The following is a 528,554-nucleotide window of genomic DNA, read 5'->3' on the forward strand; positions in this document are numbered from 1 at the left end:
GTTCTTTCCAGCTTTATGCTGACAATGATAATAGGGAAAAGGCAAAAATTCTCTCAGAATTTGAGGGCATACTTTCTCTTGTCCATCCCGTAAGAATATTTCTCTGCCACTAAGCTCAATTCCAAAAAGGAATTCTTAGGACTTTTGCATTTGGGGCATTTAGCTCCACACCGTCCTTGTATTTCTGTGTTTCAGCTCTGCTCCTTCAAATACTCGTGAGAATTTGGCAGAGTGACAGGGGTTTGTTTCAATGGAGAGATGTAATAGAGTGAAAAGTGACTCTCTAACCCCTCTATCCTTCCCGATCCTTAAAGGCAGTGATTGCACAATTTACCATTTCTCCCACATTCCAGCCACACAGACGTGTATTCACCAACCAGTTTACTCATTCACAAATTTTATTGAGCACGTTGCTAGATTGAGCAACTGAATACCACCATCCATCACACTTTTGTGAGTTCAGTGCTGCCTACTAATACATATACATTTACTTTACTGATTATATGCCAGTCCCCAGTTTGGTCTTTCATGTTTAGCCACTAGCAGAATTGACACCATTGACACAGTCTCCATTTGGACCTATATTGTGATTCAACTATTCTCGCAAGTGGCTATTCCAGCTTTCCTTTCCTTTTCACCCCGCCCCCCTCTTTCTCACTTCCTTTTTCTTCCCTCTACCTCCCTCCTTTCCTCTCTCCCTCCCTCCCTCCTTTTCTCCCTCCACATTTCATCACTTAACAAACAGGAAATAGACATCTGCTACTTGCCAGACACTGTCTTAGGGTTTGGGGAAATGATGCTAAGGAAAATAAAATCTTATCTTTGTGGGGTTTACATTTGAGTCCAAAGGGGGAACAAAGTAGAAAGTTATATAATTAAAGTAGATAATATCGTGTTTTGATGAAAATTTGAAGGACCGTGAAATAAAGCTAAGCGGTGGAATGAATGGACAGAGTAGGGTGTTGCCTGTTTCAGATAAGGTAGTTAGGAAAGGTATCTCTTAGGAAGAAACATTTGAGAAGATGTAAGGATCACAATAGGAAGATAACCAAGTGAAAACCAGGAGGAAGACCTTTCCAGACAAAGGGTACAGCTAGAGAAAGGAATATGGTGTTTATTCTAATAATTTTATTTGCAGTATGGTAGACCATTAGAGGGGCTTCCTCAGAGGTCTGATTTATAATTTTTTATTACATCTTGATGGAAATTTTTATAGAAGCAATTATAAATTCACATGCAGTTATAAGAAATAATGAAGAGAGAACCCCTGTACTTTGTAACAAGTTTTCGCAATGGTAACATCTTACAAAGCTATGGTCAAAGTTACAAACAGAATACAGACATTGGTACAATCCATTCCACTTTTACTTGCCAGTGTTTTTTTTAATGTATTCATATTAACATGTGTGTAGTGACATTCATTGCGGTTTTAATTTCCCTCATAACTAATGATTTTGAACATGTTTTCATGTACTTAGTTGCCATGTTCATATTCTCTTTAGTGAAATACACATGTATTTGCCCATTTTCTACTTGGAATTCTTGGCGTTTTACTATGATTTTGTTGTTGTTTGTTTAGATATAATTGAAATAAAACATTATATTAGTTTCAGGTGTATGTGTATATTTTGAAGTGATTACCAGAATAAGTTTAATTAACATCTATTAAACATAGTTACAAATCTTTTTCTTGTGATGAAAATGTTTAGCAATGTTCAAATAAATATACAACACCATATTTTTAACTACAGGCAACAGGCTGTATATTTCTTTCTTTGGCCAAATGGCTCTGTCTGGAACTTCAATGCTAGGTTAAATAAAATAGTAATAGTGGGAATCCTTGTCTTATTCCTTATCTTACAGAAAAAGCTTATAGCTTTTCACTAGTGATTATGATGTTAGCTATGGGCTTGTCATATGTGGCCTTTAGTATGTTGAGGTATGTTTGTTCCCTCTATATCCACTTTGTTGAGAGGTTTTATTATGAATGAATATTGGATTTTTTTTCAGTTGTTTCTTCTGCATTGCTTGAGATAATCATATGATTTTTATCCTTCATTTTGTTAATGTGGTGTATTGCATTGATTAATTTGAGGATGTTAAACCATCCTTGCATCTCTGGAGTGAATCCCACTTGATCATGGTGTGTGATCCTTTAAATGTGTTGTTAAATTTGGTTTGCTAATATATGTTAAGATTTTTTTTTTCCATTTGTGTTCATCAGGCATTTTGGCCTATATTTTTCTTTTCTAGTAGTGTCTTTTTCTGTTTTTTTTATCATGGTAATGTTGGCCTTGTAAAATGTGTTTAAAAGCATTTCCTCCTCTTCTTTCTTCAGATGAGTTTGAGGATTGGTATTAATTTTTCCTTAAATGTTTGTTATACTTCAACAGTAAGCCAACTTCTCCACAATATTTGGGGGGGGGGAGGTTTTTAGATTACTAATTCAATCGAATCACAGTTATTGGTCTGTTCAGATTTTCCATTTCAGTCCTGGTAGGTTGTATATTTTTAGGAATTGATCCATTTCTCCTAGTCTAATTTTTTGGTAGATAGTTATTCATATTAGTCTCATAACCCTATATATTTTGTGCTATCTATTGTAATGGGTCCTCTTTCATTTATAATTTTGTTTTAGTCCTCAAAGAGTACATCTCTAATTCTATTTAATTATTATACAGGGCATGAATCTTTGATTAAATATTTTAACATATTTTATTTTATAAATTTATTGTGTAAGAAATTACTAATGATTCAAATGAAATTATAGCAGATTTTAGGTTAGAATCTTGTGTGTGCCTTATTGCACCTACAAAATGAGAATCCAGTTTTTTAAAAAAACAGAATGGCCTCATGTTACTCTAAATAATCGTTATCTTTCAAGGACAGCCTCCATGAAATAAACAAAATACAATGTTAGCCAAACATAAGTTTTTAACCCCAATAACTATGATTCTACATGAAAGCACCACTGAAAACTCCCATCAATTCTCACATTTTATGTGTTCCAAAGGAATCCAGAATGAGTGCATTAGTTCTGAATATAGCAAAAAGATTCCAGTCTGTTTTGGAGTGGATCAAAGCTTGTTTTTAGGAATCCTTAGTCAAAGATATTATTTGATCCTTGTCGACTAAAACAAAAGTTAATTCAAGAATGACTTAGCAATTCAAAATGGGATTGAAGAATTTACCTGAGAATATTGATGTGGCTATAGAGAAAGCTCTATGACTTACAATTACTTTTTAAAAAATGTGCAAAAGATGAGGTCACATTAAGTAAAGATTTGTATAGTATAGATTTCTATAAATATTAAGTGGACATCAAGAAGTGGGACACACAGGAAATTCTTGTAAAACAAAATACTTTAATTTTTCTTATAAGAAAACCAAAGTTCATCTGTTTTGGTGAGATGCTGATGTTTTAAATGGTACTTGAGAGGATACTACAAAATATAATCGAAAATGTAAACATTTTGGAGTTTGTAAGGAATTAGATTTGGTATTCAGCTCTTTCACTTAACTGATTTTATAGTCCTGAAATAGTTATATCTCTGAATTCATGCCCTCTATAAATTCACAGCGATTACGCACACCCTTGTCTGGCTGTGGTATCATATATTTGGTTGGCCAAAAAGTTTTAGTTGTTTCTATAAAATAAAAGCCACATTTTTTTTCATTTTCAGCAATAACTATTATGGATTTGGATACTTTTAGTATTTCCGCTATCTCCCACTATTGGCTTCTAGTGGGTAGAGACCAGAGATACTGCTAAACATCTTCCAATGTATAAGACAGCCCCACAGCAAAGAATTATTTGGCCAAAATGTCAGTAGTACCAAGCAACTTTGTAAACTGCTTTTGACATATTGGGTCAGTCATAGAACCTTCTTCACCATACACTGCACAAATCTTTTTTACGTTTCAGTTGTATTTTTACCTTTCTTGAAATAATAAAGTGTAATACACCAAAAATGTTGTATATCTTCTTCCATCTTCAATATTAAAATGGCTGCACAAAAATTTACCAAATTTCGATAAGATTTTAAAAAATATATGCTGATATGACAGCTGTCACAATACAAGCTAACAAAATTGTTTCAAATGAAGTTAAAAACAGCTAAGCATATAGAACAAACTAAATGAACTTCTTTGGCCAACCCAATAAAATTAAATAAATCAAAAGTCCAATGTTGTAGTAGATGCATTTTACAATATCTTTCCTCAATTCCATTTTACTTCTACCTACTCTCCCCAAAAGAATCACTTTCTATGGTTGATGATTAATTAACATAAAAAAATAAGGTATCAGATGCATACATAGGGAGATTATTTTTTTAGTGGAGTCATGCCTCCATTTGACATGGACCATCTCTTAGAATTATTGAAACAATTTAGAGATTGCAACACTAAGTCCTTGGATGCTAATTATCGAGTAATCATGAATAATGTAGAAGCACTGGAAGACCAGAGACAATAAATATAGTTCTGATTTTCAAAGATTGAGAGAATAATAATGGTTGGATTTTGGCACAAAAAGGCAGTTATTCTAATGTGGGAACTCTACTCTACCACTTACTAGCTCTGTGACCTGCATAAATTACTTGAGTGGCGAGCCTCAGTTTCCCATCAGCAAAGTACAGACAATAATAGTACCTGCCACATGAAGAGTCTATGAGGATTAAATGAGTTAAAATTTGTAAAGGGATTAAAACTATACATAACAGAGTCACCTCCAAATAAATGTTTGTGAAGTAAATACTTAAATAAAACAAGTTATTGTTTTAATATTGACTTTAAAATAAACTGCTGATTTAAAGAGGACCTTTGGAAGAAAAACAATCCCATTTATAATTGGGAGTGAGAAGATCAAATATAGTATAATTTGATGCTCAGACTAGCATAAGAATGCCATAAAAATACAATATTTGCTCAAATCTATGAACGTTTAAAAGGTAACATGCTTCTATTTGTTACAATATTAAAAAGCTTTAAGAACCACAGGGTGGTCTGACCTTATTTTAATTAACAGTGTAATGTTAGAGCTGTCATTGGTTAAAAAAATGTTATATGGATTTCACCAAGGGCATCAAGGCCCATGTGTCTTCTCTGGCACATTCTAATAATGATAATAATAATAGAACAGATTTGCCTAGCAGTTTTAACTTTACAGAGAATTAACCAATCTTTTGCTTAATCTTTCCAATAGTCCTGGGCAGCAGAGAAAAAAGATATTATTTATCTTTCACAGATGAGAAAATTGAGGCTCAGTGAGGTTAAGTAATTTGTTTGCTGAAGGTCACACCTCATCAGTTCGTGGTCTGATTCCCTGCAGTGCCTTCTCCAGTGCCTAACTCATAAATCCAAAACTTCAATCACTCTTCTTCTCTGTATTCCTTTGAAACCAAGCAGGAGGCAGACACCTCTTTCACAATGGGGAGGCTCAGCAGAGCTTCTGTTACAGTTGTGTCTCAGGCACATTGCACAGCTCTGGGGACTGACAGTCACGCAATGGTGCTTGTGCATGGTGCTCCCTGGAACTGTGCAGGGCCCAACGTATACAGCCCCGCGAGGCACATATGAAGCAACAGTTTCACTGATCCAAAAGCCTAAGTCAGAAGCAGCAAGCAGAGGTAGAATTGACGTCCCAGTCTCCATTTCACTGTGTGGTTTCACAGCAAAGATGAACAAAAATGAAATCAAACAAAAGTAACTTGAGGAGGAATTCTGTCACTCAGGTTGAATTTTCTCCTACTTGAAATTCATCCTGTCTCTATTCAATAGAATAGAAGGCATTTGATTGAACTGACCAGGAAAGAGAGTGACAAGATATATCTGGATTCAGTCTCTCAAATTTGGTTTATTGTTTAGTGCAGCAACCCCTGAAATTAAAGGAACACATACAGGAGATTCATCATAATGCTATCTGTGGAATCATGTTATATGATGCTATTACAAAGTCCTCCCACAGCTGAAATTCCCAAGATGGACTTGATATTCTGCAAAATAGCACACTGCATTTATGTGAGCCTGAAACTTTTTTTTTCCATTTTTCCACTTAAATTAGAAATCCTGTAATTGGATTTTTCAAAGCTCTTTGTGAAGTAATTATCTATAATCCATTCTCAAGTATTCTTTCTCAGTAAACCTGTAAGAGACACAAAATATATCTCATACCCTCCTTCACAACTGCCGCTGGGTTCTCTTTGAAACTAGATACTGTAATGAGCCTTTTAAAAAAGAAAATGGGCCATATTCACTTTTGAAAACTAAGTAGGAATTACAAGACAAGAAATGAGGCTTAAGGTTTCATCAGAGGTGAAATGAGGAGGGTCAAATAAGTTACATAACATCATCAGGAATGCTGCAAGAAATAATTAAGCCAACAAAAAATTTAAGTGTCTTAATTAGTGTTTAGAGATTTTGGTAACATACATCATTAGCTATTATGAGGGAACACCATAGAATTTTAAATTTTCTAAAGTCAATTTTGTAAAAGTTAGCATAGAAGAAATTCTCAGATAAAGCATTGAAATTAAAATAAAAGTTTACTAATGTTGAAACTTTTAGTAAAATAATTGAAATGTCTGACCATGAAATAGCAATAAACTGTTTATATTTTTTAGAACAAACAACTTTTAAATTGTAATTTGAGTGTGTTTCCTAGGGCTTCAAAGTTGTTGTTATTGCTTTGTTTTGTTTTTAAGAAAAAGAAAATATTTTCTATGAGGACTCATCAGCAAAGACTGACAACAGTGATTACATAATACCTTTCTGCTCTTTAGCAGCATGGGAATTATGAGACATCATTTAATCCCTCAAGTTGTTTAGCTATGACATTTTGATGTATAGTGTAAGAGATTAAACTAACAACCAGAAAACAAAAGATTTTCATGACATTTGCACTAGAAATCACAATCTTGTTCCATTTGCCAGAATCTTTTCTAACAACTGATATTTAGCTTTTGAGTGTTAGAAATAGTCAACAAGAAGCAAATGCAGTTACTTGTAAGTGTGTCTATGTAGTGCATATTAAATCATGGAATGATGCATGTAATAAGCAATGTCTTGGTTGCCTGGTGCATTGCAGGCAGCGTTACACAATAAGAATAGAGAGGAAAAGACTAGAAGTGCAGAAGTCAGCTAGACAGCAAACAAATAAGCATTACAAAGGAAAGCAATGGGAGCACGGAGGAAAGTCACCTACGTCTACCTTTGGAGGTCACAGGAGACTTAGCCAAAGCATGCCTTATTGAAAGAAACCTCTAAGAAATTTTTTCTGCCTTATATAATTTTACAAACAAACAAACAAAGGACTTCAGAATGGAATACAGATAATTTCCTCACAGGCAGCTTTAAAAAAATCTATGTAAAATGTTTTCAATTCAACTGTAAAATAGCAACAGAAAAACTATATATATGCATATATATATATATATATATATATATATATATATAAAATTCAGATTAAATATTTTGTAAAACCTAACCTTTAGAGAATCCTGAATTAAGTCTTTCTTCACAGTTTGATTTTAGGAAGACTGTTTCAAAACTCTTACCAATAGCAATTCCATGATTACATCTCAATATGTATCCACTTAATTTTATGGTAGAGATATTAATAAATAGAATTTAATAATTTAAACTTACAGGTATGAGAAAGAGCTGATTGGGAAAGCTGGGGTAAGATAAAGGGCACTAGTCCAGCTTCAGAGACAAAGGAAGTATTTGTAGAAGCAGAGTATGTTCTAAGAACTACAAACAAGTGACAGCCTTGGTTCCCATGCCCTTCCTCGCCCCCTGCCCACCTGCAGCTGTCTGGGAGTTTCCCGTAATAGTGGGGAGTGTCAAACCAAGCTCTGTTCAGCATTGATCAGCCCCCAGACTCACAGCTGCACAATCAATGACCGAATTCAATAGTTTCTTTTTTTACCCCTTATAAAACAGCCCTCTCCTTCCCTAGGAGTCCAGAGTCAGGCCATTTGAGGCACAGCTTCCTCCCACTTGCTAATTCCCTCAATAAACTTCTTTTTGTCTGCTCGCTGCCTCCTCATGGTTCTCTGAGTGACTCCGTTCTTACAATAAGGACTTAGGTGTGATAGGATTAGTGGCACCATGTGGGCATAGGGGCATGAAGAAAGAGGCAGGGGCCAGATGGTGGAATGCCATTTATGTTTGATGCAGAGTATGGGTTACATATGAGGACAAGAGGGAGCCACTGAAGAATTTAGAGTTGATATATATCAAAATCAAAATAGAATTGAAAATATTGTTCAGATAAGCAGGCAAAGTTTGTACTGAATTTTATTTTGTATTGAGTAAGACTAACAGGAAGTCACTAGTGGTAAATGATTGAAAAAGGGCCCCAATTTTTAACTCTTTCTTGTATCTAACTTTCATCAAGAGGTGGGGTCTCTTTCTCCACCTCTAGCACATGAGCTAGCTTTGTGACTTGCCTTGGCCATAGAATGTAGCCAAAGTGAATGTGTGTCAGTTCTAAGCCCGACCCTGTCTGTCTTCATTCTCTCAAAATCCTGCCTCATCTGCCATGAGAACAAGCCAACCTTGTGAAGGATGAGGCACCACTTGCTAGTAGCCCAGTTCTAGCTTAGATCATCTTAGATCAGCTTTCAACCAGATACCCCAGACACATGTGAGAAAGCTCAGACAGATTCAGGACTGCCTGCCCAACCATGACTACCAGCAGACACACAGACACAGGTGTGAGCCCAACCAGGAACAGCAGAACCCTCAAGCTGACCCATAGACTGGGGAGCAATAACTGAGGATTAGTATTTTACGTTGCTGTTTTTGAAGCTATTATTAAACAGTAGCAGGGACCTGATACTGTTAGACTAACCAGTCTTCTCTTTGTGAACAAATACAATAACAGAAAACCCCATTTTAAATTAAAAATCAAACATAAACCCTTAAAGAATATAAGCTAGTTGTTAGAGTCCTTCTTCTGTAACATATTCAGGCATTACTGAGGTTCCTAATTATGAATATAGCCCACCCTCATCAAAACAATAGGCTTTTAGGGGCAATATTGGACCTCCCTGTTCTTTGATTTTCCATTATACTTTCAACCATCGCCCCCCTACCCACTGCCTCTCCCAGTCCTCCCTCTCCCCTGTGCTAACTCAATGCTTTGTGGAAATTATTTGAAGATTCTTAAGCTAAATAGCAAGAGTATATCATTTGAAAAGTAGGTAAAGCTTACCATTTAATTTTTTTTCTGCATCTAACACATTTCTTGGGCACATGGAAGGAGAACACAAATATGTGTTAATGAATTAATGGATTTCTCCTTATTCCTAAGTCCTAGTATCATTTCCCTTGGCCTCAATTTTCAATCTCTCTACCTTCATCTATCTTTGTTCATTTATCTCACAAAAGAAATGTTATTCCACCCACACTAATGCTTCCACTTAATATTCCCAACACCACCGATTTCTTATTCCTCCAGGAAGTTAATTCATCACTTCCTTTACCATTTTCTCATTCTCTCCAAATCCGTACACTCATCCTATAATCCTTTCTGTCCTTTCTTCTCAGAAAAAAAAATATATATTTATTTATTTATACTTGTCAATAGGTTGCTCTTTTACCTACTTGTATCCACTTACTTTTAGGGGGAAAAAAAAGTGATTTAAATGTAATGCCTCTGTATTTTCTTCTTCTATTTAACCCATATACCAGCAGGGCACAAATCCTTTTATATCATATATATTATTTTCTATCACCATAATTTTACATGATTGCAGAGCAAACAGAAATGTGACACATTTCACAGATGAAGAACCACCATTTAGTAAATATTTAGTAGGGACTAGATAATAAGCTAAGCACTTTACATATATTAACGCATTAATTATTCAAAACAATACTGTGAGGTATTTTCATTTTACAAATAAGGATACTGAGACTTAGTTAATTTTTCTGTTTATCTATTTATGATCTCGGAATCATCAACTTTGTAAGTCTCAGTAGCACAAGTACAAGTTGAAACTCACTCATGTACTAATCAACTCCAATGACTGTTCTTTGATTCAGGGTCATATACCAACACTACTCTGTTGAAGGTCACCAAAGACCTAAATATCAATGTCTCTTCATTGTTCACACCCTAGTAGATTTTCTACAAGATTTGGTCCTGCTTATTCTTTTTTTTTAAGTATATTTTATTGATTATATTGTTACAATAGTTCCAATTTTTCCCCTTTGCTTCCCTCCACCAGCACCCCCCTCCCCCAGCAATCCCCCCTCCAAGTCCATAACCATGATTTGTACATACAAACTCTCCCACTTCACCCTTTCATATATTCTTCTTTTTCTTTTTCTCTTTTAAATGAATAAACAATTAATTATTTTAACAATAAAAAATAACAATCCCTCCCTCTCAGACTCAAGATCCTTTATAATCTTATAAAGGACAATGGGCGAAGGTCTCAAGCTCCTCTAGCTGCTTCAAGCTGGACATGGTCATTGTCCTACCTACCCTTGGGTCCAGAAATCCCTAATAAGAGTGGGGGTGTGGAGGGGAGGGTGGCCTTCCCACATGTGGAATGATCTTGCAGACTCCAGGTTGGTTGGCTGTCCCCGGACAATGGCATGCTTGGTTTAACAGGCTGGCATCCTTGTTGTATTCTGGGGGCAACAGATTTGGCAACAGGGTTAAAAAACGTCATTCAATCCATAACCAGTAGATGACAAAAGGCAGGTATTAATTTTTCAATGTCCCACATTAGGGGAAAAAAGGGGCTTCTTTGGAGGAAGGTGTGCCAGGCACATCACACCTGTCCAAAACCCTTTTGCCCATTATACTTAGTTTGGGATGAGGGAAATATTTTAGATTTCCCTGCTCTCAGACCTCTGGGCTCTTTCTGTCCAAGCCATTAGGATAGAAAAGAGAAACCAGTTTTAAAGTGAAGCCTACAATGCCAGGTATGTGGCTCAGCTTCTGTGCCCTGAAGGGTAGACTGAAGGTCACCCTAAATGTTCCTTGCATAAGTTCCAGCAAAGCAGAACTAGAGATGATAAGTGATCATTTGCTGCTCTTTTTGTGTTTATGAAAATGAAAAGGATAAATTAAAAATGGACTTAATGCAGTTCCTTTAATGACAAGGAGGGTAATCCTAGGGAGAAAAATCGTGATTCAAGGAAAATCACAATGCTCAGTGGTAGACTATAAAATAGTGCAGCTAACCATCTTTAAAGTTTCTTTTCATTTAAAGTATGTTTTCATTAGAAAGTTAAACTATGTCAGTGGTATCATCAAAGATGTTTAATTTACAGGCAAGAATGTCTAATGCCTTGCAACTGGATGTTTTTCCAATAAGACAGTCTTACAGATTTAGAGACTTGTATGTGAGTTATGTTACATAAATTAACATGTGTTTTCTGTTTTCAAAGGGCATAAGCCTATGATCTCATTACCTGAGTGATTGTCTGTATGTATAGGCCTCACTTAATCCTGTCTGCATCACTTCCTCCTGAGACTCAACAGTTTGGCTGAACTAAGTGGCTGGGTTGGTGAAGTATGGGGTGGTCTGTGGGCTTCACTTTAAAACTGCTTATTCTTTATACATTATGAGGATACCCTGCCTTTATCAATTTCTTTTTTTTCACTACTAAATTTTTAATCCTGTTTTTCTTTCTCCCTTGCAGCATATATTAAACATATACTTATTTCTCCTATTTTAAGAAAATGTTACTCTTTCAATTCTGTTTCCACTGCATAACCACTATACTACTTTTCTTGTTCAACCCCCAGTGAAGTCTACTTCTGCTTTCTATTTTCAAATATATCATTCATTTCTCTACCCACTGAAATTTAATTTTACAATAAGCACTTCATTGAAATTGTTCTTTTCAATACCAGCAATAACCTCTCATTACACATCAAATAAAAACTGTTTGTCTCTTATCTGACAGGACCTTCCTGAACATACCATTCATGCTTTACATGCAATGCAGTTAAAAAAATAAACTCATTGTCCCCACTTGCCACTCAGTTCATTTTTCAGTCAGGTTTTTATCTTGTATTTAACTGAAGCTCTATTATTCCATTTTAGTAGGTTCAGAACTTTCTGGAGTTCTCTTCCACCTCTCCCTTTCTCTCATCTAATCTTTTCACCCAATTCCTGGTTTACACCTTGGTGAAATTCTTAATTAGTGGTTCTTAACCCCTATACACACATTAGAATCACCTAGAAAGCTTTAAATGTATATACCTATGCCCAGACTCTAACCCTCGATTAACAGAATCTCAGTGAGTAGAATAGCACATGGGTAATTTTTAGTATCTTCAACTAATTTAAATTGCAACCAGGATTGATATCCATTGCTTCACATTCTCCTTGGTATAATAGCCCAGGTCAGGCCCACATTAGCTCTTCCCTGGATTACTTTAGTCCTAATTTTTCTTCAAGCTCACAGTCTCTCTTATGACTTTCAATTACATTTTTGCTATAAAACACAATTTTGGATATACACTATCCTGCTTATATAAGTTCCAGAATAAAATTCAATCATTTTGTATAACACATTGAACCTTCCAGAAAAAATACTTAAGACATAGTGCATACAACTTCATAATTTGCAATATAATGAAGAAAAACAGATATGAAAAAAATCAAGAGAAATACAAAATACTTAAAGTTTCCTGTGTAGCCACTTTCTATTGGTTAGCATAGAGCATATGTAGGGCACTGAAAAAATATCTACTCAACTGAATTTAAAGGTCATTTTTAAGGCAAAATTTCAGCTAACTCCTAAATTCAGTATAGCCAAATATCTCATATGCTTGTGCCTAGTAATAATGGTGTATTAAATGCCAGATAATCATACACTACACTACTTTTTACTGTCTCACACAGTGCGAGTCAATACAATAAAGAAGAATCTGCTACCTACATTCTTTTTCAGAGTATTCGATATACAAAACAAAATGAAAGAAAGGAAGGGAGAAAGGAGGAACAGAAGAAAAGGAAGGCAGATAGGCAAACTCTTACCTTGATACAAATAGTCATGTCCTATGAGTTCTCTATGTGGGTAAGGGGGGCAGGAGATGTCCAATATACATCTCCTCAACTTTTCAGTTTCTAAAAGCAAAGTGTCTGCTATCATTCTAATTCTCTCAACTAAAGTGAGTCAAAATAAGAAAGGTCTGGATGATGAAAAATATTATTTGATATATTTGCATATATTGGTATTTAAGATTGATGTATCACCTAAAAATTGAGGAAATAATTAAAACTTTTAAAAAGTTCCATTTAATCATTATGCTATTAGCTATTGTGCCTTATCAAAAGTCATAATCCACCTGTAAAGCATTGTATAGTAGCAAAGGACTTGCCAATGCAGATGAAGAACAGGATCAAACTCAATCATAGACACAAATTCTTAGATGTTCTCCTACCTATTAAAACCAACACCAAATTTAAAATCATAAAATGTACTGTCTGATGTTAAAACTGGATGTTTTCATGTGTTAAGGCAACAAGAATACATAAAGTAAATTAAAACTATAGAATGATATTCCAAAAACAGAGAACCTTAAAAAGTTATCACAGATCAGTTACTCATTGATGCATATACCCTCACACCCTAATCCATATTATGGCATACTACAGTGGACAGGTACTGAGTTACTAAAAAAGGATAAGATCACATACACACAAACACACAGAAAGCACATGTGAAAACTGGAGGAAACATGAATAAGGTCTGTGTTTGAGTTAATAGTATTATTGTACCAATGTCAAATCCATGGTTGACAATACTATGGTTTTCTAAGATGTCATCACTGGGGGATGAGAGAAAGAGTACACAAGAGTCTCTGTGCTATGTTCGTAACTTCTTGTGCATCTTAAGCTAGCAAATATTGGAACCTATGTAAATGGAGAGATTTGCCATGGATTTTTATTTTAAAGGATTGAAGAATTTCTGTCAGTTTCCACATGCATTCACAGGTTTTCCTCAGTTATAACTGAAGTGCTTTTAAAATAAAACACTAGAAAATAGATTCTACAAATACAATTCATGAAAGAGAGTCAATTTTATACCCCAATTTTATTAACCTTTTCTGAATAGTCACAACATTAATCTATTGGAGATAATCTAGTTATCTAGTTAGTATATTTGAAATTCCATTTATTTTTTCCTAATGATATGCATGTATTACACTTATATAATACAGAATTTTCAGCATTGTTTTAAAGGACATAGTTTAATAAATGAGAGGCATGATCTATAATTTCAAACAAACCTAGGACAAATTCATAATTTCCAAAATAATATGGTTTTGTTCTTTGTTCCAAAGATATTAATAATATAATTAATGTAGAAACTCCAGCACAACTGTTCCTGTCTTTGAGTTCATACAGTATTGAACCACTGCAAAATTTGCATGGACCATCTAATTAGTTTTATGCATAATTAAAATGAAAGGAGGAAGTCATTTTATTGACTTGTAGGACAGTATACTTCAGTGCAATGTCAAAAGCACACTTTACAAATTTAATTTTTAACAAATTTTAACACTTTTAATTGTTCTGCCCGGAAAAGATTCTGGGTAATGTACCAGTCTTTGAAAATTGTTACTAACAGACCTAAAGTCTCCAGGCTGTTTCAGCCTCCATCATGGAAACCGACACATACCTAATTGGCCATGTCAGTGAGTTTGAGAAATACAAAAGATGTCCACACCTTCTCTTACATAATGGAACTTCTAATAGAATGATTTCTGAAGTATCTTCCTATTAGTCTAAGGTGAGTAGAACACAGAAGTCCCTCTGTTTACATTCCTTCAAACTTTTAATTTTACAGAGTATTATTACAGAATGGCTTTATAACTTCCATTCTTCTCTCCCTTCACATCATAAATGAAACATAATAACTGTAGTATAAAATTATACATTCTGTAATAACTTAGGAAAAAAAGGTACACACATGTTTAAGGCCTTTAAATATTTATAAAACTTTCCTGTAGAACTGAAAACCACAACTGTTAAAATAACCACAAAAAAAAAAAAAAAAAGAAGCAAAAACTGACCTAAGAGATTGTTTGAATGGGACAACTCTAAGGAAATATTTATAAATTTGAGACCAAAGAAAATGAATAATTTATTTTATCAACAGACTGAACAAACAGCATTCAAACAGTCATTGAAATCAAGCAAGAGACACTTTTCTAAAATGAGATAGAAAGGATAGTTTAAAAAATATTAGAAGAAATGTAAGTACTGTAAATAACTTTCAAGCTAAGAAATTAGAAACCCACATGCATCTCTGGCAATTTTTGAAACTGAAGGCTACCTAAATACTTGACTGCTCACTGCTGATTTCTGTGAAGGAGAAAAGTAAACATAAAAGGAAAGAAAAGAAAAAAAAATCACTTAAAAAAAGAAAAAACAAAAACAAAAAAGTGAAGTAAGAGTGTTCTAGAGATACAAAATAGTGAATAATGAAAATGGTAATTCAGTTCTAACTACTACCTATTTAACTGACAGAGAGCTGCAGCAGTGTGTTAGCCTTGGGGAAACATGTCAGCTAGTCTATACATTCTTAGGTGATTGATGTATTCAGGTAACTATTACTTGTCAACAATAATTATTATCACTGGATATATTTTTCCATTCCTTTAACAAAAGCAACTTTAAGATGTTAAAACGTGTAGGCTTTCAGAGCTCCAAGGTGAGGATACAAATAAAATGATCTCAGTCCACGCCATGCCAGAGGAGAAGTTTGTAAAGGAAATGTCACTAAAGCCATATACAGTCCCACTAGCCACTGAACACAGGACCAGACCCAGGAACACATCCATGACAGAAGGCCAGTGCACTTGGGAGACTTTCAGACACAAGAAAAGCAGTCACATTTGGAGCCAAGAGCCCAAACGACAACTGTCTCTGACATCACCCAGAAACACCAAGTCTTCAGATGGCGACTTCAAATTTTTTTAGCAAGTGCAATTTTACAAGCTGAACACAGTTCAAATCTGATGTACTCTTCATGATATAGAAGTTCATGTCTGACTTTTTAAAAGTCTTGATTTCAAGAAAATGCTGATTATGAGCCATGAAATCCCTTGGAAATAAGAGTCTGGAGTGCCTCTTCTGAGCAGTATAAAAATTTTCCTTCAAGATCACCTCAGAAGTTAAGTTTCTATACATATGTTCAATGTAATCAGCCTTGAGGATCACTTGATTTATTCTTAGTTAATGGGTTACCTACAAAAAAAGAAGAAAATATAATCATTTCATAAAATAGCTATAATCTTAAGACTCCAAACACAACTTAGTATTAGAAATTAATATGTAATTCAAAATGCTGATGTTTTCTATATGAAATTGTTGAATTTTAAGACTACTATATTCAGATGTTTTCAGCTAATAAAAAATACACCCATATTTTTCTCTTATTATTTCACAATATTTTTAGAGTCACTTGCACAATTATCTAAATTCCTCCAACTGTGACCAGAAAGATCTTAACTGGTGAAGCTACCCCTGTCAGACCCAAAGAATGAGTCTGGAATTCCTGTTCTTTGCACAAGCTTGGTAGACATAACCCAAAGACCATAAACACATCACGCCAGGCCTCAGTGAAGAAAGACCTTTGTTCACAGGAATGTAATTAGATCATCTTCAAGAAAGCCCTTGAGAATTGGCTCCACAAAATCCCTTCTTCAAATAGTTTAAAAATTGAGTGCACATTTGAATCAATTATATTTCTAGGAAGTTAATTATTCATGAGGGTGCTTAGAGTTGCATAACAGTTCATTTCTAGCAATGGTTATAAACAAAAACAGCATTCTTAAAAATTATTGTGGATATTTTGGTTTTATTCCATTAGTTGACATAGTTACTTGTCTTTTCATAAATCACTTACAAAAAGGCTATTTTTCTTTTCCTTTGTTTTGTTGTTTTAGTTATCAACTATGAAAAAGAGAAACTTCAAATAAACAAAAAAATAAATAAGAGCTAGCTCTCTATTTTTTTCTACCAGAACTAGTCTCAAATTTTACACCTTCCACAAAAGGAAGGTGTAAGATTCAAAAATTATTTTCTGCATGGAGGCAGCCATCATATTTGTTTCTATTCAGTCAGCTCTCATTCCCCAGGAACGAGCCTCTACCTGTATGCAGTAGTCCTTCTCTATATCGCGGTTCACTTACTGTGGCCTCACTGTATTGTGGGACTTTTAAAAATGATATACTTAATTATTTATCGCGGATTTTTCTCTATATCGCAGGATTTTGCAGTACTGTATACATATGTTGTTAAAGTTATGTAGGTTTAAGAGTGTAGAATGTAAAGTTCCTCCTTTGTGGGGGGTTCTAGAACTTAATACCCGCGATAAGTAAGGGAATACTGTATTTGAAACTTTTTAGTCCCATGAACAGAGGAATTCTGGGAAGAATTGAATTGAGGGTGGAAGTTCATAAACACATACATAAAGGACCGCTTGCCCTTTAGAGATTTTAGGAGCAGGGGAGATCTTAGACAGGGCAGCAACTCTTTCAATTTGCCATTCAGTGGTCATTTTACACTGGTTCTGTGAATGGCTTCCAGGTTGAGTGTTAGCATGAGAAGAACATGGGAAGGGAATAGGACTATTTCTATAGATATTATGACCATTGTGAAATAAACATTAATTTAACAAATCTTTGATTTCCAGTGGCCAAGAAAGATTCACCTGCTTCTTCTGAAAGCCATAATTCTGGGAGAATTATGAAACATAATACAAGACCATATTTCTAAAACTGGTGCTTGGAATGACAGGGAAAGAGAGGAAGTGATATAGAGAGGGAAAGATATTGAGAGAGAACAGACAGGTTAGTTTCAACAACGATTCAGCATAGGCAGCTGGAGGGTCATGGTGTCATGACTGAAAATGAGAGCATGTTGTCTGAGTCATTTCAAGCCCAGTTTCTAAGTAATCTATTGGTGGGTATGATAGATGCATTCTTATATTTCTATTCCAAGGTAAGTATTTCATTCTGCTGCTTTATGTAAATCTGTGGAGTGAATCAACTAATTATATATTAAATTTTCATTTTCAAATAATTTTATTTATTTTTTGCATTTTTAATGTTTGTTTATGCTATTACAGTTGCTCCATTTCCCCTTGTGCCCCCCTCAAATGAACATCCAAATTGACAGTACAATACCAAAGATTATGTACATAGAACAAATTTTTCTCCATCTAAGTAGAGAAGACATACACATAAACATATAAACACATATAAATATAATTACACAATCTGTACCATCAGAAATATCATACAATCTTATTACTAAGTCTGTCAGCTAAAATAATTGCTAGAAATCAAAATTTAAACCTGACTAAATACTTCTAAATACTTTTAAATAAGCATGGATTAAAACAAGACCATTTTTCACACATGAATTTTACAAAATGTCCCGTTTATTAATCCTAAAAATATTCTAGCACATTTTATGAGATTAAGAGTAGTGTTTCAGATTCAATATCTGCAAATTGCCTGATTTCGATCAGAGGACCACGTGGTTCAGCATTCAAATTCAGGTCAATGCAGCAGTAATACTGTTCATGCTGGATGTGTCAGGCAACCTCTGGGGCCCTCAGTTTTCCTTGTGTAAAAAGGGGACAACCCTGTTAACTTTGCAGGGCACCGTGAGGATCAAATATTATAATGTGTATGAAAACACCTAGTTTTGACACCTGAAGTACTATAAAAACAAAAGTTTTAGAGTTGTTTTTTTTTTTTTTTTAATTGCAAAAATCTTTGACAAGAGAGCCGCTAACAATGGATTGAAAGGATCACACTAACAGACAAGTTACAGGATCACACTTGGGGGAGTCAAACAAAGGCTAAGAAATAACTTGCCCTTTTCAATACAGTATAAATATGAAACATGTATCAACACCCTCCCTGACCAACCTCCAGATTTTGTACCAAATTAAATGGCAAAACCAAAGATTTAAAAATTCACTTATGATTCTGAATATTGGTACATTATCACCGGTTTTAATTACCTCATACATAAAACCCAAATAATATTTTAAAACAAAATTACTGTCTAAAAGTTAACACAAAAAGCACAATCTTTTTCTGAATTATATGTTTATTAAGGAAATCCAAGTGACTCAAGTTTAAATTCTGGCATGCTAGTGGAGAGGGATGATAAACCAATGTCATTTACCCTGGTAGACTATAAACTGGTACTTCCTGATATTGAAGAATTGCCTAAGCAACATTAATACAATCCAACATTTAAATGTTTTCTCATTTAAAAGTAATTTAAATACACAAAATTAAGCATTACCTTATCTTAGAACCTAAATATTACCCTCTTTTTACTCAATTCATATCTTTTGGAAGAGGCCAAATAGTAAAAGTTATACCTTCTAAGGAGGATTTTGAGCAAATTTTCAGTAACTAAAAGCAGGAGGTTGTAACAAAACCAGTTTTATGGGGTAGGAAATAGCATTTGCTAAATGAATGCATTGTCTTCTGGTTCTGAGGGCAATAGACATAAAATACCACATGAGGGAGAGAAATGGTCCTGCAATCATGGTTATGCCTGGAGCTTCATATGCTATAATCACTGTCTCAGTACATTTGCCTTTCCAAAGGCAATATTTTTACACAGCTGTTTTTATTTATGTAAATGTTATTTGTGTGTTGTGCACACCAACCAATTTGTTAAGTGAATCTACATGGCTGCTGAACACATGCAAAATGCAAAATGATACTAATAACAATAATAATATAATAACAACAATAACAACAATAACAACCATAATAAAATAACAATAGCTTTCCTAGTGACAAGCACAGTTATCTTGGTAATGATTCACCAGGATGAAGAAGCTAATCTTTGAGACTTCCAGCCAAGATGGAGGCATAGACAGAAATGCTGCATCTCCCTCCACAACTAAGAAAGAATACAACGACCTCAAAACTAGAAACAACCAGAAATTCCAGAAAATCAAACTGCATGGAAGTCCAGCAAACAAAGATATAAAAAAGAAATACTCATCCAGACAGATAGGAGGGATGGAGCCAGGGCAGAGAGGATGTGGTGTGGTGGTGGCAGCAGTGGTGGCAGCAGCGGTGGCAGTGGCAGGCTGACAGAAAGCACAGTCACATATTTTAAAAAGTCAGGAGGGACATCTGGGGAGCATTTCCAGCTCCTCACTGGACCTCACAGCCCATGGTCTCAGCATCAGGGAAGGTCAAGCCTCATTGCTTCTGACTGTGCAGACCAGTGGGAGTTGGGGTAGAGACAGAAACTGCCAGTCTCAGCAGAGTCCACTTCTTTGAAGGGCCGCCACAGTCCTGGAGCATCCGAAGACCCACCGTATATGGGAATGACAGCCAAGGCGGCAGCTAGAGAGGCAGCAGTTCAGTGTGAAAGTGGGAGAGGTGCCTGGAAAAGAGGCGAGTGCTGGGCAGGCAACATTGTTCCTTCTCAGACCCCTCCCCAACATACAGCGCCACAACGTGGTGAAACAGGTCGTCCTGTACTAACGAATCCCTAAGGCTCCTCCCCTTACAATGTAACAGGAGCGACAGCTCTGCCTGGGACACAGAGGCAAACAAACACAGGAGCATGTCAGAATGAGGAGAGAGAGAAGGATGGTCCAAAAGGGGAAAAGGATCAAGGTTCCAGTGGGAGAACTAAGTGACAAGGAGATAGCCACCATAACAGATGAGGAGATAGATGACCTAACAAATGCAGAATTCAAAACACTGGTTATAAAGATGCTCACAGGCTTGATAGATATGCTTGAGTATGGCAAATGCATAAGAGAACAAGTGAAGGCGATGCTAAGTGAAATGAAGGACAATCCACACAAACCCAATGGTGATGGGAAGGAAACTGGGGTTCAAATCAATGATTTGGAACATAAGGAAGAAAAAAAAAAACAGTTAACCAGTGCAGAACGAGGAATCAAGAATTGAAAAAAAATGAGGAAAACTTCCCAAATTTTGTGAAGGAGATGAACATACAAGTCTGGGAAGCACAGAGGGTCGCGGGCAAGCTTGACTCAGAGGGGGCCACACCAGGACGCATAATGACTGAGATGCCAAAGGTGAAAGATAAAGATAGAGTCCTGGGGGCAGCAGACAGATGTGGAGAGTTGCCTGCAGGGGAGGTGCCTATAAGACTATCAGCTGATTTCTGATAGAGCACGCTTTGCAGGCAGGAAGGGACTGGCAAGCAGTATTCAAAGTGATGAAAAGCAACCTACAACCAAGATTACTCAATCCAGCAAAACTATCATTTAGAATGGAAGGGCAGATGAAGTGCTTCCCAGACAAGGTGAAGCTACAGGAGTTCATCATCACCAAGCCCTTATTACATGAAATGTTAAAGGGACTTATTTAAGAAAAAGAAGATCAAAACTATGAACACCAAAATGACAACCAACTCATAACTATCAACAACTGAATCTAAAAAATAAAAACAAAATCCAACTAAGCAAACTAGAATAGGAACAGAATCATAGGTATGGGGATCATTTGGAGGGTTATTAGATGGAAGCGGGGAGAGAGAGAAATGGGGAAATGATGCAGGGACTAAGAAGCATAATTGGTTGGTACAAAATAGACAGGGGGATGTTAAGGATAATATAGGAAAGGTTGAAGTCAAAAAACTTATATGCACCTCCCATTGACATGAACTAAGAGGGGTAGGATTGCTGGAGTGAAGGGGGGTACTGGGCAGAGGGGATCAAAGGGGAAAAATTGGAACTACTGTAACAACATAATCAATAAAATATACTTAAAAAAAGAAATGAAGCTAATCTTCTAACATAAAAAAAAAATCACCAACTCTTTAATGTGAGAGCATCCATTTATTTCTCCTAGTCCAACAAATCTATTATATATAGGGCCCTGATTAGAGTTCTTAAAAAGTTATACTAAAACCATGTCCTTTAATTTTACACTACATTTATAGTATAGTCACCAATTTAAATTGAGAAAATAAAACCAGGTAACTGGCATATATAATACTAGGTGAATTTGAAATCAAATAAAGTCAAATATTTTATACACTTCTTGTTTTATATTTTGAGCAATATGAAATATCTCCTGCCTATCTTCAAGTTAAGATAAATGAAAAAGGCTCAAAAGGAAGGAAATTTGAGAATCTATTCTGTCCCCTCCTGTAAAAGATGCTTTTATAAAGCTTCTAAAATCATTATTTTAATGAAGTCTAATTTTTTCCTTCTGTTTAAATCATGCTTATCAATGGGAGGCAACATAGTATGGTAAGAAGAATAAGGACCAATAGTGTGGGCTTGTAGGAAAATCACTTGAGTTCAGATATCTGCCTTGTATAACTTTCTAACACCTAAGTTTTGGTGTCCTCATGTGTAATATGACAATGGTATTGTTAGCCTCCATATGTTTGAAACTGTGATTAAATCAGATAATATCTGAATGTGTCTGTCCAGCTAAATGCTTTTGAAATATTAAGAGGTAGTAGCAGTAGTAATTCCCAAAGAAAGACACAAAAGGTACAAGGGATTCATATTGGAGGGAACATTATTTCTAACTTTTCTACAAATATTGACTTACTCAAAGTTAATTTTCTGTGTCTTATAATAACTGATCTTGCAATTATTTCTTTTCAAATTCTTGTCAATCATAAACGTCATGTATCTAGAATGAAGTATCACTCTTTTAGCCAACTTTGAAGGAGACACTGTCTTTCAGACAAGGTAATATATGGTAGTGGTTAAAAAGAACATATCTTGAAGCTAAGCTCAGTTCTGCTGATAACTCAGTACATGACCTTGAGTTAAACAGGTATCACATTAATATCTATGACATAACCATAAGAGCGCCCTGGCTGGTTTGGCTCAGTGGATTGAGCGTCGGCCTGCGAGCTAAGTGTCGCTGGTTCAATCTTCCAGTCAGGGCACATCAGAGAAGGAAAACTCTGACTCCAAAAAACCTCCGCTGCCTTGCGGCATACCTCTTCAGGGGAAAGGCTAAGGGAGTAAACCCCGACAGAAAATCCGGAGCCGGAGTCCCTAAGGCGGTTTGACGTTGTAGTCAACACCGGCAACTCCTGCGGCGCACCTGAAGCCAAGCTGTATTGACTCCGTCTTTCCCTTGGGCCCTTCAGCTGCGAAGAGAGGGGGGGGTCTGCTGCATGGGCAACAGCAGACCCTCCATATCACCCTGCCCAGGCTCTGTAGCTTCAGCTTCACTGGAGAGGACACTCCAGCGTCATCGCAAGGTGTCGATTCAACACGGGAGGAGACAGATACCGTGTCACTCCCGAGTTGGACTGCACAGCCATTCTCGGCGGTGCAGATAGACTCTTAAGAAGCTACACCATCGTCTCTCGAGACGGACGGCTGCCGACGAACCATAAGAGCTGAGAAGTAAGTTACTAGCTCATGTTTAGAACAATTCTAGGCACATAATAAGCACTATGAAAGTGGTAACTATTCTTCACATGAGCACATTGCTAGAAATATGGATGCACTAAATCCTTGGGTTTTGCCCCTAATTATTTCTGAGCATATGTTACTAGTCTCCACAGGCACATAATTCCATTCTTTAATTCTTAATCTTTGTGTGTGTGTGTGTGTGTGTGTGTGTGTGTGTGTAGCTTACAGATTTTCTTAAAAGTATATTTTATGGATTATGCTATTACAGTCCCAACTTCTTCCCTTTCCCCCCCTCAACCTAGTAACCCCCTTCCCTCCAGTGATCCCCTCCTTAGTTTATGTCCATGGTCATGCATGTAAGTTCTTTGGCTTCTCCATTTTATTTACTATTCTTAACAGCCTCCTGTCTGTTTTGTACCTACCAATTATGCTTCCTAATCCCTGCAGCATTTCCCCATTTCTCCCCCTTTCCTATCCCCACTGATAACCCTCCATATCCTCTCCATATCTATGATTCTTAGATGCTTAGTTTGTTTTTGTTTTTGTTTTTTAGATTCAGTTGTTGATAGTTGTGAGTTTGTTGTCATTCATAGTTTTGATCTTCTTTTTCTTAAATAAGTCCCTTAAACATTTCACATAAGGGCTTAGTGATGATGAACTACTTTAGCTTTACTTTGTCTGGGAAACACTTTACCTGCCCTTCCATTCTAAATGATAGCTTTGCTGGGCAGAGTAATCTTGGTTGTAGGTCCTTCCTTTTCATTACTTTGAATACTTCTTGCCAGTACCTTCTACCTGAAAATTTTCTTTTGAGAAATTAGAAATCTTATGGGAACTCCTTTGTAGGTAATGCTCTTCTTTTTTCCTGCTTTTTAAATATTCTCTCTTTATATTCAACCTTTGGCATTTTAATTATAATGTGTCTTGGTGTGGTCCTCTTTGGGTCCAACTTGTTTGGGACTCTCTGTGCTTTCTCGACTTGTATGTCTATTTCCTTTGCCAAATTAGAGAAATTTTCTTTCATTAATTTTTCAAATAACTTTTCATTTCTTGCCCTTGCTCTTCTCTTTCCAGCATCGCTTATGTGCTTGCCATACTCAATGAGTTCTCTGAGCATCCTTATCATCAGTGTTTTGAACTCTGCATCTGATAGGTTGGCTAACTCCATTTTGTTCAGTTCTTTTTCTGGAGTTTTGATCTTTTCTTTTATTTGTGCCATATTTCTTTGCCTCCTGAATTTTGTAGCCTCCCTGTGTGCATTAGGCAGAGGTTCTTTGACTCCCTGTCTTGGCACATCTGTTACATTGTAAGGGGTGGAGCCTTAGGTATTCATCAGTGCTGGGCAACCTGTTTCACCTCATTGTGGCACTATATGTGGGATAGGGGTCAGAGAGGGAACAATGCCACTTGCCCAGCACTCACCCCATTTCTAGTCACTTCACCCACTTCCCGTATGTGACTGGTGCCCCTCTAGCTGTTGCCCTTGTGGTGGTTCCTAGAGTGGGTAGGTTTGTGTGTGTTCTAGGACCATGAGAGCCTCTAAGTGGACCCCCCTGAGAGATGGGAAGCTTCTTCCACCACCCCAAACTCCACTAGTTTTCACTGCCAGAAGCTATAAGGCTTTATTTTCCCTGCACTGGAACCCTGGGCTACACAGTGTGGCCTGGGGCTGGGACTATCCCCTGAGGTGTCCCTCCTGGATTTTATCTGCCACATGTGGATTTGGGATCACCCATTCTGCTGGCTGCTGCCACCACCACTTCACCACCACCATACTGCTTCCTCTCTGCCCCAGCTCCCCATCTCCACCCCTCCTACCTGTCTGGATGAATATTTTTTCTTTAAATCCTTGGTTGTCAGACTTCTCTACAGCTCATTTTTATGGCATCTCTGGTGGTTTTTTGTTTTGATGTTAGTTGTGATTCTTCTTATGGTTGTGCAAGGAGTCAAAACATGTCTACCTATGCCTCCATCTTAGCTAGATGATAATTCTTAGTCTTTTTAATGGACCATCTGTCATTAAACTTTGCACACAGGACAACTATTTAGGAAATTAGCACTACACTTTGACTATTTAGTCATAAAAATAAATGTGGCATTATTATGGCAAAACAAAATAAAGATTTGTAAATTTCCTTATTCATCATTGATTGTTGTTCTGATATTGTTTTTCTTTGACTTTTTTTGAACCTCAATAGTTCAGTTTGCCAGTCTACATAAAAGTGTGAAATCACTTCCATATTTCCATAGCATCAATGTGGATCTTATTTTATATTAGCTTAAAATATATTCTTTTCTTTAGTGTGTCCATTAAAATCTTATTAAGAGGAACTCCTGAATAATATTTACATTCCTATGAATGTTAAATGGATCATATATACACAGTAATAGAATACAATGCATTATGAACATTACAAGTCAATTTTATTTTTTAAAAAGTTAAATTTTCATTAGGATACCCATGTTATTAGGGAAACATTTACTTTTGAACTGATGATCATTTTATTTAACAATTGGAAGGCAAGTAATAGCACTGTTTCCGAAAGAAGGTGGTAGGTTTAAATGCAGTGCATGTCTCATCTTTCGAATACAGCTCCTTAATAATATCACAAATAGGCACCACTTCAAACATTCTGCTAGATGAATCTAACTTATTTGATAAAGATAAAAGGAAGAATAGAATACTTTCATAATCCTAAATGCTGATTAGAATGCATTTTTCCTTGCTCAGAATATAATTGCTGCTTCACTGCAAATGTATTTTTTAATGTAGCTCTTACAAGTACATGAATTAAGCTCTTACTTCACTTTTTGTGTACTAAATGTGCTATTAAAACATCATTACTCTGCAGTAGCAGGTTTTCTCACTTAAGCTAGAGAAAAATCTGCCATTGAGTTGGCCATAACTGCATATGAATGCACTTGTCCTAGCTTAGAGCACCTTATACAGTGAAGTGTTACAAAATCAAAGACACCTGTCAGTCTGGGATAATCACTCAATAGGAAGCTGACCAGACAATTTTTAGGTATAAATGAGGCACTGCAAGTCAATGACATATGAGTCACCTTTGTAAATATACCTGCCTATACAAAAATAAAGCCTCTAATTTTACATTCATGGTGATGTGGTGTTTCCAATAGCTCTGAAAACTTGCATTTTCATACCACAGTTTAATTTCCTTCCTAAGAATGACTAGTGCTAAATTGGTCCAATCATTTATTTGAACATTTGGGTCACCAAAGGCCATTTGTTTAATACTTCAGCTAGAGTCAGCATGTCCACTAAATGACTTTGTTATCTGTTCTATAAATTCTTTAAACGTTTAAGAACCTTGGGTGATTGAGACAACAGTAATTTCAAACAACAGAGAGTATTTCAGTAGCTAAGTGGTTATATTAAGGTGTAATTTCAGTGTGGAAGCAGAAGTGGTATATAATCTTCCTAGATTTCTGGAGATAACCAGAATACTAGCCATGACTGAGGAGAGAGGAGACCTTACTCTGATAAGAGTTTTATACCAGTGTTACTACCTGCTAGTAGTTTTAGAAATTTGTACAAATCACTTAAAAATCTCTGAATCTGCAGGGTTCATATCTGCCAAGTGAGTCAGCTGGACTCAGTGAGCTTCTAATTCCCATCTGTCCCCAAACTACTCTGGCTTTTCTTAAGAAGGACCAATTCCAAATGGGATAAAAGTTGGCCCTGATTTCCTAAGTTCATCAGTGGTATAACTCCTATGTAGACTTCCTTTTTCTAAAAAACCTACTTATTATATTAGAATCCAGAACTAGTGAGCTTTTACCACAAACACAACATCTGTCAATGGCTTTAGGCTTCTATGCTACTCATGTGATGATCTTGCATGCAAATGAATCTTTCGAACAGATGGACCTGCACTGTTTCTTGGAACTTTGAAAGCTGTACAGTACGCCTGCCATGAACTCTCCTACATGACTCATGAAAACAGATGACTGTTTGCTTTGCCATTTATGCACACTCATCCACCCAGAAGCAGATCAACTGTTTCTCTCTGGATGACATTCACTGCTAGCAAAACATTCCCTCATTTCAATTTTGGTGGTTAAATCATTTGGGACAGTAAGGAAACTTAAAATTTTTCCTTCTCCTTCTCCTTCTCCTTCTCCGGACCCCCATCATACACTTCAATTTATTCAGGTCAAAAATGACCTCACCCCTCAAGATTAAGATAACTTTGAAACACAATAGTATAATGGGTTTCAGTTATGTTTCCTTCATAAATATCAAAAAGTCCTTAAAATAGGAAAATAATTATTTTGAATGCTTTGAGGAAATCTGAATAGATTTTTAAAGATATTATTCCATATACCAGCATAGTTCACATATTTTTAGACAGTTGAGATTTTGAATTCAATTAAAAGGTATTTTACCTGCTAAGTGTGATACTAGGTTCGTTTTTTAGAATTACCTCTCATTTGTGAAGGTATAATTGGGATTGATAGCCTTTACCCACTCTTTATCATTAAGCCTTAATTTAAAAGTTAAAATCTGCTCAAGTATCAGCCTCCTCAAGAATTTCAGACTCACTACATGTGAGGGCTAGCAGAAGTAAACAGTACGAACTATGCTTAAAAGCTGAATTTAAGTGGAATTTTGGGAGAAGGGCTAAAACTTGGAAGAAATTCATCTTAGTAGCCTAGAGGTTACTTAGTAGCCTAGAGGCTTCTCAGCCTCCTGATTGGTTTGAGTTAGAAACACAAATGGTTTCCAGTAACAATGGTTGGGATACCCATCTAAAAAAAATATGTTTCTGTCACTTTGAAAAGAACTCAAGGAAGACAAAGCTAGGGCCATTCCTGAAGTTGCACATCCTCTCTCCTCTCCATTACAATCTTTTCCTATAAAATAAAATTTAGAGATAGTTATTACATAAGTGGTAGATCTTTGAAAAAGAATTCCCTTTCTGAAAGTTGCTAAAAATCCATTTCTGAAGTACAGGGAAGTATATAGTCAGTGACATTTAATATGTTGGTGCTTTTGCTTTGTTTTCCCCTTCTATTTCCCAGATATAGTCTTCTCTGGGTCTTCTTAAAAATAATAATAGTCAAAGTTTAGTAGTTTCAAATTCCCAAAGTTGATTAAAATATGAACCTTTAGCTATTCCTAGTTGCTTAGATGCTGGTATGAAATAGCAGATTCAATTATGGGGCAATTTAAATAAATAAGGAATGGACAATTGCACAAGGACAGTCTTCATCTGGTGCATGGAAACTAAGTGAAAGCCTGGCAGCTCAATATTTTTCATGCTAATTTCCAAATTAAGAGGCAGAATGAACACTGAGAGAGGTCCGCTAATACACCCAGGGTTTTGTATTATCCATTATCTATTTTAGGGACCACAATATGTCAACTGCAGGGCTATTGTAGGTGACAATATTAGGTTCACCAATAATGATATATTGGCTATTTGTGACCAATCTGTTCAATTTGTGGGTATCATATCAGTTCAAAGAATGATGCCCCCTTCTTTTAATAAAAGGTAATTCTATTCCTTTTGTTACTGACCACAGAAGGCAGTCCTTTGCCTTCTGATCCCTAAAGCTGTACAGAGTTTCTCTTTCCTCTGAAGTCAGGGGCCCTTGCAATGCTAATGGCGGCTATAAGAGAAAATAGGTCAGTTCATCCTGTAACACAATGTACACACCTGCTGCTCTGTGAGAAATGAACCAAGACGAGAGCTCATTGCTGGAGTTATTTTGAATCTTTACTCCTTAATGAACCTTGCCTTAGAATCCGACCAACACTAGGATTCACCACACTACTGCTCCAATGTGGAGCCGGACATGTTTTGAGTGCGGATACACAAACACTGCCATCAGGCACAGCAGAAGACTTCAGTTTCTACTTCTCCGTTAAAACTTGAGGAGTTTTACACATTTGCCTAAGAAACAAACACATGTGAGGTACTCCCCTGTTCAACCTGGGAGAAAGGGGACATTTCAGCAAGCATAAAGGGACAGCAAAACAATAACTTCCTTTACCTCCAAAAAAGCTCACAGTGGGGATAGTTTGTATCTCTCCTAAAGGATTATAAATTCTTAGAACATTTTTTATTTCAGAGAAACATATACCCATAAATTGGACTTAAAATAAACAGGTGTTATATGAAATTAATACAAGGATAGTGTTCCTGGTGACTACTTTGGGAAGCTTTCTGAGAAGACTTAAGTAAAAAGTTCATTACAATCAAGGGAGAAAGTACACAAAAAACAATAGACAGTCATTTTAACAGAAAAGGGTAAAATAATCATAGAAACAATACTGATATTCGATTAGAATTTAAAGATTTAATACTTGCAAACGTAATCATAGGCTTGCCTGAACATCCATGCCTATAGTAATTCATAATTTGATAAAATATGGACCTAACTCATACACACTTTAATGCTGATAAGTGGGGTCAAGTCACTTAACCAATGTATGGGTCCAGCACCCCTAAGCATTCTCATCTCAAACCAGCTTTGTTGTTCTCTGACCATCAGCTGTGAAATCCTCACTCACACTCAGAGTGGGATCCATGATATTTTTCAGTTGTAATTTATGATATTTTATAGATATAGACTTTCAAAAGTTTTCTTTCAGATTTCTCCTTCCCAAAGTATTCCAGATAGTATATAAAGCATATATTATTTCAATTTCTAATATCTGAATAGGTTAATATTTGAGAGTATAACATGTGAATAACAATAATGTGGAGCAGTGGCTAGTAATTTAGAATCAGACAACAGGATTTTGGTAATAGGAATCAAAAGTAAAGTAAAACATTTCTTACATAAATTTGAGAGCTCACGGTAGTTAAAATGAATAGTAGGGGGAAAAAAAGACTAATGCCATAATATAAAAAGCTATTTCCCAATTTTTTTTAAAAAATGAGTCTTTCAGCAATAAGAACAGACCCCTTGTCCCTATCACTGCCAGCCTTGGCCTCTCCCTCACCAGAAAATGTAAGACTAAAATAATGGTCTGAAGAAGGACAGAACTTCTGAGTTCTGGTCACTGTGTTCACTTGACTTTATCCAGGTACATCAAAGCCAACACAGTCACGAAATGGGTCAGTGTCATCGTGACTTGCCAGGAACACTCATAAATGAAGACAAAGGATGAAGGTGGAGAAAATGTAGAAGAGTTTCATATCCTTAAGAAATAGCATGGAGCAGTTGGAGAAGTATACCACTTAACATTTCTGGTTCTCCATTTCCTTCACACTGTTCAAAACTGTAAGAAGTCTTGATGTCCTTTAATTTCATATATGCCTATTGAATATTTTTAGAATTAACATAATTTCTCAATATGTTTTATCTCTAATCAGTGTCTCAGCCCTAGTCATCTTTTTAATCCCTTCCCAATTCTCTGTCCCACTGTCACTATCTTAATTGAGGCCTTTATTTCATCTGGTTTGTACAGTTGCAGTAACCTCCTAATTTGTCTCCCTGATTTGTTTTGTCTTTCACATTCCTCTTCTTCTTTGCTGCCATCATTCTGAAAACAAAATCGATGCTAGTGTCCCATTACAGAAAGAAATATAAATTCTTGCCAGTGAAATAGAAGGTCCTTCACGATTAGACCTCGACCCACCCAGCTTCGTCTCTCCATCTTTCCAAAGCCTCTCATAGACATTTAGGCACAACTCCAGTCACATCCATATGCTCATACATATCTCCTTACCTTTGTACATTCTACCTTTGCCTGAAATATTCTTCCAAACATAACCCTTTGTGATTCATCCAGTCAGTGCTTTGTCCATACTTCTATTATAAGACATATTTTATCATATTGTGATTGTTTATTAACCTCTTTGTTTTTCCCACTGAACTATAATGTATTGGAAAAAAGAGAATATTAGCATATATTTTGTTTCCTTGGTGCTAAGCACAGAAATGATGCCTAATATTTATTAAAGAGAGAAACAACAGATGGATGAATGGATGGATGGATGGATGGACAAATGAATGAATATACGGGGGAAGTGACAATTAATTTCAAAAAAGGAAAACAAGAGCTACTATCTGAATTCTCTATTAATAGCAAGGGGAATGATTAAGTGACCCAAAAGGTTAGTCACTCCATTTTTAATGTTTTTAAGATTATTCCCCTGATTCTGTGGTTTCAGAATTTGAAATTATAGATATGCATGGGTCCTGACATCAGCTTTACATTTGCACCTTAGATATTTAAATTTATTCTCACTTGGAAAAGGTCTGATTTTTAATACAAAATTAATTCATGAAAATAATAATGCAAGAAGATAATAGCAACCTGTGATGCTTTAATTGGTATTAGACTAACCACCTGGGATGTGGAAAATGCCCAAATAGATACATCAAGGTTGATTCTGGCATATTCATTACAGTTAATATTTCACATAGAAATTATCCTGGTTTTAAAAAAAAAATAATTCTCTCTTGAGTAATTTTCATACTGCTGCAACACTGCCAGGAAAATTTTCTCATGAAATATTCCACCGTGAGAATTACCCTACACTCAGGTATTACATGCTCATTTGACATCAGGTAGGGTGGTGCAAATAAAAAATCAAATTTCTTATCATGGAACAAAGTAAACAAACACTACAATGACTGATTCACCCCAAAATAATATTGTGCATGCAACTTCTCTCCTTCTCCCATGCACTCTATATTTAATTACATACTCTGTACTGAAGTTCAGGATGCCTCACTGTTGCCCCTCCCTGCAGATTTTTTTCAAATTTAGACGCTAGTATTTTAAAAGAAAAAGAGAAGTTTATTTTTGCTTAGCAAAATGCACCAGACTGCATTGTCTAGTCTAGACTAGAATGTCAAGGACAGCTGATCCTTCTGTTGCTCAGGGAAACCTGGAACACCACCACCAGGGTTTCTTCCCCCTTTCAAATCTTAATTGCTGGCATCAATAGACCACTTAGTGCACATCCATATTCTCTTGTAGTCCTCAGAATTATTCTGTGAGATTGTTCCCATTTACCATTTACTGTTACTAGTCTTTGTTCCTAATTACTATTATCCCTTTTCAGTTAAAGAAACTGAAACACCAATAAATTAAGCAAAACTTTTTAAAGATACATATTAGCTATAGGTATAGTCTGCAGACTTGGGACCCCCAATTTTGATCTTCAAACCTAGTGAAACAGGTTCTGCATATCTGTTATTTCCATTCATTTATTTGACTAATATTTATTGAGCACATATGAAGTATCAAGCACTTTTCCTGGGAATGGAGGAAGAAAACAAAAATCACTGCCCTGTGAAACTGACCATCCAGAGGGGCAGACACAGAAGTGATAGGAAAATTTAAAAGTATGTTAGGCCATAGGAAGAAAAAAATAAAGTCAAGAGGAAGAGGGGGATTTTTGAGGCAGGGATATGCAATGTTAGCTTAGACAGGAAAGACTTGCTGAGAAAGTGAGACTTCAGTAAATGCCTATAAGAGGTGAGAGAGCCAATCGAGCTGTTAGCTGGGCATTTCATGCAAAGGGAATAAACAGCAGGTGCAAATCATCTGAGACAAGAAAAGTAAGGAGGGCAGTGAAATAAGCAAAGGAGGCAGTAGTAGAAGATATCACAAAGGTTTGTTCATTCACTCATCTCTTTCTTTGTTTATTCAACAAATGCTTTTTGTTGCTATTTTGCTTGTTGAGGATAAATGGTGGGGAGAAGGCAGGTATGATCCTTCTCATCATGACTGCACACAGAAAGGAACTACATTGTGGTTAGCAAAACACACATGGCTTCATACCATCCTCCTTTCAAAAGGCTTATTTCTAGAGGTTGGAATTGGACAGAGCCTGAATGGGCAAAAGAGAGCACAATGACTTCTTTTTAGAAGCCCTGGAAGCCACTCTTCTTTCCATTCTGACAGTGAAGAATTGCAAAGTTTTAGGGAGAAGGAGAGGGTAGGGTAGAGTGTGTGTGTGTGTGTGTGTGTGTGTGTCTGTGTGAAGCAACATAAATTTTCTCCTGGCAAATATTTTTAGCTGACTGGTGGTAAAAAAAAAAAAAAATCCTGAATGCATGACTTATATTCACTTACATTCTAGTCAGATGGAGATATCCCCTGGTGTAGAAAACCAATCTACAATAAGAAGGCATCTCACTGTGGCTTTTTAGCTTTTCCTGTCTGAGCAGCACTTAAAAGGGCTGTTGTCTCCACAAACTCATGAGTTGTTCTTGAGATAATGCAGTTCAAGAGGAATGTGAGTTCAGCCATGAGAAAAAACACCATATCGCCATTTTTAGGGGGTTCTGACAGAAGAGATACAAAAGAATCTAAACTAATATCTGAAGCAGAGAATATCTTAGGCACTACCCATTCCATGGCAATCTGGTTTGAAATGTGTGCAGAGGGGAAGCCAAAAATTATTCGGTCCATTTCGGCTTTTCCAACTCAAATATTTATTCACATAACTTGGAGCCTAGACTGCCTGGGTTTAATGTTAGATCCAGTTTTAATTAGCTATGTAATTTTGGGCAACCTCTTCATCTCTCAATCCTCTCATGTGTAAAATGAAGATAATCAAGCCTATTTCATGGAGTGGTTGTGAGCATCAAGTGAACTAATATGTGTTAAGTTCTTATGACAATGCTAACCATAGAGAGACCATCAGAAAGTCACGTATCATGTGGTTTCTTCCTGAGGAAGTAAACATTTATCATTAGGAAATGTTCCTCCTTAGCAAGAATTTTTGCTACACTTCTTCTTTAGTGTTAATATTTTCATATCAGGTTTCTTTAGGTTGGTGTTTGCATAGTGTATCTTTTCCATTATATTATAGGTCAGCTTTTCTTTATTCTTATAGTTTAGGTATACCTATACTAAATAACATATTCAATAGTATATACCTGTGTTTTGATTTTGTGATCCAGATCTTTGTATATGCCTCTTAATTGGATCATTTAGGCCACTTGCCCTTGATATAATCAGTTACAAATTTGGGTTAGAACCTACCAAGAACATTTTATTCCACTTGTTCTAGATTCCTTTTTACATTCTTCTTTTGTGCTCCCTCTAACATTGATAAGTGCCTCCATGGGTTAAGGGACTCCCAAACTGAACTAATGCCTCTTAACCTTCAATCTCCCATAGATTCTGGAGCAGTAACTCTTCACTTTCTTGTTGACTTTTCAATGCCTCCAAGTATGCTATCTTATATTTTGTTAAACTCTCCAGCCTCCTTTAGAGAGAGGGGTGGAAGAGGGATTACTTTGATGATATTATTAAATACCCATTACCAAAAGTGAAAGTCAAGTTATGTGGGTTCAGTTTTACTAATGAACTTGGGTGTTGATTAGTCATTCACCAAATTTACGTAATATTTGAAATTTATCTAATATTCTACTTTCATAGTGCCTCTGTATTTAATGACTAAAATAGATATTAATTAGCAGTTACTTATACTTGGAGTGACTATATTATCCAGTTTGCCTAGAAAAATCCTGATTTACATGATTTATTCTGACTTCCTGTTGGGTTTATCCTGGAAATAATGTCCTAGTATGGACAATAAATTATATCATTGCCCACAGAAAGTAGTTACTTTTATTGTGGAAATTTAAATTTTAGTAAATAATTCATGAATGTTGAAATCTGAAAGCTATAAATGAATACCTCTCTAATACAAGAATCTCAACTATTGCAATAGGCAAAAATGAGCATTCCTTGAAGCATAAAATATTTCTGAAACTCATCAAGTCCAATCAAGTTGCTAATATGTTTTTAAGGTTGGCATTAAGGAAAGGTTCCTAGGTAGAGCACTGTAGTAACTTCTTCAACTTTTCCATCATACAGATAAAACATGGATGTCATAATGTGAAAGACTGACTATACTATTAATCAGTGTTGTAATCCAAAGTCATGAACTCTGAGAATCAAATTAAAGCCATGGCACACACTGTTACTTTGAGATCAAAGATTTGTTATAGCAAACAGGTCAAATAGGCTTCTTATAAAATCTAGACCTATTTTGAAACACTAATAATCTCAAGTATAAGGTTCATTTTTCTGGATTATTTTGTCATTTATAATGAAAAATTCTATTATGCAATTTTTTCAATTGTGCCTAAAATTTAAAATATAAAACTTACCTGTGACTTTGTTTCCCCTAATTATTTTTACCACAAATAATTAAAAGTTGGACAAGAGGTAATATATTCTATATATACTCAATATTCATCTACTGATGATGATAATAAAGAAAATGATGAAGTTAAAATGTTCAGAGAATCAGGCAGGCAATAACTATAAGAAAGGGTTAAGAGCAGGTGGTTGAGATATTCAGCCAGCCAAGGGTTTATCCTGATTTGGCTATTTTTTAACTGTGTGGCCTTGTTATTTCATTACCAAAAAAATCTTTCCTTCTTATATAATAATCCCTATCTCATCACATTACTGTGTAAGTTAAATGCAATAATGTGTGTAGTGAGAATACTATAAATCGTAATTCTCAAACACTTTCAAACAGTACTTTGAAATAAAAACTTTTAAAACTATGTTTATGCCCAAGATTATTCTCATTATTCCATTGTTAATATAAAATATTAACTATAATTATGTGAGGCATTAATTATGAATGTATTTCTGCTCTTTGATACTATGATCGCCCTTTCCAAAGCTATGCATTCTTTGTGCAAAGTCTGCTTTATTTTCAAGGGTTTTATTAGAGTCATGATAAATTATAAAGATAGTATATTATGCACATAAGGTCTAACACATATTTTTAATCTCCTATAAGCAAAAAACTTATAATACATTTTGTTTGAAATGTACTGAGGTTAAAAAATCACTTAGGTTTTATTTGTTACTCCATAAATAAGAATTATTGGCCTCTACTAATTGCATAATATCTATAAACACTTTCAGCATGGTGTTTTTGTGATTTAGTAACAACATTAACATTGTATTAGTAATAGCAAATGGGCAAGGGTAGCTTAGCATTCAATAAAATAGTCCTTTAATGCTGCACCAACTACACCAAGCTAACCTCATCTTAAATTGCTACAGGCAAACAAATACAGAAAACTTCAAAAAAATTCCCACAAACGTAGTATAAGCCCAGACATAACACTCCTCCCTCTAAAGTTGCCAAAATATTTTAATCATAAAGGGATACTTGTTTGTGAGGATGTCTTTGAATTGTACCAGTGAATATAAAAATACAAATTGAGTAAATATCAGCAACTGCAATGGTCAGAAAAAAATTGCCTCCTTCACTTTGCAGCTCTGATAAGTCCTCCAGAGATGTTGCTAAAAAGCCAATGTCAGGTGGCTATAAAGGAGAAACAATTTCTGCTCCTGCAGGATATATCTGGGAAAAATGTCTTTGCAAAGGATTAATATAGCAGTTTCTATCTGGCCCATCTGTGTGTGGTAGGTGACTGGAATGACCTAGATCCTGTGACCATTACAGGTGGAATCCATTTATTTCACCTGTATGGTTTCTCTCTAGGATGCATTTTTGTAGCTAATCCAAAAGGGACCATATATAGACAGACCAACCTTCAAAGTACCTGTGCTTTCTCTATATAGCCCTCATTTAAATATGAATGGTGGTAATAAAGGAAGTCTTGTGATATCTCTCTTTAGTGTTTCTTTAAACAGACTGACTACCATGGAATAATAATGCTCATGCTTGAATTCTGAGAAAGCTGGCCCATTTTATGAGCCTTTTCAAAAACTTGTTGATTTATGTACTCTACTTAACAAGCACATATACCCTTTATATTTGGCTAGAAACCATTAAGTACTTTACAAATATTAACTCATTTAATTCATATAAGAAAACTGTGTGGTAGATATACTATTGTACCATTCTCACACATGTGCAAACTGAGAAGCATAGATCCAAAGTGATTTGCTGAGGCTACCGGCTAATATGTGGCTCAGTTGGGATGTGAACCCAAATAATTTGACTCCAGAGACTGACTTCTTAATTATTTCACCATCCTTAAAGATATTCTTAACAGAACATAGCAGCCATTTTTCATTGAGGGAAATGGGACCCATTGTAATAATGTATGAGTGGGTGCTTGGGTGGGTGGATGGATGGATGGATGGATGGATGGGTGGATGGGTGAATAAATGCTTCTGGTAATGTACCTATTGAGAGTGATTAAGACAAAGCTAACAGAGCTCTTGGAGTCATCAGTAAATTAGGTTTTTTTTTTTTCATTGAAAACGTCCTGTTAAATTGAACATATAATAAATTATCATTCCCATTCCAAGGAAAAAGAATTCCTTGCTTACATATTGGGCTAAATAGATAGGCACAGGGCTTGAAGAGAGAGAGAGAGTGTGTGTGTGTGTGTGTAAGTGTAACTGCAGTTCTTAACTCGGTTGCATGTGGTATGACTAAAGAATGAGATTATTTTCTTTGGTGTAATAACAGGTTTTTTTTTTCCTTGTAAAAATCTATCCTGCAGGCATAGATGGTTTAGGAAGACAAGTTTTCTAACTACTTGCATGCTTCACATATCATCTTAAAAGACAGCCCTTTCTAAACTAACCTGGTATCTCATAGATAAAACAAGATATGTATCCTGAAAAGGTAGATCATAAAACTTATGTCAGAACTTCTACTGTAGATGTTATAAGAAAAATGTGTAATCTGAAGCAGTATCTCCATTCAACATAAAGATTTGCGACTGTATTTATCTGTGGATATCCAGTTCCTGACACAGTGACCAGCATTGAATACATGTTTAATAAATACTTTAAAAATTAATGAACCAGATATGACTTGATTATAACATGTCCTTTTAGAGGTACAACATACAGAATTTTTAAAATCTCCAAATTTACACATACAAGGTCTCTCTGTTTATTATTGTTAATAAGAATGGTTTGCGCGGCATTGATGTAACCTGGCAGCCAAGGAGAGTGGACTGGAATGTCCATGCATGAACAATGATGACTTCACTGTACTAGTCAGTGGGAGTGGTAGACATCATTAAGTGAGTATGTGTATTGTGTGGCCGTCACATTCAAAGTGACTGAGTGCGTAGAGCAATGAATCTGCACCCAATTTTGCATTAAGCTTGAATATTCCTCCATGGAAACTATTTGAATGACTCAGAAAGCCACAGCTATGGGCAACTGGTGATTGGCAGCTTCATCAGAACAACAGACATGCTCATGCATCATATCTCATGTAGACTTTTTGTGAAACATAAACCACCCAGGTGACTACAGCCCATATTTGGCACCCTGCAACATCTGGCTTTCCCCAAAACTAAAATCACCTTTAAAAGGGAAGAGATTTCAGACCATTTATGAGATTCAGGAAACTACGACAGGGTAGCTGATGGTAATTGGGAGACCTCTGTGAGGTCCCAAGGTGCCTACTTTGAAGGGAACTGAGGTGTCATTGTCCTTTGTATGTTTCTTGTATGTTGCATTTCCTTCAACAAGTCTCTATTTTTCATATTACATGGCTGGATACCTTTGGACCTTCTATATATTTAGGAATTTATCCATTTCTTCAAGGTCATTGAATTTGGTGGCATATAATCTTTATAGTACTCCAGTATGATCCTTTGTATATCTGTGATGTCTGTGGTAACTTCTCTTTCATTTCTGATTTTGTTAATATTAGTCTTTTATCTTTTTTCTTAAGTGAGTCTAGCCAGGGTTTTGTCAATTTTATTAATCTTTTCAAAGAACCAGCTCTTTGTTGTATTAATTTTTTGTATAGTCTTTTCGCTATTTCATTCTATTTGGCTCTAATTTTGATTATTTTCTTTCTTCTGCTGACTTTGGGTTGCTTTTGTTCTACTTTTTCTAATTCTTTAATGTATAATGTTAGTTTGTTGAGCTGGGATTTTTTATTTTTTTTTTGAGATAGGCCTATAATGATATAAACTTCCCTCTTATTACAGCTTTTGCTGCATCCCAGAAGATTTTGAAATGTATTGTCATTCTCATTTGTCTCTATATATCTTTTGATCTCACCCTTTATTTCTACTTTGACCCAATCATTTTTAGTAGTATGTTGTTTAAGCTTCACATATTAGTGAGCTTCTTTACTTGCTTTTTGAACTTTATTTCTAATTTCAAAGCACTGTCCAAAGCTTGGTAATTTTAGGGTCCTTTTAAATTGTTGTTTTATCACTGTGCCCCAGAGCAGGCAAGTCTACCCATGCAAGCCTCTCAGTGGTATCCCTCTCTTCCCCTCCGTACTGCAGGCCAGTCCTGTTGGGGTGGGGTTCCTACGGTTACCTCATCTCCATTTCTTCTACCCTTTTCTATGTGGTTTGTCTCTTACTTGTTGTGCAGAAGCTGTTCAATTAGCTCTCAGTTGTTCTTCAAGTGCAATTACCTTATATGTTAGTATATATTCAGTGTGTCTATGGAAGAAGGTGAGTTCAGAGTTTTCCTGTGTTACCATCTTCGACCCTCCCTCTTCTACCAGTCTTTTATCTGGCCTTTAACTATAGAAATGCCTTGGCTTCTTTTGGTGGATTGAGTTTTTTGACCTTTTTAATTGTAAATGGAACATTATACACATATACCCACACAGTTTTGAACATTCTACTTCTAAGAATAATAACTATGTAGTCATTACATTTGAAGAACACATGCTGGTCATGTCCATATTAGTTTAAACTTTCCAAGAAAATATTGGAGAAGATATATTTACATTGTAAAGTTTACATGGCACTTAGAGTTTCTACACTTCTTAAGAAAAAATATATTTAATTGCACAGAGTATAAACTTCGGAATCAGAAAGATCTGTGTTAGACCTCTGCCACCTACTAATTATATGGATTTGGGAATGTTACACTCTTTGAGCCTCTTTTTCTTATCTGTACTAAAGAATAAGAAGACTTAAGATGCCAGTTATAGTAACTCTTAGCAATATCTGTTTAGATCATATAGCACAGCACCTGGTAAAAGTTGTCATTAAGCAAAACTTAGCTGTTGGTATTATCAAAATTATTACTATTGCTATCTTAAACTTCTATCTAGTTTTGGCTACTGTTAAAAATATTAAAATATCCATGTATATTTGTCTGGGTTCTTCAGAGAAATAGCAGCAATAGGATTGGACCTTCAACTGACAGGATGAAACCCACCCAGGTTATGGAGGACAATCTGATTTATGCAGGGTCCACAGATTTAAATGTAACTATCATTAAAAAAAAAAAAAAAAAAAAAAAAAAAACCTTCACAGAAACATCCAGGGTATTGTTTGACCAAGTATTCAGACATGTGGCCCAGCCAGGTTGACACATCACATCAAGTAATACTTTGCTCTGACTTTCTAAACATTCAATCCCTATATTATATTGTCCATGAATAAACAAGGTTATTTGATGATTGAGCAACAGCTACAATACACATACTTCTTGGTAGAGCTTGAAAGAGACACATTCTCATTGTGGCTATTTCTCTTGTAAAACCTATAAAAAGGTAGTTTATGTATGCATTTCAAACAGGAATTCATCTTTATGATTGTTTATGGAATTCCCATTTTGTGCGAGAGAAAAAGAGAAAAGAAGGGACCTGTCCCAGAGAATCAAGTATGCCTATTCCAAACCAAAAGATATGTCCATAAATTATCAGCAAGACTCAATCTGAGTGACATACACTTAAATATATATAAGCACAAGGTGGTGGCATCACTAATATTTTATCCTCTTAGCAGAATTCATCCAGTACTCTGGAAGATCTGAGCATACTATGTAAGCATTCATCATGAGACGGAATTGATGTCATTTGTGGGATGAAGCTGAGAGAACCACAATGCAGAAGAAATGGAAGGATATTAGATTGATAAGGCCTTGTGAGATGTTGACAAATTGAGTAGACTTCACATCATTGCACAGAAATCATTAGTGGCCATGCTGGGTGAAATGGAGAATTAGAAATTACCTGATCCATCCTGACAACTTCTTCATTTCTCCGTAATTTCAGTAACCTCAGAAAGGCTAATCCCTAGTGAGAGGTTACTGGTACTACCAGAAATACTCCTATCTTTAGTGAGAGGTTACTAGTACCACTGAAAATACTTCTACCCTAGATTATTTTAGTCCACTGGTATGAACACTTCCCTTTCATGTTATGAATGCTTACCTTTACCTTTGGTTTCATATAGTATGTGATACAACTTCACTGAATAGGGCCTCGTTCCTTAGACCATTATATAGGTGAGATGTAAATTTGTCAAAAGTTACTTTGGACAGCTTTTATCATAAACTTTATTCACATGGGAAAATCCTTATAGCTGGTATAAGAAATCCTTAAAGTTATAATGTGGAAGCAGATAGTGCACATCTTGATTATATATGCAGAGGTGTTCTCAACAAGTTGGTTTTATTTGTGAAATTTAATCTCAAACAATGGTTGACTGTCTGGCCAGACACTGGACTTTAGTAATCTCACAAATCAATCATATGCTGTAATTGAAGTTGGAGGTTGAGATTTCTAATCATGATACCTGTTTAAATTTTTCTGACTGTCAGCCAAAGTGTCTGTTGAGAATATTGAATTTTATTTCTTTCAAGACAGAATAAAAGCATCTCAAGAATGAATAAAAGCATCTCAGTATCGAATCCTGGAAAAGAGGCTGACCAAATCAACTCTCCCCACAATTACTCAAACAGCCCTTTCAAGGATAGGGTATTTTGAAGTTGCAAAACAGAGTTTCCATTCAATTATTTGCAGACGTTCTTTGAAAATGAATTTGCACTGCCCTCCATAGCATAACCTCATCTGTGGCTCTATTTCTTACTCCTACTTTTAACAGTACGAGAAAGAGAATAGGAGTCAAGGTAAAGGTAAAATATGTTTGCCACCAGCAGAGAATAAGCAATAAAAGATACAAGTAAATAGCTAAGAGTAAGTAGAACCTCAAGAAAACAGCCCTTTATTGACTTTAAACTGATCCCACCGTGAATCATGGAAGCCAACATTGCTATACTTAATAGGCATCAAACACAATAATGCTGAACCACAGGAGTTATAGGCATATTCAGCATCTAAATAACTCTCATCTTTAGTAACTTCAATATTAAATATTTTAATAAATGTTTAACAGAATATCCTGGCTTAGTATAAACTATAAAGATTTTACATTTCTTTTTTTTAATTTGTCAATTTAAGCTTTATATCTTAGATCACATTTCAGCTGGAAGGCTGATTTCGGTCTAAGTAGTACTCACTACTTAAATATTTTTAAAGTGTTCTTATTAACTTCAAACATTAATAAATATATGCAATGTTATAAGGTTCCAAGATTCTCATTTATTGATGGTAATCTTAAATTATTTTAAATAGAGGGTTATTACTGTGACCCCATACACAAAATTCCTCCCCTCTTCTCTCCTGTCTTTTCTCACATATGTTATAACTGAAAGAAAAATGTTAAATGTTTTTAAAGTCAAATCCAAAAGTATTGATTCAGTGTTGCACTTTTTTGTATGAATAGTTAGTTCATCATTAGAAAAGCAGTCTAGCTGAGAAAGCATTTTATTGGTTGGTTGTTTTCTTCTGGTAGTACAATATCAGACACCAATGTGGAAAAAGAGTTTAATCTTGACATCACAAAACATAATATTTTGATTGTCACTATATACTAAGGAGAAAAAGTATTAAATAAATTGCCTTTGAATAGCATCAAAGTCTGTTATCCATGAGTTTTAGGGTGGTTAAGGGACATACAATGTTAACCTCAGGGCACCTGTGCAGACCTCTGTGCTACCACTTCTGTACATGAGGATGATTTACTGACTTTCTAGCCACTTGAATGTGAACTCCTAGAAACAAAGTGTCGTGATTTTTCAAAATTTGAATCTTCAAAGTCTACCACAATATCAGGTATATAATCACATAGCAGACATTAAAATTATCTTTATAGAGAAATGAACAAATAAACAGACAAGCTTCCTCTGAACAGAATTTGTTTTTGTATTTATCCTTATTTTTAAAATGTTTCTGACACTGCATTCTATATTAAATAGATGCATGTTCTCCTATCTTCACAGTGTGTTACCAATGACACCATCCAACCAGGAGGCATGTTTTAAGAATATGGCAGAATAAATAACATTCAGTTAACTGATCATGAACTTTCACTATTTCTTGTAAATATCCTGCTCAGAAAGAGACTTATAGTCCACTTAACCTGTTTGTAGCTTCCATATTTTTGTATCAATCAATCCCTAGCTCTCTGGAACTCCCTCTTTTTGTGTTCTCTCAGACTCTGATCTCTCTCAGCTTTCCTGTCATTCTGTCACACTGCATGTTCCTTAGTAGTCACCTTCTGCAACAGCAGCTGCTAAAGTGTCTTTGATGCTCCCTTTCAACACATTCTTTCTGAGGCAGCCTTCTTAATTATTTCAACACCCTCTAGGGGATAACAATCCTCAGACTTCTATCTTAATCTCTAGGGCTATATCTCAAACTATCTACTTCATATCAGCCTCCTCATATCTTCTTCAATTAACATCACCAAATAGGTCCTTTTACTCACTTTTGATATTTAATTACCAAGCCCTGTTCTACTTCCTAGCCCTCCATACCCCCACTATACCACTTTCCTATCTGAGTTCAGGCCCATTATTTTATAACTCCTTTAATTCCCTGAAATTGACATATTATATACAAATGTACTTTCTAAAGTGTAAATCAGACCCTTCTTCTCTCCAAATAAAGATTCTTCAATGGTTTACCATTGGGTACAGAATAACATCAAAATCTTTTAGGCTGGCATTTAAAGGGCCATCATGGAACCAAAAAAGACCCCGAATAGCCGCAGTAATCTTGAAGGAAAAGAACACAGTAGAAGGAATCACAATAATGGCTATCAAACTATAATACAAGACCACTGTAATCAAAACAGTCTGGTACTGGCATAAGAACAGACACATAGATCAACGGAACAGAATAGTGAGCCCAGAAAGAAACCTAGGTCTATATGGACAACTAATATTTGACAAAGGGGTAAGGAACATAAAATGGAGTGAAAAGAGCCTCTTCAACAAACGGTGATGGGAGAACTGGACAGGGGACATGCAAAAAAATGAAACTAGACCACCAACCTATATCATACAACAGAATAAACTCAGGATGGATCAAAGACTTAAATGTAAGTCATGATACCATAAAAATCATAGAGGAAAACATAGGCAGAAAAATCTCAGATATCCCACGTAGCAATATATTCACCAATATTTCTCCTAAGGCAAGGGAAATAAAGGAAAAAATAAACGGGACTACATCAAACTAAAGGGTTTCTGCTCAGCAAAAGAAAACATCAGCAAGATGTAAAGGGAACCAACCATATGGGAAAACATACTTGCCAATGATACCTCAGATAAGGGTTTGATCTCCAAAATATGTAAAGAACTTATAAGACTCAACACCAAGACAGACAATCCAATTAAAAAATGGGCAAAGGACCTGAACAAACACCTTATCAAAGAGGACATACAGAGGTTCCAAAGGTATATGAAAGAAAGCTCAACATCACTAGCCACCAGAGATGCAAATAAAAACCACAATGAAATACCACCTCACACCAGTCAGAATGGCCATCATCAACAAATCAACAAACAACATGTGTTGGCAAGGATGTAGAGAAAAGGGAACCCTAGTGCAGTGCTGGTGGGAATGCAGACTGGTGCAGCCACTATGGAAAACAGTATGGAATTTTCTCAGAAAACTGAAAATGGAGCTGCCTCTTGATCCAGCAATTCCATTGCTAGGATTATACCTGAAGAATCCTGAAACACCAATTCAGAAGAACCTATGCACCCCTATGTTCATAGCAGCACTGTTTACAATAGTAAAGTGCTGGAAACAGCCTAAGTGCCCATCTGTAGATGAGTGGATTAAAAAACTGTGGTACATTTGCACAATGTAATACTATGAAGCAGAAAGAAAAAAGGAACTGCTACCTCTTGCGACAACATGGATGAAACTGGAGAGTATTATGCTTAGTGAAATAAGCCAGGAAGTGAGAGACAAATACCATATGATATCACCTAACACAGGATACTAATTAACAATACAAACAAATGAGCAAAATAGAACCAGAGGCATGTAAACAAGGAGCAGAGTGACAGTGACGGGGGGGGGGGGGGTGGCGGAAGGGGAGAAGAGCAGAATAAAGGAGAAGGGTCTCATCAAGGAACTAGCATAAATGACCCACGGACATGGACAACAGGGTAATGGGGTGGGGATGGACTGTGGGAGAAGGGGGTAGCAATGGAAGGAAAAAGTGGGACAACCGTAATAGAAAAAAACAATAAATAAATAAAATAAAATAAAATGATAAAGGGCCATCATGATATAAACTCAGCCGACCATGACTCCCTTCCCAGGAATTCCTCATCACCCCAGTTCCCCTCACATACATGAAGCTACCCCATGAATAAGTCACGATCTCCTACACTTCCATGCCTTTGCATAAGCTGGTATTTTGTGGGGCAGTGCGCATGGTAAAGTGCACTAGTCAGCTCTGAATTTCTGCACATCCTTTAAGTCACAAATTGATGACTTCCAGAAATAAGAAACTTATTATTTCCCAAGGCAGTCCATTTAAGAGCATCTAGAGCTGACAAGAGAGATGTAAATTTTGGCCTTAACTGTATTCCTTACTGCCAACAGAACAAAAAATTAGAACAAATCTAATTTTTTCTTTCTCATGATATATCTCCAAGTAATTGAAACCATATTGCTCCTAGTGCTTCTATTCTCTCAGGTAAATATCCACAAAGTCCTTTACATAAGCCACCTATTTCTAGCCCACTCAGAGCTGGTGTCCAGAAATTTGCTGGGTACCCAGGCTATGGTCTGATCATTATAGAGTGAAGCTCAGCTCTGCTTTTGAATCAGGCACACTGCACAACCAGCTCCTTAGTGTTCATGTTCAGAGGTGGATTACCCCGCATACTCTCATCCCAGAGACAGGTGGGAATTAGACCACAGCTCTGTTCCCTCCACAATCTCAGCACAAATCACAAAGCATTTAGAATTGAGCTTGTGGGAAAATTATTTTTTTATTTCTCAGCTGTACCTTCACCTTGCTCTCCAAAGAAAGAAAATAAAATTGGATTCAAAATCATTGATTAAGAGACTTAAATTCCACAGAAAATGTGTGAAGAGTAGAGAAGGAAATGAGCCAGAGACGTGGGGAATGTATATAGGGGTGATTACCTTTACTTGTTAAGAGGAGGGCTGTCTGCCATTACAGAAGTAAGAGGCATAGAAGCCCCACTAGCTAGGGTTCCTTGAACTTCCTGTCTTCAAGTCCAACAACATACTGTTGCTCTTTGATTAAGGCTTTCCAAATAACAAACAAACAAACAAAGGTAATGCTGCCTCTCCCAGGAACACTTACCTCTGAACAAGTATGAAGTTCTTCAATGCTATGAATAAATTCCTGACAGAATTTTAGCCCTCAGATCTCACACAAGAGGGATATTGTTTTCAGAACTGAATTCACAGGAGATAAACGATAGCCTAAAGATGTACCTCACTTTTGCTAATGAAATTCTATGGTGCCCAGACTAAATTCCATTACAATGTGTGAATATTCACAATTAATTATGCATAATATTCAGAGTAACACCGATAAACAAACTCCTGGTTCAAATACTATACAAGCATTTAAATCTTACAGGAACCTCAAAGTACTTGTATGTTGTCCATTAATTGTAAAAATATAGGCGAAGTCTTGGAAATATAGCCCTGATGATATATATATTTTAAAGTTTTTGCATGAATTTCCAATAAATCTAAACAAATTCCAGGGCAGAATGTCTTGGTTCTATTAAATTACTGTTAATTAAGTAAGCAGCTCTTAAATTTAAACCAGGTTTAAAGTGTTACTTTTGCTGTGCTATTTGCTGGACCCCTAACTTGGTGTCTTACCTGCATTTGGATTCAATATCCGTATGAGGATACAGATACCTTCAATTTATTAATTTATTTCTGTCCACATCTCTTTATAAAATACTTATTGTAATAGTAGTTATACAATTCCTTAACTGCTTTTATTCCAAATGTCCATGTAATTTGAGATTTTGTCATTTATAATAGGAATTTCATTCAATGTCTGCATTTCTTGTTACTATAGTAAAAAATTTCCAACTAGTCTTCTTCATAAATATCAAATTCAAGGAGTTATACCATATTTAAGGTCCCATTGAGTCAAATAACCTAGAATTAGTGGATAATAATGTAAAATATAAAACATGTTCTTCCCACAGTTCTCCCCATTTCATCTAGTGGCAACTTCTTCATTCTATCTGTTCAGGGCAAAAATTTAAGTTAGTCATGATATGCTTCATATTACCTTTCTAACCCTAAATTCAACCACTTGCTTTGTTCTCTCCAGCCACACTAGCATCATTGCTATCCCTTGAACACGATATTTCCAGGGCATCTCCCATCGCGGTAATTTTTACTTGTTCTTCCATTTTCCTGTCCTCCAGACAACTCTGTGGCTCAACCCTTCACCTCCTCCAAGCCCTGAATCAAATATGCATATTTCCTTGCTCAGCAGTCTCCATTTTCCTTCCCTCCTTTACCTTTTCCAATGGCACCTATCACTATCGGACATAGAATTATTTTATTTTTGTCTCCCCCTGTTTAGTAGGTCGAATTCTAAAGATATACCCCCAAGATTTCTGTCCCCTGTTCAAACACACACTAAATCTAAGCACTGCTATGAAGGGACTCTGCCATATAATTAAAGTTGTTCATATAGAATGATCTCCCTATTTTAAGGTCAGTGATTTTCTGGACAGAACCAATGTAGTCACCTGAGCCCTTACAAGCAGCAGAGTAAAGCAGAGCAGAGATGGGGGAAATGGGGATGTCAGACTCAAAGTGTGAGGAAGACCCAGCATGCACAGCTGGTGTGAAGAAGCAGTGGGAAATGGGAGGAGGAAGGCAGGCATTCTGAAGGAGGTGAGCATCTCCCAGAGGACAGCCCCTAGCAGCCTAGAAATCTCATCCCCACATTCACCAGGATCCAAATTTTGCCAATAACCTGAGTGAACCAGGAAGCACATTCACCCCCAGAGCTTCCAGAATGAAAAACAGCCATGTTGCAAAAAAGATGAAACATATTCCTTGATTTCAGGCATGTGACACAGAGCAGAGAAATAACTGACTGTGCCTGTATGTCTGAACTACAGAGCAGATAGTTTTTAAGTCACTAAATTTGTGCTAAGTCGCTAAAATTGCAGCAGCAGAAAGCTAATATCCTCTCTCAGAATATAGGTCTTATGAGAGCAAAGATTCTCATCTGTTTCTTTTTTTATGCTGTACTCCAGAACCCAGAATAACGCCTGACAATCATAAACACTCACGTACTTGTAAAAATAATGGTAAATATATATATATATATAGATATATATATATGTGTGTGTGTGTGTGTGTGTGTTCTTTTCCATGAAATCTGTATTTCACAAGATCTTATAAAAATTTTTACCCCAAAACATTGAATTAAAATATTTAAAATTAAAATGTAAAAGCTAAATTGATTTGAGAACTGTCTGTTCTGTAGTTTGTAGATCTGCAAGTGTGTGGTGCCTATTGTTTCCATGGAGCCGACACATGAAGCTATCAAATTCCACTTCCTAAAGTAGTGGTTTTCAAATTGCATCTTATAATTTATTGGCAGGTCATAAAATCAATGTATAGGGTTGAGACAGGAAGGAAGGAACTAGTACCCAAACACCAGAACTTTAATTTTAGTGGGTGGTGTATGAGTGTGTGTATGTTGTGTGTATGCTGGATTGCAATGTAAGATGTATTCTTACTATAGGTACCATCAACATAATTTGAAAACCACAGCCCTAAGGTCATCATGCTCTTTGTTGACCAGCGTGCAACGGAGGGCCTGACTTGAGGTGAGATGAAGACAAATGAATGGGAAATGTGTCTACTAAGAAAGATTGGTCAAGAAAGAAGTACCATATCCTAAGTCTATGATTAAATTTGCAAGGTAAGAGCTCTATTATTAAAGAATTCACATAAATTGCACCACTTTAAGGTGAGGAAATGAAGTTTTCCCTGTCTATGTCCTTCCTTTGCGTCGAGCCTGAAATAGCAACCTTGGACATTGTCAACAGAACACAGTCACTGATTCTTGGTATAAAATGGGGCAATGTCTGAAAGGAGATGGTTTAGGCTTTAATCAGCAAATCATCCAAAGATAAGATTTCTTTTCTCCTTCATAGGGAAAGGACTGAAAACCCAACCCCTATCTATCTTCTGAGATTACCCAGTTTTAGTGTCATGTAAATTTAGCTGGAAAGGAAGTTAGAAATATCCTTGGCATGTGGAACCAAAGAATAAATGTTGGTTAGAAGAACATGAAATTGAATTTAGCTCAACATCCTCACTTTTTATTTTTATTTTTGCAGATTAGGAAGCTTAACTAAAGGCTTATACTATCCCTATCATTATAATAATGTTACTCTTGGCTTGTATTTATCAGTGATTACAACGTGCATTGTCAGCAGAATGCATAAAGATGAAACAGAGAACAACACAACTGTACACTATTCATTCTTTTACTCAAGGGCATACTCCGTGGGGGTCAGGGGGAATGGGTCATGCCATGCATCTTTGTTCTCTTGTTAGTGCCTACTGAGGCTGGGAAATTAAATAAGATAATACCTACCATGCACTTATCAGAGTGCACAGCACACTGTAAAAGCTATGTAAATATGCTCATATTTGTTTTTGTTGCTTTGATTTCAACACCCTATTATAGAATGTGCACAGGAAATTTTTAATATCTTATGATTTTGATTGCATTATAGAACAAAGTAAAATCATGTTATGTGCTAAAAGTCCATTTGTATTTGAAGAGACATTCAAATTTTACAGAATTCTTATGTGCATAAGGCACTTTAAGTGAGTAAAGATGAAAGAATTCCAATTAGTTAAAAACTACCCATAAAATTTCTTTTTAAGCATAGAAAAAGTAAATAGACATAGGATTCATGATTCATAAAAATAGCATTACTATTGAAAATATAAAATCTTGAATAATAGGAAGTGAATTTTTTCTTAGGTAAGAATCAGACATAAAAGTTCCAGTCACCACTGGAGCTTCAAGTCCTCACTAAAGGCAAAGGGGCTATAAATCCTAAAAGCACAATGTGACATTCTTTAGGACATGTTCCACAGAGAAAGAATATCAAAACATTAAAAGAAATTAATCACAATCTATTTCTCTGAGGATTCCAACAATGTTATCAAAGATTTTTTCCCTCAAATCTTACAAGCTCTACAGCACCTTTCCCTGCTGTTAACTTTAGTATTATATAATTAGCATATAATTATGTGCTCTTTCACATTGGAAAGACTCTCCTTTTATTAATGATTCTGAAAAGTTCTTTATTATTTATCTTTAAAGTGAATTTGAAATCAAGAGGCGTTTGTGACTTTTCTTTTTATCTTAGGAGTTCTTCAAAGTAATAAATTAGATGCTTAAGAATGTCAGACAGTCTTAAGTTTCCACCTTTTAGGTGAGAGATAGGGTTTGGGAAACAAATGTGCATCCTCCTTTCTCTACAGTTTAAATGTCTGGGATTTTGAAGAACACATTGCAAAACATTCATGTTCTTTGCCTTTTGTAGGAAATGGGTCAGAACAATTAGCTTCCTGAATCCAGTACAGAGACAGGAGGATACAATTCACATTTATAGTAGGAAGTATAATGTGAGTTCCAAATTAGTCTTGAATGAGGAATTCACCCTGCCTCAAACCTGCAGTCAGTTCTGGAAGGAACCACACATCTCTGCTGAAGCCAAGCAAACATTGCTGTTTTGGCTGAATACTTTTCTGTAACATTAGACTTACTGGAGTACTCCTGACTGGATATGGGGAATTATAAGGCAGGGTGTACATTATTGCAAATTTTAATCATTTGGGGGGCACTTTGCTTGTAGTGATAATCTCACAAAATGAATATATCATGAATAAGAAATGCAAATGCTTTTTGGTTGAGAACAGTTTTTTAGTTACTTTGTAACCTCTTCCTGCTTAACTTCTGGACAACCTCATTTGTGGTGGGGACCAACCAGATCAGTGCCCCAGTGGCTGTTTGGCTCACCACAGCCATGGGGACCTCAGCAAGTGTGAAACAATACCAATGGTTAAAATAATAATCAAGTTTCTCTTCTGCTATTTAGACATGGCATAAACTACCTCTGCCCAACATTTCCACTTTGGGCAAAGTTAATTGTACAAGAGCAGTTTCAAGAATTGAAATTTCCCATAGTTTTTACACTATTTCCATAGAGATGGTAGAGCAATAATAATCTGATAAGCTTGGAAAGTTTGCTGATTTTTTAATTTAAAAAATTCATCTATAATTGACATACAATATTAATTTCAGATTTACAAGATAGTAATTAGACATTTATATAATTTATAAAGTGATCACCCCAATAAGTCTAGTACTCATCTGACACTAGACATAGTTATTACAGTATTATTGGCTATATTCCCTACAATTGTCTTTTAAACTGGAAATTGGCACTTCTTAATTCTTTTGCCTTTTCCACACATTCCTTACACCCCCCCCCCCCGTCCCATCTGGTAACCATCAATTTGTTCTCTGTATTAGTGACTTTGTTTCTGATTTTTTGTTTCTTTATTTTGTTTTCTAGATTCCACATATAAGTGAAATCCTATGGTATTTGTCTTTCTCTGTCTTATTTCACTTAACATGTCATAAATGGCAAACTTTCATTTTTTGGGTGAGTAATATTCCATTTTATATATATAAAACACTTCTTTATCCAAACATCTATTGGTGGACATGACACTTAGTTTGCTTCCATATCTTGGCTACTGTAGATAATGCTGCAATAAATTAGGGGTGCATACAGTTTTTTGAATTAGTGTTTTTAATTACTTCAGATAAATATCCAGAAGTGGAATTGCTGGCTCATATGGTAATCCTACTTTTAATTTTTTGAGAAATTATAATACTGTTTCCATGGTGGATGCACCCAATTAACAATCCCACCAACAACAGCACAGAAGGGTTTCCACTGCTCAACATTGTCACCAGCAATTTATGTTTGTTGATTTATTAATGATAGCCATTCTGATTAATGTGAGGTAGTACTTTCTTGCTTAAGTTCATTTCTACATATTTTGTTTTTATTGATGTAATTGTAAATGGGATTGTTTTCTTAATTTCTGATAGTTCGTTATTGGTGTATAAAAATGCAACCAATTTCTGCATATTAACGTTGATCCTTCTATTTGCTGAATTCATTTATTCTAATTTTTTTGTTGTTGAAATCTATTGGCTTCTCTTTTATGTAGTATTATGTCATCTGCAAATAAGTTTTACTTTTTCCTTTCTAGTTCAGACGACTAATTTCTTTATCTTGTCTGAATGTTGAGGCTAGGACTTCAAATACTATGTTGAATAGAAGTGGAGTAAGCGGACATCCTTGTCTTCTTTCTGATCATAAAGAAAAAGAGCTTTCAGCTTTTTACCATTGAGCATGACTTTAGCAGTGCGTTTGTCACATACAAACCATTATTATGTTGAGGTATGTTCCTTCTATCCCCAATTTGCTGAGAGGTTTTATCTTAAATGGATGATGGATTTTGTCAAATGCTTTTTCTGCATCTACCGATATGATAATATGATTTTTATGCTTCATTTTGTTTCTGTGGCTTTTCATGTTAATTGATTTAAACTTATTGAACCAAACTTGTATCCCAGGAATAAATCCCACTTGATCATGGTGTATGATCCTTTGAATGTATTGCTGAATTTAGCTTTCTATTATTTTGTTGAGGATCTTTGCATCTATGTTCAGCAAGGATATTGGCCTATAATTTCTTTTTTTTGTAGTGTCTTTGTCTTGTTTTGGCATCAGGGTAATGCTGGCCTTATAAAATGAGTTTTGGCAGGCTTCCCTTCTTTTCAATTTTTTGGAATAGAAAATAGGCATTAATTCTTTCTTTGAATGTGTTAAACTTTGTCTGTAAAGTTATCTGGTTCAGGTCTTTTGTTTGTTTGGAGGTGTTTTTTTTCTGATTAGATTTTATTATCAGTTATCACTTTGTTTAGGTTTTTTCTGTTTCTTCTTGATTCACTCTTGGAATATTGTATGCTCTTTAGGAATTTATCCATTTTTCCAGGTGTCCAACTTGTTGGCATATAACTGTTCACAGTATTTTCCTATAGTCCTTTATATTTCTGTGGCATTGCTTATCACTTCCCTTCATTTCTATTTATTTGGGCCCTTTCTGGTTTTGTTGTTGTTTTTGATGAGTACGATTAAAGATTTATCTTTTTTGTTTATCTTTTCAAAGAACCAGCACTCAGTTTCATTGATCTCTTCCATCATTATTTTAGATCTATTTCATTTATTTATGCTCGGTCTTCATTTGTTTATTTATATAAACTTTGGGCTTTGTCTATTTTTTTTCTAACTCCTTTAGGAGTTTTGGATTGTTTATTTATGATTTTGTGTCTTGAGGTAGACCTGGATTGGTATGAATTTCAATCTTGGAACTGCTTTGTCTGTGTCCCATAGATTTTGGGTCACTTTGTTTCCATTTTGATTTCTTCTTTGATTTTGCTCTTAACCAATTCCTTGTTTAGTAGAACAGTATTTGGCCTCCATATGTTTGTGTATTTCTTTAGTTTTATTCTTGTAATTGATTTCTAGTTTCACACCACTGTGATTGGGGAAGATGTTCAACATTATTTCAATCTTCTGAATTTTATTGAGATGTTTTGTGGCCTAACATGTGGTCTATACTGGAAAATGTTCCATGTACACTTGAAAATAATATATATTTGTCTGCTTTTGGGTGAAATGTCCTATACATATCAATTAAGTAAATCTAGTTTAATATGTCATTTAAGGCCATTGTTTCCATGTTGATTTTCAATCTGGATGATCTACCTATTGATCTATAACTATATTACTATCAATCTCTCCCTTTATGTTTGTCAATATTTGCTTTATATATTTAGGTTCTCCTACATTGGGTATCTAAATGTTTATGAGAGTTATATCCTCTTGTTGGATTAATCTTGATATGAAATGATTGTTGTCTCTTATTTCAGCCCTTGGTTTAAAATCTATTTTGTCCAAGTATTGCTAAGCCAGCTTTTTCTTTCATTTTCATTTGCATGAAATATCTTTTTCATCCCTTTACTTTTAGTCTGTGTCTTTCGATCTGAAGTGGGTCCCTCATAGGCAGCATATGTACAAGTCTCATTTTTTAAATCCATTTAACTGCCCTGCATCTTTTGATTGAAGCATTCAGTCCATTTTCATTTAAAGAAATTATTGATAGGTACGTAGTTATTTCCATTTTATTGTTTTCTGATTGTATTTGTAGTTCTGTTTCTTATAATCTTGTTCTCTTATACTTTGATGACGTATAGTGTCATGTTTCTATTTCTTTTTCTTTATTTCTTGTATATCTCTTTTAGATTTTTGGTTTGTTGTTACCATATGTTTCATATATAAGTTGATGGTTACTTAAGTTCGAACACATTCTACAATCACTGCAGTTTTTACTCACCTTCATGTTTCTTTTTGCCACTGTTTTACTTCTTTTATATATATCCCTTAACTTAGTTCTGTAATTACACCTGACTTTTAAGCTTTGCATGATCTTTATAGTTGGTTGATCCACTGCTTTTTCTAAGTGTCCACCCTTGTCAGTGAGAACTTTTTTCTTTCCTATATTTTCTTATTCATATTTCTGATCTTTTTTACTTAAAGAGGTCCTTGTAATATTTTTTGTAATGCTGGGTTAGTAGTGATGCTCTCCTTTATCTTTTTCTTGTTTTGGAAAACTATCTCTCCTTTGATTCTAAATGAGAGTCTTGCTGGGTAGAGTAACTTTAGTTGTAGATCTTTTCTTTAATTACTTTAACTATTTCATGCTAATCCCTTCTGGCCTGTAATGACTCTGTTGAAAAATTAGCTGAAAGTCTAATGGAAGCTCTCTTGTAAGTAACTGCTTTTTCTTGCTATTTTTAAGATTCTATTTTGCCTTTAACCTTTGGCATTTTAATTATAATATATCTTTGGGTTCATCTTCTCTGGAACTTCCTGCAATTCCTGCACTTATTTATCTATTTCCTTCTCCAGGTTAAGGAGATTTCTTGTCATTATTTTTTCAAATAAATTTTCAATCTTAGGCTCCCTCTCTCCATCTGGTACCCCTATGATGTTGTTACACTTGATGTTGTTTCAGAGGTAACTTGAAATATCCTTTTTTTTTTCCTGTTTTGATTGGGTGTTTTCTGCTACCTTGTCACTGATTCAAGTCTATGCTTCATCTAACCTGCTATTGATTCCCTCTAATGCATTCTTCATTCCAGTTATTATATTCCTCATTTTTGACTGGTTCTTTTTATGGCTTCTGTCTCTTTGTTGAGGTTCTTACTAAGTTCATCTGCTCTTACCCAAAGTTCATTAAGCAACCTTATAACCATTGTTTTGTACTCTTGTCTGGGAAATTGCTCGTCTCTATTTCATTTAGTTCTTCTGGATTTTTGTCCTCTTTTCTTTCATTTGGCACATGTTTCTTTGTCTCCTCATTTTGGCTGACATCCTGTGTTTGTTTCTATGGATTAGGCAGGTAGGTTATATCTCCCAGCCTTGGGAGAGTCATCTTTGATACCCACTAGCATATTCTCCTATTCAGCTGAGCCAGGTGCTCACCTGTGTGTGTCCCTTCCCATTGTAGTTTAGCCTTGATTGCTTTTGGCACTTCAGTGGGTGGGATGATCTTGCTGACTGGTTGTGTGGGCTAACAATGACTTCAGTGGACAAGCTGTTGTGCAGGGGCTGATCCCATGGAGCAGGAGTCTGTCCTTTGGCTATGTCATTTGTGGAGCTGGTTGGGTGGTGCTGTCATGTGGTCTGAAGCTAGCCACCTGATGTATTGGTTTTACTACTTCTGAGGAGGAGCTCTGGTGCAAGCCGAGGTCAGCTGCCAATTGTTCCCAGCTTGGGGCCACCTGGTGGGAGCTACCACATGACCTGCAGATGGTTGCTGTTTCTGATATGTTTGGGAGAGGCTATGCTGTGAAACAAGACTGGCTGCCACTTGTGCCAAGCCTGGAATCCTTCATTGGTTACCCTGGGTCCAGTCAACACTGGCCACAGTTTATGCCAGGCTTAGGGCCACCCAGTGCAAGTTACAATGCAGGCTGAGACCAGTCATCACTTGTGCTGGGCTTAGGGCCACTTAACAAGAAGTATAGGGCATGCTGGGGTTGGCTGCTGCTTGCTTGGGGTTTGTGGACCTTTCGGGAAAGTCTGTAGCATGAGCCAAGGCAGGCTGCTCCTTTGGAAAAGCCGCTGGAAGCAGCTTGAGCCAGGAACGTTAGTTGGGTGGGTGGAGTCTCAGGGAGTCACCTTGGTAGGGCAAACAGTATTAGCCAGGTTACTAGAGAGCTCGTATTTAGAGCTTGCCAGCTAGGTTGGGGGAGGGCTCAACGAATAAACAATGCTACCTTCTAGCGCTCTCGTTCCTGTTGGGAGCTGCCCTGACCACACCCCTCCAGCTCTCACACTCAAGTTATTCAATTCAGGTCCTCCCCATATGTTGCTGGCACTTTCCGAGCTGCCACCTCTGTGCTGGAGCCCATAGCGAGTAAGTGTGTGCACAAGTGAAACCATGTGGCAGCCCCTCAAGAGCAATGCCTGGGACTCCAGTAGCCCTCAGTCTCACTCAGATGCAACTCCTGCTTATTTTCATAGCCAGAAGATATGGCATTTCCTCTTCCTTGATTTGATACCCCAGGCTGGGGAGCCCAGTTTGGGACTAGGACTCCTTGCTCCTCATGGGGTACCGCCATAGCTGAAATATACCTCCTGATTCTTAATTGCCACCCTATGGGTGTGGCATCTGCCCATTCCGTGTTTCACTGTGGCTTCTTCTTTATATCCTTAGTTAAAGGACTTCTGTTCTCAATGCTGGTTGTTCTATAATTTAGTTGTAATTTTGATGTAGTTGTGGGAAGAGGCAATCACAGCATTTACCTACTCCATAATCTTTACTGGTAGTTGTTAAAAACTTTGCTTCATCATCACCTCAGGGGATTGGTTCAGATTGTTTTCTGAGCTAAACTAACATTCATAATAGCACATCTTTTTGCCTAGGCATTTAGAATGCCATGACGTTCCTTTAGTCAAAAATGTCTAAGTAGCTTCATTTTCATCAGCAAGCTTTTTCTTGTGAAGTAAAAAAAAGAAAAAAAAGACAATAATTTACCTTGATTGTACCTAAGAAGCTCCTCCTTTCATGCTTTCTTTTCTTCTCTTCTATGTAATTATTTTTCCTTCTTAAATGAGAATCATAGACTCTCAGAACTGGAAGAATGCTAAGAGTAATTTAATCCAAACATCTACTGTTGTATAAATCCTCCCTATAGTATCTTTAATGAGAGCCTCCATTAATAACTGTTCTCCAGGGCAAAAATAGATGGGGGAAAAAAGGAAGTGTAACCCCCTATACAAGGGATAACACCTTATAACTAGAACAAACTACAAATGTGGTCTTTAAGAACTAATGAGTTCTCAATCTCTTATCCATCTTGTTTTATTACATTATGAAGATTTTGTGACACAGAGGCTCAATTTTAAGTTTGGACCATTGAGAATATGTCCCAAGTGGGAAGGAATCAACACTGTAAAACAATTTACAATGAGAATTTAGATCACACCATCTTGACCTTTTTATTTCCATAATCAAATATGTTAAAAGCTGTTTTTAAAGGTCTGCCTCATATGAAAAGAACTATAGGAAACTTGTATCACTATTAAGAATAACTTATTTTATCTAGTATAAATTATAGGTGAAGAAATTAGAACTAGAATGAGACTGTGTGGTTTGAACCCTGGCTTCTGCATTAATTAGCTATATGACCTTGGAAGTTGAAGTTTTGATTTACTCCTGTGTAAAATGAAGAGATTATTTTCTTCCCTGGGATATTAAGAGAATTAAATGAGCTAACTCACTAAGCACTTTGTTCTGTATATGGTATATGTTTTAAGTATACAAAAATGTTAGCTTTTTCATGTGCACTGAAGTAATAAAAACATAAAAATTTAGTTGTAGAGAACTATTTTTTAAATTGTTTTAGGATCTCAAACCTTCAATGAATTTCCATGAGTGCTATTTTGGACTAAGAATTCATAGTGCTAGGAAAACATATTTTCATGCTAATAAATAGCTTATAAGAAAATTTTATATAGCCAGAAGTTTTTAATAAGTCAATATGGATTATACTATATGCTAACTAACTGAAGAATACCACTATATAAATTCGCTGATCATGTACTGTGTGATTTTGGAATGGTGTGCCAGCATTTGGTCAACAAGTTAGAGTCACAAATAAGTTGACAAAATATAAAGTTATTTATGGTGTGGAAAACTTGACTTCTTCTGTGTTTGATAAGATTATAAAATAATCCTTTTGAGTATGTCCAGAAAGTTTTTTTAAAAATTGCTATTGTCAAATATCAAAAATTAACCAGTATCTAGTTTTATGTTACCTTGTTTTTATAAAACATCCCCTTATACAATTATTCTTTTCTACTCCCCAGTTATTCGATTCTAATCGTCTGCTTTCCTCTCAGAGCAAAAAGCAAAACAAGACAGAACTTTCAACAGATGAGTCTACAAAGAAAAGAATTTAAAGTCTGCCAGTCCAGAATAACCACTGAGATAATTAGGAATTTAAAGAATAATGCTATTTTTCACTTGTCTCCCACTTCCCAGAAGTCAGTCATTGCAACTGAAACACATCGTCTACAGAGTAATCTTTTCATATTGACCCATGGAATATGCTATGCTAATGTGAGCACTTAACAAATTATTTATGGCAACGTCAATTAAGTAGGCCCATGTAAAGATTTATATTCTATTAGAAAACTATTTATTGATCAATAAATCAGGAAGATCAAAATAATTACTTTTCTAAAAATGATAGAATCTTAGTTGGCAAATTCTAGCAAGTCATATATAAAATAAAATCTTTTCACTTTGAGAATCTGTTCAGATTACTATCCATGAGAAGAATAAGGGATTGGGTCGCCTTCCCAGCAATTTTAATATGTACCCTGGGGGGTTTCACATTACTGTCAGTATCTTATGAAAGACAAAGCAGTGTTCATTTATTAGATAACATGACAGTTGATAGCAATCTATAGACCTTATTCTGAATGAAGTGAAAATGTGCTATGGAGAAAATGGAAAAAAATGTACTATTGAAAACTACACTCTCTTAATTCCAAAACCACCCCCTAAAGATGTCACTGCACACACTCCATGCTTTGTTAATTCAGAAACATTTTGCTCTCCAAGCTGGCTGTCTACTTACCCTCGTTGTTTTTACTTTATTCCCAGAGGAACAGCTCCATCCTTTCCGATCCGGAAGAACTTTACACTCCTCTCCCTCAAGACATGGCTGCATGTGGCACCACCATTTCTGTTCCACTATTGAAGCTACAGGAGAGAGGAAAATTGATTCAGCATTTTCCATTGGGGTTTGTTAATTCTCTGGGTGCACATTTGAAGGAAAGCAAAGTCATAATTTTTTCCCACCCAGGGTAGATTGGGTTTTGAGGCCTGCTCCCTTTTTGTGCAAAGGGGCTAAATCTAGATTTTCTGAATATAATAATTAGTTTAATTTTTAATTTTACTTCATCTTGGTGTGAATACTGAAATGAGATTTACCCTCTTAAGTTTTTAAATGTACAATACAGTATTGTAAACAATAAGCACATTGTTAAAGGATTCTTCATGTGAATATATAGGCTTCATGAAAACTAATATATTTGAAAGAAACTGAGTATTCATGCACTTATTTACATAAACATATAAGAAAATAAGCCCCTGAACAACTTAAGAGTAAATATTTTAAAATAAATGTTATATTTCCCACAGTAAGCTGAAAATCAGGAGGGCATTAGAGTTAATGCATTTTTTTTTTTTAATGCAGGCAGTAACCATCATCACAAAAAATGTACCATGCTAATATGAGCACTTAAATGATTATTTATGGTAGCATCAATTAAAGAGCTCAAAAAGTCTTAATCCTATTGTAATTAAGGGAATACTTGAGTAAATAAAATTTTTGGTACATCTTTATAATCAGCATTTTATGTAAATTCTATTCACAACTAAACATTCTCTCATATGTATGGTGTCTATTTTTTCCATTCTTAAGAATCATCCATGGGTTTAGAAATTCATACTATTTAATTATGTTTTCTTCTTTTCTTTCCCAATTAATTGACGTGCATGCATCCTAAGCTGACAAATCAATATTTCATGGTATCAAAGAAGCACATAGACTTGTTGGAACCTCATTATAATGCCTTTTGTTACTAAACTGCATAAAATTTTAGACCTCCTTCTAAAGGATTTTGGATTTCAAAATGCCTTCCAAATAACCTCATATCAACCACATAATTTAATTGTGGTCCCTTAGAAGTGGCCCCAGTCAACAGCATTACAGTGGGTTTCCAGTTCTACACAGTCCCCATCTGTACTACCGCAATGAGCAACGTAGAAATCTCACCATCCACGCAAGATGGAGCTGCTCGCGTGGTGCCTGCCACCTGCCCGGGGAAGCAGGAGCACTTGACAGTTTGCGACCGTTCTTCTATCTTGTTCTTATTACAGCATCTGTGGAGGGCCACCACCTCGCAAGTGCCTGTTTTAACATGGTGAGCTGTACAAACAAAAACAAAGGATGAGACAACATTGAGAAGCAATGGACGTTTCCTCCCGCTTTTTAATTAGAAGTGCATTAAATATAGCTCCATAAGGGACCCACCATGCGTGAAACTAGAAATACAATAATGCAGACTCCATGATGCAGATTTTATTTCTTTGCTAAATGTCGCAGGACCATTTCTGTCAGTAAATGCTTGGTGAAGCAGGAGCAATTAGTGACTAGATTAAAATAAGCTGTTAGAAGAGTCTGAAATATAGAGGCAATATATGGTACCATCAATAACATATTTATTTGCATGTAATTTCTCTTTACACCTTTTTGTTCAACATGTTAATCAAAGTAAGTTAAATCCCTGTACAAGGTATGCTGAAAACAGGTGACACAAGGTTATGTTCTTCTGGTGGGTGAGTGTAAGGTCAGGCAGAATACCAGTTTTCAAGAAGCGATCATGAAAGGGGATTCCCCCTCCCCTTGGTATTCATCTGCACAAGTTTCCCTGGAAATGAAACTAATTGGTCGATTCTTGAAATTGCTATGATTTTCCCAAAAGTTCCAGGCAGTTTCAGGACCTTCCAGTTTTGCCTGAGAAGACAACTGCTACCAAATGGCACCAAGTACAGCAGGAACTTGAGTGGCTTTAAACCGAGCCTAGAAACCCAGTCCAAAAGCTGTGAGGGTCCCTGCGCCTTTTGTTCACCTTGCAGGAAGGCTATGAAGGTGAAATTTTGGTGTGATTGAAATTTTTGGACCGGACTTATCACATTATGATAAGGTTCTTGTTTGCTGTCCTCATTTTTTTTTTCAGCATTTCTTCTTCAAAGTATTAACCCTAGTGTGAAATGAAAAAGCAAAAGTTTCATTTGCTAAAAATAAAAAGAGCTTAGAATCAAATATTTATTGAAACACTATACTTTCAGAAGCTTTAAAACTGTGATTGTTATAAAAACAAATTTAAATAGAAAAAAGTTAAAGTAGAGATCTGAACTTTTTTAATGTTATAAACATATTAAGACCCATTTTAAATGAAATCAGCACATTATGAATTTCTATTATCTTCCCCCGGGAAATGAGGGACCATTTTGCAATAAGTCAGGTTAGCAAGCTTGTTTAGATATTTCTTGTGAGAAAGAGCATATCACATATATTGTCCAAATCATACTTCCAATGGGACTCCAAGAAACTCGGGTGTGACATATAGTTTTGACATGTGATCCTCAAAAGAAGAACTTTCCAGAAGAAAATACTATTTCCAAGGTCACAAAGATTTTTCTGCTGTTGTATATATGGGGATTTTTCTGTGTTTGATTCAAACACAAAGCTACCACTACAAAAGCTAAAAACTTAAAAGCCAGACTTCTGTTCCTATCCTCTCTCATGCTCTGTAAAATACTTTCTTATCTAAGCATGATTCCATTTGTTTTAACTTATTGAATGCTTTGTTACCCAAGTCATTATCCTGCTTCCTACAGGGTACTCAGTCATGTTTTAATTGAGTCAATACCACATAACAGGCATAATTCTGAGCCCCAGGACTGCACCAGTGAATAGGAGCGACTTAGACCTTGTCCTCAAAGAGATCATATTCCTCTGAAGGAAATAATAAATACCTAAGTTGATTATTCCATAGGACAGTATTAGATTTTTAAGCACCTTAAAGGAAATACAGTATGTTTATTGAGAGTAATTAAGCAAGAAGACGTGTATTTTAGCAAGAGTCTCAAGGGAGACCTCTCTAAGGAGGTACATGAATGATGACCTCGGCAAGGAGAAGGAAGCTTCCATTATGAAGATCTAAGACAGGAAGAGCATTCCAAAGGGAAGCGGCAGCGATGACAGTCCTGAAATGGGGAAAAGAATGGGATGTTCTCAGGACAGCAAGATGATCAGCGTTGTCGCACAACTGTGACCTTGGGGGAAAGGTGTCAGAAATGTAGGAAGATCATGGAGGGGTGAGTATGCCACAGTAAGGAGATGGGGTTTTATTCTCACTGCAAGCCAAAGTCTTTGGGTAAAAATAGTATGATCTCATCAAAGTTTTAGAAGTTTTCTTAGGCTGCTCTTTAGAGTGAGGACTGCAGAAAGCAAGAATGGAATCAGGGAAACCAATTATAAAGAGATTGCAGGAGTCTAAGTGATAAAAGATGGAACTTGCACTAGACTCAGAGCAGCAGACTTGCAGAGAAGTAGCAGGTTAAGGGTATTTCAGTGTAGAGTTGATTTGACTTGCTAAGGGATAGAATGGGAGCTGTGACGGAAAAAGGAACTAAGGATTGTTCCTAAGTTTGTCCTGAGCAATTGGAGGTTGGTGGTGCTGGTAGACAAAGAAATCTTGGGGAAAGGGGTTAGGCTAGAATATCTATAGTTCCCTTTTCTCTGTGTCAAATATGAGTTCCTTTTAAGACACTCGAGTAGAAATATAAATCAAGCAGCATCATTTATGAAATAGAACTTCAAGAAGAAAAATGGGCTGCAGAGTCACATTCAAGAGATCTAAACCAACAGGTAAATATCTCAAGCCATGGACTAAACCAAATTATCATGGAAAGGTCACCCACAAAGAAGGAAAAGAATATCCAAAACCCAGATCTGCAATGGGGCAAATGGAAAAAAAAAAAAAAAAAGGAGCAACATATGAGGTTTGAGGAAAAAAAAAACAAATAAAGGCATGGAAAAGCAAAGAATAAAATGTTTCAAGAAGGAGGGATTCATTGGCTATGTCAAAGCTGCTGAAAGGTTCAATAAGTAAAAAGGAAATGATAATCCCTTAAAGTAATGTAATGTAGTGGTTAAGAGCATAGACTCCAAAACCAGTGTAGCTGTGTTCAAATCTAAGCTCCTCCCAGCTGCTGTGTGACATTGGGCAAGTTACCTAATACCTCTGAGTAGCAGTTTTTCATGTCTAAAAGAGGGATAAAAAAAAAAAGCACAAGCATATAGGACTGCCTTGAGAATTAAGTGATTTATCATATATAAAATATTTAGAACACTTTCTGCCTCTTAGTAGGCACTCTGATAGCTTCTACGATTGCTGGCATTTGAACTAGCAAAAATCCTTTCAGTGGACTGATAAAAAACAGTCATGATTGAAGTATGATTAGTATAGAATGGGATGTAAAATTCTACAGACAATTATAAAAATTTCTTTCATGGAGTTTTTCTTTGAAGGGGAGAAAGAAACAGACTCTCTAAAAGCATGCTTACTTGCTGAACTGATCTGGTAGAGAGAAATATTCAATACAGGAGAGAAAATGAGTAACTGAAAAAGAATGTTTTTAAGAAGGAAAAAGGAATTGATAGCAGGGCACCAGAGGGGTTGGCCTTAGATTGATGTGGAGACACAGTCCATTTTACCCAGATTCAAGGGTGATATATAGATGCAGAGGCAAGTAGATGTGAGTTGATCTGTTTCTTATCTGATTTTATCTATTTTCTATGAAATATGAGATATGTGTGAGAATAAAAAAAAGTATATGAAGTAAATATCTTAGAAAGAGGCAAAGTAAATTTACCAAGAAGGAGTGGTGCGTGGTCTGGCCCAGGGCTGGCTGATGATGTACTCTGTGAGGTGCAGAGGACACAGTGGAGTAGAAGATGGGGTGCAATTACATAGCAGAATGGAGACAAGCATCTGATACATTATTTGGGATGCTTAGATTTTTTTTTATAGTGACTTAGAGAAATAGAAATGTTAACCATGAAGAGATTAAGCTGGCTTCCATTCAAAGACTTGCAGGATTAGAAATGAGATATTATTAGGGCTCCTTCAGATGGTGAAGCTGTTAGTCAGAGCACCGAGCTGAGACAGCTTGGGAGGGAGTTGGATGGTGGGGAGCACTCTGTTGTCTTCCACAGTGTGATGGCAACCAGGAGCAGCACACAGTGAAAAAGGCCTCGTTTCAGCACCAAGGCCATTTTACCAACTTAGTTATCAGGAAGATTTTATCACACACTGGAAAAGAATTACACCTAAAACACTTTATCTGATTTTTTTGTCCCAATGCCAATATCAAAATTTTGACTTTGACAAGAAAAATAAGAGGATAAAGTCATTGTGGTAGCTATTACTGCTGTTCCCAAAATATATATGGTTCTGTCCTTTCTGGAGACATGGTAGTACTGTATTTCTTCACCCCATTAAATTTAGATGCAGTGATGTGACTTGCTTAGGCCAATGAAATGAAAGCTAAGTAATATGAATCACTTATGAGAAGAAGCAAAACATATCAGACTATGTGGATAACTAATCTATGACAAAGGAAGCAAGACCATATGATGGGGTGGAGACAGTCTCTTCCATAAATGGTGTTAGGAAAACTAGACAGACAATGCAAAAAATAAAACCACACCATTTTCTTACATCATAAACAAAAATAAATGAAAAATGGATTAAAAACTTAGGTATAAGGCCTTAAACCATACACTCCTAGAAGAAAACAAAGGCAATAAATTCTTTGGCATTGCTCTTAGAAATATTTTTTCAATATGTCTCATCAAACTAAATATAACTACATCAAACTAACAAGTTTCCACACAGTGAAGGAAATCTTCAACCAAAGGAAAAGACAATGCACTGAATGGGAGAACATATTCTCCAATGATACATCTGATAAGTGGTTAATATTCTGGCTACACAAGAAACCCATACAACTTAACACCAAAAAAAAAAAAAAAAAACAATCTAAATAGGCAGAGGACCTGAATAGACATTTCTCTCAAGAAGACATACAGATGGCCAATAAACATATGAAAATATGCTCAACATCACTAATCTTCAAAGAAGTGCAGATCAAAACCACAATGACATTTCTTTCACCTTATACTTGTAAGATGGCTATCATCAATAAATCAACAAAGAAATATTGGCAAGGATGTGGAGAAAAGGGACCCCCCAATGTACTGTTGGTGGGATTGTAAATTGGTATAGCCACTGTGGAACAGTATGGAGCTTCCTCAAAAAAAATAAAAATAAAAGTAGAACTGCCTTTTAACCCAGCTATCCCACTTCTGGGTATTTATCCAAAAAATCCAAAATACTAATTTGAAAAGATATATGCACTCCTATGTTTACTGCAGCATATTTACAATACCCAATATATGGAAGCAACCTAAGTGTCCATCTATAGACAAATGGATAAAGAAGGTATGGTACATATATACAATGGAATATAATTCAGTTGTGAAAAGAATTAAATCTCACCTTTCGCAACAACATGGATAGACCTAGAGGTTACTGTGCTAAGTGAAATAAATCAGAAACAAAATAAAACAAATACCATATAATTTAACTTATAAGTAGAATTTTTTTAAGTAAATAAAACAAAACAGAAACAAACTCATAGCTACAGAGAACAAGCTGGTGGTTGCCAGATGGGACAGGTGTTAGAGGTGCTGGGTGAAAAAGGTGAAGGGATTAAGAAATACAAATTGGTAGTTACAGAATAGTCACAGAAGTGTAAAACACACCATGGGAATACAGTCAATACGTATGGTGTCAGATAGGTACTAGACTTACTGGGATATCACTTCCTAAGGTATATAAATTTCTAATCACTAGGTTGCATGCCTGAAACTACTATATTATTGTATGTAAACTGTAACTAAAAATAAATTTCAAATAAAAAAGAGCTAATGTAACTCACCACGTATCTCCCTACCAGCCAGAGCAACCAATTATGTCTTGATAGTGCAGACTATATCACTGTATCAAGGTGAGCCCCCACGTGAAGAGACATGGAACAGAGTCCCCACTAACCACTATGGACCTATGCATGAGAAATAAACCTTACATTGTTACAGGCTCTAAATTTGAAGGTTGGTTGTTACTGCCCCAAAACTTAGCCTACCTTGGCTACACAGTAGTACTTTCTACTGCTTCCTAGATGGTTCAGTATATTGTCTCATGACCTAGATAATTCTACCTTATTTGAGTCAATGCAAAATAAATACAAAAAATAATCTTGTTTAATTATATAATTCAGAGGATTATAATAAATTATACCACAACTAGATCATTACAATGGCTTAGTTCAGTATGCCAGAGTTCTGGTGAAGAAAGTGTGCTTCTATCTTCTCTGAGGAGGTAGGAAGTGAAATGATGCCTGTGTGGTATAATGAAGAGAAGGATAAGGTAGGAGCTACACTGGGAGGACAGAGAGGCATGGGCCTCTTCAGAGAACATGGTGCTAAATATTAAGAGATTAATAACAAAGGTGGCCAGAAAGAGCAGGCCTAACAGACACAAGCCTTTTCTGCCCTAAACTTTCTCATCATTGCTTGTGAATAAAGTACTCAGACACACAGGTATTGTTTTCTAGTAAGAAATGGGGTTTTGTGAAAAATCTCTCTCAGCCTTTGTTCTTATTAAAACTGAGCTGTAAAGCTTATTGGGAGGAATAATTAGACTTTTAAAACCAAAACAGATGATAAGTAGGTAGGTGGATAATCTTATACTGAACAGGTTTGAAGGCATAAGTAGGGAGAATATTGACTGTTCCAGTATTACTTTATATCTGCTGGTAGATAGGCCAAATGGAGTGAGATACCTCAAAACAGGGAAAGGAGTCTTCTAGTAGAATTTAGTTCACCTAAGCATAGCATATGTATACATATAATAAAGTTTTTGTATTTGTCTGACATGTATCTTAACTTATAATGACCAACTTCTTGTGGACAAAGACTAATTTTTCCTGTAAACTGCTCAGTATGTGGTATGTTTAATAGAATGGTAAACAAATAATTTAAGAAGGTAAAAGTAATTCCTGTGGTTTTCTATTAAAAGGTTAATGAGACTAAGAAATTTAAGCAGTTACAAGAATTCTCTACACAGATTCAGAACAGAGCTCATGATAAACTAACCTAATAGAACATTAAGGTTTTCCAAATTAACAAAATAGGCTTCACAGACAATCAGTTAGCATCATAATAACATGATACAAGACCCCCTGGAGAAGATTTAAATGAAAAAAGAACCATTTTTTAAATTTTTTTTAAGTCAGAGTTTCCAAGTTTAAAAAAAAACAACTTTTTGCTGTTCTGTTTTTTCCCCTTCTGGATGTGATGCATAAACCCAGAGTTGCCTCCTCCAATTTTATAAAACAACACTAGAGACACACAGGGATACCAAGTCTTACCCAGCCCTAATTATGCCTTCCAAGCTTATTACCTTTATGCCGTATTTCAACAATCAGATCATTGGCCCTATAATGCCCCAGAAACATGGTCTTAGGAGACTTCCACTTAAATCATATCTTGGATTCCTATATGTTTTGCGAAGCCATTATGACAATTATATTCTGGCATGAAGTCCTATAAGGCATTTTTTTCTAAGTGCTTTTTTTGTTTCCAAATGATTTTTTACCTACTGAAATGAACTTCTCTATAAGGGGGTAAAATCTGAATTAAATAGCATTTCATTTGTAAGCATGCATAATTTAAAAGCATTATATATATACACATAATTATATGTATGTGTACATGTTTATATGTGTTAATATGGTCACATTTTATTCATCTATAAATACAGTTATGAAAATAAGTTCACAATAGAATAATATTTATGCAAATCACTCACCTTGAGTAGAGGTTGCTGGCCTTAGGTTAATAAGAGCACAGAGTAATGCATATCACATTCTGTATGTAAGAATAATTCATTCACTCTGGAAATAATGTGTGGATTAAGGGTAACTGATTACATTTACTGAGTTTTCACTATATGCCAACCATGCCGCTATATTATCAACACAGCAACCAATAAAGGGGAAGCTGAAAGTATCCCCGACATACAGATGCAGAAACCGAGCCACAGAAATGTTAAGTAGCTTGCCCAAAATAATATAGCTAGTAATAGACAGAAGCCAGAGATGAGAGTCCAAGCAGTTGGCTTTCAAAAGCATGCCCTGAAACACTATTGTGCAGTGCCTTTTCTATAGAGTTGCACATGTGCAACAGGCTACAGTCCCAAATGTTGTGGAGAAATGCAGGAAGTGTATTGCTGTTCCCACATACAATGCTCGGTAGCCTCGAAAGGACAGGGACTCTGGAACTGAAATGCCTCAGTCCCAGCTGTACTATCCTGAGTAAACCTTTAAACAAGTCCCTTTACCTTCATGCCCAAAATAACTCCATAGAGTCCTTATGAAGACTAAATGAGATAATGTATGTGAAACTACTTTTCAATTGCTTAGGAACTAAAATGTTAATCTTAATTTTTATTTTAAAAATAATCAATGAATATGATGATGATGCAGCACATGTACCCTACAAAGATAGCTGTTAGGGAAAGTTATCTACAATTTATAGAAGTTCCAATTTTGTACTTCAAAAAAAATCTATATAGTACTGGTGTTGACATAAGATACATATAAAAAAATTAAATCTGACAATCAACAAAGAGACTAAGTTTAGCATTAAGTTGTGAATTTGTAGCTGTCAGGTTTCCTCTCCACTGAATTTCAGTTCTTACTTATATTCTGATCTGTCTCATTAATTCTGAAATTTTGTTTGTCCCCATATACCCCTACTTAATAGTTTTTACCCAATTTGACTAGCTCCCCAGAGAGCCTGCATTATACCTTCTAAGCAGAAATAAAGTATCATCTACAGCACCAAAATAAGCATCTAAACTGCAGGCTAGTTAATGGATTTAGGTTGTTGTAAATCACTTTGAATGGAAAAAATGTGCTGAAACAAAAACTTGTTAAGACAGCTAATTTCTCAGTTTAATTCATTAGAATGAGAAAATAGGACACATTTTTAGACTTTCTGGTGAAGCAATCTAAATAAAAGAAAGGGTCACTTAAATAGCTCAATAAAATTTCAAATATTTGCATAATTTATGAAATCAGGGTGATCAGGAAGGAACTAGCCATATGCCAGTGACGTTTTTACAAACCCTGTTTTCTGAAACTTCTCCAATTTTATATGGAAAAAAATTAAATTATTGGGGAAGGACCAATTAACCCTAATGGTTAAACCCTAATGGGTTAAAGAATAACCCTAATAACAATATAGTCTCTATTAATAAAAGCAAGCTCTCAACAGAGGATGTCTTCAGTCTATTTTAAGAGAAAGAGGCAGAACAGATTTGTTCCTCTGAGAAGTTTAGATTCATTTTCCCTCAGTTTAAACATGAACATATTGTATACCCTCATTTTAAATGAGAATTGATCCTGAGGAAGGTGAACCATGAGCAACAGTGGTCTCCATACACTGCCTGTAACTTTTTCATGGAAGGCCTGTTCTGAAAAAGAGGAACTAGATCAATCAAATCCATCCCTCTGACAATGTGGACTAAAAGACAGAGTTGCAACATGGAAATGGACATTTGAGCCCAAAGGTCATCTGGTAGGAGGAGTCAGATGCCCTATGGAGAGTTCTGTGCACTGCATAGCGATGAGAAATAGGGGTCTCAGAGGAAGCAGACAGGAGAGGAGTGAAGAGAGGTCACACATAAGAGAGCAGGCAGTCCTACCACTGCCTTAGCATCTGCCCTTTGGGAGGGGGGTCTTCCTCAAATGTTTCCTCAATTCCTGAAATATTTTATACAATAGGTTTCAATGAGCTCCCTTTTACCCTGAAATAACTCAATGATATCCCTGTTCTTTGACTCCCCCGCCTCCCCAAATGTGCTGACTAGGGTATTTATCTTTTTTTAAAATTAAAGTTATAATGAACAAAAGCTAATTATTAGCAGAAGGACCCTTTATCCTCACTTTTAAGAAGAGGCAAGTTTCCACTTTCAAAGTACCCAGAAAATTTACAATCCAGCAGTCACTTCTACTTTAACCTCATAGTAAAAATTGGCATTTCAAATGATGATCTTAAGGCCATCTCAAATTGCTATGATGGAAATATATTTTTAAAATGTTTCTCATGGCAAAGGCTAAAGAAAAACATATTCCCTGCCTAATGTCAAGTTACATACATATGAACACACACACACCAAATCTGAAAAATCAGAGTGTCTCCAATTCCTATACACTGGAGGAGTCACACTGTTATTTAATGATTAATTCTATTCCTATAAGTGTTTCTAAGAAGGAGTACGGTACAGTCCAAGTGCTTTTCTTTTTTTCCCCAAGTGTTTCTTGAAAAAAATGACAGTGAGTAGACACAGCAGCAAAAAGAAAGATGGGCTATTTGGGCCCTAGTACATAGTTCTCTGTCCCTAGAGTGTAATCTTGAGTAAGTCATTTAGGTCTCTGGACTCTTTTCCCTCATCTGCAAAATAAGATCAAACTAGTTTTAGAGTTAATTAGAGTTAAAATGCCTTCCAATTCTAAACTTCTATGAGTTTATGAAATAATTAAGTTTCGTTATAATGGGTACAATATATTAGACCTATCAGAAAAATGAAAGTCAAACAGATTTTTTAATCACTTTAGACTAACATAAATTAACTATATTAAGTCACTGCATCAAGTGAAAAACTGAGAAGGGAGTTTATAAAATTTATATTTTAGATATATTTCTTATATGTATGAAGTCATGAATCTTAACTGCATAGTATAATATTCACTATAAAGTCAATCTACATCCTCCTATTGTTTTATGTACAAAACAGCTTAATTACTGTTGATTCCATGAGAGAAAGCAAGTATAGAAGATATCCTAGCACAGTGGTTTGGGTGAGGATTCTGAAGTCAGATAGTTTAGGTTCAAGTCCTGGCTTTAAAAGAGAATACCCACCTATTCCCCAAGCCTCCTTTTTCTTTCCTCCTGAGCACACAACTAGACTATTATTTTCCAGTCTCCCTTGCATGTAACACATGGAAAATGGGCAGAAGTGAGTTATACTTCCTTAAGACCAGGCCTATAAAAACCTACTCCATCAGCCACTCTCTCTTTCCCTTTAAGTTAAATGTCAGTGCCAATGGTGACCTTGAAGAGCCACAAGCAACCTTGGTCCCTGAATGACTGTGAAGAGGAGAGATCCATCCCCTGACATTAATTGGCTTCATATCCACCAGAAATAAACTTAGGCTATGTTGAACCAATGAGGTTTAGAGGTATATATGTTATAATAGCAAACATTAAGTAATATGCAATAATATTCCTGTAATAGACCTAGGAAGGAGTCAGATACAGTACAAGTTCTTAAGGGAAATTACACAGTGAGTAGAAAGAGCAGTGCTGTGGTTTGAATGTTTGTGTCTCCCCATTATTCATATGATTAAAACCTAGAGCTCAAAGTGATGATATTAAGAGGTAGGACCTTGGGAAGGTCATCAGGTTTAGAGTCCTTATAAAAGTGGCCCCAAGGGTAGGCTCGCCCCTTCTGCAATGTGAGGACACAGCATGAAGTCTGCAACCCAGAAGACAGCCCGGACTCAACCATGCTGGCACCTGTTCTTTAACTTCCAGCCCCCAAAACTATGAGGAATAAATGTCCTTTGGTTATAGGCCACCCAGTGTTTGGTACTTTGTTAGGGCAGCTCAAATGGACTAAGACATGCAAAGAACAAAAAAGATACAATTTGAAAAATTATTTTGCCTCTTTGTGCTTCAACTTCTCATAAGTAAAATAGGAATTATAATATTATCTATCATAAAGGGATGAAATATGGATCAACTGAGTCAGCCCTCATAATGATGCTTATATTTGATAAAGAGTAAATGTTAGCCATGGTTACTATTGAGACTAAGAGAAACTTACTTAGACTCTTGAATCTATTTATATAATGCAGCTAAGAATCGTTGACTTTTATTATTTAAAAATAACGAAGTCTGATTTTGCCATTTTAGAAAAAAAATGGTTAGAAAACATCTAGAATATTCACTAGTTCAAAATCACAGAGTTAAGATTGTGGAAGATTAATGATTAGAACTCAGCTCTCTTAATTGCCAGTTCAATGTCACTTCCATACCTACCCCCACATCTCTTTGCCCACCAAATTCCTCCCATTCTGCTTCCTGTTCAACATAATTTCCCTCCTTCTCTACTGACTTAACCTAGGCATCCTTAGCAACTTCTCCTAGCATAATCAGGAGGGACCCCTGATGGGTCTCCCTACTTACTAGCTTGTTCCCTTACACACATATAAACACACACATTCTACCATGGTAGTTCTTTTTAAACATTAAGCCCAGGGTATAAAACCATTCTAGTTCTTCATGGTTCATAGAATAAAGTTAAATTCATGGGTGTGGCCCAAGCTTGCTTCCATCAGCCCATCTCTGACTTCCACAGCCTCACTTTCCCATGTGCTCTCTTGCACCCTGCACTCAAGCCATATAAGCTGCTTTTACAATAGAATCTTAGTACATCTTTGCCCAGGCAACCTCTCTCTCTCTCTCAAATCCTTGCCCCACTTTGTACCCCTCAGGAAAAACCTACCCCATTTTTCAGTTTAAAACATTGCACCACCTACTCTATGAAGCTATTAATCAAACCCTTGGGTAGACTGGACCACTCTTCTCTCCTCTGATTAACATTTTCTTACTTTTTCTACAACTCCTGTCACAGTTCACTATTTTACCCTTTATTTCCCTCTATTAAATTGTGAGGCCCAAGTTCATAATTATTTTATCTGATTCCTCAGCTTGAGGCACAGTCTGAGATCCATAATAGAAAAATCAATATGCTTAATGAATAAATGAATAAACAAATGGTTTATTACAAGAGTTCTTGAAAAAAAATTATTTTTCAAGTCCAGGCTTAGATGAACTTACTGGAAGCTGTAAAAAAATTTGACTTTGCTATTTTGTGGATGTGTGTGCTTAATTTTTTCATTCAGAGAGTCAAGTACGGTTTCAGGAGCAGAGAGACACTCAGTGAGCCCTGGATGGGGGGCCTCAGAAGCCCTAGGTTCTGTTTCTAGTACTAATACAAACAGACTATTTAATCTTTGGTAAATTAGTTACTCTAAGTCACAATTTATCACCTCTAAAATAAGAAAGTTGGCCATATATGATAGAGAAACATTTAACAACATGTAGTAAAGAAAAAAAATGTACTGTCAGCTAAAAGTATTTCAACCAGTAACATTTGTCCAATGTAATGAAAGTCTGAGGGAATCAGTGAAAGTGTATCCATCACAGAAGCAGTGTGACATTATAATCTGACCCAGAAGATCTTGATTTTGGTCCCAAATTGGTGAGGACAATTCTTTGAAAGTCATTTTATTTATTTGGACTTTAATCTCCTCAACTACAAAATAAGAAAGCTCTCTAAGTTTCTTTTCTCACTCCCAAAATGTATTATATGTTGTGCTATGTTCAAGTCTAGATGGATAGAAGCACTAGAGTCATTTACTTTTAGGAAATAATTATCCCCTGAGAGAAGGATGAACTTCTATTTCCCATATCTAATTTTGCAGATTCATAATGCCATACTTTTCTGTATAGTAAGAGCTTTTCTATATCTGGATATTTTTTGAAGCTAGTAAAACACCTATAAACAGAATAAATCAGTATTATTCAAGAAGGAATGAAATCACTGCCTTTCAACAAACGTTTTTCACACACATGGAAGGTTTGCTTCATACCCCATGATTGACATCAAAAGCATATTTAGGTTATATTTCCTCTGCACTCAGCAATTTCAATATGGAATATCTAGGTTCTGAATGTCACTCTAGAACAAAAGTTTATAAATTCTAAGTCAAATTTTTAAGGAAGCCTAGAGGAAGTTGTTCTGTTTTTGTTTTTGTTTGTATTTTTTAGCTTTTAGAAAAAAGACGTTAGTAGCTCTTTGAGAAATTATATTCTGTACTACCCATTCACTGGGTAAGAATTTTATACTAGCATATCAATTAAGACTTTTTTGTTGCTGATAGCTTCTGAAAAATGTCCTCTTTAAAAATAACTTTATAATTCATTTATGATGTGAAAATCAAATGAGAATAGAGAAATAACAAAGTGTGGTGGGAAAATCATTGGTTATGGGCAAGTTGAGAAATCTGTCTTGCTTTGTACTTCATTGCTAATTAACCATGCAATCTCTGCCAACTCATTCATGTGTAGAAGATCTAACTATCGCTGAGTAAGTGCCAGGTGAAGAAAACAAAATTCTGCTTTTTGGGACAGTCACCACTTTTCTAGAGTTGCCTATCAAACAAGCAAAACAGAGACAGACTCACAGATGAAGAGCAGATGACAGCTAGTTAGTACAGGAGAGATTGGGAGTGGAGGGACTGAGGAAAAGGAAAAAGGACTCAAGGACAGCAGTGTGGGGATTGCTGCGGGGTTGGGGGTATAAAGGGACTAAATGGTAATGGGAAAAAATACAATAAGATTCCATTTAAATAAATAAATAAATGACAAAAATAAAAAACTTGCCTGCCATGTGTATTCACTCTTCCTCAACTCCCTGTATGTCGCCCGTTCTTTACGGAATATAATACCCTGTCCCCCTGCTCTTTCTCTTTTGTCCAAAAACATCTTATATACCCAATGTTGCCTCATTGTCTTTGAAATTTACATGGGATGATCATATCTATGTGAATTCTCCATGCACATGTCTTAAACTTTGATTTTTCTCCTATTAATCTTCTTTGTTAATTTGGAAATTAGCCAAGCCAGAAGACCTTGGAAGGTGGGAGGGAAAGTATTAATATCTAATATTTTAGCCCCTATAACAGACATTGTGCTATCTCCTGAGAATATAAAGCCAAGGGAATAACCATCCCTGCTTTCAAGGAGCTTAGAAGACAGTAGAGGAAGAGAGCCAGGCACATAAAAGTAAAAGCATATAGGAGCCATGATACAAACAGCCACCAAATATGCCAAGATTTGAAAACAAAACTAAACAAAAAGTCATTTTCACTGAGCGAGGGGCAGGTATGAGAAGAGAAATAAGGAAAGAATTCATAAAGAACATGATGTATGATCTGAATTTTGCAAGATGCCTGAAAGCTCGCCATGTCACATTGGTCTCAGTCTCATGATACGGACTAGATGATCTGATTCTAAATCTTTATAATTTTATATACATCTTTAATAACAATATAGAAGGGTATATGTTTCTCTTTTATTTACACATGTATATATGTATATATGTAACCATAGTATGTGCATTATTCAAAACCCTGTATTAAAATATTTCTTTATTGATTTTAGAGAGAGGAGGCAGGGGGAAGGAGGAAGAGAGAAATAGAAAGATTGAGAGATCCATTTGTTGTTCCATTTATTTATGCATTCATTCATTGATTCTTGTATGTGCCCTGAACCAGGGGTCGAACCAGCAACCTTGGCATATAGGGATGATGCTCTAACCAACTGAGCTACCCAGCCAGGGCTTAAAATATTTCTAATATAAAACTTTCTAAAACACTCATCTTGCTTCTTTAAATGATATCTCCTAAATATCATTTGATTTTTGGGCATTAATCTTGAACATGATTAGAAGCATCTAGTCCTGGAGTATGTTGGAAGTGTAGCTTTAAGCAGGTGCACAAAAAAACCAAGACATAGTGTGAAATGCAGCAATAAGTGGATCCTGAACAAATTACACCCCAGGACTTTATTATCTTGCACAGGCCCCTGGTGTTACTTTGTTCTTTTGGTAATTTTCCTTTTTCTCCTGAAAGTGAAGTGAGCACATGGAGTAACATGCCCTCCTGGGCAGCGTAAAATGGACACCATCAAGCAAACCTAATTAATGAATCAAAGGCTAAAGCAGCCTCTGGTGGGAGGCAGCAAAGGGTCTGGTGGTTACAACAGGAAATTAAACAGAAGCGGGATTTTCCACAGCTATTAGTAGCTGTGTGCCTTTGAGCAAGTTACTTACACCCAAGCTTCAGTTTCCTCATCTGCCAAAGAAGAACGATAAACCTATTTTATTTTATTGTTCGGAAGATTATCAGAAAGCAGGTAAAGCTCTCAGCACTGTGCCCAGCATGTAGACAATGCTTAGTGTTAGTGGGTATTATTATCATCATTCATACAAGTCCAGGAACTCTAATTATCCTTGCAAAAATGTTCTTCAGGATGAGAGGTGTGATAGCTGGCACTGGTTTACAGTGAAACTAGCTTATGGATCATCCTCAGCAAGTTACCTTTTTATCTAAGAGTCAGTAGATAACATAAACAGTTGCATAGTAGGGGGAATACAATTCTAGAGCCAAACTACTTGGATTCAAAATACAGATCCATCCCTTACTTAGTACATAACCTTTGACAAGTCCCTTAACCAGATCATGTCTTAATTTCCTCATCTGTAAAAATAGGAAAAATCATAGTATCTGCCTCATAGCAGTGTTGTAAGGATTTAGTTAATTAATATATTGTATATAAAGCACTTATAATAGTATCTGGTCAAAATAAATATTCTTTAAATGTTTGCTATTGATAGAAGTAATGCTTCACGCCCTAGCTGGTGTGGCTCAGTGAACTGAGCGTCAGACTTTGAACTGAAAGGTCGCTGGTTTGATTCCCAGTCAGGGCATATGCCTGGGTTGTGGGCCAGGTCCCCCACTGGGGGTATGTGAGAGGAACCAATCAAGTCTCTCCCTCTCTTTCTCCCTCCATTCCCCTCTCTCTAAGAAATAAAATATTTAAAGATAAGTAAATAAAATGGGAATCTTTAAAAAAAAAGAAAAAGAAACAACACTTCCCATAACACCTTTGGAGATGCAGGAGGTAATATCATTAAGGTAGGCTAGATAGTAACTTCACACCTCGGGGGTAAAAGCATTCTCATAAAGCCTCCTGAGGAAAAGGAAAATTGAGCTCTAATTCTCCAGGGTCCGATAGACCCAAGTTAGAAGGCTGACCTCTTGTGCGTGACCTTACTCAGGTAATTTCACTCCAAAGTCTCATGTGGCTCAGTCATAAAACAGGAGCAGTAGTATCCACCTAAAACTGTTGTGAGGATGAAATGGGATCCTGAATGGAAAGCCGCTGATTACCTCTACACTTCTAAGGACTTCTGTAAGGGCTCAGCCTAAGTGTGAACTGAATTTGAGCCCACATCTTGCCCACTGCCCTGCACTGTCCCTTTAGCCTAAGGGGCAAGGACGTTGATCCAAAACACCTGTCAAACTATTCTGCCACCAAACCCTGACTCCTGAACCCTTTTACCTCATCATATCCAACCCCCAGTGCTAAACTGGCTCTTCACCTAGGGTGAGAATATGTAATTTCTGCTGTTGGGAAATGTGAATACCCATGTCCACTTGCAACTAGAACAATAACCCTCCTCCATCACCATCCATCCCCTATCTGCCTCTGGAAATTTGCTCTAGACTCCTTTTCCAAAATAATAATAATTTTACCAGTTACCCTTTGCTTACAGAGACTGATGGGAAAGGATAGCTTGCTTTTAAATGTGATCTGTTAAAAAGGAAGAAAAAAGTTATGTTTTCAAAGCTTTGGCTGATCTTTCTGTAAATAAAAGGTCACTACCATATCTCTGTTTTCTGAAAACAAAGCAAGGAGCCCCCCTGGAGACTGAACCATGTTTAGCATCATAATGTAAAAAAAGCTCTGTGTTCACTGTGGGCAGGCACCTTTGCACATTACATTGCTTTTAAGGCAATTTTTTTTTTCTCAAATTGTGCTGAAAGGTAGTCAGTGTGGGAACTACATTTTTCATTCTTCCTTGGAATTAGTGGTGTTTGTATACATGTGTGGGGGAAAGGGGGAAAGTGAAGGGGAGGTGGGGAGGGAGAGAGAGAGAATATAAGAATGAGAGTTCAATCCAATAATTACATATCTGAAAGCTAAATAGAATGAGGAGGTATGTCTTCACCGTACACTGGTAGAGGACCCTCAGGAGAGAGAAAAAACCTTGGAGTGACCAAGCTTGTGTCTCTACAACTTATTGTGCAAATCAGGACCCATTTGAGAATAAAAGGGCTTGCTATTAATGATTATGCTGCAATAATGGGTGTTAACTGCTCTTGATGCGAATTGGAACATACAGTTACACCAATGTTCACCCCAAACTGTTCTGCTAAAACCTGCTCTTATTAACTAAAATCTTATTCTAGGTTAAAATACCCAGGCTTTTGAAAATGTGCTGCTATAAATTATGTCTGATGAACTATCCCGGTGGAGATAGGGGAAACTAAAATCCTAGAGGATACTAAAATTAGTTGGCAGGGAACAGGTTTTCCTATGCGGCGATACAGATTTTGCACTCTGAAAAATCAGCAGCCTCCACTTTTTCTGAAAAGCCTAAGTAGCAGATGGCGAGCTTGAGGCTTGCCCAGGTACAGTACAGGTGGGTTCCTCACGCTCTCGGAAGGCAACGCTGCAGCACCCATGGTGTCTTTGTACTGGATTTGTTCTTTTCCTTCGTTTTGTGACTACAAATATTAATCCTCACTGTGATAACATCTCTATTAATAAAGGTAATGCAGCCCAAACTGTATTGATTTTAGGCAAAGCTCCATAACCAGGGATATAAATAATATTGTGCTTAGAGTTGTGTTTGAGCACATCAGATAAGGAGAGTTACAATATGAAAAAATCATTAAATGAAATGAAAACCATGTCAAATATCCCAGAACAAAATGTATGTGATTCCAAGCCACAAGGCATATGGAAGAGATGGCAGAGAACAGATTAAAATCAAAAGAGAGGACAGGCAAGATGCTGAGGGGGCAAACACCACCGTGCAGGCCTGTGCTAGGGCAGGACATGTGTCACAATGGAGGGAACTAATACTGCAGGGACATCAGTTCAGTGTCACCAAATTCAGTAAGAACCAGACACAGAAAGTTTTCAACAAACTGGAGAGCTTGCTGGTGGGGTTAGAAAGGTAAAGAATGTGTAAAGTGAATAACCAAGAGGGCCTTAGTGGTCTCAGCTTGACTAAAGGTTTTTAGACTTTTTCCAGATATAGGTCCCTGACCTGCCTTATAGCACTTTCTTTAGAAATTTTGCAATTGTAAATTTTCTCTTCCCCTCTGACATGTAAATCTTCTCCCAGTCTCTTCCCAGTTTTAAACCCCAGGATTGTCTTTCTCAAGCACCTTAGAACCATCCCTGTGAAACATAACCATCAAAGAGCCTGTCTTCCAGTCTCTGTGAGGGGGTGGAGCCTAACTTTGATAGGCACCAATGAGCAAACACGGATGGTCTGATCTCCGTGACCAGCGTCCTCACAGTGGCCTCAGTACCTCTGCACTCACTCAGCGCAGTGTTTAAAAACTCTCCTGCCTTTTATTCCAATGGAGTTAAGTTCAATGTCTCTCCGCTTTTGCAACAGTCTTCAATAAAGTCTTCCTTGCCATTTTGAACAAGTGTCCAGTTCAGTTGTTCTTTTACAGGAGCTTCCTGTAGAGCATCTGCTTAAAACATCATGAGGTCTAAATTAAATTTGCCTGACTAGGACAACTGTGAGTTCAGAAGCTCCAAAGGACCTCCTTCTTCCTCGTTCTCCAAAAACACCTCACCAGCTTGCAGAGGAAAGAGTTAACAGGTATAAATGGGTCATTCTAAGAGTCTTTCCTGTTTGGATTGTGGAGCAGGAAGCATGAGAAGAACAGGACAAAGAGAGGAAGTGGAGAAGGAAAAAGCAGAAAACTGAAGGTGAAGACAAATTTCACAGCACTTACCGCATTGCCTAAAGCCTGCCTCATCTACCTCCCACAAGGCTGGGATAAAAGGATGCTGGGGCTGAGGTATTTTTGCCCCGCAGCTGCACACACAAGCCACACTTGGCTTGATTAGTGAAGATGTTCACAGTTTGTTTTATTAAACATTTCTGACTTCTTGAAGAGTAGCTTAGATTTTCGAATATCACCATATTTGAAATTTGACATTGTTTTTCCGCGTTTCTTTCTATGGCATGTATCAAAATGTGTGTGGGGGGATGCATGCGCGTATATATACCATAGCCTCCAGCAAAGCAAAAATTACCAATTCTCCTCCATGATAGATAATGCTATTTTGAAAGAAAAAATATCCAGCTGTCAGTGATAAGGATGTTAGAAATGAATCATAAATATATATCTGAAAGTCATTAATGAGTCTTATAGGAAATAAATATTGTAACACAAATATGTATTGCTACAAAAATTACTTTTTTAAATAACCTGCAACCAATATAATAATCGAGCTAAAATAACAATAACTACAATTAAAAATCAAGAAGAGCAGCAAAGTTTCATTTTGCTTAGGAATAGTTGCTAATAAAAGAAGAATAAAAATTTATGAGATTTCATGTCAGTTGCCAACCAATAAAGCTCACAAAACTGTTTTACACGTTTGGATTATTTTTCTTGTACCTCCTAAACTAGGGTCTCCATTAGGAAACAGGAGGGTTGGGGGCCAGGAGGGATCATATGCCACACGTGGTGGTATAAATGACTATTAAAAAGTCATATTTCCATGTAAATATTTGAGCCCATAAGTATAAGGTTCAATTCTAGGCCTAAAAATATAAATAAATAAGCTTGCAAAGACCCCCCCCCCCCATTCTTTTGTCATTTAATAAGGTTTCAAGCTTCTCTGTAATTCAGGAACTATTTAGAAGATATTTTAACTAAAGTTGACATCTTATGTAATGTAGTATTTATGAGCTGAGGTAAAGCAAATATATTTATTTCCTATTTATTTAAGATATCTAGCAAAGAGTTGAAATCTGTTTCCCTGAGGAGCATTCCAAAGAGCTCTGTTATTTCCTAATAATGAAGAGCACAGCTGACATTTTAATTTTTTTCCAGGAGTTTCCAGGATTTAATCTTAAAGCTTGAGGAAAATATTTATTCTTGGAGAATTTATGTTAAAATACTTTAAATATTTCGTCTTCAGTACTTTTACATCAAAGGGTCAATAAGTTGTTTGAAAACTACTTAAATATAATCCTGGTTACAGATCATTAACTATTTGATGGGCAGCCCCAGACAAGGAAGTGTTAAATGTTTGGAGGCCACAGAAGATCAATCAGAAATACAAAAACAAAGCTATACAGGGATATTATAAGGAATACAGAAATTAGTATTCATTTCACATGGAATTATTGTTTAATGCCTCCCTATTTTGGTTAAGACAAATTGTTGTGAACAGGCTGCTTTTTTTCTTTAAAATTCATCAGAAGATACGTTTACTGATTTGAGAGAGAGAAGACAGACATCAATATCTATCAGTTGCCTCCTGAACAGCTCCAACCAAGGCTCGAACCCACAACCTAGCTATATATTGCCCTGACCAGGGATGGAACCCCAACCTAGATATGTGCTCTGACCAGGGAGTAAACCTGCAGCCTTTTGGTGTACAAGACAATGTTCCAACCAACTGAGCCATCTAGCCAGGGCAATGTGAATGAACATTGATTTCACATGTCTAACTATACATGACAAAATAAACTTATCTCCATAATAAAATTAAGAGTTTGTGACAACTTCTCTTTTGTCTCACCAATATACTTAGTTATCAAATTTCATTATAAGAATTGGTCTCCTTTTGAATTGAAATTCTCCAAGATGAGGACTTCTTAAATTTGGCACAGAGTATGTGTTCAGTAAACTTTTACTGAATTGAAAATAATAAACACTAAGGATATGCCACACAGGAAGATAACAAAACAGTCTTCACTTCCTATCCCAGACATACTACTTACTTTATTAATGGAAAATTAGTTTAGAAAAGTAAAGTTGGCAAAAAGATCTATTTAAGTAGTAAAGCAATAATTTTAAATTATTTTAAATTTAATTCATTGAGATTCAGAAGTTCCAAGACAAATCAACAGTAAGACCCCACTAAAAACTGCAGGATTTAGCACCCTATATTTACATTTAAAAAAAAATTCAGTGTTATTAAGGAGGGAAATAAGCATGTCCTTAAAATATTCATGTAAATTAGTGTTCTATTTAAAGGCTTTTACTAATATTTCATTTAGTCATAGGAGGTTAATATGCTGTTATTTTTACTTTAATACCCAAGCCCTTCAATTTTAGATTATGTATAAGTGGAAAATTAAATAGAAGTCAAAAGCATAAAAACTGCACAACTACTTTATGAAAATAGTGTGCGTTTGTCATCAAGAATGAAGCCTTCACTGGAAAAAGGAGAAGAAGTAAGAGAGAGGAAAAGTCATAATCAAATTATTCTGGATAGTTTGAAAATAAGCTCACACTATACAGAAAAAGATAGGAAAGGGAAGAGGGGAAGGGATGTGAGGAGTAAGACTGCCATATCTCATGCTACTATAACAAAAATACAATAGATTGGACTGAGGCAACAAACATTTGTTTCTCACAGTTATGGAGGCTAGGACGTTCAAGATCAAGGCACTGTCAGATTTGGTGTCCTGTGAAAGCTTTCTTCTTGGCCTGTAGACAGCTACCTTCTAACTGTATCTTCACATGGCTGAGAGGGATGTTACCTCTTTCTGGTCTCTCTTAATAAGAGCACTAATCTCCTTCACCAGGGCCCCACCCTCATGGCTTAATTACCTCCCAAAGGCCCTATCTCCTAATACCATCATGTTGGGAATTTGAGGGCAGAGAAGCAGACACAAGCATTTAGTTCATAGCAAAGACTACTGTCTATTTTAAATCATTTGCAGTTTGGGTAACTGGCGGGGGTCGGGGGCGGTGAGAAGTTATTTTCTTGCTAAAAGAGTGGACCCACACCTGAGATCAGCATAGCAAAAACTGCCAAGCACATTGAGAGAGGCATGAGGTAAGATTCATCCCTGGTGCTTATCATGTCTGAGTTCAGCAGTGAGATAAACCCTCCCTTACTTTAGGTTTCATGGGTTGAGTTTCTCCATTCCCTTTTCATTGGCACAATATCATTTTCATGGAAGTGGTTCTAATCCACAGTTTGGGGAGAGAATTTCTCACAGTCTAGTACAGGGGGGAGAGAGTATTTTAGAGATAAATTTAAAGTGTTCAAGTTTTTTCTTTTTTAATCAAAAGACAACAAAATTAGGTGAATGTTCATCACTAATTCTAATCTAACTAAATAGGAGGTTCAATGTGTCATAATAGCTCCCTCCCATTTTTCAAAAAAAAATTATTTCAAATTCATGTCACATACAAGGAAGCTTTATATATTTAGAGTTTCTTAAGTTCCCTTACTTTTAAATATTTACTTTTGCCTTGGCTGGTGTGGCTCAGTGGATTGAGTGCTGGCCTGCAAACCAAAAGGTCACAGGTTCGATTCCCAGTCAGGGTACATGCCTGAATTGCTGACCAATGTTTCTCTCCCTCTTTTTCCCTCAGTTCCCATTTCTCTAAAAATAAACAAATAAAATCTTCAAAATAGTAGGGAAAGAAAAGCAAAAAAATTTATTTTTTTACTTTTATTTTTCCTTTTTAGATTTCATTTTCTGACTCTTGAAAAAGGAATTACAGGAAATGAAGACTTCATCACATTTTACTCTAGTGTGGTTTTTCCATGGAACCAATATCCAGACTTCTATTTATTAGCAAAGAAATAACTGTAAATATGAAAAGTCCACCTCTTGTAACTTTATGCAGTACGTGAAGTGCCAATCAGACCTTGAACTTTCTGTGAAGATTTGGAGTATAATGTCCCTGCACTTTTAATGTAAGAGTAAATTGGTATTACATTGTTTGTTGACTTCAACATATTAACACAGATACAGGCAAAAAAATAAAATAAATGCCTTATATATACACATGCCTCCATGTAAAACCCTGCTAAGAAATATTAGAAATAGGACATAATTATCGATAAAAATAGAATATTATGGAAATATGAGAAAATAAAAAATTGAGCACAACACAGGAAGAGTGCTTTACCAAAATATATTGTTGACAAGAGGATTGAAGTCTTAAAAACAATTTCCATGTTACAAGATTTATATGCCATTTTATCAAATTTTGCTATTCTAGAACTGAAATTAAAAAACATGCATAGGACTTCTGGCCAAGATGGAGGCTTAGACTGACACACTCCATCTCCCTCCACAACTAAGAAGGAATACAACTACTGTAAAACCAGAAATAACCAGAAGTTCCAGAAAATAAAGTTACATGGAAGTCCAACATATGAAGTTATAAAGAAGTGGTGCTCATCCAGATGGGTAGGAGGGGTGAAGCCGAGGCAGAGAGGTCAAGATGTGCTGGCAGTGGCAGCTGCAGTGATGGCAGTGGGATGGCGGTAAGCACAGACACTTGTCTTTAAAAAGAGGTGAGAAACAGCTGGGGAGCACCACTGGCTGCAGACCAAACCCATCAGTTCACGATACCAATACCAGGGAAGGCAGACCCCCATTGCCTTGGACTGTGAAGGCCAGAGGGGGTGGGGAGAGAGGAGGAGGCTCCCAGTCTCTCAGAGGAGAGGGAATGGCAGAAATTCACCTTGGACCCCCGCCCCCACACAAAACACCACAGTGTGGTGAGAAGGGTCACACCATAGTGACGAGTGCATGGGGCTCTGCCCCCTATAGCGTAGGAAGTGTGACAGCCCCACCCAGGAAGCAAAGGTAAACATGAAACTGTCAGGATGGCACAGATCATAATAGCAAATATCTAATCTAATAGATCAGGAGATAGGAAATCTTTCTGAGGCACAGTTCAGAGCTTTGGTTATATGAATGCTTACAGCCTTAACAGCAGATCTTAAACAAGATGGGGAAGGAATGAAGGCTAGTCCTGCTGAAATGAATGAAAAAACATATGAAACTAGTGGTGAGGGCAAGAAAACCAGGGATCAAATCAATAAATCAGAACATAGAGAAGAAACAGTCAACCAGTACAGAAGAGGAAATGAAAAGTGAGGAAAATGAGGAAAGGCTCAGAAATCTATGGGACAGCTATAAGCAGGCCAACATCCAACTCACAGGGTTGCCAGAAGGTAAAGAAGAAGAACTAGAAATTGAAAAATTATGTGAAAAAATAATGAAGCAGAACTTCCCTAACTTGGGGAAGGAAATAGACTTACAGGTCCAAGAAGCACAGAGAGTTCCAAATAAACTGGACCCAGGGAGAACCACACCAAGACACATTATCATCAAAATGTCAAAAATTAAAGATAAAGAGAGAATCTTAAAAAAGAGAATCTTAAAAGCAGCAAGAGAGAAGAAGAGAATTATGTACAAAGGGGTCCCAATAAGACTATCAGCTAATTTCTCAAAAGAAACTCTGCAGATAAGATGGGACTGGCAAGAAATATTCAAAGTAATGAAAAGCAGAAACCTACAACCACGAATACTCTATCCAGTGAAGCTGTCATTCAGAATAGAAGGGCAGAGAAAGTGCTTCCAAGACCAAGTAAAACTGAAAGAGTTCATTAGATCCAAACCACTGTTATATGAAATGTTAAAGGGACTTGTTTGGGAGAAAGAGGATCAAAACTATGAACATTAAAATGAAAACTGTATCACAACAACCAACAACAGAAGCTAGACGATCGAAACAAAGGCAAACTAGGCAATGAGAATAGAAAAAGAATTATAGGTATGGGGAACACCATGGGGGAAGGTCAGAGGGAGGGGGAAAGGAAGGGAGGTTGTTCAGGAATTAAGAAGCATAGTAGGAGGGAGTGGAGTAGATAGAAAGATGTTGAGAAGAACTATATGCACAACCAGTGGGCATGGACTAAGGAGGGGGACAACTGGAGGGGAGGGTCACTGGGTGAAAGGCAACAAAGGGAAAAGAAATTGGGACAACTGTAACAGCATAATCAATAAAGCATATTAAATAAATAAAAATAATGTTGTTTACAAAAAAATGCATAAAGGTAACTTTAATCCATAAGCCTCTGTATCAGTCACTCCTACTTAATTTATCTGTGAGTACTTCTGTAAATTACCATCTAAACCAGATCTTTTTTTTCTCAACTGATACTCCAAAAATTGAAATAGTAACTTTAAGAACGGTCAACAACAGCATAGCATAATAAATTTGTTCTCTTATAGCTATCATCTCATATTAATTTCAACTACACATGCGGTAGGACAGGGAAAGTTGTAACACTTTATACTTTTAGAAACTGAGGCTCAGAGAGGTTTAACAACTTGTCCAGTCATATCATTAGTAAGTGATAGAGCCAGGACTGAAATTCAGATCTTCAGATTCTAAATACTAGTTTTATACAGTTGAAAATGGTTCAAAAACTAAATGATCAGTTATTTGTTATAAGTCCTAAACTATTGGTGGTATATTGGAAGTTACTTTAAAAATTACAGGTGACTAAAAATTAAATAAAGTTTCATGTTTTTTTCCAAAGCAAACCAATTTTCAATCTAAGACTAGTTTAATCCTCATGAGAATCACATACCAAATGAAGTGTTAAACTTTAAAAAATAGGGAGGAGGAATCCAGAAGGAGCTTGACTGACTCTCCAAATTGAGGAGACAGAGGTGTGAGTCTGGAGAAACATGAAGAAAATTGCATCAAGGAACATTATAATCATATTATTCTGAAAAACAAAAACAAAAAAACAGAAAATCATAAAAGCTGCCAGAGAAGAAATACTGTTAGGTCCAAAGGAACAAAATTAAGGATGATAGAAGATTTCTCATTGAAAACAATGTAAGTGAGAAGTAGTGGAATATCTAGTCAAGGCTGATGGATAAAAACTGTAAGCCATAATTCTTTACCCAGCAAAAATATATTTTAAAACTGTAGGCAAAATAAAGACATCTTCAGACATACAATAGCTGACATAATTCATCACCAGCAAAGCTGCACACAGGAAGTGTTAAAGGAAGTCCTTTAAACAGAAGGAAAAAGATATCAGATGGAAGTATGGATCTATACAAAGGAAGGGAAGGTTCTGGATGTTGTATTATGTGGAAAAGTTTACAATATTTTTCTAGATAATTTAATTTTCTTTAAAAGATAATAGACTTCTTAATAATTACAATGTAGTTTGAAGTTTATAACAAATGTAAAGTTGAAATATGCACAACAATGGATAGCACAGAAACAAGGAAGGAAGAAGGGAAGTACAACTATTTAAGATTTTAACACTATACACAAAACATCCATGATATCACTAGAAGGTACAATGTTATGAAAAGTTAAAGATAAAGCACCCACTACAATAACATCAAAAAAGTTATAGCTAGTAAACCAATTAAGATACAGCTGAATCATAAAACTTACTCAGTTAATCTGAGAGAGGTCAGAATAATAAAAAATAAAAAATAAATGAAGAACAGAGGACAAACAGAAAACAAATTTAAAAATGGGTAATTTGTACTTAACCATGTAAATCATCACATTAAATGAAATACTCTATATATTCCAATTAAAATGTACATAAAATCAAATTAGATGAAACACCAAGACACAACTATTTTATGCCAGTGGAACTACAACTATAAATATGAAGACACAAGCAGGTATAAATTAAAGGATAGAAAAGATACAAAATGCAAACACTCATTTTAAAAAGCTAGTATGAATATTAATTTTATACAAAATTGATTGCAATACAAAGAATATTAACAGGGATAAAAAAATACAAACAGGGATAAAGAGGTCAGCTCATCAAGAGTATATAATAATCAAGGTATACAAAGCATATTTTATGGCCACAATGGAATTAAATTAGAAGTCAACAATAGAGAGATGCCTAGATATTGACCAAAGATTTGGAAAAAAAACAACACATTTCTAAATAACACATGAGTCAAAGAAGATATAAAAATGGAAACTAAAACTTTTTTTAATTGAAATTTTAAACAAAAATGAAAATACAGTCTATCAAAATTTGTGGGATGCTGGGAAACTTATGGCACTAAGCATCTACATTATATAAGAATAAGGATTTCAAATCAATGACTTCAGCTTTCATCATAATAAACTACAAAAAGAAGGAGAAATTAAACACAAAGTAAGCAAAAAAGAGGAAATAAAAATTAGGGATAAAAGATTAGTGATATAGATTAATGAACTAGAGAAGAGAAAAACAATAGAGAATATCAATAAAACCTAGAGTTATTTCTTTGAGAAGCTGAATAAAATTCAAAAACCTCCAGCCTGGGTTATCAAGAACAAATGTGAGGGAAAAAAAATTACCCATAACTAGATTGAGAAATGTGACATCATTACAGATTTTATAGACATTAAAAAGGAAAAATAAAGATAATGGTTTTGTGCCAATTATTGTAATCATTTAGATAAAATGGACAAATTCCTTGAAAAACAAACTATCAGATAAATTCAAATTATAGCTACCATCCCACAATGAAAACTCTAGGCCTAAAGGCCTCACTTGTTAATTCTACAAAATTTTTTAAGAAAGAAAAAATGTCAGTTGTACCAAAATTCCTTCAAAAAATTGAAGAAGGATAGTGTTTCTCAGTGTATTCTCTGAGTTTCTCTTTACCCTGTTAAAACCAGCAAACACATTACATGAAAAAATAAAAACTACTGGAAAATATCCCTCATAAACATAGTTGTATGAATTCTAAACAAAATTGGAGCAAAACAAATCTAACAGTATATAAAAATGATAATACACAGTTGCCAAGTAGGGTTTATCCTAGGAATGTATTGATCTGAAAATCAGTTAAGGTAATCTGCCATATTAATAAACAGAGAAATTATTTCAATAAATACAGAACAAACATTTGACAAAATTCAACATTTATTCATAATAAAAAACTCATCAAGTTAGGACTAAAGAAACTTTCTAAACTTGATAAAATGTATTTATAGAAAACCTACAACTACCATTAGAATTTAAGAAACTGAAGATTTTATCCCTAATATTTGGAGCAAGATAAAATTGTCCATGCTTACCACTTCTATTAATATTTTATAGAAAGTTCTGGATAGTTCAAGCAGGCAAGATAAAGAAATAAAAATCATCCAGATTGGAAAAGAAGAAATAAAGCTCTTTGTTAACATGACCACCTATGTAAAAACACTATAGAATCTATAAAAAAGATACTAGAGATAAGTGAGTTTCACAAAGTTTCAGGACATAACATTAACATACAAAAATAAATTGTATTTGTATACATGAGAAACAATTCAAAATTGAAAAAAAAATAATAGCACCAAAATTTTTGAAATACTTTAGGGATAAACCTGGGAAAAGATGTGCAAGACTTATACACAAAATTATAAAACATTGCTGAAAAAACTAAGATCAAAGCAAATGGAGAGATGTATCTTGGTCAAGAGTCAAAATACTATCAAGTGTTCACTTTGGCAGAACATAGACAAAAAAAAAATATCAAGGTGTTTATCTTTACATTCACTTCAGTACTAATTGCTACTAGCAAGAAATTTTGTAGAATTTTATAAGCAACTGCTAAAATTACTACTGAAATAAAAAGAACCTAGAATGTGATTTTGAAAAAAAGAAACTAAGTTGGAGAACTAATACTTCCTGATATCAAGATTTATTATAAAGCTAGAATAATCAAGACTATATAGTACTGATGTCAAGGTAGATAGATGAGAGAAACAAAATAGAGTTCAAAAACAGACCCACCCCTATGTAGATAATTGATTTTAAACAAAAATGCACAGGCAATTCAGTGGAGAAAAGATAATCCTTTCAACAAATAGTGCTAGAAAAACTGGCTAGCCATGTGCAAAATGGACAATTCAACAACAAAAATGGATGGCAAATACGCATATAAAAGGATGTTTGGCATCAGCAGTCATTAGGAATATTTCAGCAAAACAACAATGAAATATCATTATATACCTATTAGAATTGCTAAAACTAAAAAGACTAAACCAAGTATTGGTGATAATGTGAAGAAAATGGAAGACTAGATCTCATATTCTCCTAGTGAGAATGTAAAATAGAAGAACTTTGAAAAGTAGTTGGACAATTTCTTAAAGTGCTTAATTTACCATATGACCCAACCATTCTACTAGTATTTTCCCAAAAGAAGTGAAAGCGTGTGATTATATAAAGACTTGTAAATAAATGTTCAGGGCACACACACACACACACACACACACACACACATCAAAAGCTTAAAATAACCCAAATGGCTACCAACAGGTGAGTGAAAAACAATTGTTGTATAACCATATATGCTAACATTGCTACAAGCAACATGATGCATCCCAAATAATTATGCTGAATGAAAAAAACCAGCTTTAAAGAGAATATATTATATAATACTACTTATATAAAATTCTAGAAAAATTCAAACTAATTTATACTGACAGAAAGCAGGTTTGTGATTGCCTAGGTATTGGGAGCTAGCACAAGGTTGGAGAGGCAGGAAGAAGAGGGTTTTTTTTAAAGAATACAAGTAAAAAAATATGACATTATTCCCATAATCTAAAAAAAGAATTGCTTACTCAAATGGGAAAAATATCAAGACATAAAATTTGAAAGTCATTATTGTTAAAACTGTAGTTTGACTCAAAAAGTCACAAATGCTTACCAGTTTTAAGTCCAGCTATTACCTTTGTGATGAGTAAATGACAAAATGAATTTATCATTAAACTTATCTTAAATGTAGTGCTAAACAGTTCTGTGCAGCATCTTCTTGTGTCCAGAGTATGAGAATAGACAGGGGCCTGTGTGGATCTGAAATTTCCTGACTGCATAGTTTAACATAAATGCAAACACAGTAACATCTAACAACTAATGCATAGTTTAGGTAAGAGGACATACTTCATCATACCTCCTTCAAACACCTGTTACAAAACTCAATCAAGCAACATAGTAGTTGTAACTTCACAAGAGTAATTCTTAGTGTTTAATACAAAGATGTTGGCCAACTAACTTGGAAAAGCTGATTCCATTGAGCTATTAACCTATTGAGTCCAGCTGGATGTAGAATGGTGAGCAGAATTCACACAACATCATGCACAACAGCATCTTTAGTAGCCTTTAAAGGTGAGGCTAATGAATGGTTTGCCACAGACACACTACAGAGTGGCATCCCTGCCCAATGCCAATGTAAAAATTTCACATCCATAGCTTGCCTGTCAGCCACCAGGAACAGCCATCTGTCTAGAAACACTTTTCCTCTTTGGAAAAAAAAATCAAGGGAAACTAAAATGAAAACATTATTTAGGGAGTTATACACTGAAGATCCAGTAAAATTAAGCCCCAGTAGTACCAGGACACTACACATTAGCTACGATGGACAGACAGATGGATAAATTTACAGCTCCTGGGTCAAGAAAAAGTTTATATGAATTACATGGAAAATTGGCCTAGACTCAACTGGGCACAAAAATCTGTTTAAAAAAAATACATATAAAACCACAGATGGAGTACTCCATGTAGAAACTCTAGGATCTGGCCAGTTTTCAGCCATCTGACTTGAGCCTCCTGGGTTTACAGGGACTCATTTCATTCAATCAGTGCTTTAGCACTGATAAAAGCATGTTTCTCTGAATAGATGATGTCATCTTCCACAAGGTCAACACCCTTCCAAAGTTAAGACCCACCCCAACCCCCACCCCGGGCCTTTTTTTGCTAGTGCTGCAATTAAAGCTACAGGTATATACTGAACACCAGATTCCTGGACTTGTAGTTGACAGAAGTTTAATCTAGTTAATTAATTAGACTTCCTCCCATATGAAATGTTTGTCTTTCAATTTGCTGACTTTCAACCACAATAAGAAATATCTTTTTATCATGATCCAGTACACTACACATACTCAGGTAATTTTCCAAGTATTTGACATCCAGGGTATCACAAGCATCGTTCTATCAGAACAAGGCATTAACCAAAGAGACCAAGACATCAGCCACATACAACCCATTACCACCATACCAATACAACTGGTTAGATTATCATTCACAGAAGTTTAAACAATACTTACTATGAACAATGCAGGTATACTTTTTCTGTTCTATTCTCTTTCGTTTGTTTAAATGCTGATCATGACCTACTAAATTGCTTTCATGATCAGCTAATACATCATGGCTTGCAGTTTGAAAAACACTGCCCTTGACATTGTTAACTTCTTTCATTCTGGTAAAATATACATAATATAACATTTACTATTTTAATCATTTTAATTTTACAGCTGAATAGCAGCAAGTGCATTTACATTGTTGTGCAACCATCACCACCATGTATTTCCAGTACATTTTCATCTTCACAAATTGACCTTAGTACTCATTAAAAATAATTTGCTGTTTCCTTCTCCCTCCTCTAAAACCTTTGGCAACCATCTTTCTACTTTCTACTCTAGGTATGTGTGGTTTGTTTTTAAAACATGGTGGTATTATGAAACAGGAATGAGCATATAATAGATACACCATCAAAATGCAAATGTCTCATACTTGTTATATTTTTGAATGTCTTATAAAAAGATATTAAAGATCAGTGATACAGAGAACTAGATACATCTAGATCTAGACATTTAAAATACTCTATAGAATGTTACATATCTAAGATTACTGATTATTTAATCTTTCAGAGGAAACACTGAGCATTAGCAATTTTTATTTCCCCTTTTCCTTCACAGGGCCAAATGCCAAGAGTTTGAACTCAGCAAGAAGCAGCATATTGTATCCTAGAACAACTCTTGACCACAGAGCAAAAGTAGATAGAAAATATAGCTTCTTTCATTCTCAACTCCACTGGGTTCTACTAAACTTGTACCAAATTTGCACGTATGCTTTATTACCAAATATTTGAGTAAAACACACTTCCACTTTTAAATACATGTGACAGATAATAATACTTTGTGGACAGAGAAAAGTGTTACAGAATCCATTTGTGATTCTAGCAGCATATGTTTGTCCCTCTTCTTGTAAAAAATATAATATGCTGTTTATATTTCACTGCTTAGAAGTGTATCATTATCACCATCATTTCAGCTTTTGGGAAGAAGTCACATAATAAGCATTCTCAATAATTTAGACTTTATCATTAAGGATGTTGGTCTTGGGATTAGGCTTTGATACTATAATATCAGGGGCTTGTGTGAGAACCGAGGCCAAAGAGCACTTCCAAGAGGGCAAAGGAACCAAAGCCCTGGTGAGGTAGGACCACTACCCAAGACTCTCCTCAATCCTATAAGGTAAAAAGATATATTCTTATCTACGCTATAAAGTAAATGCTATATGTATTCATATCTACAATTTAGAAGTAAAAATCTAAGGATCCAGAAGTAAAGTGATTTAACCAAGTGGTGGAATCTGGACAAATACACAGGTTTTGTGTTTCTAGTATAGTTTATTTCCCTCTGGGAAAGTATTAATCTTCCTACTTCTTATAGTGTAATATTGCAAAAAAATCAGATGAATTAGACTGTTTACAAATAAATATTGTCATTTGGAATGGTATGTAGTAGACATTTTTATGTAAATGATAATTAAGAAAATATCATAGAATTAATCTAAATACACTTAAAGAGAAAAACATATTTGAAGAAATAAAATTAGTGATCTGAAGGTAATAAAATTAGCCATAGTCATGAATAAAAATGCACTGAATATTTATCTATGTGCCAGATACAATGTTAGTCACCTTCACCTCTCTTAATCCTCTCCACAATCCTAAGGAGGTGGTTAGTATTCTTGGCTGGGAACTCTAAATTCTTGTTCAAAATTTGAAGAAAGAAACTGCATGATTAGAAACTTGCTTTGAAAAGATAAATTTGACAACTTTATTTAGTTTGTATTTATTAGGAGAAAGCTGCAGGTGAGAGAGAAACCTTGGTTCAATAACTGAAAGGAAAACATGAGAGAACTTGTATTAGACACATCGAATCAGTGGTTAACAGGCCGATATTGAAGTGCGTAATTCATCAAGAACTTGGAAATGTGGGGCAAATTCAGGAACTTGATTCACCTGAGAAATGAGGAAATGTCATTTGCTCTAATGGTGAAATCAATGAAGTTTTAGGAGTATAGAAGGCATGAGCAATGGTAAGGGCTCAGAAGACTAAATTTTAGAAAGGAAGGAGAATAAGTAGCAAAAGAAAAGCAATGTTCAGAGGTACAGGGGAAACAGGATGATGGCAGGTAGAGAAGGAACTGAAAGAAAGACTCAAGAAGGAGGCTGTGGGCAACTGTGTCCAATACTTTAGAAAGGCTAAGGCGGACACTCATGGAGAAATGCCCTTTGCTGATCTTTAAGGGAACACTTACAAATCATGGGATCAGATAGAGACTCCACACAGAGCAAAAGAGATAAAAGTTAATGAGATGCCATTTATCCTCCTCCTAGTGTAAGACACTGTAAAAGCAGTGAGGATCACTTTAGTACATGCCAGTTAAAAAGACTGCCTCATAGGAATCCACTGAGCTGGTTATTTTCAGTCTCAGAGAGCTCCACGTGTTCATCGTTCTGCACTGTAAGCATTAAGACTTAAAATTCCAAACATCCATTAATAACAGTTTGTGAACTTGATATATTCCATTTTTAAAGAATGGATAGACTCAGGAAAATAACTATTTAATATTTTTCTGCTTGTGGAATATAGATGTGATCAATACTTTTATCCATGGAATATGAATGATAAGACAAACTGATAAGAACAAAAGGCATATTAAATGACTGGCAAGACTTATTCGTTTTTGTTAGTTCAAAATCTGACTAGGGAGAAGTTGCCTAAAAGTTGTAAATTCATCATGCAATCAGACAGAAAGATAAAAGAAGATTCACTAATGGCAAAGATATAAAATTAACTCTCAAGTAACACAGAACAAGGTCTGATTTTATAGAGGGTGGATTTCATTCAGATTCTGCTGCCAACATTGTGCCCAGCTTTAAGCACTGATGTTCTGCTCCATCTACACACACTAAATAATTTTCTATGATTAAAAGCAACAAACTACATTAATAATTCTACATCTCATGGATAAATATTGGTCTAAATCCCCTTGTGCATATGTTATATCAGTCACCCTTATTTTGTCATATATAGTTGAACTGAACATAAGCGCAATTATTTTTTCTAAGATTTTACTCAATTTTTAATAAATAGCTATAGTCCATTTATTTAAATTAATATATTATTAATTTTTAAATCTGAAGCATAACAACTTATTCATTTATTGACAGTCAAATGAATTCTCAAGAGATCTGCTATTGTAAACCACTGAAATAACTAAAGTACAGTACATACTCCAGAATAATAACAATTGCTGAGATTTATATACCCTTATGTACCAAATGTAATGTTATGCATCTTACATGTATTAACTCTTTAGTACTAATAATAAGCCTACAAGAAAAGTATTATTACTAAATCCATTATTATTCACTCCACAAACTGAGGAAGAAAGATAATACTGACAATGTGAATTTTTCTGAGACCTGGAGACCAGTCCACAGTTCCATCGATGTCAGGGCTAGGGTTCAATGGCTTTGCACACTCTAAATTAAAAGGCTTATGACTCATATTTCTTTTGTGACCCTTAAATATTTAACAAGAAACTCATGCATGTCCAATTTACTAATAATGTTCCCAGTGTAAGATTATGTCCATCTTGAAATACATGGCACTAATTATAAATGTTCATACGTATATCTGTCAAGAACTTGCTATTAAAGCCATATGGTTTACACTGCCTCCTCCCAACACTTCAAATTCAGGAAGCCTTGAATTAGCTCAGCAGGCAAACTCTCCTTGAACTTCTCCAAGAGAGAAAAGCAGGAGAAAGGTACTTCAACTAGTTCCTACATACAAACTTGTGCTAATGCTACCCAGGAAATAGATTACACTGAGGTTGGGGCAGAAAACTGAGTCAGGAATTGCATTTTGTATCACAACAATTCTTAGACATATTTGGGCCAAGATTACTGAGCCAAATTAAGTTTGAAGGAAGTAAGCTTCTACAATAAGTATCATACTTGATGGGATCATTATTCCCAGAAGTCTTTAAAAAATTAATAAACTCTAACAGCTTTGAAGCACTTTCTAGGTCCCAATCTTCTAACTGCTTTATACCCATTATCTAATTTAAACCTTACATTAACCCTTCACACTTACACTTATTACTGTTCTCACTTTTCAAATGAGGAGACTGAGGCATCTTACCTAAAATTAAGTAACTTGCCTAAATTGCACAGCTTATAATGGAAGACCCAAGATCCAAATTAACAAAATTTCAAAATTCCAGAGGTATTTAGAAAGTTACCTATACAATTCTTATAGCATTCCTATTTCTACATAGAAATGATCTGACGTGGGAAACCAGAGAGCAAGACAAGCCTTGCTATGAACATTCACATGTGACCAGTTAAGTCTGAAAGCATAATTAGCACAGAGCATGAAAGCTAAGATTATTCCTTGCCAAAACTAACAATTCTATTTTTATCTACCCAGAAAATGCAATGTCTTACATTTATAGGTGATAAAGATAACACATATTATAATCAAAATTTTATGTTAAAGTTTAGTAATTTAAAATAAATGGCATCTGAAGAAACAAAATGGATAGAATAAAGGAAAAACACTTTCTAATACATAACATTTGGTCACAATACTCATTTTTCAAAACACATTAATAGTTGTCATTTTTAAGAACTGGTATCTTACAGCAAAGGAGACCTATAGCACAAACTAGTGAGATTTTATATCTTATCTCATTCATGGTTGTATGTGGAAACATCTAATTTTAATTCAAAAGCTCAAACATCAATAAATGTCAAAACTATATGTTTGATTATATACTCGATTTAGAATAGTATATTTATTTGCATCTCTCTGATGGCTAGTGATGTTGAGCATTCTTTCATATGCCTATGGACCCTCAGTATGTCCTCTTTGGAGAAGTGTTTGTTCAGGTCCTTTGCCCATTTTTAATTGGGTTGTCTGTCTTCTTGGTGTTGCAACATATAAGTTCTTTATATATTTTGGAGATAAATCCCTTGTCTGAGGTATCATTGGCAAATATGTTTTCCAATATGGTTGGTTCCCTTTTCATCTTGCTGAAGTTTTCTTTTGCTGAGCAGAAACTCTTTAGTTTGATGTAGTCCCATTTGTTTATTCTCTCCCTTATTTCCCTTGCCTTAGGAGATATACAGGTAAAAATATTACTACGTGGGATATCTGAAGTTTTACTGCCTACGTTTTCCTCTAGGACTTTTATGGTGCCACGGCTTACATTTAAGTCCTTGATCCATCTTGAGATTATTCTGGTGTATAAGTTGGTGGTCTAGTAAATAAAAACCACAATGAGATACCACTTTATACAAGTCAGAATGGCCATCAACAAATCAACAAACAACAAGTGCTGGCGAGGATGTGGAGAAAAGGGAACCCTAGTGCACTGTTGGTGGGAATGCAGACTGGTGCAGTACGGAATTTCCTCAAAAAACTAAAAATGGAACTGCCTTTTGAACCAGTGATTCCATTGCTAGGATTATATCTGAAGAATCCTAAAACCCAATTCAAAAAAATGTATGTACCTCTATGTTCACAGCAGTGCTATTTACAATAGCTAAGTGCTGGAAACAACCTAAGTGCCCATCTGTAGATGAGTGGATCAAAAACCTGTGGTACATTATACAATGGAATGCTATGCAGCAGAACAAAAAAAGGAACTCCTACCCTTTGTGATAACGTGGCTGGAAGTAGAGAGAATTATGCTTAGCGAAATAAGCCAGGCAATGAGAGAAAAATACCATATGATATCAACTAATACAGGAAACTAATGAACAACACAAACAAACCAGCAAAATTGAACCAGAGGCATGTAAACAAGGAACAGACTAATAGTTACCAGGGGAAGGGGATAGAGGAGGAAGGTAAGTAGCTGGCGATTGACTGTGGGAGAAGGGGTGGGCTGGGTGGGGTGGGGTAGCAATGGGGGAAAGAGTGGGATAAAACTGTAATAGAAAAACAATAAATAAATCAAAATTTAAAAAAAGAATAGTATATTTATTATTTTTTAAACAAAAATGCAAAATACATTTGAATCTTGACAAATATATATATCCTTACCAGAGGACATTCTTTCATTGCTTAGAAAGAGAGGAAGGGGGAGAGGGAGGGGGAGAGGGAGGGGGAGAGAGAGAGAGAGAGAGAGAGAGAGAGAATGAAAGAGAAAAACATTGGTCGGTTGCCTCCTGCATGAACCCTGACTGGGAATTGAACCCACAACCTGGGTATGTGTTCTGAATGGGAATCAAACCCATGACCTTTTAGTGCACAGGACGACACTCCAACCAAAATGGGCCACACTGGCCAGAGGTGGGATGTATTTTTTTTTAAGATTTTCTGTTTGTAGCCCAAATGTTAAACACTGTTTAACATTTAATATTGCAGTGGAGATAATCGTGGCCACTTTACGACCCTGTTAAGTAAAACCTTTATGCAGGATATGCCCATCAAGATACCCTACAAAATGCTTTTTGGATTTCCAGAATTAACAGAGACCTGCAGAAATAAGGAACTGTGCTCACAAAATGTGAAAACAGTCACTTATTTAATTTTACCTTTCAAAAGTACAGATATACCAATGAGCAGAACTCAATATGCTTGTAGTAGGACAATAATCTGTTCATAGGCCCCAGAGCTGAGATGGGGTTCTACCCTAATTCTGATGGTTTCATTTTGATGGAGTTAACAATTTAATAGATTAAATTATTTATTATTATGTACACAGAAATATAGAGCACTAACTGCAAATCCATTATGATATATTCTCTACAATCAAGACAGACAAAAGAAAGGAAGACTGGTTACTTGGGTGTGACGGATGGAGAAATCAAAGAAGGTAACTGAATTCTCCATGCGGTGTTGCATTTTTGTGAGGAATACATATGATTTTTATCTTTGTATTTTATCCTTTTTGTGTAAATGTATACCAATAAGAAAAATGGTATAAATTGTATGTATGTGTGTGCATTCCTCATTCCATGGGGAGCAGTAACCACGTGGGAAAACTAATCTTAAAAAAATGATTAGGGTTTAAATAAGCTGAGGAGCAAAGCAATGTTGAAGGCATGGAGGTATGAATGAGAGGAAAGGGCATGTAGTTGATAAGAAAATTAAGATTAGATTGATGTGTTTAAAAGCCTTTAAAATTAAGCATGAGTTTAGATTTTCCCAGATGAAAACAAAAATGAAGGACTGTCGGTCTGTAAAGAGTAATGCAAGATGGCTTAGGGGTAAGACAGAGGTCATGGATCAATGTTCACAGAAGCCTCAGTTTTTACATAGTGCCTGAAGCACAATATGCGATTAGTAAATGTTTATTGAATGAAGGCACATATGAAAGAACTATGATATTAAAACAGAAATGAAGTCTGAAAAAATATATAGAAATAGTGGTTATAGAAAATAGATAAATCACAGATAACACCCACGTTTGGAGCTAAGTGAAAGCACACAGCTTGAAAATGTGTGTGCACAAGACCACGGCTATAGAGAGGCAGAGGGCAGTGTTCAGTGAGCAACCTCAGAAGTCAGGCTGCTGGATCGGATAGCAGCCCTAATACAGTAGTGCCCCTTATCCGTGGGGATATGTTCCAAGACCCCCAGTGGGTGTCTGAAACTATAGAGAGTGCCAAATCCTATACATATTGTGTTTTTTCATATATATATATATATATATATATATATATATATACACACACACCATACATACCTATGATAAAGTTTAACTTACAAATTAGGTAAAGAGATCAACAGCAATAATATAATATTACAGAACTAAAACAATACACTGTAATAGAAGTTTTGTGTATGTGCTCACTCTTTTCTGGGGATCACTTGCTGAAGTTTGTATAGGCTCAATGCTTTCTGGTGCAACATGATACAATCAATCACAACACATTTTCCGAACATGTCTTCCAACCACAGATTTACGTAATGCCTTTTTTTATCTTAACTACTCACTTATCCTGCACTGTGGCTGTAAATTTTTCTGCTTCGATATGACAGCAAAACTAGCAGGAATTTGTTTTTCCTTCTTTACAATGTCACAGAAAAAACAATTCATTCTTATGTAAATCTTAGCAACCTCAGCATAAAAATCGTTTTCCTTCCTTATGTCAAAACCTTTTACCTTTTCACTTCAAGGAAACACTTTACAGGTGCTCTTTGATGTATCCTAATTTCTAGCCTCACTCCTGCACTTTGGTGCCATTATTAAGTAAAATAAGTGTTATTTGAATAGCACCACTGCAATACTGAGACTGTTCATCAAATAACTGAGATGGCTACGAAGTGACTGAGGGGTGAGGAGCGTCTACAGGTGGAGAAGCCGAACAAAGGTAATTTACGTCTGAAGCAGGATGGAGCGTGTTTCTCAGAGCAGCGCACAATTGAAACCTTGTAAATTGTTTCTGGAATGTTTTATTTAATATTCAGACTGCAGCTGACCACAGGTAATGGAACCATGGAAAGGAAAACTGTGGATTAGGGAAGACTACTGTGGATTGGGGGGACTACTGTACATGTTAGCTAACCTTGGGCATGTTATTTAATTACTGTGAGCCTCGGTTTTCTTATATTTAAAATACTGTTAGGGATAGTATGTCTTTGTCTTTAAAATGGCATTATAATAATAGTCACAAGATTAGTTAGAATAATAAAAGTAAAGCACTTGGCAAACTGTCTTACCCATAGTAAGCATCAATAAATGTTAGTTACTGTTCTTGATGTTATATATTCTTATTCACAGAGCTAAATTCATCCGTAAATAGTTTTTTCACATGTGGTTCACGGACAGTTTACTGAGACTCAGGGCATTCATCATAATAGAAAGTATGCTATAAGTAGCTCATCATTATCTAACCCATGATACTAACAAGAATCATTATCACAATTTTTTAAAATTTATTTACTTTTAGAGAGAGGGAAAGGGAGGGAGAAAGAAAGGGAGAGAACCATCAATGTGAGAAAGAAACATCAATTGGTTGCCTCTCATATGCGCCTCGGCTGGGAATGGAACCCCCAACCCAAGAATATGCCCTGATTGGGAATCAAACCAGCAACCTCTCGCTTTGTGGAACAACACCCAACCAAGAATGATTACTTTTTTTTTTTTTAATAAAAAACATTTTAACTAAAAATTTTCTTCCTCATTTTATAGTTTTTTATACTAAGGGAAATCTGACTTTAACCTATGGTTGAATGTAGAAAAGTTTATTGGGATTAGCTTGTGAACCTACTTTATTGTCACCAACAAAAAGTAAAAAGCTTTTCTCAGCTTTAACAGTTACCTCTACCACAGAAAGACAGACTGAAATACCTCTAAGCCCAGGTGACTTAAGTTTGATAAGCTCAAACATTTTGAGATGGTAATTACCATACAATGTCCCAATCCCACAATGCTTCCTGCAGACTTAATGGGCCATCCCTACATGTCTACAGAAGTGTTAGAGTGTTCTTGGGAACCACATTCTCTCTCCTGTCACCTTTTGCCATCTAATCAAAGACTTCCCTTCTGTAAAAAATAAAAACAGATACCCTATTGTTATTCTTTTATTATTTAAAATTTACCCAAATATTGGTGAATGAACACTATAATACATGGGTTGGCAAAAGTACATTTACAGTTGTTTATATGAAACATACTACAATAATTAATAATACAAGAATAAACTCTTGTTTTGTATACTCATAACTGAAAACTTACTTTTCCCACCCATGTATTTTTCCTTGAAATGAGTCTTGCCAATATTTTAAGGAATTCTGCCTCTGGTTTTCAGTGTGTCAGACTTAAACCTTGCTGCATAAAGTGAGTTCTACTCTTTCTCTCCCTGGCTGGTTTGGCTCAGTGGATTGAGCGTCGGCCTGCGAGCTAAGTGTCGCTGGTTCGATCTTCCAGTCAGGGTACATCAGAGAAGGAAAACTCTGACTCCAAAAAAAAAAAAACCTCCGCTGCCTTGCGGCATACCTCTTCAGGGGAAAGGCTAAGGGAGTAAACCCCGACAGAAAATCCGGAGCCGGAGTCCCTAAAGCGGTTTGACGTTGTAGTCAACACCGGCAACTCTTGCGGCGCACCTGAAGCCAAGCTGTATTGACTCCGTCTTTCCCTTGGACCCTTCAGCTGCGAAGAGAGGGGGGGTCTGCTGCATGGGCAACAGCAGACCCTCCATATCACCCTGCCCAGGCTCTGTAGCTTCATCGCAAGATGTCGATTCAACACGGGAGGAGACAGATACCGTGTCACTCCCGAGTCGGACTGCACAACCATTCTCGGCGGTGCAGATAGACTCTTAAGAAGCTACACCATCGTCTCTCGAGACGGACGGCTGCCGACGACTCTTTCTCTAATGGAGAAAAAAATGTGTTTTAAAGGGCTCATAATCATCATTTGGAGTTTCTTTTTAAAAAAATATAACTTTTTATCATGAATCCTGTGTTTTAAATGTCCATATTTTTACTTATACTTAAATAGATTTAATGAGATTAAATGTAGCCTCAGCTAAAGATTGGATGATCAGTAAGGCAGTGCTGACAATCAAGAACCCATTAGAATTACTGTTTCACATAGTGTGATTCCTAGTACTATAAGGTGACTGCTCTAATAATATATAAACTTTAATAAAGTTTAAATTAGATGGCAGAAATAGCTTAATTATCTAAAAAGCCAGTTATCTCCCTTGTGCTCCCTTCCTTATTTCAGAGTTCTTGCTAGAGGATATATTGTATCTCCCGGCTTCCTTTGTATCTTGATGGGGCCATGTGATTAAATTATAGTCAATGGAATCAGGGCAGAAGTGAGGTTTGCCTCTTCCAATCCTGGAGCATGAGAATCTTCTGTACAATTCTCAATGGTTTTACTCTCTTCTCCCATCAGCCAGTTGGAAGTATAATTTTTACCTATGATAATCTTGTAAGTCAGGTATTGAAGGCAGAGTTTAGGCAGCCTAGGTTTCTGAAATATTGGGTGAAAGCAAAGACCAACCCACCATCATTCCTGCCACTATCAGGTGGGTGTGAAGAAACTTTTATTGTATTAACCTATTGAGATTTGATCATTTATTTTCTATAGCTACTACAGTAACCTTAACTAGTCCATGTAATCAATTACTACACAGTGAATGAAAATTCTATTAAAGCTATATAATTTACATATAGGTAAAAACAGGGACTTCCAGCCAAGATGGAGGCTTAGACGGACACGCTAGGTCTCCCTCAACAACTATAGAGGAATACAACTACTTCAAAACAAAGGATAACTAGAAATTCCAGAAAATAAAACTACACGGAAGCCCAACATATGAAGTTATAAACCAGCGGTGCCATTTGGGCAGGTAAGAGTTAAAGAGGGCAGTGCTGTTTGCGGTCAGCGGCGGGGCGGCGAAAAAGCCCGGAGGCAGTCAAGCCCCTGGCGTGCGCGACCCCAGCGCTGGGGAGAGCAGCCGCAGCATCGCCTTGAACAGTGAGGCCCAGGGGGGCGGGAGGACGGATCCCGGTCTCCTAGCTGAATAACTGTGTGAATCCATCTTGGACCCCCGCCCCCAAAGAAAGCACCACAGGGCTGCGAAATAGGTCGCGGACAGGCAGGCGCCGGTCGCTAATTTGTGACGCGTACGCAGGCACTGCCCCCGACAGCCAGCCCAAGAAAACAAAACGCATCTGTCAAAATGTGGCAGACAAATATAGAGATCCCGGTGGCACAACTCACCAGACAGCAGATAGAGAACCTGACAGATGAACAGATAAGAAACCTGTCAGAGGCTCAGTTCTGGGCCATTGTTATCAGGTGGCTTACAGAATTCACAAAAGAGCAGGAAAAAAATATGAAAGAAGCGAAAAACTTTCATAACGAAAGGAACAAAACCACATACGAGACAGATGGTGAGGAATCCAGAGTTCATTTCAACAAACTGGAATATGGAGAAGGAACAAGCAGTCAACCAATGCAGCGAGAGGAAATAGGAAGCAACAATGAGAGGATCAGAAACCTCTGGGACAGCTATAAAAGGCCCAACATAAGAATCATTGGTTTGCCAGAGAATGAGGAAGATGAACTAGAACTTGAAAAATTGAGTGAAAATATAATAAAGGAGAACTTCCCAGACTTGGGGAAGGGAATAGACATGCAGGTCCAGGAAGCAAGGAGAGTTCCCAAGAGACTGGACCCAGGGAGAACCACTCCAAGACACATTATAATCAAAATGTCAAAAATTAAGGATAAAGAGAGAATCTTAAAAGCAGCAAGAGAGAAGAAAAGAATTATGTACAAAGGGGTCCCAATAAGACTATCAGCTGACTTCTCAAGGGAGACCCTACAGGCAAGAAGGGACTGGCAAGAAATATTCAAAGTAATGAAAATCCAAAACCTACAACCACGAATACTCTATCCAGCGAAATTGTCATTCAGAATAGAAGGACAGAGAAAGTGTTTCCAGGACAAAATAAAACTGAAAGAGTTCATTAGATCCAAACCACTGTTATATGAGATGTTAAAGGGACTGGTTTAAAAAACAGAAGCTAGGGAGATGAAACAAAGGCAAACGAAACAGGCAACGAGAGTGGAAAAGGAACTGTGGGTAAGGGAAGCATAGTGGGGGGAGGTCAACAGGGAGGGGGAGTGGGGAGAGGGAGGGAGATGATATAGGAATTGGGGATCATGGTAGGAGGGAATGGAATAGACGGAGAGAGATTGGGAGGAACTGTATGCACAACTAATGGACATAATCTAAAAGGGGGGGACAACTGGAGGGAGGGGGGCCACCGGGTGGAGGGGAGCAGAGGGAAGGGAAATTGGCACAAATGTAATATTTTAATCAATAAAACACATTAAATCTGAAAAAAAAAAAAAAAACATTTCTCTCAAAGGGAGATTTCTAAATGGTTGGCAATGCCAACAGATTAACATATAATTCTTTTAAATAAAAACACATTAAAGTTATTATTTTTATAATTTGTCTAATATTCATTGAATGCTTACAATGTGCTATTCCACATGCATTATCACATTTAATTATGAAAAACCTTACCACCAAAACATATAAAACATGGACACGTTAAGCAACTTGTCCAAGATTATATTGATATAGGTTGGTAGAGTGGGGACTTAAAATACCCATTAACTGCAAAACAATTATATGGCTAGTAAATAAAGAGAATATTAAGAAATACAACCAATAACAATAAAAGCAAATTTGTAAGCCCATTGTTCATTCAATTAGAAAGTTTTTTTTTATAGAAAATAATGATATTCAGTGACTGTGGGAAATAAGAATATGTAAAGGATATGAATCATGGCATGAAGCATATGAAAAACTAGTTGGGTATGTAAACTATGTACAAAAAGAACTATAATAAAGTACAGTACATGATAAATGTCATAATACTAGGGCAAAGTGTAATGAAAGTTTAAATGAGGAAGACCACTTTTAGCAGGGAGTCAGAGCACATTCTCTTAGGTACTTAATCTGGTCCTTTGTGAGATGGTACAGTGCAATAGATAGAGAAAAAAATCCTTTCAAATGGACAAAATTATGGCATAATCAAAATTAGGAAATGGATGAGCAAAGAGCTCAAAAGACAAGTTGGAATCGGTTTATAGCAGATCTTGAATATCAAGATAAGTTTTGACTTTATTAAGCACATATTAAAAGCCATTAGCAGTATTCTATTCTAGATAGATAAATCTAGTGATGGAACAAGAATTGGACTAGAGGAGTAGAATACGAAGAGCATCATCTTTTTATCCCTGTTTAGTATAATGGCTATTTTTTAATGCTTTGCCTTTCTTTTCAATAAATATTTACTGAAAACAAGTCCAAAAATAAAGATAAATAGAAACAAAAAATAACCTCATAACTTGTTTGCTATTATCTCCTTCCTTGTATTTCCTGTGATAAAAAAATAGACACAGAAAAATGCTTTGCAAAAATAGCATCAAACAACACTTACTGCTCTGTGGCCTACTTTTAATACCTCAAACATAATGATTGTATAGCATTCCATCATTTGACTAAACAATAATGTATTAATCAACACTCATTAGAAAATTAGTTTGTATTCATTATTAACTATCATTAGTAACTGTGATTAATAATAGAGTAATACCTTTCCCATAAAGATATCCACATTCTAATTTCCAGGATCTGTGACTATGTTACCTTACATGGCAAAAGAGACTGTCGGCAGCCGTCTGTCTCGAGAGACGATGGTGTAGCTTCTTAAGAGTCTATCTGCACCGCCGAGAATGGTTGTGCAGTCCGACTCGGGAGTGACACGGTATCTGTCTCCTCCCGTGTTGAATCGACATCTTGCGATGAAGCTACAGAGCCTGGGCAGGGTGATATGGAGGGTCTGCTGTTGCCCATGCAGCAGACCCCCCCTCTCTTCGCAGCTGAAGGGTCCAAGGGAAAGACGGAGTCAATACAGCTTGGCTTCAGGTGCGCCGCAGGAGTTGCCGGTGTTGACTACAACGTCAAACCGCTTTAGGGACTCCGGCTCCGGATTTTCTGTCGGGGTTTACTCCCTTAGCCTTTCCCTTGAAGAGGTATGCCGCAAGGCAGCGGAGGTTTTTTGGAGTCAGAGTTTTCCTTCTCTGATGTGCCCTGACTGGAAGATCGAACCAGCGACACTTAGCTCGCAGGCCGACACTCAATCCACTGAGCCAAAAGAGACTATAAAGATATGATTAAGGATCTTCAGATGGAAAAATTATTCTGGACTATCTTGGTTGGTCCAATGTAGTCACAAGAGTGCATACAAGAGCAAGATAGAAGGTCAGAGTCATAAAATGCAATACAACAATTAAAACACAAAGAAAAAGTTTGGAAGATGCTGTACTGCTCACTTTGAAGATGAAGGGTGGGACCACCAGCCAATGAATATAGATGGCTTCTGGAAGCTAGAAAGAGCAAGGAAATGGTTTATCCCCTAAAGCAGTGGTTCTCAACCCTCCTAATGCCGCGACCCTTTAATACAGTTCCTCATGTTGTAGTGACCCCCAACCATAAAATTATTTTCATTGCTACTTCATAACTGTAATTTTGTTACTGTTATGAATCGTAATGTAAATATCTGATATGCAGGATGTATTTCCACTGTTACAAATTGAACATAATTAAAGTATAGTGATTAATCACAAAAACAATATGTAATTATGTATGTGTTTTCCAATGGGCTTAGGTGACGCCTGTGAAAGGGTCGTTTGACCCCCAAAGGGGTCGTGACCCAAAGGTTGAGAACCACTGCCCTAGAGCCTCCTGAACAAACAAATCCTTGCCAACACCTTGATTTTAGCACAGTGAGACCAATTATGAACTTTTTACCTCCAAAATTTCAGTATAACTAATTTCTGTTGTTCTATGTTACTGTGTGGTCATTTGTTATAGCAGCAATAGAAAACTAATACATAAGACTTCTGTGTTAAGTAATTAATGTGGGAGATGACAGTAGAGGTGACAGTGACATTAATAAGAATGGATAAATCTGTTAGATATTTAATAGGCAGATCTAACAGGATAGTCATTGCATTTGATAGAATAGTCTTTGAGTTTTGATTTGATCAAGTAGATAGGTAATAAAAACATGTATTAACTTGAAAAAATTTTAGAAGAAACACTGTGGCAAGAAAGAAGAAAGGGAAAATAAAATTTTTATTTTGAAAGTGTTAAGTTTTAGATGCCAATTAGACATTCAGGGGCAGAGATAAGAAGTACCTAAATATATTCACCTGCGGCTCAGTGGAGAAATAAGGGCTGGAGATATAAATTTTACTTAGAATTTTTTAAGTCTTCAGTTGTTAGATGGCGTTTACAACTATAAGGCTAAATCAAATTATTCCTTCATGCACTAAGTATTTGATAACCATCTGCTTTTCTAACTTCAGGAAGTACTGCAGTGAACAAGACAAAACTATCCCTGCTCTCATTTTATTCCAGGGAAAGGAGATATATAATAAACCAGATGAATGTATAAAAATATTAGTAGGACTAAGTGTTATCATGAAAATAAAACAAGATAGTGTGGGTCACAGGGCTATTTTAAATAAAGAAGTTGGAAAAGGTCTTGTACAGGAATTGACAGGACATATTAGAATTTAGGGGAGAGAGGATCCTTAAATCGGGGTCAGAGAAGTCATTATGAAGAAAGCATTTAAGCTGAGACTTGAATGATAAGTAAGCAGCCACACTCATTGCTGGACATGTCTTTCTTCTTCCATGTGACTAAGCACTTGGAGGACAAACATACTGCCTATTATTTTTTTTTTGTAGGCACAGAGATCGGCACCGAGATACCTAATATTATGACTTTAGAAATTATAAACATATAATGAGTATTTGCTATTTATTAGGTTTCAGAGATCAAAAGAAACAAAAAGTTTTCATTGCTCATCCCAATAGCTCACAAGCTATTTGAAGAGACTATATAAACACAGTGACTGAGAGGCAATAAATACCTCCAGTAGCATAATGTGTATTGCTACGCTATATGCTAGGTGAAGACACCCTGACAAAGTGAATGAAAAGTGGACTTACAGTAAAAAGATAAAATGCTTAAACCTGACCTTGTACATAATAGGATTAGAGACCTTGGCAAGTAACTCAAATATTGAGGCTTAATTTCCTAATCTGCATGTGACAAGGCCAAGTCAGAAATAAAGTGAAAACAATATAATAATTTTATAATAATAAAAAATACATATTAGGATATCATATTTTAATTACTATTAGGAAAAATTATTTTTAAAAATGTAAGTGCCAAAATATACTTTAGAAATAGAAAATACATAAAAAATTTATATTATATACTTTTGACTTACTGGAAATCTTAAGCACACAATCAATTCCTAGACAAGAATTCTTTCCCCGTGAGAGAGATTTTTATTTTTTCCTACTCCAAAGGTCATCTTAAAGTTAGTGTTTTAAAGCTGTTTTCTTTGTTAAGTGGCAACTAGAAATGCCCTGGGTCTTTAAAGACTGGTGCTATAACTCTTTCAATTTCTGATGCAGATTAGTGCACCACGGAGCAGCCGTAAAAAGGCCACAATGAGCAAATTTTAGCAAAAAGCAATAAACAGTGATACATAAAATGGCCAATACAAACATAAATCAGACACCTCAAAATGACATATGGACACAATTGTGTGGTCTACTCAACCAACTTCTACCTTTCTCTAGGCATTTTTTTCCTCAAAGGCTCCAAACTGCATTCTCAGAGACTCCAAATCACAATGATGGCTCTGGGGAGCCTCTGGTTTCACTTACCTCCATTTCTTGCTTCCATCATTGTAGGGGACCATCCTATGTGGTTTCAAGAACTGTAGCCCGAACCGTGAGCCAGGCCCCTATGACTGTAAGTCTCAATCGGAACACCAAGAAGGTTATGAGGCAGACATGACTCGAAGGCCATTCAGATTTTCATGGGAATTGGATTTGAAGAATGCATATTACGCTTTAGAACTTGCTCTGCTTTTTTTATCTCTTAGTTAACTATAAAGAGTGTGTAGCTAAAAATGTATGAAACCTTGCACCTGGTGTCAGTACAGCGTCAGGATGTTTAGCAGACCCTGACACAGACTGATCACTGTGTTCTGTACATTGATATCTGTAATCAGTAACTGTTATCTGTAACCCAAGCGTCTGAAAGCTTACTGATGATCTGTAAGTCTTGACCCTGTACAGTAGTTCCTCTCTATATCGCGGTTCACTTATCATGGCCTCACTGTATCACAGGATTTTTTAAAATATTGTATTTAATTATCACAGATTTTTCACTATATTGTGGAATTTTGCGTATGTTGTTATGTATGTTGTAAAAGTTACGTAGGTTTAAGAGTGTAGAATAAATGTAAGGTTCCTAAATCATGGGGGGGGGGGTCTAGAACATAATATGTGTAATAAGTGAGGGAATACTGTATCTCCCAAATCCCCTCCTCAATAAAAGGGACCAGGAGAAAGTGTTCAACACTCTTCTCTACTAGAGAGATTTGCCACCTCTCCTCCCTCCAGACAAAATACAGTGTCCTGGATAAATTTGTTCTCTCATCCATGATCCTGAAACCTCTGCAGGACAGGGAGTTTCAAACTGAGCTGGAGCGTTGGAGGCAGACAGCCTTACATCATCCTTCAGCAAGACCCAAGGCTGCCAAGGAGCCAAAACAGACTCTCCCAGGTGTCCACCATCAGCTGTATCATTCTTCTTTGTAATTCAGCAGAATGCCTGCCATTCTCACCATGAGAATGGAATCCATAACCTCCATTGGGACTTTCAACCAATTGGCTCTGATCATTTTCTGAAAGCCCAAACTTCTCTCTCTCCTCCTTACCGATCATTAAATCTTCAACTCATTCACTCTGTCCTATATTGTTATATCTCTCTTTTTCTTTACAAAATAGAATCTGCCAAACCCCATTCCAAAAAAAAATTATGCATTTCAGGCTCATATTCTTTTGCCTGTAATTAAGAGGCAATGTGCCAAAACAATCATTCTCTTTGGGTAAGTAATATAACCTCCCTGGGTCCCAATCTTTTCATCAGTAAAATTGGGGTAGAATGGGCTAAAATTAGTGGATTTCAATTTGTGAAACAGTGAGATTCTTTCTTCAAATGTTATTGTGTACAAATGTATAGAACAAATCTCCCCAAATGGAGCACCAGCTGATCCATGTTGGAATGGAATTCCAGAGCCCTGCCCCTTTGATGCATTGTTACCCTTACTTATGGTGGCTCCTGAGATATTTCCAACTCTCAGGACTCCAAGGAATACATGACAATCTTTGAACTAAGTGATCAATAAATCCCTTCCAGCTCTAATATTCAAAGATTCTATTCAAAACAGTTCTATGACAAGAAAGACTGAATAGCAAGGAAACTGTTAATATTCATTACCAATTTTAGTTTTATTGAAATGCCACATATTTCATTCAATCCACTACCCCCCCAATAATGCTACCACAGTCACTTTTAACTAATTAAAAGCAGAGACTCAGAGACTGTAATATATTTAAGCTTACATATTTTGTAATAGGCTAGTATGGAAGTCCAGTCCTTGCTTTTTCCATTTTTGTCTATTACTGCTAAACCACATCATCAGTTCCTAACCTAGCCCTCATCCAGTCATCACCACTGATTAATCACATTCTTCTACATATTTTATTTTCAAGGTGTTTAGTATGTGACCCATGGTGGTTCTTTGTGTTTACTTATCCTAGTGAAAAATAGAATAATGACAAGGAGTAGATTTGTGTGGAGCACTGAGAAAGAATAGCTTTGACTTAAGAAGAAAAATAGAAGAGATAGTATCGATAAATTTATAAAGTTAAAAGTTTTCAAACCTAAGACTTTTAAATGTACAAGAGAAATTAAGATAACCTGAAAACATTATTTCAAAGGACATACTCATAATTTTAATTCCTCCTAATCCATCCGATACCATCAGGTTCATAGAATACATTGGATTTCTAGCACTTATAAAATCTTTCCAATGGTAAAATGTAAAGACAAGCAGATTTCTTCCTATATAAACAGCTGAATTCCAAGTCCTTATAATACCTCTTATGCAAATTCAAATATCTCTTGATAATTACAGAAATAGTACAGTTGTGGAAGACACACTAGGGATCTGAACTCAAAAACTTAAATACTACATTATCATTCTATGTCTATCAGCTCATATCTTTTCTCGGATTCTGTGTATCTTTGCTCTTTTTCCTCTGGCAGATGTTCAGGGGTGAATTATGCAATTTAGAATCCAAAATTTCACTTCATCCAGATGCTTAATTTGCTAACTATTCACTTGTTAAAAACACATGTTTACTATCTATTACAAAATGACTACAGCTCAGAACAGTTTCTGGTTTCCATTTCATGAATCAATACTGAGAATCTGACAAATGTCCCGGAAGGCATTTTTCAGTGCACATTTCCATGAGTTTTTATTAAATTTCATAAATGCACCAAGCATCTGGGAAAAGAAAAACTTCCCCCCAAAAGTTTTAAGTTTCAATATAATTGTACATTTTTCTTTTCAAAATCCGTGTGCAAACTTGTGGAATAATAATAAAACTTCTCTTAATCTCTAAATTTTGTTGAAAGTTCAGATCATCTTGAAAAGAGATACTTCTACCCAGAAAATATGAAGAAAACAAGTTTACACAGCCTTAATAGTCATTGTTGAATTTGTAAACTGGATTGCATCAGTTTCTCCTAATACAACAGTTGCCAACATGCCTCAGTGTGTCAAGGATTCCATTACACTATGGGTCAATCACACCATAGTGATAGTCAATGCATAGGAATTCATGAAATGGTGGTGTGGGCATGGACACTTCAAATACCTGGATATCAGCACTAAATCTGTCTCAATATATTCCCCCCAAATGTGGAAAACATAAGCTTACATTAACTATAACATCTACATTCATTCCCTCATTGATTTTTCTTATAATCCTCACCCAAGGGTATGATTATGGATTTTAGAGAGAGAGAATTGGTAAAGAGAAAGACAGAGAAAGAGAGGAACATAGGGGTGAGAGAGAAACATCAATCTGTTGCCTCCCTTACACGCCCAAGCCCCAACTGGGGATAAAACCTACAACCTAGATAAGTGCTGTCTCACCATTAACTGAAACCCTTTGGTGTACAGGATGCCAAATGAGCACCAGGCCAGAGCCCTCGCTGATTCTTAGTTAACTCTAATAAGCAATAATAGTTTCCTTCCTTCCTCCCTTCTTCCCTTCCTTCCTTTTCTTCCTCACTCCTTCCCTCCTACCTCTCCCTCCTCTACATCTCTCCCTTTCTTTCCATCTATCTATCCTTCAAACTGTAAGTTTTAGAAATTCCCAGTATCCACAGTAATATCTGTCACAGTAACACAAAAGGGAAGGAGGAAGGAAGGAAGGAAAGACAGGAGGGAGGGAAAGAGAGGAAGGAAGGGAAGAACGGGGAAGGAAGGAAGGAAGAAGGAAAGGAGGGAGGAACACTTAAAATAGTTGACACTGCATTTGATCTGGATTTACATACACACCATGCAATTAAATAAGGGCACTGAAACATCTCATTGTAATTTGATCTAAATGCTGTAAGATGAACATATCTCCTAATTTACTTTCCCTAGCTAGAGGGTAAAATGTTGATATATTCATAGTGATGACTATTTATAATATAGGTGAATGGCTTTAAAATTCTTAAATTTTATTAGGTAGAATCTGTTTTTATTTGTTCATTTTAATAGGTAATCTAGAAAGTGGTTAGGAAATTATATATATATATATATATATATATATATATATATATATACACAGTTAAATTTAATAAAGTCACCTTCCAGCACCTAAATTGGAGTTTTCATCTTTAGAGAGCCTATGGAGTGTCATCTTTTAATAAAGTGGATTGCAAGGAAGAAAGAGAAGAAGAAAACAAGAAAGGATGGGAGAGGGGAGGGGGATGAAGGGAAAGAGAGAAAGAGGTCCTTCGGAACAAGTGTAACTTCAGACCCGTTATAGGAAAGTCTGTGTGCCATTTGGATTGTGACTCATATTAACACAAATTTGCAAGAATTCTAATAAGAACATATTTGTCCTACATCCTTAAAATTCTATGAGTGGCTCTCCAAGTGCACATTAATTATAAAAAGCATAAACTGACTTACTTTATGAGATTTAAATTCATAGAAAAATGTGTTCCCAAACTTAAATAAAAATTCTAAACTCAATTTTCTGAATTTTAAAGGTTTTTTTAAAATTTCTGTAGAGCTTTCAATTTATATGAAATTTTATGCATTACTTCTTTTGAGTTTCACAATCCATTGACAGATTAAGCCCCATTTTATGGATAATCATTTATACATGATTAAATGAATTTAAAAATGAGCTAGAACTGAAAATCAATTATGATATAAAGCAATAAATGAAAAAAACTTATGACAGATTTTATGGAAAATCTCTTTGGAATACGCTATACAAATATTTCTCATTCATTCTGAAGGAGCCATTTGTATCAAACAATAAAATTAATTTGTGAACCCATTCAATCTGTGGCTACTATAGGTAAAAATGTTCATCTTATTGTTCAATGATAATGAAAAAACATGAATTCAAGATAATGAGAAATGGTTCTCTCACCTCCTAAATCTTTAGACTTGAGCACCACTGATATAAAATAAACCATCTACCTATTAGACACTTATCAATCAATGTGCATGCCCATTTGCCATGAGGCTGTAAATAGCATTAAATCAGGAAAAGTATCAAGTAGTAAAGAAAGTGAATGATGCCACTTCCATCCCTGCTCCCAACTCCAATCTAGTAGAATGTCAAAGCCTCCTACATCAGAATAAAAATGCAACTGTGAAGACTCAAAATGTAGATAAGGTAAAATTTCTAGAAAACTGAGAAACTAGTAGAAAAGACAACATACTTGTTCACTATGCATCTTCCTGGTATTAAATGTCACTTATCCAAAGATATATCCAACTCTTCAGACACAGAAACTGTCCTTCCTTTGGATTTCTTCCAGTTAGTTCATATCACCACACTTTTAGTATACTGTATGATAGTTTTGTTTAGGCTTCCTTCCATGAGATACTTAAAAGTAAGTACTAAGTCTTGACCTTTGTATTCCTGGGGCCAATATAATGTCTAGTATGCAGTATATACTAAACCACATCAATATGTAATTAATTAAGTGAATAAATTATTCACAAATGAATTCTCTGAGTAGAGCCTAACTAGGATCAGGAAAAGAACTGAGACTATAGTCAAGGGGCAGATCAAGGTGTTTCCTGTATATATGATTGATAATTTTGACTATTCATTCACTCTACCTGCATTCTCCAATTATATGAAGGGGAACCCCCCAAAATGAAATTATCTTCTGGAGGGAGGGCCTCTTGTAGTATAGGCTTCCCCTGCCAGGTGAGTGTTCTAGGAACCCAGCTGTATCAGTGTACCAGCTGGCATTGTTGTGAGAGGCTGTGTTCAGCTTCAGTGATTTTCTTTATAAAAGACTTTCAACACATGTACCCATTTCATGATGGGTGATTTACGAGCACATCTGCCCACACCGCACGGGGTGTTCAGCAGTTTTTGAGCAAAAACGGCATGAACCCCATGCCCCACCCTCCTTATTCACCTGATCTCACACACAGCAACTTATTTTTGTTTCCCTGGATGAAAAAAGTCCTAAAAGGGAAAAGTTTTGCTGATGTTGAAGAAAATGGCAGAAGCACTAAAAGGCATCAAATTGACGAGTTCAAAATCTGTTTTGAGCAGTGGAAAAAACATCTCAATAGATGCATTACAGCAAATGGAGAGTACTTTGAAGGTGACTAAATTTTAAACATGTAAAAATAAATACACAATTTTTTATAAATAAATTTCCATTTGAGAGGTTCTCACCTCCTGTATCTGTTAGGAAACACCATAGTAGTTACTTTTTTTACTGTATAAATAACCTAATAGCTAGCATATGCATAAAATATTCATTTAAAATTGTGTAAAAGAATCTTTTAATTTTATTCTTTGCATACCAAAATAAGTATATCTGTATGATTTTCATTCTGTTATACCAGTTGTAAAATGTTTATTAAAAATTTTAAAACCTGCTTCTTTGGATCAAAGCCAATCTCCGTAAACTATATTTAACTGCATTTATTTCAGTGCAGGTACTCATTAACTGGTACCTAAGCGCTCAGGGTCTCCAGGTAGGTCACATATTCAGATTCAATCCTGGGCAAACCACTCCAACTCTGAACACTTTCGTTTTCAAGTCAGTAGAATGAGTAGTTGCACCAGATGACCTTGAAAGTTCTGTCCTACTCATCGCATTCTGTATTGGTATAACCCCACTTCAGGAATCTTTATATAAATTCTGTAGTGGTTTCAGTCCTTGAAACAACAAGCAAATAAAGATGCTTCCTCCTCCTCCAAATGCCTCAGGTCCTTCAATGTTTATATCCTATCAATGAGCATCCAGACATGAAAGTAAAAAACAAGAGGTAGAAGAGATGATCCCTAGAATATGTATAGCAGAACCTGAGGCAGGACAGTTAGGAACCACATGCCACAAGCCATCGCCATGGTGAGACTAAGTTGGCCTCTAATATACCCACCTACTGGTGTCTACACCTTTGATTCCCCTCCCTTTGAAGAGAGGTGAGACCTGTGATTGTCTTCTAACCAAGAAAAAGTGGCAAAAGTGACAAAATGACACTTCATGCTTATGTTATATAAGACTGTCTTACTAGCAGAATAGCTTTAGAGTCTCTCTTCCTTGCAAGCTGACATGAAATAGAAACTCATGCTGTAGGTAACTGCTATTAGTCTCTAGAAGCAGAGGGCAGCCTCAATCCTAGGTTGCAAATATACCAATAACCCAAGTAGGGCTGGAAACAAATTTATACCCGGTTGAGCCTCTGATAAGACTGCAGACCCAGCCAACACCAGGATTGCGGCCTGATGCGATCCTGAAGCATTAAACCCAGTTATACCGTGTCTGGACTCCTGATCCACAGAAACCATGAAATAATAAAAGTGCATTGCTTTAAGCCACTAAGTTGGTGGTGATGTGTCATGCATCAGCAGATCACTAATACAACTGTGAAGGTCATTTTGGTCTTCTCATGTCTGCATTTTGTGTAGGGCATTCATTACTGCCTTACATTTAGGTAGTAAAATCATACTAACCCATTTAATTGCCTCTAGCAAAACAACAGATATAACTATTTTATTTCCAAAAAAGTCATATTCTTTTTATTCTTTCAGAAAATTGAAACAAAGCACACCTTTAAAAAAAATGAATGAGAAACTTCTTGTTCTCAAAGTAACTTCCGTTCTCAAAGTAACTTTCTGTTCTTTGGTCATTCTCTACATTCAGGGACAACTAATACTGATAGTAACAAGTCCTAAATTCATTCACTCTGTGAAAAGAGCTCTAGGGAATATGTATACAAATAAGACATGGCTAGGGCCCTAAAAAAAAATTACAACTTTATTACACTAAGTTATGAGAATGTATTGTCAATGCAAGAGTTTAATTTATAATACAGTATGTATCTTAAAGAATCATAGTTTTAGGACAGAGAAAAATAAATTCAGTTAGCAATGTAAAATTGCTTATATGAACCCACCTGTAATATCTTTGTTAAAAAAATGTTGGTTTCTGATAAATCACTATGAGTCTTATAGATAGGTAATGTTTCAAAAACTGGATTAATGGAAGAGAATATTTCTATGGAAGATAACAGTGAATGAAGGCACGTAGAGGTGAGAATAAGGGGCGTGTTCAAAGAACAAGGGATTTTGTCTTGAAAGGCATCATGGCTCATTGGAAAAAGCAAGAGCACAGGATTTAGAGTCCATTGAAATGCAATAAAAGCCTGAACCAAACTGGAATGGAACAGAGGATCCAGACAGAAAAGAGAGACCTTGTGGAAGTGGACTACAGAATAGCAAGTTAACTGACTGCCTGAAACAGAGGAGAGAAACAAATTGAAAATTAAGTTCCAAACCTGCATGAGAGGGAAAAAAAGCATCATTAACAGGATTAGGAAAGTTACAAAGCAGTATTGGTTTCTGAGGAGGAAATGGCTGGATTTAGTACATGTTGTATTCAATGGGCTAGTGAGAGGGGAGGATTGAGAAGAAAGACGAGGAGAAGGAGGTGAAGGAATGAGGAACTTCTACAACTGCAGTTTCAGTTGAATGTAAAGAAGTAAGTTGGTGGAGATAAAGTGGACATAGTGATGACATATAACACCTTTTCAAGGTGGCAAAACAACAAGGGTCTTGACTAAAAACAGAAAACTTTGAAGGTGATTGGAATTACTTAAAATACTTTTTTCGGGGTATTTCCCTTCCTACAACTCAAAAGGAACACTCTGGTTTGAGCATTTTCAAAACAAGAAGAGTTTTTATTAAAAGACTCCATAGAAATACATAACACACAAATTTTAAATATAATTGTTATTTTGGGCACACACATCCTTTGGAACATAGCAGCTCCTTTTTCTGTTAGGGAAAATTAAAAGAAAAGAAAGACCTTCCATTCCTATTTTGAATAAAGTGAAAGTAAGTCTATAAAAATAAAATATATGTGTAGCGGTGATGAGTGTGAAAGGACTGATGAAAGTTCAGAGAAATGTTAAGTTATTATATATATATATACATTCTTTGGGCAATCTTCCAACATGCTTTCTATTTCTCAGTACAGCACTCTGAATTGAAGCAATTACAGTAGATGTAGGATTATAACACCTATGTTTTCAGCTATGAAAAGGGAGTTATTTCTTGATGATGAGTGTTAGATGGCAGACAAGCAGATAACACCATGTCTACTAGTCCTGTAATTCCATTTGTTTTACAAAATTGTCTTGTTTTCTATCATTTGTATTTTTAAAACATGTGTGGCACAAAACCTGGCAGTAACTAAAGGTCACCCCTTTTCACATCTTCCACAGCATTTGGCATAGCTCTCTGCAGAGAAGGTGGTTCTAACTATTAGATATATTTGTAAATATATATAGATATATTTGTAAATTTTGAATTTGTGTATTGAGTGAGAAAATGGATGTCAAATAGATGACAAAGTGATTGCTCATTAAATACTCTAAAACAGCATGTAATTTAGAAATACTGAATAACAAAAATGATTAGAAATAAAAAAAAAGAAAATTGGGAAATAGTTCTAAGCCTAGAATCTATATTATGTGAAAATACTTAGTGTTAACACCATCATAAAGCAAATAGTTTAAGAATATTTAAATGGCTATGAGTCAGGCAGCTCATGTGTCTTTTTGAAAGAGTGCATATTAATTTCCCAGTAGCGAGGGACTTTTATTATTAAAAGCAAAATATTGCCCTCAGCTTTGATTCACAGCAATGTCCATTTGTGTCGTCTAGTTCACTTTCTCCTCATTCAATCCTAAATTCTCTTGTCTTCTCTTTCTGTGTCCTTCCCTCTCCCTCTTCCCCCTCTCCCTCTCTCTCTTCCCCTCTCCCTCTTTCTCTCCCTCTCTCTTTCCCTCTCCCTCTTCCCTTGTTGTTAACATTGTATACCATACTAGAATTTCTTGGGTCTTACAATACTTAAGGAATAACAGAAGATCAGTAAAGAAATGCAGTCTTAATTTCCAGAAGCAATGTTTCCTTACAAATATGTCATCAGAAGTAACTGTATTGACAATATTGCATACAGCAGAGAGGGAAGATTCTACTCCAATTATCTATGCTCTCCTTTTATAGTAAGAAAATAACCCAATCTTCAGCTGGGCATACACTCAGGAAAAATCAGGCCCAGTCAGCTGCAGGTACAGGTAGCTATATGATTCAGTTTGGGGGAAAGGCATGTCTGTAGAACTATTGTGTGCAATTTACAAATTGTGCCCATATATGAAAGTAGCTTGTCCTCTCCTTCCCCTTTTCTGCCATCTTGAACTACAGAGATGAAGGGGGTCACACTAGGAACCCAGAGCAACAAGGAAGAAGAATTCTGTCCTGATAAATTCTTGCCACAGAGCTCCAATACCATTTCAGAGTTTTATGAGAGAGAAATGGTTTTCAGTCTCATTTAAAGTAGTATTATTTTGGATATTGTCATGTTGCCAAACTTATATCCTTGTGATTTCAAAATAATCATGCATATTATTGAGGAAATAAGAGATTCTCCACCATTACTTGTTCTTGGATATCGTGCTAGTTCAAGTTTCCTTTTACATTTGTAGCTTCACTTTGAAAATAGATTATATTCAAATAATCCATAGCTGTAAAATGTAATCTGATGTTTTCTGACATAAACTTAATTGGATAGGCAGCAGTCTCATGAGATATGGACACAGGACATCAAAGCAAAAACATTTTGAAAAATGTCTAAAATTTATTCTTTTTAAGATTAATAAGGCCAATTAGCATATCTAAAATATGAGTATTCCTAAAATAAAAGAACGAGTTTAACATTTTTCCCCTAGCAATAGAACATAGAAAGATTTTAAACACAATATATATTAACATACTTTATAACTACTATTCTGTGGAACATTTTTGTAGAATTTTAAATCACTATATAATACATAAGTCCCTATCACAAATGGTTCTTCAATTCAGGCTTAATACATTTCAACAAGAGAAAACTGGCTACTTCAAATGATGACTCATTTCACTCACTTTTCACTTTTGAAAATTAGGACATTAATTAAGGTAGATATTAATTAGTTCTATTGAATGTGTATATATTCACCTGTTGGACCTTTGCCGGAAGGTATTAAGGATTATTTACCAGTTTAGTGATAGCATCTGAAAGTCCAATGAAGTCACTGGAAACTACTCTTGCTCCATCTTTCTAGTCTTTGAATTTCCATTTAGCAATGTTTGAGCACGTCAGAGAGGAAGGAGTAAATTGAGTAAAACTTGTTTTCACTTAATCATATGATAACATAGCAAATATCACTGAAAGTAAGTTAATTATTTTCTGAAAACCAACGTGAAGAATTTCATCACTTGCCATTTGACTAGAAATGCAAGAAATTCAAAGCCAAAGAATTATATACCTAAAATTCACATTTAGTCCTACACATGCATTCAACTAATCAATAATCATTGCCAGGGGGAAGGGCGTATAAGGGGGTTAAAAAGTAATGGAAAAAATACAATAAAAATAATAATAATCATTGCCTTACTACATGGCCATGAATCCATATGTGCAGGGACTATGTTAATTTTTCATTAGCCATGATAATATGCCATTTTTTAGATACGTAAAAATAACATGAATCTACCAAAATGGTAGAATTACCATTACTTTAATTATATAAATGCACATTGTAATATGTAGGGTAGCAGTAACTTACTAACTATAAAATTTAAAACTGTTTTACCAAGATAACTGATATTTGAAAAAAAGTACCTAAATTATTTGTTTTGACCAATTTTTAAAAAAAAAATTGTTGTCTAGCCAATTCGTTTGTGACCAAGCTGCTTTCAACCAGTTTGCTACTATTGCATAAATTAACCAAATATACAATTCTTAAGATTCCTTTAAAGCTGCATTCAATAAGCTTAAATAATCAAACTGTTTTCAGTCAAAGCTCTTCAGCCACACAATGGTAGCTCTCAACATTAAATGTCAGAAGTTTAATTAAAGGGAATTAGGGGAGAGGCTGCTGGAGAAGCTGCTGAAGGGGCTGGCGAGCTGCTGGGCGGGGCGCGGTCGGGCCTCAGCTCCTCACGCGCTGCGCTCCCCACTCCACATCCCGCGCCGCCGGGGTCCTGGCGGCAAGCTCCGTCGGCAGGCCGAGGAAGCAGCCTGAGGAGCCGCGGGCACTAAGACCCTGGAGCCATCTTTCATCCTGTTTTTCCAGAAGAGAAGGTGAAGTCCCAGTGAGGGAAGTGCCTTGACCAACTTACTCAGTTGGTGAATGCAGAAGCTGAAGCTGGGACAGGACCTCCTGGCTGCCCACCTGGTGCTTTTCCCCTCACCCACATTTCCTGTTTCTCCACTGGAGTAAAAATAAAAGTTTCTTCTCATTTGCAGAAAAAAAAATGGATCATTTAAACCTTTGGAGGACTCAGTTGACACAATACTTCTATACTACCAACTAAGATTTATGACAGTAAACTTATGACAATAAATTTCTGTCATAGAATTGCTGAAGAACTAAAAGGGGATATTTTTTATAAAAATACTCATAGTATTATGTTATCACTAAATAAAACTAAAAAGCACAAGTATTAAATTATTAGACTTGCTTCGACAAGCACACGTGCAACAGCTACTGTATCCTGACAGTTACTAAACCTCAAATTTAGATGATTTCTCTTTGTGAAAGAAGTTGTTATATTTCCAAGAAACCATTGAACATTGTCAAATACATTTTCAGCTGACTGTCATTTAGAAGAATTTACTTGAAACAAGTTCTAGAAAATTCCAAGTCCCACCTGTTAAGTGGATTTGATATTATGGCAGCAACTTACAGACTTGTGGTTAGTACTGTGAACCACTACAGCAGCGTGGTGATAGATCGGCGTTTTGAGCAAGCTATTCATTATTGCACTGGAACCTGCCACACCTTCGCACATGGAGTTGACTGCATTGTGATACACCGTAGTGTTTGTGCAGACCTCTTACACATCCCTGTGTCTCAGTTCAAAGATGCAGATCTGGACTCCATGTTTCTATCCCATGAAAATGGATTTTCATCAGCTGACAGTGACTATCCCCATCAGGCCCTCACAGGCATACCCAGGGTCAAGAAAGGATCTACATTTCAGAATACCTGTAACTTAAAGGACATTGCAGGAGAAGCAATCAGTTTTGCCAGTGGGAAAATAAAAGAATTTTCCCTTGAAAAACTGAAAAACTCTAACCATGCAGCTTACAGAAAAGGAAGGAAAGTTAAGTCTGACTCATTTAATAGGAGGTCAGTTGATCTTGACTTGCTTTGTGGCCATTATAACAATGATGGAAATGCCTCATCCTTTGGTTTACTCCGGAGTTCCTCAGTTGAGGGAAAATCTTTATCCCATAGAAACTCACTCGATATGAACCTGACTTCACTGTTTCTTCACAACCTCTCTGAAGAAGACCTGGTTACTCAGATTTTGGAAAAACATAAAATAGATCATTTTTCTTCTGGAACAGACATAAAGATGTGCTTGGACATCTTGCTGAAATGCTCTGAGGATTTGAAAAAATGTACAGACATTATAAAACAATGTATAAAGAAAAAGTCAGGGAGTAGCATCAATGAAGGAAATGGTAATGATGCAGTTTCTTGCTCTGAAACTGTCTATATGAATGTAATGACCAGGTTAGCATCCTATCTGAAAAAGCTACCATTTGAATTCATGCAGTCTGGGAATAATGAGGCTATAGACTTAACAGAATATGTTAATATGCCTAGTTTACAACTGACTCCCTTCTCCCCAATATTTGGCACTGAGCAGCCCCCTAAATATGAAGATGTTGTCCAGCTCTCAGCCTCTGACCCTGGACAGTTTCAAGCTATAGAATTGCAAGATGACAAGCATAGTTCTAGGAAAACAGACCCTGTAAAATCCATTCCAAACAACTCTACAAATTCCATATGTAACTTAGAAATAAATGATCCCAGAACTCTAAAAGAGGTCCAGCTTCAATCACGGCCATTAACAATGAACACTTTAGAAAATGTTTCTTCTGGTGACCTAATGGAGACCCTTTATATTGAAGAAGAGTCAGATGGAAAGAAAGCATTAGATAAAGGACAAAGGACAGAGAGTGGACTCAATCAGAAGTTATTAAAGGTAAATGAAGATAGAGCTGAATTTTCAGACCATGGTACTGATCTTAAAAAATGTCCTGCCTCAGTACAAAATGAAATTGGTAAGATATTTGAGAAACCGGTTGTTGGTTTACCTAAGGAAGGTCTTAAGTCAAAAGTTCCTCAAGTGGAAGAGGAACACTGCAGAAATCTTATGAATTCTAACAGTAAGGAAGAGATAGATAAATTGTTAATGGATTTGGAATCTTTTTCACAGAAAATGGAGACCTCTCTAAGAGAGCCACTTGCCAAAGGTAAAAGCTCTAACTCTTTAAATAGTCATAGTCAGTTGACTGATCAGCTCCCTGTAGATATTGAGCCTAAATCTAAAGTCTCTTCACCCACGGAAAAAGTCTCACCTTCCTGTCTAACAAAGATCATTGAAACAAATGGACACAAAATTGAGGAAGAGGATCGAGCCCTCTTACTACGAATCCTAGAAAGCATTGAAGACTTTGCACAAGAACTAGTTGAATGCAAGTCAGGCAGAGGGAGCCTATCACAAGAAAGGGAAATGATGCAAATTCTACAGGAAACCTTGACATCTTCTTCCCAGGCCAGTTTATCAGTCTGTAGGAGTCCTGTTGGTGATAAAGCCAAAGATACTACTTCAGTGGTTTTGATTCAGCAAACTCCAGAGGTGATCAAGATTCAAAATAAACCAGAAAAGAAACTTGGAACACCACTGCCACCTCCAGCCACCTTTCCAAGTGTTCCCCAACCTCTTTCCCCTGTTCCTCATGTGAATAATGTTGTGAACGCACCATTATCCATAAACATTCCACAGTTCTACTTTCCTGAAGGACTCCCAGATGCGTGCAGTAACCATGAACAGACTCTAAGCAGAATTGAAGCTGCTTTCAGTGATATTGAAGATCAGAAAGCAGATATTTACGAAATGGGGAAAATTGCCAAGGCCTGTGGCTGTCCTCTCTATTGGAAAGCCCCCATGTTCAGGGCTGCAGGGGGAGAGAAGACAGGATTTGTGTCAGCGCAGCCTTTTATTGCCACATGGAGAAATTGTTTTTTATATGGGTTGCTGAATACTCATCATGATGATGCCTCTAAGTTTATCTGTCTTCTCGCAAAGCCCAGCTGCAGCTATCTAGAACAGGAGGATTTTATCCCTTTACTTCAGGATGTGGTAGATACACACCCTGGCCTCACTTTCCTGAAAGATGCTCCAGAATTCCACTCCCGCTACATCACCACGGTTATTCAGAGAATATTCTACACAGTGAACAGATCTTGGAGTGGAAAAATTACTTCAACAGAGATAAGAAAAAGCAACTTTTTGCAAACTCTAGCCCTTTTGGAAGAAGAAGAAGATATAAACCAAATCACAAACTACTTTTCCTATGAACATTTTTATGTTATTTATTGTAAATTCTGGGAACTAGATAGTGATCATGACCTCTACATCAGCCAGGCCGATCTATCTCGATACAATGACCAGGCTTCCTCAAACAGAATTATTGAAAGGATATTCTCTGGGGCAGTAACAAGGGGAAAAACAGTACAAAGAGAGGGAAGAATGAGCTATGCAGATTTCGTTTGGTTTTTGATATCTAAGGAAGATAAAAGGAACCCCACCAGCATTGAGTATTGGTTCCGCTGCATGGATGTGGATGGGGACGGTGTACTCTCCATGTATGAGCTAGAGTACTTCTACGAGGAGCAGTGCGAACGGATGGAAGCCATGGGCATTGAGCCCTTGCCGTTTCATGATTTGCTGTGCCAGATGCTTGACTTGGTGAAGCCAGCCAGTGAGGGCAAAATAACTCTACGAGATCTGAAGAGATGCAGAATGGCTCACATCTTTTATGACACTTTCTTTAATCTGGAGAAATACTTAGACCATGAACAGAGAGATCCCTTTGCAATCCAGAAGGACGTGGAGAATGACATGCCTGAACCCTCTGACTGGGACAGGTTTGCTGCTGAAGAGTACGAGACTCTTGTAGCAGAGGAGTCTGCCCAAGCACAGTTCCAGGAAGGTTCTTTTGAAGATTATGAATCAGAGGAACCTGCCCCTCCCTCCGAAATTGGAAACAAAGGCAATAAAATAGTAACCTCAAGCATTTCAGAGAAATGTGGAAAGCTTCAGTCAGTGGATGAAGAATAGCTGCCAATGTCCATATGAAAGGGATATACATATTTTAAATGTTTTTTCTTGTGAAGAGATGCTCTAATCTGCATACTGCTTTTTAAAGGCTTTGATTTCTGCAAGTGTGTATCTGCACTAGGAACTTGACGTTTTTAGGCAATAGGTCTGGATATACATACTCAACTTGGGAGACTCTTCCAGAGCTTTTCCTCAGAAGCAAATAACCTTCCAAAGTCTGTGAACCAGCACTCTTCACCCCTGAATGTACCAAGGATCTCTTGGAGACAGTGTCAAGCACAGTTCTCTGCACAAAAGCAGGAGTTGCCTCTGCTGTTCAGCATCCCTGAGGCCCCTCAGGGCTCCTCTGGAGCCCAGGAGAAAACTTCATTTGCAGAAAACTTGAGTCAAAAAATTCTGGAACTTGAAAAAGCATTAAGGGCCTCCAGAATTGAATTAGCCCTGCTAAAAAAGCACTGCCAAAACATCTCAGAGACTTAATTATGTGTGTACTGGAGTTCAAAGATCTTGAACTTACTTGGTTTAATGTATTATTTCACAATGACCTGCCAAACTGCTAGTCACTTTACATCCTCAGGTATTATAACCACTGGGCCTTCCAACCTTGCTGGCAAGCTCTGAATAATCCCCTTCCCATTCTGACCGGGTCTTATATAAAACCTAAAGAAAAAGCTTGTTAAATGTAAACAACTATGGAATTTGACTCATACCTGAAAGTTTCTTAACCTTCCTATTTGTTGAAAATTATTCAATTAGTCTCTAAATTAGCTGATACCCCCATCTACACTTCCTATCAGGCCTACTTGAAAACAAATGATACCTGAAAATTCTTACTAGACATATTCATCACTCAATATTAGACTAACCCAATGTTAAGGCCTCAATCTGACCATTATTCCTTCATGTTGAAACTACCAAATATTCCATCCACCTCTATATTTACCACAAAAGCGTAAGAAAACAGTGATGCCATCCATAAAAGTAAGTAACTGCATCTTTACTATAGTGGTAGATGTGTTCATTATGGAAATTACATTTTTCAGCAAGTCACAGTACAGCCAAATCCTGCAATAACCTTGGAGATAAAACTGAAAGTAAACTATTAAAAGGATGGAAATTTCTGATAGTATAATAGAAACCCCCAAGAAACTTTTAAATATTTATCTCTATCAAAATCGACTTTTCCTCTGGAATTTTTTTTAACTAGAAATCCTTAATGTCAGAATAGCTTCCCTTCCCACCCCACTCTGGTTCCCATGCTGGTGTGAAGGCCAAATAATGAAATAAACCTTTGAGCTGTGGTAAGCAAAAAACAGAGAAAAGGAGAATTTAGGAAATGCACTATCAACTGGTACAGTAATAGTTAGCAGTCCTTCTTGTCAATATCCTCCCCGTTTCCTTTTATCTCCATGACCACAACTGATCTTCCATTTAACTGTTAGAGAAAATAACTATTCAAACTTAATGTCTAATAGTTCACAAAGAACTAAAACTTAAAAGTGACTAAATCTGAGGGAAACACTACATGCTATAGCCTAAACACACACACTGGTAAATTATTAGGATTAAAAATATTTATGTGATACATGAAATTCACCATCTACCCATCCAACCTTTACTAGGAAAGGAAAGCAGTTCTTTTTTAAAAAGCCCAATATAGTTTAAGAATTTTATTATCCATAATAATCTAAACTCGTTCTAAGACACAGCAAAAAGTAAAAATAAAATCTGATTCTCAAATATACATTTAATTTTTTTAACTTGGCTTTACATTTTTACCTCTTCCTTTCACTTTGGGCAATATTTGATTTCAAAAGTCTGTAATATAAAAGCAAGCTACCAATATCATTCAAGATACAGCTATTTTAATTTAGGTTACCCAAAGTATCACATTTTCAGACATAAGAATGTGTTTCACTATACTCCTTTCTTAAAGAGTTGAATGCAAGAAATGTGAATTCTGAGGAACTAAGTACATATTTGACATCTGGTAAAGATCATGCTGCATATAATCTTTAATGTCCAACTGGAAATTTCAAGTTGGTACAATATCCCAGGCTCCCTGATAAAAGTTTAAATTGAGATTTATTGTGATCTTAATTCTAGTCAATGAATGAGTTTCATAGCATAACATTAATTGCAAGGTAATCAAACTAATAAAATTCTGTGTATTTTCCCTGCATCTTATCTATGTCATTGTGTACTGTTCAAAGTGTTTATAAAAACTCTAGACTGATTAAATATGTCATTGTCAACTTTTGGAAATGTTAAGGTGTGTTTGGGTGGAGAAGCCTGCATGATTTAACTTTTGTTGTTCTTCCCTTTCTCCAAAACTAAATAAAGACAAGTTGTCAATATGAATCCTGTTCAAAAAAATAAATAAATAAAGGGAATTAATAGTGATTTCACTAAGCTCTGAATAATATGTAAACTGTTGAATAGCCATCTAATGACTTCACATGGACTATCTGATTCTAAATACAAATATATCGTTGAATAAATTAATAACATTCATGTTTCTTTTTCAAATAACAATTTCAAATTAAACTTATTCAAATGTCATCACATTGGTAAGATACTTGTGGGTATTAATTCTATTTAAAACTAAAAAGATCTCAGGATACATTCAGTTCTTGAGCTGTTTGTTGACACGTAGGTTTCTGCAAGGAGATGGGCATTTAATAGGGATGAGCCAAAGTTTGGTTTCAGCCTTAGTATTAAGCCCAAACCTGCTTTTAGGCTTGGTTTCAGACATGGCCTAGAGAAAGCCAAGTAGTCAAAGCCTACTTAATGTCATTTTGGGCCTCACTGAAATTGTGTGTGATCATTTATCATGCAATGGGTAGATTACTTATAGTTTCTAATCACAATATCAACATAAATTAAATAATGACAGCAACTCATTTGCATCCATTGTTAATATATGAATATGTAACTTGGAGAAAATCTCATGTACTGTGTAAAAAATTATTTCAGTCACTAATGCAAATTTATTTTTGTAAGAGGAAAATGTTACAATAATTAATATTTAATAGTTAAAGCCAATAATTTTATGTCAAAATGATTAAAAACATCCAAAGTGTTAAATAAATAGGGAAACATGTGTATTTAATAGACATTAGGGGAAAAATATTAGCTAGATAACTTTAGGAAAAATAAATCATTTTGATCCAAAAGCTTTTTTGTTTTTTTAAATCATCACCTGAGGACATTTTTCCATTACTTTTCGAGAGAGAAGAAGGGAGACAGGGCTTATAGAAAGGGGAACGGAGGGCAAAAGATAGGGAGAGCAATATCAATATGAGAGAGGAACATAAATCAATTACGTCCCATACTAGGGACTGAACACACAACCCAGGCATGTGCCCTAACCAGAAACTGAACCCTTCAGTTTGCAGGACAATGCACAAACAACTGAGTCACACCAGCCATGGCAGAGCCAAAAGTTTTTATAAAATGTAAGTAATAAGGTCGACTAACAAGGATTACATTATAATTCTAAGCTCTCTGAAATTAGTTTATAAACATTGATAACATTAAAAATCTTCAATTATTTCAAATCATTCATCCAAATATAAAGATCACAAAGTACAAAGAAGAAAGTTTGAGAGAAAAATGTAGTACTCCCAAACATCCTGCTTCCCTCCCCTACTTTGGTGGGCAGTGAGGACCTATTTTATATCACAAATAACGCAGCAGAGTCTCTGCAAAAGCATTCAGAAGAATGGGAGTACAGAGAAGTTAGTTCCTGCACTATAACATCAAACATTTAAACACTGATTGCTTAATATTTTAATAAAATTTAATAGCTTCAAATTTATAAAAATTTATAGATTTCTGATACTATCTCAGAATTTTATTCTATGAGTGTGAAATTTAACTTTGGCTCTGGCTTCAGTGGGCCAACTATGTATCCAGGGCACATCTAGAAAACATATAAGAATTTTCACATATAAGCAAGTATTAATCCATAGCAATTGGTTCCAATCTATACATGTATTTTCCAAATTTGGCTCTTAAAAGTTTTTGAACCCCATTTTTGTTAGAACAGTGTCTTTGTGGACTAACCAATTTAGTTTTGAGTTACCAAGTAACCCTAGATAAGTGATTTAAATTGTTTGAGGCTTGGTTTCTTATAATTAATAGATAATAACACTCACTTTCCAATAGTTGCAATAGTGAAAAGATTTAATGGGATCACAAATGTTAACCATCCCATCTCAATGCTTGGTATGTAAAGCTTTTCAATAATTGGTACTTTGTTTAGAACTGCTATCATTGTCAGTTTATGGACCAAAAAGAAATTAGGAAAATAGAAACACAGAAAGTTAGAAATGTAAGGTAACTTTGAATACATCTACTTTATTGCTTTTAAATTTTTACAGTAAAATCCCTTTTCAAAATAAAATTCCACATGGAACTCTAATATAAAACTGATCAACTCAGAGCTGCTCTGGTTGAAGCAGACATAGAGGGCCCTGAATCTACCTGTTCCTCTCCTCTTTATCATGAGCATGGAGGATTCTGGGTCCACCCATGCCTACAGAACTCTAGGACACTGTAATAGAATGGAGGGCAGAAAGCATGAGGACTTCACAGCACTGCTTCCTGGAAGCTAGCTTCCCCCAGACTGTGTGCCATTGTGCAGGTCACTTAACTTGTTTGGTTAAACTCCTCAGTTTTTGTTTTATTTAAAAGAGAGAAGTTTGAAATATTCCATTTAAGTTTAATCTATTTCATCTCTTTTATTTTATTTTACCACCAAACTTCTTGAGGAGAAATCTACATACATAAATTGCTTTACTGAACGTTATTAGTTGTGGCAAATTGTATTTTCAAAGATGGTAGCAATGGAATCTCCCTTCCTACGTATTCTTTTGCAGTGTGATCTTGCCACTCACCAATCCAGAGATGGCATCTAATTCCCCTTACCATAAGTCTAATTATTCTCCTTTATCTGTTCTGGCCTTTGTTACTCACTTGTCCCCAACACCATGCACCATGCAGCAACAGAATGACACTGTGTGATTTCCTAAGCTAGATCAGCAAAGGCCATGCAGCTGACATCGACTTCCCTTAGAAAGCTTGCTTACCAGATGTTCCCTCTCTGGACACTCCTTCTCATAACAACCCTAACACTAAGTTGTGATAAGCCCCAGACAGAGGAGAGGTCACCTACTCTGGTCAATAGTCCCAGCTGGACCTTATCTTCAAGTTGTGACAGGCCAAGCACCAGGCACGTGAACAAAGCCTCCAGATGATTCCAGCCCCAACCTTCAAATCGCTCTAAGCCAATCAAGTGTTTCCAGATGAGGGCCCAAGTGAGCCATCCCCACTTGTTCAAATTCCTGATCCAAAGAATTCATGAGCATAACAAAACAATTGTCTTTTTAAGCCACTAACTTCGAAATGACTGATCATGCAGCAATAGGTCCCAGAACATTCATGGCTTTATTACTCACTAAATCCAATACCCTCTACTTATTTTCCATCCTCTTCAACCTTGCAAGCCCCCCATCTTTCAATCTAAGTCTGATCCTTACATTCCTGACACAGTAAATTCTGATCCTCTCCCTACCTCAATCTTTTTTTCAGTGCATTTATTTCCTCTAGCAAACTCACAAAAGAAGTCATTCCCAAAGGTTGTTTCTTCAGCCCTCTTCCCTACCTCTTCTTGAGTAGCTCATCCACTGTTAGGATTTAAATTATCCATTCATTTATTCACAATTCATTCAGTACATATTTATTGAGCACCTACAAACTGGATTATATAAAGCTGTGCACCAAATAGACATCCTTTTTATGATGGTACATATATTATAGTAAGAATGACAGAAAATAAACAAATTAGCATATGATTTAACAGCCCTTGTAAAAAATATGTGCTATGGAGAAATGTAAAGCAGGGTGAAAAGGACAGAGGAGTACTATTTTATAGAGTTGTTAATGTAAGACATTTTATAAAAGACTTATTTAGTCAGAGACCTATATAAAATAGGGAGCTAGTCCTACTTTTATAGAAATCATTCTGGGAAGAGGTATGTGATCATAGTGTCTAAAAACAGCAAGGTGCAGGAGTACTACTCTCACTGTTTTGCTCCTGGGCCCAGCTGTGGACATGTGTCCAGCTTATAGAGATCTCTGGCTTCTTCCCTCTAGAGACAAATGAGAATTTGGCAGCATGAGCAGGAAGTCAGTAAAATTAATAGCATCAGACTGTCTGGTGTTGCAGCTTGTTGCTGGATTTCTTACCTGCACATCAGCTCTTATTTCGGCTACGAATAACTCCTCTGATTCACAGCGTTGACCTTAGCCTGAACCAGTGACATTGGCTTCTGCAGAGGGAAATCTGGCAGACTGACAGTGCCTTCAGGCCAGTCTGCAGCTCCATTTCCAATAGAGCACACCCATGGGTTGTAAGTCTCTTACACAGTTACATAGTGACCTGGTGTATGGAGCTTGGTATAATGTTTTGCTAAGAGGTCAATTCATGTTTTCCCAAGTTTCTTCTTAGGGAAGATGTGATCTCATGAGGGACCATCCTAATTAGGTAACTTCAAACAGTGAACAAATGTTGTAGATAACAATTAAGTGGGAAAAAAAGAAAAAACTGCCAGAAATATACAGCTTTAAAATCCTACCAACAGTTGATTTCATCATTTGATTGGATTCTTATTTTTTTAGATTGACAGCCATTTCTCTTTATTATCATTCCCTAGTCAATAAAGTGAGTAATGCTGTATAATTTATTGAAGCCACAGCAATTATTCTTTACGTCAAATCATGTAATTTATTTCTTGCATGGTTCTAGTCATTCCAAACTTAATTTTTGGAGCACAATCTCTTTATTTTCTGTCATTTTCTTAATTTTTTTCTTTCTTGTGACTATGATCCTCTGTAATTGCTTTTGTTGTCTCAGCTGCTCTGTCTTGACTGTTTTCTGCATTTCTAACTAAATGCTAATCCATTTCCTATCACTGCCTGAGGGGAAAAAAATCAGTTCCACCTCAAACTTTACTTTCTTCTTCTGGCTATAAAATAATACATAAAATCTGTCAACAGGCATCAAGAAGAACATAAAAATTACACACAACCCAGACTGAGCTACTGTTAACAGTAATGTGTTTTTCCTTCCAGGCTTTGACATTTGCAGATATAAATAACTATATTAATTAGAAAGTTAGAATAATGCTCTATAAGTTTTTACTGTGATTTTATTTAAAAATCATGAAATTTTGAGCATTTCCCATATAGTTTGAAAAAGGAGACTTAACATTTAAAAAGTTTTTTTTAATAATAGATAATATCTTACCAGGCACACCATAATTAATTTAATTCTTTTCATCCTGTTGAATGTTTAGGATATTTTCCATCTTTCATTAGTACAAACAATGATTCAATGAGTAACCCTATAGTTATTTTTAAACTGTCAAAAAGAACTTCAAATAATCATTCTTAAACATAAATCTTTGCTATTGGTCTGAATTTTTCTAAGATAGATTTATAGAAGTAAAGTATTACTGGATGAAAGAGCACAAACATTTTATTTCTTCTTTTGTTCAACCTAAAATTAGGGTGTTTAATATCTATACTGGGCCAGACCCTATCATAAACTCTAGAAATGCAGCTGTTGACAAGATGCAGCACCCTCCCGTAAGGGCCTACAATTCAGCAGGGGATATAATAGTAATTGCAGAGTTGCACTGAATGGTAAGTACTGTAGTAGACGTTCCTCTAAATTCCACTGAAGACAACTCTGGATTATTTGATATCCTCGATTCCAACCCTTTGATTAGTGAACTTCCCAAAACCAAGAGTAGCACACTTTTGGATAGTACTTACTTGATCCTACAGGTTAAATTTTGTACTTACCAAAAATCAGTTGTGTGCCCTCAAACATTTTACATCAGTTGTATTGTACTGGTTACTGCACTTACATAATTTAATTAACCATTATGAAAACTGATACTGTTTGAATGAAAGCTTTGGTAAGAGTCAAGAAAGAAAAGTAACTAAAATATATATTTCTGAGGATTTAGGTGTGAGTGAAAAACTGCATAAAAGATTAGGGAAAATTACATCTGAAAAGATTCTACATAGATTATTCTGCAAGTGTCTTAGATTCTTGAATCCCAACCTGGAAATTTAGAGGATGCTTTACATGTGTTATTTACACAGGGATGATAAGAAACTATTCAGAAGACCCAACTCAAGGAAAATTCATTCCTTCATAACAGCTGGGTGAATTAATGTATATTTCTTCTGGTTTTTAATTTTACAATTTCCTTCTTAAACCAGCTGTTGGACTAAGTGATTTTCCAAACCACTGCTGGTCTCAATGACACTGAATAAGTAAATTATTCCCTAACAAAAGCAAAGCTTTTACAAAAGAGTGCCAAATTGCTTCTTTGAAAGCTATTCTAATTATATTCCTCAAAACCAGCACTAAAGTGTCTTTTTACCATAAATTAGCTAGCACTTGGTATTCAGGATCTTTGCTAATTATACATATGTGTCACCATTATGTGTTTAGCAAATTAATAGTGAAATGAAACCAATTTTTATATGTTTATATATTAATTGGAAATGTGTATTCCTTCCTTCGTGAATTTCCAGCTAACCTATAAAAATGTTTGTGCAATTTTCCTTATTGATTTGTAAAGGATTGTCAGTGTATTTAAGCTATTACCCCTTTATCTGTTACAAATATTTTTGAAGCCTGTTTCTTGTATTTTAATTTTATTTTTGGTGTTTTATTAACTGACCAAAGTTATAAATTTTCATATACTCGAATCAATCATTCTATATCTTTCACAGATTTGATAGGAACTGCAACCAATATTCTATTCACAGAGACTTTTCATTTTTATTTATTTATTTACTTATTTTTTATCATTTTTCTATTACAGTTGTCCAATTTTTTCCCCATTGCTCCCCCTCACCCAGCCCACCCCTTCTCCCAGTCATTTCCTACCCCGTTGTCCATGTCCATGAGTCATTTATACATGTTCTTTGACTAGACCCTTCCCTTACTTATCACCGTTCTCTCCCTCCCCTCTCCCCTCTGATAACTGCTATTCTGTTCCTTGTTCAATTTTGTTCATTTGTTTGTGTTGTTCAGTAGTCTCTTGTATTAGGTGATATCATATGGTATTTTTCTTTCATTGCCTGGCTTATTTCACTAAGCATAATTCTCTCTAGGTCCATCCATGTTGTCACAAATGGCAGGAGTTCTTTCTTTCTGCTGCATAGTATTCCATTGTGTAAATGTACCACAGGTTTTTTGTTTGTTTTTTAAAGTAAGATTTTTTATTTATTTGTTTGTTTGTTTGTCTGTTTATTTATTTGTTTTTATTTTTTAGAGAGAGGGGAAAGGAGAAAGAGAGGGAGAGAAGCATCACTGGGTGGTTGCCTCTCACTTGCGCCCCCAACTGGAGACCTAATGTGCAACCTAGTAATGTGCCGACTGGGAATCGAACCAGCGACACTTGGTTCGCAGGCCGACGCTCAATGCACTGAGCCACACCAGCCAGGTGTACCACAGTTTTTTAATGCACTCATCTATAAATAAGCACTTAGGCTGTTTCTAGCATTTGGCTATTGTAAATAGTGCTGCTATGAACATAGGGGTGCATAGATTCTTTTGAATTGGGGTTTCACGATTCTTTGGGTATAATCCTAGCAGTGGAATCGCTGGTTCAAAAGGCAGTTCCATTTTTAGTTTTTTGAGGTAATTCCATACTGCTTTCCATAGTGACTGCACCAGTCTGCATTCCCACTGACAGTGCACTAGGGTTCCCATTTCTCTGTGTCCTCACCAGCACTTGTTGTTTGTTGATTTGTTGGAGATGGCCATTCTAACAGGTGTAAAGGTATCTCTTTGTAGTTTTTTTTTGCATATCTCTGATGGCTAGTGATGTTGAGCATTCTTTCATGTGTCTATGGACCCTCTGTGTATCCTCCTTGGAGAAATATTTGTTCAGGTCCTTTGCCCATTTTTTAATTGGGCTGTCTGTCTTCTTGGTGTTGAGATGTGTAAGTTCTTTATATATTTTGGAGATAAATCCCTTGTCTGAGGTATCATTGGCAAATATGTTTTCCCATATGGTTGGTTCCCTTTTCATCTTGCTGATGTTTTCTTTTGCTGAGCAGAAACACTTTAATTTGATGTAGTCCCATTTGTTTATTCTTTCCTTTATTTCCCTTGCCTTAGGGAGATATGTCGGTGAAAATGTTGCTACACAGAATATCTAAAATTTTCCTGCTTATGTTTTCCTCTAGGACTTTTATGGTGTCATGACTACATTTAAGTCTTTGATCCATCTTGAGTTTATTCTGGTGTGTGGTGTAAGTTGGTGGTCTAGTTTCATTTTTTTGCATGTCCCTGTCCAGTTCTCCCAGCACCATTTGTTGAAGAGGCTCTTCTCACTCCATTTTATGCTCTTTCCCCCTTTGTCAAATATTAGTTGTCCATATAGACCTGGATTTATTTCTGGGCTCTCTATTCTGTTCCATTGATCTATATGCCTGTTCTTATGCCAGTACCAGACTGTTTTGATCACAGTGGCTTTGTAGTAGAGTTCGATGTCTGGTATTGTAATTCCTCCTGCCGTGTTCTTCTGTCTCAAAATTGCTTTGGCTATTCAGGGTCTTTTTTGGTTCCATATAAATTTTTGAAGTATTTGTTCTAGGTCTGTGAAATAGGTCATTGGCATTTTATTAGGGATTGCATTGAATCTGTAAATTGCTTGAGTAGTATGGACATTTTAATAATGTTGATTCTTCCCATTTATTTGCTTCCATTTATTTGTATCTTCCTTAATTTCTTTCTTCAGTGTTACGTAGTTTTCTGAGTACAGGTCTCATCTCTTTGATCAAGTTTATTCCTAGGTACTCTATTTTTCTTGTTGCTATAGTAAGTGGTATTTTCTTTATTGTCTCTGTCTATGATATTTTATTGTTGGTGTACAGAAATGCCTTTGATTTCTGTATAATGACTTTTTACCCTGCTATTTTGCCAAATTCACTTATTATATCGAGTAGTTTTTTAGTGGAGTCTATAGGGTTTTCTATGTACACTATCATGTCTTCTGCAAATAATGACAATTTTATTTCCTCTTTTCCAATTTGGATGCCTTTTATTTCTTTTTCTTGTCTGATTGCTGTGGCTAGGACTTCCAACACTATATTGAATAGGAGTGGAGAGAGTGGACATCCTTGTCTTGTTCCTGATCTCAGGGGGAATGCTTTCAGTTTTTGCCCATTGAGTATGATGTTGGCCTCAGGTTTCTCATATATAGCCTTAATTATGTTGAGGTATGCTCCCTCAATTCCCATTTTTCAGAGTGTTTTCATCATAAATGGGTGTTGTACTTTATCAAATGCTTTTTCTGCATCTATTGATATGATCATGTGATTTTTGTCTTTCATTTTGTTTAGGTGGTGTATTATATTTATTGATTTGTGAATATCAAACCATCCTTGCATCCCTAGGATGAATCCCACTTGATCGTGGTGTATGATCTTTTTAATGTGTTGCTGGATCCTGTTTACCAATATTTTGTTGAGAATTTTAGAATCTATGTTTGTCAGCGATATTGGCCTGTAGTTTTCTTTCTTTGTTGTGTCTTTACCTTGTTTTGGAATTACGGTAATACTAGCTTCATAGAAAGAATTTCGGAGTTTTCCCTCTTCTTAGATTTTTTGAAATAGTTTGAGAATGGTAGGCATTAGTTCTTCCCTAAATCTTTTGTAAAATTCGCCTGTGAAGCAATCTGGTCCAGGGCTTTTGTGTGCCAGGAGTTTTTTTATTACTGTTTCAATTTCTCTTTGCTATCGGTCTGTTCAGGCTTTCTACTTCTTCTTGATTCAGTTTTGGAAGATTATATGTTTCTAGAAATTTGTCCATTTCATCTAGGTTGTAAAGTTTCCTGCCATAGAGTTGTTTGTAGTAATTTCTTACAATCTTTTGTATTTCTGTGATATCGGTCATGATTTCTTCTCTTTCATTTCTGATTTTGTTTATTTGAGACCTCTCTCTTTTTTTCTTGATGAGCCTGGCTAAAGACTTGTTGATTTTGTTTCTTTTCAGAGAACCAGCTCCTACTTTTGTTGATCTTTTGATTTGTTTGTTTAGCCTCTACGTCATTTAATTCTGCTCTGTTCTTGATGATTTCCTTCCTTCTACTCGCCCCGGGCTTTGTTTGTTGTTGTTGTTGTTGTTCTAGTTCTTGTAGCTGTAGAGTTAGATTTTTATTTGAGATTCTTCTATCCTTTTCAGGTAGGCATGTACTACTATGAACTTTCCTCTCAGGACTGCTTTTGCTGTGTCCCATAGGTTTGGGGCTGTTGTTTTTTCATTATCATTAGTTTCCAGAAACTTCTTGATTTCTTCCTGATGTCATTGTTAACTATTCATTATTTAATATCATGTTATTCATTCGCCATGAGTTTGAATGCCTTTGGTTTTTTTCCTTGAGGTTGATTTCTAGTTTCAAGGCTTTGTGTTCTGAGAAGATGCTTGATATAATTTCAATTTTCTTGAATTTGTTGAAGCTTGTTTTTGTCCTATCATGTGGTCTATCAGGTTTTCTATATCATGCTCCTCTTCTTCACCTTCTTGTATCCCTATGATTCGAATATTTTTTTGTTTCATGTTGTCCAGCAGTTCTCTTACACCCTCTTCATTCTTTTTTAGTCTTTTTTCATTTTGTTGTATTGTCTGGGAATTATTTTCTACATTGTCCTCTAACTCACTGATCTGATCTCCGCTTCATTTAGCCTGCTTTTGATTGATTCTACTGCATTCTTCAGTTCAGAAATTGTATTCTTCACTTCTTTCTGGTTCTTATTGACAGTTTCTATTTCCATTTTTACACTGGTATAATTCTCTGTAAGTTCCTTGTAGCTTTCCTGGAGTTCTTTGTAGTTTCCCTGGAGTTCGTTGTAGTTTTTGTTGAGTTTGTCAAGTTCATTAAGCTTCTTTATAACCATTCCTTTGAATTCCATGTCTGGATAGTTGATTTACGTCTGTTCCATCTATCTCTCTTTCTGGGTATTCTTCTTTTCCTTTCATTGGGAGGTTGTTTCTGTGTCTGCCCATGTTGGATGCTTCTTGTTTATTTTTGTTTCTTAGATTTGTCTGCTTTGATTTCCCACCTTTGTGGTATAAGATTCTGTATAGGAGACCTGGGGGATTCAGTGGTGCAGTCTCTTGGTCTCCTAAGCCTGATGCTCTTGGGATGCCCTTTATGCCATTTGTTTAAGCTGTCTGGTTGTATTTCAGTTACTCTTTGGTGGATCCTTCCCTCTGGTTAGTTGATTGAGAGTCACTCTGCCCACCTTGTCTTGAGTTATTTTGTGGAGATGCTGTTAAAACATAAACACATAACCCAGGCAAAAAACCCACACCCTCCAAAATATCCCCCACCCACAATCACATTATCAGCAGCAAATGAGCCAGTATTAATATAAATTTGAAGAGGTTAAGACTATCATACTATAGGAGAAACAGATAAGAGTTGTTTTAAATGAAAGAAAGATGGTTTTTTGAGAGGGAAGATGATAGAATAATAATAGTAGCAAGTAGGGTCAAGGCTATGCAAGACAGTAAGTAATATTTACATTGTGTGTTGAAAAGGGAAGGAAGAATGCAGAATGAAGTGAGAAAGTGGAAGTGTATAGTATTAGGTTTATATAGCAGTTATATGCTATATATTTAGTGTGAGAGGGAGGTTAATCAAAACAGACAAACAAAAGAAATTAAATAAGAATAGGAGGGAGAAAAGGTAGGAAACAGATTAAAGAAAGCGTTTTTCCCCAGTACAACCTTTGGGCACTGCCTTCATTTTCTGGATCTGCCTCTGGTCAAAATTCCATGGGTTTCAAACCTTTTCTGTCTGGCTGGCTGTGAGGAGATCCAACTGGATTCTGAGGTTGCTAGTCTCTCACTCGTGGGCCTGCTGCCGCTCTGCTGTGAGCCGCACTGAGTTGAGTCCCCTCCCGCCTGGTCCTGCAGCACCCTCTACCCTCCTCAGGCTTGTCTAGCAACGCTGTTCTGCTGGTGGACCAGTGCACGCATGCCAATGATCTCTGCCCAGCCTCAAGCCCTGTCTCTGCTCCTCCAAAAATGCCTCTGTGTTGCCTCCAAGCTGCAGCACTGGCCTGCGTCCCCGCCTGTACGCCTGCGTGTGCCACTTGCCTGCCTGGGGTCCCTACCGAGTCTTCAGTTCGGCCACTGCTTTCCCATATGGGCTCCTCTCCCCAGCTCAGTTCTGCCCCTTTGTTTGGTGGAGCCCTGGTGCGAGCCCGCGGGGCACAGAGTTGTCATCCCAGGGTGCCAGCCAAGGGAGTCCCCACCTAGACACAGTTTATACAGTTTCTCACAGTCCAGGATGTTCACTTTCTTCCCACGCCTCCAGCTGTTTCAGCCAAACCTTCTTGCTGACTCCCTCTGGGACTTTGCTGGTCGGTGCGCGGTTGGCAGGGAGAAGCTTCCAAGTAGATCCCAGCTAATGAGCTGGTCAGCAGCTGCCCCTTTCGGGTGCAGTGCAGCAGAGGTACTGGTCTGGGAAGCCCAGTGACTCAGCCTGGAGAGCGTGGCTGAGCCTTCCGCCCTCCTTCACGGCGCTCCTACACTCCCTTCCCTGCTCGTGCCAGATGAAATCCTCGCTCACTCACTCCTCTCCGAGTTTGCACTCCAAGTCCTTCCGTGAAGGGAGCAAGCAGACAGCACTGCTACCTACTCTGCCGCCACCTTTTCTCTGTCTATTTTTATTTTATTATTATTTCTTTGAGTTTGTAACAACCAAATACGTTGTGGCACACCTTGCTATTTCCATATGTAATTCCTTCTCTAACTACTGAATATCTCTTTTCATAAAGATATAAATAAATGTTGTTCTTTATTAACATTATAACCTTTAAACCACTGGTGCTACCTTACAGTGACATAAATTGCAAAGCACTTCTGATATATAATCACCTTAGAAATACTATTCAAATATGAGTCAAAATCTATGTGTAGACAGTATGTGTATTATTTGAAATCACTAATATTCCTTTAAATAAAACTAATTTGGAATTGTTTAATACTTCTTCTCTAATACATCATTTATATGACTGATTTTCTAGGTTTGGAATTTTGTGACTGAGTCCAGGAATTCATTTTTACATTTAATAACTACTAATTAGATATGTACTCTTAGCAAGACTGTGCTAATTGCTGAAAATAACACAGAACAGGCAGACGTGGTTATTGCATTCCTAAAACTTGCATTCTAGTGGGAGAGAGAGATGGCAAACAAATTATGCCAATAAAAAAGTAAACATAATTTTAGTAAGTGTTATGAAGAAGTGCAAAGTGCTACAAGAGCTTGTAATTAGGGTACTTTGAGGCAATGATATCAGAAATGAGCGCTGAATGATTGGGAATAATTAGCCAGCAGAGTAGACAACATTTGAGTTGGCTGAGTGGCTCACAAAATTTAGAAATAACTTTGTGCTGCCGCATCTGTTTTATGTGAGTTTAGCCCACAGCCGGAGCTGATTAAAACGCACATGGGCATTTGATCCAGGTGAGCCAATTCTGGGGACTAAACTTAAGAGAAGAGAATCTATACCTCTCTGGTGATAGGATAGTCAATAACAGAGAGAGACTCAGCACATTGCTGTACCTCTGTTCTCTCACACGAAGAAAGGAAGTTATAGAAGAAAATAAAATTATTTCAGACCTAGCTGGGTTGCTCCGAAGGCTACAGCATCATTCCAAATTTGCCAAGATTGTGGATTCCATCTCCAAACAATAAATACATAGAGAAGTAGAACAACAAATAAATGTTTCTCTCCCCTAACCCCCATATCTCTAAATAAAATAATTTTAAAATAAGAAATTATATCAGAGAGGTAGTGACATGAGAGGCAGAGACAGAAAGGGGATCCAGGCAGCAGTGAAGTTTCTCGTGCCAGTTGTCTGCAAAGCCTGGATCTCTTCTGCCCTTCTTACAATTACCTGAGATACAGATCCCACTTCTGTTTAAAACTTGTTGAATATGAATTTCTTTAATTTTCAACACAGACATGCTAATTCACATTAGCAGGTAAGTGAAAGGGGGGAAGTATATTCCAGACAGAAGGCAACATATGCCAACGCTCAAAGCTGATAAAAGATTGACACACTGAAGGAATCCTTCAAGATGGAAAGAAAAAAATCATCCAAGATGAGACTACTCAGATAAGAAGGGCTGGAGTCATGTGGGGCCTAATGGGACAAGGGATGTAGCCTAAAAACAATTTTCACATTGTTCCAACTGAAGCAGAAAAAGAAGCAAGCAAACAAATAAAAAGACATTCAATAATTGATAAATGTGTTCTCCCCGAGCCTTCTTCAAAGCTTTCTGAAAACATTTTTGAGCACCTATTATATGTCCAGTGTGGCACAAGTATAACAAAGGGCAGCAGGAAGAAGAATGAAAGCATTTGACTCCCCTGAAAACATTATTCAAAATGTACATTTTCCAATAATAATAAAGATTATGATAATAACCTTAGAGTAGCGATTCTCAACTGAGGAAAACCCCATCTCACACCCTGCAGGGATATTTGTCAATGTCTGAATATAGTTTTGCTCATACCTAATGGGCTGAGACCAGGGATGCTGAAAAAAATCCTACAGAGCACAGGACAGGGCCCCACAATAGAGAACTATCCATCCCCAAATACCAATAATGGTGAGGTTGAGAAACCCTGCCTTAGAGGAAACCAGGTGACATCAAGATGATTAGACCTGAAGAGAAAGTATCAGGGTAGGGACTTCCCTCCAGTTTGTTCTGCCAGATGTTAAAACTTGCCTGTGCTTCTGGGCACTGAAGTAGGCAACCTTTTGCCCTCTAGGGACTTACAGTCTAGTTGGGGGAGACTAGCTGAAAGACATGAACTGAGCGATGCTGTCAATACTAAGATACCAATGAGCATGTTGTCCTGTGGGACAATGCAAGGAATATCTAACCCAGTCTAAGGAAATCAAGGAACATTTTCTTGCAAAGAGATGTCTTGGTTGCTGCCTAAGAAGAGATGGATCAGAATCAATATCAGAAGAATGAGAAGGAATTAGTGAGGCAAAGTGTGTAGACATGGGGAAAGATTTCAAGCAGAAAGAGCCTCATACGCAAGGTCTGGAGCTGTGAGAACACATGGAATGTCCCTGGCCAGGGGACTCAGGGTGCCTGAAGCAGAGGGCTCAGGAACAGGCAGGGCTAACAGAGAGAACACTGGGGTTTTAAGCCCTTGCTGTTCTCAGAGGGACAGCAGTTCCAACCTGGACGCAAGGTTGCAGCCATCAAGGCAACAAAGCAGAGCTGTGGCTTGGGGCATTGGGAAGAGGGAAGCAGTGGCATTTTTAGGTTAATTCTGACTTAATATACTTCAAGTCTATTTATATATATGTGCCTGAAGTGCCTCAGTGCTGCATTTCACTGTGCCTGCATATTTAGATCGAGAGTGTGATAAATCAGCGATAATGTTATTTGGCATGTTTCACAACCAGTCAGTTTGACTGACACAAGGAAGCAACCTCGCATATTTTAGAACTTCGGAAATGCACTTTGGCTATAAGGCTGTATATATTAAACATCTACGCCCATTGTTCCTTGACAAACCTTCTTTCAATTTTGCATACGTGTTAATTTGAAGTATACACCCTTCAACCCGAGAGCAGACAAGCAAGCTGCCCAGATTGTAGGAATAGAAGCCTTACTAAAAGGGGCTGGTTGAGAGATGTCAGAACAAATGAGTCAGCCAAAAAAATATCAAGTACAGAGCAAAACAACTTGATACCAGTTGCCATGGAATTATCTGTGTTTCTGAGGTAACCTCCAGTATAGCTTGTTGTCTTCAGTATTGACTACACTTTAAAATTTGTTCAAGCTTTTTTCTTTTCTTAAAGGTCTTTCACACTTTTAAAATATTCAAATTCTCCAGTTAAACAAAAAATTACTATTTTCATGACCAGCTTTCTAGTAAAGAAGCTCATGAAAACAATGACCTGTTTCTTTCCTGTGAAGTTTTAATTCTGTTTCTCTTCTGAGACCATCGTACCAGGGCAGTGGAAGGTGAGGATGGTGGAAGACAAATAGACACTTGAGAGAACATGAGCAGAAATCACAAGGGAAATGTAGAACCTAAGGAAGGTCAAGACCAGCAGTCAGAAACCAAGTCACAGAGGTGTCAGAAATCAAGGCTAAGCAAGGTCACCCATCATCAAGTAAGAGTCCAGATCCTAGTTGTAAAGAAGATTTTATACTGGCACAAAGCCTCTTCATATGAATTCAGCAAAGACTGATGGATACATGGGGCACTATGCATATCCATGTTTCCAGCTGGAGCAAGGGTCAACACTAGTGAGAAGTCAGGCCACAGTCTGCTTGCACCAGTAGGTGAGTTCCAATGTAAACACAGTCCATGAGCACTACACCTACCACTCAGTGTGCGACCAGAGAGAAGCAGACCCTGGCAGAACAGATGCATTATATTACATCAACAGCTCTCTCCCTTTATTCAAAATTTGAATAGACAAAGTAGGACTTCCTCCAAAGTAAATGTATTTTAGAAGAACCTGTATCAAACCAGTATACTTCTAAAGAATGAGCCTGGTTCAAAGAGTAGAAAGATAGAAAGTTTAAAAGCCAACTGGCTGATTTAATAGGGTTTCTAAATTGGTCAAGAAAGATGATAAGAGGTAGAAGGCAAAATAGAGCCCAATCACCGAAGTCATGATTAGTTCTTTACTCTCAACTTAAAAATGGGTCAGTGCCAGATAAAGCTTAAGCTTTAAAAAAAGTACCAGGGATTTTAATGGCACAGTCTTCATATGGAAGCTTTTTTTTTTCTCATACTTCAAAAGTGTATAGAAAATAATTATACTTAGTACTATATCACAAATCTTCTCAGCCACCCACATGAGTTTACTAAGCACAAAGGGGAAAAAAATAAAAAAACAAAATATCTAGTTTTCTCAATCAAAGAGCTTCTCATACATGGGGAAATTTGTTCTTTATTTAGGGGAGGTCAAATGGTCAATACCAAGTGCAACTAAGTACCTTCATTCTAACGGGAGATGCTGCTTTGGCACAGTGTGTCCTTGACTTTTTTTTAGTTGAAGTCTGTTTTTATTAAAAATATAAGGTACAAATCTTCTGAAATGTCTGACATTTCCAGTTTTACAAACAATGGATTGCATAAATCTGTAAGAAGTATAAAAGGCCAGGTTAAGAACCTGCATATATTGCGGTTTGTGAGGTTGTTTTTTTTTTTTTTTTTTTATAATGAGTACTTTTAGAGGATTCTCTAAAGGCCCAATGGGCTCAGTCAAATACTTTCTAGAACTCAAACTGAAGCATACATTCCAGGTCCAGAAATTTAATTTTTCCAATATCTCAAAGCATGAGCAGCCTTAAATGTCTGATGACATTTTAATTTCATCAAAAATTATAACAACAAAATAGTGGCCATGGACTGAAATGTTGGGGCAAATAAAAGAGCTATTCAACATTGAAGACTTTCTTTTCCCTTGAAATAGATGCCCTACACAAGTCCTATTTAAACTTAAGCCTCAGTTACTTAGGGTATCTCTCAGGAATTTTCACTTAATATTGAAATACACTTTTCTCAGATTCAGTGTGTGGCTGCAGCTGATGGTGTATAAATGTGAGGGCTGATGGGTGGCCATATGCATGGAAAAGCAGAGCAAGGTCACAGAAGGAAGAGGAGAGCTGAGATTAGTCACTGTTGTAGAGAGAAAAGAGACTACAGGAATGGCTGGCTGCCTTTGTTCCGAGTATATTCTTTAGGCCTTGTGGGAGAATTGAGAGAAACTTCTGAAGAAATTTACCTCACTAAAAGCACTTGAGGAAGAAGATGGCAACCATGAATCATCATTTCAGAAGCCCTTTCTTTCTTTTACTACAGATCTGAGACCGCCAAGTCTTTGTTTGCTGAATTGATCTTCCTGTTCTTGAAACAAAGGTGGCATACTGTTTAGAAGCAGTGGGACCCTAGATATTGGGGGAATTATATTTAGAGGGGCCAGAAAAATGAGGTTGACTAAACAGTTGCAGAAAAAGCAATAAAGAAATCAGGACACTGTCTCCCATTTTATTCTGCTTTCAGTAGTTCATAGTTAATCTGTAAAACATCGAGGTAAGTCCTCAAAGGATCATAAAGGTAAGAGCCTAGTTTTGAAAATTAATTGAAAAAATTGGGGGGTGTTAATTCTTAAAAAAAAGAGGTCTAAACCAAGAGAAGTGTCTGAAAATATTTAAAAGACCATTACATAGAAAGAATAGTCAGTGATACCTTATTATCTATTGGTATTTTCAATTTATTAAAGTTATGTAGCAAAAGTTATTACTTCTAATTCTGGAAGTAGTGCATATATCCACACATATACATATGTAAAAAATGTATAAATATATATAGACATGAGACAGAACTTTCAAACAAGGTCAGACAATTTGATCTTTCAAAAAAAATGAAACAGGTGGACTTGTGAAGTAGCACGCTGTGGTAATATAGAGAAAAAGCTAAAGACTGGTCAAGAGTATTTTAGAAAGGAGTCAGGCACTGATTAGTGATTAGAAGTGTATGATCTCTATGTATGTTTTTTTAATCCTGAAATTGGTTACCTGGGAAGAGAAAATGTTCAGTTTTAATAGTACTGGAAAAATAATACATGCATAGATTATATGAGGTAGTTCTAAAAGTGTTCAATAACTTATGCATAAATGTAGATTATTGAGACAGACAGTGCTTTAAAAGATGAGAGTTTTATATACTTGTACTTTCTCATTATTCATGTACTTGTGTGTGTGTGTCTCTGTGTGTGTGCTAACAGCCAAATGAGACTTTGTAAGAATTCCACTTTCAACTGTTTCTTCATTTCAGGCTATAAAGAAATACTTCAGCTCTGAGGCTTAACACTGACACTGAGTATGGCAACCATATCCAGTTTGAAAATGTTCTTATCTAAGTGGTTTTCTGAACAATATTGCAAGGCATTTTTAGCAAGACTAAAATCTGGTCAAATACAGTTTCAATCTTTCAGTGTTCAGAACTGAATTATACATATGGAATCATTTGTTTGCCCAAATGGAAGAGAAAGCTTGCTTTATTGTCATAATAGCACAAAAGAAGGCAGCATTATTCTACATATTTTCAATTGGTTATTATTTCTTTGCAATACAGAAATTTATATTACCAAGATTAAGGTCTTTATTATTTAGGTTAAAATGGATCATTTTTATAGGAATTACTTTTTAAAGCTCATTACACCCAAAGATTTTCATTATGATCTAATTTGAAATGAAAGTAAACAGAAATAATTTTGTTCTGCTAAAATAAGAAGTCACTGTGCTTCAATAAAATATCACAAAACACAGTTACTGAGAGAAAAACAAATTGGCTAGAAAGCATGACTCATGAACAATTACCAGTCATATGAAAATCCATTATTAGCTCATACAAAATCATCTTTGTCTATGAGGTGTAACTGGACATTTTCTCAGCCCGAGATGGTATATTGTTGCCTGCTGTGAATCATTCCACAAAGCAACCGCATCTGGCAGTATCACAAAACTCAGAAGTATACACAGTGTGTATTTATATGTTAATATAATAAAGATAGGCCAACTAAAATTCAAAGAAAATTGTTACCACATCAAGCTCAGCACCAGCTACAGAAATGAGGATAAGTCATAAGAAAATAAGCACAATGAAAAGGTCTGCTTGGCACGGTAGCTGTGAGTTCCTGGGAAAACCAGTAGTGGAGAACCAAGGTGTTTCACAAAGAGAAGAAAGTCGAATGATGCACTAAAAAGTTTTCAAATAGTTGAGTTGATGTTTTAAATTTCTGGTGTCTGAGAGAGATCCAGCCAATCATGTCCACAGCAGTTGTAGCACTGACAAGAATATAGGAGTTTCTTTATTGTGATATAGGCCATTCAGTGAGAATACTAAAATTTAAATATACTTAAATTTTAATTCATACTACAGTATTCTTAATAGTTTTTACCTATGTTACCCTGCTTACTAGGTCAGAAACACTGTCTCTAGAAAAAAGGAAAAGTATATGGAAACTCTAAATATGCACAGGACTTGGCCAACCCCAGATTCTGGCTCCTAGTGTCCTATGCCCAAAGGTTCTCATTGTCTTATAGGAACAGGACAAGTGACACAGCGACCTTGAAACATTGCACCGAGAAGCATTGTGACTCCACAATTAACCTCTGACTTATTAACAAGAGCAGGATACTTATCACAGAAATGTAATAAATGCCTACAGGGGTAGGCAAAAAAATAGGTTTACAGCTATGAGGACATGAAAGAGAATTTATTATTGTATTGTATATTTTTCCATGAGAACAACACTGAACCTACCTTTGCTCACCCCTGTAAACAATTTAATGGGGAAGTAGACATGTTTATCGTGAGTGATTAGCTAAGTAGTCATTTTGTTTGGTAATTTAATATCCAGTCTTATGTCCTATTTTATTTTATTAACATCCAAATATCATCACCAGATTTGAATTACTAAGTAAATGACTTTCTATTATAGAGACATCCAATACATTAGTGTTACAGAAAAGGAACTCACAGTAAGAAAATGTAGAAACTATAGGAGATATTAAAACTATTTTCCAATGGCCTAATAATATGTATCATTATAAAATTTACAGAACACTATGGTTTGTTGTATTGGTATGAAAGGCATAAAAACTTTAAGAACTTCAGTAGGCCATCATCTTGTTTTAATGATACTTGAGGAAAAAGTATGAATAAAATAAATTGTAAGATCTAGAAAAGAACTTTTTCCCTCAAAAACAGAGGTTGGCATAGTAGGCTTACAGTTGTGAGTATACAAAACAGTTTATTCAGTTTATTCTTGTATTATTATTAATTATTGTAGTACTTTTCACATGCACTGTAAGCCTACCTTTGCCCACCCCTGATAAGTTTACAGTAAGTATGGAAGACTGTATTTGTAGGATAAACAAATGGAAAGACTAATTTGAACTTGTATTTAAAATACTTATCTGATCAGAGTGGTGAAAAGAGAAGACAAACTGAGGTCAGAAAAATTTAATGCTTGAGCTGAATGCGCTGGGGTAAAACTATTACCTCTGAAATTTAGTTTATCTGTAAAATAGGAATAACAGATGCTCATTCTTCTACAATGGCTAGGTGTAGATAAAAAAATAAGACACATTAAATTTCTTTAAGAGCTATAAAATGTAAGTTATTACAGTCTCTACTACATACAAAGAATTAAATTTTACTGATAATGCTTTTATAAATATTGATCATTTTGAAAGGCATTTCTTGGGAAATAAAATTAAAGTTTAAGTCATTTAGGAAACAATTTCTTGCTTTTTTGAAATACAATATAATATACATAATGAGCCCTTAATTTTTTTCCTATATATGAAATTAATATTCTTTTGCAAATGTGTGTCTGTGGGAACATTTTGAAAACTGAGTGTTACCTGTTATTAGGAAAAGAACTGAGCTGCTTTACAAAGTATTTTCAAGTTATAACTAGTTCACTGGAAGGTTAATGTTGAAAAAAGTCAATCAATTGAACACATTTTTTCCTGATTTGAAACAAATTGCATTAGAGTTATAAAGAGAAATGGAATTCAACTATAGATAAAAGTGACAGCCCCACTAATGGAGGATTTATTAAGTTATTAGGTTATTTGTGTAGTAGTTATAGCCTATGTGTAATTTTTCTTACTCTGAAATGTCTTATCTCAAAATACATGTTACTTAAGTAAAATCACCCTACTATTATTCTTGTTTAATAAAAGATACATTGCTCTAACATTATTATGAAACAGTGTAACAAATACTTCTAGAATGCCAGTACTGGAAAACGCTGAGGTCAAAGATAGGCAAAGCCTACTTTTCTTAAGATATATAGCTATTTTCTGAATTAACATTAACTGAATTTGTAAATGAGTTCATTTTTAAAAGTTAAATTTCACTCTTCTTAGGTCAGCCATGTTACATGTGAATAATGGTATACTAACTTATATTTCTCTTATACATTTCACATATAATGGACTTTTTCAAAGTAATTTATACATGTCAAATATTGAATACAATGATCTTTTAGAAATAATATCAAATTCTCATTGGTTTCTTTCCTTCCAAATATTTTTCCTGGTGATTTATTTATCATTCATTTATTCAACAAATATATGTTGAGTCTTTATTATGTGTCAGATACTACTTCAGCACCAAGAGACCATCAAAATAAATTAGATCATTTTGCTCAACAACTAAAAATATAACCACACATTTGTGTAATAAAAATGAAAAGTATGAGCATTCAATAAGATGTTATCTATTCACAAGCAGATAAGGGCAAAGTAGGTGCACATATGTATAATGCCAACAGCAGAAGAAATAATAAAGAAATAACCCTCTCAGTGTTGAAAAAAGTAAAATTACTAGAAAGTGCATAAGTATGTGTCAGCCTGAGAGGGTTGGTAAAAGCAGGAGATGGACATTGTAAGTGGATGGATAAAGGACTTGTGTGGGAGGGAAAGTGTAGGTGGCTGAATGGCAGCTCAGAGAAGTACGAGAAGTCTCCGTGAGAAGGAAGAAGGAAGGACAACCACAAGCTATGCTCACAAAATTACTTGTTTGATGACATGCCTCTGGGAGATGATCTGGAGTCTTCAGTTTTTCTAGAGTAACAGCTTGAATTTTGAAATTGCAGACCTTTCACTGCTGTAACTTAACCATTGTTAAAATCTCTTAGTATTTTTATGGAAAAAACTAAATATATCTATCAAAAATGTGACTGTCGCCCTGGCTGAGTGCTCAGTAGGTTAGAGTGTCATCCTGATACACCAGGTTGTGGGTTTGATTCTCGGTCAGGGCACACATAAGAATCAGCCAATGAATACATAAATAAGTGGAACAACAAATTGATGTTTCTCTCTCTCTCTCTTCCTCTTTCTTCTCTCTAAAATTGATCAATATTTTGTTTTTAAATGTGACTGTCATTCTCAGAACTGCCTTTTATCAGGCAGTTGTTTAAGGTTATGATTAGAGTTCTCAGTTATTAGAAATCAAGTTTCAATTTTAATTGAAATAATATTCAAGTTCTATAATCCAAGACAATAGCTTTAATCAAGTCAACATTATATCATGGATACATTTTAAAAGTTTTCCTTCACAGTTTTCTTACTTGAATGGTTTTGGGGTTGTGATCTTGTTTATCAGAGTCCAGAGTTCTCATTAAACTTTTAAGAAATTTTCTCATTAACAAAAATGTTATATCACCTTGGCAGAAGTGTTAGAATGATTCCCATCTTTCAAAGGTATTTTCTAAGTTAAATCTAATCATTTAGAAAAATGTTGCTAGAAGTGAAGATGTATATTTGTTTGAACAAAGTAAAAACCTAGCCTCAAATCTTAATAATTTGAAGGAAGTATGCCAAGGTATATGACATGTCAAGCCACAATAATGTTTATAATACATTAATAAGTACAGAAACAGTCTATCCAATTAGTATTCCAAACAAGCAATGAGAGCACCTATGAAGATACTCTAGGATCTTACTACTCACCAGCCCTAGAATTGCCATTTTTCATAGTTGACTCTGTAATTCTTTAGCTGAAGTTTCATATTTCTAAAAGGGTATAGATGCCTGATCTGGGCTCTAAATACATATTTTTTTATTTCAAAATGTGAATTGATAGTGCTTTTATTGGTATTTTGTCATGTGAACTCATTAAAATTAGATTATCGATCTAGTAGATTATATTAGTTCCTTCAAAACCTTAAGGTCTGTTACTTTGATATGCTACTAGGGACTTTTCTAAATGATGATTAATGGCAGGTAAACAATGGTAGAACTAAGAAACTGTATAGTAACAAAAATTGACTATAGGTCACCCATTTTCAATAAGGGTGATGTCATCCCATAGGGTGGTGAGAATTGGTTCAGGAGAAGTGAAAAAAATTTATAAATCACAGATACATACAAATACAGCACATTAAAACATATACAGTATATTTGTGGCATTAAAACTTCAAGACAGTAGAGATCAATTAGGAAAAAACTATCTAAAAAACTCCTTAGAAAAAAAAATTTTTTTAATGGTTGAGAAATACAGCTCTAGGTAAAGAAGTATTAGCAAATGCTGCTCTAAGTTAAATAAATCCAAGACTTCTTCTAGTTCCTTTAATTATTGTGAGGTGATGAGCATCAGTCATAGGAATATATTAAATATATTCCCCAAAATAAGTTCTGGAATGCTTGTTGATAGCTCATAGTATCCACTATATGGCTAAAAATTACTAAATATCTTTCAATTAATGAACTGTTTGCAGTCAAAAGAGAACAAATGCTTTATAATTTCTATCTCTTATTTTAAAGCATACAAGTACGCGATAATGACATAACTTCATTCAATGACTGTCAAACCCACCAATACCAGAAACTATATTCACTTTTCTGAAACAGTAAGGTTCACTCCATTCATAATAGGCCTGTACAGTACTTCTTTGGGTTCATTTCCAAAAAAAAAAGTCTTGAATGCATGAGAGAGGAGCTACAGTGAAAGAATATTCCTTTCATAATCCAAATAAATAATGTATGTGAAGTCATACTAGAATAATAAGTAGGATTACTTCTTTTTTTTAACATTAAATATTCAGAATTCTATGCCTGTAAATACATTCTACACTGAAAAGAAATCCCAATCCTTTAACTAATTAGAGAAAATATAGGGGAAAAAATTTCTTAAGTGTAACTTTTAAACTATTTTTTTAAAGGTCAACATTACAGTTAATGCCAGAACAGTAGACCAACCATCATTAAAATAGGAAGGAAGTAACAAGAATAACTGTTATTGCCATTGATTTCTCAAATCCTTTTGTAACTTCTGATCAATATGAAGTATGAAATCTAAATTAAGAGCATATTTAAAGGAAAAGACCATGCCATTTTTCAATTTATGCTAGAAACTGTTAAGAACAGGAGATGCCAAGCGTGAAATGCCTGAATCTACCCTCAGCTAAGTGGAAAAGTAAGTATTAACAAATAATTATACAAATAATCAATTAATTACAATTACAGTAGATGTAAAGGGTGTCAGCTGCTATGTCATCATGTAACAGAGAAACTAACCTAGACGAATAAGAAAAGCTTTCTGGAGAAGATAATAGATATGACTGATGGCTTGCAGTTAGCTAAACAAATAAAGCAAGAAAATGCAAAAAGTACAAGAAGGGAAATGTGACATAAAGGGCAACCAGGCCTTCAAGAAACTGGCAAAGACAATGTGTCTGGATCACGCTGAGTGAGAGAAATGTACCTACAGAAGAGGACAAGGGATAAATCACAAGCGGCTTTGTCAAGCATGTTATAAATTTTGAACTTTATCATAAGGGGTCTAAGTACTGAAGTGAAAATTACCAAATATTCATTTTTAGAAACTCACTTCAGCAACTGTGTAGAGAACTGACTACAGTCGGGAAATTCTGGATGAGAAGGAAATTGCAATAGTTTAGCAGAAATAAAGGACATGGAGATGGAGAACAATGTTCAGATTTGAAAGACAATAGGAATTAAATGAAAGGGATTTTACAATTGATTGGATGGAATAGGAGTAGAGATGGCAAGAAAGAGGTCAAAGATAATTCCAAAGATTCTGGCTTGAACAGCTGGGAAAGGAGCAGAGCAAGCTGTGGAGTAGGGAGCACGCTGTTATAAATTGTTTCTCAGCCTTCAGAATTAAACAGCAGCTGTTCTGAGAGACCAAACAGAAAACAAGTAGGATAGTGGTATTTTCCATGCCTTCACTAGCAGCAGGATCCAGAAGTAGGTGGAAATGTCTTAAGACACCTAGAAAAGAAGCTGTATGAAGTCCATTATTAGATGTATATGTCTCGTGCCTATCAAAGCAGCTTCCACAAAGACTAAGACAAAACCTGCCCAGGAATAATGGAACTAGCCATACCTTCAGAATGTTCTACCTATATTATAAGAACAGAATTCCAACAGGATACACATGTGGATGGAAAATTAGTAGCCAAATTTTCAGAGTGGTGAGATGAAAAGTTTTATATACCTCTGAGAGGGAATAAAAAGTAATTCGACAAGATGAATAAGTATTCCTGTGACAGATATTTGTCATTTTTTTCCTCCAACATTTATCTTCCTATTTTCCTCTCTATATTGAAGGGGGCAGCAAGCTTAGACACTACATTCCTAAGACTCCCTTGCCAGCTGATTTCTGGTTAGATTCTGCCGATAAACTATGGCGATCACAAAGATATGCACTTGGATCTCCTTCCAAAGAATTCTGCGAAGAGCAAAGTTGACTGATGGTCTCCTTTGGATCCATCACAGGATCCCACCAAGGCATCCCTTGCCTGGGCTGCCACAAGTCAGTGACTGAGCATGGCAGGAATACTACAGCCTGGCTTTTTTTCACCCATTATGGCACTCTCACCAATGGGCAACCTTTGTTCAAGGCCTGGCCAAGACTTTTTCAAAACTGTGAAGTGTGAGACTCTTCCTACTCAACCCTCCTTCCTTCCTATTTTATCTTCTTTCATAGGTGCCAGAGCTTCCTCCTGGTCTGAAGGCTCACCCTCACTTACTGCTGCTCCCTCCCCCTTTGTACTTCAAAAGTGTTTTGCCCCCAAATTTCTTGAACATTCAATTTCACCTTGGAGTCAGCTTCTGGGAGGAAGGCCATCCATTTGTTCCGGTTTTAGAAGTGCAAAGACAGGATAATGTGGATGCCTGTGGGCTTTAGCGGTTAGATGAGAGTCTACCGCCTCCCAGGCTCTTTCAGTTTCAAGGACCTGGTTCCAGGCTTCTTGCTCAGCACCAGTGGAAGTGATTCCTAAAGCAGCAGCAGTTCAGCAGACTCGGCAGCAAACATAAGCAGGAACGCTGGGTAACACTGCTTTTCTTTTTGCTCTTCCAGGTCTAGGGACAGTAATAGCTGTATGCAGTCACCAATGTCTGGGGAGTCATACTGCCATTCCCTATTTCCTTCTCCAGCCCTTGTAACACTTTTATAACCAATTCCCTAAACTACCCTAGTGTGATTTCCTTTTTCCTGAGCGAATGTTGAGCAACACAAACTTCACCATTTCAATCTTTCTGACCTCAAAAATTCTCGTTTGTGTTGACCATATAAAGAAATTGAATATGAGCACAATGTATTGATAAATTTAATTAATTTTTAACATTAAATGTGAACAAAAATCATCACCCAAATGTTTTTATATTAGTATTATTATATTAACATACAAAATAATCTCAAAAAATCTAACAAAGATTTAACTAATTTAGATATGTTATTACAATATTTTTTTCATGTTCCAATTAAAATATGTGTTTATGGATAGTTTGTAGATATAAGTACACACCATTTACTGCTAATTATACTGCTAAATGAGGGAAAAATTAAAGTTAAATATGTACTTATCACATGACCCATAAAGTTTCATTCTTAAAAATATACCTTGGGGAAATTTTGTACACACAAATGAAAATACACGTACAATAACATCCACAGCAGCATTGTTAATAACAATGAACAATGAGAAAGACCTGAACCTGTCAACAACAAACGAAGAATGTATCACAGCATATTCATACAATGGAATCCTATGGCACACCATCAGTAAATCTCCAGAGAAAACATTGATGGTAAGAAGCAAATCACACTGAAAAACATGCCCATAGTAAAATACCATTTTCACAATTTTTTTTTAATGACAAAACAATATCTACTGGTTAGGAATAGCAAGTCAGAAAAGGGTACCTCTGTGGGAGGAGGGGGTATAATCAGGGAGAAGCCTAGAGCTCTGAGAGGCTGATAATATTCTGTTTCTTGTCCTGGTTGCTAGTTGCACAGTTGTTTGCCTTATAATTATTCTTTTGAGAATACATACGGGTTTTATGCACTATCCTGTAAGCATGAGATATCTTAAAATAAAAAAAAAGAAGAAATAATCAAGATATGGAAGGATAAATTTCAGGAAACAGAAACTTCATCTGCATAATTTAAAGCAGAATCACCAGCTCAGAGCAGCACAGTCTCTCACATACCTAGTCTATCTCAATAAATGTATGAATAATTAAATAAGTGAAAGAACACCAAGATCTCCAATATGTTTAATATGCTCATAAATTAAACCAGAAGAAAAATATGCCCAAATGCCATCTAATAATTTTTATGCAGAAAAATTATGGGTGACTTGATTTCTCTTCTTGATGTTTTTCCTTTCTTACCGAAGTGCTCAAATAAACATGTATTACTTTGAAAATTTAATAAAATGTATCATAAAATGTATTGTTTAAAGTCCAAAATTGAGTCAGTTTATGTTATGGCCTTTTTCCTTCCTTTTAGGCCCTTAATCTGATTGTTTTCATAAACAAGGTGCTTAAAACAGTGTAAATTATAAATCAGTTTTGTTTTTCTTTAACTTTAATGTACATCATAGTCAGCTACAAACCAGCCCAAGAGAACCTAGTAATATCCTAGCTAAATTGGATCTTAGAGTTAAAACTAAATTTTAACTATAAGAAAACCAGCATTCTGAATATGGCCCCAGAAGTTCTGCCCCAGCCCCCTCTCCCAGGTAATTGTGTGCTATAGTCCTTCTTGTTTTTTGCCCTCCAATGACTTCCTTTAGCACCAGAGAATTCTGCCTACTTAACTTCCACTCCCCATTCAGACCTCAGCTCAAATGTCCTCTCCCTAGAGGAGACTTCCTGTATTCTTATCCTGAAATTCTATCTTTACAGCACTTTAAAACCATTTATAAGTAAATATTAGTCTGATTATCAAACTAATGTTTTTCCTTCCCAACTATACTGTAAGCTCCACAGGGCATGGACTGTGTTGGTTTTGGTCACTTTAACATCTCCAGAACTGGACCTAATCCCCAGTACCTAACAGACAATAGATATTTTGCTTATTCAGTAGTTGGTTGGATAAATGAGTAAATTTCAAATAAACCAACAGACAAATGAAGAGCTACCAAAAAAAAAAAAAAAAAAAAAAAAATTTAAAGGCTGCTCTCTCATCTAGGCTTTGAACTAAAAATCACTTTTAAATAGTTTTTCTTTGAAAAAAAAAATTCCATTTAACCAAAAGTTCTAACTCAGATTAGCAATTACCTTCTATGGAAATAAGGAGAACACACCTTCAATCTCAGCTAATCAAATCAACCTTCTTCAGTGTTTCTTTGTGTATAAGTCTCACCTGTTCATATGTCTTTCACACTAAATACAGATCCAAATATCCAATGATGCCTCCTGATTTTTAGATTTAATTTGGATATGATGGGTCAAGGAAGAGAAGGCAAGAAAACATAATAGCCTTTTAAGATTAATGACTATATTATTCTGTTAAAAGCTTGGAGTCCTAGACTGAAATGTTTCCTCTCTGATCTCAGAATCTGAAGCTGTACCTGATATAACTGCTTCCATGAGGCAAATACTGCTTATCCTTCCTGACTGGCTGTCACACAGCTCTGAGTTAATCACCATCCCCCCAAATGCCCAGCTCAAAACAATGTGAGAATTCAAGCCCAAATCTCTGTGGCATTCTGTTTGAGCAGTAAACTAATTCATCTGTGTGGGCTATTTGTACTTCCCAAAGCTCAGAAGATTGTATTAAGGAGGTGACATTTTCTGATTTTTTGATATATGATTCTTCAAATCCAAATGCTCTTGATTTCTAGAAGTGTTTCTACATCATGTTTAAAAATCAGAATAACACAATTCTGCACGGGGCTGCTCTTGAGAGCACAATGCCAATGCACTGGTGTTTTGAAGAGCTATTTATTCCATTCCTTCATCTCCTTCATTCACCTGTTACATGATGACCTAACCTCTTACCTCTCTTCTTTACATGCTCTGTTCTATTCACACCACCCTTCTTGCCATTTCTCATCGTCTGCAAGAAAGCTCCTACTTAAAAGCATTCATACTTCTTGCTGCTCTGCCTGGACCATCCTTCTCCCAAATATATTTATGGCTAGCTCTATTGAAAACTTTATGTCTTACCCAAAGTCTTTATTTAAAATTACAATCCTTCTTTGAACACTTCTTATGCCTCTTTATGCCTTTATTTTTTCCACAGCATATATACTGGAAAACTTATTTTTTCTCTTTATTATTTATCTTCACACCTCTAGGACAAAAACACCATAAAGACAAAATTTTTGCCCCTTTTATGTTCTGCTATATTCTCAGCCTTTATGGTAGGTACTCAAAAAATTATTGAGAAAAACAAACTTTCCAGTCTAAAATATTTCTGTGAAAACTACCAGGGGACCCTATGAGTCTAGGAGTACTGCTTCCCAGAAAGGGGATGCTTTCACCAGGGGAAAGAGTGGGGGCGTCCTGCTAGACAGGAAGAAGCTTCTGCTGGTGGTGGTCAGCCACACAGACAGCAGGAGAAAAAATGAGTTGAATATTGATGAGATAAAGGACCCTGATGCTCATGAGGAAGAACTGCTGTGAACTGGGATGGGGAAGAATGTGTTAGGCTCTCAGATGATCCACGGGTCATTTCTCAGCATCGCCATGGCTAATTATAATTATAAATGTGTAAGTACAATAACCACAGCATTAAGAGCAAGATAATCCAGGGATCAGAACCCTCAGTTATGTGATCTGTACAAAATATCAGGCAAGCCTCCTCTATGAACAGAAGTGTGCTGGCTGAAGGAAAAGGGATTCTAAAATGGCTAAGGGCTTGGGCAGATGATGAGTATCAACAATGACCCTTGTACAACTGCACTAGTGGGGGCCCCGCTTTCCCCAAGTACATTTTCTTGGAAACTGTAACCAACCAGAATCTCTGATATGGCTTGGCTGAGTGGAGTGAGCTTAAGTGAGAAGCAAGCAGATCTGAAGAGCACAAGGAGTAGACTACCATGGAATATGGGCCAGTTCATTACCAAGATCCTTTCTATCTGCTGTGCACCTTTCTTCCACTTGCTGTGCATGTTAGCAGATTAAAATTCACAGCCGCTCCCTTGTTTGGAGACTCACTCTGCTAAAGAGCAACCACTTCCCCAAGGAGGCTCTTCAGTACCATGGGTAATAGAACCACAGCCAATGACCAATGGACACAAGGGTAGAAGAGGCTGTCCTCTCACCTCAAGGAGGGACCAGTTCATGTTTCAGAGCCTCCTTAGGACCTGAGCAGGCTGATCTCCAGCTGAGACTCTTTGTGCTTAGCTTTTGTCTCCTGCTGCCCACAGTCTCCTCCTGAGAGCACTCTTTCAATAAATAACATAAACAAGACTTCCTGACTTTACTCTGCTTCTAGGGAACCTCATCTAAGGCACATGGCATATGTAAATCATCTCTGGAACAATGCATCTTAAGCAAAGGCCTTTAAAATTCTCATCAATATAATTACAATAAACATTAGCTCACAAATTTTTTAAAAATCACAACCCTGAAATAAAGCATCACGAGTGAGATTCACCAGGAAGAAAATTTTAAAAATTCAAAAATAAATCAACAAATCAAATTATACATATTTTATATAGTATCTATATTATTATATATGTAATGTATATAATTTGATATCTATATAATGTATAAAAAGAGAAAATGAAAAACATGAGAACAAAAATATACCAATAGGCAACCCAATTTATAAGAAAAAAATCATTTTTAGTAGCATATAATGGATAAAATTAAAATTCATATGGATTAAAAAACAAATTAATTCCATGAGAACACAGAATTAGTGTGGTGGAGAGAGGATCTCAGTAAATATCCCAGAAAAAAAGCTCAGGGGGACTTGAAAGTGGAAAATATAAAGGTTGAAATGCATGGAGAACAGAAAGAGAAAGCTGACATACACCTAAGTTCATAAAAGACACCGATCTATATATTCAGGAGTTCAACTAACCCCAGAGAGTATAAATAAAAAGAAATTCACAACTAGGTATATATCATGTTTTATGGAGCAAGACTGCTGAGATTTGAATCCTGCCTCTAACGGTTAGGCAATGTGGGACAAATTATTGAAACTTTCTTTGCCAAAACTTCTGATCTGTGACATAGGTTTAATAATAGTACCTACCTTACAGATTGTTATGAGGATTAAATGAGTCAATATCTATAACACTGTTAGAATAAAGCTGTTGTGTTTCATTATTTATCTTTATTACTTTTATCTCAAATGCTCACACATATGCTCTGGATCAGAGACAGATTTCTTATTATTTCACAATAGAAAAATTATTTTAAAATAAAAGTAAACAGCCTCCCTGGCCCTATACCTTACCCATGATGAAAACTAGGCCAAATGCCCTACACAAGTAGCTGATCATGTGACAGGAGATGTGACAGGAGAGAGACAGAGAACAATGGATTTTTTCCGCTTCCATGCCAGAGAGAGAGAGTCATTCTCCTCCCAAAGGAGAAAAACAATCTGTTGCTCCTTTGAGATGGGATGGAAAGGACACTAGGTTCTCACTCTAACCTTGTGGAATATAAATACACCCTTCCAAGGACCAGATAAACCCCAAGTGTCTCCAAGGTCGGAGTTTCATACCTAGGCAATTAGTGCTCCAACCTTTCTGGCACCTTCAGAGCTTAACCCAGGGAACTGATCCAAGCTATAACCAGTTAGCCCTCATGAAGATAAGCTTTATTCTCCTTTTGAATCAAAACAATTATATAAATTTTTGTAGATCTAAGCCATATGGTATTTGTAAAGGCTCAAGAGGCAGAGGCTCTCTATGACAGCACTGAGAAATCCAGGGAAGTTCCATTTCTGCACAAGTGCCCGGAGTGTATTACTAAGTATAACGTAAGTGCTTTTAGATACATAAAAATAAAATTAATAATATCATAAAGATAAGAGCAGAAAGTAATGAAATACAAGAAGGTTAAGTGAGAGAATCAATAAATATAAAAGCTGGTCCTTTGAAAACTAATATAATTAACCAACTCTGGGGATACTAATCAGGGGGAAAAAAGATATGACACAAATGAGCACTATTCAGACAGAAGAAGCTGTAACTGCAAATACAGCAGATGACAAAAATAGTAAGAAAATGCCCTGAACGAATGTATAAGTACTATCTTTGGAAAACCATTTGGCATAACCTGATAAGACTGAACATCTGCATGCCCAGTGACCCAGCAATTTTGCTCCTCAGAATGTGCTCTTGAGAGACCCTCACACATGTGCACCTGCAGACAAGTCCAAGAATGCTCACAGAAACATTGTTCATAATGAAAAGAAAATAGAACACCTAATGTTTACATAAATTGTGGTGACTTCATACAATAAAATATGGAGCAATAATTTTTAAAAATGAATCAACTACAGTGACATGTCATCAACTGTAATAAATATCACAAATATATTGTTGAAAAAGATAGAAAAATACAGCATAATGCTATTATGTAAATTAAGTAACAATCAAAGTTAAGCAATATGCCATTTGGAGATATATACGTACATGGTGAAATTTTAAACAAAAGTCAACAAATTAGAATCACAAAACCTAGAATAGTGATTATCTTCGGTAAGGAAGGAGGCAAAGGAATGAAATCAGAGGGGCACACAGAGCCAGTGTCAAGAGTATCAAAAAAGTTACATTTCTCAATTGGGTGGTGAGCACGCTAGTGTTCATTTTATGGACGTGCCCTGAAATGTACACATACATTGTACTTACTATTATAAATGTAAAGTAGTTTAAACAAAAGGGACATTTTGTATAAAAAATACCAAGGAAATAAAGGAATCGGAGAAAGAGGAAAAGGGAAAAGTATGGAGAAATCTTTCCTAAAATCTTCATCCGAGATATCAGTGGCAGGGTGGGAATGAAACACCAAAACAACCCAGAATTCTACCTTCTATAATGTACTGAGTTTGGCACTTTGAGTAGGTTTTCTGAGACAATGTGTAATCTCCTACATTCAAGAAGTATTTTCTTGGCAAAAATTTTTTAAAAAAAAATTTTAAAGGCTTTTAGTTTCAGAGTTAGCATAGACCATAATACAACTTAAAATTTTTCAAAAGTAGCTTTGAAAATTGTATGTAATATTCACTATGGGGCAATCTTCACGAATAATTCTCTTAAGAGACCTAATCACTTGACTTTGGAGATGAAAAGCATCTTTATCACAAATGCTTGCTTCACCGAGCTGACACCCACAGTTACTGTGACTCTCCCCATCTTCTCTCAATGATTATTTTAAGCTGGCATGGGGCACTACGGTGACCATCCCTCCAGACAGTACAGATGACATGTCTTCTCTTGTGAAGCCCAAGGCATGGGGCCTGGACCACATGGTTTTCAACTCCTTTTAAAAGGTGAGTATTTAACACTATTTTGTCTAAGTTTGGTTCATTGTTGCCAGTTTGGAATAATGTCCCACTCAGCATCTCTTTAATTTTACACTAATAACAATTATTAAAGACAATTTAAAAGTTTGATATGTGGATCATTGTGCAGTATTCAAGAAAAGAAAAAACTCTAAATATATATAACAAATACACAGCAGGACAAAAAGATGATAATGAAATATGAAGGACCTCTTCGTAAAATTCATATTTAGAAAGACAACTCTTTGGGAAAGATTTTGTATTATGGGCCTCACTCCCTCACACCACATTTTTCCTCTCCCCGGTGTTAATGTTCCATGTAATGATAATTAAAAGCATGTGTGTAACTAATGTCAATGTTACAGAATTCAAGGCAGTCTTAACTCCCCCTTCACCCCAAAACAAAATAAGAAAGTAAGTTGCTAGCCCCTAGAATTTACAGAAGACCGAGAATTGAACTGTAAAATTATATTTCACAGAAAAATCTAAATTGACTCCCCAGGTTGCAAATACGTAATTACAGTGGGAACAGTTCAGAAAGAGCCCCATTTAATTCATTTGGAAAGAGGTGGTTATTCCTTATGAGTCCTATGCTTGGGAAAGAGAACAGACAGGGCATAATTTTAAGCTGTCAAGCTTCAAGCATGTATAAAACAAATATTCTCACTGTGTTCTATGGCAGAACTAAGCCTGCTAGAAGCAGAGTCCCCATGGTGGTTACAAAGGTACTCTAGCATGAAGAATTATGATTTATACAAAGCACTGAAGGAAATGGCCATATACACATATAATTAAGATAAATATTATTAAAGACGCTTTCATTAGCAGGATGACTGCAATCTGAAACTCATCTTTATACATGTCAACTGGACATTTTAACATCACTATCTTTGAAGTGTAAATGACAGGAGAGAGTCACAATTCCATCCTCTTTGAACATTACCTGCAGAAATGGCAATTATCCTGGAAACATTTAAATAATCATGCTCCTCCTATCAAAGTCATATTAAGGATAACTATCTCTGCATTTTTACTTAAAGAGAATTGCGGGGTGGGGACCCATATCTAGTGAAACTAATACCCTAGTTCAGGTGGAACACAATAGTCTGTGTTGAAGGGAGTCACCTTCTACAGATAACTGAGAAAGAAAACAGAAGAGCTTACCTTTATGATGGTTTGCACTGGATACAACTTTCCCCCACAAAGTTACAATAAATATTATTATTAGCAGTTTTCCTTTTGTTGCCTTCTGTAGGTATCTCTTACTCATCCTGCAACAATAAATAAATAAAATCCTAAATACATAAAACGATTGTGTTTTTCTTTTACTTTTTAATTAACTTATTGCTGTTCTATTGCAGCTGTCCCATTTTTCCCCATTGCTCTCCCCTGCTTTTCCATTATAATTATGCTACATTTAAAGCTTTTCATGACACCTTAATGCATTTAACTTCTAAAAATTGCATTTCTTATATTTAAAATGTTCACTGTATGTAAATTATGAAGAGAAAAAAATAAATTTCCAAACAAAGTATCTTCATATGATGCAAGAGATAAACAAAGTTCTCCCTCAGTCAATCTTCATTCACTTAATAATAGCTTAAATCAATTGGGAAATATTACGCTTTTTCTCTCCATACACATAAATATAAGTTTAACTTATTCATAAAATCCAAGGCATGGTTATTTGAATAACCTTTAAATAGTGACTTGTTTTCCTTTCTTTCTAAAGATTCCTTCTTCAATGCCAAGTCAAACAGTCAGGTTAAGCAGTTTAGATAAAATGAGATGAATTTCTGCACAGAATACAGTCACTTCAAATCTACTATTTCTAACGTGCTTTTAAAAATCACCTGGTACAACAACTTTCTTATTGTACATCAATACTGCTGGAGGTACACAGATGCTTCAATATTGTTGGACTCCCCTGTGCTGTACTTATCAGAAGTAGGAGAAAAATGGAAAAGCAGATAGAAAAATACAACTTAACATTTTCAAGTTGAGCCCACAAAACTCAAGAAAGCAAAGAAATGTTATAATGAAATAATAGCTACTTATAACAGAAGTTCAACACCTACTTTCTCTAGTACTTTGTAGAATATTATTTCTATTGCTCTTCAGAACAAATTGAGGATGTGAGTATAATCTATCCCCATTTCATAGGTGATGGGATTTGGAAGTTTGCCTGAGGTAAAATTCAACGACAGAATAAAAATTCAAACCCAGAATTGTTTAATACTAAAATCCTTACATTTCTATATTGCTAAGAAGTAAGCAAAACTGATATAAAATATAATTATTCGGCATGTATTTTTGAGGTAGATAAAATATATGTTCATTACTTAGTGTCTTCTCATATTCCTTCTTGCTTGACCTGCAGTTTCTTGCCTTGCTTCTACTGCAAGCAAGTTCATAAGGTCACTTTCTGACCCAAACTGATTCCTTCTGAACTCTCTAAGTTAGCTTTTTCCTCACACCTTTGTTTCCAATTATTCCAGTTCCAAAAATGTGACTCAGTGGTAGCAATGATAGCTATACAATTTTGAAAAGAACTCTTTCATACTGATAAATGCATGAAAAAATATATTAGTATATTATGCATATATAATATAGGTATATGCTAACATTTCTTAGCCTGGGGAGTTATGCACACTCATTCAAATATTAATAAAGCAATGTTGTGTGATTAAGAATATGGACTCACTCTAGAGTCTGACTGTCTGGAATTGAGTCGAGGCTTTATGAGCTTCTAATTGTGTGGTCTTCTGTGGGTTCTGGATCTCCTGCTTTAGTTTATTCTTCTGTAATATGGAATAACACATTAAAATGCCTGACCCATTGGTTGGCAGGTATAAGGGATCAATGGCTTTGAGATCAGAGTGTTCAGTTATTTGGATGTTACGTTCACCCCTTGAGTGCACAAGAGAACAGTCCCATTTATGTGATGAATGAAGGAAGTTTCAGTGGCTTCAAAAGCTGGAGGTCTTGTGGTGAAACAGTTCACCCTGTATTGACAAATACCTAAGGCTCCGCCCCTTACAATGTAACAGGAGCAACCGCTCTACCTAAGACACAGAGGCAAACAAACACAGGAGCCTGTCAAGATGAGGAGACAGAGAAGTATGGCCCAAAAGCGGAAACAGATCAAGGTTCCAGTGGGAGAACTAAGTGATGAGGAGATAGCCAACCTAACAGATGCAGAATTCAAAACACTGGTGATAAAGATGCTCACAGGCTTGACAGATATGGTTGAGTATGGCAGACACGTAAGGGAAAAAGTGAAGGCTATGCTAAGTAAAATGAAGGAAAATCCACCCAAACCCAATGGTGAAGGGAAGGAAACCAGGGTTCAAATCAATGATTTGGAACATAAGGAAGAAAAAAAAACAGTCAACCAGTAGAGAATAAAGAGACAAGAATTGGAAAAAATGAGGAGAGGCTTAGGAACCTCCGGGACAACTTTAAACGTGCCAACATCCGAATCATAGGGGTGCCAGAAGGAGAAGAGGAAGAGCAAGAAATTGAAAACTTATGTGAGAAAATAATAAAGGAAAACTTCCCAAATTTGGCAAAGAAAATAGACATACAAGGCCAGGAAGCACAGAGAGTCCCGCACAAGCTAGACCCAAAGAGGACCACACCAAGACACATCATAATTAAAATGCCAAAGGTGAAAGATAAAGAGAGAATCACAAAAGCAGCAAGAAAAAAGCAGAGTTACCTACAAAGGGGTGCCTATAAAACTATCAGCTGATTTCTCAAAAGAAAATTTGCACACAAGAAGGAACTGGCAAGAAGTATTCAAGGTGATGAAAAGTAAGGACCTACAACCAAGATTACTCTATCCAGCAAAGCTGTCATTTAGAATGGAAGGGCAGATAAAGTGCTTCCCAGACAAGGTAAAACTAAAAGAGTTCATCATCACAAAGCCATTATTATATGAAATGTCAAAAGGACTTACTTAAGAAAAAGAAGATCAAAACTATGAACACCAAAATGACAACAAACTCACAACTATCAACAACTGAATCTAATAAATAAAAACAAAATCCAACTAAGCAAACCAGAATAGGAACAGAATCATAGGTAGGGGGATCATTTGGAGGGTTATCATCCTGAGGGGGAAGGGGGAGAAATGGGGAAATGGTGCAGAAATTAAGAAGCATAATTGGTTGGTACAAAATAGAGAGGGGGAAGTTAAGAATAATATAGGAAAGGATGAAGCCAAAGAACTTATATGCATGACCCATGGACATGAACTAAAGGGGGTGGGATTGCTGGGGGTAGGGGGGGATACTGGGCAGAGAGGAACAACGGCAAAAAAATTGGAACTACTGTAACAACATAATCAATAAAATATACTTAAGAAAAAAAAGCTGGAGGTCTTCTGTGGACCTTGTTCTTGTGACATGTCAAGATTATGTACAAAGTGATATGTACCTGACTTTTCAGATTAGAGAGTCTGGTTTAAAATTGGGCTCCCTGTCTACTGACTATCTAACATTGGACAGCTTATTTAATAACTCGGAGTATTTTTGTTGTCATTAAAATGAGAATAATAATAACATCTACCTCACAGTATGAAGACTAAATATGATAATTTATATAAAGAGTTTAGCACTATGCATGGAAGATAATAAATGCTAACCCTTACTGTGATCATAACTTAGTTAGACCAGCATTTCCCTAGGTGGCTCTGGCGAGGCACCAGTTCCACAGAATGTTAATAAAGTATCAGTGGAAACTGTAGGCACAAATGTTTTTGTAAAATTCTGGGATCAGCAAATTTAACTAGACTTTTTGAACAAGAGGTATATTGAATGTGTAGCATTTTCCAGAAAACCTCCACACAGTAACACAGGATATCAGTGTCCTCAGGAAGCCTCTTAGGAGAAATAATCTAGTTCCATGAGGCTGACCTGACCCGCATTTGGGTGCCAGATAAAGCTGATTTGCCCCACATTGGACACCAGATGAGGTGGAGCTGCCTCCCACGCCCCGGCTCGGTTGGAAACTACTCTGTCCAGCAGAGGTTTCACGACCATGGCAGAACAAACCTATCCAGGACACTATTTTGTCTGGGGATAAGAGAGATGGCTGTTCCCTCTAGTGAAGAAAAAGCAAGACCTCTGTCCCTCATGCTTTTTATTGAGAAGGGTATACATGGGAGATACAAGATCAAAATTCATAAATGATCAATAGCTTTTAGGCGCCTGGATTACAGCTGACAGTTACAGATTACAAGTATCAGTATAGAGGGCACAGTGACCAGTCTGTGTCGGGGTCTATTAAACATCTTGATGCCACACTGGCATTAGGTGCAAAGTTTCATACATTCCTTGCTAGAGATATTTTATAGATAACTGAAAGATAAGAAAAGCAGAGCAAGCTCTAAAACATAATAAACATTCTTTAAATCCAATTCCCATGAAACCTTCTGAGTGGCCTTCAGTCCAGTCTGCCTCTGCCTTCCAGCATTCTATTGAGACCTAGGGGCCTCCCAGGGGGGGCGGGGGGATTGACTCACAGCTTGGGCTACAATTCCAAAACCACAAGGAGCGGTTCCCCATAGTTCTGTATCCCCTTCTCAGTAGACAGATGCCCACTTTAAATCTCCCATTCTATTGCCTTTGTTTCCCCTCAGCTTTCTTACTACTAGCTTTGTTATGAGACTACTTTTTACTCACATTTTTTTCAACCACCCTGCCTTCCGTTCTACATCCAATCCCTGCAACTTCATTGTACTGCATAGCATCTAACAGAATGAGCGGTTTAGCAAAACTTATCTGACAAGAAGAGCTGCTTCACATAATTCTTGATAATAGATTTCCCATAGCAAATGGCCTTTGCTTCAAGGTCAATGGCCATTGTATTTTCCATTCCACTGTGCACCCACCAAATGGGATGACAAAACTGACAGCTGATCAAACTGGTGACTAGACTTATGGAAACAGAAACACCCACAATGTCACTGGGCTGTCAAACTAGAAAAAGGAGCAGAATGAAGGTCGACATTTGGAAGTCTCTAAAGAACCCTGCCTTCTTTCCCTCATACCAACCCTGTCCCTGACCAATCAGTTACCATCTTCTCTTAATACTTCCTCAATATCTCCTAAATGTAACCACTTCTTTGTATCCCAATGGCAACACTGAAGTATCCAATATTTCTCACGGCCACAGCCTCCTAACTGGACTTGCTGCCCCAAATATTGCTTCCTCTGAAACTCAAGACAGGGTCAGTGACTGCCTTTTTCATGTCTCTAGTTGCAGCTTTTAGTACTTTGTAAGCGGCTGATAAATACTATTGTGTGAATGTAATGCATTCTCTATGCTGTAGCCAAATATGTAACTATTATCATGAGAAATCCTTCATAAGATTAAAACCTCCACATGATCCCCCTCTACAGTCAGAAGGAGAGGAAGGCCATAACACTTAGCAAGATATAAAAACCTGCATCAGGGTTAAAAAAATTGTTTTTGACTCATTGTGTCTCTAATTTGACTTTATGCCATTCCTACCCATCACCCTAACTTTACTAAATGTCCCCAATGTTTTCGAGGATATGTCACCTTTGTGCCACCTGAAAAGTAGCAGTCACCCACCCCATCCCCCATCCACTCTTCAAAGTACTAACTTCTGTTCATTGACCAGGGTGCAGGCTAGAGTTCCTACCATAGGATTTGTCCAAAACCATGTTGAGCACCCTTCTTTATGCACAATAGCCACTTGCCACACTGTATTATCATTTTCTATTTACTTCTGTCCACCCCCGTTCTAATATAAGATTCCTAAAATAGGGACTGTGCCCAATACAGCTGTGGCTACCTAGGGCCACCAAGGTTGAGCTTAGTAACTGGTAAATGATTATCTGTTGAATGTTGGTGATGCCTTATAACCAAATATATTGTGTAGTTGTCAATGTGAGAAGAAAGAAGTATGTGTCATTACTTTAGGATGGAATTACAAAAGGAAAAAATGTAAGAAAGAGGCGGGGAAGGGGAGACAAGAAAGGCAAACTGGAAAAGAAAATAAGGGAGAAATCCAGGCTGTAATGAGTTTTATTCTGATTTTTAAATAACAATCAAGCTTGAGCAAATTGAAGTACAATGGAGTAATGGAGGATTTTCCAAAAGGGGCAATATCAAAGAAAGCCCAAAGGAAAAAAAAGATTGAATGGCACATTTCTTCTTGACCTTGTGTGGGAGCACACAACGGGGGGGGGGGGGGGGGGGGGGGCACGTCCACTTCCCATGCAATGTGCTAACTACCAGGTTTCAGTTTAAAATGTTCCACCACAGTCAAGGGCCCGACACACTTTCAGAATTGTTGTAGTCATCTGTAAAAACAGCAATATTTAAGTGATTTTTTTAACTGCAAAAACTGAGGGGAAAAGAAACAGGAAACTGAAGGATAAATACACACAGAGACAGAAACCTTGAAATTGCTCCCCAAGCAGCAGAGGCCTGCAGCCTGCAAAGAGCACAGGGGAAATAGGATAAATGAGAACCGGTAACCTTGGCAGTGAAGGATATTAAAGTGAACAGTTGTCAAAGTAGAGGACTGACAATTAAATCTCCAGACTTCCTCCCACTCTTCTATATTACGTTTCAGTTATACTAACTGAGATTTGGACTTTGGATGATTTTGAAACTGTCCCCTTCCACACCAATTCTAAAAGTGCATTTAATTGTAAATCAACAAGAATTGAAACACTATTATGCTACTAAAAAAATCACTTCCTCATAAAAACAGAAAGTAAGTTTAACTGGTCTAAAGAAGAGAAAGTGGAAAGGAAAAGGGGGAGAAACTTATATAGAAAGGAAATAAAAGGTGGGGCTAGAATCCAACCACGTGGCCACCTCTTGAGCTTAAAGTACTTTTGTGGAAATGAAAGTCATAGAAAGCAATATATATAAAAGTCTTTTTAGGACACTTCTCTATATTGATCTAATTGTCAAACCAACCTTGTGTTAATTAATTACAATGGCACACCCTGGCCAGATAGCACAATTGGTAGGAGCATTATCCCCACACACCCAAGTTATAGGTTCACTTCCTGGTCAGGGCACATACAAGAAACAACCAATGAATGTATAAATAAGTGGAGCAATAAATCTCTCACTCTCAAATCATTAAAAACATTTCATGAAATCCATGGCATGGATTTCAACAGCCAAAACTAGTACAGGAATCCACCCTACTCCAGTTGGTAAGGTGTGTTCCTTTTGTCTTCCTTCATAGGAACCAGAATGATCTTTACAAAATGTAAATAAGATCACATCACCCCACCTCACACCTTGCTTAAAATTCTAGAATTTACCTACCCACTTCAATGAGAAAAAAAAAAAATGTAGATTTCTTACTGGAGAAAAGGGCTCAACCTCCCTCCTCCCGGATCTCACTTTACATCCCTGTTCCCTTTGTTCCACATTGGTCTGCCCTCTGTCCCTTGTGCCAGGCTCCAGCTAGACCTGACACTAAATTTCAGCTCTGCCTTTAAGGCTCTTTCTCCAGTCTTTGCCTGGTGAGCTTCTGTCATGATCATCTCCACAGAGAGCACCCCCTGACCAGCCTGCCCTCCATAGTCCAAAGACAGCCTCTCTTTCTCCCAATATCCTGGAGTACTTTATTACAATATGAAATATCCTTATTTACATATCACACATTTAAGTGTTTGTTTGCTTTTTTCTCTCACTAAAATGTAACTCCCGTGAGGGCATACCCTATCTATCACTGCTCCAGCAATACAACAGCATTTACAATGCAGAACACCACCACACATTCTACAAAGAAATGCATGTGTAAATAATAATCATAACAGAAGAGATGAATCCTTTTTAATAGAGAAGTTTCATTATTTCTTTTAATTAAACAATTAAATTTCTATTCTATTAATCAGCTAGGAATTACAACATCAATAGCAGTGCTCATGTTGGTGGAGTGATACAGTATGAAGTGAGAAGTGGAGTGAGTGGGAGATGAGACAGTGGGAAAGAGTCTCGCTTATCTTTAAAGAAACGTGCAGAGAAGGGAAGTAAAGGTAGAGTGATAGCTAGAGAATTTTTAACAAGGTGATTGGAAAGACCCAGGAAGGAAGAGAGAAGTCAAAGACACCAAAGTAAAAGTGGACTATAAAGATTAAAAGTTTCTGTAAACTTTTACATTCTACAAATATATTATTATTACAATGTTATAATTATGTTATTATTATTACTTTTAATTTCCACATTTTATATAGAAACAATTGTATCTTCTAAAACTAAATCACTCTTTGTTTGCTGATAGGTTATTAGAATAATCCTACTATATAAGACATCTAGAATCACAAGTTTCACTACATTGTTCATTTTATCCAATAATAACATCTAACCATTTTATTATAAAGATTATGACTACATCTAATATATCCAAGTTATTTACTGAAATAGCAAATATCTTTGAAGTAGATAGCAATATCAGTATTGACATTGGATAGAGAGACAAACAGACAGCTATTAAGTAGATATAGATGTGTATAAAAATATAAGGAACTCATTATATATATATTTTGTATATATAAGAATATATAGTAACACATTTAAGAGATAATCATATAACCCTACCAATAACCCTACATCATGTGTTATATTATCCAGAAGCTGAGGTGGTTAATTCTAAACATTTTTATTAGGTCTATTAATTTTGTTTTTATTTTACATTATATATCCAATATCATCACATTATAGTATTTCACACTACACTTACCATGTACATTATTTGAATTAGAATCTCCCTGTTGAACAATGAGAATCTGGATTTCCCATTTTGTAAATTATCACCCAGAGTTTATGTCAGTCATATCATTAACCAAATTAGCTCATATTTTCTTAGGTAGCTTTAGAACAAAGATTGAAATCTAAATGTTGGTCAATTTTTTCTGAACTGAAACAACTTTTAAAATTCTCGTCTTTTTTGTTACGTCAGTGTTTCATGATAAATCTACATTTTTGGATTCCATGCTGTTAAAAAAGTTAACCCTGGAGATTTAGCCAAGAAATTTCCATTGATTTCTAAAGATTGGCTGGCAGCAAATACAGGCCTCATTTAAGAACCACAATTGCCTCCTTTCTTCACCCAAATTTTATATTTCCATTTATTTCCCTACAATACTGCAATTTGGGTGGGTACAAAAACCCAGGAGTGCTTTTGCTTTATGCTTAGCAATGTACAGCCAAAGTGTTGATTTTGTACAAATGCCTTTGCCACCTACAGACTATAATAATAGGAAAGAGAAATGTATTGTCATTTAAATGATTTCTCCAGAAGCATACAATATTCTAAAACTCTAAGTTCCAATACCCAAAACAGACAGAATGTCATAAGCAAAATAAAGCAATCACTTGAGATCAAGAGAGTACTAGAAAAACAACTGAAATGATCAGGGCTACACCAGATAACAAGCCGTGCATCTGTTATAACAACTGAACCACTTATTTTACTTTTTTATCTGTAAAATGGGAATGTTACCTATTTTCTCATAGAGGACTGTCATTATAATGAACAATAAATCATATGATAGTTTGGACTTAAAAAAAGACATATGATAAATCAGAGGTGTTACTATTTATTCAAAGGTCCTACTATTATATCATGGGCTTATAAGTCAAAAATACCTGCCTGAGTGTGATCCTGGTTTCAGTTCATAATAATTATGTAAATAAAGTGGTCAAATTTACTTAACAGCTTTAGCCTTCATGCTCACATATGGAATGTATTAATACAATTACATTGATAGGACTTTTGTAAGGGATAAATCCAATGTATACAAAGCAATGAACACAAAGCCAGGATATACACTTAAACGATAGCTATTATTATAGAGTATTAACAATATCTGGAACATAACCTCCTGGCTAGGAGTGAGTGGGGAATAAAAAGTCTTTGAACAACAAATAAAAAAGCTCATGTGTTTTAATCATGGGTAAAAAATTAAACCACTTCTAGGAATTCATTCTAAGTCTATAGAATTAAAAGGTAAGAAAATGAAGCAACAAGGTAAAAATGGAACAGGGCTATTTAACAGTATTCTGATGGGTCTACAAGATAAATATTGACACCTGAATATCAGAGAATACACATCAAATCTATAAATGTATGGAATACTATAATCATTAAGTATAAGAACAAATACTCCTCAAATGCCTCCAGAGATATGCAGAACACAGCATGCTAATCAAAGTTATTAATATTACTATTTATGTTTTTATAGTTTCAAATGTACTGGCTTAAAATGTACTAGTTCATTTAATATATCATTGAATCTTCATAATAGTTTTTAATCATTCTCATAAAACTAAATTCTGCGTGCATTAAATTCCCAGATTACATATAGAATCCGCAAGAAGAATTTGAAGACAAGTAATAAGTGTCAGAGGAGAGTCTTGAATCCAAATCTTCTGCCCACTGGCTCAGTTCTCATCACAACAGTGGTTAAAAAAATGTTTTGCATACTCTGTAATGGGTCCCAAAAGTATGTGATGCATTTTTACAGGTGTGCACTTTAAAAATGCTAAAACAAAGTTCTAGTTTTTAATTATCTAGAAAATTATCAAAAGAAAATCACCTCACTGCCAAATTACTGGATAAAGGAAATATTATTGTATCTTATTACTGCACCCTGTGAACTATAAAATGATCATTCTTTAAAGGTAAGCCTTTTACCATTTATACACACTGTGTAATCTGATGAAAAGTTGAAATTTTCAGACCTAAGTGTCCATTTTCTACCAGACACCAGCTTATTGAGATCATACCTAATGGAATTGCTACAGCAGAAGTGGCAACCTCAGATAGGGTTTTCAGATAAAATACAGAATGCAAATCTAATTTGGAATCTATCTTTCTTTATAGGTACATTGAGATATACTTGACATACAAAAATACTGTGCATATTTAATATACACAAGTTGATGCCTTAGGATGCAAACACCCATGTTACCACCCCCATCATCAAGGGATACACACAAAATGGCTAGTAGCAGGTGATGGGAGACAGGCAGCATGCGGACCACCCACTGAGCACCCACTCCTAAAAGATATAGAGATGGCTATATTTCACAACTCTTGGTTGCAGTTTCACTAAATAGAATAAAAAAGAAAACTTTCAAACCTATGTAACTTTTATAGGTAGCTAAATCATAATCCTAGCATTTAATTTTGTGATTATTATGGCAAAAACAGAGCTAGCTCTGCACCTAATATTTAAGTTCCGCATACAAGGTCCATAAAAAATGTTTTCATTCCTTTTTAAATAAAGCTTTTATAGTTATTTGAGCAAGTAACTTATGGTCATGAAATCAATTCTAAATATTTGCCTACACTATTATCACTGTCACTAGTTAAATACTTTTATTCCTTCTGTTCTAGAGCATATGTTCTCCTGGGAAATGAGGCACAGAAGAAATCCACTACACCCCAGCACTTTCTCCTTCATGTGAGCAAAGGGACCGAACAATAAATGAGAATGATGAAAAAAAATTAGTCTTTAAGGGTTTTTTTTTATTAGAATAAAATCAGTGGTCCAAGAAGGACATACACTCTCGCTGTGACTACAGCTATGGGTATGATGGACTCTTCCTTCTATGAATTCAGTCATCCAGTATGGCCAGCATGCCATCAAGCACTAACTAGCTAATAGCATGGAGTCAGGAGAGAAGTCCTCCTTTACCAATAAACAAACCACTGCATCATGGCCGACCTCCCTTCAACACAGAACCTTCTCAGAGGTAAGTGAACTGAAAGGCTAAATTATGAAGCCTTCCCCTCATATAACCAGGCCCCAAAAGGCACAAACAACACATTTCACCTTACCATCAAAAAATTATAAAAGAAAATAAAACAAGGGGAAGACAATGAAACCCACATGTTGAAAGATGTGCCATTCTATGTCCTCAAAAGAAACCAATAAAAAGAGGTTCAAGAAGAGGCTACTTAATCTAGTTCATTAGAATCTGTCTGCACTTTAACAATAATAGTGTAAGTAAGGTTTCTGGAAAGCCACGTGTACCTGCACTAACCTCCAAGCACAACTTCACAACGCATAATGGAACAGGCAGTGATGTGATGCTGACACCTGCGTTTTTAGAACTATATTCTACACACACATCTTGCATGTATTCAAGGCTTGAACATAACTTCAAATATAATGAGCTCCTTTTGAGCAAAAGTGGAACATCATCAGATTTTAATATAGTGAAGTACTATAACCAATTTTCAGTTAATAGCTTAAGCAATTCAAAACTAAACTGATTAAAAATCAAAGCAGCAACTGCTACGTGTTATAAGTCCCAGTCCACAGTAAGTTCTGTAATATATTCTTTCAGCCTGTTTCTTTGCAATGAGATGGCAGCTCCTTTTTAAATTTCATGGTTTTACCCTTTCCAACATCTGGAACTTTCTACCCTAAATAAAATCAATCACACAATACAGTAAGTCTTCACTTGATATAGGTGATAAGTCCTGTGAATTTAAGCTAAGTGATGTATAACAAAACCAATTTTACCAAAGGCTAATTGATATAAACAACCAATTAGCTACAGCATCTCATCACCATTGTAAGGAAATGACCTTGAATAAAAAGACGTTATCTGAGGACCTGTTGTGTACACTAACTCCACCTTCTCTTTGCCATCCACTGTTTCTTTCCATTCCTAATATTTTCATTATGAATGAACTTCATTTCGTCAGTCATAGATCAGGTATTGGATTGGCAATCCATTTGGTTTTTTACATAAGATGACTCTAGTAATTCTTAGCTGTCTTTAACTACATTCAAAACAATTCTGTTTGATTATATTGTGACAGCTGTCATATCAGCATGCATTAAAAAAATTATCAAAATTGGTGAATTTTTGTGTAGCCATTTCAATACTAAAGGTGGAAGAAGATATACATTTTCAGCATATTATGCTTTATTATTTCAAGAAATGTAAAAGCGCAACTGAAATACAAAGAAACAATTATACAGCATGTGAAGAAGGGGCTGTGACTGACCAAACACATCAAAAGTGGTTTGCAAAGTTTCATGCTAGAGATTTCTCACTGGATGATGCTCCACAGTCAGGTAGAGCCACTGAAGTTGATAGCAATCAAATCAAGATATTGATTGAGAACAATCGACATTATACCATGCGGGAGATAACCGACATACTCAAAATAGCCACTCAATAAAGTTATTGGTGAAAATTAGAAATGTGTTTTTTATTCTATGGACAAAACTAAATGAACTTTTTAGTCAACCCAATATTTTCCAACAGTATGCAATCACACTGCAAAGCAGCATTCAAGGGGTTACATGTGCAATCTTAAGAAATTTTCCTAATGGCAAGATTTATTAGATTGTGAAATTATGTCCCATGGTGGTAGTAGAAGCCTATTACCTAAATCTATTTTACCTTTATTTATTTTTTTGTTGACACTATTACAGACGTCCCCATTCTCCCCCTGACACCCTTTGCTCACCTCAACCCAGCCCTGCTTCCCTTCTCTTTGGCCATCACCACACTGCTGTGTTTACGGGTTATGCATATACAATCTTTGGCTAATCCCTTTACCTTCTTTCCTCCAGTCCTCGCTTCCCCCTCCCCTTTTATAACTGTTAGTATGTTCCATGTATCCATGTCTCCATTTCTATTCTGTTCACTAGTTTATTTCATTCATTAGAGTCTACATATAAGTGAGGTCATGTGGTATGTCTTTCCAGAATGGCTTATTTTACTTAACATATTGATCTCCAGGTCCATCCATGCTGTTATCAAATGTAAGATTGCCTTCTTTTTTATGGCTTCATAGTATTCCATTGTGTAAAAGCACCACAGCTTTTTATCCACTCATCTACTGATGGGCACTTTGGGCTGTTTCTAGATCTTGGTTATTGTAAATAACACTGCTATGAACATAGGGTTCATATATTCTTTTGAATTGGTGTTTTGGGATTATTAGGACATATTCCCAGAAGTGGGATTGCTGGGTCAAAAGGCAGATTAATGTTTAATTTTTTGAGGTAACTCCATACTGTTTTCCATAGTGGCTGCACCAGTCTGCATTCCCACCAACAGTGCAGTAGGGTTCCCTTCTCTCCACAACTTCACCAGAACTTGTTTGTTGATTTGTTAATGATGGCCATTCTGACTGGTGTGAGGTGGTATCTCACTATGGTTTTAATTTGCATCTCTCTGATGATTAGTGACACTGAGCATTTTTTCATATGTCTATGGACCATCTGCATGTCCTCTTTGGAAAAGTGTCTATTCAAATCCTTTGTCCATTTTTAAATCGGGTTTTCCCATTTTTAAATCGGGTTTTCTTCCTAGGGTTGGTTTTATAAATCCACTATATATTTCGGAAGTTAACCCCTTATTAGATGTATCATTGGTGGATATGTTCTTCTATACAGTGGGCTATATTTTTATTTTGTTTGTGATTTTCTTTGCTGTGCAAAAACTTTTTATTCTGATATACTCCCATTTGTTTATTTTCCCCCTTATTTCCTTTGCCCTAAGAGATATATCAGGAAAAATATTGCTACAAGAGCTGTCTGAGATTTTACTGCTTATATTTTCCTCCAGAATTTTTATGGTTCTATGACTTACATTTATGTCTTTTATCCATTTTGAGTTTATTCTTGTGTATGGTGTAAGTTGGTATTTTAGCTTCATTTCTTACACGTACCTGTCCAATTTCCCCAACATCATTTATTGAAGAGACTGTCTTTACTCCATTGTATGCTCTTACCTCCTTTGTCAAATATTTATTGACCATATAGATGTGGGTTAATTTTGGGGTTCTCTGTTCTGTTACATTGATCTATAGGAATACATTTACCCAAGGAGGTAAAAGACCTGTACTTCGAAAACTATAGGATATTGAATAAAGAAACTGAGGAAGATACAAAGAAGTGGCAGCATATACCACATTTTTAGATAGGAAGAATTAATATCATTAAAATGTCCATGCTACCCAAAGCAATCAACAGATTCAACACAATTCCTATTAAAATGTCAATGATATATTTAACAGGTCTGTAACAAATACTCCAAAAATGTATATGGAATCTAAATCTATTTTTAAAAAATGTTCCAAAAGTCATCCTGAGTAGAGGAAAGTCCTGTAGTAGGGCAGTAGGTAGCAGGTTGGACCACACTATAGTCATTGCCATTTCATATTTGCTGAAAAACTACTGAACTTATTTCCTCCCAATTTATATACACTTACTTCACTGTTGATAACAGGAGTTCAGGATACATCAGACAGAATGTTATGTAAAACAAATGTGTCAGATACCACCACAGTTTTGTGACAATTTAGTCAATAATCCCTGAGTTAATACTGTTCTTGCCATGCATGTGTAATAGATGTTACGGTGCTTTGTAAAGTATTATACAAATTAGACTTATTACAAAGTCATGTTAAAATAGGTAATATTGTGAATGGGTAAACACCATGGTGTGTATATACAGTATAATATTATTCAGCTTTAAAAAGGAATGAAATTCTGATACAGATTATAACATGGATAAATCCTGAAAACATGCTAAGTGGAATAAAGCAGACATAAAAGTAAAAATGATATATTATTCCACTTATATTAGATATTTAGAAGAGACACATTCACAGAGACAGAAGATAGAAAGCAGGTCACTGGTAGCTGAGGGAAGAAGAAACACAGAGTTATTGTTTAATGGTTATAGAGTTTGTTTGGGATGATGAAAAAGTTCTGAAAATGCATAGTGGTCATGATTGCACAGTATTATAAATGTACTTAATTCCACTGAAACAGTTAAAATGATCAATTTTATGTTATGTGTATTTTATCACAATAAAAATTTTAAAAGTACCATGGCAAGAGTCATATTGAAAGTGGTTCTGCTCATCAGCTCTGTCATATAACCTATATTTATTTTCTTCATGAAACTTAATAGTATTTGAAACTATAATGATCTGTTTGTTTATTGTCCCTCTTTCCCCTTAGTAGGATAAAATTCTATAATAACAAGAACCTGGACTTCCTACTTCAATACTTCATCTCCAACACTTAGTCTTTCTGTCACAGAGTAGATACAGAATAAATACCTGTGAAATAAATTCATAAATGGAAGAAATAACATGTGTGTCTTTAATTTTGAGTGTGTAATCACGCACTTTTTCTTTGGTCTGATAATATTTAATGCCTCCATACTTTGTAGGCAGAAGGATACTTTCAACTGTTATTTACTTCATATGTAAGTCCTGTATCTGTAACCAGACTCCATCTCCTGGAGAAACCAGGTGCTATAGCTCTGCTTCTCCATAAAATATCTTACCCTTGCATAGTGCCATATGGCATACTAAGAACTTTTGCACCAATAATCACATTTGAGATACATGACCATGAGGCTGGCAGACACAATTATACCCCTTACAAAGGTGAGGAACGTTGATGTGAGAGAGACATTATCAGTTGCCTCTCATACATGTCCCCACCTGGGATCAAATCCACAGCCAGGTATGTGCCCTGACCAAGAATTGAACCTGCAACATTTTGGTGTATAGGACAATGCTCTAACCAACTGAGACACCCAGCCAGGTCTCAAATAACTGTGCTTTTATGAGTAATTAAGGTCCTTAGATTTGAAGATGTTTAGTATATGAATGCAACTTAAAACTAACACTGCCTTCCATGAGAAAATCCAGAGGCTGAAAACAGAGTATGCATTCTTGCAGGGACAAGACCTGATATTGTGCATTAGCAGTGGCACATAAAGATTATAATTGGGAATGAAAGAAAGAAAAGGACCTACTGAAAAGCAGATGTCTTAAGCTAGAAGTAGCAATCACAGCATATGTACTTGGGCAGCGGCTAGAAACAACTGGAGGAAAACAATAAAGCACAAGGCATAAAAATACCAAGAAGTCAGCTGGTTCTTTTCAACTGGTAAGAACAAAAACTACAGAGTACAAAAGGATCTTGAGAAGTCTGATGAAAATATGAAGCTTTAAATAGCCTATGGTTCAGACAAGTTGGAAAATAAGGGGCAAAGGAATAATATGAAGAATGAAGTTGCTTTACTGAGCCTTTCTCCTAGTGTTAGGCTCAAAGGACGGTTCAGCATTGCCTCAAATTCAGACTCTCACCAAACTCAATAACACTGTTTCCTTGGTGGTGCTATCTTCCAGATGCTAAAGTCACTTCCATTTATTACATATAACTTTCTAGCCTTTTAAAGGTATCTAACATGATTGCCCTGGCCAACATTCTAGTCTATGTTTATATTCTTCACTGACTATATGAAAACACAGAAAGAATGCTGAATTTTCATAAGAATACTTGGAGTCCATTCTTGTTGACCTGCCACTGTGTAGGTATATGATTTCTGGAGTCATTTAATCTCTTTGAACTTCAGGTTTTTTGTCTTTTTCTTTGTTTGTTTTTTTGTAAAATGAATGTAATAAAATTCTTCTTAAGTAACTTAGATGGTTGTTGTGAGATCAAAACATATAACCTATATGATAATGTCTTACAAATTTTAATCCTAATATATTATCAAAAGAGTCAAAGAGGTGTGGCTCAGTGGATTGAGTGTCATCCTGCAAACCAAAAGGTCACCAGTTCAATTCCCGGTTAGGGCACATGCCTGGGTTGCAGGCCAGGTCCCAGGTTGGGGGCATGCTAGTGGCGACTGATCAATATTTCTCTCACATCAATGTTTCTCTCCCTCTCTTTCTCCATCTCTTTCCCTCTCTCTAAAAATAAATAAATAAAATCTTAAATTTTAAAGAAAAAGAGTCAAAGGTTCATCATCCAGTGAAAACTACAACTTCACTGATCATTCAAACATCTGCTGTTTCTCTAAATACTGGTGATAGTGGATATAGCTGTGAAAATGACAGGCAAGATCCCTACACACATGGAGCCTACATTCTGATTAACATTACAAATTCTTAATTTAAGTTTTGACAACAACATCATAAACAAAATAATTCATCTTTCAACTAATAAATTGATTTTAAACAAGTTTATGATAATATATTGCTTGTTTTTCATTAATTTCCAGAAAGAAAATAACATAATGGCATATCTTAATTAAATTCAGAAACACACTTAGCCTGAAATTGCATAAAGTATTGTTTACTATACATGTGTCACTGATATACAGTAATTATTAAACAGTACAGACACAGTTGCTATCAGATAAACTTAATGGAAATGCTGCTGCTTACTCAAAATTTGGCTTGGGTAAATACCACATATTCATTCAAAAACAGCTATTATTAAGTGCTTATTTTATACAAGTCCCTATTGTGGACATTGTTAATACCCAGATCATCAAGCCTCAGTTTCTTCCTTCTTTCAAAGGACTCATAAGAGAGGAATACAGAAGTCCCTCTCTATATCGCAGTTCACTTATCGCAGCCTCACTGTAAAGCAGGATTTTTAAAAATATTATATTAAATTATTTATCGTGAATTTTTCACTATAAGTCTAATAAGGGACTGGGAACGGTTTATAAGTGTGTTGTAAGGGTTTATAAAGCCTTGAAATATAAATAAATACTAAAATAAATGTAAGGTTCCTACTTCATGGATTTTCACCTATCACGGGGGGGTCTAGAACGTAATACCCATGATAAGTGAGGGAATGCTGTAGAAAAATTGTAAGACCATATAAAAATAAGAGAATAATGCACAGAGTATTAAAGGATTACAGTAGTTTAGCAAGACAGACCAAACTTAGGGAGTCAATACTACCTTCATAAATTTTTGACAAATAGGACAAAGCCAGACCAGTAGTCAAAATTCTGAGGTAGAATCTAATCATGCCTCTGTACAAGTCTGGTTCTATGAACTAAAACAAATTGTTTCAACTCAGTTTTACTATCTATACAGTAAAAAAATAAAATAAAAACTACCAACATCTGGCCCTTCTGGTCCTCTCAAATCCTTTTGAAAAAAACTTAGGATAGAATAAACAAATTCATCTAACTATCATTTACTGCACAATTTTGGTAGTTGCATTAGGTAAAATATGTGAAGCACCTCACCACTTCTGACACTTAAGAACATACTTAATAAGTGTTAAACCTGAGTCTGAGGTAGGAAATAATTGAACTAAATATTGAAGCATGAGTAAGATTTTAATAAGCAGAGATAATTTAAAAGAAAAAGAAGAACGGCACACCAAGTCAAAGGAAGAGTCTGGAAAGGACATGGAATTGAGATATGCAAGGAGTAGGAAAAGCAAGCAGACTCATTTGGCTTCATCCTAAACTATGGACTAGTGTAATAAGAGATACATCTGGAGCAAGCTATTTCAAAAATAAGAAAACTGAGGCTCAGAGTGGTGAAGTGATTCACCCAATAGAGACACACCGCTAAGTAATAGCTTTAGGACCCATATTCAGGTCCTCTGATTACAAACTCCTTGTTCCTTCTATCATATAATCCCACAGCAACACTTGCGGACATGCTATGCACAAGATGAGCAATAGAGAGAGAGATCCTGGCTTTCACATCAGTTGCCATCCCGCAATAAGGGAGAAGGATGACACAGAGCCAGGGCATGACACCACGCTGTACAAACACAAATGTAGATGATAATAAAATTGTTTTAGTCTCCTTGGGGACAGTAGCCCATTGATGAGTTATCAGGAAGAACATGTGTCTTCCACCTCAGTTCACCTTTGTTGTTCATCTTATTTCTTCATTAACTCTTTCTTCCGTAAGGTATAAGGAATAAAAACCAACCACTATATTAAAATATACTTAAGAAGGTAACTGAAAGGCATGCTGGAAAACTACATAATGGTCCCTCATGGTAAACATCAATACTTTGGGGCTTTCAGGTATCGCTCTTCTCCTCCGTTCATGCCTGCATCTTGATCACTGATGTTATGCCACGTCCTAAAAGAGTAAATTCCTACCTTCTGACAGTGGATAATATTACTGATATAAATGACTTTTTCTCCTTCCAGAATTTTTATTCCTGTGCAAGGCAGACAGACAGTATGTTCTGGAATACTGTTTTCACTCTACCTCAAGAAACAATTAAGAACCTCACAAGTACAACCAAGGGAATGCACCTAAATCTAGAAATAATTACCAAATTATGAAAAACAATTGGTTGATATTTGAAAGAGGATATCGTAAGACTTCTCTTTAATAAAGGAGAAATCATTTTTCCAAAGCTTCCCCTTCCTTTAGGCTCAGACATTCCTCCTGTAATTAGGATCAGCCTTAGCAGTTGGAATATGAATTTTAAGGAGATCTGGCTCCATACCATGGGACTCACATCACATTTGTCAGTATGGTTCTCTCATGGCTTCCTCAGTTCTAGAAACTGAGCCTCTACCACTTTCCCAGGCCTGACTCCTTTTGAGCAACTAGAAAAGACTTCACTTTGCTCTGGCCTCTGACCCCCACCCTATATCCCCAACACACACACCAGGAGCGCCAGCCCTGAAATTCAGCCCTTGTCTCTATTATCTCCTAACAGTCTTCTCTGACCCTAATTGTTCACTTGTATTTCTCCTGCCTCGACAAGACTGCTCTGGACTATATTGCTCTTGCCTTATTGCCTAGATACCATGCCTCACCTACCAGAATGGACCTTCCCACAGGACTCAAGCTGGACCTAATCCCATCATCAGGCTCTCATAGTGTCAAGGTTGAGTTCTGGGTCCCAAATGTCCCCATCTGTGGCAGTTTGCTGGTATTGATCACTTGAGGCTTATAGTCTACTTAAAAGAAATGTAGATTTAAAAAAGATTATTTCTTTACTTATATTGTTTTATATTGTTAGCTCTTACAGGCATCTAAAATATGAAAGCATAAAACAGTGTGGTTCATGAGTTGGTATACGTTGCAGCCACCTCATTTGACATTGACAGTAATTGCAATACTGTATAGTAGGTATGTGACTCAGGAGCCAGACTTTCAGCATCAAACCCGAGCTTTGTCATTTACCAACTTTGAGCCATTGGACAAAATTAACAACTGCTTCAATTTCTTCAACTATGAAAATGTGGAAAAAATGATTTCTTTCTCAAGAGTTGTGATGATTATTAAATGTGTTAATAGATATGAAGTTCTCAAAATAAGGCCTCATAATAAATGCTCAACAATTAGACATGGGCTACCATATTGAACACATAATTACAGGAGTCATAGAGAAGATCAAATAGAAAAATCAGTGCTATGTTGAAATCAACTAACTCTCCAACAAAGACTTCCATGACACTCCCCAGGACAAGTTGAATTTGCCTTCAGTACAGCAGGAACTATTTAGCAGGGAGGTTTGGAGCACTAGGTCAGCCTTGACAGCTTACTCCTGTTTGAAAGTTCTTTATTTGTTAAATGCAGAAAACAGTGTTTCCTATCTAATAGCATCAAACTTGTTATTAAATTAGTCAAGACATATAAAGCACTTATAGAAGGGTGTCTAACATATAGAAAACATTAAGTGTTAGCTAATGTCTATTGTTAGTATAACCCACAAAATAGAAACATGAAATAATGAAACCAGAGTATCCCTAAGGGATTAGAGCCAGGAGGTATCCGTGTCCCTGACAAGTGGGCAGTTGGTCTTTAGTTCCGGTCCCAGTCAGGTCTTTTCCCACAAAAAGTCAATTCAAATCTTAATTGAAGCTGAAAAAGCATATCATATGGAAAAGACTACTCAGATCAGAAGGAAGCAATTATAGCCACAGGTTCCTATAAACAGAGAAAGCAGGCAAAGCAAGCATAACATGTACATAACAACTCGTATTTTAAAAAGTTTCTAAGGGATGCAATCTTTCTTCAAAATTCAATGACATCCTGCACTTTCAAAGATCAAATGAACAAAAAAGATTCTTAGAATAAAAATTACGGATAATGTAGACACAAAAGATGATCAAAAGAACTTACAGAAAGAGAATTTCAGAGTGAACCGAGGTGTAGGCATTACCTGATTCTTAGTGCATAGGTCTGAGGGATGAAACCCCAAGTTCCACTCTGTACCATTTGTAATTGTAAATAAACACATCTTAGTCACATACTAAAACTTAGAGTATATTTCTTTCCTTTTTTTAAAAGACACATTTATTCAGCGTCATGATCAGACTACTAGATTTAGCAATCAACAGCACAAATGCAAAAAATATATACATTAAAACGCTTTTCTGGAATGCTTTACACTTTCCACAGAACATAAACTAAAATAAACTGTTACACAATTAGTCACAAATACAGTCCTCAAGTTTTTTGCCCATTCACATGAGTATTATCTACAACATGTATTCTGTGTAGCAGCTAGGCCCTGCCACTACTCTGCTTGGCTGAGTTCACAAATCTGTTGTAACCTGTAGCTTCCCTGTCACTTCTCTAGCTCTCCTCTCCTGCTAAGCTGTGTTTCCTGGAAGCAATTAAAACCTTCTGCCATTTCCATAGCCTTTCTGCCAGTCCATGCAGCAGAGTAAGCATCATTGAAGTCTCCCCTCCCGCAGCCATCCTGTCAAAGTCAAAGTCCCCCAAAAGAGCCAGAATAGCTGTGGAAGCTCTTTATCCAAGGTTTGAGCTTTAAAACAGCCCATGAGAGTTTGAGGAGCCATGGCGAGCAATGCAGAATGCTCACAGACTGCGTGTGGATGAGAGATCCAAATACCAAGTGCTCCAGAGGCTTTGGGCCTGTCACATTCGCCACCACAGAGGAAGTGGGTGCAGCTGTGAATGCAAGGCCACACAAGGTAGATGGAAGAGCTGTGGGACCCAAGAGGCCTGCCTCGAGAGAAGGTGCTCAGAGACCTGGTGTCCACTTCACTGTGAAAAAGATTTTTATCAGTGGTGTTAGAGAAAACACTGAAGAATATCACCTAAGAGATTATTTTGAACAGTATGGGAAAATGGAAGTGATTGAAATCATGACTGACCAAGGCAGTGGCAAAAAAAGAGGAGCTTCGCTTTTGTAACCTTTGATGACCATGACTCTGTAGACAAATTGTCATTCAGAAAAACCATACTGTGAATGGCCACAACTGTGCAATAAGGAAAGCCCTATCTAAGCAAGAGATGGCTAGTGCTTCATCTAACCAAGAGTTTGAAGTGGTTCTGCAAACTTTGGGTTTGGTTTACAGGTGGCGCTGGTCAGAATTACAACTTTGGACATGAAGCAAACTTCAGTGGTCGAGGTGGCTTTCACGGCAGCTGTGGTGGTGGTGGATACAGTGGCAGTGGGATGGCTAAATGGATTTGGTAATGATGGAAGCAATTTTAGAGGTGGCAGAAGCTACAATGACTTTGGCAATGACAGCAAGCAATCCTCAAATTTTGCACCCAAGAAAGGAAGATTTGGAGGCAGAAGCTCCGGCCCTTACAGTAGAATATATTTCTTATTTCAGTTGCCTTCAACCAAAGCTCCTCTGATCCTTCTTCTGCCCAGTAGAGGCTGAACTCCCCTGTGGTCATTGAAGGCTGCTCAGCAGATCGGCCTTGACTGCTAACTACCTATGTGACCTTGGCAAGCTGTTTCATCTCATCTCACTCTCTAGTCATCTCCTTGCCTGCAATGTGGACCTAATGCTGGAATCTACCTAACAGGTGCAGCATGGTTATTAAATTAGCTACCACAAATGAAACACTTAGGATGGTGCACAACACATAGAAAACATACATTCCATTACCACATAAGGTACCAAGTTAAAGGATGTTATCATTTGTTGTTTATGACTGTCTCAACTAACTGGACCCCACTGACTATTCTAATCAAGATTATGGGCACCAGTGGGGGCAAAAGCAGGTAAAAAACACATTAGAATGTTGTGTTCACCAGGGCTCAGTCCCTACAACTAGGCTTAACAAGGTTCGTTTTCTCTGGATTCCAATCGGGGTTACTAGGAATAAGCTGCTTGAAAACTTGAATAGTTCCTCCAATATCTGCTGTACCTTACATTTAACATAGTGTCAGGCACAGACTAGCATCTCCAAAAATAAATGATGAAAGATTGTCAAATGAGTATCAAACAAGAAAAAAATTATTCTAAATCCAGGACTACTTCCTAAAATCAGCAGACTTTTAAACTCATTAACAAATCAAAATTATCATTTTACCATTTTTTTTAAATAGCTGACAGCTAAAAGCAACAGCACTGCCTCTTAAATTGTATAAACCATTAAGTTGGAAATCTTAAAATGTTTTAACCAAATATTACCACCATTTCCTTCTGTCACTTAAAGACTTTTGAAATTCTTTCATCTGCTCCAAACGTTCTGAGAAGCTTGTATGCTCTCTATGAATTGGACTGCCTAAACATAGAAAAATTACCTGCTTCCCCATCAACCACTGATTTTTTTCCATTACCAGATGAGAGGTTCTAAAGGCCTACCATGACTAGGATAAATCACTCCATTTCTTTTACTCTATTAAAGTAGATGTTTTATGTTCCACTGCCACAATATCCAAGATGAATACCAGAAATAGCCTGTGAGTTGAAGACTCTCATTTTAAAATGGCACTGCAATATATCCTATTTCTTACTATACTGTGAGCATTACATTATTCATTAGAAGTATTTGTTTTTTAAGCAGCTATTATGCAGCCTTTGCTGAGCATAGCCTTCCCAGTACAAGGTGGTAATTTTGAGCAATGTCTTCCAGAGGATAAGGTCACTCTGTGGAATTTCCACCTATGTGACCTCAGTGTGTTTGCATAAATATAAATTCGCTCTATGACATTCCTGTCATGTTTGCTCAGTGAGCCAGGAATTTGCCACGCTCTTTACTCCAGGTACAAGGTAGCTTGTGAAAAATCAATCTCCTTTCTGCTTCATACATCACAGCTTCCCCCAGACATCCAGTGCCTTCTGACTCTAAAATGCAGCTGTGAGATCAAGACACCAGTCTGTCTGAGCAACTGCATTGTCCGAAGGGGCTAATGAACGTTACACCTCACTGGGAAACCCTATCTTGGGGCAAAGGATATGTCTGTATACAAAGAAAAAATGTTGTTTCAAGCAAAGCATTTCCTGTACCAGAGGGAGGAAGGTCTTACTAGTGGAACAAACAAGTAGCTACGGGGGTTTAGTGCACAGTGTTTCAGAAATATCAATCTACCATCTTTTCAGGTCACAAATCATTTTCTCCACCTCTTGACAGGCTGAAATTTGACTTTGAGAGACAATCCATTGCAGGATCCTGACTGGCTATAATATGTTAGGCTTCTCCTCAGGGACAGAGCCAGCTCATACCAGCAGATGAAATCATTTCGGTGTTTGCACTGATGCGAACTGCTGTTTTTTCACCAACATTTCCAACTCAACCTCACAGTATAAAGCGGGAAAAGAGCAGTAGAGATATTTTCATTCTATACCTATCTTCAAAGCTGAGGAAGGGTAAGATGCTGGGATTTTCATGACATATTACAGCTCAATTTTACTTAGAAAACCACTAATCCAAATGTCAACAAATATTTATTGGGTACCTACTATGTTCTAGTCTTGGAGCTGTAGCTATAAAATAATTAACAAAATAAACAAGGTGCCTCTCCTCATGGAATCTACATTCCAGAAGAGAAAAAAATAAATGAATACATAAAAATATCAATGTGAGAATTACAAGTACTGATAAATACCGTGATAAATAACAGAGTGATGTGACAGATAGTGATGGAAGGAATGGAAGTTATAAAGCAACATGGGATAGTATGGTGAGGAAAATATTAGCTAAAGGAACAAACCAAGAAAGAAAAAAAAGAGGGGAAAGCATGTTCTGGGAGAGAAAAAAGGGGGGATAAAAATAGAGAGAGATTGAAAGAGAGAGGAGTCAGTATGGATGGCATATAGCATGATTCTGAAGACTGATACTAGCAAGAGTCAGGTTACAGAGACCTCTTGGCTATAATCAGGAATTTGGGTTTATTCAAAGTGCAGTGACAAGCCATTGGAAACTGGAAGTAGAGGGAGCTTTGAAATACCAGGGCAAATGACATAATCTAATTGATCTTATTTAAAGGTTTCTTTAAAAAATGTCTTCACATGAATAAATAGTTGTGGGGAGTAGATGTAGCAGAAGCAGGGGTAAAGAGAGGAAGCTGGGGTTGTAGTCCAGGGAAGTTATCATAACGACTTGACCTAGGAAGGCATCAGTAGAAATAAACAAAAGTATATATACTTGTGATATGTTTTGAACATATAAACCTTGGGACTCATCCAGAAATCTAATGAGAGGATGGTAAAAAGAACATTGGTGTCATCAGTAAGATGAAAAGGGGATAAAAATAAGTCTCATTTGGACATATTAAGTTTGAAAAGGCAGATATTCAAGATTTTATTTTGGAAGTTGAGAGCACAAAACTAGAACTTAACGAGAGGTAAATTCTGGGCATACAGACAGCATTGAGTACCAAGTAACTACGACCATGTCCAGCTTGAAGCAGCTAGAGGAGCTTGAGACCTTCGCCCATTGTCCCTTACAAGATTACAAAGGGTCCTAATATTTGAGAGGGGGGGGATAGTTAATTTTTATGAACCAGGGGTATGGACTTGGGGGGGATTTCTGGGGGATGGGGGTGCTGGGTGGAGGGGAACAAGGGGGAGAAAATTGGAACTATTGTAACAATATAATCAATAAAAAACATTAAAAAAATAAATAAATAAATAAGCTTACCTTGGATAAGGTTACAGATGAAATACAGGGCCCCTAGTTAAATTTTAATTTCAGATGCAATGAATAATTTTTTAGTATAAGTATGTCACAAACATGCATGGAACATAGTTATACTAAAATATATCCCAATAGTTATGAGATGGATAGATAGATGATACATAGATAGATGTGTGTATGTTATATGAAACATATAACACTAAAAAAATGTTATATGAAATTCAAGTTTAACTGGGCATCTTATATTTTTATTTGCTATATCTGTCAACCCTAAGTCAGGTTGATATTGTAAATAAGAAAGACCAAGACTGGGTGTACTCCAAACTATTGTAGAGGTAGATCAGAGGGAGAAGGGTTTAGAAAGCATTTAGAAGGAGCCTTAGAAAAAAACAGTAAGGAGAGTGTGGTGTCATAGGCACTGAAAGAAAAAAGTGTCCCATGAAGAAAGAGATACTCAACTTAGTCCGAAGTATGTACTGTTGTTTAGGGATTGAATAACATGAGCTCAACAAGTAACCATGGCATTCGACATCAGAGAAGCAAGCCTTGCTGAGCTTGAAAATAGCAGCTACAGTGAAGTAAAGGAACAGAAGACCCATTGGAGTGGAATAAAGAGATGAAGAACTGGAGACAGTGAATACAGAGACTAGGGTGGTAGCTGTGGGGACACAGAAGCAGGGGAGATGCAGGAGGATGTGTGTATGCTGATGGGAATGATCTGGTGGAGAGGGAGAGCTCCGTGAGTCAGGAGTGAGAGGGGAAAAGGGGAGGACCAAAGCCCTTAAGAGGAAATTAAATCCAAATCATGATGAATGTGTTGACTTTTGACAGTAGTGGAAACAATTCTTCCATTTCAAAGGAAAGAAGATAGTGAATATGGATATGGTTTCTGTTAGTCTCAAATTTTATAAATGACTCCATTTATAAACATTTACACAAAAATATTTCATTTATAGTAAAGTATTATCCTATATTTTAGTTTGCTAAAAATTACCCAGCTATTATATATTCATATAAACAAATATAAACATAATCAATATTAGTGGTTTGTTTTAAGATTTTGATAGCTAAATCCATTATTGTTAAGAGAGTTGTTTAGAAAAAAGAAAGTGTTCACTTTTACTTTCCCATGGTTGCCTTTATTTGTCAAGAATACGTGAAGTACAAAACAGTCTAAACTTTTATCACATCAAAATTGACGTTTTTCTAATGGAAATCAGACATTCCTAAATAATATATCCCACAACAACTGTTCCACACCATACATCATTGAATAGGAAAGTTTTTCTAATACAGAATAAAAGCAAATACTGCCAAGCTCCAGATAAACAAAGGTCAGTTGCTGTGGGAACCACACTTTGGACCTTCTGACCTTTGAATGTGTTGCATTAATGTGTAGATTTGCATTGGATCTACTCCAGAATGAAAACGGGTATTCAGTGATGCCACTATAAATGTAGCTCAGTGGCCAAGAGACAGTGCTGCATTTTTGGGAGCACAAAGAGAAGCAATCAAGACATTTTAAAAATAGATATAATATCTTTAGAACATTTTTCTAAGTATTACGCAGTCATTTGTCAATTACCTGAGGTCCTAATGATATCTGTAAATGAACATGAATATTTGCTCCATAATACTTCATGTTCTTATTAACAGAAGAGTGGCAGTCTGGCAAACAAAATTTTCTGGTTTATTCAAGGATTGTCTGCATGGTTCCTGTTATTTTTAACACAAAGCTCACAGCTAATGCAATCCTGTATCCTTTTGAATATTTAAAGAAATGTGCCTCCTATCTATATCCTGAATTTGAAAGCAAATTGATACTGCTATTAGAAGTGATAAAATATGAGTGCAGGAAAAACCAAAATTATTAAACCAACTAATATATAGTTATCTATAGTCAACACTTTCCACATTGAACAGGCCTCTTTCTCAGCATGCTCACTGCAATTTAAGATTGCCAACTTTACTGGCTTTGGATAATACTTTTCTTAGTTCTCTATAGAAACACAGGGAGGAGAGACAGAACAAAACCTAAGCTCCATAAATAGAGGCCTTATATACACTGCCTGGTGTCTGGTAATCAAGAGGATGAATGGGTGGATGGCCAGAGGACAATGGGGAAGTGAAGCTATGAAACTTAGTCAGATGGTGAAAAGATCTTAAATATAGTATTTTTAATCAAGTGAGAAAAACAAGATATATAAAATATTCTCAAGAAGTGACTGTCATCCCCAAAGCCACAAGTCAGTGACAAATATTTTAATTCCATTTAAAAACCCTCAACCTTCTACATCCTTCAAAGGATACACTTCCCCTCCCTGAATCTACCCATTCACACACTTAAAAAGTAAAATAGATTTCACAAAAACTCAATGATACTTTAGGCTCTGGTGATAGGTTTTTCCCCACAGATTTGAGATATAATTGATATATAACATTGTGTAAGTTTATGGTGTAGAATGGAGTGATTCAATATAAATATATATTGGGAAATGACTACCACAATAAAATAAGTTAGCATATCCATCTCAAGTAATCACTTTAGTTTGTGTGTGTGTGCACACACACACACATGTTCGTGTGTGATGAGAACATTTAAAATTTACTCTCTTAGTATCTTTCACGTATACAATATAATGTTGCTAACTATAGTCACCATGCTGTATATTAGACCCCCAGAATTTTATTCATGTTATAACTGGAAGTTTTTACACTTCAACCAAAATCTCTTGACTTGCCCCACCCACCCAATCTACTCTTTGTTTCTATGAGTTCTGATTATTTAGATTCCACATGTAAAGATCACACAGTATTTGTCTGTCTCTGTATTTCTGACATATTTCACTTAACATAATCCCCTCAGTGTTATTCATGTTGTGACAAAAGGCAGGATTTCCTTCTTTTTATGACTCAATAATATTTCATTGTATATATATCCATTATATACAATGGAACTTATCCATTCTTTATCTATTTATTCGCTGATAAACACTTATGTTGTTTTCATGTCTTGGCTATTATAAATAATGCTGTAATGAACTTAAAACCTGATGCCTGAAATTTACCCAAGGGTTTCAAAGCCATCACAAAGCCCAGTGCAATAGAGAGAGAGAAATTCACAAAAGCCAATATCTCCAAGAAAAACACATATGCTTTTTAAAAAATAACCTCAACAGTTCAGGTCTTTGACAGTTCACACCTATAAATCATAATCAGAGCAATCCCTTTATACGGAGAACTTTTTGGAGGCTGGGACCATGTTACTCTCAACTTTGTGTACCAGAAGTCCACCACAGTACTGGCAGACAGCAGGTGCTTAATATATATGTGTACTAGATGAATGAATGTATGAAAAAAATGAAACCATGCATGCCTAGGTACTCTAGTATGAAGTAGAATACAATCTGGTACTCTAATATCCTAATCTAATATATTAAAAACAGGTTATGAAAATTCCTCAAGTATTTCATTTTTTTAATAGAAGTTACCTCTTCTCCACAAAGGACTGTTGTGAATAAGGATTTCTTAAGACAGAAAACCACAAATACATGTAGAAATTAGAGAGAGGGAAGATAGAGGACAGGAAGGAAGGAAGGAAAGAGGGAGGCAGAAAGGAAGGGGAAAAAGGAAAGAAGGAAAGATCAAAGGGAAAGAATGAGTGAATACAACTATTAAAATTTGATGAGTCAATAGGATGAAACCTAGCAAAATGGTGGCACAAAAAGAACCTGAACTCACCTTCTCCCATAGACACACCAAATCTACAACTACATATGGAATAATTTCCACTGAAAAAACCTTGACAACTAGCTGAACAGTTCCCCCAACAACAAGGAATAAAAAAGCCACATCAGGACGGGCAGGAGAGGCAGAGATGCAGTATCTTCAAAAACTCCACCCCCTGTGTAGAGAGAAGTGTTTGTGCCCCCACACTGGAAAAACATATTCCATGCAAATGGGAGAGAAAAGAAAGCTAGTATAGCTATATTTATATCAGACAAAACAGACCTTAAAACAAGACTGTAACAAAAGACAAAGAGTAATACATAACTATAAAGGGGCCAGTCCAACGAGAGGATATAGCATTTGTAAATACATGTGTAGCCAATATAGGAGCACCAAAACAGAAAACTTGACTGTATTACAATAATAATAGGGGACTAATACCCCAATTACGTCAGTGGATAGATCAACCAATCAGAAAATTAATAAGAAAATATTGGCCACAAATGAGACATTAAATCATATAGGCTTAATAGTTATATACAAAACATTTCATCTGAAAGCAACAGAATATGCATTCTTCTCAAGAACACTAAGTTGAACAGCCATTTATAAAAACTCTCAATAAAGTCAGTATAGAGAGAACATACCTCACATACTAACAGCCATACATGACAAGCCCAGAGAAAATATTGTACTTAATGGTGAAAAGCTGAAATCCTTTCCTCTCAGATACCACTCTTGCCACTTCTATTCAACACAGTATTGGAAGTCCTAGCCAGAGCAAAAAGGCAATAAAAGAAATAAAAGACATCCAAGTCAGAAAGGAAGAAGAAAACTATCTCTATTTGCAGAAGACATGATAGCATATACAGAAAACCCTAAAGACTCTGCCCAAAAAAATTAGAATAAAAGAATTCAGTAGTTTCATTATACAAAATCAAGATACGAAAATCAGTTGGTTTTTCATAAACTAATAATGAACTACCAGAAATAGAAATTTAAAAACCAATCACATTTTTAATTGTATCAGAAAAAATAAAATAGATAGGAATAAATCTAACTGAGGAGGTGAAAGAGATGTACACTCAAAACTATATAACACTGACGAAAGAAATTAAAGACACAAGTAAATGGGGAGATATTCCGTGCTCATAGATTGGAAAAATTAATATTGTTAAAATGTCCATACTACCCAAAGTTATATACAGATGCAACACACACTTATTAAAATTACATTGACATTTTTTCACAGAAATAGAATAAAACAATCCTAAAATTCATATGGAACCACAAAAGACCCTGAATAACTAAAGCAATTCTAAGAAAGACAGACAAAGCTGGAAGTATCATGCTCCCTAATTTCCAACAATACTACACAGCTATAGTAATCAAAACAGTATGGTGTTAGGAGAAAAACAGACACACAGCTCAATGAAACAGGAGAAATAAGCTGCACATATATAGACAATTAATATATGAAAAAAGAGCCAAGCATATGCACTGGAGACAGAACAGTCTCTTCAGTAAACTGGGTTGGGAAAACTACAGCCACATACAAAAGAATGAAACTAGACCACTACCTTACATCATACACAAAAAATTAACTGAAAAATGGACTAAATACTTGAATATAATACCTGAAATCATAAGGAAGTAAGAAGAAAACATAAGTGGTAAGCTCCTTGACATCAGTGTTGAGACTTAATTTTTGGATATGACTCCAAAAGCAAAGGCAACAAAAGCATAAATAAACTGGTGGGACTACATCAAACTAAAAACTTCTGCACAGCAAACAAAACCATCAACAAAAGAAAAAGGTAACCTATTGAATGGGAGAAAATATTTGTAAACCATATATACAATAAGGGGTTAATATCCAAAATATGTATTTTAAAAAACTCAACTCAGGAGGAAGGAAAGAAGGAAGGAAGGAAGGAAGGAAGGAAGGAAGGAAGGAAGGAGGGAGGGAGCGAAGGAGGGAAGGAGAAAGAAAGAAAGAAAGAAAGAAAGAAAGAAAGAAAGAAAGAAAGAAAGAAAGAAAGAAAGAAGAAGAAAGAAAGAAAGAAAGAAAGAAAGAAGAAGAAAGAAAGAAAGAAAGAAGAAGAAAGAAAGAAGAAAGGAGGGAGGGAGGGAGGGAGGGAGGGAGGGAGGGAGGGAGGAAGGAAGAAAGAAGGAAGGAAGGAAGGAAGGAGGAAGGAAGGAAGGAAGAAGAAAGAAAGAAAGAAAGAAGGAAGGAAGGAAGGAAGGAAGGAAGGAAGGAAGGAAGGAAGGAAGGAAGGAAGGAAGGAAGGAAGAAAGAAAGAAAGGAAGGAAGGAAGAAAAAGAATCCAATTAAAAATGGGCACAGAATCTAAATATATATCTTTCCAAAGAAGACATGCAGATGGCCACAGTCACAGGAAAAGATTCACTAATCATCAGGAAAATGCAAATCGAAATGGCTATTACCAAATGGACAAGATATAACAAGTGTTGGAAAGAATGTAGAGAAAGAAGAACCCATGTGCACTGTTGGTAGAAGTGTAAATTGATACAGCCACTGTGAAAAACAGTATTGAGGTTCCTAAACAAAATTAAAAATAGAATTAGCATATTATCCAGCTATTCCATTTCTGAGCATTTATCTGAAAAAAACAAAAATACTAACTAGAAAATATATATGCACCTCTATGTTCATTGCAGCATTATTTACAACAGCCAAGATATGGAAACAGCCTGAAGTGTCTATAACAGATGAAGGAATAAAGAAGATATGGTACATATGCACAATGAAATACTCCTCAGCCATAACAAAAAGGAAATCTTACCATCTGTGACAACATGGATGGATCTTGAAGTTAGTATTCTAAGTAAAATAAGTCCAACAGAGAAATACAAACACTGTACATATTCACTTACAGGTGGATTCTAAAAATATAAAAATAAAACTCAGAAGTTTATCAGAAGGGAAGGGGGTTGGGCAAAATGGGTGAGGAGGGTCAATAGTATGGTGATGAAAAGTGACTGGATTCACTGGTCACTTTGTACTGTATACAAATTTCTAATTATTATGTTGTACACCTGAAACTAATAATGTTATACAACTATTTTACCTCAATTAAAAAAATTTAAGAAGGATGGTACCTTGAATCTATGCTCATAGATGAAGCAAAAGGAGCCAGTTCTTTATTTTCCTTTTCACTTCTTTCTTTTTACAGCAATTAGAGCCTTAAACTTTGTCAAAGCTAAATATGAAGCGCACAAGGAAAGTAATGACTCTTGGATGGGAAGTTAATAAAATTCTTGGAATAAAAAAAAAGAACAATGGCAGTCAAAAGCAAAAGCTAAGCCAAGCTCTAATTATATTATACTTTCATGAAAGTAAAAAACATTATGAAATATTTAATAATCTCCTAAACTCCATGTTTTTCATCTTCCCAGGGATTCCATAGACTTGCATACAATTATCTCTTCATTTAAATACACAGCACTTGACAAGTGCTTAGAATCACATTCACACCATTGTTCCTGATACTATGGGGCCACTTCAAATCCTGAAAACTCCTCCTTTGCCAGTCTTCCTGCTTTAGAGAGGTTTAGGTTATCAGCGTTTCAACCTGCTTGTTGAATCAGTATTCTTGCACTATTTGGCTATATTTTACGGGTGAACCTTTCAGCAGATGATTTATTTGATTTTCTTATTCTTGCCAGCACTTCTAAAATTGAATAAAAGAATAAAGAAAGAAGGCTCAGCGGGCCTTGAACAACATGTCTCATTTTCCACAGAAATGGTAAATATATGTTCTGATTTCTGTGAGACCTCAGAACCTGAGCTAAGCTTTCAAAGAGAGGTGAAATTGTGGATTATCTGTGTTCCTTCTTTTTGCCTGCCATCAAGCTGTTGTGATATAAATAGCAAAGGAAGGATAGAATAACCTACGTAGTAGCTTATCCCTTTTGTCAGTACAGATGGTCCCAATAATAACTGATTTAATGAAATGTTACTTTCCTATACTATTCTATACATATAAAAACAAATAAAGTATGTACAGTTAGGAAGCACAAAAATAAAACAATTGTGAACCATCACCTACTAAACCCATCACCAGTCAAGAACAAAATGTTGTCCCTGCTCTTAGAGCAATCAACTTTGTGCTCCTTCCCAGCTCTCCTCCTGCTTCTCTTCATCTAAAATTACTACCTTTCCTTCTTAAAAAATAATTTACAACATATATAGGTGTCCTTAACCAACACATCATTTCGATTTGCTTGGTTGAGCTTTATAAATGTATTATTATGTGTTAATCTACTAAAACTTATTTTTTTCACTCAACATTACATTTCTAAGATGTGTTAGCATCCAGTTGTAGCTCATTCATTTTCACAGTTGTATAATCTGTTCTATAATTTTAGCAAAATATACTCATCTATTTCTTGTCAATGATCCTGTGGGTTACTTCTAGGTCTTTTACCATTGTAAATAATATAGTAGAAATATTATTATACATGCACCCTGTTTCATATGTGTCAAAGAGTTTCTCTAAGACTTATACAATACATCAGAAAGAAATTGTTGGTCACAGGGAATGAATGTGTTTAACTTTACAAGATAATAGTAAACTGTTTTTACAAAGGGGCTGTCCATTAGCAGCAATGCATGAGTTCCATTACTCTACATACTTGCCAACATTTAATATAGAAAGGCTTCTACCTTTTTGGCATTCTAGTGGGTATCCATTCTTGGTCCTAATTTGCATTCCTCTGATTACAACTGAAGATGGATGCCTTTGCTCTTTTAAAAACTGAGATAAAATTGACATATAACATTATAATGAGCCAATGTCTTTAACTTTATGACTTTCATTGATACCCATTAATTTCTGAACAATTACTATATTTTCAAGTAAGCAACCAGTATCATTCTTTTGTTTTCACCACTGAGGAACCAAGATTTAATCAAGTTTTTCATTAAATTAGCCAGCCAGTATTGAATTTTGAGTTGTGAATGTGATTGCCAATTTCTGGTTGACATGTATGTGAGGTTTTCTTTTAAGGAGCTGCTGGTATCTTTCCCATGACCTTTTATAAAATATATGCCTACATATATCTATTTGACTGACAATATTTTCCAATTGTTTCGTAAATTTCCCAATAGAATTATTCTAATGCTGCCAAACCTGTTTTCCAAGTTTTAACTCAATTTCACTTTAAAAAAATAATTTTCAATTCTATTTTCCACCTTTGTAATTTAAAAACATTCTCTAATTTTTATTATCACTTGCTAACTGTGGCAAAACAAATATATGGTACTACTATAATAGAAACAGACATAAATAATGGGACTACAGTGCAAAAACATTGATTTTTTTTGAAAGCCATTTGAAAAAAGTATATGTACTTGGCCTATGAAAATAATTTTTCTCAGATAAGAGCAGAATAAATAGAATGGAACTTAAAGTTGAATAGAAGGCTTGTGATTAGAGTGCAAAAAACTTGATTTTCTCAAAAAGCCATTTGAAGAAAGCACATGTATTTGGCCTATAAAAATTGATTATGTTTATCAGATAAGAGCAAAATAAACAGAATGAGATTTAAAGTTGAACTGAAGGTGCCATACCAATGAAATACTCAATATTTTGGATCTGCACAGTCTTGTTACTTTATGTCTCTCAAAGCATGGAGAGACCATTTTAAATGGTTAAACCATGTCCATTAATGATGATAATTATATAGGCAGATATCCTGCCACAGATCTGCCATGTTACCACTTCTGAGAATGGGTCTGCCTTTTAAAATATTTTCACAAATAGGCATCAGATTTTTCTTATTTCTTGCACATGACTAGGATGGCAGTACACCTTCTATCAAATGCAACATAACTTTATGACTTTTACAGCACTTGTCTATGGCTGTGGATAGTAGGGCTTCCAGCTCTGCAGCACTCCAATTCCACTCTTTCATTGCAACCTATTGATTTAACCATGGGGCATTAACATTAAAAAGCCTATGTTTTTCCGGTGTGGTACTATAAGAACCCAGCCTCTTGGAAACCTATTAAATAAGTCTATGCTGTCTGCAAACTAATGCAATCTAAAAATTCTAGTCCAACCAATGGAACTTGGGAAACATACAGGAGTAGGCAAAGTAGGTTTGAATTCAACCACCTCAGGAAGCAGTGGGGCTAACCCAACCAGGCACTGAAATTCAGGTTTGTTGGCTGATTTTCAAAGATGACAAGGATGTTTAAATAAGGAAGGCTGGCAATTTGAGCACTTATGAGATTGTACCTAAGTGCACTGTGCCACTGTGACATTCTTTTCAGTTAATAGAGCAATTGTAATAATCACAGCCTGCATGTCTTTTTCCATACAAACAACGGTAAGCTTACTTTGCCCACCCCTATATATTACTTCAGTAACACCTTTACTTTTAAAAGAATGACCAGCTGTCACTACCTTTAAAATACTGTATCAATAAGCTGGAAATGGCATGCTATGGATGCTCATTTCAAAAAATAGCGCAGAAACCGCCTCCTGTGCTACAGATAACTTCACTGTCTTCATTCTTCTCAGCCTCTCCAATAAAAACTCAACTGAGCACACTGCTCTCTCTCCGGGGAGTGAGGAACCGAACACCCTCAGAGCCTTGGTCCTCCTACTGCCTTACCCGCCTCTCATTCTCTGGGTGCTCTGCTGATACTCGCGCTCCTGGCTGACCTCCGAATGGCCGTGTCGGGGCCTCACGGCTGTGCTGGAGCCTCTGTTCTCCGCTGCTCCCCAGATGGCCTCGTCCAGACTCGTGGCTTTAATTTGATCTCCTCACTGTTAATTTACAAAATTCCCCTCCAACCCTGACATCTTACCTGAGCCAGACTTTCATAGGCAATTGAGAATTTAGCATCTTTAATTAGATGGCTAATCGATATCTGGAAGCTTAAGAAGTAGAATGATGTATTTCCTTCCTTCTCCCCCCACTGACTATTGTGTCCCGGTCTTCATTGCACCGCCGCTCAGCCAAGCAAGAATTTCAGAAGTCACTTTTGATTTCTCCCTTTCACTGACCCCATTTCCAAACTTTCAGCACATCCTATGCTCAACATCTTATAGATGAAATCCATCCGTTTCTTCCACCTCCATTCTTCTCCAGGTCTGACCTTCACGCCTAACTACAATGACCTCCTATTTGATCTCTCTGCTTCCACTCTTCCACCACAGCAGTTTTCTCCTAAAAGCACAGACACCCATCATTTTCTTTTTACATTTCAAATATCACCTTGCACCACTTAAAAGTTTCCAATGTACAACCAATATACTGTTATCAGAATAAAATCCCATCTCCTTACCGTGACCTAGTAGGCTATGAGCAGTCTGGCTCATTCCATATCTGCATTAGATCACTTCTCCTTCTCCCTGCTACTCACACCTCATTTCTAAAAATGCCAAATTTAAGTCCTCAAATCCTTTATAACATTTAGTTCCTCTGCCTGAAAGTCTCCCTTCATTCTTTAGATTTCTGTTCAAATTAAATATTTTCAGAAGCTTTTCTGACTACAACATATAGCTTAGCATCCAGTATATTTTCATCCAAAGACTATCAATATCAATAATAATTTGTTTTCATATTTTCTGACTCTCACCACTAGCATCTGAGTTCCATGTGAGGAACCTTTTCTGTGTTGTTCACCACTGTGTTCCAAGCACTTGGGTCTAGAACAGTGGCTGGCTCACAGTAGGTACTCAATAAATATTTATTAAAAGAAATACATTTTATAAAGCCCCCTCCTCCTGATACCCAATAACCACCCAAAAAGAGTCCCTGAATTCTTTTTATGTTCAAATTTAATAGTCTTGGAGAAATTGCTTGATTTGTGTGCTACTTTCTAATCTTAAGAAACATTTAAAGTCTCTAGTTTCTCTGTATGTCAACTATTACATGAGTCAAAAGTACAATTGCACTCATAAAGTCAAAATTTTCACTTTTCTTTTTACTTCTGAGGAACTTCAAGAGCAAAATCTGTTCTCTACAGTCTATTGTAATTTACTCTCATTAAAATTATCTTCCTCTCAGACAATGGCATAATAACAGTTTAAGTGATTTGAAAAAAAAATATCTTGCTCTTGGCAAGTCCTGCTATTCTTTTAAGATCCATCATCAGAAATTACTAGACTTCTGTGTCTTCAAAGCCATGCTCTGGGGACCCTGAAATACTGACACAGTGTTACATAAGTTATAAGTAGGAATTTTAAAAACTTTAAACCACCCATCTATATCAACTATATTACCAATAAGGTAAAGAAAAAATATTTGATTAGCATTAATACACTCTGGCAATTAATGGTAATGATCTAAAGATACATAGTATTCCCTCACTTATCGCGGGTATTATATGCTAGACCCCACCCCCCACCCCCGCGATAGGTGAAAATCCACAAAGTAGGAACCTTACATTTATTTTAGTATTTATATATATTTTAAGGCTTTATAAACCCTTCCCATACACGTATAAACCGTTCCCAGTCCCTTATTAACCTTTCCCACTCCCTTATTAACCTTTTTCACACTTTTATAAACACTACTTACGTTCTTAAACATATTTTACACTCTTAAACCTACGTAACTTTAACAACACATGTATACAGTACTGCAAAATCCCACAATGTAGTGAAAAATCCATGGTAAATAATTAAATATAATATTTTTTTAAATCCTGCGATACAATGAGGCCCCGATAAGTGAACTGCGATATAGAGAAGGACTACTGTAACACACACAGAGAGTCCCCTGGCTTTGATACCCAGGTAAGGGTAAACAATCTCCAAATAAAAGTTTGGACATTTGAGTTAAAAACACTACAAGTTTCTTTTTTTCCTTATGGGAAAAACACCCCCAAAACTCAGGTATTTAAGAAGTAGAGTAGAAGAGTCAGAGTGTAGAGAAATTTTAGATATAAGTTCAAAATCTGGCTGTGCCTCTTACTGGTTTGTACTTGAGCCTATTACATATTTTCCCTTCATCAAATATTCACTGAGTACTTACTCTTCCAGAGAAGGAAAACTCTGACTCCAAAAAACCTCCGCTGCCTTGCGGCATACCTCTTCAGGGGAAAGGCTAAGGGGAGTAAACCCCGACAGAAAATCCGGAGCCGGAGTCCCTAAGGCGGTTTGACGTTGTAGTCAACACCGGCAACTCCTGCAGCGCACCTGAAGCCAAGCTGTATTGACTCCGTCTTTCCTTTGGACCCTTCAGCTGCGAAGAGAGGGGGGGTCTGCTGCATGGGCAACAGTAGACCCTCCATATCACCCTGCCCAGGCTCTGTAGCTTCAGCTTCACTGGAGAGGACACTCCAGCGTCATCGTAAGATGTCGATTCAACACGGGAGGAGACAGATACCGTGTCACTCCCGAGTCGGACTGCACAGCCATTCTCGGCGGTGCAGATAGACTCTTAAGAAGCTACACCATCGTCTCTCGAGACGGACGGCTGCCAACTACAACTACTTACTCTTCCAGAGGCTGAACTAGGTGCCAGGTCTAAATATAGGCCCTTGCAATTTATAGGCTTCATTTTCTCCTAGAAAAAATGTGAATAATAGTAAACCCCCTGATCATCAACCAAGATAAAGCAGGCAACATATTATACTTAGCATGAAACACATCAGTAAATAACTTATAATGTTTATCATTTTCAACCAGGTTACACTAATCCATGGACTACATGATTTCTCCTAGTGTTGTACAGTGTATATCTGAAATAAAAATTTAGATTCATTTAATTTCATTGGCAAGAATCACCCCATAACTACTGGCCTGACTATAAAATAAATAGTACTAAAAAACGGTTGTACCTACAAAATTTTGGTGTGCCTAAAGATTTATTAAATAAATGTTTCATTTGGTCTCAATTCTTTGATTCAATGAAAAAGTACAAGAATTTACCATTTAATTTTATTTACCAACCAAGAGTTTTTTCATGTAATATCTTCAGTAGGTTGCCATCAAAAAGTAGATGCTAAAAATAAGTCAGAGAAAAGTATGAATTCAGTACCTTCTGAAGTTCAAAGGGTTTTTTTTTTTTTTTTTCATTTTATGGTTCTCCATTTCATAACAATTAATTGGTTAAATCTAGGAAATAGCCAAAACGTGTTATTCTGTTTCAGAGAGAATTAATGTATCTAATTCAGCAGTACACAAGATTTGCAGTGTAATGGAACTATTTTATGACTATCTTAAAAAGGCAGCCTCTTATCTTCTCATGGAGTAAAAGAATATTGTTCGAATGCCTGTCATTACCAGGTCTTCTAATAAGTTTGCTAATTACTTGAGATGGCATAAGAAGTACCATAAATGAAAGAGCAATAATCTGTCCTTTTAAAACTATAGTTCAATAATCCAATATTACTATTACCTTAACATCAAGATACTAATTGAGAGTTATAAATTGCTATGGCAGCGTCATCGCAAGATGTCGATTCAACACGGGAGGAGACAGATACGATGTCACTCCCGAGTCGGACTGCACAGCCATTCTCGGCGGTGCAGATAGACTCTTAAGAAGCTACACCATCGTCTCTCGAGACGGACAGCTGCCGACGACGAATGACCCAAATTAAAGAAAATAAATTATTAGCTAATCTCTCAAAAGGTAAGATAGTCTTTAATATTATTTCATTAACGCTGAGGATGAAGTTTGATATTGTACATTAAGTGACTATGTAAACTGCAAAGTGCTAAGTAAATGTGAAGAATTAGTACCGCCAGCTAGTCTTAGGATCACCAGACAGATCAGATATATTTAAGATTATTAAAGTCTCCAGAAAAAAAATTCCTCATATCAAATTAGTATGAAATGAGATTTTAATTAGGAAAAAAAGACTTCTTTGTCCTCCTCAGTTAAGAAAGCAAATCATAATGCAAAATTTCCTCTTCTTACACAGGGGATAATAGCTTTTTGAAAATTACCAAAAGGCAAATACTCATTTTATGATGTCTCTGAACAAAATGCCTCTGACATCTATTGCTACCAGGCACACAGACTCACACATGGGCCCCAGAGCTCTATCTTTTTCAAGGCTTTATCAGTTCATCTCAGAATACATGGAGAAAGCCTAAATCCCGTAATCATGTTGTTAACACACATCATGACTACTTTTAGTCTCACTTTTAACAAAGAAAGCGTACTCTCTGATTCAGAGTAACAATAAAGACACAAAATTGGTCCTTGATGGGTTGTCAAGAAAAAGTATAACTACTCTGAACATTAAAATGTTAACTTTGAAATACAGAAGAGGCACCTATATTCTGCCACATTGCAGAACATCACTGTCCCCAGGTTATAAGGGTGTCATAACCCTACTACAAGGATGTGGATTCCAGAGAGGTTCTAGAAAATACAAAGAATATGAATTTTGAGAGTGTCAAGCCAGGACTTTGTGGTACTAGAATGTCCCAGAACTGTAAGCCTGCCAAGAAGCATAGGCTCAGATACCCAGAATATTTCACCATATCATGATCCACTAAATATGATATCATTAAAGGATATAAGCCTATTTCATGAAAATGCAGGGAAATCCCTTTAGAGAGCAACATAAACTTAGTTTTGCCAATACCTGAGAATGAGGAAATAAACTAGACAATACACATGGTCTTTCCCAGCTCCTATATTCACTGTATTATCAGAATGTTGCATTCTTTGCAAACCTAAAACAAACTGATATTAACTTTCCCCAAAGTCAGTTTATTCCCTGACCTAAAGTGTGGTTTTCAATCCTAGAGAGGTTCTATGGTGCAATTGCAGGAAGCAAATTCTGCGTGAAGGAGCCTGCATTTCACTGTCAGCACATTAGCTGAGATGACAGTTTGTAATCCCATGGACACAGTGAAGGATATTCACAGATCAGGAAGTCTGGAGAGAGAGACATCCAAGGCTCTGCACAGGATAAGTCGTCAGTCACAAATTTGTAAACTATCACAAGCATCTTGACCTTGAAAACAGACCTTTTCAAAGTTCTATTTTCTTCACAAAACGGAGGTGAGTTACCAAAGTATGATAAAAATCATGTAATTTCAGAGCTTCCTACTAATACCTCAGGGTGCATGGAAAAGTAAGGAACAGACTCTCCTTGTGGGTACAGTGGACTGGCAGGATGTTTTTATATGAGATTCTGAGCCTCAGTGGGAGACATCTACCTTAGAAATACACATTTGGGGGCCACAGCATGGGGGTGGGGATAGTTAGGACCAAAAGGCATGAAGAAATCAACCAGGGAAGAGTTAGCAGCACTGTATAAGATAAATCTCTAGAAAAATGTCAGTATTTAGGAAAAGCAAAGGAAAAGAGTGCTTACAAAAGACACAGAGGCATGAGAAGTGCCAGGAGGGCACGAGGATTAATCAACCCATGGGGGACAGAGTCATGTGGGAAGGAACTAAACAGCTCTGGCAAAGGCAGCGAAGAGATTGCAAACTGCTCCCTAAATGTTTATAGAATGGGAAGAGAGGGTAATTGAGAGCGGTCACACCTAACAGCTTCTAGTTTCCCACAAAGTAAAAAGCACAGTAAACTGTGGAAAACCAAAGTGGAAAATCTGAGTATGGTCTTGAAGAGAGTGGTGAAAGTCTTGAATATTCACTGAGTGCATGCTAATCTACTTGAGGAAAAATTTTCTAGGCTACTGAAAAGAAAAATTGATATAATTACTGCCTTTTAAATGAGTAAAGATGCTGCATTTATTCAACAAATAGTTTTTAAAGGACATTATGGGAAAGCACAAGGATATGTAAGACAAATCTCTGATCTGACATCAAAAATTCAGTTGTGTAAATAAATTCCAATATAGTACAAAACAGGGCCCCGAAAGAGTCACAAGAATTGTGTGTGTGTGTGTGTATGGTATGTGCGTTGTGTGTGGTGTGTGGTGTGTGGTGGTGTGTGGTGTATGGTATGTACAAGATGTGTGTGCATGTGGTATGTGGTGTGTGCATGTGGTGTGTGTGTGCATATGTGGTGCATGTGGTTGTGTGGTGTGTGTGTACATGTGTGTTTGGGGCTGGTGGTTATGCTGTTCCATCCATACCCTTTCTCTTTCAGTCCCTCAGGACACAAGGCATGCATTAATAAAATGGTTCATAAAAATTAGGGGTAGAACAATGGGAGCAAATTGGGACAACTGTAAAAGAACAACAATAACAAAGGCAAAAGATTAGGGCTACAATCCACGGCTTGAAAAGAAATGATCCACTATTTTATTCACTGATATTGTAAGTTGAATGTTAGGAACATAACTTACATGAGTAACTTGAGATGCTAGAAGGAGTCACTCTCACAAAGTACAGGTGGCTGTGGACAACTGACAGCTGAAGCACCTGGGTGGCTGAAAAGGCTGTGACTGCCAGTCTCTCACATCAGCGGACCTTGCCCCAGAGGACGACTCTGGGATAAACATAATCAACAAACCCCCTCTGGGCAAGGCTTGGAGGTGAAGTGGCATAAGCAACAGTCTCTTTCCTCAAGGAGCTCCCAATTTAATTGGAAAATAAAACCACCATAAGAAACCTTAAATAATACATTTTGTAAGCTGGTCAGGACAACTGCAGAGGGGCTGGCCTAATTCTTGCCAAATTCTTGCCGAATTCATTCTATAGTCTTAAGTATAAAAAAAGGAAAAGAAATGTATAGGGAAAATCAAAGAATACATTTAAGGAGAGCTGTTGAAGAGGCAGGAATTATGCTGGGTCTTAAACTAGGAAAAGGTCAAGACTCCATGCAGCATAGCAAAAAAATAGCTAGTCCCGTCCTCATTAGCACCATCTTGTCATTACTGCTGATAAACTCACCCTGTGCAGCTCTGAATCATCTGTGTTTCTTCAAAGCACATAACCAGCAGCCCTAACCCTGCCAATGATTAGGACGGCTTTATTTTAGGAGGCATTTGTTTCAAAGATCAGATGTTCGACTGTTTCTTTTCTTTGGGAACTGCAAAAATAGGACAAGTCATTTGTCTACAAGTTCCCTGCAGAGCTGAGGAGTTATATCATGTATACATGTTCACAAAGGTTGCATTTATTGGTATTTTGTCCTCAGAATTTTCAGAAGAAAATAGCCATGTTTACTTTACATGGTTCTTTCTGAGCCATTCATTTAAGATGGGATTGGAAAGCTTCTTTGAGTTTAAATTTTTTAAATTAAAAAACAAAAAACAGAAAACCATAGCAATTTCCCAAAGTTAGCGCTCTCATCATCACCCAGCAGCAGGAAGCTCCCTTCCCAGATTTTCCACTCTGTACTCCCACCTTCATGCAGGCCCTGGGAAGCACTTCAAGCAAAGTGGCATGAGGACTGGCCCAATCCTCCAAAAACTCTAAACAATAAAAAACCCTACCAGTTCTCTTACCTTTGTTATTCCAAATCAAGCAAGTCCCATGTACCACCAAGCTAAGCTGTGTTTAACTCTGCATGTCTGAATTAAATCATGACATTTTACATTCACACAGCACATAAGTTAGTTTGCCTTAGCTACCAAGTTAAATCCCATTAGGAAGTCACTATCGGGTTTAGGTACAGGTACTGAAAAGAGTCCAAGTCTTTAGAAAACCCACATTTATGCGTTCAGTGAGCAGGGTTTCTGGGACAGAATAAGAACAAAACTGGGTTGGTGCCGGAGAAGCGGAAAGCCTGCATCAGATCTAAACAGTGAGTCACAGATAGAACAGGGGTCAAACCAGGATTGATTACAGAGTCTAAGTGGCAGATGTCAAGGACTTGAAAGGTGAAACATCAGAATAACAGCCAGGAAGCTATGAAGGAAGTGAGTGATCAAAATACAAACATAGGACACTAAAAGGGATGTAGAAAACCTCAAAGAAGAACTAACACCTCACAGAAGCTAATGCCTCATCCCCACCAGCCACTAGTTCTTATCTAGCCCTTACTGAAGAGATTACTTAAATATTTTATCTAGTCCTGGATGGGTAACTCAGTTGGGTAGAGCATAGTCCTGAGAAACCAAGGTTGCAGGTTCAATCCCTTGTTTGTTAGGGCACATGTAAGACACAACCAATGAACACATAAATAAGTGGAACAACAAACCTCTCAATCTCTCTCCCTCCCTCTCTCTCTTCCACTTTCTCTCTTTCTCTCCCCACCCCCTCTCTCTCTCATCAATAAAAAAAGACAATTTTACTCACACTCCCCAGTGGGACATAATGATACTATGATACTCATAGTTACTTGTCAAGAACCTACAAAGTACTTTACATACATTATCTTATTTAAATCTCGAAACAACACTCTAGGCACTTATTAATTCCCTATTTCATGCATGAGAAAGGTAAAGTAACTGCCTTAAAGTCACCTGTAGTAAGAGCCAGAGCTGGGATTCAAAGTGCTCATTTCTCTACAAAATGCTGTTATACTGATGTTTATACATAGCAAAATGTATGTGGTCCTCTCTCTAGAAAGGTGCTGTCCAGTATGGTTGCCTCTTGCCACATGTGGTCACAAAATTAAAAATTTGCTGCCTCCATGCTGGTTATATAAATAAGAGAAGTTGTTCTGGTGCAGCACAATAGTGAGTGGTAGTGCGTGTGGTAAATAGATAATGTAAATATATCTGCCTATAGACACCCAATTTGAAAATATTAAAAATATTCTGCAATTATTGCTAAGGAGGTAACCATGAACAACCTTTTCTCCCAGTTTTGAGGCTGTAGGCTTTATTAAACTAAATGAAGCAAAGTTGAGAAGAAAGCACCAGGTAAGAAAATAGGCAGACAAAGAAGGTGCAAAGAAAGGAAATTGAGCATAAAATGATACTGATTACTAAATAAAGTGTCCATCCATATGGGACCCAAGAAGTCTGCATCATCATTGACATTTATAATATCAAGCCTCTAACATTTCTCGAAAGATTTTATTAGTCTGTGTTGATTATTATGGAGGTAACATTAATTCAACAGCTTTTGTTAACAAAGAAAAACATTGGGAGTGATTGAGGAAGAAATTTACTCAGAGTTGCATTATGTAAGATGGCACTTTGATATCCTGACTACGATACTGACCACAGTCTATGGACCACATTTCCTTCTGTTTTTTAGGATAGAAGTCAGGAGGATGTGAATCACAGGGAGCAAGTGTATAAGGATTATGATCCTGATTCCCAAGTATTTGTAGCATTTCTTACTAATATTTGTTGTGCTGCTTTGCTTTATCAGTAACTTAATTCTCAAGCCAATGAATGGAATTAGCAATAATTGGAGCCCATGTCCTTCATGCAAGAAAGTCACAATCTGGTCAGAGAAGAGCATACGCCTCTAAGACAGTTACGTAACAAGGCTTTAGGACAGTCAGGTGGCAGAGAAAGCTAGACACCATATTCTTACAACCCTTCAAAAGAGCCCAACATGATTTATGTGTGTTATGGTTTCATTGTATTCAGAATGCAAGTAACAAAAGAAACATCTATTCTACATAAGAACCTTTGAAAGTGATTGTGTTGTGCAATAATACAAGCACAGGACTAAAAGAAGACCCAGCTATGTTGCCACCCCCATTAACCTCTGACAGAGGCAGGACAATTCACCTTGATGGAGTTAGACTAGGCAGTCATTCAACACTCTAAAAACTCTCACATTCTAGGATTCTGTGATGGAGAGATCTGTTCCCCATATTTATTCTAATTCTATGTAAGGACCAGACCAGTCCTTAGAATGATGAGGTTTGGGGACATCAGAAAATCCACCGTAATCCCCATTCTCTCCTTGTCAGTCCCTGATGCCTTAACTTTAAAACTGAAACTAATGGGCAGAATTCCAGGAAGTATAGGGAGAGAACAGTGTTAAAAGCTCAGCTGGAAGGCATTAAAGTCAAACTTCATTTACTTCACAATTTTGCCATGGGCCATCCCTGTCTTAGGATCATTTTAAATAAGTCAATAAAGAGCCTAAAGCTAGCCTCACACTGGAAGTAAGAAAGAGACCCAAAGTATAGGTATTATGTTCACCATACTGCCCCCCACCCACCCAGGCTTGCTCAGATGCCCAAAAGTGTGGGATACTCCTTAAGGGTCCATAAGGTTGAAAATGTTTCATTTAGAAATTCTAGTTATTTGAAATTATGAGTTACTCTAAGTCCCATGAAAATGATTAGTGCTATTCAATTAAAGCCTCTATTCATTCATCAATAAGGAAAGACTAGCTAAAAGAAAACATTAGACAATCTCTTCCAAAAGATTGTAGGAACCAACATTATATTCTTTGTCATTGATTCATTCAATGTGTGTTGTTTGCCAGGCAAGGAATCTGGAGTAAACAAAGAATTAGACAGACAGGCTTTTATTCTCCAAATAGCTGTTTTCTGGTTGTAAAGACAGGTTGTAAAAAAAAAATTTATTTTATACATGTAATATACGAAAATGATGTGTCATAGGCTGAACATGATTTACAATTTGCTTACAATTCTATTCCTTAGATTAATATAATTTAGGGTTTGGAAGGGACCACAAACATATATAGTCCAAACATCCAATCCAATCTTCTCTACAAGATCCCCACCAAGTGACTGTCCCACATCTTCTCCAAATCACCCCATGAAAAGAAATTCACTTCCACCAATTAGAACAACTTTCTCCATAGGTCCTGGTCCTATATCATGTGAATTCAGATTCCCTGTCCATACCTATATTTTTAAATATGAGAGGATAGCTATCACCTTTCCCGGACTGATCTAAGCCATCCCCAGGGCCTCTGAGTCTTCCTCATATGAGATGACATAAAACTCTTTGTCACTGAGGTCACTCTCTTCTGAATACATTCCAGTTTGTCTATGTCCCTGTTGAAAGCGGAGATCCAGAACTAAACATAATAAAAGGAGAATATATACCATAATAGTTTTTAAAGATGGGCCTAGTAGTCTGATATATCTGTTAGAACCCTGGTTCTATCAAAACTGAACCTAAAAAATAAAATCAAAAACAAAAACAAACTAAGCAAACAACCAGAACAGGAATAGGATCACAGGTATGGGGATCATCTGGAGGGTTATCAACTGAGAGGGGGAAGTGGGAGAAAGGGGGGAAAATGGTGCAGGGATCAAGAAGTATAATTGGTAGGTACAAAATAGACAGGGGGGTGTTAAGAATAACATAGGAAAGAGTGAAGCCAAAGAATGCATACTCACAACCCAGCTGAAATCTGACCAACCCAAATTAAAGCATGACTGTTACGTCATCTCTGAAGTTGTGAAAATTTACTTGAAGACCATCTATTAACCTGCTTCCATTTCTCATATTTTGGTTGCAATTTTATGCTTTTAGGTTTTTTAATTCTCTGATTTCTTGGCTTGGCAACTTGCCCACCTCTGGCTTTGGCTCTTGTCCCACTTTTATTTAGAAAAAATTTCTGAGCTGAATGCACCTGAGCCATGTGTCACCATAAATCTTCAGTGTGGGCTCAAGATAAGTCTCTTATTCCCAATTGACAGAATCACAGTGAAAATTCCAAATTAATCTAAGATGCTCTCCATTTCTGCTTGAAAAATAATTAAGGAAGGATGTATTTCAGGTTTTATGCTTCCTTATCCAAATTATGTACAGATGCTACATGGAAATGTATTCTTAATAGGTACATTAACTATGATAAGTTCACTCACATCATTGTCATTCATGTCCAATTAACCTAAATGCCCAACTGGGAGCAGTAAGAACTGTACAAGGCAAGGAGAGTGAGCCATGAGGATCTCCCAGTCCTCAGTCCTGCCATTGGAATATACAGGATAGGAGAGGGAAATGAAGATGAGTATTCAAGATCAAGAGGGTTAACTGTCAGGAGAACCTGGCAGGACTACTTTAATAGCATAGATGTGAACTCACTGGACATGGAAACATTGTTTTGACAAGGAAAGTACTTATGACATAATAAAATAGTAAGAAAAAGCATAAAGCTGCCCCCTATGAGTCAAAATCTAGACCTCATTCTAAAAGGAGTGCTTTTATTTTTCATAATTTTTACCTGTCAGAAATAAAACATTTAGTTTTCTTGAGGAAGGTCAAAGTTATATTCAGTTTTTTGTACAGTAGTATCTCTGACGATTAGGCATCCAGGCTCTGCTTGATGATGTCCACTGGTGAGGGCTCACTACCTCCCAAGGCACAGTATTCCACTGATGAAGATCCCTTTTGGTTAAACATTCTTCCTTTTATTCCATTGATCTCTATACCCTCCACACTCCTCCACTCCAACATTTGGCCTGCACCGTCTGGAATGAAGTATCAGAAAGCTCAGCAGGGTGGAGACCGAGGGAAGGAGCTGACAGATATTTGGGGACAGTGCATTTTCCCCTGCTGTCTGCTCAAGTAAGCAAGGCCACTTACTTCTATGGGAGAAAAGCCCTAGCAGGGGCCAGCCAGCCAAAGAAAGGATTAAAATGTTTGTCTGTTACCTGGACACATCAAAGTCATACATTAGGCATATATTGAAAGGCCCAAGAAACCATGTGGCTAAAAAAAAAAAAAAAATCCTTGAATACTTTGAACAACAGACAGGCAAAGCCTAGCCCCATGAAACAGAATGAATAACTATGTTTTGGAAACAAGGGCAACTCTTTGTTCAGGAGCTCTGTGAATCTTATGAACATATTAATTCTAGACTGGCAATATTGGGTAGCTCAGTGTTTCTCAAATTATACTGGGCACAAGAACCATGCTCATTTAAAATGCAGACTACTAGGTTCCATTCTTGGAGATTCAAATTCAGTACCTCTGGTGCGGGGCCCAGGAGTCTTTATATTCACAGGGGAAGGCTCTGTGGGAAATACTGGGGCCAAGAGTAAGAGCTCCAGATTCAGAGACTTAACACCAGGTTTGTCGGTACCACCCATGTGTCTTCTCAGTAAAATGGGGATGATAATCATAGTTGCAGTCTCTTTACATTGTTATAAGCGTTAAATAACGAAATGGGTGTAAAGCCTAAAGCACACCATCTATAATGGCCTAATAAGTAATTTGTAGCAATTATTTATTTATTTATTTTATTGCAATACATTGATTTCAACTTTCCCTCAAGGAATTGACACTTTCAAGATCATACTTTCCTCTTGGCTTTCTTTTTCTGATGCTCTGTTTAAAATGCAGAAGATACCTCTGGAAGTAGGGCATAGAGGAATCAACTAGAAGACTTGTTGACTTAATATTAATTCTTTCTTACCCAACCCTCTCCCCTTTCAACTTCTCCTTCCACAGAACCACCTCGGCTTTCTCATTGCCCTCTTTCCTGTACAAGCCTTCAGACAATGTTGCATTTTTTGCCTAGAAAGCCCTTCTAACTGCCTCTCTAAACTGTTGAATAATTTCCATCTGTGAGACACTCAGATCAACCAGCACTTCCCCAATGCAATCTTTCCAATCACTGTATTTTGTTTTCTAATTGTATAATGGTCAATTTCTTCACTTATTACATTTGATCAAGTCTAAATCTGTAGTAAGAGTAGGAAATGAGGAAATGGGGCAATGAACAGTAATTAATCATGCAACCCCAAAGAGTAAAGTATGTTTCAATTGCTTAATTCAGACAAATGCATTTTTGCCCCACCTTATCATTAGATTATCCTCAATTTTCCACTTCAGTTTCCTGATGTTGACTCATGGTAAAATTTCTCAATCTCATTAGTTAATTACAAATGTGAAATTATTATGTGTAAAATTTTAAAATAAAGTAATGATCACAAAGGCGATTATGGAAGAAGTATTGGAAGCATTATCAAGCACTGAAATCAAAATATCTATAGTGTCAGACTTCTGGTCAAGATGGCAGTATAGGCAGACATGGCTCACCTCCTTGCACAACCACATCAAAATTATAACTAAAAGACAAAAGACCCATCACAGAACTGTCAGAAATCAAGTTGAATGGAAGTCTGACAACTGCAGAATTAAAGAAACCACATCTGTCCAGACTGACAGGAGGGGCACAAATGTGGAACAGGCTGGTCCCATATCCATTTGTGGTGGATAAAAATTCAGGAGGGATAACTCAGGAGCAAGGAGTCCCAGCCCCACACCAGGCTCCCCAGCCCAGGGTTCCAGTGCCAGGAAGATAAGTCCCCACAACTTCTGGCTGCAAAAACCAGTGGGGGCTGAGTCAGTGGAAGAAACCACTGGAGCCCCAGCGGTCCTCTTAAAGAACCCACACGTGGACTCACCTGCTTAGACTCACTCCCTCTGAGCTCTGGGATAGCAGCTTGAAAAGCACCAGTGGTATACAGTACAGGGAGAAACTGAAGTGTTTGGCATCAAGGTGAGCAGAGGACATTGTCCCTTTTCTAAACACCACCCGCCCCAACAAAGCCAGCAAGCTGGTGCCATAACTGAGACTTCATCAACCTGGCTAATACTATTTGACCTGCATTGGAGATCTCCAGAGACTCCACCCCACCCAATTTAAGGGCCTATCCAAGCCGCTTTTCCATATGAATTGCTGGTCTTATCTCATGCTGCACAACTTCCTAAATCCTATCAAACAAGCAACAGCTGGCCTCAGTGAGCCCCAGGTATGGCACTAGCAGCAGTCAGCCTAGATTCACAGCTTAGCTTAGCTTCGCCTGGGAACCTCCAAGCCCAGCACAAGTACCAGCCATCTCAGATGGCTTTATAGCTCAGGCATGGAGGCCCTGGGAAAAACTCAGGTGAAGGCTGACTTTGGCCTGCACCATCCAGGAAACCCCAGGGCCAGCACACTCAGTGAACAGCTATAGACTACATCAGAGCACCACCACCCTGCCCCTGCACAGCTGATCCGCCACAGAGGGTGAAGGTTAGTGCTCAGTGGTCACAGCCAATCCTTAGAGCTGAGTGGCCTGAGTAAATCCCTCCCATTGATCTGCCAACAGCAACCAAGGCTCAACTACAAGTGAAGGTATACTCAGCCCACATGAAGCGTGTACCTTAAGTACCTAGTCTGGATGATAAGGGAGGCTATGCCACTGGACCCTATAGGACACCTACTACATTAGGCCACACTACCAAAATAATCATAGCAGTTCTACCTGATGTAATATTCCTTCACTTATCACAGGTATTATGTTCTAGAACCCCCATTATAGGTGAAAATCCATGGAGTAGGAACCTTACATTTATTTTAGTATTTATATACATTTTAAAGCTTTATAAACCCTTCCCACACACTTATAAACTGTTCCCAGTCCCTTATTAACCTTTCCCACTCCCTTATTAACCTTTTCCATACTTTTATAAACACTACTTATGTTCTTAAACATATTCTACACTCTTAAGCCTACATAACTTTAACATATGTATACAGTACCACAAAATCCTGCAATATAGTGAAAATTCTGCGATAAGTAATTAAATATAATATTTTTTAAAATCCCGTGATACAGTGAGGCCGCGATAAGTGAACCGCAATATAGAGAAGGACTGCTGTATATAGAAACAAACACGGGGAGGCTGCCAAAATGAGAATGCAAAGAAACATGGCCCAAATGAAAGACCAGATCAAAACTCCAGAAAAAAGAGCTAAACAAAATGGAAATAAGCAATCTATCAGATTCAGAGTTTAAAATACTGGTTATAATGATGTTCAAGGAACTTAGGACCTCAACAGCATAAGAAAGATCCAGTCAGAAATGAAGGATACACTAATTGAAAAAAAAGAACAATTTACAAGAAATCAACAGTAGAGTGGATGAAGTGAGAATCAAATCAATGATATGGAACATAAGGAAATAAAACACAACCAATAAGAACAAGAAGAAGAAAATGAATTTTTTAAAAAAGAGGATAGTATGAGCAGCCTCTGGGACAACTTCAAAAGGTCCAACATTCACATCATAGGGCTGTCAGATGTAGAAGAGAAAGAGAAAGAAATTGGAAATCTATTTGAAAAATAGATAAGGCAGTAGCCATGTCAATATTTGGGGCAAAAATTCCCTCAGAAATGCCAGTGCGAAAGCCAAAAGGCAGAGACCAGAGTGGTTGGAGCAGAATAGGGGAAAAGGAGAGAGGAGCCAACCTAAGAAAGAAAATGCTGTGTCAAGTCACAATGGGAGTTACTGGCCGTTACCAGGAACTGGCTCTTACTCTGAGTGGCAAAGAGAGCTACAGGAGTATTTGAGCAGAGAGGATTGACAAGAACTGACTTAAGTGTTAAATTAATCACTCATGATGCTTGATTGAGCTATATGGAGGAGAGGAGACAGCAGGGGACCATTTAGGGGATTGTATACTAATCCAGGCCAAAATATTGGTGGCTTAGACCAGTGTGATAACAGCAGAAGTGGTGAGAAGTGGTCAGATACTATATATAATTTTAAGGTACAGTAAGAATACTGATAAATTGAATGTGAGTATAAGAAAGAGCTGTCTGTCCATCAGTAGAGGAGTTGATAAAAAGCTATGGTACATTTACACAATGAAATACTATTTGGCCATAAAAAGAAGGAAATCTTATCTTTGCGACGGCATAGACAGACTTGGAAATTATTATGCTAAGTGAAATAAGCCAGTCATAGAAAGAAAAATACCATATGATTTCACTTACATATGAAATCTAATGAATAAAAGAAACAAACAAAATAGAAATAGACTCATAGATAAAGAAAACAGGCTGACAGCTGTTAGAGGGGAAGGAGTTTGGGGGAGTTGGGTGAAAAGGTGAAGGGAATAAGCAAAAAAAAACTCATAAACACAGACAAAACTATGGTGAATACTAGAGGGGAGGGGAGATGGGGGAGGTAGAGGAGGATTGAGGGAGGATAAATGGTGACAGAAAGAGACAACTTTGGGTGATGAACACACAATACAATATACAGATGATGTATTATAGAACTGTACACCTGAAACCTATATGATTGTATTAAACAAAATCACCCCAATAAATTTAACACAATTGAGAAACAAAAAGGAAAAGAAAGATGTCTCAAGGATGACTTCAAGGTTTTGGGGTTGAGCAATGCAAGAACAGAATTACCACTATCTGAGATGGAAAAAACTATCAGTCTATCAGCTTTCCATGGAATCGTGGAATTAAGCAATTCAAATATGTAAGTGAAGAGTTAAGGAGAAGATCTGGATAGAAATAGTAGTTTTGAAACTATTAGCATATTGATATTATTTAAAGACATAGAACTAGATGGTATGACTATGGGTGAGTATACAGAAATAAAAAGAGAATTAAAGACTGAGCTCAAGGATCCACTGACATTGAGAGGTCAGTGGTTTAAAAAAAAAAAAAAAAAGAAAAAGTAACCAGTAAAAAAGACCAAGAGAAAATGAGGTTGGAGAAAAATCAAGAATGCGGTGTCCTAAAAGCCAAATAAAGAAAGTTTATCCTGGCTGCTGTGGCTCAGTGGATTGAGTGTCGGCCTGCGAGCCAAGTGTCGCTGGTTTGATTCCCAGTCAGGGCACATGACTAGGTTGCATGTCAGGTCCCCAATTGGGGGCACGGGTGAGAGGCAACCACACAGTGATGTTTCTCTCCCTCTCTTTCTCCTTTCCCCTCTCTCTAAAAATAAAATAAAACAAACAAATAAATAAATAAATAAAATTTAAAAAAAGAAAGTTTATCAAGAAAGAGTATGTGATCAACTATGTCAAATGCTGCTAATATATCAAGGTGTGGACTAAGAAGTGAATGTTAATTAGCCTAGTGGAAGTCTTTTGTTATCTTAATAAGAGCAGGCTTAGCAGAGTGGTGACACAGATGAAATATATTGTAAGAAAGAATGGAAGAAAAGCAAATGGGTGTAAAATAATGGAAGTGATCATGGAACTGATGGGAAAGTGCAGTAAAAAGTTTTTAAAAACTATTGGGAAAATGATAGCATATTTGTGTACTAGTGAAAGATCCACTAGAGAAGTAAATGAGTAACTGATGATGGAAAGAGAAGGGAGAATCACTAGAGTCATACCCTTGCGAGGTGAGAAGAAATAGGATCCAATAAACAAAGTGGAGGGATTGGCTTTCGGTAGGAACAGGGATACTCCCTCTATGGTAATGGTTCATAATGCTGGCTGGACAGAAATACCTCTAGGGAAGTCTCTTTAAAATATAATGCACAGGTCCCAACCAATAGGTTCTGATTTAACTCTTTTAGTGCAGGAGCCTAGGCATCAGTAGATTTATAAAATTCTCAGGTGATTCTAGTGTGCCCACAGGGTTGAGAACCACTGCTCCTTGGCAGGCAACAGGAAGATAGATGCTGGTGGGTGGGTAAATGTTCAGGTGGAAAGTCTCTGACGATCCTTCAGTTTTCTCAAATCCTGATTTGAGAAAGGCCAACAGGGAAGAGTGAAGATGAGAAAGAGGTCTTGGGCTTTCAAGAGAGAGGAGAAATGATGAGGTAGCATTCAGAGAGTAGAAAAGTAAAACCAGCATAGTATAATATGATGACCAAGAAGCCTTCAAAACCTATTTGAGGTATATCGTTATAGATTTAAAATTATACCAATCAACCTGTGTTACTTCAGCCTTAATCAGCTGCACAAGTGCAGACAGAGCTGGACTTAAAGAGGGTTGTATTTATCCAAGCTAAGTATACAGAAGCAAAAGAAAGGAGTCAGGAATGTATACAATGCAGTGAGAATAAGACTGTGAGATTAAAATTAGGTAAAGACTGAGAGAATGAAAAAGCTGAATGGTAGGAGTAACGAATTAAAGATCCTGCAGGGTTGAAAGACTAATAAAGAACATCAGAAGGATGCTGGGATAGTACAAGGAGTTCAATTAGACAATCATAAATGGTAGTCAAAGAGCAGCACAGCTGAAACTGGAGTTCTATGTGCGTTATCATCATTGTTGATGCCAAGGCCAGGAAATGACTATGGGATTAAGTGGCTGAGGTAGGAAGCAGGACAAGACTGCTGGGGAAAGTGAATTCAAGAAACTGAGTTGCAAAGGTATTGTAAGGATTACAGTGGGGGGACCCAAATAATAGAATTTATTTATAAAAATTTGTGTATTTATTCTTACATGTTTAAACTTCAGTCAACCTTTAAAGTACTCTCCATTTGGTGCAATACACCTATTGAGGCTTTTTTTCCTCTGCTCAAGTTTTTTAACTCATTGATTTTGATGCCTTTTAGTGCTCCTGCCATTTTTTGTTTTACCTCATCCACAGCAAAGTGTTTCCCTTTGATGAGTTTTTTCATGTAGGGAAACGAAAAAAAAATTCACTTGGGGTAAGATCAGATGAATAGGGAGGGTGGGGAAGATGCACTCATAAATCACCCATCATGAAATACGCAACGGGCATTGAAATGGTCTTCAAAAATTTCACTGAAGTCAAACTCTGCTTCTCACAAGAACACCAGCTAGTACACTGTTACAGTTGGGTTCCTAGAACACACATCTAGCAAGACAAACCTATAGTACAAGGCATCTGTCCTCCAGAAGACAATTCTAGTTTTTTTGTGCATATATTTTACAATTGCTATGAATTAAAACAGAAATAGAAATAGACAGTGTGAGGAGCTGAAATCATCAAGAAATGTGGAAGAAGTTAGGGATCAGTTGATAAGAATACCGAGAGGCAGAGGATCATATAGTCTGTCTACATGAGATTCAGCAGTGGGGCAGTTCAGGGAAGACAAAGTAGAATACTCTTAAACTTGCAATGAAAAGCCAGGAAATCTTTCCCCACTTCCAGCTTTTACGGCAGGAGGGCTATTGGATGAAGACAAGACATCACTTGAGATATACACAGGGGGAGCAAGAGCCTTTGAAGAGCCAGGATAACATTAGTACAAGAAGGTGAAGGAACTGCTCAGAGAATATGGGGTTGGGGTGACTTTGATGAACCTTGAAGAGTAGAAAAGTTTTGGAAAATAGGAAAGGGTGAGAGGAGGCACTTAGTATGTGATAAGCTTCATGCTGAACAGTTTCTAAGAATTCTATCACCTTCCTCTTCACAAACCCTGTGAGTAAACACTATTATTTGCTCTATTTTGCAGACAAGAAAGCTGAAACCTCATACCTACTCAGAGGCAAAATCAAGATTTGAACTGCTGGATACAAAGTCCCTGACCCTAATCAACTTGTTCTGTTAGTACAGCTTCCATCTAGTAGAGCAAACTATGTATATAGTCAACATTTTAGAACATTACCTTTGAACATCAAGTTCAGTGGATATCTCGAAAAGACATACTTTTCCACCAGATTTAAGTTCTTCAAGATGCTGGAATATATTTTCACAATTTTTAATTCTCCCTTATAATAATACTCTGCATGAGGTAGGAAGAAACTAATGCCCAGAACAGTCACGTCCCTAATCCAGTTTGTTACAGGCCATTAGGCACAAGGGTCCAAGTAGGAGTAGTACCTCTTTCTACAGCCTTGGCATTAATTTCTAAGAGGAGTCCATGACAGAAGTATTTGCTGCCAACATCTTAATGAATACAGTGAGGACTTGCCTACCACTTCAACCTAGTGACAGCTGGTTTGATAAAATAACTCCTAGAAAGATGAGAGGTCATTGACAGCAGTATCCCCACCCTCCCTTATCCAAGGTTTCAGTTACTCATGGTTATCCATGGTCCAAAAATATTAAATGAAAAATTCCAAAAATAATTAATAAGCTTTAAATTGTGCACCATTCTGAGTAGCGTGATATTATCTTGCACTGTCCTGCTTTGTCCCACTCAGGACGTGAATCCTCATTTTGTCCAGTGTATTCATGCTGTACATAGAGTACAACAGGCTATTTTGAGAGAAAGAGACCATATTCACATAATTTTTATTACAGTATAATTATTCAATTTTATTGTTATTGTTAATCTTTTATTGTGCCTAATTTATAAGTTAAACTTTATCATAGCTACGTATTCACGTATGTATAGGAAAAAGCATAGTATATATAAGGTTCAATACTGTCTGCAGTTTCAGGCATCTACTGGGGATCTTGGAAAGTATCCTCTGTGGGTAACAAGGACTACTGTATTTCCTTTTACTGCGTGCTGAAGTAGCTATAAAGGAATTATACTGTTCGACGTGTTTTGCTTCTCATGCCACCATCAGTGTAATCATGATCATAAATAGCTACACTTTTCCATAAGGCATTCTGATTGAAGCATATTATCATTTATTTTTCAATTTTAGGATTACTGGAAACTCCAACCCATTCTATGTGTTGTCTTTCAGCTCTCAAAGTTAATTCTTGCTATAAGCACACCAAAATTAATCCTGATGCTGTATGCCTATATTAGATTGGAAGTCTTAGAAACCTGGGTTCATCTGATACATAAAAGTACTTAAATTTTTTGATGCAAATGCTGTAGTACTCCAATTTAAATCAATGGAATAAAGAGGGCACACTGCCTGAACTTACGCCGGGGGAGTACTTAGCACTGTCCAGCTGCTGTGAAATTGGATACCTTCTAATGCCTTTCTGCAATAAGCATATGATATGAATGCCATGAATGGGAAATAGATGCTCCTACCATGTGATCTCTGTTTAAGCTTACCTGTGATCTTTTGCAAAACTACGCAACATAAAAAACTTGGATCTGTTTTGCTTCTTCCAGCAGTCTCAAAAACTAAAGAGAAACAAGCTATTTTAATCTCAAGTATGGAAGGTCTTGTTTAACTCTAGCTGCACATGTCCCTGGTGGTCACTGTAATTTTGTAATGTTACAAGGGTTTTTGTTTTAACATATATAGTGGGCTTATATAGCAACTTTATCAGATTAATTATCTTCTTTGGGAAATCTGGAACACAAAAAGTAAGATACAGCAAACCAATTTTTGTATCAGGCTTGTGTCAGGAAATTTCTATAGATAATCAAAATCCTGTAAATAGGACTCTTGCTTGCCTCCAAAAATATACTTGAAGACAATTTTGCTTCACCGATGTTTTCATTTCTTGCAATACTACATACACCTAAGCATAAATTTTCTCCTTCACCTCATACCTTTATCTTTTTACCTTAGCTACATCAAATAACATTGACTTGTTTCAAATTAAGTTTTGTGCTAGAAAACAAATTCTCTCATCCAAAGTAGTAAAAGAATGTATATTATTAGTATACATACACAAAAAGCACCCCAATGGTATTTCAAATGGAGGATGACAGTTCATAGATGTCCCTGCGTGGAGAATGGTCTCTGAAGGGCCACCAGGAATGCAGTCCCCAGGTCCCATCAGGGATGGTGCCCTTTTCAGCAAAAGACAAGGGTCTGTGATGCTCACAGTGCAGTGTTATTTTCCTTTTCCACCTGTGTTCCAATTTTGAAAGGAAAATTCAAGGTGGTAACCAGTGAGTGAGAGTAGTAATAACAAGTGCTTTCCGAGGCTGGGAAATGAAGTAGCTGGAGAGGTGAAAAGTAAAAGGCAGATGGTGGGACAGCGAGTAGAGGAAAGGCATCATGCGCACTGCACACCTTTTAATGCCCCAGAGCAGGCCCTCAAAGCAATTCTATTCTATTCAGTAGGCCTCTAGACTTTCTGCATCCAAGTGGCTCCATTAACTTCCCATATCCTTCCTCTTCCTGGCAGAGAGCTGATTCCTTAATATTTTATGAGAGTCCACTGGAAATTATCATGTGTGAGAGACTTTTTGCCGCATCATGGGGGCCACCAAGTCAAATGTTAAATGGGGGCTTCCCTAGGTCACAAACTGCTATTTCCTAGGACTCAGAAACTATGAAAGCTGAGTTGGGTTAAAGGCAACCATAAGAGTAAGTGGAAAATGAAGTTTATCCAGCTGAGCTTATTATCAAGTTCCCCAAACCAGTTTTATACAGAGAAAAAGGCTTGTGGAGGTCAAGGCAGTGGAGACATGCATGCCACTGCAGGAGGGAATCTTTGTGTGCTGACCTGAACTTGTTTCATGTCTAGATTTACCTCAGATGCTCATGGCATCCAAGAAGAAACACAGAATTTGGGGTCAAACAGACTGAGCTCAAATTCCAGTTTAATCTCTTAAAAATTCTTAATAAAAATATTCTTAGTAGCGCTGAGCTATAGTTTCCACATTTATGTAACGGGGAGGTGACCTACCTCATCAGTTTGTCATGAGGATTAAATAAAGTAATACATATAAAGTTCCTAGTGCAGGACTTTAATCCAAGCTCTTATCTGTTTATTGGTCTAAAACTATTCAAAATAATTCAGTAATAGCAGCCATTGTAATAGTAGCAAACATATAATGAACAGTAACAATGACCTTTCATTGAATGCTTTATATGCTAGGCACTGTGCTAATCGTAACATTGTATTTCATTAAAACACCCCACAACATGGAGCTTATTTAATAGAAAAGTATCCCTGGTACATGGTACAAATAGCAAGGAGAAAACGACAGGTAGAGGAGATTCCATTCCTGGCTTTGAGTCAGGTTTCTGCCAGACAAACTAGCATCTAATTTGACTTGAGGAAGGTTAAGTAACCTCTCCAAGGTCTGAGAGCTAAGAACTGCCTGGTGCTCATTTTAAATATAATAGTTTTCCCTGGTTTATGCAATGCATCTCAAAACCTAAAAGTAAAAAAAAATCCTTGGAATGCAAGTAAATTAAATCCAAACAAACTCACCACCTTGAACCCTGTTGCTACATAGCCCAAGACTGACAGATAAATACTGTTCCTAGAGCCCTCCTAACAAAAACCCCATGGAGTAGGCTTACGTCATACCATACCTATCAGAGGGAGGAGAAAACCAGCACTCTAATCTGACCAGAAAGTTCTCGAAAGGTTGACAGTGATGCAAGGTCATAAAACTCCCATTCAGCAGAGCTCAGAGACTCAGATCTGAGAAATAAAGCCTAACCCTCACTACCACTGAGGGCATTAATTAAAGAATTAAAAGTTCTGAAGGTAAGAAACCTTCTTATCAGGAAGTAATGTCAAGTTCAAACACTGACAAAAATCACATTCAATGCCTCAGAGAGGAACCAAATTGTTATATGAGGATGATAAGTCACTTCCTGCACTTTTTTATCATACTAAACTGAACTCTGAGATGTGATATAAGATAAACCCTTGGAACCATCAAATATATACCAACTAGATGCTTATTTGCCTGGGAAAACCCTGCCTCAAAGCAGAGATCACATGACCTCACCTTCTCCAGGTGTCTCTTCATTATGCAGTGACACGTGACAGAGGTACTTTTCTGTGTCTCAGAGGCTGCCTTTCAAATATTGCAGTTGAGCGAGAGGTTCTCTTGAGAGAACCTGTCACACTGTCACTCCTGCCATTTAGCACATAGTGAATCCAACACAGGAAAGTAATGAGCAAAGTACCTAGACCACATCTAAATATATAAAGTGGAGTAATCTTGCAAGATTACAAGAATTTTGCAAGATTCTTGTCATCTTGAAAGGATTTCTTTAAATAATCACTTTCTTAAGGCATTTAATATCTGATTCTATTTACATACTTAGCATTTTGGGGGAAATAGTCTTTCATTTATAAAATGAAGAGCTCCTATATGTCTCAGATCAAGTAAGATTTATGAAAAAAAGTGAGTTCACTTGGCTGAATTTGTAAACATCAACTAAGCCTGTCATGAGTACATGAAATAACTAATTATTGACTGTATAGCACTATCAACTGAATCAGGATGAAAAATAGAACTGCAAAGTGCTAAGTTTTACTAACATTCCTTACCCTGAAAGAAATGTTAATTTTATGAGAGCATGTTTTATTTTTAGAATGTCTGGTTTCTGACAACATTATGCAGAATTATCTAATAGTGAATGCAAAGACACCCAAGTTCCAAAATGATAAGAAATATTTCAAGCTATCTTTCCCAGAAATACGATCTGTTTCTCAATTGATAGAAATTTATCATAAGCAATTGCCTATATCATAGTTCTTAAAAAAACTTCACCATGCTCTAATTCATCAAAAGCCACCAGACTGAATGGCCATTTAATCCTTGAATCAATGAAATAGTTCATCTAGCTATTTTCAAGTTTATAAACACCTTATCAAGTATTTGATGTGCTACATCACACCACTTTGAGCTCCATCCAATGATCAGAAACTCTAATTCTTGATATACACTTACCTTCATTATGAGATTTATATAAGCTTAACAAAAATCACTGCTTTAAGAAAAATGAAATTTGTCAGCATATTCATTACATAGAAATACAAAAACGGTCAACATTTATCAAAAAAGAAATTTGCTATAAGTTAAAAGAATTATTTTTTAAAAAGATCTACTTTTGATCAAAACAAAGAAAAACTGAGACAATTCAAGTACTTGAGGTTTGACAGGCCCACTTCACTAAAGGTACATGATCTTAGCCAATTTGGTTTTCAAATTCCACATCTCTAAAGTAAAAAAATATAACAATTATGTCTATGTCACAGATGTTTTTGTGGAGCAAACAGGTAATTTATGAGATGCAAAAAAAAAAAGTATATAATGTTAACATCAAGGGCATTTCCAAGTAAAAGGAGATAATAAATAGCAAAATTCATTTGGTAGCTGCCTATCCTTGAGTTGTTGCCTGAATTTGGATCCACAGAAAAAGAGTGAAACTCTGGCACTGAAATCTTCACTCTCGGGGCAGTTACAGTATTTCCCTGAACCTTAGTATCTCATTCTTTATAAATGGCACAGCTTACCTGCCCCCACCTATACAAACATACGACCAGCAGATTTAACAGTGCTATCTTACTCTGCTTTCTCATCTGTAAAATTGGCTTCAGAGATAATATATTTAAAGCCTATAGCCTAGTGCTTAGCACATTCATTTATTCAACAAATAATCTGTTCCAGTTGCCACAGATATAACAGCATCGAACAGGAAAATCACAGTCTAGGAAGACAGACAATTAACAGAATAAATGAGTAAAATATATAGTCACTCAGATGATGGCAGTGCCAAGTTCATGTGCACAAACCTGTGCAAGTGCACAGAGCCCTGAGCTCAGAAGGACCTGGGCTCCCTTATATGCTCTGTTGTTGCAGTCTTGACATTCTTCACACTTTTGAAAAAGGGGCCCCATGTTTTCATTTCCTGGGTAGTGGTAGACACTATGGAGAAAAATAAAACAAAAAGGGAGATTGGGAGATGTGCCGTAGGAGATGGGAAGAATAGTTATGAGGGCCTCAACATGACACGGTGCCTTTTGAGCACTACACAAAGGGGTCTAGACCCTTGCCTAGAGGAAGGGGTTCTTTTTCTTGCACAAAACTTATTCCAGGCAGACTGCTCTAGAAAGGGCAGTTACATGGATTACAGTGTGCCCCAGTATCTTTCCATGAGTTGTCCAGTAGATCCCCTGCTTGTCCATCTCTGAATCACAGGGCAACGCCCCAGGTGGGAATCATTTTCATATTTACACAGATGTGTCAGTTTAGCTAGCAATGGACCTGCTGGGCAGAGGAGGCCTCCCTGAAAGGGTGACACTTAAGTAATGGTCACACATCAGTGTGCACAATAGAGAACTGGGGGGGCGGGGGGGGGGGGGCTAGACCACAGGAACTGTGTGTGCAAAGGCCTGGACACAGCAGTCTGCCTCCTGTTCCTGGAATAGCCCAGGAGCTAATAAGCCCAGAAAGGGGGACAGGAGACAGGAAATCAGGTCAGAGAGGCACAAAGAACTGTGAGGCCATTATCAGAACTGTGGCTTTCCTTCAGACATGGAAAGCCAGTGGAGATTTGCAGCAAGTCTCGTGTTATGGATTCTGGGTTGAGAGTAGACTAAACTGGTCAAGAGTGGGGGTGCCGAGTGCAATTAGGAGGCTACTCTAATTAACTAGATGAGAACGATAGAAGCCTAGACCAGGATAGTAACAGAAAAAAAAAAAATGAGAAGTGGTTAGATTATGGATGTATTTTTAAAAGAGAGCCAATAGGATTTGCTGATAGATTTGAGTGTGTAAAAGAAAAAGAGGCAGCAAGAATGATGCCAAGGTTCTTGCCCAGAGCACCGGGAAGGGTAAAGTTACTGTTAAACGAGATAGAGAAATGCGGCAGCACTTCATGGGAAATCAGAAATTCAGAAACATTATACTGGAGCTGCGTATTAGACATCACACTAGGAAGTGGAGTAGACTGGAGTTCAGGGAAAGGGCTGTGTTAGAGATTCAAATTTGGGAGGCATCAACATGTTAAAGATATTTAAAGTGATGAGACTGGAGAGGATCACCAAAGAATGAGAAGAAATGGTCCAAAGACTGAGATAGGAACCTTCCAAAGTTTAGAGGTAAGTAAACTAAAGAGGAAAAGAAAGCTGCAAAGAACTAACTAGTAAGGTTACAGGGAAACTTAGGAGAGTATAATGGCATGGATACCAGGAAAACGTGTCCCAGAGAAGGGAGAGATCACTGCGTCACAGGCTGCATAGAGGTCAAGTAAGAAGACGATTGAGAATTGATCTTTGGATACAGATGGATGGAAGCAAGAGTAGAGCCTCAGTAAGTGGTGGTGACTATGGTAACTTCAGAAGAAAAGAAGTATGAAAAACTGACCGTATCAAAAATGACTTAATAAAGCCCATAGGATACTACAGTTGTAAATTATCATTTGGCTACATTAAAGGAAATTGTATTTATTAATTTAAGGAGACTATAGTTTAATATCAAGTTGTTCAATATGGTAACCACTAGTTAGTTATATGTGGCTCTTGAATACCAGAAATATGACTCATGTGAGTCAGAAACTGAGTTTTTAATTTTATTGAAATGAATTAATTTAAATTTTAAATTATTTATTTAAAATATTGTATGTATACTTAAACAACTTGTATACATGAGCCTATATTTGAACTGTGATTTTATGAAATTTAAATTCAAACCAAGTGTTTTCTATGAAAACTTAGTCTGAATTGAATATGCTAAATTTTGAAGACTTAGTACCAAAAAAGAATTTAGAATATAACATTAATAATTTTATAGTGAAAATATAACATTAATAGTTTTATAGTGATTACATGTTAAAATGATAATGTTTTAGATATATGTCATTAAAATAAATTTCAGCTACTTCTTTTTACTTTTTTTTAATGTGGCTACTAGAAATTTTTAATTATACATTGGCTCACATTATATTTTATTGGACAGCACTAATATAATATAATAACACTGTAGACAAAATAAGGTTTCGCCAAAATTAAGAACTTTGTCACCTGTTTCATCACAAGCTCCTCTACAACATATGAAAAACAGTGATGTACTGGGGACCACATGATGCTGCCTGTCTGGAGCTTTACATCAACTCTTTCAACTCACTGGAAAAACACCACCTTTGTTCACTGGGCAAATATCCATCTAGCCTCCAAAATTCTGCTCCAGCAACATACGATCTAAGAAGGTAAATTATGTGACTCCTGAAAGTCAAGTTCTTCTCTGTCACCTTGGTATACTGGTGCATTAAGCTTTCATGTCGGTGTGCCCTACAAGACTTCCCGACTTCAAAGCAAGGGCATATCATTTATCTTGGGGTCTCAAGAGGTTACCACAGTACTGATATATGGTAAGCCTTGGAAATATTTGCTGAATAAAGAAGTGTAAACAGGTTGTGATGATAACACAGATATATAAGAACATGTATACAAGCATACTTTAGGGAAACTTCCATTTATCCAACTATCAGGCTTACAGAAACCTCAAATATCTAAAAAGCAGCCATGTAATCTAAAAGAAAACAGAGAAACTATACTAAAAATGAATAAGTATCTATTACATGCCAGAGAAGCACTCTGACAAGTTTTTTTCATTTAGTCTACACAAGAACCCTTCGGTGTTATCATAACCTTTAACAGTTATTGAATGTTATTACTTGCCAGACACTGTGGTGAGCACTTTACATATATTTACATATCTTCACAACTCCATAGTATTGGTTTTATTATTATCCCCATTCCACAGAGCAAAAAAGTTAAGTAACTTGCACAAGATTACACAGCTAATAAGTGTCAAAGCCAAGATTAAAATCTAAGCAGTCCCTAATATTTGAAATCTGATGTATAACCTTAATGCAAAGGACTCCTAATATAAACATTTACAAATCTGAAAGCCAAAATAAATCAGCTACAGGTAACTGTTGCCCATAGAAGCAGATGGGAGCAAAAGTGAGACACCCAAGAGACCTTGGAAATAAGGTAAAGATGATCAGAGACATGGAAGCTCACTTTAAAGATTAATAAGTATATTCAGATTGGGTCCATTCATATAAAGTACAAATCCTGGCAGAACAAAGCTATATAGTTTCATCATTCACAGTTAAATTAAAAAAATATAAAATCAAGCGAATGATTGTTGCAAATGACAGGATAGTTGTTCCCCCTTGGGAAAAGAAAATTTACTGTAATCCTAGGGAGTTTCAGGGGTGTTATAAATGATCTCTTTATTGACCTGGGTGGAACAATACATATGTGGTTATTTGCATTGCAACTCTTAAATTCTATATAAGTTTCATGCAAATGCTACAACAATAGTTATACCTTAGCATCTTAGCTCTACTGTTGGTAGGCTAATGTACCAATAGGAAGAGGTGAGCGGAAATTAGGTAACTGCCAGCTGAGTCCTGCCATCACTGCTGTCTCACCTCAAATATCATCTCCCCACTTAAGCCTCTCTAACCCTCTCTGTCCTTTTTACCATTATTTACTGTTTAGCACTTGTGACAGTTAATTTTATGTCACCTTGATTGGGCCACAGGGTACCAGGATATTTGGTCAAATGTCAGCCTGGGTGTGTCTGTGAAAGTACTTTTGAAGGAGATTAACATGTAAATCTAAGTAAAGCAAACCCTAATGTAGGTGGGCCTCATCTAATCAGCGGAAGGCCTGAATAAAACAAAAAGACTGAGTCTCCCACAAGAAGAGGAACCTTCTTCCTGCCTCACTGAGCTACTTACTGGTTTTTTCCTGTGTACAGATTTGAACTGAAAGATCAACTTTTCTTCAGTTTCCAGAAGATCAGCTATCAATGGAACTTACATCATCGGCTTCCCTGGAACCCAGGTCTTTGGACTCACACTAGAACAATACCATCAGCATCCCTTGGTCTTCAGTTTTAAGTGTGCACTTCAGTAGTGTGAATTTACATTGTTATGAAAAAGATCTTCAGAACTCTTTTACCTTGTAGAACTGAAACTCTATATCCATTAAATAACAAAGTGCTCTTCCTCCCTGCAGCCCTTGTTAACCACACCATTCTACTGTCTGTTCCTGTGAATTTGACTACTTTAGCTACTTCTCATTTAAGTGCTGTGATAAAGTATCTGTCTTTTATTGACTGAATTATTTTACTTTCTACTTGAGGTCCATTCATGTTTCAACAGGACTGCCTTCCTTTTTAAAGAAGGAATATTTCATTACATGTATATGCCACATTTTGTTTATCTGTTCATCTGCTGGTGGACATTGGGGTTATTTTCACCTCCTGGCTATGCTGAATAGTGCTGCTCGTCAAAAGTGGAATTGCTAGATCGTATGGTAGTTCTATTCTTAATTATTTTAGGAACCTCCACACTGTTTTCCATAGCAGCTGCACCATTTTAAAATCCCATTACTAGTGCACAAAGTCCCAATTTCTAGAAATCCACAACACTTATTTCCTTTTTTTTTTTTTTGTTATTGTTGTTGTAGCGTAATGATGATCACAATAAGTGTGAGGTAATATTTCACTGTGGTTTTGATTTGCATTTCTCTGATAATTAGAAATATTGAGCACTTTTTCATGTTTCTTGGCCATTCATATACCATTTTTAGAAAAATATTCATATCCTCTGCCTATATTTATATTTGGGTTATTGGAATTTTTACTGTTGAGTTATAGGAGTTCTTATATATTCTGAATATCAATTCTTAATCAGATAAGTGGTTTATTTTGTTTTTGTTTTGAGAATAACAACTCTATTGTTTCTGGGTGTTTTTGTACTACTAGGTATGTCTGTTTCTTCTCAGCTATACAACCAGAGCCTATTACAGTGACCAATAAATAGTAGTCAGCCAGCCAATGGGAACTGAAAAGCAAAGAAAAAATACATGCCATAGAGTTAGGACAGTAGACACGAGTTCTGAGTCAGCTTTCTACCACCAACACTCTATTCATAGGAAAGGTGAGATGGCCTTTGGACTGGAGCCTACTGATGTCTTATTAACAAGCATGTTTATCTCACTTTTCCGAGACTTACAGTTTTGCCCCAGGTGACCAGGACTACAAATTAGATACTAAAAATTAAGGGTTGCTGAAGTGAGAATAATCAAAAAGGAAGTCATAGAATCAACTCAATAGCAAACAGGACATTTGGTGCAGGAGAAGGCAGCCTCACTCATGTGGATTTTCTCAATGGTTCCACAAAGCACAGAGGAGAGTGATTTTTGCAAAAATTTGTAAGTTAACCTTTCCTTGGTTAAATAAAAGGTTAAATTACATGTTTTTAATTTAACATTCATAGTTAAAGGAAAGGGTAAATTACATTGTTTTCACATGCATCATATAATCTATTTTAGAAATATTTTTGTAATAAAATGATTAAATATAAGAAGTTTGATGTTTTAAAAAGAAGAAATATCAGCAACATGGGTTGTTCCCCACCCAGAATTATTACAAACTGAAAATAACAAATAAACAAAGAATTAATCTGTATTTTTGCAATAAATGCACACATGTAGGTATTAGTATGGTAACTCTAATCATACAGCTGACTGTGGATATGAGATAAAAATTAAACAACCGATCAGAGAGGTGAGGAGAGATCAGAACCCCCTGGAAAGCCTGGACGACCTCATGTCTAGGAAACAAAAGCTATAGAGGGAATGGGGCTGAAGGAAAGAGAAAGGTAAAGATGGTGTCACAAAGGAAATGTGGTTTATCCTTTTCTCCTTCTCCAGGTCACACTGAGGTATATACTGTGAATTTCAAAATAAGCCTGGAAGTCAATACACACAGCTAAAACTGTGCCCTAGTTTCATTCATGAGTTTTGGAAAGACTGTCAAGAATGCTGCCTATGTCACCCTTTGAAGAATGATCCACAAAGACACCACCACCTCTTCTTTAGGTTTATATGAGGTGAGGACACCAAATGAATAGGATTTGGAGCCACGGGGAATCTTGGTGGTAGTATATAATAGTATCAATGTTTATTAAACCTTATTTTCTCTTAATAAAATATCTATTCAGATAATTTACACTGAGTACCTGTACCATATATCAGGTATACCCAGGAAGACACAGAGGAAAATATTAGCTAAAAATAAAAATGTTTCATAAAAATCAATTAACTAGTAAATTTGTACATAAGTAAATTGTCAAAGAGGTTCCATATCTAAAATAAATGTGAAATAAGTTAACATAGATAAGATTCTTACAACAGTGCCCGGCATATGAAACGTGTGTGTTAAATAATGAAATGTGAGTATGTGTATGTATTATATACACATTGCATTCACTTTTCTCAGAATATAGCTTATTGGTTAAAATAAATATCTATTTGAAAATGGGAAGCAGAGCCCTGACAAAATGCTATTTAGATTTTACTAACTCTTTGTCCAAGACTATGGTTTTACAATAGAATAAAATGTTTTGTTTGCCAACGATATTCGAACTTTAAGTAAATCTTTCGAGTTTGGCTCTTTGGCTTTTCTAATTTTGCAAATGAGTAGAGGAGTCTCTGGACTGATTCTTGAAATAAACTGGCTAGTTTTGCTACTGTGTGTTTAAGCACTGGGAAGGCTGAAAAGCAATGGAGAGAGAAGGCACCACACAAACCAGAGTAACACTGGGGTGCTCTCTGCTAGGCTTGAACTTCAAATCTGAACATAAGAGATTGTAATACTCTAAGATTTAGCTCAGACTCTAATTACAGGGTTAAAAATAAAACCCTAAACTGTAACTGTATGGGTTAAAATTAAATAATGCTTAATAAAAGCTAGGCTCTGTACAGTCAAAAACGGTCCAAAGGAAATAAAATCTGCCTTAAACAGGACACTGAGATAATCTTCACTTGTGCAACTTAAGGATAAAGAGATTTTGAACTCCAAGATATCTTCCATTGTCCACCTCCCCAAATTAACCCTGCTTCCACAGCGTAAATGCCCAGATCCCCAGTTCATACAATTTTAAAAAGAAAAGAGGCCCTAGAAGCCATTTACGCCTCCCTTGTGTTGCAAAAGAAAAAAAGAGAGGCTCAGGGAACTTAAACTGCTTGCTGAAGGTCACACAGCAGTTTACCCAGTCGACCCAGGTCACTTTCTGCCACACTACCCTGGTGCAGCGAGTTTGTTCATCTTTAGGATTATCACCTTGCCATGTCACTGCTTTTCCAATTTTGTCATTCATCATCACCTCTAAATAGTCCTTCAACACTTCTACTTCAAGTATGCCACAACCTTGCATCCCGATTTACATAATCACCATGCCAGTTTCAAAATGCAGGAATTACTAAGGCATACCTCTGCTGCATGAATCACTTTGTGCACCTACTGTGGAAGCTGGGCTATGTGACTGTTCAAGGCTTCAGTTTGAAATGTCTGCCAGCTGCAATATTCATCTTATAAACAAATGTTAAATATAATTTAACTAATACACACTAGAGAAAAAATGCAAAGCACTTTAACCAATGTATTAACCAAAATGGCCAAACCCAGAGTAGTGATATGACTTCTTCCTGGTGTTACTGATGGCTTAGTGGTGAGGAATATGGATTGTCAAAAAAAATATCTCATTTCTACCCTTACATATTTTTCCGCTTCTTTTCTTGTGTGCACACTCGTAGTCCCAAGTCTCTGCAAATGCTTCCATCTGTTTGGATGATGATTGACAGGAAGGCAGATAGAGAGAACCAGACATATATCTGTGCTACCCATTTTCCACTACAGACTCTCTAACGTAAAAATGCCCAACCTGTCAGTCAATATTTCAGTGTTTTCATTAGTAATTATTTTTCTCTAATAATGATAAAGAAGCTATGAGACTTCCAGTTAAAAAAAAGGACTCTAAAAAAGTAAAGTAAAATTTAAGTACTAAAGGTTTATATCAAATTTTTCTAGCCCCAATTTGCTGGACATGCCCCTTTCAGAGGGTTTATGTTTTTTCCTTGTTCTTGTGGTTAATTATTTTAATTAATGCAAATTGACTTTTATTCGTTAGGTTTCTAGTACTTACTTATCTCCCCAGTATCCACACACACAGACACACACACACACACACACACACAAAACACCTTCAAAAAATAACAAAGACAAGCCTATTATAAATAGAAGGGCTCTCAGAAACAAAATGCTTGCACTTGACTATTTATAGAAAAGAAAAAAAGCAGCTGACATTTTTATTTCTACATATACACTTATACCTCAGGTAGCTATACCATGGTTTTACAATTGGTTAATCTTTAAGATTCTTTTTATTGCCTTAAAAATTGCATATCTAAAGCTATAGAAAATTTATGAAATGGAAAAAGGGTTTAAGAAAAGTCATTTCCATGTCTCAGAATCAGGTGAGCTTCCTGCCTAAATACATGATTTTATATATGTAATTACATAGGTGGCCATATAAAAAACCAAGTGCCTGTTTCTGTATCCAAGACAAACTTATTTAGATCATTTCCCCTCTTTTATGTTTTTTAAAAATACAAAGATATGATCTGTTAAAACAGCCCAGAAAACCAAGACCAATTTTTAAGTATGCTATTTCATTCTGAAAAGCACAAGGCTGTGTCTTTCACAAGTAACATTACTTAAGTGGATGTGAATTTTAGAAAAAAGTGGTTAATAGGCAGGAATCTTCTGGACTTACTAGATGTATGCATCTACACACAATTTTCATTTAAGTGACCTGCCCTAAGTTCCTGTTGGTTGGGTACTGAAGTATGGATAATACATGGCCTATGTTTTCAGGAACTCTACAGTATTTCATTGGGAGGAATGAGACAGGAGTAGAAATAAATAGTAGATAAGGAAAAACATACATGTTCATGAGAGGCACAAATAAATTATCACAGGAGTCCAAATGAAGGGTAAAGAGCATATCTGGTGAAGAAGATGAGAAGAGATTCATATAGGAGGCAATCTTTTATTTATTTTTATTTTTTATTTTTAAATATGTTTTATTGATTATGCTGTTACAGTTGTCCCAATTTCTTTTCCCTCTGCTCCCCTCCACCCAGTGACACCGCTCCCTCCAGTTGCCACCCCCCTAAGTCCATGCCCATTGGTTGTGCATATAGTTCTTCTCAACATCTTCCTGTCCACTCCACTCCCTCCTGCCATGCTTTTTAATTCCTCTACCATCTCCCTCCCTTTCCTCCCTTCCCCCTCCTCACTGACCTCCCCCTTGTCTGTTCCCCATACCTATAATTCTTTTCCCACTCTCGTTGCCTACTTAGTTTGCCTTTGTTTTGATTCCCTAGCTTCTGTTGTTGGTTGTTGTGATACAGTTTTCATTTTAATGTTCATAGTTTTGATCCTCCTTCTAAACAAGTCCCTGTAACATCTCATATAACAGTGATTTGGATCTGATGAACTTCTTCAGTTTTACTTTGTCCTGGAAGCACTTTCTCTACCCTTCTATTCTGAATGACAGCTTTGCTGGATAGAATAATCATGGCTATAGGTTTTTGTTTTTCATTACTTTGAATATTTCTTGCCAGTCTCTTCTTGCCTGCAGGGTCTCCTTTGAGAAATCAGCTGATAGTCTAATTGGGACCCCTTTGTACATAATTCTCTTCTTCTCTCTTGCTGCTTTTAAGAATCTCTCTTTATTCTTAATTTTCGACATTTTGATTATAATGTGTCTTGGTGTGGTTCTCTCTGGGTCCAGTTTCTTTGAAACTCTCTTTGTGCTTCCTGGATCTGTAAGTCTATTTCCTTCCCCAAGTTAGGGAAGTTCTGCTTCATTATCTTTTCACATAGTTTTTCAATTTCTAGTGCTTCTTCTTCACTTTCTGGCAACCCTATAATTCAGATGTTTGCTCTCTTATAGTTGTCCCAGAGATTTCTGAGCCTCTCCTCATTTTCTTCACTTTTTATTTCCTCTTTCTGCACTGGTTGACTGTTTGTTCCTTCCCAATGTTCCAATTTGTTGATTTGATCCCTGGTTTTCCTTCCCTCACCACTTGTTTTGTATGTGTTTTTGTTCATTTCAGCAGGACTAGCCTTCGTTCCTTCCCCATCTTGATTAAGTCCCGCTGTTATTTCTGTAAGCTGTCTTATAACTATAGCTCTGGACTGAACCTCAGAAAGGTTATCTGTCTGTTCGTCCATTAATTCATGTATTTGCTTTCTGGTCAGCTGCATGATTGGGATCTCTATCATTATCCCTGCCATCCTGGCAGTTTTTTGCTTCCTGGGTGGGGCTGTCACACCTCCTACACTATAGGGGGCAGAGCCCCATGCACTTCTACCAGGTGACCCTTCTCACCACACTGTGGTGCTTTGTGTGGGGGCAGGGATCCAAGATGGATTCCTGCCATTCTCTCTCCGCAGAGAAACCAGAAGCCTCCTCCTTCATCCCCACACCCTCTGGGCCTCACAGTCTGAGGCAATGGGGGTCTGCCTTCCCCGGCATTGGAATCGTGAGCTGACGGGTTTGGTCTGCAGCTAGGGGTGCTCCCAGGTGCTTCTTGCCTCCCCTTAAATATGGGCGTCTGTGCTTACCGCAGCCCTGCAGTCATCACCACAGCTGCTGCCACCAGCACTGCTTGACCTCTCCACCCTGGCTTCACACCTCCTACCCATCCGGCCGAGCACCACTTCTTTATAACTTCATACGTTGGACTTCCATGTAGCTTTATTTTCTGGAACTTCTGGTTATTTCTGGTTTTGTGGTAGATGTATTCCTTCTAAGTCATGGAGGGAGATGAAGCATGTCAGTCTAGGCCTCCATCTTGGCCAGAAGTCTCTAGAAGGCAATATTTTAAATGGTCCTTGTAGGGTAAAAAAGAATTGTGACAAGTGAAAAGAGTAAGGGAAATATTGCATGCTTAAAACAGCATAAACCAAGGCAAAGATGTATTGGAAGAACTGAGCACATTGGGGGACTGGGGACAGTGGTTTAGCTGGAACATGTAGTAACAGAGTATTATTGCAAGACAAGACCAATGTCTACCTAGACTTTAATAGTCAATAGTAGCCACAAAAACTTACTCAAAGCAAACCTATGAAGTTTATCTTTTTCTCATCTCCTCCTATTTATCATTTTCTCCATAAGCAATGAGGCTCTTCTAAAGGTCAAGAGAAACAATAAATGAGTTAACCAGTCCAGTGTCCTGAAAACCCACTGCCTCCTCCTGGGAGCACTGTGCAAAGGCATTGTTTGCATTTTCCAAAGGAAAAAAGTGACATTCCCCTTTTTAAAAAGCCCTAAAATTTTGTATTACTACAATCTATCAGGTCTGTGTTTTTCAGGTGCTTATTTCAGTTGAATTACAGACTTTTGTAACAAAGAAGTTAAATCCAAAAAACATTAATCCATTGCAAAATAGGTACAAGTCAGCATTAGCATTCAAATCAGGAAAATAGTTGAGTAATAGTAACTCAGAAAAATATAATTTCAGTGAAGTTACATTGTAGGATAAGAACAAATGAATACAGCTATGATTCAGCTTTTCCCTGAGACTATTAACTACTGCCAATCACTGAATGATTCACATTTCATACAGCTTACATCATCATTTATTTGCTCCATCTTTGTGGAATTTTAGCCTATCCAAAAAAAAAAAAGAGAAAAGTATGATTAATAAGCAGAGTGGTTTCAGTTAAGAAGATGTTTGTCAGTAACACACAGGACATAAGATTCATGATTTCTGTATAACTGCGGAGCCTCCCACTGAGTCTCCCTCCAACCTGGAAGTACTTCATCCAGACAAACACCAGGGCAGGGTTGGACCAATTTAGTACCACACAAAGTCATCCCTTCATCCATCACAAGGACATAGAGAGGACAAAATAAAGTGTGACAAAATTAGGCACAGAGATAAGTCATTTCACTGATGACAAGTCATTAATGGGTATTTTTTTTTTGAGAAGCATATCAAAAGGGTACATAGTTTCTTAAGTCTACCATTACCTGAATGTATTTAGAAATAAGGGCTTAAAAACCAGGTTAACTGAAATGCTGAAGTATGAATTCAAAGCAACCACAGAGCTACTAATACAAACAGTGTTAAAAATAAAGTCTAGCACCGACTGGTGTAGCTGAGTGGGTTGGGCATCATCCTGCAGATTAAAAAGTCGCCAGTTCAATTTCCAGTCAGGGCACATGCCTGGAGTAGTGGGCCAGGTGCCCAGATGGGGGCCTGCGAGAGTAACCGATGTTTCTCTGGTACACTGATGTTTCCTTCCTTCTTTCTCCCTCCCTTTCCCCATCTCTAAAAATAAATAAATAAAATCGAAATAAATAAATAAATAAATAAATAAATAAATAAATAAATAAATAAAGTCCGCTTAAGATTCTAGGAAGAACATTTATCTTTGTGGGGGTGGGGGGGGCAGGGTGAAGGGTAAGGTCAAAGGACTCCACTGCACTGCATTGTGTTTCAGCAGTCTTTTGTAAAATAAAGAGTTCTTCAGCAATGTATCCATTTATTGACTTTACATCATAATTTTCATACACTACTAATCTTAAATTGAGACAAATATATAATCCATATCATATAGCATTTAGAGTTTGTAATATATAAATTTAAACTCAAGTTAATTGTTTTTGCTTTTAAAAAACAAGGGTTCTCTCATACATACCACAGATTTGACCATTGTCTATCAACATTTTTTCTATGTACGTAAGTTCCTATTATAGTTTAACTTTATAACAAACTTTGCTTTTTATGTTTTGTGTCCTGATGGAAGATCATGGAGAGAATGGGCTGGGGTGCACTGAACATCAGGGGTAACTCAGAAAATAGCAGAATTGACCAAAGCTCTGCAGCCCTGGTCACTTTTCCCAGAACAAGCCCCATCTTTAAGGACCTCTGGAGACCTAAGGGACTGGGAGGGGAGTACTGGGAAGAGAAACACCTGGGTGCCCGGGGGCTGCAGTCCCCACATTCCAGACTCATCCATAAGAAGTCTGACTCACACCACCCACCCTCACCCTAAAGGCCCTTCTAGGTGCTGGGGAAGTATCTGTGGCCCAAAAGCAGCATAGGAGAGGCAGATCGAAAGCCAGACAACAAAGAGTGGACTGCGCATGTATCAGCAGAAAAGCTATAGTTTCTATGGCCTTCCAGGGGCTGAAAGACTATGGGACAGTCAGTTTTGGCTTGCACAACCCAGAGACCTCAATTTCATGTCTGCCAAGGTCTAAGGTCACAGCAACCATATAGCACCTATCCCATCACACATCCTTGAGGCCAGCTGTCCCTCCTAGCAGATGCAGGTGTCTAAAATTCATCCTAGAGGACTATCACTAGCAGTTCCTTACTTAAGCCTTTCCCCTGAGGAGTAGTCTCAGGAAGTTACTCTCTTTCTGACCCAGCCCAACAATCAGCTCCCTGCAGTGGAAGAGCTTGATGCCCACAGGAAAAATACTTGTGACATCACTGCTTAGGGACACATAGGTGACATGGACTGAGCTGACAAGATAATGTGACTGGTGAAAAAGTGGGCAAGAAAGGAAAAAGCATCCTTTACTGTACTTTGTCCCAATGGTGCTCAGTTCTATTTGGGTGAACTACTTATTACAATGTTAAATGTAATTTTAATTCTGTGCAAAAGGGGAAATATGTACATGAATGGTATCAAGCAACTTTGTTTGAAACTAGAACAGACCAAAAGAAATTGCTGTTATATTACTGCACAGATATTTCAACTATAAGAACTTTTTTTCATAGCAAGCCCTATTTCAGGGTTCATTGATCTACATGAAATCATTAAACCACAGAAAAGATTTATTAACCTGAAGTCTTCATTTACATTATAACTCTTAGAAGCTTACCGGGTACTACAGTAATATAACCCTTTCTGAATATGCACATTTTATCATCCCTGTAAAGAATATATTGAAGGCTTTGATGTACTAGACTATACTATCTAGAAATAAGATTAGTTTTACTAAAAATAGCATTTAAATTCTCCATATTAGTGGAGTAATAAAATAATTACTGGACTATAAACTTGCTAGCTGATACTTATTGCTTAATTTAGAGAAAATCTTAACTAAGATTAGTTAGACACATGTTTACTATATCATTTAGATGAAAAACCAGAGCACAATATTATCCAATATTTACCTTCATACTATAGATGTTTCCAGAAAAATTAAGTGTAATCAAAATGTGTATCCAATTAATTTCAAATTTAGTACAAAGTCAAGAAAAGGGCTGAGCTTTTCTGGAAAGGACAACAAAATTGGAAGTTCATAAATCCCACAAATTGCTTAATTTACATTATTACATGGACAATGGGGTGGTGAACATGATTATGGTGATTTTATTTATATCAAAATTTTCCTGGTGCCAGGAAATTCATAATTTTCCCAATTTTAAAATATAATTTTAGTAACAATAAAATTTAATAGCTTAATAATAAATACAAATTTTTTCATTTAATCTCAGTTATGATTTCTCTGTTAAGGTGAGAACATGAGATCTTGTGGTGGGTAATAACACATGTACAACATTTAACAGAAAGCTAGGTTCTAGTGGCCCACTAGTTTATAAATACTAGCTAGTTAAATTTTTAAAAATATTTCTGTACTACCTTTACTAAAGATTTTTACTAACCTACATCAGAGTCATAGGACTTCACGTTATTGCATACTGTCTCAGCAGATCCTTTGGTAAAGAATTCTTTAGCAATGTATGCTTTTAGTGGCTTTACATGTTCATTTTCATACACTAATACTTCTTAAATTAAGACAAATAAAATAATCCTTTTCTTTTGTAGGAAGATTAAGGATTTCACTGACAAGTAAAATCAAACAACTTTTTCACACTATTTCTTCCCCTCCACCATCTTCTCAAAATCCAAAAGAAGGAAGGAACAGACACACAAAAACATTGTGTTGCTTTGCCTTGAGGCCCCAGTTTTTCTAAGAATTAAGAGGGGTAAAATGACTACATGTTTAGTATACATAACAATATCTGAAAATGTAGTTGATTTGTATTTTTTAAGGATCTGAAGTTTTGCTTTCACAGAAAGCAGATGGTGTTTTTGGTTTGGGGTGGTAGTTGAATTTTGTTTTGTTTATTGTTGTTTTATAAAAAACAGGTGTGATAACCATTTTCTCCTGCTACTGTATTAGCACATGTAATTGCTAAATTCACAGGCAGCCATCTCAATTCTTTTACCAGCAGATGGTGAAAGTGATTTTAAGAGGAGTAAGGATTTTTCAAAAAACATTTCAGAACAGTATGAGATCTGCTCTTTTCCTCAAAGGGTGTGTCAGCCTCTGATGAACGCTAGTGGAGCTCACATAACAGCATCTACAGTGCATTTGCCTTTAATTACTTGATAGTTACCCAGATTTTGTGAAATTACTCACACATTATCTAACCAAGTATTATGTACTTGCAGTAACTTTCTTCAAATCACTTTATAACCATTGGCTAATTACTACACAAGTACTTCTACAGAATACGTAGGTAGATAGTTTTACAAGCTTCATTTTACTGAATCCCTGCATATATCATTGGCAGAGATGGGAGTTAAACATAAGTTCCAAACTTATGAGGATTAATGCCCCATCGTCATATAGGCTCCTCAAATGTAGGTTACTTGTTTTAGCATAGATCTTTGATGTTACAGGCATTGTTAGTAGCTTCCCCATTATCCACTCTTCTCTTCTTAGCTAACAGAATTTTACTTCTCTTGAGATTGGCCATTGTTAAAGAAAAAATTATTCCGACACTTGTTAAAATGGTAAGGAAGACTTTATCCAAGATCACAATAGATACATTGCAGTAGAAGACAGAAATTGGACTCAACTCCAAACACAGCAAAGATAGCTGGGTATTTATAGTGTGCGAGGACCAGTGGATAGAAAATTACAGAGAGGAGACATCAAGGCTAAGAGAATTCTTGCTAAACTGACCTAATAACATTCTTGCTAAAGACAAGCCAAGAACTTATCATCAGACGTGAGAAATGAAAAACTTGATCTCATACGAAGGGTGGCAAGTATCTCCCTAAACTGATTAGCAGGATTCTTTGCTAACACTGGGATGGCCAGGCCAAAGACCTTGTCTAGAAGAGGGCTCAGGGGAGCCTAACTAAAGTTTAGTCAGAGAGTCTTTGTAACCATGTATCCAGCTAAAAGTTCAAATCTCCCTTGTTGCTGGGTGGGCCATATTATATGGTTCTGAGCAACAACACATAAGGGAAAGTCTGCTGGAAAGTTTTTAGAATGTTTTCATTTTTCTGGTATAGGTAACTGCCTCTTTCCATCATTTCTCTCCTGAATGCAATGAATCCCAACTGTGACCGCTGGGATTAGAGCCACATGCTAAAAGATGGTGGAACTGAAGAAGGATGTTAGGATGTTGATGAACATGTGGCACTGTTGATACAACTTTGGGCTGCTTCTTCCAGACTTCTCATTATGTGAGAAAAGCTAAACCACTATAGTCAGGTCTTCCGTAATTCACAATAGAAAGCTAACTTGGTTGAGACATGTGGCAAACACAATTTTCTTATTATAATAAGAGATTTCAAGACAAAATTCTATGTTTTCTGTTGTTGTTGTTGTTTTTCAATTACAGTTGTCCCATTTTCCCCCATTTCTCTCCCCCACCCAGCCGACCCATTCTCCCACAATCATATCCCTCCAAAATTCTATGTTTAACTAGACAGAAAAAATTCAAAGGATAATTCTAAAAAAATTAAACATTAAGAATGAATAAGGTAAAGAAGGCCAAATATATGGTGACAAAAGATGATATGGATTTGGGTTGTGGGTACACAATGCAATATACAGATGTTGTATCATAGAAATGTATACTTGAAACCCATATAATTTATTAACCAACATCACCCTAATAAATTTAATTTTAAAAGAAGAATGAATGAACCACAGACATTTCTCTCTTCAGCATTCATGCAATGCTTTTTTGAGAACATTTCACCCAGAGGAGAAACTGGGACTATGGGACATGAGGATTTGTTACTCATTTTTTTAAAAATAAATTTAACACGAGCTAATATAATCCACATGTAACAATAGGATTCCTGGTTAAGTAAAATAGAAAGTAATCTATCATTAAAATAGAAATCATGGCATTCCTGAATAACCACACAAACATTTTAACTCTGCAGTTCCTAGAACAGGACCTTTCCATGTGGGCAGCAGAGCACATGGTTTTCAGGAGTGCAGAGACTCTCAGCATGTCTGGGGTGAGCTGCAAACAGGCTCCCCCATTACCCTAGTGTTCTGAGCAAATATCATTTCCTAACATGTGCTATGAGATTTTAAAAAAAAAATGGGGAAGTCCTGTACTAAGTAATAATTCATAACTGTGACTTAAGTTTTCTTTAATTTTTATTGTTTTTTCATTAACATATAACCCCCTTATATCCTTCAAAGTTTAAGGTCACAAGTGATTTGTTACAAAAAGTAAATATTAAATTTACAAATGACTTCTTTTGCAAATGTAGGCAAATTTAGTTACCCATTAGTATCATTCTCTCACTCACATTTTGTTAATTTCTTCTTTAGTTTGTGAATGCTTTTAATTTAAATTATGCATATACACACACACATAAATGCATAAATATGGTTCACATTTTCAAAAAGGGTAACCTTGTTTTTCTCATTTTCTTTTTAGCTTATCTTTTCATGTCCCCTTAACCTATACTTATCTTCTCCAGCCTCCATCTACAATAGGACCCTACCCTTACTCCTCAGCCAACCTATGTTAGCACAAGCTGGTGTATGTCCTTTCCTTTTGTCTCATATAATCCTACACAGATGTACCTAGGACACAGGAGGATATGTACAGATAAATGCATATGATTTGCTCTTCATTGTTTTATTGGAATTGAATCACATTATTAAACTTCTCTTTTCTCACATAATAATACCTAATCAAAATCCCTCTAAATTATCCAGTATAAATCTAATATTATCTTTTTAATGTCTGCATAGTATTCCAAAGCATCCTACTGATGCGTACTTTATTTTCTGATTTTCAACCAAACTGACATAATAAATATTTACTTATATGTAGATAATTTTAGTTCCATGGTATAAGTTCCCAACATTGCAATTCTAAATTTTTCTAAAAACCTTTCAAAGAAGCTATTTCTATCAGAAAACATATGCACCTAAGATTTTATACAAATTTTAAAATCTGTTAACTTGGAGAAAGTTGACATTCTCATGACATCGCCTCTTCCATTCAAGAACATGTCTAGTCCTTTATTCAAATTTTGTTTTATGGTTTTAATTAGATATTATTATGTTACATATATATGTCCATTACTCCTCTGGTTGAATTTACTTCTAACTAGTCTATGATTTGGCAACTATTATAAAGAGTGTTTATAGGTATGCATTGCTAAAGTAAAAAAAATCAATTAATTTCTTTTGTTTCAGTGATTCAAAACTGACCAACTTACCAAATTTAATATTAATTCTACCAGTTGCTTTAATTCAATATATAAATATATTTCTAAATATGTGCATTACTGAGTAGGAACAAAGGAGTGAAGCAACAGTATAGGCCCTGGCATCAATCCCGAGAATATGTCCATCACATTAACAGTAACCATCATTCCTTTGTGTGAATGAAATAGAATGTCTACTCTGAAACATGTAATAAATATAGAGATTGATTAAACTAATTTTATGCATTATTGCTCAGTTTCCACCCACATTTTTTCTTCAGCCAGAAATAAAAAACTCTGTTTTTTCTTTAAACATTTGGAAAGATTTCATAAATTAAAAATTTCAGTGCATTACTTTTCTAGCCAATAATAGCATGGCTGGTTTGTGTGCTGGAATTAGTTGATTTAATTTTTAATTTCATATTTTTCATTTCACATTTAAAAGTTCACATTTAAATATTATTTCATTCATCATTTAAAGGCTGTGGATATAAATCTTAATAACTAAAATCTATACAGTATTTTATATTATTATTTTATCTTCATTTCTGCGTTACTTAAATGAAATTTACCTCAATGGCTTACTCAGGGCCACCTGGGATGTCCTTTCTGTAATCTGGAAAGGGATGTTCAGAGTGTAAAGTGACGTTGCAGCCTCACTGCAGATCCAAACTCATCGCACCCCCAGCAAGTACCACAGGAGGGAGGAATGGATCATCTTCTTGAATCTTTAGAGCAAGGCTCCCTCCACTTGGCCTTTCCTCAGCCTCACCAAGCGCCCACATACCTGGAAACCCAGATTTCAACTCTCCTCTTTCCTATCTTATTTGTTCCAAAGCTGAGTGAAGACAGAACATGAATTTTTAAGAGATTTTTTTTGAATTTTTAAATTTTTATTTAATTTTAATTAATTTCAATTTAAAAAGCCATGTGTGGCTATCATATTGAACAGTATAGAGTGTACATAAAAGGCTAGATATGGGTGTAAACCCTGGTAGAGGGGTTGACTGTTGAAGTTTTTAGATTGCTCAGCTTTTTTTTTATTACATTTTATAGATTATATTGTTACAATAGTTCCATTTTTTTCCCCTTTGCTCCCCCCCCGCCCAGCACCCCCCTCCCCCAGCAATCCCTCCCTTCCCCAGTCCATGTCCATGGTTCTGCATGCAATCTCCAGTTTCTCCCTTTCCTATGTTACCATTATTTTAGAATTACTTCATTAATTGATTTTTTTATAACAATAAAAAAAGTAACATCCCCCACCCCTCAGACTTTAGATCCTTTGTAATCTTATAGAGGAGAGTGGGCGATGGTCTCCTGCTCTTCTAGCTGCTTCGAGCTGGGCGTGGTCATCGTCCTACCTACCCTTGGGTCCAGAAATTCCTAATAAGAGTGGGGGTGTGGAGGGGAGGGTGGCCTTCCCACATGGGGAAGGGTCGTGCAGACTCCAGGTCAGCTGGCTGTCCCCAGACCACGGCGTGCTTGGTTTAACAGGCTGGCGTCCTTGTTGTATTCTGGCAGCAACAGATTTGGCAACAGGGTTAGAAGGCATCATTCAATCCATAACTACTAGATGACAAAAGGCAGGTATTAATTTTTCAATGTCCCCAATTAGGGAGAAAAAAAGAGGGGCTTCTTTGGAGGAAGGTGTGCCAGGCACATCGTATCCGTCCAGAACCCTTTTGTCCATTATATTTAGCTTGGGCTGAGGGAAATATTTTAATGAATCACTTTGATTAAATAAATAGTTTGCCATGTAGTTTTTTGTTACCCCAAACTTGTCTATTTATTAACCACTTGTCTTATTGCCACTCACCGTGCTAGACACAGGGAAGACCACAGTCATGCTCCTGCCTTCATGGGAAGGTCGAACAGTGAACGAGAACCAGGTGCCTGTGGTCAGTGCGGTGAAGATGACAGATGTGGTGGGCTGGGTGAGGCAGGTAGGAATGGGTGGGTCAGGAAAGTTTTTCTCTAAGCAGATGATATTTGAACTATGACCTGGAGCGTGAGACTAAGACTTTTCATTTTATTTTATTCTATTTTATTTTATTGTTGCAACTTACCTACTTTTATGTCTAATAAAGTAAATATCAATCTTTAATATCCAACATAAACAAGAAGCTCATTGGGCAGGGGTGGGGAGGTGGAATCCCTTTTTTTTTTACTCCAGAGCCAAAGGGTTGTGAGACCAAAACGTGAGAAAACCACTGTAATTTACCCCCACCCACGCACGCCTGGTCCACGCCCTGCTCTGACCTCATAGGCGCCACTGTGATGCAACTGCAAAGCCCACCCTATATATTCTGCCGTGGCGGGGCTGAGATTTTGTCCGTTAGAGCCCAGGGAGCTGATTGTGGTGACCTGTTGGACTAGGACTTGCGAGCTTTGTTCTTGCCTCTTGCCGTTCCTTTGCGAGTTTGTTTTCTTTTGCTTACCGGTTTGGTTTGGTTTGGTTTTGTATCATTTATTTTGCATTTTTTTCTTTTCCTTTATTATTTTTCTTTCTTTTAATTTTTCTTACTTGTTTTTCTTTATCTTTTATTATTTATTTATTTTTTCGGTTTTTTTTTTTTTTTTTTATCTTTTGTTTTTGTTTTGTTTTTGTCTTATCTTGTAGCCACCATGGCTACAGCAGCCACCGATGACCTTCAGGAGCGCATCATTGGCGATTACATGCTCCTGCGCACCATTGGCAGTGGGTCCTTTGGCGAGGTGTGGTTGGCCACGCACTTGCCAACGGACACAGAGGTGGCTGTCAAAGTCATTACTCAGTGCTTTGAGAGTGATTATTTTGAAGAAGTTGATTGTCATAAGCAACTAAATCACCCAAATATCGCACAGCTATTTGAGCTGATTACCACCAAGGAGAAAAGGTACCTCTTCATGGAGCATGTCAGCGGAGGGGACTTACTCGATTATTTGGAAAACTGCGGCCCCATGACCGAGTCAGCAGCCCGACCCATGTTCCGGCAGCTCGTATCGGCACTTCAGTACTGTCACCTGAAGAAAATCGTCCACCGGGACCTGAAGCCAGAAAACATCCTGATGGACGGTGAGAGGAACGTCAAAATAATAGACTTTGGGTTTGCTAGGGACTGTCGGGACTACACACTAAGCAGCTTCTGTGGCACCCCGCCCTATATGGCTCCAGAGATCTTCCGGCGTGTCAGCTATGACGGCCCGAAGGTGGATGTCTGGGCCCTGGGGGTAGTTCTGTATCAGATGATGGTGGGGGTTTTGCCAGTTGAGGGGGTCACAGTTGAGGACGTGGAGAGTAAGATCCTGAGTGGGGAGTTCCAGGTACCACTGTCTCTATCCGAAGAAGGTCGAAATCTTTTACAAAAATTATTGACCCTCGACCCCAGGGAAAGGCCCTCCCTGGACGACGTGATGCAAGACCCATGGGTCAACATGGGCTGGGGGGAAGAACTGAGGCCGTACATCGAGCCGCGCTGGGGTGACCTTGACCCCGAGGTGACAGGCAGAATGGAGGAGATGGGGTTCGGAAAGGGGCAGATCCAGAGGTCATTGACCCAAAGGACATATGACAGGGTCATGGGAACCTACCTGATTCTGAAAACCACGACCTCCAGGATGAGGGTCCGCACCATCCGGGTTAGGCCCTGCCCCTCCCCCGTCTCCAGCGGCGGGGAGAACACAGCGGGGCCTGCTGGTCCCTCAAGCCGCCTCCGGTCAAGGACGGATGTTCCCCCAGCGGAAGCCAGCCTGGCGTCCGGGACCGGCACTTCCCTCCCCGGCCCCCAGGCCAGGACGGCCACCCCCAGCCCCGCCCTCCAGTGTGATCCCCGTGGCTCCCCCACCGCCCCCCGCCGCGACAGCGCCCGCAACAGCGCAGGAGCCCCGGAAGGACCCGCGGAGGAGAACCGCGTCCAGACTGCACAGCCCGACGGCGGGAGCCCGGGCTCTCCCTCTGCCCCCAGTCGGGGCTGGCGGGGGGCGGTTCGCAGAATCTTCAGGAGGTTCTTAAAGTGTGTGTGCTGTGGGCCGTCCACGCGCAAGCAGCGGCCCAGAAGGAAAAGAGTCGCGCCAACATAAGTTCTGAAGTTGTGGGCGGCCCACGGCACCCGGAGGAGGACACACAGCTGCGGTGAGAGCGGCGCCGGAAGCGCACACCGTGACACCGTGACACCGTGCGCGCGTGCAGGTGACAGGGCCCGGCCCGGTGGGCGACGCCGAGTGCGAGCTGCCGCAGCGTTCTCCGCACGGGACCCCCACCAGGAGGGGATCCCGCATCTCATGGACTGTGTTCTCCTGGGGCCCTTGTCCCCTCCCCTGCTCCCCTTTGCTCCCATGTTTGTGGTGGTTCTTCATACAGTTCTTGGTTTTTGCAGATTTTGTAATAAACTTGATGATTGGATCCAGAAAAATGTTTTGGAGTCTTTGTTTCTCATCCTCTCTACACAGATTGGGGCTGAGCACATGGTGTTTGAGAAGCGTGCAGTGATGTGGTACATACATGGGCTTTGCCACGGGAACTCCCAACAGTTAGGAATGTGGTTTTATGGGCAAAGGCCCCTGGGTCAGCATGGGCCAGGGGCAGGGTCTGGGCATGCTGGGCAGGTTCCTGACACCAGGGCCCAGCAGGGGGCGAAGCAGGCAGCGGTCTCTGCTGTCGGGCAGCTGGCTGGCAGCCTGGGTGCTCTGTGACATGAGCAGGAGCCACCTGTCCCGACCTGCTGGCTTTGCTTGCTTCCCTCTGGGCTGGTGTCATTGTCCGGGGGGCTTTCCCTTTATACAGTCTGACCTGTGAAGCGCTGGAGGAAGAGCGCTCCAGGCTGAGGATGCACCCGAGCTCAAGGCCACCAAAGCTCAGTGAGCTGGAGTGAGAGCAGCAGGAGACGTGGCCACAGACACAGGGCAGTGCTCCTAGGCCATGGGAAGGGCGTGGGCTTTACTCTGAGAAGAGTGATCAAACCCATGAAGGGTTTTAAGCAAGGAAGTAATATCTAATTTATGTTTTAAAGCCAGTCAATTATGGTGAATATTCTTTTTCTGCAAAGATTTTTATTGATTTCCACATATTACAAGACTACCTACACATAATATGATTCACCAGGCAGGGCAGGTTTTCCTATAACTGCTGAAGAAATGTGAGTCAGAAACTGTGTGTCTTTCTCACTTTAATCCTTACCACCCCAGTGCCCTGAACATGTTAGGAACACAAATTAATCGATTGTTTTAAGAGGGAAAGCCCTCCCTGCCTCTGCAGAGCCAATTCATTGTTCTTCCATCACTGATCAGCTGACCTTCTTGCCCTGGGCATTGAGGAACCTACCGTGGTCCTGTGATGCATCTGTCCCCCTTCCCTGAGATCTCAGCATATGGCCTAGGCCTGCGTGTGGCTCGTCACTTTGCATTTGTCATTCAGTGGTTCCCTTGCCCCCTTGCCCTCATCCTCCATCCCCAAGTTCTTGGGGGCCGGAAACTGTGTCGCTCCCCTTTGTATTTCACCTCGTTCTCAGAGAGCCAGGTCCAGAGTACATGCTCAGAAAATGGTGGACAGGTGAACCGTCAACCCTGTGACTATACAGGGGACTGTCCCCAGTCAGGACACATTGGAGTGAAAAAGGGACTGGGGTGAACGATTGTGCTGCAACAACAGTGTAAAGCTGGGCTGGGCTTGAACCGGGATGTACGCGCCCCGGCGAACATTGTGAAGCCTTATGAACAAAATGGTGAAGTTTCTAATTCTGGGGTCTCTTAGGAGGCCTCATACTCAGTCCATTTGCTGGAGCTGCTTTAGGCCGATGGTCCTCACCGCATGGCAGACGTCATAATATACACAATGTTTCTAAGAAGCAAGGGCATCAAGGTGAAGTCACATAGACTCACATGTTCACAGTGTGACTTCCTTTCCAAGTCTACTTTAGTATTTTTCATTATTACAAAAAGAAGCTCTCAGTTTAGTGCTAGGTTATCTTTAACCCCCTCAAGCCCTCACTAATCTTTATTTTCAAATGAAAAGTAAACAAACCTCAGGACAAGCACCTATGAATAAGAAATGGTACTTGCCAAAGAGTCCTGGTTTCTGTTATTGGATAATGGTATTAGAAATCAAGACCCGGGTGCTAGGTATGCCCATTGCTACTATGTGACACTGCTTCTAGTCCCATCTGACAGAGCAGGAGTATATGTGTGTGTACACTAACCTGTGTATATATGTGTATCTATCAAGAATAACGTCCTGGCTGGTTTGGCTCAGTGGATTGAGCGTCGGCCTGCGAGCTAAGTGTCGCTGGTTCGATCTTCCAGTCAGGGCACATCAGAGAAGGAAAACTCTGATTCCAAAAAACCTCTGCTGCCTTGCGGCATACCTCTTCAGGGGAAAGGCTAAGGGAGTAAACCCCGACAGAAAATCCGGAGCCGGAGTCCCTAAGGCGGTTTGACGTTGTAGTCAACACCGGCAACTCCTGCGGCGCACCTGAAGCCAAGCTGTATTGACTCCGTCTTTCCCTTGGACCCTTCAGCTGCGAAGAGAGGGGGGGTCTGCTGCATGGGCAACAGCAGACCCTCCATATCACCCTGCCCAGGCTCTGTAGCTTCAGCTTCACTGGAGAGGACACTCCAGCGTCATCGCAAGATGTCGATTCAACACTGGAGGAGACAGATACCGTGTCACTCCCGAGTCGGACTGCACAGCCATTCTCGGCGGTGCAGATAGACTCTTAAGAAGCTACACCATCGTCTCTCGAGACGGACGGCTGCCGATATATTTTATCTTCAGAAGTGTCCTCTAAAAAATATCCCTGGTTTCAACACTCTTTTTTCTGTGCTCAAAGATCACTCTGCACACATCTCTAATTAAGTGACAACCAGCCCTGATTAGGCAGCTCAGTTGGTCAGAGCATTGTCCCATACACCAAAAGGTTGAGGGTTTGATCCTCAGTCAGGACACACACCTAAGTTGCAGGTTCCATCCCCAATGGGGGCATGTAGGAAAGGCAACTGATCATGTTTCTCTCTCACACTGATGTTTCTCTCTCTCTCTCTCTCTCTCTCTCTCTCTCTCTCTCTCTCTGTCTCCCCCAACCCAATCCCTTTCTCTCTCTCTCAAATCAATAAAAATATCCTTGGCTGAAGATTTTATTTTAAAAGTGGCAATAAGACAGTCCAATAAGGTGCCCAGGCCAGTAATTTTCTACCAGTGTTGTTCAGGGGAGTGGACCTCTTTTCCCTTAGATTGTCAAATAAAAAAATGACAACAGCCAACATGGCTATGGCAGTCTGGTGTGAATGAATCAAAATTATATATAATTTCTCTTGTCAGATTGATAAAAAGTATATTTTTTGGTGTGTTGCAGAATTTTAATTAACTTATGTGTGCCATTAGATGAAGTAGGTTGAAAATCGCTGACCTAGGCCATTAGATTTGTGCTCTTAAGAAAATAGCTTTGTTCAATTATCATTATATTCCCAATATCTAACACTATGCTAGACATTTTTTGATGCTAAATATGTTGGTTAAATAGAGTTTTATGGTTCACTAAATTTACATTGATTCATTCTATCTTCACAACTACCCTGTACAAAATGTTTTATTATTGTCATTTCTCAAACCAAGCATTAGACTCTGAGCAGTTCAGAAAATAAGTGTACAAGGACTGGAAGCTGATCTTTTGATTCTCCCTCCCATATATTCAGTGCTGTTACCCACATGATTATGGCAGCACATCCTCCAATTATACATTAGTGTATGACTATTTAATCAATTGTATGATTCTGTCAATTATACCACTTATCACTTTTTATAAATTACCCTATACCTTTTGTCTTAAGGAACAACATTTCATAAGCTTGTACAACCTGATGAAAAAGAAGAAAATAGAACTCTTTTTAACTTTCTGTATTTACTACAAACTCAGGTCAATCATTTTTATTTGCATATATACTCTCTGTCCAAGACTTAATGTTATGTAACTGTGGTCATTTTGGCTGATGAGATTATATTGTATCTAATTAAAATTGTATTCTAAATGTTCACCTTTGTTTTCTGGGAGCTTTTAGTTGAATATTATACCTCAAATTCTATAGAGCTTTTATATAAGATTTAACGTCAATGGTTTTTACAGATTAAGAAGTTATGGTCGAAAGAGAATAAGCATCTTAACCAAGGTCACAAACACACTGAAGCAGAGTAGGTATGCGCACACCAGGTCCTGTGACACCCAACTCAGCAAGCTCTTTCTTTTACTTCCCCACCATGTAATAAGGTACATGAGGTCTGTCCAAAAAGCATCCAGCCATGAAATATGAAAAATAGAGACTTCTGTTGAAGAAGATACAACATACAAGAAACACTGTGCATAGGACAATGACGTCTCAGTTCCCTTCAAAGTAGGCACCTTGGGACCTCACACAGTTCTCCAACAGCCATCAACTGCCCCATCATATTTTCCTAGATCTCACTGATGGTCTGAAATCTCTTCCCTTTCAATGGTGATTATAGTTTTGGGAAAAGCCAGAAGTCACAGGGCACCAAGTCTGGGCTATAGACAGGCTGAGTCACCTGGGTGATTTGATGTTTTGCCAAAAACTTCTGCACGAGATGTAATGAATGTGCGGGTGCATTGTTGTGACGAAGCTGCCAGTCACCAGTTGCCCATATCTGTGGCCTTCTGAATCATTCAAATAGTTTCTGCAGAGGAATGGTCAAGCTTAATGCAAAATTTGATGCAGATTCATTGCTCTACCCACTCAGTCATTTTGAATGCAATGGCCACACAGTACACGTGCTCACTCAACAGTGTCTATTGCTCCCACTGACTAGCACAGTGAAGTCATTATTGCTCACATGTGCGCATTCCAGTCCACTCTCCTTGGCTGCCAGGTTACATCAATGTTGCACACACCATTCTCATTATATTAACAATGGCCAGACTTTTTCTGGACAGACTTCGTATTTCAGGCTCTATATATTTGGTTTTGTTTGTTTTGAAGATTAGGTCTTGGTAGCCTTCCATGTTTATTTCTATCTCTTTTATAGTATTAATGCTTTGCTTAGAAAGATTCCCCAGGTTTATCTGGTTTCATCTTGTTACCTATTTGAGATAAGTAGATCTAGTGATCTCACCACCAGCAAGTGGGAGGTAGCACTCAACTCCATTTTGATTTCAGAATACTTAATCCCTCAAATCAGCATAATATTTAGCTATTTACTAGTTTTTTCTTTCACTAGAATTCAATAATTTCAACTTCACTGATTACAATTACAGTATAATACTTTTACTTATATTGATTTACATTAAAACTACCAAATGCCATATTCATGTCTCATTCATTCATTGGCTACTGTTAAAGATTATATGCTTGACAGTTAATATAGTACTTCCAGGAATTGCTGTTTCTCTTCAGATTTTAACCCAAACCCTGAATAGTAATTTAAGTATCTGCTTCAGAGCTTAATTCAGAGCAGAACTCAAAGAGAATAAGTTATCTCTCTGAAGTGGTTTTTAGTTTTATATATAAGACTTGATCTGGTCATCTTTTTCTTAAGGTAGTGTTCCAATTAATCATCATAGAGCTCAAACATAGATAACTAAATAGCCAAGCTTATAATTCTGAAAAATGTAGTCACGAGTAGATGGGGGCCTGAATCTTAAGATTTTTCTTATTGGTTACTTGTTTGTTTTATTCTTATTTTTGGAATCAATATGTAGTTTATATTTAATTTCATTGTTTTCAGATTATATCCTCATAGAAATTCTTTATCAGAAAATCAGCTCTCTACATCTTCAGTATGTATTTTTAATATCCTAATTTAGACTGTCATTTAACCTGATTTTTTTTGTTTCCCACATTATTTCTCTCCCATTCTCCTTCCTTTGTGAGAAATCTCTTCTGTAAGCTTCTAATGCTGAGCTATCAGAATGCCCTAACCTCTAGGAGATGTGCCCAAGGACCTCAAATTCACCATATGCTGAACAGCCCTCTCTTCCCCTACAGTATACAGTCATGTGCTCCAAAAGGACATTCCCCTTGGACTATGGTCCCATAAGATTATAATGAAGCTGAAAACTTCATATCACCTAGTGCAGTAGTAGTCATTGTAGTATCATGGTACAACGCATTACTTGCATGTTAGAGGTGATGCTGGTGTAAGCAAACCTACTGTCCTTCTAGTCATACAAAAATATAGCACATATAATTATAACCAGTACATAATAATTGATAATAAACTGCTCATACTGGTTTATGGACTTACTATACTTTTAATCATTATTTTAAAGATTACTCTTTTGTGTATTAAAAGAAAAATTGCTCTAAAATGGTATGCCAGCAATTTATTTTAAATACTGAAGCCCAAGAAAAAAATAAATAAGTATAACTATTGTATATCAAGCAAACAAGTTTCTGTACAGAAGATGAAACCAACAACAAAATGAAAAGGCAACCTACAGGAAGAGAGAAAATGTTTGGAAACCACATATCCAATATGGGGTTAATATCCAAAATATACAAGGAACTTATACAACTCAATAGAAAAAAAAACACAAATAACTCAATTTAAAAATTGGCAAAGGACCTAAATAGACATTTTTTTCAAAGACACACATATGGCAAACAGATACATGAAAAGGTGCGAATCATCACTAATCATCAGGGAAGCAAATCAAAACCACAATGAAATATCACTTCACACCTGTTAGGGTGACTATCATTTAAAAAGACAGCAAGAGAGAGAGAGAGAGAGAGAGAGAGAGAGAGAGAGAGAGAGAGAGAGAGAGAGAGAAATGCTGCCAAGGATGCATAGAAAAGGAAATCCTTGCACACTCTTGATGAGAATGTAAATAGGTGCAGCCACTATAGAAAACAGTATGTAATTTCCTCAAGAAATTAAAAATAGAACCTTCATATGATCCAGCAACCCCATTTCTGAGTGCATTTCCAAAACAACTGAAATCAAGATCTCAAAGAGATAGTTATATACCTATCTTCAGAGCAGCAGTAGTCACAAGAGCCAAGACAAGGAAACAAGCTAAGTGTCCATCAGTGGGTGAATGGATAAAGAAAATGTGAAATATAGATGTGTATACACACTGTACAAACACACACACAACATACACACACATATATATATACACAATGAAATATCCATCAGCCTTAAAAAAGAAGAAAATCCTGTCATTTGCAACAACATGGATGAACTTTCAGGAAAATAAGAGAAAAAAAACACTATATGGTATCATACATGTGTACAAACTTCAGTTATAAGCTGAATAAGGTTTGAGAAGCTAATGTATAATATGGTGACTATGGTTGATAACACAGTATTATATAATTAAAATTTGCTAAGAATTTACAACTTAAACCTCACAAAAATATAAATATATGAAATGATGAATGAGTTAATTAGCTCAATGGGGGAATCTTTTTACTATATAAAAAAATATCACATTGTACACTTTAAGGATCTTATTTGTCCATTTTACATCAATAAAACTGGTGGAGGGAATAAACACTAGAATCCAGGATTGCACTGAAATGCAGGAGCAACAAGTAGGTCCAATTAGCAGGGATGGACCAGTCCCAAGAGTACTTTGACACATCATGAAATTTTTACTCCTTAACCAGGCATAAGCAGCACTGTGAAGTAAGAACAAAACTGAGGATGGAAGCAGAAGACCAGCGGCCCCCACTCTGGGAAGCTGACAATGACATGAAATTGTGCAATGCCTGAAACACTTCATCAGAGATACATTCAATTGCACTCAATAAATATAAGTCTTTGGGTTAATGGCTAGAACCCATAATGTGCCCTAACAATTTCTGAAAAATAGGAACCCTGCCTTTCTTCCTGGCACGTCTGATACCAGTGTCTACCTGGCACATTCTCTGAGCTTCAGCCACCCTAGCACCTAGTTTCTCCATAAACAAATGGTCAACAGTGCCCTCTTTCTTCTCCTCTTTATACTCAGCTAGTTCTTACTCATCCTTTAGTTTTCACTCAGATAAGTAAAACCATATTCAGTTCATTGCCACAAAAAGATTATAAAACACTTGAAGGTAGTAAACATTTCTTAATCATCTGGAAGGAGGTAGTAACTAGCAGTAACTCAATCAAGAGACACTTTTAAAGAAATCACCTGCTAAATGTAAATACTGTGCTAGGCCCATTTGGGTTACAAAGAAAAATCCAAGAATTTGACTTGTCCCTAAGAAGTAACATAAAGACTAAGAATAACGTCCATACTCTACAGAGGTCCTGTACCAGAGAAACTTCAAAGTTCTCAAATGCAATAATATAAATGTACAGGATAAGTTAAAGAGAATTTAATAGCTATCTATTGTTTACCTAGTGCAATAATTTGATTCTTAAGGACACACTAACCTGCCATTATTCCTTCTGCCAGTGAACAAAACATGTCCAACACACTACATACATTACATCAAGAAGCACCAGCAGTCTGTCAGAATTCATTCAATCTGCAATAATGCAAGGGGCTGGAAACTGAAGTAAAAGTTGACCCAACCCCTTGATCCCTCTAGCTGCTGCCCTGGCCATCATTCCCAGAGTGGGTGGGTCTGCGGATGTTCTAGGACTGTGGGGACCCTTTAAACAAGAGGACTCTGCTGAGACTGGCAGTTTCTGCCTCCGCCCCAACCCCCACTGGTCTGCACAGTCAGAAGCAATGAGGCTTGATTTTCCCCAGTGCTGTGAGATGCGAGGTCTCTGGTGAGGAGCTGGGAACACTCCCCAGGCATCCATCCTGACTTTTTAAAAGTATGACTGCACTTTCTGCTGGCCTGCCACTGCCACCGCTGCTGTCACCACCACACCACATCCTCTCTTCCCTGGCTCTGCCCCTCCCACCCGTCTGGATGAGTATCTCCTCTCTACATCTTTGTTAGTTGGACTTCCATGCAGTTTGATTTTCTGGAACTTCTGGTTGTTTCTAGTTTTGAGGTAGTTGTATTCCTTCTTAGTTGTGGAGGGAGACGCAGCATGTGTGTCTACATCTCCATCTTGGCCAGAAGTACCGTCAGTATTCTTAATTCTCCCTAACTCACCCGTCCTCCGAGCCAAGCATCATTTCCTTTGAGCTCCCTTAGTACTCTATACATATATTGTGGTATAATAAGCTAGTGCTTCAGCTACATGTTTACCTGCCTTCATAATGTACATTGAAGCTGCTTGCTCATTTTAAGCCTCTATACAAAAATACGAAACACACAACATAGGCTTCAATTTCAGCATCACTGTTTCAAGCCCCACATTCCACATTTTGAGTTCATTGTGTTTGTTTGGCTATATACAGGTCTGCTTTGCTTGTTTATTTTTTTCACAGGTGGTGTAATTAATCATGACAATAATCACAATAGCTTCCAATTTTTGGAAGTTTACTCTGTTCCAGTCACTGTATTAATCATTTTTCACATATTATCTTAGTCAATCATTGAAACAATGCTATGCAGTTGAGTTGGTATGAGGATAATTATTTCAATTAATTATAGTAGTAGTAGTAGTAATTATAGTAGTAAACTGATAGTGAAAAGAAGTTAAGAAATTTGCCCTAAAAGTCATACTTCTATAAACTCTCACATTTACTAGAGATATCTGGAACCAGCATGTTGGCTTTAGAGACACATAAAAGTGGCTGATTTCAAATTCTTTCTCTGCCCCTCACAAGCTAGGTTGCCCTGAGGAAGTTCATTAACTACTTTGAGACGTATTTGTTCATCAATGAAACAGTATGGTTGTGAGTATTAACAACAACTATGTATGTGAAGTACAAAAGAAAGTGACTATCATACAGGAAATGCTTACCAAGTGTTATTTCTTTCCCCTTCTCCTTCTAAGTAAATTAGATATTCTTTAACACAAGAAATGTCTTGATAGCCATGGTGTATTCTAGGGTTTCTAGTATAAAAATGCCACCATAAATAATCAACAAATGCTTTATGATTGGACAATATACATTTATTATTAATAAAAAAAGATATATTCATATACTAATAAATTTTAAGGTTAAAAAATATTCCTTTTTAAAAATCTCCTTTAAACTATTTTCTCTTCCTAAATTTGGAGTCTACTACTATCCATTAATGAGACTACAAAAGATATGAGAAGCAACTACTTAATATAGGCTGTCTGGAGACATATCCAATGGCTGAAGAGGAGAATCCTAAGCCAGTTTGTGACTATTAGAGTACTTCAAAAATTAAGGACCTGGTCTGCTTGCCAAAATCTAATTTTATGCATTGTGTGACAGGACAATACATAAAAGGCATGCATCGGTAAGCATCTCTAGTAAAAGATCTACTAGGTACTGAGTGAAAAATAAATCAAAACATACCCTGATTAACTCAGTCTAATAGAGAAAAGTTGTATAAGATAATGTGGTAAATACTCTTTGAAGAATACAAAACTAATGATATAACAGCACAAAGGAAGGGGATATTCACTAAGCTTGAGGGATCAAGAACTCAATATACATTTGAACTTGGTCTTTTAGAGGAGTACAATTCACAAGGCAAAGAAGGAGACAAAGGGATGTTTCATACAGATGGAATTATGAGAACAAAGACACAAATGCATGAAAATTAAGTTGTAATATGTTCAGAAGATATCAAGAAATCCAATATGGCTAAAGCAAAGGGCTAATAAAGAGATATGCTCAGAGATAGGATGGGAAAGAACATACAGTCAGACTGTTAAAAACCTTAACAGCCAGGCTAGAAGCATAGAGTCAAAGCAAAAGTTCGACTACTATTTCAACCCTGAGAATATTTTTATTCTGCCCTTTTAACCTAGTGGTACACCAAATTCCTGTCTTTTTTCATATGCATATATATATATATACACATAATAAAATGTCCTTTCTTTTTATTTTGACACTAAGAATAAAAAGAATAAATAAATTAAAAATCAATCATTTAATTAATATTAGAGACCACTGATAGATATCATCAAAACAGAACAGAACTAAAAATAGCTAAAACTGCACTTAATAAAACTTACTTGGAACTACAAATTAATTGAAGGATCCAATTTTCTTAATAAAATTTATTATGTCTGAACATTTTTGTTCCCCAAATACTGAACCTGTTAGAAATAATGACTTCCTAAGCAAAAATACAATGTCAGAAGCTATAAATGTGATAAGAAAAAACTGGCTGAAATGGATAGGCAAAATTTAAGTAAACAAAAGAGGATTAACACACTTGGAATATAAGAAATAAACCAATTCCACTGCTGGGATTATACCCTAAGAATCCTGAAACACCAATTCAAAAGAACCTATGCACCCCTATGTTCAAAGCAACGCTATTTATAATAGCTTAGTAGTGCTAGAAAGAGCCTAAGTGCCCATCAGTAAATGAATGGATCAAAAAACTGTTACATTTACACAATGGAATACTATGCAACAGAAAGAAGGAACTCAAAAATAATTTAAAAAGAAGGGAAGAAGGAACCTTTTGCAACAGCATGGATGGAATTGGAAAGTACTATGCTAAGTGAAATAAGCCAAGTGGTAAAAGACAAACACCATATGATCTCACCTATAAGAGGAACCTAATGAACAAAACAAAAAAGCAAAATGGAACCAGAGGCATGGAAATAAGGAACAAACTGACATCAACCAGAGGGGAAAGGGGGGAGGGATAAGGGAGGAAAGAAGGGAAAGGATATAGTCAAGGAGAAGTTATAAAGAACCCATGGACATGGATAACAGGATCAGGATAGACTGTGGGAGTGAGGGTGGGGGGCAGGGGAGAGTAATGGGGGGAAATTGGGACAACTGTAATAGAACAACAATAAAATATAAAGAAAGGTCAAGCAACTGGACTAAGGCATCAGCATTTCCTATAAGGAAGGAAAAGTAGAAAAGACCTCAAATTAGTTTAGTTACAAGATACACCAAATTGGTAATAATTTCACTTTCCCAGCCCTTTCAAAGTTGTATGAGTTCTAAGTCCTTGTATTAAAATCTTCATACTTAGAAATTAAGAGTGAATGCTGTTTTCTTGGCTAAACCCTGCCTGACAGGCATGGTATAAAAGTATTAGGTCTGGACAATTTAAGGAAGCTAGAAATAGGAAACGGAATAAGCAGGAAAAAAAGGGGGGGGGACAAAAAGGAAGAATCTGTACTAGAGAAAAAACAAGTAGAATTACTTTTTTAAATGATCAAAGGACTAGTACCTTAAGAAAAGAAATGAAAAAAAGAAAAAGAAAATAAAACCTGGTCATTGGAAACAGATTACTGGCAGCAGCAAATCATCTGGAGAAGCAGCTGGGCTGCAAAAGATGAGCTTCGAAAACACATAAGCAAATATCTTAGGGAAAGTAGGAGGTATTTTAAAAATTAAATAAATAAATAAAGGACAGCAGGGCCCCAAATGGAATCACTTGTTCTAAGCCCAAATCACCAAACCAAGCCTTACCACCTAACCTAACTGCAGTTCAAGTCTCTTCAGGAATGTACTCTTATCCAGTCAGCACTAGGGAGGTAGCCTGCCAGAGAGACCCCTGCCTGTCCACCTAAGGGAAACAAGGTAACCCTCTTCTTCCTTATCCTGCCCCTTTTTGCCTATAAATGCCTTCCTTCTACTTTGTGCGGCTCCTTGGAGCTTTCTATTTGGTAGATTAGAGGCTGCCCAATCCATGAATCATTAATAAAGCCAATTTGATCTTTAAATTTACTCAGTTGAATTTTGTTGTGTGTGTGGTTTTTTTAAACAGAGATAAGCATAAAACTGGGGTCCACTGGATTACAGAGAGTTTAAAAACATGATAAGGAAGTAGAGGATCTACCTTACACAAAAATCTAGTGGCCCAAATCAAACTCATATTTAGAACTGATTTTCCCGCATATTCAATAACCAATTCAAATGCTAGTACCAGAAAAAAAACACTTACTATACTGTATTACCACCCCAGATAAAAATATTACCATGAACTATATAAAAGAACAATCTTGTTCTTTCCTTTTCAAACCCATAAACCCATTTTAAAAATGCATGTTTTTATACATATGTCATAGGTAAGATTATAGATACTGTTAATAGAGGTCATTGGGATCCACTTCTTCTACTGAGGAACATACATATGAATGCAAATTAAAAGTGCATCACAAAAAATGTTATGAGTTCCAAGTGTACTTACATAACATCAACAGCCTAGAAGAAATAATATTGCATATCTTATAATAATCAAGTACACATCCTCCAGGAATGACTACATGTTGCAAACATATATATGTCAATTTCCTTTGAAAATATCATTTAGATTTTTTTTAATTAGACCTTAACACAGTGGTTCCCAAACTTGTCTTCATATAAGAATCACAGGGGAATTGTTTAACGTTCCAAATGCGGAGCACTTAAATAACAACCTCTGTGAGTCAGGCACAAGCATTATTATTTTTTGAAGCTCCCAGGTGATTCCAATGTGCAGGTAAGTTAGAAACCACTGTGTTAACAGAGAACTCCTTAAAGGAAACCTGATTATCCCTTGAGAACAGCAGTTCTCAGACTTAGCTACACATTAGAATCTGGGCAGTTCTAAAATCCCTCGACTCCAGCTGCACCAATACTAATTAAATTATAAGCTTGGAGGGGTGGGAGTCGGCCATCAGTTGTTTCCTACAGCTCCAAATGTACAACCAGATTTGAGAACCAAGCTTTAAACTAAAGGATGGTTTGTAATAGCAATCAAAATCATTAGGTGTCTGGAAAAAGAACTTCATTGATACAATAAAAATTCTTATTAAAACTCTCCTAAATAAAAAAAAGAGAAAACAACAAGAATGTGAATTAGGTATGCAAACATAATGATGCTCTAGTGAACAGACTAGCTATTGTGTTAACTATATCAAAAATTAGGGCAGAAACAGAAAAATACTAAGCAAGACAAAGAACAAGAAAGAAATGTGACCTATTGCCATTAAGAGATGTGTGATTCAAGTTAAACTATGCCTGTGGTATCATCGAAGATGCTTAATTTATAAGCAAGAAGAATGTCAAATGCCTTGCAACTGGATGTCTTTTCAATAAGACAGTCTTACAGATTTAGAGACTGGTTGTGGGTTATGTTACATAAATTAACATGTGTTTTCTCTTTTCAAAGGGCATAAGCCTATGATCTCATTACCTGAGTGATTGTCTGTATGTATAGGCCTCACTTAATCCTGTCTGCATCGCTGCCTCCTGAGACTCAATGGTTTGGCTGAACTAAGTGGCTGGGTTGGTGAAGAATGCGGTGGTCTGTAGGCTTCACTTTAATACTGGTTTCTCTTTTCTATCCTAATGGCTTGGACAGAAAGAGCCCAGAGGTCTGAGAGGGGGGGAAACCTAAAATATTTCCCTCAGCACAAACTAAGTATAGTGGGCAAAAAGGTTTTGGACAGGTGTGAGGTGCCTGGCACACCTTCATCCAAAGAAGCCCTTTTTTCCCTAATGTAGGACATTGAAAAATTAATACCTGCCTTTTGTCATCTAGTGGTTATGGATTAAATGATGTCTTTTAACCCTGTTGCCAAATCTGTTGCCCCCAGAATACAACAAGGATGCCAGCCTGTTAAACCAAGCACGCTGTGGTCCGGGGACAGCCAACTGACCTGGAGTCTACAAGATCCTCCCCCATGTTGAAAGGCCACCCTCCCCTCCACACCCCCACTCATATTAGGGATTTCTGAACCCAAGGATAGGTGGGACAATGACCATGTCCAGCTTGAAGCAGCTAGAGGAGCATGAGAGTGTCACCCATTGTCCTCTATAAGATTATAAAGGGTCTTAAGTCTGAGAGGGGGGGGATTGTTATTTTTTATTGTTATAAAAAATTATTTTTTAAAATAATAATAATATAGGAAAGAGAGAAGCCAGAGAACTTGTTTGCACAACCCATGGGCATGGACTGGGTGGGTGAGATTGCTGGGGGTGGGGGGTGCTGGCCAGAGGGGAGCAAAGGGGAAAAAATTGGAACTATTATAACAATATAATCAATAAAATATACTTTTAAAAAAGGGATGTGTGATTCCATCTTCCAATTTCTGTGTAATTAACAAAAGAATGTTCCTGTCCTATTCACTATTATTGCCAAATATGTAAGTCTGAGAAAATTCAGAAGGAATTTTAGTGGTAGAAAAACATTTCTAAATACTCAGATATGTAAATTTAAGTGACTGAATAAGTTCAAAGCAAGAAAAAGTTGGCTCTTGTCTCTCACTACCATTCTAATCAGTAGTTCCTGGCCACTCCAGTTTTATTGAAGATTAGCCCAGTAAAAACAAAACGTGTTATTACATTTCAAATGCAACAAAGGGGATGGTTGAATTAAGATGATTTGATGATATAATTTTTAGTGCTTATTTAATCTTTGCTTTTCTGTAGATATCTTTCAATGGTTAAAGTGTCATTTTTTAACTTTATTTTTATGGTTGACACAATTACTGATGTCCCCCTTTCCTCTCCTTTGCCCACCTCCACCCAGCTCCCCTCCCCCTTCTCTCTGGCCATCACTGTACTGTCATCTGTGTCTATGAGTCATGCACATATGATCTTTGGCTAATACCTTCACCTTCTTTCATCCATTCACCTCCTCCACCCCCTCACCTCTGACAGCTGTTAGTCTGTTTCATGTATCCACGCCACTGTTTCTATTTTGTTTATCAGTTTACATGTATTTTGCTCATTAGATTCCACATGTAAGTGAGATCATATAGTATTTGTCTTTCTCTGACTGGCTTGTTTTACTTAGCACGATAATCCCCAGGTCCACCCATGCTGCACAAAGGGTAAGATTTCCTCCTTTCTTATGGCCATGTAGTATTCTATTATGTAAATATACCACAGTTTTTAATCCACTCATCTAATGATGGGAACTTGGGCATACACAAGAATAAACTCAAAATGAATAAAAGCTTTAAATGTAAGTCACAAAACCATAAAAACCCTAGAAGAAAACTTAGACAATAAAATCTCAGACATCTATCATAACAAAATTTTTGCCAATATATCTCCTAGGGCAAGGGAAACAAAGGAAATATAAACAAATAGAACTACATCAAACTAAAAAGCTTCTTCTGCACAGCAAAAGAAATCATCCACATGATGAAAAGGAAACCCATTGTACAGGAGAACATATTTGCCAATTATACAGCTGATAAGGGATTAATCTACAAAATATATATAAAGAACTTATACAATTCAACACCAGGAAGACAAACAGCCCGATTAAAAACTGGGCAAAAGACAAGAGTAAATACTTCCCCAAAGAGGACACACAGATGGCCCATAAACATATGGAAAAATACTCAATGTCACTAATCATCAGAGAGATTCAAATTAAAACCACAATGAGATATCACCTCACACCTGTCAGAATGGTCATCATCAATAAATCAACAAACAGCAAGTACTGACAATGATGTGGAGAAAAGGGAACCCCAGTGCAGTGTTGGTGGGAGTGCAGACTGGTGCAGTCACTGTGGAAAACAGTATGGCGTTTCCTCAAAAAGTTAAAAATGGATCTGCCTTCTGACCAAGCAATACCACTTCTTGGAATATATCCTAAGAATCAAAAAAAAAAAAATCAATTTGAAAGAATATATGCACTCCTGTGTTCATAGTGGCATTATTCACAATAGCCAAGACCTGGTTTAAGTACCACTTAAAACAGATCTTACAGAGTGTAATTAGATGTGCTGTCAGATAGGAAGAAAAATTAAAAGTGCAATTCACACTGTTACAGTAGCAATGCTCACAGCAGAATGTAATCCAGTCTCTACAGTACACGTGATTAAAGACTTGCAGGGAGACTGGCATTTAAATTATTAACCATTGCAGTTTCCTTTGGTGGAAAAAAAACAATCTGTGTGCTACATAAATGGGAGAAAGGTCTTTTTCTTTCTTTAACTTTTGCAAATTGACTCCCTGGTTAAAAAGGAAAGAAAAGAAAAAGCCTCCATTATCACGAGGTCATCCAAGTAACAGCTAAGCATGTACTACCAATTAACAGTACTGTATAAGCTTAAGAAAAAGTTACTTGCAAACATCTAGACAGTCAATCATTTGGGGAGGATTTAGTGGTTATTACAAATGCAAACCCCCAGGCTGAAGCTGGTGCAGAGGCAGGGGTGATTCTAGGCATTGGGAGCCCCACCCTGAAATACCAAGTGGGAATCAAAAATAAACCTTTAAAAACCAGTTTCCCCTTTTGTTGGCTTGAATAATCACTTATAGATGAACAAGTCAAAGATGATATGTCTTTTTAACTTCTTCATTGAGCCACTATTGGACTCATTAGTACCCAATCAAAAGGCAATATGCTTCTTCCCCACAAACTGTGTTGTTACTGCTAAATTAATTAAACAAGAAAGCCATCAGACTGAGGTTGCTCTAAGGCTACAGGGGTGTAAGAAACCTGTAAATAACTCAAGGTCACAAAATCAAAACCTAAGGACAGCCAATCACAAACAGCTAACTAGGCATTGAGCTGTAGTCAATCAAATAATTTCCTTTCTTGATTTCCACATCTGGTTCCAATAGGTAAATGGCTTCTAACCACTCCCAGTTTGGCACTGCCAGATTGGAATTGATTTTTGCTCAATTAAACTCATAGTTGTTAATATGCTTCAGTTTATTTTTTAGCATACTTAACTCTGGAAATAAAAAATCACAAAAACAAATTTCAAGTGGACCCTCCTAGCAGGTATAAAGAATCACACAGACGATGGGACACAGAACAGAATAGTCTAAATCAGCTTTTACTTTGAATCTGGTCAGGAAGAGCAGAGTTTGTCACCCCAAAGTATACCTTTTGGAGGATATTATTTTAAGCTGGTTATTATTTTTAAGAAACTGAAGGGATTCAGAATAAATCTCCCCATAATGTGCCACCATGGCATACCGATTATTTCAAGCTAAAGACCATTAAAGCCCAACAAACTCAAGAACTTTTTATCTCCCTCTTACCTGCCTAAAAAAGTAAAAAGGTAGAAAAACCTGCTCCTAGAAGGTAGCTGCCATCTCGTCAGAACGTGAACCAAGTGCAGCAGACAGGGAAACCTAGAAAGTCTGTTTGTTAGACTCCATTCTGTGTCCCATGTCTGTGTGACCCAGCAAGAATGTGTTTACCAAATGTTTGCTCTTTCTCACTTACCTATGAATTGCTTGCTTTCCTTTGAAGTCCTGGACTCTTTCCTCCCTCTCCTCCACACAGAATGACATATGAGCCTCAACTGTCCTTGAAGCCCAAATTCTTATAGAACCCCTATATGTATGTAGGAAATTAAATTTAGTTACTTTCTTCTGTTAATCTGTCTCATGTTAATTTGAATACTAGACCAGCCAGACAAACAAGGAGGAAAGAGAAGGAAATTTTTCTTCCCCCTCACACGGGTCAGCAATGTGCATTATGAGCCAATTATCAAGTAAATGAGATCATTTAAAAATCATTCTAAGCCCAAAACATTTTGCAACTTTTCATATGAATTTGCATTACAAACTAAATATACTTAAATCCCAAATGAAAGACTCAAGTAAACTTTTCTGCCTAAGCCTTATTAAATGTTGATGTGATCAGCATTTCAATTCTCTTAGCAAGAATTTTGGATAAATTAAATATTTTGTCTCTAAATTTTGGAATGGTTCCAAGTTGCTAATAGCAAATAAGTACTTTTAATATTAAGTATTTCCTTCCCTGAAAGATGGTCTATGTTTTTTACATGCATGCTAAAAATATTATAAAGAGTTATCACGTATTATGAAACAAAAACACTTTATTGTTTGACTTTCCTGCTTGGTGCCGCTCACCAAGTGTGCACTGGCTTTGGTGGCTTCCATTGCCAAATCCAGATAATGGCTGTGCTGCTGTAAGCAAGCCCTGTCTGGCGGAAACCTCTTCTTTTGTGAAACTCATTCAGTAACCCTGTACATGCCTTTAAAAAGAATAAAATTATATTTGTATGTCTTACAGTTGGTAGACCAACGAAGTAAAAGCGTCACTCTTTTTAAAAGCCTAGCTTTCTCTCAGTTGCATTCACTTAATTATACACGTCTTTGTCCTTTCCTAGAATGTGCAGCCATTCTTTCACTTTGTTTCTGTCACTGTAAAATAAATCAATGCAAAATAGCCACTTTTGAGAACAGCTGTCTTCCTTTCAGCCAGACTCTAATAATGCAAACACAGTGGTGTCCTCATTCTTTTGATCAGTTCTCAGACACCCTCTGATGGGGAGACGGGGAGGGAGGACACAAAGAGGGAAAGAAGAAAATTCTAACACAGATTTCAGGAGACTAAGGATCCGCCTTCTTTCAGACTAAGAGTTTTTTTTTTATAAGAATCATAAAAGCATTTCTACAACTTGGACCATGATCAAGGTGCTCAGAAGAAATGAAGGGAAGCAGAAGTTGCCCTGAAGTATGTCTCTTTGGCATAAGTATTATTATTTTAGGCTGATGAATTTTAAGACACAGCAGACATAGTAGAAGCTCTGAAAACTGAGAAGTTACATTTATAAGGGAAGTCTCCATTTATATGAGTGCTTCCTTCTCTGTACTGGAAGAGGAAGATTCTAAATTTCTATAAATTCTTATCCATGAGAAAGGCATGGGCTTCAATCTACATAACAACCATACCTTTGATTATTGTGTTTTGCCTGGTAACCTCCCATAACTGGGGCCCCCATTTCCCCAAAATCATCTTTTGCCCTTAGCTAGACATAGTATTTAAAGTGGAGGCTTGGGCCATTTCAGGGAGTTACTCTTTTCCTGGGTATCTCTCCCATGTACACAGGAGGTATACATATTATTAAATTTCTATTGGTTTTTTTACTGTTAATTAATCTTTTATTACAGGGGGTGTCTCAGTCAACAACCTACTAAGGTGAAGGAAAAATTATTCTTCATCTCCCAGATTTTGTTTAGCAATACATATTTATTGAGCTGTGTGACTTTGGAAAAGTTACTTAGTTTCTCTGTGCCACATTTTCCCATGTGAAAATGAGTATAATAATATTTCTTCTCTATAGGAGGTTGTTGGATTAAAAGGCACAGTGTATATAAAACACTTCACCTACCTGAGTAATTGCCCAATTAAGTTAACCTTCATTTTGAAAGCAGAATTGAATGAAGATTTCCAAAAGACCTAGCATCCTCTCCAAATGTCTTCCAAAAAGAATTTGGTGAATCCAATATCCTTATCTACCTTTTTCATATACATCACACCCAGTAATGTCTCGATATTTTGTGACAAATACTCTAATTGGGGGACTTAAAATTTCTAAAATGAAAATGTATTTTGAAATTGAAAAGAAAAGAGAAAGATGACTGTAACAAGGGGGAGGGTATGGGAACAGCATACACCTATGAGAGACAGAAGTATTCTGGGGGAGGAGGGAGTGAAGAGTAAAGAGCCCACAGGTGCCCAAACAAACCCACACATTAGGCCTGACTGTCTTCATGGTGCTTAGTGTCTCTCAAGTTAAAGATGCCTTGATTTCACTTGCAAAGCATTTAAGTCTACATGGATGGAAGGCAGATTTGGGGGCCTCAACGTAGGGCTACTGAAATAGAACCTCTGGAGAAGAGGAGGTGATGGAGCCCAGAAATTGACATTTGAAAGAACCCCCTCCTGCTCAAAGTCCCCACAGTGACTGATGCCACAGTCTATGTGCCATACTTCAAAAAACTGTAAGAGCTGATGTCCCAAGTGAGCATTAGCTGTGCTTGCTAAATCTTGCCTATTCTTGCCTACATTTGCATTGCTTTCAAGCTAGGCACACATGGAGAGACTGGTATTTCCTCACTCAACACTTGCAGCTGCCTCCCATTCAGAAAAAACAAGAGCCTAGTTTCTCCAGTAACCAGGAGAACGTGTGATATTCATTTTCATGGGAGAATACACTTTGCTTCTTCATTGTTAAACTATAATAGGTTATAATGTGAAACTAAATGACATTTGCCATTTTCCTACAAATAACTTGATGCTGTTCTCTTTTGGTATCAAGTGAATTATTATTAAAATGAATTCTGGTCAAACAAATTCCTCCAAAGTACACAAGTACTTTGTAATTGTACATTGTTTAATTACCTTGCCACTGCATAGCACTTACCACATAATTAGATAAATAGTAATTTTTGTTTAAGGAACCAATAACTAAGAAGAATTAATGCATGGTAAAGGTAATCACTGCCTTATTGGATAAACAAGGAAAGTAGATCTTCAGTGAAGGTCTTATAATTAAGCCACTGAAGAACAGCTCAAAAGCCATAGGTTTTAGATTATCACCTGAATGAAAAAGGAACAAAGTCAAACAGAGAAAATTTAGTGAAATGGTGATTCATCTACTGTATCATCATTTCAAAACTTAAAGCTGGCAGCATAAGTTCACCCTTTCTGTTTTAAAAATGTCAAAATCTAAGTGAATCTATATAGCCAGCACATAGGAAGAATGCAAAAGGAGCTCATTAATATATGTTCCAGCAACTCACTTAAGTACTTACTGTCCATAATATTTCCTGAATTGGATAAAGTGTCATTGGTATTGGAAAAGGAAACACAATTCATAGAATGAAAGTTAGGGAGATAACAGAGAAAATGAGAGGAAATAAAAGAAAAAATCTCAAATGAAAAGCACTAGTAAGAGCACGGCAGTGCCCCCACCAGGGCAGTTCCATCACTACTGTAAAGGCACCCAGAGGGATGCCAGTTAAAGATGCAGACACGGGGAACTAGACTGGAATAGAAGTCTCACAAAGGAAGCATTATGGAATTAAAGAAATAAAAGGGAAGGAAACATTAATATCCCTCTATGTTCATTCTCCGTCCCATATTCCGTAGTCAAGTCTTACCAACCCTGTGTTCTATAAAGGAATATTTGACATGCCACACTGACTAAAAGCATGATCGCTAATGCTTTAGAAAACAATTTCTTTTCTTTCATATGTATTATCATAACAGTGTATTTCATGCTAATTAATTGTAAATTAATTCCAGATACTCTTTCCCCCAAAAAAATATGTCCTTGGAATCACAATACAGTACAGTACAGGAGATTCAGATAAGACTCTTTAATTTCCAAATAATAGAACACAACTTTTCCTTGCCTTTTGAACCTTAGCTGCAAGAAAGTGAGTTAATCACATTCCTCACTTTGTAGAACAGTATCATCATTGTAAGGCCTCTCTCTTGTTTTAGCTTAATTTCCAATTTATTTCTAATCCTCCCTTGCCATAATATTCCATCCCTAAACTGCTTGCTATATGTCCTTAAATATGCCCATATCTTTATAAAAATAGTACATTTGTATGAATGTGTTTAATTTACAAACATATATTAGACTATGCACCTCATTTTTTTATTTCTTTTTTTCTAATCTCTTAATACCTATCCAGGTTCTTAATATCTATTCATGTTGCTTTCTTTATACCTAGTTTGTTGCCTTGAAGTGCCTTTGTTAAGCACACATCTTGCACATTTTACTTTCTTAGTTCCCTAGTTATAGATGTCTTTGTTGCCTCTCTCAAGTACTATTCCCAACACCACCAAAATAGATGGATGAGAGAGAAAGACAATCCTCAAATATATTACTTTACCTTGGTTAGAATTTTCTAGAGGATATACCTAGGCCTGGGTGAGTAGCCATGGAGTGTATGCTAACATAATTTCACTAAATACTATCAGACTGCTTTCCAGAATGACTTGATTCCCACCAGTAACTGGGTGAGAAATAAGGGTGGTTTTTGTTTTTTGTTTTGTTTTGTTTTTCTGTTTGGGTACTTTTGATATATTTAAAAGTTCTTTACCTATATTCCCCACCCTGTGGATCAACACTCTTTAAATTAAATAAAGAAGAAGGAAGAAAGGCTTCTTTCAGAAAGCACAAGGTCAACGTCTGGATTGCAGTCATTTGGGTGGAGTAGGAAGTACAACATGCTAGTTTGCAAAGGCTCAGCCATGGAATAGACTATTGGGAAGCTACAGGCACAATGTTGGAGTACGGTGCATTTTCTACGGAACCCCGTATTTTCCTTCACAATAAGTTACATCTGTCACAACTCCACTCCACCATTTATACCCTGTGTGATCCAAAATGACACCCTTGGGGCAGAAAACAACCCCAAACTTCAATTCAGATATCCACTGACTCTCTGCCTGGGACACGTTCTGCTATTATCACCAAGTAATAAAAATGGGGGAGGGTGAAAGTTGAGGTCCCGGGTCCCCAGGATTATTAATAAGCCCTCTGGAAATCAGTCTGAAGCCCCTGCACTTTAAGAACCAGCCAAGTCAGTACAACATCCTGTTCAGAGGCTGAAAACAAGCCTAAAGCCACTGTGAAACAGATACCACTAATAGCCCCAAGTCCTAATACAAACACCTCTAATGAGCTCAGGTGTACTTATTTTGTTCGGGTTTATTATTATTACTGTTCTGTGGGCACACCGACCACGCCAGGGTCTCTTGCTTCTTACTCTGCCTTGAACTCTCTATCCCCACATATTCACACAGCTCATGCCTGGCTTTGCTCAAGTGTCAGTTTAGCAGAAAGGGCTTTCCTACTACTCTTTATAGCTCTGAGCTTTACATACTCTGCTATATTATCCGTCAAGGCACTTAATCACATAGATCTTCCCACTAGAGTGTAACCACCATCAAAGTAAGGATTTTGTTAGTTTCTTTCCCTGTGCTATCAACTAGCATCTAGAACAATGCCCGGCCCAAAGAAGGTATTACATATTTGTGGATCAAATATTAGATTATGATAGCTATTGAAGGACCAACAATGAAAAGAGAGCCTAGTCGCTGACTTCATAGAGCTTATACTCTTACAGGGGAAACAGCCTGTTAGTGTAGGCTGTAAGGATTGCAAAGCTCAGGTCTTCTGACTCAGGTAACTCTTTCCACTGCCACGCTGAACAAGGCACAAAAGAAGGGGTTCAGTTATTTAGTAGCAGCTAAGGGAAGACATTAGCAAACATAAGAAAAGAAAGCTGTAAATGCAAGTTAGTTGCCTTTTTCTGTCATGTATTTTTAAAGCCTTTCTGTGTTTTTTTTTAGAGACCCATTGAGATTAGAGGCCACAAAAGAGGAAGTAATCATGAGGACTCTTCACAGACTTTAGTGTTCTAAAAACATTTTCAGTTCTTTTTTTTTCAGTCTTCCATGCAATTTTATTTTCTGCCTTCAACCATAATAATATGATATCCAAATTTCTTCTTAACCAGAGTGTCTGTAAACACAGGTCTGTCCTGCCCACTTACAGACAAGGCAAGCGCTGCTTCTTCAAATGGTCCAACCCCGTACTCTCCGGTCATCCAACCCAAGTCGCCTCCTTGCCTGGCTTGACCTTCCCTGTGCTGTGCCGCCACTGCACTGACTCTCACTCCAGACTTTACCTTTCCCAAGGCTTTCATGCTTTTCCCGTGTTTTTCACACAGAATGTATCTGAATGCATTGCCACCACCTTTGGGACCCTAAGACTTCTTGTCAGAACTGTCACTTCCAGAGGCTGCTCCCCAACTCTCCGCTTTTCCAGAAATGCTTTTTCCTTTGGATGGCATCTTTGGAATTTGATATTGAACTCTCAACTGTATCAGTTGCTGTACCTTCAGTTGTATTTTTTAAATACATAAAATATTATTTAGGTTTTAAATAAATTATCACAGTAGTAATTTAATCAGTGTAGGTAAACTTACACATAGACATAACTTTATGTATAGCCTAACAATGGGCACAGAACTGACCATTTGGACGTTTCAGTGGTTATATAACTTGTCCTAATTAAGTCATGATGCTTGTTTTGTAACAGAATGAAAGCAGTATCTGCCAAGTCTTATTAGAATTGTGATCGTGTTTAGCAAGCAAGCTAGAATATAAGGCCATATGCTGTGGAGTAGAAATGACTATTCTATTTTGTATTTTAAACCAGACTCTCCTTGACTAAACTTGAGGAAAGTGAAAGGAACTGAAGTTTTAAGCACTGTCCTAGAATTTAATTGAGAGAGAGGGAGAGGTTGGAAGTTGCTTTGAATGGGAAATTTGGCTGATCGTGCAATTTACTCCCTAGAAGCACCCTTTCATTCCTGTTTACTGACAATGTTGTCTGACACTAGAGAAATCCAAGCAAACAAAGTGGTTCCTGCATTGAGAGCTTAGGGGTCCCTGCCCCAGGATTGAGGGGAATATTGGGCTTGTTTTGACTTGTATAATATTGCCTAACTATGAGTGAATAAGGGAACATAGAAATATTTTGCAAATAATCTTCAGCAGAAGTTTGTTCTGCAAATGTATACTTCCTCTCCTGGGAGCCATAAAAGGTGAAGTGTTGGGCAGCAGTCGTCTAATCCTAAACTCTAGAGGAGAAAAAATAATATTGTTATTAATAATAATAATGAATGGCTTTCCCTGGTAACCACTAAATAAACAGTACACACACAGTGGCTCTGTGATCACCCATCTTTTGTATCATGTTCAGTGTATTTCTTAAGGGAAGGGGTGACAGGACCCAAGTCAAATGATCTAAGGCCTGTAAGAAGGCCTGTCACTTAGTGGGCATGAGACCTGGAAAAAATCACTTAACCTCTTCAATGGGTAAACTCACCCAGCCTTCTCAACAGTTCATTGCAGAAAATAAAAGGTGTTTTTATATGGTATGAAATCATGTGTGTGCGTGTGTGTAGTTAGTTGATCAATAGTGATAAAATCACAAATACAATTAGATCTTCAGTATGTGGTTTTCATTCAAGTAGGAATCAAATGCAGTCCTTACAACAACAGAGCTCTGGTGGAACAAGTCACTACAAATGCATTGGTAATTTTCACCTTCCTCCTCATCACAGTTGTTTCTCTCAGACTTCTAGGAGCAGGATATGTACAAGAGAGATTTTTAAAAATTTTTTAAATGCCAAAAAATAGACATAATTATCTAAAAGTCAAAAGTGTACCAATTTTCTTTTATATTTAAAAACTATATCCTTTACTTTTGAATAATTATATGACATTATATTGCTCCTAGTCTTGACAGAAGCAAAAGCAGGGAGAAGACAAGAATGTCTTCAAGGTCATAGACTAACATTCTCCAGCACTAAAGCCATCGTCTGCTACAAAGTGATTGTCTTGGTCAAGAAAATAAACTTCAGAAGACCCACACCATGGGGAATTACTTAAAAGAAAACATACAAATTATTTCCTTTCAGAAACTCATTTTATGTAGCTGAATTTCCTCCTCCAAATATAAACTAAGTCATTAAAATCATAATTCTGCTATAATTTTTAAGCATCCAAGTTCATAAATGAGAACAAAAAATGCCCTTTTTTTTCCAAAATTCAAAGGAAACAAGTTTTCAATGTGGTTTTAAGAATCTTAGTGCAGCAGGCTCCACAACTCATAATTATAATGTGATTCCTTGCAGTGTCCCCTTTACATGTAGCTGAATTAAAAAAGCAATATGGGGTGAGCAATGGCCCCACTGGTATCCGTTAGCATGAGTGCTATTTCTACAGATCTCTACCTGCATTTCAAGCTAGTCATTCATCAAGGTCCGGGACAAAGGAGTAAGTAGTTATGGTCAGGTCATCACTAAGTAAATGTACTTCTCTCTGGGTCTCGTCTCATTATTGCACAGCCTGAGTATCATGCACAGCTTATGTTTTGCCTGGGACAAAATGTAGATTGTCTTGGTTAGAAATATTATCCTCTGCAAGCCACTAACCTGCAGAGTTCAAGAAAGTCTGTACCTTCCTAAAAAAACAAAAACAAAAACAGGTGACCTGTCGAAAGCTGTACTTCTGAGAATACAGTAATATCTAAACCCAGCATATGCTAATCTAAAGGCACTTAAATTATTCAGGCTGCTCCTCCACCTAAAGTAAATGATCAAAATATGTAAACAAAATAATGTGATATCTTATGAAGGGTCTCTTTGGTAGAAGGAAATGAATAAACACAGAAATGTTGCCCCATGACAGAGTGCACTCAGAAAGCTCAGGAGGAAAATCTGTTCTGGTATATTGCCCAACTTAAATTGAGACTCTCAACAAATGTTTGCTGAACCAAATTAAAATCAATAAATTTCCCTAAGGCTTAAATCACAAAAAAATAAGTCAAAGATTATATATCACCACCACAATAAAACCCTTCTTTCATTTAGTATTCTTCCATGGTGACTGAATTGGTGCTTCTGATGGATACACTGGGTTATGGCCAGGTTGTTGCATGATTCCCTGGCAGTGCCCACATTTTTGGGGGGGTTAAATGTGGGTGACAGCATGGCCCAATTCTGTGCCCCAGACTGAACTAAGCACCCTCCTTCTCTCTCTCCTGAAGGAGCTGTTTGCAGGAAATAATTTTACTGTTAATTTCTCTTTTATTATCATAGATGCCCTCCACATTCCCCAATAGGATTTGAAGCATTTAAAGCAGCAGATAGTGAAATAGACTAAATGAATTCCAAAGTGCTCCAAGATTTAGAGTCTAGAGAATTTTATAATATTAAAATACATAAAACAACTAAGTTAAAAATTTAAATATATCAGAAGCTATTTTGGGAGTAATGATATCAAAAGAAGCATGTGAATCCATATGGGAAGACAAAATCTCCTGATAATAAACCCTTGGAGGAGTTTTTTCACATGGTGCTTCCTGTGGAGAATCTTAAGAAGCAGAATACATTGAAGATGTATTTCACATCTTCAAATCATTCATTAATTCAAAACTTGTTTATTGAAAGCACCTGCTATGTACACTGCAATTTTGCTTCAGAGATACTCTTTAAATAATAGTTTCTAAACTTGGCATCTGACTAAAGCCAAGGACATAACATTTAATTATACTCATCAAAATGCATTCTACCAGGAAACTAAAGTTTTAGCCAAGAATGCTGTATTCTGGTGATGTAATTTGGCCCTAGCAACAGCATTTAAAAACTATTGAGTATTAGACTTCCGGCCAAGATGGAGGCATAGACAGACATGTTGCATCTCCCTCCACAACTAAGAAGGAATACAACTACCTCAAAACTAAAACAGCTGGAAGTTCCAGAAAATCAAACTGCATGGAAGTCCAGCAAACAAAGATATAAAGAAGAAATACTCATCCAGACAGGTAGGAGGGGCGGACCTGGGGCAGAGAGGACATGGTGTGGTGGCGGCGGCAGCAGCAGCAGCAGCAGCAGCAGCAGCAGCAGCAGCAGCAGCAGCAGCAGCAGTGGCAGCAGCAGGCCAGCAGAAAGCATAGTTACATGTTTAAAAAGTCAGGAGGGACACCTGGGGAGCGTTCCCAGCTCCTCACCAGATGGCACAGCTCATGGTCCTGTAACCGGGGAAAATCAAGCCTCATTGCCTTGGACTGTGCAAAGCAGTGGAGGTTGGGGTGGAAGCAGAAACTGCCAGTTTCTCAGCAGAGTCCAGTTGTTTAAAGGACCCCCACAGTCCTAGGACATCCACAGACCCAGCCACTCTGGGAATCACAGCCAGGGCAACATCTAGAGAGGCGCCAGTCCCATACAGAAGTTGGAAAAGTGCCTGGAAAAGAGGCAAGTGCTGGGCAAGCAGCATTGTTCCTTCTCAGACCCCTCCCCCACATACAGTGCCACAACATGGTGGAACAGGTCACCCTGTACTGATGAATCTCTAAGGCTTTGCCCCTTACAACATAACATGAGCAACAGCTCTGCCTAAGACAGAGGCAAACACACACAGGAGACTTCCAGCCAAGATGGAGGACTAGACTGACATGCTCCATCTCCCTCCACAACTAAGAAGGAATACAACTACCGCAAAACCAGAAATAGCCAGAAGTTCCAGAAAATAAATGGAAGTCCAACGTATGAAGTTATAAAGAAGTGGTGCTTGTCCAGATGGGTAGGAGGGGCAAAGTCAGGACAGAGAGGTCAAGCTGTGCTGGCCGTGGCAGCTGCGGCAACAGTGGCAGGATGGCAGTAAGTACAGGCACCCATATTTAAGGGGAGGCAAGAAGCACCTGGGAAGCATCCCCAGATGCAGACCAGACCCATCAGCTTGCGATTCCAATGCTGGGGAAGGCAGACCCCCATTGCCTTGGACAGTGAAGCCTGGCAGGGGTGGGGATGGAGGAGGAGGTTCCCAGTCTCTTAGTGGACAGTGAACAGCAGGAATCCATCTTGGACCCCCATCCCCACAGAAAATGCCACAGTATGGTGAGAAGGGTCACCCAGTTGTGACGAGGGCATGGGACTATGCCCCTTATAGTGTAGGAGGTGTGACATCCCTGCCCAGGAAGCAAAGATAAATGCAAAATGGTCAGGGTGGCACAGATCGTGATAGAGATCCCAATCAGGCAGCTGACCAGGCAGCAAATATCTAATCTAATGAAGCAGCAGATAGGAAATCTTTCTGAGGCACAGTTCAGAGCTTTGGTTATATGAATGCTTACAGACCTAACAGCAGATCTTAAACAAGACAGGGAAGAAATGAAGGCTAGTCCTGCTGAAATGAATGAAAACATGTACAAAACTAGTGGTGAGGGAAAGAAAACCAGGGATCAAATCAACAAATCAGAACATAGGGAAGAAACAGTCAATCAGTGCAGAAAGAAGAAACAAAAAGTGAGGAAAATGAGGAGAGGCTCAGAAACCTCTGGGAGAGCTATAAGCGGGCCAACATCCGAATCATAGGGTTGCCAGAAGGTGAAGAAGAAGTACCAGAAATTTAAAAATTATGTGAAAAAAAAATGAAGCAGAACTTCCCTAACTTGGGGAAGGAAATAGACTTACAGGTCCAGGAAGCACAAAGAGAGTTTCAAAGAAACTGGACCCAGGGAGAACCACACCAAGACACATTATCATCAAAATGTCAAAAATTAAAGAGAGAATCTTAAAAGCAGCAAGAGAGAAGAAGAGAATTATGTACAAAGGGGTCCCAATTAGACTATCAGCTGATTTCTCAAAGGAGACTCTGCAGGCAAGAAGGGACTGGCAAGAAGTATTCAAAGTAATGAAAAGCAAAAACCTACAGCCATGATTACTCTATCCAGTGAAGCTGTCATTCAGAATAGAAGGGGAGAGAAAGTGCTTCCAGGACAAAGTAAAACCAAAGGAGTTCCTCAGATCCAAACCACTGTCATATGAGATGTTAAAGGGACTTGTTTAGGAAAAAGAGGATCAAAACTATGAACATTAAAATGAAAACTATCACAACAACCAACAACAGAAGCTAGGGAATCAAAACAAAGGCAAACTAAGTAGGCAACGAGAGTGGAAAAAGAATTATAGGTATGGGGAACAGACAAGGGGGAGGTCAATGGAGAGGGGGGAGGGGGGGAAGGGAGGGAGATGGTAGAGGAATTAAGAAGCATAGTAGGAGGGAGTGGAGTAGACAGGAAGATGTTGAGAAGAACTATATGCACAACCAATGGGCATGGACTAGGTGGGTGGGAACTGTAGGGAGGGGTGTCACTGGGTGAAGAGGAGCAGAGGGAAAAGAAATTGGGACAACTGTAACAACATAATCAATAAAGCATATTAAAAAGAAAACTACTCAGTGTTTATTGAATAGTTACTATCTCTCTTGAATGGAAATGTTTCTCAAACACCATTGTAAACATTCTCCAGCAGTAGTCAGTCTATGTGAGCAAGAGCTTTCTGAGTTCTGCAGGAGCTGGAAGGCTAGGTTTTTAATTCATGTAGACATTCTACTTTAACACTTAGGAATACAGCTTCCATCCTTATTTCAAAGGAAATAACCTCACCTTGGTATATACGAAGGTACAGAGGTGTCTGGACAGGACCAGATTTTTTCTTAAAAATTAGGATATTTTCAGCTGCTCAAATGATTTTCATGTAGTACATGACATACATGTATTGGCCCAGAAAAAAAAATTTTAAGGTGGATATTTAATAGTGTTCTGTAATGGTGTGCTCTTTAATATGACAAATTAAAAGGAGCATTCCATCTTGATGCTCTGCACCAAGATGAGTTAGCTGTAAGAAGGTCCTCTGGTCTGCGCTCATCATTTTCATGAAGCAGCATAAAATTCTAAAATCAAGTTGTGTGTATCCTCTATTTCAAGATGTGGAAAAAAGCCTTGGCAATCCATAGAGGAGAAAGACAATAATAACATGTACCCCATACAAAAATAAAGTTATACCTCCTCCCCCACAAAAAAAGGCTTATGCCTAAGACATATTGATAAAACAGGTCCTCCCATTAACTTTTCTCCAGAGCAAAACTTGAACAATTGTACATGACATTGGCTTTGAAAATGCCCATAACATTCTAACAGTTACTTGACTATGTGAAATCACTCCTGGCTAACCAAGAGTATAAAAATATGTGCTCCTCACTCTCCAACTCTTTACCAAGCTCCTCAGCACTACCAGTGAAATGCCTTCCACACCCAAAAAGAGTGTTACAGCCCACCTTCTCAGAGAGTAGAAATAAGAGCCAACTCACAGCTTGTGTTAACAGAGAGATGTGAGAAGCTACACTTCTTTACCCACCCCCGGAACAGACATAGTTCAAGAATGGCATCTGGCAGATCTAATCACTTGAAGCAAACATATAGAAGTACTCCAAATTAGATTGCCAGAAAGCATATTGCCCTCATAGTCAATTAAAATAAATGGAGAGAAGGATACACAAAGGAAAAATACCAATTATCCAGGCTGGAGTGTGCCCAAGTCCAAACAACTAACACACCCTAAATGTGTAAATAATCACCCTCAATATTTTAATGATTTCAGTAATTGAGAATCATCTTTTCATCATTCATTTCACCTTCAAAATAGCACTCCCTACAATTCAGCCTCTATTAGCAATCTGCTGAGAGATTAATTGGATATTGACCCAAAGAAATGTCTGCTACCTGTGGCATCACTACAGCTCTCCAATCAAAAACCAGCTCTAAATTGAGATGCAGCAAGTTAAGAATTTCATCTCACCAGTTTGATTATAATTTAACTGCTAGTACTTGGAAGCCAAAGCATTTTATTTAAAAATAAAGATTTTAAAAAGTCTGAAACAACTGCAGTATAATGAGAAAAGCCCTAGAATGGCAGTCAGGAGTCTCAGCTTTCTGTTATTGCTCTATTCTTCTGAACTCTATGACAAAAGACCACTGTTTATTTATTCTTTTATTCAACTATTTATTAAGTGTCAACTCTGAGCTAAGCACTGTGCCAGGTCCCATCAGCTTTGATTCTTCATCTGTTTAAAGAACAATATATCTATTCTAACACACAGGGTTGTCATGAGAAGTAAATGAAATTGTTTATGTGATAGTTTGTAGTAAACAATAAAGTATTAGGCAATTATGAAGTGATTATTATTAAAAAAGCATTCTAATCTGCTTCAGTCTGAATCTAACCACCGCATTGATGGGGTATATAGGTATATAAACATAATTTGTGCATACAATATCTAAATTATGCACAATGACATGTATTATGATATATTTGAGTTGTAACAAATAAAATATAATTTGTAGAATAGAAATGGAGAGGTAGACCAATTTGGTGAAGGAAATAGTAAACTTTTAAAAACCCTTATAGAATAACTGTAAATGGAACCAAAAGAAATTCATAATTTAGAAATGCACTCTCGAACCTTTTTGGCAGCAGGGACCAGCTTCCAATTTTCCCATGGACCGGGCGGAGCAGGGGGTTGGTTTCGGGATGATTCAAGTGCATTACATGCAAGCTCACCTCCTGCTGTGTGGCCCAGTTCCTCACAGGCACAGACCAGTACAGGCCCCTGGCCTGGAGGTCAAGGACCCTTGATTTAGAAGACAATCCATGGAGAGAGGCAATAGAACATGGTGCTTCATTCTTTATTCTGAAACCAGACTGTCTAGGTTGCATTATTGGCTCTCCCACTCACAGCTGTTGCCTAAGAAAAGTTGCTTAATCTCTGTGCCTCAGTTTCCAAAGCTATAAAATGCAGTTAATGATATTATCCACCTTCCTTAGGAGGATTAAATGGGCTAAGATACTATACTGCACATTTTAAATCTACCTAAAGGTGAGCTGTTCACAATGCAGACACATTTCCATCTTTTATATTTAGTGGGGGGAGTTATCCGAGATAATGATGCTTATAAATCAATTCAGTAAATTTTAATATAGACACATGTATAGGTTTTGTCATTACTCTGTTCAAATGTCTACAAAGGCTTCAAGCTGCTTACCTACCATATACAGTCTGAAGTCATTCATAGGCTTTTATAGCCCTCCATGATCATCTACTATCCAAACATTTGTCATAACTTCTAACATGAACTCTAAATTCAATACGTCAGTTTTCCCCTCTATCAGCTATTCACCATTAGCACCAATAAGGACTGTATCTCCCCTGCTTAAAAAGAAACTCTTGATCTTGCTTTGTTCATTTCTTTGCTCCCTTTTACAGCAAAACTGCTTGAAAAAATGATCTGTACTTGCTGTCTGAATTTCTGGTTACATTCTCTCTTGAACCTATTCTAATTGAATTTTTTTAATAATCTAAGTGCAGATTTGTCTCCACAAATCTAGGCATACATCCAACTTCTGTTAGTTAGTTGGTTCCATTTGGAAGCCTATAAAATCTGGAAGTTATTATGTCCTGCAGAATTTGATTATTCTTCGCATACCTGCCATTACCTCCATTTCCCTAATTTCAGTAAATGGAAACTCCATTCACAAGAAATCTTCTTTAATTACCCTCTTTCTCCCACACTTCACATTCTATCCCTCAGCAAATTGTGTCAACTCCTTGTTGGCAACATATCCACCCAAACAGATCACAGAGCTTCACCAATACGTAACCCACAAGCCCCTTCACCTCTCACTTGGACTTCTTGCAAGATCCTCCATGCTTTTGCCCCTGTCTCCCTCTGGCTTGTTCCTGCAGAGCAGTGAGAGTAAGCATTTAACATAAGACAAACTAGGACACTACTCCCTCAAAATATGTAAATGGCTTCCCATTTTACTCAGGTAAACCCAGTATCTTCACCACAGCCCTCTACAGTGCCTTCACTAAGGTGCTACATGCTCTGGCCACTGCTTCCTCTCTGACCCCGTCCATCACTCCTCATCAACTCCTTCAACCTGCTTTTCCTGCTTTGGCTACACTGCTCTTTCTTTTCTCCCACCATACACCCATCCACAGAATATAAGCTCCATTAGAGTGGAAACTTGCATATTTTATAAAGTGCTGTGTCCTTTGAACCAAGAATAGTGTCTAGTACATTCATATATTCATTGAAAGAAGAGACTGAATTAAAAATGAATATCTCTCTCTATTGCTCTATAAATAGAACCCCCTACACATTGAATGTCAAGCCCATTGCCTACACTATGTCAAACCTTCAATGAAAACTCTAAAGACAAGCATTATTATCCCTATTACACAGATGAGGAAGCTGAATCCCAGAAGGCTATATTTCACGGCCCAGATCACACAGCTGGAAAGTGGCAGCACTGAGGTTTTAACAAGAGCCTGAGCTCTTCTCATGACGCCTCTTGGCTCACTAAGTAGTCCACAACCATTTCTATTCATCAGACTTGTGTTCTTACCATATCTGGAAAGCCTTCTTCCAACACTAGATTTCAGATTTCTACTACAAATCAAGCTTCTCTTAGTAATTTCCTTTTCCAACATCCCACTCATTCATATGAATCACTCCAATTTGTATCATTGTCTCCATTCTTAGAATTAAAACACTTCAAGTTTATGAAGTACCATAATGCTCTCAAGTATGTATGCTTTTCTCTGATTGTCTACATGTTTGTGTTATTCTTATCTGCCCAAACAAATACAATTCAGGACTTTATTTTGAAACTCATTTTATTAAAATGTTTTTCTACATCATATATTGGCCATTAAGAATGTTCCAAAATGATGAATGGATTAACCGGAAGATACACATATATGTAAGAGTACATGGTACCTGGATGTCAGAAGTTACACACCTCATTGTTGCCATTCAAAAATTCCTATCATAAGACATAACAGCACAGAGAGTAGATAGCCCTCTGCTCAGACAAATGTAAATCTCTTAGGTCAGGATTTTCCTTCCTAATCCTGCTAAACATGTTTCTTCATTTGTAAACTGAGAACACTCCACAAATAGTCACTGTTAGGTACAGATACTGAAATAGATTTTAACTAATTCTCTAACACAGAGATTAAAGTGTATGTGTTAAGAGAATGTTTATTTGCCACTTGAGTGATTCTATTCCATTCACTTCTAATCTCCACTGAAGGCAAATGAAAAATTCATATTCCTTAAACACCAACCACTTCCCAAACATCACTCCCCTCCTGTAAAACCCTGCACTGCTCTTTACTACCTGTGAAATGAAGTCTAGACTTCTCGGTCTGTCACGGAAAACTCCTCACAACTGAATCCTACTCTCTACAAACTGATGGCCCACAACTTAGTAACTAAGACTCCAGACCAGTAAATGTGCTCACCTTTAGGTAATTCAGTTAGGTATTATACGCATATAATACATTTATTCTGTGCTTTGTTAGCCACAATAGTCTACCTTCAGTTCCTCGTATAATCTACGTTCTTTCCCGTACCAGAGCCTTTACAAATGCTGCTCCTCTTCCCAGACCACCCTTCCTCATCTCCATATGGCCAGTTTCTTCACGTTCACCATAAAGGTTGCCTGCCTACAGGTGTTTTTCTCATGACCTCACGCTTCAATCAAAGCACCTTCCTCACCATCAGTTTTCTCTATTTGTATACTATGTTGTTTTTACTACAGTTTATCTCAGTAATTATTTCACGTGTTTGTTCATGTATTGGTTGTTTATTTGTTTGTCTGTCCTCTCTATTAGAATGTAGTCTAAGACCAGGTCTGCCTTTTTCAACATTGTGTCCCCCCTGTGCCTGGCATAGTGCCTGGTTCATCGTGCATACTCAAGAAATACATGTTTAATGAGTCCATAAATATGTATGTGCAAGACTTAAGAGTTCAGCTGATTACATATTATAAGATTTTATTTATCTGAAATGTCCATAATAGGCACGACAAGAGGAACAGAAAGCAGGTAAGTGGCCACCTGGACTCCAGGCAGATGAGGGAAGGATGATGGCTGCTGAAGAGCACAGGGTTTCCTTCTGGGGTGACAAAGTGTTCTCAGATCGTTATATTGTACACTTTAAATGGGTGAATTGTACAGTATATGAATCGTGCCAATAATGCTGTTCTCTCCACTCCCCCAAAAAGAATACATATGATTATTCTATTAGTTAAATGATTTTTACATGTTGCTAAATGATGTATATTAGCCTATATTTTATTTGTTTTTGTAGTACTTAAGGGTATTCTCAAAATTAAATGAATATGAGGTAATGCTAATGCTAATAAAGAAGTCAAAGAGTAAAGAAGTATTTATTCAATATCTACTACAAACTATGCAAGATATCAGAAGTAACAAACAAACAAACAAACAATAAAAGCCTTAACCCTTTCCTTAAGGAGTTTGAAGAGCCAATTTAACCCAGACTAAGATGATTAAGAGAAAAACAATGAAGATCACTGTATCAGAAACCTCTTGCGACCCATTTCCCATCCTCCTCTACTCCTTTGCCTCCAGCTGGTGCTTTAGCCACTAGCGGTGTACAGATGTAACCCACCAGCTCCTCACCAAAGCCCCCACTGTAGCCACACAGGACACTGCAGAAGTGCTCAGCCATTCAAACACATTGCACGTACCCGCAGCAGGTGGGAGGTAACAACTAGCATGACCCTGGACCACAGGGGAGCTGATGCCTACACCTCCATTCTTCTGTGTCTTAGGTGCACAGTTCTCAGGTGTATCATACACCACTTCTCAATGTTTGCCCAGTGGGATTAAGTCATAGTTGCCCACAGCAGTAAACAGCTTAGAAATGCACACTGGATAGAATATTATTTCTTTCATCTTTCTCTTTTCCAAGTGCTCCTCTTCTTCATCCTGGGATCATTTCCCAAAATGTACTACCCAGCTAAAGCCCTGTTTCAGGCTCTGCTTTGGGAATGGATGAGAGTCTCAGTTTCAAGCAAATCACAAAGTCTATGTCTTTATTCTCATCACCTAACCTGGAGGAACTAAATCTTCTGCATCCAAAGCATGGATAATGTCAATCACATAAGATAGCCATAAATTCTGCTTAGGTCTACACTTGCCAAGCTAATTCACTCAGCAAGTCATTCATTCCTTCATCAAATATTGATTGTCCACTATAAACCAGGCTCTCTTCAAAGATCTGGAAAAACAGCAGTAGACATAAAATCCACACTCTCCGAAGGCTATATTCTAGTGGGAAAAAAACAAATAATAAACAAGTACATATATGATATGCCAGGTGATGATAAGTGGTATAATAAAAATAAACAAAATAAAGTGGTAACAAATGAAGTGGAGAGGTTGTATCCAGAGAAAGACTCTCTGAAAAAAAAGTGATATTTGAGCAGAAATCTGAATGAAGAAAGAAAGTAACTCCTGAAACAACGGAGAAAATCATCCCAGGCTAATGGAACAGCAAGGGCAAAGACCTGCAGTTAGAAATGAACCTGACACGTTCCAGGGAGAGCAAGAAGGCAGCAGAGCTGGAACTGAAGAAGCATGCAGGGAAATGGCAGTAAATAGGCTGGGTGGCTCTTGAAGGTCAAGGGACAGAAGTTAGATTTTATTCTGAAAGCAAAAGGAAGGCATTGGAGAGTACTGAAAAGGGGGGGGATGGGGCTGAATTTACATTTCTATAAGATCATCCTCACTGTTGTGAGGTGAATTGGCTGTGGGAGTGCAGAGGTGGAAGCAGCGGGACCAGTAGGCTGTACCAGTTGTCCGGGAGGGACATAACAGGAAAAGTGAACATGTCAGTTCTGCTCAAGCACTGGGTTTGGTTTTGGTTTTTTTGCAAATGAACATTTTGATAAAAAGCTATTCATATTTAACAAAAGCAAACTTTAAATGAATTTTTAAATAAGAAAGTATAAAACTGTTCTGCAATATTACATGGTATTTGTACAGTTTACAAAAAAAATAAAAGTAAGCCTGATTTTTAAGCACCTAATTTAAGGACAGAATTTAGAACAGACCTCCCCCAACTCACAATCTATAGGAAATCAAAGGCCAGATGTAAATTGTGTAAATCAGGAGGGGGGAAAAAATCCTAGGCTCACTGTTCTATAGATTAAAAATTAAAAGGAATTTAATAAATACATTTAATTAAGGACTTTAAGAGATAAACGAACACAAGTAAAAGGAGAGTGGAAATTTTTCTTAAGCGTATGATTGCCAATTCCTGTCATTCAGGAAACGGGTATGAGCAGAAATCTAAGGTTTCAACTGAAATGATATGATTTCAAAGCCACAGATTTTTGAATAATTGTAAATAGCATATTTTAAAATATTTCCAGAAAATGTAGTTTAAAAATACACTTTGCTTGTTCATTTATCTCATACCCTCCTCTTACATCTTAAAAAAAGAACAGGGTTTACATGAAGATTGAACCCAGGTGTCAAAGTGCAAGTAACACTTTTTTATGGCACAGGTAGGTGTCTTTTTCTCTCTTTAACAAAACTCCCTATATTAATGGCCAACACATACACAGTACTTTCTGTATGCTAAACTCTCTTCTAAGTGCTTTACATCCATAAAAGCATTTCATTCTCACAACTATATTAGGCATTATTTTGTAGATGAAGAAAATCAGGCCCAAAAGAAGTTAAATATGTTAGCCTAGGCCTCACAGCAGGAAGCCAGAATTCAAACCCAGGCAGTCTGGCTCTGTGTTCTCAACCACTACACATTCCACCTCCTAGTGTACTGGACAGACGGAAGCTTGGTTCAAGAGGGGAAAGAGCAGCACCTGCAGGATGCTATTTAAAGAAGACGAGGGAGGGTCTGGGGATACACATCTCTCCTCAGTAGTAACTCTACCACACCAGGGAAAGCACAAGTGGCATTTTCTCAGCCTACCAAACATCTCAGCTAAAATGGGATTCACCTTCCATATCACAGGCAGCTGCTCATTTCTGAGGATTTTCTTCTAGGCGTAGCAGTCAAGCGTTAACCTGCCTTGTAATAATACCAGGGCATTGTGCCAAAGAAGCTGGATTTTTATTCAGCTGCATGAACAAGGTCTGATTTCAAATACAAGCTCTGCTTACTTCTTATTCTAGGGGATTTAATTTAAGACTGAAAAATACCCTTGCCATAAGAGGATCTTAATATAAGAGGAAACAATTCTATTTAATTCTAAGGGTTTCTTTTATCTCCTCCAATTTAACTGAATGACAAATTCAAAATACCATTCACCGAAGCATGCCCTCTTTTCCAAAAGTGGCCTTAAGACTCCCATCTAAAGAAAACTTCCCAAACACATCCAAACAATTTTGCAACAGCCTTAACACATGAAAACAATTTGGTGACTTTTTTTTAATAAACAATGGCTGTTATCTTACAGTATCCATATTTAATCTCATTAAAAATCCAACTAAGAAGACTCATCAGGTGTTAGTATCTTCATTTGCTAATGAAAGAAGCTAAAGGATAGAGAACTTAAATGTCTTGCACAGGATTACATGAGTAGCTGAAGTATGGAGAAAAAGTGTGGATACGGCTCCATAACAGTACAGAGTAGACCATTCATTTGTCCATTGGAAGTGAATCAATTATTGAAAGCCTGACATGTGCCCATTTCCAAGCTAATCAACGGAGTTCCACAGAGAATCGTTTGAAACTCCCAAGCAAGTTACTTAACCCCTTGCACCAGTTTCATCATCTATACAATGAGGCTAATATAGTACCTGCACCCGGGTACTATTGAGAAGATTAAATGATGTATTGTATGTCAGTGTTGAGCACAATGCCTGGCACAAAGAGCTTTAATAAATATAAAAGTAAAATTTTGCAATTAGAGCAGTGTATTAATGGTTGAGCTCCTCTCACCACAAGAGTGGAGAGGTGGCTTAGATGACATATATCAGAAATGCTGGATAAAGCCTTTGCCAACCCTGTGAGATTATGAAAAGAGGTAGCATGATGGCTAATATTAGTTCTTCTTATGCCTACATGCTGGTATAGGAGCATGTTCTCAGAAATTTTCCTATATTTACAAGGAAGAATCTTACAAACAAAAAAGAGACATAGCAAAATAAATTTAATCAAATGTTTTAGATTAACCAACTCATTTACTTTTTCATTAATATTACTATCATTTCTTGTTGCTGATACTTTTAAAAAAGGAAAATGAATATAGGAACCAAAACTAAATCACAAAAAATTAATCAATGTAGCTGTTATTTGCTTAATCCTATAATTTAGCATTTTATTATATAAGCCTTTGTTGTCCTTTAGTTACTTCATAGGTATTCCAACTAGAGTAGGAGAAGCTGACAGACAGAAACTTCATCATATACTTTCTTTTTTATTCCCTATGATTCTTACTATAATTTCTGGTGCATAGAAGATAGTCAATACCTTGATAAGATGGTGGTAGTTGTTAACTAGATTCCATAGCAGGCCTTGGCAAGGATGAGGGGCACACATGGAAATCTCACACATTACAGGAGAGAGTTAAAATCAGAACAACCACTTTAGAAAAGTATTTGGCAGTATTTACAAAAACTGAACATATACATACCTTATGATATTGCAATTCCACTACTGGTATATATTCAGCAGATATACATAAATATGTGTGCACGCAAAAAAAAAAAAATACAAAAATGTTCAAAGCAGTATTACATGGAAGAGCCCAAAATTGAAACAATCTACATATTCTTCCAAGATAAGTAAGTGAATTATGGTATACTTGTATTATGGGATACTGTGTAGCAATGAAAATAAAATGCCACCTCTAATTAAACTATATCAAAAAGAGTGACTCCCACAAGCATAATGTTAAACAAAAGAAACCAGGCCCCAAGAGGTTCAAATTTATGATTCTAGTTATATAAAGGTCAAAAGCAGGTAGAATGAATCTCTAAAGATGGAAGTCAGAAGGCTTTGTGAAAGAAACACAGGAGAGACTTTGGAATACTGCTAATAAAAAAAATAAAACTGTTTATGTGAATAACAAGCCTCAGGACCAACATCATTGTACTCCACTGTCTCTTCCCTTTACCTATTGCAATCAGTGTAATTCCTAAATGTTCTATAGGAATTATAAAAGACAGAGAAAAGAACATCACAGCAAAAACATTGGCCCATCAGACCTTCTTTGGGATTGTGTTGCTTCCTTGGACTATTGAGTTGCTAAACTTTTCTGTGCTCCCTCACTTGGAAAAAAGTAATCATCTCTTTATTCTCTAGGCAGCACAATATATAGTAATTCACATTGTCTGTGAAAAGTAAAACAAAAATACGTTATAATTACAGCTAATCAAAAACAATTTAAACATCAGAAGAAACTATGGAGAGTTATAATTAGCTGCTAAGGGATGATATTGTTAAGAGGTTATAATACAAGTAAAACTTGGAATCAGAAGATCCCATCAGTGTTACCAGAAAACTTCAAGCCAGATGATTTTCTCACCAGCCCAGAGCACTCGCAGGCCTCCAACCTCTCCACCTTCTGTAGAACCACATCCCGTGTCCCCTTTACCCAGCCAATGGGAAACACCTTCAGGAGCTGGCAGTGATATCGTGGGGCAGGTCACGGCAATGAAGACGTGCAGTGGCTTAGGCTTCATTGTGTTTGCACAGAGCATTAGATACAGTACTTGTATATTTCAGGTATTATGTATTGATAAATACTTATAGATTTGATCTCTCGGGATTAAAAACAAAAAAAGAAGTTTTCTGTGGGGCATATGCTTCAATCATAAAAGGCATGTCTTGGATTCTCCTCCTATAACCTTCACCTGCTTTCTCTAAGAGAAACCTTGGCTCCACCCCCACATCTGCCTCAAGTGTTGCCTTTTTCTCACAACCTTTACACAACTGCACCTAGAGAGGGGGTAGGTAACCTCCTGGCTTTTCATTGCAGCTTCCCTTTCAGATTATGGTCTCATCATATTAAATTACATCCTCCTTCTCCCCTCCATAAAATGTCCTAGCTTGGATCTCATCAGGTATTACCTCCAAGCCCTCACTGCTAATGTCATCTACTGATACCAGAGTCATTCCCATTGTTTGGCAATTTGGGCTCCTACTTCACTATGACTTTGTAAACACAACTCCTATCTTAACTTTTGGCTGTTTTAATTCATTGATAAATAAGCTTTCCAACACCCTGGCCTCTTCTTGAATTTCCCTCCTCTAATAATCATGTACTACACCTTATCCTAGCCACTTACTCTCAAGTCATGTTACTCACCTTGTTATTACCTACAAACCCTCCAAAATCTAAATCTCATGCATCCACTTCCTGACCACTTTCTTCTTCAAGCTCATTCCTTCTTCAAGTTCATTCCTTCTGGTGCCTCAATTCACCCCGGTGATGCTTAAACCCACAGGGACTTGCAGACGACTGATCCTACTAGTTTTTCATTGTTCTTCAGCCTTTTGATCTCCATTCTCCCAATGTCTCTCCACCCTGCTTACTCAATTAAAATTTCATGGCACTCACTATAATCACTTCTTTGCATATGTCCTTGACTCTTTTCCTCTCTCATCACCATCATCTCTCACATGAATTATCACTGTAGTCTTCTAACAGGTTCCCTGGCTTCTATCTTTATCCACTGACAGTTTATTCTCTACTCAGAAGCCAGGAGGGTCCTTTAAAAATGTAAATCAGGTCATGTAACTACTCAATGCAATCTTCTCAGTGGCTTCCAGTTCATCAGAGTAAAGTTCAAAGTCCAAGTAGTGGCTTACAAGCCCACCTCTGGTCCATGCCCCTTATCTCTGACTTCCCCTCCCACTAATCTTCTTCTCACTCACTCCAGGCCAAAAACACTAGGCCCCTCACTGTACCTCAAACCCACTAAATAATCTCCTGCCTCAGGGCATTTGCACTGACTAGCTTCCCTTCCTAGTATGCTTGTATCTTAGATATAGCAATATGGCCTCCTCCCTCGCCTTCAAATTTTGCTCAAATCTCAGCTTCTAAAATAAGGCTTACTCTGAAATCTCATTTAAAATTACAAACCCCCACCACAGCCTAGCATTCATTGTTCTTTTTACCACACCATTGTATTTTTAACTTTTGACTATACCATATAATTTGATTACTATGTTTGTTACCTGTCTCTTGTCCCCTCCATCACTAGAATTTAGACTTCATGAGGGATGAAGGTGTTGATCTGTCTTGTTCACTCTACATGCCAAGTACCTAGAGCCTAGCACATGGTAGATTCATAGATTTGTTTAAATAAATTAAACATAAATATTTCTCAATGTGTGATTTGCTGTACTTCAGTAGAATCAGAATCAGATTGCAATAAAAACTCTCAGATTCCTCATTTGCAATCTTTCTATAGGAAGTGGGCTCAAAAGAAATAGCAAGTTTCTAATTGCCCATAGGGTATTGTCCAAAGTTGCTTTCTACATTTTCCCCCCATAAGTAATAAATATTTTAATTGTCAATCCACAAGTCACTCTATAAAATTATATTTAATTTACAGTTACCTAAAATATTATTCATTATATAGGGATAACAATGAATTAAACCATCTTAATATCAATTAATTAATCAGGGATGCAAAACACCAGGAAAATTTTGGAGGTGATGGCCATGTCTATTAACCTGACTGTGGCTGTGGTGTCACGGGAATATGCCGATGTCTAAATTTATCAATTGTACTTATTAAATATGTGCAGTTTTTGTATATCAATTATGTATCGATAAAGCTTGTTAAAAAGCAAACAAGTAAGTAATGAGAAGGATGATTTTATCTCGAATACCAAAACTTAAGAGCAGCTGTGTTTAATTAAAGGAAGAAGAGGGAAACTTGTGCCACATCAAGGCTCTTTCAAGGTTATTAGAAATGTAGTCTTTGTTATTTTGTCTATTTTCACTTCAAAGCATGGTCTCCCTTATCCCTGTTACAAGTGGCTAGCCAGCACTGCTCTTACACTTTCTAGTCCGCATTCTTTTCAACTCGTTGAAATGAAATAAAGAGAGCTGGAAAGAGTGAAGAAGAGCAGGTGTTTCTGTTATTGCTAGGCACCAGCTGGAAGGAGAGTAACAAAACGGTGTTAAAAAGAAGAAAAATTATTTTAGCTGAAAATAGGTGTATTGTAAATGAGGCGGGAGCATCTCCTCTAGGCTGAGACGTGAGTAGAAAGAGGGAACAAAACTGTTTCCAAGTCTGGTGGGAAATGTAACAGTGTGTAAATTGTCTTTGGAATAAGCAGGAATGAGCAAAATAACTGGTGAATTAATGAATCAGTGAATAAGTAAACGAGTTCATACATCGCGAAGGTATAATCCAAGGGTTGCTTTCCCTCGGAAGGAAAGTGCCTGGGGAAAAGTGGTACACTTCCCCGTGGTCAGTCACTGGCTACCTTTTAAGGATTCTGGTTGGATTTGTATCGTCTCCACGTTAGACTTGCTTTTTTCTCTCTTTCCAACTGGATCTTAAATGCAGATCATTGTGGCTTCAGAATACAGGTATGTTTCTGGGAATTTACATGCAATATAATTTAATTTTAAATTTAGGGAAATGCATGCTTTTTATTCAGTTACATTTACATAGCACTTTCCAGTTTATTAAGCCTTTCGACGTGAAATTTTAGTGTGAAAGTGTTTTCAGGAACCACGTACTCTCTATATTATAGATAATCTGATCCAAACCGTTACATTTTAAGAGCAGGAAAATGAGTCCAGAGGTGGCCAATGATTTGTCTCAGGTCACAAAGCGGGCCTAAAATGCAGTTCCCCTCCCTGCCCATCCTGCTTACTTTCCAGGAATCCGCACAAGCAGATCAAGCAGGCATTACTAACGTGCATTTCACAAAAAAGGAAGTCGAGGTGTGGACAGGTGATCTGTCCTAAGCTGCGCAGAGAGTAAGCAGCCCAGCTCAAGCCTGATGCTCTTTCTGAAGTGCACGCCTCCTAAGGCAAAGAACGTCCGACAAGGAAACAACTGCGAAGCCAGTAAATTTTGGATAACCTACCCCCACGTCATCAATTTATTAAAGTTTGCATCTATTATCCTCATATCAAGCTCTATTTAACAAAATCAACCTGTTTACTTTTTAAATACTATTAAGATCCATAGCAAGAACTTATTGTATTTTTCTTCTTTTGATTTATAAAAACAATTTGGAAGACTATAAAATCTAGCCTGATAATAGGAGTATTGACTAGATCCCAAATTCCCTTCCATTTGTTTTGTGAACTATGTACAAAGGACTTGAAAGGTTATCGTTTTTGAAAGGCTTTGTTTTTTGTTCAACCTTCCTTTCTAATTAATTCATCAGTGCTTTTTGTTGACCAAGGCAAACAGGATTGTGGAGTGTGCCCTCTGCTGGTAAAAAGAGGAAAATTGTCATACTTGAAACCAAAGAGATCTAGTGAATTACATAAATATCTGGTGTTATCTGAAGATCTCAAATACACATGGCTAAAAATAATTGATTTTTAAAATAATCATCATGTTATAATATAGGCACTTAAATTTTGAAAGAAAATAGATTTACTTACAAGAAATGGAAACTGAAATTGAATGATACAATTTATATTTTACTTTTGCTTTACTACTAAGTCAAGACTAACAGAGGCTACAGGTAGGAAGAGAGAGTAAAATCACTCTCAGGTAGGTGGAGCCACTCCTGTTTTCATCATATTTTGCCAAGCAAACTGTCAATTGCTTACCACTGCAAAATAACAATTGAAAGCACTGCCACTCATTTAATGGAAGTCACCAATTCAGTGACTGATATATCTTCTCCCCACCCATTTCCTAACACTGTTCTTCAATAACTCCCCATCAACCTTTCTAATATCTGCTTGCAAGGCAAAGAGAGAGAGAGAGAGAGAGAGAGAGAGAGAGAGAGAGAGAGATCCCTGCTGACCACCCAATGTTCACTAAGTATATGCTTTGAACTTGGGAAAGTTACTTAAACTGTCAACTATAAACTTAGAATAATATTTCTCCCTCCTAAGGTAGTTTTGTGGACCTAAATGGACAATACAGAGTCAGGAAAAAGTAGGTTTACAGTTGTTCACATGGAAAGTAATACAACGATAAATAATAATAATAATACAAGAATAAACTCTGTTTCACATACTCACACCTATAAACCTACTTTTGCCCCACCCTGTATATGTTCCTTATGGGGGATTGAGAAGCAGGTCTTGCCTCTGAAGCTTGACAGACATGCTATGACGATGCCTGTCCTGTGTGCTATCACCTGGCCATGTCTCCTCCCATTGTCCCGTGCTGCAGCCACTCTGAACCTCTGCTAAACAAACCACATCCCTGGGGCCTTTGCACTTGCTGACCCCTAGGACTGCAATGTTCTTTATGTATATGGCCTGTTCCTACAATTCGTTTAGGGCTCTCCACCACATCAAAGGGACCTTCCTTGACCACCACATATAAAACCCAATTCCTTTAACCTGCTTTTCTTCCTAGCATTTATCACTTTCTGTTATTTACAGAGATTTTTGTTTTGTTTATAGTCCACAGCTTCCCACAAGGAGGCAAGCTCTGTGAGGCCAAAATTTTACCTCTTGGTTCACTTCTCTGTTTATAATGACTAGAAGAGTGCCTGGTTCATAGTAGGTAATCAATTAGTATCTGCTGAATGGATAAATAAATGAACTTGAGAGGGATACTACAGAAATCATTTCTGCTTGGAGGAGAAGAGCAGTCTGATGACTTCTAGAGCCCTATCCTGTGATTTTATAAAGGAAGGTGATCTCCATTAAAGAGACCCCGGGCTGTTCCTATTGGTTACTAAGAAGTCCTCATAACTTAAATGCGCTACCATGTAAAACCTTTATTTTTCTGGATTACTGTCTTTTCTATTTGATCAAGCACTTGAAGACAAAGTAAAGCAACCAAAAACAGCTGTAAAAATACCACATTCTTCAAAATGGTGAAGCAGTTAAATGTTAACTCTTTCAAATGGTTTCTGCTCCTTAAAATTAACTATATAATAGAATAATGCTTCTCAAGAACAAAAAAGCTGTAACAGAAAAAACATATATAAAATTTCAATGTGTGAGCATATGCTAGTACCTACTTTTTTTTTATTATGACACCGCCAAATCTTATTAAAACAGAAGTATTTTAACACACTATGACATTCCATAATATTTTCTAAATCTGTTCAAAAACAATATGCCTAGAATTTATCTTAAAGAAATATTATACTCTATCAAAAATATGCTACTATGAAAGCCCAACTTTAGGATAAACTCATTTCAAATATGCTTGTAATCAAAATGAGGAAATTGTCAACATGTCCAAGTAATCCTGGCTGGTTTTCTGGCAGTGCTGTCTGTCTAGATACATCAGGATTACACACAAGAAAAATGATTGCAGTCATTTGGTGTTTTGAAAAATGCCTGACACTATCCATCTTATTGCCAACATTTTAGGCCCCATATTGCACATGATGAGAGAGTTGACCTTTGAAAGGAAATTGTGGGGCTGAATAGAGAAACATAAAATGACAGAAATACATAGAAAGGACTGTTGTTGCAATCATACTTGAGTAATCCTCTCAAATGGTCAACTTTTCTAACCAGTAAATTTTTGTTATTTAATCATGCTCCTCAGTAAACATCTCCCATACAAGTATTTATTGCATGAGGGAAAATCCTGTAGCACGTATAATCAGCTTTTACAGGGAAATAAGCAAACCCATGGGAGCTTCACTATCTAGCAATATGTAGAAAAATCATAATTTCAGATCTTTGTCATATTTTACAAAGTAATAAATATATCTAAAATCAATTTAATAAATTGGAGGAACATCAAAAGACCAAAAGTTCCCTTCAATCATGAAATCTTCATGTTTACTGGTACCCATCTTTCTTATAGAGTGTAAAAACTCAAGGGAAATATCTCAGACTCCTTAGATATATTTCTTCATTTAATAAGCATTTCTTGAGTGCCTTCTATGTGTAGGAAACTAATAGCTGCTGGGGCTGTAAAGGTTATACATAGTCTTAACCTTTGGGGGCTGACAGAAGCAATAACATAGCAGACAGGACTTCTGATTTCAGAGACAACATCACCATCATGAAGAGCTCCCAAAGAAAACTCAAACAGACACTAAGTATTAGATATGGGGCAGTTCATTTGGCCACTCCAAAAAATACAATCATGTGAAAGTGTGATATTATTTCAAATGACTAAGTCATCAGAAGTGATACATTATGTTAATCCATCCATTTATCACACTTGGAAGGTAATAAAAGAATTATGTGCCTTGTTTTGCAGATTAGGAAACCAACACTCTGAAAATTGAGACATACCAGAAAATGAACAGATCTTAGATCTGAACTCCTGTCTGCTAACTCCTAGTCCATGGGTTTGCCTATTAAAATAATTTCTCTGACCATATAGAATAAACTAATCTTCCTTCCACTTCCCACTTCAAACACTGATAGGAATTCCTTAGTGACAAAGTAGTGTATGTTAAAGTAAGTCAATGTACTTTGAGAACTGCCCCCAAATACCTCTTCCAGTGCCATAAAAGCAAAAAGAAAACTGGCCAATTGAGATAGCCCCATTGTAATATTCTTAGAAACACATAGTTCTCCATAATTTTTAGATATTCCTAATATTATTTTTCTAACATTCAAAACATCTATACAAAAACATTAATTTGAAACTGTAGTCTAAGAAAGCCAGTGAGCCCTTGGGCTTGCGTTAGGCAGACCAGAGTTAAAACCTCAGCAACTCTACTGAGCTCTTCACTAAATCTCAGCTTGCGTCATCTGTAAAATGGAGTTAGTACCCACTACCACATTTGCAAAATGCTTAGCTGAGCTCACAGTGCATGAATGCTAAATAAACCATACGTTAAGAGTATAATTTAAGTGTTCTGAAGTTATTTCATAGTGCATGCTCAACATTACAGTTAGAATCTGTAGAAATCTAGAATGTCTAAGGCCTATATTCAGTAGACATTAAGTAAAAGTGGTTTAGCTGTTATAATAAAAATCCACCTGATATACATCAGGGTATAGAGAATCACCAATAAATGTTCATGATCTGATTGTCATATTATTAAAGTTGATAAAGCTGTACTTCTCTTAGGGCAAGCATTAAAGAACCAAAATATTTTGTGTGTTAAGAAAAAAAAAACTCTTATATTTTATTCCTTTAAGTGAATGTACCAAATCGAAACAAATGGGAGGCACAAATATTATCTATCCCATATCTCAGCATTTCCAAACCCAAATGTTGGTTTATAACAGCATGTTATTATTGTTGTTGTTGTTTTAATGTCTGTAGATTCTTTGTGGATGTACAAAGGTGCCTGTGGTCAAAAGGAGATATTTTCTATTTTTATTAGTACCTTCAGATTTCCATAATTTTTACTCTTATTGAATTTTCTCAAAGTACAAAAGTAGAAAAATTTCCACAGGAGTGAAACTGTATCCAAATTATACTATCTCAGCCTTTCTTTGTCTTATTCCTAAGATTATTCTAAAAAACAAATATTTGGAAATTTAAGGAGAAATAAGAATTGAATCTAAAACCCAGTACTTGGAATTGAACCTGACCAATAACAAAGGGAATCAGTATGTTTTTGGTACTTTAATACTGTGAAATATTGCACAATAAAATGCACTCAAAAGAGTTAAAAAGAGAAGAGAAGAGAAGAGAAGTAATCTGCTGTTGTCGATTACTGTGAGATTAGAAAAAAGAATCACTTCTGTCTAAATACTGGAGAAATGTAGTTTGCAGAAAATAGTGTAAGTGCACTCATGCTGCAGACTAACATCACCCTGAATTTTGCCCCGTTAACAAAAGAGTTCAGAGCCTCAACGCACATTTATACATCCTCCTTATTAGAATGCTGGAAATTAATCCCTTGCCCAAGAGGCATTCATGGACCCATATTTAAAATCCTGCAGGTTCACAAAGGGAACATTTAGATTATCTGCAGATGCTGTCATGCGAACGAATTTAGCCTATTATTGAGCATTTGCAGTTTATGGACAAAAAGAAATCAGTAAATTCAGTGGAATAGGCTGCTTGGGAAGGATTAGATTATCACACTATACATGAAGTAGAATTTTTCTACATGGAAATCAGGGAGATAAATTCAAGCTTTGTAGCTTATAAAAATGTGGTATATATGGTAAGAGTGGCACAATAGAAATCAATGCCTACCACTACCTACCCACAAATCTCTAATCATAGCATATTAACAGATTTTAACAAATGCAGGATCAAATAGAATACAATATTCCTGGTTAATGTATTTTAAAAGTATATGTGTTAATAAACACACAAGAAAAAGGAAAGAAGACTTCCAGTTGCTAAAGGGTATCATTTGAAACTTAAGTTCATATTTAAGTCTAAAATTCCAGTATCTAATTCTTCAGGCAAACACTACACCTAACTATATAACACCATACACATCATCTTTGCACAGCATGGTGGCTCTGTTGGACTTACTCTATTGCAAAAATCACCCTTATTACTACCCTGGTACTATAGTATGAATAATGAACTGCACTGTAAGTTGTATAGGATCACTTAATGAACTGCAATAAAATGAAATTGCTTTTCAGTGTTGAAGCCAGGTTGTTCCATTTAATAACCTATCTTTTTATTTTCTTTTTTTTAACCCAGGCATGTGCCCTGACTGGGAACCAAACCAGCGACCCTTTGGTTCACTGGCAGGCACTCAATCCACTGAGAAACACCAGCCAGGGCTAATAACCTATCTTATTCACTCAACTCTTCCATCTTCAAATCTTGATCATCTACAGTTAGGCACTATTGAAAATTCAATATGTTATTATGATAAATTAGTTGCAAGTTAAGCAATAATGTAAAATCACCTTCAAATATAAGACAATAAAATGCCAAAACACCACTATGTTTTCATAATAATCGATATAGTGTTAACAGGTTCAATCTTACAAAACCTACCTAATTGGTCTCATCAATACATACAGAGTGGAAATTACCAATCTTAGATTTAGTTTTCATGAATAGTGCCTGGGACATGGTGGATGCTCCTTAAATACTTGATGTCTGATTGTTGACTAATGCCTTATAAAGCTACCATGAAACAAATTAACCAAGTCTTTAACACACATATTATTCCACTAGGTTCTATAAACACACATTAAGTTGAAAGAGCCTATTAACATCACATATCTTGATTCTATGTTAGGAACCAAAAGGCAAGTAATTAGGAAGCTACATCTTCAAAGTAACTGTGTAACCTTGCACATTAGTGGACTAAATTTGACAGCAAGATACCAACATTCAGACCTAATCAGACAGTATATTAACAAATGCTGCTGAGTAATTAATCTGTGGTTGTGAGCTGAAAATAATTTAAAACCATTTTCAGTTTTCAAATACTTTAATCTTGGCTGCCTTTCTTAAATGTACCATAAAGCAACTCAAAGTCAGATTCTACTAGCATTTATTAAGCATAACTATTAAATATTAAGCACTGGGCTGGATCTTTCCACATCGGTTGGTGATTCTGATGACCAACCAGGTTTAGAAAGCAACCTGCCAGTGCCTGAGTCAAACAATTTCTTCACAAAGTTCTGTCCAACTAGCTCCGGTGGTAGGAGAGAAAACCTGAAAAAAGCCATACATTTTACCTTTGAATAGCTCTATTAGCAAATTCTTTCAAATAAACCAAAATCTGTGTTCGAAGAATGTCAATCACAGAACCTCTTTGAGTCAAACAAGCCCTCCTGCTCTCCTATCAGAGCTCCATCTCTTCACAAACATGAAAATAGTTATCACACCTCAGTCCCCCCTTGATTTAAAGTTGTTTGCCCATAATCAAGCTTTTGGGTAGCATCCCAGATTTTTTTCCTTTATGTAATTTACAATGGTTATATTATTGGTGTGTTCACTGTTTTATAGCTGCTCTCCATGAATTCAAGGGCCATGGCCACTTTTTGCTCCATTACACAGCTGTCACCTAAAATACAGCAGGTACTTAATAAACATTTGATGGATGAGTAAATTTTAAAAGAAATACTTTATGGGGGGGTGGTGATAAGCCATTTCATTTAGATCACCATAAATTATTTTTAGAGAGATAATTACAGAAGAAAAGTAAGTCCCTGTTTTAGCTGGTCACCAACATAACAGAAACTCTCAATAAAATATGTTTAAATGATTTTTATGAAAATAATTTTTTCAGTGATGAAAGTAAAGATCACAGCATTTGTTTAGCCTATAGGTATGTTCTAAAGCATGTAAACAAGTGCAAGATACTAGTGATATAGTGGTTAGCAGGATACATTCTTGCCCACATGATATTGTAATAAAATTTAAGGGGTTACTATATACAGAAGCAAAGTAGAATATTTACTGTAAAAGAATGCAATAAGTTCACATGCTTGCATAGATCTAGCAGTGGAACATCAATCCCAGTAATTGGATAATAACGACAACAAGAGAAAACAAAAGGTATTAGACCTCAATTTAAACCAAAAATCATGGATCTATAAAACTGAACCACAAGCAGTCAAATTCAGAAACAGAAAGCAGAACGGAGGTTGCCTGGAGCTGAGTGGGGAGAATGGGTAGTTCTCATTTAATGGGCAGGGGATTTCAGTTTGGAAGGATGAAGATTTCTGGAGCTGGATAGTGGTGATGGTTGCACAACAGTGTGAATGTACTTACTGACACTAAACAGTACTCTTAAAAATAGTTAAGATGGTAGATTTTATGTTAGGTGTGCTTTACCACAATAAAAATCTACAAAAAACAACAACAACAACAACACCGTGTCACACGAGGCAGCTACAGCTTCTAACAGTGTAGTGGTCATTCAGCACTTGTTTGAAAAACTACCAATCCTGTGTTTTTTATTGAGTTACACATGCACAAGTTTGCAGAACCACCACCAACAGCTGTGTCTTCAAGTAAAGAAAGGTAACTACATGGGACACATGATACCTCATTATTCAATGAGGAGACAACCTCAAGGATACAGACAGCTCACTTTTCACTCTAATTCCCTTTCAGGAAAGTTCTCCAGAGCTATTGAGACTCAGTGATTTTTTTTTAATCTCTCACCTCCAAAACACAAAGTTTTACTCCTCAAGTGAAAAAGCATTATTTTGGGTAGATCTCTGGTAGTCTCCAACACGCTGCGTAGGCCCAGACTGGTACATGATCTGATACCACCAGAGGCAGCTCTAGGAAGTGTAGATCAATCTAAGAAGCAGCAACGAACAAAAAGAGTCACAAAAAATGAGGAAACAGAGAAACAACCCTGCATCAAAAGGAAAGGAGGTGGGGGGACAGGGGTGCTTGGCAGAGGGGAGCAAAGGGGGAAAAATTGGAACTCTTGCAACAATACAATCAATAAAATATACTTTAAAAATAAAAATAAAAAAAGAAAAGGAGGAATCCCAAGGAAGAGTGCTAAATGAAATATAGGAAAGCAAACTATCAGACATGGAATTCAAAACATAGATTATGGGGAAGCCCAATGAGCTCAGCGAGCTCAAAGAAAACTACAAAGAACTCCAAGGAAACTACAAGGAACTTACTGAGAATTACACAAGCATGAAAAAGAACATAGAAGCTATCAATAAGCCAGGAGGAAATGAAGAATACAATTTCTGAATTGAATAACATAGTAGAAGGAATTAAAAGCAGGCTGCAAGAAGCAGAAAATAGGATCAGCAAGCTGGAGGACAACGTAGAAAAAAATTTCCAGACAGTGAAACAAAATGAAAAAAAGACTGAAAAAGAATTAAGAGACTTTAAGAGAGCTGCAGAACATCATAAAACATAATATCCATATCATAGGAATACCAGGAGGAGGAGGATAGGAGCAAGGAATAAAAAACTTGTTCGAAAAAGTAATGACAGAAAACTTCCCTAACTTAATGAGAGAAAAAGTCAAACAAGTCTAGGAAGCACAGAGGGTCCCAATGAAGACAAACCCCAACAGTCCCACTTCAAGATACATCATAATTAAAATGGCAACATTCAAAGAAAAAGAGAGAATCCTAAAAGCAGCAAGAGAGAAAGAACTAAGAACATACGGGAGCTCCAAAAATGCTATCATAAGATTTCTCAACAGAAGCACTACAAGCCAGAAGAGAATGGCAAAAAATATTCCAAGCAATGAAAAATAAAGGCCTACAACCAAGAGTACTCTATCCATCAAGGCTTTCGTTCAAAATGGAAGGTGAAATAAGGAGTTTCCCAGACAGAAGAAAGCAAAAAGAATACATCTCCACCAAACCAGCATTGCAAGGAATGCTAAAGAGTCTGCCTTAAGAAGATGAAGAAACAGAGAGAGACAGAGAGGAACACGAGTGCAAAGGGGAAAAATGACAAAGAATAAGTACCTATTGATAATAACCTTAAATGTAAATGGATTAAATGCACAATCAAAAGACACAGGGTAGCTGAATGGATTAGAAAGCACGACCCACATATATGCTGCCTGCAAGAGATCCACCTTAGAACAAAAGATCTACATAGACTGAAAATTAAGGAAAGGAAAAAAATATTTCAAGCAAATGGACATGAAATAAAAGCTGGGGTAGCAATACTTATATCAGACAAAATAGAGTTCACAGCAAAGGCCATAAAAAGAGATAAAGAAGGACATTTCATAATACTTAAGGGAAAAATCCATCAAGAACATATTACCCTGATAAACATATATGGAACTAACATAGGAGCACCCAAATACGTAATGAAAATTTTGAAAGACTTCAGGAAGGATATAGACAGGAACACACTCATAATAGGGGACTTTATCACCCCCTGTCAACAATGGACAGATCTTTGAAGAAAAGAAACACCAAGGATATTGAGGCATTGAACAATACTCTAGATCAAATGGACTTAGTTGATATATATATAATTTTTCATTGCAAAGAAGCAAAATATTCATTCTTTTCAAGTGCACATGGGACATTTTCAAAGATAGACCACATGATATGATACAGAACAAGCCTGAACAAATTCAAGAAAATTGAAATTAGATCAAGCATTTTCTCAGATCACAAAGCCTTGAAACTAGAAATCAACCTCACGGAAAAAACAAAAACATTCAAACTTAGGGAGAATGATTAACATGCTATTAAATAATGAGTGGATTAATAATGACATCAAGGTAGAAATGAAAAAGTTTTTGGAAATAAATAATAAGGAACACACAACAGCCCAAAACCTATGGGATACAGTGAAAGCAGTCCTGAGAGGAAAGTTCATAGCAATACGCGCCTACCTAAAAAGGATAGAAGAATCTCTAATAAAAAAATCTAACCCTACAGCTACCAAAACTAGAGGAACAAAAATAAACAAAGCCCAGGGTGAGTAGAAGGAAGAAAAACATCAAAATCAGAGCAGAATTAAATGACATAGAGACTAAACAAACAATTCAAAAGATCAATAAAACAAGGAGCTGGTTCTTTAAAAAGAAGAACAAAATCGACAAGCCTTTCACCAGGTTCATCAAGAAAAAAGGAGAGAGGATCCAAATAAATAAAATCAGAAATGAAAAAGGAGAAATTACAACTGATATCACAGAAATACAAAAAATTGTAAGAAATTACTACAAACAACTCTATCACAAGAAATTGGATAACCTAGATGAAATGGACAAATTTCTAGAAACATACCATCTTCCAAAACTGAATCAAGAAGAAACAGAAAGCCTGAACAGACCAATAACAACTAGTGAAATTGAAGCAGGAATCAAAAAACTCCCGGCACACAAAAGACCTGAACCAGATGGCTTTACGGGTGAATTTTACAAAATATTTAGAAAAGAACTAACTCCTATCCTTCTCAAACTATTCCAAAGAATCCAACAAGAGGGGAGATTCCCAAACTCTTTCTATGAAGCCAGTATTATTCTAATTCCAAAACCAGGTCAACAACAAAAAAAAAAAACTACAGGCCAATATTGCTGATGAACATAGATGCTAAAATCCTCAACAAAATATTGGCAAACCGGATCCAGCAACACATTAGAAAGATCATACCACAATCAAGTGGGATTCATCCCACGGATGCAAGGATGGTTTAATATTTGCAAATCAATAAATATAATACACCACTTAAACAAAACGAAAGACAAAAACCACATGATCATATCAATAAATGCAGAAAAAAGCATTTGATAAAGTACAACACCCATTTATAATAAAAACACTCAGCAAAATGGCACCAGAGGGAGCATACCTCAACATAATTAAGGCCATATACAAGAAACCTGAGGGCAACATCATACTCAATGGCAAAAACTGAAAGCATTCCTCCTGAGATCAGGAACAAGACAAGGATGTCCACTCTCTCCACTCCTATTCAACATAGTATTGGAAGTTCTAGCCAAGCAATCAGACAAGAAAGAGAAATAAAAGGCATCCAAATTGGAAAAGAAGAAGTAAAACTGTCATTATTTGCAGATGACATGATAGTGTACATAGAAAACCCTATAGACTCCACTAAAAAAACCACTCAACATAATAAGTGAATTTGGCAAAATAGCAGGGTACAAAGTCAATATTCAGAAATCAAAGACATTTCTGTACACCAACAATAAAATATCAGAGATAGAAACTAGAAAAAAAATTCTATTTACTATAGCAACAAGAAAAATACTTAGCAATAAACTTAACCAAAGAGATAAAAGACATGTACTTGGAAAACTACATAACACTGAAGAAAGAAATTAAGGAAGATACACATAAATGGAAGCATATACCATGTTCATGGATGGGAAGAATCAACATCATTAAAATGTCCATACTGCTCAAGCAATTTACAGATTCAATGCAATTCCTATTAAAATACCAATGACATATTTCACAGACCTAGAACAAATACTTTAAAAATTTATATGGAACCAAAAAAGACTCTGAATAGCCACAGCAATCTTGAGGAAGAAGAACATAGTAGGAGGAATCACAATACCTGATACCAAAATATACTACAAGGCCATGGTAATCAAAACAGTCTGGTACTGGCATAAGAACAGGCATATAGATCAATGGAACAGATTAGAGAGTCCAGAAATAAACCTAGGTCTAAATGGTCAACTAATGCTTGACAAAGGGGGAAGGAACATAAAATGGAGTGAGAAGAGCCTCTTCAACAAATGCCGCTGGGAGAACTTGACCAGGGCATGCAAAAAAAAAAAAAAGAAAAGAAAACTAGACCACCAACTTATACCACACACCAGAATAAATTCAAGATGGATCAAAGACTTAAATGTAAGCCGTGGCACCATAAAAGTCCTAGAGGAAAACATAGGCAGGAAAATTTCAGATATCCCATGTAGCAACATTTTCACTGATATATCTCCTAAGGTGAGGGAAATAAAGGAAAAAATAAACAATGGGACTACATCAAACTAAAGAGTTTCTGCTCAGCAAAAGAAACCATCAGCAAGATGAAAAGGGAACCAACCATATGGGAAAATATATTTGCCAATGATACCTCAGACAAGGGATTGATCTCCAAAATATATAAAGAACTTTTATGACTTGACACCATTAAAAAATGGGCAAAGGACCTGAACAAACACTTCTCCAAAGAGGACATACAGAGGGTCCATAGGCATATGAAAGAATGCTCAACATCACTAGCCATCAGAGAGATGCAAATAAAAACCACAATGAGATATCACCTCATGACAGTCAGCAAATCAACAAACAATATGTGCTGGTGAGGATGCAGAGAAAAGGGAACCTCAGTGCACTGCTGGTGGGAATGTACTCTGGTGCAGCCACTATGGAAAACAATATGGAATTTCCTCAAAGAACTAAAAACGGAACTGCCTTTTGAACCAGCAATTCCATTGCTAGGATTATATCCAAAGAATCCTGAAACACCAATTTAAAAGATCCTATGCATCCCTACGTTCATAGCAGCACTATTTACAACAGCTAGATGCTAGAAACAACCTAAGTGCCCATCTGTAGGTGAGTGGATCAAAAAACTGTGATACATTTACACAATGGAGTACTATGTAGCAGAAAGAAAGAAGGAAGTCCTGCCATTTGCAACAACATGGATGGAACTAGAGAGAATTATGCTTAGCGAAATAAGCCAGGCAATGAAAGAAAAATGTCATATGATACCACCTAATACAGGAGACTAATGAACACCACAAACAAATGAGCAAAACTGAACTAGAGGTATGTAAGCAAGGAGTAGACTAACAGTGACAAGGGGCAGGGAGAGAAGGGAGGTAAGAAGGAGAAGAGTCTAGTCAAAGAACATGTATAAATGACCTTTGGACGTGGATGGTTGGGTGGGGACTGGCTGTGGGAGAGGTGTGGGCAGCTTGCAGGGAAGCAATGAGAAGAATAGTGGGATGGCTGTAGTAGAAAAACAAACAAAAAATTTTAGTGGGGGGAAAAAAGATGAAAGCATAATAAATTAATAAATGAGCCAGCAAATCCCTCCCCCCTTACCCCCCAAAAAACCTCACATGTAGGAAAGTGAACAAAAGAAAATGTAATGTACAGAAATGCAATTTTAGTGAATATTAGAACAAGGATTTTCCTATACACTGTATATTTCTCTCCTTACCTGATCCCTCCAGAATTTGACATTCTGAAGAAGTAAGTAATGACATAAGGTTCTTTGCATAAAACTAATAAGACCAGTTGTTAATAGACGTTTTGTTAACCAAGACTGGCTGGAATGTCATGCCTAAAGGAGGCATGCCTGGGCTCTGGTTGTTACAAAAAGCCCTGAGGAACTAGGATTGACTTTCAAAGGCAATACAAGCCCATGAGAAAAAAGGCCTGGTACCTTGGTTCCTTGTGCGATCCATGGCAATCTTTCCAGGGAAGGAACGAAGGTTGCTTTCCTGAAAGGTGGCTAGAAGGAACCTTAGGGCAAAATGGAAAGCCTGAAGGACTTGGAAAAGACAGGTGTTTACAGGCAGGGCTGAATGGCAGGTGTGTGACTCAGCTTCTGTGTATTGACAGGCAGACTAACAGTCAACCTGAAGGTTCCTTGTATAAATTCCAGCAAAGCAGACTTAAAGATCATATGTGATCATTTCCTGCTCTTGTTGTGTTTATGCAAATGAACAGGATAAATTAAAACTGGACTTAATGCAGTCCCTTTCATGACAAGGAGGGTAATCTTAGGGAGAGAGATTGCAATTCAAGGAAAATCATAATGCTCAGTGGTAGACTATAAAGTAAAAAAAGAATTTTTTTAACCATTACTTTGAAAAATCTCAGGACCCGATCACCCAGAATGACTTCAAGATGAAAAGGAAACCAGAGGGGAGGAGGGGGCAGGAGGATAATGGTGGAAAGAAGAGGAAGGGATTAGACAAAGAACATGTATGAATGACCCATGGACATGGGCAGCAGTGTAGGGATTGACTGTGGGAGTGGGGGGTGGGCTGGGCAGAGGAGGAAAAAGGGGGGAAATTGGGACAACTGTAATAGAATAACAATTTAAAAATTATTTAATTATAAAAAGAAATACTGGCAAAGCTAATTGGAAAATGGTAACATGGCAACTCAGTCTCAATACTCAGTTCTCTGTCCCTTGTTCACACAGGCACGAGGAAAACAAAATTTAGAATCAAGATGCAGATGGTACTATTAGTGAGGGAAAGAACAAAACCTTTTTTCACATAAAATGTAAGGTACACTGTAACACTCCTCTGAGTCCTTCTCAGAATCAAGCATCCTACCAATCATTCACCTGGAAAGAAAAGCCAGAGAGTGTCACCACCAAGCCAGGTAAGCTGTCAGCAACATTTATATTGTGTGGATAGGGCACTAGAGGACACAGAAGCAAAAGGCCTCTCCTTTGCCCTTCAGGAGCTCATCACAGGCAGCACGAGGATCTGCACTGTGCATATTTTGGCCCAGGAGCTGGACTGCGATGATGAGAAGAGCGTGGGCTCTGGAGCGCAACAGATCAGTGATGTATTCCACCTCTAAAACTTTTACGCTGCATGGCCTTACTAAGAATAACAAAATTACTGAAAGTTTACCACACACCAGGAGGTTTGGTCTATAATCCATCCTCGTTAATCCTCACAAACCTTATAAATAGTATTATTATTTTACACAAAAACTCAAGTCAATTTCCCTGAGGCTCAGTTTCCTTGGGGAGAAAAAGGATTAATACCAACCTCATACCATTGTTTGGAAAATTAAATGAGTTAATGTGTAAAAAAGTAACTAAGAATGCTGATGCCATCATTTAATTGTTATATGTTTATACAAAAAGCACACATTTAGAAAAGTTATTTTCAGGTGGCATTTTAGACATCATTGCTTTTTAAAAGCATACTGTCTGAACTATTTATAAATGAACTTAATTCAGCAAATAAGTGTTCTTGTTGTATACAAGAAACGATACCAAGCACTGTAATGTACACAAAACTATATGACACAATCCTATGATTAAGGTGTTGGTAATCCAGTAACTTTATGAGAAAACATATCCTACTTGAAATTTAAGGCACTTAACCAACAGCCTAAGGATTGGGGCTTGGTGTGAGATGCCCCTATTCAGAAGTGTATTCTGTTACAATTTCCATAACTGTAAGATAACTTTTTCCCTGTGAAATATGACTTTATACAAGTTAAATACCAGGTAAGTTCACCCAAGTGTGGTTGCTCTTGTTTTCCACATTAATAGGGCATATATTTTATAAACACCTGTACCAACTGGACACATGCTGATTTCCAATCACTGGTATGCAGTTCTCTCAATAAGACAAGCAGCCAGAATTCAGAGATTCTATTTATAATGTCAACCTAATCTATCATTCAAACTCGTTATTATTTGTTATAATTAACAGAATGAATGAAAATAAATGACTGAAAAAGAAAAAAACCTCTTATTTACCTCACATGGCAATGTGCTTTCAATTCCTGGTGAGATTTCCCAAGATACTTATGGTGAAATCTACCCAGAACACTGATCTCAATTGAAAATCGTATAGTCTGGAAGAAAGCAAGAAATTTCCCCAGGGAAATAGCATGATATATGATATTAGATCCTGGGTATTCCTACAATAAATAATACTGAGGATGTATAAAATGTCTGGGAGAATTTATACTAACAGAATATCTGACACAGTAAATAAGGTATGTTGCAAAATGCCTCCTATCTCTTCCAGGTAAACTCCATCAAAGTAAAGTTTTGAAAGCAGTTAACCTGCTGAAATAGCATAATCATTAGTCAAAACTCATTACATTTCACCATGAAATCTCCAGTACTATCACTGTCCTTCATCTTTCTAAAAAAGAATTGCAATACATGTATATGGTTCAATGATATCACATATATCCACACAAAAACAAGCAAAGGCTGAAAGACAGTATTTCTAAATACATCTAGAGATTTCAATTAAACTAAGCTTGAAATTAAGTTATAAAACTGATGTTTATAGCACACATAATGCTTTTAGTTCTGAGTTTCCAATGTAATTATTTTCTATTTCTTAATACTTACATTTTAATTGTATTTGTTTCCATGTTAAACACTGAGAGTACCTCATTATAAATACTGAAAGATAGTCATCATTGTGGATTAAACTGACGCCAAGCAGTCTAATAGGATATTGGGAATTTACTTTTACGTGAAAATATTTTATTAAATTGTTACCAAATGACAATCGATGCAAAGTTCTATACTGGTATTAGCATATGATGTGACTTCAGAACATGGTGGGAAAGAGCAACATATACAAAGATAAGAATTAAACTGCAACATGAAAGTGTTGACACTAGAGATAGATACAAATCTCCATAGAAACAAAGGAATAAGTCCTCACGACAGTCCCCACACATGGAGAACTAATAGCTTGCTAAGCAGAAAATTCAAGCAAACAAACAAACAACAAATAGGAAAGGGCATTCCCAGTAAAGAAAGATGCAAGACACATGGCTTAGAGGTAGGAATAGGCACAATGTTTTCAGAGAACGTAAATTGGCTATGCCGGTGAGATGCAGGAGGATGACTCTGGGAAGGTGGCGTAAGGGACAGGCTGAAGAGTAAGATCAAAGTGGAGATCAGCTGCCTACAAACCAGATTGTAAAGATTCTTCAAGGCCACACTGAGGAGTTTAGACTCTAATACAGGCAACAGTTGATCATGTAAATTTTCCCCTTGTGTTACCTTTGAAAGTGATTTCCATGAAAACATACCCCTTTCCTCACTCACTCACTCACTCACTTCTGTGCCAGGCATTTTGCTGGACCAGGGATCAGGAAATATCACGGAGGAAAATTTTTCCTCCTGCCTGTTTTTGTATGGCCTGCAAATGAAGGATAACTTTCACCTTTAAATGGATGAAAAAAAATCAAAAGAAAAAATGCTACTTCATGATCTATAAAAATTATAAGAAATTCACATTTTAGTGTCCATCAATAGTTTTATTGGAACACAGGCACGTTCATTCCTTTGCATATTGTCTATGATGCCTTTTGGCCTGCAATAACAGAACTGAGTAGTTACAGCAGACAGAATTTACTAAACTATAAAACTTTTGTTGATCCCTGTTCTAGATAATAGCAAAACAAAATGAGGTCTAACTGTGGAGATGAAGGAAGCAGATCTACACAACTCAGTATGGTAAGTATTGGGGTACAAAAAATCTCAGAATATTGTAAGAGCACATAGTTGGGATACACAGTCCAAACTTTGGTGAGAGACTGTGAAAGGGTTATGAAATTATATTAAATTAAGAAATCAGTTATAAGGATCCTACACATCATGCTGAAGACTTCAAATTTAATTATGAAGGCAATGGTATGCCTTTGCAGGGGATGCAGAGGGTCTATGACATGAGCAGTCCTGTATTTTAAAACAACCATCCTGAGGGCGATGTATCTACTTATACTTGGTGCCTTTTTTTGGCACAGAAAACACAATGCTGGGATATAAGGATTATTTTCTCTGAGAGGAATTGGTGAGCATTCTTATCAGGCAACCACTTTTCTTATTTATTTTCTTTCTCTTAATAAAATAATTACAACAATAGCTGGTATTTTTTTAGTGTTACTGTGCCCAGCACTTGCTAAGTGCTTTAGATGTATGAACTACTTCAGTCCTCACTCATATGACCTGTTCAAGTAACTCTTGTGGAATTGGTACATAGAACAATGTGGTCAGAATTAACCCTTTTCTGGATGAAGACACTCCTAGTGTTTAAACTAGTGTTCTGGTTCTAGGTGATTATGTTGAACAATTGTAGTATAACTTTAACTCCCTTTGTCAAGCAAGACAGGTATTTAATTCACTAATTCACTAAGTACCTGTCATGGATCAGGAATTCAGCTGGGCTGGCAGTGTATACATTCGCAAGTAGTTCCCATTTCCAGGGTGGAGATGGCTGAATGGGGAAAGCAAACATACCCCCAATCTCAGACATGGACACAGTCATTCATCAGCCCAGGATTACACTGTTGGATACAGCTAATCCTTGAAACCCTTCATTAAAGTGCCCACCTCCTAAGTAGCTTTGTGGGTAGATTCGTGGGTAGATGTTCTCATCGGGGGCAGGGGGCGGGGGGGGGGGGGGATTAACAAGCACTGGTGATGAAAACAAAGCCAAAAAAAGACAGAAATCAATGCATCACACACGGTATTTTGGACCTGTTTCCCAACAACAAAAGTGATGAAATAACAAGGGATTGTTTGTTACCTGGGGTGACTACTTAGGAAGAGAGGGGAATGAGCATGGGGAGGAAAGGGTGAACACTAGAGTGGGAACAAGAGGCAGACCTCCCTCTGGTGATATGTAGCATTTACGTTCATTTATACTAAAAAAAAAAAAAAAAAAAAAGGAAGAACCTCTAATGTTTTCCTTATGTTAAATCAATTCCCTTTTGAGTTCAGGTCTGAATTCATAATTATATGTGCATCTAGGTTATAGGACAAGGGTTTTAAAAGCTTCATCATTTTATTAATAAATTAGATAAAATCAGATAAACAAAGATGTTATCGTTTTATTGAAGGCCTACCCACATAGGCACAAGATTTGTAAACCAAGACTATGGTTAGACACCATAATTTTGTAACTAAAAAGATGGAGTGTATCTTAATTTCCTCTCAATTTCCTACAGCGGCAACATACCTTTTGCATTCACGAGAGAACACCACGGAGAGAAAATGACAGCATTTCACACCTCTGTATGTTTTCAATTCACCCGAGATGGACAGCTTTACTACTACATCCACTCCTTACAGTCTGAACTTGACCTGCTGTCAGATAGGAAAAAAAAAGGAGAGAAAAAAATCTGGGTAGGGAAAACCAAAGCTCTCTTCTCAAAGTTTCCCACCAACAGTTATTGCTCCCTCATTTTTTTTTTTTCTTCACAGCACATTATCATCTTTATTGCCAGAGGGTGACTAACCTCAGTTGCCTTATTAGAAGGTTTATAGAAGAGTTAAGTAGACATTTGTTAAGGTTGTGAAAAGTCAGAAGTGTTGATTACTGCTAAAGTTCTTTTTGTGTCTGATGTGATAAAAAGCTTTCCAATATCATGATCATCTGTCTAATGTTTGATGCTTGAAGAGAATCTTTGTTCCAATTTCTCCTGCCCAACTCTGCTGTGGAGACACTTTCCGCATCAGGCAGATCACCCCTTCCCGCTCTCCCCACACCATAATTTGGTATATCCTCCGTGGTTCCACTACGTAAGTCAATCAACAGCTCCATGGTCTCAGCATTCACTCTCAGCTTTCTGCAAAGACCTGGTAGAGAGTACTGGAAACACAACCTTCCAAAACCAAAGCCTAAGTAACCTGACTGTATTATGTTAATTAAAAAAATAAATAGTTGGGAAGAGTTAGAACTGTTGTCCAGAAAGAGATACGGGTCTCACCATACATAACTTCTAAAATGACTGTGATAGTGTTCAACGGGCCCACTGCTTGACTAGAACTTCTGCTGATTGTTGTTACTTTGCAGCTAAAGTCAATGTCCCATATGAGAAACCATTCTGACTTCTACATGACGACAAGTTAATATTTGACAGCTTTCTTTCAGTATGACATAAATCCAAAAAATGTTGCTGCGGACTGTTTTTACATAAAGGAAAGAGTTTCTACATAAAATTTATCATTCATATTCAAGTAAACAGGTACAATTCAGCCAGAACATTTTATTGCTGTTCTTTATTGTTTTTAAAAAATCTGTTTTTTAACTTACATTGTATCATACATAGTGGAGTATAAAAAGCATTGCATTTTAAAGGCATCTAGTAATAAATAATGTGTTTTTATGAGACATATTATAGCCTAATTTAAATGTCATTTTCTAGCTCTGGTTTTTTTAAATTGGTTGTTCCATCTTGATTACAATGCAAACTAGAGTTTTTACCTTTAAAAATTAATTTAAAATATTGAGCACCTACTATGTGTACTGCAGAGAACCCAAGATAAAAAAGTAGTATAGTCAACACTAAATTAACAGGTAAGACATATTAACATGGCAGGCAATTAATCCTGCTTCATTTTTAAATACAGTACACATTTCAGTACATTCAGGAACCCATTCTTTGAGGATCACTAATAATTTATATTCCAAGGAGGAAAAAATCTACTAACTATAATAATTGGGAGAAGTTCACATCATCCTTTTTAGATAACCATAAGCCCTAACCATGAAAAGGATTAATTAAATTTAGTCCATTGCCTTTCTCTAACCCTCTAATAAATCACTGGTAAAATGGGTTGCTTAGGTATTCTGTTGGTGCAGTTTTCATTGCTCACTTGTATCAAGAAGGTTTATTCTTCTCTGCTAAGTAGATGGATGTAGCCACTCAAAGAAAGTACACAGAGAAGAGAGAAAGGAACATATGTATAAGCCCCCTGCCAGGCCTCCCCACAATTTGCACCAAGGTGAACCCATGATAGATTTTCTCCCTTCTTGCTAATGTGAATTCCCAGTCTCTTGGCAAAGCCCAGCAACATCCTTTGTCACTAGAACAGGTTGATCTGCTTATAGATCTGATTTTCTTTCTTCTAGCTCCAGCTTGACTTGACCTTTCATGCTGCACACTTCCTTGTTCGTCTCACAAACAAGTTTCATTCTTCTATCATCTGACAGATAATAGTCATTTTTTCCAACTTTGTTTTGGTTGGCAGAGGCTGGGAGATAGTCTGTGTTTTGAATTTGCTGACTAATGCTATTACTAAGCTTATTCTATGTACCTCCTATTTTTATCAAAGGTTTCCATTTCAGAAAGTACTCCAAATTATGATACATCTTTTGGGGATTTCAAGCTTAAACAAAATGCCTTCAACATAGAAAAGCATTTAGAATTATAAATTTTCATTTAAATGCTTGACCATGCTGGCATCACTTATGTGGCGACATCAAACAGCATGAGATGAATCAGAACACAGCTTGAAATTACAGTTCTATTTGATCTGATTTTATAATAATTTTAGGGTATTTCTTCTAAAAACCAATATCTCAAAGACTTACATTTTTTCCAAGAAATTCTCTTCTCTCTTTGAATAACTCTCCCATGGTTCACAGATTGACATTTATAAAAGCACTATTTCTACAATAATTATTTCTAATTCTTAAATTTAGCTAAGCAACATCAGCCACTTTTTTTTAATTTTATTATATTTATTGGGGTGACATTTGTTAATATAATTTTATAGGTTCCAGGCATATCAGCCACACATTTATAACTATAAAATTAGACAAAACCATTGAAGTAAAAGCAGACTAATTTGAAATGGGTAAATAAAAGTTTTCTAGGCTGGACCAAAGACTTGTATATAAGTTACTATTCTGAACTGAATTTTGTGTGATTGTCTTTGCAAGACAAAGAATAAACACGTAGCATACAGTCTGTGGAATGGCCCTAGACACAGGACAGGAACTAAGACAACAATATTTATACTCAAATTAATAAATGAGAATGTTTTCATGGAGCAATAGAATGGGAAAGAAAAAAGCTACTAGAAAAAGTTAAATCATGTTCAAGAAGTTATATAAATGTAAAATTTCTAAGAAAATGAAATTTATTGCAAGAAGCAAATAAAATATTTATAGTTCTTTTTTGTTAGAGTTATAATAAATAATTTATAATTGTGTAGCACTTCTCATATAAGAATCCCAGAAAATTCTAATGATGTTTTTCTTGCACAAAACATCAATTTATCCTGCTTTATAGAAAGTGAATCTATCTTACCACCACCACCAAAAAATAACCTCATGTGTGGTATTTTGTTAAATGCTAGCCCTGGGTTGAAATTTAGTCTAAATCTTCTATGCAGCAGATACTATTCCCATTTTAAAGATAAAGAAATTCAAGTACACAAGGGTGAATTAATTTGCCCCCTTGCAAAGGTAAAAAAATTGGTAAAGCTGAGATTCTAATCCAGGTATCCATCTGTAGAGTTCATGGGCTTAATCACTATGTTTTAATGCTTTTCCATTACCAATTCCTTAGGAGAACTACAAGACTAGCTCTGGAGTTCTGCCTCTAAAGGGAGAATCTGTTGCCAGACTGGTTGGGCTCAAATCTCATGTCATGGATGGAGAAAAACACTCTCCCTTGTGTTTTCACTTTCATAAAAGGGAAAATTTCAAAAATTTTGTCTGCTAGTCTAGCATCACATGAAGTTCTCAAGGAATATGTACAAAGGCAAATATTCATACTTGTTTTCTATGGATTTAGTCTGGCCTTCTACTATGGCAAGCTGGATGGGGCTCAAGGACCTAGTCTATCTACCAAGAGCTAGACCAGAAAAAAGTAGGAAGACAGTTCATTTGCTTCTTCATAATGAGTCGCCCTTTCTCTGCCTCTCTTTAATCTGTGAACAGTATCTCTCTGTCTGCATGAAGAGAAATCCACTAGGTCTTGGGAAAAAGACCTCTTCTGCCAAAAGCTCAAAGTACAGACATTTATGAAATAATTCTCAACTGCCATCTTCCAAATCCTAGTGTTCTCTATGGCCAAACACAGCATAAGAGAAGTATCATGTGAGTCACTAGAATCCACCTTAGGTACAAGTTACTTTACACACATTGTGTAAACTCAGTTAATTTTCCTAAGTTTCTTCTAAACTATTGCTCTAATCATAGCAGAAGGTTCTCAAAGCTCCTGACAGACAGCAGTTGCAGGCTGACTGGCCACCTGTTGTGAGTAGGCACCAAAAATAAATGTGAGTAAAATCAACTTTGTTTACTAAGCAGGAAAAGAGACATCTGCCACAAGCACCAGTACAACTACCCCAAAGGACAAACTACAGACCAAAGTACTTACCAGAACCTGGTTGCTTCCATTCACACCTCCCTTACGTCTAATACAGGAGTCTCTGCCATCTATTATTCATGCTGTGATAACCATGACGAGCTACCAAAGCATAATTATTCTCTTTGAAAACTTACATACTTAATGTGTAATTAATAAATTTTCATTAGGAAATTTATAAAGATAAATATTAAAAAAGACAAAATATTATGTTACATATTGAAAGTGAAAAATGTTGTCAATGTATTGAATTTTTTCATTAAAAGTTAGGTAAAGAACATTTTAACCTCCACTAATCACTTTTAAACAATCCTTTTATATATTTATCCCAAGTAAAATCAGACCAAAGATCTCAAGCTATTCAATTAATCTAATCCATAAGGGAAACACCCAGTGACTGCACTCTTGTGATCAGTTGAGATGACAGAAAAAGAAGACTATCAAATTATGGAAAACCTAGCATGTTTCTGATGTGCTAGACAGGTTTACTTGTATGGTGTTTTTAACACTAATATTATGCTTCTTAGAGGTATTGTCATAGCCATTTTACAAGATAAGAAATTATATGTCTGAGTGCTTAGCAACTCATTTAAGGTCATACATGTAATAATTAGCAGGTCTTCTGCTTGCAAAGCTTCCAATTCCAGTAAACTATGCATTATAGAGCATCTGTGTCCTATATCTGAAGACTTAAATTCATGAGAAGCTGGCTAAGTATCAGACAATATGGCAGAACATCCTGAATTAAAAGGACAAACTGTTTTTAATTCCCTCTCACCTGCCTGTCAAAAAAAAAAAAAAAAGCGCGTGTGCACACACACACACACACAACACAAAACTGTGGACTATAAAGGCAAGACAAAGTACGATCACTGTGTATCTCTATATTACCTCATTATTTAAGCAAAGATCAAGATTTCTGTGGAATAACAATGAACACAAGTGGGGAAAGTTGACTCCAGCCCCCTCATGATCATGGACACATAGAATAGGGATCTCCTCTCTCTTCCTATCTCATGCAAATGTACACGCACGCACACACACACGCATGCATGCGTACGCACACACACCGTGCAAAATTCTAAAAAAGTTTCTAGAGAATGAGCAAACACATAGCAGTAGCATCAGCATAGCATTTTCTGGGGGAAAAAAAAAAGACCTCAGAATTAACATAGGGCACTGCTTGCAGCACTACGTTTACCTTTGATTGAGGTCTCATCTGACCCCTCACATAAATAAAAAATAATCACAACAATACTTCCATAGTGTCTCCTAGGTGTATTTTGCAACATAAAGGCACACAATTTAACCTACAGGATGAATTCACAATGCCCATTCTCACCACTCCTTCATTTTCTTATTCCACTGTTGAAAAGGAGAAGCTCAGATAGGGTCAAAACCTTAGGGATCCAAAAACTAAGGAGGAATTGCAATTATAGGAAAAGACAAGGTCTTGGGTATGAGGGTAGAAGTGACTGGTTGAGATTCAAATATAAGATCATGGAGAAGTAGGCTCCTAGAAAATGAGTGGGAAGGATATTGAAAGAATAATCGACAGGTGACAGAGACACAAGAGGAAATTGCTGAGAAATGAGGAGAGAAGACCCAAGGATTCGTAGGCAAAAGAAACAAGAAAGAGTAGTTTAAAGGAGCTTAAGAGAAGGGCAGGAGCATGGTCTGAAAATGGCACAAGGATGACCTGTACCCACTGTAGCCTGGCAGGAAGCAGAGGTATAGGAGGAAAGCAGACACCTCTGGCCAGGCCTGCAGTGAAAGCAGCCACCTCAGGGAAAAAGAGTCGTCAGAACAATAGGTAAAATAAATATTCAGAGAAAAATCTGAAACTATCACAGATTTTGCTTATAACAGCCCGTGGACTCTAGAACACATAAGGAACAGGTTTTAAGGGCGTCATAAGGAGACAAAATAGAGGATGCACAGACACTGAAATAGAGTATGGAACATGGTGGGATGTGACCTGGGAGACTGAAAGTTCTTACTGTGACTATCTTATACAAGATTAAGAATAAAAGATTTGCCCCAATTGATTCAAAGTAGATGGTGAAGGTGAAGCCATGAGTGTGGGAGGCAGGAGGGATGGGTTTCTCCAGCTGCCTCTTTGCCCTCAACGATGTAGGTAAAAGGAATGGGGAGGTCTGGGCTTAGTCTCAGTGCTCCTCCGGTCCCCACAATGAACCTAGGTACAAGGTACTACTATTATTTCCATTTTACTACTAAGGAGAAATAGAGTTAACTCTATCCTTGAAGCTCCAGAACAAATGAGCCATAGGCTTTCATTTCTCTGCTTTAGGGAGAAGGGATCTATCTGTACCCGCACCGAGGACATTGCAAAGGGTTGGAACTGTGATTGAGACAAGACATTCCTGGCTACCAAGAAGATCCTGGAAGCCAGATAAATTATAAAGAATGTATATTGCCCACATATATACACCTTGTGAGCTTGGGAAATAAAAATTTAGTAGTCATCTATACCATGAATTTCTCTCTTTCAACAAAAGCACAAAAGACCTTCATGTTCTGAAATAGTGTCACTTCAGGTGAAACAGATTTTGTAGCACTTGGACGATAACGCAGATATTTATGGTGGCCAACTTTATTGTTAATCTTGTTTACTTTTGACTGCATTCTAATATTTTCAGGATAAATTTTCCGGGCCAACTTAATTTGTTATCTGATAAGGAAAATATAACTGATGTAGTATGAGGAATATTGTGAAAAAATGAAAAGTGAATTCTTCTTAACATTGGCAAAGATTTTAATTAGACCCTGCTTGCCTTCTAGTGTCAGGTTGGGAAAATATGTGTCATAATTTAAGGAACATTGAAAAGTTGGCTGGGAAGTACACTAAAAAACAGTTACGAAAGTGTAATACTAACCTGGAAATGCAAAGCAAGGGTTAGTTCAAGAGATCAGTGATGAATGACCAATTATGAACACCACTGTGGTAATTTTAACAAACAAAGGAATGCTGAATACATGAAGCAAAAGGATACAGCTAGAATGGGGAAAACAAAAAAACACACCAGAGAGAGGGTATAGAACAGAACTTCATCCAATAATATGACCCATCCCAATTTCATTCAGCCCAAAATTCACTGCTGCTATCCAAAAATTCTTATTGACATTGATAGCCCATGCACATTAAGATTTAATCAAACTGTGCCAATATCTATTATTTTAGTTCCATAGTATTAATGGTTGATCTGTTTTTAAAAAAAAATCCTCTAATATGAGACTTCTTGATGCATTAATAAAAAATCTGGAGGTCTCTCTTAACAAAGCGGCTTGGAGCTTCTTATATTTATGTGCATCAAGAGTGTTGTTAGCTTCTCTTGCTTTATATTAATCAGACAAACAGAAACAGAGTATGTGGAAGTTTACATAGTCCTCTATTTATATAAAAAATAAAATCTGAAATGAAAGCAACATTCTCACTTGAGAATATCCTCTCCCTCAGCAATAATTCCCATTTCTTCATAGCTCTTTCATTATTTTTATTATTTTGATGATGTTATTTTTGTATCTTCAGGGAATTTAAAGAGTAAATAAAAATTTATGATCCAAACTTTTACCTCTTCTTCTCCCCCAACTAAATATCTTCCCTAAAAGAAAACACACACATGGACTGCCAACCCCCTGCAGCCATGTCAGACTGGCACCTGGACAATTATTCCAGCCTATCTGTGGAGCAGGACTGAGAGCTAAGCTGTTACCCTTGCTTTTCAAATCTGAAATTACGGTGGGTTACATCATCCTTTGGAAGAAATATCACCCTTCCTGTGTCTCCTTATGAAACACCACCAGGTGCCCACTCATCTCATGAGGTTTTTCATGAAAACACATATATTCCTGTACGTCTGGAGAACTAAAAGTCCATGAGCTAAGGAATTCTCAAAACCCTAAGATCAGAGAATAGTTAATAATGAAAAATGACCTTCATTCACTGTAGATTTTTTTTATTTTTTTAAATATGCCTTATTTTTTATGTTATTACAATTTCTTTTCCCTTTGTTCCCCTCCACCGAGTGACCCCCCCTCCCTCAAGTTGTCCCCTCACTTTAGTCCATGTCCATTGATTGTGCCATTCACTGCAGATTACTGGTACAGAATATATCAGACCCTAGGAAAAGGGTTTGCTTTGTATAATTCTGGACATCTTCCCTACATTTCAGCAGATTTTAAAGATCCCATTCCCTAGTGACAAGGGCTTCCATTAATGAATTAATACCTCAAGAAAAGGACACAGACTCCAACCACTCTGACATTATCACCTAATTCTCTACCCATCCCTAATTCTAGTCCTAAACCAAATGACTAGTAAAAAAGTTTCTATCAATTATCCTTTCAGAATATGAAGGTAATTCCTACAGGTGTAATGGTTTATGTCACCAAACTATGAATACATCGTGTACATTCATAACTTGAGCTGAGTTTTGTAGTTGACATGCATTTCATACAGAATCAGTGGTTTAAATTATGGCTAGGTTTACTGACTTGCCTAAAAAAAATCTATTTGAACCACTTTGTACCCAAAGTATAAATAGTACTATTTCAAATTTGTTTCACTCTTAATTAGAACATTGTTTCCATAGAAAAGGGAATTCAAAATTTATTTATTCATTGACTTACATTAAACTATATAAAAATATCTTTTTTGTTAAAAGCTGTTGAATACTGACAATTTATATGGTTCAACATGATTCAAAAAAACTTAACTGAATAGCATGACAGAGAAGAAAGTTGGGAACAAAGTCTTGTATTTAAAGATCATCACATCCAGTTAACACAGAGATGTGTATTACGGGTACATGACATTATAAGCAACAAGTTGATGCATATTGACTCAAAGGCATCTAAAAACAGACCACAAATTCTTAAATTACCAAGCAATGTAAGCAGCAGACAGCTTCACATCTCTTTGAGCCCAACCTCCTTTATCAACCCCATGCCCTGAGTAGGGGCAAAATGAAGGTTAAGCATCACTTGGCAGACAAACCCCATGAATGTGAACAAATGTTTACTAGACTTGTCTACATCAGGAAGGGCCAGAGTCAGCTCATTCTCTATGAATTTATCCCTATAAATGATCTATAATTCAAATTTTCTTATGACTCTCTTTAGCTGTAATGTTCATTCAGATTAGTTTCAGGTAATAAATAGATTAATCAATTTAATAAGAATATTCAGTCCATTTTCCATTTGAAAAATCTAGAGGATGAACACCTCTGCTTTGTGTAGGCTGCCTAATTATGCTAACCATATTTGACTGAATATATATTAGACAGTGAGCCAAGCAGGATGTTAGATCACATTATAATCCCTTATTCTCAACTCCAAATTGCATGGTTAATCTTTAATTAAACTTCCCACAGATTTCCCCCTAGTCAATAGTACATGTGTGTTATATTAATATTATTATTTTTAAAGATTTTATTTATAATATTATTATTAAGTTCCTATAAAATTATAGTTTAGGGAATTGGATGATATAGCAGTAGAATCCACTCTAATTCAAATCAAATTTTTTTAATTTTAATCATCTTTTTGAATATAAAAGTAATATTCTTTTTTAATTAATGCAAAAATAAAGTGGAAACTGAAAGTCAGCTGTATTTGGAGTGAGAGAAGTAGAATAAGGAGAGCAAGAGATGGTGATTAAAAAGAGAGTGACTTTGCACTTGTATCAAAACAATGACATCTAAAAAGCCACAACCAATATATCCTATTGTCTATAACTACCATACAAATCCATATGTGGTTAATACAGATTATTGATTTAAATAAAAATGCCTTATAGATTTAGAGGTCAGAGGTAACCTCCAAATGATATATCAAAAATAGCAATGGGTCTAATTCTTTATAAATTGTTATCATCTTCTTATTTGATGACTCATCCATTCAATAGATATTTATTGAGTGACTACCAAGTGAAAAGCACTATGCTAGCCTGAGGATACAACAGTGAACAGACCCTGCCCCCTTGAGATTATACTGTAATGGGGGTGGTAGGATGTGAACAACCAATTACAAAATAAATTATTAATTAGAGTATTGATAAAGTCAAAGGCATAGGCATACATGGTGCTCTTGAAGCATAAGGCAATCTAACCTAGAGGAAGAGGTACGAATGGCGTCTTTGAGGAGTGCTATTAGCTGAGCTCTGAAGTTAACTCCTATTAGGCAAATGAAAGAAGTAGGAAGAGAGTCCAGGTATGGCAAGTCACAAATACCAAAACCCCAGAAAATACAAAAGCAGCAGAGGTTATTCAAAGACCTGAAAGGAAGCCAATGTGCTTGGAGTAGAGAGAACAAAGAAAGGACAGCCTGAGGATGAGGTCAGTGAAGCAAAGAGGGGCCAGAAACCATGGGGCAAAGACTGTGAACCGCAATGCTACTGACATTTGGGGTCAATAATTCTGTGTTCCGGGGACCTGCCCTGTACTTTATAGGAATTTTAACAGTAGATGCCAATAGCACCATTACCCACCCCTAGGCACCCTGTGAAAACAAAAAATGTCTCCAGACTCTGCCAAATGTCCTCTTGGAGACTAAATTGTCTCCAAGTATTATGCTTAGTGAAATAAGCCAGGCAGCGAAAGACAAATACCATATGAACCTAATGAACAAAACAAACAAGCAAGCAAAATAGAACCAGAGGCACGTAAACAAAGAACAGACTGACAGCAACCAGAGGAGACGGGAGGAGGGGGAAAAGGGGGGAAAGAAGGGGAAGGGTCCAGTCAAGGAACTAGTATAAGTGATCCATGGACATGGACAACAGGGTGGGGATTGACTGTGGGGAAAAGAGGGATGGGCGGGGTCGGGGAGAGCAATGGGGGAAAAAATGCAACAACCGTAATAGAAAAACAATTTTTTTAAAAAACTCACTTCCACAGAAACTTATAGGTGATGTTAATAAGTATGGCCTTTGTCCTAAAAGCAGTATGAAGACACTGAGAGTTTATGCAAATGAGTAATTTTTCAAACAATCTCTGTAGGGCAAGAGGAAATTTATTAAAAGAGTGAAATTCTACAGCTGCCAGAGAAATGATAGCTCTCCAAGCCTACAGAACAGTAGGTCAACCACTCCAAAATATTCTGAATTAGGTAAGCTGCTTCATTGGAAGTGGGAACAAGGCCACTTGTCATATATTTCCCCAATGTTTATTTATTTATCTGGATCATTTAGACTTAAGGGCTTTTTGTGCATCTGTGTTCACCATACAGTCTGGCAATAATGCTCTATCTTGTGTTTACTAAATAAAACATCTATTGATGAATTGTTGGAATTCCAATATGCATATTGGGGAGGGGGTGGGAGTTAGATTTAAAAAATAGTATGAAGAATAAGCTGTAGAGGAAGAGTATAAAAACATAGAATATGTAACAATGATTATATTTTATGCTCCTTTGAATATATTCTTCTATATCTACTTTTTAGCACAAAACTAAAATAATCAAATACCAAAACCAAAGCAAATATTAAATACTGAAAATGAAGAAGTTGTGCCACCAGAATCAGTAAGTATTTTTTTTTAAGTTCCATGGTTACACTAACTTGAGACCTTTACTGGTTAGAACAGAAAGTTAGTCAACTATTTCCATCCTTCTTAACTCAGTTCCTTCTGCTCTTTGGGAAAAACATGTAATTTGTCACTGTAGTTTCTTTTTGCTTCAATTCTGCTACATTGTTACTTATTTTTATCTTAATGAATGCTTGGAAGTAGTTATGTAATTTAAAAGGCCATATATAAGGAAAATCTGGATGAGTTTCTAAAAAACTTGCTTTGTACACCCTTATTAAGATACATTAAGAGGAGGGAGCATTTTATACAATGACCAGGTGAGTGTTAATTTTGTTTGGTGTCCTACCTCCAGCCTTTGTCTGTTTCTCTCTTGCTCTTTCCCATGTGTTGGCTCTGCCAGTGAACTTGCTGTTCCTTCTCCATCTGTCCTCACAAACAATGGCCCATCTGTGCAGGATGAGTTCCATTAAAACCCATAACCAAGAAGCAAGAGCCAATGTCCCCCAGCGTGCTAGAATGGAAAAACACTGCCAGTGGAGTTCCTCTGACCCATGAGCCAAGTGAAGTCTCCAACAGCCAAAGTTGTCACTAAACTGCACTGACTTGAATTCTGACTCAAAGTTCCAGGCAACATCCTGATTTTTACAAAAGCACATGATTCTTAATCCACAAGTAAATATTAGGCCTCCTTCTAAGCACTAGCAGCAGAGGTTCATGAGCTTTGGTAGGCATCAGAATTCCTTGCGCTGCCCTTTACAAATACACATAGCTGAGCCCTACTACAAACTGATGGGACGTGACTAACCAGAGACAGGGGCAGGCCATCTGTAATGTCAACAAAATCTCCAAGAGAACTTGCACATTAAATTCTGATGTACACCAAAATTCAAGAGTAACTATTTTATAGACTAGAGCAATAATTAGTAATAGTCATACAATTAATTACTAAATTATCAGAGATAGAGAAGTATAGTTCATAACAAAAATTCTTTTACCCCAGATGATTTCAGTCTGTTCTATTAGACTAACATTTCTCTGGACTTAATCACCTTTGTACCTCACATCCAGGTATACAGCAAATGCTCAATGAGTTTTAGATAAATACATGCATACATATCTACATACAAAAATATCCATTTTAATCAGTCTTCTCGTTTTATTTTACATAAGTACTTCTACACATACACAAAAGAAAAGAAAAAAATGAAATTCCAATACATTCACTTCATTTTATCACTTGGAAATACTATGCAAGGAAGTGCAAGACACCAGGTTCCTAGAAAGAAAATGCACCTGCCTCTTACCCATCTTTTTCACCATGAGTGTATTTTAAGTCTCGATTATTAAAGCAAAATGAAAATAAACCATGTTACACACAAGATTCATAAAACTCCCAGGAAGGAATTAGATTATAGTCATCCCTCAGTATCAGAGGGAAATTGGTTCCAGGACCCCTGCATAGACTCAAATTTCTAGATGCTCAAGTCCCTTATATAGTCGTAGTCGGCAGCCGTCCGTCTCGAGAGACGATGGTGTAGCTTCTTAAAAGTCTATCTGCACCGCCGAGAATGGTTGTGCAGTCCGACTCAGGAGTGACACGGTATCTGTCTCCTCCGGTGTTGAATCGACATCTTGCGATGACGCTGGAGTGTCCTCTCCAGTGAAGCTGAAGCTACAGAGCTTGGGCACGGTGATATGGAGGGTCTGCTGTTGCCCATGCAGCAGACCCCCCCTCTCTTCGCAGCTGAAGGGTCCAAGGGAAAGACGGAGTCAATACAGCTTGGCTTCAGGTGCGCCGCAGGAGTTGCCGGTGTTGACTACAACGTCAAACCACCTTAGGGACTCCGGCTCCGGATTTTCTGTCGGGGTTTACTCCCTTAGCCTTTCCCCTGAAGAGGTATGCCGCAAGGCAGCGGAGGTTTTTTGGAGTCAGAGTTTTCCTTCTCTGATGTGCCCTGACTGGAAGATGGAACCAGCGACACTTAGCTCGCAGGCCGACGCTCAATCCACTGAGCCAAACCAGCCAGGGTTAGTCCCTTATATAAAATGGTGTAATATTTGCATATAACCTACACAATCCTCCCATACACTTTAAATCATCTCTAGGTTACTTACAATATCTAAAACAATGTAAATGCTATGTAAATAGGTGTTCCACTATATTCTTCAGTGAATAATGACCCAGAAAAGTCTGTACATATTCAGTACAGATGCAATCATCCTAACTACATAGTATACATCAGCAACCATATAACATTATTTCAAATATTTTGAATGTTAAGCTCCATGCACCTTACACTACTTCTCTATTTTATTTATTCTAAATCTGTCCAAAAATGACAAATGTTTTTTCTACTTACAGAGCACTCCATGAAAACTGCTGAGTAAGGGCACTAGAATAGGTTCTTCATTCCTAATAAATCACTATAATTTATGTTGTACACCTTCCTTTGGAGAGGATAAGAGGCTGATGTGCGTAACATATTTCCTCCAAAAAGAAAAAAAAAGAAAGAAAGAAAGAAAGAAATGCCTTTTACTGGATTCTTAGTCACTCTGGACAAGCCGTTGTACAACAGAAACTTGATGGCTGAGAGCAGGGCATTAAGCAATGTTGAGAGAGATCAGCTGCTAAATGGAGCTTCGAATAGGACTTTTAAAAGTAACTCAAATGAAATAAACGCTACATTGCCTTGATATCAATGCCGTCCTTGTCATCACTATGCCTAGGAATGCTACTAAGGCCTCAAGGAAAGGGAAATTAAAAGGGAGGGTGGCCCCACCACCTGTTACTTAAACAGCCCTGAGATGCACATACGCACACTTGTGCAATCAACCCACGAAGCCCACTACCATCACCATGGCTGAGAGCCACAGAATCCTGTGACACCCAATCAAATTAACTACTTCTGAACTTGAAAAGTGAGTAAGAATCAACCTATAGAACTTCTTAAAACAGATACCTGAACCCTGTCTCTAGATATTCTGATCCAGTAGGCTGAAGTGGGGTCCAAGCTTTTGCATTTCCAAATCTCCCAGGTGATGCAGACATCGCTTGGCTGTGGACCACATTGCTCCGAGTGACTTTTTTTCTGATTGCTTTTACACTGCAGGGTTGTTTCTGGGTCTTCATATTAACTTCATAAGTTAAGAATGTTAAATGGAAACTCACTAGGGGTTTTGGTCTGTAGTATAGCACTCTGGACACTACATTTTCCCAGGAAAAACCCTGATAGGAAAATGCTGCTCACAAGACTCCTATAAATATAATGTTTAGATTGCTAAATTCACTAGAAAGTGAAATATAAAGATCCATTGTAAAACAGTCTGATTCCAAGACCATGTTTATTCTATGACACCACAGTTGGCATTCAAGTCATGAGATGAAATTACTTCGAGAAAAAGAGGACCCAAAAGAGGCTGAGGTTAGAACCTTTGGGAATACCTTCCATTATGGGTTTTGTCCCCTCAAAATAAGATATATTAAAGTCCTAACCCCCAGTCACTCAGAATGTGACTTCCTTGGGAAATAGTCTTTAGAAAGGTGAGAAGGTAAAATGAGATCATTAGGATGGGCCCTAATTCAATAAAAATGGTATCCTTATTTAAAAAAGGGAAATTTGAATGCAGAGGCAACATGCACAAAGGGGAAATGCTATAAAGACTCTCAGGGAAAAGATGGCCACGTGACTGAAACAATGGCCTCTACAAGCCAAGGAACACCAAGGATTGCTAAAAGCTAGAAAAGGCAAGGAAGGATTCTGCTCCTCCAGAGCCTTCAGAGAGAGAGCACTGCAGTGCACACATCTTGATTTTGGACTGCTAGCAACTACAATTGTGAGACAATAAATTCTGTTGTTTTAAGCCACCCATATCTAGAGAAACAAAATGAAGTGCCAGCAAAGAAGGCTAAGAGGTCATAGTTAACGGGGGAGGAGTGCTGTATCATAGGGACAAAGGAGAAAGAAGTCAAATCAAATTAAGATGAAAGAGAAACAAGTAAGAATTTCACAGAAATTACTTAAACAATTATTTTCCCTCTAAAATGACTTTTCTGGTCAGGTGAACAACTTTGGTACATGATTAAGACATCTCAAAATATTCTTGAGAGGTCAGTTCTTAGCAGTAAAGAATAATAATGAGCATTTACACGTCCATGGGACCTCATTATTCAAAATGGTTTTTTTTAATCATTGGTTCTCAAAACAATCTGATGAGGGAGGAATTGTCTACATTGTTTAGTAGGACCCTGAAGCTGAAGAAAACTAAACTTTAAGTGAAATTTTTAAATGTGCAGCCATTATGTTAAGTATTTCTTTATTTAGTATCTAAAACAACCCTCCAGGGAGGTGTCTTATCCACGTGTCATAGGTCAGGAAACAAAGAAATGTTAGATAATTTATCCACAATCAGAGCTGGGAAGAGGTTTCTTTAAAAAGCACTCAAATTCATATCCATTGCCTCCAAAACTCAAGTTCTTTCCACTGCACCATAACTGGCCTCCAGGTGGACTGCTGAGCTCCATGAAATAGTTATGAAAATGAGACACGTACAGAAAGTGAGTGTATTGAACTATAGCTTTTTATCTGCATAGAAATAGTTAAAAGATATTTCTCTTATTTGAAAGAACCTTATGCATAAAATAGCTGAAGAAACTATTTATGTGGAAGTAATTAGAGTTTATTACTGTCAAAATAAAATATATTTCCCACCCATGTGTATTAAAGGGCCTTTCTGGCCTGGCGAACAACTTTAACTGACTATGTAGTTAGGAAATCTCATAGTAGGTAGAAGTCGGAGGTTACTATCAGAATCATGTATATCCTTACTTATTCTTCTCCTTGATAAAGAGTGAAAAATCAGCCGAGGACAAAAACCATGTGGTACATTACAATATAAATTTTAAGCATTTTTAATAACAACATGTTTTCTTATCACACTGAAGATTAAATAAAGCTTTATGGTTTAATAAAGATTTCTCACAGGACCTAGAATAGAAGGTTGTTTTCAAACATTATCCTACTTCATTTTAAGGCAAATTTGTTCATCTTTAAGTTCTGAAAGAAGATTCCAATATTGCTTAAAATTCAAGAATCTAAAAGAGCAAATGCTATAGCTTTCTTTTTAATATTAAATGTTTTTGGAAATCAGAGTTATAAAGGATGTCCAAGAGATAATTAATTCATCCATGTAGTCTTAATACCATCTATAAATGTATTTTGATAATGATCAAGGTGGAAAGTCTCTAAGAGGGCTGTCTCCACAGTGGCATCTATCCCATATTTGAGGGGAATTCCTAGGATGGGGGCGTGTCTTTTGTGGGATGTCCTACTTGTTCCCAGGTTCTCTCCTTCCCACAACCAAAAGTACATGAAGCCTCTACTCTGCCCCAGTGTTCAGGCCAATCCTGATCTTAATAGAGGAATATTATGAACAACACTAGTCCAAAATTTAGGTTCAAACAAAATCAGCATTAAGTCCCCCTGGCCACTGGCTCAGTTCCAGGACTTATACCCCAATTTTGATCAGCTGGATTTACGTTTAGTGTCTGCACTCATGTCTTTCTATCAGTAAGCTACATAATGCATTCAGTCTTCCAGGATGGTGACTTTGTCTTCTTCTAGCCAGTCTCCCTGCTGGCATAGAGTCTTGTCCTGAATTCTAGACTAGTGGCTGAAAACTTACAATCAGCTGAATAAGGCTTCCCAGGTCCTATCAGCCTACATGTCTGCCTGGACTCCTAAGTATTTGCTTATATTAATTTATCTTACCTGTGAAAATACTTATAACTCCATGATGAGCCTATACTTTGTTGCTATACTTCTTGATATTAGGCTCTGCATCTCATTAATTGTATTGAACCACCCCTTCTGGTATAGTAGCTTTTAAGCATACTCTGCCCTGCCAACATTAATTCTGTTATATCCAGCTCAATCCTGAGCACAATCTCTTGTGGTGACCACTTCTTGGATCCATCCAAATACAGAACATTCAGCACCTTGCCTTTCTTCCCTTTCTTTAGGGTCTGCATCTTCAAAAGTTCATAATTTCTGCTGATCTCAATGGTTTAGTAAAAATTATATCCTCAAAAAAAAGAGAAAAATAAAAGGATACAGAGCTGTCAACTATACATTTTAAAGACAGAAGTAACAAATATTTATAAGTAATATGTTTCTCATTCTAAAAATAGAAATTTAAAATATGCCATTTTAATTAATAATATCACAATGTATATTTTAAATCCTGTCTTATTTTGGGGGGGTAAATATTTGCAATTAATTAAAATTATTATGGTAATTTAATCTTAATAATTAATTACACATATTTTTCAGTTTTACTTGTTATTTTGTTTTGCCTCAAATAATTTTGGAAATATGTCATCTACTAAGTAGCTTTCAGGGAGTCTAAGTTCTTCAAAGCAAAAAACTACATTGTCTTACACATAATGTGATAGTTCCATCCTATATTAAATCCATAAATCCCTACACATTGATCTAAACCATGTGCTGGGACATTATCAAGATTTGTACAAGGTTTGCTGCCATACAATTAAATGTTGTATTAATAATTATGGTAATTACTTTGGAAAAATAGAATGAACAAAGAGAGGTACAAAAAAATTACAAGTGGCACTTGTTCCAACATTCTAAAGCAAAGCCTCTTCAATTCAAAAATCTTCTGTTAATTACTCATGAGACTTGTAATGTTCTACACAACTTACAAAACATTTTCACCTTAGAAATGCATCCTTTCTGATACATACAGAGTTACTTGAAGATATATCACAATATGATCTTAGAGGGAGGTGATATCTTCCTTCTGAGGAGGGAAGGTGTTAAGGAGCTGATTTTTCTTTTTTTTCTTTCTTTTTTTGAGGTGCCAGGAAATCTCAAATTCCAAAATGTGTTTCCTTTCTCCTATATTTCGTATTGTTTGACTTGCCCAAAGCTTGTTAGTTTAAGTTCTTAATACTAGTATAACTGGCAATCATCAGGAAATTTTAACACTTTAAAGCTGCCATCATTTCTATATAACTTAGAGTAACAAAAGCTCTATGGGTACAGATAAAGTGAGAGGAGGAAATGGATCATGAGGATACCAGAAATCTGATCCTGGGAAAGGTGCCACTTTTGGAAGAAAGGCGCCACCAAAAAGAGAGAAAGGCCACCAGATTCTGGAGACAAAACAAGGCCAATGATGTTCACTTGCCATGAGTGGAGAAAGCCTGCGCAGCTGGATCCTGGCTAACACCAGGCAGGCATCTTCATTGCACAGGCCAGCAGACCAAGCATTAACAAACATGAAGCCGGAGAGTGATTTTCAGCTCAGACCTGACCTTCCTTTTGTCTGGCTCCAATATCTGCTTCCTACCTACTAGTAAACCAACAGTCTTTAGCAGAAATTGTTCTGTGCAACACACATCTTGGGGGCCAATTGGTTTTGGAAAGGTCCATGGGAAATGGAGTCTTTCGCCTTTATCTTTCACCTTTTTGAGATATTGATATTCAAATGCCAGTTGATCAGTTAGGCCTAAAAATCTCTCCCAGGTATAATAGAAAGAAAAGCCCAGCACTCAATTTCCTTCAAGCTTCCAAACCATGTGAGAACAGAACAGGCCCAGCATGGTCAGACTGGTTTCTTATTCTCACAATTGGCAGAAAAGGGTCTCCATCGGCATTCCTTGAGCCCTGTGAACATCATCACCATGCCTGACATTTTAAGACCCTGCATACCAGAGATGACACTTCTCTTAGAGGGACGAGCAGACTGAGCCATTCATCCAGTACATCGATGTGTTCCTTTTTTGAGAAACTTAACTAGCCATCTGGCAGACATCTGAGACACAGACGCTCTTGCCCTAATGTGGATACAGCCTAAGCCATCCAGAGTAAGAAATAAGGATATACAGTATTTCTAACAAAATATAAGTTCCGCAAATTAAATTGATTTCATTCATGCTCCAGTTGTCCTGTTCATTTCCAGCTTTGTTCTTTATGCTGATAACCTCCCTTCCAACCTCTCTGTTCATGCTTGGGCTCACACATTCTCTTAATCTGTTAATTATCTGTATTAGTTATTCATCAAATATTACATACTTCTAGTTGAAATATAACCAAGTAATTAAAAAAAAGTTTCTTGCTCTCCTAGGAATAACTTATAAAAGACAAATCTAAATTTCATCATATAATGCACACATTATACTCCTCAGAGAGATGTTACCAAAGCTGCTTATCACTTTCTTTGAAAGCAATGCAGATTCTGAAAATTTCAGCCAAAAATAAAATGTTCAAAAAATATTTATGGGTAAAGACATTATGCTTTCAAAATTATGCTCTATAAACTTTTGCCATGTCCTCTATTAGAAAACATCAATCTATGCTGAGGTGTCAGCTATTAACCTGGGGCTATTTTAAGTATTCCTGTATTTAAAAATTGAGAAATAGTTCATAGAAGAGGATCTAATATGACGATTTTTTCTCTTTCCTTTCTCCTTTCCAAAACAACTCAAATTACAATGGCTACCAGAACAGCATGAGAGAAACCTAATCCTTTACAATACATACAGAGTGGGGCAAAAGTAGGAGTACACAAAACAGTTTATTCTCTTGTATTATTATTTATCCATACAAACAACAGTAAACTTACCTTTGCCTGACCCTGTAGAGCAAATAATAAGAAGATATCCCAAAGCAGCATTGCATGCAGAGTCAAAAGAAAAAAAGACAGTAAAGAATGTAGACTGCCTGCAGTAAGAAAGACCAGAGCAAGGGATCTGAGAGCTAACCAAGAATTTAACAATAAGAACTGTGATACAAAGAAAATGTGAGGGAAAACAAGATGAATAGTGAAATTTGAAAGCAAGAAAACTAGCTAGAGAAATAAGATGCCTCAGATAGACAGGGCCAAAGCAGCCCATGGCCATAATGATGGATTCAGAAAGCAACAATTCTGTAATTTGCTCTTTAAAACCTAAGACTGGATCTAAAAGATTACAGTATGTTTCTGATACTATTTGACCCCAAAATTTCATCTGCTCCCATGTTTGTTATATAGCAGAACTAGAAAAATGAGTCAAGATAAGTCAGTTCCTGTGCTGATTTATTGCTATCCAATTAAGGAAGTTCTCAGCTCACTGAACAGAAACAAAGATTAAAGGGGAAAAAATACTATAAAGGCTAAAATTTCTCCAATCTTCTATTGAAACTGACTATACCCAAAGATATGCAGAACCTAATTTAGTATGGGTTATAAATCACTGCAAGTGGTAAAGGAAAAAAATAAATGTTAGTATTTAAACATGGTTCTTTTGAATTTTGGTGTATTATCTAACTGATAAAAATATTTTTAAATGAAGGTTAAAATGTCCTTATTTTGCCTATCTACATACAGCAATCATTTCCAATATCTAAAGATTCTTATGTAGATGAAAAATATTTATATAAGTATAAAATACTGTTCAACTTTGAATAATTATTTTTACTATAATTGTTATTTGGCCCAGTTCATTCTAATTGCCAATGCCTTACTAAAATCAGCAAGAACACTGGTCAAAATATGAAAAACTAACACCTTGTGGATTCAGGGATTTGTCTTGCTCCAGTAGTTATTTAACAGATTACTGCCCTGTTCATTACAGGATGTTACTTCTTCAATATAGTATTTGCAAAATCACAAGAATTTTAAATTATACTTTTATTTTTATTCCTTAGGCTAACACAAATAGAAAATGCATGTAAGAAAACAAAGATCATCTTAAGTTAGTGAGGTAAAAGAGTAATAATAAAAATTAGGTCAGGAATTAAAGCATCAACAAATGTGCTGATTTATTAATAGGTGATAAACATTTTCTCAGCAAGAGATTTTGATCAATTCTGAGGACTACTCAGCATCTCAGTGGTAGCAGTATCTTTAAGACAGAAATAAAGCAGGGATGGAGAAGGTGTGGGAGGAAGAAAGGAAGGGAGGACGGAATAAAAGAAGGCCAGGAGTCAGAATACCTGGATTTTAGATCCTCCACTGATAAACTGTATAGTATTTACCAAGTTATAACCTCTCTAAACCTCAATTTTCCCTTAATATATAAGTTCAATTTATGTTCCAGGAGCATAACAATGATTAAATTAGATGGTGTCAGTGACATCATTTTACAAAAGATAAAGTCCTATATAATATAAATTTATTTCTACTACCAATATTCAGCTCAACAGAGGAAACAATAAGAAATAATGAAGACTATATTTGATTAAGTGTTGGGTTTATTTGATCACAGAGTACTGTTAAGTTTCATTAATTCAATTTCCAATGTAATTTTTCAAACATTTATCAAAAGTGTTAGTTGGCATTTTTATAAATAGTTGTTAAACAGAAAACCTTAATTTAATCAGATAATTAATAAATTAATTTTTTCCAACTTCTGGCCAAGATGGAAGCTTAGACTGACACGCTCGGTCTCCCTCTACAACTAGAGAGGAATACTACCTCAAAACAAAATATAACTAGAAATTCCAGAAAATAAAACTACACGGAAGCCCAACGTACGAAATTATAAACCGACGGCGCTCGTAGGGCAGATAAGAGGAGCGAAGGTGGGCGGTGCTGTTTGCAGTAGCACCAGGGACGGCGGCAGGGAGAGCAATCCTGGCTACAGTTGAGCCCCAGCAGCTCCCGACCCCAACGCTGGGAAAAGCAACCACGTCATTGCCTCAGACAGTGAGGCCCAGAGGGCGGGAGGACGGATCCGGTCTCCCAGCAGAGAATAACAGCAGTAATCCATCTTGGACCCCCGCTCCCACACAAAGCGCCACAGCAGCGCGAAATAGGTTACAGATTGCCACTGGTTGCTGGGTAGTGATGACAAAGTGCCACAGCACGGCGAAAATGGTTGCAGATCGCCACCGATCACCAGGTAGTGATGACACAGCACCACAGCGCAGTGAAAAAGGTTGTGGATTGCCACCGTCACAGGGTTGTGATGAGTACACAGGCTCCGCCCCCTATAGCCTGCCCCAGAAGCAAAGCAAAATGCAAATCTGTCAAAATGAGGCAGACAACTATAGAAATCCCGGTGACGCAGCTCACCAGGCAGCAGATGAAGAATCTGACAGATGAACAAATAAGAAACCTGTCAGAGGCTCAATTCAAAACTATAGTTATTAGGTGGCTTACAGAATTAACAAAAGATTTGGAACAAGACAAGAAAGGATTGAAAGCCACTCATACTGAAAGGAACAAAACCACATACGAGACAAGTGGTGAGAAAATAAAATCCAGAGATCAAATCAACAAACCGGAACATAGGGAAAGGACAGTCAACCAGTGCGGAAAGAGGAAGTAGAAAGCAAGGAAAGTGAGAAGAGGCTCAGAAACCTCTGGGACAGCTATAAGAGATCGAACATACAGATTATAGGATTGCCAGGGGGTGAAGAAGAAGAACTAGAAATTGAAAAATTAAGTGAAATATAATAAAGCAGAACTTCCCAAACTTGGGGAAGGAAATAGACTTACAGATCCAGGAAGCACACAGAGTTCCAGAAAAACTGGACCCAGGGACAACCACTCCAAGACACATTATAATCAAATTGTCAAAAATTAAAGATAAAGAGAGAATCTTATAAGCAGCAAGAGCAAAGAAAAGAATCATGTACAAAGGGGTCCCAATTAGGCTATCAGCTGACTTCGCAAGGGAGACCTTGCAGCCAAGAAGGGACTGGCAAGAAATATTCAAAGGAATGAAAATCCAAAACCTACAGCCACAAATACTCTATCCAGCAAAATTGTCATTCAGAATAGAAGTGCAGAGAAAGTGCTTCCAGGACAAAGTAAAACTGAAAGAGTTCATTAGATCCAAAATACTATTATATGAGATGTTAAAGGGACTGGTTTAGAAAAAGGAGGATCAAAACTATGAACATTAAAATGAAAACTGCATCACAAGAACCAACAACAGAAGCTAGAGAATTGAAACAAAGGCAAACTAAATAGACAATGAGAGTGGAAAAAGAACTATAGGTATGGGGAACATATTGGGGGGAGATCAGCAGGGAGAGGTAAGGGGGTAAGGGAGGGAGATGGTACAGGAATTAAGAAGCATAGCAGGAGGGAATGGAGTAGACAGGAAGAGGTTGAGAAGAACTATATGCACAACCAATGGACATGGACTAAAAGGGGGGGACAACTGGAGGGAGGGGGGCCACCAGGTGGAGGGGAGCAGAGGGAAGGAAAATTGGGACAACTGTAAAAGTATAATCAATAAAACATATTTTTTTTAAGTTGAAAATCAATAAAAATTTTTCACATTAAAAAATTTAATTTTTTCCTTGAGGTACATATACATAGCTACAAATATAAAGAAATTGTCATTTTACTACTTAAGTTTTTTTACTACATAAATAATATCCCATTAATCCCACCTTAGTCTCCTGGCCTTGAAGAATCATCTAGTTCTAGAGTTCCTGAAATACTGAGGTTAAAATGAAAAATATGCAACTGTTTTTCAGTCTGAAAGTTCCTGAACAGAACCACTTCACAAGTCTTTGACATGTATGTCTTCAAAATGTCACAGGAAGAAAGAAAAACTCAAACCACACACACACCTGCTTTGTAGAAAACAACATGTTCTGATAAAGTGGTCTCTGCAGCAAGTTTTTTCAAATAATTTTGTTGATCACTTTAAAATTGAGATTGAAGGAGAAATATTATGTCTCAAATACCTGCATTGAAGAGTCTGAGTAAAAGCAAATATAAGATAATAGCAGTACCCTAAGGAGACTAAAAAGGAAAATCCTCCCTAGCAGTTCACTTTATTGTAGTTATATTTCCCAAATTTTAGAATCTTCAAATGTCATCAGTTACCCCTTTATTTACTACTCTACCTCTAACCATAATGCTATCATATCAAATTCATTATTACTGTTGCCCCTGCTAGTTTCATTTTATTATTATAAATAAGCTTTATTATGAGTAAACTCAATTTGCAAATTATCCAAATAACAGAATTAACAAAGTGGAAAACTAAATGATTTCCATAACCCAACACCTAAATCTCATCATAATTGAGTTATTGCATAGTGGAGAATAGCACCCACTAAAGTGTGAATATTTCAGCTGAGCACTACATACACATTGAACATACACAGGCCAAAGGAAAGGAACGTATCACAAAAGAATTAATAATATAGAAAAAATAACTACACAGACCCGCATTAACAAACTGACTAGTCATGCAGTTGCTCATGGTATTAAGAAACTATAACTAGAACTTCCAACAAGATGAAGACCTAGACAGACATGCTGCATCTCCCTCCATGACTAAGAAGGAATACAACTACCTCAAAACTAGAAACAACCAGTTCCAGAAAATTGAGTTCCATGGAAGTCCAGAAAACAAAGATATGGGGAAGAAATACTCATCCAGACAGGTAAAAGGGGCAGAGCAGGGGTGGAGAGCATGTGGTGTGATGGCAGCAGCAGTGGCGGCAGCAGCAGGCTGGTTTGGAAAGCGAAATCACACGTTTTAAAAGGTCAGGAGGGACACCTGGGGAGTATTCCCAGCACCAGACCAGACCATGCTGCTCACGGTCCCAGTCCCAGGAAAAATAAAACTTCATTGCTTCTGACTGTGCAAACCAGTGGGGACTGGGGCAGAGGAAGAAACGTTGAGTCTCCCAGCAGAGTCTGCTTGTTTAAAGGTCTCCCATGGTCCTAGAATGACAGCTAGAGAGGCTCTAGTCCCATACAGAAGTGGGAGAAGTGCCTGGAAATGGGGTAAGTGCTGAGCAAGCGGCATTGTTCCCTCTCAGGCCCCACAACGTGGTGAAAAAGACCTCCCTGTACTGATGAATCCCTAAGGCTCCGCCCCTTACAAGTAAGAGGAGCAACAGCTCTACCTAAGACACAGAGGCAAACAAACACAGGAGCCTGTCAGAATGAGGAGACAGAGAAGTATGGCCCAAAAGCAGAAACAGATCAAGGTTCTAGTGGGAGAAGTAAGCGACCAGGAGATAGCCAACCTAACAAATGAGGAGATAGCCAACCTAACAAAGGCAGAATTCAAAACACTGGTGATAAAGATGCTCACAGGCTTGACAGATATGCTTGAGTATGACAAACACTCAAGGCAAGAAGTGAAGGCTATGTTAAATGAAATGAAGGAAAATCCACACAAAACCAATGGTGAAGGGAAGGAAACTGGGGTTCAAATCAATGATTTGAAACATAAGGAAGAAAAAAACAGTCAACCAGTACAGAATGAGAAAACAAGAATTTTAAAAAATGAGGAGAGGCTTAGAAACCTCTAGGACAACTTTAAATGCGCCAACATCCGAACCATAGGGGTGCCAGAAGAAGAAGAGGAAGAACGAGAAATTGAAAACTTATGTAAAAAATAATGAAGGAAAACTCCCCAAATTTGGTGAAGGAAATAGACATACAAGTCCAGGCAGCACAGAGAGTCCCAAACAAGCTAGACCCAAGAAGGACCACACCAACACACATCATAATTAAAATGCCAAAGATTCAAGATAAAGAGAGAATCTTAAAAGCAGAAAGAGAAAAGTCGAAAGTTACCTATGAAAGGGTACCTATAAGATTAACAGCTGATTTCTCAAAAGAAACTTTGCAAGCAAGAAGGGACTGGCAAGAAGTATTCAAGGTGATGAAAAGCAAGGCTTTATAACCAAGATTACTCTATCCAGCAAAGCTATCATTTAGAATAGAAGGGCAGTTAAAGTGCTTTCCAGACAAGGTAAAGCTAAAGGAGCTCATCATCACCAAGCTATTATATGAAATGTCAAAGGGACTTAAGAAAAAGAAGATCAAAATTATGAACATTAAAATGACAACAAACTCACACTATCAACAACTGAATCTAAAAACTAAAAGCAAAATCCAACTAAGCAAACCAGAATAGGAACAGAATCATAGGCATGGGGATCATTTGGAGGGTTATCAGCTGGGAAGGGAAGGGGGAGAAATGGGGAAATGGTGCAGGGATTAAGAAGCATAATTTGTTGGTACAAAATAAACATGGGGAAATTAAGATTAATATAGGAAAGAGTTAAGCCAAAGAACTTATATGCATGACCCATGGACGTGAACTAAAGGGGGTGGGATTGCTGGAGGGAAGGGGGCTACTGGGCAGAGGGAAGCAAAGGGAAAAAATTTTGGACTACATACTGTAATAAAATAATCAATAAAATATACCTAAAAAAAGAAACTATCACTAGAAATATAACAAGATAGAGAAAATTATATTTACACAAAGTTCTGTCAATGAGGGTTTACAGAAAAGAATACTTCAATGAGTCTCATGAGGTGGGGTATATCTCACAATGGTTATATACAAGTAGCCCTGATAATATGGCTTCTAGAGATGTATATAAAGATTCACTAAGGAAGCTACCAGTACTTTCCTTCACCCATCATACCACCCATGGCACCCAATCAAGTAACTGTTGACTAAAGAAATAGAATGTTCTAAAAAGGACACCAAATTATTACCCTACCAGAGCAACCAGATGTAACTCCACATTATCAGATTTTCATATTAGATGGTGGACTTTGGCAGCACTTTGGCAGCAGAAAAGACAAAATGCACAGAGAGAAATTAGCAGACAATTGCAGTCATCCAGGCAAGACATACCCAGCACCTAACTCAATGGGTCATTGTGAGAATAGAAAGAAAGCAGCTGAATCCATGCATGGTTTGAATGAGGTCATATAGGCAACAAGCAGAAAAACTGGAAATCAGAGAATATCTTTTACTAAAACATTTTCACTTAAATAATGGGCAAAGAAGCCAAACCACTGAATTCAGGAGGAGGTGGAGACTGAAGAAGAGATTAATGTAAACTCTTTTTCCGTAAAGACCGACTATAAAGAAATGTTTTAAATCATCTTAAATGTCATAAATAAGCTTAGAAGAAAGTCAACATATATAGGATAAATATGAGAATATGAAAAACAGGTTTTCAATATGAAGTCAATGTATACATATTATGTACATATGCTATTAAGTTTATTGGGAGACATATTTTTTAAAAAGTAAGTGAGAATCTTACCAAGAAATTTCAAAACGAAGGCAAACCCTCTGTACTTAAAATACAAACAGGTGCTAGAGGGAAGCTTTGTTACCAGTTGCCCGTAAAAGAAAGCAGTTCTGAAAAATGTTCAAGTTGCCATCTGAGTCTAAAAAATGAATAATTTAGTTAAGACTGAATTACCCTCAGAAAATGTGTAGATCCACAAGTGTAAAACCAGACTAATGCTGGCTAGAGCAATTGCACATTTCTGGCTCATTGGGGTGCACAGCAAAAACCCCCAAAGCTTTCTATGCCTCGTGCCTCTGAGGTAGCCCACTCTTTTGGAAAGACAATTATGAAATGCCTTTACTGTTACCATTACTGAAAAAGCAAAGAAAGTGCCAGAAACCATGCCCTCTTCCCTTCCTGAGATGCAAATTTTGAAAATTATAATTACATTTCTTGCCCATATGTCACAAAGATTTAAAAAAAAAACTTCATTACAAACTTTTCACCATTCCACATTCACCATCTACTTATTAGTTAATCACATGAAACACTGCCATCTAGTTCCTGGTAACCTAGTAGTAAACCCCCCTGCAACGAAGAGCTAAGTTACTTTAAATGAGCTTTGTACTAGAGCCCACCCTGGCTGGTTTGGCTCAGTGGATTGAGCGTCGGCCTGCGAGCTAAGTGTCGCTGGTTCCATCTTCCAGTCAGGGTACATCAGAGAAGGAAAACTCTGACTCCAAAAAACCTCCGCTGCCTTGCGGCATACCTCTTCAGGGGAAAGGCTAAGGGAGTAAACCCCGACAGAAAATCCGGAGCCGGAGTCCCTAAGGCGGTTTGACGTTGTAGTCAACACCGGCAACTCCTGCGGCGCACCTGAAGCCAAGCTGTATTGACTCCGTCTTTCCCTTGGACCCTTCAGCTGCGAAGAGAGGGGGGGTCTGCTGCATGGGCAACAGCAGACCCTCCATATCACCGTGCCCAGGCTCTGTAGCTTCAGCTTCACTGGAGAGGACACTCCAGCGTCATCGCAAGATGTCGATTCAACACGGGAGGAGACAGATACCGTGTCACTCCCGAGTTGGACTGCACAGCCATTCTCGGCGGTGCAGATAGACTCTTAAGAAGCTACACCATCGTCTCTCGAGACGGACGGCTGCCGACAACTAGAGCCCACCAGCGCTGACTCCTGAGAGGCAATTTGTGTATTGCTTTTCCAACTCCATGCTCAGTAATGTCAAGTCAATTAGTAACAACTTAAATCAGTCATGGTGGGAGTATTTACACCACAGAAACTGGAAGGCACTACAAATCAAAGTTTTTGTCCCCTTCTAGAGAGCAGTTGCTAAACTTTTATCAGCCTATGACTGCCATAAGCATCCTTTCTTTGGTGCTATAAAAAGCAGGCTTGGATCCCTTCCCCTCTCTCAGTCTGGAAGAGTTCTCCAGGATTTCCAGAATGCCAACATTTTCAAGTCTGAAAGTTCACTCTCTCTAAGGGAATGCACCTGAGCAGCATCCTTAGTGTTGCTAAATTACACCACAGGAAAAAAAAAATACTTTTTTTGCTAAATCAGCTTTTGGTATTGCTCTAATATTTCAGTTCTGTGCTTCCTGACAGCTAGGAGTCTAATTACTGCTCTCCCATTCATCCATTCAGCAATCCTTGACTATTCAGTCTTTCAACCCAGTGAGGCATACAGATCCTGCCTGCTTCATGCAAAAGGACTTCATCCAGATCCAGAAATAGATGTCCAATTTTTTGTCATATTACTAATATTCCTGCTACACAAATATATAGTCCATGCTCTGTTCCAGGTGCAGACAATACATAGATGGATCTAGCACAGTCCCTTCTTTGGGCAAGTTGCAAGATCAAGTGTGGCAAACAGACATATGAGCAGCATCTTCCCACTGTATTTTAAATAAGAGGAGGAACAGCAAAGAATATTTTGGAATTCCAAGGGAATTTCAGAAGTGTACAACTTTTCATTACATGGATACTTCAATTCCATGCAATTCATTTATCTAGTGACCACAGTGAGCCAAGCACTGTGCATGCCAGCCACCTGTTCGTGGGGAAAGTGAGAGAGGCAAACATACAATCAGTGAAGTTATACTACAGTACAAGTTACATATAAGAAGCCACTCATCAGTCCTTAGAATTATGTCACATATGGCCAGAAAAAGAAAGTTTTAATTGGATTAAATAAAACCAAAACATATGCAAGCTAGCATCCTTTCAAAAATAATTCTCTGCCCACTTAAAAAAATGAATCACCTATGCTAACAAACTGCTCTTTCAACCACTAGATGTCTGTTATAATGTTAATGACTGTCATTTGACAAGAAACTTATATACATCACACCTTAAAGTCACAGGTTGCTACCAAGTCAAAGCAATATTCAACTTATATCTTACAAGTTATTATAAATAAAATCTTCTGTAAATGAGTAAATTGATATATGCTCCCATCAACAAACACAATAAGCAAAATAAAAGAAACTATGTTACTATTCCAATTTTCATTAAGACAATCAAAATATTCAGTCGATAAGAATTAAATCTCCATACAAAATAAAAGTTCATTTCATCCAAAGCAATACACAATATGTTTTTAAAACTGTTGAATTATAGCAATATGAAACACATTTTTCCAAAGATAGTATCTGAACATATCTTCTTATATGATAAATAATTTAACAGTTATTCAGTGTAACATTTTTTAACGATTCCATTCCAAGCCACAATACTCAAGCTGCAGGATAATTACACCAATTTATATGTATACATACAATATCTGGAAGGGACCTGGCAAGTAATTTTCACATATAATTTAGACCAGGAGTCAACAAATATTTTATTAAAAGGTCCAGATAGTAAATATTTTAGACTTTGCAGTCCATATGGTCTCTGTTGCAACAACTAACTCTGCCTTTGTAATAAGAAAGCAGCCACAAATAATACATTAACTATTGAGTATGCCAAGCTCCAATAAAACTTTATTTACAAAGACAGGAAGTGTTTTGGAAGTGGCCTGTAGGCTATACTTTGCCAACATCAATTTCAATTTTAAAAATTGAGCTGACTCAAACATCTTCATAGTTGCCTATGACATTTACCAATATCTCCTTCTTGTTTTATCTTCTCTTTATTCAAGGAAGACTGTCTTAACATGCTCTCTAAGCAAGTGGTGATTAGACACTTTCATAGATTAATATTTTAGACAGTCTTCTGCTTTCTCACCCTCTATCAGTCTTCCTAGCACCTGGCAATGAATAAGCACATAGTAGGTCCTCAGTATAGGCAGTTGGTCCTATCAGTCCATTAAAATGATGAAAGCTGCTCTGCTTAACTTAATGATTTAGAATTTCAGGGTCTAAATCAAGACATAAATGCAAAAGCAGTATTTAAGAAAAATTGCAGATTTTGTGGGAGATACTAGTTACAAAGAGTGTCGTCGTCGTCGTTGTCGTCGTCGGCAGCCGTCCGTCTCGAGAGACGATGGTGTAGCTTCTTAAGTGTCTATCTGCACCGCAGAGAATGGTTGTGCAGTCCGACTCCGGAGTGACACGGTATCTGTCTCCTCCCGTGTTGAATCGACATCTTGCGATGACGCTGGAGTGTCCTCTCCAGTGAAGCTGAAGCTACAGAGCCTGGGCACGGTGATATGGAGGGTCTGCTGTTGCCCATGCAGCAGACCCCCCCTCTCTTCGCAGCTGAAGGGTCCAAGGGAAAGACGGAGTCAATACAGCTTGGCTTCAGGTGCGCCGCAGGAGTTGCCGGTGTTGACTACAACGTCAAACCGCCTTAGGGACTCCGGCTCCGGATTTTCTGTCGGGGTTTACTCCCCTAGCCTTTCCCCTGAAGAGGTATGCCGCAAGGCAGCGGAGGTTTTTTGGAGTCAGAGTTTTCCTTCTCTGATGTGCCCTGACTGGAAGATCGAACCAGGGACACTTAGCTCGCAGGCCGACGCTCAATCCACTGAGCCAAACCAGCCAGGGACGCACAAAGAGTGTACCCAAGCATTAAGGGTTACTGTTTTGCTAAATAGCAAGTACAGGTTTAAAAAATAAGATAATTTCTTCAGTTATTGAATATTTGGGTATTATTTTACAGCTTACTGAGAAAGCTTACTGAATTTATTATGACTTTTTCATAGAGTAAGTAAACTAGCATTGGCTCTTTAAAAAAGTAAAAGGTGATGGAGCGAAGAAGGAGTTGAGTGTTCAGTATTCCCTTTTGTTGCACAGAAATTTCTGAATTGAGCAATAAGCCAACACATTGCAATATCCAAAATTTAATCTCCTGGGGTTAGTGAACACATTACTGATGGTACCATAAAAACTTCCAAAATGAGACTTAATTTAATTCATTGTCATTTAAGTCAAAATGATGAAAGCATATAAAAGATAAACAGTACATTTTTCCAAAGCAATAATTTTTCCTTTCTCCAAGTGTCATTTATATCACTACAACTCAGATTAATATTTCCTCAGTAGTAGATTTTCACATGTTTGATCAGTATAAGATGCTGTTCTAAATACATATATTTAATCTTCTGGTATTTTTTCAGAATATTGTTAGTTATCCTTTCATTGTGAGTTTGAAAGAGTACTCTTACACATATGAAAACTGAAAAAGCTCTGTATAGAGAAACTGACATGTAAGATTGTTTTATGAATATGTGTGTGTGTGTTGGCAGCCGTCCGTCTCGAGAGACGATGGTGTAGCTTCTTAAGAGTCTATCTGCACCACCGAGAATGGCTGTGCAGTCCGACTCGGGAGTGACACGGTATCTGTCTCCTCCCGTGTTGAATCGACATCTTGCGATGACGCTGGAGTGTCCTCTCCAGTGAAGCTGAAGCTACAGAGCCTGGGCACGGTGATATGGAGGGTCTGCTGTTGCCCATGCAGCAGACCCCCCCTCTCTTCGCAGCTGAAGGGTCCAAGGGAAAGACGGAGTCAATACAGCTTGGTTTCAGGTGCGCCGCAGGAGTTGCCGGTGTTGACTACAACGTCAAACCGCCTTAGGGACTCCGGCTCCGGATTTTCTGTCGGGGTTTACTCCCTTAGCCTTTCCCCTGAAGAGGTATGCCGCAAGGCAGCGGAGGTTTTTTGGAGTCAGAGTTTTCCTTCTCTGATGTGCCCTGACTGGAAGATGGAACCAGCGACACTTAGCTCGCAGGCCGACGCTCAATCCACTGAGCCAAACCAGCCAGGGTGTTTATGAATATAATACATGGGTAATCTACTAATTTTGAAATGAAATCAATCAATAAATAAGCTAAAATTTTATAAGTTAAGCTACTTAATATGATCCTATCTAAAAAATATATTTTAACAGAAAATAAAGCAAAACATTCACAATGCCAACAAAATAGGTTTAATAACTCAATTCATTATTGAGGGGACTCTTTGCCCTTTTTCACTTTTTTTGCAAGTTGAGAAACAGTGCCACACAGTAGACTGAGATTCCCTAATGCAAATTCTGTCTCTATCGTTTAGTAACTGAAAGAATTTTGGCATGAGATCCTTTCTGGTTCTCAATTTTCTCTGCTGTAAAATGGGAATAATATTTGAAACTATCTCATAAGACTGATTAACATTTAACTGAGATGATATTTGTAATCCACTATAAACAGAGCTTAATACATAGAAAATGTTGAATAAATGTAAGCTATCATTAATGTGCTCATTTTTCTTGGTTCTATATAATTTCATTTACTAAAACTTGACCTCACAAATGACAAAAAGAGACCGTAGCTACATAGAAAGACAGAAAAGAAAACTGGCATCAAGCAGTTTGGACCAGAGAAACACACCAGAACACAGCTCAATCCATATGATGATACAGCTGTGCTCTCTGGTGAGTAGCAGCAGCTTCCAGGTGGGTCTAGAGCAGAGCAAGCAGGATTCCAAAGCAATCTAGAGCCAAAAACATCAAGGAGACCAGAAATTCAAAAGCAAAGTATATACAGTGACAGATTCTATGGTTAACAACCACAACTCAAATACAGAAAACATGTCTGTGTTCATACAAACTCAAAATGGTCATGATAATAAAAGATTTATACTTTGCCTTTTCAATCTTTTTCATCATTAATGTCTGAGATGTAATCTAAAGACTTTCCCATTGTGTTGGCATCGAAGTAACATTTCAAAAATAAAGTTTCAGAACACTTAAATCTAAGTTTCAGATCTTGCAAAATCTGAGTCACTTCAATGACTTCAGCAAAAGGAAAGGCTTTATGAGGTAAAAGTCACTTGCAGCTTTAGCTCACTGAATCTTATTTAAAAAGAAAGGGAATGTGTATTTTACTATGAATTGCATTTTAAAGCAAAGGCAATATAATGGTACTTCTAGACCTCATAAACTTTGAATAAAAAATGAGCAGTTCACACTTAATGCTTTGCTTTATAAAGCTCTTCCAGATACTTGAAGTGTGAAAGCTCCTACTTTACATAAAACAACATTCTATTGTATAAAACAGGGTTCTAAATGTGTATCACTTGGGTACATTTCATGGCATTTTTAAAATGCATTGTTTTCTGAACCTGCATTTATTAGTGGTATCATAACTAAATTACAAAACAGTGTCACAATTTAAGGTACAGAAACATGATTTCAATACAATCTTATTTTTAAATAGCATTTTTATCTTCTAAACATATTTAAGGTACAAAAGTTGCTTTCACAAATACAATAAGTTTTCCTAGATCACTATACCAATTACTATTTAACCCATATATTCCAGAATGATAAAATATTACTACAATAGAAAAGAGTCTCTCTAAATGAACACCACTAACTACAATGATAAGTACAGATGATTCCACTTTCAATTACCAATGGCATTAATTTCAACCTTCAGCAGCAAAATTAAACTTATCAAAGATGATTATGTGTTATGCAGGTCACAATTACTGTTCTGCCACCATTTCAATAACAAACTAGAAAGACTGCAAAAAATATTTCAAGTGACTGTATCTAAATAATTTTCAACAACAGAGATCAAGAATTATTTAAAGAGATGGATATTATATTATATATATATTATATAATATAATATATAATTATATTTTCAATAGTATGTTTAAAAGTGCAGTTTGTGCCGTATTAGTGTGTCCCCAAAATCAATTCAGTAAGTTACATCCTGCATTTTTCCAAAGAAGACCTACAGATGGTCAACAGGTACACGAAAGGTGCTCTACATCTTAATCATCAGGGGGGTGCAAATCAAAACCACAATGAGATCACCTCACATCTGTTTGAATGACTACTATCAAAGACAAGAAATACTAAGTATTGGCAAGGTTGTTGAGAAAAGGGAACCCTTATGCACCATTGGTGAGAATAAAAATGGGTGCAGCCACTATGGAAAATTGTACAGTTTTTTCAAAAAACTAAAAATAAAACTACCAAACGATCCAGCTATTATACTTCTGAGTATTCATCCAAAGAAAAGATATATGCACCCCCATGTTCATTGCAGCATTATCTACGATACCAACATATGAAAGCAACTTAAGTGTCCATCGATGGATGAGTGGATAAATAAACTCTGATGGATTATGCACACACACATACACACACAATGGAACATTATTCAGCCATAAAAAGGAATGAAATCTTACCATTTGCAACAACATGGATGGACCTTCAGGGCATTATGCTAAGTGAAATAAATCAGACAGAGAAAAACAAATACAATATGCTCTCTCTTATATGTGGCATCTAAAAAAATTTTTTTTTATGAAGCACATAGATAAAGAGAATAGGTTTTGGTTGTCAGAGATGGGAGGGTGGAGGATAAAATAAATGGGTAAACAGGTGTTTTTGTGGGGTTTATTTAGTTCAAATAAATTAAATTAAATAACAATAACAATAATACTAGAAGAGAGACCTACAACATTACATGATAAGTTAGAGGGCTTTTCTCCTGTACAAGGAGTTTCCTCTTAACACATTGAATTTCTTTTTAAAAACTATTTCTCTCTTTATGGTCAGTCTTATTTTGAAGTGTTTGCTACTATGCAGTGGGAGTGGAAAGACAGTCTTGAGACTGCCTAGCTAGGAGGATCTCTCCCCACACCACTCGGAGAACACCTGTGAGTGGGCCAGGAAGGCCATTTCTGCTCTAAATTTCAGGAAGAAATGTGACACCTTTTTTCCTGGGTTCACCTTTCCCTACTTAATCTTAACCATTTCAAGAGTAAGACCTCAAGGTTGAGTTCAAAGTGTGTGGCTTGGGGGAAAGGGCCAAGGAGAACAATGGCATTGCTTTCAGTCTAGGCCTTATATCAGAAGGATATGGGATGCTGGAAATTCATGCACAATCCAATCCAATTTAAGGGCCAGTGGATTAAAGCCAAAACTTATTATAATAAAAGGAGTTATTACATAAAAGTATCTCATCTGCAAGTTTCCTCATGATCTTACAGTTGTGGCTGGGGTCTGGTCAAGAATTCAACAGTATAGGTCTAGGACAACTCAGCTTTTTCCACCCTGAAGTTAAATTGAATAAAGTCCAGTCCACTGCCCTGTGCTTGGAATGGGTGTGTACATGTAAACCCACCTGTATTGATTTTCTTTTGATGCTGTAAAAAATTATCACAAATATAGTGTCTTACAACCTCAAAAATGTAATACCTTACAGTTATGTAGCTCAACACACTAAAACCAAGGTGCTGGCAGGCTCCCATCTCTTCTGGAAAATCTAAGCATTTCTTGCTCATTGACAAAATTCAGTTCCTTGCAGTTTTAAAACTCAAGTCTTCATTTGCTGCTGGTCATTAAATAAAGGCCTTTCCCAGTTTTTAAAGGCCACCACGTTCCTTAGCTCATGGCCCCTCCCTCTACCATCCAAGAGCAGGTTGAGGCCCTCTCATGCCAGCAGCTTTTCTCCTCCTCCTTCTTTCTCATCTGCCTGACCCAGCAGGGAAAGGTGCTACACTCTTAAGGACTCATGGAATTAGGCTGTGCCGACCTAGACAACCCAGTAAAATCTCCCATCTGGATATCTGTACCCTTGATCACATCTTCAAAGCCTCTTTGTCATTGTTATTGCCTGGATGTCTATGTCCTGCTAAAATTCATGTTGAAATTCTCACCCCCAATGTGATAGTACTAAGAGGTGGGGCCTTTGAGGGGTAATGAGATCATGGGAGTACTGCTCTCCTGAATGGGATTAATGCCTTTTTTTATTTTTTAAAGGAGGTCCAGAAAGCTCTGTCTCAGCCTCTTCACTATATAAGGGTACAAGAAAATGGTCATCGGAAACCTGGAAGAGAGTCCTCACCAGAACCCGACCATGCTGGCACCCTGATCTCAGAGTTCCAGGTCCCAGAACTGTGAGAAAGAAATTTCTGTTGTTTCTAAGCCACCGCCCAGCAACCCCCAGTCTGTGCTATTCTGCCACAGCAGCCCAAACTGACTAAGCCGTGTACGTAGTCACGGGTTCTGAATATCAGAGTACAGGTGTTTTGGGGGCCTATTATTCTGCTACCACACAAGCCCCAGTGACCTGCTTCCATGATGGTCCATAAGCAGAAAAGTTACTTTGGCTACACACAGAGGCTGAGTTGAAAGAAGAAAAGATTTTATTAATGGTCTCTTTGGGTCATGCATAGCACAAAATGGGAGGCTTCAAATAATTGCTATAATTAAATTACTAACTATAATATAAGTGATTTTAGAAAGTTTCAAGAGAAGAAGTAAACTTCCAAACTAAAGTAACTACAATATAACTTTTTTATTGGGGTGCCCTTATTTTGAGATATATAGCTAACAATAATTTTGCAAGCTATGTGCTATTAAGTTCCCATTACATATCATTAAAATGCTTTATGAAACAATAATAATCCAAATCTATAATACCAAACCATGTTAAAACAGGGAAATATTATTTGTTTCCATAAAAACTGCAATAATGACAACGCCTTTGGTTTTTTCTTTTTCTTTCTCTAGGTGTGTGTTTGTGGTACTTTATCACTTCAGGATAATTGTCTTTTTTGTGATGTAATGTTTTCCATTAATTTAACCTGAAATGGTGAATTTTAAATTGCTCTTTGTGATATCAGAGTACATTTATTTATACCCCTCAGAACATTAGTTTTTTTTAGTATTATTTAGTCATTTTAGTCTTCTTATGAGAGTTGCTTTCTAGAAGGTAAAAGTGGTTATAATCTCTGACTATTAAAACTTTTCCCTAAATCTTAACACAAAATGTTTCTGCATTTTGGGGGGCTAATCTAAGTCAATACAACAATTGGGCTATTTATATATCTACTTGGTGTTATGACTAAATCCAGGAGCCATATCTTACCATACAATTCTTACGCAGTTTTCTGCTAAAGTTTATCTGAGTAAACAGAAAAATGCATGCCCTATTTAGTTAGGGTTAACCTTTAGTCACTGCCCCTGGGATCTTTTTATAGCAATGAAATCCATTCAGAACTCAGCCTTAGAAAATGCACCTTTGATAGAAAGACAGATACAGAAGCAATTAAATGTTCATCTTAATGGTTAACCAGGTTATATTTTTCTCTCCATTTGACCAATGAATGCTATTCACACAGTAAATTATTCATTATCCAAATGAGAATAAGGTATTTTGATATATCGAATATTATGCTTAATGCAACATGTAGATTTCCTGTAATCAAAACCTTTAAGAAAAAAATTAATCATTGTTAAACACATCGATATTTCCAGAAATGAGTCCAAATACAAAGGAAGCTAGTAGTTTTTGATTGTCACGCCTAGGACTAGAGACTGGATGCACACACAAAGCAGATTAGACAATTGTAATGTTTAAGAGCAAGAGGAGCAACTCTGTAGAAAAAAAATGGAAAACAATATTGAGAGCTATTGTTCACTTGCTCTGTTCCTGAGATAGCGCTAGGTGCTTAATATACATTTTTAATGCATTCCTTACAACTCCTGTGTTATTTATGTGGCATGTCCATTTTGGAGATGAGGAAACTGAGGCTCAGAGGCAATTTTTAAAACTTGCTTTAGGTCAAACAACTAATAAGTATCAGAGTTGGGATTTTTTGAATCTGAGTTTGAGTTCAAAGTTCATGATATTTCTAAAATTTACTAAAACTTTTAGCTGACAGTTGGAAACACTATTCTTTTTTAAACTGAGGGAGAAAGATACTTTTATTTTGAATACTTTTTGAACAGAGAGACAATTTTGCCATGTTGTGTCACTGTACATGTAGTCATACAAGAGTTCATGTGTCATTTTAAAAAACAGTAGCTGTCAGACAATAAACAACTTATCTATGCTTTCTTATTAACATATTGCCACTACAACAACATTAAAAGGGAACCCAGGGCTAGCCTGGGAGCCAAAAAAATGGAAGGATAATAAAAGAAAAAATATACAGCACCCAGGTCTGCTAGACTTCAGTTTTCAAATTTGCCTTTGGTGGATTCAACAGAGAGAATGCCAATTCCTAAAATAATCATCCAAATAAAATAAAAGTATTTTTCCATTCAATGTAACTATTAAGTTTTCCATTTATTTCACATATAATACAATTTTAGTGGAGGGATTGAGCAAAAAGGAAAAAAGACTCATGCACATGGACAACAGTGTGGTCATTACTGGCATGAGGAGGTTATAAGAGGACTAAATGGTAATGGGAAAAAAATACAATAAAGATTAAATCAAAAAATACAATTTTAGGAAAAAATTATTCATGTCACCAGATTGTATTCTCTAATAAGTAACATTTTAAGTATATTTTATTCATTATGCTATTACAGTTGTCCCAATTTTTTCCCCTTTGCCCCACTCCGGCCAGTACCCTCCTTCCCTCCAGCAACCCCCACCTTAGTTCATGTCCATGGGTTATGCATATAAGTTCTTTGATCTTTTAATTTCCTATACTATTCTTAACATCCTCCTGTTTAGTTTGTACCTACTAATTATGCTCCTTAATCCCTGTACCTTTTCCCCCATTTTCCCTCTTCCCCCTCCCCATTGACAATCCTCCATATGATCTCCATATCTATGATTCTGTTCCTATTCTGGTTGTTTGCTTAGTTAGTTTTGTTTTGGTTTTTTAGATTCAGTTGTTGATAGTTGTGAGTTTGTTGTCACTTTACTGTTCATAGAATACATATTAGTTCACTATATATTGATCCATCTGTAAGCTTGAAACAAAATGGTAGTAAATCACAACTATTAAGTGTGATCTCCATATAAGTCACAGAACTTCCAATAATTATCAGTGTAGGAATACAAGTGATAATCCTCCCAGTAAGTCTTCTATTGAATTTGCACAATCACATGAACTAGAAGTCTCATTTATGTTTTCTATATTTTTCTGTCATCAATATTAATTTTACTCTTTTAACTAACAATATTCAATACCATAATTGAATGCTACATATAATATTACTTTAAATAGCTGTTTTTGCTATATTTTAACACCATGCCTAAAAGCACTCCCTCAAGATTAACAAATCATACAGTCTTGTTTTTCCTCCAAGGAATTTAGTTCCCAAATACAATCATTTCTGCAAGTTATTTTCATAATAAGTACAAGCTTTGCATGAAGTCAGAAAGTAATACAAAACATATGTATTTTACTAAGAAAACCTCATTAAAGTGATACACTTCACTTATAGGAAAATCAATACAGCGGTTAAAATATCAACAATATTTATATGGGGAGCAAACAGGAATAGAAATTTCCAAATTAAAAAAAAATCAAATAACCAGAAACTTGTTCCAGGCTAAAGTTCCATAAAGAAACAGTCACTGATCATAATGTAAAAGGCTCTTGTTTTCCTGCCTAGTCTTACCAATGAAAATACCATAACAATGTTGAAAAAAGGTGTAGCTGAACACTCCGAATCCTACCTAGACTTGCAAAAACAGTATTCAGACGGAAAATTGTGTCATTCTATCTGGGCAAAGGCTGAGAGCCTAATATATTACAAAACTTTATTTAATTATTTTAAGTTGGCCTCTGTATCATCCAAAAGATCATCAGGTGTGGTCAGTTTTTTAAATCATACAGTTTGAGCAAGAAGCATTATATATACTGATTAAAAAGGAAATCTTTCTGTCTGTGTGAGTATGTTATGATTAATAGGGGTGAAACTAGAACTCTGAGTTATGCAAATATGAGATTTCACCTCAAATATAATATTTATGCCAGTGCTCAATCTTGTCATCCACAAAATGATAAAAGAAAAACAAGTTCTTTGTTGCACGTCAGTAGCAAACACATCAACAGTCTCCAGACCACACCACTTTATATAACAGCAGGTTGCAATTATTAATGTCAGTGTGATCTAGAGAGCACCAATGCATGTAGGAAAATCTTGAGAAAAATCCTGTCATTTCTGCGTGACTAGGAATTAATTTTTCACAAAAAAAGGATGCTGCAAATTATAACTGAAAAGTAAAATCAGGAGGATTTTCCATATGAAAAAAGACTGATAACCCCTTCTTTTCCTGAAACATCCCAATTTTTTAAGCCATAAAGTATCAGACAAGAGTTTACTCTCCTTAGAACATCAAAAGGAACTTTCAAGAAATATTCAGGTGTCTTCTTAGTTAGCCGGGTATCATCGAAAAGGCAAAGAAAACTTCACACTTCACAATTAGATTTGCATCTTAATGGTATTACTTAATTGGCTCATTTCAACTGGACTATGTGTGTCTTTGTTTACTTTCCTTTTTAATAACTTTTGCTTTTTGCTTTTTGATTTGTTTAGGTTCTTCTGAATAGAGAAGAAGATTAGTATCAGATCTCCAATTCTACAAACTCTAGTCCATAGCTCCACAGTGGTTCAATTTTATAGGCACTGCACTGTAATACAAATAATAAGGCTTATTTCCTTCCCTCACTTTGAAAATACAAATGTCAATGCAATTCAGAGCACATCTCTGTGTGAATTTTAATTTCTTTTTAATACAGGAAGTATTGTAATGAACAAATGTGATATCCTTACAAATACAATTGAAAGGAGGGAACTAGAAACTACAAAAGTGATGTTTCAAGAAATTTTAAATTACAAACACCCCGACAGGAGCTGACTTGTCCTCTCAGTGGCCTCTGTCTAATCCCAACGGCACATCCTCAGTTACCTGTGCAAATCCACCACACAGGCATCTTGACACTAACAAAGTTGTAGCAGGGAGCAGCAGGAGAAAGATATGAGATGAAATTCTCTTTTTATAACCTCACCTCTGCTTGCTTTTGAAAAGCTGAAAAATATCAAAGCTAGGCTATTTTTTTTTCTGCTGGCACTCTAAGAGCAATTATCTCATCTTCCACCTGCCTCCTTGGAATAGGTCTTACAATAGTGAAGCGGGCTCATACTCGTACATCATGCCAGTCATATCATCAGATGGGCTCACTTTCTGTTAGAATATTGAAATGAAAAAATTCACAGACTTCAAATATTATTCAAAAAATTGAATTTAGAGAATTTCTCCTTCTCCAAGCCAAATGTTATCTTGACTGTACAAAGAGGATTTCTGGTGTTTTGTACTACCCATTGTTAAGAGACCCTGGAAAAATGTGAACCTGCAGTCTGCATGATTGCATCCATCAGAAGTATTGATGCTCATAGGTAATCATTTAAAAATAGAAATGATGAATTCCTGCTGATTGAAGTCATCAGTGTTCCCAATATCAATGCCCACACAAATACACAGATGCTACTCACAAACTGTGAGCCTGAATGTCATCAATTTCCTCCATGTTTGAAAATTTTCTTGTGTAGGGATATCACAAAGCATGTACTCTCTAGAGGTGAACAAAACCAGCTTGAAAATCTCAGTCACAAAAGAAGCAGAGTGATTTTGTATCACAATATCTACAGAAGAGATTAGCTTACATTATTGGAAGCCACCATTAAATGGCTACTGAGCTCCACACTGGTCACTTGCTCCCCAGACTGACTCCTTTTCTTATCATCCCATCACAGCCTATTACTCTTTGTAGTATAACTCTGACCATAACAAAATCCCTAGTGGCACAGGGGCAAGAAATAATCAGAACAGAGGTTTCCTTAATGGCTTGTTTTATTTTCTAGAAGTCACTGATTTGGTGTTCTTATTGTGAGCCCAAAGGTGGCAGGGAGAGCATTGGATTTTTTATTCTATACACACCTGATACCAAAATTAACAGCACGCTGAACTACAGCCTTCCTGGGCTTAAATAGATAGCCACTTTCAGGAGCTACCTGCCCCAGGGGTTCACCCAAAATGTATTTGAATAGCATGAACAATTTCCACAGGAACACAAACAATAAATACAAAATGCCTTAAACCACATAACAGCAATAGCTAACATGTTCCTAAGTGCCAGGTAACTGTGTAAACATATATATGTTGGATCCAAGTGTGTTTCTTATACTTGGAAAAAAACAGAAAAGAAATAATGCATCACTACTCAGAACTCGATTGCTACCCTTGGCTGTTTGAATTTTAGTTCTTCCACATGTCAAGGACAACACAATAGTGACCATGCACATTACTGGAGCTTCTATGTGCACGTCCAGAGGTTTCCTCATTAACAGTGTAAAGATGAAGAATGTGCTACCACATTTAAAAGAACATTTATTTGGATTAAGTATTATGCCTATTGTGGCACATATGTTGAGTTCTAATACTTATAATGGTTTAAAGTGGCCTTACATCCTGAAGACATTTACACACTTGCTTGCAGGTCTTAGGAGCAACATCATTCATTCTTTCATGAGCCACCTAAGACTAGCTCTAAGCAAGAAACTAGAGGAGATTCCAGAGATACAAAAGTCAAATTTCTTTTTAAGATATTATTGTTTGTGCTGCTTTAGTTTTAGAATATGGTTAGAAAATTCGAGTTTAAAAAGATATGTTAAATAAAGTATAAGAATTAGCAATGGACGGCAGAGACTTTCTTAATTTCTTTCAAACACTGATAGAACTGGCCCTCTGTAAAAACAAACCTCAAAGGATATAATTCTTTTCCTAAAAGAAAATTGTATGTGTGTGTGTGTCTGTGTGCACATACATGAGAGCAAGAGAGCAAGAGAGACACAGATAGAGACAGAGAAAAAGACCGAGAGAGAGAGAGAGAGAGAGAGAGAGAGAGGGAATGAGGGGGAGGATGTGAAGTAATATGGGGTAGGGGAGAGAAAGAGAAAAAGGGAGAATATGCTATAAAAGTCACCAAACACATATTTTAAAATAAGCTCTAAAATATACCAGTCAGGAGCAGTAACATAAAAACAAATATATCCAACAATCTGATTTTTCAATTGATTTAATTAAAACTCAAAGACTTTTGGTGGCATTTTTTGGCTCCCTTAGTAATGGAGAAAGAGGCTTAGTTCCATTCTCTTATCTCGGCCCATGGTTAGGGCTATAGCAACCTGTAGTAGTTAGGAGCCCCCTGGCTGGTTTGGCTCAGTGGATTGAGCGTCGGCCTGCGAGCTAAGTGTCGCTGGTTCCATCTTCCAGTCAGGGCACATCAGAGAAGGAAAACTCTGACTCCAAAAAACCTCCGCTGCCTTGCGGCATACCTCTTCAGGGGAAAGGCTAAGGGAGTAAACCCCGACAGAAAATCCGGAGCCGGAGTCCCTAAGGCGGTTTGACGTTGTAGTCAACACCGGCAACTCCTGCGGCGCACCTGAACCCAAGCTGTATTGACTCCGTCTTTCCCTTGGACCCTTCAGCTGCGAAGAGAGGCGGGGTCTGCTGCATGGGCAACAGCAGACCCTCCATATCACCCTGCCCAGGCTCTGTAGCTTCAGCTTCACTGGAGAGGACACTCCAGCGTCATCGTAAGATGTCGATTCAACACGGGAGGAGACAGATACCGTGTCACTCCCGAGTCGGACTGCACAGCCATTCTCGGCGGTGCAGATAGACTCTTAAGAAGCTACACCATCGTCTCTCGAGACGGATGGCTGCCGACAGAGTAGTTAGGACTACATCTAAGTAGCAACCAGTGAGATAAGGGTGCTTTGAACACAAAGTCAGAAATTATTTGTAGTTCAAAAGAAATACCTATAGAAAAATCCCTTTATTATTATGGTATCTGAATACCTGATCTAAAGGTTAAATAATCATGAATATCATTTTAGTTCATCATGAGGTATCAGTACAGTCTTTCACGTTTATTTTTTATCTTTTTGTGGCAGTGCTCGGTGTATATAATATAGTCTCATCTTCCATCTCTTAGTTGTAAAACATGAATGTTTCAGCCACACCATTTCAAAGAATCAAATAGGAATGCATGAAATAAACTGACACACCCTACCAGTAATCAGTGTCCTCGTATAATCGACTGAAGTTAAGTCTTGTTGAAGATACAAAGTGCAAAAGATTATACTCAAATAAGAATCAAAACATAGTTTTTCAATAAATATGCATTAAATCTGTTGTGGACAGGCACTGTTCTAGGTCCTGGGACTACAGTGAAAAGAATGTGTAGATTCCCTCTCCTGAAGCTTAGGGCCTGAAGGGTCAGAGGGCGGTAAATGCAATGGAAAGAGGAACAGAAGCAAGGTGAAGGAAAGCAGCAAGGAAGTCCTCTCTGAGAAGGTGGCATTTATGCTGCACCTGGGATGTCAGGAAGGAAGCAATCTCAGGGCCCTCCAGAGGAAGAGCTGCCAGGCAGAGGGAACCCCCAGGGCTCAGGCGTTATGTGCAAAGAAGTTGGGCATGTGGCTGGAGCCAACTGAGCTAGAGTGCGAACAGGACCACCAAACAAACTCAAGAGAGTGGGCCAGTCACGTGGCACTTTGTAAGCTCCCATAATGAGGGTGGATTTTCTTCTCTGCTAGATAGGGAGCTCCGCAGGGGAGTGACATGATCTTATTTACATTCTAAAAATAGTACTCTAGATGTTCCAAAGAGGGTGAATTGTTGGGCAGCAGCAATCCAAGGAAGAATTCCCAATACGTATCATGCTGGCTTGGACTAGGACGTTAGGAGAAAGAGAAAAGGCAGATTTGGGATATGTCTTGGATGTGGCAGTGCTCCCCAGACTCCCTCCTCCTAGTCAGGTCCTCGCACTCACATTACTGCCTGACCTCAGCCTCCCATCTCCCACCCTCTCTGTGGCCTGACTCCATCTCCTGTTGCCCACACCCCAATCCCGGTCCATGGGAAAATTGTTTTCCACAAAACTGAAACTGGCTCATGGTGCCAAAAAGGCAGTTTGTCCGGGGCTGCTGGATAGGGTTGATCATACCTGGCTGATGGAATAAATGTGGGAAGCAAGAATCCTCATGCCAGTACTAAAATGGGGATGATTAGAAGTAAGCTGGTTGCTGTGGGGTTAACACAGTTTAGATTTGGCCATGTTCTGTTTGACATGTGTAGGCACACCAGTTCTTCAGTGTTTTATAAAGCAGCATACTACACTACCCTCACATATACGACAATTAAGGGAAATGAGACTAAACTTCTTAAATTATATTTTAGACACCATTTTATCACACTCATTCTCTAAGATGGCTTAGACAGAGTTCCCTCTCTGCAGAAAGACGGGTAAGCTGAAATGTAAAATGAACATGAGGACTAAACACACTTGGGTAACAATATCTTAAACTCTCAATGCTAAAAATGATCCACTCTCCAGATGAAAATACTGAATGACCAAAATAGATGAAGCTAAGAAAAAGGGAACAAATTTCCTAATCAGCTGAGTAAGCTGACTTTAATCCTAGCACACGTTGTTGGTGTATAAAGAAATTTTAGTTAGAAGGAGAAATTAGAGTGAGAATATAGTTCTTGGATGTTCTTGTTCTCATCTGAAGCCCCTGAGACCTTTAAAACCCCTCCAACCAGAGCAGCACAGGGGACAGGGCAAGAGCCAACACGAACTAATCCAAGATTCTGCTTTTGGTACTAGGAAGTGCCACATCTCATTTGTAGTATTATGGGAAACAAGGACAAGCAATATAGATCAGTGGACAGAAATAAGAAAGAAAGACTCAAATCTAAAAAAAAAAAATTCTACAAATACCTTATCCTAAACACTCCTGCCAAAAGATTTCACTATTACTCTAGTATTGTTCCCTTCTGTCTACTAGAAATTATTCAAGTGAGCCTTCTTCCATTTAATCTTCACATCAGCTCTATGAGGTAGGTATTATTATTATTATACAATAGTTGATAATACTCATGTTCAGAGAAGGTAACTTGTGTAGCATTGCACAGTAAGTAATACAGCCAGGATTTCACTTTAAGTCTGTTTAACTTCAAAATCCATGTCAGTATCTCCCTATTTTTTAAATAACGTGCTAGATACATTTCTGATTACACAGTAGATGCACAGTGCATTTTAAGATATCTGCCATTATAAAGTGGCAGGTGAATGCAGGAGGCACTGAGATCTTTCTGTGCCGTGACTATAGAGACAAGAATGAATTTTCCTATAAAATGGTAAGGAAGCAAAGACTGTTTATAGTGATATGAACCAGCCCTAACATTTGCATATTGCTAAAACAAATTAAATCTATTTATATTCTAACTATGTTATATGTTTATGATAGACACATTTTTTAAGTACACGTGCTAAATCTTTGGTTGGGTTGGTAGGTTCAAACTTGATTTCATTTCATTGACTTGTCTAGCAGAGCATTTTATAGTAACCTCTACTTTTCATTAAATATACAATAATTAGCAGATGCAACAGTGATTTAAGTTTATGTGTTATTGTCCATTTATTTCCCAGAGTTAACAGAGAGACAGAGAGAGACAGAGAGACAGACAGAGAGAGAGAGAGAGAGAGAGAGAGACTGACTGAATGGCAAAGCCAAGATTAACTTAACATTTTTGTGTGCAAGCAGTATATAGACCACCAGGCACCACAACATTTCAGTCATCAAGACAGCAGAGGCAGAGTTTTTTCAGCATGTTATTAAGTAAATAATTTTGTAAAGCAAAAATTCTCAATGTTTTCTAATCTTGAAAATGGAAGGGCTCATTTAAAAGGAAAAAAATTTTAACTCCTTTGAATTCTAGTCTCTAATGCAATTTAATTGTTTGGGAAATAATATGTCTTATGAATTTATGCATAATTCATGAAAATTCATAGATAGTGATAAGTTTGTTAATTTGGGAGCAGTTGGAGTAATACATTATAATGTCAAAGTTTTTCATCACTAACGTATCCAAAGAACATAAGAAATTATTTTTCCCCTGTTGGCTTCAAAGCCACATACTTCACTCATCGCTTTATTTTCACAGACGAATAACACTAAGCAAGCTCATATAGGCAATAGTCACATCTAATATGTCCAGAATCCTTTTATCTACATAATTTTTAAATATTTAATGTCTACAGGAAACTTGTCACACATAACAGATGCACATATGCCATTATCCTTTTAGTTACCAAGCATCGTACCAAGAATACAACATTCTTATTTGTTGCTGTTAAATGAAATGTTTGTGTAATGACAGCAGCTATCACTTGAGTACCTGCTAGGTGCCAGACACAAATGTACTATCTACGTGGTACATTATGTAATATGTAAATCATTCAAGGTACCAAGTATTCTATTAAGAGAGAAATAAGGAAGAAGCAGTGCCCATCATGGTGGACATGTTAGGTGTCTCGTGAAATCAGTTCTTCTTAATTCTAGATAGTATGGACGCCAACGTAGACACAGTGTATGCCCAGGCTCCCTGCAGGTCAGTGTGGCCATGGACCCAAGCTCTTGCTGATGGAGTGTGGGTAGAAGCAATGTATGCAAATTCCACCTCACTCATTTGAGTGGAAATCAGCAATCCCAGGTTAGACTCTCCCCCTTCTTACAATGTCATTTCAGGTCTGTTCCTAATGCATGGTAGGGAGCAGAACTGCCAGCCAGATGAAAACATTTAGGGCTGTTATTTAACCACTATTTTCATGTCTATTTGTTGCAGCAGCTTAACCTACCCTAATTAATAGACATATACACACATACGGTCATAGGTATATATGTGTGTACATACATACATGTTATCATATGTGTATATTTTATAGTCAGTAACCACCAGGGGATTTTGCTTTTACTTTTGCAGGTTTATTAATTCATTAAGTTCTATAAGAATAAATACAGGCCAAAATACCAAGAACACCTACATGAACTACAAACAAAACTCGTTTTCTGGTTATTACATCATTAATGATAAATAATGTAATTACATGGTCTTGAGCTAAAATTTTATAGTTCATAAAACATTTTCAGTAACATTTTCACTTGATCCTCATTACTCCTTCTACTTTGTAGATAGCAAGATAAATTTCAGAGCAGTTAAGCGACTTGCCAAATAGTACACAGCCCTCAACTGGCACAGGAGGTACTAAACCGAAATCTGTGCTCTTCAGACTGACTGTGTTATATCTACACACCTTTGGGCCAGTATTTCTAATGTTTGACTTGGTAAACTCACCTAATTTGAACTGTTCATTTCAAAAGAAATGAAATTATCCTGGTGTTTTTTTTAATTAAAAAATTCTAAAGTCAGGCCCTGGTTGGTGTAGCTCAGTGGATTGAGCACCAGCCTGCAAACCAGTGTCGCTGGTTCGATTCCCAGTCAGGGTGCATACCTGGGTTGTGGGCCAGATCCCAATTGGGGGCATGTGAGAAGCAACCATATATTGATGTTTCTCTCCCTCTCTTTCTCCCTCCAGTCCCCTCTCTCTAAAAATAAATAAAATCTTTTTAAAAAATAGTCAGATTTTCCTACATCCATATATTTGAGTATGCCTGCTGTATTTGTAGTATTATTTTTTAATTAAATTTATTGGGGTGACATTGGTTAGTAAGGGTATATAGGTTTCAAATGTACATTTCTATATACATGGTCTGTATACTGCACTGTGTGTCCACCACCCACTTGACCCCATATATTTGACCCCCTTTACTCTTTACTACCCTCCCAAATCCCCTTCCTTCCAGTAACCACCGTACTGTTGTCTATGTCTATGATTTGTATTATTCTGAAAAGTCCAATAGACCTAAATAGAGAAATTGACAAAGAAAAATGAATAATTTTAAAGTTTAAAGTCTCTTAGAAAAAAGTCTCTATATTATCTTTAGGTTTTGTTAGCAGGGTAACACAGTGAAATTTAAGGCACTAGAAATAGAAACTGATTTTTTAAATAAATACATAAATATTTCCACTGCAAAATTTGTATAACATTTTTGAAAATCACTTTTCTGTCCTGGATTTCAAAAAAGTTTTATTATTGACATGACAGTTGGGACATTTATATTTTTTCCACTTTTTAAGGTATCGCCCTCAATAAAATCTAATATGCTACTCGCAACTCCTCCAAATTCTCCTTTGCTATGGTTAGACACCACACATAATTCTGTGTATATTGGCCAGGAACCTTCCAGAAGCATTCCTCAATCTCATCTTATATTTAAATAATATCTCCCCTACCTCCTAAAGGAAATAAATAAAACAACAACTTCTACCAAATCTTTATGACACTGAATTAACCAGCTGTTCTAGTGTTACATGACACAAAAAGCAGAAGGAATAAAGATATAATTTATTTCTTATTCCCATAAGTATCCTTATGGGCTAGAATTCAGATACAATAGTTTTTCTGAAGGCCCTGAAGATATAAATAGCTGCTTGCGGCAACATCAAAGTCTCTGGGAAAAAATAATATGAAACTGAAATCTCCAAAGATGAGAAAAGAGCTCAAAAGTACAATTCTGTTAGAAACAAAGCCTCACTGAATTTTAGATTCCTACAGTATATTAGCCTAGATTTAGGTGATTAACTTTCTGAGATGTTTAATATAAGTGAAAATATTGCACATTCTTGAAATCCTGGATAACTATTTATGAATCCATCAACCATAAAAGGAATTATTCAACACTAGATGAATTATAAAATTCATTAATTAGCAATCTAGAGAATTATTGGCTGACTTGCTTGGGTGTCTCCTGAAAACCAACAGTTTAAAGACACTTCTTTGAATTAATCTGACACTAGTGATTTCAGAAGCTACAAAACACATGTACATGGTTGAAGGAGATGCTTTTATTCTGTGTTCTATTTTCATTAATTGAAGAAATATTCACTGATATTTTTGATCAAAGTCATTGCATAAGTTATCTTTACATAAGAGTAAATTAAAATTTAAAGTTGCCTCTTAAATTACAAGTAATGATTGTTTAATTACAAAAGAGGAAATGCTTGGTAACTTCTTTCTGGATTGTTAAAGGAAAGTAATAGCATTGGTGAAGAAATGAGGATTAGCATCGAGTGTGGCTCATTTCCGAGAAGAAATTTATTTTAATGACTGAATCATTAAATCCTTCCAAAGCTATGCAAGAAATTGAAGACGTTTTATAAGGATATACAACCTTTCTCCCTTAACTGGCAGGATCCCACTTTGTTCCAATTCTCTCCCAAACTCTGACAACCTCTCAGTACTTTTCAGTATTGCCTGTCTTGTTTCCAGACCTTTTGCTCATTATCCCATATACTCCCCCAGGATGATCTCATCTGCACCCATGAATTCCACTGTCACCAATATGCTGATTGTCAAAATCCACATCTTCAACACAAACCTCATTCTAGCTTCCCAGCCCATACTTTTAATGTGAAGGTTTTTTAAAAGACTTTATTTATTTATTTTTAGAAAGTGGGGAAGGGAGGGAGAAAGAGAGGGAGAGAATCATCCATGTGTGATGGAAACATCAAGAGGTTGCCTCTCACATGTCCACAACTGGGGAACTGGCCAGGAACCCAGGCATGGGCCCTAACTGGGAATCAAACCAATGACCTTTTGGTTTGCAGGCCAGCACTTAATTCACTGAGCCATACCAGCCAGGGCCTCAGCCCATGTTTTTTAAAATCTCTAGTTATATATTATAGAGATCTCAAAATCAACATGTTCCAGATTTGGTATCTCTACTCCCTACCCCACACCCAAATAATGTTAGCCCTCCTGTGTTCTCTCAGTCAATGGTTTCGGTCTTCTCCTTCAGTATTCTGGGCACATTCGTGAGTACCTATGGCCTTCCTATCACCAGAGCAAGGCCATGCTTTACAAGGAAGAAGCAAGAACCGCCCATTGTAATTCACTTTGGCCTCTGGAGTTCTATGAAGCCCAGTTGTTGTGCATGTTTCACAAGTTTTTCTTGAAAACAACTCCTAAAGTTTCAACTATCGTCTTTCTTTCTGTAAGGTCATAAGTAGTCAGAGTCAGACTCAATTCCCAATACCGTGTCATCATTTTCAACTCCCATCAAGATCAGCTCTCCAGGAACCATACACTAATATGTCCTTTGCAAGCCCCTTTCTTCAGAAAACTATATTCATGCAAACAGAAGCCTAGGCAAACTGCTGGTCTCACACACCCACATATATCTGAATCTCTATTTTATCTCCAATATCACACACACACACACACACACACACAGACCCCTGCAAACTTAAAGTTTGCATTTACCATCCTGTATCATTCTCCTGCATCCCTGCCACAGAAGTAGGTAGTAAACTGACATAAGCAAATGAGCATGAATTTAAAATGTCAAAGTTTATAAAATATATTTTATCAATTAATTTCAAATTATTTAATATTTCTAAAAGTTCTACAGGGTTAGAGTCGATACTGTGGCTTGATAAATGTTTAACAGCATGTTGTTACTAAATCTATAATCTAAAATCAGTATTCCTGACTCAGAATAATTCTAGGATATTCAAGTTAATCTAGTCCATTTAATCACTTTCTTCAGAAGAAGCTGCTCACAAAAAGTAAATCAAGTAGCACACTAACAACAAAGCCAATTACTTAATCTCCCTGCATTAATCTTCTACTGCACATCATAAATTACCACGAATTTGGCCACTTCAAACAATACCAGTTTATTAGCTCATAGTTCTATCGGTCAGAAGTCTAAGCACAAAGACACTGGTTTCAGTGCTCAGGCCTCACAGACTGAAATCAAGGCATCAGCCAGCCTGTGTTCTCATTTGGAGCTCAGCTCCTCTTCCAAGACCATGTAGTCGTGGCAGAACTCAGTCCCTTGCAGTCAGAGGACTGTGCTCCCTAATTCTCTGCTGGCTGTCAGCTAGAGGCTGTTCTCAGCTCCCAAGGGCACCTACATTCCTTTCCATGTGGCCCTCTCCATATTCAAAACAAGCAACAACTATTCTCTCTTGTCCCAAAAAATAAAATAAAATTTCACTCACTCAGAATCTCATTCTCCACAATGCAATCCTTTTTTAAAGACTCACCTGATGAAGTCAGGTTCACTGAGGGTAACATCCCTTTCTGAAAGCCCTGTTATATTTACATTTCAGGCCTACATTTGAAGGGATGGGATTATATAACAACGTACACCAGAGGGTAGAGATCTTGTAGGACATCTTAAAATTCTGTCTACTACATTACCCTTCCTATTTATAACAGTTCTTTCCTATCACATAAGCATGAATGAGACTGAATTATCCCCTGGGCAGGGGCAGGAGCATAAAACAGAAAAAGAAACAACAGACACAGGGGAGAAGACTATGTGCTACTGTGATGGCTTCTTTGATTTGCCACATATGTCAACTTCAGAAAATTTTAAAATCTGTACATCATTCAGTGTGAATCTATTAAATCTGAATTTCTCTGGCCTTCACTTTCATAATTTATAAAACAATGATTCCCACTTTCTATGACCATACATTCACACATAATATGTTTATATTATAAAATTTACCAGGTGCCAGAAAAGAAAAAAAATGGTCTCAACTTTATGTTAATGTCCACAAAGAGTAGCCTCTACAACCAGTTCATGAAAAAGCAACCTCCTCTGCCTTTGACAAATGGTCTATTTGCTCTTAGCATCAAAACCTTGCCGTACGTAATACTTCTATTTTTAGAATTACTATAATATCTTTGCAATTATTTAATCACTTTAACTTTTCAATGTACCTTTACAATTCCTGTCACATTAATTTTACAATTTAAAAAATCCATGTAAAATAGGTAGAGGATATATTACGTTTCTTATTACACCGGTGGGGGGGTGGGGCTAAGTTTGGGAAAGGTTAAATGATTTTTCCTCAGCAAGTTAGAAACAGAACCAAGAGCGGATTCCAATTTACTTTTCATCTGGCCTGGGACACTTTCTATTCCACTGTTGCTCCATCATCTTTATTAGTAAGCAATGGTTTTGTTTTTAAGTGTACAAATATCACATCTTGTTTATCTTGCCTTGCACAGGACCTCGCACAGCCAGTGCCTGCTGATGCCGTCGATACTGAACACTGCTGGATGACAAATACAGTTCCAGGCTGAAGCACTGAGGCTACCCAACACTAGACACAGCTCTGCCTTCATGAAGCTTATCAAGTTCAGACATTACTTTCAAAGGAGAGTGATTTCTGAATCAGTCTCCAGAGAATACCTGAATCCCCAAGGACAAAGAGTCCTGACATGGGCTATGAAGTCAAACAAAGACAGTAATTATATCGCGTACAGAAATAATAACCAGTCATAAACTCATCACAGTGGAACATTTCATTTGACTTCTGGAAAATTATCCAACATAATTTTATAATATAGCCTCTGAGTATAATGTGTCATTTACTCACTCACTAAAAAGAAGTTAACACATAACAGTAACTATGGGTCCACTGTGCTCTACAGCTTTTTTTTTTTCCCATGTAACCCTGCAACAACCCTTTAAGGGTAGGTGTTATTATTATCCTCATTTTTAAAGTGAGGAAAATAAAGGGGGGAAATCATACACAGTAAATAGTAGAACTAAAATTTAAATACTTTAAAATCTGGTTCCAGAATCAAGGCTCATAACCAGTGGTAGACCCCACTGCCTCAATAAACATTTGTTGAGTGTCTTCTAAACTCCAGGCAGTGAAAATTTATGTCTTACGTTTGTTATTAATGGATAGTATAAACTGAAGCAGCAATCTGATCTGATCTGACTATAATACAATCTGACCTGAATTATCTCTTTGAATAGAAAATACACTGCTGCAGTTCCTACAGTTTTCACAATGATAGTGAACACTTCCTCTTTCTAACATCCCTGTTGTCAGAAGAGAGTTTTTATTTGCACAGGAGTTACAGAAAATAGAAAAATGCTTACTAGACAACACCCCCCCAATCAAAATCCAATTAAATATTTCTCGGGGTTCGTGCCAAACATAATGAGTTTTATCTTTTGCGAACTCTATCTTTGAATAATACCTCTCTTCCTCACCTTCAAAGCAAAACAAACAAATAGGAGTGAGGTTTTGTTAATCTGAATCTGAACAATATTTTTATAGCTGCAAACTGAAATCACATTTGACTGCAGAGACTTATACATTCTTTACAAATAAAGTTTTATTCATCCATTCAGAACTTTGATTTGTCTCCCACAGTTTTGTTAAAGACTTTATTTATTTATTTTTAGACAAAGGGGAAAGGGAGGAGAAAGAGAGGGAGAGAAACATTGATAAGTTGCCTTTCCTGCACACTCTGATAGCGACCGTTCTGCAACCCAGGCAAGTGCCCTGACCAAGAATCAAACCAGGACCTTTCACCTTGCAGGACAATGCCCAACCAACCAAGCCACACCAGTCACGGCAATCTCCCACAGTTTTAGCATAAAGCAGAAAAATATGTCTTACATGTTTAAAATACACATTTTTGTAGCAATGGCCACATAGAAAGTGGATATACTAGTGTAGATGTATCTTTAGTGTACTGGAGTTTCAATAGATTGTCATGGTCATTAAAATATCTAGAACATTAATGTTTTCAGTAGCCTTAGCGCTTATGTGGCCTTTTTTATTTTTATCATCTAATCTCAATTCTTCCCACACTGCTGACTGTTGTTTGGAGAATGTTTTATTCTCATGTGTGTGTGCTTCAACAGATACATATAAGAAGAGATACATCAGTATTCCTAGGGCGTTTTTAAACTGAACTCCAAATTCAAGAGATTTATGGCTTAAGTATGAGTACACAGTACATTTTCAAAAAAAGCCAACTGTTCATCAAAATCTGTACTAGGTATGCAAAGAAAGACAAAATCATCTAGCAACTGCACTACATTCCTCGGATATTTTCTCTCACCTTTTTCTATTCCATTCCCTCCTGTAATGTTCAAGTCAAGTTTACAGGAAAGCTTTTGGAGAGCACAAAACCACTTCCCAATTACATGCTTAACACTTAAATACCTAACAGCTAATCTAATACTTGTTTAACTAATGAACCCAATTATGACCATAATCAGCATTTTTCCATTTGCTCTTCTCTAATTATAAAAGTATAGTACAAATGTAGAGCCATAATACAAATGATGCTGATCAGAGCAGAACAAAGTAATATTCACAAGAACTGGGAGTGGTCTCTTGGCATGTTTACTAAGACATAGTTAAAAATGTTTGCCAAAACCTGAGAGCAATGTTTGGACATGAGTCATCAATAACTTTTATAAGAAGAGAAATTCATCTCCCCAAGAAGTGGAAAAAGAATAGTTAAAGGCTAGTTCTCCCTCCAGTGATTCATTTACCTCTGTTGAATTTTTCCTTTGTAATTAGCAGATCTCATGCTTAGATGATCATAAACACTCATCCCTACAGGTAAGGACTAGACTAAGTAGTAGAGATATCAGACATATAGCTAAATGGTAGGTTTGAGAAACACTCTAAAACCCACCCACAGAATTTGTTTTCTTTTACCCATAATCAGTAAAGTTGAAAATAAATCTCATATTATAAAGAAATGATGAGGGAGAATAATTATATTCAAGATACATTGACATCAATTAAGACATTTACTAAGGCTTTCCTGATACAGCAGTTGTTTCCCATATCACATAAGTCAAGGATATACTCAAAGTTCAGTTCTTTTTGTTTTGTTTTGTTTTGTTTCCTTTATTTTTCATTTAATTTATTTTACTGTTGTTCAATTATTATAGTTGTTCCAATTTTTGCCCTATTGCTCTCCCCTGCCATGCCCACCCCCAACTCCCACAGTCAGTCCCCACCATGTTGTTCATGTCCATGGGTCCTTTTTATACTTATTCCTTGACAAGACCCTTCTTTCCCCCTTTGCCCCCTCCTCACCCCCAGTCACTGTCAGTTTGTTCCTTATTTCCCTGTCACTGCTTCTATTTTGCTTGTTTGTTTTGTTCATTAGGTTCCTATATTAGGTGAGATCATATGGTATTTGTCTTTCACTGCCTGGCTTAATTCACTTAGCATAATACTCTCCAGTTCCACGAAAAGTTCAGTTCTTTTGATGACTTGAATTAAAAGAATGTTCAAGTCTTTCTTCTTTCTTTAAAAGGGAACTGAAGTTGTTTCAGATCTCAGAAGCCACTGTACTCATCACATATAAACTCAAGCTTTAGGATTCATGAGGAAGCCCTGCTGCTATTAAAGACTGAAAAAAGCAAGTGTTGTTGGTCTTGTCATACCCCTCACTCGTCAATCTTCTCCAACATAAATACTCCTTTGCTATTTGTTCAGGTTCCCAAGTCCCCACTCCACAATGAACCAAAGTAAGTACCCCACCCCAGAATGAAAATGAGGCTGTTTTCCAGGGCCCAGTCTATCATCCTTAGATCCATCCTTCACTCCCTCCAACATTTATCAAAGAAACTATGACTTGTCCTTTTATCAGATTTCCCTAACTCCATCAGCATGGAAGGAATGATGGAGAGAGTCTTCTCTATTCTCCAATGAAGAAAGGCAACATTGAAGTTTTTAGGACCATTTCCCCAATTATTGGTCATATGCTATGTTAAGAATCATATACAGGCTTGATCTCCATCAGAAACTAGCCAAAGTTAAAGAGAAAGACATCTTATACAAAATTTTAAAAATCTTTTTAAAAAATCTATTCTGAAGGTCATAGCACCCATTTTTTCCTCAGATGAAAGAAAACTTTCAGTGTTATGTTTATTACATTACATTAGTTACTTATGTTATGCTTTATCCCAGTCTTAGTAGATTGAGATAAATTGTCTGAATAACCATGTTTTCAGAAGGATAACTTCTAGGCTATATGGTCACAAAAAAAGAAGGGCAGCAGAGGAAAGCTAACCTAGAAGGAAACCTATATAGGTTAAATAAATTCTCAAGCTGGCACATGATTTGATGATGCTGAGAAGTAAACTTTATTTGCCTTAGAAACTTAACTGAAATGTGATCTTTCATTCATTCATTCCACATTTTACTGTATGTGAAGTCTTGATGGAAGAACTGGAGATACAATCTAGAGCAAGAAAGGCACAATCCTTGATGTCATTGAGCTTATATTTTATTGAAGTGACAAAAATCAAAAACAGAAGCAGTACCATACAAAATATACAAAAATTAATTTAAAATGAATCAAAGATCTAAAATGTAAGAGCTAAAATTATAAAACTTAGAAGAAAAAGTAGAAGAAAAGCTTCATAGAATTGGATTTGGCAATAATTTCTTAGATACAACATAAAAAGCACAAGCAACAAAATAAAAATTAGATAATTTTGATTTCTTCAAAATCAAAAACATTTGTGCATCAAAGGAGACTATCAACAAAGTAAAAAGTCAACTCATATTAATAGAATGGGAGAAAATGTTGCAAATCATGTATCTGATAAGGAATATATCCAGATTATATAGAGATCTTCTATAACTCAACAATAAAAAACAAACAACTGATTTAAAACATGGCCAAAGGACTTGACTAGACCTTTTTCCTAAAAAAATAAAATAGAGATAGAGAGGAAGATACAAATGGACAATAAGCACATGAAAAGATGCTCAACATCGCTAACCATTAGGGAAATGCAAATCAAAACCACAGTGATTAAGGTGGAAAGAAGGAGAAGAGACTAGCCAAGAAACATGTATGAATGAACCATGGACATGGACAACAAGGTGGGAAATGAATGTGGGAGCAGGGCGTAAGCTGGGAAGATAAGGACAAAGGGGGGGAAATTGGGACAACTCTAATAGGATGACAATAAAATATTTAAATATACAGGCAAGTAGAGTGATATGTGACCCTCACAGCAAACATGGGTCTCTTCAGGGTCACTGTCAGGGCACTTTTGGCCACTGGATACCCAAAGAGGCAAAAAATTGTTCCTCCTCTGTAAAGAAAAATGATATACCACATCTTTTAGAATGACTTTTTTTAAATCACAAATAAAATAAGTGTTGGCGAAGATGTGTAGAAATTCAAACACTGTTCACTGTTTGTGGGAATGTAAAATGGTAAAGCCACTATGGAAAAAGAGTATGGCAGTTCCTATACGGTCCAGCAATTCCATTTCTGAGTGTATACCCAAAAGTTCTGAAAGAGGGACTCAAACAGATATATCTATATGCCCATGTTCAATGAAGCATTATTTACAATAGCCAAAAGATGAAAGCAACCCACATGTCCATCAACAAACAAATAAGTTTAAAAATGTGATACATACACATAAATGGAATACAGTATTCCCTTACTTATTGTGGATATTATGTTCTAGACCCTCCTGCAATAGGTGAAAATCTATGAAGTAGGAACCTTACATTTATTTTAGTATTTATATATATTTTAAGGCTTTATAAACCCTTCCCACACACCTATAAACCATTCCCAGTCCCTTATTAACCTTTCCCACTCCCTTATTAACCTTTTCCATACTTTATAAACACTACTTATGTTTTTAAACATATTCTACAATCTTAAACCTACATAACTTAAACAACATATGTATACAGTACCGCAAAATCCCGCAATATAGCAAAAAATCCGCGATAAATAATTAAATATAATATTTTGAAAAATCCCGCGATACAGCGAGGCCGCGATAAGTGAATCACAATATAGAGAGGGACTGCTGTATTATTCAGCTTTAAAAAGGAAAGAAATTCTGACATATGCTACACCCTAGATGAATTCTGAGGACATTATGCTAAGTGAAATAAGCCAATCACACACACACACAAAAAAAAAACCTACTGTATGATTCCACTTACATAAGGTACCCTGAGTAGTCACATTCATAGGAATGGTTGGGGTAAGGGAAGAATGCGGAGTTATTGTTTAATGGGTAAGAAATTTCAGTTTGGGAAAACGAAAAAAGTTCTACAAATGGATGGACAGTGCCGGTTGCACAAAGTAAATGTACTTAATGCCACTGAACTGTATGCTTAAATATGGCTACATTATAAATTTTATGTCATGTATATTTTAACAACTCTTAAAAATAGAATAGGATCATTTCTTTCAGATATTGAGAAGGGCTAAGCATGACAAGAAGTGATCAGAGAAAGGATGGAGACACGCATTAGAATGAGTGAAGAGTTCTCAGAGGAGGTGACTTATTAGAACTGAATGATAACACTCAGAAAGGTAAGACCTGGGTGAAGAGTAAGTATTCCAGGCAGAGTGAAGAGCAAATGCATGAGGTTTGCCTTTGAAGAACTAGAAAGAAGTCCCAGTAGAAGAAGTCCCAGGAATGTGTTGATATAGGATGACCTAGGCTAGGAAAGAGGTGTGAATTTTCTTCTAAGGACACTCAAGCCTTAGGAGATTTGGGAGAAACAGAATTATGTGACCTAATTATTTATAAAAGATTGTTTGGACATATGTGTAGAAAATAAATCATAGGAGGACAAGAATCAAAGCAAATTCATTAGAACTTAGTACAGAGTAGCCGTGATGATGTCTTGGAATAGATGCTAGCCGTGGAAATGGAGACAAATGAATACATTTAATATATATTTTGATGGCAAAGTCAACAAGTCTTGCTGAATTACTTATGCATAGAATAACCATATGCACACATTGCCTGTCCACCTTGGACAAAACTGATTTCTGTCCATTGTCCCAGTGCCCTGAACTGTTAGGCCTCTTTTATTCTCAAAATTAGCTCAGTTTAGACAATAAATCATATACTTGTCCTGGAAATGGGGAATCAAATACAAAAACTTAAGAATGACTCTTCAGCTTGAATAATGAGAAGTTTACAGTATTGATGTTTCAGAGACGGCATATTAACAATATGATTAAGGAAAGAAAAAATATAGTTACAACTTTGTATTCCATGTGTTGTATTCATGAGTCATTTTTGTCCACAGTCATTCAACAATCCCATGCTACTCTTTCCGTCCCAATTCAGTAGATATGTACGCACCTGAACACTTCAAAAGAAGAAAAAAAAATAAGAAAAATTAAATTAGCCAACTAAATGATAGTTCAAATAACTGACCAGAAAATAAAGAAAAAGAGAGAAACTTTTAGGAGGGAGCAGGAGCAGCATGTACAGGAGTAGCTGCCATGATGCCCCCTTGACCTTCTGATCATGCAGTAGCCAAGTTCACAGACCATGATCACTCCTCTGGCAAGACTGTGGTAGAATGAGCTCTATCCTGGAGCCTACAGCCTGCAGCCTGCAAAGGGTTTATACCACTGAGTGAGTACAAGGAAAGACTCTCAAAAAAAACAAAAAAAAAAAAACCAGGGGAAAGAGCTCTAAATAGACACTGCTTACTCCACAGAAAATGGCACTGGCAATGGGAGAAAAATAAAAAACATCAAAAGTAACGAACTTAGGCTACAGAAGAACTGTTTTTCAGACGGAGGATCGTGGCACAGGAACACCTTCTACCTAGATAATTAGATGTGATGGAGAAAGTCCTATGTAAATTAGAAGTCAAAAAATACGTTTGGATATTTGTAAATTGTCATTTCCTGAAACACTCTCAAGGAATGTCAGCTTTATTATGATTTTACATGTTGAGGAATAAAATCCAGGTTGATGTGGCCTGAAGAAATTCCTACTATCTAGCCTCCTCACACACAAAAAAGACAAAACTCTTATAAAACCGTACTGCTTTTTCTTTCCCGTTAGCCAAAGGAAAGTGGCAGCAATGAAAAAAATTCTGTAAAGTTTTTCCTTAATTCTAAAGTTCTACAGATTTCCTCAAGGCCAAAACAGAATTTCAAACCAATCCTGAAATAATTGTTAAGCCAAATTAACACCGAAGCTTACTACTAGAACACTTTCCTTTATTAATATTTGAAAGCCAGTTAGTTAAGACTAAAACCTCTTACTACAAAATGAACCAATGTATTTTTTAAGTGATGGATGACTGGAGACTGACAGGTCACATGATCTGCATAAAAAAGCAAAGAGAAAGATTAGTTGTGTTTCAAAGGAAATTGTACTTCACGTACTACCCATAATTTCTAGACTATTTAAGCCTCAGTTTTGTGAACTATCTACATAGTATGATTTCCAGTGTGACCCTAAGTGGACGAATCCTAGTGGTTTTTTAATTTTAGTAATTGATTTTGTCAGTTAACAGCCTTGGGATGAGCCAAACGGGATATGAAGAGCAGCAGGACCTAACTGGAGTCTAAATGCAGCAGTAACATCATGAGTAAGAAGGGAGGAAGGAGAGAGAACATGAATCCCTTTAGGCCAATTGAATCTACTCTATATTCCTGTTGACTTGGTCCAATCTTTTAAATATATATATGGTTCGCAGAAGTATCTGAAAGATCTTTCGAAACCACTGAGCTGAAATAAATAATTGCTAAAGAATCACTAAAATTGAAGGTGAGGTGAAGTGCACTGTTTGTTCAGGTTTTCAAGAGCAACAGCTGTGGGTACCACTGGATTAGGCTTTTGCCTGTGTAAAAATCATTCATCTTGCACCGTCATTTGTTCATTTGCTTTTATTCCCTTGTAACAGGGTTCTTTAATCACTGATATTTCCACAGATCCATCAAACCTCACTCATGTACTCTAAATTAAGCTGGATATCATTTAGATGTTATCCTTCATCAGTTATGTGCTACCTAAATAATATCAATTTTTACAAGACTACCTGAATATTATGTTCCACTCATAGTTACCTGCAGGCCTTGCAGTGACTGCTCATTATACTTAACATTACAGTCTTCCTTAGTTTCACATCCAGTTCACATCCAGTTCACATTCAGTTCACATTCAGTTCACATTCAGATCTCGCCTTTTTCAGTGCATTAAATTTCAACATGACTTCAAACAAGTTTCTAACCTCTAGTCCAGAAGGGTAAAACTCCTGGAGAATTCAAAAGTTTCAATTAATAGACTTATATAAAAGCTTTCTCTACAAATAAGTGATTAGCTATAGGAATCTGGACTCTGAACAAGATTTCCTGGCAGTTATTTACACATGTATAATCTAATAGAAAATTTTCCAACTCTACCACAAAGTTATCAAAATTTTACTGAAAAATCAAAGAAAATAGAAAATAAAATATGCTTCTAGTTTGGAAAATGGAGACATACTTTTATAGTTTAAAGAATAGTGGTGTTTATAAACAGAACAGTTGGCATCACTTTGAGCAATCTGCTGATTTAGAAAGAGAAAGAGCTTGCCTCAAGACTTAGAATAAGACACTTCCCTTTGGCAATCCAAAAAAAAAATCAGAAGCTGAAAAGAGTCACCACTAATCCAAGGGCTAGAGCCACAAGGTCAACTGAAAACCTAGTCTATTCTCTATCCCTTTTCCACAATCACTTAATCCTAAATGTGTGTGTGTGTGTGTGTGTGTGTGTGTGTGTGTGTGTGTGTGTAATCCCAATTGCAACCTTCATTTTCCAGAGAAAATATTCTCAGTTAGATCAAAGTGAATGAACAACGGTATCTCTTCTTTCATTGTTTAATCCTTTCCAGAAATCTGCCACTTTTGTTTAAACATTTCATAAGTCCTTCCAAAGATAACCAGTTTGGGCCTAAATTTGATTTCTAATTAAGACTGAATAATTTTGGCAAAGCTGGATTCATTGCTACATATATAAAGATATTTGTGCCTATTCTCCATTACTTTGACATTTTCAGAAAATCTGAACAAAAGATTTAAATATTCACACACAAAATATACCTCAACTAATCAAACAGGCATTGTTAAGTGTTTAATATGTGCCAAGCATTTTGCTATGTGCGGATACATCCTTTTCTTATCTCAGGTGCCAAAACAAAGACTTGGCTTGAAGTCCCAGTGTAGGTTGCATGCTTCTCATCCAAATTTTCTGCAACTATTCCAGTCCAAAATGATTTTTTTCCTCTTTTTGTAAGTAACTATAGGTTTTATGTCTATAGTCCTCATTTTATTTCAAGGCAGTGAATGTCCATTTGACATTAAATAACATCATTACAGAGGCTGATCCAGGCTTAATATACAGTAAATGTATGTGAATTTGCCTCCCTCTTAAACATAATTTTATACTTAAATAAACACATGAAAACCCATTATATAATGATTCTCCAGACATAGGCCTTGACATTTTTATGTCATGTACATCACAATCTTCTGATCACTAAAGGATGGGGAAGAGGTGGATTGCCAAACTACACATAAAGAATGGATAGATCTAAAGAACATGTATAAATGACTCATGGACATGGACAACGTGGGGGGGGATGATTGTGGGAGAAGGGGTGGGCTGGGTTGGGGGGAGCAATGGGGGAAAAAATGGGACAACTGTAATAAAAAAAACAAAAATAAAATTAAAAAAAAGAAGACTTAAATGTTAACAGTTAAATATATATATATAATGCACTGGATCTTAGTACAAAAAAAATGGATAGATCTGGAATTATTGGAGGTCTAACCCATTAATTCAGATATTTTTCATTACTCATATTTCCAGTGCAATATAATTTGAAGATGCCAAATTAATGGCCACACCTAGGTGACTCCAGTCCGCATGTATTCACATTCAATGATTTATCAAATTGAAGGCAAAGGGCAAGCTTAATCACAATAATTTTCCATAACTGTCTCAGACCTGCTTGCTGTAGGAAGGAGATTTTGAAACACCATTTGAAGAGTTGCTGCTATTAAATGTTTTAATGAGTTTCTAATGAAGTGTAAAGGATTCTAATGATGGTCAACAGAGTATAAAGTTGAGTGACATTGTTTTCAGCTGATCATTATCTGGTGTGATACTGGGCAACAGCACTGAATCCTTTGGACATTTAAATCATCTTTAAAAGGATAAATAATACCCCCTGCTACAACAACCCCCCAATTGGTATCTATGCCCACATACTCTACCATCTTTCTTGATAACACAGACCTGTCTGTGCTCCCTGCTAAGATCTGCCCTCCATTATATATATATATATGGCCCTGGCTGGTTTGGCTCAGTGGATTGAGCGTCGGCCTGCGAGCTAAGTGTCGCTGGTTCCATCTTCCAGTCAGGGCACATCAGAGAAGGAAAACTCTGACTCCAAAAAACCTCCGCTGCCTTGCGGCATACCTCTTCAGGGGAAAGGCTAAGGGAGTAAACCCCGACAGAAAATCCGGAGCCGGAGTCCCTAAGGCGGTTTGACGTTGTAGTCAACACCGGCAACTCCTGCGGCGCACCTGAACCCAAGCTGTATTGACTCCGTCTTTCCCTTGGGCCCTTCAGCTGCGAAGAGAGGGGGGGTCTGCTGCATGGGCAACAGCAGACCCTCCATATTACCCTGCCCAGGCTCTGTAGCTTCAGCGTCATCACAAGATGTCGATTCAACATGGGAGGAGACAGATACCGTGTCACTCCCGAGTCGGACTGCACAGCCATTCTCAGCGATGCAGATAGACTCTTAAGAAGCTACACCATCGTCTCTCAAGACGGACGGCTGCCAACGATGACGACGACGAGATATATATATTAAGGCTTTATAAACCCTTCTCACACACTAATAAACCATTCCCAGTCCCTTATTAACCTTTCCCACTCCCTTAACCTTTCCCACACTTTTATAAACACTACTTATGTTCTTAAACATATTCTACACTCTTAAACCTACGTAACTTTAACAATATACATATACAGAATTTGGAAGATGGCGGCGGAGTAGGTAATAGTGTTGCCTGCTTGCTCCCATCGCAGAAAGGCTTGGAGTACAAACACGGAGACAAGTGAGTGAGTGCAAATTTCAGACAACACGAGCAGGGAAAGAAGTGTGAGAGCGGAGTAGAATAGGGCAAAAGGCTGCCCACACTCTCAAGGTGAGTTGCCGGGCACCCCAGCCCAATCGCTGGGCCCACTGAGCCCAGCGCCACTGCCGCACTGCACCCCAAAGGAGCAGCTGCAGACCAGCTCACTGGCCGGGATCTGCTTGGAAACTGCCGCTTGCCATAGGCACTGGGACCAGCGGAGTCCCAGAGGAAGACAACAAGAAGGTTTCCTTGAAACAGCCGGAGGTGTGGGAAGACAGCAAGTAGCCCAGACTGTGGGAGGCTGTATGAACTGAGTCTAGGTGGGGACCCCCTGGGCTGGCAAATCTGGGCTGGCAACCCAGTGCCCCGGGTGCATGCATCATGGCACCACTAAACAAAAAGGAGCAGAACTAAACCGGGTAGAGGGACCCATAAGGGAGAGCTGTGGCAGAAACACAGACTCAGTGGGGACCCCAGGCAGGCAAGCAGTGCACACAGGCGAACAGTGAGATGCTGCCAGCCAGGGACCGAAGCAGCCCGGTGCTGCGGGTTGGAGCACAGAGACTTCTTGGGAGGAGGAGCAAACACAGGACCCAAAGCTGGGCAGGGACTAGGGACATGCGCACTAGCTTGCCAGAACAACGTTGCTAGAAATGTCTGAGGATTGCTGAAGGATGCCGCAGGAAAAGTGGGGAGAGACCCAACTCAGTGCGGCTCACAGTAGAAAGTTGCAGCAGGCCCACAAGTGAGAGAAAAGCAGCCACAGAAACCAGCCAGGTCTCCTAACAACCAGCCAGCCAGAAAAGATATGAAACTCAAGGAATTTTGACCAGGTGTGGATCCAGAAAAAGAAGACTGCGCACAAAGGTTGAACTGAGTAAAAACTTTCTTTCTTCCTTTCTTTTTTAACTCTTTCTTAAATCTGTTTCCTACCTTCTCTCCCTCCCATCCTTCTTCTTTAATTTTTGTTTTTTTTTCTTGTTTGTCTGTTTTGATTAACCTCCCTTTCACACTAAATATATATCATATAACTGCTATTTAAACCTAATACTATACACTTCCACTTTCTTACTTTATTCTGCATTCTTCCCTCTCTTTTTTAACATACAGTGCAAATATTACTTACTGTCTTGCATAACCTTGACCCTACTTGCTACTATTATTATTCTATCATCTTCCCTCTAAAAATCATCTTCTTTTCATTTAGAACAACTCTTATCTGTTTCTCCTATAGTATAATAGTCTTAACCTCTCTACATTTATATTAATACTGGCTCATTTGCTGCCGATAATGGGATAGTGGGTAGGGCATATTTTTGAGGGTGTGGGTTTCTTGCCTGGATTGTGTGTTTATGTTTTAACAGCATCTCCACAAAATAACTCAAGACAAGGTGGGCAGAGTGACTCTCAATCAACTAGTCAGAGGGAAGGATCCACCAAAGAGTAATTGAAATACAACCAGACAGCTTAAACAAATGGCATAAAGGGCATCCCAAGAGCATCAGGCTTAGGAGATCAAAGAGGCATCACTGTCCCCCAGGTCTCCTATACAGAATCTCATCAACGAAGGCGGAAATCAAAGCAGACAAATCTAATAAACAAAAACAAACAAGAAGAATCCAACATGGGGAGACACAGAAACAACCTCCCAATGAAAGGAAAAGAGGAGTCCCCAGAAAGAGAGATAGATGGAATAGACATAAGCCAACTATCAGACATGGAATTCAAAATAATGGTGATAAAGAAGCTCAATGTACTTGACAATCTCAAAGAAAACTACGACAAACTCCAAGGAAATTACCAGCAACTCCAAGGAAACTACAAAGAATTGCAGGGAAGCTACAGGGAACTTACAGAGAAATATACGAGCATAAAAAAGGACATAGAAACTATTAATAAGAACCAGGAAGATGTGAAGAATACAATTTCTGAACTGAAGAACACAGTAGAATTAATCAAAAGCAGGTTAAACAAAGCAGAGGATCGGATCAGTGAGTTAGAAGACAATGTAGAAAAAAATTTCCCAGACAATACAACAAAATGAAAAAAGACTGAAAAGGTATGAAAAGGGTTTAAAAGAAATTCAGGACTACATGAGACTAAACATCATTAGAATCATAGGGATACAAGAAGGAGAAGAGGAGGAGCAAGGGATAGAAAACCTGATAGGAAAAGTAATAACAGAAAATTTTCCTAACCTGATGAGAGAAAAAGTCATGCAAGTCCAGGAAGCACAGAGAGTCCCAATAAAGAAGAACCCCAAAAGGCCCACTCCAAGGCACATCATAATTAAAATGACAACATTCAAAGACAAAGAGAAAATCCTAAAAGCAGCAAGAGAAAAACAACAAATAATGTACAAGGGAGCTCCGATAAGGCTATCAAACAATTTCTCAAAAGAAATACTACAAGCCAGAAGGGAATGGTCAAAAATATTTTAAGCAATGAAAAACAAAGGCCTACAACCAAGAATACTCTACCCAGCAAGGCTCTCATTTAAAATGGAAGGTGAAATAAGGAGTTTCTCAGACAAAGGAAGATTAAAAGAACACATCTCCACCAAACCAGCATTGTAATAGATGCTAAAAGGAATGCTTTTTAAAAAAAAGAAGAAGAAGAAAAGAGAGGGAGAGGAACACAGGTACAAAGGGAAATGAATAAATACCTGTCAATAATAACCTTAAATGTAAATGGATCAAATGCTCCAGTTAAAAGACATAGGGTAGCAGAATGGATATGAAAACAGGACCCAAATATATGCTGTCTACAAGAAACACACCTCAAAACAAAAGATTTACACAGACTGAAAGTGAAGGAATAGAAAAAAATATTCCAAGCAAACGAACATGAAAAAAAAGCTGGGGTAGGAATATTTATATCAGACAAAACAGATTTCAGAGCAAAGGCCATAAAAAAATACAAAGAAGGACATTTCATAATACTTAAGGGAACAATCCATCAAGAAGATATAACCCTGGTAAAAATATATGCACCCAACATAGGAGCACCCAAATATATAAGGAAAATACTAGAAGACTACAAGAAGGATATCAACAGCAACACACTCGTAGTAGGGGACTTTAACGCTCCATTATCAACAATAAATCTTCGAAGCAAAGAAACACCAAGGATACAGAGGTACTGAACAACACACTAAACCAAATGGACTTAACTGATATATATAGAACTTTTCACCCCAAAGAAGCAAAATATACATTCTTTTCAAACGCACATGGGACATTTTCAAAGATAGACCACATGATAGGACACAAAACAAGCCTCAACAAATTCAAGAAAATTGAAATTATACCAAGCATCTTTTCAGACCACAATGCCTTGAAACTAGAAATCAACCTCAAGGAAAAAAATCAAAGACATCCAAACTCGTGGAGAATGAATAACATGATATTAAATAATGAATGGGTTAACAATGACATAAAGGAAGAAATCAAGAAGTTTCTGGAAACTAATGATAATGAACACACAACAGCCCAAAACCTATGGGACACACAAAAGCAGTCCTGAGAGGGAAGTTCATGGCAATACAGGCCTACCTGAAAAGGATAGAAGAATCTCAAATAAAACATCTCACCCTACAGATACAAGAACTAGAACAACAACAACAAATAAAACCCAGGGTGAGTAGAAGGAAGGAAATCATCAAGATCAGAGCAGAATTAAATGACATAGAGACTAAACAAACAATTCAAAAGATCAACAAAAGTAGGAGCTGGTTCTTTGAAAAGATAAACAAAATTGATAGGCCTCTAGCCAGGCTCATCAAGAAAAAGAGAGAAGACTCAAATAAACAAAATCAGAAATGAAAGAGGAGAAATCACAACTGTTACCACAGAAATACAAAGGATTGTATGAAATTACTACAAACAACTCTTTAGCAAGAAATTTCAAAACCTAGATGAAATGGAAAAATTTCTAGAAACATATAATCTTCCAAAACTGAATCAAGAAGTAGAAAGCCTGAACAGACCAATAACAAAGAATGAAATTGAAACAGTAATCAAAAAACTCCTGGCACACAAAAGTCCTGGACTGGATGGCTTCATAAGCGAATTTTAGAAAACATTTAGAAAAGAACTAACTCCTACCCTTCTCAAACTATTCCAAAAAATCCAAGAAGAGGGAGAAATCCCAAACTCTTTCTATGAAGCCAGTATTACCCTAATTCCAAAACCAGGTCAAGACACAACAAAGAAAGATAACTACAGGCCAATATCACTGATGAACACAGATCCTAAAATCCTCAACAAAATATTGGCAAACAGGATCCAGCAATAAATTAAAAAGATCATATACCACAATCAAGTGGGATTCATCCCAGGGAAGCAAGGATGGTTTAATATTCAAAAATCAATAAATATAATACACCACCAAAACAAAATGAAAGACAAAAATCACATGATTATATCAATACATGAAGAAAAAGCATTTGATAAAGTACAACACCCATTTATGATGAAAACACTCAGCAAAATGGGAAAAGAGGGAGCATACCTTAACATAATTAAGGCTATATACGAGAAAAACCTGAAGCCAACATCATACTCAATGGGCAAAAACTGAGATCATTACCCCTGAGATCAAGAATAAGACAAGGATGTTCACTATCTCCACTCCTATTCAACATAGTGTTGGAAGTTCTAGCCACAGCAATCAGAAAGGAAAGAGAAATAAAAGGCATCCAAATTGGGAAAGAGGAAGTAAAACTGTCATTATTTGAAGATGACATGATAGTATACATAGAAAACCCTATAGACTCCACTAAAAAACTACTCAGTATAATAAGTGAATTTGGCAAAATAGCAGGGTACAAAGTAAAGATACAGAAATCTAAGCTATTTCTGTACACCAACAATGAAATATCAGAGATAGAGACAAAAAAGAAAATCCAAGTTACTATAGCAACAAGAAAAATAAAGTACCTAGGAATAAACTTAACCAAAGAGATAAATGACCTGTACTCAGAAAACTATGTAACACTGAAGAACGAAATCAAGGAAGATATAAATAAATGGAAGCATATACCATGTTCATGAATGGGAAGAATCAACATCATTAAAATGTCCATACTACCCAAAGCAATTTATAGATTCAAGGCAATCCCCATTAAAATACCAATGACATATTTCACAGACTTAGAACAAATACTTCAAAAATTTATATGGAACCAAAAAAGACCCCGAATAGCCAAAGCAATCTTGAGACAGAAGAACAAAGCAGGAGAAATCATAATACCATACATCAAACTATACTACAAAGCCACTATGATCAAAACAGTCTGGTACTGGTATAAGAACAGACATATGAATCAATGGAACAGAATAGAGAGTCCAGAAATAAACCCAGGACTATATGGCCAACTAATATTTGACAAAGGGGGAAGGAACATAAAATGGAGTGAGAAGAGCCTCTTCAACAAATGGTGTTGGGAGAACTGGTCAGAGAAGTGCAAAAAAATGAAACTAGACCACAAACTTACACCACACACCACAATAAACTCAAGATGGATCAAAGACTTAAATGTAAGCTGTGACACCATAAAAGTCCTAGAGGAAAACATAGGCAGGAAAATTTTAGATACCCCACGTAGCAGTATTTTCACCTATACATCTCCTAGGGTAAGGGAAATAAAGAAAAAAATAAACAAATGGGACTACATCAAACTAAAGAGTTTCTGCTCAGCAAAAGAAAACATCAGCCAGATGAAAAGGGAACCAACCATATGGGAAATTATATTTGCCAATGAAATCTCAGACAAGGGATTGAGTTCCAAAATATATAAAGAACTTGCACAACTCAACACCAAGAAGACAGACAGCCCAATTTAAAAATGGGCAAAAGACCTGAACAAACACTTCTCCAAGGAGGATACACAGAGGGTCCATAGACACATGAAGAATGCTCAACTTCACTAACCATCAGAGAGATGCAAATAAAAACCACAATGAGATACCACTTTACACCTGTCAGAATGGCCATCATCAACAAATCAACAAACAAGTGCTGGCGAGGATGTGGAGAAATGGGAACCCTACTGCACTGTTGGTGGGGATGCAGACTGGTGCAGCCACTATGGAAAACAGTATGGAATTACCTCAAAAAACTAAAAATGGAATTGCCTTTTGAACCAGCAATTCCACTGCTAGGATTATACCTGAAAAATTCTAAAACCCCAATTCAAAAGAACTTATGCACCCCTATGTTCATAGCAGCACTGTTTACAATAGCTAAGTGCTGGAAACAGCCTAAGTGCCCATCTGTAGATGAGTGGATCAAAAAACTGTGGTACATTTACACAATGGAATACTGTGCAGCAGAAAGAAAGAAGAAACTCCTGCCACTTGTGGCAACATGGATGGAACTGGAGAGAATTATGCTTAGTGAAATAAGCCAGGCAAAGAAAGAAAAATACCATATGATATCACCTAATACAGGAGACTAAGGAACTACACAGAACAAGGAACAGAATAACAATTACCGGGGGGGAGGGGAAGGGAGAGAAGGGGGATAAGTAAGAGAAGAATTTAGTCAAAGAACATGTATAAATGACTCATGGACATGGACAACGGGGGTGGGATATGACTGTAGGAGAAGGGGTGGGCTGGGTGGGGTGGAGCAATGGGGTTAAAAATGGGACAACTGTCATTGAAAAAAAAAATTTTTTTTTAAAGAAGAGTGAGTAAAGAATAAGGATTTCCATAAACTTAGTCCCAATATGGTGATTGGATTGATCAGAGCCCCTGTTTTAAAATTCATGTATTCTTGTATGAAGTGAAATAATAATTAAAATGTGCCAAAATGTTTAGAAATCTGTTGACTTTTCTATAAATGGCTAATGGTTGTTTTTCATTTCATGTCTATTAATTTGGTGGATAAAAAAAATGAAATTTGCTGTGTATTCACTCACCATTGATTATGCATCTCTTCTATTATTTTTGCCTGATATTAATGTCACCATATTTTCTTTAATTGGGTGTAGGTTTCTGTCATGTATATATTTGGCTTTAAGTTCTTCAATGTCATTTTATTTTAGTTTAGTTTTTTAGAAGCGGATATTTTTCTAATTTTGTATTTTGATACCATCTGAAGTATTTACTTCTTATAAATACAAATTAAGCCTTAACATTTTGCCATATGTAAAATATTTGGTCTATCTTTTGTGAACTTTTTCATTGTAAAAATAATTCTTAAATGATATGAAATGTGTGTATTTTGTTTTAAAACTTTAGCTAAAAATTTGTTTTACAAGTTTTTAGTTCTGTTTATGTAATTATAAATAATAAAACAATAACTTTTGACTACTTCAAAAAAAACATACATATACAATACTGTAAAATTTTATATGGGTACTCACCAGTGAAGTATACTACAACTTGAATGATGAAGATGATGAATTAGCTGTGCAGTACTGATGATGATAACCCTGGCTGGTTTGGCTCAGTGGATTGAGCGTCGGCCTGCGAGCTAAGTGTCGCTGGTTCGATCTTCCAGTCAGGGCACATCAGAGAAGGAAAACTCTGACTCCAAAAAACCTCCACTGCCTTGCGGCATACCTCTTCAGGGGAAAGGCCAAGGGAGTAAACCCCGACAGAAAATCCGGAGCCGGAGTCCCTAAGGCGGTTTGACATTGTAGTCAACACCGGCAACTCCTGCGGCGCACCTGAAGCCAAGCTGTATTGACTCCGTCTTTCCCTTGGATCCTTCAGCTGCAAAGAGAGGGGGTGTCTGCTGCATGGGCAACAGCAGACCCTCCATATCACCCTGCCCAGGCTCTGTAGCTTCAGCTTCACTGGAGAGGACACTCCAGCGTCATCGCAAGATGTCGATTCAACACGGGAGGAGACAGATACCGTGTCACTCCCGAGTCGGACTGCACAACCATTCTCGGCGGTGCAGATAGACTCTTAAGAAGCTACACCATCGTCTCTCAAGACGGACGGCTGCCGACGACTGATGATGATGAAGGTGATGAAGATGAGATGAATGTACTGCACAGCAAAGAAGAGCATTACAGCCCTTCTAAAGGCACCACTTCATCAGGCACTTCTTCAGGTGGTGCAGTAGTATCTTCAGCCTTGTCCATAACTTCTACTTCTGCTAAAGGTATAGGCGTAACCGACCTCTTCGTTCGAGTGATGAACATAGTTATGGGGAGTTGCTGGCACTGCTTCTTCTTCTGATTGAGAATGTCTTTGTAAACTGACATGGCACTGTTGACTGAATTTGCAAACTGCAATGAACGAACCATATGGGGGTCCCATTCTTTAGCCATTCATTGAAGTTCTTTGGCCATTCTGACCATGGTTTCAAGATGATCAAGGGTTAGGCCAACCTCCTCCTCTTCTTCATCCCATTGTTCGTCTTGTTCCTCATCCTCTTCACTTGCTGACTTAGTCAGCTCCTCCGGGTCTCCATCCATCAACAGTTAAGTTTGCACATCAATCAGGGTATTTACGTCTTCAGTAGTCATGTCACTGAAACCCTCTCCTCCCAGTATTTTTGCCAGCTTCATGGCCTTATCCACCACAGAGTGATGGATTTCATCAGGACAGAATCCCTTGTCATCATGGACCACTTCTGGCCACAGTTTTTTCCAGCTGGCATTCAAAATCTCACTCTTCATCTCCTTTATGGCCTTTTGAATATTTTGGAGACATGATGCAATTGTGTACTCACGCCAGTACGCCCTTAGCAAGAAGTCTTCATCTGAGTCCATAGCTTCAACAAGGTTTTGCAGGGTGTTTTGGGTGTAGAGTACTTTAAAAGCGTGAATAACGCCTTGCTCATTGGTTGAATGAGCAATGTGGTGTTCAGCAGCAAGAAATCTATCTGGATGTCATCATATGCCAGGTTGACAGCGTGGCCCTCCAGCATTGCCCATTATCAGAAGCACTTTGAAATCAAGGCCTTTCTCTGCCAGATAAACCTTAGCCTTGGGTATAAAACACTGATGAAACCAATCAGTCATGAGGAGTTTCGTGATACAGGCCTTAGGGCTGTGCATCCAGTACACAGGCAACACATTCTTATTTTTGTTTTTTAGGGCCCTTGGGTTCTTGGACCTATAAATAAGCCCTGGCTTTATAATAAAGCCCACAGCATTACCACACATGATTAAAGTTACCCTATCTTTTTGGGCCTTGAAACCAGGGGTTTTTGCTTCTTCCTTCATAATGAAAGTGTGAGACAGCATCCGTTTCCAGAATAAGCCCAATTTCATCCATGTTGAAAACTTGTTCAGGCTTATAGCCTCCTTCCTCGATGATGTCTTTGAACGTGTTGTTCACGTACTCCTCAGCTCCAGCTTTATCCACAGAGGTAGCCTCTCTGTGCAGAGAGATGCTCTTGAGCCCAAAGCGTTTCTGAAAATTGTCAAACCAGCCCTTGCTGGCACTGAATGGGGTTGGTCTGTTTGGAGAAGCACTCGAAGGTCCTGCTTCAGCATCATTGTCGTCATCTTTTTCTTCATTCTCATCACCATCATGATCATCCCTTTTTGCTGCTAAATGATCATACAGTTGCTTGGCCTTCGTCCAGATGGTTTTTGTATCCAGCAAGATATTCTTTTTTCTGCAATTGTTTATCCATACAGCTAATGCAGACTCCATCTTCACAATAATCTTATTGCAGGAAGTAACCACCCTCTTTGCTGTTTTGTTGAAACTCACTGATGCCGTAGACCTGATATTCTTCTCATCCTTCTTTCTATAGCGAACTGTAATTCGTTGATCCCATAATGGCAGCCAAGAGACACATAGCTTCTCCCTTCCTTCAACATGTTGAGAAATTCCACCTTCCCTTTTATGGTAAGCATCTTCCTCTGGCGCTTGGGTTCACTGCCAGAATCCTTAGAAGATGCAGAATGTTTGGGTGGCACCGTAGGGCTTGCAATAAATCCAGTCTTTAAGGAAATTTTCACAAAACACAACACCACAGAGCAAAACTATGCACAGCAATCGCAGGTAGGAGTGAAGTGGACAAGGTGAGATGCTGAACGTATGTACACAATGAGGGATAGCAGACAGACTGATGCTACAGTTACTGAGCCAATCAGCACCCAGGATACACAAGACAATGCTCTGGTTGGTCGCCTTCCATCAATCACCCAATCATGTGCCATGTACAATCTCATGTAGGCAAACGAGCTTGAGTGTACATCTCATTTTCAGCATAATGTATGTGTTCGTCCACAAGAAAAAATACATACTGTAAACAGTGTGCAGTATTTTATTACAATTTAATATTCTTTTAATGTTAGAATCATTTATTATATTTTTAATATATTTTTTGAAAATTTTTAGGCAAAAATCATAAAATCATAAATACTACTCATATAAATATGTATACAGTAACACAAAATCCCGCGATATAGTGAAAAATCCACAATAAATAATTAAATATAATATTTTTAAAAATCCCACTATACAGTGAGGCCACAATAAGTGAACTGTGATATAGAGAGGGACTACTATATACTTTTTGGTATGCCACAGAATTTTTAGTAATTAGTTTAAGTGTGCCATGAGATGAAAAAGGTTGAATATTGCTGGTCTAGAACAGAGCCCAGAATATGGTAGATATCCAGTACATATCTCTTGAATTAATGAATAAATGAGTCAATTTCATTAACAAACGTATTGAAAATATACTAAAGTAGGTTAGGAGATGGCTCGAAGGTTAATGGCATAATTTTTTTAACATATCTGCCTGTTTGCAGGAATATTCTATCAAGGGGAAAAAGGAGTAATGTTTAAATTTCCTTAGACAATTTTCAGAGACTTGGACATTGCAAATCATCTCCCTCCAAATCTCATAATTTTTAAAACCATTATAATTAAATAATTATCATTTATTATTGGTCATACATCAGTTTCCAGTCAACCTTACACAACAGTAGAGGGTTTTTTGCAATATAATAACTTGATAGTCCATTTTTATCCTCTTTATAATCAAAATATCTAGTACATTTTTAGTCATCTGATAGGACTTAGTGCACAATTTTATTATTTTAGACTATTATCAAGGACTTGGCTGTTATAATTTTGCATTTATAATGCATTATTGCTACATCTCTGCTTTATTTGATTTTCTGTCACCAGCTAGAAGCAAAACCTCCAACAATATTGCCCCTTCGGGAAAATATTATCTGGAATTTGTTGTGATGTAAATCAATGACTGAATGCATTTATATGTTTTTAACACGAGCCATTCTGTGTGCATTCTGTGGGTTTATCAAGGTAGTATTGACAAGGAAAATGAGGACTTCAAACATGTGTAATTAAAATGATAAACATTTAATGGTAAGATCCAACAATGACAAAAATAGATTGCATATGGCATTGCTAGAGATTTTTTTTAATAGAATTCACATATTCAAATGAATTTTGGCTTCAGACTTGTATGTATATTAAAAACAAAGAATTGACAAGACCCTGTGGGGACTCTAAATTTTAACTATAAAGATAATGACTACTAGAACTTAGACATCCAAATGGGTTTTGTTCTCCTAAAAGTGATAATCTTGCAAGGCTGTGCCATATTCCAATGGTAGCACCTTGTGCTCGGACAATTTTTGGAACTCCACCTTCAAAAACATCACTCAAGTCCACATCACACTCATTTAACTGTCCTCAGGGGACCACATGTTCATATTTTGAATGTGATTTTTTTTTTAAGAACTAAAATTATTTGGTGTCAAGTCCAATAAATCAGGTAAATGATAAAACCAAGTAATACTATCTTGAATCTAAAACTAGATTTAACTACAAAATAAAAAGGCAGATGTCCTCATAAAGATTGTAAGTTTGTTCTGAAGGCAGGTCCAGAAGAGGAGATTTTAACATTACGAAGCAATTGCAACAGGGTTGAAACATGTGCAGCCTCCAGGGACAAATACTTTGAGACATTATATTCAGGAACTTACGTGTTTTTAAAATTTTTTCCTGTGGGTATTTGTAAATTTAAGGTACCTAGGAGCTAGCCTTCCCATCTTTCTCAGGGTTGGTCTCCCAACTTAAAACATCTGTTTCATTGACTAAGATGGCTCTTGGCTTTAGTAAGAAAGAATTTTAGAAAGGAATTAGTTTACCTCTTAAAATTTCAAATGGACACATAACATAGGAAAAAAATAGAACAGATGTAAAACCTAAATTTTATCCCTGAATTATCTAATATATTATTTGTTTACTTATTTTGGCTAAAATAGAATGCTTACTGTCTTCCAGATACTGTTCTAAATACATTGAACATATTAATTCACTTCATATTTATAGGAATCTTATGAAATACATTCTATAATTGGCTTCATTTTTTTTAATGAAGAAGCTAAGATCAGAGAGATTGAGAAACCACCAAAAATCACATAGCTCAAAAGAGGTAGAGCCATGAAGGGAACACAGGTGATTCAATCCTGAGTCTGATTTCTGAACTACAGTGCTGTATTGCTTCAAATATTGGCCAAATGGTCATGACAAATTAGTAAATATATGTTTCAGAAGTACTAAAATTTGCGAGAATACAGAGAGAGAACAGTAAAACATCAGTCATTGACCAATTCTCCTTAATGGACTAGTTCTGTAAATGCTAAGGATGTTTCTAATAGTATCATACCTGCTTACCCCCAGATCCTAGGTCCCAGACCCCATACATGAGGCTTGTTAAGGTATCTGAGTGAAGCAGTAAAGCAGTGTCTGGCTTGTATACTCTTAGCAAACTTCCCTACCTCATGATACAACTACAAGAGCATCATAAGCTTTACACTATGGGAGTCAGAAACGTAAGTCTTTAAGTATCAGACACTGTGCTCTTAGGCTGCACCCGAGAGAAGGGCTATAATTGCCACCCTGCTGGAGTTAACTTCTTGAAGGGATACATACACATCAAGAAACAAGTAAACAAATTAACTAGATGTTATTCAAATTTATGAGGGAAGTAAACATGCTCCTGTGGTAGAGAATGAAAGGGATGATTCAGAAAGGTCTGGAAGACCACGATCAGACCTAACTCACTGAAACCCTGTGAGGTCAGACGGCACGGCAATAAATACAACATAGAAGAGCCACAGCAAGAAAAATTATGAATCCAGCATCCATATCTGGTTGGCACAGCTCAAACCGACTACTTTTAATGAGGCAGACACCTGTGAGTTGAGATACCCAAAGCTCACTCTAGCCTAGAAATGGTTAAAAGGCAAGAATCCCCCTTACTAGAAGTATCTTTGATTCTGCAATATTAAACTATATTAAACTTTGGGTGAGGTGCTATTAAACACAGGAATCTGTAAACATCCTCGCCCTGTGCTGTTAAACATGGGCACCCTGGCATTGGTTATCTTCTGATTCATAGTAACGCAAAAGAAAACTGACATTGCTCGATGGGGAAGAATCCTTTTCTGCCAATCCTCAAGCATGAAGCAGGTTTTTGAGAACTGGATTACCTCAGAAAGCCTCTGTGAGCATGTGATATTTAAACTAAAACCTAAAAGATGACCAGGAGCCAGTTATGTGAAGCTCCAAGAAAAAAAGAGCATTGCAGATATGGTTCAACAGTAAAGTTTTACAAAGACCCATGTTAGAAAAATGTCTCTCGTGTTATCATATCTTTCTTAATACCTTTTTACATTACCATTTCCCACTACCATGAAGCCAGCAGCCCTCAGTAAGATGGGGGAGCTGTTATCAAAAAAAGCAGAGGAATGACTTGTAGTTCTCTTCTTTGGGAATCTTGTCTGCTGATGGGATCTTAATACCTTTAAGCACAGTCCAACTCCCTATGGATTTGGAAACTCCTATCTTGATGTTAAACAGGTTGCTTAGATTGAGATGTGCTCTTTCAAAAGTCAAGCATTCACACATCACTAATTATACAAACACTAAAATCATGTGAGTACTAGATGGAAAACAGGGGAAGGTGAGGAAGCGATTCTCTAACTACCTCTGCATCAAAAGGAAACCATTTAGAACAAATAATATGGAAACAAACTCATAGATACAGAGAACAAATTGGTGATTGAAGGATGGGAGGGAAGCTGGGGATATGGGCGAAAAGGGAAGAAATTAAGATGTATAAATTGCCAGTTATAAAACCAGTTATAGGGATGTAAAGTACAGCATAAGCAATATAGTCAATAATATTGTAATAGGTCCCAGATGGGTACTAGACTTATGAAGTGATCACTTCATAAATTATATAGATGTCTAATCACTGTGCCGTACACTTGAAACTAATATAATATTGTATGTCAACTGTAATTTAAAAACATTTTTAAATTTATTTTTAAAAAGGAAATTGTTTTTTAAAAAGCTGAGATAAAAAGACATAGCCCATCACAATGTGATTCTATTCATAGATAAAGAAATGTAAAATATTAACTGAAAAATGGGAATAACTTCTATTAAAAAGGGTTTACTAAATTGGGTGATAATGATTTATTATTGTAAATATTTATTATTATAAATAATAATTGTTATACTTTATAATCCAGGATTATAAATCCCAATTACAACTGAGTCTCTCCTTTTGTAAGTATTCCCAGAAGGTAAAGCATTTTTAATGAAAATACCTCTAGAGTGTACAAGGCAATTTCCAATATTTCAATAATGATAACTCAATGTTACAAATGAAGTCAAATCAGCAGTGGAGCTTGTGTGGAACCACGGGCATAAATGACTGGGCTGGTTACTTACAGGCAGGGTGCAAACCATTCCCCAGGATGCTAAGCTGTACTGATTACCAGGCCTCCCAATGTCACACTGATTTTCTGAGGGCCTGTTAAGCAGCAGGCACATGTGCCTGTGCATGTCCTCATGGTACACATGCCTGAAATGACACAGCCGTCTCCCAGACAGCAATGCTGTTCTGTGGGCTTTTTGCATGTATAGCTCTCTTTTGACTCCACCATCAGAATGTCTACTGTTGTTTATCGCCCCCTTGCTATTTCTGAGCTTTGTATTCAGCTGTTGCAACTGCTTCTAATCTCCTCTATTCCTTTTCTGTTTCTTCACTGATTTTTCAAAAGCATTTTCTTTGTAAGAATTATGTCCTAAGTACTGTGTTAGGCACCAAGTGAACAAAACAGACATGATACCTGATTGCATAGTGCTTATAATGCAAAAGGAAGAGAGATATTAAATAAACAAATATATGCATCCTTACAACTTGCAGTAATACAACACTATTGAGGGAAGAACAGTTTATTTAGACATAGGTTCCAGAAGACCTTGGAAGCAATAATTAAACAAGGCCAAAATGTAAGTAGAACAGAGTCAAGAAAAAAGTAGAGAAAAAACATTCAAGGAATAAGATATAATGTGGGCAAAGGTCAAAGAACAATAGAGGTTGGCACATGTAAGGAATAGAAAGAAGGTGAAACTGGCATACAATGAAGTAGGGAAAGAAGTAGGAGCCAGATCATGGTTTAGAGGTCATGTTAAGTATTTTTAGCACAAGGATTGGTCCATGAAAAGTATTGACATGATTTACAAGAAGGCAAGAGTGAAAGATAGTAGACCAATTATAGGGGCATGCAGTAGGCCAGGTGGACCCCTCCTCTTTTCAGTGAGTTTCTTCTATCTCCTCCAGTCACGCCATACTTTGATTTTTCATGAAAAAACTTGACTTATTAGAGATACCAAGATCCCTATCTTCTTCTATGTGGCAAATCAAATCATCAGTTCTGGTTCTTCTCAGCTGTGTTCACTGTTCACTGTTCTTGGGAACAGCTTGTCATTAAAACTTAAAGATGTTTTAAGCTTGTGCAGTTGATCTTCTATACATTCTTTTATATTACAAAGAGTTATTTTCTTGAATGCTATTGGAGGTACCCACACACTTTTTTTAAACAAAAAGGATTTACTATATTGGAAATAAAAACACATGTGCCAAAATTTTATTTCAATGATGAATCACATTTAACATTTTATCACAGGTGTCCTTAACTTGAAGTCAGTAAACCTCGAAGGAAAAATTAGGAACCAACTTCCTGAAAGAATACAAAAATACTTAAATTCATTTGTGCTTAGATTTTCCTGCAGAGGTCCATAACACTCATAAGATTTTCAGTAGGTCTCAAGAGTAAGTGACTGAGGTTAACCTGCTTGTGCCTAGCAAGTTTTCCCTTCACCACCATGCGCACATGACCAAGGTCTGGCCAAGCAGTCTTCCCTGGCCCTGACAAATGAACAGGAGGGGAAAGAAGCTGTTTTTGCTCTGGAGTTGCTAAGCTTGAGCTGCAATGGCCATGTCCCTGCCTTATGGAAAAATCCTTCCAAATAGCAGAAAAGTAGAAAGAAATAGAAACATGAGTAAAAAATATGTAGGGAAATATTTCTTCCATCATTAAACCCACTCATTAAGTCCCTGGCTCTTCCTTTTCTTTATCAAATTCTTTCAAGTATTTTTTCAAGCTATTCGAGCTGATCAACTTCTTTTTTTTTAAGCTATTTTGAGTTGGAAATCTCAGTCACTTGCAACAGAATTAGTCCTAGCTATTAAAATACAGCATTCCCTCATTTATCACAGGTATTACGTTCTAGACACCCCCGCAACAGGTGAAAATCCACGAAGTAGGAGCCTTACATTTATTTTAGTATTTATATATATATTTCAAGGCTTTATAAACCCTTCCCACACACTTATAAACTGTTCCCACTCCCTTATTAACCTTTTCCACACTTTTATAAACACTACTTATGTTCTTCTCAGAGAAGGAAAACTCTGACTCCAAAAAACCTCCGCTGCCTTGCGGCATACCTCTTCAGGGGAAAGGCTAAGGGAGTAAACCCCGACAGAAAATCCGGAGCCGGAGTCCCTAAGGCAGTTTGACGTTGTAGTCAACACCGGCAACTCCTGCGGCGCACCTGAAGCCAAGCTGTATTGACTCCGTCTTTCCCTTGGACCCTTCAGCTGCGAAGAGAGGGGGGGTCTGCTGCATGGGCAACAGCAGACCCTCCATATCACCCTGCCCAGGCTCTGTAGCTTCAGCTTCACTGGAGAGGACACTCCAGCGTCATCGCAAGATGTCGATTCAACACGGGAGGAGACATATACCGTGTCACTCCCGAGTTGGACTGCACAGCCATTCTCGGCGGTGCAGATAGACTCTTAAGAAGCTACACCATCGTCTCTCGAGACGGACGGCTGCCGACGACGACTTATGTTCTTAAACATATTCTACACTCTTCAACCTACATAACTTTAACAACATATGTATACAGTACCGTAAAATCCCGCGATAGAGAGAAAAATCCGCGATAAATAATTAAATATATTTTTTTAAATCCCGCAATACAGTGAGGCCACGATGAGTGAACCGCGATATAGAGAGGGACTACTGTAACCCCCAAAAACTGAAGACCCATCTCTTTAATGTAGTCATCTGATATCAGAATCCATTAGGGACTTAAGGATATTAAAATTAAACCAAAGTACAAATTCATATTTGATCAGTTAACATTGAGAGATATTACTATGATTTAGAGACCTACAAACACTTTGCTGGATTTAATTCTAGTGGAAGAAATTAAAGCCTAATTAGATACCTGTGGGAAGCTTATAAATTACATTTACACATTAAATGTTTGCATAATAAATCTAATAAACTATAAGAACACTTGAGGTTACAAAGCAGATGGCCTATTTTAGATAAATGTAAAGGAATTAGGCAGCTTTTAGAAAATTCTTTAATCCTGTATATGTCATAAAAGACTAAAAATTCCATGACAGAAAAGCATTTGTGGGTCTTTTCAATTTGATTCTAGTCTAATAATAATAAAAGAGAAAAACTGCTAAATCACAAAATATAGAAGCATTCTGCCTAATCAATAGTGTAAGTCTCTAGAATATCCTCGAAATCAATAAGATATATAATAATGACAAGAAGCACCTAAGAGTAAATGAAAAAAGAAAAGTGAATTGTAACAAAGCCCAGCACCATCATTCGAACTACATTAAAAGTGCATTTAACACAAGAACGTGATCGGTCTTCTTAACTTTGGTAGCACTGGCAATAAAAAATATTTACCTTTCCTTCTTCATACTAGAGAGTCGTAACATTCCAGAAACTTCATGAATGACAAAACAAATACTTTTAAGGCTCTTAACCACCCTAGCACTTTACAACAAACTCATGCCTGCAGGCTTTTAGCAATATTTAAATCATTCAAAGTTCATAATTACTGAGTTCAATGACCAGTTATTGTTTGAGATATGCATCATAAATTTAAACTTCAGTCAGAGGAATAGCAGTGTAGTGAAATCTCATTGAGAATGGGGTATTTCAGATAAATACATTTCACCAAGCAAGTAAGGAAGCAAATAATATTATTGAGAGGAAACAATACACCAGGCCCTTGCTGGCTTCACTTGACATATATAATGTCATCCTAGGCTCATAGCACCCCTGCATGGTGAGAAGTATCACTTCCACTTATAGATAAGAAAGACAAGAAAACCAAGATCACAGCATTAAGTAACCTGCCCACATCCTTTACACATGAGGTGAATCCAGATGAACTGTAAATCTAGTCTAACTCCAACTCCTGTTTTCAACATATCATGCTGCCTCCTCTTAACTACCAATTTTTTTTTCATGTAGATCATGTTTTAGTTAATAAATGGTCATAAAATGAGAATAAATTTTAGATGTGAATTTCCTTTCAAAACAGAAATCACTGAACATATTTTCTTAATGTCTCAGGGATCATTATCAATATGCAGATTTTTTTATTTTTCTTTTTTACCCCTGGAGCTTTTGATTATTCCACTTGCTGTCATTGCATGTTGTATGCACCCTAAACACTGTCTCTTCATAATCCTAGCTCTCCACACACACATGCATGCATACGCAAAAAACACACAGATTTGATCTTCCAATTTTCTATCGATGGGGAAACAAACTGATCATGTTGTTTAAAAATGTAAGTTTATTCAGACTTATTAAAATTCTGGGAGAACTCAAAGTCAATTCTGTGTCTTCATAACAAGGTCTTTAAAATCATTATTTTGTAGGCCTCAGTTTACTTTCTCACTTCATACTTTAAAGGACTGACATCTCAGAAAGCAGGATTGGAGATAGAAATTACCTCCAAATACATAAAATGTGGCTGCAATTATACATTTCAACAGTTTGGTCTGGGATTTCTAGAAAAAAGCTGACTTCTAAACATAGGCTCTAGCATTGATCATGAAATGGATTATGTTTTCAATCCCTTACCTACCTGTTAGCATCACTTTCAAATATTATTTGTGATAGCCCAGGTCATACCCCTCATCCCACCCAGCCTTCTGAAAAGAACAGTAAGGACCTTGTAACAATGAAAGTGATCGTTAGTTGTGTACAGCCTGAATGCCAAGCACTGTGCTAACCACTCTACATGCAGTGACTCATTAATTCTCATAACCATGCAGGTCTTCCACTAGCAACTGCACTCATTGTTTTTTTCAAACTTCAGGAGTCGCCTAGACTACAACATGAGTCATGATCCTTGGGGATGGACAATGTCCAACTCATGCAGTGGCCTAAAGGCAAGGTGCTACTTCAATAACCATTATCACAGAAACTAAGGAAAATGAGGCTTAGAAAAGTTTTTAAATGGTTCAGATTTTTTTAAAAAAGAGGTCTTAATCACTATGATAAGTTACATCCTACAGTTTCCTACAGAATATATTTTAATTTTGACACTTTAAGACATGCTTATTATAGGCTGAATGTTTGTGCCCCCCCCAAAAAAACAATTTTTATCTTTAAATCCTAACCTCCATTGTGATGATACTAGAAGGTGCAGATATTTAGGAAGTAATTAGGTATGAAGGCAGAGCTCCTATGAATGGGATTAGTGTCCTTAGAGGAAGAAACACAATAGTTTCCATTTTCTCTCTCTCTCTCTCTCTCTCTCTCTCTCTCTCTCTCTCGCTCTCTCTCTCTCTCTCTCTCTCTCTCTCTCTGCCCCATGTGAGGCTAACACCAGAAGAATAAACCAAAAGCAGAGCCATTACCAAAAACCAGACCATGCTGGCAACCAGATATCAGATGTCTAGACTCCAAAATTATGAGAAAGAAACTCCTGTTGTCGAAGGCATCCAGTCTATGATACTCTGTTATGGAAGCCTAATGTGACTTAAGACAATACCCACAGATGCAGAAACTCAGATACACATGCACAAACACAATGCAGAAATGGCAGAGTATCCAATAACAACTGTTATCAGAGTCTGTGTTTCAAGAGTGCTCCAGAATTAACCAAGGCCCAGGAAAATCCTGAGGACTCTAGAGATCCCTTGTATATAAGGGCAGCTTGAGGAGCCAGCACTCCACACTCTAGGTTTCTTGACCAATAACCCAGGTTCACCTGAGATCCCCAAGAGTCAATATGTACTTGACATGGACTTGACACCAAATTATCAGACTATCTCCTAAATAAGTCTCAAGGTGTGAAAAATGAAACATCTTTGACCCATAATCATGCTTATCATGAACTTGAGCTTACATTAAAGGTATTTTACATTTACCTGGAGATGCACACTCATCATACAGTAGTTGGATATCAAATTTCCTTACATTGAAAGTTAGTTCTGCTATAAACCCAGACCTGGCTTTTTTCCTGAAAGGCAAAGCACTGTAAAATGCAAGTGGGATCCAAGGTAGATCTAGAGCTGATGGGTCATAGGAGTCCAGATGCAGCTTTCGCAAGAGCGGCCCGTCAGAAGCCATGCATCATCACCACCCTACATGGAGCATTTTACTCCAACGCAGTAAGGATGGACCAGTTCAGAAGTCTGTTGGGAGTCCACTTATATTTCTCTTTTTTCACTAAATATTTATTGAGTACCTACTCTAGGCCTAATACTAGGTTTGGCCTTAGACAACAGTATACTGAAATAAATAAGAGATCGTTCCTGTCCTCAAGAAACTCACAGTCAAGGGAAGGAGGAAAATATAAAAATAAATTCCAAAGCATATACAAAATAGCAGTGCTAACAAAATATGAACAAGGTGCTGAGACAGTGATCATTTCTGCCTGTGGGTAGAACAGGAGACTGGGAAAAGTCACAAGGGAAAAAAAGCCAACATTACTAGTGGGTTTTGAAGGACAAGTAGGAGTTTGCCTGGTTAAGAAGCTGAGGTCAAGCTGATGGGAGCAAGCTTCTTCTTGCTGTATAATTAACTATAAGAGTATAAGAGGAAGATTTCCTTTTTTCTTTCACTATAACTAGTGCTTTGCCCTCCTCTCATTATATATATATATGAAGTATAAAGTAGGTAATCAGAACAGATTCACTGCATTTTTATCTGGATTAAAATGGAATGGCCTGGATTCAGAAACTACTGCTATATTTAAAATATCTTTCTAAGTCCATTTAAAAAAAATAGCCACAGTATCTTGACTTTTCAACAGTTCATGTCCTGAAAACATGAGATATTTTTCTTCCAAAAGTATAACTTACAGGTCACAATTAAATTAAGCGTTTACTAAGATCAGGTTAATACTCCCTGAAAATTAGATTACTCTTCCCAGGGTATTTAAATTGGCAACTGGTGACTGGTATAGCATGTCCCACATTGTTACGCCACAGCAACACAGGAGCATCACAAAACGTAAACTTATTGCTAAGATGGCGCTCCCTCAAATGTTTCCCAAGAAACTCCAAGAGCTAAGCTACTACTAAGCAACAGTGTTGGAAATGTTCTAAATCGCCATGGCTTTACAGAGTTCCAGGTCCACCACCAAAATCTAAGCCATTCTTTTATTATAGGACAATAATATACCCTGGACCCAACTGCCTCATCAGCTTAAAAATAATCAAATATAGTCAGATAAAAACTAAGGCAGCAACTCATGATATTTAAGCGAATCCATAGCTACTGCGTTCAGTCCTCATAGATTTCATTAAAGAAGGCTCTGTGGGTATCCTGGGCTCAGTTTCTTCACCACCTTTTAGTCTTATTCATAGTCCATCCAACGAGGAGAGAAACCACCCTCTTCCTAAGTTGCCCACATATATTCTGGACGGTACTAGCTTTGTTTCTTTTTCTACAGCACACCCTTATGTTCATGCAGTCTATAGCCCTGTTGACAAAGATGTGTGACCTCAATCACATGACTTCCTCTCATCTCATCCGAGTTCCTACTCAGAAATGTTGAAGAAAAGCATCTGTCAACACTGTCATCTCACATTCATTATATCTTAAATCAGAAGCATCTAACCAGAGGAAACATTGACCAAAATGTTTGCCATTCACTCAGAAATGCTGCTTGTCCAGAACTGCTGGCGTTCACCTTGCTAACAGAAACACCTTCTTGGAATCTACAATATGTCCTGTATCTAGTTGGACACTTTCATTTCTGATCTCACCCTAAGGTCAAAGTCATGTACTTACCCCATCAGAACCCAGCTGTTATTGTCCAGTCCAATATACAAAGGATAACTTCAAATTAAGACAGCAAGTGCAGTTGTGCAGAATGGCTATTTACAGGCTACATGCTTCCCTGTGAACACCTGGGAGCTGGCAGGGCAGAATGGTATGCACTGATAGCAAATGATACAAATGACAAATGAGCAATGTCTAATTATTCCAGTGCTGCTCAGACTCGGAGACAAAAGCAAGCAAACTGAGAGTCGGGGATGAAACTCCATCCTCCTCTAACCCTATTGTGCCTGTGTACTGCAGTACATATTAATGTAACATCAAGCCCTATTTTTAGACCTCTGCAATTCCACGGGCATAAATCATTCCTGTGCCGCAAGTCACCTTTGAGTTAACAATGCCAAGTTTAACATTTTGCAGGATTCTACAAACAATATAACTGAAAGCAAGTGATATTTAAAATGAATAGTGATAACTTTAATAGAATAAAATTAGCCTAAAATAGATTGAGAGAATTTATTAAGTAATAATTAAAAGAAAAAGTGATAAATGTGCCACTTAGTTAATGGTCTCCGCACAATGGCTTTCACAATTAAATTTGGAAAGCTGTTCTTCTGCAAAAAAAAACAATATATATGTATATATGCTAATGATTGTCTTGTTTTCTTTTTACATAATACTGTTCAATTCTCAGTGTATTTTAGCCAAGAGGGTTCTCTCTGAATTGAAACTCTGATTGAGAAAGAAAAGACACAATACAACCAAAGGCACAAATTGGCCAAAGTGTTACTTTTTACAATAGTTCATGACCACTGTTGGGGAAATAGAACTAAAAATAAAATCTTCTCACAACTCAGAAGTCCTCTTCCCAAAGGTGATAGAGGGAAAAAAACTTCTATTTTTGAAGAATTAAACCAGAATGTAATGTCATCATAGGCAATCTGCTAAGAGATTACAAAAATGGAAGGAAATCTCATTCTTTTATACAGCCAAGCAGGTACAAACCATTACATACCTATTTTCAAGATAAACAATAACCAGTCCCCAAGTAAGAGGACTTGACAGCATCATTTGTCACACATAGTTCATTTTAAATGTATCTGGTAATTGGTTTTATCTGCAGGAAAAACAAACTCATATCTTTATGACAAGAGGTAGTTCTGCAACTTGGTACATACAAAACTCCCACCAAATGAGACTCCTGCCCTCCCCACACACTGGGAGACGGGGACGCAGCTCTCTTCTTTGATGTTTACATTTCAGGGAGAGCGCTCCCCAATCCTGGAGAAAAATATCCCTGAGTCATAAAGCTGAGGAAAGGCCTATTCAGTTTTTGGGATTCATATACAACTGAAAGAGAGGAGAAATACCTACAATTAAAAGTTTGGTAAAGTAAATGTTGTAAGAAAACGTTGGGAGAAGTCTCTTCCCTGATTTTCAAGGGGAGAATTGAGCCTCCTCACTTGTACTGGTCCTGACGCAGTACAGGTTCAGTGTGGTTGCCATAATGCAAACCTGTTTACACAAGATATATGGTGACTGCAAGTCCCCAGGAGAGAAAATCAAAAAGAGTACAACAAAAATGGTTTCTAAGTCATTAAATCAACACAAATTAAAACATGGTGCCAAACCACATGCATTATGGACTGCGATGATTATTGGTAGTACATTTCACCAAGGGGAAAGCAAATTCTTAATTAGCCTTTGTTTCCCTGCTCTTTTCTGACAGGAATAATTTTATTTTTAATTTGTTCAAGAGTAAATTCATAATGATAATCAAAGGAAAGCACTTTTGCTCCCCTGTATGAGATTATGCATACAATCATTAGCCATTAATGTATTATATTGAGTACAAAGGGGAGTTTTGCATTCATCTAAATAATGCATGTTACCCTACAAAAGACAAAAAGTATAGCAAAGTTAAATGAATCAACTTACCAAAATTCCCAGTCAGCCCTATAGTTAGAATGTATATTTGGCTTATGATGCATCCCAGACACGTAGTTCAAACTATCACATGAACTTCCTACCTACATACAGTAATTTTCCACTAAGTGCTCTTATAAAGCATCAACTAATGTTAGCACTAAGAGGGATGTGTAATACCAATCAATAGCGAAATAAAACAAAACCACCAGAAGTCAGAAGGGGATAATGCAGAGAGTAATGCTTTCTGACGAGACCTTCAGAGGGCAACATCAAAAGGAATCATCCAGAGGCTGTTGCCATTAGTAGATCACATGCAACACTGACAAAGATGCTCACATAGCTCCCATTTAGTGAAAAAATTGGTGCAGTCTTAGTTCTTGTTACATGTGCTTCAATTCCTCTAGGGAAATGCTTTGATGAAAATAAATGTCATAAAGAAAAGAATAAAGGTTTAATGAAAACACTAAGTAGAATCCTAAATTCAGACATCATCCAAGAAGTTTTCTGGTTTTTGGTGTCTGGGAAGGTGGAGGAAGAGGCAAAAGGGAAGGGATGCTTCAATGCTGTCAGTCTAAAATCTGCCCTTAGATCTCATGTGTTTGGCAAGTTAAAAGAAGGTGTAAGAGAATCACTCAAGATGACACTCTGGCCGCTTGCTGAGAGTCTACAGAGTAACAGTCAACTTTTCTCTAGTATATTCTCCTTTAATTTACATGAAAGGAGAAGCTGTTTCTCCAACACTCACCCCTAACTTCCTACTGTGAAGACAGCTGCCTTACTTGCCTTTCAGCAAATTAAAAGTTAAAATAGCTTCACTGTCAGGAGTAACAGCAGCATTGAAGGGACTTGTAAAAGACCTTCATTTACTGCAGTAGAGTGTTCTATTTTCAAAGGATCACGACTACCTTTAGACTCCAATAAAGACTCAAGAAATAATACCCTTTCTTTACTAACTCACTATCTCCCTCTCTGCTGTTCGCCTTACTGACAAAGGTCAAGACAAAATCCCTAACAAGAAACATTTGACTTACATAATGCTCCTCATGCATTGATTTTTGCTTTGATATTCTTATACTGTAAAGTTTCACCAAATATATAACTAATTCATAAGAAATTTAAAGCAAAACAAAAATTTAGGTCACTCTGCAGTTCAGGTAAATGTGTAAAATATCTCTAGTATCTTCTTTTTGTTTCAATTTATTTTTAATTACAGTTGATAAGCAATATTACATTAGCTGCAAGTATACAACATAGTGAATAAACATTTATATACCTTGTGAACTGATCATACTGATAACTCTAGTACCTATCTTGATACAGTAATCAGTTAGACATGAACAAAGTAGAAAGGATAGGCTAAGTGGACCTATTTAACAAGCAGAAAGCCCTAGGTGCCTACCAATAGGCAGAACTGGACTGGGATCTCACCCCCAGGATGACCTTTCCTCCCCTAGCATATCTCTGGTCATGTGGTTAGAACCCCTGAACTTTCATATTGCTGGTCATGTGTTTCAGACCCTCTCCTGACCCTTCCTCCCCTGGTATGCTGTAGTCATGTGGTAGAGCCCCTTAGAGGAGGAACAAGGAGGCTGGAGAACAACCTGATACAACTCCCATACAAGCCCTTACATGACCAATCTCTTAAGCATTAAGCCCCAGAGATAACATCTAGGCCTCAGTTGTTTAGCTCCAGGACCAGAAAAGCAGCAAGGTCAGGCAGCACAACGCCATGGCTGATGTCAGCACCAGTTGCAATGACTAACGATGCCCTACCCTGGCTCCAACCAATCAGTGGAAACCATAACCCTGAGGAGACACATCTGAAAAGCTGAAGAATATTCTGTTGAGATCTTTCCCTGAGAACTCCAGATAAAAGCCCTTAAGACCAAGAACTAAGTGTGCTCGCTCTCTCTCTCTCTCTCTCTCTCTCTCTCTCTCTCTCTCTCTCTCTCTCTCTCTCTCTCTCTCTCTCTCTCTCTCTCTCTCTCTCTCTCTGTCTCTCTCTCTCTAGTATGCCCACACCTTTCCTCACTCTTTCTTCCCTCAAGGCATGTACCTTTGCTCACTTTCTCCTAAGCTCCAAGAACCCTTCTTTCACCTCTGTAACTTGTCTCCTGAGCCCACGCAGCCCAGCTACGTCACTTCTTCATCCACGGCTCACTTCTTCTACCTCTGTGACTTTCTAAATAAACATTCTCTTGTATTTGAGTCTAGATTCTGAATTCTTTCTTAACCAAAACTCAAGGATCTAGGTCTGATATCTGGTGCCATTTGCTGTTAACATTTTATTTTATTTTATCTTTATTGTATTTTTTCCATTACCATTTAGTCCCCTTATATCCACCACCACCCTCAGCAATCACCACACTGTTATCCATGTCCATGAGTCCTTTTTCCTTTTTGCTCATACCCTCCACTCCCTAACCTCCCCCCCAACCACTAGCTGTCATCCTGCTCTCCATCTATGAGTCTGTCTGTTTTGCTTGTTTGTTCAGTTTGTTCATTAGATTAGATTATGAGTAAAATCATATGGTATTTGTCTTTCTCTGACTGGCTTATCTCACTTAGCATAATGCTCTCCAGGCCCATCCATGCTGTCGCACCAGTAAAATTTTCTTCTTTTTTATGGCCGAGTAGCATTCCATTTTGTAACTGTCCCATAGTTGTTTTATCCACTAATCTACTGGTAGAATCTTGGTAATTCTAAATTATGCTACAATGAACATAGGGGTGCTTACGTTTTTTTGAATTACTGTTTTGGGATCCTTCAGATATATTCCCAGAAGTGGGATTGCTGGGTCAAAAGGCAGATCCATTTTTAATTTTTTGAGGTATCTCCATACTGCTTTCCACAGTGGCTGCACCAGTCTGCATTCCCACCAGCAGTGCAAAAGGGTTCCCCTCTCTCCACATCCTCACCAGCATTGTTGTTTGTCCATTTATTGATAATGGCCATTCTGATAGGTGTGAGATGATATCTCATTGTGGTTTTAATTTGTATTTCTCTAATGATTAGTGATATTGAGCATCTTTTCATATATCTATTGGCAATCTGTATGTCTTCTTTAGAGGAGTATCTATTCAGTTCCTTTGCCCACCAACAATTTGTTCTCTGTATCTATGAGTTGGGTTTTGTTTTTGTTTTTTTTTTAAGTGTTGAGACAGGAAACAGAGTTGATAAAGCTACTAGAAAAAAATATATAGAGATCATTTCTTCAAAATGACAAAAGGCAATGAAGGAAGAATAACCAAAGAGAACCTCAAATAAATGCTACCAGAATCCTAAGTTTGGCTTGCACGTTATTTTTCCAAATATGCCATATTCTGTCTCAAAGTGAATTCTAAAGAATGTATAAAGCCATGTTTTCTTCAGTTTAGTGTATAGATCTCAACATTTTCAGAATTCTGATTTAATGAAATTTAAACTAGTTTCTTAAGTAAGGCTTTTATTCAAAGAGGAAACAGAGATAGTAGGCCTGAAAGAAGAGTTATTTCATTAGGACGATATTAATGAACTTCTTCTGCATTTATACGTCCTTCAGAAAAAATTCAAAACAACACCCTCCTCTTTCCTTGCTTAGCATACAAAAGCTCACTGGTTTATTTTGTTAAAATCTCCTGGGTGACAGAAATAAGAATGCTACCAAATAGAATATGAATTACTGTAGTATTTATTACATTATTATTATCATTAATATCTGTCAGAGATCATTAAAATTTTCTTTTTCCCTACTTTGTTTAAAAAGCGATAAAGAGTATTGCCTAAAAAAACTTATTCTTTTTTTCCACTATCTTTTCATGGATTTTTGGCCTTACTTTGTAAAACACCATAGGAAAGATTTTGTCATGCATCAATAATCTCTAGTGTGTAACAAAATTATTTAGGAAATGTAAAAATCATAATGTCTCAATAAACATATATGGTTAAACCAACAAAGAATATTTTATATCATAGGTCAGGCTGCTAAAATACCTCCAATTAGTAAAATTTTAATAATATAAATTATGACAATTGACAGGCACATTAAATATGTAATAAGATTTCACGTCAGCAATAATACTATGGTATTGTAAAACATACTCCCATTTTATAGAAAGGCAAAGTACATTGCCCAGGCTCACACAAACACTCAATGGTAGAGCCAGGTTTTGAATCAGTGTGAGTCAGAATCCAAAGCCCAGGATTTTAACCACTTAATATTACCAGGCATAGTTATATCAGTTGTCACTATTGCAATTTTATAGGTTGTTTTCCTTCTTTTTTTTTTTTTCTAACACCATTTATTTATTTATTTATTTATTTATTTATTTATTTATTTATTTCCAGAGAGAGAGAGAAGAAGGGAAGGAGAAAGAGAAGAAGAAAAACATCAATGTGTGGTTGCCTCTCATGCACCCCCAACAGGGGACCTGGCCTGCAACCCAGGCATGTGCCCTGACTGGGAATCAAACTGGCAACCCCTTGGTTTACAGGCGGGTGCTCAATCCACTGAGCCACACCAGCCAGGGCACAGGTTGTTTTTCTTGGTATGATTCATGACTCTAAGAGTTCCTGAAGACCTCTAAGAACTTTATTTTTATTAATTATTTTGTCATACTTCTGATACGGGACATACGCTAATTCAAGAGCATCATTTAATTGAATATGTGCTGATCTAATTATGGATTGGTTGAAATGCAGTGCGAATTGGGGCATTTAGGCTAATTTCTAAAACTAACACACTTTTCTTTTTAAATATACTTTCAAAATATTGACCTGCTTTGAATAACTCCTCTACTATAATTTGGCTATTTTCCTTTTTATTTTAATTTCAATTCTAGAAGGAAATCTAATAAATTCATTCTGACCAGAACATCATCAATCTGAAAAATAGCGAGACTTGGCTTCCCATTTACACCAAGACTATGTACACTTTTCTCCCCGGGTCCCCATTTTCCAAGTTTATACATAAAATCATCTTTATGCCACTGCAGAAGGCCAGTATTTCACACAGTACTGATTTTTTTTTCAATTTATGGCAGCATATTACAAGTGTTATGGTAAGATTTTTACAGTTCATGAGTCTTTAGCCTTGGACCAAGCCATGCTGCAGCTCAATCTTTTCCAGTCCTTGTTTGCAGAGGCTGTTATAACTAAACAGAAGTATAAGCGAAGTACAATGCCAGGTCCAAATCACAGACCATAAACTCAGGTGATGAAGGAATACCACTTTGTGTATATTGATGTTTCTATAAACCTAGGATGAAAATGTCATCTTATTAAATTTAAAGATGTGTCACCTCATCCACCCTCACTTGCCCTCCCCCACAGTCCTGGTTTCCCAAGGTTGTCTGATTTCTACCCTGTGGAAGGAGCCTAATTGTACCACAACCCAGGATAGAGGAAATGATTCTGATCTTCAAATGCCACTTATCTACAATGGTATCCACTCAGGCATCCAGTTTCCTTCCTTGTCCTTGGTCAGTGGCCTAAGGAGGTTATTGCCAGGTGTTCCTTTATGCTCATCCACAATAGCCCCATCACTTCTGGAGGCCTCAACTTCAGCAAAGTCATTTGACTCTATTGTTTTCTGCATTCTCCCATGGTCTAGCCTCCCAGATATATAGGAGAAAGCAGGGAATAACAGAAAACAGTATGGAGAGAGGAAGGGTGCATTAACTAATCTAGGAAAACAATATCCAAACACATATTTAAGTAAAATTAAGGATTAGGGTTTTTTTGTCTTTGTTTCAAAAAATGAAAATAATTGAGCCAATTTTCACAAAATTTATAAGGCATTCTAATGGCATTTTTCACAGAAATAGAACAATCCTAAAATCTGTATAAAACCATAAAAGATCCCAAATAGCCAAAGCAATCTTGAGAAAGAAGAGCAAAACTGGAGCCATCAGAAGTCCTGATTTCAAATTATATTACAAATCTCTGAGTATTAAAACAATATAATGGTGACATAAAAACAGACACGTAGATCAATAGAACAGAATAGAGCTCAGAAATAAATCCACACATATATGGTCAATTAATTTATAACAAAGGATCTAAATATATACAATAGGGAAAGGACAGTCTTTTCAATAAACGTTGTTGAACAAAATTGAACAGCCACATGCAAAAGAGTAAAACCAAACCACTATCTTACACCAAACACAAAAATTAACACAAAATGGATTAAAAACGTGGATATAAGACCTGAAAGCATAAAACTCATAGAAGAAAACATAGATGGTAAGCTCCTTGACATAACCTTAGCAATGATTTTTTTGAACCTGACACCAACAGAAGTGAAAATAAACAAGTGGGATTGCACTAAACTAACAAGCTTCTGCATAGCAAAGGAAACCATTAACAAAAACAAAGGCTCTATTTGCAAATCATGAATCTGATAAGGGGCTAAAATCCAAAATAGATAAAGATTTCATACAAAAAATAAAAATAAAAATTAGCATAATATCTGATAGACATCTTTCCAATGAAGACATACAGATGGCCAAGAGATAGATAAAAAAATACTGAACATCACTAATCAACAGGAAAATGTAAATTAACTTCATGTTTTTTGACACTTAATGATCTATTTACTCTTCAAGTATTGATCTCTAGTTATAAAAAACTGCTATTACATTATTCTAAAATTAACTATTCCAAAATTATGATATGAATTACTTATACAATACTTTTGCAAATGAAAGAAAATCTTGTACAGTAGAAATTGAGGTTGCTAACTCCATCTTATATAATAATTATAAAAAGGAGAGAAACGTGAAGATAATTTTTCTAATAACCAAGTATCTCCAATCCCCTCACCACAGCAATTTAAAAATCTATCTGACTAACTGAAATACACACACAAACTCACACATGCACACACCATACACAGAAAACAAGGACAGTGAAGAAAAGGCAAGCACAATCATTGCTCCACATATCAACTTTCATTTCCATTTTACATTGCTACTATGACTTAATTTGTTGTACAGTCATTTTTATATTAGTGTTTTGAATTATGTTCTAAAATAAAATTGAGTTAGCCTCTACCTAATATATAACTGGTTCACAAGCGAAGAACTGGCACACCAAAAAGTAAATTAATTGCCAAGTATCCACTATCTTAGAGGAGCTCTCATTTCTCTGTTTCTCCACGATTATATTCTATAAAAGTAAAAGGGCTTAACTTCCAATCCATTTAACAAACATCTATTAAACATCTACTATGAACAAAGCACTGCACTAGATAATGTAAAGAACACAAATTTGCTCCCTAATACAATCAGGGAACCATAAATAAATTTTAAGTGGGACTAACCATAGTAAGTTATATAATAGAAGTACCCACAAATGTTGATTGAGTTCAATTATGTTTATAATTACTAAGCACCTAAGAGAATATGACATTATACAGTTTAACAGTCTCATTACATAAGCATTTTTATTTCTTTTTGAAGAGTGCATTTAATAATCTCACAGTGTTGGAAATTTAGAATTGAAACAGTCAACAGTAGTAAAATTTGTTAAGCAAAATCCATTTATAAGGATACCTCAGGTCGTAACAAACACAGACACAGAAGATGATGTTATGCTGTACACCTGAAACTAACACAAATAATATTGAATATAAACTGCAATAGAAAAAAATTTTAATAATAAAAAATGCAGATTATAAATGTGGCCACATATTTGATGTTGTCCAAACCCAAGAGAGAAGAGAAAGCACTGAAGAGCAGGGTCTTTCCATACACCCCCTTCCTGTAGAGTACATAGCCAGACAGTTCCAGCCTATTCAGTTACTTGCCTGTAGGTTTCCACCTGACCCAGCTGCAGGATCAGCTCTATGTAAAATTATGAAGATCTTTAATGCCTATTCTAGGTCCTCTATGTTCCAGTCTTTCCTGTCTTGTATGTTTTCCAACTCCCACTGCCTTTATTCAGAAGTTTTAGTGGAGCATCCCATCCAGACCCTCCAGTTCCAGTGGATGCATCATGATTTCTATGAACTACACAAGGTAAATTCTAACTCTGTCCACTCTTTTTCCCACCTCATGGTTCTAGTCAGTATAGCATCCCCTATGAGCTCCAGGGTATCTTCCAAAGCAATCCTAACCCAATCTCACATATAATGTACATCAATATGAGAAACTTAGAGAGAGCTCATCCTTCCTTGGGGAGTAAATATAATCAAGAGGCTTTCATTGCAGGTAGAAAAAAAGTATGGTGCCATTAAAACCTAAAGAAAATCTTCAGTCAGGGAAACTCAGATCATGTCCAAAGGCCACAATTTGTGTATGAGATTGAGCCAGTCATTAAACTCTACTGAGGCTTAGTTACTCAATCTATTAAATGGAAGACATAATGACAAATTCACATGAATGAGGTAGGAAATTACATGAAGTGTAAGAGTATTTGTGAACTATAAAGTGATCTAAGATAGAAGTGACATTCATTTTCTGGCAATGATAAACCAGCAGGGAATATATGTATTTAGACATCCCTTCAGACATTCTGTAGACATACCTACTCAACCTACTCTAGGAATAGGACTGCCAACAAATTTATAGGAGCGGACAGGGACCATTTTCAAAATCATGCCTTCATTCAATCAATGACCCATTCATTAAAAAAAAAAAAAAAGAGTCAGTGCCAGGCACAGAAGATGCAACAGTGACCTCATGGAGCTTCAATTCTGTCCATGGTTCAAAACAGCTGGAAAAGGTGAAGACACTGCCAGCACCAGCAAGGCCACCAAATTCCCAGGGTAAGCATCTCTGTATTTTATGGAAATGGAGGCCATGCCATCTGATTTACTTCCATAAATCAGCCTGTAAAACCAGCACAATCTTAAACCATATAATTCGCTCCATTCTCAACAAGCAAAAGACAAAATAGTCTAAAGGAGACCCAGAATTTTCAAATTTCTACGTTTAAAAAATAGGACACTTGCTTTCTTTTCTGTTTGAGTGACACACTAGGTCTTTGATAACAACAGGTAACTTAACTCTGGGCCCACTAAGCTTCAGGCCCTGTTCTAAGCAGATGACATTCTGCCTTACTTAACCATTACAACTCCAGGCAGTAGACACTGTTATTACCTTACCATGTTATAGATGAGGGAAATAAGGCACAACGAGGTTAAGAAACTTATCCTGGGTCACATATCTATTTTCTGATGCACCCAGGATTCTGTTTGTACCTGCTATGCTCTACTGCCTCTTTCTAGATTCCCCTCAGTAGAGTGATTGATGGTTCAATATATAAAGGATGAGGAACCACTGTTCAACCTAACAAGTCCCTCCAGCACTCACTGCAAGGCACTGGGTACCTCCAGGAGCTCCGCTGACCATAGACTTGATGCGAATGGTGGCCCTCAGGGGTACCCACCACACAGAATGCAGTAACCTGTATCTCCATCATAAACCATCCTTTCTTTCTCACAGACTCTTTCATTGCTTCTCCACCAAGGCAAGCCCTGCCTCTTCCTTCCTTCTTCTCTCACCATTCACAAACCATTCATCATTCACGCTCAGCCATATCCTTTTTGCCGTCTTTCTGGGCTCTTGTGGTGACCTCAAGGATATGCATGCATCTCTCTTCTATGAACATCTACTTTATGTTCAGTTTACTTTGGGGACACGTTGAACTACCACTTAGCATTTGTTTACACAACGTTTTATTTTTACCAAACACATTTATTTACTCAGCTATATGTAAGTTCACTGAGAACAGAGAGCAGTTCTGATTCTCCCTCCTGGCTGTACCTGCCCTCCATACATACACACACACATACACACAGACACAGTCTGCACTTTATATAGTATTAGAAGTTCAATAAATACTGTTTGGATAGTTGGCCAACTAATTGATTAATCTACTGAATAAATATGCACCTAAACTTAAACAGCCTCCACAATTTTCTACACTCAGACATGGATGCACACACAATGTGTGGGTTAGTGAGCTAACAGACTGAAGAAGGAAATTTTAAAAAGCATTCACTGGGAAATTACTCTAAATATAAAAATCACAAGAAATGGAAATGTATAAGAATTCAATCTAAAAAAATTTAGGGGGAAAATTGGCTAACTGGAAAAAGAAGAAAAAGAAAGTCATTTATACATTTAGCCTTTAAGTGCCTTCGCAGGATCTGAAAATCAAATGCTTCACTCCATCATCTCTGTCATTTTCCTTCAGAAGATGCAATGTATCTCCCACATTTTAAGTACACCTAAAAATGTACATGTCTTCCATCCTCTATTTTACCTCTTCCTTCTACTCTCTAACACACCCCCACACACAACCCCTCATATCCTGACTTCCCCCTACCCCAGCCCAGCATTCACGCCTGGCCCCCGCCCGGAAAAAATCACCTTTTGACTATGAATTACTAGTTCTGAGTCATCAAAAGAGCTCCAGTTTCCTTCATTAACTTGAGCTCCCTCTGCTGGGGCTGCAGCAGTAAAACATACAACTCTGTAGAACTGGACATTATAGAACTCATTCCCACAGAATTTCTCTTTCAGCTAAAATTAATTCAATATCCAACAAACTATAGTAACAATAAATCAAGACGAGGGGTTTTTCAGAAACTGCTACACAAATCAGTGTTTTTACTCCTGCTTTTTTCATTGGTGGTAGGACGGTAGAACTCAGCAGATTTCAAAGACTTTAGAAAGGATATGAAACTATGAAAAAGAAAATACATAAATAAGATCTGAATTATATGTTTGTCAGAAGCAAATACAGCTGAATATGATGAAAGGCCATAGAAAGACTCTAAGTGAGGTTTCTAAGGGAATAGAGAAAAAGCAGCAGCAGCTAGGTAGTATCAGTAAAGTATTAAAAATCAAGGCTGTTGATACATCACTGTTATCAGCATTATATACTAGCAAACCTTATGCTATACAAGATTTGAGCCCACACAAACACACAACCTAAAATCACAAAGTGCATTCACATTTACTAAGGATAATAGAAATGTAACTTACATATCAAAAGTAAAATGGTATATACCCTGTTAAGAGGAATATTGTTTATTTAATTGATTTGTTGCTAATTATAGAAGAGAATGGTTAAATTGACCTAAAATAAACCATAAGACCAGGATAAAGAATGAAAATAGATCTAAGACTTCTAAGAATCTGGAAAACACTGTCTGTAATATATTTTGTTTTCCTTTACAATAGACTTGTATTCTGCAATAAAACTGAAATTGGTCCCAAGGTGAATTTATAGAATCACAAAATAATCAAGAAATTGGATATTGTACAGCCTAGAAATTTGAGACCTGGGCATTTCTCTCCAGAGTCCAGTATGGATACTGGTAGAACCTCAGGTTAACTAAAGACCTTTGCCAGTAGGGCTTCTGGTGATGCCAGTTCATTTTCCTTCTCCATTGTCAGATAATTAGCTATCATAAAGGGTTAACCAGAACTTCAGCCCATGACTAGCTACAAAATCTGAGATGCACCTTATTCAAACTGCATTAAAAATTTCAGGACAGTGACATCAGGCAGGAAACCAACCAAGTAAACCCTTCTAAGTACAGCCCTCCTAAATGCAGGGCCCATGTGGCTGCACAGGTCATGCACCCATGAAGCTGGCCTGCTCTAGCCCTGGCTTAGCTGGAAGAGCAGTAATAATGTCTTCATGGGTCCTTCATTCCCAACACTCCCAGGCAAAAATGTTAACCTTGTCTCACCTTTCTCACAGAATTTCCTTGGAAAGACAGAGACATCTTCACTAAAACAAACATGGTTCGGTTTAGTTCCTTAAATGCATACTGGAACCTGTTAAAAGGGCACAGTTTTGCTCTATCCAAGCTCAGTTTTGGAGATAGAGCAACTCTTGAGAGAATCTAAGATAACTCACGCAGATTTTTTTCTTTTTTTTTTTTTTTTTCTTCCTGTGAGGGGCTATAAAACATGTGGTTAAAAACACAACTGCCAGAGTCAAACCACCTGGGTTCAAATCCCACCTCTACCACTGAGTACTTGTGTAACTTTGAGCAAGTTATATAATGTTTCTGCATCTTTGTTTCCAATATCAGATAACAGTACTACTTCATAGGGGTTGTTATGAAAGTATATTGAAGCACTACTTTTAAAGAGTTTAACACAGCACGTGGCACAAAATAAATGTTGAATTTGATATTAGCATTATATAAGAAATTTTTCATATGTATTAGAGTCTGGATCATGAAAAACAAGCTGATTGTCTAAAAAGAGACCTACCATTTAATATTCAATTGTGCTTAGTGTAGTTTAATGGATTATCTTATATGAAGCAATTTTTGGTGTAGCCCCATGTGCACCAAACTTTTAAAGGTATTAATTTATTCATTTAGTTTTTGCTGTAAGTGAGCTAGCCAAACAGACACTTAAATGAATAATTCTAATACAATGTGCCAAGTACAATGACTGTTGGGGGACAGTTTCCACAGATCTTCCCTGTTTCTTCACTGTCTGAGCCAAGGCATTCACAGGTCTTTTGCTTTAGACTAAATGTGCATGAATGCTTGTATACCAAACAGCTTGGGGAGATAGAGTATCTCTCTCTACAGGGCAGAGGGCAAATTTGTTTTATGACCAGAATAAATAGATGTATCTTTGCAGGGCAAAGTCTGGGCAGGTTTGTAGGCAGCCCTCTTAAAAAGATGGAGGTTTCCAAGGTTTGGAATTCTTTAATTGTGCCACAAACACGCAGAGGGAACCAATGTATGAAACAGCAGCATATGAATGCACAGGTATAAATGCTGCAGTAATGCCAGCAAGTAAGGCCAGAAATGGGAAGTGGGGAATGATGAGTCTGGAGAGTTATATAAGGGCAGAGCCTTGGAGGACTTTGTGCGCCAAGTATGAACGTACATCATAATGACTGTTTATCCGGTGATTTTTCACTATTTGTGATGGCTCTTGAAAGTTATGCCATTTTTTGAATGAATCTTTGTTTGTTTAATAAAAGAACATTTGTGTTTCAAAATCCACTAAATAAATATACAGTAGGACACGATATATAGATGTTACTGTTTGAGGGAGACACACCAATTTACTTGACTAATCAGTTTTTAGTCAGCAAGACTCTCGTGGAATGTATTTAAATTAGGTAACACACTTGGATGAACCCAAACATTTTTTAAGATGAAGAGAGAGCATGGGTCTGCTGTTCGCATGCAGCAGTTCCTCATGGGTTCATGTATTAGATGTGGTCTTGGATTTAGGCCTTCTCTTGCTTTAAAGGTGTCTTTCTGTGCTATTACTTATAAAGTGAACCTTGAGTACAAGGTAATCCTAAGTCCAAAAAGGTTAAAGAATGGTAAGTAAAATGGGACAAAAAGAAGACTGTACCTTTCAAAGAATGATTCCATTGCATTCTGCATCTGCCATTCACTACCCACTCCCAAGTCTTTTCTTCCTCCTTTGACAAGTAGAATAAAAAATTTTATGAAGAAATTGGATTTCTTTACTTTCAAATTGTTATTTATTATTTCCATAAACCTGTTTTTGTTGTTCAATTGCTATCTTTTCTACCTGTGAAAACTGTTCAGATATCTTAAGTTGGGATGGAACTCATTATAATTTTCCTCATTAAAACAGATTTCTTTTCTTTTAGTTTAGCATTTAGCAATAGGTTTTTTTTTTTAAGTTAGTCATTCAATAAGCGATGAGGTGCTCTGCATTTTGTCATAGGCTCTGAGGAGACAATAAACGTCTTCACCAGGAGAGCATAGCGTGGCAGTTATGACCCAGAACTCCCAAGTCCAAATCCTGGGGTTGTACCCCAGCTCTGCCACATAATTGTCACCTAGAGAAAGTTCCTTCTTGTGCCTTAGTTTTCTTGTCTGTACAATAAAGGTAATAATAGTTCTGATATCATAGTATTGTGAAAATTGAAAGATTTACTGTATATTGATCACTTAGAAGAAGACCATGTACATGGTAAGTGCTCAGTTAAATGTTACCTGCTAATATTATTATTCCCTTCATATGTGTGGTTTCTGTAGATCACTCTGACAGCAATGTGGAGAACACATTTGAAGGTATTAAGACTGGCAAGAAAGAAATACACTGGAGGCACAATCAAGGTAAGAAAAAATGGGTAGAGTGTAAGCAAGAATATGATGGAAAATAATGCGTTCTATTTTCGACATGTTGAAATTAAGGTGTCTGAGTTACATTCTTATTTCTTCTATCACAGCAGATTGTTCAGGCCCATTTTATCACTCTTTTCTAGGATGAAACAAAAAATATTTAAAAGTTGAATTAAGACTATGCTTTGAAATAGAAACTGCAAAATATGCAGGCTCAATCATTTTTATTGTCTATTCAATGTTAATCTATTCAGAGAAATGGCCATGGAAGCCACATCCTTGTTATTGTTAAGTGTGACTAAATCAATGCACTGAGTTTGCCCACAGATAATTCATTTCCTTGGAGACTCAGAGGTTGCAAAACAAACATAAATTAAGCTTTGTTTACCCTGCCTTTTCCAGGGCTGATTATTCAACATAGATGAGAGATAAAAGTGTCTACAAGAAAGGGTTAAAAACAAATAAATCCAGGTAAAGAACAGGAGGTCAACATGGGTGTAAGTGATAGATTTTTTTATGCCATTCATGCTTTTTTTTATCTTCTTTTATCACTTACAAAACATTACTATTCCCATGACTCATCTCCTCACTGCTCCACTCCCACTCAACATTCTCAATAGTCCCCTCTCTACCTTCCTGTTCCCTGTCCGAACCACCTTCTTCTGCAGTTGCACAAAAGGACAGGGATAATTTTTGATTCATGTTTATATCCCTTCTTCCTAGAATAGCATTACATATATTGGGTATTTAATGTGTGCTTAGTAAAAAAGGAATCATTGATTGAATAAACCCACTTACTGATGACAAGCTACTTAATCACATCATAATTCAAAGACTGGTTTGAAGGATAAAACTGTGGTCACACAATAGGAGGCTTCTATTATTTAAGTCTCTATAGTTGTAAATACCATACATTGTATCTGAATTTATGTGTGAAAGAAGTTGCTACAAACTTATAAAATTAAATTTAGTGTCATGCTTTCAACTTTTATTTTCCAAATAATTCAGTAAACATCATAAAAACTTCTACTTTATTTACTGCACTAGCCCCAGAATGTGAATGAGACAGTCCTCAATAAATATTTAATAACTAATAAACAAACAGATTCCTTTGTTTTTCTTCCCAGACGGGGGTGTTTTTCGTGGATTGTGCACACAAATAAACTTTATCCAAATAATAAAAGAAAAATCTTTCTTCTTTCTTTTGTTCCCCCAGTGGGCTTAAAATGAAAGCATTGGGTATTGTAACAACAGCTGTGTTGATAGAAATATTCTTCCAAGACAATTTCACTTATTACTTTTAAAGTATATTTAAAACTCATTAACAAAGATCAAGTTAAATTTCAATTCTGTTGTAATATAAAAAGTAAATAATCCTCTCTATTAAAAAACAGTAGCAATTCTAACTCAAACGACTGTTATGACATAAGAATTAATTGAGCCTCTTCAGATAATTGTACCACGGCATAACATCTTTATCTATCAATGAGGAGTCTACCCTTCTACACTCGACCAATACAGTGGTAGTTAATGTTCACAAAGACATTGAATCTAAGACACTAAATTATCATCTAAATCACCAAAAATGCTTGCTGTCATCTTGAAGTTTAACAGAATTTTGTTGAATTCTAATTTGGTAAAAAGTGCTAACCTGCAGAGCAGAGTTTCTCAAACTCAGAACTACAGACATTTTGGACCAGATAATGCTTTCTTGTGAGGACCACCCTGTGCATTGTAGGATGCTTAGCACTATCACTGGACTTTTACTCACTAAATGCTAGTAGCATCTCTTCCATCACCCTGACAATCAAAACTGTTTCCAGGAATTGGAAAATGTCCCCTCTAGGGCAGGGGTCCCCAAACCCCAGGGCCACGGACTGGTATGAGTCTGTGGCCTGTAAGGAACCGGGCAGCATGGCAGGATGTGAGCAGCTGGCCAGCGAATGAGCAAAGCTTCATGTGTATTTACAGCTGCTCCCCATCATTGCATTACTGCCTGATATCCACTTCCTGTCAGATCAGTGATGCCATTAGATTCTCCTAGGAATGCGAATCCTACTGTGAACTGTGCATGGGAGGGATCTAGGTTGCACACGCCTTATGAGAATCTCATGCCTGATGATCCGAGGCAGAGCTAAGGTGGAGCTGAGGCAGTGATGCTAGTGCTGGGGAGCAGCTGCAGATACAGATTATCATTAGCAGAGAGGTTTGACTGCCTAGAGACCATAATAAATTAATTGCTTGCAGAGTCATATCGAAACCCTATCGGTGAGTGGCAAGTGACAGTTAAACTGCATCTGGTGGCAGGTTATAAAGCCATCCCCCACACACATACCCTGGTCCATTGAAAAATTGTCTTCCATGAAAGCGGTCCCTGGTATCAAAAAGGTTGGGTACCTCTGCCCTAGGGGACAAAATTGCCCCAACTGAGAACCACTGCTATAAAGGTATGGCAAGTCTTAAAGATCCAGAATACTATAATATTCCATTTCCTAATCATTCTGGATAAACTAGAAGTCTCTGTGCTATGCTTTAGTAACAATCCATTATTATATTAAATGAACCCATAAATCCCATTTCCTTGTTATAAAAAGTGATAAACATAAATCCAAAGTATTAACAACATTCATGAACTTAACTTCTTTTATATTTTAGCAGCTATTTTTAATTAGAAGAAAAGGGGGGTTCTTAATGGTAAATTGCCTCCACTGTCCCAAGTGGCTGGGAGGCCTGAGGAACTCTATAACCATGGCTGTAGCTGGGCACATAATACCCCCATTAGCTTTTCTTTTACTCTCAGTTAACATGGTAGTTCATAACTTTTCAACTGCTATCAAGAAACCTTCAGAGTTTCTCCTGCGGTTGCTCCAACTCACAGGAAGGAAAAAAAACATTATATTTTAGTTCAAAATTAAAGTGATAAAAATTAAATACACAATGTAAGGGGGTAAGTAATAAGTGAATATATAAACTAATATTGTAAATAAAATGAAACCAGTTTATGACATTTCACTGGCTAACCCACTCCCTATGATATACTGTGGTATGAAAATGAGTGAAAATTAGAGTTTCTTATTACTTATACTTAGAAAGTGATTATTTTTGCATGTGTTCCTCATTTCATCTCACTTGACATTTTCTAAGTACCCACTAAGTAGCAGTCGCTATGCTAAGGATGTTAGCAGAGCCTGACAGCATTTCCCCACATGGATGTTTGACACCTTCCATATACTGGTCTTCTCTAAGTGGAACTAGAAATCTATGAACCCACATTTGATATGCTTTAATTACTCAGATTTTCAAGCATACGTTTTCTTTGAGAGAGACATACATACCTATTGATAAGCTAGAGTGAAGAAATGAAAAAGAGAATGGAGAGAAAAATTCTATGTTTTATAACATTCTATTAAACTGTAAAAGTCCTTTTCTGAAAAAAAAAAAGAGAAACCATGTTAGCAGTTAGTAAATTGAAAACCTGACAAGTGATAAGCATCAACAAATTGTTTAACAAAATGTTAGCTGATTACAAATGCTGACAAAAAGCCAAAAAAATAAGCCAGCTGACATAAAATAATATGTTAAAAATGGAAAACCTCACTAATGAAAAGGGACAGTGCTGTACAGCTCATTGGCATTTGTGGAAAGAATGTCACATAGGAAGCGATGAGAAAACATATAATGCAGTTCACTAGAAAAGCTAGAAATTGAAGGAACAAAAGCAAAATGTCAGAGCCAGTTCTCTGGTAAGTAATTGTAAGGACTTGGTGGCATCCACACACAGGGAGAAAGCAAAAAGAGGTAACATTTGTACTTTCTCCGTGCACTTAAGCTGAGCCAATAGCAATAGGTAGTTAGCTCCTACCTATTTAAAGGAGGTTTGGTATGTAACTCAGTAGTGTAATAGAAACTGAGTGCTAAGTCCTAGAAGTAAAGAGCTTTGGGGCTGTCATCTAGTAGCCATCCATAAAATCCTCAGTAAAATTCAGTGACTCTCATTAGTGCTCCCGGAGCACCACAGTGGCTACATGTGCACCACACCTGATAAATTATGACCAAAACAGTAGGAATACCTTTTGGTGTTTAGTTTAATTCAAGGAAACAGATAAAGGGTTCGCACTGTGTGAATTTTAAAGCAGTAGGAAAACACCTAGGCCCATTATCTAAAATGGACATTTTTTCAATGTTCTTTTTTAAAACTTGCTTTAAAGGAAACTGATAGGTTCACAGAACTCCAAGATGAATTATAATGTCAACAATTTAGCCTACTAAATAAACCAAACCACTATTTTCCATTTTTTCATTTGCTACCTTCCATCCTATCCTTTCATTGTTTATATGATGGTTCTTTTACTAAGAATTGTATTTCAGCTATTCCCACTCTTAATTTTATAGACAGGTCAGGTTTTGCATTTAAGAACCCTTCTAGATGCTGGAAGTGTGCGTTTAGTTCACAATATTAAGATGGGAAAGAGTGTGCTAAAGCAGTGAACAAATGAGAGACAACTACAGAAAACTGAATTAAGTGAAAAGAGAGAATCTGAAGTCCACATTGATAAAATTTGCAACATGCAATAAAATTTTTATCACATTTCATCTCAAGGTAACTTGCTTTTTAAAATAAATGATGTGAGCCCATATTGACAGAAGTTAATCTGGATTTTTCCTCTGAGTATATTTAACATTAAAAATATTATAATTTAATCATTTCTGTCTTGAGAAAAGCTGATGTTTAACAATAAAATGAGTATCCAGTAGATTGTGGAAACTCCTCATTATCCATTCTACCTTTACCCTAGTGTATATCAACCACACTGTGCAAGTATTGACCCCATCTGCAACTCCAGGGGTGGGCTCTGAGGGGTTGACACCAGTAATTTCAACCCAATCAAACCCACCAGGCCCTTTATATAATAAATATTTTGTAATGTCCCTTCCTCTACTACACTGAGATTCATAAGTAAGTATAATTATTGTCATACATAATTTCAAAAATCAATATAATGTTTAAAATAAAACATAAGGCAGAAATAAAAATAACTTATAAAACAAATGTATTTGAATAGGTGAATACTCAGGCATAATAATGTTGTCAAATGCTTATACCTTTATATGGAATCGCCATGAAATGAGGCACCAACTCATACACAATTCATATACCCAAGCATCATCCCAATTGTTATGTGTTTTTTTCAAATGCGTGAACAAATCTTGGGAAAATTCTGTCCAATATTCATACAAAACACATAATAACTACATTTATTTCTTTAAATATATTTCATTGATTACGCTATTACAGTTGTCCCAATTTTTCCCCATTTGCGTCTCTCAACCTGGTACCCCAATTCCCTCCAGCAATCCCCCCCTTAGATCATGTCCATGGGTTGTGCATATAAGTTCTTCAGCTACTCCATTTCCTATACTGTTTTTAACATCCCCCTGTCTATTTTGTACCTACCAATTTGTACTTCTTAGTCCTTGCATCTTTTCCTTCATTCTCCCTTCTCCCCCTCCTAACTGACAACTCACCAAATGATCTCCATATCAATGATTCTGTTACTGTTCTGGTTTTTGCTTAGTTTTTTTAGCTTCAATTGTTGATTGTTTTGAATTTATTCTCATTTTGATGTTCATAATTTTGATATTCTTTTTCTTATATAATTCCCTTTAATATTCCATGTAATAATGGCTCGGTAATGATGAACAGGATCCTTTAGCTTTACCTTGCCTGGGAAGCACTTTATCTTCCCTTCCATTCTAAATGATAGCTTTGCAGGACAGAGTAATCTTGGTTGTAGATCCCTGCTTTTCACCACCTTGAATACTTCTTGCCATTCCCTTCTTGCCTGCAAAGTTTCTTTTGAGAAATCAGCTGACAGTCTTATGGGAACTCCTTTGTAGGTAACTCTGCTTTTCTCTTGCTGCTTTTAAGATTCTCTCTTTATCTTTAACATTTGGCATTTTAATTATGATGTATCTTGGTGTGGTCCTCTCTGGGTCCATCTTGTTTGGGACTCTGTGTTCCCTGGACTTGAATGTCTATTTCCTTCCCCAAATTAGGGAAGTTTTCTTTCATTATTTTTTTCAAATAAGTTTTCAATTTCTTACTCTTCCGACACCCATATGATTCAGATATTGGTATGTTTGAAGATGTCACAGGGGTTCCTTAGCCTGTCCTTGTTTTATCTTTTTGTTTGTTTGTTTGTTTGTTTTTATCTTTTTCCTTCTCATTGTTCTGTCTTTTTTCTTTCTTATGTTCCAAACTGTTGGTTTGATTCTTGGCTTCATCCCCTCCACTGTTGGTTCCCTGTAGATTTTTTTTATTTCATTTAATGCAATATTCATTTCTGCCTTGGTCTTTTTTATGCTGTTGAAGTAACCAGCAAGTTCCTTGAGCATCCTGATAACCAGTGTTTTGAACTCTGCATCTGATAGCTTACTCATCTCCATTTCATTTAGTTCTTTTTCTGGAGTTTTGTTCTATTCTTTCATTTGGGCCATATTTCTTTGTCTCCTTGTTTTGGCAGCCTCCCTGTGCTTGTTTCTGTGTATTAGGTAGAGCTGCTTTGACTTCCTGTCTTAGTAGCATGGCCTATTGTAGAAAGACACACCTGTAAGTTGTGTGAGGGCAGAGTCTTAGGTAGTCAGCAGGGTGGAGCAACCTTGCCACTGCTCTGTGGCTCTGTGTGGAAGAGGCTTGTAAAGGGGACAATGCCACTGCCTGGCCCCTGGAGTTTTTCCCAGGAGGAAGCTGTCTCCTGGCACTCACCCTTATGCCAGTTATTTCAATTTTTCCTCATATTCCAGTGGTGCCCTTCCAGCTGTTGCCCTGGTGCTGAATCCCAGAGGGAATGAGTCTGTGTAAGTTCTAAGTCTATTATGGGCCTTTTAGGAGGAGACTCCTGAGAATCCTGCAGTTTCTTCTGCTGTCCAAACCTCCAATGTTTTTTGTTTGTTTGTTTGTTTGTTTTACAGCCAAAGTTATGGGGTCTTATCTTCCTGGCACTGGAACCCTGGTCTGAGTGGTCTGGCCTGGGGCTGGGACACCTCACTCCCTAGGTATTCCTTCTGATTTTTATCTACCACATGTGGATATAATATTGCCAGTTCCCTCTCAGACCCCTCCCACACACACAACACCACAACGTGGTGAAACAGGTTGCCCGGTCCTGATGATTACCTAAGGTTCTGCCTCTTACAACATAAGAGGTGCGACAGCTGTACCTAAGACACAGAGGCATACAAACACAGGAGCCTGTCAAGATGAGGAGACAGAGAAGTATATTCAAAAAGAGGGAACAGATCAAGGTTCCAGAGGGAGAACTAAGCGACGAGGAGATAGCCAACCTAACAGATGTAGAGTTCAAAACACTGCTGATAAAGATGCTCACAGGCTTGACAGATATGCTTAAGTATGGCAAAACATAAGGGAAGAAGTGAAGGCTATGCTAAATGAAATGAAGGAGAATCCACACAAAACCAAAGGTGATGGGAAGGAAACCAGAGTTCAAATCAATGATTTGGAACATAAGGAAGAAAAAAAAAGTCAGCCAGTACAGAATGAAGAAACCAGAATTGAAAAAAATGAGGAGAGGCATAGGAACCTCTGGGACAACTTTAAACGTGCCAACATCCAAACCATAGGGGTGCCAGAAGGAGAAAAGGAAGAGCAGCAAATTGAAAACTTACGTGAAAAAATAATGGAGGAAAACTTCCCAAATTTAGTGAAGGAAATAGACATACAAGTCCAGGAAGCACAGAGAGTCCCAAACAAGCTAGACCCAAAGAGGTGTCTCTGGAGCAGAGCATGGTTCCTGGCTGCCAATAAACATTAATTAGTTGAATGAATAAATCAACATAGGCCCGGACAAACAAGCATGGAGTCTATAGGCTTGCCCTGCCTTCTCAACATTACCCTCTACTACCTGGAATTACCCTGGGAAAAATAACCTCTCAGAGACCTTACCTGTATGTAAAATTGAGGACAGAGCTCTCTACCTGCTCACCTCTGCATCTTCATCTCCTGGATTATTATACTTCAGCCACTCTAGCTTCTTTGCAAAACCTCAAAATCCCACCCTCTTTCCAGACACTCTTTACAAAGATTATTCCCTGGGTGGAATGCTCTTTCTCTTCCTCTTCTTACGGTTGGCTTTGCCTGGTCCTTCAAGATGCAATATAAGTGTCACTTCTTCCACCAAGTCATCCCTGACAACCCTGTAGGCATTCATGTAACACAATCTATGCTACTTTGAATTTTGATTTGTTTCCTTATTTATCTAGTGTCACTTTCACTAGAAAGTAAACTTTATGAGGGCAGGAAGCATGTCTAACTAGTCCATCTATCACCAGGACCTAACCTAGCACCTAATTGTCAAATGAATGGTCCCTACTTCTCCAGCTCACAGCTTACCTCATACCACTCAAACTCTGTGTTCTGTAGCTCACCAGACTTATTTTAATTCTTCACACATGCTTTTATGTATGCTATTTTTCCTGCCAGAAGTCTTCTTCCTCCAAGCATTGAAACACTTCCTGATCCCAGCTCCCTTCATCTGTCTGACTTCTAGTCTACTGTCAGGTCTTGTCTTAACACCAGTCTCTTCCAGAAGGCCTTCTCTGGCCCCAAATACTAAGTTAAGACCTCCTACTGTCCCATACAATAATGCCATGTTATAATATTAATCACATGTACTATAATGATCATCTTTTCCCTAGTAAATTATTCGTTGTATGGAGGGAAGGACCATATCTTGGCCACAGTTGAATGCACATAGTAGTAGTTGCTCAGCAAAGCCTATTCCCTTTCCAATTCCAGTAAGACTGGTATGAGATCTGAGGTTGTGAGCAAGAGCCTATTTAAAGTGTCAGTTGTTCGTTTTCCAAATGTCTTAAAGCCACATTCTTAGCAAAATCCAACTCATGTAACTTGGAATCAAGCAAAATGCCAGTTCTGGAGAACTGAGTAGTTCAATATATTGCTTAGCACCCCAGTGACATCACAAGATTGTCATCCAGTTTATGATTTGGAAGCTCAACTATTCAACAAAAGTAAAAATTGATTCATCACAGGGTTATAGAGCCAGCAGAGTTTTACTACTACAAGGTAAGATTTGGAACATTCATTACAGATACAAAATGGAAGGTTATATGAAAATAAAAATAAACATCAGAAAATAACATGTAATAAAATCAGATTTCATGTATCATTGTAAATCAACCAAATTAACAAGAAAATAAGCTTTTATTTTTAAGTAAACAAGTTTAGAGGCTGATGTACCACCTCTGAATTTTTTTCACTTATGGATATCATCAGCTCATTTAAGTTAGTAACAAAGCCTGAATTACACAATAAAGTGAAAAGGCAAATAAAGTGTTATTAGAAAAGCTTATCTCTTGACTGATCAGTAGCCAGTTAAAGAATGAGGAGTTTACTTAGTCTGTGCTGTGAACTGTACACAACATAGACCTCAGGAGAAATCCTATCTGCAGAGAAGGAACACATGGCATCTTCGCCCTGACTGGCTTTGCTCTGCTCCCCATGGGACTCAGGAGAAGAATGCTCTTTTTCATGCCAGAGGCATTCATTATGAATGCTGATGAGACTATATTTGACTCATCACTGCCTAGACACTTATTTTGCATGCACTTTTTCAACTTTGTAAATTCACTAGCTTGCGAACACAGTGGTATTTGGGATATGATTCCTAGTTAAGACGTGGACAGGTTTTTGTTTTTCAATTTTAGGGATTTTTGTTAGGAGAAAAAACATATTCCTTTTCATCAATTTTGAAGATCCACGAATCTTAAAAGCTATTTTATTTAATACAGTAATCCACAATTGTTATGAATCATTTAATATAAATATGGATACAGATGGGTTAGATATAAATCCAGAGTCAGACAGAATGTGGCAGTTTTTGTCTCCTTTGTGATTCTTCTGTCAAACCTGATAATTGCAAAAAGATACCAGCTTTTTCCCTCTATAAAGCTGTATCATTTCAATATTCAGAAAATACAAATAGCAGAGAACAAACATTTTCAAAATATAATTACCCCTCCCAGGGCTTGGGGGAACAGTGCACAGAAAGAAAAAAAGAAAGAGCTATCCTTGTAATTCACAACAATAAGTATAAGGTATAAAGACTTCCTAAGCCTTTTCTGTAAACAGTATATATACAGAGGTTTATAATTAGCAGTGGATGGGGAGTTGAAAACAGAAGATATTGACAGACTGAGAAATATAAGAAGCCAGGATAACATCTTCTAACCACAAAGTGTTTTGTGGTGAAATATTTGTTAAGAGAATTAGCAAGAATAGGCAACAATTTCTCTTATGATGGAGGGGGGTGTGGGGTGTTTAGAACACCGTGAAACTTCACAAAATAGGAATTGATAATGTTTTAAGATTTATGAACTTCTGAGAATCTTATAATCTTCCATTTGTTATTTCCAGAAAAAAATATGCTAAAGCACAAAATTTTCATAAAATTTGAGGGAATTTCTTGAGCTTCTAAGTCCATTCTTGGAAACCACCTACATCCATCAATAGAAGACTCTGCTTTGGAGAGGGCTCTCACCGTAAACATGCACTGAAACTTAAAGATAAAAAAGCAAGGTATTAGCAATTGTCTTCAATAGAGTTACAGCAATATGACAAGTTTCTGTTTCTCACCCTGCTTCCTCAAGGGCGAATGTACTGGGAAATGCTCTGCACCGATTCTGCCCAAAGAGCCAGAGGAACAAATTTCTAGTTTGCGGACAAAGAAACCATGATCTAATGAATTTACATTGTAAATGACCATCTCTAAGTTAATGAGAAATTGAAGATAACTAATACTTAGGAAGCACTTAGATATGCTAAAACCTCTATGAGTTGTTTTCACCATGTTATCACATTAAATCCTCATAAAAACCCTGGAAGTTAGTTCTTATTCCTTGTCTTAGTCCATTCTGGCTGCTATTACAAAATACCACAGACTGGGTACTTTATAAACAACAGAAATTTATTTCTCATAGCTTTGGAGGCTGAGGAGTCAAATATCAAAGCACCAGAAGTGTGAGATATTCAAGTCAAGTCAGGTCAAGTCAAGAAGTCAGGCACAGGCATTCCTGGTGAGAGCTTTCTTCCAGGTTCAGAGCTGTCACCTTCTGACCACACTCTCACAAGGTAGAAGAGGGCAAGGGAGCTCTCTACAGAACACTCTTATATAAGAGCACTAATCCCATCTATGAGGACTCTACCCTCATGACCTAATTAGCTCCCAAAGGTCCCACTTTCTGATACCATCACCTCGGAGGTTAGGTTTCAACATATAAATGTTCAGACTATTACATTTCCATTCAAAAACAAAAAAACATTGGCTATGAAAGATCACACTGCTAGTAGGTGATAGAGATTAGATTCTGACTCAAAGTTCTCTAATCCCAAAGCCCATATTCTCTGTTTATATTCCATTTCCCCAGAGCAAATGGCATGGTTACTCACAGCTAGGAATACAGTCAGAGGCCAGGGCCTCTCTCTTGGAGCACATACTAATCTAGATAAAACAATCCCAACCCTTTCTCACCACCTCTATTGCAACCACCCTGATGTAAGCCAACCTCACCTCCTTACAGATTACTGTAATAGCCTCCTCACAAGTTTCCAGGCTCCCAGCCTTGCCACATACATTCTATGCTCAACAGAGCAGCTAAAGTGATCCTTTTATAGCATAGGTTAGATGAGAGCATCACTCTTTTGCTAAATCATGCCATGGCTGCCCAACATACTCAGAATAAAAATGGCATGTCTTAGAAAAGCCAACAAGGTCCTACTCTACCAGGCCTCATCCCTGCCCCTCTGACCACATCTCTGATCTTTGCAATTCCTTTCTATGAGTCACTCCAATCTAGCCCTTGACGTACCTCTTGATTTCTGTACTGCTATTCCCTCTACCTGGGATGTTCTTTCCCCAGATCCCCCATCATGAACTCCTGAGCATCTTTTAAGCCTATGCCTCAAATGTCACCTCCTCTATGAGGTCCTTCCTGACTATGCTATTTAACCCTCTGAGTGCCATGCGTAATTCAAAATTTGGATCAACATGAAAAAAAGTTATATCAATATATAACCTGAGGTACCAAAAAAGAGAACAAAACATAAAATACGAATTATTCCAATGTTATTTACATTTATAGCCATCGAAAAAAGAGTTGCTGGGAGTGACACTGGCACTTCTGGGAAAACTTGTCAGCGTCAATCACAGCAATGTTGGCACTCAAAGGGTTAAAATTGCATGCCAGCTCCTAACCTCAACATTCCTTATTCCCCTACCCTTCTTTATTTTTCCCCATATCACTAATTATCATTTGAAATACTGTTAATATTACCTGCTTGCTTATGTTCTGTTTTCTGCCCCCTATAAAATACATGTTTCACAAGGACAGAAATTTTTGTGTGATAGTTTACTACTGGATCTCTAGTTCCTAGAACAATGCCAGACACATAGTAGGCGCACAATCAGCCTTTGTTGAATGAATGAATAAAGAAATGGTTACTGGCACTTCAAGTCTCAATTGACAGACCAACAGAAGACATTGAACTATGCAGTCTTCTAGAGCCTACTTGGATGATGGCTGCTGTATGAGAAGGCTGTCTTGCTCCACTCCACTGCATGCCAATTAAATGCAGGCTCTGAGTGTGTACGCAGTGCTCAGCAAAGTTTGGCTTCCCCTGGTACAACCAAATGTCTGCTTCACATCCTCTTTTCAGTTCAGTGCACCATTTAAGACATCTAAAACAATGGAAACAGAAATGCTCATTTTAATTTAAAACAACCTTTTTCAGAAGAGGTGTGAGCTTTACATTTTAAACAGGCTTGCCAACTGAATCCTTACTTCAATAATGAGTGCCAAAAGAATGCATATATTTCCTGCCACCCGAAAATCAGCAATAGGGTGAAAATATAATTTTTGTCCTTGCCCATGGAGTAACTTGACGTAGAAATGAAGAAATCATATGATTTTATGAAATTGTTAGATGTGCTTAAATGCTAATTAGTGAGAGAGGAGGGGTGCTCCCAGAACTGTTTACTTTTAATATGAACTTAGGCAGAAACCTTGTCAATCAGTTGTTAAAAGGTGAGTTTGGGAGAAATAAAATAAATAAAATAAGTAAGTAAATATGTCTTAATACTCCCAAATAAACTAATTGTGAACAAGATAGTCATTATTATAATTACTTGGTGCTATCACAACCTATGCAGCCAACATTATAAAATAAATACTCTTTATTAAATTACTATCATAAAATTCTTTATTTTGTAAGATTCATTTTTCTCTACTTAGGGATTGTAATTTACAAAGAAGAGGGATGCACTGAAACAGTCTATCCCAGAGTATCACCACTGCAAGTTGTTCTTACTGGAAAAACAAAATCCAAAATTTTATGACAGATTCTGCCTACTATTTTATAGTTTACACATTGATTCAATATAAAATTAAACATAGCATTTTGAAAAGTTTATTACTATGTTTTCTCTTGGTTGGGGATGGGAAGAGAGATGTTAGCCAATGTCGCTACCAACAACATATATCTTAGTAACAAGCATTGCTCGACACATAGCATGAAATAAAATGCTTTATCATATAGCATGTCAAAAATGACTAAGGATCCAACACCTGGGGAAGAAGCTTTCTTATTATTTAAAAGTCATGATAAACTTCTCAGAACTGGAAGGGATCTAGCCCAATGTTGTCATTACACAGACAAGATCATTAAAGTTTGGATTTGAGTGACTTGCCTAAGGTCACATGGTGACTGAGCCAGGACTAAAATGGTCTCTGAATCCCCAATTCAATCATCTTTTCACTACATTGTGGGTCCTCAATAAATATTGGTTTTCCTTTCCTTTAAGCAGCAGGAGGAAAGACAGAGAGAAAGGACACTGTCATTTATTATTGTTTATTTGTATTTCTTAATATAAAGATTTTAGAAAGACAATACCAGAGCAATAATGTGTATTTTATTTCCCCAGAGCATGATGTGCTCTTGGGTAAATGTGTTTTATGAAGAGATTTGTCCTAGGAACTTGGCAGATTTTACTGTAAATATTTTAGCAGTTTCCTATTATTTAGTTGTGGGATTAAATTTTTATCCCAGCCTCCACAGCCCTATGTCTGTCGATTATAAGTAGTTTTGTGAGGGAGCTCCTGCAACAGGAATGATGGCTTTCTTCATTAAAGAATGTGTGGTAGACATCCCAAGAAGGACCTTCACCTGCCCAACAAGAAAGAACAGCTTCGGCTATCAACAACTTTAGCTTCCCCTCAACTTCAGAAAATGGGTTTGCCAGAGCTCAAGCCTTCTGGTGTCATCCAAATCTGGTGTCCAAAACAGGTGGATATAAATTTACAGTCTGGCCAATCAGGACAACTCTGATGAACAATACTTACTGCAGAGGCCATTGCCAGAGGAGCAAGGCTTTGTCAATTCTACATCACAATTCAACTTCTCCTTCCACCCAACCCTGCTTCCTCCTCTTTTATTTCACAGGTGTTGATCCCTAATAAATATCTTGCACCCCAAGCTCTTGTACCCCAATGAATGCTTCCACTCAATCCAACCTACATTTGTCTACTTTATTTCTCAAATAGACACCCTAACCACCAGCTTTCAGCCAGCCTTGAGTGGTGCCCAGTTCATACCATAACCAATTTCCCACCGATGACTATACACCAGTAATGTCAGAAATAGATTATTTACTGTAGGAACAAGGAAATTTGAGATGACCATAGGCATTGCTCACACCAGATCAAAAAGTTAGCACATGGAGCTCAGCAAAAACAACCTTGACTGTAGAGAGAACAGATGGACCCCTGATGGGAGGATACAAGGAAAGAACCCTCGGTACATGTTTTATCATGATCAGTTTCTACTGTAGGTTTTGCAGTTTTGAAAACAGTCTCAGAGAAGCTGAATAAATTGTTCACGGTCACCGACCTCATCATAGATGCCTGAAATTCCTGTAACAATGAATCAAGTTTCTCATTTCACTCACAAAAGGTAGGTTTAAAGCCCCTGAGCATCCCCGGAGATGAAAAACTCAGAGACTGCTGAGGCCTGTGTGTTCTGTTTAGCCTGACCAGGAACACTGCAGGCAGAGGGGCTGACTTACCTCCGCTAATGTGCATGCTTTTTTCTAAAGTGGTTCAATGTTGTTGGTGCCTTGACTGTTAATGGGCTCAACTTTCAGAAGCTTCATCTAAACTCTTGCACATCTCTACTCCCCACTGAGCGGATACACCTAAGCCTTGGTACTCACAGCATTCAAACAAGAAGACTTGGCCTAATCCTCTGGCTGCTACTTTGATGCTTAAATTTTGCTGTATACTGCAATTTCATAGTTTTGTCTTTTTTCCATGAATAATCTTTGATTTGGCTTTAGATTATCTGGTTTTTAAAATTTTTAACTGTAAAAATAGGAGAATACAAGCAAAGCAATTTTGAGGAGAGCCATACCCCAAACAGGAAAAAGTTATCACTTATTGACTATAGTTAGTTCTGCCAGACCTTTCCTATACCCTTAAGGGGATTCCTAGGCAAACCTCAGTAACCACTAATTCAGTAAACTAAGAAGTATTGACAGAGCCATGCCCATCACTGATCCTGGTCATCTAGAAGACTCATAAACTGAATTTTGCTATGGAAATACATTAAAACTAGCCTTTCACGCTAGAGCACCATTGTTTCTGTTGTTATTACCAAGCACTTATTTAAGTGCCCACAAAAGTTAGACTTTAGAATTATACTCAACACTCAAAAAAAGACACATTTTTATCTCCATATGTGCTAGCTACGGTTGGTATTATTTTTCCTTTTTATTAAAAAAAGGAAAGAAAAGAAACTGGGGTACATAAAGGTTAAGTAACTTGCCACTTTATAAACTTGTGATCTTAGGGAACCTACTTAATCTATCCAAGTCAGTTCTGGTGTGTGTAAAGTGGAAAAATAATAACTACCAGAGCCTGGTGCTCTGCCTGGCCCACTCTAGGCCCCCAGTCAACATTTCTTGAATAAATGAAAGTCACTAAGTATTAAACAACATGAGAATTAGAAATACCATATGAAAACCGACTAGGACATTCCGTGGCAAATGGCGGCTCTATTATTGTTATCCAGAGTTACACACTGGTCAGTAGCAGGCCAGAAATTCCAACTTTGTCTCTCATTCTCCAAATGCCTAAATTCCTTTCGCTTCACAGGATCATGTTTCAGATAAGGGCACTGTTATGTTTCCAGAACAACTTGGATCCTAACTAAAGACCTACCACAATAAAAAATCAGTGTCTCCCCTCCTTGCATGACCTCCCAGTACTGCAGAGCTACTGGGAAGAAAGTAGAAGAAAAGTTCTGCCCAAGTCAGACCATTCAATAAAATTCTCACCTCGACCTATGACACTTGTTGGAAGAAACTGTAACAGTATATAATTAAATTATTAGAATCCCATTTACATTTCAGGTGGATTCTCAAAGAAATCCAACTAAACAAATGCACCTTTTGTCAAGATTAAGTTCCTGAGATAATTCTTAAATGGTTTATAGTCATTGAATTGTTACTATTTTCTTGGCAATGTTATAACCACTTCATGTGGATTACCATCTTTTATATTTATGACAACCGTAGTATACAAGTACTTCTATTATCTCTATTTCCCAGTAGAGAAAAGTGAAACATACAGAAGGTAAGGATCATGCTCAAAGTTATACTGTGACTAAGGGCTCAGCCGAGATTTAAACCCAGGTATTCCAATACCAGAAACCACTTGCTATATGGTCTCTTTAGGTCTGTCTTTCCAGATTCCTTTGCTGTTCAAGAAACCTAAGAAGTGGCTCAGTTTAAAACTGTACCTAATAATGTTTTTCAACAAGAAATAGCTACACCGTGTTAGATTCTCTCCCATTCCTCTCTTGCATAATCCCAGTCTTCCAAGACAAGGAGCATTCTTTACCTCCCACAAAATACTAAGCCCCTTGTGTAAAAGAATCCTCCTACATGACTTGTCAGCTGAAGAAAGTCTCCTAATTGTATTTACAAATTTATTTAGGAAAGAACCAGGTATTATCAGAAGCATGCCTGATCTCTATCAAGCAAGTAATCAGTATACAGAGCTGAGACCTTCAATGGGAACCATATAGGGGAATTTTTTCACCTGCTGCATTTCTCAAACAATCTGACCAGCCCAAAGATTACTGGACTGAGAACTATTTTTCATCTGTAAAATCTGTTCAGATGCCTCGAGCCACCACACTGCACAATTCCACCGCGTGCTATTCATGTGGTCTACACGAAGGGAGCTGCCTGGACAGGGTAGCACACAACCTGAGTGGCTGTGAAAAGCAGCCCTGCACATCTGATCATTACTTAATAACAATTTTCTCTGCCTGCCCCACACGCTCATTCATCAAGTCTCCTCTCCATGGTATCTGCTTCTTGGACACCCTCAGTCAAATTGTCCTTTAAGCTTCTAAAGCTCCCTTATGTTTACTACATAATTGATCATTTTTTTCCTTTCCCATGGAAATGAACGGAACTGGCAAATTGTGCCTGCTGTCTATCGTTCTTCAGTAAGATGTCCGTGTCGTTCTCTAGAAGATACATTTTAATACAGAGAGAATAAGATGCTAGCCAAGCTCCTATAGGAAACATCTCTGTCCAAAATTATGCAAGCTTCATGCTTAATATTGCTACTTCTAAAAAGTGGAAAGAAGTCTGCCTCTGGAACCACATCTACTGAGGCATGTAATCATGATTGAATGTCATTCCTGCCCATGGCTTCTGTGAGAAGAGCCCAATAAGGAGGTAAGATCACCAAAGCCCTAGAAAGGAAAGACCCTATCTGTCCCCCACTGGAAAAAAAAAAAAAAAAGGAACAGGTCCAGATCTAGTTGGACATTTTTAGGAAAATTAAGACAACCCACAAAGAGAGCTGTTGTCAACATGGTAATATGTAAATGTATGATCGTGTTTTAGACACAGAACAAAGATGCAGAAGAATAACCCTTTACTGATTTACTTCTCAACGTGTCTTACATTTGATTCTTTTTCTTAATTTAAAAAATACATTAAAATTAGCCCCAAATGAGATACCATTAATGTTTGGCATCATCTAAAACAACACCTCAGACCCTCAAGTAGGCCCCACTTACATGAAGGGCCACAGGATGTCATCACCCACGGCTGGCAGTTTTTCATTAAGTCACAGCCCTCTCAAAATGGACTGGTCAAGGAGGCCTGTATTCTCATTTCATAAGACATTGTGTTCTGGCAGTTATGCCTCAGCTAGATGGATTTGGCCTTCATGTCTGACTTCGAAGTGTTAGTAAATCAACTACACATACCAGTTTGTTAAAAGTCCCTTCTTAAAAGGGTATAAGCATATGATCTTTTTCCTTCTCTCCAAAGCCTAAGTGGCTCCTCCCTTCCCCAATGTAGCAGAATATTTAACAGTATCTCGGGCAGGCTCCATAACTTCTTAATCACATTTTGCAGTAAGAGCTGGACCAGCCTGACTTCTAACTTCATATCAGATTCAGAGCTTTTCGCATTCCCATCACTGCTCAGTTTGTGGTAGAAGGAACCTGAAAGGAGTGGAGAAAATGTATTCTTTAACTCCATCTCCTCTTTCACCTTGGAGTGAAGATCAGTGGTCTCTCTCTGGGACATCTCCACTGCCTACTGGGTCTCTACCTCTTCTGTTGTAAGGGACAAGAGTCACTTACTCATGTGGCATGGCTGGCTCCCCTGCATGGCCACAAATGTCCAATCTGGAGAAACCGTCCATCTCCTTGCTCTCAGGAAGCACTCCTCTCAATTCTTAGCTGAATCTGCAAGATGTCCTCACCGTACAGTTCCAGCCTGACCTCTTTGCTGGCCTGCTCCCAACTCCTACCACCAATGATATAGCCAAAAGCCCTGTGCTGTGAGGATGCCTCTCATTCGATGATATATAGGAAACAGCTTAAGCCTAGCTACTTTTTGGTATCTAGGTGACTAGCTACTTTTTGGTATCTAGGTGACCAGTGAGAAATTCGTGCTTCCTTATTTGCCATGCCAGATAGCAGGAATGAAGGCTGCTCCCTACCTGCCTCCTCTCTGCCCTAATATTTCACTTCAGTTTTTCTTTCCTCTGCTAATATAAGCACAGGGTAATACAATACAAAAGCCCTTTGCCAAATCTAACAGGGAGTGACATTTCCCCTTCTTGCAGGCACCCTCCCCCGCTGCCCCTGCCCCCCACCAGTCTCTAACAGAAGTTTTTCCAGAGTCCCTCTCATTTCACCTAGAGAAGCTGAAGCACCTTCCTTCGGCTTGCCACCATTCCCCCACCTACTGTCACAGCTCTGCACACCTAAGGCTGCTAGTCTGTGTGTCTGCAAAGCTCCCTCTTCTCTCATCCCCTCTTCCTCAGACTAGAACTGGGAGGCCAGAGTGCTGGGGACTGGAGGTAGCAAAGCGTCTGCCCCTAAGCCCCAAGTGAAGCATCGGGCTCCCAACTCTGGTGGCTCTCTTAAGAATGGGTTGTTGAACCTTCCTGTCCCTAGCTTTGAGATCTAGTCCCTACATCCCAAATGAAAGGAACAGTGACACTCAACATCCTCTTACATGTAGAAGCACAATCCAAGGTTCTAAGAGGCAAAGGGCTGCCTTTTCCAGGATCCTAAAAGTTCTCTAGAATATGTCTGACAAAGACTAAAAATTTTTAAGATGTCACAGGATTAAAAAAATATTCAAATAGACTCTGACCTGATCATTTTCTTTTGAGAGCTTTAAAACTCCAAAACTCCATTGTTTTATACAGAGCCTGAGATCTAGAGGGCGATTCTCTCTTGGAAAAGTAGGGTCCTTTATTAAAATATGACCACTAGGCAATGTAGGAACAATAGAGGGTTGTCCTACTGATCTTGTTTAATATTAGAGGGACTTTTCAGAATTACCTGACATACTCAGTTAGAAACCATTCTTTCTAATGCCAATATGAACCCCTCCCCAGTAAAAAATGATCAGCTATGTCAGTTTATATGCTGGAATTTCCCTGTTGAGCTGTTCATAATTACTTAGTCACCCCAACCTGACAGTCTTCCAAATATATATTTTCTACGATCCCATTAACTGATATTATAATCTTGGAATTACTTAGGATTCTTTTCTAGATCATGCCTAATTCGTGGCCTTCAGCTAGAGTAGACACACCCTCAGCCTGATCCTGAGCTAGGCCTTAGCACAGACTTACAACATTTGTTAAGGTATCATTTCCTTTTGATTCCAAAACAAAAGCATATGTGAACCCACTAAGTGTTGTTGACATAAATCCCAGGAATATTCCTTTGGCTCTTTTTTTTTCCTGGTCTCTCTGCATATTTATATTTATTTGTAACCTGTCTCATATTTGTTTTTGAAAACTGATATGGTATAATAGGTAAATAAATGAATTGAATTAGTATGTTTTGGAAAGGAAAAGCATTGATTTAAATTTGCCTAGAGGGGTAGATAACATATTATATTCTTCTCTCTTAGCCTCCTAAATCATCACACAGACTGAACCTCTGTTTGAATCCATCCTACAATCATCAGATTAATTTTCCTAACAAACCTTTTCTGATCTGGTCATTGCCACACCATGCAGATTGCCCTCAAAATAAATTGTTTTTAAAAAGTTGCAAGTCAGAGGTAGTTTGTCTCAAAGAATATGGAACCTGCCTAAATTCTTTGTCCCTTATATGTGCTTATGAATGGATAGAGCTGGGTAATCCATTCCTAGACTAAAATAGACACATTTAAGTACTGAAGGCCTTGACATTTAAAAAAAAAAGGAATGGTGACAATAGACATGTGTGCTTTCACCTAAAACTCCACTTACCTCTTGCTCTTTTGGGATCTAATATAACCACCATACAGGTTATTTGCTTTATTTCACAGATTTGTTCACATTTCTGTCACCACCACCACCATCAAAGAATGGACTGGGGAGATCCAAGATGGCGGAGGAGTAAGTGGAAGCTACACTAACCTCCTCCCAGGACCAGTCTGGATTTACAACTTAATTTTGGAGAAATCATCTGGAATAACCAACTGAACACTAGCTGGAAAGAAGTCTTATAACCACGGAGAGACAGAAAAGGCCGCTACATCACAACGTGACCGGTAGGGAGTGCGGAGACGCGGAAGGGCTGGCTGGGCTCACACGGGTGGCTGCTGAAAGGACTGAGAAACAGCTCAGCAGCCGGGGATTCCCCCTGAGAAGGGCAGGGTCTAAACCCCCAGCTGGGCTTCCCAGCCTACAGCGACAGAGTGGAAAGTAAAATAGTATCAGCTGTGAAAAGCGAAAAGCCACAGGCTTTCTTGCTAGCCGGAGAGAAACAGCAGGAGAAAAAGAGCTCTTAAGTGGATCACATACGAAAATATTTTGGCCACCACTTACCCTGGGCTCAAGCAGAGGGAAGGCAGAGAGGACTGGAGACACTTGGGGAGAATTTGGCACAGTGGCTTTGAGGGGAGAACTGGAGGAGCAGCTGACTGGGTCCCAGTGCTGACTCATCCCCAGTACTGCGGGTAGACCATTCCCCTCCAAGTGGCGTCAGCCTGAGGGGAAGCAAAAGCCCTGCCTGCAGGAATTAAGCTGCCACACCCACAGTCCTTAAGCCTGACAGCTAATCGCAGATTGAATAGATTAACAATCAAAGAAGACAGACAACAACAGTAGATCCCTGGAAGTCTCCAACAGGCTGCCTAGGGCCAGACTGGTACATGATCTGACGCCACCAGAGGCAGATCCAGGAAGTGCAGGTCATTCCAAGAAGCACCAACAAACAATAGGAGTCAAAAAAATGGGGAGACAGAGAAACAACCTCCCATCAAAAGGAAAGGTAGAATCCCCAGAAAGAGTGCTAAATGAAATAGAGGGGAGCGAACTATCAGATATGGAATTCAAAACATGGATTATGGAGAAGCTGAATGAGCTCAGCGGAAACTTCAAAGAACTCCAGAAAAACTACAAGGAACTCACAGAAAATTACGTGAGCATGAAAAAGGACATAGAAGCTATCAATAAGAGCCAGGAGGAAATGAAAAATACGATCTCTGAATTGAAGAACACAGTAGAAGGAATTAAAAGCAGGCTAGAGGAAGCAGAAGATCGGATCAGCGAGCTGGAGGACAACCTACACAAAAACTCCCAGACAATGCAACAAAATGAAAAAAGACTGAACAAGACTGAAGATGTTCTAAGACAGCTGCAGGACAACATGAAACGTAATAATATCCGTATCATAGGAATTCCAGAAGGAGAAGAAGAAGAGCAAGGGATAGAAAACCTCTTTGAAAAACTAATGACAGAAAACTTTCCTAACATGACGAGAGAAAGAGTCACGCAAGTCCAGGAAGCACAGAGGGTCCCAATGAAGATGAACCCCAACAGGCCCACTTCAAGACACATCATAATTAAAATGGCAACATTCAAAGACAAAGAGAGGATCCTAAAAGCAGCAAGAGAAAAACAACTAATAACATACAAGGGTACTCCAATAAGGCTATCATCAGATTTCTCAGCAGAAACACTACAAGCCAGAAGGGAATGGCAAAAAGTATTCCAAGCAATGAAAAACAAAGGCCTACAACCTAGAATACTATACCCAGCAAAGCTCTCATTCAAAATGGAGGGTGAAATAAGGAGCTTCCAAGACAAAAGAAGGCTAAAAGAATACATCTCCACCAAACCAGCAATGCAAGAGATGCTAAAAGGTCTGCTCTAAGAAGATAAAGAAACAGAGAGAGACAGAGAAGAACACGAGTACAAAGGGGAAAAATGACAATGAATAAGTACTTATCGGTAATAACCTTAAATGTAAATGGATTAAACGCTCCAATTAAAAGACATAGGGTAGCTGAATGGATTAGAAAGAATGACCCACATATATGCTGTCTACAAGAGACCCACCTTAGAACAAAAGATCTACACAGACTGAAAGTAAAGGGATGGAAAAATGTATTCCAAGCAAATGGACATGAAAAAAAAGCCGGGGTAGCAATACTTATATCAGACAAAACAGATTTCACAGCAAAGTCCATAAAAAGAGACAAAGAAGGGCATTTCATAATACTTAAGGGAAAAATCCATCAAGAAGATATAACCCTTATAAATATATACGCACCAAACTTAGGAGCACCCAAATATGTAAGGAAACTTTTGAAAGACTCCAAGAAAGATATAGACAACAACACACTCATAGTAGGGGACTTTAACACCCCATTGTCAACAATGGACAGATCTTCGAAGCAAAGAAACACCAAAGATATGGAGGCACTGAACAACACCCTAGATCAAATGGACTTAGTCGATATATATAGAAGTTTTCACCCCAAAGAAGCAAAATATACATACTTCTCAAGTGCACATGGAACATTTTCAAAGATAGACCACATGGTAGGACACAAAACAAGCCTTAACAAATTCAAGAAAATTGAAATTATATCAAGCATCTTCTCAGATCACAATGGCTTAAAATTGGAAATCAACCTCAAGGAAAAAACTCAAAAACATTCAAACTCATGGAGAATGAATAACATGCTATTAAATAATGAATGGGTTAACAATGACATCAAGGAAGAAATCAAAAAGTTTCTGGAAACTAATGATAATGAACACACAACAACCCAAAACCTATGGGATACAGCGAAAGCAGTCCTAAGAGGAAAGTTCATAGCAATACAGGCCTACCTAAAAAAGCTAGAGGAATATCTAATAAAAAATTTAACCCTACAGCTACAAGATCTAGAGGAAGAACAACAAGCAAAGCCCAGATCAAGTAGAAGGAAGGAAATCATCAAGATCAGAGTAGAATTAAATGACATAGAGTCTAAACTAACAATTCAAAAGATCAACAAAAGTAGGAGCTGGTTCTTTGAAAAAATAAACAAAATTGACAAGCCTTTAAGCAGGCTCATCAAGAAAAAAAGAGAGAGGACCCAAATAAATAAAATCAGAAATGAAAGAGGAGAAATCACAACTGATACCACAGAAATACAAAGGATTATAAGAAATTATTATGAACAACTGTATGGCAAGAAATTTGACAACCTAGAGGAAATGGACAGATTCCTGGAAACCTATAGTCTTCCCAAACTGAATCAAGAAGAAGCAGAAAGTCTGAATAGACCAATAACAGCTAGTGAAATTGAAGCAGTAATCAAAAAACTCCTGGCACACAAAAGCCCTGGACCGGATGGCTTCACAAGTGAATTCTACAAAACATTTAGGAAAGAACTAACTCCTATCCTTCTCAGACTATTCCAAAAGATACAAGAAGAGGGAAGACTGCCAAACTCATTCTATGAAGCCAGTATAACCCTAATTCCAAAACCAGGTCAAGACACAACAAAGAAAGAAAACTACAGGCCAATATCGCTGATGAACATAGATGCTAAAATCCTCAACAAAATATTGGCAAACCGGATCCAGCAACACATTAGAAAGATCATACACCACGATCAAGTAGGATTCATCCCAGGGATGCAAGGATGGTTTAACATTCGTAAATCAATAAACGTAATACACCACATAAACAAAATGAAAGACAAAAACCACATGATAATATCAATAGATGCAGAAAAAGCATTTGATAAAGTACAACACCCATTTATGATAAAAACTCTCAGCAAAATGGGAATAGAGGGAGCATACCTCAACATAATAAAGGCCATATATGAGAAACCTGAAGCCAACATCATACTCAATGGGCAAAAACTGAGAGCATTCCCCCTGAGATCAGGAACAAGACAAGGATGTCCGCTCTCCCCACTCCTATTCAACATAGTCTTGGAAGTTCTAGCCACCGCAATCAGACAAGAAAGAGAAATAAAAGGCATCCAAATTGGAAAAGAGGAAGTAAAACTGTCATTATTTGCAGATGACATGATAGTGTACATAGAAAACCCTATAGACTCCACAAAAAAACTACTCGACCTAATAAGTGAATTCGGCAAAATAGCAGGATACAAAGTCAATATTAAGAAATCAAAGGCATTTTTATACACCAACAATAAAAACTCAGAGATAGAAACTGAAAGAAAAATTCAATTTACCATAGCAACAAGAAAAATAAAATACCTAGGAATAAACTTAACCAAGGAGGTAAAAGATATGTACTCAGAAAACTACATAACATTGAAGAAAGAAATTAAAGAAGATACAAATAAATGGAAGCATATGCCATGCTCATGGATGGGAAGAATCAACATCATTAAAATGTCCATACTACCCAAAGCAATTTATAGATTCAATGCAATCCCTATTAAAATACCAGCAACATATTTCACAGACCTAGAACAAATACTTCAAAAATTTATATGGAACCAAAAAAGAGCCCGAATAGCCACAGCAATTTTGAGGAAGAAGAACACAGTAGGAGGAATCACAATACCTGATATCAAACTATACTACAAGGCCACGGTAATCAAAACAGTCTGGTACTGGCATAAAAACAGACATATAGATCAATGGAACAGAATAGAGAGCCCAGAAATAAACCCAGGTTCATATGGTCAACTAATATTTGACAAAGGGGGAAAGAACATCAAATGGAGTGAAAAGAGCCTCTTCAACAAATGGTATTGGGAGAACTGGACAGGGACATGCAAAAAAATGAAACTAGACCACCAACTTACACCATACACCAGAATAAACTCAAAATGGATCAAAGACTTAAATGTAAGCCGTGATACCATAAAAGTCCTAGAGGAAAAAATAGGCAGGAAAATTTCAGATATCCCACGTAGCAACATTTTCACTGATATATCTCCTAAGGCAAGGGAAATAAAGGAAAGAATAAACAAATGGGACTACATCAAACTAAAAAGTTTCTGCTCAGCTAAAGAAAACATCAGCAAGATGAAAAGGAAACCAACCATATGGGAAAATATATTCGCCAATGACATCTCAGACAAGGGATTGATCTCCAAAATATATAAAGAACTCATACGACTCAACACCAAGAAGACAGACAACCCAATTAAAAAATGGGCAAAGGACCTGAACAAACACTTCTCCAAAGAAGACATACAGAGGGCCCATAGACATATGAAAATATGCTCAACATCACTAGCCATCAGAGAGATGCAAATAAAAACCACAATGAGATACCACCTCACACCAGTCAGAATGGCCATAATCAACAAATCAACAAACAACTTGTGCTGGAGAGGATGCGGAGAAACGGGAACCCTGGTGCATTGCTGGTGGGAATGCAGACTGGTGCAGCCACTATGGAAAACAGTTTGGAATTTCCTCAAAAAACTAAAAATGAAACTGCCTTTTGAACCAGCAATTCCATTACTGGGATTATATCCGAAAAATCCTGAAACACCAATCCAAAAGAACCTATGCACTCCAATGTTCATAGCAGCACTATTTACAATAGCCAAGTGCTGGAAACAACCTAAATGCCCATCTGTAGATGAGTGGATCAAAAAACTGTGGTACATTTACACAATGGAGTTCTATGTAGCAGAAAGAAAGAAGGAACTTCTACCATTTGCAACAACATGGATGGAACTAGAGAGAATTATGCTTAGCGAAATAAGCCAGGCAACGAAAGAAAAATACGTTATGCTGTCACCTATTACAGGAAACTAATGAACAACACAAACAAATGAGCAAAATTGAACCAGAGGTATGTAAACAAGGAGTAGACTAACAGTAACAAGGGGGGAGGGGGGAGGGAGAAAAGGGGGTAAGAAGGGGAAGTGTAAAATCAAAGAACATGTATAAATGACCCACAGACATGGGCAACTGAGTGGGGACTGAATGTGGGGGAAGGGAGGGGCAGGATACAGGGAAGCAAGAGGGGAAAAAAAAAAAAAAAGTGAGACAACTGTAATGGAAAAACAAACAAAAAAATTTTTTTTAGTGGGGGAAAATGAAAATATGAAGAATGGAAATGCCAGTTCAGTGAATATTAGGACAAAGATTTTCCTTCACGTTGTATATTTTTCTCCCTATTTGATCTCTCCAGAGTTTGGCATTCTAAACAAGTAAGTAATGACTTAAGTTTCTTTGCATAGACCTAATAAGACCAGTTGTTAATAGAGGTTCCTTTTTCTGAACAAGCCTTTGACTGGAATGTCAAGCCTAAAGGAGACATGCTTGGGCTCATGTTGTTACCAAAAAGCCCTAAGGAACTGGGAATGACTTTCAAAGGTAATAAAAGCCCGCGAAATAAAAGGCCTGCTGCCATGGTTGGTTGTGCGGTCCACAGCAATCTCTCCAGGGAAGGAACGAAGGTTGTTTTCCTGAAAGATGGCTAGAAGGGACCTTAAGGCACAATGGAAAACCAGAAAGACTTGGAAAGGACAGGTGTGTACAGGCAAGGATGAATGCCAGGTATGTGGCCCAGCTTTTGTGCACTGAAGAGCAGACTGAGGGCCACCCTAAATGTTCCTTGGGTAAGTTCCAGCAAAACAGAACTAAAGATCATAAGTGATCATTTGCTGCTCTTGTTATGCTTATGCAAATGAACAGGATAAATTAAAAATGGACTTAATGTAGTCCCTTTAAAGACAAGGAGAGTAATCTTAGGGAGAAAAATCAGTATTCAAGGAAAATCACAATGATCAGTGGCAGACTGTAAAGTAGGGCAGCTAACCGTCTTAAAAGTTTCTTCTCATTTAAAAAATGGTTTCACTTGAAAATTAAACCATATCTGTGATATCACCAAAGAGATTCAAGTTGCAGGCAAGTAGAATGTCAAGTGCCTTGCAACTGTATGTCTTCCCAATAAGACAGTCTTACAGATTTAGAGACTTTTTTGTTGGTTATGTTACATAAATTAACATGTGTTTTCTGTTTTCAAAGGGCATAAGCCTATGACCGCATTACCTGAGTGATTGTCTGTATGCATAAGCCTCACTTAATCCTCTCTGCAGCGCTGCCTCCGGAGACTCAACAGTTTGGCTGAACTAAATGGCTGAGTTGGTGAAGAATGGGGTGGTCTGTGGGCTTCACTTTAAAACTGAATTCTCTTTTCTATCCTAATGGCTTGGACAGAAAGGGCCCAGAGGTCTGAGAGGGGGGAAACATAAACTATTTCCCTCAGCCCAAACTAAATAAAATGGGCAAAAGGGTTTTGGACAGGAGAGATGTGCCTAGCACACCTTCCTCCAAAGAAGCCCTTTTTTTTTTTTTTTTTTTTTTTTTCTCCTAATGTGGAACATTGAAAAATTAATCCCTGCCTTTTGCCACCTAGTAGTTATGGATTGAATGATGCTTTTTAACCCTTTTTGCCAAATCTGTTGCCCCCAGAACACAACAAGGATGCCAGCCTGCTAAACCAAGCACGCCGTTGTCCGGAGACAGCCAACTGACCTGGAGTCTGCATGATCCTTCCCCATGTGGGAAGGCCACCCTCCCCTCCACACCCCCACTCTTATTAGGGATTTCTGGACCCAAGGGTAGGTAGGACGACGACCATGTCCAGCTTGAAGCAGCTAGAGGAGCTTGAGACCTTCGCCCATTGTCCTTTACAAGATTACAAAGGGTCTTAATATCTGAGAGGGAGGGATAGTTATTTTTTACGAACCATGGGTATGGACTTGGCGGGGGATGCTGGGGGAGGGAGATACTGGGTGGAGGGGAGTAAAGGGGAAAAAATTGGAACTACTGTAACAGCATAATCAATAAAATATACTTTAAAAAAAAAAAAAAAAAGAATGGACTGATTTGCAGTTTCTAATCTATAGTTTCAAATGTGCCCAAAATCTGACCCCTAGAGCCAAAGGGGCTCCAAAAGGTGCCTTGTGATGCTTCCTTATTTTAGGCAGGCAAGGTATTCTTTTTACCCTTTACAAATTCAACATTAACAAACCAAGGTCCAAGTTCTGGCAGCCAATCAGCACTCATCTTGCTGGTTTCAGCTTCCTTCCGAGGTTCCTTTATGAAGCACATCACAGACCCATGAGCCAGTGTTGAAGGCAGTCCTCAGTGACTGTCCTCCATTCATCGGTGCATTCCTCTTGCCACCTCTTGCAGTTTAGTCCTTAATTGAAAGCCTCCACAGACGAAAATAGTGTTCCTAGATTTTGTTACTTGCAGAGAAGCCTATAATGTGTTCTCTTTTAAAAAGGAAGGTCTTCCTTATTTTAAATGCAGAAGATTGCCCAGAATGATAATATATATATATTTCCCATTTACAATATCTGATATGTATATAGATATTCAGTGTCATGTAGAAAAGACCTGATACTTCATGATAAGACATTAGGAGCAATTTAATAATGCAATTATATATTGTCTTGGAGAGGAAATTTTTTTAGACACCTTACTCCGATTTCAACTGTAGTTTTTCACTTTTCTAGCCATAACTCTGTTAGTAAGCTTATTTCTTACTCCTGCAGATTTGTGTATCTCATCCATAGAATAGAAATCTCTATTTCTATACACCCTTGAGCCCAATGGGGCTTCTATGCCATACATTAGAATAGACTATTATTTAGAGAAGTATATTTATGGAGTTAGGAATACTAACAAGACTCAAGAAATAAATTCTTCAGTTATGTTTCATCTAGTTATCAGATAGAGTTACCCAGTGAACAAGTGAAACAAAGTGATGTTAGCTTTTAAGATGTTTATGGTTCTAGGGAGGAATAGGAAACACAATGCAAGGCTGCAGTGCAAAATATTTTCAATAAAGCAGACATTTCTGATTTAGCACATTCCTCTGGAACAGCAGGCCTATCCGTAAAACACACAGCAGAATGATATTGCTTTGGAAAACAGGTAGACACCTTACCCTGCAGTCAAGTGTGTATACAGGGGAAAAGATTATGTCTCCTGCCACACTCATTAGAGAGCATTTTTTAATTACATCCACATTCTCAGATTACTGATTTGTATGCACAGAGAACAAAGTAGAGGAAAAACTTGAAATGAATATGATTTCCTGCAAACTACTGGGAAAATGTGAACTGATGTGAGTGCCTTACACAGATAAAGCAGCTTAGGAGTAAGAAGATTCCCAGGAAGATGAGGCACATTGACACTCCTCTAACTCAGGACTTCATTCTTGACCCAAATGATAGCCCTAAAGTGTAACTAACTAGTCACTGTTTTGTGTTTACTTAATATTTGTTGATTGCCTGTGGCATAGAGATCTCAAGTTCTCTGAAAACTTGGAACCAAAATTGTGTCATCTGGATCTGAAGGACAGTCATGAACATTCTGACAATGTTCTCCTTTGCATGATAATTCATCTTCTGTTTAAAGATTTGTACTATGTTATTCTTAAATTCAGGGTCACCCTCCCCCAGAAGTGAGACAGAGAGCTCTGACAGGCCAGTGAGGAATTTCCAGCTATTCATACACAGCTGCAGCTACTTGCATGGGTAATTGCTTTTGCCCAAATCAACAGCATAATTGTGGCTCTAAAGATATAGATTTAAAAGCCATTGAAGTATCAAATTATATTACAACAATAGAGCCAGTTCTCCAGAAAATATTCATGTTTTAATTTTAATCAAGCTCCAAGAATGTGTTGAACCCTTGCTATAGGGCAAAAAATGCCAGTGTTGTGATATATTGATGTCTATCATGACAAACAGTGGAGAGATGCTAACAACATATACTGTAGTGATAATCTATTAATATTTCTTTATTATTCAATAATTTTATTTATAATGCATGTATATAGCTTCTAATTTCTGCAATTTAAATTAGAATGGTGAGTTTGAAGATAGAAGGGCCAGCTATGGTTCTTTGGACAGGTGGCTGGTGGTGGCTGTCCAAAGTAGAGTGGAAACTAAAACAAAATTGATTTACCTACTATCTCTGCATATGTTCGGTAGACTGAATCCCAATCTATTACATCCCATCATTGTTTCAGATAAAGAGGAATGTTAATCTCTGCTCTAAAAAATATTCTAATCTAATTAGACAAGGTTCTTTTTTTAAGTATATTTATTGATTATGCTATTACAGTTGTTCCAGTTTTCCTCCATTTGTCCCCCTCTGCCCAGTACCCCCATTCCCTCCAGCAATCTCATACCCCCTTAGTTTATGTCCATGGGTTGTGCATATAAGTTCTTTGGCTTCTCCATTTCCTTTACTATTCTTAACATCCCGTCTATTTTGTACCTACCAATTATGCTTCTTAATCCCTGCACCATTTCCCCATTTCTCTCCTGTCCCCCTCCCAGCTGATAACCCTCCAAATGATCTCCATTAGTCTGTTCCTGTTCTAGCTGGTTGCTTAGTTTTTGTTTGTTTGTTTTTAGATTCCGTTGATAGTTGAGAGTTTGTTCTCATTTTAATGTTCACAGTTTTAACCTTCTTTTGCTCAAATACATTCCTTTAACATTTCATATAATAATGGCTTGACAATGAACTACTTTAGCTTTCCCTTGTCTGAGAAGCACTTTATCTACCCTTCCATTCTAAATTATAGCTTTACTGGATGCAGTAGCATTTTATCACTTTGAATACTTCTTGCCAGTCCCTTCTAGCCTGAAAAGTTTCTTTTAAGAAATCAGCTGATGGTCTTATGGGAACTCCTCTGTAGGTAACTCTGTTTTTCTCTTTCTGCTTTTAAGATTCTCCCTTTATCTTGAACCTTTGGTATTTTGATTATGATGTGTCTTGGTGTGATCCTCTTTGGGTCCAACTTGTTTGGGACTCTGTGCTTCCTGGACTTGTGTGTCTATTTCCTTTGCCAAATTAGGAAAGTTTTCTTTCATTATTTTTTCAAATAAGTTTTTAATTTCTTGCTTCCTTTTCTCCTTCTGGAATCCCTATGATTTGGATATTGTCACTTTTGGAGATATACCAGAGTCTTCTTATACTATCCTTTTGTTTTGTTTTGTTTTTGCATTCTTGTTTCTTCTTTCTGTTCTGATTGAATGTTTATTTCTTCCTTATGGTATAAATAATTAATTTGAATCCCAGCTTCTTTCCCTTCACAGTTGATTACTCTGCATTTTTAAAATTTCAGTTAAGTGTAACCTTCATTTCTTTCTTTATGTTGTTGCCATACTCAATGAGTTCTCTGAGCATCCTGATCACCAGTGTTTTGAACTCTGTACCTGATAGGTTGTCTATCTCCATTTTGTTTAGTTCTTTTTCTAGGGTTTTATTCTCTTCTTCCATTTGGCCCATATTTCTTTGTCCCCTCAATTTGGTAGCCTCTCTGTGGTTTTTTTTTGTTTGTTTGTTTGTTTTGGGTTTTTTTTCTGCATTAGGTAAAGCTGCTTTGACTCCCTGTCTTAGCACACCTGTTAAACTGTTGGGGTGGACAGAGCCTTAGTTATTTGCCAGGGCTGGCCAACCCACTTCACCGCTTTGTGGCTGCATAGGGCATGGGCGTGGAGAGTAGATGATATCGCTGCCTGGTTTCTGGGAGTTTTGCCTGGCACTCACCCCATCTCCAGTCACTTCACCCACTTCCCATATGTGACTGGCACCCTTCCAGCTGTTGTCCTTGTGGTGAATCCCAGAGTGGGTGGGTTTGTACATGTTCTAATTCTGTGTGAGCCCTTTAAATGGACTCTCCTGAGAAACTGGCAGTTTCTTCAGCTGCCCAAAATTTCATTGGTCCTTACAGCCAGAAGTTGTGGGGATTTATCTTCCCAGTGTGGGAACCCTGAGCTGTGTGTTCTGGCCTGGGGTTGGAATCCCTCCCTATTTTTATCTACCACACATGAATGTGGTACCACCCAAGACATCACTGCCTCCTCTCTGCACTACCCCATACCTCCTCGCCTCTCTGCCCCGATTCCACATCTCCACCCCTCTTACCCATCTGGATGAATGTGGCTTCTTTAAATCCTTGGTTGTTGGATTTCCATACAGTTTGATCTTCTGGCAGTGGGCATTATTTGTTTTGAGGATAGTTGTAATTCTTCCTGTGGTTTCATGGGGTGGCGAAGCATGTCTACCTACACCTTCATCTTGACTAGAAGTCTAGACAGGTTTTACTTAGACAATGAAGTATAGTGAAAATGAGTGTATGTCAGAGTCTAAGACTAATGTTTAATCCCCAAAACTGCCAATTTGGACCGCGTGCTTAGTCACTGAGACTCTAACATGAGATTACTAGTAATATACTTTTATTAATAATATAGTGCATGCAGATAAACTCTGGGGGTTGTTTTCACAATGTCAGGGTCATGGTCACTAGGGTTCTTGGCCTTTCCATTGATCCCAAGAATCTGGGACAGCTCTAAAGATTATGTCTGTGATAAAAGGAGGAAGGGGAAGGGATCAATAGAGCAGAGACTTTACTGAAAAAGACAAAGCTCTTTAGACCCGAATAAGACTTCTGTTTATAGTTCATTAACTAGAATTGTGTCATATGCCACTGGTAGCAAAGGAGGTTAGAAAATGTAGGTTTTTTAAGCAGAACACATTGCCAGTCCAGTCAGAACTGGGGTTATGTTAGTAAATAAGGGGAAAATGGAATGAATAGGTAACTATCAATGTCTGCCTCAATATTCTCACAGAGTTGATGTTAAGGATTATATGAGATAACATATTTGAAAGTGTTGTATTAATCATAAAGCTAAATAATCTTGATTTTTAAGTGCAATAAATTTTACACTATCATCATATAAATACAGTATCATGGATAAAGGCCTTTAGATTAAAATACATTTTTTTAAGTAATATATAGATATATCACCAAATATATAGTATTTGAGGCCTTTCTCACATGTGAAAGAGGGCTAAGCTTTTTCTATGTACTTGAGACAATATAAGTTTAAAACATATGTGAATAATTATGATCTACAATATTAAGGCAAAATATAAAAGCTTTTTGCTCTTTATTTAACATTACCTTTAATTACTTAATTTAGTCTAAAAATGGGGTATATATGACTTTACCTCATTTACATGTGATAAAATGAAATGGTAATCGTGTAGTTTGTGAATTAAAATGGCTTACAGCACTATGCCATCCTTCAAAAGAAATAAATGAAAACTATAAAAATTCTGAAGCACATATTTTAAAAATATTTATCTTCAGTTGCCAAAAACATATAATAGACATTGTATTTTTTTCTTTCAAGAGTCTATGAATTTTTTCGTATCTTATAAATAGTTTGGAAAGTGAAAGCTTTTTATTTTCCCCCCTAAAGTATTTATTCTTTCCATCAATATTACTCAAGAGCTGTACAAGTGCTAGACATTGACAACACAAATACAGGCGAGATACACTCTGGACTACAGGAAATAAGTGCAGCCCACATTCCGTGTCAGGTTCAATATAGGCAGAAGTTTTCACGATGCTCAGATTTTTCCAAGTTCTCCCCAGACTTACAGCTGAGGTAAAATGTCAGAAGTCGGTGTGCAGCCAGTTCTGAGAACCATCCAGGGCTTGGCCTCTTTGGAACCTCATTCGGAACACATTTCCCAACCTAGTTGTGCCCTCCAGGAATGCAGGCATCCATGTGGGATCCCCCACGACCCGCGAGGCAGGGCCCAATGAGCAAGGGTGAAAGCCTTTTTTTTTTATTAAAAAAGTCAATTCAGAGGCCCTGGCTGCTGTGGCTCAGTGGATTGAGCATTGGCCTGTGAAGCAAGTGTCGCTGGTTCAATTCCCAGTCAGGGCACATGACTAGGTTGCATGTCAGGTCCCCAGTTGGGGGCGCAAGTGAGAGGCAAGCACACAGTGATGTTTCTCTCCCTCTCTTTCTCCTTTCCCCTCTCTCTAAAAATAAATAAACAAATAAATAAACAAACTAGTTAATTAATTAATTTTTTTAAGTCAATTCAGGAGAGAAAAATATTCTGTCTCAGTGACAACATAACAGTGCCTCATTCAGAAGCAGTTGGCACAGGACCTTAATTTTTATTGAATATTAGAACATAGATAGACATTAAAATAGTGATGTTAAGGAGCAGATTGTTTGGAAAGCCCCAGAAAACACCTTCCACACACCTACACTTAAAGCTACCTATACCTTACCATGGCCAAGAAGACCTTTGTAGCTAAGTCCTGCCATCCATCATTACACTTCTGCCTCCCTAAATCACACCTTTTCACTCTCATCCCAGGGTGTCTGCACTTGCCGTCACCTCCCCAGTTTTTTACATGGCTGTCTCTCCACCATTCTGGTGCTGATCAGATGTCACCTCCATAGAGATGCCTTCTCTGAACATCCTGACCTTGAAAGAGTCACTCACCATCACCTTGCTTTTACTTCTTCATTACATTTACAATTATCTGACATATTTCATTGTTTCTCCTATGCCTTCCCACTAAACTAGAATATAAGCTTCACAAACGCAGGAACACTGTCTGCCTTGTTTATAGGTCTATCTCCAGTACCTTGAATAGGGTTCATCACAAAGCAAGTGCTCCATAAATATTTGTTGAGTAAAAAATATATATTGTAGTTCTGATTGTCTGATAGATTAAATTGTGTTCCCTATAAACTTTTCTAAAAATAAATCAATACTTTTAAGGTTTATCCCAAATAATTTATTTAAACTACAAGCAGCATTTTATACTTACTATAATCTAAACAGACAGAACCTGACACATAGTTGATCTCAGCAATTATTGACTGAATTGCATTAATTAAAATTTTATTTATATTTAATCTGTAAATATGAAAAAGTAACAAAAGGCAATTGGAAATGACTAGGCTGCTTCATACAGATGTACATAGTATGTAGTATTTCAAATAATTAATATAAATTTTCTTCATATAATATTTTATTAAAATATTCTATTCATATTAGTCTACTGAGAGAAGGATTCTAATTACCTCAAGAAAACAACAGAAGAGCTAACCTAGACATTCTTCTGATGAGTTCCTCACAATTTATTAGCACATAAAAACATATTTTTCCAGAGACTGTCAACTCTCCATGGGAACAAAGTACAGTAAGTCTTTTCTGATCTATACACTAAGTTCCTTAGACTAAGGACTCTTAGATTGTTATATGCATCTTGCATCTTCAACCAAGGTCTCTGTTCTTCAGATTCAGTTTCTTCCTACCCAGCCCAGTTATTAAGAAGTGGTTGTGATAATAGGACATCTTATTTCGGATGTTCCTTTTTCATAAAAAGTGACTGTTCTATTCCCTTTAATTTCTAAGACAGAATGTTAAAGGTAGGATATCCAGTTAAGAGCAAAACAGACTTCTGGTCAAGATGGGGTGTAGGTAAACATGCTTTACCTCCTAACACAACTACAGAAAAAATTACAACTAGACTACAAAACAAATATCACCCAGACCCATCAGAAAATAGAGCTGTATGGAAGTCCGACTACCAAAGATTTAAAGAAGCTACATCATCCGGATGGATAGGAGGGGTGGAGAGGCAGGGAGAGGCGCAGAGCTGTGGGAGTGGCATGGAGAGGTGGCTGAATGGGCAGTCCTACATTCACATGTGGTGGATAAAAATCAGGAGGAACACCCCAGAACACCCAGCAGCCCAGGGTTCCAGCACCAAGAAGATGAATCCCCATAACATCTAGCTATAAAAAGCCAGTTGGTATTTGGGCAGCAGAGAAAACTGCTAGATTATCAGGAATGTCCTCTAAAAATGTCCTCACAGACTTAGAACTTATGCAGACACACACCCCTCTGGGATCAGCACCAGGGCAATAACTGGAAGGGCACAAGTAGTATACAGGGAGAAAGTGAAGTGACTAGAAACAGCGCAAATGCTAAGACACAGCTTTGAGCAAACCTGCAGAGGGCAAGAAGGAGCATTGTCCCCTCTCCAGGACCTCACACACACAGAGCCACAAAGCAGCGAAATGGGTTGCCCCACCCCGGAAATCACCTAAGGCTCCACCCCACACAATTTATATGTCAACTCTTCTACAACAGGCCATGCTACTAAGACAGTGAGTCAAAGTAGCTCTACCTAATACACAGAAACAAACACAGGGAGGCTGCCAAATTGAGGAAACAAACAAGTACGGCCCAATTTAAAGAATAGAACAAAACTCCAGAATAAGAGTTAAATGAAATGGAGATAACCAGCCTATCAGATGCAGTGTTCAAAACACTGGTGATCCGGATTCTCAAAGAACTTGAGTATGGCCAAAGCATAAAAAAGATCCAGGCAGAAATGAAGGTTACATTGAGTAAAAAAAAAAAAAAAAAGAAAAATATATAGGGAACAAATAGTGGAGTGAAGGAAGCTGAGAATCAAATCTATGATCTGGAATATAAGGAAGAAAAAAAGCATTCAATCAGATTAGCAAGAAGAAAGAAGAATTCAAAGAAAAAGAGGACAGAATAAGAACTCTCTGGGATAGCTCCAAACATATCAAAATCAAAATCATAGGGGTGTCAGAATGAGAAGAGAAAGAGAAGAAATTGAAAACTTTTTGAAAAAATAATGAAAGAAAACTTTCCTAATTTGACAAAGGAAATAGACATACAAGTCCAGGAAGCACAGAAAGTCCCAAAAAAGATGGACCCAAAGAGGATCACACCAAGACACATCATAATTAAAATGCCAAAGTTTCAAGATAAAGAGAGAATCTTAAAAGCAGCAAGAGAAAATAAGAGAGTTACCTAAAAAGGAGTTCCCATAAGACTGTCAGCTGATTTCTCAAAAGAAACTTTACAGGCTAGAAGGGAATGGCAAGAAGTATTCAAAGTGACAAAAATCAAAGACCTACTACCAAGATTACTCTATCCAGCAAAGCTATCGTATACAATGGAAAGGCAGATAAAGTGTTTCTCAGACAAGGTAACACTAAAGGAGTTCATCATCACCAAGCCATCATTAAATGAAATGTTAAAGGAACCTATTTAAGAAAAAGAAGAAGATCAAAACTATGAACATTACAATGGCAAGAAATTCACAACTAACAACTGAACCTAAAAAAAAAAAAAAAAACAAGCAAACAACCAAAACAGGAAAAGAATCATAGATATGGAGATCACTTAGAGTGTTATCAGTGGGGAGGGGAGGAGGGAGAATGGGGGAAAAGGTACAGGGATTAAGAAGCATAATTGGTTGGGACAAAATAGACAGGGAGAAGTTAAAAATAATATAGGAAAGGGTGAAGCCCAAGAACTTATATGCACGACTCATAGACATGAACTAAAGGGGGTTGGATTGCTGGAGGGAAGGGGAGTCCTGGGCAGAGATGAGCAAAGGGAAAAGAAATTGGGACTACTGTAACAACATAATCAATAAAATATACTTAAAAATAAATTAATTAAATTAAATTAAAAATAAAAAAAGAATAGTATAGGAGAGGGTGAAGCCAAATAACTTATATGTACAACACATGGACATGAGCTAAGCAGGGGTATTTCTGGAGGAAATGTAGTACAAGGTAGATGGGGGCAAAGGGAGAAAAATTCAGACAACTGTAATAGCATAATCAATAAAATATATTTAAAAATAAGAGCAAAACAGAATGTTCATCTCCTTCATTGTCTCCATCACTTCAGCAAGGTTCATGTAACTCCAGTCACAGTCCAAAGACCCAGCACAAATGAAAAGGAAAAGGCATTGTGAGATAAGCATGTGATTCCTTATTCAATTCATTCAATGCAAGAAAAAGCAGATGTTCATCTTTAATTAAAATACTCCAGTTTAAAAGTAAAAGGTGATAACTTTACATATTATACAGGTAGGACAACCAAATTCTTAATTCAATATGGAATTCTAAAAGAAATTATTGGAGTTCAGCCTATCAAAAGACTCATTATAGAAATATAATTTCTTCTGTCATTCCCATGATGTAACTTGACATAGCACTGAAGAAGTCTTAAATGTATTATATGTGGATAAAAAACATTTTTAATCTTCAAGTTGTTTCCTTAAAGTATTGGCCCATATGGTGCTATAGTCAATCATTCGCCTAAAAGTGGGATCAGGGATGAATAAAACAGAAACAAAACAACCAAACAAGGATTTTAATAATTCTGAAGAAACTAACATTCAATGTAATGGCCATTAATAAAAAATATTCAAGCTACCAGCAGAACTGCCACCATAAACTGAGCAGACTATGGTGAATCACTGAAAATCATAAAACTCTTAAGTATCTTTTAAGATGCATTTCCCCTATCCAGGAATTAACTCAGAAGGAAATATTTTTAAAGGAACAGACTGCTCCTCTGAATGTCAGACTCCACATTGTTTTAATAGAAAGCAACAATAAATTGTTTTAATGGTAGAATCTGAATACAATGCTTGCATTTTCTACGAAGTCCCAGCTTTTGAGCTAAGCTCAGTGTGATCAAAATATAGTAGTAGAGAGAGTGAGTCTTTGATGCTCTTAGCTTCTACTGTTTCTGTGCTCAGGTTGCCCTGCCCCAGGAGCTCTGTGTCTTCAAGCTTCTCCTGTCACCTCTCCATCCTTACCCAAGTCATTTAGTTCAAGAAATAAGTACCAAACATCCCCTGCGTGGCAGGTCTGAAACAAATCCTATATTTTTAGAGCTCAGAAAGGCAAAATTGTTGATGTTGAGGTTGTATCTAATGTCCCTATCTCTTGGGACCTCAACCATGCACTTGTCTTTTCCCCCACCAGGATGTCTTTCTTGGCTGTTCTTCTCTCCTAATAGCACTATAATCCTAGAAGATGATTAAGTACAAGAAAATCATTATGTCTATGAGTAGGCATAATAGAGATTTCTATCAAGGTTCAATGTAACCTCCTAGATTAGTCAGGGTACTCCAGAGAAACAGAAATAAAAATATGGTGTTGAAATGGAAGATGTGGGTGAACAAAGCACAGGGGAGGAAAACTGAGAAGTCTGATCACATTAAAATGTCCAGCGTGTGCAGGGCCTTGGAGGACAGAACCAGTATGGGAAATTAAGACAATAGGGTAGATACCTGAATGCTAGAAAAAGAAAGTTTAAAATATTTTAAAAGACTGTTAAAATACAATCCAGCTTGTTTCTGAAGGGAGCAACTATATATGAATTAGCAAGGATCTTACATGAAAAAAATGAAAGGGTATGCTCAGTGCTACACTCCCCTTACAATTCTGTACAAAAGAGCCTCGATTCCACTCAAAATCTCCAAACATGAGTAGAAAACACACATCACAATTTTTCATTGCTTCTTAGGAGCTGGTCTTTTTTCTGACCACAATTATCTATTATCTCCATAACAGCTAACAGCAGTTTGGGGCATTGTTATTAAGAGGGGATGACTATTTAAAAGAACCACTTTTTTGCTCTCGACACCCTATCTTCTAGGCAAAAACAATCATTGCTCTCTCTTCTCTTACAGTGTGACTCGCACAGCAGCAGAAGGCAGCGGTTCCAGTTTTCCTCTGACCTTCCTTCTCATCTGCAGGCGGTGTCTTACATATTTAAAGATGATTTGTTGAAACCAAGTTAGCAATCGCGGAAATGTAAGAACCCACAGAATGTCTTCTTTCATTTGTAAAATCTGCTTTCAAAGACACATGCTTTTAGAGAGAGGCTGTTATTTAAGTATGGCAAATACATTTGTTTGTTTTCCAAGTAATGTAAATCTCTCAGTGGCCTAACATAATCGCAATGGATCTTCAAAAAGCTGGGAAAAGTGAGAAATGGACACCAGCAATAATCATCTGTGTTAACATGTCATATTTCTTTTGATGAGATATTAAAACCAAAGGACTGGGAACAAGGAGAAGTGGGGGAAAGTTTGCATTTTAACTCTTTATCATGACTTCCTTAAAGAAATTTTCACTTCAACAGAAGTTTCTATAAGCAGAGCTAAAATCTAATTTATTTTTGGAAAACAGAAAAAATAAAAATGTTATGAATAGTCTTATTTCAGGCAATCAAAGAGCGTGGAACAAAAAATCTAGTATTTGATTTGTTTTTCACAAGTATGGTTCAAAAAACATCTGCGCTTATGCCATGAATCCTTCTGTGTAGGACTCTCCCTTAGAAGTTTTAGTAGATCTGAGTCCATTGATCTGTGATTTGGTAAACTTGAGAGGTTTTTGAAGGGCAGCCAAAGTTTCACTTATTTTTTTTTAACAATTCTCTCTCTCAAACCTGAGTGCATCTATCTTGTTCCTAGAGAACTTAAGATACATTTTTATACTCAAGACATCAATGTGCTGGAACTTGAGAACAAAAGCTAGGTAGACTTATTGAGACACTGAGTTTCTTTTAAAGAAATATTTCACTTAGTTTCTTAATGAGCATGTCTGACTTTAGTGAAAGAGAAATGCTTAAAAATACAAGTGCTGCTTCCCATGGGAATTTATAAGTTTCAAATCTAGCCACGGGTCAGGTCTTAGACATTAATACACACAATTTACTAAAGATTTTAAATAATTATTTTTTTAAATCCACCCAGTAATTAATTAATTGGAAATTGGAAAAATTAATTGGAAAAAATTTTAGGTATAATCTTGGTTAATTCAAAGTAGTTTCCACTATTAGCACTTCTGAACACTTCTGATTAAATCATGAAATTCTAGATAAAAGGAACATTATATGTCACGTAAATGAAAGAATAGGTATAAAGTAATTAGTACATGGCCAGGCACAAGGGGCTCAATAAAAAGTAGCTGGCAATTTAATAGTCTATTAGTGACAGTAACTGTAGTAACCATATACCCCAGTCCTCACCCAGCTGAGGCCTGGAGAAATCAAATGATTTGCCCAAGATTACAAACCAAGCTAGCTAGTGGGAGAGCTACAATGAGAACACAAGCCCCCTAACAAGTCTAATACTGTATCCAAATACTTTGGGGAAAATATTTTTTCAATTATAATGAGTTATTTTGTCATATAAAATATCTTTATAAAGAAGGGCTAAGCTTCACTTATATTCAGGTAGAAAGTCTTCTCCGTTTCTATTTTGAACTTGTAATTTCAGAATGTGATTTTTTTTTCTCACATTCTCTGTCTCACCTCTGTTTAGCCTCTCTGCTACATTTAATACCATCACCTTTACCTGGAGTGATACCACATTAATCCAATCCCTACCTCTCTAGTTACTTTTTCTGTGTTTACTTTCTCCTTCCTTCCTCATGTACCCAAAGCATGGGAATTCCAAAGCTTTAGGTTTTGTGGAAGCTGGGTGATTTGGCTAATATCATACAGCTAGCAAGGCAATAGAGCTATAACTCTAGTTTTAGTTTCTCATTTCAAAATCTATGAACTATTTGATACATGGAGATATTTCTCAAATGCACCACACAGACACCTGCATACAACCACTTTTAAATTAATGGCTACATGCACTATAAGTATTAGTGTATTAGCTTTGCAGGGTTTTCTGTGATTTAAATATGCATTTAGTAAAAGTTTTATAAGTTTATGTAGATTATAATAAAGAATGAAGCTAACTAGACAAGTGAAAAATTAGAAAACAGCACAAGAAATAGATGCTTTTAAATAAGTAGAAGCACCTGTATAATAGAAATGAGTATGAGGTATATAATAGAAATGAGCCTACAATATAAGCACATATCTGAAAAAATAAATTAAAATTCTAATACAATGCATGTCTTGTATCGTTTTCAAATTTCTATACAAGAACCATAACTGTCTTCTTGTTTGCTTTGTTGTGCCAATAATTTATGGAAGCCAGAAGAGAAAATTACAGTCTTAAGGATGCTAGGGCAAGACTTAATAGTATCCCTGAGCCCTAAAATAATTAATATCCCTTTTTAAAACACCAAACAAAGAAAACTATATGTTAGAATCCAGTGTTATCATCATAATTTTGAGATATTTTTTAAGTCAGGTGAACCTTACATTAAGACATTAGCCTCACACTGGGTGAGTACTTTAGACAATATCTTTAAGGGAAGAAATTTCCTACTGATACATCTAGTGTTAAGATATACCTCCCTCTGAAATGTTGCCAACACATGAAAAAAATACTGGTTTTGAAACTTGTCCAACTTGTACATCAAGTCAGCCAGGTTCCTGAGATAGATCACTTGGCTTTTATGTTCTTCTATTTCCACATTTCCTCTACCAGAGTTATCTATTTGTTTATTGCTTCTCTACAGGACTTTCTAAATAGGGACCACTGAGAGCTATAATCCCCAACTGCAATATAGGTTTTATTGGGTAGCAGATTATCTTAGCTATTGGGTCATTATTGTGGCTCTACCTAAGAATATTTTACACCTACAATTTTTAAAACTGTTTATTCTTAGTTGAATACTTAAGACTGCTATAGCATTTCTTGATTGATTAATACTTTGGAACCAATAAATGGTTTGCAACCTAGCAAGTTTCTGTTATTCACTTTGCTATGGCCTACCTCATTTAAGGTGGCACATAGTGTAACAATATGTAGTATTATTGCTGTTACTATTTGAATATTAATCAGTTATTATTTTTATTATTAATCATCACCTCTCTACTCATAGCTGTCATACAAATGACCTATTGTATTTGGCCAGAAAAAAGAACAGAGAACATAAGCAACCAAATCCTCCAAGTGTAGTTTTTGAGCTCTGCCCTGCTTTTACATTACAGAAAAAATTCAAAATTCTGAAACACAGGCCCTGTACTTTGACGGTACTGAAAGAAAATTACAGCTGTGACTAGAACAAAGTTGTAGCAATAACAAGAAACTTCTGCTGCATAATATACCCTTGGTAATGAATCATCAAGAAAAGGCACACCCAAAAAGTTCACAAGATACTTTTATAGGACTTTTTTCTTCCACTTTCGGCGTCGGCGGCGGCGGCAGCCGTCCGTCCCGAGAGACGATGGTGTAGCTTCTTAAGAGTCTATCTGCACCGCCGAGAATGGCTATGCAGTCCGACTCGGGAGTGACATGGTAGTATCTGTCTCCTCCCGTGTTGAATCGACATCTTGCGATGACGCTGAAGCTACAGAGCCTGGGCAGGGTAATATGGAGGGTCTGCTGTTGCCCATGCAGCAGACCCCCCCTCTCTTCGCAGCTGAAGGATCCAAGGGAAAGACGGAGTCAATACAGCTTGGGTTCAGGTGCGCCGCAGGAGTTGCCGGTGTTGACTACAACGTCAAACCGCCTTAGGGACTCCGGCTCCGGATTTTCTGTCGGGGTTTACTCCCTTAGCCTTTCCCCTGAAGAGGTATGCCGCAAGGCAGCGGAGGTTTTTTGGAGTCAGAGTTTTCCTTCTCTGATGTACCCTGACTGGAAGATCGAACCAGCGACACTTAGCTCGCAGGCCGACGCTCAATCCACTGAGCTAAACCAGCCAGGGCAAAAAAAGAAAAAATATTTCTTCCACTTTAATGCATTGCATACTGATAATTCTAAGATCAAGTACATAATAAATATATCAGTCTATTATAACACTAAGAAATTTGCCACAGGCCCACATATATCCATTTTTTTAAATCATGGAGGATTAGGAAGATAATCAGAATGTAACTGTATTGTTTGTTTCTCTTACATATTTTTTAATGTAACTAGAAATCTACTGAAGCAAATCATCACAAAATCTTTGTCAAAAAGAAAAACAGCATAGATTATATAGTAAAACCACTTTTAAAAAAGAGAACATTTCAGACAATTTTAATATTCTTTTTTTTCAGTTTTAATATTCTTATTTGATAAAATTATAGGCTCAGGAGCTAGAAGAGGAGGATGCTTTTCTTCCTTCCTTTCTTCCTTCATCCCCCAACAAATATTTACTAAGTGACAACAATGTTCCAAGAAATAGAAAAATCACAGTCCCTTACCTCAAGAATCTTATAATCAGTGACTAAGGCAAACAAATAAGTAATTCCATTACAACAAGGTGGCTGCATTAATAGCTATAAATCAAAGTTGTGTAAGTGACCAAAAGAGGGCACCAACAGCTCCACCTAGATAGGAGACTTTTGGCATTACTTGAATGATAGATTCATTAATGCACCAAAAAAAGTTTCCAAGATCATATAACTACACTTCAGCAGGAAAAATGAAGTGCTACATGCATTAATTTTAGATCCAGATGAGCTTAAAATATTATTCCACAACCTTCATGATAAACCAGACAGCATGCTCAGTTAAGACTGTGGGCAGTATGTCAAAAGCTCTTTCAAGTCAAGGGCTGACTTCTGCGTCTTTTTACTGAATATAATGCTCAGTATAAACACAAAGTAGGTGCCTAATGCATACTAATTACACACTCAAAGCTAGATGAACATGCAAACTATTTTCACATACAAAGACAGAATTAAAATGCCAGTGACCTTGGTAAGCTAAAAGATAAAACAGAAAATAAATGAACATTGAAAAAGTCTTTGCCTTTTAGTTCATATATCTTCAGTTGAAATTTGAGTATAGTCACCTAATAAGCTTAGTGGCCTTTAGCATGGTTCCTAACCTATTAGACTTTCAACAATTTAGTCATAAAATAATGATAAAGATATTGATACTAATCCCTGTGCCCTTGGATCATTGCAAGGAATAAGTGAATTAATAATATACAGTATTCATGAAGGCTTCTAATTTAGGGCTTGGCCCAAAGTAGGATACTCAATAAATGGCAATGTCCTCACTAAACATACAGAATAAAGATTTCCTAACTGAAAAAGTCCTTGGAGTATCTTCTCATCAATTTCCCTTTAAGATAGTTTCAACTGAAAATATGTGGAAAAGGTTATTCCACAACCTCCCTTATTCTAACGATTTAATCTCCCTTGAGAGCAGAAAAAAGTGGCATCTGTATCAGGCATAAACTTCATCATTCATTTATTTGACAGTTATTAAGTATCTACCACATGCCATGGATTATGTCCCAGACCAGTGTCTTTAAAACCTATGTCCAAATTTCTGGTGTAGATGACTTGGTGGATAAGTACCCACAACAATGTCCAGTGTTGGAAATTTACTACTTCCTGAAACAGCTTTTATTCTTTGGACAGATTTAAATATTATTTGATGACCAGAGGGAGAAGAATTTTGAGGGAGGATGGAATGAGTTCAATGTGAGATGTATTGAGTTTGAGTCCTCTGAGACTGGATCCAGATGGAGAGATCTAGTCAACACCTGACATTCAGACTGAAAAGGTCTTGCCAGGGATCTCAGATTTGAAATCATCAACACGTAACCCCTAGTAAAGTGATGAGAGTAAATGAGATCAACAGGAAATTTGAGTATGTTGATAAGAACAGAGTACTGAGAACATTTCAAGGAATGGCTAAGGAAGAAAAGCAATCAAAAGAGGTCCTAAAGAAATGATCATAAAAGTAGGAAGAGAACCAAAACTATAAATACAGTTTTATATGCCTATGGGGGAGGGGAGTTTAGTCAGAAAAAAAGGGAACTGGTCATCAAATGTCAGAGAAATTAAATAAAATGAAACCTAAATAAAATGCACTGAATAAAGAATTTAATTTACCCATAAAAAAGTTCAAAGAAAGACAACAATAAAGAGTCCATCTAAGGTCCGATGCCCCCAAATCATGTTCTCCTGGGAGCTGTCCAGCTGCTCTTTCATGAACACTCCCAGTATTAAGAAATCTACCATTTTTGAAAATTCTTAATGTTTGGAGAGCTCTAAATATTGCAAATTTTCTCTCATTTTTGAGTCAAAACCTTTTTCCTTGTATATCTACCAACTGATACAACACTGTTTTCTAAATATTTGAAGATAAATTTTCTGATATACCACTTGGCCTAATCTGCAAATATAAATCTGTGTGCATGTGTACATAAATGTATATTTGTTTATTGACTGTCTCTGCCGCTGGATTATAAACTCCAAGAAGGACACTCTACTTTACTGTCTGCAGCATATAGCACAGTGCCTGGCACATAGCATGTGCTTCATAAACAATGATTAAATGAATATGTATATTGACAAATAGGGTTTTAAGCTCTAGAATAATTATCCAATGAAATTTTACCATTTCTTTCTCTGTGGATTTTCTTGTTAATTGGACCAATATTCATGTAACTTTCTAAATCAGTGTAAGAAAGCAAGATAGATTGAGTGCCTCTCAAACTCCCTTCCAGAACTTTGATTCTATGAAAAGCTGACAAACACCCCATTGGGAAATCAGAAAACCTGTGTTCCAGATCTGGGTCTGCCACAATTTCTTTGCCCTTCAGCAAACGGGGCTGCTCTTCTGGGCCTTGGGACCTTATTTATAGAGTGAGGCTTTTGAATTCTATATACTCCACAGATTTTTCCTGGTTTAAAACTCTAAGATTATTGAGTTGGAGATATCATGTGTAAATGTTTTAATAAAAAGCATAAAGAAAAATATTTGAAATGCCTACTCACTGTTCTAATTATATCATTTCTTCAAACTTCATATTTTTCTTTTCTAGTTATTGTGTATTTACAATAAGCTCCTTTTATACTACATTTTCACTTTGCCATATCCTTAAAAAAAAACCTGTCCTGTCATCTTCAACAAAGTGGATCCTCAAATGAAATTACACTTGTTTGTTATGATTTTAAACCTTATTCTTCACAAAGGTCTTTCTCTTAGTTCCATCTAGAAAGTTTTGTTTCCATTTGTAATTTTAGAGCACAATCTATAATGATACTTATTAGTAATTAAGACAAATTATAAGCAATTACTATTCCATTCTATAAACAACAACTATAATTCAGACCAAGAAAGTGAATCATATACAAAGGGCATATAATACACATAATATGTATATTCTAAATATATATATTCATAGGTATTGCATTATACCTTTCATTTTTTAAAAAAAGATTTAAAAATAGTCTATCTGTTCCTATTCTTTTCCAACGTTGAATTCTAAAGACAGAGTCAAAAGAAAAGATAACATGGCTGTAAATACAGCACTCCTCCTCTGATGTTGTCATCATTTTAAAAACATCTATAACATTCAAGAATAGGAATCTACTATTCATATTACCATAGAATGTCTGCTGCCTCAATTACAATATTGGGGGAAATGTCCCTTAACAGATATATTTACTGTTTACTCAAAAAAGGGTTTTCTGAAATCTTTTAATATAATTAATGTTTTATGAGGCTTTGTTATTAATCAGAAAGTTAGAAGATTGCAAAGTTCAATATTCACTAAGCATTGAGCATCTAACTAGTCTTACACTGATGTTCTCCAAATGCAACTGAGTGCTGCCAACAGGGCTGCTGCATAGGCTATTCCCATGCTGCCCCCAAGATTCCCATTTCTTACACAGCAAATAGCCCAAGGGAGATACCTGTAAGATAAACATAATAGAATATTTCAGCCTGAATTTAAATTCCTGAAAAAGGCATTTTAGCTCACATCCTCTTTAGGAGTTGGAATTGTTTTGTTTTGTTCTTCAATTCAAAGGAATAAATATTTCAGTTTAGTATTTTTTCAAATTTCCTTGAATACTACTTCTATATCTCATTTCTTAAAATGTTTGATCAATGAAATAGGAGAGTCATAGAAAGCCATTTATGGGAAGTCTATGCCATAGTCAAAGAATGCTATGGATGTTATAGTGTAGTTTGAATGATATAGTTTTAAACTTCAAGAACTAGGACATATTTAGGATGTCTAGATATAAATAGTTTGAACCAAGACAATTCTCTAACCAGACTTCTGTTAGGCTGAATGAGTCTCATTTACCAACAAGTAGGACTGGGTTGCAGTACTGCATGATTAAAACTCAGCTCTGAAGGCAGGGTATGGGATTCAAAACTTGTCTTCACTTCTTATAAGGTGTGTGACCTTGGTCAAGCCACTTATTTATAAAAATATAGATAATAGTAGTACTTTCGCTGGAATTACTGTGTGATTTAAGTGAGATAATTCATGTAAAGTGCTTGGAACAGTGGCTGACACATTATAAATGCTTGAATTTTAAATTGTTTAAATGTCCATAGAGAATAAAGACCACAGAGAAAACGTCTCTGTCCCCTCACAGTGTTCTTGTCTGTGACAGCTATGGAGGTGCACAGCCTTAGTACATAATTATGTTCAGGGCACAGCAGAGGGTAAATACAAACAGGGAACTCTGAACATGCTGCCCACTTCTCTCTACTGCTCTCTCTTCCTGCTCTCCTCAGCTCCTCCAGGCGGCAGGCCATTGCAGGAAAGGTGTACTCCATGGTGTATGGGGCCAAGTTGCTGCAAAATGGGCAAAAACCCAGAGAGAAAGAAAGAACAACAGAAAGAAAGGTGACTCCTCCTGCTGACACTAAGTAGAGCTGAGATTCTTTTATATACAGTATTGTTTCCCAGGGGTCTCTCCTTGGTGTTTTCTACACACTCTTCCTGGAGATCTCATCCAGTTAGAAGGTTTCTCCTGCCACATGTACACTGATGGCTCCCAAGCCTCCATCCCTAAACCATAATTCTGTCCTGAACTCCAGACTCATACTTACCACTATTTATTTAGATTTCCTTTTGGATATCCCAAGAGTACCTCAACATCAAAATGCTTAAAATTAAACCTGTCGTCTTCACCTAGATAGACTACAACAGATTTGGGGATTTTCCTGTGTAAGCAACACCAGTCACTTAAGCCAGGACCTAATCTTGACTTTTTCTCTCTCTCCCACATACATTCAGTCTTTAAGACCAATTGGTTCCATCTTGTCTTTTTTTTCCCTTCTTTAACTCTTTTTCTTCAAACACTTTCCAGTTCTCACTAGAATCACTAAAATACCTCTCTAGCTGGTCTCCCTGTCTTCCATGGAACCTATTCTCTTATCCTGCCACTAAGGGAACTTTCTAAATGCCAGAGGAGGACCCCAGTGGGCCAGTACTAAAAGCCTGGCACAAGTAATATAGGTCACTCGTTTTCATTACAAGTTTATTTAAAGTAGCTCTGAAAGTGGACATAAACCAGGCAAAGAAAGAGATATCATTTGATGTGACAGAAAAACACACTGTCAAGAACTGGGAAGGGTTTGAGAGTTTTACCCAACCTGCATTCTTACAAGTCAGCCTCCCATATTTTACGGTTGCTGGAAAAAGACATGAGGCTCCTGGCTCAGAGACAAAAAGACTTTATTACTCATTGTATAGCAAGTAGTGCTAGTGTCATTATTTTAGTCAGTTCTCTTGCCCGCAAATCCCACAGGTGGGATGCAAAGCAGCCCATGTGGATGTCATACACACCTTGGTTTGCACAACCTTGTGCTAAGTGAACCCATATTTCTTATAATGGGCTAAAGCAGACCTCCCTTTGTCCTAGATGGAGACATTGTTTTTGTTATGCTGGACAGTAGGCAAATCTGCCTTGTGATTCAGAAGGAGACATTATCTTCCAAGGTGGTTCATTTTTAAACATCCTTAAAAAGATGTTGTGGAACAAAAAGGCAGTTAGTGTCATGGAGGCTCGTCCCCCAGCAGACAGGCTTTAATTCAAACCAGCCTCCTGGTACTCCCTAGCTGTATGATTTTGATGACTCTCTACCAGAGTTTCCTCACCCAGTTGAAGATATCACTCACCCCTAAATCAAAATTGTTTTACGGTATCAAGTGAAATCTTATGCATGAATGTGCATTTGTAAACAATACAGCACTGTCCAAATGTAGTTATTATGTATGCCTCTGGAATACACTTTTTTGTTTATTACGGACATGAAGGATGAAAATAATTTAGAATTTAACTAACATATGTAAGGTAACAAGGCTATAGTAGATGGGATTTACATATGTTAGTTAACCTTTCCAAGCAACAAAATTTTATCTTCTGTAAAACAGAGAAAATAGTAATAGCACTCTCATAGAATAGTATTGAGAACCAAATAAAAAAAGGAATGGTTCATGAACTGAATGACTGTAAGGAGAATATTACATTGTGCCTGACACAAAATAAGTACTCAATAAATGTTAGCTGCTAAAAAAAAGAAAAAGAAAAAAAAAGAAAATAATATAGAATTTTAGAATTTAAAAATTAAAGATCAAATAATAAAACAGATATTAAATGTCTGAATACATTCTAGATTATGCTTGGGAGGGTCATGGTGAAAAGTAAGGCATGTTCCTTGACCCCAAGAATTTCACAGCATAGGGAAGAAGCACAGAGAAAGGACAGTGGTCAAGATATGTTAATGTGATGAAATAGAAGCATAAAAGGATGGCCTAGGGTCACCACTGATTTACCAAGCTTGGAGAGATTTAAGTAATCTCTAAACCCAAGTTACCAACAAGAAACTAATGACAAAAATGTCCAATAACACTCTTTCAGACATTCAGTTTGGTAAAATGCCCTGACAAAAATTTGTTATTCTGAAATAGTTTTTACAAGACCAAGGGGAAGTTTTGGTTTGGCACCAGGCATTTTTCTGTGCATTGTATTACTTCCATGCATTGACATTTTACCTCTTTGTTCCCCAGGAACTACAATGAATTTATTCTTTGTCTAACTTCTAACCTCTCTCAAAGGTCAAGGATTTCCTCTTTTCTTTGTATGAAAGTGCTAGCTAGAACAAACTTCCTTTCTGACCTCTATTTTCTCAGTCATGCCATCTGACCCCCTACCTAACTCTTTTTACCATCCATATTCTATGAAATGCAAACCTTCCCAACCCCTGACTGCCAGTTATTGTCTTTTTTTTTCCTCTGATTTCACTCCAGTCTGCCATACCATCCACCCACTGAACTTGAAGCAGATTTCTCAAAATACAAAATGAAGTATTAGCCACAAACCCTGAAGTCCACCTTAAAGACTAGATGTAATTAGCTGCTAGGAAAAGACACTAGGCAAAAAAATAAATAAATAAAAGAAAAAACCTAATTCATCCAGTCTTCCCAGAACTATAACATGGACTTTGTTCCTAAGTAAAATTCACTAATATACAATAAGCTTGACTTCAATTCTACCGATCGATTTTGAAAATCTTTTAGTACTGTAAAATCCCTTAATTTTTCATTAATTTCATATTTGGGATTGAGTTGAGAAAAAAAATAGGTCTTTTTCAATAAATTCCACAGTAGCCCTCGCTCAATAACCTTAGATCTTAATTTTACAAATCTCAGCATTCTGGGACAATACAGGAAAAAACAGGTTCATTCAATTCAAAGCCTGCCTTGGACTCACCAAGGAGTTCCAAAAATACTTTTTATACTTCACAGAAGACATCATATTCAAGGGTTTTAAGAAACTTTTTAAGCATATAGGAATGCTAATACATACAGGTTAACTCAATCTTTTAAAATAAAGGTGACACAAAAATTCCAACTAAGTTCTTAATGCTCTAATGACTTGACTTTTTTAGTTACATAATACACATGGATTTCCTTAGTAATCAATGGCAACAAGCATTTAAAAGCTTTACTTGACCCAGAAGGACTAAAATAAAATACTTGAATGCATACCATCTATACTAAATAGCATTTAAAATTTACAACGCCAATAATATTAAATATCATTAAAGCCAAGAACAATAGTATCACAGTCACAAGTGTTCCTGAAGGTGAAAAAAAGCAAATCTGGTTCATGATAAATAATGAAAATGGTAATTATGTAGATAAGAATAAATGGCTTTAAATTCCCTAATGAATGATAAGTCAAGTCACTGACAAGAGCAATCAAAGTACAGTCCATATGTGATTAACAACACTTAAATTTGGCATTGACAAACATTATTTAATTTATACAATAGTAGAATCACAAGCATATGTAGTTTCTAAATCTCCAGGTTACAATAAATTGTGAAATATCAGTTAGCATGCTTATTTTATTTTTGTTCTTGATATGTTGCCTAGAATGCATGTATTTTTAATGCTAAAATATCTTTCAAGGGTAGGTCGAAACAAATATTCTCTCTCTCTCTCTCCCCCCCACACCAACAAATTCTGTCTCTTACACACACAACATAAACACACACTCAATTAGACAGAATAAATAACACTGTTTCACAGAATACTTCCTTACACATTGAAAAAATATGCAAAAGACATTTTATCAATATGAACTCTTGATCATCTCCCCATTAAATTTATCAAGTATGTCTTATGTGCCAGACACTATGTTAAACACTGGGAATCAACAGAAACATGATACACACATGACAGACTCAGTAAAATGTATTCATATCATTATTCAGCTTAAGCAAAGCTATTTTATAGAACAGAAATTTCTAAGCCCTTAAATGAAAGAAATTGGGTAAGCTTTAATAGCATTACTATTGCAAACTATATTAATCATACAGCTTGCAAGAAAACAAATTGCTTCACTTCCTCATAATGACATGTCTAAATCCAATCTCAGTTTATAATTAATATGCCAGCATAAGAAACATAAGAATTTCCAGGGCATTGATAACACTAACAACAATATCGTTCACCCAGTGAAATGAGCTTGTGACATGAGGCCCAGGTCATACCGCAGTACAACAGGAGTCACAAACATAGCTACAACACTTGGCATTAGTAAAACCGGTTTTAAAAAATGCTAATGATATATAAAAAAGTTAAACTCTCTAAGTAATAAGTCATCATGTCTTCAACCCAAAAGAGACCACTATGGAAAGGTAGTTAGGATTAGCAGAACCAAAAAGAAAAAGGAAAAAGAAGAGATATTCACTTTAAAGTTGTAAGCCCAATTAACATATAGGAAACCAACTGTTTTCAAGTCTATCCTCTTACCTACTCATAACAACTACTTAAGTACAACAAAAATCTACACATTGTGGCCAAAATTTTGACATTTAAGTCCTAAAAGGAAGCAAATACTGTTGAAATTCCATAAACGATTTAGGGAAGTAAAATTGACTTTGGACGTCAGAATATATCCATGCACATTATAATGCCTTACTTAAAAAATAAACATTTCTTCAAGATACAGGAAATAAACTTACATTAATATATGAGAAACAGACGATTTCGGGTTACCACTTTGAGGAGGAGAATATGTTCTCTAAATAAAAGACTAGAAAATAAGGAAAACACTTACAAATTCTGTGCTCAGATTAAATAGCCTTTGAGAAAAGTGTTTAGAGTCAGTGGCCAGGTTTGGGCTGTTGCTACAGGGAGAAACCCGTCAGAAAAGTCCGAGTTGGGTGCCTCTCACTTTTATGCATGCATGGATGGAAATTAAAGGTGAAAAAGCTCCCTAAAGCCTTGCAACTCCACTGTAGTCCATGGGCCAACAGCATTAGCTCTGCCTGGGAACATGTTAGAAATGCAAAATCTCAGGCCCCACTCTAGAACCTGCATTTTGGCAAAATTCCCCCAGAAGACTTGTGAGCATTTTGAAGTTTAAGAAGCAGTAATCCAAAGGAATAAGGCATTACAGAACTATAAAGAGTATTTCAAATATTTGGCCTATATTCAAACTTCTGCATGCCCAACCTCTCTCATAAACCCTACAAGATATCACCAACTTCAAGGTGAATTCAGCATCAACTGCACAAATGAGTCAACAAGAAGAAAACTAAATACAGATATGAGAGCAAAGCACTCCTCATTATTATTCAGCTGCTCCAGCTGAGCCCTTTACTGGTGACCAGCCTGACTCTAGATGCCAGCGGGTTGGCATATTATGGCAAGAGATGGCAGAGGGCAGGCATACACATATCTCCCTAACTAGCTGTTATCGCATATTCCTGTCAACAGCTCATGCCCCTTAGCCTGCATATGGCCTGCAGATATGTCTGTTGGCCCACTTTAACTTGGAGTTTATTACCATGATTTATAAATCTGGAACCTTCACATCAAAAAATCTGCACATCTAAGTTCTCTTCTACAAATCAGAAAATCTGGCAACATCAGACCTACATTCTGGCATGGCAATAAGTGCAGCCAAGGCTCAGCTGTCCCACTTAGATGTTGGCCAGAATCTCCACCACTCCCTATGGTCTCCCCAACACTGTAGCTGAGGCAGAGTGTCAGTTGCCATTTGTCATCTTCCATTTGGTCTGCTTCACTCGTTCACATTCCCAGCGTGACCCCACAGGCATCTGAATATGCAACCCTTTTAAGAGGCTCTAAGGAGCATCATATCACTGATATCAAAACATTCAGCCTATCTGAATTTATTCTTTCATATGTGTAATTCAGGAAAAGGAGCTACTGTTTGTGTTACCCTCAGTTTGATCATAGACCTTGTGAGCTGGAATCAATCCACTGAATTACACACTACCTCACTTTAAATATATTTATGCTATTTATCTACACAGCTCATTCCAACTTGGACATTTTAACAATTTCTTTTCAGAACCGTACTTCACAGTTATAAACAAGAATTAGTAGCAACTGCAGGCACAGCACAAAACATTCTTAAACCACTCCTCCAGATTCATTTCAAAACTTCAAGTAATATACTAAAATGGTAAATTCTATGAGGACAGGTGTCTTTGTCTTTTTTATTTGCTGGGAGATTCCCAAACAGTCAGGAATTGTTTAATAAATACTTATTAAATAAATGAATGAACTTTTGCCAGAAATTATAAATTCTCAAAAATTCATACACAGATTTTGAATGAATGTGTTTAATTATCAACAGGTATATGAAGATGATCCATTTGCTAGTCTAGTTCTATTTTGGTTGTTCATTTTATTTCAGTGACTATGAAAAGATATGTAACCCTTAAAAGCCTAATACTTGTGGCCTATCACAACTTGTTTTGCAACAAAACAGCATGATACAAACTAGACAAAAATGACTAAACTGAATTACAAAATTTAGTCTGATTCAATTTTATGTCCCCATGTCTATAGTCTTTAGTCATCATTATCATCATCATCCCAACCTTATAAAGCTGAATACCTTTTACAAATCACTTATTAAAAAGCATTTATGAAAAGTTTACTGATGTGCTAGATGCCCTCTAAATTCTTAAATTAAAGGTACCCCTTATAGTACTGTAACTGTACCTCTCATGCCACAATGCTTACTTAGTAGGTCTGAACACATGGGAGAAATTTTTTAATTCTTAATTGTCTTGAAAATTTGACTGAAAAAAATATATTGTTGAGAAACTGAGGCACAGAGAAATAAAGTCATTTTTCTTAGGGTTACATGGTTACATATTGGTAGAACTACAAAGACATCTCCAGAGCTCTCACCACTGTATCACATTGGTGTCATCATAGTCATTTTCAAAATTTATCTGCTAACCAAAATGCAAGCTAATGAATTGTAACCACTCAAACAAATGATATGATAAACAAATAGAGAATCAAACAGCAAAATCTAAACATTGCCCCAATTCTGGTATATTTATAAACACACCAACAATCAATGTAAAGGGTGTTTTCAATAACACTAAATATGTATCTTGGCAGGAAATTACTCTGATATAACATTTCAAGAACCAAAGCTGAAAAAAAAAATTGATTAGAAACTTTTCTTGAATTTAAAACTATCCGATAAGGTTTTATGAAGTCTGAGATTGCAATGCCCTTTCACTCTGCCATTGGCCTTTGGATTGCCTGACTGAAAGGTAGACCACCTACCTCCTTTCTCCTTATACATGAAAAAGAGAACTAAAGTTAGAGCTCATTTGCTCAATTCAACTCAACTTTCTGAAGAAAATATGAGGTCTGTCCAGAAAGTATCCAGCCATGTAATATGCAAAATAAGAGATTTGTTGAAGAAGATATAAAATACAAGAAACATTGTACACAGAACAATGATGCCTCAGTCCCTTTCAAAGTAGGCACCTTGGGACCTTTCACAGTTCTCTCAATCACAATAAGCTGCCTGTATCTCATCAACTGTCAGAAATCCCTTCCCTCTCAAAGGTGATTTTAGTTTGGGGAAAAACCAGAAGTCACAGGGCACCAAGTCTGGGCTGTAGAGGGGCTGAGTCACTAGGGTGATTTGCTGTTTCACCAAAAAACTCTGCACAAGATGTGATGCATGAGTACTCCTGTTGTCATGATGAAGCAGCCAGTCACCAGTTACCCATAGCTGTGGCCTTCTGAATCATCCAAATAGTTTCCACAGAAGAATGTTCAAGCTTAACGCAAAATCTGATACAGATTTGTTGCTCCACTCACTCAGTCATTTTGAATGCAACAGCCACACAGTACACATGCTCGCTCAATGACATCTACCTCCCCCACGGACTAGTACAGTGAAGTCACCATTGTTCACACATGCACATTCCAGTTCACGCTCCTTGGCTGCCAGGTTACACTGATGTCACACAAACCATTCTTGTTAAATTAACAATGGCTGGACTTTTTCTGAACAGACCTCATACAAACAAAAGCAGGACCAGGTCACTGATACTAATACATCTGACAGCCATTTTAAGAAGAAATTTACTGAACTCTCCATCACCAACAAATTTAAGCATGCATTCACTATACACCTATAACAAGGTAAAACTAAACTAAAAAAAAAGAGTAACAATAACCAGGTTTGTCTACCTTAAATAAGTTTGGAACTGTCCATTAACTAATACAAATAAAAATGTAAGTGTTTATGCTGTTTTCCTCAAATGATCTTTACTGGCTCTTTCTGAATTCTTGACTGATCTGAGCAGTCACAAATTCACTGCATCAGTCATAGAGCTCTATTGTTTGAGTAAACCAAGTTACAGAGCTGTAGAAAAACTGCCCTCTCAAACAATAAATATATTCTAACAAAGTCTCTGTGTCCAATTACTACTAGCTTGAGGTTTTATTAAGATTCCTGTGCCCTGACCAGTGTGGCTTAGTCGGCTGGGCATTCTCTCGAAAACGAAAAGGTCATAGGTTTGGTTCTAGGTCAGGGCACAAGCCAGAGTTGTGAGCCAGGTCCCCAGTTGGGAGTGCGCAAGAGGCCACCAATTGATGTTTCTCTCTCCCATTAATATTTCCCTTTCTTTCTCCCTCCATTCCCTCTCTCTGAAAATAAATGAGTAAATAGAATCTTTAAAAAAAAAAAAGATTCCTATGACCATGTAACCCTTTTTTACTTCCCTGCTTTTGCTTACTTTACAACCCATAACAACAAAGAATATGAAGCCAGGAAAAAGCAGTCTGGAACAAACAACACACCTTGCTTTTCGCACAGTCTTTTCCATAATAGAGCAGGAAAGAGCAAGCATATTTCCTTCCTCCAATATTTAAGTACAATTCTCATTGGAATTTCCAAGAAGGACATTAAAGAAGAAAAACTCAGCCAGAATCAAATAAAACTATGCATAGTTTTTACATATAGATAATAATTTTGAATGATGGATCTTTTGTCCTAGAAAAAATCTGTCCATCCCCTCATAGTCCAGGCCATTCTAGCTTGAAAACTTTAATTCCAAAGCACAAATACACTTTTCCAAAAATATCCTGTCATAGTGTCTACTATGAATACCTTCATAAATGTGCTTATAAAGAGCTACATAATCCACCACAGAAAGCCAAAGTATTATTCTGTGTTATTAAACTCAACAGAGAGCTCCATATGCAGCAACAGGAGGCCATAGGCAATTAACACTGTAAATTGAAAGGTTTAGAATTTTTGCATGACCTTTAAAGGTCAACACAGTTGCCCATGCACATGCATGCAATTATACAGTGACTAGTTCATAGCAGGAGAAAACCATAAAAATATTTAGTAAAATAAACCTTGCATTCATCAAAAGCTACTTTGCACTCTCCAGGCTTTACATGAAGAATTAGCTTTAGAAAGCATAAGGAGATAAAAGAGCAAAGGAGACTTGTTTGGCTGCTTGTCCCCATTTTGTCGAAGTACTAGATTTAGCCTAACACCATAATTGCTAAGAATGCAACATTATCACAATATCAATCTCTCGGTAAAAAGTTTCAAAAATAAAGATAAATTTAATTGAATGACTATGTTCGTGCTATTGCTAGAGGAAAGGAAGACAGACTTACCTTCACTAACTGGCCATTCAGAGGAAATCATAAAACAATTACAGCTACTATGGAGTCATTCAGGAGATTGAAGGAAGTGATTTCAAGGACTTTATCTAATAAAAGTGTACTATAAGCTCTAATTCCTTAGTTATTTCTCATACCCCATATGGATCTCTGTTAACAAAATGGAATGTTCTCCTTACAGCTAATATATTCAATTTTCATCTGAATCCCAAGTAACCTGAACATATTATAATGTTTTCCAATGGCCATAACAATTATTTGCCTAAGTAGGCCACATTTTCACTGACTCCAGGAACTAGATTGCCTATCATTACAGCACAGGATAAAATCCAACATACACACGTGGTATACATATTGGAAGAGGGTGGTTTTGGAAATCTAACATGAATTTGAAGTATGATATCAATATGTTTCTGGAAAATGTGTAGATGTCATTTGTAAACCAGAATAGTATGCTCTAATGTAATACATGGCTTATGTTTTGACTGTAAAGGCACATATTTAATAAAGACAGCATACAGATATATTCAGTGTTTTAAATGTGTTGAAATTCCTAGTCATAGTGTCAATAAACACATCCCGAAGCATCCCTACATAGAGGACAAAACTGATTTATTTTTGCAGTTGTAGCCTAACAAATAAAAATGCAGTATGCAGTTAAGACAGGCGTGAGCAGAGCAAGGACAGTGGGCTCCAGGACAGAAAGCCCCATGTGCCTAGGCATGGACAATTGTAGGGTGGGACCTTGTGCCCAGGATGACCTTTCCTCCCCTAGTATATTGCTGGACATTCGGTTTAGACCCCTTGACCTTTCATATCGCTGGTCATGTGGTTGGGACCCTGCCCAGACCTCTTCTCCCCTGGCACATAGCTAGTCATGTGGCAGACCCCTTAGAGGAGGAACATGGGAGCCAGACAATAGCCTCATATGACTCCCATACAAGTCCTTGCACAATGGCTCCTTTAAGTCTTAAGCCCTCAAGGCAATGCGGTTCTGACCTGAATCAAATAATCTTAGGAACAAAGCCTCAGGTCTATTGACCACAAACTAGAGATAACATCTAGGCCTCAGTTGTGTCTCAGCTCCAGCCTAGAAGAGCACACCTGGACTTTTCACCCTCTTCTTCCTCCGGGCATGCATATCCTTGCTTTCTTTATCCTAAGCTCCAAGGGTCTGTTTTTTTGCCTCTGTAACTCATTTCCTGTGCCCAGGAAGCCCAGGTGGCTCACTTCTTACTTCTTTCACACTCATTCCTCTACCTTTGCGACTTTCTAAGCAAACTTTTGCTTGTATTTGAGCCCAAATTTTTTTCTTAGCCAAAACTCAAGTACTGAGGTTGCTCAACCAAGGTCCAGTAACATTCTAGTGCTGTTTTGCCATTAACAAAAATACCTTCAAAAGAAAAACTAAAAAGGAAAAATGTACTGCATGTACCAGTGGCTCAAACAGTAAACCTCAATTATAAACGACCTTGTTAAACCATGGATATAGCTGTGTTTGTAGGTCAAATCATGTCAAATAGTGACAAACTATGTACCTAAAAATGTAGGCATTTTTTAAAGTTGCTCTCACCCCCTTCGATACAAAATCAGCATTTGCATGGGTGCCATTAAAAACATTTGTATATATACAGTATTCCCTCACTTATTATGGGTATTATGTACTAAACCCCCCTCCCCCCACCCCGCAATAGGTGAAAATCCACGAAGTAGGAATCTTACATTTATTTTAGTATTTATATAGATTTTAAGGCTTTATAAACCCTTCCCACACACTTATAAACCATTCCCAGTCCCTTATTAACCTTTCCCCCTCCCTTATAAACCTTTCCACACTTTTATAAACACTACTTATGTTCTTAAACATATTCTACACTCTTAAACGTACCTAACTTTAACAACATACATACACAGTACCGCAAAATCCCACGATATAATGAAAAATCCGCGATAAATAATTAAATATAATATTTTTTTAAATCCCGCAATACAGTGAGGCCACGTTAAGTGAGCCATGATATAGAGAGGGGCTACTGTATATGCATGTGATTTGTACATATATATGTGCATATATATGTATACATATAGAGATTAGATAGACATTGCAGAGAAATGTATTTAAATAGCTATTTTCTCCATGTTCCAATAAGTCTATTCCTCTTAAAATTTCTGTTAAGAGTAAGTAGAAGAGAAGATTGTTAGTTCTATTTCATAGATATGATTGTTAGTCATATTTCATTGACAAGGGCACTGAATTACTGTGCCAAATGAATAGAATCAGACTTTCTAAAAATTACCCAATAAATCAGTGGTCAATAAGAACTGAAAAACAAAAACTAACTTCTGGGTCTGTTTTCTAGGCCCATCTTTCCATCTTCCCTGTTTTAGCCTGTGCTCCAAACCTAAAGTCAAATGGTTTTCTAAAAAAATTTATGGTAACCCATCATAAAAGTATTTCTCCTCTTCCAGTATTATATGCTCCAAATATTATAGTTCAAAATAAAGTTAACCAAATAATTTTTGAACAAAATGGCAAATTCATCATATCATATCATATGGCATTAAAAACAATCAATGCTTCATAGGCAATATTTATCATGTGAATTACTGTTTAAGTATGTGGACCATATAGTTTCTAAGTGAACTTCCCTGATCTATACAGATAAAGAATAAGAGGTAGGTGAAGAAGCTACTTCAATTTATTGTATTTAATTGTGATTTAACTGGCTGGTTTAGCTCAGTGGATTGAGCGTCGGCCTGCGAGCTAAGTGTCGCTGGTTCGATCTTCCAGTCAGGGTACATCAGAGAAGGAAAACTCTGACTCCAAAAAACCTCCGCTGCCTTGCGGCATACCTCTTCAGGGGAAAGGCTAAGGGAGTAAACCCCGACAGAAAATCCGGAGCCGGAGTCCCTAAAGCGGTTTGACGTTGTAGTCAACACCGGCAACTCCTGCGGCGCACCTGAACCCAAGCTGTATCGACTCCGTCTTTCCCTTGGATCCTTCAGCTGCGAAGAGAGGGGGGGTCTGCTGCATGGGCAACAGCAGACCCTCCATATTACCCTGCCCAGGCTCTGTAGCTTCAGCGTCATCACAAGATGTCGATTCAACACGGGAGGAGACAGATACCATGTCACTCCCGAGTCGGACTGCACAGCCATTCTCGGCGGTGCAGATAGACTCTTGGGAAGCTACACCATCGTCTCTCGAGACGGACGGCTGCCGACGACGATGTGGACCAGATATGAGGTTGATTCAGCTAGTTTGGCCTTGGTATCTAGCAGCATCTGTGTTAATGTGCTTCTTCTCTGTGTTTTGATAGAGCCCTGCTAATAATGGGTTGATGAATTGCATTTGTAAATGTCAGACATAGATCAAAGGGGGACTGTTAGATGCTTTTTTTTTTAACTTCAACTTATGGTTTTTTACTAAAGAAACAAAACTGCATTGCACAGTAAAGTTCTTTATTTTTACTTGAATCTTTAATGAACAAAACAGCTGCAGAATAATGCAACTTAATGATGCATTCCTAATAAAATACCGGAGAAGTAAAAGCATGGGCACTGAACTGTTTGCATTCTGGTTGTTTCATCTTTGGAACATTTCTAGTTTAAGACATGCATTAGAGAGGCAAATGTTCATCAGTTTGCAGCCACAGCTGAACTTAGGCAGAATCTGACAGTATCTTCTATTAGGGCCCATGATAAGAAATGTCTGGAAAATGCTGGAGAGACATATCTTACCCTACCCATACAAGGTAATACATAACATACAATTAGTGATAAATCAACCCTAAAATATACTTTCAATGTGTTCAAAACCACATTGTAAAAGTATCATTTATTAAAATACTACATTGAAGATACTGATTCAGGACCCCTAAACTTTTCTAATAATATACTAAATAATTTTAATAAAATCTTATATTACCGTCAAAGTTTCATTACTTTAGAAATTTTTTAAAAGGAAAAGTAACCATATCTAAAAACAAAACTTTTTACAACTGTGTCATTGCATTTTATAACTTGGTGGTTAGTAAATACTTTAATGCTGTCTCTATGCAATATATATCACTTTTGACATAGATCTGAGGGCATCTCAATAAACCTTCATTCCCCAATTTGTCATTGTTAAAATAGCTAACATTTTTCAGATTCAAAATCACATAAAGTCAGAAACCTTCAATTCCCCTTTAGCACAACTTGTAGCATTAATGTCAAGGTTTTGGGTTCTTCCTTAAGAGATATATATCATAGCACTATATATTAATATGTAAATTTAAGCACCCTAAACCACAAAATTTTATTAAAGGTGCAAAAAGAATCTAGATTTTAATCTCAAAAAAATGTCTAATAAAAAGCAATATGCTAAAACTGTGCTCTGCCTCTTAAAAGAGTCAGGGTGCCTCAGCATTCAGCTGGTGCGACACTGCTGTCACGGTATTACATCTATAAATAATACAGTCTCATTTTTATTAAAAAATTAAGAAAACCAAAGCAAAATAAGCTCCAGTGTAGTGACTGATGGACTTTATAGCTTTGAAAATTAGTACTCTAAAGAGGTCAATATGCAAACAATTGAGCCAGGATGGGAGCCAGAACAGAGTAGGGGGAAAAAAATTAATTACATGTGTCTTATCATTTTTTAAGGCTCTTAGGTGCCAAATTTGAAATTGTACATGTGGAAAAAAGAAAGACTGGAGTAAATACAAATAACCCTAAGGCTCTGGTTTTGAAAGGCTTTAGAAGTGTTTTCAATCTCTGCTAGTTATTGCCATTTAGCACTTAACACAGAAATCTTAAATTAATTACACAATTGTCTTAACTTACATTGCCAAATAGAGCAGTTGTAACGTGTTAATTGATAAGTCTTAACATTAAGGTCTCCAACAATCTAGTTGGGAAGACAGGAACCAGTTAATTATCATTCAGTCAATAGTCGTTGAAATGCATTCGGTCCTAAGTGAAGGACTCTTATCCTGGTTGCTCTGGGGGTACTTTTCAGATTCAAGGTTGTATATAGGTTTGTTTTTGCTTTTGTTTTAAAAAAAGGATTTCTGCAAAATGCAAGATGGGATTAAACACCCACAAAAGGAAGCTATTTCCTTGTCTGTCTCATTGCCACAAGCCAAACTCACTCTCCACAAGGTGAAGAGAGACTGGCTAGCCAGTCACTGTAGTAACTACCCATGAGATTCTAAATGCTCCAGGCAATTGTTTAACACTCGGTCAGGAAGGCGAATACTGAACAGGAAAGCGTCGCGTCTACCCGCGGGCTTTGCTAGAGCCCACAGTTCCCTCTTTTCAAGTGGAAACTAGACAGCTCAGCCTGCAGTCCTAGGAGGAAAGAGAAAACGGGCGGTGGATCTCAAACTTTCCTTTGCAAAGGCAGTTTCTGGAAACAACGCGTTCCCCACAGGCAAGTGAGGATCCGTAACCTAAAGAAAACACCTCTAGATAGGAACCCGGCCTTCCGGAACATCAGAGGCGAAGGGACAGCAAAGCAATGGGACAGAAAAAAACGCGCACTATTAGCAAGATCTGGCAGGCTTCTATTAGGAAAGAAATGAAAAACCATTAGTTTCTCGAAGCTGTTTATTTCTTTTTTTCTTTTTTGGATGCTGTTCATAAAATGATCCTTTTCCTAAAGCTCTCTTAGTAACCTTTATTAAACCGTTTGTTCCCAACTCGAAATAAACCTTTAAATAGATGGGGCTCCGGAACTTACCAAAATGATTCTTTATTAAAATAGTTAGAGGTGGAGAAATCAAGAGCGTCATTGAAACGCCCACTGTCTGCAGACAGGCCGGAGAATTGGCTAATCAGAAGTGGACAGAAAGTAGGGATTTCAGAAAGGCGACCTGACATAGCTCATTGATCCTGCCTCGAACGCGACCCCCAACTCCTTGTTAGGAGTCCAGAATGGTTACCAGCCCCGACCGGTTTGGTTAAGGGATTGAGTTAAAACCCACTTTAATCCCCGGCCGGGTCGCTCGAAGAGAGAGAAGAAATGGGGCAGTAAAGGAGGGAGGGCACCGCTCTCGGAACCGCTTTCTTGAGCTCTGATCCCCTCTTGGCGTCCTTCTACCCCCACCCGACCCCGACGGCCCACGAGGGAGACGCTGGCCGCCCAGCCAGCATCTGCTCTCACCTCTCTCCTTCTCCCCGCGAGCCCCCGACAGCCCCGGACCCCCGGGGAGAGGAGGTTTCTGGGCAGGCACCCGGTGCTCCAGCTGCTGCCCGAGTCCCCAGAACCCGCGGGAGGCTGGGCTGGCACCTACCTGCAGCCCGGCTTCCTGGTGGCGGCAACACCTAGCGATGTTCCTGCAGCTTCCGCGGGCCAGCGCCAGCCTTATAGCTCTCGCATCGCTTCCGAGATGCCAATCCGCCGTCCCCGTTCAGGCGCATAGGGAACCGAAGTCCGGAGGTGTGTGCTCCTGGAGGGCTTGGGAGTGAGGTCTGGAGCTTGCGCGTGTGCGCGCGCGTGGATTCCCTCCTCCGATGGCAAAGAGAGCTCAGGAATCTCCTGACATTTACACTGGAATCCCCCTTAAAGCAGGTGGAAGGTGGAGCGCGTGCGCCTCGTCTCTTTTTCCCCCTCTTTATTCCAGAGTGTCAAAGTAATCAAAAGATTTGTTTACTGGGGACAAAACAAAGTCCCGCAGCCCTTGCCAGCGCCCGCGGTCGCCCGCTGTCCTCGCCGGAGGCGCGCGGTGCGCTCAGCTCCCCCCACTTGGAGAATCGAGGCGGTGTTGCAGCAATTACCGCCCTTATTCCATGTCTGATTTGTTTGCGTTTAACGCGGGGCACAGACTTTTCCTCCCGCCTCGCGTCGTCTCTCCCTCTCACACGCACTCACACATCCTCCGTTCCTTCTCTCCAGCCCTCCCTTTCGCTCTCTGGGGAAAGGCAATTGGTCAGAACGATTCACCTTCAGGAAAGCAGCCTCTGCCACGTACTTCTGTTCCCGGGCTCTCGCAGGTCCCGGGTCTCCAACGTGGAGGAGGAGTTGCTGGGGAGCTTAGGCGCAGCAACGAGCAGAGGCTCTGAACTCAGCAGCTGTCCACCTGCAAGCGCCCGAGTCCCTTGGTTCAGGCGCCGGTGTTCCGGCTTTTAGCAGATAGGTCCGAGCTGGCGCCCTCTCGGAGACTTTGCGCCGAGTCCAATTAGCAGCAACCCCTCGCCCGCTGCAGACCCTCAATCCCTCCTAGAAGTGATGCTGACAAGAGTCCTTCTTAGCCCAACCGCTGCCCCTGTAGGCATCGTGGGCTGGAGGAAAGGGCAATTGCCGCTGTCCCCCCGTTCCCCAACACCTGCCAACGTCACCGCCGAGAAGGTGTGGATTCCCACATCCAACACGAGCGAGCAAGTGTTACCCGTGTCACTTCGCTAAAGGCAGGAGGGGAGAAAGAGGGGCGAGGGAGGGGCTAAGGAAACAAATCCAAATTACCGAAGGAAAAAATTAAAAGTTTGCGGTTTGGTAATCAAAGTCTCCTCTCCTAAGCTCTATACTGTCAAAAGACAACGGGGGTATCTTTTTAAAAGCCACAGTAAAGGGCAGAACCCCCTCTTCCACCCACACCCCTTATTCCACCCAGCCTGGCTGTCTAAGAGAGTACAGAGTGACTGGCCTCCCCTTACAGTGGAAGAACACGGGGGGAGAACAGGTCCCAACACTCCGAGTTGAGTTAAGCAATAAAATGGGATGGCAGACCAGGGGGCGTTGCCTCCCTCCGCCTCCCTTTTAACAGCCAGTTTTGTTCGCCACCGCAGCTGCTGATGAGAGCAAACTGCGGCCCTGCAGAAGACACAATAAAAGATGAGAGGGTGGCAATTGGTATAAAAGCTGGACTATGTCTCCCTCTAGAGGAAGAACAGGGTTAGAAAGCTTTACTGGCTGTAACCAGGAGACAATTTCTCCACAGAGAAAAAGAAATCAGTATCTGGTTTCAGAGAATTTTGCATTTTTACCAATTCCAACCTCTCATGGCTTTACAGAGACGATTTGCATTGCAGCCCTATGTAACCACAGTCCATGGTAAAAGAGCCTTGTACAGAAATTCAATACCAAGACCCTGGAAGGCCATGTCCTTACAGGTTAGATCAAATTGGATACATATTGGTTTAAGCTGTATGCATACGAGCTCAAAAGAAGAGCTTTCTTTTGGCTCACTTTCATCAGCTTTGGTGATGAGAAAAACCTTAATCTGGTGATTAGAAAATTATGCAAAATAGATAAGTACAAACAATGGATTTAGAAAAAGAAAAAATATCTGAAAGCCAAGAAATAGGATGCTGATCCAGGAAATCTTACTAGTCCCTTACAACTAAGGATATCTCAGAGATCTTGCTTTGGAGCTAATATTCATACCACTTTTCAACTAGCCTCGTAATTGTCAAGGTAACTACATTTTTCCAGCTCTAAAATTTTATGGTTTTATAGCTCTGATTCACTGAAATCATTGACAAAATAGGTATCACATGTTCCCTCCAGTGGCTGTAAAATAAAAGTAATACTAAGTATCATATTTGCAAAGAAATATGGAATATATGTTTCCCCTGTTAGAGATTCTATCTTAATATGCTTTGTAATTCAACTGTATTTTGTATCTAAAAGACATCAAGTATTATACCATGTGATATCACCTATACAGGAGACTAATGAACAACACAAACAAATGAACAAAACTGAACCAGAGACGTGTAAACAAGGAACAGAGTAACAGTTATCAGGGGAGTTGGGGGGAGAGAGAGAAGGGGGGTAAAAAGGAGAAGGGTTTAGTAAAGGAACTAGTGTAAATGACCCATGGACATGGACTACAGGGTGGGGATTGACTGTGGGAGAAGGGATGGGCTGGGTGGGGCAGAGCAATGGGGAAAAAAGTGGGACAACTGTAATTTTTAAAAATGATAAAAATAAATTAAAAATTAAAAATAAAGACATCAAGTATTTTACCTAGATTGAATGATTGTTTTAATAAAATGTATTGCCACAGATTTTATAATGTTGTATTACTTTAGTCAAGTTCAAGCCAGGTCCCATCTATAACTGTAATATCTAGACTTTGTGAACTTACTATTTAAAGGTTTGCTTTGAAGATGTTTCTGTATGTTAATAAATTATAAAATATGTATTAAGTTATTATTAAACTCCTTTCCATTCACTCTGAATTTTTGAGGTTGTTCTATTTTAGCTTGAATTTATAAGGAAATAACTGAGACTGATTGAAATGATTTAAATCAAGTAGTCAAATGTATTCATGTAAGTTGTACTATTTTAGTTAATTGTACTATAGTAGATTTAAATCAGGTTAGCACATGACAATTGTTTGAGGTACCTTCAAATGATCTCTCTCAAAATATTCGTGTCATGTGATCAAAGATTTTTTTTCTTCTTTTTTTTTTTCCCCCTCTTAACTAGCACTTATTTCCCCAGGGAGCAAAGTTTACATTTTAAAATGCTTGGTACTAATCTTACACTAATTCTCTGTCTGCTATGTTAAGTAGTGGATGAAATCCAAACAGGAATGACATTGGAAACCTGGGCCCTGTACAAGGAAGAATAACCATCTTCAAAATCACTTTAGAACATTGGCCTTCCTTTCTCATAAGAAATATAAAGCATACCTTATAACTCTCCTAGCTTCTAATTCATTGGCTTTCTGTGGTTGTGGAAAAACTATAATTTTATCATATTGTTAAAAGGTTATTTCTGGTCCTGGCTGGTGTGGGTCCGTTGGTTGGAGCATTGTCCCATAACCAAGAGGTTGCAAGTTTAATTCCCAGCCAAGGCATATACCTAGATTGCAGGTTCATTCTCCAGTTCATGTGCAGGCACATGCAACCTCTGGTCCGGACGAAAACATTCCCTGGTCCCTGCACCATCCGGAGGCAACCAATCCATGCTTCTCTCTTGCATAGATGTTTCTCTCTGTTCCTCTCTCTCTAAAAGAAGTGAGAAAAATATCTTTGGGTGAGAATATTTTTTAAAATCTAAAATAAAATAAAAGTTTATTTCTGTTTTTAAAATGTGTAACATTTTCCTTCTTATTTCCCTAATTACACCCACTCTGTGTTTATAAAAACATGATAAAAAGTCAATAAAGGTAACAAATGTATAAATTAATTGCAAAATATAATAGAATTTATTATTCAAAGTCTTATGATACTAAAATTCTGTGATAACCTTTGTATTTTTTAGAAATATTCAGATAAGTAATTCCCAATGATTTTTAGATCAAGGTATTCCTATTCCTGGCACCTCCTACACTTTAAAACAAAACCTTTTCTTCCCCACCAAAGGAAAAAAAAATAGCAAATGCCTCCCTAGTTTAACAGAAATCTTGAGATAATATTTCTCTGCCTCCTCCTGTCTAAGCAGTAAAAAATAATTGCATCGAATGCTGAACTTCACTGGATTTTAACTCCATGTTCCGAGGGCTTACTAAAAATGTCACTTTGGGGCGTTTCAAGCTTCCTGCTAGAGGCTTTATATGTGACCTCAAATCCTTACCCCAATTCCTCACATCACATAAGGCAGATGACATGACTGTATTTTACATATGAAAAAAAAAAATTGAGACAATTTCACTGTCATGAAGTGGCAGCAGTGGGACTCAAACCAAATGTACCTAAATCTAAAACCAGTTTGATTTATTTGGCTTGGTTTTGGCTTGGGGTGTTTTTTCTTTTTTCTCCCTTCCCCAGCACCACCACTAAAACATGCTATCTTCCATACTACAGGGACTTGAAAATGATATACACCTGGATATGAAAAAGCCTTAGCCAGAGGACTTGTGTCCATTTGTAATAGAAAAATGTGATTAGTGGAGAAAAATATTAATGGAAGCTGCCCTCAGCATTCTGCCGAAGTAGAGTATTAAAACAAATGAACACAAATTCTGATTTCTAGTGCATAAGGGAAGAAGAGTGCTACACATAAGCTCCTCAGTCCCACTTGTCTCCTCTTGTTTTGTTTCTTTGAAATAAACCACCTTATTTCTATCTTTTTCAATAACGCTTCTCCCACTCATCTTTTAAGTGTTTTCCAAGTAATTTGGTGAACAGAAGGAAGCATAGAATTCATTCCATATGATCCAGGGTGGCATGTTATTAACTTTTAGAATCCCCATCACATAACATAGTACCTAACATACCGTAAATACTCTATAAATACTTTATGATAAGTAATCAGGAAACCAAACAAGTCAAGTGAGTAGACATACATCATGGAAATAAATCAAGAGAACTACTGAAGAGAGCGATGTGAGAAAGAACAGAGGCAAGAAAACTGTCCTATAAGTAGCAGGTAGACAATGGCAAAAACCACTCCTAAATTTAGTGGCTTAAAGAACAAACATTTATTTAGTTCACATTTCTATGGATAGGCAATTTGGGTTGAGCTCAGCTAGGCTCAGCTGAGCAGTTCCTCTGGACTCAGCTGAGCTTATTCATGTATCTGTGCTCGAGTGGCTGTACAGTGCCTCACGTATTGGCTGACTGTATGCTGGAGTATTGGGGGATAACCAGATCACATGTCTCTTATTGTTTAACAGGCTTGCCTAGCTTTTTAACATGGTGGCAGTCACAAGCTTGCATGACTAGTAATAAGAGAAGCCTCAATACCCAAGCACTTTCCAAGTCTCTGCTTCATGGTGCTTGCTACAGCCCCCTTGGCTACACCATTCATCAGTCCAGCCCATACTCAAGCAGGGAAGAAAGACTCCATGTCTTAATGAGAAGAGCTACAAAAACACGTCCAATAATCTGGTAAACAAAAAGAATTTGTTTTCATTTCTGCAATTTAGTACAATATTTTGCACAATAGCTTAACTCATCGGTTAGCTTATAAAATGACCTGTGGGGAGCAGAATATTCCCATTACAGATTAAAGGACACTTATCTTGGGAAAGAACATGAAGTTTGTCCAGATTATCAAGGCTCTGGACTCCCTCCCTTTGTCAGTTTAAAAGATAAAGTCCATTCAACAGCTTTCGCCAACACAATGGAACATGTCTTTGTAATTTTTTTCTCTCACTAGACAGCACAAATTTCATATACTTTCCACAGTAGCCATTGAATTAATCCAAGTCTTTAATTTACAATTCAGATTTACTGGTATTATAAAATCTGACTAGCAAATTTTACATGGCAGTGATCGTGTTATCTTTGGTGCACAGACCTGACATCATCTATTTCAGTTATTCAGCGACTTTATTTGCTTACTCCCTGATTTTTTTACCATGTTCCAAAGAGTTGAGCTAAATAACACCTCTTATAAATGGCTTCCCAAATGGACTTGGTTGAAACCCTTGGCACAACCACACTGTCTGTAAGCAATTTTTATCCAGTTAATTCCAACTCATTCATTAAGGCTCTCTTCAGTTATCTTTTCTAAGACAATCATCAAGAGTTATCTCCTCTAAGAAATCATCACAATTTTCTTAATTCACCAAACTAGCTGTTTCTCCTGTGCTCCCAAACACCTAATGTTCCCCTCCATCTTAATACTTATCACATTGTGTTGCAATTGATTCATTTTCTTATAGATTATCCCACATTAGACTATATACCTCTTGAACATATACAGTTGTGTATATTTTTGTTTTCATCTAGTAAAGCTGCAGACATGAATGGATGGATAGATGAGTAATCAATCTCATTCACAAGATTGTGGAATAACATATGTTCACATTTATTTAAATATCCAACAATAATGACTTGAAACCTCCATCCTGCTGACCACAAGAATTATATTTATCTAAATATTAAATTCTCAAGTGACTCTGGCAATCCTGAAAAATGCTGACATGGTCTATGAAATTAGCCTTCTTCACTGCGATGTGCCATACACAGATACACACACACCATAGACAAGAAGCTCAAATGCACTCCTTAAGGTCTATCTTGACCTGTTGATCTCCAGAGCTCACCCCCCACCACACTTGTTTCTATTTCCTACATTTAGCTGCTTCCACATTTTAGCTCTAAGCCCCATTTTAGAATAGTAACTGAAGTCCAATTTGCTCCAAGAGTTGAACCACAGTGGTTCCTAAGATGCAAGGAAGTTCCACTTCTCCACAATGTTTTACTCAGTCCACGATCAAAGAAAAAGTAGCCCTAGATTCCAGAAGCCTCAGCTTTTCATGATCAACTCATTTAAGTTGCAAGCACAAAGACCTTTTTGCCAAGGTGTGCTCACATCCTAGCCAGGGTAGCTAAGTATCTAAGTAAGGAAGAGACCCGATATCAGCTTCATGCTGAACCCAATACAAGCCCTTCACTGTGACAATTTATCTATGGTGTGGAGCCCAGGTCTCTAGGGTCTGGACACCCTCATCCCTTGTGAACACAAAGGTTGGCCACAGGAAGTGATGGGGTGAGAAGGGAAATCTCGGTCTCAAAACCTGACTGGATGCTTACAGAGACCAGAGAGAAAAAGAGCCCTTCAGAGAATCTAACATGTGTTTCCCAGTAGTTTGGGGGCAAATGTGAAATTAGAGAGAAGTGCCTCTTTTTGTCTGAAAAATTCTAAAAGTGGGAGGCTAGCTGAAGTGACCAAGAACAGTAGTCTAAAAAGGATGGGCTATCTGATACAAAAGACGAATCTATCATTTCATGGGCCTAAGTCATATTGGTTCCATGGACCAAGTGGCCTTTACAGAAGATAGTAGCCTGACACATCAAGGCAATAAGAGAAAAATAAAACTATTTCCTGATTGCACTTAATGGTTTGTACCCATTTATTAATGGAATGAACATTAGGTTCTATGAATATTGGCCTTTGAGACATTTCAGTGCTGTAGTATAAAGCAGCAGAAAAACTATTTACAGACACCAATGTAGAGTCATTATAAACAGTTAGCACCTGGCTAGAACTGGCCAAAAACTGACAGACTCCAGATCTATGAAAAATTAATGGTCCATATAATGAATGTACCAGTCTCAGCAGTATAGATTAGAGGGCATGATCATCAGGACCGAGGGTGTTTCTTAATAACCATTCCCTTCCTCTATCAGAAATAAAAATTTCCATTGGTTTGAGGTAGGAAGTCCAGGGTCTTTAACAACTTTTCCTCATTTAATTCATTGACTATCTTTGTTCATCAGATTTTCATAACAGTTACCCAGAGTTGATCCCCTTTCAGCCTCCACTGCCAATACTACCAGTACCGGATGATCTATCTCTTGACTGTCATGGTTGTAATAATCATGTACAGTTGACATTTCTTCTAATCCTCATTTTTCCTGCCTAGTTTATCAGGTTAATTAGGTTGCTTTTGGTCTATCAGTCTCTTGCCCTCTTTCCCTCTCCCACTTCCCCAATACATGGTTATAGAATCAGATTGTCTCTTTAGCAGGGAACCAATGATTTCACATAGCAAGATACATTCTGAAGGTACAGACCAAGGTGAATGTGAATTTTTAATACCATACTTAAGAGGCAAGTTCCTCCAAGCCTTATACTCAAAATGCCATTTCCCTGTTTTATTTGCTAACTAAATAGATAATAATCTATAGTTTTGTTCATCCACAGAATATGGCTAAAAATGAAAGAAGTGAGATCTACTAACTAATTGACCACACGTCAAAAACTATTTTTAACTAAAGCTAAGTAGAGGGCAATCTTTATAACTTTTTAATTAAAATTAAGATATAAAATATGATTAAAAACTAACACTTATTTCTTTCTTCTCAGAGCAATTGTATAAGATATTAGTTAAGACTATAGATAGTATGTGTAAGGTAGATGTTATCTCATTTTATGAGTCATAAACTGAAGTCTGGAGATTAACTAACTTGTCCAAGTAATTTGTTTATAAAAGTAATGGAAGCCAGAGTTATAATTAGATTTTTCTTTTTACTCAAGAGCATAAACAAGAATGCATGTCTCCTACTTCCCAAACCAGTGTCCTTTTCACTCTACATATTCTTCTGATTTAATTAGTTCTAGAAAACTCAGACTTCAAAATTCCTCCATTAAAACTCTCTTTGGAGTCCTGTACAAAATTTCTTCCTACTTTTAATATAATATAGGATGATTTCTGACATCCAATGTTATCAAAATAGTGCCTACAGAAGTTTAACCCAGTTTCAACTTCTCTATGTATTTCAGCCACCCAGCGTCCAAACAGGGCAACTGCAGGCAGATGCTAAACACTTCTACAGATAAGCAAGACACTGCCTGTTTTACAGCACCAAAAATAAATCATGACAGAGGTTCTGGAGTCTCTGAATGGTAAAACTTGTACATGTTGAAGTTACTCCCACAATAGGAAGGAGCATATAAAAATAAGGAATCAGATTTTTTAATGAAAAATTTAAATAGTATAAGTGAAGATGTACCTGTCCCAAAATGCTAAAAAATAAAAATAAAAAAGTAAAAGGAAATGAGATAATAAAATTTAAGACTATATAAGACAGAATTAAAAAATAAGACGAGTTCTTCAGTTTTTTCACACATTTTTTAATGTAGAGGTTAATTAGACAGTATAAGCCACAGAAAGAATTAGTGAAATTGCCAATATTTAAGGTAGGTATTCAGAAAAATCTCTAGCTAGACAATGGATGGAAAACCTATATAAATCAAGTTCCATCAAGTTGTGATGACTAACAAAAGTGAACAACATTCAGAAAGAGACCCACAAGGACTAAAATCAGAACAAGATCACCATTTATGCTGGGATTATACACAAAGAACCCTGAAACACGAATTCAAAAGAACCTATGCACCCCTATGTTCATAGCAGTGCTATTTACAATAGCCAAGTGCTGGAAACAGCCTTAGTGCCCATCAGTGGAGGAGTGGATGAAAAAATTGTGGTATATCTACACAATGGAATATGACACAGCAGAAAGAAAGAAGGAACTCCTACCTTTTGCAATAGCATGGATGGAACTGGAAAGTATTGTGCTTAGTGAAATAAGTCAGGCAGCAAAAGACGAATACCATATGATCTCACCTAATATAGGAACCTAATGAATAAAACAATCAAGCAGAGTAGAACCAGAGGCATGGAAGCAAAAAACAGGCTAACAGTTACCAGGGGGGAGGGAGGAGGGGATAAAGGAGGGAAAGAAGGGGAAAGGTCTCATTGAGGAACTAGTATAAATGACCCATGGACATGGACAACAGGGTGGGGATTGACTATGGGAAAAGGGCAAGGGTGGGTGGGGCAGGGAAAAGCAATGGGGAAAAATGGGAGACAACTATAATAGGACAATTTTTAAAAAATAAATTTTAAAAAATCATCACTTACATGGATTTACTACACACTTAATTATACATAAATAGCACCTACCTTTTAGAAAGCACCATCTCATAGAGCAAAAATGAAGACATCACCATAAAATAAAGCTATTAGTTCATTAATCCAATTACATGAATGGCAAAGAGTAGTATTTTTTAGAGATGGGATATATGTATAGAGTATTTGTTTATTTTAAATTTAAGAAGTAAAAAAAAAATTATAGAATTCTGAACATAAGGAAAGACTTTTTAATGGTAATATGCCTTTTTTCATAATTATTCAGCATTTGTGCTTGGGCTCTCCAGGTTAATTTCTATTGTTGCAACAGAGAGATCCGATCAGATCACGGGGGAGAAGTAGGGAGGGGCCATAGGAGGAGTTTTCTGAGGCAATCAAGCATTCTAGGACAGGACTGGCTGAGAAGCTGAATGCCTCCAGAGCACATGGAACTATGGGCTAGAAGATTTTGAATAAAAGATGGGCTCTCTTCCTTGAGAATGCTGGGATGACCATGCTGCAGCTGTCTGCATTTTCCAATGGACAGTATTTTGGGTGGGAAGGAACTCTGGGCACAGTTTAGGATCAGGCTGGCCTGGAAGAGGGGTGGCAGGATTATCCTTCTTTGGGTGTTCTAGAGGGAACAAGCTCTGAGGCAGAAGCCTATCATTCTTCCAAAATTGTGTAGCTTCTGTATCTTATATTGTTTTATTTTGTAAAGTAAACCTATAGAAATAAGGTAAGTAAAACCAACAGGTGGAAACATGATAGGAGAACTCAGGTGTTAAAGAGGTTAGCCTTAATTGATAGGCCTAAGTGACTAATGCATGTGAAAAGCTGTTATTCCAAAATTGTGAAGGTTTTGGTAAAGCCTCCTTTCCTTTGTTACCAAAACTTTGCTTCTGGAATTTTGGTGGTGGCAGGCAGCAGGACCTCAATTGTTTTTGGGTAACATTGTGAAATCCTATTTCTATGATGGTACCAGCCCCAACACAGTGTACAAGGCTGTAGATAAGATCAGTAGCCCTCAACGTTTTGATGAGTTTCCATAAGCACAACAAAAAGCATTCTCATAAATATATCAGGGTTATTCAAAATTTTTGGCTTCTTCCTCCTTCCATGTAAATGATGAAAGGACTTCCTTTCTGTCCCATTGACAAAAGCATAATTAATACAAGTGATTGAAAAAGGCAATTATAAAGGACAGTTATAGGGATAACTTCCAGTTTACATTTCAAAATAAGTACTTCCCAAAGTTCAGTGCTTTAGTAGTAACTTTGTTATTAATGACCTAATTCACAATAAATCATCCAATTGTATGAACTCAATAGTCAAACAATAAATATTGTTAAAGATCATAATTTAAGTATCTTCTGTGGTTCAAGGCATATAACAGGAAAAAAAAGTGGGTAGAAATTAGAAAGGAAGTTTTCAGAAGTATTCAGTTTTTATTTCATTCTAAAAGCTTTCCTTCAAACTGCTCAGTAATGGAAATTCAACAGTCTCTCTGAGAAGCCACTGGAAGGTGCTTGTTTGAGCCTTTATTTCACAATAAATTTATGTCTTTCAGTTTTTTCTTCTGTGGGTTTTGAATAAGATAGTCTCCATCTCTTATGATCAAGTTTCATATTGTCCCAGCATATCTTCTAGGAAACTCTTCTCTGCCACCATTAAATGCTTTAAAGGTTGACAAGATATTCAACCTGAGCCTACCCAAGTCCTCTGACATCTGTGGAGGAAGTCACTTTACTCCTCTCTGCTTAATAGCCCTTTTCTAAACATCAGTTCTTCTTTCCTTGGCAGATATAATTGCTTTCCTTTAAAAGCCTGTCAGGGAAGTTGAGATATGCTGTACCCTCAGAAAATACCTACTAATAAAAATGAGATATTTGAATATGTTTTCTTGTTTATTCATTTGACACTCTAAAATATCAAAGGTGTAATCCAACTCTCAATAGAAAAAAATAAATTGCAACTGTGAGGATGCAATAGGTTTCTTAACTATTGAGCTACATCAAGGAGAATAAAAAATATACCTACCTGCTTGAGTCCAAGAGATGTAAATTCCAAGGTAAAAATTATTTACAATTAAAACTTTTAATATTAGAGTGCCTGAAGATGTGTGAAAATTTAAAAATCTAGAAAAAAAATGTAACTGTGGGGTTATATAGGACAAAGACCACAGATAATGTATTTTGTTCTCTTTGAAGGAAATAATGATATTAAAAGTTGTTAAATAATTGTATTAGTAGAACTTATTATACCAGCAACCCAGGAAGTTTGGTGGCCATAAATTTGGCCCCTGTCTCAGAGTCAATTCACATATTCAGGAGCCACTGTAAATGTCTGGCTACTCTTCTACATTTAGACCAGGCAGCTGCTTGTCACCACACATCCTTCAGCCCCTCTTCACATGGGTAAGGGACATAATCATAGAAATGGTAGAAAGGAGGAGGTGCTTTAGAATTCAGAGGAGAAGTCCCTAGTTGTACTGTGTATGTGGGCAATCTGTCTAATTTTCTGGATATTTACTTGAACAATTTGAGTAAGATCAATTTGTTTAATTATTAAAAATACAAGTTGTGATTAGGTACTCCCATGTGTGGTATTGCACCTTCTAAAAACACACATGATCTGATCTTTTAGAATTTATAATTTAATCTAAAGAATAAAAAATGTTTATCAGACAATGAAATCCTTTAAACTCAGTTATCCTAACTGTAGGCAGCTTCAGTATATGAATGGGATGTCTTTCAAGATTTTATATGTTATCCAGAACTCAGAATGTTCCCATCCCATGGAAAGAATGAGAAAAATGGAGACTAGGTGCCCTGATCTGTATATCCAAATTAAATAGGAAAAAAATATTAAACTCAGATATACTGAATCAAGTTCCCAGTTGACATCACTACTAGCATATAAACATTATTTGTACTCTTAACATTTGAGAGAAGCATTGAGAACCTGATGAAAGCTCATACTTCTAAATTCCGAAAACTGTTTCAAGGAGTCCAGTGATCCCCTGAACCATCAGGCATATCGGGCAAAGAAGGGCTAATCTAATTTGAATGACATCAGCAAGATGGTAGAATAGGAAGTCCAAGTTCTTGTCCCCCTATAGAAACACTGATGAAACAGTACTTGGGCCAAATTATCTTTATGAAATGCCCAGAATCTACCCCAGTGGAGCACAAACCCAAGCAAATCTTTGAAATGAATAAGAGACTGATTGGATCCATGTCAACTCTTCCCTCAAACCACCTAGTTCAGGACTGAAAGACATTCACTCAGCCAGCAATTTCTCCCTCAGGGGAAAGAATGATCGCAGTGTCCCTCCAGCATCCCCTAAATACCGATTCTCTCTCACCTCATTCAGAGCACTGAGGAAACCAGCATAGTTAGAGCACTTAGGGGAAGCTAAGAACAAAGAAATGACAGCTTCCCTAGTGAATACTACCCCAACATTAAAGAATTAATACCAATCCTTTCCAAACTCTTCCCAAAAAAATGAAAAGGAGCTAACCCTTCAAACTCATTTTATGAAACTAGCATCACCCAATACCAAAGCCAAACAGGGACTCTACAAGAAAAGAAAATCACAGGTCAATGTCCCTGATAAATATAGATGCAAAAAATCCCCAACAACAGGGGTCCCCAACCTCCTCCTCCTGGTAGGGTCTGTGGTCATGCTGGCACTACCACCTGAGCTCCACCTCCTGTCTCCCACCCACCCCCCACCCTGGTCCATGGAAAAATTGTCTTCCATAAAACTGGTCCCTGGTGCCAAAAAGGTTGGGGACCGCTGCTCAACAAAATACAAGCAAGCCGAATTTATCAGCACATTAAAAGGATCACACACCATAATCAAGGTAGATTTATCCCTAGGATGCCACATAAGCAAATCAATAAACATAATATACCACGTTAACAGAATGAAGGATAAACATCATATGATCATCTCAATAGAAGGAGAAAAAGCTTTTGACAAAATTCGGTATCCTTTCATAATAAGAACTCTCAACAAATTAGGAATAGAAGGAATGTTCTTCAATGTAATAAAGGCCATCTACAAGCCAACAGCTAATGACATACTCAACGGTGAAAAGTTAAAACCCTTTATTCTAAGATCAGGAACAAGACAAGGATGCCCATTCACACCACTGCACCAGCATGGAGACCCACTCTCCTGATTCAAGACAAAAAATAGACATATCTAGAAAGGGAAGGAAGTTGTGGAACTCTAACCTGAGACAGATTACTAAAAAACTAAATCATTATTTTTGCATGAATATCTTATATTCACAGAAGAGAGTGAAAATATCCAAGACAATCATACCCATGAGTTTCTGAATTGGGGAATAAAAGGTAGTTTCCACCTACTCACATTTGGAGTTATTGAAAGTCAGTTTTTCATGAAGTACTGTATTTATTAATTGTGTGCAGATTAACAGTCACCAAAAGAATCCCTGTGTGTTCTCTGGTTAGATCATTCAGGAATTCCTGTCTCAGTCGTTGCCTTAACCATAGGAATATCCTGTAATGGAAAAAGACCGGGTTATAGGATACAAGAATCACAAAATGACCAGCACATCTCATGGCCTAGGGGTGTAGTGACATTTTCACCTCTCCTTTTGCCTTTAGGTTTTGCTTTCAAACACAAAGAATTATCTGAACACAAACTTACTCAGGGAAAATTTACACAGACACAGCCTTTCCAGGAGAGTATTTTGCTTAGATAGAGAACATTGTTTCACAATACAAATACAGGTTTTGCAACTTACTATTTGTGTGACCTCAAGTCCCTGAACCTTGGTTTCTTAAATGTGGAGAGAGGGCACCTATGTAACAACAGCTATCCTAATTACAAGATTGTGGGGAGCACTAAATACAATTATAAAAGAACTGTTATTTGTAAAGACCAGTGAGTTTTAACCATTGAAGTGGGGAGACCCAAGGACTTTTGTCCCCATGCAAGAGAATAAGTTAACAATTTTCTCAGTCCTTCCCCAAAGGGACCTGACCTAACACCTTTACTCAGGTGAGATAATACCCCCACATTTCAAGGGTTTTTAGAAACAGGGTTTGAGTTGACAGCGAAGTGGGTAATGTTCCCCCATTAGAGTACCAGTAATTCATGGTGACCTGGCCAAATTCCTACCAACAGCGGGTCCAGAGAGCCGCCCATCCAGTGGTCACTTACCCTGTCCCTAATGCGTAACTATAATGGACCTACCTGCTAATTAAAAGAACCCAATATTGGTTCCTTGGATTGTGGGATAAGACCTAGGTAGTAGAGAAAGCTGAGTAAAAACTTCTGAAACTTCCCTTCCCCCAAGATGATAAGATTTTTAAACATACTTTAATCTCTGGGCAGGAGTGGGTGGTAGGGGAGTAGCAGAGATTAGTGCCACTCTTAATGATCTTAAAGATACATGGTTGATGATTTTACCATATCCCCATTTAATTAGCCAGCCTGGAACCTAGACAAAACATACATGTTTTGGAGAATGACAGTAAACTAAAGTAAATTCAGTTAGAAAGTAATCCAGTTGCAGCTGCTGGCCACATGTAGCCTCTTTGCTAGAGCAGATTATAATGGCCTCAGGTACTTGGTATACTACCATTGATCTGATGAACATGTCATTTTCCATTTCTATTGGAAAGATCAGAAATTGTTTGAATTTACCTGAAGCAAATGTGTATACAGGGTGGGACAAAAGTAGGTTTACAATTGTATGTATGGAAAATAATACAATAATTAATAAATAATAACACAAGAATAAACTCTTGTGTTTCACATACTCACAGGTATAAACCTATTTTTACCCCACTCTGTGTATTTCTAGTCTTAACTAGAGCTAAAATAATTCTTTTGCCCACTGACATAGTATAGCCCAGAGAAATCTAACCTGATCATATGGCAAAACATCATGTTGGTCCACTTTATTGTCTGTACCATGCTAATTAGACTTTGTGAGTAAGAAATAAAATATTTATAAAAGGCCTTGCTATAACATGTGAATTCAAGAAAGTGAAGGTTAAATCCTATAAAGATTCAGGGAAATGCCATATGAGCAATATGTAGAGGTCCAGTGGTCTGGTAGAAGCCATGACATCCTTTCTACATTAAAGAACAAATTATTATATCTTGTATCTCCCTGCAAAGGAAGAAGACAATGTCTTGTATTCCTATTTGGGTTCTGGAGCAACATGTTGCACACTAGCAGACACTGTTCTCACCAACTCACCTAATAGCATGAAAGTCTGAGTGGGACTCAAAGCAGGTAAGAGACTTGCAGCAAGTTCACGTTTCAGTGCTTGGACCATATGATTTGGAATACTTCAATATTAAAAGTATTCATGGTGGGAAAAGATACTATGTGAAATTCATGGCAAGCCCCCAAAGTAAGCTCACAATGCAAATCCCTAGGGTTCTGAATCAAACTATACCATCTGTGGCAATGAGTTATACACCATTTAAAAAAAAAAACCTCTCAGGGGTGCTACTGGATTTTGGTAGAGACAGAGAGCCTAACCATGGGAGCTCAAGTGATCAGTAGGACAGAACTGATCATTATGACATGGGTTCTGTCAGACCTCACCTAAATCAGCTCCAAAGGGTCATCTGGCCAAGATCAAGCCCTGTTTCAGAAGACCTACCTACCACCAGTGATACAAGGGTATAAAGGCCCCTTCAAAGCGGAACAACTCTGAAGGGCTCTACTAGTCCCAGAGCTCCCCTTGAGGTGGTTGAGGCCACTGTCACAACTGCATTGCAGCTCAACTCCTCCCTCTTGCCATTCTTACTTCCTTTGGTCCCCCATAGATATTGACCCCAAAGGCATTTTTCATTACACTTCTTGCCAACAAATCTGAATTTGAGAATCTTTTCCTGAAGCAAATCCACCTAAAAGGTACATATCAGAACTCTATGGAGTTAGGCAAAAGGGTGGGAGGAGAAAAAAGAAGCTTTATTTCTGGATTTTTCATAATAAATCTAAATTGAATCAATTTCTAGTTTATAAAAAAAAAGTAGTGGAAGAAAGGAAGAGAGGGAAGTACAGGAAAGGTAAAGGAGACTCTGCTTCTCTCTCTTGATGAACACATCTCCTGATTACTTGAAATGTTATGTAGGCAATTCAGAAGGCTTTCACTTCCCAAGTTACTAAAGTGTTTGATAATATTTGTCCAGAGAAACACTACTATTTGCTACTCATCAAAGAAGCTAAATATGTTAACCCAAACTGTACTTGTTTTTAACATTCTGTGAAAATCTGAATTTCATTTATTCACTTATTTACTTAGCACCTAGAGTATGTCAAGCACTGTTCTGTATTCTATAATATAGTACTGTTAGTCTTATGTATATCTGTAAGTCTACGAATCAAATAGATGTTTCAAGTATTCTTGGATATAATGTTGTTCCTACACATTTATTCTCCTCTTTTACATTTTGTTGATTCTTTTTTATAAGTCAAAGTCAGTAAAGCAATGATAATCAGAGTAGATATCAAAAGGACATTTAAATTAGAATAGTTTTCTATTTACCAAAGATATTCTGAAGGACATTTTTCAAGAAGTTTCACATTTACATAGGACATTCAATAATATCATACTTGCAAAGTAGCTAGACATTTTGGCATTTTGGATTTGAGATGATGGAATAAATGGCAACATATGAAAACTGTGATTTGGACTAACTGAGAAAAGATGAGGACAAAATAACATTTTAATTACTGTCAATGAATATGTGAAGGTGAGTATAGTAAAAGAAAAATTTTCAATGGAAAACATTTTTGAAAAATACAATATAAAAGTTTCTCTTGTTAATATATCTATGTAAATTGCTGAATAAAAATATGCTCCAGCTCTGTAAATAAATATGTTGGTTAATGTATAAGAATTCAAATACAGAAATAAAAGAAATTAATTTGGTTATTCAAAATGGGAAAATGGAAAATCAGCTTTAGTAAAAATTATAAGTGACACCGTAGGTCACAATTTTATTTGTATTTTATAGAAAACTTAAAATGAAAAGGTCATTAACACAAGTGCTTTTGAAAAATGCAAAGCACTGGATACAGGAGAAGGTTAGAGAATATTTACACACAGTAACTGCAAAATAAATTAAATCTGCATTTAATCTAAACCAATATAAACCTGAATGTCTATACCAAGGACAAAGAGTTGTTCTAAAATATTACAAGTTAATTTAATAGTAAAATTCCCAAGACTGTTGCTTGAAACATTTGAGATTTACTAACAAAAACTTTTGTTCACTTCAAGTTGTAAGCAATATTTGTCATAGGTTGAATTTATTCACCAAACTTATGATAATTAAATCACTAACTATAACCTCATTGCTCTTATCATAAATGAACCACCCAGTATATCAATACTGTGATTCCTTCTGTTAAGTTAGAACTACATCTGTGAGTCTTCCTCCCTGAAACAGGTTATTAAAGTAAACAAATAATTCTAACATATTAACTTTATTTTTATGTTTTACTTTATTTTTTATTATTTTCAATTACAGTTGAAATTATTGGAAAATAATATGAAAAGATGCATAGACTTTCTCACAAGAAAAACATATATACAAATACACTGAAATATCAATTTTAACCTTTAATTTGGCCAGGTCAAGAAGTGTAATAATACATTCTTGGCAAGAATGTAAAGAAGCAGATATTTTTATATATTACTGGTTGATCTGTAAGTGATTTAAAATCTGTGGAGAACAATATGGCAATATTTATCAAGATTTTCCAGGTTCATGCATTTTGACTCAGCAATCCCACGAGTAGCAACTTGTCCTACAGATAATTTCACACAACTAAGATGTACTCCATTCCCAAATGACTTATTCAGATATTGCTCCCCAGGCTATGCCTATTGCCTTTGAGAAGTTTACTTTGCTGGCCCTTTCTAGGATGTTCATAGTGTTCTCTCTGATTCCTCCTACAAATAACTTTGCTTAATTTCTGAAGCTTTTACCATCATTTTCACCTGTTTTATGGACTGGAGTTTTAGCTCTCTCCTGGTTTGTATTCTTTTATTTTCTCTTTTTCCTTATTGCTTTCAGATAGTTTTTAGAAACAGAAGAGGAAAATGTTGAGTATTTATGCCACCATCTTCAAAACAGAAGACCTCCCGATTCCTTGAAGTCTCTGATGCCTTAGCTTCTGAAACATCTCCTTTTCCTGTATGACCTATCCTTCTCATTTGCCTTCATAAATTCTTCCTACAGCCATCCCTTAAATGCCATTACGTTTTAGAATTCCACATCTTTCTTTTGATGTACTCTTTGGAAGCAATCCCATCCCCTCTCTGGAACTTAACTATCATCAGTATGTAAAAAGCCCCCAAATCTTTAACATTGGCCCCCACCTTCAAACTTTTACATCAATTCACCTGTGTGTTACCTAAACCCTTCAAACAATGAATATCTAAAACTAAATTTATCCCACTTTCCCTCTCAAACATATGAGAATATTCCTCTTCCCATATTTCCAAAATCACCAAGTTATCCAAGGCAAAAAATGTAGGAATCATCTTCAGTAATTCCCTCTTTTTGGTTTTTCACTCACAACCAGTCATCCAATGGTATCAGTCTTTCCTCCTAAACATTTCCCAAATCTGACTTTTTCACTGCACCCTTGTTACTGATGCTTGTTCAAGCCCTTATCTTTTTAAACCTGAATATTGCAACAGCTTCATAACTTCCCTTCCTGTGTCCAGGCTTGCCCCTCATTAAGGTCATCAAAGCCTTGGCAATCTATCTGAAATTCAGAATTGAATGCCAACCCTCTGCTTAAAACCCATCAGTGGATTCCCATTGCCTTCAGGTTAAAGCCTAACTAGTTAGCACAGCATAAGGCTTTCATAATCCATTGCCATCACCTCATTTTTTATTATTCTATACATGGCAGTTTGTGTTCTGGTAGTGCAGAATTTCTGATAGTTTCCTCCTCCTTTCATACTGTTTCTTATCTCCATCCTCTGCTTATCCTTTCACTTTCTTCTTTTTGGCTGAGCCTTATTCATCTTTCAAGACACAAGTCATTCATTATATCTTCCAAGAAGCCTGCTCTGAAATTCTTCACAGAGATAAGTATCCAGCCCTACTGTGTACAGTTGTGCAGTTTATGTACTGCACTAAAGTGCCTGGCTGAGGGCACAAGCTGGGGCAGACAACTACCTGGCAGAATGGGGTACCTTGTTCTAATCCTCACAAAGGTGTCACAGAGGCAGAACAAGCTTCATGGGCATGCAGCCTACGTGGTTGCACAAGACCCCAGGCTGAGGAGGGCCCCATGCTTGGTTTAATGCTCTGAGGTCACCTTCTTTAATTCATAATATTTTTTAACAAGGGCCCACATTTTTATCTTGCACTGGCTCTGAATACGAACTAGCTCAGCCCCGTAAGTGCTGAAGCCTTTGTGTCCTTACGGAATCTTGAGAACATCTTAACTCTTATAATTTTCACCATATTACATAATAGTCATTTATTTTTGTGAGCAATTTTCATGTGCTGAACATTTTGCTAAGTATTTTATCTGCACTATCTCACTTAATCATCCCAACCTCTCCCAGAGGTAGGAAATACTACATTCCCATTTTATACACGATGAACCTGACTGGGGCTTAAGAGAGGTAACTAACTTGCCCAGAGTCAGGTATTTGACTCTAAAATCCAGTTAAACCTTTAATCCCTAAGGATTTTAGTTGAAACTTCCAGTTTATAAATCTTATCATCTGACTAGTTTTAGAACAGGAATTATGTTTTATTCATCTTTATAGCCCTGGCAACTAGCATTGTCTGAACATTCTAAGTACTTTTTAAATGTTTGTTGATATAAATCCATTTATAATGAGCAGTCTTCGGAAGTTTACAGCAGAACTATATACATAGTATTCTTAGAAAAGAACTTCAATTCCTGTGGCATTATATAAAAAGAGATTTTTATGAAACAGAGGAACAAATCTTCACCCAATTCTCTTTGAAAACCTCAGAAATTTTCTCAGACTTTTTCTTTCCACAGCAGCTGAGCTGTCTGTTCTTTTTCTCCCTCTGTACCACTTTCAGTCACCTCTCCCTCCAGAGTCTTCTCCCTGACTATTAAATCTACCTTAGAGAGAAATGTAGTTCTTTAGGCTTCTTTACTTTCCATCCTCACTATGGCAGACTGTGTTTTCCAAATGTTACAGAAACAGGGGAGTCCAAAAATCCCCAGAGTTTGCTGCTGGGGGATGGGGAGAAGTAAGCAGCTTTTCAAATGCTTCCACATGCCTGAGGCTGGTGGCTACTGTCTTTCTTATGCAAATGGCTTTAATGCATCCAAAGCCTCAGGCAGATGGGAGGAGTCTTGAACCAGGGGACAGTATGGAAAGCACACAGAGCCTACGTAAGGTTCTGTGAATGGTCAGAACTATTTGCAACGCCCACTGCGTCAGATGACGCAGTCAGGGATATATAAGCAGCTGCAGACATTTTAGCTCGGACTCTATCAGACTCTCTCAGATGCTCGCTCTCAGACTCTCTCTGGCTCTCGCTCGTGCTCTCACTCTGAGACTCTCGCTCTCTGACTCGGGCTCTCACTCGCGCTCTGACTCTGGCGCTCTGATTCTCTCTCTGGCACGCTCGTGCGCTCGCTCTCGCTCTCTCGCTCTCTCGTGTGCTCCCTCCACGTGGCTTGGTGAAGGGGCCTTCTCCATGTGGCTTGGAGAAGGGGTCTCCAGGCTGCTTTAAGAGGCTCTCGCCGTGCGGTTTTGAGAAGGAGAAGAGATCCACGTGGTTTGCAGGAAGAAGGCAGTTTGCAAGGAGGCTGAGAATCCAGGTGGTTCTGCATTGAGAGCTGGAGGGCACCACAGCACAGAAAGGACCTCCCCAATCAGGATTGAATGATTGGCAGCTGCTGGTAAAGCTGAACTGTGTTTGGAAAGTAGGGAAACGGTTTCTGTTACTTTCCTAAAACTAGCCTGGTTTGGAAGGGGGGGAGGCAAGGATATGTGTTTATGGGTGTTTTAAAGAGCATAAGACTTAATAACAGAAATACGCAAATAACTAAATCTATATAACTGTTAAATAAACAATTCTTTTTCTTTTCACCAAACTCTGGTATTGAGAGTTATAATTTTGGCGGCGGGCAATCGGGCCCCTAACTAAAGAGCCCGTGGGTTTGTTTTCAATTGGAGCAGCCCAGGGGTTCTGTAACACAAAGACTGCTACCACAATACAGGAGCTGGCAAAAGTAGGTCTACAGTTATGAGTACACAAAAGTTTATTCTTGTATATTACTTATTAGTTAATTATTGTATTAGTTATTATTATGAACCTACTTTTGCCTACCCCTGAATATTATATCCCAGAAGTCCACCCCCTAAGTAGCATTGTGCTTTAGGGCTCATCGTTGGTTCACATCTTTTTCTTGATATAGTCTTCTTAAGTAATCCCATCCATTCTCTGAGCCTCATCTCTATTCTAGTCACCCCCAGTCCTCAGCACTGATTCTCATCTTCAAACTTTTACACACTTTTAAACAAATCCTATTATGGAATGACACTGATTACTCCCATCAAGGAATAGCCCTTTGCTTGATTCTTGAGTGGACTATTGTAACTATTTCAACCAATAGAATATAGCAGGAGTGATGCTGTGTGACTTTCAGGGCTAGGTCATAAAAATGGTATGCATCCCCACTTTACCAACTTGAAATCCTCTCTCTTTGAATCCAGCCACCATGCTATAAGGAGGTTAAACAGTCTTGACATAGAGTGATCTGATCAGATCACTGAGAAGAATAGGAAGGGACCTTGGGAGGAGGTTGCCTGAGGCAATGGTAAGCAGTCTAGGATGGGATTCATTGAGAAGCTGAAGGCCTCCAGAGTGCATGGAATTATGGAACAGAAGACCTAAAATAAAAGAAGGGCAGAAACTGGTTCTTAGGCTCTCTTCCTCTACGGCTGCCTGGGTGATTGTGCTGTAGCTGCCTGCATTTCCCAAAGGATGGTATTTTGGAGGGATTTTGAATGGATTTTGGATGGGAAAAGAAACTCCAGGCACAGCCTAGGATGAGTCTGGCCTGGCAGAAGGTGTCAGGGTTGTTCTCCTTTGGGTATTCTAGAGGTAACAGGCTCTGAGGCAGAAGCTTACTATTCTTCTAAAATTATGGAGCTTTTCTATCTTATGTTGTTTTAGTTTGTAAACAAATCCTATAGAAATAAGATAATTAAGACTAACGGGGAAATAAAAGAACTCAGATATTGAAGACTTTAGGCTTAATTGATTAAAGCTATAACTAAAGACTTAAAGATTTTAGCTTTAATTGAGAGGCTTAAGTGACTAGTGCATTTGGAAAGCTATTATTCTAAAAATTGTGTAAGTTTGAATGAAGACTCCCTTCCTTTATCACCAAATCTTGGCCTCTGAATTTTGCCTAGAGGGTGATGGCAGACAGCAAGACCCAACTTGCTGTTTGGTAACAATTACATGGAGAGACCATATGTAAATGATGATCCATCTAACCAAGAGCCCTAACTGAAGTCCCAGACAATAACCAATATCAGTTGTCAGATACATGAGCAAGTGCATCTTCAGATGATTCTAATCCCCTGCCATTGAATTAATCAAGCCACCCCAGATGATACCTCATGAAGCAGATATCCCCACTGTGTCCTGCCCAAATTGCTGATTCGTGAATAAAATAAATGGTGGTTCTTGTTTGAAGCCACTAAATTTGGGGTGCTTTGTTACACAGAAAATAATAATAATAATAATAATTATCTAATGCTTGTCTCAGCAACACTAAAGATCTACTCTCCTTAAAAAAACAGAGGATTGAGGATGTTACAGAACCCCTGGGCTGCTCCAATTAAAAACAAACCCATGGGCTCTTTAGTTAGGGGCCCAACTGCCTGCCACCAGAATTATAACTCTAAATACCAGAGTTTAGTGAAAAGAAAAAGAATTGTTTATTTAACAGTTATATATTTAGATTATTTGCGGATTTCTGCTGTTAAGTCTTATGTTCTTTAAAACACCCATAAACACATATCCTTGCCTCCCCCCTACCAAACCTGGCCAGTCTTAGGAAGGTCAGAAACACCGTTTCCCTACTTTCCAAACACAGTTCAGCTTTACCAGCAGCTGCCAATCACTCAATTCTGATTGGGGAGGTCCTTTCTGTGCTGTGGTGCCCTCCAGTTCTCAATGCAGAACCGCCTAGATTCTCAGCCTCCTTGTAAACTGCCTTCTTCCTGCAAACCGCATGGATCTCCTCTCCTTCTCAGAACTGCATGGTGAGAGCCTCTTAAAGCAGCCTGGAGACCCCTTCTCCAAGCCACATGGAGGGAGCACACGAGAGCGAGAGAAAGCTAAAATGTCTGCAGCTGCTTATATATCACTGACCGCGTCCTCTGATGCAGTGGGTGTTGCAAACAGTTCTGACCATTCGCAGAACCTTACTTAGGCTCTGTCTGCTTTTTCCATACCATCCCCTGGTTCAAGACCCCTCCCATCTACCTGAGGCATTGGAAGCATCCAAGCAATTTTGCATAAGAAAGACACTAGCCACCAGCCTCAGGCATGTGGAGGCATTCTGAAAGTTGCTTCCTTCTCCCCATCCCCCAGTCGCAAACTCTGGAAATTTTTGGACTCCCCTGTTTCTGTAACAAGGAGACTTCCAGCCACGATGGAGGACTAGACTGACACGCTCCGTCTCCCTCCACAACTAAGAAGAAATACAACTACCACAAAACCAGAAATAACCAGAAGTTCCAGAAAATAAATGAAAGTCCAAACTATGAAGTTATAAAGAAGTGGTGCTCATCCAGAAGGGTAGGAGGGATGAAGCCAGGGTGGAGAGGTCAAGCTGTGCTGGCCGTGGCAGCTGCGGAGACAGCGGCGGGACAGCTGTAAGCACAGACATTCATATTTAAGAGGAGGCATAAAGTGCCTGGGGAGCACCCCCAGCTGTAGACCAGACCCAACAGCTTGTGATTCCAATGCCAGAAAAGGCAGACCCCCATTACCTTGAACTATGAGGCCCAGTGGGGGTGGGGATGGAGGAGGAGGCTCCCGGTCTCCTAGCGGAGAGTGAATGGCAAGAATCCATCTTGGACCCCTGCCCCAACATAAAATGCCACAGCGTGGTGAGAAGGGTCGCCCAGTTGTGACAAGTGCATGGGGCTCCACCCTCTATAGCATAGGAGGTATAACAGCCCTCCCCAGGAAGCAAAGGTTAACACAAACAGTCAGGATGGCACAGATCATGATAGAGATCCCAATCATGCAGCTGACCAGGCAGCAAATATCTAATCTAACGAAATAGCAGATAGAAAATCTTTCTGAGGCACAGTTCAGAGCTTTGGTTATAAAAAATGCTTACAGACCTAACAGCACATCTTTAACAAAACAGGGAAGGAATGAAAGCTAGTCCTGCTGAAATGAATGAAAACACATACAAAACTAGTGGTGAGGGAAAGAAAACCAGGGATCAAATAAAAAAATCGGAACAGAGGGAAGGAACAAACAGTCAACCAGTACAGAAAGAGGAAACAAAAAGTGAGGAAAATAAGGAGAGGCTCAGAAACCTATGGGACAGCTATAAGCAGACCAACATCCAAATCATAGGTTTGCCAGAAGGTGAAGAAGAAAAACTAGAAATTAAAAAATTATGTTAAAAAATAATGAAGCAGAACTTCCCAAACTTGGGGAAGGAAATAGACTTACAGGTTCAAGAAGCACAGAGAGTTCCAAAAAACTGGACCCAGGGAGAACCACATCAAGACACATTATAATCAAAATGTCAAAAATTAAGGATAAAGAACCTTAAAAGCAGCAAAAGAGAAGACGAGAATTATGTACAAAGGAGTCCCAATAAGACTATCAGCTGATTTCTCAAAAGAAACTCTGCAGGCAAGTAGGGACTGGTAAGAAATATTCAAAGAATGAAAAGCAAAAACCTACAACCACAATTACTCTATCCAGCGAAGCTGTCATTCAGAATAGAAGGGCAGAGAAAGTGCTTCCATGACAAAGTAAAACTGAAGGAGTTCATTAGATCCAAACCACTGTTATATGAAATGTTAAAGGGACTTGTTTAGGAGAAAGAGGATCAAAACTGTGAACATTAAAATGAAAACTGTATCACAACAACCAACAACAGAAGTTAGGGAGTCAAAACAAAGACAAGCTAAGTAGGCAGCAAGAGTGGGAAAAGAATTATAGGTATAGGGAACATACTGGGGGTAGGTCAGCAGGGAGGGGAACGGAGGAAAGGGAGGAAAATGATACAGGAATTAAGAAGCATAGTAGGAGGGAGTGGAGTAGACAGGAAGATGTTGAGGAAAACTATATGCACAACCAATGAGCATGGACTAAGGGTGGGAACAACAGGAGGGAAGGGGGTCACTGGGTGGAGGGCAACAAAGGGAAAAGAAATTGGGACAACTGTAACAGCATAATCAATAAAGCATATTTTAAAAAATAAAATAAAATAATCCATTAAAAAACAAAAAATATAACAGGATTATAAAAACGTTTGCAGTTACATATGTATAAATGTACTGCATAGTAAACTTAATGTAGCTTATTTCATAGTTTAGAATGATAATGCTCTCACATAAGCTTTTAATTTACTACAATGTATTATTACTGTTAGTACCATTTTTATTATTATCATTAAATCCTGAGATAAAGTAAAGCCCTTAGTAATCATGGTAAATAGACATATGAATTGGGTAGATCTCATTTGATCATTTTATTCAAATTTTGGCCTTTGGAGTGGGTGGGCCAGAGGAGTGGTATCCATTACAAAATGTATCTTATAAAGATGTATTCTGTCTACCTATGTCACATGCTAGATAAACTCCTTGAGGAAGAATATCTGATTTTGGTTTTGGTCTCCATCAGCTCCAAGCAGTCAGGTGAAACTGCTTCATCTCTGGGCTCAGGTGCTTTCTTTGTAGCACATTGATAATGATGAAGATCTAAGGAGCCTGGAACCAAAGGAGGTTGAAGAAGCAGTAAAAATGAAGAATGCTGGTCATTGTGATTTGACTGTTACTGTCACTATTTTTATTTTGATGTTATAAGACTAATTTTTCTTGAATGCTGATCAAAGAAAAGTATGACCACAATAGCACCCAGTATACCTCCAGCAGAGGGCAGACATAATTCTCAGATTCAGGAATCTTTTAGCTTTTCCTCAGCCTGAGTGGACTCAACAGGCAAAGGCTGACTGGCTCAAGAAGTGTGAATAGTAAGACTATTGTTTGGACATATTGCACCATTATTTCCTGTTTCCAATGGTGTGTAAACTTTTAATCAGCAAATACTACTTAATGGGTTCTCTAATTATTGGCTGTGGAGATCTACCATAATGAAAGGTGTTCTCATTTGAGAGTTTTTTTCCAACATAGGAAATTAGAAGTTATAGACTTGGGTAAACTCTTCAAGATTTGTACATTACTTATCTTTGTGTTAGAAACAGTACAGCTAGCCAGACTTTTAATATTTTAAACTGTACACTCAAACATGAAACAATCATGCATCTTACCTGCCACTGATTGAACCCTTCTTATCACATCCCATAGACTTCAAATCTCAGTTTTCTCCGTTAAAAACAAGCACCTCAGCCCTGGCTGTTGTGGCTCAGTGGATTGAGCACCAGCCTGTGAACTGAGGGGTTGCTGGTTCAACTCCCAGTCAGGGCACATGCCTGGGTTGCGGGCCAGGTCCCCAGTTAGGGTGTGCAAGAAGCAACCGATCCATGTATCTCTGGCACATTGCTGTTTCTCTCCCTCTCTTTCTCCCTCCTTTCCCTTATCTCTAAAAGTAAGTAAATAAAATCTTTTTTTTAAAGCACCTCATCAAAAGGTTTTCGATTATACAATGTAACAAATGTTTATTGAGTACCCATTTATATGCAAGTCCCTGGGCTAGACACTTTGAGAAATGTAAAAATGAGTAAATAAAGGCTCAGTCCATAAAGGCATTTGTAATCTGGGGATGACAGTAATGAATACATATAATTCTGCCATGTGGAAGAATATACTGTGTGCCATAAGAAATGTACAAATGAAGAGCTACAGAGGATCACTGGAGGAAGAAATAATACCTGAATAGGGCAATGGAGGGTGAAGAGGGGCAAGAAGAGTTTGAGGTTGTCCTTGAGATGACTAGAAACAATGAGTAGAATTTGGCTACAGAGAAGCCTGTGCACAAAAGAGAAGAGGAGTGGTGAGGACATTTCAGACCAATGGTTTTTAGTCCTCAGTCCCTAATAGATCACTAGGAGAATATTTAATTCTTAAGATTTCCATCCGACACACACAAGCCAAGATTGAAAATCATTGTTCTAGGCAGCAAGAATAGCATTTGTTTTTTCATAGCAAGAAGATAGCAAATACAGCTATATTCTGGGAAACTCAAGGGTCCATTTTGGATTAAACAGGAAGGACATGTAAGAAAGTAATGAAACATAAACTTGTAAAATTAAACTGGGATCTTCATCCAGCAAACGTGCCTCACGTTGGTATTTCCGTTGTAGGCACTTAGATTTGACCTACTTCCTGTCTTCATTTACTGTGGTTTGGAAATACAAATGTTTCTTAGTTGCGTCAAAGATGAAAATTGGGTTTTATTATTTTTCTTCTCTTTATTGTTTTGAGGTGATTTTTCAAAAGGAGAAGCCAGAAATATCTTTCCCATCTTGGAAAAGGACTGTCCTTTTATTTTTTACGTTCATTTAATTTTTCAACATTAAGTCTTTATCCTGTCTGATACAGAAATTTTCTTTAGGTTTGGTGGTGGTGGTGGTGATGGTGTTCAGGTAATTTCAGGTCTAATTTAATGATATCTCGGTCGAGTTCCTAATTTGGTTCCACCAACTGCTGCCACAGTAGTTATTTCGAATGTGGAAGTGTAACTTCTGGGTCCTTGGAAGAACCAATACATAATGGCAGAAAGAAGGGAAGATGTTTCTGCTTCCCCCATTTGAAAATTACCTACAGCAACAAGGAGAACAAGAAACAGAAACACAGAGTACCTCTTTGTCTATACTGGTAGAAGCAGAGAAGCAAGCTGCCTTACCCTCCCAGCCCCAGAAATGCTCAAGAATTGAAGGCAGTGATGCAGAGAAGGGGCTAAAAACACAGGACTGTTTCTAAAACTGGACAGCTAGTAATTTGACCTCCAATTCCTCTTCCTCAAGGAAGCCAGGCAGCTGCCCTTCCCCAGTCCCTAGAGGGAAATCTGTTTGTTTTCTGGAAATACAGAGAGATATCAATTTGAAGGTAATCAGGCATAGGTGAAGGTGGTGAAAAGAGTTTATACTGAGCAATGGTATCCTTTTCCTCCTCTTTCCTCTGTCCAGCTCCAGAAAGAAGATGAAAGGAAAGCAAAGAGAATTTCCAAAGATGCTAACAAAGGGAAGTTTCAAGTGAACATCAAACCAGAGAATGGAACCAATTCAGATTAGCAGGGCTCCAGATGTGTTCACTAAAAGTACAATGAATAAATTGTCTTAAAGTTTAGGCCTAATAGAAGTGATATTGGGATATATTTTATGGAGATTTTGGAACTATGGGAAACATTTAGCTAAATTTTCAGGGAAAACTAATGAATAAAAATGAGAAATCAAACAATTATTAACTTCAGAAGAAAAAAAATACAAGATAGGAAGTAAAATTCTAGTTTACCTCTTGGCTCAGTACTGATTAGTATTTACATAGTCAAAAGATGCAGACACATATAGAAATTTAATAACCAAAGCTGAGAAGCAAAATTGTATAGAAGAGTAGAAGGAAGAAATGAGAAGCTATAAATGAGCTAAAGTTTTTATGTTCCAAAGCAGGAAGACAGTAGATCTATAGAAATAATAATCAAGAAATGCCAGTATGTATATACTTTTATTGAGTTGGCCGTAAGGTCTGTTTAGTTTTGTCATAAAATAAAAGACACATTTTTAAATATGCTTTCTTGATTTTGCTGTTACAGTTGTCCCAATTTCTTTTCCCTTTGTTGCCCTCCACCCAGTGACCCCCTTCCCTCCAGTTGTCCGCCCCCCCCTTAATCCATTGGTTGTGCATATAGTTCTTCTCAACATCTTCCTGTCTACTCCACTCCCTCCTACTATGCTTCTTAATTCCTGTACCATTTCCCTCCCTTTCCTCCATTCCCCTCCCTGCTGACCTCCCCCCAGTATGTTCCCTATACCTATAATTTTTTTCCCACTCTCGCTGCCTACTTAGCTTGCCTTTGTTTCAATTCCCTAACTTCTGTTGTTGGTTGTTGTGATACAGTTTTCATTTTAATGTTCATAGTTTTGATCCTCTTTCTCCTAAACAAGTCCCTTTAACATTTCATATAACAGTGGTTTGGATCTAATAAACTCCTTCAGTTTTACTTTGTCATGGAAACACTTTCTCTGCCCTTCTATTCTGAATGACAGCTTCGCTGGATAGAATAATCGTGGTTGTAGGTTTTTGCTTTTCATTCTTTGAATATTTCTTACCAGTCCCTACTTGCCTGCAGAGTTTCTTTTGAGAAATCAGCTGATAGTCTTATTGGGACTCCTTTGTACATAATTCTCGTCTTCTCTTTTGCTGCTTTTAAGGTTCTTTATCCTTAATTTTTGACATTTTGATTATAATGTGTCTTGATGTGGTTCTCCCTGGGTCCAGTTTTTTTGGAACTCTCTGTGCTTCTTGAACCTGTAAGTCTATTTCCTTCCCCAAGTTCGGGAAGTTTTGCTTCATTATTTTTTTTCACATAATTTTTCAATTTCTAGTTCTTCTTTTTCACCTTCTGACAACCATATGATTTGGATGTCGGCCCGCTTATAGCTGTCCCATAGGTTCTGAGCCTCTCCTTATTTTCCTCACTTTTTGTTAACTCTTTCTGTACTGGTTGACTGTTTGTTCCTTCCCTCTGTTCCAATTTTTTTTATTTGATCCCTGGTTTTCTTTCCCTCACCACTAGTTTCGTATGTGTTTTCATTCATTTCAGCAGAACTAGCCTTCATTCCCTCCCTGTCTTAAGATCTGCTATTAAGTCTGTAAGCATTTGTATAACCAAAGCTCTGAACTGTGCCTCAGAAAGATTTCCTATCTGCTGCTTTGTTAGATTAGATATTTGCTGCCTGGTCAGCTGCGTGATTGGGATCTCTATCATGATCTGTGCCATCCTGACAGGTTTTTGTTTACCATTGCTTCCTGGGGAGGGCTGTCACACCTCCTATGCTATAGAGGGCGGAGCCCGGTGCACTCGTCAGAACTGGGCGACCTCTCTCACCACACTGTGGCATTTTGAGTGGGGGCAGGGGTCCAAGATGGATTCCTGCTGTTCACTCTCCACTGAGAGACCAGGAGCCACCGCCTCCATCCCACGCCCTCTGGTCCTCACAGTCCAAGGCAATGGGGGTCTGCCTTCCCTGGCATTGGAATCGCGAGTTGATGGGTTTGGTCTGCAGCCAGGGGTGCTCCCTACGCCCTTCTCACCTCCCCTTAAATACAGGTGTCTGTGCTTACCACCATCCCGCCACTGTCCCCGCAGCTGCTGCTGCCAGCACAGCTTGACCTCTCTGCCCTGGCTTCGTTCTCCTACCCATCCAAATGAGCACCACTTCTTTATAACTTCATATGGTGGACTCCTATGTAGTTTTACTTTCTGGAACTTCTGGTTATTTCTGGTTTTTCGGTAGTTGTATTCCTTCTTAGTTGTGGAGGGAGACAGAGTGTGTCAGTCTAGGTCTTCATCTTGGCCAGAAGTTTTCTCCTCATCTTCAAAAGACACGTTTTTAATTTTTACCAATAACTTTATTGATTTGGGTATTTTGAGTATGTCGACTGTTTCCCTCTATTGGCTTCTAGCGCGTAGAGGCCAGGGATGCTGTTAAACATCTTCCAAATGCATGAGAAAGCCCACAGCAAAGAATTGTGGGCCAAAATGTCAATAGTACCAAGAAACTTCGTAAACCACTTTCACACATTCAATCAGCCACAGCACCTTCTCCATACACTGCACAAATCTTTTTTTTTTCTTGCCTTTCAGTTGTGTTTTTACCTTTCCTGAAATAATAAAGCATCATACACCAAAATGTTGTGCAATTCCTTCCATCTTCAATATTAAAATGGCTGCACAAAAATTCATCAATTTTGATGCTTTTTTAATTGCACATTGATATGACAGTTGTCACACTACAAGCTAACAAAATTGTTTTGAATGAAGTTAAAGACAACTAAGCACTGCTAGAGCCATCATACAGAAAAAACTAAAAGAACTGTTTGGCCAACCCAATATTTAATGGAAATAAATAACAGAATCAATTTTGAAAACAGTCCAAAGTGGTGGCTTTCAGGGAGAAGCAGAAGAAAATAGAAAAATAGAATACAATTTTTATAATATATTCTTAACAATGTCCATTTTTAACTATACTATTTGAGTTTAATACTTTTGCAATAACTAAATAAAGGACAGGGGGGTTAACATGAACATTTCTACTTTTAGATGAATACTCTAGAGAAACTCTCACTTATGTTTACAAGCGGATATATGTAAGGATGTTTATTTCAGGATTGTTTGTAAAAGCGAAATATTGGCCAAAACTGAACTATCCAGCATGAAGAGAATAAAAAAAAAAAAACATGGTATGTTTAAATGACAGAATATTATATCATATCATATCATATTATATCACAAAACAATGCTGCTTAATATAAGCAAAGGCAAATGACTTATACATAATAACTTCATTTATGTAAAGTTTCAAACATAAAACAATATTATATATTTTGTCTGAATATATTTTTATATGTGTAAAATTAAAACCATAAAATTTGAATGGAAGAACATACATTAAATTTATGGGAAATCAGGAAGAAAATGGGACTGGATTGGGAGGCAAGGACTCTAACTCATCCTCAGTGTTTTAGTTACTGTATCATAAAAAGATAAAGCAAATATGACAAAATGTTAATTATTGAGGATTCTTTGTAGTCATTTCATAGCTGTATGTTTTATTATTTTGTATAATTCCCTATATTTTAAAAACATTTTAAAGTTTAAAGTTTAATTTCATACACACCTAGTCAGTGACTGCAAATCCACAAAGCAAAGTCTTCTTAGTCTGAGAGAATATAGTGCTTTGATTGCAGTAAAGTTCACATAAATTGAAATTTACATATCCTATGTGAACATAATCTATAAGTAATAAGAACTAGCCAACTTGTAAAACTCTCATCAAAAACTATTTGTTTAAAAATAAGTAACTTTCTTCTCAAGAACCATTTTCATTTGAAAGTCCTTTTAAATGAATCACTGACCTGAAAAGTAGATAACAAATATGTGCTTTACATAAAATTGTTTTGGAAACTATAAGCTAAATTATTCAGATTTTAAATACTAATATATTATGAAAATAAAACATCCAAAGTTATGAAAAATTTGCATAATAAGAAAGACTATCAGGATATCAGTTTTTCATTACATATTTTCATATAGAGACTATTACATTTGAATGTCAAGCTGCTCTGCTTTGTAGTGTCACTGATAGAAGAAGCATGGCAAGAATATGCTTTTGTACTTAGGATGCTAGACCTGCAAGATACCACTAGCAAATCTGGCTTTAAGAACTGCATAATTCCATATTTATAAATGCTCATCATGTAGCTGTAGTCCAGAATGAAGCCCCATAGCTATTTTAGTTTATCAAGTAAATGAAGTAATTTTTTAAACATTATTCAGTCTATTAAACCAAGCAACAATATAAACCCTTGTTATTTGTAAAGGTTATCATTTATGGACTGATTATCTGTGTTGTTGTGTGGTTAAATGCTAGGAACTTGAACCCACAAAAACTAACTACACTGTGTAAATCCAGAAAACTGAGATTGTGGCTTGGTAGCAATCATCCCTTAATCATTACAGCTATTATTTAGTATTCATTGCACACTGGAAACATTCCACTCATTTTATAAAATATTCCTGCCTTTTCTTTTTAAAAAATATATTTTATTTATTTTTAGAGAGATGGGAGGGTAAGGAGAAAGCGAGAGAAACACCTATTGGTTGGTTGCCTCTTGTTCCTGCTCTAGGTGCCCTTACCAGGGACTGAAACCACAACAAGGGTGCTCCGACCAAGAATGGAACCTGCAATCTTTCATTTTGCAGGCAACTCCTAAGCAACTGATACACCCCAATCAGAGCTCTCTCCCTTTTCAAAGGACCAGATATTGACTTTTTAAAAATCCTTCCTTTTGTTTCTGTTTTCAATTTTTCTAATTTCTGTAGCTTATTCTTTTGTACTATATCAACATCTTAAAATAAAATTTTATCTCATTCATTTTCATTTTTTTAAATATACGTTTGAGACCTTAAATGTCACTTTTGGTTCCGTTTTAGCACCGAATTATTTTCACTGTTATTCCTTTATAACAATTATATAATTTTCAACTATGATTTATTTTAGCCAAGAACTATTAAGTTTCATTTTCAAACACAGAGTACTTTGGGGCTTTTCTTTTTCTCATAAATTCCTAATTTTGTTCAGAAAGAGAGATTTTTTTTTTTGAATCCAAAATTTCACTTTATTTATTTTGCCCAAACAAAAGAAATCCCAAAAGGACAAAGTGAGATATTAAATCTCATGGCCTGTGGCTTGGGCAGTCCCAGCAAGCAGCCCTCTTCTAGAGGGGACAATCACCCTATTTCCATGACAGATGTACAATTTCTCTTTTTTTTTAATATGTTTTATTGATTATGCTGTTACAGTTGTCCCAGTTTCTTTTCCCTCTGCTCCCCTCCACCCAGTGGCCCCCTCCTTCCAGTTGTCCCCCCCTTTTAGTCCATGTCCATTGGTTGTGCATGTAGTTCTACTCAACATCTTCCTGTCTACTACACTCCTTCCTACTATGCGTCTTAATTCATGTACCATCTCCCTCCCATTCCCCCTTCCCCCTCCCTGCTGACCTCCCCCCAATATGTTCCCCATACCTATAATTCTTTTCCCACTCTCGCTGCCTACTTAGCTTGTCTTTGTTTTGATTCCCTAACTTCTGTTGTTGGTTGTTGTGATACCGTTTTCATTTTAATGTTCATAGTTTGATCCTCCTTCTTCTAGACCAGTCCCTTTAACATCTCATATAACAATGGTTTGGATCTAATGAACTCCTTCAGTTTTACTTTGTCCTGGAAGCACTTTCTCTGCCCTTCTATTCTGAATGACAGTTTTGCTGGATAGAGTATTCGTGGCTGTAGGTTTTTGATTTTCATTACTTTAAATATTTCTTGCCAGTCCCTTCTTGCTTGCAGGGTCTCCCTTGCGAAGTCAGCTGATAGTCTAATTGGGATCCTTTTGTACATGATTCTTTTCTTCTCTCTTGCTGCTTTTAAGATTCTCTCTTTATCTTTAATTTTGACAATTTGATTATAATGTATCTTGGAGCGGTTCTCCCTGGGTCCAGTTTTTTTGGAACTCTCTGTGCTCCCTGGACCTGTAAGTCTGTTTCCTTCCCCAAGTTCAGGAAGTTCTGCTTCATTATCTTTTCACATAATTTTTCAATTTCTAGTTCTTCTTCTTCGCCCTCTGGCAATTCTATTATCTGAATATCCGATCACTTACAGCTGTCCCAGAGGTTTCTGATCTTCTCCTCACTTTCCTTACTTTTTGTTTCCTCTTTCTGCACTGGTTGACAGTTTGTTCCTTCCCTCTGTTCTGGTTTGTTGATTTGATCCTTGGTATTTATTTCCTCACCACTTGTCTCCTATGTGTTTTCGTTCATTTCGGTATGAGTAGCTTTCATTCCTTCCCTGTCTTTTTCCAAATCTTTTGTTAATTCTGTAAGCCACTTTATGACTATAGCTCTGAACTAAGCCTCTGAAAGGCTTTTTATTTGTTCCTCTGTCAGGTCTCTCATCTGCTGCCTGGTGCTGCATCATCGGGATTTCAATCATTGTCTGCTTCATTCTAACAGGTTTGTATTTAGCTTTCTTCCTGGGCAGGCTATAGGGGGCAGAGCCCCGTGCACTCCTCACTGCCCAGTGACCAGCAGCGATCAGCAGCTTGCGGTGATCAGTGACCTTTTTCGCCGCTCTGTGGCGCTTTGTGTGGGGACGGAGGTCCAAGATGGATTCCTGCCATTACTCTCTGCAGAGAGACCGGGAGGCTCCTTCCCCACAGCCTCACCGTTCAAGGCAATAAAGGGTCTGCCTTCCTCAGGGTTGGAATCATGATCTGCTGGGTTTTGACTGCAGCTGGGATTGCTACCCTGGCATTTTTCGCAGTCCCACCACTATTCCTGAGGCTACCGCCGACAGCTCGGTCCGACCCCTCTGTCCCGATTCTGATCTTGCCCCTTCTACCTGTCCAGACGAGCACCACTGGTTTATAACTTTATACATTGGGCTTTCATATAGTTTTATTTTCTGGAATTTCTAGTTATCTTTGTTTTGAGGTAGTTGTATTTCTTCTTAGTTGTAGAGGGAGACCGAGTGTGTCAGTTTATGCCTCCATCTTGGTCACAAGTCAGAGAGATCTTTATGACATGTATTTTTGGTTTGGTTTGGTTTTTTCGTAAGTATACTTTATTGATTATGTTGTTATAAGAGTTCCAATTTTTTCCCCTTTTCACCCAGTACTCCGCTTCCCCCAGCAATCCCATGACCCTTAGTTCATGTCCATGGGTCGTGCATATAAATTCCTTGGCTTCACCCTTTCCTGTATTATTATTTTATTATTAATAATTAATTAATTAATTTCTTATAACAATTCCCCCTCTCAGACTTAAGACCCTATATAATCTTATAAAGGACAATGGGCAAAGGTCTCATGCTCCTCTAGCTGCTTCAAGCTGGGCATGGTCATCGTCCAGAAATCCCTAATAAGAGTGGGGGTGTGGAGGGGAGGGTGGTCTTCCCACATGGGAAAGATCGTGCAGATTCCAGGTCAGTTGGCTCTCCCTGGACAACGGTGTGCTTGGTTTAACAGGCTGGCATCCTTGTTGTATACTGGGAGGAACAGATTTGGCAACAGCGTTAAAAGGCACCATGCAATCCATAACCACTAGATGACAAAAGGTAGGTATTAATTTTTCAATATCCCACATGAGGGGAAAAAAAGGGGCTTCTTTGGAGGAAGGTGTGCCAGGCACATCACACCTGTCCAAAACCCTTTTGCCCACTATACTTAGTTTGGGCTGATGAAAATATTTAAGTTTCCCCCCTCTCAGACCTCTGGACCCTTTCTGTCCAACCCATTAGGATAGAAAAGAGAAACCAGTTTTAAAGTGAAGCCCACAGACCACCCCATACTTCACCAATCCAGCCACTTAGTTCAGCCAAACCATTGAATCTCAGGAGGCAGTGATGCAGACAGGATTAAGTGAAGCCTATACATAAATCACTCAGGTAATGAGACCATAGGATTATGCCCTATGAAAACAGAACACACATGTTAATTTATGCAATATAACCCACAAACCAGTCTCTAAATCTGTAAGACTGTCTTATTGGAAAGATATCCAGTTGCAAGGCATTTGACATTCTTCTTACCTGTAAATTAATTAAGCATCTTTGATGATGTCACAGACATAGTTTAACTTTCAAATGAAAACAAACTTTAAATGAAAAGAAACTTTAAAGACAGTTATCTGCACTACTTGAGCATTGTGATTTTCATTGAATCGCGATTTTTCTCCCTAAGATTACCCTCCTGTCATTAAAGGGACCACATTAAGTCCATTTTAAATTTATCCTGTTTGTTTGCATAAACATAACAAGAGCAGCAAATGATCACATATGATCTTTAAGTCTGCTTTGCCAGAATTTACACAAGGAACCTTTAGGGTGACCTTCAGTCTGCCCTTCAGACCACAGGAGCTGAGCCACATACCTGCCATTCAGCCTTGCCTGTAAACACCTGTCTTTTCCAAGTCCTTCAGGTTTTCCATTGCATCTTAAGTTCCCCTCTAGCCATCTCTGAGGAAAGCAACCTTCATTCCTTCTCTGGAAAGATTGCCATGGACCGCACAACCAACCACGGTGCCAGGCCTTTTTTCTAGTGGGCTTTTATTACCTTCAAAAGTCAATCCCAAGATCCAAGAAGTGCAGATCATTCTAAGAAGCACCAACAAATAATAGGAGTCACAAAAATGGGGAGAAAGAGAAACAACCCCCATCGAAAGGAAAGGTAGAGTCCCCAGAAAGAGTGCTAAATGAAATAGAGGGGAGCAAACTATCAGATATGGAATTGAAAGCATGGATTATGGAGAAGCTCAATGAGCTCAGCAGAAACTACAAAGAACTCCAGAAAAACTACAGTGAACTCCAAAAGAACTATAAGGAACTTATTGAGAATTATACCAGCATCAAAAAGGACATGGAAGCTATCAATAAGAGTCAGGAGGAAATAAAGAATACGATCTCTGAATTGAAGAACACAGTAAAAGGAATTAAAAACAGGCTAGAGGAAGCAGAAGATCGGATCAGCGAGCTGGAGGACAATGTAGACAAAAACTCATAGACAGTGCAACGAAACGAAAAAAGACTGAACAAGACTGAAGAGGCTCTAAGACAACTGCAGGACAACATGAAACGTAATAATATCCGTATCATAGGAATTCCAGAAGGAGAAGAAGAAGAACAAGGAATAGAAAGCCTCTTTGAAAAACTAATGACAGAAAACTTCCCTAACATGAAGAGAGAAAGAATCATGCAAGTCCAAGAAGCACAGAGGGTCCCAATGAAGATGAACCCAAACAGGCCCACTTCAAGACACATCATAATTAAAATGCCAACATTCAAAGAGAAACAGAGAATCCTAAAAGCAGCAAGAGAGAAACAACTAATAACATACAAGGGAGCTCCAATAAGGCTATCATCAGATTTCTCAGCAGAAACACTACAAGCCAGAAGGCAATGGCAAAATATAACCCAAGTAATGAAAAACAAAGGCCTACAACCAAGAATACTCTACCCAGCAAGGCTCTCATTCAAAATGGAAGGTGAAATAAGGAGTTTCCAAGACAAAAGAAGGCTAAAAGAGTACATCTCCACCAAACCAGCATTGCAAGAGATGCTGAAGGGTCTGCTTTAAGAAGATGAAGAAACAGAGAGAGACAGAGAGGAACATGAGTACAAAGGGGGAAAATGACAATGAATAAGTACTGAAAGAAAGAAGGAACTTCCACCATTTGCAACAACATGATTGGAACTAGAGAGAATTATGCTTAGCGAAATAAGCCAGGCAACAAAAGAAAATTACCTTATGCTATCACCTGTTACAGGAAACTAATGAACAACACAAACGAGCAAAATTGAACCAGAGGTATGTAAACAAGGAATAAACTAACAGTAACAAAGGGGGAGATGGGAGGGAGAGAAGTGGTAAGAAGGGGAAGGGTCTAGTCAAAGAACATGTATAAATGACCCATGGACATGGGCAACTGGGTGGAGACTGAATGTGGCAGAAGGGGGGGCAGGGTGCAGGGAGGCAACAGGGGAAAAAAAGTGAGACAACTGTAATGGAAAAACAGAAAAATTTTTAGTGGGGGGAAAAAAATAAAAATAGAAAGAATAGAAATGCAAGTTCAGTGAATATTAGAAGGACAAGGATTTTCCTTCACACTGTATATATTTTCTCCCTATCTGATCCCTCCAGAATTTGGCATTCTAAAGAAGTAAGTAATGACCTAAGTTTCTTTGCATAAAACTAATAAGACCTGTTGTTAATAGAGGTTTTTTTTGTTTTTTTTTTTAACTAAGACTTTGAATGGAATGTCATGCCTAAAGGAGACATGCTTGGGCTTTGGTTGTTACCAAAAAGCCCTGAGCAACTGGGACTGACTTTCAAAGGTAATAAAAGTCCACGAGATAAAACGCCTGGTACCTTGGATGGATGCGCGGTCCATAGCAATCTTTCCAGGGAAGGAATGAAGGTTGTTTCCCTGAAAGATGGCTAGAAGGGACCTTAAGGCACAATGGAAAACCAGGAGGACCTGGAAAAGACAGGTGTTTACAGGCAAGGCTGAATGACAGGTATGTGGCTCAGCTTCTGTGCCCTGAAGGGCAGATTGAGGGTCACCCTAAATGTTCCTTGCATAAGTTCCAGCAAAGCAGAACTAAAGATCGTAAGTGATCATTTGCTGCTCTTGTTGTGTTTATGCAAATGAACAGGATAAATTAAAAATGAACTTAATGCAGTCCCTTTAATGACAAGGAGGGTAATCTTAGGGAGAAAAATCACGATTCAAGGAAGATCACAATGCCCAGTGGTAGACTATAAAGTAGTGCAACTAACCGTCTTTAAAGTTTCTTTTCATTTAAAATTTGTTTTCATTTGAAAGTTAAACTATGTCTGTGGCATTATCAAAGATGTTTAATTTACAGGCAAGAAGAATGTCAAATGCCTTGCAACTGGATGTCTTTCCGATAAGACAGTCCTACAGATTTAGAGACTCATATGTGGGTTATGTTACATAAATTAACATGTGTTTTCTGTTTTCAAAGGGCATAAACCTACGATCTCATTACCTGAGTGATTGTCTGTACGTATAGGCCTCACTTAATCCTGTCTGCATTGCTGCCTCCTGAGACTCAACGGTTTGGCTGAACTAAGTGGCTGGGTTGGTGAAGAACGGGGTGGTCTGTGGGCTTCACTTTAAAACTGGTTTTTCTTTTCTATCCTAATGGCTTGGGCAGAAAGAGCCCAGAGGCCTGAGAGGGGGGAAACCTAAAATATTTCCCTCAGTCCAAACTAAGTATAATGGGCAAAAGGGTTTTGGACAGGTGAGATGTACCTGGCATACCTTCCTCCAAAGAAGCCCTTCTTTTCCCTAATGTGGGATATTGAAAAATTAATACCTGTCTTTTGTCACCTATTGGTTATGGATTGAATGATGTCCTTTAACCCTGTTGCCCCCAGAATACAACAAGGATGCCAGCCTGTTAAACCAAGCATGCCATTGTCCAGAGACAGCCAACCAACCTGGAGTCTGCATGATCCTTCCCCTTGTGGGAAGGCCACCCTCCCCTCCACACCCCCACTCTTATTAGGGATTTCTTGACCCAAGGGTAGGTAGGACCACGACCATGTCCAGCTTGAAGCAGCTAGAGGAGCTCGAGACCTTCATCCATTGTCCTTTATAAGATTGTAAAGGGTCTTAAGTCTGAGAGGGAGGGATTGTTATTTTTTATTGTTAAAATATTTAACTAATTAATTAATTATTTTTAAAAAAAGAAGAATATATGAAAGGGTGAGGCAGGAGAGCTTGTATGTATGACCCATGGGCATGGACTTGGGGAGGGGATTGTTGGGGAATGGGGGTGCTGGGCGGAGGGGAGCAAAGGGGAAAAAATTGGAACTATTGTAACAATATAATCAATAAAATATACTTTTAAAAAAAGTCAATCCCAGTTCCTCAGGGCTTTTTGGTAACAGCCAGAGCCCAAGCATGTCTCCTTTAGGCATGACATTCCAGTCAAAGTCATGGTGAACAAAAACCTCTATTAGCAACTGGTCTTATTAGTTTTATGCAAAGAACTTTATGCCATTACTTATTTCTTCAGAATGCTAAATTCGGGAAGGATCAGGTAGGGAGAAATATATACAGTGTGAAGAAAAATCCTTGTCCTTCTAATATTCACTAAAATTTCATTTCCATACTTTACATTTTCTTTTGTTCACTTTCCTACATGTGATTTTTTTTGAGGTGGGGCGGATTTGCTGGCTCATTTATTAATTTATTTTGCTTTAATTTTTCCCCCCACTAAAAATTTCTGTTTGTTTGTTTTTCTATTACACTTATCCCACTTTTTCTCCTATTGCTTCCTTGCACCCTGCCCAACCCTTCTCCCACAGTCAGTCCCCACCCAGTTGTCCACGTCCATGGGTCATTTATACATGTTCTTTGACTAGACCCTGTGTTTTGACTAGACATGTATTTTTGGTACTTTTTAACATTTTCATTATGAGCTTGTACTGTTTGATTTTTGGTAATGTCTTATCTTTGTTTGAAATCATCTGTATTCTCAAATTGTTGGGCAGAAGAGTCTATATGCAATCATTGGATCAAACTTGCTGATTATGCTGTCCTAATTTCTGTATCGTTACTGATTTTTGCTTGATCTATTAGCTTTTAAGTGTTTCTCAATTACTACATATAATCTTTAGCTTTTCTGTTTTATATATTTTGAGGTCATGCATTTAGATACAGAAAAATCACTACTTAATATTTTAAAAAACAGAAATAGTTTATAAGGAAAATGTAATATTCAATAAGATTTCTGTTTTGGGTTTGTTTCTTTGTTTTATGATAGTAGATGCTGAAACAACTCAAAATAGATTTTGTATACCAGCAAAACAACTTTGTATGGTATTTTTCTGGCGTGTTATTTTCCATCCTTTTATGTTCAATAGTTTTTTATGTGTTTATATTTTTGATATCTCTTATAGCTTATAATTGTTTTTTTTTACTTCAATACAAGAACTTCTCATTTTTTATATGTCAAATTAACCTACCTAAGTTTTTTGTGACTATTTGACCTTGTTTCTAATTCATAGATATGCTACGCTTTCTATATGCATTTCTCCCCACCCCCCCACAACTGCCTCCCGTTCACCATTGTTGTCATTGTTGTTCTCCTAGGTTGCCTTCTCTTAGATTGGCTTAAATTACTGTATTATTTTTATCACTTCTATTCATTTGAAAGTTGTTTATTTTCTTTTTATTTTTTAACAGTTACCCTTAAATTTTTAACATACTTAAGAAGGTCTAAAGTTAACTGATACTTCTATACTACCACCATTTATTATATTTGTTAAAATCATTTCCCCTCAACTTTTTTTAGTTTTAATACAGCTAAAATACACAAAACAAAATTTACTGCCTTAACCATTTTAATTGTACAGCTCAGTAGTCTTAATTACATTCACAGTTATGTACTCAATCTCCAGAACTCTTCTCGTCTACAAAACTGAAATTTATAACCATTAAACAACAATCCCCATTTCCCCAGCCCTTTGCAGCTACCATCATAGTTTCTGCATCTATGAATTTGACCATTCTCTATACCTCATGAAAGTGGAATCCTATAGTATTCATCTTTTGTATAACTGGGTTATTTCACTTAGCAAAATGTCCTCAAGATTTATTTATACAACTTTTAAAAAATTATACTTAGAATACAACATTATATTTAGTTTCAGGTGTAGGACATAGTGATTAGACATTTATGTATGTTATGATGTACTCACCCTGATAAATCTAGTACCCACCTGACACCATACACAGTTATTACAATATTATTGGCTATATTTCTTATGCTTTATTTTTTTATATTTCTTTTTTTATTGTTGTTCTATTACAGTTGTTCTATTTTTCCTCCATTGCTCTCCCCTGCTCTGCCTACCCCTACTCCTCTCCCACAGTCAATCCTCACCATGTTGTCCATGTCCATGAGTCATTTATACTAGTTCCTTGACTAGACCCTTCCCATTCTTCCACACACACACACACACCTCTGATCACTGTCAGTCTGTTCCTTGTTTCCATGCCTCTGATTCTATCTTGCTCATTTGTTTGTTTTGTTCATTCAGTTCTTGTATTTGGTAAGATCACATGGTATTTATCTTTTGCTGCCTGGCTTATTTTACTAAGCATGATACTCTTCAGTTCCAACCATGGTGTTGCAAAAGGTAGGAGTTCCTTCTTTCTTTCTTCTGTGAAGTATTCCATTGTGTAAATGTACCTGTTTTTTGATCCACTCATCCACTAATGGGCACTTAGGCTGTTCCAGCACTTGGCTATTGTAAATAGCATGCTATAAATATAGGAGTACATAGGTTCTTTTGAATTGGTATTTCAGGATTCTTTGGGTATAATCCCAGCAGTGGAATTGCTGGATCAAAAGGCAGTAGTTCAGTTCTTAGTTTTTTGAGGAAATTCCATACTGTTTTCCATAGTGGCTGCCAGTCTGCATTCCCACCAGCAGTGCAGTAGGGTCCCCTTTACTCCACATCCTTGTCACCACTTGTTTGTTGATTTGTTGATGATGGACATTATGACCTGTATGAGGCGATATCTCCTTGTGGTTTTAATTTGCATCTCTTGGATGGCTAGTGATGTTGAGCATCCTTTCATATGTCTATGGGCCCTCTGTATTTCCTTGCAGAAGTGTCTGTTCAGGCCCTTTGCCCATTTTTTAATTGAATTGTCTGTCTTCTTGGTGTTGAGTTATATAAGTTATTTAGATATTTTGGTGATCAAACCCTTGTCCGAGTTATCATTGGCAAATACATTTTCCATATAGTTGGTTCCTTTTCATTTTGCTTATGTTTTCTTTAGCTGAGAAGAAACCTTTTAATTTGATGTAGTTCCATTTGTTAATTCTTTCTTTTATTTCCCTTGCCTTAGGAAATATATCATTGAAAATATTTCTGCATGGAATATCTGATATTTCCCTGCCTGTGTTTTCCTCTAGGATTTTATGGTCTCACAGCTTACATTTAAGCCTTTTATCCACCTTGAGTTTATTCTGGTGGATGGTGTAAGTTAGTAGCCTAGTTTCATTTTTTTGCCTATTCCTGTCCAGTTCTCCCAACACCATTTATTGAAGAGGTTATTTTTACTCCAATTTATGCTCTTGCACCCTTTGTCCATACAGACCTAGGTTTATTTCTGGACTCTCTATTCTGTTCCATTGATCTATATGTCTGTTCTTATGCCAGTACCAGACCGTTTTGATTACTGTGGCCTTGTAGTATAGTTTGATATCAGGTATTGTGATTCCTCCTTCTTTGTTCTTCTTTCTCAAGATTGCTGAGGCTATTCAGGGTCATTTTTGGTTCCATATAAATTTTTAAATATTTGTTCTAGATCTATGAAATCGTCGGCAGCCATCCGTCTCGAGAGACGATGGTGTAGCTTCTTAAGAGTCTATCTGCACCGCCGAGAATGGCTGTGCAGTCCGACTCGGGAGTGACACGGTATCTGTCTCCTCTCATGTTGAATTGACATCTTGTGATGACGCTGGAGTGTCCTCTCCAGTGAAGCTGAAGCTACAGAGCCTGGGCAGGGTGATATGGAGGGTCTGCTGTTGCCCATGCAGCAGACCCCCCCTCTCTTCGCAGCTGAAGGGTCCAAGGGAAAGACGGAGTCAATACAGCTTGGCTTCAGGTGCGCCGCAGGAGTTGCCGGTGTTGACTACAACGTCAAACCGCCTTAGGGACTCCGGCTCCGGATTTTCTGTCGGGGTTTACTCCCTTAGCCTTTCCCCTGAAGAGGTATGCCGCAAGGCAGCGGAGGTTTTTTGGAGTCAGAGTTTTCCTTCTCTGATGTGCCCTGACTGGAAGATCGAACCAGCGACACTTAGCTCGCAGGCCGACGCTCAATCCACTGAGCCAAACCAGCCAGGGGTTAGATCTATGAAATATGTCATTGGTATTTCAATAGGGATTGCATTGAATCTATAAATTGCTTTGGGTAATATGGACATTTTAATGACGTTAATTCTTCTAATCCATGAACACAGTACATGCTTCCATTTATTTGTATCTCCCTTAATTTCTTTCTTCAGTGTTCTGTAGTTTTCTGAGTACAGGTCTTTTCCCTCCTTGGTTAAGTATATTCTTAACCTATCCTATACTTTAAGTCACGTGGCTATTTTAATAACAGGCAAACACTAACTACACCACTATGTTCATTGCAGCACTATTTACAATAGTCAGAATATGGAAGCAACCTAAATGTCCAGCAATAAATGAATGGATAAAAATGATGTGGTATATATATACAATGGAACATTCCATAAAAATGAATGAAATATTACCTTTTGTGACAACATGAATGGACCTAGAGAACATTTTGTTAAGTGAAATACTTCAGTCAGAGAAAGACAAATACCATATGAATTGATTTATATGTAGAATGTAGAAAACAAACAAACAAAAAAGCACAAAACAGAAACAGACTCATAGTACAGAGAAGAAGTTGGTTGCCAGGTGGGAGGGGGTTTGGGAACCACTGAAAAAAGTGAAAAATATTAAGACATACAACTTCTCTTTGAAATATCACTTGCTCAAAATCAGTCTAATCAATGGTCATATTTATTTATTTTCT

The 528,554-nt window shown here is 37.2% G+C and overlaps 2 protein-coding genes and 3 pseudogenes across 3 annotated transcripts; 3 read left to right on the plus strand and 2 right to left on the minus strand.

The window, feature by feature from the left end:
- Positions 1-15,414: 15,414 nt before the first annotated feature.
- Positions 15,415-482,663, minus strand: TAFA2 (TAFA chemokine like family member 2). 2 transcript variants are annotated; one of them, XM_090275633.1, is made up of 6 exons: positions 482,472-482,663; positions 430,128-430,296; positions 163,778-163,884; positions 60,994-61,146; positions 59,791-59,915; positions 15,415-16,232 (listed from the first exon to the last, which is right to left on the minus strand). In XM_090275633.1, the coding sequence occupies exons 3-6, from the start codon at positions 163,881-163,883 to the stop codon at positions 16,221-16,223; spliced, it is 396 nt and encodes a 131-aa protein (XP_090131759.1). In that variant the 5' UTR covers position 163,884; positions 430,128-430,296; positions 482,472-482,663; the 3' UTR covers positions 15,415-16,220. The 2 variants fall into 2 exon arrangements, with proteins under 2 accessions (XP_090131759.1, XP_090131758.1); XM_090275632.1 differs by lacking the exon at positions 430,128-430,296.
- On the plus strand, positions 122,001-126,407 carry LOC150012051 (serine/threonine-protein phosphatase 2A regulatory subunit B'' subunit alpha pseudogene; annotated as a pseudogene).
- On the plus strand, positions 186,182-187,054 carry LOC150012052 (heterogeneous nuclear ribonucleoprotein A1 pseudogene; annotated as a pseudogene).
- LOC150012053 (serine/threonine-protein kinase MARK2-like) lies at positions 248,041-249,474 on the plus strand. The gene has a single exon (XM_090275144.1). It carries the CDS (start codon positions 248,041-248,043, stop codon positions 249,472-249,474), a length of 1,434 nt encoding a protein of 477 aa, XP_090131270.1.
- Positions 273,555-273,965, minus strand: LOC150012054 (peptidyl-prolyl cis-trans isomerase NIMA-interacting 4 pseudogene; annotated as a pseudogene).
- Positions 482,664-528,554: the final 45,891 nt, after the last annotated feature.

This window comes from Furipterus horrens, unplaced genomic scaffold, assembly GCF_987537825.1.
Source record: "Furipterus horrens unplaced genomic scaffold, mFurHor1.1.pri manual_scaffold_4, whole genome shotgun sequence".
NCBI lineage: Eukaryota > Metazoa > Chordata > Mammalia > Chiroptera > Furipteridae > Furipterus > Furipterus horrens.

Bases quoted from the DNA above. Each gene is read 5' to 3' on its own strand.
- TAFA2 (XM_090275632.1), bottom strand. From the start codon at position 163,883: ATGAGTAAGAGATACCTACAGAAGGCAACAAAAGGAAAACTGCTAATA. The intron at 61,147-163,777 runs GTAAGCTCTTCT...TTGTTTGTACAG, and splicing joins CAGTGCAAACCATCATAAAG to CTCACCATGTTAAAACAGGC. The intron at 59,916-60,993 runs GTGAGATTTCTA...TCTCTCCTGTAG, and splicing joins AGCTCCATCTTGCGTGGATG to CTTCAATAGTGGAACAGAAA.
- LOC150012053 (XM_090275144.1), top strand. From the start codon at position 248,041: ATGGCTACAGCAGCCACCGATGACCTTCAGGAGCGCATCATTGGCGAT.